The following is a 540,026-nucleotide window of genomic DNA, read 5'->3' on the forward strand; positions in this document are numbered from 1 at the left end:
GAAATTGCGTTTAATATATAATGTACTGTAATGTACATTCTTATAATAATTTTATTAATGTGTTAGCGTGGTGTAAGCAGATTAAAATTCTTATTGAATTATAAAACCTTGTATTTATTTATCTTTTGTCTGTATGTTTGTATTTTCCTCCACAGTATTTCTCATTATAATGACAGTGACAGTATCATCTGACATAATTATTGTAAAACGGAACGTTACCGACAATTACATGAAAGAAATCATGTGGAAATTATTTCACTCACGCCTATTTCATTTCGTCGAAATATTAGGAAAGCAATGATGTGTTGTGACGATAGTATATTGATAATTTTTGCAAAAGATACCTGGGAAAGTGTGCGGCAAGCGTAAATATCAATTCAGTCCCTACAAAATGTTTCCGCTGTGATTTAATCAATCATGACTACAATGAAGAATCCTAATTCGCCGTCTTCTAAGCTTGCTCTTCTCAATCACATCAAATACGAACATCTGGTCGCTGGAATATCTGGTGGCGTTACCTCTACTCTAATCTTGCACCCTTTGGATTTGATTAAAATTCGATTTGCTGGTATGTACCCACCTTTGTCACAAGTTATCATTACATATATACTTTTTAATTCGTGAACTTAAAGGTATATTGAAGTAGGGTTATGCCTATAATGTTATTGTTTGAATACAATGTATGTGTAGTGTTTGTAATAATAGCAATGTGTGTCTTATATTGGTTTGAGAATTGAGAGTTTTAAATTCAAGTGTGACCTTGAACTAGGGTTAGAAAAGTTGATAGTTGTTTAACTGATTTTATTTAACTGATGCAATATAAAATGCATATTTCATTTGCAATGCTTGTTTGCACTCAAGGCAGCTGTAATATTTGTTATTGCAATTGATGAAAACAAGATAAAACATTGTTTATTATTAACAGAACAGTCGACAATGCATTTTAAGACCCATTGAGACAATAAAGTTTACAATTATGTAATCATTCATGAATCATGATTGATAAGTTATGAATGTTTAAGAATGCTTAATAAACATAACTTTTACAGTCATAAAATAAATTAGGTTCAATTGTGGCTCTTGCAGAAATAAGGACACATTTTTTTTATTCTATATACATTATTATATATAAAAATCCAAAAGTTTTTAAGTTTTTTACTTTTGCAAAAACAGCTGATCCAATCTGTATTAATTTTAGTAGACAGATAAATTACAGCCTAACACTAAAGTTTTCAACTAGTGTAAAAATATTAAAATTATTATCAATTCACATAAAAGTATGTATGATTAAAAATTATGACATCACTGTAATAAAACAGTCGCTTGATCAGGAAAAATTAATAAAATTTAATTGTTTCACATGTTATTGTTGTAACTGCAATAATTATGTGCCAAATTAATATGTGCATTAAGTATACACATGTAGCATGATTCACTACTCATAAAGAGGTAAAAATTGTTTGTATGTATGGTATAATATCTGAAACTATTGAACTGTTTTTTAAAAACAGATTTGTTTTTATCTGAAACCGACACTGGAAAAACAAATTAATTTTGGTACCGATAGGTAATATCTTAGATAACTTGAACTAGCATTATTTATGTTTACAAAATGGCTATTGAACTAACTACATATACTTAAAAGAGCAACTATGGAGTTTTTTTGCCGGTTCTTCTCTATAGACACTGCTTTCCGCATTGTTAGTAAATGGTAAAATATATTACAACATTCCAAAAGTGCTTCTAGAAGAAGTCTAATTGAAAAAATAAATGTTTGAACTTGGAGTTAAAACATAATAATGCATAATAATACTATATCATAATACTATTTACTAAATCTCAATGCTATTTTTCTATTAACAACAGCATTGTAACTAAAATAGTGTCACTCTTATTTTCAATAGCCTAACTGTACAATAGTTTTTATATTTTTTGTTTAGTAAATGACGGACGCACAGCAACAGTTCCGCGATATGACGGCCTTGGCAGCGCTTTCGTGACCATCGTGAAGAAGGAGGGCTTCCGAGGGCTGTATAGGGGTGTGACGCCGAACATCTGGGGCTCGGGGTCCGCATGGGGCTTTTATTTCTTATTGTGAGTATGGCATTATTCTTTTATATGGTATTATAGATTCTTTGACCTGTTTAATCTTGTAAGTAGAAGGGTTTTTTAATGTTGGTTAAAAAGGATTTTTAATGGCAAAAGTAATTAAGGTGTTCGGTTTTTTCATTAACTACGTTGACGTCTAATGCCCGGTTCCTATATTTGAAAAACGATCCGTTTTAGTTACGAATAGTAGTATAATTAACCAAGCGTAAGCGAAAATCGTTCCTATAAAAAACGTCTCGTCAAGCAACCTACCGACGGCTTCCTACTGACGGATGGGAGGGTTACTATTAACGAACGGTAAGCATATTGTATGGAGAAGACAGTTTATCGCGTTCCTATAAATATTTTTAATGTCATTATGCTGTCAAAGTTACTATTCGTATAGCATTTTGTTTACCCGTCGATTTCGGGCGGTTAAATTCTTACTATTTCATTGTTTCCGCTTCAATATCGAAATGTGGAGTTCAGATAGTGATAGAGAAGTGTTTAATATTATATCGAATTTCGGAAGAAGATAGTGGGCGTGAAAGAGTATATATTATAGAGAAGGAGTGGATTTTTTTGCGACCCTGGATTCTCACGAATTTCAATTGAGATTTCGACTTGATAAAGAATCTGTTGAACAATTACTTCTTGAAATTTATCCAGACGTACGAATAAAAGGAGCCAGGTTAGTTTAATGGAGGCATTAATATTATACCAAACACGTCTAACCTTATTACATACCTAATTTATGTTGTCATTTCAGGAATCATGGGGTATCTCCATAACATCAATTACTGTTGACGCTGAGGTTCTATGCTTTAGGCACAATATCGATACCTATCAGTGGCAGACCTATTTCCCTTGGTCACGACATCACGCGTGAACGGGTGGACCGATTTCGATAATTATTTTTTTATAATGTTCCTTGAAGTACGAGGATGGTTATTATGGAAAGAAAACATAAACATGTACCAAGGGCGAAGCCGGGGCGGACCACTAGTATATATTATGTGTCTATGTTTGCAATGTAGAAATCAATTTTTTAAACATTGTATTGTAAATAATAAAAAATAAATAAAAGTACATAATAAAATGGAATAAAAGTTTTATTTCTTTATAACTAGGTATGTTTAATTTTACATAGTAATATGTAACTACATAATATATGCCAAAGAACTGTCCTGTGATTCTTACACGACAACCCTCCATCGATTATCATCTTCTATATTATATTCCTTAACGCTGTAATAGGCTCTCTGAACTAAATACATTTTTTACATAAGATTTACATTTAGCACTACCTAACAAATTCTTTTTCTACCGTATGTCTAGATATATTGCTTAATAATATACAAAAATTAATTAGTTATTGTGTGTTCAGTATTTCAATTATTGTGTGTTCAGTATTTCAATTATTTCTTCATAATATTTGTCCATCATCCTTATTATGTTTGAATTTTTTGGCTGAAAATAAAAAGTTTTCCTGGTAGGTATTTGACCAATTTTTGCATTAAATGTGTTGGTCAACGAAGTCCAACATTCATCCTTTAATTTATTCGTAGAAGCATTAGTCTCCTTACTGGTTATAATAATTGAGCAATCTCGTCTTTACTCATAGCCTTCTTCGATTTCTGTAACAGAAATATATGTTTGACTTTAAAAGTGTCCGAAGCAAAAAGTAAGCGGCAGACGATTTTAAAGAAGAAATATAAAGGCGTACTTACCGGCGTAATATCCATTTTTAATAAATATATAAACAGTGGTCGTTGTATTTATAAAACTTGACAATGAATCATCAATCAACAATGAATGACAATAATTTGACAACTGACAAGCAATGCACGCGAGCGCGAGAAAAACGTTCCGTTTTTGCTTTCTGTGTAACGCATTAGGTTGTTTAGAAGGAAAATTATCACGCAGATGTCTACAAATATATAGTTCTTTAGTATTAGTTCTTTATTAATAAGAAACTTTATTCTTAAAGTTTATAATTCGGCTGCATATTTAACTTATTTTGTCCTGAATTTTGTGTTATTTTAATTTCAATTTGGCTTATAACGAAACGCACATCTGTGAGTGAAGAGGGCTCGGTATTTTTATGACCAACGGATGTCCGTCGATAGCACGTCAAGAAATAAAATTGTGGAACGGTAATAACGACTCGTAGTTAGTTCTAGAAAAACGGATAGTAGCTTTGATACTATGACGATCCGTTGAATATAGGAACCGGGCATAAGTCACTAGTGTATCAATCAGTAATAAAACAGATTCAATAGAGGAAAGACGTTTCATTTCAACACGAAAACACGGGTTATGCAAAAACAAGCCTTATTGCCGCAACATATGGTCGCATTCGTACCGGATTATCTGAGCTACAATCGAAGAACAAAAGAAGCACACGGGCATTTGATCGCGATAAGAAGCTCATTATACGAAGTTATTTGTAACGAAGTTATTATTGAAAGACAATATTTATGATGGCGAATAATAATACGGAACAAACCATACGTGTTTTGGAAAGTACGGCGGAACTTATAAAAAAAACGCAAATTAATATATCTAAGTGTCCTAAACAAAGACTATCCAAAGGATATTTACAATCGCGAATTAAACATTTGGAGGACTATTGGCAAACATTTCAAAGTGCACACTTAGATTTAGTAAAAATAACACCAAGGGAACAAAAGGCGCTTTTACCATACTTCGTCAACGAAGAATTTTACATTCACGAGGATCTTTATTTATGCATATTAGCGGATTTGAAGGATAAATTATTGAACATGGAATCCACTGCATCAGCCCTGGAGTCCAGCCATGACAGCACCGTGGTACACATCAACGAACGAGTGAGGTTGCCGCGGATTGAGTTACCTACGTTCGCCGGGAGCTATGAGGGATGGCCGACATTCAATGATTTATACCTAAGTTTAGTGCACAACAACAGCACGCTTTCCGAGGTACAGAAACTACACTACCTTAAGTCCAGTGTTTCAGGCGAGGCAGAAAGTTTATTACGTAATATTAGAATTACCGATGCAAATTATACACTGGGTTGGGAAACATTAAAATTAAGGTACGGAAACAAACGTTTAATTGTTAACTCTTTATTAAAACGACTTTTTTCTCAGAAAAAATGTATTTCGCAAACTGCTTCTCAGTTAAAATCATTATTAGATACCACTAATGAAGTTTTAAATAGTCTTGTAAATTTAAATGTATCCATCGACTCTTGGGATCCGATTATAATATTTCTCGTAGTGCAGAAGTTAGACCCACAGTCTCATAAAGCGTGGGAGGAATTTGCGTACACAAAAAGTGAAGAGTTACCGAAGTGGTTAGATTTAAAACAGTATTTAGAGTCTAAATTTCGTACATTGGAATTAATTACACCGCCTGTAAGGTCTGCTAAAGAACGCGTTTTTCATGTAAGTACGTCTGTTAATTCTGTAAAATGTTGTATAATGTGTAATGAGAATCATAATCTGTGTAAATGTAAATCTTTTGCAAAAATGAATTGTAATGAACGTGTTGAATATGTAAAAAGTAAGAAATTGTGTTTTAACTGTTTGGCCCCAGGTCATTCGGCATTTAAATGTCGTATACCTTTGTCGTGTCACATATGTAAAAAACGTCATCATTCTCTTCTACACCGATCAAATATAGGTATAGGTACAGATTCGTCGGTATCCGAGGTAACTACACAACCGTCGACATCAATGCGGACCGATGTAGATGAGAAGAAGGTGCATACTACAATGACGTCTTTACATAGTCTAGGAGATGGTGAACATAAGGTAAGTCTCTTGGCAACTGCGGTAGTAGTGATTAAAGGTGAAAATGGACACACTACTACTCTTAAGGCATTAATAGATTCAGGGTCACAGGCATGTTTTATTACCAAACGAGCTGCACAAGTCTTAAAGTTACAGCTCAAGCCGGTTAATATGATAGTAACTGGCATGGAGTCTTTGAAGGTACATGTAAGGAATGAGGTCAAAGTAAATATTTTGTCTCGGTGGGAACCTAAGTTTGAGTTACCAGTACACGCCTACGTGATGTCAAAGTATTTAAAAATAAACTTACCTTCAAAAAATAGTATTAAACATGAGCTTGTACACTTTAACAATTTAAATTTAGCAGATCCAAACTTTTATGAGTCGGGTTGTATGGATCTTTTATTGGGTGTAAATGAATACACAAAAATTCTACAAGAAGGTTTAATCAAGGGTCCCTCAGGTACTATATGTGCTCAAAATACCAACCTGGGATGGATCATTATGAGTGGAATTAATATGAAGGTTAACACTATACATAAGTCTTTAATGGTTACAAATTTAACAAGTGATTCAAATATTAATGACTTACTTGAAACTATATGGGAGATAGATACAAATAGAAAGTTAACTAAAGAAGAGCAAAAATGTGAAGATATATATGAAAGAACACATGAGAGAGATATTAATGGAAAATATATAGTTACATTACCTTTTAAAACTGAAAAGCTGCTTTCACCTGAAGGCAACACGAGAGAAGTAGCTGTAAGAAGATTGTTGCAATTAGAGAGAAGATTTAAAAGAGATCCAGATCTGAAAAAGGAATACCTGAAAGTTATAGAAGAATACAAAGAATTAAAACACATTGAAGAAGTACCTGAAAAAGAAATAAATAAAAAAGCTGTTTACTTACCCCACCACGCCGTTGTACGTCAAGATAAGGAGACCACGAAGACTCGAGTTGTGTTCGACGCTTCCTGTAAAGGTTCTAACAACATATCATTAAATGATGAACTCTTACCTGGTCCAGTATTGCAAGAAGATCTCAGAAACATTATTATGAGGTGGAGAACTCATAAAATCTGTTTCGTATCAGACATTCAGAAAATGTACAGAATGATATGGATGAATAGGAATGATGTCGACTACCAAAGAATAGTCTGGCGAAATGATCCAACTGAAAATATACAAGATATGAGATTACTTACCGTCACTTTTGGCACAGCATCCGCTCCATACCTAGCTGTAAGAACACTTAAACAACTTGCTGCTGATGAAGGTCATCATTTTCCTGAAGCTGCTAGAATATTAAACGAAGATTTTTACGTAGACGATTGCATGTCTGGTGGTGATGATTTAGAACAATGTACTCAACTAAGAAAAGATTTGACGGAACTATCGCAAAGAGGAGGTTTTGATCTTAAGAAGTGGTCGTCTAATAGTGCAGAATTTTTACAATCTTTAGAACCAAATGATAGATCTACAAAGGCTCATTTAGATATTAAATTAGATGGTATTGTCAAGGCATTAGGTGTTCAATGGAATTTGGGAACGGATAGATTCGAATATAATTTTAGTTTAGAATCAATAGATGATGATAATGTTATAATAACTAAACGCAATATTCTTTCTGATATACAAAAATTATTTGATCCATTAGGATGGATTGCACCTTGCATTGTTTTAGCAAAATTCTTAATGCAGAAGTTATGGCTTGAAAAAGCAAACTGGGATGAGGATCTTAATATTTTTATAAAAGAAGAGTGGAAGAATATTCGCAATGATCTCCAGAATATAAAGGATATTACTATAGATAGATGGCTTGGAACAGTAAATGCAAATTTTGATACAATTGAAATTCATGGGTTTTCAGACGCTTCGACATTAGCTTATGCTGCAGTTGTTTACTGTCGTGTTAGAAATGATGATGGAACTTATAGTACAAGTCTAATTGCTGCAAGAACAAGGGTTGCACCACTTAAGACGATACCGTGGTTAAGAAACGATGAACTACAACTAGAAAGACCAGAATTTATACAAACTGATTTAGAAGAAAAGAAGATACCTATTAATACAGTCCCACTAACAAACACTAAACAAGATAAAATTTCATTGAAATTTGAAGAATTTGATACATTAAAAGAATTATTGAAAACAATAGCTTATTGTAAGAAAATTTTGAGATTTAAAAAGAATAAAGAAGACATGAAAATAACAACTGAATATTTGGCCAGTTTGCAACAACGAACAAAATGGTTGAAGAAGAATGATGAATTTAAAGTAGGTGATGTTATTTTGATTAAACAACTTAATTTGCCACCTGGCAAATGGGCATTAGGGCGTATCACTGCCAAACACCCAGGGCCAGACGGTTTCACTAGGGTTTATAGTGTAAAAAGCGGTGAAAGTGTAATAAAAAGAAGTGTATCTAAATTATGTTACCTTCCTATCAATACAGATATCAATTAATCATTTAAAACAAGCGAGTCAATTCATTTCGCATGTAATTGTTCTTTTGCTATGGTATATGTATGTGTATTTGATTAATTGTATAAAGCGTAAAATGTAAACCTATCTGTATTGTTGTTATGTGTATAGGTACAAAAATATTTAATATAAAACTGTCATAAAAATGTATAAAATTGTGTGTAAAGTAAAATATAATTAACAAAGCCTGCAAAGATTGTGTATTTGATAAATTTATTAAAAATTAAAGTCAAAATTATAGTGTCGTAAACAAATGTTCAATGTAATATGTATGTAATGTATGTAACATTCAAATTTAAGGTATATATTGATTTTTTACGGTGTTATTTGTTAATTCATACAGCATGCCGCTTGTTTGTAAGTAAAGGAGACTAATTTCATTGTTATTTGAAAGGACTAGTGTAGTCCTTTGGTGGGCGGTATGTTCGGTTTTTTCATTAACTACGTTGACGTCTAAGTCACTAGTGTATCAATCAGTAATAAAACAGATTCAATAGAGGAAAGACGTTTCATTTCAACACGAAAACACGGGTTATGCAAAAACAAGCCTTATTGCCGCAACATAAGGAATTGCAAACTATTGCACCGATTGGTTATAAATTTGGAATTATATTTTCGTGTATATCTCTTTGACCATGTCAACTTGTTGCTGAATAGTTAAAATGAAATCCTTTAAAACTAAAACTAAATCCTTGTTATAAATAATCAATTTGATTTAGCTCTTAGGCTGGTTGCAGAGCTTGACCGACCATACGCACGCGTATTGTCATGCGTATTAGTGTCATAGTCATACACATTGTTGATGCGAATCGTCAGGACCGACGGTACGCACTGACGGACGGTCAAGCTCTGCAACCAGCCTTACTGTTCAATGGTCTATTGTAGTGTATGTTCATAATAGATAATTTTTCAGTATTTGTAGTAGGTTTTCACTTTTCTAGTCATGTCTTTTATTTTGGAATTTATACCTTACATTTACATAATGATTTTTTCTGATTGCTATTAGATATATTAGTACAATTAATATTCATCTAAAAATGTGATAGTTTTTAATTCTTGTATGGATGTTTGTTACTCTTTCACACAAGACAGCTAATCGAATCTATATGAAATTTTGCACAAATCTTCCAACTAAGTCGAAGCTAACTTCATGTCCATTCTCTCTTCTATTCTAACAATTCGAGCCTCCAATTTCAGCTACAACGCCATAAAGACATGGATACAAGGCGGCAACGCGCGAACCCCCCTAGGGCCGGGTCTACACATGCTGGCCGCTGCGGAAGCGGGCATACTGTCCCTTATCATGACGAACCCGATATGGGTGGTGAAGACCCGCCTTTGCTTGCAGTACAGCGGCGAACATTTGGCCGAGAATAAGAGATATAACGGCATGATAGATGGCCTCAGTAAGATTTATAGGACGGAGGGGATACGCGGGCTGTATAGGGTGAGTAAACAATTACTTTAGATTTATTTATGAAAGGCAGATGTAGTTTAAGGATGTTTGGATATTTAGTATAGCATGTTAAAAAATCTACAACTAACTAAACAGCAGCTGGAGACGTTTTATACGCGCTCCAAAGCATGAAGTATCAAAATTCAAAACTAACGATCCTTCACAATGGTCACCCCATCAACGTAGGGTAGACTGGGTACGGTTGAAACAATTTCACTTAAAACGACCATAACTTTGCTGTTTATAACCCGAGCGATGAAAAATATACGTTAAATAAAAGAGCATGTATCTGTCTACTAATAGGCGCTATGATTTTAGTTCCATGTGTATTATTTTTTTAAAATAGATCAAATTAAAAAAATAAATCCGATTTGTTTCAACCGTCCCCATACCAGGGACGGTTGAAACAGTGATTGGGGTCAGTTGAAAAATATGCGAATAATACAAAATATAGCATTAAATATGTTTTATTGATTGTTTATTTTAAATCTTACAATAATTAAGTAACTCTTTTACAATAAGGTCTGCTCTTTAAATATGCTTACATAGAAACAAGACATAAGTAACTACTCCTCATCTTCTGATGATATCTCTTCTTGTATTTTATTTATTTTTTGCTTCTTCGGTGTTACTTTTACATTTTCCTCCATCAAATTTCTTTCTTTTTCCTGTATCCGATCGCTTCTTCACTTGCTTAGCTCTAGTTCGTTTCAATATTAATTCTTGCTTTTTTCTTATCTCTTCCTTATCTTGTGTGTCAGTGTAAATAGTAGATTTCCTAAGTTTTCGCCCTCTATTATTGTACCTTCTATTGTTATATCCTCTATTATATCCCATTTTTTTATTTTCTTGCTCGCCAGAGTCATCTCGCATTCGAATTTACCTTAGAAGCGAATAATTGTGCTTCTCTGCCACTTTTCGCAATGATCTCCGGTTTTCACTTCCTCATATGCGTCTTTTTACTTTGATAGGTCTATTTATCTTCCCGAAATCTCTCTTACACGTACTATCGGCATTTAAAAATACAAAAAATAATTAAAACAATGTTTCAACCGTACCCAAAAAAAATGTTTCAACCGTCCCCAACTCCTACTTTAGGTAAAATACAGTTATAGTAATTGTAACAACAATGATACACAAAAACTAGTCACAATGTCATATTCCACAAGATTCACTTCAAACAAAAACGCACACTTAATACTGTCACTAAAATAGAAACGCCAATAATTGGAAAAATCTCAAAGCAAAAATACTTACTTTTGGTCATAAAAACACAATAGGGTCTTATAAAATCAGCTGAAGCGCGCGGAGATCGACGCAACATTGTGGTTCGTGTTTAGAACAGTTGTGCGCTTCATTTTCCCCTTGGACCCCTAGCCCCCCCACCAACGGTTTGCGAGATATTCGTGTTGTTTCAACCGTCCTTTGTTTCAATCGTACCCAGTCTACCCTACTAACCGCGCGTGTGGTTGGTAGTAAATAAACTGTGATTGTTATTGGCGATATTTGTTTGTTGTGTATGTTCATGTTTTGAACATATTCATGAATTTCGAATTGTAGTAATTTTCTTATAAATTACTGATTACAATCACGAAACCATATTAAAAATCTATTATTTTATTGAATTGTGCAGGTAGTGAAGTGGGTATTTACGTTTATAATCGATGTTTTCTTTAATTCATTAATTATTTGATAAACATGACATATATTTAGTCGCTCTTTCAAAATAAAACCATGCATTGTTTTTATTACTGATACAACGTGTGCGTGACGTTGAATTGTAGACATTATCAGGGAAAGCAATGATTGATCGACAAACGAACGTATTGATTTAGAAATGTTTCGCCCTTGAAGGTGTTATGTAATGTACTAGTTGGTAGTTACTTAATTAGGTATCGATTAAAGTCTGGTCTGAATACGAATGAAGTTTTAATGGATGTTTTCAAGCGATTTAGAATGAAATCTATACCAACATTATAAAGCTGAAGAGTTTGTTTGTTTGAATGCGCCAAACCCAGGAACTACTGGTCCATTAGCCCATTTATCGAGCAAGGCTAGGCTACATATCATCACGCTAAGACCAACAGGAGCGCAGCAATGCGGGTTAAACCGCGGGGCACAGCTATTCGTTGATATACATAGATTAAAATTTGGAAATTTACAGGATTTATATTACTGACTAGCTTCCGCCCGCGACTCCGTCCGCGCGGATGTCGGTCTTCGCGTGAATGGTTTGTTTCTCCATTTTGAGTAACTCTGACAATGACATCTTATAAATATCTATCTGACCCAAATACGGCTAGGCCTATAATAAATTAATAATACGCAACGTGTGTTCGCGGTTCTACAGAACAACGTCTATGGATAACTGAAAAAGTAAGATTATTTTTTTTCTACGTATTTTTCCAGGATAAAAAGTATCCTATTTTACGCCCAGGATAATAAGGTATAATTATACCAAGTTTCATCGAAATCGAACCGGTAGTTTTCACGTGATGTCTTCATATACAGACAGACAGACAGACAGACAGACAGACAAAAATTTTTTTAATTACATATTTGGGTTTGGTATCGATCCAGTAACACCCCCTGCTATTTATTTTTTCAATATTTTCAATGTACAGAATTGACCCTTCTACAGATTTATTATATGTATAGATACGATATGATGAAAAAAAAAACTTATTCATCGAAGAACGTATTTAACTTCCATTTCAAAAATGTATTTTAATTATGCGTATTTGACAGTTTTTAAAATGTTCATGTAATATTTTATTGGACGGATAAATCTTAACGCGAGGTATTTCAACGCGAGGCAAGATTTTAGGATGTGAAGTGTGGGGGGCCGTTCGCGTGACTCGCGCTCCTCGCGCTCCTCGCGTCGTTTGTTTTTCGTAACGTGCGCTATGCCACAGTGTAAAATATATCAAAAGTAAATTGTGATCAATTTTTATTATGTAAGCAATGTAAAAGTGTTTGTGTCAGATTGTAAATATAAAAGTAAATAAAGTAAGCATTTACAACTTTATAAACTGAGATAAGTAGGTACTAGGAATTTATTAATTAGCACAACATAATTATGGAAGTACTTGGTGTAACTAATAAATATTACTTGCTGCTACCAGTAGAAGCTTAGAGTATTATAATATTAGAATAGTATAGAGCGCGTGTATTGCACAAATTGCTTAGTGCGCATCGAAGGCAGATGAGCTATAGATACTATATAAATGTGTGTGTGACAAATAGGGATGGGTAGGTATCAATTGCGTGTTGAGCTATCGATAAGTTATGTAAATAAATATGTAACATAAGAAAATATATTGTTCAATATGTTATTAAAGGAGAAATGTATGAAGAAAGTATAAATATATGTAATTTTAAATAATAATGTAAAGTCTTCTATTAATTATAAGTAGTTTAAAAAAAATGTATAATTGAAATATCTGAAAAAACGTGTGGACTTCTTAACTATTAAAATTAAGAAAATAAAAGATCGGGTTTAGTACTATTTTTTAATAATAAATCAAATAATAATAGTATTTAATGTTAAATAAAAATAAGAATTAATTAATAATTTAAAATGAAATAATAAACAATATAAATATATATCAATTTTATACCTACCAAAACCTTCAAAAATCAATTTAGCGGTTAAAATATAATATCGTAACATTACATACTTTACATTTACACTATAATACATTCGCATTCATAATATTAGAAAGTGTATGATACAAAACACAACACAAAATTATTTTTAATATATTTTTAAAAGAGTTTTAATATTAAAGTCAAATATTAATATGTTAAAATATAGTTTTTCTTGTAAACTATCGAGTACAGCGTTGGTCAAGTCACATCACTACGATCACGTGGCGGCAGTAAGGTGTGCGAAGGGTGCGCGAGCGATCCTGCGCGTGTCCGCCTCCCACTTCCCCTTGTATTTATTATCTAATATCTATTTATTTAATCAGGCATAGTATGGTGCTGAAACGAGACATAGAAGGAGCGTAAATAAACAGAATGGAAGCAACCTTATAACTCAATAAATAAAGTATATTTTTAAATGTAGTTCCGTTTATAGTAAAAGCCGCTTTGCGTGTTTTATTGTTTCGTCTTTCACATTCGTTACAAAAATTGTGATCGAGTAACGTCTACTGCACTCTTCCTAGTTTATAATGTCAACTAAAAAAAAATGAGACACGAAAAAAATCTCAATCGTCACCTAGGAACGTATAACGTAGAACCTATAATCCCATATAATAATTACCATTCCGTATTCACGGTTTCTGTATTCGAGGCATATATTTTATGAAACATATACCCCGCCAATAAGGAACTTTTACTGTAGTGATTAATAATTATTATAAGTCAATAATCATTATTATTTGACTATTATCAATTATTTTTTAACTAATAATCATTATTGTTTTTTTCCTTAAAATAAACAACTGTAATTAATAATAATACCCCAAAATTATGCAAATAATACACCAATTATACGTAATAATAATCCATACTAATATTATAAATGCGAACGTAACTCTGTCTGTCTGTCTGTTACTCAATCACGCCTAAACTACTGAACCAATTTGCATGAAATTTGGTATAGAGATATTTTGATACCCGAAAAAGGGCATAGGCTACCTTTTATTGCGAAATATGTACCACGGGCGAAGCCGGGGCGGACCACTAGTATTATATATATAAAACAAATTATTATAAACTAAACTCTTATTTCACAGTAACGCAGCTTTTATCGTTTTGAAATAAAAGCATACGAGGTGAAACTTTATGACCAACTGATATTTTTATTCTGTGTCATCAAGTAACTACGTTTTTATCATATTACTCAATTTACATACCGTTTCTTATAGATTACTCTTTTTTTTGATACTGACACTGCTTTCTTCCGAATTTTGTTTGTTTTGTTACCCATTTTCAATAATTTATCGTTACTCAAAACGTTAAATCGAGCGGAGATAATTTGACACAGGTCCTACGTTAGCAAGCGCCTGATCAGGACTGGCGGGGTAGCGGGCAGCGCGGTTTGTAAAGAAAACGCTGGGCAACGTTAAGTTCTGAGATATAATATGTATTTAATAATTACAGGGATTCAGTAGAAAACCAAAATTTAGCACGTTTTCTGCAGTACATCAAAATACATATCCTTATATAAAAATTATTTCCAAAATCAGAAATTTCATTAATAAATAATTCGTTTTCGATCTTTATTTTAGCCTATTTTTATGATTTTATATGATCGACCAAAATACACGTGGTTGTGTAACAAATTAGCACACTTTTTAGGAAATATCTTGAAGTGTATTGATTATTTTTTCTAGAAGCGTCATATAATTGCAAATACATGAAAAATTTGATCTTGCAAACCAATTTTACTCCGCTTCGCTGAAAGAATTCCCCTTAACCAAGGATTGATAAATCGGCCCTTAGTTAATTTAGTGTTATGCTGAAATCAGTATTATACTTTATCTTTCTAATGTACTGAAAATATATATAGTTAATTAATTATTAGTGAATCATAGCAGTGCCTTATTTTTTTCGGAAATAAGTATTAAAATATTAATATGACACTAAGTGAAAGAAATTTTGTGAATAAATTAATACATTATAAGGCTAAATACGACAATTAATGATATAAGTATAATTTTCATTGTATTTACAACTAGCTTTCCGCCTGCGGCTTCGCTCGCGTTTTCAAAGAAAAACCCGCATAGTTCCCGTTCCCGTGGAACTTCCTGGATAAAACCTAGCCAATATTACTCGTGGATAATGTAGCTTTCGAATGGTGAAAGAATTTTTAAAATCGGCCCAGTAGTTTATGAGCCTATTCATTACAATCAAACGTTTTCCTCGTTATAATATTAGTGGAGATAATAAAATCCACACGAAAAATCTTATCAATACAACATCGGCCGAGTAAAACTACGGCATATTGGTTTCTGTCCAATATTATCATTTACTTATCGAATACGTTGGTGGAATTGTACTTCCTTGTGAAATAATTCAATGCGCAAGGTTTTTTCCAAGAGCTTTTCATAGAGAAACACGTAATTTTGATAATGTGCCAAAAACACCTTATTCCTATATTTTACGATTGTCTCATTGGTTTGTATGTTTTAACACATAATGAGAGGTCCCTTCTTAACTCTTTGTGTTACTTTCTACGCATACTTTTCACTATTACCTATATTAATTTTCTACGCAGTTGGCTAGTCTCATATATGTAAACTATTCCAAAACTGGATGTCACGAGATGAATTAGGAAACGGGCTATTCTTTGTCCTTAAATCAATATTTTAAAACGTCAAAAATATAATCTATTTTAGGGAATAGAAGAAGAGTTGAGCAATAGTTACAAGAAAATCAGAATCATTTGAATAAAAAGTATTTACTATTTTTTATAGACTCTCACACGTACCAAAGTCAGATTATATCTTTACAATCGAATTAAATATCTTACTGAAAATTCATCCGTATCTATAATCTATACTAATATTATAAAGCTGAAGAGTTTGTTTGTTTGATTGTTTGTTTGATTGTTTGTTTGTTTGTTTGAACGCGCTGATCTCGGGAACTACTAGTCCGATTTGAAAAATTATTTCGGTGTTAGATAGCCCATTTATCGAGGAAGGCTATAGGCTAAATATAATCATGCTAAGATCAACAGGAGCGGAGCAATGCGGGTGAAACCGCGGGGTACAGCTAGTTTAATTATAATAATAATAATTAATGCTTGTCATTGACATTACGATTATGAGGTTAATAAAAATCTGTTATCTGTATTAAACGACGAAATTTTTAACACGTGATTGATTTGTTAAGAAATTAACAAAGCCTTGCTTCTAAGCCACTCTAACTAATAAATTACAAATTTTCAGCTCAGTATATTAGCGAAAAAATAAAAATATAATCGATGTACAAAAAAAATTGATTACTATAAGTAACTACTCACTATTTACAAATTGAAATATATACCGACGTGTATATTTTTAGTATTTTTAGACTTGAATCTATTAATCTTCAGTCTTTATACTGAAGTCCACCGACCAAGCCTATCTTAGTGTCAAAGGTTCGTCAAGCCATATCTATTATTATTACAATATTCACACTCCAATACTCCAATCTTGGAATATTTTTGTCCTCGTGACAAGAAAGATACTGAACTGATTTTGCCCCATTTCGCGCATAACTTCCAAAGGACTGCATAAAATTGGATTAAAAATTATTTTAAGTCTCTGTCAGGAGAAGCTTTGAATGAAAAGAAAAAATCTAAAAAATATTACAAAATATAAATGATGAAATCTATGAAAGCTTAAGCGATACATAGGGTACCCGAGTATCTAGTTCAAATAAATAAATAAAAATGTGTGCGTGTAGTGTGTACTAGTGTACACACGTAAGAAGTGAAACTACTTTATGGCATTATTTTTCAAAAAATAATGTACTATATGCAACTTTACAGAAATACGTCGAATCACGCGTGGTAGGGATAAGAAAAAGATGGCGCGTAACGCAAAAAAAGGCACGCGTAACGAAAAAAATATAAATGCTACACTAAATTTTTTTTTCAACCCCCAATAAAGAAGTTTCACTTCAAAAACTAACATGACTATTATGTATGAATTTGATTGTAGAATACTCTTTATTACGATAAAATTGTCGATAGAGTTACAAATAAGGGACCAATGAATGCAAAATGAAAATGGTATTGCTAAGGTCACATTGTATCTATTCTTTATAAACTTATATGCCGCAAAAACGTTGTGAAAGTGAACATTATAACAACCTTGTAGTTTCATCGTATGATTTCTATATTCAAGTCGTTTATGGTTTCATTTCCTATTAAATTATGATTTTATCCGTAAATGTATTATGCTTGTATTTATAAATAAATGGATTTACGAATGCGACAAAGCATATAATTTCGTTTATTTCCTATTCTACTTATATGTATATTTATTTAATATATTCTAGGGTTTCGTCCCGGGCATGTTCGGCGTGTCGCACGGCGCCCTGCAGTTTATGACATACGAGGAGATGAAAAATAGGTACAACCAATACAGGAACCTGCCTATTGACATCAAATTGGTGAGTTTTATATGACTACGCTGAAACATAACACCCTGGCAACAGCGGAGTGTATTTTATCCTATTCACTCTATGACGCCTGTTTATAACGTTTTAAACACACATCACATTGTTTATTAAGTATATTATTATGATTTGTCTACACTACATTATGACACCTGCACTCACATACGTTGCAGAATTATGACTCGTTTACACTCAACTATATCACCTGCATAGACAAACATTCACTATTATGACTCGTTTACACACCACTATAACACCTGTATACACGCCAAATTCACTATTATGACCCGTCTACACTTAATTATAATGCCAACATACACACCACATTCATTATTATGACTCGTTTACACACCACTATATCACCTGCATACACATCACATTCACTATTAAGACTCGTTTACACTCCACTACAACACCTTTATAGTTATACACACCACATTCACTATTATGACTCGTTTACACTCCACATACAACACCTGCATACACACCGCATTCACTATTATGACTCGTTTACACTCCACTATATCACCTGCATACACATCACATTCACTATTATGACTCGTATATATTCCATTACCTGCACACACACGTTAGAGAATTCTGACTCGTCTACACACTACTATAACACGCACACGCTGTACATTCATTATACACGCCGCACTCACTATTATGCCTCGCTCACACCACTTCATCACGCACACGCTGGTTGCAGACGTCGCTGGAGTACCTGACGTTCGCGGCGGTGTCCAAGCTGCTGGCGGCGGGCGCCACGTACCCGTACCGACACTACACACTACACACTGCTCACTGCTCACTACACACTGTACACTGACCGTGTCGCTGGTTGCAGACGTCGCTGGAGTACCTGACGTTCGCGGCGGTGTCCAAGCTGCTGGCGGCGGGCGCCACGTACCCGTACCGACACTACACACTACACACTGCTCACTGCTCACTACACACTGTACACTGACCGTGTCGCTGGTTGCAGACGTCGCTGGAGTACCTGACGTTCGCGGCGGTGTCCAAGCTGCTGGTGGCGGGCGCCACGTACCCGTACCGACACTACACACTACACACTGCTCACTGCTCACTACACACTGTACACTGACCGTGTCGCTGGTTGCAGACGTCGCTGGAGTACCTGACGTTCGCGGCGGTGTCCAAGCTGCTGGCGGCGGGCGCCACGTACCCGTACCGACACTACACACTACACACTGCTCACTGCTCACTACACACTGTACACTGACCGTGTCGCTGGTTGCAGACGTCGCTGGAGTACCTGACGTTCGCGGCGGTGTCCAAGCTGCTGGCGGCGGGCGCCACGTACCCGTACCGACACTACACACTACACACTGCTCACTGCTCACTACACACTGTACACTGACCGTGTCGCTGGTTGCAGACGTCGCTGGAGTACCTGACGTTCGCGGCGGTGTCCAAGCTGCTGGCGGCGGGCGCCACGTACCCGTACCGACACTACACACTACACACTGCTCACTGCTCACTACACACTGTACACTGACCGTGTCGCTGGTTGCAGACGTCGCTGGAGTACCTGACGTTTGCTGCAGTGTCCAAGCTGCTGGCGGCGGGCGCCACGTACCCGTACCAGGTGGTGCGCGCGCGGCTGCAGGACCAGCACCGCTCGTACGACGGCGCGTGGCACTGCGTCACAGAGACATGGAGGTACGAACGCGTCCGCGGCTTCTACAAGGGCCTCACGCCGTATCTCCTCCATGTAACGCCAAACATATGCCTCGTTATGCTCATATGGGAGAAGTTCACTAATAACGATTGATACGTTCGCGTTCACGCTCTGTAGGTATCTGATGGGAATTACGTACACGGCTATATGCGTTCTGTGCTCTGTGTTATCTGTGTTTTGACAGCTGTCAGCGGCGCGCGCCAGGTGAGCGTAGGTTAAGCGGGAATTTTATTGTTTTTTTTTTATTAATTTGAATTTATTTATTTTTAGATTTATTTATTGTTAACGTGCATTTTTATTGTATTGTAATCGCCCTCGATCCGTTTGTATATGTATTCCCTAAATAGCGATGTATTGACAAGTAATGGTTGTTACGCTAACGTTTTTTTTTGTTTTGTGATTAAAACTATCGAATAGTAATTATTGTATTGAGTTGTGACAGGTTTCGTTATGTGTTTGGAATTGACGAGAGGATTAATTGTTATCTTAAAATGTACGCGGTTTTATTCAATATTTATAAAATGTATCATTCATATTAAAATGTAGCGTAGCGAGAATCAGGGCTGTCTATTTTTAATACGGGTACAATTTTCGAGAATCTTTTTGACAGTAAAATTATTTAGAACGTAGTTGGAGACAATGAAAAGTAGACAGCCCTGAGTATTACTAAATTTTATGTATATGTAAAGCCTGTCTCACGACATATGTTGTGTTTATTGAATTAGCCTATTATAATATATTTGTTTGTCATATGTTATGTAACCTCTTATTTATAGTAGTGTAATTGTTCCCATCAGATCGGTGTAATATTAACTTTAGCGACCCTCGGTCGTTACAATATAGATTTAATTTAATTTTTTTGTGATAATAGTACTTAGAATCCCCTTAATATAAAATTAATGTAAAAGACATGTTTCCCATCTTTTACATAACGTTACATGTGTGGTGAGACGACGTTAGGTTCTTTATAAGATATTGTTTCAACTTGTTCTTTTAATTATAGAAAAAGTAAATAAAAAAATCACTAGCAAATTCGAAGCTGTTCTCTCGAGGCTTTAGATCATCTTCCCGCCTAAAATATAAATACATCTCATTGGTTTGATATTTCTTTGTTATAAAATAATGCAGTCACTTCATTGTAGCCAGCAGTATCGTTTAGGTGAATTTTAATGATTTCGAATTAGTATAATTTTTAATAGAATTTAATATAGAATTGTGATTAGTGCGTATTTCACACGTGTCAGTAAGAAATAGGAATATTGTGTAATGTGTGATACTTTTAAATTTATTATAATAATTAATTATAGAACATACATCACTTAATTTATAAAAAACGATATGTAGGTATTAAAATCGTTTATAATTCGAATTATGCATCATCATGAAGAATCATTTTTAAAATTAAGATATAAGATCATATTGTGTATAATTAAAATTTCTTGGTAAGATTTTGATACTTTATAAGATGTGTAAGCGTAAGGTATATCTTGCCGTTTAAAAATGTTCTCTATTACAATGGGCGGTGGGTTGATTTTGAATCGATCCAGGTTCTTACTGAAATGTGTGAAATAATTAGTAAAAAAAGAACACCAAATAATATGTGATGTTTAATATTTGCACATGAATTATCAATAAATTAGTTACTTCGGTGGCTGGCCACGCTCATTGATACATATATTTTTATATGATCGCTAATAATTTTCAATGTTCTAACTCGCCTTCAATTTGTGTAATCAATAAATGATAGCAAATTGATATTCTGTCAATTTTATTTCACCTTTTCTGGGCTGGGATTGATGATTAGGGAATCCTTTATCCTTTTTTATTAAAAAACTAGCTTACCACCCGCGGCTTCGCCCGCTTTGTCTAAAACCTAATAAATTATATACTAAAACCTTCCTCTTGAATCACTCTTATCCATTAAAAAAAATCGCATCAAATTCCGTTACGTAGTTTTAAAGATTTAAGCATACAAAGGGACATAGGGACACAGAAAGCGACTTTGTTTTATACTATGTAGTGATCATACTAAATTATACTGATTATACAAGTATTTTTACAGATGTTCTGTACATTCATACAAATTTTAAAGTATTCCTCATATTTTCAAATCTTTAAAAAGATCATTCCAAATTACCCAACATCCCGGGGAAAAACACAGCCCAAAAATCAAAACCACCAAAATATACGCACATCGAGCGGTAAGTATTTTGTCTATTTCTCAAGGAAACGTTAAAAAAATATATATTTACATATATAATAAATTACGTTTTCAGGCACGAAGGCTGGCGTGGCTTCTACAAGGGGCTCAAACCGAATTTAGTTCGTGTGGTACCGGCTACAATGATCACGTTCTTGACATATGAGAATGTATCGCATTTTATGCTACGTCGAGGGCAAGAGGTTAAATTACCCTCGTAAATAAAAATAAGTTGTTTTTTTTTTATAGATACGTCGTACACGCTCCAGATTAGTCAGGTAATTGCCTGACTCGATGCGAGAGCGAGATGTTATATGTTTTATGTGCGAGAGTGAAAGAGCGAGGCATATAAAGGGCATACGATTTAAAATGTTTTTTGTGTAAAACCTATCTATACTTTTTGCTTTTAATATAATATAATTTAGCTTAATTTTTATTTCGTGTCTTTAGTTTCATGCCAAAGTATGTGATGGAATGTTTGGTTAGAGGTGTATTTAATGCATTTCTTGCACAAGGTTTAAAAAGGTGTTAGGTATAGGGTAATTGTGAGATTTTTTTTTAATTTGAGTTCTAATATAGCTTAATTGATAATTCTATAAATGGCTGTTTTTAATAGGTTTCCTGAGTTTGCTTTTTGCAATTATTGCAATTATTGCTTCTTACAGTCGACTAAACCCACTTGTAAATTATACTGCCCTTTTAAATTGCCTGTATAGATTATTTCTAAATTCCATGGAACATATTCGTAGTATTTCACTTTTCAATAAACTAAGCACTAGGTACTTAATATTATAAGCTTTGCTTTGTCATATTTCTAATTTGTAGAGTTCATTTTTGGAGTATATTCACTTATTTTCTAAACATATCTTCATTCATACATCACTAACATAAAAATAGAATAAATTATTTTATTATTTATATTAAATATTAATAAAAAAAAAATATATGGTAATTGAGATTTTCCACAAGAGAGTCTAATTCTAAGAGCTAGCGCGAAAGAGCAACTTTTGTCTCTTTCGCGCACTTTCTTACTAGCCCATGGAGTTGATGGGAGAGACAAAATAGTTGCGGAGACAAAAGTTGCTCTTGCGCGCTAGCTCTAAAGGTTTGTGTATTTTTAAAACAATGTCTGAGATAAATAAAGAAATCGGCAGCAATGTGTTTTTTCTAAATTCAATTGAAAATTTAAAATAATATTTTTATCTGAAAGGAATGAGATTAAATATTTGATGTATGTTTTCTGTACAGGTTTTTGGGTGTGTGATATAACGTTATATGATAGGGTTTTTATGTAATAACAAATATCCCTAATTTTTCGTGTATTCCTTCGTTTAAATTTGGAGAAAATACTTTGAATAATCTCCCTAAATATAAAAATATGCATATTTCATACCCAGTTTAAAGTTTCGTGAATGAATGTAATTGATAATTTTTAATGTTGTTCCTATTTATTGTAATAATAGTTGACGCCATCATTACCACAAATTAAATAAAAGTACTTAGAATTGAGAATATATACTTTTATTATAAGTTTAACTGTTTTAAAAGTTGGTAAGTTTTTCTATTTATTTACTTTAAGAAATATCACAAATTAAGGTGTGATTCTTTTTATTTAAGATGGGTTTGTAGTTAGTGTTTTTTTTTATTTTGCTCTTACAGCGATGTTTTGTGAATATTGTGATAATCTGTGATTGTTAAAAATATTTAAAAACATCGGTGTATTATTAATGTGAAGTATTTGCCATTAATTGAAGAATATTAGGATAAGTTAGAGTTAGATTTCTTGTAAGTAGGTTAATTTTGTTAAAATAAATATATAATACAAAATTATTTGCTTTTCATTTTCTATCCTTCATAGAATAGTTTAGAAGAGCAATGTCAAATACACCACTAATCACTATATGTGTATGTACTAAGTTTTATAGAGAACATAATTTAAAACATAATATATTTATTTTTAATATCATAACTACTTACTAACACCACCTAACACACTATTGAAATATTTTCAAAATAGCTCTTCCACACGCATGACATAAACAAGAAACTACCAATACATCTATTGATTGATATCGTCTTTTTATCGAATATAAATAAAAAGCAACAGATAAAACATCCAAATTTATAGCAGGATGTTATTTTTTTAACTGCATAAGTAGTGTCTGTGCACACAACCTTATCGCACGGTGGCGTATGGCACAATAGCCGGGCGTCGAATGCGCGCGAACCGCAATACCAACCACAGTACTAACTACTACCGCGGCCTTCAAAGACATGTCGACGTCAGAACGAATTACCGTGAAAATAGTAAACAATTTTTCAGACCCTTCAGACCATTAAATTCTAATTTCGAAAATGGTGAGTCAATTTTAATACTAACCGTACTTACTAGATGGCGCTTTGTGTGTTGTGTTTTTTTTTTCAAGTTTTTATTCCTTTTTCGTTTGAGACACGGTGTATGCGTTTTTAGGTTACGATCTAGAAGCGGTAAATGTATGCTTTCGTGTGTAAGAAATGTGTTTTATGAATATGAAAGGTGGTGTATATATTTATTTTTTATTATTATTTATTTTTTATTTTAAAAGTAAAATGAGTTCAATGAATAACAATATCTATCGATTGTGTGTGACTGATGACGTATAAATCTAATAATATAGGTTTTCGCGTGTGTATAATGTATTCAAATTCAGATAGAGATAAAATTGTGTCGTGGTGACAGCTGATATGATTAGTTATCGGATCATTAGATGGATTATCTTTTCATTGTAAGATTATTTCCGATAAATGAAAATTTTAAAATATGAAGGAAGTGCTTTACATTAGGTAGAGTTTTCATTTAGGATTAGATTTTAACGTATATTTTTTTTTGTTTATATAAGATTTAAAATGGTAAGTAACTAATTAGTCAATTTATGTAAGTACCTAATCATATGACAAACATATTTAAATACTAGCAAATGTTTAAAAAATTCGATCAAAACTGATTTATCTCTAATAAAATTTGTCACACACTATACCTACCTAGTGTGACTAGTTTTGTGACTACGCAACCATTGACATTTCATTATTTAAAATAGACTATGTAGGTACCGGTTTCGAATGACTAAATTTTAGATTGACAGATAAATCTAGAAATCTATCAGATAAGGTTACAGTCACAGATTACAATATTACAACCGCAAGATGTAGCGAAACCTCAAAAATTGAATATTTAGGTTCTTGTATTTGTTAACTGCAGTACATAATAAATAGTAAGTACATAAATATTATATTTATTATCTTTTTTAATTCCTAAATTAAATTATTTATAACTAGCGGTCCGCACCGGCTTCGCCCGTGGTACATGTTTACGTTTTCTCTACATAAGAACCATCCTCGTACTTCAAGGAATATAATAAAAAAAAATTTATCGAAATCGGTTCAGCCGTTCTCGAGTTATGCGCGTACCAACACATTTTGCGATTCATTTTTATATATAAGATTAATTATACACTTGTGAGAGTGCTATCCTAATAAAACTCTCCTTGATAAAAAATTGGTCCTTAGATACAACTACATAGTTTCATGACATAACCTACCTTCATTCGATATTTATAGGTATTGTAAGTTGAGATTTGAAAGGAAAAGTATTAATTTCATTAGTAATAGATACGTAAGGTTATATTTTATTTATCAATCCATAATTTTCCATCAATAAATTCTAGTCTTTAGATATTAATATATCTAGATATGTAGGTATTAGGTATTGTATGTTTGCAATTCATTCAAATTTATAGATATCATTTAGTTTCAATGATGTTGTAATCTTTACTATTCTAACTATATTGATTTTGAAAGTATGTAATGCCTACCTACAGGGTGTCCCACTGTTGGTATAATAAGCTCAAAGGAGGTTATAGCTTTGCATACGCTGAGTTCGTAAAAAATACTTATAAAATGCCAGACGCATTTTTTTTTTTCAAATAGATCAATTCTTAAAAAACTCTATGTTTACACTGTACACCCATAACAAGCAACCCGTCCAGCTTTGCCACCAGCACGTGAGCTATCGTTTTAGATTATGTTTCATAGACAAAATGCTCACATTAGAGAAGCGGTTTATGCCGGCTGCGCGAAGCTAGAGAAGAAAACATGTATTTTCAGAAAAATTTAGCAAAAAAATTTTGACGTAGTTAATTTTGTTGTTCAAATATTTTTTACGTGATCAGTGTGTGCAAAACTACAAGTCTCTTCGCGCTTAGTATACCAATAGTGGGACACCCTGTATACTTTTAATTAAAAATTATTACAAAATTAACAAAAAATGCGGTGCAAATAAACCGATCAATCATTTCTTGACCTAATTTAAAGAATGGCAACCTGAGTTTTCAGTTAAACTTGTTACGTAAGTTTTCGGGGATACTGTTACATAACCGGTAGTAAGTACAGTTAGTAGGAGTCGGTGTATTTGTGTGAATGTATGCAGTTTTCTATATGAATGCAATGGATGAAATTTAGAAATAGGACAAAATAGTATCGAAGTGATTAAAATAAAATTGCAGTAACTAACTAGTTCTATATAGTTAATACCTATATTTATTTATTTTTTTAGTTACTAGAATACCTACCAACAAACAAAAAAATTCGTAGGAGTATTATGAGGATTGCAACGATGTAGGTACTTACCTGGTTACGATTACCTAAGATTTAAAAATAAAAATAATTGATAGATATGTACCGTTTATATAGGTATATTGTTTAATCGAGTTAAGTTTATTTATTTATAAAGCTTAGTATTTTTTTTTCAAACTCAAAGATTTATGTTAAATCGTACGGCGTACCTAAGTAAGCTGATTAGTTGACGTTTAAATTGTAATACAATTAAAGAACGATGTGCTCTACATCGAATCACGACATCTTAAATACACTCTATATTGTTACGGATTATTTAAAAGTTGCGTAACAATTTTATTTTCCACGTTATTTACGCAAACATGGTATAAGTATAATATATGTACAACTATCTTTGCCTCGCGGTTTTCTACTGCTCTACTTCTATTAGTTTTAGCGTGATGATATAGATTATAGGCATCTTCTAGGCAGGATCTTGATTCTTGACCCAAACAGAAAACAATTAAAAATACTACCTATATATATTTTTTGCTTTCGATATAGATATTTCTCAAGAAATGATTGATAAATTTACCTAAATGGTTTAAAAATTAAAAAAAAACAATGTAGGTACCTATCTATTATTAATTGTAATTATATTGATATTTAGGAAAAGATTTTCGAAGAAAAAGGTTTGTAACTACTTACAATAAGGAACAATAATAACAAGATAACAGAGTAAGGGCTAATTGAAACGATTAGTGCAATCAACTAACAATGCAGACTTAAGTGCATTTCGGAGACAATGTTACAATGGACTCTTATCTAGTTAGATTAAATATTTTTATACGATTTATCAAATTAAAAGTACCTAAGTAAGTTTAACTTAAAGTACATCTATAGATTTCTAAAAAAAACTATTTAAAATTATCATAACTTCATTAAACTATTAGTAAAAAGTTTTTTATTGTATTGTGAAGCAAAGTTGTAAAGATTTGACAAATAAAAAAAATTCAAAGGAAGGGTTTGCCGAAACCCGGGATCGAACCAGGGACCTTTAGATCTTCAGTCTAACGCTCTCCCAACTGAGCTATTTCGGCAATGTAAGTGGTTGCGAAATAAGGTAATATAAACAGGATTTATATAATATCTAATATATAAAAATCAATGCCACTTTTCGTTGTAATTCCATAACTCGAGAACGGCTGAACCGATTTCGAAAATTCTTTTTTTATTATATTCCTTGAAGTACGAGGATGGTTCTTATGTAGAGAAAACGTGAACATGTACCACGGGCGAAGCCGGGGCGGACCGCTAGTATTACATAAATATACGGTGTTTATTGAGAACTTTTTCGGTTTTATGATATGAAATCAATTTTCAGAGAAGTACAAAAACGATATGATATGAGAATAGTGTGGTTAAACCATTTTTCGACATTTGTGGCTTCAGTTTAAATCATATTGATTGATTTTTAATGTAAAAGGTAACATCGTATCTAATTAATATGTAGTCATAATCGTTATCGGTACATTAGAAAAAAAAATTGAGAGTATCCAAGAATTTTCTGTATTTCAAAATAGGTAAGTAATCTTTATGTTATGCAATTATAAGCGAAGCTCCATAAATATTATTCATAACATCAATTTGTTTACTAAGTATGACCATTTTTTTTTTTTTTTTTTTTTTTTTTTATTGTATAATAGGGGAGCGCTTGGCCACAATCTCGCCTGATGGTAAGCTGAGATGTGGCCTAAGATGGAGCGCGCTTCCCTAAAATGTACCTGTTCACTCTCCTCTTGAAGACCTCCAAATTGTACTCGTCGGGGAACACAGATTCAGGAAGCATGTTCCAGTCCCTAGCGGTTCGAATAAAGAATGACGATCCGAACCGCTTTGTCCGGGTACATGGAACGTCAACCATGTGGCGATGCCTGGAATCTGTGCGCCTCGACGAACGATGGAAAAATGGGGATGGCGGAATTAGGTCGTGCAATTCCGCAGCGCACTCTCCAAAGTGTATCCGGTAAAAAACCGATAAACTTGCCACTCTGCGACGGTGGGCGAGGCTCTGGAGTTTTTTGCCTACTAGCTCATCGTCGTTTATTAGCCTCTTGGCACGCCTCTCTATCGCCTCAAGTGTCTCCAGCTGGTATTTGGCAGATCCATCCCAGAGGTGAGAGCAGTATTCCATGCACGAACGGACCTGTGCTTGATAGAGGTTGAGCAACTGTCCCGGGCTGAAATACTGCCTCACCTTTGCCAGTATACCAAGCTTTTTTGAGGCTACTTGGGCTTTTGATTCGATGTATGAACCAAAGTTGAGAGTAGGCGTTAAGGTGATACCAAGAAGCTCGAGGTGGTCAGTTATCGGTATGGATACACTTTGGAAGGACGGAGTTAGGTTGAATGGACTCCGTTTAGCGGTGAATAGACACGCCTGGGTCTTGGTCGCATTGAACTTGACCAGATTGGCCTCGCCCCATTCGGAGACTGCCTGTAAGGACAAGTTCATGCGTTCGACCATCGCCTCTCGTAGAGACTGGATTTGTGCCGTACTGGCTCGCGCGCTGGATGCGTATCTCTCCACAACGGTGCTATCGTCTGCGTACCCATAGATACCGGGTTTCAGCAGATCGTTAATGTGTAGCAGGAATAGTGTTGCGGAGAGAACTGATCCCTGAGGGACCCCGGCATTAATAGCCAATTGGTCGGACGAGCAACCGTCGACGACTACTCGAATCGACCGGTCTCTCAAGAAATCTGAGATCCATGCGCAAAAACCAGTAGGCAGACCGTACGATGGAAGCTTGCCGATAAGACTATCATGCCAGACCCTATCGAAGGCCTTCGAGATATCGAGGGAGACTGCGAGTGCCTCACCATGATTCTCGATGGCCTCACTCCAGATATAGGTGGCACACGCTAGAAGATCCCCAGTGGACCGATTTCGGCGAAATCCGTATTGGCGGTCACTGAGTAGATCGGTCGCTTCTAGGTGTGCCATTAGCCTGCTGTTCAGTACACGCTCCATAGTCTTGCAGAGTATGGACGTGACTGAAATTGGCCTATAATTGGAGGGGTCGGCACGACTGCCTTTTTTGGGCACAGGCTGCACGTTGGCAAGTTTCCATGATTTCGGTACTTTTCCAGTCATCATCGAAAGGCGAAAGAGGCGTGTCAAGACAGGAGCGAGCTCAGGCGCACAGGTTTTAAGCACTATGGCTGGTATTCCATCAGGGCCACTAGCTTTGTTCACGTCAAGATTTCGCAGCGTTTTCAGAACCTCAGTCTGACGGATGCGAATTTCTGGCATGCTCACCTCGCATCCAGGTAGACTGGGAGGTTTGGCGCTTGCGGGATCCAGACGTGAATTTTCTGCGAACAGAGTAGCTAGTAGGTTTGCTTTCTCCGTGGCAGTGTGAGCTAGCGACCCATCTGGTTTCAGCAGTGGAGGAAGTGAGGGGCGGCAGAAATTCGATTCAACCGACTTTGCCAGGGACCAAAACGCTTTGCTACCAGAAGGGTAAGAAGCCAGTTTGTTCCCTATACGGCTGACGTGGTCAAATCGTGCTTTCCGTAGAGCCTTTTTGCAGGACTTGGCGGCCCGGTTGAAGGCTTTCTTCTTCTCAGATACGTCCTTGGCCTTGCGGTGTCGAGCATCAGCCCAGGCTAGATTTGCCTCATGTTTAAACGCTTCAGCGCGTCTACATTCAGCTCTGAACCAGGGTTGAGCTTTGCTGGACGTGGCTACATCGGAGAATGGAATGTAGTATTCCATTCCCTGCCGCAGCACATCAGTCACAGCATCCGCACAGGTTGAAGGGTCTTCAGAAGAAAAGCAAACAGGCCGCCAGGGATAAGATGCAAAGAAAGAACGCATCTCGTCCCAATCTGCTGACTTGTATCGCCACACGCGCCGCGAGCCCCTGGGACTGGGGTCGGGCGGCGAGTAGACAGATACAGATTTCACCAGACAGTGGTCGGAGCTGCCAAGCGGCGATGAAATCGCTACCGAGTAACGGTCTGGATCGGTTGTCAGCAGAAGATCCAAGCAATTGGCTGTATGGCTCTCAACATCAGGAACCCGCGTCGCTCCTTGAACCAGCTGGGTGAGATTTAACGCTATAGCGAGTTTACGCGTCTCTCTCCCAGCGAGGTCAGTGCACTGGTATGGGTATAGCCACTCCTGGTGGTGGGCATTAAAATCCCCCAGAAGCACTAGCTGAGCGGAAGGGTATTTGTGTTGAGCAGCATCCGCCGCCTCACTTAGGTACTCTGTGAGCCTGATCGTCTCCTGGTCTCCGCTGTGCGCTCGGTAGACACAAGCATAGATGAGTTTCTCTAGGCCTGTGTCCACCAGCATCCAAAGTACAGAGAAATGGGGGTCTTCAAGGTAACGGAGACGCCGACAGCAGATGTCGTCACGTACGTACGCGCACACACCTGACCGAGCTTTAAAGTTATGCTCCAGGGTGTAGCCGGGATACGATAGGTACGCCTGATCAGACGGACATCTAATCTGCGTCTCCGTGAGGAACAAGATACAAGGCTTGCTAGTCTCTAGATGGAAGTGGACTGCAACGAGGTTGGAGTGTAGACCTCTGATGTTAGTGAGGTCTACTTTCAGCGAGAGGGAGTGCTGCCGCTGTACAACGTTTTTCTTGTACCTTGTCTTTTTCATTATTTTAATGGAGAGTGAAGTAGGTGTGAAGACGGCAGTGAATCGAGGCGCTATACTTCTAGACCTGAGACGCACATTCAGAAGCTACACTTATGGGGACTAGTCTGGAGACTGCGGGGACGCCCGAGCCCCCCCAAGGATGTCCATAGGGCCCTCTCGTCCGGTCGCCAACCGGCACTAAGGCGCATCTTGGGATTTTTCGCTAGTTGGCGGGGCAGCCTTTCACATGTGGCTAGCACGCTACTTGGGCCCCCTACTGACTAGCGGTCGGCCAGCGGTGAACCGTGCCTCGGATCCCGCTACCCTCCATGACTAGTCCCCAGGCGCAACAACGTAAGTGTGCATCAAATCGTCGAGGTTGTATAGGCGCAACTGATTCGACCCGTCTTCACCAAGGCTACATCAGCTTCATCGTGTCGGAACACGGACGCTTGGCGACACGTCTTCAGCTGATGGGTGGTCATTATAGCCGCGACGACTGTCTCCCACCATGTCACCTGTTTAGCACCACCCAGGGGCCACGTGTAGGGTATCCATACTCCGGGTAAACTCCTACGGACGAAGGTGACTCGGCCCCCAAGAATGACATGTCTACTTTGTTGTTTATCTTTAGAAAATGTGGAAAATTACGATGCTGTGGGCGTTGTGAAAGATTAATTGATTGGCTTCTTAGGCACTCGGTACTCCTATCTAGAGTTAATATTATTTATAGACAGCACAGAAGGCTATTAGTGCTTAAAACTTAGCATATGTCATGAAGACCTAGTCTTTGCAAGTATTTATGTAAGCAGCCGCACGATTCGTTCAGAAATAAATTAATTAAAGGTTAAATAAATAAATATTATAGGACATTATTACACAAATCGACCTAGACCCACAGTAAGCTCAATTAAGGCTTGTGTTGTGGGTACTAGGTGACGATAAATATAATATTTAATAAATACATATATAGATAATAACACCCAGACCCAAGAACAAATAATTGAGTTCATCACACAAATATTTGCCCTGACCGGGGATCGAACCCGGGACCGTCGGCTCAGTAGGCAGTTACTTTACCACTGCGCCAACCGCGTCGTCAACAATCATCGTCGTCGTCCTACTGTACCTATTTTTAAGAATATCCCACGAATTCAAAATACATATATCATAAATATTCTGGCATATTGTAGAAAATTAATTAACCAGTTATTTATAATTCAAAACATAATATTGTGATAATATATTCGAAGAGTTAAAGGTATGATGGCACATTATGTAGTCTATTGTCACTATCGCTATATTGATTCTAACTCGAGACCCGTTTACTGGTCCATACATATTATATTATCCATACATATTATATTAGTAAATGAAAATATATAAAAAAAATTAAACAATTCACAATTAGTTAGTTATCTTTAGTTATAGTACTATCTGATGAGTTAAAAATCCCTACAGACATGCGTATAACATATTGTAAGGAAATTTTGAAGCTCTACATTTTGGCTCTACCATACTTTTTTCTGAAAAATTCAACACTTAAAAACTATCTGTTTCTTTTCTAATCCACACGTAAAGTTTAATTCTTAAACACTATCGCGTAAGTAGATAAATAAATAATCTATCGAGTCATTGAATCGGTCAACGGCCTTATAATAATAACGAAGATATTGCATTGTTTTAATAATTATGAAGGCGAGTAGTTTGCTTGAAAAATAGTATTGTTTGCGGCTCGGCTGCTTCTGGAAGTGAAAGATCATAAAATTAATTACGTTTCGTGATTTATTCTTGGCCATTATCAATACGTGAGGGCAAAATATATCGTCTTTGCGTTAAGATAAGAGTACTTGGTGCCTGTTAGTTGTTTCGTTTGAACGTGAATCGAGATATTTAGGAATATTTAGTGTGTGACTTGTGTGTGAGTTTGTGTTTATGTGCTCGTGTTAGCATGCCTGTCAATCGGAATGGGAAGCGTTCGTTACAGGTTTGTTTTAACCATAAATTTTTCATTTTTAAATCGCAAGTTATTTTTATTTATAGCAGTTTTTGATTGTATGAATATCTAAATAACATTCGTAAAGTAAATAATAAATTATTTTGCATACGATTACCTACCTACTTAATATAATTTGCAATCGATTGTACCTAGGTATTCAGTTTTAGTTAAAGTGATAATTTTCTGTGTGCTGTTAGCTCTCATTTTTAAGAACATCTATTAAAAAATTAACAATTTCTAGACCCTTAATACATTATTAAAATTTATGATTAATATAAAAATTTAAAAGATCGTTACAGTATCAAGTTATTGGCAAATGAACATAATATTATCAATGTACTAAATTTATCATTACTAAATACTCAATGAATATATTTCACTGCATATAATAATGGGGTTATTAATAATCTAGAACTATTTTAACAGTTCCTCAATTAATTATTATTTATTATCTATGTAATCAAATAGTTTGGTTTTATCAATTTTACATAGTAACATATTGTGTTCTATTTAATCCAAATAGCAACTGGTCTTAACTGGATAACTAAGATAACTTGATCCATACTAATATAAATATAAATGCGAAAGTAACTCTGTCTGTCTGTTACTCAATCACGCCTTAACTACTGAACCAATTTGCACAAAATTTGGTACAGAGATATTTTGATACCCGAGAAAGGACATAGGCTACTTTTTACCCAGGGACAAAGGATAGGTTTTATGATTTATCCCGGGAACGGGAACTATGCGGGTTTTTCTTTGACTGCGCAGGCGAAGCTAGTAATAGTACTACTAATAGTAATTTTAAGTTTATTAAATAAATGCTTTGTAACTGTATACAAAATTTGTAGTTCTTTTTGATTCTATGATAAAGTATGACAAATATGTAGGTATATGACTGACGAACTATCAAATTGATTCGGACGTGAAATGTGCCTGAAAAGGCTTCAAATACATGTTCTATACTTGAAACCATATTAAGTCAGTTAGGAACATCTTTGTAGTTTTTAAACAACATAGAAAAAAGGTTCACAACTCAAGTATTTTAAATCTATTTTCTCATACTTCTTTAAATTATTTAATAACCTCAATCATGCAATTTAAATAGTTATCGCGCAAGAACTTTTGTCTCCACAACTATTTTGTCTCCCATCAACTCTATGGGGAGTTGCGTCGCTACGTGCGCGCCCTTTCTAACTAGCCCGTAGACGTAGAGTTGATGGGAGAGACAAAATATTTGCGGAGACAAAAGTTGCTCTTGCGCGCTAGCTCTAAGACGCACACAGACGCACACTTGAAAAATATTTTGGGAGCCTCCCTTGCTTTTTATTAATTTTATTATTTATATATTAATAAAAAAAATTCAAGCAAACAATTTATTATTTTATACAAATAAATAACCGGTCATCCTTCTTTGTAAAAAAGTCTTTAAATCGCCTGTATGGCCCCTTTACCTATTGACATATTTAAAAATTCCTTTAACAACGTAATAATCTACATAAATACATCGTCAATATAAAGATCTAATAAAATTAATTCTTATGGAGTCTTCTTTCGATTAACATACTTGAATTTATATATTACGAGATTAAAAACACATTTCTAAACACACCAAATACCAAACAAAACATATAGGTACCTACTGGTTTTGTTGAAAATTATTTGATTCGTTGTTAAAACTTTATACTTCCATTCTTCGGAACTTGGAAGTTAAAAAACGAAAATCTAATTATAACAATTTGTCGATATAGTAATTTTAATTTACTATCGAAACTTATATTATACAAAATTTGTCAAGAAGAAAATTATTATTTACTAGATTTCCGTCCGCGGCTTCGCCTGCGTTTGCAAAGGAAAACCCGCATAGTTCCTGTTCCCGTGGGATTTCCGGGATAAAAACTATCCTATGTGTTAATCCAAGTCACCCTCTATATGTGTGCTAAATTTCATTGTAATCAGTTCAGTAGTTTTTACGTGAAAGAGTAACAAACATCCATACATCCATACTTACAAACTTTCGCCTTTATAATATATTATATACTAGCGGTCCGCCCCGGCTTCGCCTGTGGTACATATTTCGCAATAAAAAGTAGCCTATGTCCTTTCTCGGGTATCAAAATATCTCCATACCAAATTTCATGCAAATTGGTTCAGTGGTTTAGGCGTGATTGAGTAACAGACAGACAGACAGACAGACAGACAGAGTTACTTTCGCATTTATAATATTAGTATGGATATATTAAGATAAGATTTAATAGGAAATAATGTATTTAAAGAGTGTATTTGAAGATGTTGAAATATAATAAAGGCTGGAGCCCGCAGTTTAAACTAATAGGAAAAATACTAATGGTAAATGAATAAAATAAAAATTAAAACAATACTTAGGTATAAGTAGGCTAGCATTCGATATATTAAGTAAGTGAAGTCCCATGTCCCCGTAGTGGGGTAAGGGGCAGATGCATTATGCATACATCTGTTTCACTGATCGATTTTTCTTTAGGGACAAGTAGGTGATCAGCCTTCTGTGCCCTACCAGACTGAGACATTTTTTTTTTCGTCGTCTCCACCGGGAATCGAACCCAGGACCCCCGGTTCTACGCTCACGCGTCAACCACTGTACCAAGGAGGCGGTCGATTCGATATATTAGACACTTAAAATAAATTAATAATTGAATGAAGCCAAACAAAAGGGTAGTGCAACCCCGCTCTACAAATTACTGTATTACTTTAAACAATGAAAATCAAGAAAAAAATTCCACTGAAGAACAATAAGCAATCAATTCAGATCTAGATTTTAATGGATCCTAAAAATCTTGAATTTTGAGCCATTTACTTAGTAAAACAAAGGATTTTAAATCACCTATTTATTGACTATTAGGTAATTATTTCGTTAACTTAGGCTATTATTTAGTCATTATATAATTATATACTCACGGAACGAAGGAATCCAAACTGTTTATTATTCTAGAAGTGTTTTTATTGGGTAATAATTGCGTTAACAATTTAACGGCTAAACGATTGTTGATATCCTTTCTTGCATCAAGTAGGTATAATAGCATACGTACCTACGCATGAACATTAATAGTTTTATTTATGAAGTAACTTTACAGTTTACACAATATTTCCTCAATTTTATAGAAATAAAAATATCTCGCATCATAATGATTCCTTTCAATGATAGTTTCATAAATAATCTTACAATATAAGTGTGATTTGGGATAAATGCGCATGACACAGTTATGTAAATAACATAAAATTCATCGATAATTGGTGAAAAATGCAATAACGCTATAAGCCTATAAAAATTAAAACCTATGTTTTTATTATTTCTTTATGTACAATACTAGGTATTTACGAATTACGTTTCAGTAATGACGAACTAATGCGCTCTCTATAGTCCTTTTCAACTAGGATGATTCCTGTGACACTTCATTGTGTTCCGAATTACGTATTTTATGTTTAAAACGCCAAAATAATTTTAGTGCATAATATTTTTATTTTATGGCGGCATTATTACCAAAAATATAAAAATGAAACATCTTAAGCTTATAAATCAAAAACAGTATTGTTTAGTTTAATATAATGAAAAATAAAATAAAATAACACAAAAATATAATACCTACGCAATTCGTGTACATGAAATGGATCGTTGAAAAATCATAGAGTTGGAAAATCATATAATCGGCGCCCATCTTGTGATCGTTTGTCAATCGAGTCAATCGTCTGTACGAGTGCGTCAGCCTTGTATACAAGTTGCATTTTTATATTGATACTTTACGTGGTATTCTGTTATTGTTACTAATTGTTATTGTTGACTTTTTGTTGCTGTTGTTTGCTAAGTTTCCTTAGTTAATTGTTGGCGAAATGCCGAAAAAACTAATTTTGGTACTTTATTCAAATCGATTTCATTTCCATATAAAATATTATCGATTATCGGAAACAATTGATATGATTTCAGTAAAGACATCTCTACACGTGTCAAAAATCGATGTGTCACAGAAATCATCTTAGGTGGAAAGGACTATAGTCAATCCTGAGGTTTTTACAAAATTAAAATATTAACTAAAAATATTATCCGATAATTATTTCTTCGATTAAAAATAAAAACATTTTTAACAAAACGCCCTTTGAAACTTGTTGAGCGTGAACTAGATATCTTTATCCCCAATCCCACCTTCTAAAGTTCTATCCGATAATCCCATTTATTAATGCTTTTAATCGTGTTTTAATCCCACCTCTCAGTCGGTTACGGGTTTAATAAAACACTAGATTTTATAACAGTGTAAGTTCTATAAGCCTTCGTAGATTCAAATAACATTTTTAATTTTTAAAACTAAGAAATTATATGGAATATAGATTGAATTGATTTTTGATTCATTTTGATCAATGAAATAGGTTTTTAAAATCAACAAAATTTGCACCATTATTACATAAAGTAAAAACTATTCCACAATTAGCAAAATTCTAATAACATTTGTGTAATCTAAATTCCTATGTTATTTTTTCGGTTAGAATATGCGTTGTAGCTGACATTTTTCTATGCGACCATGAACTAATCTATAAAGAAAAATAATTCTAAAACGTATTAGTTACTAAACATACTGATAAATTTTTGTGTGCTTATGATAATAATTAATCCTCGCTATCACTTTTAAGGGAAAATTTGGATTTATTTTAATACGCAATAAGAATATTTTTTACAGTAATACACATACCTATTATATTAAAATAAATGATTAAGAAAATATTTCTGAATTAAATGGCTCTACCCTAAGGCTCTACCATTAATTTTAATTGCTCTTGACATTTCATGCATTTTCTGAGAAAATCAATATATTGAGAATTTTACCAACTAAATTATTAACATTTTTACTTATCCATACGTAGGATAGGATTAAGACGAATCGAGGGATAACCTAAAAATTAAAATGACTCATATTCTCAAAAAAGCAGGACCATTTTTTGGACACAACAATATTATTCATAACATACATGAAAGAGACGGCTGTCCTTTTTTCATAAGAGTAACAGAGACACACTATTCTTTATCAGATTTACAAAAAATTTGTGATAAGAGTGACTCAACGAAATATTTAGTTACAAACGCGCTTTGATTACACAAAATATATAATTTTAACGTTTTTAATAAAATATCCATTAAAAATAGCTGAACTATTGGAAAAAAGTTATTGAGTTGAACTGTGTTATTTTATAGAAAAATAGTTTTGTTGCCATAGTGACTAAATTATAAAAAATTACCTTTCGCATACATTGATTTAGTATTAAAGTTAATTAATTGTGATAATTCACTATAAAGCAAACGTGCGAAATAATAGGATTGTGATTATTTGCGAAATTGGATGTAGAGACATGATAGCTGAGGAGGCCTTCGAAGCTCAGGTCAATGGACGCTTGACAGTAAGTTAATTAATGTTATTCGGCAAAATTAGATTATTTTCTGTAATTAACGTACGTGCGTTTTTATTAGTTTTAAAAGTCTTAATTAGCGACATTGTCATAAACAAGATAATCAATTCCTAATACAAAATGTACAAAAACAATTAAGGAAATACAAACTGTAGGTACATCTAAATATATAATTTTAGCGCCAAAAAGCATGTCTGACTAATATTGAAATAAATATACTCATCTTTATCTTAATATATATAAATCTCGTGTCACAATGTTTGTCCTCAATGGACTCCTAAACCACTTAACCGATTATAATAAAATTCGCACACCATGTGCAGTTCGATCCAACTTGAGAGATAGGATAGTTTTTATGAAAAAAAAACGTAAACATGTAGGTACCACGGGCGAAGCCGGGGAGAAAAGCTAGTATGTTATATATAGTTGCGTTACTCTATATTCATTCAAAGAGCCTTTTTTTCATTCATTCGCCTAAAGGTGCATTTAGACTACACGAACATAGAGCTAGAGCTAGAACAAGAGCATTATTTTGAAAACTCGTATTCAGTGTTGTTCAGTATTAGAACATTGCATAGAATCTTTTCGAACGCACTAAGAACAACGAAAGAATGCTCTACGCCTGTTAACACTAAAATAATTTGACATAGTGGGGTTAGAATTAGCATTCGCTCGTTTTGGCCCGTGAGCCAGGTGCAAATTTGGTTCATTATTTCCTCTCAAGAGAAAATTCGTCAGACGCATCAGAGTATAAAGCCTCGTGAACGTCAGCTGGCGCTCGGTTGGCGGGGTGAGCGGTTGTAGCCTCGTCAAAAGCTGAGAGGAAATGAATGAATGTATTTCTTTTTCCTACGTGCGTGAGAGGCTACAACCGCTCACCCCCCCAACCGAGCTCCAGCTGACGTTCACGAGGCTTCATAATACTATACTTAGATGCATTTTACTAATTACCGCTTGAGAGGAACTTGGTCATAAAATCTGTTCCTGGCTCACGGGCTATTTGATGCAAATGCAGCGTAAGAAAAAACCTTATATGTAAATTATAAACCGGATTTATCTTGATTTGGAAAAGGAAAGTCACATATCGATCGAATGTCTTACAATTAATAGACACATATCTACTAACGCTAAGAAGAAGGAGTTAAAATAATGAAATCATATCCAATCCTATCGTATCGTATCGTACTTCGTACTAATATTATAAATGCGAAAGTTTACGAGGATGGATGTACCTATGTGATGTGTATGTATGTTTGTTACTCCTTCACGCAAATACTACTGAACCGATTAAAATGAAATTTATCACACATATAGAGGGTAACTTGGACATAGGATAGGTTTTATCCCGGAAAACCCACGCGAACGGGAACTATGCGGGTTTTTCTTTGAAAACGCGGGCAAAGCCGCGGGGAAAGCTAGTCCTAACCTACACAGGAAGTCATACTTTTAATTGAAATTTTACGATTTTAACTATGTGTATATATAGCCCTTGTTATTTAAATACCACTTAAAAAAAACCTTCGTTGTGATAAAATTAATTCAACTTTAATACCCAAAGTAATTAAACGTGTCATTTGGATAATGTAGCAAATTAAAATTCTTATAAAGTCAATATTTATTTTAATAGATACCTGTCTAGTTACGACATTCTTGTATATCATTCTCTTATCTTCTATTTACTAACTAGCTTTGCGACCCCGATTCTGCTTCCGTGTACTCTGTTTTCCCTATTTAATAGATACAAGCGTGTGTACCGAGCTCATGTGTCAGAAGTGAAACTTTTTTAGCAAGATTCAAAAATCGTCGCCTCACTTCACGGCGTGATGGTATTGCGGTGACGCTACTATGAAATTTTTGTCTCAACGAGCCGAAAGTAGCTTCACTTCAATAATTTTTGAAGAGGTTCTACTTACCTCATATGAGATCTTCAGAGTTCAGGGATCATTAATTTATCAAAATTGGTTCAGGGATTTTGCCGTGAAAGTGAATAATTTAGATTGATAGTTATGACATGGAATAAAGAAAGGACTTTATCAAACCGGATAGATAATCAATTTTAAAATAATTTCTCTTCTAGGTACACATAAAGCCACAGAAACTTACACATTTAAAGTATTTTTTTATGATAGAGCGAGCAACAAACATCATCATCATCATATATTAGAATTTGTAACAACTTGGCCTACCTTTCCTAGGTCCCATTTACCCGTACTGTCATCAATAAGTCAACCTTACCTTCCCTTTCCCAGGGGAATCCTTTTCTACTAGAGGCACATAAACTTTAAGATTGCCTACTAAGAATTAAGGTCTACTAGGAAGTGAGTGAGTTTGTCTAGGATTTATAATATGTTTCGTTGCAAGTCAATCAAGTTTATATGGGCCTATGAATTCCTAGTACATTATTTATGTGATGACAGAAGTAGCCGAAATAGATTCTTAAACGAACTTTAATAAGCGGATATTGATACTTCCTGCTTTTCAAAGTATAATGGTATCTTGACTATCTGGGCGTTAATATAATTTTTAATAGTATCCACTTATTCAATAGAAATCAATAGTATATTTACACTTATATCATTTTTTTACAACTATTCGTGTAGTAGTTATGTCTCTATTATAAATAGTTATTAAATAAATGAATGAAGTTTTAGCTGCACACTAGAAAAAAATATAATTATATTGTAATTGTATTGTAAAAATATAATTATAAAGGGCGTGATCTTACTATACCTACGTACTAGTACAGGGTTACTTGTAAAACACCAGCAACCTCGCAGGACAAGATAGCTAACATCATAAGTACCTAACAACATTTGTTCTACGACTTTTGGCATAACGCAATAAATTATTTTTAAATGATTTTTTAAACTTTTATTGTACTCTCCTAACATTCGTAAGTCTATGTTCTATTTATTATCGTATGGACGACGCGACGCCCCCTTCCCCCTCTCGTTCGCTTCTTGTTTACGTAATTTTTGGGAGGCGTAGAGTTTATAATATTCAAACGGAAAATTAAATGAATATTTATTTTTGTATGAAAATAAAATCTAACAAATTATCAAAAGTCGTAGAACAAATGTTGTTGCTTATGATGTTAGCTATCTTGTCCTGCGAGGTTGCCGGTGTTTTACAAGTAACCCTGTATATGTTAACTAGACAACTTGATTTATTATCTGTTAACATTATGCAGGGAAATATTACCTGGTTATTTATCTCGTATATTATATACAAACAGATATGTGTAATTATATATTTTTGTAATTCTATTTCGAAAATAATAGAGTAACAATAAACAATTTGTTATAATATATCTGCCTTCTGCGTGGCTAGAGATATACAAACAAGACGCCTGACGATAACGAATATTTTTTTCTAAAATAAGAATTATTTCAACTGGATTTTAACACTATGATCCACATTACGAGTCCATTAATGATCAATAAAACTTAATTATTTTTATTGAAGGAATTTATAGTTATGTTAATGTAAGTTATTTTATATTACGCAAGAATCGTCTTGTATATTAAACTTTAAAAGTATAGTAAAAATTAACCTTGATAATTGTGTAACATTAAACATAGAATAACTCGTTACTCGAAGACTAAAGGTTATAACTTTTTACTTTCTTTACATTTTTCCATAATACATAGATATTATGCAATACCTATACAATGTATTTAGTATTTAAGTAGTATTTCTCACCCACCTTTTTAATTTAATTGTCTTATTTTTCTATATTTCTGAATTCTGCTATTTTCTAGTAAAAATCGCTAGCAATAAGAAAAAAAAACGGTAGCCAGCTTTTACACTAACTTTTTATTACAAATTTCGGGCTCTATTAAGTATTATAGGATCAACTCAAAAACTGTTTAGCCAATTTTGAAAATCTTTTATCTGTAGAAACTCCGGGTGATAAGTGTCGAAAAAAGTTTTTATTCATAATTTAATTTATTTCTAGTTATTATATTATACTGATGAAAAAATAAATTCATCATAATAACTATACAAAAATGCATAGGCACTTGTATAAAACAAAATTAATTGTATTTAATAGAAAAATAGTTATGAGTGAAGCGGCAACATTTTATGATTTAAATTGATAAAATTATTTTAATTGACACCATCTTGAACTTGTTTCGTCTATAATACGACACAAATGAAATTTTTTTGTATCACCTTTTTTTCCTTTAATTAAACAATCACATGGATTTTTATTTCATTCAATAAAGTAGTCTAATTATTTACTTTATATTTTAGAATTATATATAACTCCAAAACAGAATGTTTTTATATGGCTCTTAGTGGTTCTTCTATTTTGGTGTCAATTAAGTCATATATTTCTTTACAGTTTACAACTTGTATAAATATGACGTAACTTTTAAATATTGTGTCAGGTATTTTATATTATTTGATAAGTATTTATATAAATAAAAATTGGTATATTTATATGATCTTAATGGATTTTAAATTGAAAAAAATCAAGAGAATCTTCATGTCGATTTAGATTTCAACAACATTCATCTAACTAGAAAATATTATTGAAAAACTAATCAACTCAATATCACATTTCATTAGAAAAAAGATTAGGTATTATGTATGTAAAACTATACGTAGAATAGGTATCTAATTCCTTCGCCTACAACATAGCTGTATTTTGATCCGTGGATATATTAGGAATATATAATTAAATATACATCATTTTCTTATGAAGGCGATCATTTATATTCTAATGTTAACTACATAGTTTGTTATTGCACAATATTATATTATAAACTGTAATAGTTAATTCTAGTTTATGAACGTGTGTTTTGGTGACAGGGTCATTAATAAAATTTTAGAAACATAGCCGGTTCCAATTAAAATATAATGGGAACGTCAATGGTTAATCATTTCTAGTTAGTTATCAAACTAGGTTTATTAGAGTCGTGAAAAATCATTATGAATGAAGGATCTTCAAAAAATAGATACAATAGTAAGCACATACATTAGCAGGCACATACATGATATATATAGGTAGTTACAAGCTTTTTCTCTCGTCGTTGACTTGTTTTTGATACAATAAAACCGGCTAAGTGCGAGTCGGATTCGCGCACGAAGTGTTCCGTTCCGTACTATGGGGACCCCCTTAATAATTTACTTTTTTATTTTTTAGTGTTATGGCGGCATTCGGCAACGAAAATACATCATTTGTGAAAATTTCAGCATTCTAGTTATCACGGTTTATGAGATACAGCCTGGAGACAGACAGACAGACAACGAAGTCTCAGTAATAGGGTGAAGGTTCCCATTTTACCCTTTGGGTACGGAATCCTAAAAAGACGGTTCGATCGAGGTTTTTCTGTGTTTTTCTAATTACATAAGCTGTTAAAAAAGATACAAAAATGTAATTTAACCGTTCGTTTGTGCTTCTAAAAGTCGTTTGTACTATCTAAATGTCGAGAATGAGCACTATTTTTGTAATTTATTATCTATTTATAACACGTGTTTCAAATAAATTAAATTAAATTCCAATTTAGCGTGATCTAGTTTTGAGACCGAATGGAAAAGTTTCCTAACGGATAATGATAAAAATAAAAACAAATCTATATAAAAATAAATAAATTTTAAATTATAATTTTAAACAACTGTTTAACTTGCTTTGACCGTGACCATGACCGTATTGGATCGTGTGAATATTCCAGAGGATAATATTATGTTAATTAAATATCACAATATTTTAACAAAATTAATTAGTACCTAATATTCCTAATTGTTGTTGGGTTTATTTTTAATATTAAATTACGATATTACCGATGTTAGATTTTTTTGTTGTTGTTGACAATGATTACATTAAATTGTACATTTTTAATTAAATACCTATAAAAAAAACCTCTCACTTCTAGATTTGACATTGGAGAGGTCCAAAGTACCCAAAAAGTCCCTTTTTATTTAAATATTTATTGCATTTAAATACAATATATTCAACTGTCAGTAGCAACGTTTTCTTTAGTATTTTCTTTAAATAATTAATAATCCTTCGTAATGAAATCAAGTAATCTTTTTTAATTAGCTCAAAGGCTTAGTGCGGTCGTCGCAGAAGGTAACCGATTAGACTTCTAGTAAGTCGCGGGTTCGATTCTGGTTCTCATTGTTTGTTTTTCTGAATTTATGAATAATCAGAAAACATATTATATAATTTTAGAAATTTTTTTAAAGAGGATATTATCTAAATAGTCATTTAAAATTCTTACTAAAATTTTGTATAATCGAGTCCAAAGTTTATTGGTAATATGATAAATGTTAATCGTTTAAATATGGTGATGTGGCTTGAGAAAAACAAACTTTATAGATATTTTTGACATCAACAAAGATTATGTAATCCCGTAAAGATGTGAACTGGATTATATATTAATTCTGAACGTTTGAAGTGTGAACTATTGTCCAATATTGTCTAGTATTACTAGCTAGCGGGGTCGATATCAAATCTACCCAGTTTGTATGGTTTCTGCTCCACTAGATACCATACAAGTGCCACCAACGTAACCGAGAATGGTTCATCAACTGATAATCATAGGTCAACAAGCAAGGAAGTATATTTTGTGTGGATTTTCGTGAATTGAACTAATCAGCCGCGAAAGGTTGATACTTGCCGGGTTTCTGCTTAGTGTTTGATGGCTTAGCAATTTGATATCAGTATGAGGTGTTATTATGTAACACGTGATAGTATGTTACAATATTTACGTAATTAATTAATTCTATTTATTTTGTTTAATGGAAAAATTGGTCTCATATAACAACCTTAAAAAATGTAGAGTCGAATTGGTATAACATAATTAGTTGGTCTCAAATAACAACCTTAAAAATATAGAGTCGATTATAATTTTATAGTTGTTAAATTTTTTACTTTATAAGTAGGTAAGTTAACTTTAAATGTCATAAGGTTAAGAATTAGAAAATTTTAACAAAATTCAAAATTCTTATTTCATATTACAAGCAAACTCTATTTTAATATTGTATAGAGTTCGTTTTTAACGTAAAGTTAATTTTTCAGTTAAACTTTAATAATTATTTTTATTAACTATTATGGCAAATTATAATTTTTTTGAATTAATGAAACCTATTTTATCGTCAATATAATCTAACATCACTACAAAAATATATTCGTAAAACTTAAAAATAACTTTAACAAAGTATGTAAGTCGGTAAAACTTCGTTAATTTTTGTTATACTTCAACGTAATATAGATACGATATATTCGGTAGTAAACAGTAGAACCTTGGGAGCAGTTTAGCAGTTGATCCGTGGTTTACGGCGATCAGGAGCAAGGCCGAGCGGCGGAGGCTCAGGGCGGCGGCGGCGGGCACGCGGCAGTATGTCCCGCGCGCTCGCCGACGCCATGCGGGAAGACGAGCCGCCCCCGCCGCCCGCGCCACCGCGCCCCGCGCCCTCCCGCCTCAAGCGAACACTACGTACACTCAGCTCGCCTTTCCGCTCCGGCTCACCCTTCCACATCGCCTCGCTCAAGCGAACAGGTTCCGCTAAATCTTCAGTGTCCGACGGCGAGATCGCACGTGACGAACGCACCATGCGTAAGAAAAACAAGAAACTGCGCGCCGACGCGCCCGCCTCCACGTCGCGCAGCAGTGACAGCTCGCCGGTCGTCAAGAAGAAGGACCCGAGCCTGCTCAAGCGGATGGGCAGCATCGGCAAGCATCGCTCCGACAGCACCGACCAGTCTAGATCCGAGCCGGAGCCCGAAAACGCGCCCCGGCCGCAACAAAATGAAGACGCGCAAACGACAGCTGACTCTACGGTAAACAATAAGCCACAGAGATCGTCCGGGACCGATATAGAAATTAAGTCGCCGGAAGAAAGTGTTTCCCCGGAACAAGTTTTCAGCCCGATAGCCGCCGAGCATCCGGTCGCGATGCGCGCGTTCACGAAAGCCGGCTGGAAAAAGAGGAGCTTAACTGAAATTCAAAAGCCGATCGAGGAGCCGAGCCCCGAAGGCACTATGAAACGGCGGATCGCGTTCGTATCGCAGTTTTCGATGTATCAATCTGAAGAGGACCGCGACGACGAGGAGGAAGAGGAGGGGAGAAAAGGCGAAGTGGGGTCGCTGGAGGAAGCGGTGGCGCTGGCCCGCGAGCGGCTGGCCGGCGGGCGCGAGGCGACGACGCCGCATTCGCGCGACAACGTCGACACCGAAGAGGAGGGGTACGCGGACGCGAGCATGCCGGCGTACGGAGACCTCATCGAGCCCGAGAAGGCCGGGAGCGGCGACGGACCGGTGAGTGCATGCGCGCTTGACTGCGCTGGCCGGTGCGGGGCGCGTGCGCGTCGCCGCCGCCTCAGTGGACGCAGGCCGCTCGGGCGATGCGCGCGCGCCATGACCTTCGAGGAGACCGCTGACGAGTGTTACCTGACCGTGTGCGAGTGCTGCGGCTTCAGCGCTGAGACGTCGCTGTTGTACCCTGTACGTTTCATTTCACGATAGTTTACAGCGGACGTCGCCATGCCCTTCGTGAGTACACGCCTAGCTTCCCGTGTGCTAACCGCTTCATTCGATCGCATTCATTCGACGTACAATTGTTTTGTTTATTCAAGTGCATGTTATTTTTTTCACGGATAAAGCGGTTCGTTTTCGTCAAGCGGTTGGAATTTTGTCTCGTTTCGGAACATTCTCGTTAGTTATATTTGTTTTAAATAGCAGAAAGTTGGAAATTATGTTGGTGAATTTGATTTCTCGAATGGAATTTCATCGGACGCTTAATAAGGCTAGTGAAACAACTTTTTTTTGTCCAATCTTTACATGAAGCTAATTATAATGGGAGGATTTTAATTTTTAACGGTGAAACCTGTTTGTTTTTATACCTACCTGGGCTATAGTGGTAAATTTTTTAAACAACAACTTAAAATATTATATTACATTAATATGATTTATAGTTGACTACGATATATTAGAAAAGTAATTAATTAATCTGATCATATTGCATAATGAAATAAAGTATTATTTTGACATTAGGAAAAACTTTCCTTAACTAATTATCGCGTGAAAATAGGTTCTATTAAATATTAGAATAAATTTACAATAAAAAAATCTCTAACAATAATATATTTACATATTATGTTTGTAATAGGTACCTATTAGGCACATAGTTTATTTGCTTCACTTCATATAAGTATCCAATACCCAAGCTTGAAGTTAGATACCTACTTATTTATACCTATATTTATATTATATCTACAACTAATAATTAATTTAAAACAGTCAAGGTTTGCGGAAATTGTCTGGTAATTATTTTTTCTAAAGTCTATTCATCTTGTCTTAAACGGGTTTACAACAGCTTTAGTAATTTATAAAAAACGCGCATTTTTCTTGTAACCTAGACGAGGTTAGAAATTTATAGGACAAACTATTAAGTTACGTCTTAAAATTTTCAAAGTTAACTACGATTATCTAGTTAAAATATAGTAAAATATATATGTTATATGTATTATATTTATATACATATTATTATGAATTTACCTCTAGTTTATTTTTAGGGAATAACGTACCTTCCTTGGTTTCGTAAACCCAAATTTATAGTGATAAGATAACATTTGAAAGATATTTTTCTAACGCTTCAAGGCCTTATCTTAATTAGAGACATCTAACGTTAAAGATAACGATAATAATTATATATCATATTTGAATAGCTGTAATTATATATGTTTCTTATTATGTCGTATAAGGCCTTTTGTTTATTCTCAAGGCTTAAACAACATTGTTGGTTAGATTCATAATAAAATGTGGAGACACAATGATTTAAGATTATAACGTTGGGGACTTTTAAATTACAATTTGATGTTAATCATAAAGTAAGGGAATTAACAATTTTTTATTATTTCGTAAATTTACTGAATTTGTTCAAAGTAAACTTTCTTAATAAGGAACCTCTGCAAATGTTACGTCGCATGTAGAGTTGCCATATTAAAAAACATTGTACCTTTTACAAAATATTTTTAATGATTCTTACCTCGTATCATACATACATAAGCTATATTTAATATCTAATACAAATAAATGAACATTATTAACCTTTTTATGAATCAATGTAGAGCCATGTTAAAATTCGGTAGGTTTAATAATGCCCTTCCACAGCTGTTTGTTTAAGTTCTACTCATGTAAAGATAACGGTATTTAATAAATAAGTATAATAAAAGATAAAAAAATTGTCCTAGATATTAAAAAACAAATAGATACGCAATTACCTATTCTTGTAGCACATTGAGTAACAACTTTAGACTGGGATTATAATTTATATTCCTACTAATGTTTTGATAAACCAGTTTTAAAGAAATAAAACTACTCGTGTCCTTTTTTATCTTTAGATTTTTTGATATCCAACAGAGATGTGACGCACAATTAGCATTCTTGTTTTAGAAATATATTAATTAATTTAAAGAGGACATAATAAAAACAAAATGGTGTTTTCATGTCAAACATAGTTTTTTAATATTCACGCGTGATTAAAAAGCCTGATTTAAATTAGGCCTCTAGGTTATTTTTTCGTGAAGAAACAAAACTTATTTTCTTTGGGTTGTTGCGCTAGCAAGTTTTATCTAAACCTGTTGCGCAAAAGAGAAAATACTGAAATAATTTGAGATGAGATAAGCGTGGAAATAGCGAACATAAAATAAATTTTCATGCAAGACTACTTGTTGATATCAAATTGTAGAAACTAAACAAGTTATTATAATACGTAGAAATTACTATTGAACATATAAAATATTTTCATTAGCAACCGAATATGCCGGCAGCAAAAATAATAGATACTATTAGGTACATTGAAAATAAAACTATCATCATATCGTCCTTGAACTTTTACTTAATATTTGGATAAAAATAAATAAAATTCCATCTAAAAGAAACAAGGTCGTTTTAAGTTCTAACAATGCTGATGTCACCTTAGGTTGCCTTAGATACAAACATATTTCGTTATTCTTGTTTTCTGATAAATAAAAAAGCAATGCGATTGTTAAAATATTGGTAGATGTCGAATACATTAATTCAATCGTTTTAAAGCTAACGCATAATAAATGTTAAATCTTGTAAGGAAGTGGGTACTAAACCAACAAACTATTCTCTAGATAACGGGAGTTGAGAGAAAGTAGAAACATTTATATTTTCATTCCTTTTAATAAAAGTATTGCTTAATTGGGTGATTCTATAACGAATCGCCATAAATAAACTTAATTATTAAGTAGATATCAAGTTTACGATACTCTATCAACACTAATATTATAAAGAGGAAAACTTTGTTTGTTTGTTTGATTGTAATGAATAGACTCATAAACTACTGGACCGATTTTAAAAATTCTTTCACCATTCGAAAGCTACATTATCCACGAGTAACATAGGCTAGGTTTTATCCCGGAAATCCCACGGGAACGAGAACTATGCGGGTTTTTCTTTGAAAACGCGGGAGAAGCCGCTAGTATTCTATAAAATACGTTTTCCTATTAAAACATATTTAACTACTAGGTTTATAGTATTTGATGAAGCTAACACACTTTTCAGTTTTCATTTTTGAAGCAAAGAGTAAAACAATTTTAACAATATTTCCCAACAATTTTTAAGTATATAAGTTTTAGAAATATCTCATTAATGAACTCGACATTTTTCTTTCACCTCATTAGCCCGACATTGCGAACTAATCAATTAAGCACCGATTAAACAAATGTTTTATAGTGAATACATTGAAAAGAGATTATTTAATACATCATTATATGTAATTGGCTTTGAACACAGTATAAATACCATTTATTACCTTTACGTTAGCTATTAGAAGCAATCACAGGGAACTGAATGGAGGTAGGATATTTAAATATTTTTTCTCGCTACAACCTTGATACGTAAAACCTGTAGTATATAATTTAAGACATTATCATTCCTTTAGACCTACGTTTTCTCAATTTAAAACACAGTCATAATGTTCTTGGATAACTGGTTTTTTTATTATAGGGTTAAGGGATTTTTTTACAATAGCTACCTGATTAAAACCAAGCATATAAGTCGCGTCAAGTAAAAAGAACGCTGACGGTTAAGCTGCGCATTGGCGATTTATCGGTCTATTTGGTGTTATGAGGTGGTATAAGAATAACAAATAGGTAGTTGCGAAGCCACGATTCGCGAGTCTAGTTCAAAAATAAAATAATCGGCACATAGCTTACGTGCAAAACTCGATCCATGCGCAAACACACCCCATCACTTTCATCCAGCGTTCTTTTTACGTGACGCGTAATGTAACACGTTTAGGTTTTCACTTTGGTATCCATTTTTTAATCGATTTTGTTGTACCTATACTATAAACAAATTTATTATTGTATATTGAGTTGCTTAAGTACTTACTTACTTACTTACTCCTGTGGCACTGAAATCCGGAAGTGGGTCTTGGCCTTCGAGACGAGAACTAACATTTCTTAACATAATATTATTTCTAACATGTAATAAAAAGTCCGTCAATTAATTATTACCGGAAGATGCTGTCCTGTCGCGCAAACTATCAAACCCGTAAAGTTTAAATAGCTGTTAAGTTTTTGCATTTTTTTTTTAGTTTATAGGCGCACATTTCACGAATACATCAAAGTAAGAAATTGGTCCAGTCGTTCACACCCGTGATGCCGTGACCAAGGGTAATAGGGATTCATTTTTTTATATAGAGAATATTATTAAAGCGCAGGTAAAACGTACCTATTTGGTAATTTCCAAATTATACTACTTAAACAATTAAAATCTTATATATAAAAATGAATCGCAAAATGTGTTGGTAAGCGCATAGCTCGAGAACGGCTGAACCGATTTCGATAATTCTTCTTTTTTTATTATATTCCTTGAAGTACGAGGATAGTTCTTATGTAGAGAAAACGTAAATATATACCACGGGCGAAGCCGGGGCGGACTGCTAGTATAAAATAAAAGCGTCAATAATTTTATAAAAATTTGTACGGTTTCATCCGAATTCAAGGCGGCATTTTCCTAATCAGTAAATAGTTAGAAGCTATTTAATAAAATAAAAGGTCAATTTTCCGAAACCCAACAAAGACGGATTGTGGCTTTTGCAATGTTCCAATAGCAGTTTACTTCAGAAGGTTCCGTAGAATAGTTACCAGGGCTTAATATTTTTGTCTTTGTCAGATTTGATATTTTAAGTACATTGTAACTAAATAGGTAAAAAAATATATTTTGGGTAGGTCTGTATCCTAGAATACTTTTCATTTAATTTTTCTTCTCTGTTCTAAACTCACCGTAATGAAGATATTCAGACATCTGGAAAGTAAAATCAATGCTGATTATTTATTATAGATCAGGCCTCAGGGTATAGACCTTTAGAGGAAAGTAATTGAGCTAATACGGCTTATAAACTATCTCTAAGGTAAATTTTACCCACATCAGGGTTTTTCTATGAAAAAGTAACAAGTAACCATTGCCAAAGCTGTTGACTCGCTATGAAAAACGTAAAATAAAAACCTATTTTTCAAATGAATCCGGACACATTCTATTCTAATAATAATATATTCTAACATTAGCATTCTTCTGCAATTAAGTGCATAAAGAATAGATGCAGTCTCGCCTTACGCAATACTTGTCGTGCTCACAATAAACGAACAGCATTATTCTTATATGTTACATATATATCCGTGATACAGCTCATGTACAGCTATTAGCTATTTTGAAGGATTTTAGTGATCGATATAAATCGGCTCAAATGCCTGGGATTGTCAGTGGTGCGTGCAAGTAATATGATAGAGACGATCGAGTTACCGCGGTCACGTTGGTTTCACATCACCCCGTACTGTATCTATACAAGACATACAAGATATAACGTTAACAATATAAGCCCATAGTACTGATAGGCTACGCGTATTCGCTTTTCGCAAATGAACGAGGACAGTAAATTGACGTTTTCCAGGGGACTGTTTCATTTGAAAATCGGTGTTGTCAATCTGCAGAGGTTGTTGGAGAGGGTGAGTTAAAAATTGTAGTAGATAAATATCAAAATGCCGTAGTTTAACTCATCATGTAGATTCACGTAAAGAGAAAGGAAAATACTATGTTGACATTTCTATTTCTAGTGCATTGTGTTCTTTAATCAATAAGTTATTAATAGATGTAGTAAATCTAAGATGTAGTTTATTTAAATAGTAGGTACGTGAACAGTAGTAAAAGTAGGTTGTATCTGTAAACTATAGTCTCATTTGCGCTTCAGACATTTAATTCTATTTCCTGAAAGGTTATCATTTAGTTGATGAATTACAACTGCAGAATTTGATTGATTTACAATTATTGTTTTAATTGCATTAATTGCGATTTGCGCTAGAATAAATGAGATCACGCGTCGCTACGATGTATCATATATGCGGATTATTCCCTCCTTAAATCAACTAATCTAAAAATAATATATTATACGTGCTATATATAATACATAAGTAAGTTAATTGGATTGTTTCTGGATCGTCACCGAAATGCGATAAAAGTGATAGACTTAAATAGCATTAAAATAGTATTAGCTGTTGCGGGGTCACACTTTGGAACATGATATGAGATTAACTATTTATTTTATTATTTTAGTGTCTATTGGAGCATATAATATCTACTTAGTGAAATTAACGTGTGTATGTTGTTGACTGAATTATAGAAATGCTATGTCATGCGTCGTAAATTATTAATCCTACGATTATAAAGATTGCTTTTTTTAATATAAACATTTAGGACTATGATGACTCATAATAATCACAAGCTTGATTTACTCCCTTTCTTAAAATTATAATGTAGAGATTTGATAGTCGAATAAAACTATACAAAATGAACGATTTGGATATGAATATTCCCTCGAAATTCTCAAGTGTTTTTAGTTTACAAACACATGTATTTCTTTAGTAGCATTAGGTAAACATAATTACTCAGTAAGGAGTGCAAATGACAAATACTCGACTCGTTATCATTGGCCGATAACACCACCCCACACTTTACTGTACTTAATAAATAGACGCTTAGTTGCTAGAACCAATAGTTGTTCATATACTTCGTTAGTGACACCTCGAAATTCGTTCAAATTCGTTCTAGAACATTTGGGAATTGTTCTCTATTCAAATTGTTCTTTTTTTAGTTTTTTCTTTTTTCTTTTTATGGCGCGAAAGATGCAAATTTCGTTTGACAGCTAAGAAGTGTTAAGTGCCATGTTAAATGACACAGAAGAAATTCTATATCGTTTAAAAGTTCAATTACATTGGTTGTACTTTTGTGTTTCTTGACGAACAGTTATAATATTATTTGTGATCGTGAATTATGTCGCCGAAGCAGAATCGGGGTGTAAGTTATTTTAGTTTTTGTTTTATTTGTAGCCTAAGAGATCTTAAAAAGAGGTTATATAGAATGGCAATAGTTTTAATAGAGGCTAATAAGGCTAGTTTATGGTGTAATATTATCTGCTATAATTTGTTGCTACATTCCTACATTATATGCCGGTTGTAGTTTCAAAACTTTCTCAACAAACCCATAATACGATAAACACGCGCATGTTGACTCTTCATTTACCTATATAAATATTTTTTTTTGTTAGTCTTTATTCAATTGTTTAATTGCTTTGTCACTTTTATATGGAGTAGAGAAAGGCTCTTTAAGTACATTATTTCATTCGGTACATAAACCCTTAAGTTTTAAAATGATATTTGACAAATATAAATAGGAGTTTCTTGACGGCCTGTCTCTACAAAAAGACATATTTCCGAATCGGTTTTTTTACAATTTTTATGTAGGTACCTATTCCTACATAAAAATTGTAAAAAAACCGATTCGGACAGATACAGGACTTTAAATCTTCATAATAATGAAGATTTAAAGTCCTTTTTAAAATAAGTTTAAAATAAAACGTTTCAGACGAAATTCAGTATCTAGCGATGGTATTTAGAAATGTTTGATATACATAGTAGTTTAATGCTTTGAACGATCTGTTAATGACAATTAACAAATTACCTCACATTAGTTTAATGATTTTGTTGACATTAATGAATGAACAGATTAGTTCACAACAATAGAACTTACTTACATACAAACTTAATATATTGATATTTTATAACATTAACTTTGATAGTAGATAGTAGGCATTTCGCCCGCGGCTTTGCCCACTTTGCTTAAAACTTACAAAATCATACTAAAATCTTGCTCAAGAATCACTCTCTATTACAACCGCATCAAATTCCGTTGCGTAGTTTTAAAGATCAAATCATACATATGGACGGACAGACAACAGGAAGCAACGATGTTATTTAGTGATTCTACATGAAATATTTTGATTCAGCCATTCAGACATATAAATTATTGCTATATTTTGACAAAATCTAAAAATGATATTGCAATTTAAACTATAAAATATAATATATCTTTAATAATTTAAACTACTATAAAATATGGTTTCTTTGGTATGCAGAAAAAAGCTTCGCATATTGTAATAATGAATAATTTGATAATAAACTAAAACATTATGTCAAAGTTTTGTACATAAGTATAAAATTAATATTGCACCATGATATACATATTGAAAATATTTTAAAATATCATGATTGCATTTGAATTCTTAAGATGGTGATCATACAATAATTTAAATCTCTTCTTCCTTATTTATGACAAGAAATAGTGATAAAATGTTTAAATATAAAGTTTATCTAAAATGCCATCGGTTTCTGTTTATATAAATGATTTCATTCCGTGTCATAGTTAGATAATCGTGGGAAAGAAACGTGCTTCAATTGTTTATTTTTTGTTTTATTCTATGGACCTTTAGGTAATAAGTTCTTATCGAGACTATGAAAACTTTCATGTTTTTTTTTATTGGCAATAATAGGAAAGCGCTTGACCACAATCTCGCCTGATGTGTGGTCTAAGATGGAACGCGCTTCCCTAGAAGGTACCTGTTCACTCTACGCTTGAAGACGCATTTCTAAGTTTTGGTAATCAATAGACTTTGTGATGGACCAATTATGTAAAAAATCTCAAGCTAAATGTTTATTTCAGTGATCCATAGACCATAATCCTACCTATAGATATTTATAAAATACTCATGTTTAGTAAAATGTTCTGTCTTCATGACGCTAAACACTATTTACTTATAAATTTATAAAGAATAGAAAAAATTCGATCACGAGGCGGGACTCGAACCCGCATCCTTCGCGCCATTCCGGGGCGGATGCCTAACCAACTCAGCCACTCGTGACCCGCCTGAGCAATCGAATTTTTTCTATTCTTTATAAATTTATATTTATAAAGCATTTGAATGCCATAAAAACCAAAAAAATATAAATTCACTATTTAGATCCGTTTTTAAAGCTTAACCTATTAAGATAACATTATATCATTAATAGCGATAGTATTTTTATATTAGTTTTTTACATCAATACTTCACTGTCTTCTTCTTCTTCATTACGAGATAAACAGGTCACAATGGGTCCCATCTAATGAATGAATATCCCAATTAGGTACAAGCCTGAATCGTCATTGTATCCCAATGTTAAAAGGAACATTAATTTTGTCAAATGATCATGTCAAAGGTTGTCACTGGGCGTTGGTCAAAATATAGCTTCGACATTTATTTATTGAGATACCTACATAGTTTCATGAAAGCTGTATTAGATTCAATGGATCGAATTGTTTTCATTTAATTACCAGTTTTAATTACCAGGTATGTACCTAGTACATACTTAAAAAAGTGTGCGTACAATACAATATTTTTCATAATAATCTGTCTATTTATAATCTGTATTTTTAACCAACGTTCAAAATAACAACTGAAGGTTCTAAATTCGTCGCGATTTGTTATTGATATCAACTACCACTTAAAAGTTAAAGGTATAATTTTTTTTATTGAAATGCCTGAAAAAGGTCTTTTTTGTATTGTATAGAATTCTTTCCGTTATAAATACGGTATAGAGTTTCGTGCCTCTTATAAATACAAGTGAATTAACCATTAGAATATAATTAGATTGTTCACGCAAAATCACTGACTGCAACCGTGTTGAATATTCACACAATAATAACGTTTAGTTCCTTTATTTTGTGTCCATCAATTTGTTACAAATTATAAATGTATTTTTAATTATTTCGCACATTTCTACGTTACACATAAGTATATAAAGAGTGGATAATTTTGTACCTTTGTATCAATAGAAAGACAGTTGACAATAAGTGTTTTGAGATACATAATAATTATAAGTTTAAGCTATCTGGAATAATATTGTTTGCATCCTTCGTCCAGTGTCATTTGGATACCATTTTTTCAAAACTTGTGAATATTAAATCATTCAAATCGCTTAATTCCAAGGCATATAAGCTTAAACTTTAGTCGATAATCTATACCTACATATAATAAATCTGTAGAAGGGTCAATTCTGTACATTGAAAATATTGAAAAAATAAATACCAGGGGGTGTTACTGGATCGATACCAAACCCAAATATGTGATTAAAAAAATTTTTGTCTGTCTGTCTGTCTGTCTGTCTGTCTGTATGTGAAGGCATCACGTGAAAACTAACGGTTCGATTTCGATGAAACTTGGTATAATTATACCTTATTATCCTGGGCGTAAAATAGGATACTTTTTATCCTGGAAAAATACGTAGAAAAAAATTAATTTTAATTTTTCAGTTTTATCCATAGACGTTGATCTGTAGAACCGTGAACACACGTTGCGTATTATTATAGGCCTAGCCGTATTTGGGTCCAATAGATATTTATAAGATGTCATGGTCAGAGTTACTCAAAATGGAGAAATAAACCATCCACGCGAAGACCGACACCCGCGCGGACGGAGTCGCGGGCGGAAGCTAGTTAATCATAATATAATACGTATAAAGTCGTGATTTCAATTAACAACGTTTTATCACTAATCTCTCCCTTTTTAACAACGTTGCCGGCAGCAACGAAGCAAAAAACTAAAAGATCATTATGGTAGTTTGTTTTCGTGTCGATAATCTAACTTTAAATATAGTGTTAGATCACATCTACAGCTACGTTGGAATTAGGTTCTCAGAATATATAGATACGATCAATAATCGCTTTTATACGTAAAAACTAAAAATGTTATTTTTCGGTAAAGCGTGGGAAAATATCTGAATTATTTTTTAAACGTCTATAGCTGATAATGAACTGGTTTTTTAATTCTGTTCGAATCAAGAATGTTTAATTATAACCTTAACTTACACACTCTCCAGTAACTTTTAGGTGAAAAGATAATCGTATCAAAAAAGCATTTTATTACAACTGCTTTTATCTCATATTTATAAAGATTATTGGAAGCCTTTTTTAATCAATTTTTTCTTGTATTCTTATTAGAATTTTCAGATTTTGTATTTTTGTTTTTATTGGATTCTTTAGGTTATGTTAAGTTACGTTAGAATTTAGATGTTTATTATTCTAGGTTTATTTTTTCAAGAAGGCCCGTATTCTTTTCCTCAAACTTATCGCCATCAATCCTGTCTTAAGCCCTTTTTTCCCTTTAAAAGCTGCCAACTAACTGCATGGGCGGTGGTACCGCTATCCATCAGGTGATCTTGCTTACCGGTTCTAGTATAAACATTAATTTAGTTAAAAAAAACTAAAAAAGTCACTGAAGCTCTGGAAATTATTGTCTTGTCACTGATTCTCGATACGTGTACAAAGTTTGAATGAAATCTGTCCGTTTAAAATCGAGTATACAGGAGTCGGAGTCGAGGCTTTTAAAAGCGTTTTTAAAAATCTTACATATCCATACACTAGCTGCGCTCCGCGGTTTTACCCGCGTGGCTCCGCTTCTGTTGGTCTTAGCGTGATGATATATAGCTCTAAGATATATAGCCTTCCTCGATAAATGGGCTATCCAACACCGAAATAATTTTTCAAATCGGACCAGTAGGTCTTGAGATTAGCGTGTTCAAACAAACAAACTCTTCAGCTTTATCATCTATACTACATAGATTTCTCTTTGCAGCGTCTTGCAACATTAAGCACAAAGAGTTTGTTGTTTATATTACTAGGTTCTTTTCGTACAAAAACAAGCATACTAATCTATAAATTTCTCGTTGCTGTTCCTTGCAACATTACACTGAGAATCTATGCGTTATTTGCATACAAGACACGTTCATTTCATGCTAAAACAACAATACTTATCTTCACATATCTCCTTGCAGTCTCACGCCACATCCAGCGCTGAGAGGCGGGAACACCTGTACAAGATCCTGGTTATCGGCGAACTGGGAACGGGGAAGACGTCCATCATCAAGCGATATGTGCACCAGTTCTTTAGTCAGCACTACAGAGCGACCATTGGTGTCGATTTCGCCTTGAAAGTGCTGAATTGGGACGCGAATACTATTATACGCTTGCAGCTATGGGATATTGCAGGTAAATATTGTTCTATATGAGGTATTAGGTTATTATTCAATTCAATTCAAGTGTTGAATGAAGGAAATGAATGAAGTTTTTAGTCCTGTATTGTTCGCACACGTCTGTAAATGGTTACATAAACATTCGTATATTTTTAGGCCGTATTCTTATTTATACATGTACAAAATGCATGAATTTTTAATTCCATAAAACTGTTTTTAACCGACTTCATAAAAAATATCTTCAATTCGATCGGTACATTTTTTTCTTTTTTATAAGAGTGCTTTTGTAAGTGGCCGAAAGAAGTTTCTAGTATCTTGACAAAAGAAAATTTAAAAACATTGACCAAATAAAAAATATTGATGACATTTGCAACTTTCATCTCCCTCGATATGTGTAAGACAAACGTATAATGTAAGAAAATAAAGGATAATAAATATATTAAGAGTATCTTTTGCATATAAAATGGATGAAATGGAACTAGCATTTGCCTGGATGTTTATGTCCTTGATAATTATCTACTGCCTTCTATTTTTGGCTCTTGTTACTATGATTCCATATTAAAATTAATAAGGTATGTTTTATTTTTCTTATAAAATAAACATAATATTAGTACTTAGGTACAAAAAATAGTAGAATTTGTGGTCAGTTCTTTTGTAGAAAGTGCTTCTTCCCCGTACCGTATGTCGTATAATGGTCGATTCATGTTTTGACCGTTTTTTTCAAAAAAAGAGGAGGTTCTATGTTCGTGTGTGTGTATTTTTTCAATAAGTATTTTGAATGAATGCTTTAATATTTAATTCAGTTTATGTAACATGTTTCTAACTAGAAATTTTATGCAATGTGAAGCGCGTGTCTGCGATCTTCCTTTTATTTTATTCAACTGTCTAATGTCTTTAGTGTAGGTACTATTTACATTTTCTTTCTGAGTTATTCGGTAATTTAAAAGTAAAAGTTGTACATTAAATAAAAACAAATCACAGCTGGATATTGTTACATATCCGAATTAAATAATTCATTTTTATTTATCCGGCATTGTTGTTATAAATCTAATTGGCAAACTCTAGCCGATTTAGCGATTCCTGTGCAAACTTAAAAAAAGACAAGTAGAGTTACTTTCACATTAGCTAATTAAAGTAGTTTATAATATAATATTTTATTACTACTTTTCTCACTTGTATCGTGACGTGTCTTTTAATTAGCCACTAAATACTTTTTTAATTTTCAATAAAAATATGTAATTAAAAAATAACTTGAGATATTTTAATGATTAATTAACTATATACAGTTTGTGTGCGTGTCTGTCTGCGATCCATCTTAATAACGTTTATATCATGCGTGTTTTCTTAATATTTTCTAAGTTAACTACACGCTATAAAAGTAGCGTAAAAACATTGCAGAAGGAAAAAGTAGCAGTTTTTTGCTTTGGAAATTATAAATTATTTATCCATTTGCAAAAGCAAATTGCGTTTTAAATGTATCATTTTCGTTGTCTTACTTTTATCGTTATTAATTTATGTGAATAAACGTTTTAATAACTTATTTTTAAATGCATATAAAAGTTTATTGACCTGTCATTTTCAAATATTTTTTTTGATCGGTATAAAGAGGGACCAAGTCTAAGATGTTTTAGACGCCGTTCCTTCTATTCGGGTTAACACACTTAATTAGTTTTTTACCTGAATTTAAAAGACAATAGAGTAACCTGTGTAAAAATACAAAGGGTGGATATAAATTTAGAGAGTCTGTGAAGGATATAAAAGGCCGACGACAAGCAAAAAAAGCGTCGCCTTGTAACAATGAATTCAAGATGTCCATAGAAAAGGGATATTAAGTCTTTCGGGATACTTTTACAATGCAATATTTTTTTACTACAAAAGAAACTGGGACAGTGCGTAGTGTCTTTTATTGTAGGTATGTAAAAGTAGATACTGATATGAGTTAGTTTTTGGGACAATATTATTTATTTATTTATAATCAAACGAATACTTTATTTGCGGCTAATATGCTGTGCTTTCACATATGAATATTTGTAAGGAATATTACCGGTTCATCTATACATATCCACACATAAATTATGTGCCTACTTGTATTTAATCTATGTATCTATGTAATTAGATATCCAAGAGTGTCTTGACATAATGTTGATGGTAAACTAACCTTTAAATAAATTGGATGTTCTTAGTAACTGCGAGAAATAAGACAAGTGAAACTATCTATCATATTCTTGATTGATTTTACGCGTGTTTTGTTCTCAACTTATTTTAATTTATCTATTTATATGTGTAAATTTTTATTATGGAACCATCTACAGCTTGCGCTACTGTTTCTAATTTATACTGTACTCTTATTGACTAGGTATAATATGTATTCTTCTCCCCGTAAAATAGACCAAGAGCATGCACACAAAATGTGTTATGTTTTTTTATATCTATAAGTTGCTTTTTACCAGCATAAACATTATTAATGAATGTTTTTACTTACCAACAAATTATTTTTTACCCGTACAGGCCAAGAGCGTTTCGGCAACATGACGCGGGTGTACTACAAGGAAGCGGTTGGCGCGTTCATAGTTTTCGACGTGTCGCGAGTGGCCACATTTGATGCGGTTGTCAAGTGGAAGAATGATCTTGATACCAAGGTGCAATTGCCTGATGGGTCGCCGATACCGTGCATACTGTTGGCTAATAAGGTTAGTACATATTATGAACTTGGTGATAGCTATACTACAAACGACGTTTAAGATAATGCCGGACACGGTGCTCCTCGTTGGATGCTGGTTAATAGTATTCAAGTATTAGTACGCGATGTTACTTGCCAGAAACTACCCACTATAAGTCTGAGCCGGTAGGAGATCGAAATTCACTGATCTGTTAACCAGATGAGACATATTTTTTATAAAATATAATTTATGAACATGCCTATGATCATTTGCTCGTCAAAAAGTACTCAAGTACTATTTTTTTATTTTATGGTTAGGTATTATATTTTATCGTTTTAAAGTTTCAACAAATCAGTTCTGTGGGATTTTCCTGAAAATCAGATTCTAAAATTTTATCCAGAAAATATCAGCAAATTAGACCAACTCACCAAGATATGTTATAAATTTTCTTCATCCTATAAAGTTGCAGTTGCGAATTGCGATGAAAAGATCCATCTGTTTTAGGTATTCAATGTTTTTCTTGTACTCAGTGTTTAGCTCGAATGATTGATGTTTGTTGATGTGAATTTCAATTGGTATTTTTCATTAAGGTTCATGTAATTGAAATATGTTACAGTCATTATAATTTTTTAGCCTTTATTGCGTGAAAAACGCGACTGTGATCTGAGTATCTGATAGAGAACTTTTACTAGATTTCACTGAAATGCAAAACTATAGATAGGTACCCATTAACTAACAAAGTACATGTAAATTGTCGACTACCTATACGAGTAGAATGAATGATTGTTTGTTCATGCGTTTCTCAGAAATCAGCAATTGCATCGTGACCTAAATTTCTACTCAGTATTAGGATCAGAATAATTTCATGAATATAGATCTACAAAGGTAATTTATGGGTTAAGGGCAAAAATGTATCTAACGTTTAGATTTACGCAACAATTGTTACAACAATTAAAAATATTTTTTTTTATATTTATTTTAAAATAAAACTTCTTTAGGCGTTTTGAGAGTAAAATTTCAAGGTCGCGTCATGGCAATAACCGTGACGTCCCCGTCATGGAGTAAGACGACGATTTTGGTATCTTTGAATCTTGCCAAAGAAGTTTCACTTCTGACACGTGTGCTCGGCACACACGCTTTTCTGTAAATGGTTTGTTTTACCTGTACTTTTTTTACCCCAGTGCGACCAGCAAAAGGAGGGTATTGTGAATTCGCCAGCGAAGATGGACGAGTATTGCCGGGAGAAGGGATTCGCTGGTTGGTTCGAAACGTCGGCGAAGGAAAACATCAACATTGAAGAGGCGGCCCGCTCATTAGTTAATAAGGTGAGTAATCATAGATTAAGGAATTATGCTTATAGTATGTAGTTTTGTTTGAGGCTTAAATAACGTAGGGTATTGATGTTCTCAAGGGCACTCAGTCTCTAAGAGCTCTATTTGAATCAAACAAAACAGTTATAATACACCCTGCTAGAGACATGCGCAAGGGCGTCCGCCCTTGAAGATCTCGAACCTCGGCTTGGGCTGTCGCTTGCGTGAAGGAGGCCGGAATACTAGTCGGACGGGAAATGTATAAGCTACACTATATAACACACTTTCTTTGAATTAGTTTTGGTTTTTTTTATAGGAAGGAAATGAGTAAATTATTAATACGTAAAAGACCTCAAAATGAGTCTTCAGTACCAAATGTTTCTATAATTGTAGTCTCCTCTAAATTCGTTCAATGCTAATACGATGTTATTACCGTCAAATTGTTCAATCGATTCAAAGCTCAACAATAATATATTTATCCATTGTGTATGAAATAGACACATAAATTATGATTGACATGCAATGAACGTTCCATTGCTACGTGTAATTACGATGTACGTATTAACGTCATTGTAATTGGATTCTCTAGTTCTTAGATATATTTTTCTGTGTTTACTTGCATTTATTTATTCTAAAGAGCGCTGTGGACTTATTTTGCGAAACGTATTGTTTTTGGTGAAATTTTTTTCTTAACTCTTATCCGTTAGAGAGCTATGTTTTCCAAAATCGTCTTTATCATAAATTTTTGGCACACCCTAGAAAGTATAAAAACTTGAAAATCGTAAAATCCGAATTTATGCGCAAAATTATGCTTAAAAATTTTCACGTAGTGGTCACTATAGCTTTACATAGTATTCAATAGATATGCACTCTAATGCGTTAACTTTAAAATTTAAATTAAGGCTTGACTTTCATCTTCAGTAAATCATCGTTTATTTAATTAGTTAACGACCTATATCAAACAAACCACTTTTACCTCTTAAGAGCGCTTATTCAATTTAACGCAAGTCAAAATCTCCGCGATCTATTACGATAGATCGCGGCTTGCGCTATCCTTTTACTATGAACAGCATAGGTCCACAGGAGAGCGCCGAGCAACATGTCCTCTCTCTGGGAAGGCTCGCTGCCGACTGATTTTAATCGGGTCGCGCGCAGTGTTTTATAGTACTTTAAAAAAAATTGTAGAAAAATAATAGAGGTACCTTAGTTGATTTTTTAAATTTTGTCTTATAAGTAATACGTTCTTTTATTGCAATATGTATAAATTATATTCAACTAAGTCAAATATCTTGGTGAAAATAATCATTTTGTCGAGTATAATTTCTAAAAAAATTCACATTGTTCGGATTTTAATTTCGTAAGTTAGGAGTCCAAATTAAAAAAATCTTTTAACTAACTATTTTAATAAGGATTTTTGCAGTTAGTTAAAAAAAATGTGTGTTAGATCTGTCAGCAATTTCAGATATTTTTAGCTTCGAAATTGACACTAAAAGTGAAATCAAGTAATCATCGGCTCAGTTATCTTGATGGTATTCACAAATACTGTATTAATTGAAAAAAACTCTTAACTAACTATATAGACAATAAAATTCCCTAAAATTATTAGTAATTCATATGTTTGTAAGATAAGTGGTTGATGGACAATCTGGTTTGAAAAATCACATATTTGAGCCAAACAGCGCACGGACCGCGTACACGGCCTTAATAGTAATTTAATTTAATCCGCCATCAATTCACTTCTTCAAAAGAATATTCAAATTTAATATCTTCATAACACGTCTCATCAAATTATTTATATCCAATTCATATAACAGTTGCTAAGAACACGTTCGAATATAAAATATACACAAATTCCTTACTATAAAATTAATTTAAACGCTGTTTATGACCTTGTGAAGTATAATTTTAAATTTACATACATATTTATAAAAGCATGGTGTATTATTTCACAATGTTGTGTAATGCCATTAGAGAATGAAACAAACGAGTGGCCGTAGCTAGTTAAGGTGTAGGAAACGATAAAAAACAGTCCGGTTTTGGTATCCAGACGATTTTGTAGCGTAAGAGCTGGGTATAGATTTATTATGAAAATGTTTTTTTCTGTCACTTTCATGTCACATTCTTTTCTTAAGGCTATGTGGGATTATGTTTGGTATTTTGAGATGAATAATTTACATTCTTTATTTTAATGCACCTGTATCATTTAATGCTGAAGAAAACGTTTACCTTGAAAATATTATAGCAGTATAAACTAGACGATATACTTTTTCTTGAGTTTTACAAATCACTACAATATTATTGTTACCTACCAGTTAAGGCCTAATACAAGAATTAATAATTTTAAAAAGTCATCTCTTAAGCTATAACGCGAGGGGCCATGGATATTAAGCTCGCTTGAATAATTTATGAAGCTGTCAGTTTTTTATTTCTAACATATAAGAAAAAGCTTTTAATTCCATCGGCTTATCTAATGTCTATCTTACCAAAACCGTCGTAGAAGAAACTCCCACATTGGTGGATTACAAAAAAAATGTTTTTTTAGATACCATCATTCGTTGACTAATTGATTTCTTCAAGCGGTTAACGTGATAAAAAGTACCTTTGGTAGGAAATTAATTACGTATTCACTAAAAGCATAAAATACAGTATAATTCAAGAAAAGGTTACATCGTCGTGCACCTACTAGACAAGATTAACATATTCGTGTATATTTTATCATAGAAATCGGTCATGGTATTAGCATTGAACTCCTATAGATAAATATTAAATACCACTATATTTTACAGTACAATTGAGGATATGGTTCATGCTCCCATTACACCCCTGACCCCCATGAAACTATATTTTAATTAAGCATATTAAGATTTTTTATGCGACAGGCCTCATTCAAGATTGAATTAATTTGACGTGTGACGTGATTAGATTACCTATAATATTCTCATAATATTTATATTTGTATTTAGTCGTTAAGATATAATTTGATGTGTGATTGTATGTCTTACTTCTTTGAGCAGTGGTGGCTCAGTGGTGAGACCTCGGACTTCGAATCGATAAGTCCGGGGTTCGAGACCAGGCAAGCGCGCACGAATTAAATTGATTTTTCAATTTATCTGCGCATGTTGTAACATCACCACTGCTCGAACGGTGAAGGAAAACATCGTGAGGAAACCGACATGTCGAAGAATTAAAAAGTTCGACGACATGTGTCATCCGCCAACACGCACTTGGCCAGCGTGGTGGATTATGGCCTGTACCCTCATAGGAGGCCCGTGTCCCAGCAGTGGGAACGTATATGGGCTGATGATGATTGATGATGATGATGATTGTTGTCTTAATCAACTAAATATCTATTCCAGATACTCCTCAACGACAAACTGCTGCAGAACAACGACAAAGATGGCGAACGATTCGCGCTCGACCACAAGATTGCAAATGGCGAAAACACGCGGGACAGCGGCCCCAGCAAGTCGTGTGCCTGCTGACCGCTTTGAACAACTGCACTGAACCACAGTATAGCCACAGTAAACAGATTCGAACCGTAGGGAACTAGCTACAAAAGTTCCAAAACAGCTCACTCGCACACATACGTATCGTTGAGACTCTTATTTAGTAAGTAGAAGTAGATGCACGTTTGGAAATCTCGATGCGTATGTTCGTGTGAGTGACCTGTTTCGAGCGTTTTGTAGGGAGTTTCGCTACTGTTTGTATTTGTTTACTGTGGTATAATTCTATAATACTGTGACTGAACGAACCTCGCTTTAATATGAACAATTTTTTATTCAGCCTCTAGTACAATGACGATTTTGCTACCTGTTTTCGATCTTTAGCAAAACGTCATTGCACTAGCGCGATAGAATTTATACATTATTTTAATAACTTCGCAGAACTATATAAACATTTTTATTACTAAGTTTTGTTTGGACAATGTTAAGGAATTGTCTAAGATTGACGCTGATCACCCCACCTGTATTTGTAAATGTGAAATGTCATTGCTTTTACTCTTGCACATTTTAATACCACTTGTGAACAAATTTTGACGCGTTTAATATTTATACTATGTATTTCGTTTGTATATAATGACGACTTGTACAATAACTGTGGCCTTAGGTTTGTACTGTTGATAGATACACATACTCTGGGGATGTTTAGTGTAATGTTTTCGCAAATCTGATTATGTTTAATAATTATATATAAACTATGTTTGAGCGAAGATATTGTTTGAGTAAACTATAAATTATTTATCCGAATTAATGTTTAGATGTTTATAAAATGTTTCAAGTGCCTCTATACATCGAATTTAAATTAAAATACGATTTTTAATATACTATACGGTTTTATCCAATATTTTGGACAATTGTATGCATCTCGAACTGCGGAATGTATTCGCGAAGCGAAGACGACATCTTTTTTATTTTCTTGGACTATTTTCAAAAACTCGTGCCATGTTCGGCTAAAGTCATAATTAGTTATGTTATTAATACAATAGAGTATAGATTGAGTTAATATTGTAATAAGTATTACGTTTATTGTACGTGAGCGTGTGGATTTATTACAGAATAAATTGTTTTAGAAAAATGAATGATGTTTAATTTTTCTTGCGCAAGTTAAGAATATAACCAAAATTCCCTTTGATATTAAACAGCACGTCAAATTCGCTTAACATCTGAAACAAAGAAAAATGGTTAGATATTATATACCTACTTATAGTAGGGGAGCCCAGGATGCTAAATGTGGATTTACTCGAGCGTCACGGGAACCTATTAGAATTGGTAGATTAGACCATAGCGAGAAAAAAAGGTCCTATAATGTTTTCACTTTTAGCGGTGGGGAAGGGTTTTTTGATTTTTTTTAATTTAAAAAAGAAAAAAATGGCTTGGAAATACTCAAGCGCGTTAGATATTGATATTTTGCATGCTCCAGGACGTCACTGAAAAAAAGTATACGTTAATCTGACGATTAAAGTGGCGATTTAATCGCTATGAAGAAAGGGTAAAAAATTAAAGTAATATTATTCGAGCGCGTCAGATTAATATCTGGGGGGGTTAATTACAATATAAGAAGTCCCCATTTCGCTAATCTGACGATTCGAGCTCAACCTTAGGGAATTATGGATTATTCAAATTTTCCAGCGGGGCCCCTGAGCGCACCCACCAACCATAACTGCTCATATTGACTAGAGGTACTAATGAATAGCTAAGGTACCGTCCCTAATAGTAATCTGACGCGCTCGAGTAAATCCCAAAATCCCCTCTTGGGCTCCCCTACTATTATTAAAGTTCATTTCAATATAATATAAACTATAAACGAATATCAATTACGCATTTTAGTCATACTTTAGTTGATCAAATTGATCAAAACTGAATATATTATAATAAATTCTCGATAATTTAACGATTTGTCAGCCATGGTTGACAAATGGTTTAATACCATTCAATTATCAAGCAAAAACAAAATCATTTGGTATCTCTAGTCTCGATCTTAATACCTCTTTCGGGCACAGAGCTTAGACGTTCTAACAACAAATTGGAAATACCAATAAAATAACATAATAAGTACATAACGTCACTTTGGTAAAAAGGAAAGAGTATTATTTTATGAAATATTATTTCCTTTATAGTTAATAATTATTGTTACTCTATCATATCTATATAAGATCACATAAAATATAAAAAAATCTGTTTTTGTCAAGTTGATGAATATATCATTATAATATAACTGTTATGGCACAAGGAACAGAAATAAAATTGAAATGCCATTTTACCGGTTAGCTAAAGTTAAAAATTCATTTATGGGTCAAGGTATACTTTTTTACAACAAAATTCCTCATAGTATTAAAGAGTTTAGTAGTGCTAAATTTAAGAATTATGTAAAAAACGTCTTAGTTCAGAGAGCCTATTACAGCATTAAGCAATATATGGAAGATAAAAACCCATGGAGGGTTGTCGGGTGAGAACCGCAGGACAGTTCTTTGGCATATTATGATAATATATACGTACGGTTACTTACATATTTTGTAAAATTAAATTGTAATACTGAAATGATTTAAAAGAGCAACTATGGAGTTTCTTGCCGATTCTTCTCCATAGATACTGCTTTCCGAATCGGTGGTAAATGATAAAAATATGTATTGACGTTTCAAAAGTGCTTCTCGAAGAAGTCTAATTGAATAAATAAATGTTTGAGTTTGAGTTTGAATATTTTGAAAGGAAAATACATCAGGCGAGAAGCAGGTTCGAATCCCGCCTCGTAATCATTTTTTCTTTCCATTCTTTAACATTTCTCAGAAAAATACATTTAAACTTGTGTGTGAGTGTTTAGTAATAATATCATTTAATATATATTTTAATAAACTTAATTAGATAATAACGAGTATAAAATTAATAAACCATAACAAATTAAATATTCCACAAAATGGTCCGTTAAAATTTCCCAACCGTGGCAGCTTCGAATTAAAATTCAATTCTCCAAAACTAACGCTATCAAAGTTAACATAGGTAAATATAGAACATTGGAATTTTAATAGCACACAACTAGACAAACAAGTTAGTTGGTTTATCATGGGCTTCTTCTTTATACTTTCATGAAAATTTACATTAAAAGATGTGTCAGGTGATTCATATAATTAAAGCGTGGGAAGTAAATTTGCCTTTGTTTTATCATCAATATCGTGATATTATCTAAAAAAATGTTTTTCGATACCATATTTGTAAACAGTCACATACATACTATCCATTATAAATGCTTATGTCTGTCTGTTGGGCTATTACGGCTAAACCGATTACAATGACACTTGATATAGAAATTTGGCATGCAGATGTTGGGACGTAGGCATCCGCTAAGAAGAATTTTAATCAATTCTACCCCTAAGGGGAGAAAATAGGCGATGAAAGTTTTATCTTTTCCATGCAGACATAGCTGCGGGCAACAGCTAGTATAAAATAAGATTGTGATATTTTATAGATATTATATATATAGATTATTATTATATATAGATTATTGATTATTATATACATAGATTTTATAGATATATAAATCCACACTTTATAAACTTATATTTTATTACATGGCTTCTCTGTAGATTAAATATAAAATAAATAAACAATTTATAAGAAACATAAATGAAGCAAGAGTAATAAAATAAGGTACATATAATTATTATGTAAATTGTTTTATGAGATTTAAATTGATAGCTAACTACGCACGTAAATAACTGTACGTATCAGTTTCAGAGATCTTTTTTTGTTTGTAATTTAAAACATGTTTGCAATATTTAATAAAATATTTTGGCAATGCTTTTATGTTTTCATATTGCATATATTTCTAGATGAAAACATATAATAAGGTTAACTTACAGTTTACTTTTTATCTGCATACGTACACATTCGATTAATTGTTGGAATACCCTATAAAAACTTAAAAGTACTGAATTGAATGAGGTCAAATATAAAGACCTTATACTTAAATATTGCTTCAAGCTCGTTTACTCCATTTCTCATCTATGTAACCATTAAAAATATACATATAGACTCTACCACACTAAGTTGATTTAGTCCAGTACTTTTTAATACATTTATGCACAAAAATTTATTTTCTCTATAAATAAAAGACAAATATATTCCAATACTTATTTAGATATTGTATTACATAGTCTGTCATTACCCTTTACAATGTCTATAACGCCCTTCCACTTAACGATCATGTTAAATTAACTTTGTCAAGTTAATTCTAGTACAAGAGCTCATCTTGAGAACTTCGTAATTATTATACCTGTATTGATGGACATAATTACTTGTCTTACTTCGAGCGATGGCGCAATTTCTAATGTAAGGTGTCTAAGATAAGTATAGTGTTGCAATATCTATGTACTAACATATATTAATATCCAGTGAACTTAGAGGGGCTTAATGCAAAAGATATTTTATTTATTTGTGACCATCTTAATAACTACTGGAGATAGCCCTTAAACTATAAGGGCTATCTCTTAACTCTCTTACTGTTATTGTAGTACCTACTACCTACTTAACTGTTTGAGTTTGAGTTTGAGGCTTAAACAGTTAAGTAGGTACTACGTGTTCTACGAAAATAAAGACGAAAATCCATATCACTTCAAAATTCGACAATTATAGTATTATAAGATTATAGTATTATGTATTTTTATTGATATTTTCATCATGTTATCCGATGTTTTGCCTTTGGCTACGAGTAAGCTACTCCTCGTAGTTACAACAGCACTATTTAAACCAGAAATACATTATGCTAATTAAATTGTAAGCCTACTGAGACCCAGCGGGAGGCTTCGATAATATTTTTCAACAAATACAATAGACAACCTGTCATAATGATTAATTTGTATTTGATATATTCTTCACACGTTTATTATTAACCATTTAGATACAAAAATCTGTGGAATATTTATGGTTATATGGTTAATTGGTTTGTTTCGTCGCATTCTTTCTAGAATATGTTTACGTAATACTGCATAGATTTTCCCACGATCCTTATTGAGAGACGAACCAAAGGGGAGATGTTATACCAGCCTGTTGCAGATTAAAAATCTATTGTGTTCCGTTTTGACATATTCCGTGACGGGGTCGGGTACTCGCACATTCTCACAAAAAATGATGAATGAATCGGAAAAATGAGAAAAAATTTTTTTGTTAAAGTTTAAAGACCCAACAGCTAAAGCAATTATTTTATACTAGCTTCCACCCGCGACTCCGTCCGCGCGGATGTCGGTCTTCGCGTGGATGGTTATTTCTCCATTTTGAGTACCTCTGTCAATAACATCTTATAAATATCTATTGGACCCAATTCCCAAATACGGCTAGGCCTATAATAATACGCAACGTGTGTTTGCGGTTCTACGGAACAACGTCTATGGATAAAACTGAAAAATTAAGATTAATTTTTTTCTACGTATTTTTCCAGGATGAAAAGTATCCTATTTTACGCCCAGGATAATAAGGTATAATTATACCAAGTTTCATCGAAATCGAACCGCTAGTTTTCACGTGATGCCTTCACATACAGACAGACAGACAGACAGACAGACAGACAAAAATTTTTTTAATCACATATTTGGGTTTGGTATCGATCCAGTAACACCCCCTGTACAGAATTGACCCTTCTACAGATTTATTATATGTATAGATAATGATAAATTGAAAGCAATTTCAAGTTACTTTTCTATTGTCAATTGCTACCCACGCAGAACTACAACGGGTTCACATTATTGTTGTTGTAGGCTTATTATTTTTGGATAAGTTGTGGGTAGTAAGCACTCTAATTTGAGCCAATCATCATGACTACTGGGAACGCATGCGTAACAACGAAAGAGTGCATTCAATTTTATAGATTTTGAATGTTGTATGTTTAGACTCCTGTTTTTGTTTATTTATTTGTTTAACTCTTCAATATACACAAAGTAAATGGTGTTACAATTATACACAATAACACAGTACTTACAGTTTAGGCTGCCTTATCACTTAACAGTGATCTCTTCCATGCAACCTGGCAAGAAGGTGGACCTGATGGACTTCACCTCAAAAAAAAGTTTTAAATCCTAATTGTGACTTGAGAATAAAACTTGCATAATGCATATATTATTTTATAAACCTTAATATTAATTAAAAAATTAATATGTAGAGTTTTTGAGCGTTTTTTTTTACAATTATTCCACTTGACTCAAAAAGCCTCGTTGATAATCATGGGCTCTGAACAAATCAATTATCTAAAAAACTGAGGTCCGTGGCCGTCGGCAAGAGGCATTAATAATTTATTAATTAGACATTTTGTACGCATCAGATACAACTCATATCTTATTAGAGTATGATTTATACGCTCATTGAAAATTTATTAATAATTCAACAGTATTTCTATTCGACACGAGCTATTGTTGTTTTTGAGACAAACTTTCTTTGTATCGAGTTGTGTGTGTATTGCGTTTAATTCTTTGAATGTATTAAGTATTGTTAATTGTTATTAATTAATTTGCGGTGGAAATAGCTGTATTAAAAGCACATTTTTGTATTAATTGGTTTTTGTTATGTAATTATTACAAAATGTTGATTTACTAATACAATAATTCTTATCGTTTTTTGTTCGACCTACCAACAACATAAAATGATCTAATTAAATAGTCTAGTAACTAGTATTGGATTATCAAAAAGGGACCGCTGCGAAGCTAAGCTGTTGTACTTCCGTACCATCAGTTATTCTTGTTATTTTTTATTAAAAATATAACATAATAAACTAAGCCTCTCGGTCCAAAAAACCCAACATTGCTTCTTTTTCAATAACGTCACGTGCAGTTCTTTAGATGCATGTATGCAGTTCCGTTGGATTTCAATACACCATAATATAATTATAATATATTACCGATATGTTTTTTATATGCTGCGGAATTTTTGCCTCGTTACTTGTGTAATTAGTTGATCATTCATATACATTAGGAATGTAATCCACACAATATTTCTTTATAAGTCCATATTAACAGTTTTGCCTCAGTAACAAGCCATAACAGTATTCATAAAATATTACCAAGATACTGAATAAATTCCTCCTAGTTGACAAACAAAGAATTTGTTTATAACACTCAGTAGATAATAAATAACTCAAGATTTAAACCAGTCTCATCTCGTCAGTACAGGGAGATGTTTATCAAGTGTTATCAGTTATAATTATGTGTCTGATAATGCAGTCTGTGCTTGAATCACGTAAATGGCACGCGACAAAAACTTAGTTTGATTTCATTTTAATTTGTTTAATTTCTTTTTTAATTTGTTGTTTGTGTGCGATATGGAACTGAATAAGGTAATTTTGATTTATTTGTGTGTTTATAATGTGTAATTGCGTGTATGTTTGTGGAAAACTATAATTTTAATATATTTGAACAGTGAAACATTGTGAGTGTTGATACAAAGCGGGAAGAAACAAAATTTCAAAAGTTATCTAGGATATTTCGCGACGTGTTACTGCATAGTAAAGTGTATAGTATTGTTTGTATTTAAATGTGAGTAGGTACAAGTGATAACTGCGTTAAAAACAACCGACTTCAAACTTGCACTTGCAACATTTACAAATACAGACAAAAATGCTCATAAAATAAAAACTGCTGGGCCTATCCGAATAAAATTTTTATGGGACCATTTCGACACCATACCGCATCGAACAAAAAAGAATCACGTAAATCGGTTCAGAAACCTCGGAGTAATCGGTGTACATACATAAAAAACATACCGGCTGAATTGATAACCTCCTCCTTTTTTTTGAAGTCGATTAAAAAAGAAAGCAGGAAAAGCGTTTTCTTCAAGTAGAGCGTCTGATGACTTTTCTGTGCTTATTGAAAACAACTATACGCGATATGCCTTCAATATGAATTCATTCATTCATTCATTCTACATTAATTTGGGGACTTTCTTCTATTCTTATTATAAATAAATAACATTTTGAGCTGTATATATTATAACTCATAGATGTTTACAGTGTTTTTGTGAAATATGCAGTGTTATCGTCTGAGCTAATATAATTTTACTATCTTATTATTGCGTTACTGTGAACCTAAGAAGCTACTCTTCTTTCACATATTGTTTTGTTTACTTTTTTAAAACATAATTTTTTATTTACGGCCTGGCCTTATTAGCTTTTCTTAAAAAATATAAATTGTTGCAATTAATAATCCTCCATTTTTCTTTTGAGATCATTTAACTAACAGTCATAAAAAGCGTTATGATTTTTTTAACACTTCTATTTACCTATATAACTACCTACACTAAAAATACAAAGTCATATATTATACAGGTGGTCTTTAAGTTTAAATGTATCAAGCCTTTGAATTTCATACGCGATACAAAAAACATTTTTTTATAGATCGTTATAATTGGCCTATAAGATTGTTTGATGGACATTTCAATTTAGTTTTTTAGTTAATTCACAAGAGTAGGTAATTTCTAAGTACTGTATTACGTGTCAACTTTAAATTGCTTAAAGGATGTTGTACAACATCAAATAGTTAAAATATAACGGTGCATTTACATCAAACGAACATAGAGCTAGAGCTAGAGTAAGAACATTCTTTCGTGATCTTCACTACATAGTATAAAACAAAGTCGCTTTCTCTGTCACAATGTCCCTTTGTATGCTTAAAACGGATTTCGATGCGTGGAAGGTTTTAGTATATAATTTATTAGGTTTTAGACAAAGCGGGCGAAGCCGCAATCGGAAAGGTAGTTTAGTATAAACGAAAAGTCGTATTCAGTGTTGTTCAGTATTAGAACATTGCGTAGAATCTTTTCGAACGCACTAGAAACAACGAAGGATGCTCTACGCCTGTTTATCCAAAAGGATTTGACATAGTTGGGTTAGAATGAGTATTCGCTCGTTTGATGTAAATTTACCGTAAATAATTGTTTTCAGCACAGATTAAATATAATCTGTGCTGAACTTAATTATGAAAGTTAAATTGAATGTGTATATTTAACAAAATTCAAAAGTCATATACATAAAGAACTACAGAATAATACACAATTTTCTTAATATATTCAAAACCTCCGTTCAAAAGGTTCTTAAAAAATAAGTATAAAAATAATGTGTATAAGCCCCTTTATTATCTGCTCAATACTCGACAGGCTAACAAAAACTTATCATTTGATATGGCCATAAACACGAAAAAATCTATTCATAAACATTCAAAGAATCATCAATTGAGATTGATTGATACGTACAATTTTACTGACCATAAAGGGAATGATATATTTCAACAAATACCTAATAGTTTAATGGTGGATTTGGGCAATTAACTTTATAGGGGGCCAGAGACGGTCTTAACTTAAAATTTGTTACGGCCCGATGAGTTAAGCTATGTTGTTTTTATTTCGTTTTATAGAAATGTTTCTGGAGTAATTAGGTATAGTATCTCAACAACAATGTTGTGTTCTGCGTGTAAAACGTCGATAATAATATCTAAGAATTTCAAGAGGGATTTGAGGGTTATGTAGAAAATTCAGGCCAAGTAAAAAACATACATATATATGAATAATATGACAGATGGACGTTACAATAAATATAAAAAAAAATCGTATTTGTTCCATTTTTTCCGAGAAATTCGTGGTGAAGCTTAAGCTAGAAGTTAGTTATGGACCCTGTTTCCGCATGCTTTATAATATTAAGTTTATGTGTAAAATTATTAATTAACGGAGAGCCCAGTAATGGTGTGAGTGTTGATGTAACATCAATTTTGTTTTTATTAATGGTTCGATAATGGCGCGAAAAAGAAAGAATTCAAATTTCGAATTACATTCATTCTTTTGTTTATTTTTTGTTTATAGATAAATGACGAAATACATGAAAGTGATGTTGTAATAAAAGTGAAAAATTATGGAGTCTGGACACCCGAAGAAAAATCTTGGTGGCGGCGGACACCTTATAAACACAAAACGGTTATACTGAATGATGGTATTTAAATTCGTTTTTTAATCATAAACTTTGTAATTTTATTTAGTTTAAGGAACATAGGATTTCAAATTAAAATGGTCACAGGTAAAATAACAAAAATAAAGTACAAATGAAACTGATGGAAAGTCGTTAACATATTAATTGTATAGATAAGTAATGCATGAAATAGATTTAACAAAAGTTAATTTTTAATACATATAGAAGAATAAAATATACTTATGTTAGTTTTATGTAGCATTGCGTGTTAATTATTTTATTCTTATAAAGTTATAACCATTATAATCTTTAGTTTCAGCATGTTTTAAGACTGGCGAATTCACAGCGGTAATTGGACCAAGGTAAACAAAATATCTTACAATTACATATGTTTTATTCTTTAACCGATATACAGTTGAATTATTTATTTATTATTTCAAACACTTACCTATTTCAGTGGTGCCGGCAAAACAACGTTTCTAGTTTCCATAGCTGGTAAATGTAATCTACCGTCTTCTGGTATAATAAATGTCAACAATGTCAATGTCAACAAAATGCAGCGAGGGGTTGTGGAAGTGGTCCCGCAGTTTGATGTCTTCATGGATAGCTTGACGGTCTACGAGCATTTAGTTTTTATGGTGAGTCGAATGGAAAAAAATGACGGTTTAATTGTAAGTAGATGGAAGAAGACGGCGGTTTTAGTGAGAATTTTTGAATCCTTGGTTAAAACTTACCTATACATTCAATCAAAAATTACACAATAATATAAAAAATGTCCTGTAAAATATCAAAAGACGGGCAGTTAGAAAATATTTCTGAAATGGTTGTTTAAATCTTGATACGATATTCGAAGAATAAGTTTTAACCAAGGATTGAAAAATCAGCCCTTATTAAAACATGGATCGTTGATATTTTATTTTAAAAATTAATTAAGCTATATTATTACACACAAATCTCACGATCCGTAAAACTGTAAAGTTTAGAATATTATAATCACATCACATCTTTTCTCTTGGCCTCTTTCGAACAAATCATGTGCAATATTCCTTTTTTGAAAATGTTTTTTTTTTTATTTGCATTAACGTTATGCCTGGAAATAGAAGCGGTTTTAAAATAAAAAATTTAATTAATTATTTCACGAATATATGTTGTTTCAGACAGAAATGAAATTAGGAAGTGTTAAAAAACTACAGAATAGAAATATTCTAAAATCCTTAATCCAAGAATTGAAATTGAAGGCACTTGAAAATAATCCAATTTGTACGTTATCTGGCGGTGAAAGAAGATTATTGTCTCTGGCAACATCTGTAAGTATTTCGAATGAAAAAATTTATGAATTAATTGTTAATAATTCAGGTATATTTATTCTTAAAGGTTTTATTTTTAATTCGATTTAATCCAATTTTTAAGTCTTTGAATTTTTTTATAAGTTTTATTTTTTATATCATTGACACAGATTATACTCCTACCATAGACAATGACTCATATACAAAGTTATAATTTCGTTATTTTTTTAGAATTTCCTTTGAATTCATTTAAAATTATTCGACGCTTTTCATTTCATTTTGTAATAAAATAATAAATTGATAGTATGTAATTTGTTCATTGTTTCTTTTGAATTGATGGATTTCTATTGAAGTGTATTATTAAAATTGATAATTTAACAAGATTTTCATAGTTCATTACAGTTATATTTTTTTTCGGTTTTAGTTACTATCAAGTCCTCTTGTATTAATATGCGATGAGCCAACCACAGGTCTGGATAGTTACAATGCTTTACTAGTAATTGGCGTTTTAAAGAAACTCTCAAAAGGCGGGAAAATAGTCATATGTTCTGTACATCAGCCATCTTCGGATTTATTCAAAGAGTTCAACTCTGTGTGTTTGATGTCGGAGGGAAAATTGGTGTTTCATGGAACACAGCGGGAGTGTAAGGAACAATTTGAGAGGTATTTTTAGTATAATTTTTACGTTTTTATCCCATTTATATGGTTAAATGACTTCTCTTTTGTAAGATACATTGTAAATGAGAATTATTTATAGAGTTTTCAAATTTCTGTTTTAATTTTTTTCGGATAAACATTTTCTCTTAATTGTGCTTTTGCTGAAATATTATTGGGTAGGTACGTTGATTTTATTGCAATATTTTTTGTGGTTGTACGTAAATTGACAAAGTTATATAAATTGCTATATATAGCATGCCTTGCTTTAAACAATAGGTAGGTAGGAATAGAAAAAAAACTTAAGTAAAAAATTATGGGTGCCGATTATTTGATTCTACTTTTGATTAAATGATAAAGAAGTTTTAATATGACAAATAAAAATATGAAAGAAATGTTTAATTAGAAACTAAAGGTGCCGCTCGCGCTACAGAAAACTTTAATTTTAATAGCAAATTAAGGTGCTACATATTAATGGAGAATATTAATAAAAATGATATTTTAGCGGAAACGCTCGCGAGCGGAAACAAAACGAGTTATAATTTTTTTTATTGTTTCTTCAAATTAAGCAATATGCTACCGAGAAGAGTTTAATGTTGTAATCTATACATATAATAAATCTGTAGAAGGGTCAATTCTGTACATTGAAAATATTGAAAAAATAAATAGCAGGGGGTGTTACTGGATCGATACCAAACCCAAATATGTGATTAAAAAAATTTTTGTCTGTCTGTCTGTCTGTCTGTCTGTCTGTCTGTCTGTCTGTATGTGAAGGCATCACGTGAAAACTAGCGGTTCGATTTCGATGAAACTTGGTATAATTATACCTTATTATCCTGGGCGTAAAATAGGATACTTTTTATCCTGGAAAAATACGTAGAAAAAAATTAATCTTAATTTTTCAGTTTTATCCATAGACGTTGTTCCGTAGAACCGCGAACACACGTTGCGTATTATTATAGGCCTAGCCGTATTTGGGAATTGGGTCCAATAGATATTTATAAGATGTTATTGACAGAGGTACCTACTCAAAATGGAGAAATAACCATCCACGCGAAGACCGACATCCGCGCGGACGGAGTCGCGGGCGGAAGCTAGTTATTAATAAAAATATACTATTATTACGAAATACGTAGGTACTTTCATCTTTCTTATCTATACTAACATTATAAAGCTGAAGAGTTTGTTTGTTTGAACGCGGTAATCTCCGGAACTCCTGGTCCGATTTGAAAAATCCTGTCGGTCATAAATGGTATAAAATTTAGATTACTATCAATTTGTGTGTGTCTGTGTGTGTGTGTGTGGCTATGAAACCGTTTCGTTATAAATTTAATATTTGGTATTTATCTCGTTTGTTTATAATATATAGTAGGTAGAGTTTATTTTTATACTTTATACCTATACTAAAATAAAAACATTTATTGTCGTAGTCTGAACATTTTTTTTTTTAATTTTCATGTGGTATGTACAATCATACAAATTAAGTACATTTACAAAAAAATCCATTTGATGAAGAAGAAATATATAAGCTGCTAAATGCTATTGTTAATGTGAATGTCATTATAATTTAATTATTGTTTATATATTGACCTTTAAATCCTGCTTTGTTAAATTTATTCTAGCACCGAATTCTTTTTGAATGCATAATATATAACTTTTGAATAATTTTGTATTGATTATACATACTTGTTTATGTTTATTATGTATATTTACTTATTTAATGCATATAAATGGGAAAAGGAAGACAGGTTTTAAATTTTTTTCTATTTACAAAGTCAATCATGAATATTATCTAAATGCAAATTCTAAACTTAAAGCTTTAAAAAAGCATTTCAAAATCGATTGTCTATTTTATAGATCTATTTTACCAGTAGAAAGGAATTTAGGCATTATATAATGTTAAAAATTGTATTAATAATGTAATTAATACCGTGGATAAATAACCTCATGTAGAAGAAAGAGCGGGTCTTCTTGACACAGGTTTTCTCTTAAAATTACCATGAGGAGGGTCCTCATGGTAACTCTCACTCCGTATTCTGTAATGTTGTTTACGAAATAAACCATTCTGGTTCTATTTATGTTAAAATTGTGACACATTCCAGGGTAAACCTCAGATGTCCAGTTAACTTTAACCCAGCGGAGTTTTACATTAGAGCCGTATCAAATACCAACAGGTGTATAAAAGAAATTATGGAAAATAACCGACACCCTTCGGTTTTTGGTAAAACCGGTTCACTGACAGTGCCGCAGATACACACGTGAGTTTACATTGTGTCGGAACGATATAATGTCGTGTAGGATTTTTCTTTTGTCGTGTGATTGTAGCTTTTTGATGTAAAGGGGCAAAAAAATAAAAATAATATAAATTTTTAATACTTATTATGAATAAAAATATTTTATTATTAAATATTTTTTTGAGAATTATTATAAATAATCTTATTTTGTAATTTTTCCTCGTTTGTTCCTAATAATAACGCATTCGATTGACTTAGATTAAACGTACTAAGTGTATGTATTCATTAATAATAATTAATATTATTATAACTCTTATTATACATTTGCATCAATTTTCATCCAAATAGATTCAGACCTTTTTTATATAAATCGTACGTACGGTCGTTATTTACACACTTAACTTACCTCTTACGGATAAGAAATGAAATATAAAATACGTACATACTGTATACAGGTGTGCATGCGTGTTTTCTAGGCACATTTATTCAGAAAACTATAATAAAAAATTTCATATCTACCTATGCATAGAAACAGATACTGTCGTATATTTTCCGTTACTTTTATAGCCTTTATAGCAAATGTAATAAAAAACTCGACCGGAAATCAAATACAACCTACACGTGCTCTACGTCATCTAATTAAGTTTAAAAAATAAATAATTCCAATAATGATTTTTTATTTATTTTAGATGCCAAAGAAATTGGTTTAAACAAGTGCAATTAATGATTTGGAGGTCTTCTCTATCTTTAAAGAGAGAAATGAAAAACTATGTGTTTCAGCTGTTTATTTGTACGGTGGGTAATTTTTGTTAATTATATGAAAGACTAGATTTCCGCGCGCGGCTTCGCCCGCGTTTTCAAAGGAAAACCCGCATAGTTCCCACTTCCCATTCACATGGGATTTCCGGGATAAAACCTATCCAAGTTAATCCATGTTAATCCAAGTTACCCTCTATATGTGTGCTAAGTTTCATTGTAATCGATTCAGTACTTTATACGTGCAAACCATACCTACATACAAACCTTTCCTTTTTATAATATTAGTATTGATAGTATAGATAAAGTTAAACCCGAAATTTTGTGTGAGTGTTTCGGGTCATTTGTAACAGGATGGCGGTTCTACAGGGGTCTTAGTACGCAATGACAAAAAGAAAAATGATGGTCAGAACGCTGATACCGGATACCTTAAGATACTGTAATATTTTATATAAGAGAATCTTAACATAAAATATTTTGAAGAAGTATTTTTGTAAGTGAAAGTTACTCATTATAATTTATACCTACTTATCTAAGAGAGTCTCATCTTTTGAATTTCCTACTCGATTATCATGATATTTTTTGGTTGGCAAAAACCCCTTAATATAATATATATTCAGCCTAGAGATAGACAGACAGACAGACAGACAACGAAGTCTAAGTACTAGGGTCCCGTTTTACCGCTTCGGTACGGAACCCTAAAAACTACATCAGCCTGATTAGTTCCCACTCTAACCGGTAGCGACATTTATTGGTTCTAAGGAATTTTAAATGCCTATTTTTATGATAACGTAGCAATTATTATATTGAATGCTAAGTGGACTTGTCTGTTGAATTGCTTACAAGAACTCATTAAAATCTTTCTGAACGTAAATGATGTAACGATTTTTATTTATTGCATAAAAATAATAATGTTAAAAAAAATGTAGTTAACATAACTAGGATCGGTTGGTGGTCGAAATTCCTTCGCATTCTAACAATTCTGAAATGAGTCAGCTAAAAATATGTGATATAAATTTGCATAATATTATGTTGTACGAATAGAATATTAGTATTTATGCTATATTTATAAAGAACCCACAGAGATGACCCACGTAAAGATGCATAAAAACTTAACTTGAATTTTCAATAAAGGCTGTTAATATAGGTTGTAGGTACCTATAGGCTAATATAGGCTGTTTAATATAGTTCTGAATACTGAGTATATAAGTTATAATCAACTGTATTACTGTTTAGGGTTCTATATATAGGATACAAATTGACTAACATGCCGCCCGAGTTAAATAAAAAAGCTTTCAACGTGACATAATTTCCTATAGCTTAACAAATACTTAACAAATAAATAGCTTAACAAATACTTACATATTTTAATATTAGTATGAACAATTTGTTTGAATCCTTTTTGAAGTGACTTCTTTAGGCGTGTTGAGAGTAAAATTTCAAGGTCATAGCAATAGGTACCGTCACCGTCACGCCATGAAGTAAGGCGACGATTTTCGTATCATAGAATAAAAAAATTTCGTACCATAGAAGTATCACTTCTGACACGTATGCTCGGTTCTTTTTTGTGTATGTATAGATTACATTATGTATTATTTTCCTGTGTGTATGTATAGATTTATACGTTATGTATTCCTTTTCAGCTGATATCCTCCATAATAATAGGCACATGTTACGTCGGTATCTCGGGGCGGACACAGCGCGGCGTCCAAGACATGAGAGGGTTCCTCTGGCTCATGTGTTCGGAGGTCTCTTTCAGTCTGTCTTATGTCGCGTTATATGCGTTTGAGTTTGACCTCGTGCTGTTGAAGAGGGAGGTGGGAGTGTATAGTGCTTCGGCTTTCTATGTGTGCCGGTTTTTGACGTTGGTGAGTAATCTACACTAATATTATAAAGAGGAAAACTTTGTTTGTTTGTTTGTTTGATTGTAATGAATAGGCTCATAAACTACTGGACCGATTTTAAAAATTCTTTCACCATTCGAAAGCTACATTATCCACGAGTAATATAGGCTATATATTATCACGCTAAGACCAACAGGAGCGGAGCCACGCGGGTGAAACCGCGCGGCACAACTAGTGTTTAATAATTTTTTAATGTGTAAAATTTCAATGCTGATTTCTCTATGCTAGGCATCATGTGTACGGAGATCATACGGGTGTACCGTTCTTTGTATCGTTTTCGTTGATTCTTTGACAAAAATTGAAGTAGCTTGAAAAAATAATTATGTGTGCGAAAATTGTCCTAAAAAAAAAGGATTTGCTAGTAGGTATTCTATAATTACAATAACTTTACAAAAGATAAAGAGGATTTTTTATTTATATTCGTAAAGTATTTTAAACGAAAAATTGGTGAAAGTAATAGTTTTTGCATAGGTATATATATTATATTAAATAAGTAAGACTATGGTGTACACTAGTCTTATCATTTCATAATCGAATAACAGTTTTATATAAACAAGCCAGCTCATTAGTAAAATAGAAACACCATGGATTGCGCTAATTGCCGCGTGAATACATGAATGTTTTCAAATAACAATAATGATTACAATACCATAATACTATTTTAAATTTATAAAGAATAGAAAAAATTTGATCACGAGGCGGGACTCGAACCCGCATCCTTTCGCGCCAAACCGGGGCGGATGCCTAACCAACTCAACTTACATATAAATATTATTATCTACTACATAGGTACTTATTCTACTATTTCTTACCACGAACTATCCAAAAAACAAAGACCATAGAATTCAGTTTAGCCACTGTTGAGTCATGAGTGGTCCATTCAAATAGGTACTTATTACAACTCCATTTTTTTAGAATACAGACAAAAAATTATTACCTATTAATAAATATATATCTTGACAAAACAAAGCACAGTTAGAAAAGTTGTATAACAAAAAATATTGATTGAATACACAGTATTTCGGTTCAGCATCTACTAAGTAGATTTTTTTTATTTGAACAGCAGGTGCGGATTAGTTAGTAGCTTACCTACGCTTGTCACTTGTCAACCCACATTGTTATTTACTATACAGCATGTTCATAAAATAACACGCCTACAGAAGATAAGCAGTAAATGGAATTATTTTACCGCTATAAATAAGTTTAGATAGAAAGAATTCCATTTAAATTCCTTAAAATACTGAAGTTACATTTGTCTCTACTATTTTTAGCATATCGACTTGTTTAATCAGAACCATCAATTTTACGGAAATTATAATGTCTATTTGTTTTATAAATTATTATATAATCATTAAATTAATAAACAATGACACAGTCTCTCGTGTATTGTGAATTTTTTTATATCATTAATATTCAATTTTTAAGTAGATAGACTCTATTTTTAGGACACGCTGTATCAATAATTGAAACAAATTTATCTCTTGGACTCAAATCTGTCACTTTTACACTTGATTACAATAATTTATTAAGAAATCAGGTTGCCGCGAGCTCTATTTTAATGAAATCATCATTAGGATAGGACGATATTTTGTATTCTTATTTATATTAAATACAATTCAATAATTACATAATAGTAAATTATAACTGTTCTTTCTACTTATCATAAAATTAAAAATCTATAATTAAATTACATGTAATTAAATAGTAATGCAATCTATTTGCTAGACTTTCTCATCATGATTTGCTACATCAAGTATTCACGCTAGCAATATTGGTTTGACACGTATCATTTATCATATGAAATGACGGCTCCCCGCGATGCAATGTACTTAAATTAAGACTAGAATATGCATTTTCATTGCAGCTTGATAAATAGTAGATACTGCGTATATTTACATGAACTTTAAACTTAAGGTATATGTAAAATATCGACCTTATAAGCCATTGCTAATATTATAAACAAGAAAGTTTTTCTGTAGTCTCGTCTATATTTAACGCGGGCTTTCATACCACATGACCGATTTCGATGAAATTTGAATTGTATGTCTATATTTCATAACAATATAATTCAAGTTTCACAGCTAAACCACATGACCGATTTCGATGAAATTTGAATGATAACATAATTGAAGACCCAGTGTCAAACATAACCTATTTCTTTATAAAACATTGACTTCTTAAGTAGAAATAGGGGATGAAATTGTATGAGCGTGGTTTTTAGGAAGGCACAGCCTACTACTTATAAGAAGGCATATCTACCTACTTATAAGTATTCAGTACAGATCAGAAAGGTGTGATTATATATTGTCTCTTTCCGACAAAAAAACTGATTCGAAATGGAATTAATAATATTATGTGACTCAACATCGATTATCCTGTTGATAGATTTAGTTTAATTGGCCTGTCATTTCGTTGCCATCTTGATTTGGTTTTCGCGTGAGCGTTACAGCCGATAAAAACAAACTAAACTCTTTAGTAGATCAAAATTAAGAGATCATTACTAGTAGATACCTATCCTATATCATACCCAATATACAATGGTTTTATATCTATAAAAAGTATGTTTATAAATTATAGATATTCAATATAGGTAATAATTAATATTACAAATAGAATTTAAATTATATTTTTTAACTAGCTTTACGTCGCCTGCTTCGCTCTTGTATTCAAAGGAAAACCCGTATAGTTCCCGTTCCCGTGAGATTTTCGGGATAAAAACTATCCAATGTGGATTAACAGTTACTCTCTTTGCGAGTGCCAAATTTCATAAAAATCGGTTCAGCAGTTTTTCCGTTATGCACTAACAAACAAACATACAAAATTTCGCATTTATTATGTTATAAAAATTGAATACCGGTAATGTTTCTGAGTACTCAATGCTTCGATATTGGATAAGTCAGAGTCTGGTATAGTTACTTCCGTGTCTATACCATTAGCAAGGCAATTTATTAGTGCGCTAGTGTAAGTGGCGTCTTAAAAGCACTTCTGTGTATTTTGTACAGAATTGTACAATCAATTATTTCCATTTTAGTCTACTGTTTGCTTGCTGTTGTAAAAGGAAGCATGTTTGAAGTCATTCGATTAGTCTTGGGTTTTGAAACTGAATTAAATTATTCTGAATTAAATTATTAAATACAAGAATTTCCTATTTAAATTAATAAAATTCATATTTCATTTCATCTCAACTACTTTGTTAACAATTTACCTATATGCACAAAGACAATTAGAAACTAGCATAAAGTCAAAAATGTAAAAAAAAAATATTTTTACGAACGAAAACGCTCACTCCAATTCATTATCTTTTAATTGATTCGTAAACCTTCTAAATTCTAAGTTCTAAATTAATATAAAATTTATATATAAAATACAAAATATTACTTATTCCACAGATGCCTCGATGCCTAGTATGGCCAGTTGCTTACGTCATTATAGCCACACTCGCTATCGAGCTGCCGGATCACATTTTGACAGCTGTCAAATTCGCTGCAGCTCTTATTATAACGGCAATAGCTTCTACAGCTTATGGTAAGTAAAATGTATTGAAAATCTAATATTAGATCTCGAAAGAAAACTTTGATAAGCAAAAAAAATATCAGTAAAGAAATACCATTGTGTAACTTGACTAAAATATTTTTTTAATGAAAATAACTATTTTTAGTTTAGCCGCAACACAAAATTAATAGACTGCACATTACGTAGGTACTCAATGTTTTTGCGAATGTTTCTTATGAACTTCCAATTTTATTTCAATCATGTCTGCAGGTTAATTAAAGTTCGTCGAAAATTGATTATTTTAGTTTGTAATTAAAATAACTGGACCCAACGCTTATTAAAATAGTTGACTTCATTCTTCATCATTTTTTTTCAATTCTTCAAAGTTGCTTATATTGCAAAATATGTATTTCATATTTAGATAGAGAATATTCTAGGTCTTGGTATGGGAGCTCTATTCATTTCTACTGGAGTAATGGGTGACGTCATGCCTTGCGCTGACCTGCCGCTATTCATAATGTCGGGAGCTTTTCTACGCTTATCATCGCTTCCTATCTGGCTGTATCCTTTGAAGTATTTCTCGCACTTTTACTATGGTATGGACGCCATTAGTAACATTTATTGGAGGCAAATTGACGAAATTGGTAAGCTTGTTATTTTATTTCTTTGTAGGTTAAGTAAGTTACTAGAAGATATTATGCAAAATACATGTTATATGGAACGGGGCTTTATTAAACTATTTCTTCTGGACTATGAATATAAGACTAGAACCTGTCGTTTTATTTTCCATTTTTATTAATTACTGTATTACAGATACAATTAATTTACTACAAAAGACAAAATAATACCTACTTCCTTCTTACTACTTGCATATTTTGAATTTTCTAATTTAAATAGACAAATGCATGAACTTATTCTATAGCGAATGTTCTATCAAATATTATAAACGCATAATCATAACCCATAAATTATATCCAAACAGCCACCAATGAATTTTCTTCAATAAATAATACCGATCACACTCGATAAATTATAGACGATAAAATACGCGCCTACAGTTGACATAATATCACTAAATAGATGCATTTTAAGATAGTTCTTACAATATAAAATAAAAGCCCACACAAGGCTGTCGTCAGAATAGATGAGATAATGATATTTGTGGAAGCTATGTATTAAATTGGGCTGAGAATGTGAGGTTAGAACCGGTTCTCATGGGCTATAATTTTGTTACCACAGTGCCTTTTTTGCCGATTGTCTTGGTAAAAATAGATGTAAAATAAAGTTCCGGACGTTACCTTGGACTTGATAGCTCAGTTCGTTTTTTGTTCACTCTTTTATTGTGTACAATGTACATGGTATTACGTGACGATAAATAGATAAATGCATGTTTGTTTTCGGTAATTACATATTTTGAATGTTTGTGTCGTTGATTTTATGTAATGGATATTTAGGTTCTAATTTGAATGTTGAAGACTTGATTGATGCCTGTTTTTGTGTTAGTACACCAAATGAAACAGAAGATGGTCGAATGTTGCGATTCATACTTATAGTCTTAGAGAAATGAAGGAATTCTATATTAGGATACTATTCCATATTTGGTGACTTTCCTCTACAAAAAATAAATTTACTTAACTATGCAAAAAGCTATATCTAGTAGTTAAATGATAGTTTGTCCAGGATTGTTTTTTAATATGTTCGTTCAAATACTTTCTTCATACTGTAAATTTACATTTTTGTGATAAGATGATGCTCAACTATGAGCTATTCGTAGCTTTCTATTCCTCTGTTTATATGTGTTAGGTGCATTGTTTCTTTCCATAGAAAATTTTCCATTGTTTTTAAATTGTAAATGATGACTTGAAAACAAAGTCCCACATCTTTTTACCTATAAAGTATGTATTCAACTAAAATAGATAGGGTAATCAGCATCACATTAATTTTATTAGAAGCCGGTAATGGAATGCCGTCTTATATGAATGGATATTTGTTTAAGTCAACAATAAAGACAGTACTATGATTCATGAATCACAGTTCAATAAACTTGAGGGTAGAATTAAATTGTTTCACAATTGTTACGCAATGCTTTTTTAGTTATCACAAAGTTTTTATGGAGGACTTGTAGGTACGCATGTTTTTGAGTTCATTGTATCTATTAGCTTCGTAATGTATCAGATTGAGATGTATGTAGGCTAGACAAGTAAGCAGGTAGCTAGTAACAAATATCATAGTTAAATTCCTTTGCAGTTGTATTTTTTTATTTGTATGAGAGTTGCTTAAATTTATTTATTATTTTAGGCATGATGTAGACTATATTAGTAAAAAAGTTTGGTTAATTTCCAATATCGTCTGTGTTCTGTTTCATATAAGTAACTAGCGGTCCGCCCCGGCTTCGCCCGTGGTACATATTAACGTTTTCTCTACATAAGAACCATCCTCGTACTTCAAGGAATATAATAAAAAAAGAATTATCGAAATCGGTTCAGCCGTTCTCGAGTTATGGAATTACAACGAAAAGTGGCATTGATTTTTATATATTAGAAGATATAGAGAATTTAAAAATGTAAGCTACCTAGCTTATATGATATAAGTTATATCGGTACCTACATGTCTATATATATATCTCATACCCTAATATGGATTTGGTTATAGGCTGTAAGAAATATAAGTATTTAATGTTACTAACAATCTAGTACATAATAAATAAGTACTATTATATAAACAATGATACACCCTTGAGTTCTTTAATTACTAAGACATTTCCTTGATCAATGTAAGTAGTACTTGTACCTAAGACAGACTAATGAATATCCACTTTAGCTATAAACGACGTAAAATCTATTATATGCCCAGATCCTACACTTTACCATGTAATTAACATCTATATGCAAATTCATTGTTTTATGTAGAATAAAATATACTTTGTTAAATATATTGTTATTATAAATACTTATTTATTTACACTCATATTATGCTCATGTTAGGTTAATTTACGATTCCTTTTAACTTGATAAAAAGAACGTACATTTTGACTCTTTAATTTGTGGAGGTCTGTTATGTTGGACTACAGATTGAATCTCCCGAGTTCAAGTCACAGATCTGGTAAAAAATCACGTTATTGTCAATTAAATCCGAAGTATGTGGCCGTAAATCGAAATGTACGAGTGATTCAGCGGACAGGTTCGGGGGCGGTCAGATCTTATAATTTAGAGTGGTCAGTAGTGTGTATTTTGTAATAGGAAACACTACATAGAATGTTCGCTTAGTACGTATTAATTACTAGCTGTGCTCCGCGGTTTTACCCGCAGTGCTCCGCTTCTGTTGGTCTTAGCGAGATGAAAATATATAGCCATAATATAGATAATATATAGAAGGTGTTATATAGCCTTCCTCAATAAATCGGCTACCTAACACCGAAATATTTTTTTCAAATCGGACCAGTAGTTCCCGAGATTAGCGCTTTCAAACAAACAAACTCTTCAGCTTATAGCTTATAGTATAGACTATAGATTAAAAAAAAACGATCCAGGATGCAAAATTGACGTGTTTTTATTTTCAGATTGCCCATCTAACTCTACCTCTGCTTGTTACAAAGATGGAATGGCTGTGCTTGTTGAAAATGGATATTCTGAAAACTTCATTTTCGAAGATTACATGGGTTTTCTTTTCGTCACAATTGTATGGAGTATAATTGGTTTTTACGGACTCAAAAGGGAAGAAAATAAAGGCTACGCGTACTGAAACAGTTTTTTATTTATAAAAGTATAAATACAATATAAAATAGTATAGAAAATCACATAGAAATTGAGTATCATTATTTATAGATATGGAAATTATGACACATTTTGTACATAAGTGTAAAAAAGAAAATAATTATTTCTAACCTCAACCATATTATTTATTTTGCCTACGAACTAACAAATCGTATTACTTAGATGATTTTGTTGCATTGTCATTATTTCTAACTAGAATTTACAGTGCGAACAGTTAGTTTAATTATAATGGTACTTATTCTACTATATTACTGGCGTCTGTAATGTTATAATAACATAATTATTTAATTCAAAATAATCATAACGTAATTTTTAAGCAAAAAGTTACCAGATATTTTGAAGGCACGACGCGGATTAAATTTTAATTCGATAATTATGTCATTTATTTTATTCACTATGTATATTAATTACAAATATAATAAATAATTGTATACATAATTGGTTAAACTGTTCACTGACCCGTTCGCGTATTAATAAACTTTTATACAAAAATAAATAATAATCAATAGACGGGCGTGCCTCTGCTTCTCCTGATGACCATTATAAAGGCTATAATGTGACAAGTGAGGTACATAATGCCTAAACACACGCTGTTTCTCCAAAAGTGTTCTTCGGAAAAGCCGAATCGCTTCAACACCTCTGAGCCTGTCTTAATACAGGGTATACCGGGGACGTTAACGCATTTTATTTCGGTGATGGAGTTCCATTGTAGGATAGATACTGATTCTGTGCCATAGTAGAAGCAGGAGAAGTAATGTACCCAGGACAGGTACTTGCTGACGCTGGTCAGGTTGAGGTAGATGCCGGAGAACATGATACCCACCAGGTCGAAAGGGACCGCGAAGAGAGCGGCGGTTTCCAGTTTGTCGAACGTGGCGGATAGGAATGAACCTGTAATAAGTGTTTGATCATTTAGTGGAAGTATAAAGAGTAGGTATACAACGTCTTGATACTATAGTTGCTATGTTTTCTTTAATGAGTGACGCAAATCTATACATATAATAAATCTGTAGAAGGGTCAATTCAGGGGGTGTTACTAGATCGATACCATACCCAAATATGTGATTAAAAAAATTTTTGTCTGTCTGTCTGTCTGTCTGTCTGTATGTTCAGGCATCACGTGAAAACTAACGGTTAGATTTCGATGAAACTTGGTATAATTATACCTTATTATCCTGGGCATCAAATAGGATACTTTTTATCCTGGAAAAATACGTAGAAAAAAATAAATCTTAATTTTTCCGCGCGGACGGAGTCGCGGGCTGAAGCTAGTAAATAAATATAAATAATAATAAATATTTCAGGACAGTTTACACACACGGCACAATCTGATCCCTTACTAATATTCTAGGAGGTAGCAACGTTGACAAGTGAGCATTTTAGTATAGTTGGTTCTTTGATATGCTGTTCCTCTTGCTATTTCGGTTACAGTCCGGGCTGTCTGGCTGGGCGCAGTGGTTGCGTTTATTAGTGCGCATCTTATCTGCACAGGAAAATATCCTTAATTTAAAGTCATTTTTTAACGCGTAATTTTTAATCGTTTGCCTTTAGATAGATCCATTAGACATACCTACATTTTTTATTGCAAGACGTGTTTTTCGTTGTTAAATAGGTGCCAGACGCAATTTTTATTTCAAAATAATTAAAATATCATCGAAATAAGTGAAATTCCATCAACATGAGTCCCAGTGAAGGATAAGTAATCACTGTGTTACTTATACTATATATAATATTCATTTTACTATTTACAGTTTTTTTGCAACAATCTACCGTATCGCCTCCTTTTTCTCAACGAACCTCAAATAGGACGTTAATGTAAACTTGATAAAAACCAAATATCATCAAGAAATTAAAGACTTTTTAACGGATTTTAAACGCGATTTATTCATTGTATTATTTTCCCAAGTCTTTAATTTCAAAATGTATAATACTCGCGTAAAATCAAACACTAGAAAATACAAATATCATCAAATTCATATTTATACCCAAAAGTGTAATAAATATGAAACCATCTATTAAAAATATTAGTTTACTAATTATTCAATATAAGTATTAAAAAAGGATAATATAATATAAATAATAAAGTTATTACTTACCTTTTAAGCGGACTCATGTTGATGTAATTTCACTTATTTCGATGACATTTTAGTTATTTTGAAATAAAAATTGCGTATGGCACCTATTTTACAACGAAAAAAACGTCTTGCAATAAAAAAATTATGTCTGATGGATATATCTAAAGGCAAAAGATTAATAATTACGCGTTAAAAAATGACTTTAAATTAGGGATATTTTCCTGTGCAGATAAGATGCGCACTAATAAACGCAACCACTGCGGCCAGCCAGACAGCCCGGACTCTAACCGAAATAGCAAGAGAAACAGTATATCAAAAACCCAACTATACTAAAATGACTTTTTTTTAAACGTTGCTAGCTCCTGTACCATAAGCTTTCGCTTGTGTTATGGAAACCAGATGGCTGATAAACATACATATATAATTTTAAATAAAAACTTATATAGATAATGTTTCTTGTAACTTTATTTTTAATAGTTAGGTAACTACTCATGCATACTATTGGAACTGTGCTATTCGAGGCAAATTATATATTCTCTTTCCAGAGTAAAAACGAACAGATGTAAGCTTCCTTACCCTTGACAAGTTCAATGATTCTTTTAAAAAATGCCCTATAATTTTATCAGCTACTAGCTGCTCCGCGCGGTTTCACCCCTGTGACTCCATTCTTGTTGGTCGTAGCGTGATAATATATAGCCTATAGCCTTCCTCGATAAATGAGCTATCTAACACCGAAAGAATTTTTCAAATCGGACCAGTAGTTCCCGAGATTAGCGCGTTCAAACAAACAAACAAACAAACAAACTCTTCAGCTTTATAATATTAGTAAAGATATAATAAACAAATCAGATTATAGAAAACATATTTATTAAAATAATAATTAAGTAAAAATAAGCTAAAATTAACCTATAGTAGGAAACATTATTGAAGACCTTATATGCCAACTTATATGTAATAAAGGATGGTATTTATATAAATACAGATATTATAAATACAATAGAAACGATTTATTGCGGAAACCATTTAAAGCGACACATTGATACGTATCACGAACATTAATATTGTAATTTTTGCACTTTTTCATTGCAGTCTATGAATTTTAAAATGTCGAAGCTTAGAAATTCCTTATAAAATTTTAAACAAATATATCGAGTCATGTATTATGTCATTGGTTACATCAACGAATTAAAGAAATGTAAAAATAAATGATGCAATAATTTCAACTTTTAATAATAATATGAAACGAGTTTTTTTTTGCATCGCTATGTTGTCAAAATGACACATGAAATGCAAATAGTCCTGTCATGTTTTTTTATCTGTGATGAAAAATAATGCTCTTCCTGTTGCTTTGCTTAACTGCATATTTTGATTTTGAAGTGAAACTTCTTTATCGGGGTTGGAAAAAAATTTAGTGTAACATTTTTCTGTTAGGTACGCGCCATCTTTTTCTTATCCCTACCACGCGTGAAACGACGTATTTCTGTAAAGTTGCATATAGTATTTTTTTTTAATAATAAGGTCGTAAAGAAGTTTCACTTCTTACGTGTGTACACTAACTATTACACGCACACATTTTTTTCTTATTATCAATATGATATTTACATTTTTTTTTAAACATTTTCAATGGGTAGCTACCTACCTACCTACTAGGTGAGCGAGTAAATTAAGGATCAGATTTGGTACATAAAGTTAAATCACCTACTCTTAAATATCTACTTTTCCAAAAAAAAAAAACAGTTATAAAAATATGATTTATTACATTTAAGTTAAATAAATTCAGGTTAATTAAAATATATTATAAAATAATACCATATGAACATTATTTTTACATTCATATTTATGTAACAAACTTCATGTGTTTTATTTTGACCTTTGCACCTTTGTTTCAAACCAAAAACTCAACAGAAAACGTTACTCATGACATGAGGTTATGTTAATATTAATGGACCTCAACGTAAATTCCATAGATAACTTCTTTGGACTTGTTTTTTAAAATAACGCCTAGTTATGCATATGTTGATCGAAGAATTTAGTCATGTATAAACAAATAAATTATGTATTTAGGAGCCATTTTTTTGAAGTGAAAGCCTGATTTTGAATATTGCGAAAGAAGTTTCACTTCTGACACATGCTCTTTTTTAATAATTAACATTCAAAATGGTTATACACAGGTTTATTAATAACAATTATAATTTAAAAATAGCTCGCTAGTAAAAATGCTTTTTGTTACATATTTACACGAATAATTAACAATTATTAATTAATTTGCTGCACATGCAAGAATTGTATCAATCAACAAAAGACAGCAATCAATCATCATTGTTGACAGTAAACAATCTTGTTAAATTATTACCGATTTCAATTCATCACGCTATACTCTACATAATTAAGTGACATAGCAACACAGAGAAATGTTCATAAATGAATCACTACATACCTAGTATAAAACAAAGTCGCTTTCTTTGCCCCTATGTCCCTTTGTATGCTTAAATCTTTAAAACTACGCAACCGATTTTGATGCGGCTTTTTTAATAGATACCTAGAGTGATTCAAGAGGAAGGTTTTAGTATATAATTCATTAGGTTTTAGACAAAGCGGGTGAAGCCGCGGGCGGGAAGCTAGTTTATTATATTGTGGAGCATTAACAAACAGCAGAAATTTATAGTATCTACACGAAGACTAGCCTTAAATTAAGTACGTATTTGGTAGGGAAAAAAAATTAACCTCTGTCCGTACAAATTTTTTTCTAACTCGGAAAATAACAGACATATTTTCCGATCAATGTATCTTTACTTTGATTATCGTTACAGTTATTTAGGTTCAGTTAATTTATGATACCTCTATCCCCATTTATAAGAATAAAAAAACTATTGATTGGCACTTAAAACATTTCACACGAGACATCCACGCTTCAAAATACCGCTCAGTAGTTTTTGTTTCACACGCGGTTCGATGTACTCCGAACCCATATTATTTGTGACAACCGGTTATGTCAAAGCCATTAATTAGCCACATTTTGAGCTTGTTAAGGGAATTCGGTATATCGAGTTCACTTTCACAATTATTCAGTAACGGTACCTTTCCAAAATGTACCGAAACTTCTCATGTGTTCCATCGAATTTATATAGCAATTGGGTCAATATCAATGCTTTAAATATAGGTGTGTGCCTTTATATTAAGGTTCAGAATTATTCATTGTGGTTATTTGAACATGTGCGGTGTGTGCCGTGTGTCTCTTGTAACTATTTGTCATCGCAGATAATATCAGTGTTAACAGTTTTAAAAATGTTTTCGTCTTTTTGTGACAAATTTCTAGACGTTTCGCTTTGTTTTTTTTTGTAGTAACATTTTTTATAAAAATTAGCACAAATTACACTTTATTTTCTACAGCTAGTAATTATTATTTCTGTTTAAGTGGTTTTAAAAGTTTAAAGTATGTATTTTAAATGACGTGGTACGTGGTGCGTTAAATCACGCGTCGAGAGAGATAGCGTGCGCACGATCATACCTTCATACTTTTAAACGATTTCATTGATATCTAGAATATCTTTTAATATTTATTTTCATTAAAATTTCATGTAATATAAACTATGTAATATGATGATTTGTTCAATTCTTAGATTACCTAATATCTATATTGAATATAATATTTTTCTGGTCATTTTACTCGATATTATCTATAATCTACATGACGTATCCTATTGTAGTTAGATACTTATGAATCTTACAGGATTTATAGAGTATAGCACAAATACTATTTGCGTTTTTACATATTAGACGCATTGAAATAGGTACAAACTATTTATATGTATAGACAGAGACCAAATAAGTACCTATACTTATTTTATTTATAGATAATTCTCGGGTACCTACCTAGTGTAGGAGCATATTGATAATTGGAGCGAAGCTGGTTTTTAAATGCACTTTTAAGATATCGATCCCCTAACACTAACTACCATACCTACTTTAATTTAATTATTTATATTTATAGAATTAGACTAGGTGTTTAGAAAAATGGCCCTAACATAATTGTTACTTGGTCAATATCAAACACATTTTACGATAAACTCTATAATATAAACTATACTATATTTCTAACTTTAATAGTTGAATTTCGTCACTTCCAAGAATGCTGAAATATTTTAAACTAATTGAATTGAATTATCCGAGTATGTTATCTGCGTAATTATTTTAATAGTATGGCGCTATCATTGTTCATTACTTGCAGTGTTTGAGGACAAACATTAAATATAACATTTAGTTTGCATTTGCACGCAAATAGAATTACATGAAATTTATTTATTTTTAGGACATAATTATTTATTATTAGGTATTTTATGAAAATTATTCTGTAAACAACAACATAGTTCATGTACATAAGAACAATATTGTTAAATAGGTTAAGACTTAAGACTTAAACGGATTTTAAACATGATTTAATTATAATATTATGTAAAATTAGTTCTTACGTGGTCTTTAATTTCTAATAAAAGGTTATTCGCGTAAAATCAAACAAGACAATACTAAATACGACATAATTCATTCAGCAGCCTTTAATATTATGCTTAGTTAGACTTCGTGTGTGCATTTTAAAAATAATTTATTTATTGTGTAATAAAACTATCAATTAGTATAACAGTGGTTTCTAGACAATTTATTTTTTTATAATTTATTCTTTATTGCTGTTTAAAACCTAAACAATAATGGATTCTACGTTAGGACTCTACGATACAAACGCATGATTTTCTAAATTAATAAAATTGATAACATAATTTCTACAGTGTTCTAAAACTATAAAAAAAATATTATTTGAATTGAAATATGCGGATTTTTTTTTATAGGGCCACTATTAAAAAAAATACGATTCGGTACCTCATAACATTAGCTTTTTATTCCAACAAGATTAATAATTTTTTTACTACCTACGTCATCATGGTTATAGTACCTATGCTTTGAATTTAGGCAAAACTTGAATTAATTCTTTAGTCAAATAAACACCTGTGGATACGTACATTGTGCGCTATAACAAAACCGGATTTCATGGTAATCTGACAGCTTTGTAGCCGTTTGGTCCAAATCCTGTTTTTTTTTCTATTACTCGCCATAATTTTGGTACAAACCTACATAATATTAAGTATATGGGTATTTGAATAATTTGATTCAAGGACTTAGTTAATATCGAGTAAAATCACCGAAATTCATGTATAAATAAATCCCTAAATCTTTATTACAGAACTTGACCTATATTCAAAATTTCGCTTTTAATTTTATAATGTGCTTTATAGAAAGTGAAAGCTTACTTGCAGTGCTAAAATAATATCTTGCATGTGCATTTAGCAAAACTAATTCTATAAACTGTGTAACTACTAATTATACTTTTTGACATAGCATTAACTATGTACTAGCGAAACTAAAGGAAGGAACACAAAGGTAATCAAACAAAAACACAAAAGCATTCTTTTATTATAAAACAGTGCGTAGAAAATATTAACTTGCAGTTTTAAATTCGTTTATTAATACAACATACAAACTTAACCTATGAACAATGTTGGACAACTAACAAAAAATAGAGGTTCTGAGTATTATCGAATAGCCTTTACTTTAAAACTAATAAATAGGCGTTCCTCTGCTCCTCTTAATGACCATAAGGAAAGCTATTATGTGCGCCAAGCAGTACATGGTTGCCAAACTAGTGCAGTTCCTCCAGAAGTGTTCAGCTGCGAAGCCGAATTTCCTCAATACATCTGGGCCTGTCTTGATGCAGGGCACGCCTTTGATGTTCACGCAGTTGATGGTTTCTATCGAGTCCCATTGAATGATAGATATGGATTCGACGCCGTAATAGAAGCCAGAGACGTATTTGAGCCAAGAGAAGTAGGGCGACACGCTAGCCAGGTTCAGGTATATGCCAGAAAACATGGTCCCGATTAGATCGAAAGGTACGGACACGAGTGCAGCGGTCTCCATTCTGTCGAACACGGCCGATAGGAATGAACCTGTGAAGGGATAGATATGTAGGTGCATAACATACAAGAGATCCCTAGATTCACAGTTGCAATCTTAGATTGCTAGAGCCAATCAGTGTTTTCGAAAATTTTCTTGGTATATAAAGGTAAGAGTTATGACGTCATAGAACTATTTTACATACTAATAAATTGCAGAATACAATGTTGCTAGTTCTATAACATCATGCTCATAATCGGGGAATATCTTTAACTCTCCAAATTCCTAAAAGAGCATATACATTAAAATTTTGTATTATTTCGATAAATTTTGACTGTGAATCACAGGCTGAATGATTGTGCTGTGAAAACTGTATCGTGCAGTGCGAAGCGTGCAGTTGTAATGTGTATACAGTATGAACAATTGCGGAAGGCATGACATATGATGATGTGGATGATTAGCAAGTATAAATGTTTTATAAACAACGTAGCATGAAGTGATATTATATACAATATTGATTTACTAATGACCAGAATTTAAACAGCAGTTTAACGAATATTAATGCTATTATTTCGTACGTGAAAACTTATGAGCTTTTATTCAAGAGTTGCCAAACAAACAACTTATTCATATTTTTAAGAAGGTGAATTATTGTAAATGTTACAAATATTTGACTGAAATTGGTGACTCAAAATTATTTAAAGAAAATTAAATGTAATAAACAAAACATTTTAATTAAAAAGTAGCAATTTAAGATGGCAACCCTAATCATTCTGTCATTATAATGAAAAAAAGTTATTTACATTTTGGATGAATAATGAAAAATGATGATGATAATATGTACAATATTATTTTTTATTTTATTTGGAGAATTATCACCATATTTACATTTTCCGCCATTGTCATGCATTAGTTACGCGTGTGGAAAAGGCATGTGTTATTTTAACTACAAAATATATTATTTATTTACTAACCCCTTGTTACCTCAAGTTTTATAACTATTATTTTTGTCTTACGAATAATATTTTATCTTACAAGTATATAAACATTTGTAAGTAGTTATTATATTATTCACTGTCGTATCTTTTACTGCAATCTATAGTCAAAACTTGAAATTTTATGTTACCGTAACATTTTCAAATCGTACATATTATAAAAATATATTCAATGTAATAAAATGTTAATACTACGGCTAAGGTGATGTTAGTATCTTAAAATTATACTTATTACGGCATAAGCCTACAAACATTTCACATTTTGCCTGCATCCAACAATAATCGGAACTCAAATCTAACAGACAGTATTTACTAAAACCGGTACCTTTGCCGGTATTCGGAGTATGGTCCCTTTTTTTGGTGCCATTAGGGCTTTTGGCGGTCAACTAATTGGTTGTGAAACCGTCGGCTCCTTTTGATTAAGCATTCGTTATTTGAACAATTTAATAATCAAATTTTACGATGTTTTATTCTCAGAAATGTACATAGCGTATCTATTTGAATAATACACAAAATAAAGTAAACCTTTTCTATATGATGAAGTCTTATGTTTGACTTGATCTCTCACGCGTCCTACTATAAAATACAGATTTAGTTACGCGCGAATAACGTGCGTAGGACGTGCGAAGGTGCTTTTAACAGGCCTATGCCTTAGCTTTAGTCATATATCAAGTCTATAACTGGCAGTAAATAATGATAGGTTTCAGGATAACTGCATGCCGACTTGTTGATATTTTACCATAAAAATATGTTACTTACTGTCCTTCAAGCTTATTATTTTGTTGAATAAAAATTATATAAATACGTAACATATATATCATGTGATTTTTAAGAGTTACTAGTTTACAAACGTCGGGATTCGAAGTCAGTTATATCACACCTCTGTGCGTGTTTGTGTGTAATAATATCAAGTATTTCAGGGACACTTAAAATCATGACGATTTACTGATGATATGATACTACCTTAAAGTCATACTATACTATTCTATGATGACCTGTGACCACTTCAACATGTAAAATACAACTAAATAATCCAAAATATTTACCGTAAGCGTTCGCGTAGTTCGCGCAGAGTACGCAAACGAAACAGAATCCAATCCAGTTGGTGAAGCCGCCTTGCAGACCAGCTATAAGGAACACCAGGCTCACGAAGCATATAGGTTCTACTACGGCTCGAGGAATCTGTAACAAATGGACCCTTAATATATCCTTTTAGGTAAAAGTACCTAGAAGCGAAGGCGTGTCCATTTTGAAGTTTTATGGACACGCCTTCGCTTCTCTTCGCGTGATTCGCCTTCGCAGATGTACAATGGTTATATACTATAGAGTTTTCTTAAGGATAGAATAATTCGCTTCGCTTCGTAATATACATATACGAATTAAAAAGATCCACTAATAAAAATTTATAACCATTTAAATGCTATAAAACTAAAATATCAAATTCATCTTGAATTACAAGATAATACATTAAGTTTGAGATCAAAATAGAGTTGAATGACGAAGCAAATTTCTGCTAATTTTAAACAAATTATTCCTCTAATAACGACGAAATACCTATATAATAAGTAGTATAAAAGAAACTAAAAATAAAACAGACAACATACAAATACAAGACACTACTCTAATCACCATCATTTTCATATTACACAACTTTGCGTCATACATTTGAGTTCTCAGAAGTCTCTAACAATTACAGGCTTGTTTATATTATCTGTTAAATACGCTAATAGTTAAATTATGATTTATTCTGTCCATTGATACGTTTTACACACTAATGTATGCATACAATTAAGTTATCAAGATAAGAATTCATCGCGGTTGTATATCAAAATTAAATGTATATCTTGATTTAAACTGAATTGCACTGTCGGTTTAGTCAGTTGTGTATAATTAAATATGAATAAATTAACCTAATGAATGATATAAATTCATAGAGAATTTAACGTTTTATTATATTTTATATCTACAGTTTTGTACATGAAGTTAAAAAGTCGTATTAGTACATATCTACTGTATGGTTTCATCATTGCATGTAATTACTTTTTTCTTAGATTTATCTGCCCTAAATAAACTAATCAATAAATTGAGATACTATAGTTTGACCACATCGGTACATTACATAAATTCATGAATGTGAGTAATTGAATTGATTCCATTACGTATGAGTATATATATTATATATATTTTTTTTTACTACCCCAAAATATAAAATTTATACGCACAAAAGGTAAAAGTTGTACACTACCTTAATCAAGTATATAAATCTCATCGACAGGTTTAAAATAACCGTAAATTACATGTTCTAAACCAACCTAATACATGTAACTTACTAAGTAAAGTCCTATCTCTTCAAGATAAATAAGTACTTAATTAATTCAGAATTTATGTGGGACATTTGAAGATTATTCAATTACGAGATTTACATTTTTATTATCACATAAACCTGATGGGAAGTCACCACATTATATAATATATGTATATCGTATACTAGCTGCGCTTCGCGGTTTTACCCACATTGCTTCGCCGTTGTTGGTAGATAGCCTATATCCCGCCTCGATATCTAACACCGAAAGAATTTTTAAAATCGGAAAAGTAGTTCCTGAGATTAGCACGTTCAAAGAAACACAAATTCTTCAGCTTTATAGTATTGTAGTATAGATAGGATAATATTTTTGAAGTGAAACTTTTTTGTCGGGGTTGGAAAAAAATTTAGTGTAACATTTTTTCGTTACGCGTGACATTTTTCCGTTACGCGCCATCTTTTTCTTATCCCTACGACGCGTGATTCGACGTATTTCTTGTACAGTTGCATATAGTAAATAATTTTTTGAAAAATAAGGTCATAAAGAAGTTTCGCTTCTTACGTGTTTACACTAGTACACGCACACATTTTTATTACTAAAAAACACATTGCATCTATTGATCTGGATTTTAAATGTGTTTATTGATTATTTTATATTAGGTGACTACAAATTAATTACACAAGTTTTTGCAAGTCTCTTATGTTGTTTCTATACCATTAGTATAATGAATTATATGCAAGTGATTTTTTACATTTTTTCACTAATTGACTTCCGTGACATCGTGTTACAAAAAATAAATATGTAATAGAAATAAGTTTTTTTTTTTAGAGCTACAAATAATTCAAAGGCAGAATAGATTCGGTATTATGACCTCTTATTACCAGACAGTTTACGCCCTGAATTGAACTGGCAAATTCATATTATTATCGCAATTACCAGCCACATAATATGCGATCATAAATTGAATTTTCCAGTCAGTTCAATTCAGGGCGTAAACTGTCTGGTAATAAGACGTCATATTACGGCCCCAGCCAGAACAAATTTACTAACTATGGTGTAACTTTCTTCGTTGAGCTTTGGTTTATTTCTTTTTTTACAGTCACCGTAATCTTCGCGGTTTCACCCGCGTGGCTCCGCTCCTGTTGGTCAGCGTGATGATATATTGCCTTCCTCGATGAATGGGCAATCTAACACCGAAAGTATTTTTCAAATCGGTCCATTAGTTCCTGAGATTACCGCGTTCAAACAAACAAACAAACAAACTCTTCAGCTTTATAATACTAGTATAGATATAACCGGTTAATAGGTTCTCCACTTAAAAATGCTTTATTTTACTAAATGGAAAGTCATGAAAACAAACTAGAGAAGGGAGTAATTAAAAAATGTTTTAACATACTTAAACGAAGATAACTTAATGCATTTTTAATTGGGACCTGTTTAAGCTATTACAATTTGAAAGTTCATAACTTGACCAATTTACACCTTGACAAGCCCCGTCCGATTAGGGCCCTTCTGGCCTCCTCCACTCAAGCGACAGCTCAAGCCGAGGTTCGTGGTCCCCGTCAAGGGGGGACGCCCTTGTGCATGTCGCTACCAGGGTGAACCTTCAGTTCACCCCCGCGTCCGCGTTAAAATGTAAAAGCCCTTCTGGCTAACATTGAGAAACACCATACAAAAAAAAAAAAAAAAAACCTTGACAAGCAATTTTGAAAATTTTTATGACAGTAGTTTTATCATTAATTTTATTTTATACCTACTTACGTATATTTACTGTTTTTATAAGCTTTATAGGCACTTTACTTGGATTTTAACTCACTCAAAATATACGACGAATCTCGATTGCATTTCAAGTAACAAAAAGTAAATATTTGACATACCTAACTTCTACAAACTATTAATTAAAATCAAGTGTCAATCTATACTAATATTATAAAGCTGGATTTGTTTGTTTGTTTGAACGCGCTAACGGCTAATCTCAGGAACTACTGGTCCGATTTAAAAAATTCTTTCGGTATGTTAGATAGCCCATTTATCGACAAAGTTATAGGCTATATATTATCACGCTAAGAAGCGGAGCAATGTGGGTGAAACCACAGAGCACAGCTAAGGTACAAATAAAAATCATAAAAAACACATATATTTAAAAAAAATAACATAGAAACTTACCCAAAATATCATTTTCGATACATAATACGGGAGCGGGGCGTACAGTCCACTAGCGGTTTCCCTCAACAGTATAGGTACTTCTTGTGGAAACGTGATGAATACCGCATATATGAAGAGGAATATCGTCTCCGTTATCGTGAGGTATAGCAGACCCTCCGCGTTCTGTATGTCCCGCTGGTCGAGTTCCGTGAAGTGGCCCATGTAGGGTATCGATATAATGAGCCCCACGAACTGTTGGTTTGGAAATTTATTATATTGAAAGATGTTGAATAAGCTGGCGGAAATTTATTATATTGTTAAAGACCGGCTTCTTCAATATACACATGGTGAAGAAGCTGGGAATGTGGAAATAACATATATGTGTATACATTACGCCTACTCCCAAAACTAAAGTACACATTTCAAAATCACAACAAAGATATAAATCTCATGTAAACATTAATAAAACTATTATAGGTAGGTACTATGTAATAGCAAAGCTTTAAATTTCAGCATTGAGTAGTATGGGTAATGAAAAAGTGGCTTTTGAAAATTGATGACATTGTTTCATTGAAGAAGCTTTCTTGTTAGTGATTAGTTTTTATCAGTAGAATTTGGAGTGTACAGTCTTCGTAATGAATACTCTTAGAAACATGCATGGTACATACCTATATTTGTGAGTGTAGATGAAATTTAATACAAAGTATAATTTTAATACACACTATACTAACTAGCCGAGCTATGTAATTTATATGAAAATAAAATTTAAATTAATAACGGTATTAAAAAAATTGCAAATAGAAAAAAATATTAACAAATTAATACATTCTTGAATAATGTTTCTTGACAGTCAAAGTTATAATAGACCATATTTATGTGACATATAACTTAGCTAGAATATTGATAAATATTGAATACTAATGAAGGTTACTTTGTAACTGAACCAAGAGTGTGTATTTATGTTCTAAACATTGTTGCAAGTTGAATTTCAAGTTTAAACTTTATTATTTTGTATTAATAAAGTATATTATTAACACTAAAGTAATTCTATCTGTGTGTTGTAAGTTCTCACGCCTAGCCGAGTGGATAATATAATATCTATTAGTTATATTATATTCAGGTATATAAATAAGAAATTATTCTATACTTATGTATTTTTGTGGATCATAAGCTCTGTGATTCATTGACATATTATTATGCCATACTTTTGAAAAAAATATACAATTAAAAATTAATATTACCAAATAATATGTACTAAAAATTAATAATATGAAAAATAAAGTATGTAAAATAGATATTAAAGATACAATCTGTATATTTTTTACCCGACTGCCAAAGAAGGAGGGTAATGTTTTTCGAGTGTATGTAAGTATGTATGTATGTCTTTTCCTTTGTGACCACCTGTAGCCTAAACGGCTTGATGGATTTTGATGTATGAGGTATCGTTAGATTTGTCTTGATTACGGGAGTGTCATAGGATACATTTTATCCTAAAAGTCCCACAGGATAAAGACAATAATATTTTTTCTAAATTTCCCTTTAAAAAAATATGTATGCGGTATCATTAGATTCATTTCAATCACTCTTTTTTTAGTGTGCAGTCGGGTATTTTGTTTTTTTAATAATTTACTTGTTAAAACATGTGATGTTATAACATGATAGTAAAAATATAAAAATAAAGATATCTTACCATTAGAAGCAAAAATTCAGCTATGTATATAGATTTGTTGTGCTTTATGCATATAATATTTCTCCATAACAACCAGTAGAATTGGACGAAATAGTTTACTTTGACTCTGCAATAAAAATATTTTGTTAGATATGTTTGTTACACCTACGAAACAGCGTCGTAAAATTTTATTTCACTGTTAGTAGCCTTGTAGGTTTTAGATACAAAATATTTTAAATGCTATAAAATGAGAAAGATAAGGCCTCGAGACAAATGGCAGAAACGCTAAGAAATAAAATCGGATATCGATACAAATTGACATAAGCTCATCACGTTTTGCTAAGGATTGGGTCACATTTCACTATCACTATTATTGACTATCACGAACAAAATTTTCATCCAGCCGAAATTTGTGTGTGACCGAACCATTACCAAAATATCATGAGTTTATGTCAATAATTAGCGATAGCAGTTTCTAATCTTTGGCGTTTCTGCCATTTGTCCAAAGGCCAAGGAACTGAATATAATTATTGTCAACTTTACTTTAAATATTTTATTAAACAAACAAAAATTTTTTTCTCACAATATTATGATAATATCATATTATTCAATTACGTTAACTGTTTTGAAAGAAAATTTATTTGATGACAGCTCAATTAGGGTATTTAAAAACCTGTTTTTCAATTAAAAATAATCAAATCTAGTAGTTTTTATAGCGGATGTATGTCCAATAAAAATCCAAATAGCTTAATGTGTCAAGAACTAAATAAACTAAATTAAAAAAAATGGACATTTACCTGATGATATTAATTTATTATTAACAAATAAAACAATACTTACAGAGTTAGGTACCGCTCGAAGTATAAATTCTAAAATAAAAATAAAACTATTAAATTAAAAGAAATAAAATACATAAAAACAAAAGACTTATCTAAATTAATTTAAAAAAACAACCAATAACTAAACTAAAATGTATTAAATTCAAATTTTAATATTTACAAGATAACGGAAACGAGCACAAATTCAGGAAAGTGCGATAAGCTTATTGTAAAACGATTTGTTACAAACGCAATGAATTCAATAACTGCAACATAATATAATTTAAATGTCGGTCAAGTGCATGAGACTACGGAATTGATTTTTATATTTATTTGCTTGTATTTTGTGTTTTTTTTTTTATTTCAAAATGCTTCTGCACTGACATTTTTTTTACAGGTCGATTTTTTAACAGCTAGTGATGCACATAATGTATTATCAATTATGGCAACAAAATAATTTAATTTGCAAGAATTATTGAACTATTGGCTCTGTGTGAGCCTTCTTTCTTCTTTAATCTTTATACATATTTATTTTACATATATCTTTCAGGTACCTTTCGAGCATTATAGAGAGAAAAATCAACGGAATATTAGAACAAACCATGTTATATTTTTATACAGTTATAAGGAATCAAATAAACCTGATAATAAAACCAATTCATTAGTCATAATTTCTAGTATCTGCCGAACTATCTATGTTCTACAAACATATCCTTGAAGAACGTACCTTTTCATCAGAATTCCCGTTAAAATATTCCAGTTCATCCTTAACATCGCCCACCCTGCTCTCAATAGCCGCTGCTATATCAGACCGCTGGTACTCGTTGCAGATTCTACGGATCCTCTCGTGGCTTTCCATCTCCTTGTCCGTCTGTACTCCTAGTAGGGACACGTAGTATTCTGCCGCGTTGAAACCCACTGGGCATTTGTAGTTCAGCCTAGAAGGTTTTTTTATTTAATAGTTGGAAAAAAGTATGTGCTAAACTAGGTTTTACCTATGTAGCAAATTTTATACTAAACCATTCAGCTGTGGAAGAGTTACAAACGTACATACAAACATTCTTACAAACTTTCACATTTATAATATAGAAGGTGCCAAAAGACCCGCTGAAGTCATTTGAAACACTTCAGACGTAAACTTTTTGAGACAAATAAACTTTAATAATGTTACCAAAAGTCTTGTTTTTGCGGCGAATATTATGATAATAAAGATAACATTATGTTCAACATATTAAAACTGTTTAACAACACAATAAGAATAAAAACTGCAATATAAATAAAAACCTCACAAGCATTCAGCTCTTCGGTAAAATTTTTATTATTGTGGCATATAAGGACAATCATTTGGTCTTTAATACGGACATTTATTTGTACGACAACTTGGAAACATGCTCAAACAATCACAACGGAAAGGGTAGAGCTAAAGAATATTATTAAACATGAGTCCTATCTAGAATTGTAATTTTACTGTCATGTTCACAGTTTTGTAAGTGACAAACAAATTAAGAGCCCGCTACACGATCAAGTGACTTGAAGGCAACATTCTAGAATATTCCCTTTTGATTATTGACGTTATTTAGGACTGAGTTTTGAACATCTTCTGTCTATCAACGTAATTTTTTATTATCGTAGTAAACAACCGTTTAAAATGTGCTTAAATTGCCTGTCTTTTGACAGTTTACTGGTAACATATTTATATTATTAGAATAAGTTTTAAAAAGGATAAATAAAGTATTGAAAATATAGCTCTTAGAGGTATTATTAAATATAACCGTTACGGACAAAATAATGGCCTATTAGTTATAACCTACTTCCTATAATGCAAATATGTATTAAGATACCGCGAATATTAGGAGTGGGCGAAAAACTAGCAATATTAAAGAAACTTAAACGTCTATATGCTCCACAACCTTATTACACCTCGCTCTGAAACTTCTAGAAATTATTTGCAAGAATATAACCATCTTGTAACATTCATGCATCTGTTAACATATTAATGACGTGTTGAGTCCTATTCTACACGCGATAGGAGTTCATTTTGTTTTTATGACAATCTTTTATTGAAAAACACAAGCATTTATACGAGAAAAGCTAAAAATATAAATTTATATTTGCATAATGTAAACTGAAACTTATAGCAGTAAATAATAGATAATTTTATTGATAGCAAGTTACACCTACGCATTGAGACTTAATGCAAATAGCTTTTATTTCTAGAATTTACCTGAAGGGATAAAAGAAGGTTCTGTTGTTAGATTAACATCTGAATTTTAGAATTCACAAAATCTAAAATGAAAAAATTATTATTTTTCGATAATCGAAAAATTCGATAGTGCTGCGGGTTATAATTAACCTTTTGGAAAATAAATTAGTATTCAAATGACATATTAAAGGCTTATTTTGTGTTCGTTAATCTAAATATACCATGTTTTTAAATGTTATACGTTATTTAATTATTCCAATCGACACATTTTCTCACTAATTTGGGCTTCATAGATCGGTTAAAATTAATTATCATTTAAGTTACATGTTATAATTATCATATAAAAACTATTTATCATTTAAATTTCTCAGTTTGCATATATTTGCGTAAATTATTAAAAATATTATTTTGTGCTGATTTTAATTATAATTTTAATAGTTCAATTATGATGTTTTGTAGTATATTACTACAAAACATCATAATTGGAACCTATGGTGGTACCTATTATTATTCCACTAGCCATGTCCCGCGTGGCTCCGTTCCTGTTGCTGTAAGCGTGATGATATATAGCTTATAGCCTTCCTCGGTAAATGAGCTATCTAAGACTGAAAGAATTTTTCAAATCGGACCAGTAGTTCCTGAGATTAGCGTGTTCAAACAAACAAACAAACAGTTCAGCTTTATAATACATATTAGTATAGATTTCTAGCTAGACGTAACAAAAAACAAGTCACACAAGAATAAAAAACCTAAGATTTGGAACAAAGAATTGGCCTTGAGATAAGCTTTAAACAAATGGATTCTTACATAAAAAAACGACAAACATGCATACGCGAAACACGTAAATGGAGTTTATTAACCCTAGATTTGGGATATTTCTATTTATTTCAGACAGCGTCTAATCTGACGCAGTCTTTAAATATTATTATGCAAACGATGCCTCGTTATTAGATAAAATAAACGTGTTTATATATGTATGTTTCAGTAATAATTTAGAATTTTTCGGAAAGCCTAAAATTTGCATCCTTGAATTGTTTATTTATTCGAATTTGCTTTGTTATTTAATATGATTCTTATAAAGTGTTTCATGTCATAATTAAAAAACAAAACCGGCCAAGTGCGAGTCAGGCTCGCGCACAAAGGGTTCCGTAGCAGCAAATATAATAAATTACAGTTAAATCAACCTATCTCAAAAACTATAAGAGATACTTTGATCAAACCAAAAATCGTTGAAAGAGTTAATTAGCATGCATCACCTCTATTTTTTTTAGAATTTTATACCCCGTAGTTATAAAAATAGAGGGGGGGGGACATACTTTTTACGACTTTGAGAGCTGATATCTCAAAAACCGTTCACTTTAAGAAAAATGTTTTTTAGAAAACTTTATATCATTTTAAAAGACCTTTCCATTGATACCCCACACGGGTATGTACATCGAAAAAAAAAATTTCATCCCTCAGTTACATGTATGGGGGGCCCCACCCCCAATTCTTTTTTTTACTATTTAGTGTCATATTTTTGTAGCGGTTCATACAACACATATTCCCATCAAATTTCATCACTGTAGTACTTATAGTTTCCGAGTAAATCGGCTGTGACAGACGGACAGACGGACAGACGGACAGACGGACATGACGAAACTATAAGGGTTCCGTTTTTGCCATTTTGGCTACGGAACCCTAAAAAAATGTAAATCAAAATATGAAAAGTTTGGATACAGCATTTTTTTACTATAAAATCATATCTCCCAGTGCACATGTAGGTGCACGAAAAAATATTGAAATTTCGCCTCTAAAACAAAATAAAATAACATTAAAATTTTTTGTTTGCGGTCTGTGCAACCTCAATTTTTGTTAGTGGTCAAATATCGTACGCAACGTGATACTAAGTACGTCAAATATATTTATTTTCAAATCACTGATTATGAACATTTAATTATATTATGATAGACATCTAAATTATGCTACTTCACTTTTAATATTAATATTTTAAGACACTAAATAGATACATTATCATTTACAACTGCAATGGATAGGGTAATTTATTTTTAATAACCTTTGTAACTCCTTTATACCGTAAAGTATGCCTGTCTTAAAGCAGTATTACATCCAGTGTGGGAAACTGATAAACGACCTATACAGGGTGTCCCACTGTTGGTATACTAAGCTCAAAGGAGGTTATAGTTTTGCATACGCTGAGTTCGTAAAAAATACTTATTAAATTCCAGACGCATTTTTTTTTAAATAGATGAATTCTTAAAACTATGTGTACAACAGTGTACACCCATAGCAAGCAACCCGCCCATTTTTGCCACCAGCTCGTGAGCTATCGTTTAAGATTATGTTTTCATAGACAAAATTCTCACATTAGCGAAGCGGTATATGCCGGCTGCGCAAAGCTAGAGAAGAAAACATGGATTTTCAGGAAAAATTTAACAAATAATTTTTGCCGAAATTTTGTTGTTTAAGTATTTTTTACGTGATCAGTGTATGCCTAACTACAAGTCCCTTTACGCTAAGTATACCAATAGTGGGACATCCTGTATATAGCGCTGTCCTTTTTCCACACTGGAAATATTAGATACTGCTTTAAGACATCATGGTACGTACAGGACTGGAATTTGTCATCAATCTTGTTTTAATGATGATTAGTACATAATAACATTATTAATTAGAATAACATGATACAGATAATATATAACCACAATGATACATTGACATCGATATCTCGTTAATGAGGTAGGCGAACGTGTCATAGTCAAAGTTATAAGGTGTGAGTTCTATATTTTGATTCCTAATTTAAGATCATCAATCATTTTAAATTAAAATATCAAAATATCCAGTACCTATATTTACTAACTCTACCTAATTCATTTTGTAAGTCTCTTACAAACAATGTTCAATGTGTGCATAAGTCTTTTTTTGACAGTAGGTACAATAGAGTAAGCATTTAAAATAAAAAAATAAATATTCTTTCACATAACATTTTTACAACAAAAAACCACCATTCAAAACATTTACAAACAATTATTTTATTTCATCACCTTTTCTAATATTTACATGCAAATATTTTTTCACTCATTCAAACCCCAAACCACTCAAAACAAAAATCTGACCACGCTGTATAAAATAAAATAAAATAAACTCACGACGCGAAAAACTGGTCTGCCTGTTCTATAGTCCCATGGAAGGCTATCCTGCCGTTAGACAGTAACACCACCTGATGGAAGAGCTCGAAGACACCAGACGCCGGCTGGTGCACAGAACATATCACCAGCTTCCCGCCGATCGCCAGACGGCGGAGGCGGGAGACCACAGAGTTGGCTGCAGAACTGTCCAGACCGGTTGTTGGCTCGTCGCAGAAGAGAATTGGCGGGTCGTTTAGTAGCTAAAGGAGGTAAAAACATGCCAATTTTAGGACAATGGCAAAAGGGGATAAAACAACAAGAAATGTGTTTGTTCAATATTATTTGTAATAACAGGAATAAAAATGTGTTTGTTCAATATTATTTGTAACGACTATGTGAATCTACAATATTTCAGTTCTGCCAGTAAATTTAAACGTAGCTGTTGTTTTGTTAAGAACTCCTTTGCTTTTTCTAAAATTTACAAAAAACATTGAAGAATATAATAAACACCTACTCAATATTATTAAGATAAATCATCCTCTCCTGTATAACCTACGTAAACAGTACCTACATGAGAAAATGAATGCGTAAAAAATCATAGAGATTCTGAATCATAGAGATCCTGTAGTCAAAAGAATCCCATAATAATTATAGGAAATCTAAAACTAAACATTGACATTTAATTATTTTCTATCTCCGTAAAATCTAAATTGTATTGTTAATCAGCATTAGATTTAATCATACAGCAGTTTAATAAATTGGACAGAAAACATTTGCCACACAGGCGTTAATTACTTTTAAAATGGTAGCTGGTCACGAAATTGCCATCTTGTTAATGTATCTAAAAATAAATTTACTATACTATTTATCCACAGACTTGTTTGTATCGAAAATTGACCCCAGATACTAGCAATTACCATAATTACTATGACAAGACAAGTTTCTGTACGTAAAACGAAACATTTGTATGCAAAACTAAACTATAACTCATGTTTCGAATAATATTAATGTATTCATATTTTTGACGTTTATTTATTAATTTTATGTTAATTGCATTATTTTATTTATAATCTGAGTGGTGAGGAGAAACATTTGTTTTTCTCTGAAGAAAAACATGATGACTACACGATTATAATTAGATCTTCTAGATACAATCCTTTCACTTTGGAGATTTTTTTTCAAAAATATAAATAACACAAACTATAGAATATTTTTTTACTTTATGTTTGCCCTGGAATATTTCAATCCATTTTTGCAATATTTTTCATTGACTCTCCGCGTCCATTGACCGTAGCGTAGTTAAAATTTTAGTATTGCACCTCGTTATCTCGAAAATTCGTTATATTATAAAAGAATAATTTCCTGAGCTCTTTAAAAAATACGCTAATATTATAATGCTGAAGAGTTTGTTCGTATCTTTACAGAGTAGAAGAAAACGTGAGTCACACAGAAGGATATATTACCTGAAAGAAACATTTTAAGAGCAGAAGTTCTAGTAGGATACTTAATTACATTATTATTATACAATTAATATACGTATATTATACTAGCTACTCCGCGCGGTTTCACCCCCGTGGCTCCACTCCTGTTGGTCGTAGCACGACGATATATAACCTACTAGCTTTCCACCCGCGGCATCGCCCGCGCAGTCAAAGAAAAACCCGCATAGTTCCCGTTCCCGTGGGATTTCCGGGATAAAACCTCCTATGTCCTTTCTCGGGTATCAAAATATCTCTATACCAAATTTCATGCAAATTGGTTCAGCAGTTAAGGCGTGATTGAGTAACAGACAGAAAGACAGACAGACAGAGTTACTTTCGCATTTAAAATATTAGTATGGATAGCCTTCCTCGATAAATAGGCTATCTAACACCGAACGAACTTTTCAAATCGGACCAGTAGTTCCTGAGCGCGTTCAAACAAACAAACAAACTCTTCAGCTTTATAACATTAGTATAGATTACCTGAACAGCCAAAGCGACTCGCTTCCTCTCGCCCCCCGACAATGCCTTCAGCTTGGTCCTGGTGCAGGTGGAAATGCCGAGTTCACCCAGAAGCTGTGTGACGCGCCGCTGCCGTGTGACTGCTGTTGAGCGTTTGTCCATCATCATGCGTGCCTGGTGGAATATTAGATTAATAATAAATATGGAGTTATAATTGGAAAAGCTGAAGGACCTGTGAAAAGATTAGAACGTGATATTATCAATTGGATATTCAATTTTAGTATGTGTTATCATAGAGTTTATTTCGACATTGTAAGGTGATCAAAAATTACGAAATGCTCTATAAAAAAACTAAACAGAATACTTGAAATTCACGGCTAGCATGTTTCGATTAAAATTAGTAAAATCAGTTTCTTTTCAAGGTATTTACAAGGGGACTGATAACTAAAATCCCGAATCAATATTATTAATTAATGTAATGAATAAATTCATTGACAGTATCTACACGTGAACAAATGTTGTTTTGAAACAAACGAAGCTTGTATACAATAAAATAAGTTAGTAGCTCGACCGCATGTAACTTTCTGTCTTCAAATTGGATAAAGAGCTTACAGGTAACTTTATGTGATTCAATATCGGATAGCTTAGAGAAGGGCCACGGGTTAAGTACATATCGGCGCATACTGCAAGACATTTTCATATTTTTAAGAAGTTATGATATGAGAATTTGTTAAGGTAGGGACACCTTTTATTTCGCCAGGTATAAAAGTAGGTACCTATGTTAGTTAAAAGTATCAAATAAGGGTAATTTTTTTTGCTTCTGAGCTACTATACTAAATTAATTCTTTATAGGAAAAAAATTCTTCTATAGCGTCACTATCAAAATGATGTAGTTCGTAGTTCAAAATGATGGTTTTAGAATCTTCAAATTGTTATGTTTTGGACAACGCGGCGGCGGCGGAGGCGCGCAGGCGGATAGCTAGTTGACAATATAATATTAAATTAGCATTAAATTTTAAAGGGTTATTTTTAATCTTTTATGTGGGCGATTCTTGAATATTGTCCTTGCATAACAACGTACTTTGTATAATATCTCTGAAACAGTTTAACATTTCAGCCTACGTACAAAATGACAAAGCGAAATAAAAAAACTTATTTAAATATGCAAAAAACTAATTTTCATGAGTATTGACATTTGATATTATATTTAATTCAATTTATAGATGCAAAGTAGTTGTTATTCGTAAAGATAAAATCAGAATTAAGGAAAGATTGGTAATGATAACAATGTTACATATATTATTAATCTTTAAAAAGTTATGTAAATTCCAGTCATTGTGACATAATGTCTAGATTTTATCTAAATAAATTCTAAGCTGTTAACACTATTTTGAATTTTTATTACTAACTCATATCTCTCCATCTCGACTATGTAATGTGGGAAATATTACATACATAGCATATTAATGTGTTATCAAAAATAGAATTAGATTTCATATGATATGCAAATATATTTTTGACAATACAAATAAAACTTCTATAGTCTATACTCATATTATAAAGAGGAAAGGTTTGTAATTATGTATGTATGAATGTATGGTTTTCACGCATAAACTACTGGACCGATTTCAAAAATTCTTTCACCATTAAAAAGCTGCATCTTCACTGAGCAACATAGGCTAGGTTTTATCCAGGTAATCCCACGGGAACGGGAACTATGCGGGTTTTTCTTTGAAAACGCGGGCGAAGCCGCAGGCGAAAAGCTAGTTGATTTACAAAGTGTGGAATTAATGATTTTAATGTTAAGTGTGCGGATTTAAATAAAAATATTTTATTTACAGTTTAAATGTGTGGAAACGAATACGCTTTAGATTCTATCGACTATGTAATTATTCGAATGTAAACTTTTATTTTAACTTTTTCCAAAAATTAAGTTTAGAAGAACATTTACGATAATGTTCTTCTAAACATCGAGATTTTATGTCATTTATTATTTTATTTTGCTGCTTTTCTTATAAGATTTAAAATCTAATATGACGTGATCTTATCTCCATTATCACTGAGATCTTTAAATAATATGAAAATAGATAGTAACAAAAGCAATTATGTCGTAAATAAAGATTTCAATGCCGGATTATCTTAGAAAAATGTCAAGGATCTGTTATTTCAGATATTTACTGTTAAATCATATTCTTATATTCAATTATTTTAACTTTATTCTAAGACAACAGTACCTATGGATTAATATTTTGTTTTAAAATTAGTGACATTTTTTTAAATAAAAAGCTATAAAATATTCTATATATATATATAAGCAATAAGCATTGAACTAATCCCGTTATAAATTGTTATTCTTTTGCATATCGATGATAAATGAATATATTTTTATACCTATTGTTTTTATGATTTATGTGACATCTAGGCGTGTCTGGTTCTAGACGCCTTCAATATCTAGATAGAACTTGTTCATAGGTGTCAGAATCTATAATATTAATTATAAATTCATTTTGAAATATATATATAATAACCATTTATTCCTGATATACATCTCAACGATATAAATTAAACGAATAAAAACGTAATAACTATCATTTTGATGATAGACATAATATTGCTACTGGTTGTTTTGTATTATTCTTAGCTGATCCGGCAATTTCTTTTTCTGCCAGGATGACCATTACGAACCACTATTGGATAGCTCATTTATCGAAGAAGGCTATAGGCTATAATTATTATATCATCACGCTAAGACCAACAGAAGCGGAGCCACGCGGGTGAAACCGCGGAGCGCAGCTCGTAAAAAAATATATCGGTCAAGCCGTTTCGGACGATGTTGATAAAAACTGCGAAAATATCTATCTATATTATAGAATACCGTGTTACATTTTTGATTAACATGAAATAAACACAAAATATTGCTATAAACTTTGTCATAGATCTAAACTTAATGTTTTCTCTGGGAAATATCTAGGTAGGTACTTTTTTTGGGAAAGAACGAAATTTGTATATTATTTTATACAAATATGAAATATTCTACATTATTGGTATAGATTACCTATTAGATAAAGCCATATATATAAAATTTATTACAGCCATTATATAAGTTTAGTCTCAACCAGATTTTGTGACCAAAACATTCCGCTATGATGAGTATCAGATTCGTTTATGTAATAAAGATTAAATATTTCTTAAATATAATAATATGTGGGAACTCGACTATTAAATCCTTATCTTAGAATGTCTATTAAAACGTATTCTTGAACTAGTGTACAATAAAATGAGCAAAAATATTGAGTCATAAAAAATGCTTTAAAATAAGTAAAATATTTTTAAATTTTTATTTTATATATTTATATGGCGCCCAAAGACTATAGGTATTTACTTGTATAACCCCATTTAAACTACTATGTTTTGGGATGATAGAGTAAAAGACAAACATCTAAATTCTAACCCTTGGTGTCCTTTTCATATAAAGTAGGGTACAACAAAAATTGGACCTCCTCCTTGGTACAGTGGTTGACGCATGAGCGTAGCACCGAGGGCCGAGGGGTCCTGGGTCTGATTACCGGTGGAGTAAAAAAAAAGTCTCGGTCTGGTAGGACACAGAAGGCTGATCACCTACTTGTCCCTAAAGAAAATCGATCAGTGAAACAGATGTATAATGCATCTGCCCCTTATCCCACTAGGGGACATGTGACAAAAATTAAATCGATTATTATTTTTTTGCTTTTTACACAAATTATTATTCCATTTATTCAATCTAAGTAAAGGCAAGAAGTGTTCAGGAAACATCAATTATATTCATAGTATAGGACTCAATTAAAGACCAACATACAAGACAACATTTGTAAAGTATTTTTAAAAATACTCAATAGACTTGCAGAAATATTTTCTTTGATATGTTAAACACGCGTTTAAACTACATAACATTAAAAATTATCGTGGAAGCAAGTATGTACCAACAACCATTTAAAAATACTTATAAAAGATATTATTAGAGTCAAGAATATGTTTTCAACCCCCTTAACATATAAATTACGCATTTTAATTTCTATTGATATTGATATTATCAGAAAAGGTCAGCATCTAGCTATTTTTATCAGTGATCTTTAAGCAAGATCTTTAGATTCATAAACTTATTTTTAGCTGATGGACAAATAGTTGAACTAGAAATTTCTGTTCAGTCTCACATTAATTTCTATATTTTATAGATATAGTTTCCCTGACGCTGACATTATATGAAAGGCTGACTGATTTATTTTTAATAATTTATTCAATCTATTCCTGTAATAAAAGAGATCACTCTATTAAATTGTACAGGATATAGCTTCGGGTGCAATAAAATTTCCTAGAAAGTAACATTGTAAGGTTTCTGTGACAAATCCCTATAAATCTTGATGGGAACCTGACGTTGTCGTCCCATTTATCATTAATTTGGGGTGACATTTTATATCTAACTATCCGCGCCGTTCGGTTTCACCCGCGTAGTTCCCCTCCTGTTGGTCTTAGCGTGATGATAGCCTATAGCCTTCCTCGATAAATGGGCTATCTAACACCAAAAGAATTTTTCAAATCGGACGTAGTTTCTGAGATTAGCGCGTTCAAACAAACAAACTCTTCAGCTTTATAATATTAAGTATAGATTACGTCGATATATACTAGCTGTTCGTCCCGAAGATGTTCGACGATTAAAGTTATAAAATCCTGTCCGTCGAGTTTATGGTAAACCAATTAATCAGCAGATCATGGTAATTCTTCATAGCCACAACGCGTCATGGTCGAATAGCATGCCAGCCACGACACGAATCGCTATATTGTGGTCTTTCCAAGATTGTGACCAGAAGTGCAACGCGTCATGGTCGAATAGCATGCCAGCCACGACACGAATCGCTATCTGGTCTTTCCAAGATTGTCACCAGGAGTCATGAGCGTTTTTAACCGACTTCAAAAAAAGGAGGAGGTTATCAATTCGGCCGGTATGTTTTTTTTTGTATGTACACCGATTACTCCGAGGTTTCTGAACCGATTTACGTGATTTTTTTTTGGTCGATGCGGGATGGTGTCGAATTGGTCCCATAAAAATTTTATTCGGATAGGCCCAGTAGTCTGTATTTGAAAATGTTGCAAGTGCAAGTTTGAAGTCGGTTGTTTTTAACGCAGTTATCACTTGTCAATAGTACCATAACAAGCATCTCGTATTGCTGATGGATCTTCTACTGTGATCACAACGCGATGCGGGCAAGCGATGTGGGCAATTTTTTTCGCTCATTGAATATTTTCGGTTTTAGAGGATAACATATACACCAAAATAAGGTATTTCCAAACCAATTAACAGGCATTTAGATTGTATAAAACATCAAAATTCCCTTCACGTTTCCCCTTTACAGGGCGGTGAAGCCTTTTCTCTATAATGCTGCTATAAGCTTGTATTACTAAAGAGGATTATGATCACATCGGTGTACCGAGCTGAAGTGAACTAACGAGGGTAGTTCATTTTGGGGTACGACGCAGTTGATATAGGTTAATTGATTAAATTTTAAATTCAATCAATTCAACTACAACTAATGAATATTATTTGTCTTGTTAGAATGAACCTACACTATTTTGTGATCCCCATGATATTTTTGAAGGAATTGTAAAATTAACAAAATAATCGTGCACGCAGCACGGATAAATATTTCCTATTACCACACTCTGTAACTCCAATAAATCTAATTATATTTTAATTAATTATAGGGAAAAGGGTCACAGACAACTTAATCCAATAATCTATGCTCGCGCGTTAATCTCTCCTATATTTTTTTATATTTTCTCTTGTTTTTATGCGTATATTTAAATAATATAAAGTGAAGTCCCGTGTCCCCTAGTGGGGTAAGGGGCAGATACATTATATATCTGTTTCACTGATCGAATTTCTTTAGGGCAGTTTAGAGACAAGTAGATGATCAGCCTTCTGTGTCCTGCCAGACCGAGACATTGTTTCCACCGGGAATCGAACCCAGGACCCCTCGGTTTTACGCTCACGCGTCAACCACTGTACCAAGGAGGCGGTCAATAAATAATATAACTATAGGTATAAAGGTAATTAAATCACGCTCGGTGACCTAAAATATAAAGATTATATTTATACCAAGTCAAGGCACTTCTCACATTCTTATAGATTCATATTTTTTATTAAAACCTATGTTGGATCAACATACCTTTTTTACCTACCTTCTAATGATTTTAGTGTACGTATTTATGAATATATTTGTCATAGGTACCTACATAGTAATTTTACGTTGTATATTATCAACTCTTTCAAGGTAACATCGATAACCAGATTTTAATTAGAATAAATATCGAGTAAGCTAATAAATATGGACATCTCTTAGACTCTACTTACTTACTATTTAATTTCAAATCCTAACTTCAATTTTTTCGAAACATTCTACTACTGCAACTGGAAGATTCGTACTAAGCACTTTCACGGATACCCAGATGAACAGACCCGTGACCGAAAGCTAGCTAGCTAGTGAAAACTATATTTGATACTTATATAATCGACACACATACCCATCCTATTCGAATGTACTCTAGAAAGCAGGTGCAGTGACCAGCCAGTCAGGCGTAGGGTTCAGGTTACCTATCAGTTACTGATTGATTTCATTAAAAGTAGTGTAGCGTGAACTTTGATATTGATTTGAGTAGAGGCTGAGCATTTTTGATTGGGTAAGTGGGAGTGTTAGAGATAGTTTTGAGGAATATTTATTTTAATGATTTACCACAGCAGATAGCAAATTATCTGAGAATAAGTAAATGAGATTATAATTATAATAAACATTGTGAAGAAAACCTCCATTGATAGGTATTGGTAGTAAATGTTAACGTCATTAATAAAATGTTGAAAATAATATTTTAAAATTATACATGATACAAGTGTAGTTATGTTTACACGTTCGTAGTAAACACTTTCCGAGTATTGAAAGTGAAGTAAACACTTAATGACATGCGAGTATATTTTAGTTTCACTGAAATTATCGTCGCCAAAGCGTATGTTAATACTAAATAAAAGGTAACTGCAATGGACTCAATGCATCAAAGCCACCTTCACACTCACCATGAACTCCATATGTTCAGCGACAGTCAGGTCCTCGATGGACAGGTCCTCCTGCGGCACGAAGCCCGAGATCCTCGCGATGAGGTCCGCGCCCGCGAGACGCCCGTTCAGCATCAAGTAGCCGGTCGTTGCGCTCTTGTCTCGACGGCTTATAGCCGCTAGTAACGTGGTCTTGCCGGCTCCACTGTTGAAAATATTCACATTACAATATCCATACTATTATTATAAAGCGGAAGAGTTTGTTTATTTGGTTGGTTTATCGCGCTATTCGGGTCGCCACGGGTCGGATTTGAAAAATTATTTCGGAGAAAAATAGTTCATTTATCGAGCAAGGCTACAGACTAAAACCGAGATCGAAGTAGCGAGCCTAAATAAGCAATAGAATTACTAGATTCTGCACTTGAAGTATAGAAACCAGTAGAGAACAATAAACGCTTGACTATGGCCAAATACTTATTATTTGTATTGTATTAGCCTGTTGTGTCCCAATGCTGAGCAAAGGCCTCCCCAAAGCGCTTCCATGAATCACGATCTTGTGCTATTGTAGACCAGTCTTTATTAAATTGGTCCAGTTCATCCCGCCATCTTTTCTTCGGCCTGCATAAATTAAGACGGCCAATGAACAAAGCATTGTTCATTTTACATCTAAATAATAGTTCATTATTACCAAACAACGAGTAACCAAGTAACTTTAGGTACATCAAGAATTTCTTATCAGTAGTGATTTTCAGAATCTCACTGTTCATTCATTATTTACTATCACAAACCGCATTCAGATACTTATGTTCATTATCTTTAATTGATTTCATAATAAATAAGTCTTCAACCACCTTATCTCTTGAATTTTAATGTTCTCTAATGTTTTAAAAAAAATATTTAAAATAACAACGATTGAATAATGGATTCTTCATTTTAATGTCAGCAAAATTAATTTAATGAAAAATATTTAAATGCGTCTGATTGATGGCCAAAAAGCAAAATACATAGAACACTAAAAGCATGACATTAGTGAGTAGTAAATTTTAATAAGACATATTAATATTACCTACGTGCACGTAGTTTTAGTGGTTTTTATTTAGATGTGGATCCACACTAGAATAATTTTGCATATATTTGGACGTACATAAGATCTAATAAGCTATGTTTAGGCTTTTATAAGCTAGCTGCGAGTTGGTCCCGGGTTTTTTTAGTTAAAATTCCAATAAACCAAACACCATTAAATGCATCCAGCCGTTCTTAACCCCTTATTGCATGAATTATTAAGGAGATGAAATAAAAATTATTTTTTTGCAAAAAAGTGTTTATTAGACCTTACATTATGAGATCAAATTGAGAAAAAAAATTATTTACTTATATTATAGAAAATATGAAACGGCGCCATATATGGACTCGTATGCAGTGTTTGTTGTATTTTTTCTGTCATATATGGCTTCATATGCAATTAGAAAAAAGTAACTAATTAATAAAATTAAAATATATTCCGGACTAATTTCACACACTCGGTTGCTAAGCCCCAAAACAAAAGGCTTGTATCCTGAATGCTAAGTCCACTGATATACTACATATACTTTACATAAATCCTATCCTACTAATATTAAAAATGCGAAAGTTTGTGAGGGTGGATGTATACGTGTATGTGTTTGTTTGTTACTCTTTCACGCAAATACTACTGAACCGAAAAATGAAATTTAGCACACATAATATAGAGGGTAACTTGGCCTAACACATAGGATAGGTTTTATCCCGGGAATCCCACAGGAACGGGAACTATGCGGGGTTTTCTTTGAAAACGCGGGCGAGGCCACGGGCGAAATGTTAGTACTTTATATGGATATCTAAATAAAACCCAGAATCATAGCCAACTTATACTTCGTGAAATAGCTTAAAACAATTACATTTGTCATTATAACATAAAAACACGTTATATTTTTCACATAACGTGAAGGAACGAAATTGGAACAATATAGGCATAGCTGACGGACGTTCTTCTTCCAAATTGGGTAATGACTAATCCCATCAGATCGTGCAGAATCAAAGTGAAAATCTAGATGTCTTGCAGGAGATTTTCGTAGCTTTTTTGCGGCAATTGGCGAGTCAGGAATACAAAGGAGACTCCAGAGATGTTTCTAAGTTCTTGAGAGACGACCACGTCTTTTGGTAATAAGAGCTTTCCCTGACTTTCGCATTTGCTCTGAAACGGCTAATTAAAAATCATACAGTGGCTAATACTTGAGTCTGTATTTATTGATGATGATATGATATTTACATGTTTAGCATTGAGATAAAAGTGTCCAGAATCGATACTGGAACAATCAGTGAAAGTATCCTTGAATGCATACCAAGCCACATATGACATAATATAGTTTGGACGGAATGCATACGAAGCCAAATATGACAGATTTGGAAAAGTACAAAAAATCATGATTAAAGCAACAAAAACAACCAAACCAAATGTTTTGCCTTATTTTAGAAAGACTAAAGAAAGAAGTAATATTTTTTTTCATGGCTTTACTCACCGTTTTGATATTGAAATCTTAATTTGAAAATCACAGTTTTTTCCGCGCACCCAAACCGTCGCACGCGCTAGACTAAATCTATAATATATCTGATGGATAATAGTTACACTGTATAAATTAATTACATTCCAATTCTCGATGATATGCTGTTTAAGATGTAAGGTAGTTTTTTTAGATATTGTTTATAGTTAGCCTATAAAAAATTCATGAACTTCGTCGTCCATACATGGCTTTGTATGCGGTAAGGGGTTAAGTAAGAATTAAGTGTGACCATTAATACTTTATTTTACCTATAATAAATCTATCTTAGGGTGCTTTTCCACCAATAATAATGTATCGCTTCAAACGCTAAACGCTTCAAACTTCAAACTAAATGAAGAGATATGATTGGTTCTTTACAAACACATTCCTCGCCACACATCCTCGCTCATGAGTGGTGGAAAAACACCCTTATAATAATATGTACTAAAATATTTTACCTTGAACCCATTAAAGCCACCAAGTTGCCGGAAGACACCACTCCGCTCACTTGAAAAAGAAATAACATTAAAACACACAAAATTTAATGTAAATACACAAAAAATGGATAGGTACATAACGTATTCTTACTATTAATTTGAATAAAAGAATGTATTATATGTATTTATGTTATATATTAGTTTTACTCCCGCGGCTTCGCCCGCTTTTTCAGACAAAAACCCGCATAGTTACGTATTCTTGGGAAATACGTGTTATTTTACACACAATCTGAGATTATAATAGAAACAGTAAATAAAACTAAATCGATAGATTTAAGTACATAATTATAATTGTAATAGATCTATATTATGTATCAAATATGATTTTAGATTAATCTTCATTTCATGAAACTTGTTCCTTAGCGCGATAAAACACAGATTTAGCAAATTTGAATATATGTAGGTACTATTTTATTAATAGTTAGATACGGATATAAAATTTATTGTCAATAGAATAACTTGCTGATTTGTTAATAATTACTTAAAAAAACTAAACCGCCTACAATTTAGAACTAGATAGACTTTTAATGGGATGAACCGGATGGCACCAGAATTAAAATAAAAAAGTATCATCAAAATCGGTTCACTTCGGAAATTCTAAGGTAAAAACCCAATAAAGAATCTCCACCTTTTTAAGTCTGTGGTTCCGTAGATAACGAGGTATTGAAACACAGTTTCAGTAAAATATTTTACAAGAACACAAACTACCTATTTAATTAAGGGCCGATTTTTCAATCCTTGGTTAAATTTATCCGTCCAATAAAGAACAATTTAAATGTAAACTGTCAAATACGGACAATTAGAATACATTTTTGAAATGGCAGTTTAATACGTTATTCGATGAATAAGTTTTAACCAACGATTGAAAAATCATTGTCATGTGAACTTGTAAAAAATTATCTAATACAGATATGCACAATTGCACAGGGTTTAAAATCCCAACAATAAAACATAAACAAAAAATCTTCACTCTCGCTTGAAACAAAAGTAACCCAGTTCCTTGATGCGTCTCAATCAATAATTAATGAGACCAATATTAGTTTTCTCTGTACTCATACAATTACATGGCAAAAACAACACAACGCATGCTTCTACATTTACACCAACTGATTTATTTAATGTAAATACATGAAATAAGAATGTGGGTAAATAAAAGAGCGAAGCGATTTTGAAAATATAAAAATCAATAGTAAGTAATTTAACATTTCAACTGATGAAAAACAAGACTCATTTAATATACTGATTATAATCTATAAAATTAACGAAATACGGTTTAAAAATCAAAGAAGTATTATTGAATGTATTGTTTTTAAGCCCTGAGGCAATGTAGCCAATGTAGGGATTTACTATCAAACACCAAAAAAAATATACATATTTACATAAAATAATGTTAACAAAGCCTCAATGTCCATTTAATAACTTAAAATAAAGTTCCATATCTACAAAGATAAACATTCATACCTCCATGCAGTCTACATCTATAATCACATCCAATTTCCATTTTTATCTCATTATAAAACTACTCAGCGATTATTCACAGTATCTAGGTAGTATTGAACTTCCAAGAATACATTAAAATAGTTAAACTAATGTCGAGTCTATCAAATTATGCAAATGTATTGAAACGTGTTTAACGAGCGTGGATTCCCGTCCCTTCAGATAAAAGCAAATCGCTCCGTCTATCTGTATACAAGGCCTTAGCAGATAATAACCATTCTATTGTACTAACGAACGCACATATACCAATTAAATGATTTTATTTGCTTCGTTGATTCGCTTTACGCCGACAAACTAACAATGTTAATGTTGTAGAAAGTAAAATTGTCGTTTATTATTCATTTGGATGATTGGCACGGTAATACAGCTTGTTATAGCTGATTATTTGGGTTCGATTTCTGCACGATTTATGTTAGACATTACTAAGTTAATTGCCTGATTAGGAAATGTGTCGTTGTTAACAATTTCTCGGTTAATTCCTAGTTATTTTTACGATAGCCTTTAATATACCTAATCATTGTTCAGTTTTAACTCTTCTTTTACTGGTATTAAAATCTATTACCTACATGGTATTTGTTTCTTATCCCTATAAAAATGTATGTTTCAGCTCTTGCGCGCTAGATCGATCAAAATAAGTTATAGATGCTTTCTAAAAATCTCAAAAAGTAATAAGTAGGTAATTCACGTTATCAGCTGGATTACTTAACCTGCCTTCATCCCGTGTGTTTAATTTATAGCATTCTCCATTTTAACGATAAAAGTTGGATCCGTTCTTCAAATCTATAGATAAGAAAATTTAAAGCACTCCAAGTTTTTTCCGTTGTCCTTGAAAGCAACCGTTGACCGTACTTTAATAAACTTTTTTCTAGCAGGTATATTTGGGTTTTTGTTTCTCAAAATCATTAATAAAATTTTAATGTAAACTTATACAGTGATCCATTCATGTTAAAACTATGTTAAAATTAATTAGACTATACTAATTCGTGTTCGATTTGTTTTTAATACAACTTCATTAATTTTATTACATATTAATTCAATAGTAGTTTAATTAAAGTAACTATTCGATTGATAAAAAGTCATTCAGCTTAAGCTTACACTTGTTAACATATTTGAAATGCCAACAATAAAAGCGAGGAATAAAATTCTTGTAACAATGTACCTATTTCAGTTTTGACTGTAAAGAGTAGAAAACTACCTACCATTCGAACATACACGCGTTCAAATCGCGCGCAAAAATCTCAATTTTTGAAGTGAAACTTCCTATACGCGCGTTGAGAGTAAAATTTCATGGCAATACCGTCACGTCATCGAGTAAGGCAATTTTTGTATCTTCCTAAAGAAGTTTCACTTCGGACAGGTGTACTCGGCACACACGATCTTTTTTATTCATTAAAATTACAAAAAATAATAATTTCTACCAACCTCCATGCAGCACCTTAACCTCTTCATACGTCGGCGATCTCCAAATACTCGTCTGATGCTTCTTCTTCCTATACACCGAGAGGTCCTTCCACGCCAGCGTGAGGTTCTCCGGCGTGTCGCCCAGGCCGGCCATCTCATCGTCATCCCAGTTGACGACGGCGCCCGTAAGCACATTCCGCGTCGGTAACTTGGGTATCTTTAGACCAAGATCCTTCATTTTACTTGCATTTGGTTCTGTGGACAAGGAACGAGTGACTGATTTATAGCATTAGTAGTTTCGCAATTGAATGTTGTTAATTACATTTTCGCTAATTATATGTCATCAGGGAGGAGTAAAATTCCATTTACAACGCGATTTCTCAATAGTAACATAAATATGTTTATTATAATATCTAAGATAAAGACATATTTTAAATCGTGTCTTAAGTAGCAAACAAAAAAAGATAGGTTTTAAGAGTATAATGTAGAAATTACAAATAATATACCTACTACGTTATTGCAGCTGTCTAATTTTCAGATTAAAAATATATTGTTGCCTATTGCAGCTCTACAAAAAGAAATAAAATATCTAAGTATACATACATTGTAGGTACAATGTTAGAGACGTGTGCCGCCAATTCCTATCTATTTCCATAGAAGAGCATTTCAATTAAACAAACATTCGATAAATAAAACACACAATACAACCCAAATACAACCCCAGCGAAGTTGCAATTACCATACAAATGTTCACCCATCACATCACGTTAACAAGTTAGCCATTATAGGAACTTCAAACAATGCCTAGCCCCTGTCATCTGTAAAGATAACTAGAGGAATGATAGACCTTAAAGGATTCTAGAAACTGGAATATTTGCAAAGCAGACCATTAGTAAACCAGTTTAACCGATATCTCATGCCATTAAATCAAAATGATAGGATTTGAAATACGCTATGATACGCAGTAGTGGAGCTGGTTGATGACTTATTCAAGCGTAGGTCACAGACCTTTGTAGGGATGTCCACCTTTATTCTATTAAAGCCTCTTTAAGTTATAAACTCAAACTCAAAACTCAGTTTGAGTTTGAGTTTGAGTTTTGAGTTTGAGTTTGAGTTTAAGTTATAGGTTTACTAGGTCCTCGATTAATTACTTTATATCTGTACTAATATTATAAAGCTGACGAGTAGTGCGTTAAAGCAAACAGCTTGAAGCAAGCAGCGCTATTCTACCCGCAAGTTCTATTTGAAAAATTGTTTCACTGTTAGATAGTCGATGTATCGAGGAAGGCTATAATACATCATCACGTCTTATCGTGGTCTTAACCAATAAGAGCGGAGCAATGCGTAACAAGAAGCGGCGCACTGTGGACGCCCTCTGCCCCACATAGGAGACATAGGACAATAAGTCAAGTAAGTCCATGCGTAACAAATAAACGAAAGGCTGTCTCCATAAAGCTCAAACGTGAATTAATTAAGATGGATGATGAAATAAGAAAGTAATGTATGAAAAAGTAAGTAAATGCGTAGGACCACATTTGAACGATATATTACGGAAGTAAATTAAAGTATAATATATCTCTTCAATCAACGTTTCAATTCAATCAACGTGAATTCTTAAAATATTTTAATATTTCACGATCACTTTATAATCAAAATGTGGTAACTATAAAAAATATAGTTATGGCTGTGGTTATGGTTTAATAAATAGACTTTCACTTCCGTTGTTTTAACTCTTATTTGCGAAATGTGAACTATACCAATATAAATATGGGAAATATAAATTAATTCAATTATTTTATTGACATCCATGCAATTACAATTGCATCCGCTACACATAAAAAAACTCATATTCGATCAAACGATACCAATATACAGTAAAAGAGAAAGTAACATTGGTGTTTACATTTTTAATTACACAAATAATAATCATACATAATATCAATTCATGTAAGATCATTATTTTGATGTTAATTCAGAGTAATACTAATTTATTTTAATAACTTTTGTTAAAACTACAACCGATGTAAAATATGATACTACCGAGAAAAATCGACAAGAAGTATTCAGTAAAATTTATAGAGCTAGCGCGCAAGAGCAACTTTTGTCTCCGCAACTATTTTGTCTCTCCCATCTTAGTGTCTTTTATCTAAGACCGAAAGAATTTTTCAAACCGGACCACTAGTTCTCGAGATTAGCGCGTTCAAACAAACAAACTCTTCAGCTTTATAATATTAGTATAGATTCACATTAAAGCTTCCCATTTAAGAAGCATTTAAGAGATTAAAACATAAATCGATTCAACAAAACACCTACCTATTACATATTATTATTCTGTAAAGTTATCTATATTATTCCAGTTTCCTACGAAGAATTAATAGTAATCCAAAGTATTTGTAACAATAATTTACCAGAGATCATCTTATTAACATATAATAAGCCAAAAAATATAAATCTCAAACGTGCTCAAGGTCAATTTTGAGTGTTTTTTTTTATCTATAACACGAAACAAAGCCATATAACATTTTGTATGCGGGTTATATTAAAATTTTACCTTATTGACGAGATTATTTCTCAGTTTTTTATGTGTGAAGATTTTTAACACATTTAAATAGATAAAAATATAAATTATACAATTATACATGTTATCACTACCTACTATTCCGTCTATCTTTGGAATCACCAAATCAAGTTTAATAATAATATACAAATTATTATAAATGATAATAATCAAATAAATATATAATATAATAATCAAAATCGATAATAATCAAAGTGGAAAAATCTTAATTTTTGCGTCATAAAAAAATTGAAAACATGTTCATTTTAAGATTTTAAGATTAGTTTTCGCTGTTGATTTAAGGAGGATATTATTATGTTCAATATAAAACATACTCTTACAATATATACATAAATAAGATACGTTCTTCGAACGTATACAAATTTACATTGTTCGGAGATTTGCTAGTCTTTCACGCTAAAAGCTCTAGTTATCTACATATTATATTTATTTTATACACGAATTTTATCACACATATAGTCTTTAATCTGGATTAACACGTAACTATATTAAAATTTTATTAAGTAAGTAAAACCGCATGCGAAAGCATACAGATAAGAGAGTGATCCATATGATGCACGTGCGCAATGCGCATGTGTCGAACGTAAAACCAATTCAGATTTTAAGGTCATATTGAAAACAGGTCCAAATTATATAAAAGTAAATTTTAAAAATAGCAAGACCAAGACTTGGCACACTTATATGTAAGGTTGTCACTTCTGAGGTTTTTGATTAAGGTTTGTAAAAACTACAGGTATCTTGTAGTGAGGAAAATAATGTAAAAAATAGCGACGGATTATTTTAATTTTTCTAATTTCTGTATTGACGATTGTATTCATACTTATTACCTATACAGTATTATCTATGTATAAAGTGATATTTTTTTTTTATTAAAATTTATCTGATAGGATATTTCCAACAATGTGTCCATTGGTAGCCTACGGGGTATACCTACGTCGTCGTGTCGTTTTAATTGTAAAAATTACCATTTGGCTCATGTTAATAAACTTTAATAGGATACTTGCCTACTCGCAACATAAAGTAAACTATTCAATGATAACTTGTAGCTAGCAACCCTAATACTTTTCATAAATGAAACTTGAAAGTAATATAACCATACGTTATGGAGGGAATCTTTTTTAAGAGATTGAAATCTCGTCAAAGTCGTCCTAAAACCGTCAAGTTATTTTGGAGATTGAAAAAAGAAACAGACAGATGGACAAGTAGGCATGTTAAGTTTTTTTCTTCTTTATTTGTATAAACTGTAACTTTACCGTATGAATGAAATGCTGCTATTTTTGTATTACAATCGGAAATTTAAAGTTTATTAAAATAGATTAGAAACGTACATTTCAATTTCTTAGACGATATTATATTATAGGCATATTATGTTTGTAACTTACAAAAGTCTATAATTTCTTCATTTAATAAAATCAACTTTATCACACCACCACATACCTATTACCTACATATTTTAATAACTTGATTTACCCAAAGGCTTTTCCATAGGTATTAGGTACTCAATATCTATCAATAACAGAAACTAATATCACATTTTGCGCAATTGTTTCCAATAGGTAGAGCTAGCCACGCCCTCTAACGCCCATGAATAACGTGATTCAAACAAATAACATAAACCACAAGAATTTATTGACGAGACAGTTAAATAATATTCCACAGTTATTTATGATTGATAAAGCAATTACTGTCATGAAACTTTCACGTGTTTACGACTTGTTAGTTGAATGAAAGTTTGAGTATCGATACTTAATATTTTAAAGCTGAAGAGTTTGTTTGTTTGATCGCGCTAATCTCAGAAACTACCTATTGATCCGATTCTAAAATTCTTTCGGTGTTAGATAGGCCATTTATCACGAAAGGCTATAGGTAAATCATCACTAAGACCAACAGAAGCGGAGCAATGCGGGTAAAACCGCGGGGCACAGGTAGTCAAGTTATGACCGAGATCACTTTTGTAAGAATTGGAAAAATGCTTATATGAAATTGAAAGAAGACAAAATGTAAAATATTTAGTTACTCTATTACCTTCTTATTTTTTTACGCAGAAAAAAAATCGCTTAAAAATAGCAGCTATGCTTAATTCATTTGGCAAGAAGATACCTGCAATGCACCACGGAAATCACAGAGGCAAATATTTAAAAAAAAACCTACTAAATCATTATAATTAATATATAACCGTTTAGTTTTTGTCAGTTTTTACAAAAATCATTCATTGTGTGATTTATTCGAGAAAGTTTCTAAGTAATGGATACATTAGTCGCAATGAATTGTAAGGAACAACTTCCTGTGTTCACACACGAAATTCAATTGATACTCTATTAACTGTATCTATTTTGTCACTTATGATACTTTTATAGATCCTTCCTCTTGCACTCGACAAGACATTTAAAATGTTATCTATTCAGGGTTATGCAGGATAAATCTATATGAATAGAGAGGTACTTATTATAAAGCTGAAGAGTTTGTTTACTTGTTTGTTTGAACGCGCTAATCTAAGGAGCTACTGGTCCGATTTGAAAATTCTTTCGGTGTTGGATAGCCCATTTATCGAGGAAGGCTCAGCAGGCTCGCCTGTATCAGTCAGGAATAATATAGTTTACTATCGAAAAAGTTGTTTTAAGTTATTTGGTGCTAATGCACAAAAATGTATTCATCATATATTAGTCATATAACTCACGTAGAAGTGCGTAGTCATATTTTGTAATTAGATCATTGCATCTAATGTAAAATACTATCAAATTGATCACCCAACATTGAACTAGGTAACTAAATATTTAACTAACTACTTCAAATATTTCAACTAGGTATACAATTCCATAATCAATTATTAAAAGAAATTCTAAAATTATTTGCATGCAGCACGTGCCAAATTCCGTGATCCACCGTCGTTAATAAGATCATTATAATAAATAATACATTTATCTCCATAATATATGCAATAACATAAATCATAATATGAATAATAAATGTTGGCATACCTACTTTCAAATTAATGTCGTCAAAGATAGAATATTCTTGCAATATCTATATAGATCTCAGTGAAGAAATAATTCAATCAAATAATTCAACGACATCAGCCAACCCGCATTTGGCCATCGTGTTGGATGATGGTGATGCAGTGGGAACATAATGTATCTAGGTAGATTGATGATGACAAATATAGGAAGGTAATAATAAAAATTATATATTTAAAATATTATAAAGTGGCTGCCCCGGCAGACGTTGTTCTGCCCTTTTTCGTGTTTTCTGCTCATGAAAAAAAAACTAAGATAATTCCTCATTCCTTAAAAAAACGTTAAAAAAATCGAATCGAATTGGTAGAGTCGTTCTTCAGTTTAACGCTTAGCAACACATTTGGCGATTCATTTTTATTGCACATAGAAGGTATGTATAAGTCAAATTAAAACACCTTTCGCCATGTAATGTCATGAAAATTATGAAATGATTAATTATAGAGGTAATCAGTGGAATGGTTACAAAATCAATTTATTTTCGATTATATCTAGACACGCGGCAGCGTGTCAAGCCGAGTTCAAGCGAAGAGAACTGGCGAGCAGCAGCCGTGTGTATATTTACACGAACCATTTCAAGCCACTTTTCACCCCCTTATAACTCGAAAACTATTTAAGTTATATAAACCAAATTTGGTACATATCAAGAGGACCTCAAGATAAACAAGAACCTTAAATTTCATAAATACAGATTAAACAGTTTCGTAGATATTAATATCCAAAAATCGCAATTTTTAAGACTGACTGACTTATAGACATATACAAAACCTAACCCACTTCCAGATGACCTAGAAAGTTCAAATTTTGTAATCAACTAGGTAATAGTGAGTGTACAAAGGAAAAAATCAGAAAATACTGAATTTATTTGTATTTAATTTTTTTTTCAATGACATAAATTTTGTTTGTATGGAAAAATGGAAAAGTTTAAAAAAAAAGAAAATAGTATATTCACCTTACTAGTCTTAAAAAATAGATCAAAACTAATCAGTGGCCGAAAAAAATTTTGAAATCCATCAATAAATGACTGAGATATAGATTATTGAAGTTTACATATTTTAGGACGAAACATCTGTAGATTCGAAGCGCCTCTGACATCACACTCACTCGCGCTAGTATCGCTAGGGCCGATTACTTCGATTGCATGATTTCTTTATTCAAAACTGTTATTAAACGTAAAATAAAAGAAAATTGTAATAAAAATATTGCCTTTATTGCTCATACAGTTAAAAATAATATATAATTTTACATATTCACATTTATTTATTCTTTATTTATGAGTGTTTAGTTTAGTTTTAATTTCAGTGTAAATAAATAAATAAAATCTTTATTTTGCTTTAAACATGGTATTCAATGGTGATACAATTATATTAATAAAGCACAAACATGTTTAGCCAATACAAGCATGCAAAAATAATTACCATAAATGGTGTAATGGAAGAAGGCTTCGTCGAAGGTCGAAATGATTTAATTTGCGTAATATTAATATGAGTGAAACATCTTTAGGCGCGTTTAGAGTAAAATTTCAAGATCGCGTCATGGCAATACCGTAACGTCATGGAGTAAGGCGACGATTCTTCTACAACGATCTTTGCATCTTGGTAATAGTGTGTGAGAGCACGCTTAACATGAGCATTAACTTAAACTGACCATCCGTTCAAAACCTGACATTGGCAGAATCCGTCCTCACTAGGATCGGGAATTGCCATTTGAAAAAAAGAAGAAGAAGAAGAATAGTGTGTGTACAAATTCACGCTGGATGTTTAGAAAATCATGTAATCTTTTAAACAGAAAACGAGTTTAAAAAATTGCAGATAATGACGGGGCAATGTGCGCTGACATTCATAACATACAAGAAAATATAGAAAATAATACTAAACAAACCATACAGAGAAACCGCAAGAAAAAAAAATCGTATATAAAAAGTATTATATTTATAAAGTAAATCAAATTTGCAGAGTAATTTTCTGTACAAAAAGTAATGATATCCCACCAAAAACATAAATGAGTATGGCCGCCAAATATTGTACAATAACAGTCGTGAAATCGTAACACACCGTAACATACGTGACTGATAGTAACATACGTGATTTTGTTAAGCGTAGTGTACATTACAACTAATAATGCAGGAGATTTTTTTTACATTTCTGTTTTATATTGTTAATTAAATTATTTGATTAAATTACTTTAAAACTCAATAAAACAAATTTAAATATTAAAGAAAAAGTTTTATTTCTCAAATTTTGTATTTCTATAAGACTTACAAATGCAAGAATCATTCACAACTTATGATATTAATTACGAATACAAATTATTATAGTAAAAAAGTTACTAACTTCCGAAACATATATAGTTTTTGAAGTGGGTTCTCTTTATGTAAAAAAGTAAATTTTTAACTTTAGATTCTCTAGTGAGTACTACCCCTAAGAGCCGCTCACGGATGTTACGTAACACAATAGTAACACATGGTATCATTCGTGAATAAAAATATGGTTGGACATAACCTAAAAAGCCTTTATTCGCCAAAGTATTGTAGTAATAAGACGCCGCATAGTTTTATTTGTTACTAGAATACTAAAGCTACACACATAATTTAAATAATATAGTAAATTTGTATTCTTACCTTGCATAATTCTCACTCAAAATTATAAAAATGTTGCGAAGCAAAAATGCCGACTACCTTTCGATTAACTTTGACAGTAACAAAATGGCGATTTTTTTTCTAAAGGTTGGCCAACATGTAAATCGGTGTTGCCACTACTTAAAAATATTTTTGTGGCTTGGATATCTAGTTATTTAGGGTGTTATTTTATGGTAACCGTGCGTGAAGTATCATTCGTGAAAAAAAGTGAGACATAGTTTTAAGTGAGTTTTATATTAATTTCTTTTATGTTATTTTTATTAGAACTTGTTAAAACTATCCACAAGTTTACAGAATAATTTAGAAATACCAAAATTTTACAGGTATCAATAGATTTTTGCATAATTTTGTGACTTCAAAGTGTGAGATGACTAAGTGGGACACATGATTTTAGTATGGAAAGGAAAATAAGCATTTCAAAAAAAAAAATATTGAGCTTGTTAAAGGCACTCAAAATTAATTTAAATTATTAATATAATGATAAATATAACATAGTGAAGCTGAAACTATTTAAAAACTACCATAATTACTATATAAAAAAATCTGGTGCTATATAAAATGACAAGGACATTTTTTTTTTCTTGAATGTACAATTTTTGGCGGCCATACTCAAATGTAAAAATTGGAGCCGAGTTCAATCGATGACTTAATTTGCCAAAAAAAGAAATGAGATCTAAATGTGTGCCAAGTTCTGCAGACAGTCCTGAAATTTATTTACAAAGATGTATTAAGTTCTTAGGTTGACTGAAAACTCAATTGTTTTATTTTCCCTTAGAGAACAATGTTTATTCCAAAATATAACTTTTTTAATTTGAATAATATAATTATTTTCACAAAGCAAACAACTAATGACCTATTGAACCCCATAATTTGATGAGGCTAGTTTTACATACTGTTTATATTTTGTGAGGTTCTAAAAACTAGCCTCATCAAATTATGGGGTTCAATAGGTCATTAGTTGTTTGCTTTGTGAAAATAATTATATTATTCAAATTAAAAAAGTTATATTTTGGAATAAACATTGTTCTCTAAGGGAAAATAAAACAATTGAGTTTTCAGTCAACCTAAGAACTTAATACATCTTTGTAAATAAATTTCAGGACTGTCTGCAGAACTTGGCACACATTTAGATCTCATTTCTTTTTTTGGCAAATTAAGTCATCGATTGAACTCTGCTCCAATTTTTACATTTATGTTTTTGGTGGGATCACAATTTACAACCATTACTTAATTAATGTAATGAAATAAAAAATACGTATTTAGATAAATTATTTTTAAAATTGGTAAATTTCGTAAATTTTATTAAGTAGGTAGGTTATAGACTATAGAGCTTATAGAGCTAGTGTGCAAGAGCAACTTTTGTCTCTGCAACTATTTTGTCTCTCCCATCAACTCTATGGGGAGTTGCGTCGCTATGTGCGCGCACTTTCTTACTAGCCCATAGAGTTGATGGGAGAGACAAAATAGTTGCGGAGACATAAGTTGCTCTTGTGATTACTGATTACAATTACTTGCAACTATAAACTCTTTCTATGCCTTTTCACTGTCTATTTAGGGACTGTATAAATCTGTATTATACAATATGTATTTATGATTCAACGAAAGAGTTAGTTTGAGCATCACAATTTGTATATAGTATTCATAAATTCATAATATAATGAAACTCGTACCTACCGAAGAACCCTTGACGATTCGAATTTATTCTAAGTTGGTGTGTATCGGAATTGCATGAAGGAAATCTAATTCATGCTATTAAAGTCACTTAAAGTATTAAAGTTACTTGAATAAGTATAATATTATAATACAATGTGTTATTAGCAAAATTAAATACATACTTACAATCGTCACAAGGTAGGTAGGATTTAATATAATATTATATTCTTAATTGCAGAATATCACGAATGACCTAAATAGGTATATGCTAAATTTATACATCTAGATAATCTAGGACTCAAGGTGTAGGGTAAGGTAAAATAATGACCAGTAGATACCTCGGTATCATATATAATTTGTGGTTTGTGTGGAATAATGGTGTCAAGAACGTATTACAAACTGATATTATTACGAAATTTATTTTTGTTTGTCCGTCATTCACGCAGTAACGGCAAAAACTATATTTTTTCGAAGTTATAACTAATTTTCGATTTACGGAAGGATAAATTGATAACTAAACATAGAATTAAAAATACAAAAGATACCAAGAAATCTCTATCATAACTTAAACTGACTTTTACAATTCTTTGCATCTTTAACATATTAATATGCAAGTAAGAACCTTCTTTGAAACAAACACACATCCATAATAATATAGGTAAGTTTGAAATAATCTATAATATGTATAAGAAGTTTTCTCAATAGATAAGTAAGTACCTTACAATTTATCTGAGCCGCTTGTAATAGAGAGAAATGTAAAAAAAACTAATTACGATAAAAATGCACCTGCAACGGAAAACGTTAACATAACGACATTTTATTGAATTTTTAAAATGTAAATAAATCTTATCTATTTCCCACAAACTATTTATATTTAAATTTTATATTTATAATTATATGTATCTAGACATCAAGCATTATTTGCCAAATAAATAAATATAAATTAAAATTTATCTTACGGAAAAGAATAAATAGATATATTTTGTTTGCTTCTTACGGTGGGAATGGACCGTATCCATTCAATAGGTCTATCATATTATTTGGTTACTAAAATAATTAAATAATAATTTATAATAAAATAATTAACTTAAATATAATTTAATAAAAAATTAAATTAAAACAGCAGCTCATCAAACATTTTAAACTGAAATTAGTTTTTAATTTTTTACGAGACAATAAATGATATTTCATGATTATCTCTGCTATTATAAAGTTCACGTATCCTCTTAAACTTTTATGCTCGTTTATTAACCGACTTCAAAAAAAAGGAGGAGGTTATCAATTCGGCCGGTATATTTTTTTTTTTTTTTTTTTTATGTATGTACACCGATTACTCCGAGGTTTCTGAACCGATTTACGTGATTCTTTTTTTGTTCGATGCGGGATGGTGTCGAATTGGTCCCATAAAAATTTTATTCGGCTAGGCCTAGTAGTTTTTATTTTATGAGCATTTTTGTCTGTACTCGATGACTTAATTTCAATGTAGCAAGTAACTTTGATTCACTTCCCGGTAACCGATTGAGCTGAAATTTTGTATACGAATGTAAATTGGATAGCGATGAAACATTATCATGACATGGAGCTGATCTGATGATGGAATCGGAAGGTGGCCATAGGAACTCAGTAATATATTGACTCAACTTTATCGAGTTTGGGCTCGTTTGATTCGTGTTGAAAAATACACTAAAAAGTATTAAATAAAAATAACTGCGTTAAAAACAACCGACTTCAAAAACGGAAAAGTAAGAAATAAAAAAGATTTGATATTATTAATTACTACATATTATTTTTATGTGCTATTTATTAAATAGGTTTGAAGTCGGTGCCAAACACTAAGCACTTAGTATTAAGCCCATGCACCGACATCAAACCTTTTTAGTAAATAGCACATAAAAATAATATGTAGTAATTAATAATATCAAATCTTTTTTATTTCTTACTTTTCCGTTTTTGAAGTCGGTTGTTTTTAACGCAGTTATTTTTATTTTAAATCCTAAAAATACACGTAATAATATCTATTATATCAAAGATAATCATTCGAATGCTTATTACCCAAAACTGTTATGAAATCAGAGTTGTCTGTCTGAGTATATAATTCGACTGAATTGCTCCAGACAACTGAGAAACCATAATTTTGTTTGAATTCACACAAAAAAATGCTTTCTCATATCATTTATATAATTAAGTACCTGCTGAAGTATAGTACATACCTACATTAATTATTTAACCGTAGGTAACTTTTAGACTGCTAGTTTATATGACCACTTAAACAGTGGTTTTTCTCGATATAAAAATAGATACGTATATCTACATATAGATAACAATAGAACAAATACTAAAAAAAGGAATGCCTTCACTGCCGTAACATTTTTTCTTTAGGCATGTAGGTACCTAATCATTAAAATTACTAGGTACGTTTCAGAAAAACACGGCAGAGCCATAAAAGTTAAAACACTGGAAACAAAAAAAAGAAAGGATACTTTAGAGAATTTAGAGAACGGCTTTTCAAGATAAGCCTAACGAGCCCAAACCTGAAATCTGATAGGCTATTGTTTTATTATACCAAGTCCCCGTCCGTCAGTGAGTTCCGACGTCATCATTATAGCATGCTAACCGGAACTTTTATCAAGTTACTAGCAGTCCGCCCCGGCTTCGCCCGTGGTACATATTTACGTTTTCTCTACATAAGAACCATCCTCGTACTTCAAGGAATATAATAAAAAAAGAATTAACGAAATCGGTTCAGCCGTTCTCAAGTTATGCGCTTACCAATACATTTTGGGATTCATTTTTATATTATAGATTAGAGACGAAAAAAATTCAATCAGTTTGAAAATTAAACTTGAAATTGTAAGTTAAAATTTAATCATTCAAAACAGACAAAATATAGAGTTGTATACCAAAATAAAACCTGATATATACTTAGTACCCTTTTAGTACCTACCTGTATGGAGTGAACTACTGCTACTACTACTACTGAACTTAACTTTACAACGAATACAACGATCAAAAACTATACGAAATACTAATAAATAATTTTGATACCCATCTCTATGAAAAACTCAAAGCACAAAACTGGTCCTTATTTAAAAATTTAAAATAAATAAATATTTTATCTATAGATCAATCGGTAGATACTAAAATATATTTTTTCATAAATCTTTAAATATATGCTCGATATACCTACATATTATAATTCTGTACCATTAATGTTAATTTTATTATTTTTTGAAAAATTTCCTAGTCTTAATTTAAATTGTATATTGATATGCGAATGTAATTGATAAACCACATTAATATAAAATCCATAAAATCCGGGTAATGCGTAATTAATAAGCTAAAAGCCATTTCAAATGTATGTAATGAGTAATGACTAATGGCCATACAAAAAACCAAAAAAAAAAAATTACTTCGTAACATTTTTTGTGATGCATATCATGCATATTAAATTATGCCAGCAAAATAATATTATCAGGAATACCAGGAAGTCTACCACAGCATATCACCACACTACCACAGAAAAAGGTTTCAAAATATTAGCATTAGGTATCTACCTACTCTATTGTAATGCTACTGTAGGTAGGTATTTCTTATGTCACATACTTTTATATAAACTAGGTGAGATGACTGGCAAAATGCTGATGTTTTAGGGGTGCCTAGTGCCTACCTATGATATTTATTATACAAAACTAGCTATGCTCCGTGGTTTCACCCGCATTGCTACGCTCCTGTTTTTAACCTATAGCCTTCCTCGATAAATGGGTTATCTAACACCGAAAACATTTTTCAATTCGAATCAGTAGTTCTTGAGATTAGCGCGTTCAAACGAACAAACAAACAAATTCTTCAGCTTTATAATATTAAGTATAGATAATAGGTAGATTTTAATGTGTTATCTATAATCGTTTTAATGAAGATTCATATATCACTATCACTACGTAGGTACCTACATAGTATAAAACACAGTCGCTTTCTCTGTTCCTAGGTATGTCCCTTTGTATGCTTAAATATTTAAAACTACGCAACGTATTTTGAGGCGGTTTTATTAAAAGATAAGAGTGATTCAAGAAGAAGGTTTCAGTATATAATTTATTAGGTTTTAGATAAAGCGGGCGAAGCCGCGGGCGGAAAGCTAGTTTTCAATAAAAACTAAACTAAGAAACCAAATTGTTTAAAGATATTATAAATAAAATATTTATCTAGTTACGAGAAGCGTTGAATAAAATATTAAACCGGATATTTATCACTATGAGCAGTAGGCGATTTATCATTAATTTAAAAGAAGTCAAAATGCTAGCCAATTTATTAGATACAAATTTAAACTAGACATGTTTCCATTTCAATAATTACCTACGCTTTATTTATGTGTAATTTATTATTTTTTAATGGAAAACCTCTTTTGTTATGTAGGCATAATATTATTAATTATATGTTTGCGTATCTAAATGTGCCTGCCTAAAATTCTTTTGTGAGGTCATGGTGAACTTTACAATGAAGATACGTTTTATTTTGTTATCATCATTTTTTCGGTGGAAATATTTTTTTGGCGGCAAAGTATTTTGACGATTCAAAAGCGCTCCTAATTTCTAAACCAAGTCTTATGGAGTAAATTAATGTTTCAGTTTCACTTTTTAGACATTTATAAACTTTTTTTTTATGCCTTTTATCCGTAACTAATATGTAATACTCATCAGTATTTACTGATGAGTATTCATTGCTTTTACATATTTTAACTCTTGATTTATATATGAATTAGGTATATATGAACTGTTTATAACTAAACGAAGTGATTAAATTAAAAAAGGAAGCTTAGAAATAGAAACTAATTCCTTGCTTCTACGACCTACCAGTAGGTACATAATACATATAACATAACCTTCGGTTGTAAACGATAGCTACAGTCTAAAGCTATCCAGATCTATTTGACTATTTTTTATTCTTCATACAATTTTTTTTCAAACCTAAATTATTCATTAAATTTTTCAAAATGGTAGGGTAGTTAGATATTTAATCGAAATTAAACGATGTAAGAGTTAAAAATATAATTGAGCGCAAAACCGCATTGGAAATAAGTAGGTAATAACTAAACACGCTGTAATTCTCTATAAACATTTATTTACTTTTTATAATGCACTTTGATAACAATCTCACAAGTAAAATGTGATGAATCAACATTTACTCAAATGTACTTAAGTTTTAATTGGCTTGAAAAAGATTGAGTATCATTTTAATGAAAACATCATAGGTAATTTTCATACCAAATAATTAATTAACTATAAAAAAAAGCTTAGGAAAAGGGTGAAGAGACCTTTAGGGCTTGTGTCACATATTACAGACCCATGGAATTTCAAAGAAATGCACTTGATTATTTACCCAAGTGTTTATTAGCGTATGTATAGAATTGAGGCTATTTGAACACGCGTGTAAAGGGTTTATAAACACATGGGTAAAGAAACCGAAGTCTTTATTAGTGTCATATTAGCGACTTTTATGAAAACGGTTTACGCGACATTTTGAAATATAGCCATAGGCTAGGTAGGTACACTATTTATCACACGTGGTTTCTTGACGCTTCATAAAAGTTTGGATCAATTATTATGGAAGCATGACATAACCACGCTAAATAATATTTAAATTAGATACCTAGGTGGTTAATGTTTGCGAAAAATGTCAGAAAACCTGAACAGAAACTAGTCAAAGGCTTTGGAGATTTACTTACCTACCTATATGTATCTAAATATCTACAAATAAAGTTCACTCAGTATTCTTTCACTTTAGGAACCTAATCAGTGTACTAAATTCAAAAAAGATTAAAAAAATAGGTATGTGTTTTGAAAAATTTTATTTGATTAATACCTCTATTAGATACCTATTGAGGAATAAGGAGGACGGACCGACTCTACGTAGGGTCATTGCGCTGGTTTTCGTCCAATTATAGGAGTTGCCAACTTTGTGATACGAAATAAATATTTTGGAGCACCCTTCCTTAAACATATAATTTTTTTTTAAGTCCTTATATATCCTTCTTTAAGATAATATTAAGGGAAAATAAATAATTTTGATGTATCTTTTTATTTAAATTATTTTCTGCAAAAGTAGGGTAAATGCTAGTTTTCGTCCAAAAAAACTGGTTTTCGTCCTAGTGTAAGCTAGTTTTCGACCACCGTGTAGAAAAAGGAGGGTAGGTCAACTATTAAGTTTAAAATCAATTACAGGTAAATATATAGATACGTTTATTTAATTAACATTACAATTTCTCACTACCCAGGTTTAGTTTTACTTGTGGTTTTACTAATAATAATCAATATAACTAGTCAACACTGAGATCTATGTAGCACTTGGCAGTCCTTATAGGCGTTAGTGATGACTGTATAATCATTCGTACTAAAGAAAGGAATGCGTTCCTTACAATGTAAATGAAACAAGTAATAATTACAGGACTAAGAAATAACATCAAAAAACAGAAATATTCATTCTAACAACAAAAATTTTCATTCTAATACTTTGTTTATCAAATGAAACGTACTATAAACACACAGCCATAATAATAAGTTTTAGCTACAGAATCTTCAGTGTACGCAGCGTCTATTTTTTCTAGATTTCTTAGACTCCTTCGAGGCCATCTAAAAACAATAAGATCTTTCTGAGGATACGTTGAGTAAGTATAATAAAAAAATACTGCATTGGCAAAACAGACCTAGAATAAAAGATGATACTCAAGTGAATGATAATCAAGAAAAATACAGTGTATTATGTCTGACCTACCCCCATTTATGCTACGAATAATTGACTCTACTTCACATAAGGAGAATGATACATGACTGAATGAGTGACAACATTAGGTACCTACAACACTCTGGCCCTCACCAATTATTTATAAGGAAGATACTGAATAGAAAACTTTTCAATACGTAAAAATAGACGAAAAGTAATGCAAAAGAATGGCTATATTTAATTTTTGGATACTCCAATACTCATTCATGGACGAAAACTAAAACATTTAAAGCTAAATTTAGTTTTCGTCCACTTCTTTAAATATTTTTTTATTTTGGCAGCACTGACATAGCAGTGGACGGAAACCAAAAAAACTAAACTAATAGCAATAAAGATCACTTCGGGAGAAACTATTCAGTATTTTAAAGGTCCGATAAAGTAAAATGACCCTAACAAATATTCACGTAGCTGTTTGAGTTTCCGTCCACTTGGACGAAAACCAAATATTTTGAGAATTTGGTAACCTAGTATCCGTCCACTTAATATTTCGAAGAGTATTATAAAAATGTATGATAAACACTTATAATTGCGTTTATTATGCTTATAAATAAACATACGTACCAAAAACATTACGTAAACTAGCTAAAACAGTGATTTACCTTACCATGAACTTTTCTCGCCGGCAAATTTTTCTCTCGCGCGATGACATCTGCAAGGCACGTATGCGAAGCGGCCACATTTACGTTAATTTTTTGAACTCTCTTCTTGTCAAATCAAATTTTAATGTTGATAGTACTGTTGCTTAAACATTATGGACCGTAAAAAGTGCAAACTTGCGCGGGAAGGTAGGTTTGTATTCAAGTTTTACGCACGTGATTGTAGCAGGTCAGTCAAATGGACGAAAACAGAAGCTGGACGGCAAACCAGCGCAATTACCCTACTTCAAAGATGTAAAAAAACCACCAATCACCATCACGTTTATCGTCTCAACCAATCAGCAATCATTATCCGAAATATCTTATCCTCGATGATTGGTGGATGACCTATATAAGCTAAACAGGTCATGAGGAGCATCACAATAGAACTACACATCGACGACTAATGACCTAAAATTGACAAAAAACTGACCAAACCTGTGTTGAAACTTGATTGAAACAGTATGAAGGAAATTTTTAAGTTAGGAATGTTAGAAATATGACTAATTGACTAATTCTAATTAGATATAACTTCTATAATTAAACGATCATCAAAAACCGATTATTAATAACCGATTAACAATAATATTATTGCGAAATATGAAAACATTTAATTGATAACACTATAGAGAAGAGAAGATGCCACAATCGTGCTTGCATGACGCGAAGGACTTTGAATATTCATTAAATACCTATTAGGAGTGACTGTAATATTCAATAAACAATCTACATTATAATATTATACATTTAATAAATTAATTTCAAATTACTTAACTTTATTTTAAGACAGGTACCTAAGTACCTACCTACTAGTAACTAACTGCGGGCGAAGAGCTTTTTATTTTTCATTTTCCTACATTTAATTTGTAAATGAAAAGTGTGGAAATTTAGAATAACTTTTACGATAGATATTGACAACTTAAAAATAAATCATAAATTTTTAATTTATTAATTAAATTAATAACTAATGTACATACCTATACCTACACGTGTTGATGCGACCCATAGTAGGTAGTTACCTAGATTGCAGCTTTTATAGTAAAAAAGGAAATAAATAACATGATTAGCGTCATGTTTCTCAAACGAGTTTATTAATATTTTTTATTATATTATGACGGCACGAGTATCATTATAATAATAATATTTAAAGTCGCCCATTGCAGATTTATACTTAGAAAACATTGCGCAATTTTATCCCTAGTCTATGTTATGAAAAAAATAACAGCCTATTAATTCAAATAAAAAATAACGCAGATCACTTACCGTGAATAAAAATTGATATAATTAGGGCTTTCACAACATCGATTCCGTATGAAATAACATCAGTGTCTTATCACACAAATCCGCGGCACACCAAAATGGTAATCACCAACTGAACTTCACTATGAAAAATCGGAATAAAAAATGTATAGCGGTTCGTTTTGAGTCACCAACGTGAGTGACTGACGCGCACCGGCCACGAGACTCAACGGTCGACTGACTCGAAAGTTACCACTTACGATTTTTTAGGGAATTCCTTTAAATTGCCGCCTTTCTATAAGAAATGACAATTTCATCCAGTTATTATTATGCAAATAAAGCATTACAAAGTTATTATAAATACATAAGTATAAGTCATTTATTAGTATCTAATTATAAGGTGTTATTAATTATTCTATAGTGATGTGCTCACGCCTAGTCGAATTTCTTAATTGATTGTAAGGGCCAAGTTACACAATATTAATAAAAAAACTTGCCTTTGAGAATTTGATTTTGTAACATTGTTGTTTGACTGGTTAATTAACCTAGGTCATTATTCAACCTCAACAACGTGAAATAGTTCGAGGGCCTTGGAAAGGTACAGAATCTTGAGCTTTTATGGATTTTCAATAATTAGGTTGACAACTGGAAACACATATTAGTTTTAACTTTTAACTATCAAAACACTTTTGAAGTTCTACTTTTTGGGCTCTTGTTTTTATAGAATGCTTTTTTCTTTTTAATCTTTGTTAAAATGATAAACAATGAAAATGAAGACTCCTGCTTCTTGGACATCCACTTATTTGAATACTGTTACAAAATATTACAAAAATAAATAAGAGAGTGAAATAAATTAAAAAAATTTACAGAGCAGAAGGTTGTTTTACAGTCGAAAATCAGACATTGGTTTAATTTTAAAACTTAAACAATCAAACAAAATAATCGATTTTAAATTAATGTTTGTTTCATAATTCATATTATAAGTAAGTTTCTACAAACAATTAGTAGATACGTTAATTATTATTTATTATCATCTAGGATACGACAAATGCGGAAAACGTAACCACGCGGTTATTGTATTCAACTAAGGCTATAAGACTTTTTATGCAATTTATAACATACGTATTTCCATCTGTTATTTTTAATTATGTTTTAGAATTTACCACATGATATAATATTATGAAACAATTTATCTATTGTATATTTAATGGACATTTCCAAAATCTACGGAAATCCTAAAACCGTAGCGGCTCGTAGCACTGATTAAACATCTTAGATAAATAATTAGATATACATAATATAAGGTATATATATATATGTATTAAATTATTCTTCTAAAATTGTTAAAAAAAATATTCAATATACCTACCTAGTAGGTAAAATAAATTCAAAATGTTTGACTGTATAGAAATAGAAATTATGATTTTCTACATCAAGAATCAAGAAACATCTATTGTCTTATTTATTTTATGATTACTTACAGTGGCGTAGCTAGGGGGACAAGGGCCCTGGTGCATAGGGAAAGAATCGGGCCCTCCTCCTCCCCTCTTTCCGCGTAGTTTGAACTTATATTTGCCTTCAAAATTATTGATAAGAATAAGAATAAGAATAGAAAACAGTAAGTGAACTTATCTCTAGTAGGCTAAATCCATACGTCGTCTCTATTAGACTCTCCGTGTGTTTAATAGAAGAAAAAGGGAATAAATAAACAACGACGCACATGACAATATAGAATATTTATTAAACAGATGAGATTAATAAATGGAAAAAACGATTTTTAACAGAATTCCCCGCCCAATTCACAATCTCTTGCGCGCTTTAATTTTTGCGAATTCGTCTATAATTTCACTCAAATCCAAGTTTGATGCCTCATTTTCTATTGCAATTAACGATAAATGTCGGAGGCGATCTTGTAGCATTCAACAAGATCGAGAGAAGAGATTTTACTGGAAACATTGATGAATTTAGTGTATCGAACTGTAAACAATCCAGTGTAACTGTTAAAATCTCGGTTAAGACAGGAAAATTCTCTGTTCCACTGTAAAATGAAGTGGGTACCCCGTTGTTTAAGCAGTTTACACTGCAATAATTACTGTTTCTTTTTTTCCGTGAAGTAGCTCATTTGTCAATTTGAATTTGAGTTTAGAATAACGTTGTTTATTTTTTGTTGTCGATCATGTTGAGAGCTATCATAGATTATACGGTTACCGTTGTGCTGCAACCGGTATCGAATACATATTTTGTCATCGGAAATTTTTTTAGCGAAAATGAGTTCTAGCAGAATTTGGTGCCAGATGGATGGATGTGCGGAATAGAAATCATAGCATTAGTGGTGATACTTGATGAAATAAGGCTGGTAGTAGGGAATTACGAATTACAACAGTCAGCGACACGCCTAGCGTCAACTATTGTAGTACGTCCCAGACCCCAGAAAGTTGAAAACATCGTCACAAATATCATAAATGAGAACTCATGCAAGGCAAGAGCGAATGAAAGTTTCATTAAAAAGTTGATGGGTGGAATTGGCGAATTGGCCTCACTACCGTCAAGCTCGTGAGCTTATCGCTGATCCAATGTACTTCGGGCGTACTCATCAAAACTACCAAATAACCGAACTAACGATAACAAACAGCACATGCCTATCGTGGACGCTTGGCGCATGTGTTGGAAACAAGGTTGGAAATGTTGAATAAGGAGTTCTATAATTGTCGATTTGAAAAAAAAAATAAAAAAATGGCTTGAGCCTGCTCACAAGATTTTTTTTAATTTAAATTTTTTTTTTCAAAGCTGAGGTTTGAGGGCCCCCTGAGCTCGGGGGCCCTGGTGCACTGCACCACCTGGCCATATGATAGCTACGCCACTGATTACTTACCTTGAGAGAGTTCAATACCAAATCAATGTAAAGGTAATGATAATTAATTTGTCCAAAAAAAGCCGTGGGAAGCTGACGCCTGACAGATCCTTTTTTTAAATTTAATCTTGTTACAACAGCGACCTTCCGGCTTCCTTTATAAATCATCCTTCCATCTACGGTTATGTTAAAAAATAAACAAGCCGCTCTTCTCGCCTATTCACGCGCTGATCCGGGATAAATCTATAGATACTGACATTATAAAGCTGAAGAGTTTGTTTGTTTGTTTGAACCCGCTAAACTCAGGAACTACTGGTCCGATTTGAAAAATTATTTCGGTGTTAGATAGTCCATTTATCGAGGTATGTTATTCTTAATATATATAAATCTCGTGTCACAATGTTTGTCCTCAATGGACTCCTAAACCACTTAAACGATTATAATAAAATTCGCACACCATGTGCAGTTCGATCCAACTTGAGAGATAGGATAGTTTAAACATGTAGATACCACGGGCGAAGCCGGGGCGGACCACTAGTAGACTATATATATTTATCATCAAAGAGCAATAAGAGCGGCGCAATGCGGTTGAAACCACGGGGCACAGCTATTACGAAAATATAAAATACATATTGTAGCCCACGTGACTCAGGGAAAAAGAAGCTGTCTGCTGGTGAAATAATGTTTGAACTTTGAATCAGTCTTGTAGTTATTGTATGAAAACATACATACACATAAAACTGCAAGTGCGTCCTCATTGTTATTTTAATTTAGATAAACCTTTTTATATTTCTAATTTTATTAGAAACTGTAGGAACAAATTAGCTGAACGACTTAAATGTTAAGAAGTTAGCAAACGGCAATATAGTCAGTACCTATGCAATACAGTAATATTACACTATCGTGGTAAATCCCAATTATTTTCATACAGAATTACAGTTTCCCTAAAACACGTAAAATTAATGACATAAAAATAATGTTTCATCAAATAATTCGTGTCCACCTTGAAATTCGCAATTATTTGTTTTTTAGCTAGAGGTATATTTGTGGTATATTTCTATAGAACATTTTTTTTTAAATAAACCTCATTCATAAATAAGTTTTTAAACTGTCGACACGCAATTAGCAACCGTCGTTGTCAAGCATTTTTTTATTGTTTTCGTCAGTCAATTGTTTTCAAATGTGGAAACAAATTGAATTGGACGTCGAGTGCATCGTTTGTAATAAAACGTTGCAAAAAATTAACCACGATCCGCACGAAGTGTGCTTTAAAATGAGGAAAATAACCAGCCGTCGATCCAGAACACCTAATTGGTCGCTGGAAGAGAAACAGTACTTGCTCGATCTAATCAAGGAAAGAAAAGAAGTTGTTGTTAACAAAAGCAGCAATGGACCTAATTATTCCGAAGAAAAGGACGTAGCTTGGAATGAGATATTACGCAATCTGGCATTGAAGTTCGGAACTAAATTCAGCGATTTTTCTCTTAAAAAAGTAAAAACTCAATGGCAGAATATGAAGCGAATTGCACGTGAGGAAATATCACTGAATGGCGCCGCTGTTCAAAATTACACAAGACAGTCATTTGAAGTTTGTAACATTCTTGAATTAGTAAAGGATGGTGTTCTAAGAAAAGATAATGAACATAATATTAGCGAACCTAACATCGAGCCTCTAAATGCTAACATCGAAATTAAAACTGAATGTATAGACGAGTAAGTTAACAAATTATTTAGCCTAATAATTATTATATTGATTGTTGGAAATAAGTCATTTTAGGACACATGTCAAAAAATAATAACCCAATACGTTTGAATTACATTTGTTGAGAATTTAAATTAAATGAAATCAGTAGGTACATAATTAATCTAAACTTATAATTAAAACTTTTTTAGAGATATGTCTGAACCAAGCTGTAGTGCGGTCGATTACTCTACAAGAAGTACTCAAGAGACAATAAATGATGTAACAACGGTGCTTGAATCTTCGGTATCTGAATCTTCAACATCATCAACTTTGCACACCGAATATGTAACGGATACAGATAAACAAGAAGCGAATATTCCAAACGCAGATAATAAGAAGACAGCTGAAACCATGACAGATTTTACCAGTAATGCAGACAATATGCTTCCAAAAGAGTTCCTTGACTTTATGAGGTTAATAATTTCGTTTAATATTTATAACAGTTAGTATATCCTACTAGATTCCCGCCCGCGGCTTCGCCCGCGTTTGCAAAGGAAAACCCGCATAGTTCCCGTTTCCGTGGGATTTCAGGGATAAAAACTATCCTATGTGTTAATCCAAGTTACCTTCTATAAGTGTGTTAAATTTCATTGTAATCGGTTCAGTAGTTTTTACGTGAAAGAGTAACAAACATCCATACAAACTTTCGCTTTTATAATATACAGGGTTACTTGAAAAACACCAGCAACCTCGCAGGACAAGATAGCTAACATCATAAGTAACAACATTTGTTCTACGACTTTTGACATAACGCAATAAATTATTTTTAAATGATATTTTATACTTTTATTGTACTCTCCTAACATTTGTAAGTCTATGTTCTATTCATTATCGGATGGTCGACGCGACACCCCCTTCCCCCTCTCGTTCGTTTCTTATTTACGTAATTTTTGGGAGGCGTAGAGTTTATAATATTGAAACGGAATATTAAATGAATATTTATTTTTGTATGAAAATAAAATCTAACAAATTATCAAAAGTCGTAGAACAAATGTTGTTGCTTATGATGTTAGCTATCTTGTCCTGCGAGGTTGCCGGTGTTTTATAAGTAACCCTGTATATTAGATAGAGCACATAGGCTAAAGCATAGGCTAGACATAAAATATATGCTTACGGTACAGTACGGTAATAAAATTTTAGAGGTAATAATTATAAAGCATTATAAATAAGATAAATTGTGAAGAACGCATTTGTAGGCATTCAACAACAATGAAAGATCTTAAAATGGAATCTCTAAAAGAAGAGAGACAGATTGTGAGGGCAATGAGGGAGACAGCAGAATTGAATAAAATTATAGCCGAACAGAAATTAAAGCACGTGTTATGGGTGAAGAAGCAGGAAATGGCGTAAGTGCTTCTTTTCTTAATTAATTAGGTAATATAATAGAAAACCGGATTCGCATGTAAATCGAGTAAATAACTTCACATGTGTTTTTATCATTATGGCCCATTAAATAATCTAATTTTATCATACTATGATGATACAATCTCATAAAAGGGAATACTTAGTTTAAAAAAATGCAGAAGGCATATTTTATCAATATAACTATTTAATAATATGAACTTCCTCATTATTACCCATATTAAGTTAATGTATCTGTAAAATCCCTTATGACTTTTTAGGGTATGCCGTGCGCATGAGGCAATAAACAACTGATAGTAATTATGTAGGTATTTTTCTATGAACATTAAGAGCGCTTATTCAATTTAACGCAAGTCAAAATCTCCGCGATCTATTACGATAGATCGCGGCTTGCGCTATCCTTTTACTATGAACAGCATAGGTCCACAGGAGAGCGCCGAGCAACATGTCCTCTCTCTGGGAAGGCTCGCTGCCGACTGATTTTAATCGGGTCGCGCGCAGTGTTTTATAGTACTTTAAAAAAAATTGTAGAAAAATAATAGAGGTACCTTAGTTGATTTTTTAAATTTTGTCTTATAAGTAATACGTTCTTTTATTGCAATATGTATAAATTATATTCAACTAAGTCAAATATCTTGGTGAAAATAATCATTTTGTCGAGTATAATTTCTAAAAAAATTCACATTGTTCGGATTTTAATTTCGTAAGTTAGGAGTCCAAATTAAAAAAATCTTTTAACTAACTATTTTAATAAGGATTTTTGCAGTTAGTTAAAAAAAATGTGTGTTAGATCTGTCAGCAATTTCAGATATTTTTAGCTTCGAAATTGACACTAAAAGTGAAATCAAGTAATCATCGGCTCAGTTATCTTGATGGTATTCACAAATACTGTATTAATTGAAAAAAACTCTTAACTAACTATATAGACAATAAAATTCCCTAAAATTATTAGTAATTCATATGTTTGTAAGATAAGTGGTTGATGGACAATCTGGTTTGAAAAATCACATATTTGAGCCAAACAGCGCACGGACCGCGTACACGGCCTTAATTAAAATCTTCTGTTGCATGATGGCTGATGCATCTATATTATAAAATGAATTGAACAATGAGTCCTAAGCTTTAATAAGTTTTTGACTGTTATAATCCTACGTGAATATACATTCAAAATCATAGAACTACTGCAAATGAAAAGTAATTCATAAATGACACAAAATTAATTGATGCAAAACTTTTTTAATGTAACAATATTATTCTTTACTCGAATATTTTGTTTTCACAAATAAAGATTTGAGGTCCAGAGTTAATTGTAAAAGTATAAATCTTCCTCAATAATAATTTAATAATTATAAACCGTAGAATAAAATCATCGTAATAATAATTTGATCTATATTCGTATCGTATTTTTTCTATACCAACACTGCCAATACCGTCATCGGCCAACCGGTAAAGGTTACCGCTGAAAGCGCGGGAAACTTCGAACGAGGCGGGAGCGTGTTTTTAAATTTTAATATTAATTTAAAGTTAATTTATGATCAGAGGAGTATTTTGTTGTAAATATTATAGTATTTAGTGTAAATAGTCATAATTTTATATATTATTGGTAAGTTTTATATTAATTATTAGTAGATGTAAATTGTATATTGGAATTGGGTGCCCTTCATAGAAATCTATGAAGGATCCTCCTGATCCTTTAAATGAGGGATCAGGTCTGGGACCTGGTCCCTCTGTCGCGAGCTATGTAACACTCTATAGCAATGATGACAATTTTGATAAAGATCTTCTTGAGTGGGAACAAGAAGGTAATAGAAAAAGGAAGCGCGGGAAAATTTTAAATACAAATAGCCTAGACAATTCAGAGAGTGGTCGCCAAAGTGTCAACTCTAATACAAACTCTGTATCAGTTAAGGAAAATATTTCAGTTAGTTTGCAATCTAATTCTTTAATCAGAAATTTATACACTGAACAGGATGCTTTCCCATTTATTGTTCATGTCCAAAGAATAGAAACATCTCCTGGTGATGGTTCCAGTTTACATCCTATAACATTTGGAAATTTTTTGAAAAATAATTGTTTTAAAAATATTGTAGCAGGCAGTGTCAAAAGAATAGGCAGAAATAGATGTGTTGTCGCTTTTTCAACTGCACAAGATGCAAATTCATTCATAAATAATAAATCCTTAGAGACATTTAATTTACGAGCAAAAATCCCAAGTTTTCATGTTTCTAGGATAGGGTTAGTAAGAGGCATTCCATCAGAATGGTCTCCTGAAGAAATTAAAGATAATATAGTTGTTCCTAATGGATGTGGCTCTATAATTAAAGTTCGCAGAATCAATTATAAAGTTATTGTTGATGGTGCAGTCACATGGAAGCCTTCACAGTCGGTTATATTAACTTTTGATGGGCAAACACTACCATCTAGAATATTCATATGCTATAATTCCTTACCTGTGGAGCTATATATATTTCCAACCATTCAATGTTATAATTGCTGTAGGTATGGTCACACAAAATCAATTTGTAGATCCAAGCCCCGTTGCTACAAATGTGGGCAGGATCATAGTGGTGAAACTTGCTCTGTTGAAGAGGATGGTGCATCGTGTATAATGTGCTCTGGTTTTCATTTTGCAAATAATAAAAACTGTCCTGAATATAATCGCCAAAAACAAATTAAACATACTATGGCTCAAAAGAACTTGTCATATGGAGAGGCACTGAAATTACACCCACAATCAAAAAAACCTTATGCTGAAGTGCTCACCACTTCAACATTGCAAGTCTCACCAAAACATCCATTACAGAATGCTAATTTAAATAACTCTTATAAAAAGACTGTTTTTAAAAAACAACGCTCTCCACCTAAAAGTAGTCAAGGCTATGATAGAGCTGCTCATGAGGCTTTGCTTAAAGAGTGCCAAATGCCTACACCTGAAAATGGTTGTGCATACAAATCTCAGTCTAGTGATACACAAAATTGTGAATTAATGGAAATTATAGTTGCATTAATAAATTTATTAAAACAGAGTAAAACATTAAGACCGTCCAACGTTGCTTTACTTAATAAAATGATTAGTAACACAATTCATAACAATGGCTTCGAACATAATACACTGGAATTGCAGGAGCATTCTTCCTAAAAAATCAGAGTTGTTCCATATCATTAATAAATATAATCCAATAGTAATCTCACTAAACGAGACTTGGTTAAAACCATATTTAAATTTTCGTATCCCTGGTTACATTTGTTTGAGGGATGATAGAACTGACGGATACGGCGGTGTTGCTATTTTAGTTAAAAATACTCTAACTTTTAAAAAACTGCAATTTTTTCAACAGATCGACAAAAGTTACAATATTGTCGGAATAACTCTTAATACGATTTCCATTGTCTCCATTTATATTCCTAAGTTCTCGAATTTAATTAAGCATGATCTACAACGTATTTTTTCCGCACTCGAAGAACCCTATATTGTTTTAGGTGATTTTAATTGCCATCACCAATCTTGGGGATGTAGCATAACGAATTCAAATGGAGTGCAACTATTAGATTTGATTGATTATAACAATTTATGTATCATAAATACGGGAGAGCCGACACGGCGCACTCACGTGAACGAGAACTCGAGTGCAATAGACCTCACGATTTGTACATCTGATGTTGCTTCATGTTCATCTTGGAACCCCTTGTCCTATACATTTGGTAGTGATCACTTTCCTATTTTAATTAATTTGCCGTTTAAAAATAATCAAAATTATAAACAAAGATCACGTTTTAAGTATAGACTGCAAAATGTTGATTGGTTCAAATACAAAAATACTATAGAAAATGAAATTAAGAAACTTCCTGATGTAAATAAGAGTAATGAAATGGAATGCGCGGAAGCCCTGACAAAAACGATTTTACAAGTTGCTGATGAGTTATTTCCTGTTAAATCTACTGCAAACACATACATATCTTCACCACCTTGGTGGGATAAGGAGTGTACAGAAGCGATAAAGAAAAGAAAACTGGAAGAAAGAAGATATGCTGAGAATATGTCTATGGAGAATTATAACAATCTGATTACTACAATAAAGATAACTCGATCACTCCTTAAAAGAAAAAAGCAAGAAGGATGGAAATCTTTTTGCACGTCCATTTCACCGAATACTTGTCCCTCTGAGGTGTGGAAAAGTTTGAAACGCTTCAGGTCAGCATTTGCGGAACAACCATACAAATTTCCAGAGTCATTAGCCCATGATTTTATGCAAAATATAGCTCCCAATACAGTTCCAGAGAATAATGTATTACCTGCTGTGACTTCTGTTTCAGTTGATCACAACTATTTTCGAATTAATTCATTTTTTTCTTTATATGAATTAAAGGGAGTACTGTCTTATGTAAAGGATTCCACTCCCGGTCTAGATGGTATACCTTACTCTTTCTTAAAAAACCTTGGAGATACTGCTTTACAATACTATCTTGACATAATAAATAATATAATGATGTCTGGAAACATTCCAGCCGAGTGGAAGACTCAAGAAATTATACCTATACTCAAACCAAAAAGACCATCTGACGAGTACACATCCTATAGGCCGATAGCTTTATCATGCGTTTTATTGAAGGTAGCAGAACATTTGGTGAAAAATCGCTTAGAATGGCATATGGAACATCACGATTACTTATCAAACAGTCAGTTTGGATTTAGAAAAGCAAGAAGTACAATGGACAGCATTGGCATTCTCACAACAGACATACGTTTAGCCTTTTCAGATAGCAATTACTTAGTAGCTTCTTTCCTTGACATTTCATCTGCCTATGATAATGTAGTTATGTCTATTCTCAATCAAAAGCTTTATAAATTAAATGTTCCTTGTATACTTATCAATTTCATAATAAGCTCATTAGTGGACAGAACTATATGTTTACATTTAAATGAATCAAAACACACTTCACGTAAGGTCCACAAAGGACTTCCACAAGGTTCTGTGCTTAGTCCTCTGCTGTATAACATCTATACTTACGATTTGGAAGGTTCGTTGAATGATACTATAAAAATTTTGCAATATGCCGATGATATTGTTATGTATAGTGTAAATAATAGTTTAGAAGAAGCATGTAATAGTTTGAATAGTAATCTAAACATGCTTTCTATATGGCTTAAGGATAATGGTCTTGACTTGTCAGTGGAGAAAAGCTCCGTTGTAGTCTTTTCTCGAAAGAAGTTATTACCTGAAGTAAATGTTAATTATAACGGTAGTATTTTGCCTGTTAAGAATGAAGCAAAATTTTTAGGAATAACTTTAGATAGCAAATTAACAGGAATACCTCACATTGATTATGTATCAGCTAAGTGTGAGCGCATTTTAAATATATTAAGGTGTCTATCTGGAGTGTGGTGGGGAGCCCACCCCTTTTGTCTCAAATTAATTTACAATGCTCTAATTAGAAGTAGTTTGGATTACGGAATGTTTATGTTGGAAGGTGGTAACGTTAATGCTTTTAGAAAACTTGACAAAATCCAAGCGAAGGCCATTAGAATAGTTTCTGGAGCTATGAAATCTAGTCCCATTAACGCACTTCAAGTTGAGTGCTGTGACGCTCCACTATATCTTAGACGACAGTTTTTATCGGACAGATTTCTCTTCCGAGCGTTGCAATTTTCTAACCATCCCTTATTCCATAAATTGAAGAACTTAAATGAATATATATTAACATCTGCGTATTGGCGCTCTAAAAAAGTTCCGTGTCTGATTGAAAGTTTCCGTAGAGTCACATCCATTACAACTCGTATACATCGATCTCCACGCTTATCATTGTTCGAATACAATTATGATACTTTGCTAACATGCCCTGACATTAAATACAATATTGGAATCATCAAGAATGATCCTCTAGCCAATCAAAATTTTAATACAGAAGTAAATAAGGAATGGAAAGATTGGAACTTAATTTTCACTGATGCATCTAAGACGTCTCTATCTGGGTGTACTGGTATAGGCGTTTACCATAAACAATATAAAATATTTCAAAAAATAAAATTACCACCACAATCATCAGTTTTTACCGGTGAATGTTTGGGCATCTTGAAAGCAGTTGATTATATCTTATTAGCGAAATTACCACGAACTGTTATTTTTACTGATTCCAAAAGTTCTTTACAAAGTCTTGAAAAATATCCATTTAATAATAAACCATTTTATCCTATTATTTTTGAAATAAGAAGTAAATTAACACAATGTAGAAATAAAAATTTTACAATAGTTTTTGCGTGGATACCCAGCCATACCGGTGTAAAAGGAAATGAAAAGGCAGACGCCTTAGCAAAAGATGCTATAGATAGTGGTGATAAATTTCCATACATCAATTATTGTTATGATCTTAGTAACCTTCCTAAAGTTTACCTCCACAACACCTGGACTAAACTTTGGGAAAGTAGCGGCATGCAAAAGGGAAAACATTTCTATTCCCTTCAACCACGGATTCCATTGAAGCCTTGGTTTAATAAAATCAAGGGAAGTAAATTAACTACAAGTATTTTCATCCGTATGCGACTTGGACATGTATGTACTCCTTATCATCTTACTAAAATTGGTGTATTAAATAATGAAATGTGTGAGTGTACTCTAGATGTGGGCAATCTGAATCACATATTTTTTGCTTGTCCACTCTATGACCATTCGTTTTTATATTTAACTCTTGAATCATATGGTGTACCCTTTCCTATTTCTATTAATTGTCTCCTACTCAATCCTACGAAATATTTTGAAGCCATTGCCAATTTTATTTCTCGAAACAATATAAAACTGTAAATATAACTAACTATATATATAATTCTAACTAACTATATATATATAATCCTTTTTTATAGAAGTTGTAAGTACTAGTTTTTGATTTCCTATAATTTTTTATTTACATAATATGTAGATTAATGTTGTGAATATCTGTGTGTAAATGTTGTATACTTGGTTGTATAATATTATATTGCTGCTTCTCTGATTATACGCGTGCGTAAGTCTGTAAAATATATGTATAGAAATTTATGTTTCCAAAATGTTTCCCTACCTTTTAAAACTTGACACTGGCAAATAGTTCAGTCTTATTGCCATATAGAGGAAAAAAAAAAAAAAAAAAGGTTACCGCTTGTCAATGTCAGATAACTGTCAAGTGTCAATTGACATTTTAGAAATTTCTTCGCGAACGATCTTGAATCATATTTTATATTTATAGTTTATTAAATTTTATAAAAATATCGATCATGACTTCTCTAATTAGAACAAGAATTGTTTCATTGCGTGCCCTCGCTAATATCAGGTAATGTTAAATTTTGATACCTATTCTGATTACGCAACCAACGAGTTGCTTCAATTTTTGTTTTTATGCTATTAATAAGACCGGTACCAATTCCATTGTTTTCAGTCAATAACCTATTAGATGTTGCATTCAACTTTCAATGCATATTGCCCGTTAGTTCTGTGTATTTATGTACCAAAATATGTTGAACTCCACATGTATAGGTTATACTATCACGGTATAATAAGCAAAGCGAACTCTAGATATTGGATTCAAATAACCAAGAAAAGGATGAAAATATTCCCTAAAACGGCGATGGAAGTATTCCTATTCAGGCATCGCAATTTGTGTTCAACAATATCATAGTGAATACTCAAAAAATAATAGTTGAGTCACTGCAGAAAGATACAAAGAAAATATACATTTCCATGTGATTATATTCTACTAGCTGCTGCGCGCGGTTTCACCCCCGTGGCTCCACCCCTGTTGGTCGTAGCGTGATGACACATAGCCTATAACCTTCCTCGATAAATGGGCTATATAACAGCGAAAGAATTTTTCAAATCGGACAAGTAGTTCCCGAGATTAGCGCGTTCAAACAAACAAGCAAACAAACTCTTCAGCTTTATAATATTAGTATAGATTAAAGTTTAAGTAGTGTAAACTTACTTTTTTTTTTATACAATATCATAAAATCCCAGTTCCTTACTTTTACAATTTAGAAAAAATTATATACTAGTCTTTACCCATGCTTGTTAAGCACTTAAGACAATAGGAATTTTCTACAACAATATATATTTAATAGTTGTGCCATACTCATGTATAATACCTTTTTGTTGCATTAATATTTATAAAATGGTATTCGAAACTGCCCCTTCCAACCTTTTAGACCTGACATATTTCGCTATGATAAAATTACTAAGTATGAATGAACAATATTTCCAGAATGTACTCTGGTGAACCAGGATCTGGCGCTGGCAAGGGAGGCGGTGGCGGTGGAGCCATCCGTGAGGCTGGTGGTTCCTTTGGAAAGATGGAGGCTGCGCGTGAAGATGAATACTTCTACAAGAAGGTATATAATACCTTATCTATACTAATATTATAAAGCTGAAGAGTTTGATTATTTGAATGTGCTAATCTTGGAAACGACTAGTCCGATTTGAAAAATTCTTTCGATGTTAGATAGCCCATTTATTGAGGAAGGCTATATATACTCGTTAAGACCAACAGAAGCAGAGCACTGCGGGTAAAACCGCGGAGCACAGCTAGTGCCTACCATAATACCTACCCTGTAATAAATTTCTAATGTTTGAGGTATGACAATATTGTTTTAATAGGTTAAACTTGATAAAAATAGTTTTATTGTTTGTATGATAATAATTGATAATATATACAACATAGCTATTTTAAGCATTTTTTTTCACTAAACTATCTCGAGGCCTTGTCCACAAAGGCAAAAGTTTACATGGGACTGAGACATTGTGCACTGTAGTAAAAAGGTAGTGTTCTCCTAACTATATCCAGAAAACTTTTATCAATAAATTTCCTTTCTTTTCACAGCAAAAGGAACAACTGGCTAACCTCAGAGGCCACCTAGACAAGGAAATTGCCTTTCACCAGGAGCAAATAAAGCGCCACGAAGATGCCATCCGACGTCATAAGCAAACCATTGCAGAAGTCGCCGATAAGTGAAATTAAACTCTATCTAGAATACTTAAAGTCCTGTTCACTTTGCGAAATGTTTACAACAGGTCTAAGATTGATGTAAGATTATATATTTTTGTGTAAGGTGTCGTTTTTTTTTTCGCTTTTATTTTGTTTAGTTATAGATGTGAGGATCAAATATATTGTGTACAGGCGAGTGTGGTTTTATTTCTGGTGATGGAATGATGAATATGGTCACGAGGGACATACTTCAATCTGAGTAATATTTTTAAGCTGCACAATTTCTGGTGTGTTCTGTTTAGTGCATCTTTCTGATGAATGGCAAATGAAAATATATTTTCAAAACTGTTATGAAGGCATCTTCATCGGGGATCTTACTAAGTAGCTTCCAAATTGTCACTAAGCATTAAGCATAACATTATTATTGTCGTACCTAGTATTGTTATAACAGTAATAACTCAGGCCCCGGAATCACAGACACAATAGAAAATCTATTGTGTTGTGGCCCGATCAATTTAAAATACCCTCTACTCCATTTTGTGTGATTCGGAAATCTTGAATTATATCTTTGGCAAAATTAGAGTATATTACTAGTCAATCCCTTTCATTGGATATCCATATTGTTAGATTTGTGAAATAAGAAGGTACCTAGGTAATCATATCCCCTCTTCAACCTTAGAAGCTGTAGATCTTCAAAAAACTTAATCGATTTTCATAAAACGTGTATAAGAACACTCGCACATAGTCAGTACCAATACAAAAAATAAGCTGGAGCTAATTATTGTATAATACATAGACATACAGATGCAACAAACTTGCGTGGGAGGTTAAAAATAACAAAATTGTGTGCCACATTTATTGCATAATATTAAATTAATACATATAAAAATAAAAATAATCTACAGCGCCATCTAGTGCTAAACTTACAAACTACCTTTTACTTTCAAATTATGAAAAGGTCTAATAAGCTATGGAGAGTTAATTGTTAATATAGATGGCGCTGAAATAAGTTCTTGGTGGTTGTTTTAAACAATAGGTACCGGGAGTTTAGAAGCGTTCCATAAAATATTAATTACTAGCAGTCCGCCCCGGCTTCGCCCGTGGTACATATTTAAGTTTTCTCTACATAAGAACCATCCTCGTACTTCAAGGAATATAATAAAAAAAGAATTAACGAAATCGGTTCAGCCGTTCTCAAGTTATGCGCTTACCAACACATTTTGGGATTCATTTTTATTACACGCTTTATATTAGCTTCACCTGTATGTTTGTATGTTTGTAACCGACTTCTTTGGGCGCGATTTTGACCCACTTTAAACGGCCAGATTTCGTTCAAACTTTGTAGATTTATTGAGGACCGATGACAATACACTAATTTGATAAAATTTTCTATTTTTTAGTTCGGTTTTCTATAAAAAGCGTGTTTTTTAGTTTTTTTAAACTATTATTATTATATTATAGATTATTTATGTAAGATGGACTTGAAGATCATATATTACTTTACTCTTTGTTGAAGATGATCAAAATGAACGAAAACAACCTTGACATTTTGATATCAGAATGTGGAAATTGTTAATTTGTAATATAATAGTTATTCGCAATCAATTATCAAGTTTGTTGATTTATTAGTTGTCTAATAAAAATATTATTAAAATCTAAGTTCACTCCTCCTCTTGAATATTTCTTCCCTAAAATGTTTATTAAAAAAAGGGAAAATTTATGGAACAGAGTCGAAGTCGGGCCTTATTTTGAAATATTTGGATAGATAATAAAGACCACTAAAGAGCATAGCCCTTTGGACGGTCGACGCCCCTTAAAATAATATTATTTCTGTTCGGCCTGTACAAATTTAGAATAAGCCCATTCCTTTGTGATTAGTGTAAGTAAGGTCGTTTAACAACTACGAATTAGCTCCGTAATACCCTCAACTAAAGATGCTTTTGTATTGAACATTTGTAACTTGATTACCGCAGTGAGAGTGAATGTAATAAATTGGAATGCGTGACGCGAAATAGAGCTTCATCGACCATCGGGCGACGGCCGACGACCGAGCGTTGAAGGGAAGGCCCACATCAATGAAATTAGCCGCGAATACGCTACGTCGTGAAGCGAGCACCAAGCGGCTCTCAGTTTACGATAAACTCAAAAGGGAGACGCATGTCGCTTTTCGTCTTGTTGTGACCGTGTGCATGGTGTTAGTGGAATAACATAACAGCGAATTGTTTTGTGCTGTGTTCAATTAGTGTAGTGCAACGTCGGTGTAACCGGGGTTTCCAAAGTTGTTGTGATGCAGTTGAGAATATACGTATGGCTGTCTTGTGTAGCCCTCGCAGGATATGTTCGAGCGACAGAGGTAAGGGGACCGTCTTTAAACACGGCATTCCGGCTTTTTGTCGGGTGCTCATTCCGAGGGACCGGTATTGTCATTAGTATAGACTAATGACATACATTTACATAGGTAAAATCACGATAAAAACACTCTCAAGTTCTTGCGTAACTTTCAATGTCAACACGCGTGTACGTTTGTAGTTGAAGTTTTGCTTACGAATCGTACCGTGACACGGTAAGTAACAATGCTTAAGTTTAAATTCGAAGATGGAAACAGATCGTCCACTTATAACGTTACCTTGAAAGTTTAGTAATCGGCAGGTAAACAATCGTTATCTCGCCGCGTTTTCATCGATTTATTTTTGTTGGACGATCGCGTACTAGTTATCGTCTCATCAGAGTGTAAACATGATTACTCAAGCCATGAATGAGAGCACGATGTCTCGCCCACGTTTGGGTTCAGAGAAAGCGTACTATCTCGAATAAATACTGGTCTGGAGTGGGAAGCAAAGCGTACTAAACCTGATGTAGGTAGGTAGTAAGTAGGTAGGTACTTCAACAATGCAACTATGAAACTAATAATTTTACGAGTGTTATCGACTGTGAGTGGCCGTTATTATGCTAAGCACTCAGCTGAGTAAGAACTAATAATGTCTCAAGATAGAATCAGTATTAAAATAAGAATACGATGGTTTCAGAATTTTACTACTAAGGTCATTGCACTAGTTCTCGAGTAGTTGGCAAGGGAACAAAGATAAAGTATAAAATATTGTATGGTTGTCTATTTCAACAAATTTTGAAAACAACTTTTTTTTTAATTAGATAGTGTTACCTAGGTACCTATTAAAACTTAAGTTTAGTTTGTTATATACCTACCTATTTTAATGAACTAACTACCTAGGTATTTCAAAATAAAATTCGAATACCTAGGTACCTATTACATGAATATACCTATACACGGTTTCTCACTCATACCTATGTAGAAAAAAGAAAAACAAAGTACCTAGGTAGGAAGGTAAATATTTAAAATTAATTAGGTAGGTGGGTATTTCTCTTGTAATAACCCTAAAAGATTCACCAGCAGAACTTTATGGCGGTCTTCATATAAGTTTGTTGAATAATTGATTCCTCTACAAGTCTACAACAAGTACCAACCAACGTAGGTACTTATGTAACTTCATCGATATAATAAACCATTAACTGAACTATCTCTTACTGCACAGATAGGAATATACCTACCTACTTTGATTAGGTACCTAGGTATATTATTTAATAATTTGATGCTTCATATTTTACATAGACTTCACTTACCTATATAAAATTTGAATCACGATATAAGTACCTAGGTACCTACCTATTCGTATTATCACAATTGTCACTTTTTACATACTTTTTATGTACCTAGGTAAGGAATTCCACATATTTTTAGTGAAATAGGTAGGTAGGTACCTACCTACTTTGTCCATAATCGAATGTAATAGGTACCTATCTTTTTGGTATTTATTTATTTACTAGGTATGTTACCTACATAGTTTTAACTTTTTAAGTACCTAATGTAGGTATGTAACAATTTTGCGTTCACGCTATGCCACATTAGGTACCTACTTATGTATCCATTCTGAAATACCTATATTTGAGACTTTATTTTACCAATGCAAAAACGTCCTTCAACATTCCTTTTATTGCAGCCATCTATGACATTGCAATTCTTTGTCCATTTCACAAAATCACTTCTGCCTAAAGTAGACAAAAGTGAATTTGACCGGTTATGAGTTTTAACTGTAACATACCTATACAATTCACTTCAGATATACGTCATCTAAAGCCCCGCCTAGACTACCTACAATCTAGACAGTATCCAGTGACCACAGTATTGTCTAACTGTATTATGCAACGCTTATCTATCTCTAGTAGTTAGTAGTGATGGACGAACTACTCCCTCTTTGATATATTGAGTATACTGTAACAATGAGTGTGAAGATGATGTAAAATAAATAAATAAAAATAGATTTAAGTAACAATGCATTGATTCAACACAATTCAGACACAAAGACGTATGTTTGTTATTTATTAACAAACAATAGTCAAATAATGACTAAACAGTAAACCTGGTGAAGTGTTCTGCTGTATAAAATGTCAATGTTGGAAAGAACCATTCAGTTATCTTCGAATATCTAACTAAACTTAATAGAGGATGGAATAAAACAGCGCCTTTCAAAGAAACCTTTTAAATAATGAACGTAAATAAAATTTTGTTTGAACTGAAATGAACGTAAATTAAATTAAATAAATAAATAATAAGCGAATACTTACGCTTTTCATCTATTATTTTGTAACGACCACAGCGCTCATTTTTTTTAATGGTACACAAATAAAAAGTAGGTACTTATTGAATCGAAATAAAACATTTCAAGTGACACTTGCGAGTATCATAGTTACACGATCACTATTACAATAAAGTTCAAACTAAATTCTCTGAAGGCATCTTGCCGTAATATGACCATGTCACTGATACTCTTCAGTCTTCACAGTAACCATCTGCGACTAAACAAAGAGAGTAAGACAGTAAACTGATCGGTCGTGTAACCACTTCCTGTGCGTGGTGAAAATAAACGAAGCAACTTCCTTTCGGTTTTTGCACTATAGTTAATAATTACTATCGATATAGTATATCGTCTATTAAGAGCTAGCGCGTAAAAGCAACTTTTGTCTCCGCAACTATTTTGTCTCTCCCATCAACTCTATGGGGAGTTGCGTACGTGCGCGCACTTTCTTACTAGCCCATATAGTTGATGGGAGAGACAAAAATTGCTCTTGCCCGCTAGCTCTTGTAGGAATACAGGATTGTATGGATTTAAATTGTAGATACCAAATATATTGGTCAAGTGTGAGTTCCTAAACATAGCATATTATCAATTACAATTAATGTTCTTGATTTATTAAGAAGAAAACAGTAGATATTAAATACCTACTGCTTCTATTAACATCATTTAAAATTTAAAAAGAATGATAAAAGATCATCATTCTTATAATAACACAGAGCAGAGTAACTACATTAAGTCATAATAATTCGATAATGTTTTCTACGATTGAAGAATGCATCATTAATTTTCTAATCAGTGAAACTTTTTTCGAGAATATTATTGAACAATTAATCTTGAATCTATTTTAATCAATTATTTACACAAGATTTCTTAGATACATAGAATATTTACGTAATTGTTTCCTAGGCATGTAAAATGACCTAGATAGTGGAATATTTTAAAACAAACCAAGTTCCCGAGCGATCACAAAATACCTATATCTGGGCAGAAAATAATCCTATGTGGAACGAAATAAAAGCTAGGAGTGCACTGGTGGATGCAGCGGAGTTTTCGAGCCGGTAGCTGTGAGGTATGTAGCTGTCAGTTTTTTATATATATGTGGGGATGGTGTAAATGAAAAGCCAAATTCGCCCAATCGATTTATTTCCCAGACACCGGTTACATATCAAAAATACATTTCAACAATCCTCCATTACATCGTACCCAAAAAACACAAAGTCAAGTCATAGACAACCAAAAATCTACAGTCTACAGATAACATGTCCACAGATTAAATAATAGAAAAACACAGACTAAAAATAAAACTAGTAATCATGAAATACATCTTAATATTTTATCCTATTCCCACACGGTCATCCTGCAGAATCATCTGTCCCAGATGAGTCAACAGTCGCTACCCATGGCTTCATCATGTCAGCTGAGCTTGAGGTTCTCAGAGGGCCTTCACCCTGACCTATCTTCCTTAAATTATATCGTTCATTTCTCTTCTTCTCAATAACTTCATACGGGCCGAGGTATTTTGGATAAAGTTTATAACCTTGTACAAATTGTGTCCTTTTAATCGCTACTAAATCACCTACTTCGTAATTGTTTGACTTCTTTCTCCTTTTATTATAATTTTTAATGTTTTCATCCTGTATATTCTGAATATTTGCTTTCGCCATCCTTCTTAGTTCTTCACGGTCGTTGTAAAAATGTTGCTGAAACTCTTCTTGTATTTTATTGTAAATATCATCATCTTTATCATTCATTTTGATTCCTGTTAAAAGTTGGAAAGGTGACATCTTTATACTTCTCTGATATGTGTTATTCAAACATCTTTGCAATTTACTGATATGTTTATACCATTTTGTAGGATCGTCTGATGATAATTTGCTTAAAACTTCAATAATAATTCTATGTATTCTCTCAACTTGACCATTTCCTCTCGGTTGACCAGTTGTGATTGTATGATGCATAATTCCTTCTTCTTCGCAGTATTCTTTAAACATGTTGGATGTAAATGAAGTGTTGCGATCGCTTATGATTCGTTGCGGCGAGCCAAACGTCTGTTGTTGAATATTTAATTTATCTATTACTTCATTGGTGGATAGTGTCTTTGTCGGATAAATCCATGTAAACTTTGTGAATCCATCTACAACGGTAAGAATGTATTTATAATTTTTATTGGTGGATGTCAACGGTCCTAAATGATCAATATGGTAAGTAGACAATGGTAAATCTCCTTTATCTATTACATGTAGAAATCCCTCCTTCTTTCCTCTTTTATTTGAATTAAGTATACATTCCACGCAATTATCAATGTTTGTTTTAATCTTTTCCTTTAAATTCTCTATATAATAATTTCTATTTATTAATTCCTCAGTCTTAACACAACCAAAATGTCCGTTTTCATGATGTTTTCTTATAATTTCATTTTGCATTTTCTTAGGTACAACCATTAATTTATTTCCATCCTTAATCTTCCATAACATTCCATTCTCTAAAACATAGTCATCATAAGATTCCTTTTCTAATACTTTCTTTATTAGTTTTATTTGCAGATCATCATCTTGAGCTCTTCGCAGGCGTGCTGCGGTATCGGTAAGTACAATTATATTCTTTATAGGCTGTCGGCTGAGAGCATCTGCATGTTTCATCCTTGCTGCAGGCCGATGTTCAATCGTGTAGTCATATTCTTCAAGTAAGAGCGCCCAGCGAGCTACTCTCGGAGGTAAGTCTTTTTTCTGCAATGTCATAGTCAAGGCGGAGCAGTCTGTAACAATTTTAAATTTAATACCTAGCAAGTATACTCTAAACTTTTTAACAGCTTCAACAATAGCTAATATTTCTAAATAATAACTGTGATACTTTTTTTCAGTAGCGGATGTCTTCTTGCTCATGTAGTAAACGGGATGCATCTTATTATCTGTTAAACTCCTTTGCAATAATACAGCACCATATCCTTCAGCACTTGCATCTGTGTGTAGTTCTGTTTCTAAATTCGGATCATAAATCTTCAAAACTGGAGATTGACATAAAATAAACTTTAATTTCTGAAATGCTTTTTCACAGTCTAAGTTAAAATTAAAAACAGTACCTTTCTTTAGTAAATCAGTCAGAGGTTTTGCTATTAAAGAATAATCCTTTATAAACTTTCTAAAATAACCTGTTAGTCCGAGGAAACTTTGAAGTGACTTTATATTGTGAGGAGTCTGAAAATGTTCTACAGCGGCAATTTTCTCCACTGAAGGTTTAATTTCACCTTCTGAAACAATATAACCCAAGTAATTAATACTTTTTTGCATAAAATAACATTTATCCCAGTTAAATAATAAACCATACTCTTCAGCTCTGTCAAATACTTTTTGTAAATTAACAAATCCTTCCTCTGCAGATTGAAATGGTAAAATGAGATCGTCAAGATATGATAGAACAATACCATCCATAATAAGATCCTGAAAAATATCATTAATAAATCTCTGAAAAACAGAAGGAGCAGTGCATAAGCCAAAAGGCATCTTAATGAATTCATATTGACCTCGTGGTGTTACAAATGATGTATACTTCTGACTATTAATATGAACATTCACATGTAAAAATCCATTTTTTAAATCAAGCGAGGTAAACATTTTTGCATAAGTTAATCTGTCTAATTGATCTTCAATGAGTGGTAGTGGATATCTTTCTTTAATAATCTTCTTATTCAATTTCCTGTAATCAACACACAATCTATAGTTTCCATTCTTCTTTTTTGCAAGCACAATTGGACTAGCATAATCAGACTTACTTGTTTTTATTATTCCTTCATCAAGCCATTCTTTAATCTGTTTGTCAACAATGTTAAGCTCCAAAGGTGACAATCGTCGTGGATTCTGATAAACTGGTACATCATCGGTTAATAATATTTTAAGTTTTACATTTGATGCTTTAGTACATCTTTTGGGGTTATATTCTTTTATAATATTCTGTATTTTATTCTTATATTCTTTGTTTTCAATATTTGTGATATCTTCATTTTCATTCTCTAGCATTGTAAGGTGTAATATTCTTGTTGCAGTGATAGTTCCAGATTTAAAATTGATTTCTACTTCTTTCATTACAGGATTTCCTAATATAATGTTGACAGGGATAGCGCCATCATCAACAACATAAAATAAAGTTTCAAAATAACAATCATCAATTTCAATTTTTGCTGTGAAAGATCCTTTTGTATAAATTTCCTTTTCAGCTATTCCAGTTAAAGTTTCTGTTGTTCCTGAACTATAAGATAACAATTTTTCACCTTGAATCTTCCTAAAATAAGACATAATTATTAAATTAGCATCGCTTCCGGTATCAATCAGGGCTTCTACATCAATATTATTTATTTTCAGCTTCTTGAAAGGTCTCACATCAATATTATTTTTAGTTGACATAATTTCCAAACTCTTTTTTATACTTTTAGAACATTCAGTTGATTTATGGCCAAACAAGTTGCATTTAAAACATTTAATGCCTTTAGTACAATTAGGCGACTCATGATCTAAATCTCCACAATTGAAACATCTCTTTACTCGTAGTGTTTTTTGAATTTTCATGCCAATGGACTTTGATACTGAATTACTTTGAATCTTATTAGTTAGGTGAATATGATTTTTTCTTAATTTCTGAATAAATGTCTAATTTCTTTCTGAATTCTTTAATGTTACAAGCGCCATATAAAATATTTTTGTTGGACTCACTGTCTTTAATACCGTCGATGACATATTCCATCAGGGCTTCATCTTCAACATTCCCAAGTACTGCAAGTTCCTTCATATGTAAAAAATATTGCTGATGAGTCTCATTCATCTTCATCCGGCGAGTTGAAAGTCTCTTGTGAACAGTTGCACTGTTCAACTTCTTACCAAATTCCTCACGGAGCTCAGACTTAAGTGTATCCCACGTGGTGGTCCCACTTAGTGAACGTAAAAATAGCTTGGCGGTTCCCGCGAGAAGCCGCTTCGAAAATATGAGTTTTTCTATTTCGCCCCATTGCATTAAAGAGGAAATATCTTCAAAATCTTTTACGAATGTTTCGATGCCATAGGCATCATCACCCGAAAATGGCGTCATTGATTTCTCTAAGTCATTGAAGGAAATACGCGGCGATGGTTCACCACAATCATCATCATCTTTTACTCGTTTCGGCGGCATGTTGAATAATGTAAATAAAAAGTTTTATAGTCTTCAAGTCGTAATCGTATAATCATAAGCTTCTTTAAATCTTAGTCTTCGTTCGTAATTCGTAAATTCTTAATCAGGTTAAATCACCGGCATCATAGTCTTCGTCTGTTTTTTCTTTATTCCACCATCCCGTATCCCGGACGAGCCCCCAAATTATGTGGGGATGGTGTAAATGAAAAGCCAAATTCGCCCAATCGATTTATTTCCCAGACACCGGTTACATATCAAAAATACATTTCAACAATCCTCCATTACATCGTACCCAAAAAACACAAAGTCAAGTCATAGACAACCAAAAATCTACAGTCTACAGATAACATGTCCACAGATTAAATAATAGAAAAACACAGACTAAAAATAAAACTAGTAATCATGAAATACATCTTAATATTTTATCCTATTCCCACATATATTTTAAACTTAAATTAAAATTTAGTCAAAAAATTTCTTATTACTATTTTACTGTTAAATGTGTTTTTTTATTATTATTCACAATATTTGTATTCATATATTATGTTCCCACTGCACGAGCCTCCTATGAGTCTAGTTTTAACCTGTGAGATCATTATATTATTGATAGATTACCTGATGAATATTTTATAGAAATTATAGTGAATACGCTGTAGTGTTACAGTATACGGAATGCTAATGCTTACTCTGTGGTTAGCGGTTTACTGAGATTTCGAATATATCTGGTTGCATAGTAAGATTGACTCAAACTTGGCATGACCTGATTTGAATATATTTTTAAATATTTTCATTTCATCCTTTTAGATATGTAGGTAGGTACTAAAAATTTACATTTGGTAGAGGGTGGTTGATTTTCACGTTTCTCTTATTCAAAGATCTGTTAATAAAACGACGGTACCTCATATACATATCCTCGGGCCCTCCATAGGTTTGTATAATCCAAACGGATACATACCACACGACGTCACCAGGGCCAACGTGTGAAAATAGGCAAGTCCCATTGTTGGCAACTCTTGACCAGTACAAGCAAGCACAAGCATCTGTCAAATTGTTTTTGCAACCAAGAATTGTTTCGCTTTATTTGTGTTGAGTGTTATAAAGTTGTAGGAGCGTTTAAAAATAAATATAATTCAAGTAGTGGAACATACCTATAGGCTATTATGAAGTTTAATAGTTAGAAGCATTAATCTGTGAAATAGAAAATTATTTATATGTTTTATTAAACTTGAACCGAAATAAAGCGAAATATTATGTACATAAGATAATATTTCGCTTTCAATACGTATTATAATTTGTATTGTATGAAATTCAAGTAGTGGGAGGTAGTGGGATGTTTAACTTGTTTACAGTGTTGTTAACAAATTTTGTACGCCTACTTTTTAAATCACTTATAAGGTGTTAAACGAAAGTCTTTTATTTCCTATAAAAACGCAACGTTATAAAGTTCAATTCTATTCTCACATAAAATTAACTGCGTTAAAAACAACCGACTTCAAAAACGGAAAAGTAAAAAATAAAAAAGATTTGATATTATTAATTACTACATATTATTTAGATGCACATCTAATGATGCACTAGATAAATAGCACATCTAAATAATATGTAGTAATTAATAATATCAAATCTTTTTTATTTTTTACTTTTCCGTTTTTGAAGTCGGTTGTTTTTAACGCAGTTAATTTTATTTAATACTTTTTAGTGTAATTTTCAACACGAATCAAACGAGCCCAAACTCGATAAAGTTGAGTCAATATATTACTGAGTTCCTATGGCCACCTTCCGATTCCATTATCAAATCAGCTCTATGTCATGATAATGTTTCATCGCTATCCAATTTACACACTTATACAAAATTTCAGCTCAATCGGTTACCGGGAAGTGAATCAAAGTTACTTGCTACATTCCAATTAAGTCATCGAGTACAGACAAAAATGCTCATAAAATAAAAACTACTGGGCCTAGCCGAATAAAATTTTTATGGGACCAATTCGACACCATCCTGCATCGAACAAAAAAGAATCACGTAAATCGGTTCAGAAACCTCGGAGTAATCGGTGTACATACATAAAAAAAATATACCGGCCGAATTGATAACCTCCTCCTTTTTTTTGAAGTCGGTTAATAAAAACATTCACCGAAACATTTTTCACAAAAAAATTACCAAACTCAATTTTAAAAGCGGGCCGTCACTGTCTTTTCCATTTTACCGCCTATGGCATGCTTTCTCCAATACCTACAAGAGTATTAAATACGCTTGGGAATTGTCTTTATTATATGTACTTTCAAAAATGCATATACAGGGTTACTTGTAAAACACCAGCAACCTCGCAGGACAAGATAGCTAACATCATAACTAACAACATTTGTTCTACGACTTTTGGCATAACGCAATAAATTATTTTTAAATGATTTTTTAAACTTTTATTGTACTCTCCTAACATTTGTAAGTCTATGTTCTATTCATTATCGGATGGTCGGCGCGACGCCCCCATCCCCCTCTCGTTCGCTTCTTGTTTACAGAATCTTTGGGAGGCGTAGAGTTTATAATATTCAAACGGAAAATTAAATGAATATTTATTTTTGTATGAAAATAAAATCTAACAAATTATCAAAAGTCGTAGAACAATTAATGTTGTTGCTTATGATGTTAGCTATCTTGTCCTGCGAAGTTGCCGGTGTTTTACAAGTAACCCTGTATAAAATTAAAAATACATGAATCATAAAATAGAACCCACCTAATATTTGATAGTTACCCATTAAAGTAACTAGGTATTTAAAGCAAAGCCATTTTTAATATTATTCATAAATTCAATAATATGAATTGATATTTTTTTTTTTCTACTTGATAATTTTATTTCTAGTTGATTTTCTACGGAGCCCATAATAAATAATTATTAATTAGATTCTGCGTAGATACCGCAACTTTACTTAGAACCTAATTAATTCTAGACTGTTCCAGCGAAATTACTTTTCTAAATACTTAAACATTTGCTTCTAACACAAATTGTTTCTGAAAATTATTAGCATTTATAATATCTTAAATAGTAGTTAAAAGTTTGCAGACTGTCTGCAATTTTTAATGACATTTCTTTTATGCGAGTGAAGTTTGATTAAAATTAAATTCAATAGTTCACAAGTCATTTAAATTGCATATTTGTTTTTAGTAACTTTAAAGAAATTTAGAGAAACATTGGTCCGTATAAAATAGTAAAATTCACGTTATCATAAAATAATATTAAATATTTCTTGAAACTACAGTAGGTACTTACTACCTACGGTGCAACATTTTGGCAACATTGAACGCTATTTAACAAAGCCCAAAATAGCTGACGTTGATGAAATAGCGGTGAACCAATTAAACAAAGAAAAAACAGAAGCGTTAATTGGAAGCGAGTAGAAACACCGCAAAGGGATCTTTAGCAAATATTTAAGGACATTGATGGAAAATAAACACGTCGGCGCAAAACTCGAAAGAAACTGCTATTTATTGAAGAGTTAAAAAGTCGTAAAGTAATTGTTTGGGTCGATGGGTTCTTGCAACGTGTACAAATGCAAGCTATTTGTCCAGAATGAATTAATTTGCAGTGCTCATGCGATTTATAGCGGCAATTAGCATGATACGATTTATTATAGACAGTAAAAGATGTGTAGCATGGAACTAGCACTAATGCGCAATTGTTTTCCATTTCTATGTTAAAACTGTTTGGTCCTTCGAGCAGGATGCATTTTAGGCTTGTTGCAGGGTTCTCTATCCACGTTTAAACTTACCGCTTTTCTGCTCTCTGCCTTATTAAATGTATAATTGTTACGTGAAATTTCTTTTGAGTGTGATAGTTTTGAACCTGATTATAATAAGTCCTCTACTAGTCCAATTCTATCAAGTCAATAACCCAACAGAGTTGAAAGAATACCGCGATCAATCCCCACATATACGTAGTGTTTAATTTTGTTTAAGACAATCCTATATATCTTCGTGATGAAATTGTTTCGTCTGAAAAAACATAATCTTTAACAAAATATTAGAAGAAATGCTGGATTTACAACGTCTCCTACTATACATATACTATATGAATTCGGAACACTATATTATGTATATAGTTAGCTAAATTCACGTGTATTCCTTTTCTTCTGTGTGCTTTGATATAGTTTGTTTATTTTGACTATTATAATACTTGATTTCGGTATGAATTTAGTTGTTGTGATAAGACACGTCGCGATTGCGAAAGCTCGAGCTCACTAAGTGGCCATAGGTACTTGAGGCAAAGAGCTAAATTAGTTCGTGGATGCTCACTTTGAATCTATTTAATTTGTAAGTAATTTTGAGTCGCTCCAGATGCACGTAGTTTATAAAACTTCTTTAATTAACTCCACCCTCCTTCCGCTGTATTTGATATTGAATTGAATATAAATGAGTGAATCTTGTTCCGATGGTTTTATGTTTTAATTCTTTTTAAATCATTCGTTTTTATCTTGTAATTGAAATTAGCAACATTTTCTAGGTTTTAACTACTTGAGTGTGTATTGGGCAAATCACAATACCTAGATACCTTTAAATTGTAGCGAATATTTGTCGCGTGGTAATATAGAATAGGCTATTTTCCACATAGTAATATGGGTCTTCGGAGTTCGGTAGGTACTTTACGTTCTCGATAGGAAATAAATCGCATTTAAAATCCGTTATAAAGTCTGGGAAACGTTTATAAAACGGTTATATAAAATTCACCTCACGAGGCGTGTGAGGAATGATATCTCGGATAGGAGATATCGTGGATAGAAGAATAGGTATCTATTGGCAGTGAAACTGTCGTTTAGAGAAATGTATGGAATTACGACCAATATTACGTTCAAGGAACTTTCGCAATAAGCATTCCTTTTAGTCTTTACTGTTAGGTATGTAGTCTTTTATAGCGTGGAGCGGAATGTTATTTAAGAATTAATGATAGTGCGGTATGATGGTTACTTACGTACTTACTTCAATCGCAAAAAAAAATAAAAATAATAGATAAGAATATAATAAACCTCGATATAATTTTACGACAGGCATTTATACATACAAATTGGGAGTATTTAACTCGCTTCATTTAACCAATGTTTGCTATAATTTTAAATATTCTTTCTCGAACCATTTATATAAAGGAGTAATAATTTATTGATAAACTGTAAAAGTCCACTAAATCCTCCAGAGAAAAGCACCAGTATATTCACGTGCTATACGAGTTAATTCCATTGTCTGAAGTTCTTAACTTATTCGGTAGTTCATAATAAAACGCTAGTTTTCTGTTCGAAAGCGATAAGAGGCTTTCCCGCTTACAAAGATACCTCACACTCACGTCACGAAATTTAATTAAGAGCGCTTTAACACACGGAAATTAAGATAGTTATTAAATTTATTAATCTGTATATAATTTGGAAGAGGCAAGGTCCGTGGTTATCAATATGATGCAATTATTATAGTTACGTCTAAACGAGTATTCCCTCGTGTGGATTATAAGAAACGATATTTGTGTTCTTTAAATTTGGTAAAGAAATAGTATTTTTCTAGTGTTTGATTGTACGCGAGTATTATACATTTAGAAATTAAAAATTTTAGAGGAGCCTCCCTGTGACCACGGTCACGCGCTCGCTGCAAAGTGTGCGAACCGTCGAGATAATATTATAATGAATAAATCGCGTTTAAAATCAGCAAAAATCTTAAATATAGAAATAGATTATTATCTGGATTAGTCGATATGTTTTTACTTTATACCTGGTGAATGAGACCGCGTGTCTCAACTAGTTAGTTCGACATAAAAGCGGACAATGTTTTTGATTAAAACATGCGATGCCGTAACATAAGAGCTTAATCTCCATAAGTTATTCCAAAAATTGAAGTATGTTATTTTGGAAACATTTTCGTGTCACAGCCCACTTCTTTTAATTACTAAAAGTGCATTTTAAACGAAAACAAAGCAGACATTCAATGGAAACTGGTTTCACAATAGAAGTTGCAACATGTATTACTTTTTGTTTATAGACAAAAAGGTATTCTTTCAAAGTATTCTTGAATCCCAGTTATAACAATAAGTTGGTTTTTGTTACATCTGACATACAGCTGTTAATTTTTGGTTTATATATTTAAGGAATATAAGAGATAATATACAGAGGTTGGTGTGATCTAGATTTTGGAAATAATTTTAGCATTAAAATTAAATTATTAATTAAATTAAATTATGAAAAAACTAGCTTACCGCCCGCGGCTTCGCCCGCTTTGTCTAAAACCTAATAAATTATATAATATAACCTTCCTCTTGAATCACTAAAACAAACAAAAAAAAACGCATCAAAATCCGTTGCGTAGTTTTACAAAGGGACATAGGGACAGAGAAAGCGACTTTGTTTTATACTGTGTAGTGATTTATGAAGCTTTATCATTTTACGACAGATATAAATAAATTTTAAGTATGTATTTTATTTTTAATATTTTTTTTATAATGTCTCTCGTTTATTATAATCAATCAATTTTCACGCGTAGGTAGTCTAACCTTAAAATATGTTGTCTAAATCTCTCATCTAACGAACTATGAGTTTAGACACCTAACATTCAAACACACAAACTTTACCTCTTAATAATGTTAGCATAGATTCGGTTAGAGTTAGTAACTCTGGTCCAATTCAACTGAATCAATTTGCATTGAATAGTAGTTGTAGACAATGTTCAAGTATTTGATGGTTTTACATACGGCAGAGCTTTGTTGAATTTTAATTTCTTTTGCGTATATTTCTAGTAGGTATTATTATTTGGAGCTTAATAAGGCTTCGTTTGTGTGTTAATTGTAGTCATTTTAGAGGTTGACCTAGGTAAATTGAGATAGGTAGGTAACCAGTATATTACCACATAAAAACTTGCATTTTGGCGTCCTAAAACTGCTCTCAACATTCACATATAATTGGATTGTCGCAAGTTTGAAAATCAGGGGTCAAAGGTCACAAAAATAAAATAATATAAGCTAATTAAAGGTTAGGTGGCATGTGTGAATCTTTTCCGCGTGAATGAAGGCTGACTGGTTATTAATTATTTTAATTCTGGGTACTGCATCGTTCATTACAAGTGTGCAAAAGGAATTTCTAAATTGGTTCACTTGTCTTGTTGATTATTCCTAAGGTAAATTATAATATGTATTCACATAATAAAAACTACTAGTAAACCAGGAGCTTCGAAATATTAGATTTAATTAATTATGTTTCTTTTACCTTTTGTCCGTTCAGTTATCGAGATATAAAACAACATATTAAAACTTGATATTAAGATTTTCTTATCAGAGTATTCAATGTAATTTGTAGTTAAATTTTATAAGAGACAATTAAGAACATTCAAAAATAAAGTGTCACGTTTTTTTTTATACGACGAATGACGAAAAACGACGTAATCGCGGACGAAGTCGCGGGCAACAGCTAGTAATTTAATATAGTACTATTCCTTGATCACAGATGTTAGATTTATTATTAATTTCATCACACTTACGGCCGAATACTGAAACGCCACTCAAATATTTAAGGGCTGCTTAAACGTTTGAGCAGCTCTTGAACTTTGTTTTCGTATTCTCAAAAGTCAATTTTAAGTATCTCTCAAATTTAAGTGCACCTTAAATTAAGTTGTGCTCAAAGTCCACTTAGTTTAAAATTCGTATACAGGAACGCTACTCAACACTATTTAACTGTCAAATGAACTGTCAAACTGATTTGAGCAGCCCTTAGATTTGAGAACGGTCGCAAGGTCCCTCAAATCAAAACAAATCTATTAAAACTTGGATTCCTCGTGTAGAAAAGTGATAAAATGTCTTTATCGTCATTATCTTCGCTTTCGTTTTACCTTTTAGGCACAGTACCCTAAAAAGTACTTGTAATAAACTATTTATAAGTTGAGATTTTAATAAGATGATACAGATGATAAGTGGTCACAAGGGTTACACATTAATTATCACTAGTTACAGACAACAGTTGCCCTGGCTCTGTATGTTATAGGGGTGCATATGAGCAAAGTATTTCATGCTACGTAAAAAATAATATAGTATTTTATTGTTCATGTGGGTAAGTACTAACTTTTTTATCACTTCCAAGAGCATATCTTTCTCAGCAGGTGTATAATTAGATCCACGTTTCTTCTTATCCTCCATCGTGAATCAGTTATTAGGATTTTAATAATAAAATAATGGTCAACTGAAATTCACTCCACTAATGAAATGTTTAAATTATCGCGCGTAACAATGTCATTACACTTGACGATGAAATGACACTTGACGTTCCAATCTACGTCAAACGTATCCAGATAATTTTCTTTTTTTAAGACGTCTTAAATAAATATTTAACTTATTTTTACGTAAAAAGACATATAATTTCAATAGTAATTCAAACCATAATTACATTATGCTGATACATTTCAAATAATTTATAGATATATTCATATTCATTCAAACAAGACTGCGTAAAACGAATACAAGACGTGACCTAAATTATTTTGTAATAGAGAACATGCTGATTACAATTTTTCTAGCAGGATGTTGCCATTATGTAAACATTTGAGGACTGCTTGCCTAATCACGGTTTCAAATTGCTTGAGTGGCGTTTGTGTATAGCAGTTAAATTTACGGGATGCTTATCTTTAAGTTGCAATTAGATGAGTTTGAGATTTGAGTGGCGTTTCAGTATTCGGCCGTTAGATACGAAGTTATGAAATATCCCTTAGTCATAGCGTAGGTGAATCTAATGAACCGCCTTCATCATGTGGGCTTTATGATTCATTAGATTGTATCTGTGAACTAATTAGTGATAAATGTTTATGAAAATACATAAGTTAGGAGCGTTAGGAAATTTTGAAGGTAATTTGCTAATTGTTTAGATAGGCTATATTAGTTATATAATATTACTAGCTTAACGCCAGCGGCTTCGCCCGCTTTCTCTAAAACGATTTGAGATTTAAACTATCCTATCTCTCAAGTTGGATCGAACTGCACATGGTGTGCGAATTTTATTAAAATCGGTTAAGTGGTTTAGGAGTCCATTGAGGACAAACATTGTGACACGAGATTTATATATATTAAGATAGCCGCTATAATAACAATCAATGTTATTATTTTAAAAATTACATTTTTGTTTGTTTTTTTAGTTTAAAGATACCTCCCAGATATTTTTGAAATGAATTGTTTCAGTTAAACATATAGTAGGTCAACTAGGTACCTCCTACTCAACCCATAAAAAATTGTTAATAAATTGAAAGAAATATAATACTTACGACATATGATATCTGTACAGAGTTTTCTATGTTATTTTTTTATATTTTTTATCTTAGATACTACTAATATTATACAGCTGAAGAGTTTGTTTGCCAGCCTAAGAGGTGTTGGTTTTTTTTTGTTGATAAAATTATCCTACCTGTCTAATAAAAACAATGGCCCTCATTTTTAAATTAAAATTCATTGATTCCGATTTTTTGTGCGTATAGGACTTTAAATCTAGGTAATAAGTCCCAACACACATCTATTAATATAAAACTCAAAGGTGACTGATATAGTGATCTATCAACGCACAGCCCAAACAACTGGACGCATCGGGCTGAAATTTGGCATGCAGGTAGATGTTAGGACGTAGGCATCCGCTAAGAAAGGATTTCCCGAAATTCTTGCGGGAACGGGGAAAAACGGGGATGCACGTACGAAGTCGTGGGCGGAAGCTAGTGCCAAATAATATCAGTATCAAAATCGATGGCACCCGGTAGCGGGACCCCACGTTGACACGCACACCACAATTGCTAATGCAAATTGCGATCTACAAAGTATATCCACTAACTAGTGACATCCGCGACGCATTTACAAGGACCTGTAGTTGAGATGAGACGGTAATTGAGCAAATTCCGGATTCGTAGCAGACGAACGGAAGTGACGTGGTGGTTTTAAGTAGTCGTTCGCGATTGGTCTACTATAAAAACTAAAAAGGTCAAAAATCTTGCAATAACCTAATTAATAATTATGCAAGATTTTTGATGATTGTTTTGATTTATCGGCCCTCTACACAATGGGCAGCATTGGGTGAGTAGAGGCAATCACGATAGTGTGGCCTAAATGTCTATGAGCGGCCGACTGAGATGTTTATTCACAATCGCCGTATTGGCGGCAAACATCGATATTTGTTGGGCCAACGCTGCCTATTGTGAAGAGGGCCCATTAAATTTCCTCTACAATAGGCATATGTGTGTGATATTTCAGATATCGTATCGCAAACTAGAAACTCCCAAAACAAACATATAATAGAAAATATGTACCAAGACAACGGACTACTCTCACTTTTCTTTCATAAGCACTATAACATGTCTTTGATAATTATTTGAAATAATTATAAACATTAAATGAGTTAATTAAGGGTAAATATTGTTTTTCGAGCGCATTGGTTCGCTGTCCCAAATGCCTAATTATCTCGGCTTATCTTACGCCTTATCGAACATGTTTGACTTTAATTTTTATCAACAAGACTTCAACGATAGGCTCGTCTTATAATTAATTGGCTTGTATGGTTCTTAATCGGAAAGAAATGAATAATCTTCTTCGGTACTCTTTTTGAAGAAATACTACTTATTTTCGTTAATAATTGTTGTGTGTGTCTGTCAAAAATTGCGAAATAATTAATTGTACATACAATTCTTGTTGTCCTTAATGATTATCTCATCTTGGACACCTCCAATGCAAAGATGTCAAAGGTACAGACTACAGACCTACAGCTGAAGCTTAACATTTTATCCTTGCATACCGGGAATAAGTATTATTTGCTTTTAATAAATTAAAACACCTACAGTATCTACCTAAAATATTACCTACAATAAGACGTGTGGCACTCGGGGACTCCCGCGGTAAAGCTATTGCATAGCATGCCTTCAAGCCACACCTCCGAGCCCGTCGGAGTGGGGAGCGTGAGGTTTTTCGTTACGAAATTTCTGGATTCGGTCCCCGCGCTCAAGGCCCGCGATAGAAGCTATGCAATAGCTTAAAAAGAAAATACTACAGTAAAGATACATTATATCAGTATAGTCCTATAATCCCAATACAAACATACAATACTCGAATATCCACACCATTCAACAAACAGAATTCTTCAAAAGCCGATTATCGTTTCGCTTCTGAGAGATTTAAATGTAACATTATGCTGCATCCAATGCAATATCCTTTACCGGATAAAGATGGCGGTCTGCGTGGTGTCATATGTGTATCTAGATTTTACTTTTCTTCACGTTACATTATTTGTTTTGTTTGAATGTTTAATAATGAAGTGGTAGTATTTTTTGCTACTAATTAGGTAGTAGAAATTTCTTGACGTTTGAAAATAGTGAATTATACTAACAGATGATGGTAATAAATTATTTTTATTTTATTATGTTATAACAAAAACTGTTTCAGTGACAAAAAATGTAGAAAACTACTTACGAAGTTACGATTTAATGATTCTTTAATATTTTAAAGGAATACAAAGTCAAAGACGAAGCCTTTATATATTTCGTTAGAGAGACACTATTTATTCTCAATCGAGCTACTTAAGAAGTCTATTTCATTTTATCATAAAAATATTTACGAAAACATATCTCGAAAGTGTAGTATAAATTGATAGAGTTATTACCCGTATAATTCTATCTTTTGAACCAAGAGGACAACTTATTCATGACCATTCTTTCAATGGACATCAAAGAACAGATACATAGCTGTAACAAAATAAGGGGCCATCCATTAATCACGTGATGTTTTTTTTGGTATTTTTTGACCCCCCCTCCCCCTTGGTGATACGTGGTGAGGTTTAAGATTACCCCTCCCCCCTCCCCCCTATATCACGTGTATTTTTTCGTACCTGCAAAGAATCAATTTTTTATTTATAAAAAAATACTGGTAGATATAAGTATTATCTAATTTTATTATAGTAAATTAAAGACTACTATAATAAACGTTCAGAGGTGGACAGAATTTTGAATGACATATAATTAATAATGAAAGATATGCGAAAAAGTTGTACGCGTTTGACTAACAATAAATACATGTAACGCCGCTTTTCGGTTGAGTATCGCGCGCTTGTCGAAAAATAAATACACGTGATATATTACTTTACCCCCCCTCCCCCTTGTGATATTTCGTGATGTTTTGATGGACCCCTCCCCCCCCTTTCGAGCCTCACGTGATTAATGGACAGCCCCTAAGGGCGCCTTTTGAATTCCAACCTTCGAATTAATGTTTTCATTCGTTTAATTGTGGCCAATTCATCTGAATTTAAATACGGACATACGAAAATAACCGACGCGGTCGCCCTTGACCGAGAAGCGAATTTAAAGACAATAATTCAGACATGTCAACCATTTATGTTGACATTGTTTTATTCCAACCGACTTGTAAAAGGTATTCAAGACGTGTTTTTGTGCGTATTCTTATACGTGTAACTTTTTTATGATTTGACGTTCATGGTTTAATCCATACTAATATTATAAATGCGAAAGTAACTCTGTCTGTCTCTCTGTTACTTAATCACGCCTTTACTACTGAACCAATTTGCATGAAATTTGGTATAGAGATATTTTGATACCCGAGAAAGGACATAGGATGTTTTATCCCGGAAATCCCACGGGAACATGTGGGTTTTTCTTTGACTGCGCGGGCGATGCCGCGGGTGGAAAGCTAGTAATTAATAAGTATGCAAGTTCGAATGCTATGTTTTATTAACTACCTACTGTAATGAAATTATTACGCTACGCGATTTTATAACATATAATTTCTAATAACTTTTATATTTACCTACCCAAGGCACTTAGGTATACCTGTAGGTATATAATATCTATTATTGAACAGAAATTCTTGACTAGGTAATATTTTACAGTAGGTATAAGAATTCCTTACAGGCAGTGCATGAAAATTACAGTCCTAAGCAGCTCTATAGAGAAATGACAGAAAATTATTGAGATTTTTTTAATAACTTAGCATTTTGATACTTTTAGTATTCGTACTGAAATAAACTTAATTTACTATTAAGGAAACCAAAATGTAGTTATACATAAAATGATTATTTTTTATTCCATTTGGATGTTTTTTTAAAATTACTTATAGAACAGTACAGTCCAGTTGTTAACCTCTTTTTTGAAGTCGGTTGAAAAGCGCGGCTAACTACAAAGTCCAAACTTATTGTTACTCGCTAATTAGTTTGCATGAGCTCAAATTGAATGTTAATATTTAATTAAACTAATGTTATAATTTCAAATTGAATTATTATAGTCATTGTTCAAAATTGCATGTAGGTAGTTTAAAATTAAAATCATGTTTATTTTATATTATATATAATATCTACCTATATATGGCTAATTATGTATAACTGATTTAAGCCTAGGGTTTTATGAAATGTATTATGTTTCTATAAAAATGAAAACGTTAAACGGTGTATAAAAAAAACTTCATTCAAACTGGATCACCAGTTTTCGCGTGATTAACTAACTTACTTCCACCTATAAAACAAATGCTATTATATCTACCAGTTTTGGACTAATTTCAATGCCACAATTCGTGCGAATATTTTAGTGAAATATCGGTATATCTGTAACGTGTTTACAATCATGCAAAAATTGGTCAGGAAATACGTTATTGTTACTCATTAATCATTATAGACCAGGCTGAAGCACGAGGCGGTATATACATATATACCTACCTACGATATATAGTAGGATACATTGTGTTTACAAATGTTATACAATTTAATTACTGAAGTAAGAAAAATAAGACAGCGGTGATCTGCTAATTTCTGATTCCTATTAATTATGCCCCGCGGTTTTACCCGCATAACGCATTGCTCTGTTAAAATAGGTTCTGTGTTTCCTAAAATTAACGCATACAAACATACTCAAACTAAAACATTTATTAGTTCAATTAGACTTCTTCTAGAAGCACTTTTGAATCGTCATAACATAGTGAAACAAGCTCTTCAGCTTTATAATATTAGTAACAATAGATTATTATCATCTGGAAGTTACTCTTTGTTTCGGTATAACTTAGAATCCCATTTAATATTTGGATCCGTTTGATCCTGTTTCCGAGAAATTTGATGAATTATACATAATTTGGTACTAATTGAGGTTACTTTATACCAGAACTAGTCCCAGTCTAAATTGGAATTCGATAATTATATATAATTAACGTGTAATTTATATTGTAATAATATCTAATGAGATAGGGAAATATAGTGCATCGGAGAGTTCGGATTTTTGAAGTAGGTATATATAGTAGGTAGGTATACAGAAGTAGGTACCTATACAGTAGGTAGGTGTATAAGTATTAAGTATGCAATTTTTTTAAAACATGAATTCTGTAAACGTGAGGAATTCAAACTCAAACTCATATCATGTCTCTAAAATCAATGTAACATGTTTTGTGAGCATAGTTTGTGGAATAATTGGATAATATAGTCTTGATGTCGGGTAATACTATTGTCTCTCTATAAACAATGCAATTTTATAGAAAAAGTGTCACAATTGTCCACAGAGCAAAAAAAAATTAATATTAGTAGTACCTATTTAGGCATCGTTGCAGGTACCTACCGCCTATGTAGGTATGTACATACTATAAGCATTGCTATGTGGGCTATCAAATCTGTTTTTTATTTGTTTTAACTCGAAACCTCTGTGATCCTCCGTAAACAAGGTTACACCTAGTTGTAGTATGATTACATATATCTATCGATAAGTAGGTAACTGACTTATTATATTATGACTAAAATGCCATATGCTATGTACATAGTATTGAACATTATCCACATACAATAGCATTTATAATTCAAGGTGTGATGATCTAACCACGGTTTTAAATACCTAAACAGATATGTAAATGAAAATTTATTATACATTCCTCACAAGTGTTTTTGTGTTGCGTTTAATCAATTTATTTATGTAATTAATTCCTAAAGCAAAGAGCTTCCGTTGTATTTGAATGTAATTATCGTGTTATACAATATTTTGCTGATATTAATAAAATAAGTGTTTCAGTTACACTACATAATATCTGGTATAAAACAAAGTCGCTCTTCCCTATATCCCTATGTACCTATGCTAAAAATTTTAAAACTACACATCGGATTTTGATGCGGCTTTTTTAAAATAGATAAGAGTGATTCTCGAGGAAGGTTTTAGTAGGTATGTATATAATTTATTAGGTTTTAGACAAAGCGGACGAAGCCGCGGGCAAGCTAGTTTAGTGTATAAAACGATATATTTGACTTAATTATTTAGGCTCGGTATACTGTGTTAGTTTCATCGTACCCTAATCTAACTAAGCCGACCTACGTTAATAAATAATCACGACAAAAACTATTCTCATGTTGGTCTAAATTACGCAAAGTACATTTCATCAAGCTGGGTTTAGATAAAACAATATAATATACACACAAATTACAAAGCTTCAGATAAATAATTATTGTTTTAAGTAACAAAAAAAAAAAGACTTGTTGCACTCTGGGAGTGCCGGCAGAAGTGAAAACTTGATTATTAACGTTCAGCATGTTTGATATTTTGGAATGGTATCCGTCTTACGCTTTTTCGATCAGGCCACGTGTCCTGACGCGAGTTTAAGATTTTATACCCAACGCCGCTAAAGAAGTTTTCACTTCAAAAATATTTAACGATAAAAGTAAACTATTTCAATTTTTTAATGAATCTTCAATGTTTTTGTGCATGATGTGAATTTCTCGTTCATAACGATTGCGTGTATTAGTAATCTAATAGTTGTTAAACCGAGAAAAGTAAGACTAATTTATTGAATACTAGCTGTTGCCCGCGACTTCGTCCGCGATTCGGTCGTTTTTCGTCATTCGTCGTTTAAAAAAAATACGTGACACTTTATTTTAAAATTTTCTTAATTACCTATTGTCTCTTATAAAATTTAACTACATTAAAATTGAACACTCTGATAAGAAAATCTTAAAATCTGAAGAAAACATGAATGTGGTTTAAATTCTACATTACTTAGTATCAAATAATAATCTAAATTAAATGTAGAATAACAGTTTGAGCACACCATTATAGAATATGTACCTAAGTATTAAATTACGTTAGTTTACATAGTAACTTTACTAAAAACACGATGACTATCTTTCGCGCTCGATACCACAAACTAAGCATGTTTGTGGTAAGTGGCCCGCGTCACTTGACCCCTCGCGAGTTCCCCTCCGTTGCTATGTGAAAATACATTCGTCGCCCTACTGTAGGAAAAATTGTAATACTGTGGCCTGCGCGTTATAACACGTCCAGGGAGTTCCTGAGTGCCGATATCACCATCTTGAGGAAAAGCTTCTAATGTCGATTTAAAACTGCATACATACGAATTAACCTGTTCTAAAATTGTGAAATGAGTTCAGTTTTAAATTTGAGAAATATTGATTTCTTGTATTCCACTATTCGTTGTAGTCGAATACAAAATATATTTAAACAAACTTAGGTTGGCCTTCAGGCAAATTAAGGGATCCTATCAAATGGTAAACTTGACCTTGTATCTTAAAATATAATTATAATATTCGCGTCCCTACTCTAGTCATTGCTTATGCTCATGTTCATCTTATTATGATGCACCCTATCATTTGTCAAACGGTCTTCATATTGAGTAAGTAAAGTTTTTAATTGTGAAAAAATGTATTATGGTTTACACTACATATTAACACTCTTTTATCATTTAACATAAAATATACCTAAGTCTGTGAGTGTGTAAAAATAAATCCAGCTAATTACACATTAAACTTATGTTTATAATTTGGTATACGACATGAAAATATATTAATTGTCAAGCAATAATAATACAGATAAATACTGAACATAAGTATAATAGATATTAAGTAGTATTAGTTAAAATATACTTTGACTACTTTGACTGTAAGTTAAAGTTTATTTTTACTAACAACATGTAAATGAAGAAGAAATAATAATTACCAACGTACTAACCTTTTCTATAATTCTATAATACTTCTTAACACGGCACATTTTTCAAATTATCTTGCTCAACTCTACTAAAAAATTTGAGGGTTTTGTTGGAACTTTAATATGTAAAAACTATGATATATCTAAACTACGATACACATTGCATGCGGAAATGCTCATTACAATTGTGAATCTAAAGAATAACTAACAACATACTGTTCAATTTTATTGAGCTGATGAATATCTTTTGCCTGGAAGAAATCACCGTCGCCTAACAAATATAATGTGTTTTCTTATAAAACCGTTACATAATTAATTTTATCTACTTAAATAATGAAAATGATATATTTATAAAATATAAAACATATTATGTAAAATGATTAAAAATAAATAAATGAAGCAACTACGATTCAAAGAAAACTTCTTTTTCAGTGTGAAAATGCTCTAAGCAATCCTGGATGATGAACTGTATATCATGTACCTACTCTGATCCCAGTACGGTCGGTACGTCGATAGCCATAACGATAAATATTATAATCAGATAACCGCAAAGTCAAAATAAAAATAAAATTTTGACTTTGCGGTTATCTGATAACTTAAAACATTACTTGTAAAGTTGTGAGTACAAAATTTACGTTTCATTTGGCAATAACATTTTTTTCGGTACTAAAACGTAGTAGTTTGATATGTGGTTGGCTGCCCCTCCTCTCCTTCCTGAAAAATATCCTCCAAAATTTCCCGAGATACTTCCAATGATTGAACCATTGGACGTTGGACATTAACTTCAGTCAAAAATTGACGAAGCGGATGATTACTAATTTCCACTTAATCCTCGCTGCTACTGTCTTTATCATCAAATCATCAATTTTCAAGTGGTGTAGTAAAAATATCAGCAGAAATCGTCTTCCAAAGGCGATATAATTTTATTAGCATTGAATCTGTAAATAAAAAAATCAAAAGTTAACTGTAAATCTATAAAAAAAGCTACTTACAAATAAAATTTTATCAAAAACTTCTGTTCCCAATGCACCTCAAAATAATAAAAGAAGCATTCATTTCATTTCATTTAACAACTTACCAACAAACAACAACAACTTACCTTTTGTGGGAACGCATGATGGTGAAAATTCACAAAACACGAAGATTGCATTTGTTATTTTTTGTTTTATGGCATTCAATTGCTTTATAAATATCACTACATAGTATAAAAAAGACGCTTTCTGTGTCCCTATGTCCCTTTGTATGCTTAAATCTTTAAAACTTCACAACAGATTTTGATGCGGTTTTTTTAATAGATAGACTAATTCAAGAGGAAGGTTTTAGTACATAATTTATTAGGTTTTAGACAAAGCGGACGAAGCCGCGGGCGGTAAGCTAGTAAATTTATAAAACACGAAGATTTTTAAAATTGTAACTAATGAACACAACAATATATTATTATACTCTTTGGAACACAATCATTAGATTAACTGTAGATAATGGTGTCTATTTTTACTTAAAATAATACACTGTAAAAAACCCTCACTTTAAAAAAAATGTAGTTTATTATTTACACGAAATATATCTTATAGGGAACGGAAGATATGGGTTAAAGAGTTAAACAAATAAATAACATAATTATATTTAAATTATTAATTTTTAACATTGTGTTCAGTAGTGTTAACATGTAAATTGATTTGATTTTTACGAAATCTCATAGATGGCGCTGTTACAAAATTAACATTATACAACTTACATTCTTTAAGCTATGTTTCTCTTCCCAAGTTACTTAAATGGCATAATTTTTTATAGTGTCAATCTAGATATTGTCAAACAACATTTATATATGCGTCATTTGATTATTAATTTCCAATAGTTAACGTGTAAATTGATTTGATTTTTATAACATTTAATAGATGGCGCTGTTTCTAATTTGTCTTTATACTACTAAATTCATTAAACTGTTTCTCTGCCCAAATTACGTAAATGACATAGTTTTTATTTTGTAAAGCTAGATAATAGCATGGCTTACTCGAAACCAACATTTAAACATGAGTCTTTAGATTGTACGCTGTCGTAATACACGGAATACGTAAGAAAAATAAAGGTTCACAGCTCCTCCCCCGTAGGTGATAGCTTAATAATATGTAGCCTATAGCCTCACCCGTTCTGTTAGTAATATTCATACAAAATTTGAAGTAAATCTATGCAGTACTTTTCGAGATTAGCTCGGACAAACATACAGACAAACAGACAAACAGACAAACAGACAAACAGACAAACAGACAAAAATTCTAAAAACTATGTTTTTGGCTTCTATATCGATTATAGATCACGGCCCAGGTATTCTTTTAAAAAAATATTCAATGTACAGTTTTGACTTTCCTACGATTTTATTATATGTATAGATAAACTAGATCGACGCGACGTATGAAACTTCCTAAAAAGCAATTTAAATTTGTTTATTTTTACACTAATTGCGCTACATTCATGCGACATAACATTATATTATGCTATATAATAATTTCGTTCCAACAAATAGGCTGTCAGGTGTATTCAATTGACAAATTATGGCAGATCGTGACTGGAATCGCTAATTTAGTTTGTCCTAGTTGGCAAAATATTTGCCGGGCACGGAAGTTTGAAGGGAATACTGACGAGCTTCAAGCTTACGATAGATTTAAGAGATAGAAGTGTCATTGACTTTGTTAAGTGTATTGTTTATGGTGTAATCACGGTACCTAATACTTATTATAGGAGCGCTGTGCTTTAAAAATTTATTTATTTCCCAAAAATTGGAAATTGATAATTTTTATCTGATCTATCGTAAAATACATTACCACCACATAAGTAGGTAATGTATTTACCATTATATATACCATAAGGTATACTGTTCGTAGTTCTATATTTCGCATATAAAATAAAATTATCAATTATCAAAGTACCTACCTATGTAACAAATTTTATAGCTATTCTAATTTATTTGATAATGTTTTACTTCTCAATTTATTTACCAATACTTACTGTAAAAATAGATTACATACCAGCAATTACGTTATTGAACATTTACTCAGATGCAATCAAAAGTGAAACCGTTTTATGCATAGCGTGTTGCGATCATCTTGAAATGATATCATCACTTATATGGTATTGCACTCGTTTCGCAATCTATTAATGTCCTCTATGTAAATTGTACCAAGAATTGGTAATATACCTGCACGTTAAGCGACTAGAGGGGCGGTCAATTTATTGATGGGTACAGAGTTATTTTAGATTTAGATGTGGCTACGTATGCCACACGTCGTGTTTGTATCATGGTTACTAACATAACATCATTTAAACACGCCTGTATAAGCTTCATCTGTATGTTTGTAATTAACCCTTTAAACTCGATTTTGCTTAGCGATTTTAACCCATTTGAAACGGTCAGATTTAACGCAAACTGCGAATACATATCGGTGATGATCTAATAATTCAATTTAATATATCGTAACGAATACTAGCGAATTAGGACATAGTCAATCTTAATTCGACAGCTAGATTTACACCGCATAGTTTCTGTCTCATTTCAATTCGTGACACGCATTCAATTGTTCATTAAATGTAATTAATGGCTGTTCTGAGGCGTAATACATAATGTAATGTTTACCTTACGTGGATTGATTTATGTATTAAAATTACAAGGGCAGCGAAGGTCGAGGAATACAACCCCCATAGATTGGCGTCATGTTTTATTTTAGAACCTGTAAAATGGCTTTTGCGTCTTTACGTTACTTAGATATATGATAAAAATTTTGAAGAAAGGGTCATTGATGAAAGGTTCATGATATATTTTATTCGTATTTGCGTAAATTGACTAATTTTTAGAAAGAAATACATTTTATTGCCTAACTTAAAGTTTTATTCTTATTAAATATGGTTGTGAAGTCTATACGTACTACGCTTTGCATTAAAATAAGAAAATCAGGCTCTGGCCCTTTGGTTGCATTTCATGCAAACACATTCCTCGTCTTACACAGCAACAAAGTAATTGAAATTAATTTAAAACAAGGAAATATGAACATTGCGTGTCGATCGCGATCGTTAACAAATTGCATCGATGCAACCCGTCCTGTCAATGGTTTGTAATTACATTTGGTTCCGGTAAAAGTCTTAAGGTATTGCTAGATAGGACGTGTCAGAGCGCTCACCTGACGCCGCGTTATGACGCCGAATTCTGTTGTACGACGCATTATTTACCGTCAAAGAGAGCGACGAGTGACGACGCGACGCTCTAATGCGAGCTAAGCACGTGGTTTATCTGATAAAGACAATAGCGCGTAGTACAACAGATCATGGTGGCATAGCGCATCAGGTTAGCGCTCTGACTCGCACTTTTATCTGACAAAGCTATAATACGGTCAAACAGAGAGCCAACGCTCTGAAGCGCGCAAAGTATGCATGATAAAGTAAATTGCTCGTAAATTGTATACATATTGCGCATCAGCTTAGCGCTCTGATGCTCGCCTTCTATCTGGCATAGGCATTAATTAGCCCAATGTTAACGAAACGCCGAATTTAGAAAGTCGAATCAATCGATGTGACAATGTATGATGTGCGTGGGCTTCGGCATTTTAATTCAGTAATGACGCTGAATTGCAACAATGTAATAAGGTAATTGGATTTTTTTAAATATTTATTGAGCGCTGATGGATTAACGTTCCGCGACACGATTTTGAGGGCAATAACACTTTCAAAGATTTTAAATGAAGTGCTTGTTATGGTAGCTATCGATTTCATTCTGTTGTAGCTCACCAATTAAGCATTCATAAAAATATTGTAAATTTAAAACATACAATACTAGTACCCGTTCCCGTGGGATTTTCCGGAAAAAAACTATTTGTGTGTGCCAAATTTCATTAAATACGGTTTCGCAGTTTTTGCGTGAAGGAGTACAAACTTTCGCATTTTTAACATCAGTAGGACTATAAATAGTTTTAAAGTGTGGTTAGATTGTTTGACGATGAATATTTTGGATCGAACAATTGTGGGCAAGTAAATGGATGGAATGCGATGGCTTTCAGGTATTTTGTGATGAGATATGAGCCGAAGATGGGACAATATTTAAGGGGAATAAGGCGTTGAAGTATTTTACAAGAATTGACGTTTAATATTTAATGTGTTATGAATAAATTCTATTTTTAGACGCTATGCAAGTAGTTACGGCAAAATATATGGAAGTTTAATAGGAATATTGTACCCTTTAAAATAAGGTTTAAATTTCAAGCGTAATTATCATACCTTTAACACATTAAAACCAAGTAGGTACATTAATTCTAAGTGCTAAATAAGTGTTAGTAACATCTAAAAATTGACCTTATTTTAATATTGTATAGGTTACTATAATGTTTCACCTTAGTTAATTATTATTCGCCTTTTTTGAGTGCAATCTCCATTTTTTGCTAATTATTCCGCAAAATCAGAATAACGAACTAATTTAAAATTGTCAATAGCATAATAATGCACAACTTCTAGAATGTTGTTAATTTTGTTGTTTGTATTTTTTCTTCTTCTATCTTGCAAAAGCTGTCATAATTCCCAACCTCATGTACCAAACGAATCGATACACACAATTCCATTGCACCTAGTTACGCTAATGATCGGTATACAAATGGTATTGTGATGGATTACTCAGCAATCAAGTATAAAGCAGTTTCGATTAATGTTCCAGAGTAGTCGAATCGATAACCAGTAGTGAGTAGGCAGGCCTACCATGGGTTTAGTGAGCTCACTCGCTTGCGACTGTAAAAATATTGTATGGAAAATTTTATAGCTCCTCTAGAGGTCATTTAGAACACTTATATAATATCTTGTATGAGCCTTAAAATAATAATAATTTATTTTAATACGGGTAGTTAAAAAATTACAATATAAAAAACACGAAACTCATGAAATTTTTCACAGATGACAGAAGCGTGTTAAAAATCTGTCGAGTCTTGTTACGTTTTCTATAGATAATCGGTATCATAAGTAACTTATTTATAAAGACGCCAAAGAAATACTGTTTCGATTGTAGTTTACTCGCTATCGAATGTACTGAACGCAAGATTTGATTGCAAACTCATGGTAAAGGTTATATAAACCTTTGAAAATTTCCTCACCCTTACATTAGATATTCCGGTTTGGATTTTAGAATTCTTGTTTCGGCGAAACTAGATTGCAGACGATTTGGGTGCAATCCAAAAGTAACAAAAATTGTTTCGTTATATTTGCTTTCTATACTTTTAGGTATTATTTTAGAATATTCGTTTAATCATCTCATTTGTTTTATAAGTAAAGTAGATAAGGTGGAGAAATGGGAAGCGATATTTTTAAGCTATCTAAATCTGGATGTATAACATATTCAAGGAAAGGATTTTCTATTTTCTCAGTAAAGCCGCGAGACATGTTGTGTTATAAATGGATTTCTAGGAAATTTAGAGTAATTCTAAAAAATGTTTATGTAGGAACATAAATATTGGTACCGACTAAGGTATGAAATAGTTAACTTCCACTTTTACCTCCGTGTCCTCTTTTTTAGTTCCGTGTAATCTTAAAATATATCCCAAACAAAAAGTATTGGAGAGTCTGCTAAAGATTAACTGGACTAGTAGGTATAAAGATAGTCTGAGACCCAATTGGCAATTTTACCCAGGAAGAAAGCTTTCCCATACTTTTGTCCGCATGTGAAACCGCGGGGCACAGCTAGTTTATCATTTGAGTTTCGTTGATGCTTAAAGACCAGGTCCCAGCATTAATCGCCTCGCATAATTAGAGCCGTGATTCGGCTATTTTCGACTATAACACGATTTAATTACCTATCGCTCGTAATAAATTAGCCTTATCAACGTTCTTAGACGTTGTGTTTTACACGTAATTTGATCTCGTTGGTCATGCTTTGATTTATGAGTTTCTAATAAGCGGAGGTTTTAATTTTGGCAAAATTGGAATATTTCTTACTTTAATGTTATCGTGCATTTCATAAATACTGCTATGAAATACTTTAGGATGTTTCATAATGGGTATGAATTTAAAATTAATTTGGGGATATGTTGATGTAGGTAATTATTAACTAAGTTAGTTAAAAACTAAAGAAACTGGAGTGTCTGATATTTAAAACAAGTAATTATTAGTTTATTCCAGGTTATCTTCTAACATTTCATTGTATCCAAGCTAAATACCTAACAATCATTCGACTCATAAGATAGCCCAGCTCCACCATCTCGCCTTTGAAACGCAAAACTGCTAGTTGTAAAAGCAATTACTTCGAGACAAAGGCCGAGAACATTCGATTGAAATTCATTTAATTCGATCGTGACAGATTAACATTCGAGAGTTAAATTGTGCAATATTCGGAATAATTAATGAAAACAGACAGTAATTAAGGCAGAGTCCAGTTATCACTACGTGCCCATTGAGCATGCATGACGTTGATGAATTATAGTGGAATTCGTGGGATTTTATATGTACTCCAAATTCTTAAATGCTGTTTCGTGCGAGCATGAATGTGTGGTACTTTTCTGAAAAAATTGTTTGGGCAATAGATTACCTCTCAAGCGCATGGACTTCCTTTTAAAATGTTACAGCTCTTTCAGTCGCAGTGTCATGCGCATTAGTTTAGTGAAATAAATACGGGTAATTATAAGTGGTACAGGTCAAGGTCTCATGTTGAACAAATAAATATTAAATGTCAGAATACCGATCTAAACGTTTCACAGAATTCAATATTTCGATAATTATTTATACACCTTTATAATTTGGCTATTTTATTCTAAAGAGTTTCGCTACCGTTAGAGTGAGAGTACTCAGTAAAAAAGTCAATTTCTACCTACCATCATCTACATACCATCCCTGTATTGCAAGTCAATTTGAACGTCAAACGTACGTTTTGAGCTTGGTTTTGAGCTATTCTAAATTCGTTTCGTACAATATAACCCACAGGCTAGCCGCTAGTGTAAAGATATATTGTGGCATTCTGGGCACAAGTTGTATTCCAACCAAAAAAGGACATTTGGAACAATTCCAGTATGCGGTGTTTTAGGGTTACCAGTGTATGGCTTAGTACAGAATAGTGGTGTTAGTTCGTGTCGAATTTAAATGTTAACAATTGTAAACAAGATTAATTAGTATGTACCTATTAAACTAGCTTTCCGCTCGCGGCTTCGCCCGCTTTCTCTAACAGTTTATATAAAGTATAAAGTATATAAAATCTTCCTCTTGAATCACTCATAACTGTAGTAGGTACCTATGTGAGAAGCTGTTATCATCATATATGATTATAAAATTAGTTAAAAATATTTTTGTGAAATTATTTCTATGGAATACTAATAATGAACAAGATAATATTTGAAGGGGAAAAATCGTTCAATAAACTTTTTTCCTTATACCTACATATAGGTAGTTATATTAAACAATCATTTTCTTTGATTTAACGAGATGAGGATAACTATACCTAATGACTGTAATCCATTGTTTCTTTGAAACAATTTCGTAATTAATGTGACTATTTTTCGTTTTCTTTCCGTTTCTTCAATTGCGTTATCAATACATACTTTCATTAAACATATAATAATGAATTGAACAATATTTTCTTTGATTGAAAGACATTTTATGTACCTACCTAGATAGTTCTAAAGGAAGGCTTTAATAATCTATGTAGAAAATATGTTTGTTAGCATCAATTGTCCATCTTGTAGCTTTTACTTACTTTAATTTTCTTAAAAATACCAGTCTTAACCTACCTCAGTTTGTAGATATGGACAAAATACTCACAGCCAAGGGTTTCCAATTAAACTAAACTCCAAATACCCTAACGTCAAGTACTAAACAATAAACGGGGTGTTTCCACTAGATCCGCTTTAGATTTATTGCGTTTTGGTAACCCTAGCGCAGTTTGAATTTGTGGCAACCCTAAATACGGTAGTATAGTTTCATATAATGCGTAAACATAACCTTCTATTGAAATGTAACTTAGAAATGGACGGTATAGCCAGTAAAATGTATTGATTTTACCCTGTTTTAGTGATTTTGTATTTTATACAAATGACTTAAGGACTATTTTGCATTGCGGAAAAGCGTAGAATACACGTGCAAAAGATTTAGAAAGGAAGCTTGTAAAAATAGGAAATGTCATTTTTGTTTTGAGATTTTTAACATTTGTGGTAATGAATTAAATACAGAGGGCGCGTAGTATTATACTTTTATTAAGACTTTTATTTACATTTTGTTTACGGTATAATATCTACCTATAAAATATTAAAATATACAGTTCTTACAGGATTGAGGTTCATATCTTTATTAAATTGTATTTATTTCTGAATGATAAAATAACAAGTGGAGTTATAACTGCGTTAAAAACAACCGACTTCAAACTTGCACGTTTGCAACATTTACAAATACAGATAAAAATGCTCATAAAATAAAAAACTACTGGGCCTTTCCGAATAAAATTTTTATGGGACCAATTCGACACCATCCCGCTTCGAATAAAAAAAGAATCACGTAAATCGGTTCAGAAATCTAGGAGTAATCGGTGTACCTACATACATAAAAAAAAAACATACCGGCCGAATTGATAACCTCCTCCTTTTTTTGAAGTCGGTTAAAAATTAACTTACGTTCGTAGGTATATTTCGTTACGGATATATTTTGTTTAATTGACTGCTTGAAAAAAGAGTAACTATAGGTACTCCAAATTATCCCTATAAATTTTTAAAGAAAAGAAAAATATCCCTGTTTAGGTATAATACAAAATGTTTTCGGAGAACTTTTACCCGAAGTATTAAATACCCAACAATTAACGGCATAAGTTTGTTTTACTACTAGTTCTAATTCTAGTTAAATAGTAGTAGATACATATTTTTATTTATTCCGACAAACATATTTTCAAAGCAATCAGATGTTGTCGCATTGTTAATTATCACAATAGTTATGACATCATCGGATCTAATCACAGTTTTATTTCTGCACCACATCTGCTTACGAGCGTGACGCATTTTGTAAATTAATCAGAAAAAATGGCGGCAATTTTTTTTATTTTATATTTTTTAAACACTGCTACCAAAAAAAATTGGTGCAATAAAAATTAAAACTGGTACTTACTAAAAACTATAGGTATGCTTTTGCACCGAAGGAAAAAATGAAAAATTATCTTCCAATAAAATTGCCGTCATCGACTTTGGAATGTTCTAAATAACTTAATTGGAAATTAATTTGGTATGATTTCTGGAATTTTAATATTAATTTTGGCAATTTTGTTATTTGATGTAAATTCTAAGTGTAGTTCTCGATGGATTTAAAGATTTATTGTAAGTAGAAATTGGTAGCAAAATGTTATTTAATTTAATTAAAGTTCATAGTTAGGTTGCCTAAGTGAATTAGTTGTTATTTCTTGAAGTTTTTGATTACATGTTTTTGCTAACTAATATAATATGTATAGCTGAAAAATATACAAAAAATTATACCTGTGAACAAAAATACCTCATCAAACCCATTGACCACCGAGCGGCCCGATCGGGCCACGACACAATAGATTTTCTATTGTGTCTGTGATTCCGGGGACTGAGGCATTTGAGTTTGGTACAAAATTAATTTAATATTTATGGAAAAACATTGACGCGTTTTTGTTGATCGTGATATTTTGTGTTATAATAATATTCTTATATTGCAAATATCCGCCCGCACGGTTCTTGTAACATTTAATTATTATTATAGAACGAAAATATTGCGATGTGTAAATTTTTGAAACACAAATTACCGTGTTGGCGGCAGCGCCATCTTGTTTTTGCGCGCTGATGAGATTTCTGGTTAGAATTTTCTAATTTCCTCACGAAAACTTGGTTGGGAGGGTTTGTAATGCCAGGGAATTCTAATAGACATGGGGTAAAGGCAAGGAGGTTCAATTCGTTAGGGGAAATTCGCCTCTTTATCCCCTCGCCTTGTAAATTTGGTTTTAAGGGCATTTGTACACGTCAAAATATAATTAAGTATTTGTGGACGGGTCTATACACACGATGTAGAATTGAAGGCTGTTATGGAAGGCTATATACTTGGAATGTAAATTAAAAGGTCCCACAAGTTTTTGTTATTAATAAACCTCAAATCTTTAATGAAGTATCTAGTCATTAATTTAAAATAAGTTCAGGTCATATTTAAGCTAAAATATTCGCATTCAAAAATTCGTTCAGTAATATAATCTCACGTAGAGTAGATATTAAAATATAGTGCAACAAAAATAAGAATGCAACAAAAAGCATATTGTCTATCCGTCGATGCTACAACACAACAAATATGACGTCGTTTGCAGTAAAACTGTTGTATGATAAATAGTTTGCAAATAAAATCGAACGTCGCTGAATTTATTTTCACACTTTACACTCGATCGCCTTTGCGGGCAAAAATTCAAAGCCTTCCTTAAAAAGTAATGTGTAACATTGTACTTCCTTGAGCCGCCAAGCGTGACTCGATTATCATATTTGTTAACATGTATGTTTATGCTATGTTTAACATTAGGAATTATTATGCCTTTTGATATGTTTGCATGTACTGCTGGAATGGACAAACTATTTTATTATGAACAGTAATTAATTTCAAGTATAACTTTTGACACGTACTTATTTAGGCGCTAACATTTTATTTGAAAAGTGCCGTCGCTTCGCAAAAACACAGTGACTACAAGCATATTACTTATAATTGGACATTTATTACAACAATTATTAGTCAATTAAATTTAATAATAATCCTCTATTTCTATGAACGTGAGTTACATGACTTACATGTATCGTTAAACGCATACAGATAAGTAAAACCATGGTAAGACTCAAATCTCAAACGCCCTTCAAATATTAAACATGCAGCTGGCTTATTCAATTCTTACTGGTCTATTTATAGCAGAGAACATTTGACAGGACACCACTCGTAAAACTAACAGTCCCTTTCGCTTGCATCGGAAGCCATGATTAACCCATCCACCGTAAGCCGCAGTGACTGGTGCGTGAATGGGTCGCTTTATTGCTCCGTATCATGCTTTGGCGCGCTTTAGCTGTCACTATTTGACACTTCCCGCGCTTTGAGTGTGACACATTTGACAGTTCAGTCGCCATTTTAATGGATTGCGTTGTTTTTTGCAATGTTGACGAATTGGAAGATTTGTTGTTTTTTATTTAATTAATTTATTGTTTAGTTGTAATATATTGCTCCTCTGGTAATATATGTGTATGTATTTATTATTAACGCGAGTCCGATCGAAGAAGACAATTAATAAATTAATATGAAATAATTTATAACGTTTTAAAAGCTTCTCCTGTTTAACTTTTCTAAATATTTTCTATCAAACATATAAATTACTTTTGAAATAAACAAACAAATATGTAACTTATTAAGAAAAGGAAATAGTTACTTAGGGAAAACAATTGCGCGCGCGGCAACTATCCCAAGTTTAATATAGGAGATCCGGTAACAGATGTTACCAAGTGCTGTCAGCGTCTTCGATATGAATTTACATTTCTTATATAACGAGTATAATTTAGTTTTACTCAAGTTTTACTTGTACAGTGATATCAAAAAAGTTTATACGCTTTGTTCATTATAGTCTGAAAGTGTTCCTTGACTACAATCTACGACTACCAACGAGGTTATGACTACAACACTATTTTGTTCATAGATAACATGATAGTTGTAATGTGTCATAAAATATTTTGTTTTTGTTTTGAACATACTTATTGAGAGGAGCGTATGCATGATTTGATTAAACTTAATATATAAATAACTAGCGGTCCGCCCCGGCTTCGCCCGTGGTACATATTTCGCAATAAAAGGTAGCCTATGTTCTTTCTCAGGGTCAAGATTGTCTGTGCCAAATTTCATTAAAATCGGTCCAGTAGTTTATGCGTGAAAACCATACATACATACATACATAATTACAAACCTTTCCTCTTTATTATATTAGTATAGATACCTATAGTTACCTAGATGATGTAAGACTGAACTGAACTGTCTATTTTTCTATAAAGTAGATTTATTTTTACGATAACTAATTAATTACTTTGGTTTTGTCTATAAACACTCGATAATCGATATTACCAGCAATTTTATAATGAAAGTTAAAGACATTCATTACCTACTATTATTGCACCTATGTGATTGATGGATCGTTTCAATACACTGGAATCTAACGCCTTGTTCAACAAAACGTGGATGCGTAGGCGCATTAATTTTATGTTATTATTCACGCAACTATTATTACAATGAGCGTAATACGCATAATGTACATAACTGGATATCTGGAATTTATCTTGTACATATTCTTGTTTTTAAAGCATTGGTTAAGGTTATTGAGTTCGGAGAGAATTCTGTTTGTTATTGTTTTAATGTGTTATGTGTTACGTGTTTTATTCCTTGCAATAGTCAAATTTTGAAACACTTAGGTATTTATAAGTAACGTCTTTAATGAAATTCTTAACCTGGGTTCATCATGATGGTACTAGTAGATAGTGCAGAGATCACCTATCAGAAGTGAAACTTCTTTAGCAAGATTCAAACATACAAAAATCGTCTCCTTACTCAACGACGTGACGGTATTGCCCGAAATTTTACTCTCAGTGCGCCTGAAGTAGGTAGTTTCACTTCAAAAAAATCCACCATTTTAACAAAGGTATGTGATCTGTCCTATTTCCAACAGAAAAATGATAGTTATTTTATTGAAAGTGCAAACAACTGATGAAATCCGTTTTGAATTCACCATGAATACTTCTAAGCCTCGTTAAGGGGATTACGGATGCCGTACAAAGGCTATTATGAAGTAGGTGGGTAATTATTTTGTTTGGATCGATCGAATTAATTTGTGTTGTGTGTTTTATTGAGTTTATATATTTACAAGCTTACCGCCCGCGGCTTCGCCCGCTCTGTCTAAAACCTAATAAATCATATACTAAAACCTTCCTCTTGAATCACTATATCTATTAAAAAAAACCGCTACAAAATCAGTTGCGTAGTTTTAAAGATTTAGGGCCACTTGCAGCAAAATTTTTAAAATCTTGATTCTATTAAAACTAGATTTAGTTCTTAAACCCGGTTTAACTTAAATCTCATCGGTGTTGTCTTGCACGTCCTAAAATTACGTTCGATTTAACTAAATCAAGATTAAGCCCATCATTCACTCACCATTCATTCCTTACGTTCCGTTGTTATGTCAAGCGTGATTTCGTGTACAAAAAAACGTGCTTCCTGTCACTTGTCAGTGTCAGTTTTGTTTTAAGTTTTAACGTTCCCGTTATTCTGTGTTGTGTTTCGTCATTTCGTATGTCGTATAAGAATTCGTCATCTCGTAACGTGCTATATAAATCACTTCCATTATAGACTCTTCGAGAGAAAAACGGGGTTTCTAAATATTGCACGATTAGCTCGTCATCGTCTGATAACAAATCATTATCATTGTACGCCACTGTTAAAGCTAATAAATCCATTTTCACGTAATAAAAGAAAGAACAAATCTACAATAACGTTATCTGTCAATAAAATCGAGATTTAACAACTATAAACCGACCTACACGCCGGTTTAACTTTGACGCCAATTTAAATCGAGATTTTAAGCTAAATCATAATGAGCAAGACGTTAAATCAGATGTAGACCTAAATCGAGTTTTTGTTTCAGTAAATCTCGATTTAAAGTATTGCTGCAAGTGGCCCTTAAGCATACAAAGGGACATAGGGACAGAGGAAGCGACTTTGTTTTATACTATGTAGTGATGTAGCTGTTCTAGTATCGATTGTTGGTGTAACTATGGTTTTAATTTATTAGCCTATCTTATCTTTATCTTTATCTTTATAATATATATATAAACCTCGTGTCACAATGTTTGTCCTCAATGGACTCCTAAACCACTTAACCGATTATAATAAAATTGACGAAAACAACTTGAGAGATAATAATAATAAAGCCTTCTTTATTCCATAACTCAAATTTTACATTTCAAATGGTGTTAGTATTATTAGTAGGTATATTATTATGCTAGTTAGTAAGTGTTAGTTTTATTGTTTATTTAGTTGAGGTATGGATCTCGTTGAGTAAAGGCCTCCGGGTTGGCTTTAGTTAACTGCCGCACGAATTTGTTGGAAATATTTATATTGTTAGTTAGCTAGGTAATGTAAGATTGTAATTCCAAAATATTATCGTTAGGAAACTTGTAGTTTTTTAGTTATTAATTTTTAAAGTTAATAATTTTTTGTGCGAAAAAAGCGCATTTATCCGTTTTGTTGTGCAAAAAAAGCGGACCAAGACGTTCGATTTCACTGTACTGTGACTTTACTCAGCGGCCGGCGAGTGCCAAAAGCGACTTTAGGGCGATTCCCACTCAAACAAAAAAAAATCTACCTACGTAAGTAGGTTAAAAAACTATTAAACTTTTATTTTTAATATCCAATTAGGTAGCGAGGAGCAAAGCGACGAGCGTGTTAGGTTAACCCTTGAACTGCCGCACGAGCCGAGCGAGCGAAGCGAGCGTGCCGCGGCAGCGGCCGGCGAGTGCCAGAAGCGACTTTAGGGCGATTCCCACTCAAACAAAAAATAAATCTACGTGTGTTAAAAAAAAAACTATTAAACTTTTATTTTTAATATCCAAATAGGTAGCGAAGAGCGAAGCGACGAGCGTGTTAGGTTAACCCTTGAACTGCCGCACGAGCCGAGCGAGCGAAGCGAGCGTGCCGCGGCAGCGGCCGGCGAGTGCCAGAAGCGACTTTAGGGCGATTCCCACTCAAACAAAAAATAAATCTACGTGTGTTAAAAAAAAAACTATTAAACTTTTATTTTTAATATCCAAATAGGTAGCGAGGAGCGAAGCGACGAGCGTGTTAGGTTAACCCTTGAACTGCCGCACGAGCCGAGCGAGCGAAGCGAGCGTGCCGCGGCAGCGGCCGGCGAGTGCCAGAAGCGACTTTAGGGCGATTCCCACTCAAACAAAAAATAAATCTACGTAGGTTAAAAAAAAAACTATTAAAACTTTTATTTTTAATATCCAAATAGGTAGCGAGGAGCGAAGCGACGAGCGTGTTAGGTTAACTCTTGAACTGCCGCCAGAAGCGACTTTAGGGCGATTCCCACTCAAATAAAAAAACTACGTAGGCTTACACAACTTGTTTGTATTTTATTTATGTATCGTAAATTTTTTGTTATTATCGTCTAATGCTTAGTTAAAATGATTTAACACCAATTCCATACATTTTGAGGTTAGAATAGGAAAATTGTTTTTTCTCCAAAACTATTGGTTTCCTAACTTTCCCCTTTTGGGGGGAGGGTCCCCCCCTCCTCCTCCCCCCTCCCCTCCCACAAAAAACCTATAATACGTGCGGCAGTTAACTAAAGAAACCCCAGGCCTCCTCCATTTTCTTCCAAAGATTTCTGTCTTTTCCCTTATAAATCCAATTTTTCCCCGCGACCCCTATAAAATCATCAGACCACCTTTTGAATGGACGTCCAACATTCCTTTTGCCCGAAACTGGTCCCTTCCATCTGGTAGTTAGCAGTGTCCACCTTTTGTCAGTGTAGCGCGAAATGTGACCTGCCCATTGCCACTTAAACTTCAAGGCGTGGGTAAGTGCGTCTAAAATTTTTGTTTTTTGGCGTATTGTTGTGTTACTTATTTTGTTTCTAATGTTTATATTTAAGATACTTCTCTCCATTGCCCTTTGTGTTGTATTTAATCTTTGTTTTACTTTATTAGTGTAGGTCCATGTTTGACAACCATACAGTAGACTAGGCAAGATACATGTATCCATTACCGTTCTCTTTATCTTCATACTGTAGTTCCCTTTTAGTATTTCTTTATGTGACCAAAACTTTTTCCATGCAATATTTATTCTTCTTTCTACCTCTTCTTCGTTATTGTTTCTATTAAATGATATTTGTTTCCCTAAATATATGTAATTATTGACGTATTCTATCGTGCCTCCATTTATGTTGATAGGTATTTTAAAGCTATTGGTAATAATTTTTGTCTTACTTCTATTCAACTGTAAACCTACTTTGCCACTTTCTTTATCTAGCTCCCGGAGCATTTCTTGTAATTGTTTGGCTGTTTCAGAGAATAATATGATGTCATCTGCAAACCTGAGATGCGTCAAGCGTCGTCCATCAATATTGATACCATATTTTGCCCACTGTAAGTTAGAAAATATACTTTCCAGCACTGCTATGAAAAGTTTAGGCGACAAAGGATCGCCTTGTCTAACTCCCCTTTCTATTCTAATAGGATCACCTCTTCTTTCTAGTTTTACCTTACTGGTACTGTTGGAGTATATGCATTTTATAATGTTAATGTATTTGTCTTCCACGTTTGATGTTCTTAGTGCGTTCCATATTGAATTGTGGCTAATGCTGTCGAAAGCTTTACTGTAATCGATGCAGGCTATGTAAAGAGGCATATTATATTCTTCGTATTTTTGGATTAGTTGTTCCACTGTATGAATATGGTCGATTGTACTAAAACCTGAACAGAAACCCGCCTGTTCCACTGGTTGTGTGAGGTTAATTTTATTAGCAATTCGATTTAATATAATAGAAGAGAAGAGCTTGTATGCACTAGGTAGAAGGCTGATGGGTCTGTAGTTACTCAATTCCAGCGGATTCCCCTTTTTATATATCAAAACTATGTCAGATGAGCACCATTGTTTCGGTATTGTTTTAGTGTCTATTATCATATTAAATAGTTTTGTTAGGTGTTTCAGTAAGAAAGGGGCTCCTAATTTAAGAGACTCATTCGTCAATCCATCAGGTCCAGGGCTCTTCTCGTTTTTAAGTTTTTTTATTTGTGAGTGTACTTCTCCTTCTCTTATTGGTTCAATTGAATATTTGTTGTTGTCTTCGCTATTGTGTCCATAGTATTGTGTCTCCTTCCCTTTTTTGCTGTATAATTCTCTGTAGAATTCTGTCGCATGGTCTATCACGTCTTTTCTTGTCTTGGTTTCATTTGTTTCGTATTTTAGTTTTTGTATCCATTTCTTTTGAAGGGTCAATTCTTTATAAGCTCTTTTAGCGCTTCTACTTGTATTTAGATTCCTTGTTATTATTTCTTCTCTATGTTTATTGTAGTCAAGTTTGATTGATCTATTCGTGGTTTTAAATAGTTGGGTAAGTTCTTTTTTCTGTTGTTTGGTTTTATTTTTAGAAAGTATCAATTCCGAGCGTTTTTTAATTAGATTTATGGTATGGTCAGTTAGTATTCTATTCTTTTTCTTTTCAATCTTAGGGTCACTTTGTGTTTTTGTTAGGCTATCTTTTATGTGTTTTTCCAATGAATTGTAATATATTTGAACGTTTTTGGTTAAGTTTGTGTCTTTTAAATTGTCTTTCAGGTTGTTGGTGTATATTTTAATTTCGTTTTCGGTTTTTAGGTTTATTATAGAGTTTTTGAAGTTTCTTCTACTTTTCGTTCTAGGGTACATGGTGAGTGTTGCTCTTAATAACCTATGGTCAGAAGAAAAGCTGATTTGGTTAAGAATTTCGATGTTGCTGATCATATGCGGTTGGTTGGTCATAATAAAATCGATCTCGTTTTTTACTTTTTGATTAGGTGACATCCATGTCCATTTTCTATTTTGTTTTTTCTTGAAAAATGTGTTCATGATACATAGTTGGTGTTCAATGGCATAATCTATTAACTTGAGAGATAGGATAGTTTAAATCTCAAATCGTTTTAGAGAAAGCGGGCGAAGCCGCGGGCGGTAAGCTAGTTGATTATATTTCTAGCCTTAGTAGTGTACCTATAAATGTAGTATAGACTATTGACGATGAATAATATATCCCACCAAAAACATTTTCATGTAAAATGTTGCCAAGACGAGCCCATATGACTCGCACTGTCAAAAAGTTATCAGATCTCATGTAGAGCCAAGCTTCTAACACTACACGCCCTAACTCTACAAGGCCTCACTTCACAAACTCTACACCTTAGTCAAAATATGTGGCTTGGCCATTTCGCTACATTCACATCGGCGTAAGGTGAAAAATTAATTCACTGATCATAACTTTTGTGTTATACAATAGTTCTTGTAGTAACGAACGGCCAAGCCACATATTTTGACTAAGGTGTAGAGTTTGTGAAGTTAGGCCTTGTAGAGTTAGGGCGTGTAGTGTTAGAAGCTTGGCTCTACATGAGATCTGATAACTTTTTGACAGTGCGAGTCATATGGGCTCGTCTTGGCAACATTTTACATGAAAATGTTTTTGGTGGGATTTCATTTCTTTTTGTAAGTTGTTTGTAACAAAATTTTATATGTCGATTAAACTTTTAATTTTTTTTTAACAAACATATATATATCTAGGGGAACCAAGTTTTAGATTATTAGATTAGACCTCTAGCGTCATCAAAATTTAATTTAAAATTACAGGTCTCATACAATCTCCCATCCCCTAGTTTAAGGGGATGGGGGAGGAAAGTTACAAGTTTTATAATTTTTTTGTTGTTTGTGTGCTAATACTAGCTTACATACAAAATTTCAGCTTTCTAGGACATTAGGAAATACCTTAAGAATTTTGATGATCATCAGTGAGTCAGTGACGAAATTAGCGTTTTTTAGATATAAATAAAATCTGAAGTATAAAAGCTAATGTCATTAAAACTTATTAAGTTCAATAAGTCCGCTATTGACAATATATCCCGAAAATTTTGTTGATCTAGCATAATCCAAACCCAAGTTATGAGGGTTCAAAAAAACGTCGAAGCGCTTCGAGAAAAGGTAGGTAGTGCCCGTCGCTTGTTCGCTTGGCTCGTCTTGGCGGGGGCACTACCGTGCCCCCAGATATTCAAAGTTTTGACGACATTCCCTTTCAAAAAAAAGCATTCATCTGTTTAACAGTAAACATAAATCATCTAAGCCATTTTATTATTAATGTATATTAATAAAAACTTGTTATTTGATTTGTTAGTAGATAAAATAGGTAGGATAATTTAGCTACCTTCAGAGCAGGACATGTACCAAAATTGTAAACATAGAAATCACACACAACAATAAAAAGGTCTGGTTAACATGGATTATGGATATTCATCCAGCTAAAGAGTAGGCAGTGAACTTGATGTTAAGAATAAAGTAGAAAGAAAATTTTATAGTTAACACTATCATGAAGAAGGTACCTAACTAAATGAAGTGCGTGCGTTAAATCCGTGGTCAAAAATCAGTGAAATACATTTTATCTGGGCAATAACTGGTCATTAAATAAATACATCGATACAGTAAGAGAATTTTCTTTAATAATAATTTATTATATTATGTAACATGTTTTATTGAGGCGGAACGAAATCCGTTGTATGACAATTGGCAATAAATATTCAGTATTGAATGAATCAGTTTTTTCGATGACGTCTTCCTGAAGATGGCATTCGATTGAGTCCAAGTATGATATGCGAATTCGATTTTATCAACCTTACTATATTATATTATATACCATTTACTTAGCATTTATTGTATTCCTTAAGCATATTGTAAATTTTATACGTTTGTATAATAAAAGCCAAGAACTTGTCCTAAAGTAAGACTTCACCGAATATAATTCCGTCTGAAAAATACATTGATATCATTTCGGCAGATTAAGTAAAGATAAATTGAAAGAAAACTATTCTATTTTCAATCCTAAGTTTCCAAATTGATGGCGTTATTGTACTTATGGTACCAGGAGTCCAGAATTTGTATGGAGCTATAGCAGATTATGTAATTCGGACATTGATCGAGTCCCAGGCGCCTCGTGTTTACGCGTAAATTTAATTTAATGAAGCGAAAACGAGCGCTCGCCAAGTGTCAATAAAATGGTGACATCCATCAACTCCCACATTTTGTTTATCTTCTTGCTGAAATGTCCAAGCGACCAATGATGTCATTTGTATGGAAATTCGTCTAGTTCTGAAGCTATCTATACCTACAATCTACATGTAGTACCTACATTAAGGGCCGTTATGGATGTTTTGAAGTTACATAGATGTTTGTAAGCTTAAACTACCTAATCTATACTAAAATTATAAAGCTGAAGAGTTTGTTTGTTTGTTTGTTTGAACACGCTCAGGAACTACTGGTCCGATTTGAAAAATTCTTTCGGTGTTAGATAGCCCATTTATCGAGGAAGGCTTTAGGCTGTTGTATTACATCATTACGCTAAGACTGACAGGAGCGGAGCCACGCGGGTGAAACCGCGAAGCGCAGCTAGTGTATTATAATATAGATTTTCTCCGAGATGTCGCTCGCGAATAAAACTACTTGCAATATCTTTCATCCCCTTGTATGGACAAAACATGACCTAGCTTTTGGGAATTAGCCAAACACACAGGATTTTTTAAAGATAATCTATATTTTATATTCTACGTCGTATTTATAAACCAAAATAGCAAGAAAACATATATTTGCAGCCCGTAATGTCGCGTTCAATATTGTACTCATCCACAGATTAAAACCGCAGACTTCACAATATAATTTATCGTGCGTTTTAATAAATACGGTGTTCACATCTACAAGACGTTAATAAACGGGCCGCGGCTGTAATTCCTGAAGTGTGACAAGGTTGCTTTAAATGAGGGCAAATGTCATCCTACTACTATTATAAATGCGAAAGTTTGTAAGTATGGATGTATGGACGTTTGTTACTCTTTCACGTAAAAACTACTGAATGGATTTGAATGAAATTTAGCACACATATAGAGGGTAACTTGGATTAACACATAGGACTTCCGGAAATCCCACGGGAACGGGAACTATGCGGGTTTTTCTTTGAAAACGCGGGCGAAGCCGCGGGCGGAAAGCTAGTATTCAATACTTGTTCGAGATCATATATATCTTCCCTGTTTCGTGCATTTGCATTCCTCTTTTCTTACCTTTTGCTTTGCCATTCAAATCAAGTTTTTTTTTAAGGTGAGATCGGCCTTTCATCTTTTTCTTTCTATTATTCAGTATTCTAATTTAGTTCTAAATCATTCTTAAAAATTTGCAGGGAGTACCCAAATTGTAATTATTTTACAAGTTAACAAGGTTATTGTATAAGTTCTATGATTCATTAAAGTGGACAAAACTTATACATACAATTTTGGTAATCTGTAAACGGAATATCTTATCCCACCAAAAACATTTTCATGTAAAATGTTGCCAAGACGAGCCCATATGACTCGCACTGTCAAAAAGTTATCAGATCTCATGTAGATCCAAGCTTCTAACACTACACGCCCTAACTCTACAAGGCCTAACTTCACAAACTCTACACCTTAGTCAAAATATGTGGCTTGGCCATTTCGCTACATTCACATCGGCGTAAGGTGAAAAATTAATTCACTGTTCATTACTTTTGTGTTATAAAATGTTTTTGGTGGGATTTCATTTCTTTTTGTAAGTTGTTTGTAGCGAACAAATTTTTTTTTTATTTTTTTCTTCTTTTTTTGGGGTGTATTTCTTGCACATCAGAGACGCCTTTTTTATAGCCCACTCTCTTGTCAAGGACAATTTTTTTTTATTTTTAGCTACTGTGTGGACCTAAGAGGCAGGAGACGTTCGCAACACTTCTATTCATTCATATTTATATGATCTGATCTGAAGTATATGTCTCAATATATGTCGATTAAATTTTTTTTTAACAAGGTGTACCTATATATATATATCTAGGGGAACCAAGTTTTAGATTATTAGATCAGACCTCTAGCGTCATCAAAATTTAATTTAAAATTACAGGTCTCATACAAACTCCCATCCCCTAGTTTAAGGGGTTAGGGGATGAAAGTTACAAGTTTTATAATGTTTTTGTTGTTTGTGTGCTAATACTAGCTTACATACAAAATTTCAGCTTTCTAGGACATTAGGAAATACCTTAAGAATTTTGATGATCATCATTGAGTCAGTGACGAAATTAGCGTTTTTTAGATATAAATAAAATCTGAAGTATAAAAGCTAATGTAATTAAAACTTAATATGTTCAATAAGTCCGCTATTGACAATATATCCCGAAAATTTTGTTGATCTAGCATAATCCAAACCCAAGTTATGAGGGTTCAAAAAAACGTCGAAGCGCTTCGAGAAAAGGTAGGTAGTGCCCGTGCGCTTCGCTTTCGCTTGGCTCGTCTTGGCGGGGGCACTACCGTGCCCCCAGATATTTGCTGGTATCTTTCTGTTTCTAGAATTTTTTGTTAAGATTGTGTAAGTTAGTTTCTAATAGGAATAAAATGTAAAACCTATATTCAAAACGTTTTATACTTTATCTAGCGGCAAGTTAAAATCCAAAACAAAATTGTTCGTAGATAATCAAATCCAGAGCGTTCATTCTTTACAATATTTCAACCACCAATTCATATAAAATTCACCAAAGAAAATTTCTTTTAAAATGCTCATTCTCAATTAATTTAAATATAATTTTTTCTTGCAGGTAAGATTAAAGTAGCTGAGAGTAAAAATTGTCCGCATATAATGAATAACACAGACGCCCTAATTGAAAATCCATTTGAATCCTCCTTTTAAGGTAAGATCCACTTAAAATTAAGCCCGTGTATTATATAAAGTGTAGGTAAAAGGTGTTATTACGCAATTTGGCATGTTAATTTATTAATGGTTTATTATAAGCGTGTTTGTGTAGTAATTGGATTTATTAAATGCACTGTGTTTGCTTTTTAAACGACTTTAAGAAAAGGAGGTTGTCTTCTGTCTAAAATTCAACTTATTGAGTTTGTTACCTCAGAACTTTGGACTGGCTGCACCGATTTTGATGTTTCTCTTGTCATTTGAGAGCTGGTGCCTCCAGAGTTAATACCATTTTTTGTAGACGGTTTGTATTTTGTTAGAAATAATTATAACAATAAAATAAGACGTTTAATTTTTAGGTCGGGTTCGGTAATGGCTGTGTAATGTGTATATTGTTTTAATTATGTTTATGTTTCCTTGAATGGTATTTGGTTTACGTATTTCTTTTGATCTCAAGAAAAATAAATAAGAAAATAGAGAGTAGGGATAAACATAAAATTTCTTTTAACTGATATAAGAATCGTTTTTTTTTTAATAAGTAGTAATATTGTTGTTCAATGTCCTATCGAACAATTTTTCACTTAACTTATTACTTTAACCAGCTTCTTTTTGTAAGAAAAGGTTTTCGCCCGTTTTTTAACTATACTAAAGATGTAGTCTATACATATAATAAATCTGTAGAAGGGTCAATTCTGTACATTGAAAATATTGAAAAAATAAATAGCAGGGGGTGTTACTGGATCGATACCAAACCCAAATATGTGATTAAAAAAAATTTTGTCTGTCTGTCTGTCTGTCTGTCTGTATGTGAAGGCATCACGTGAAAACTAGCGGTTCGATTTCGATGAAACTTGGTATAATTATACCTTATTATCCTGGGCGTAAAATAGGATACTTTTTATCCTGGAAAAATACGTAGAAAAAAATTAATCTTAATTTTTCAGTTTTATCCATAGACGTTGTTCCGTAGAACCGCGAACACACGTTGCGTATTATTATAGGCCTAGCCGTATTTGGGAATTGGGTCCAATATTATATTTATAAGATTTTATTGTCAGAGGTACCTACTCAAAATGGAGAAATAAACCATCCACGCGAAGACCGACATCCGCGCGGACGGAGTCGCGGGCGGAAGCTAGTACATAATATAAATGTGTAGTTAGTAGGTACTTAAATTTACTAGCTGCGCAAATCGAATAGAATGCTATAATATAATATTGAACGCCTCCTAAATTAGCTTAGTAGAGTCAAAGTCACGAGTGTCGTAGGGCTTCATACCAAGTATCTACATTAGTTCGCAATAGAGCCATCATGTATATATAACGTAGGTACCTAATGTTAAATGTTATAATGAAATTCCATGAACCACTTTTGATAGAATGGTGGAACGATAAATGTTACTATATGCCTTTTGATGTTCTTGATTTACGAAGATTTTTGGATAAGATTTTTGTGTAGCTTATCTATTAGTTTGGGGGTTTAGCTAAGTTTACATTAAGGTATTGGTTCTACTTTCTGTGCAGTAAGCAAAGGCCTCACAGAATTTCCAAATTAAAAGAACCTCTTTAAAGCTAGTAGTAAAAAAGGTATCTTCATAAAAAGGACAGTCTCGTAAGACGTCACCTGCAATATCTCTGAGAGGCGACAAAGTGTCGATTAATCACTCTACCTCTTAAGATCTTACATTGCCTAGCGGAATATACGGGAAGATAGTTTGTGAATAGACGCTGCGTTTTTTAAGAGATAACTAATAGATGAGATTTAGGAGTACCTATGTACCTAATACTGTATATAGTAGTGATGAAGCATATACTTTTCCGTATTATATTTTGAATTAAATGTCTCTAAACTTAATTCGTATACAACCGATTCGGTTAAACCCAATTTTGTCCCACTTAAAACGGTTATAAGATATAATTCAAAGATATAATTCAAGAAGATATAATTCAAATTTTCTATATGAAGGATAGAAAGAAAAATAAAATAAATTCATGAATTTAAGAACAATTTTTTACGTATTTATATATATAAAACACCTACTAGTCCACTTATAAAATTAAAATATAAACCAAAACTGCAATTCCACCAACAAGTATAATTGCAAAGTAACTTTTTGTAGCAGCACTTCCTATTTTAATATCTGAAATATTTTGTATTGTTCAAATTAAAAATGAAATTATCTAAAGTTAATTTATATTTACTTTACATCGTTTATTTAAGATAAACAAATAATAAATAGATGTTATATTATGATGTAATAGTTTGTCAAATTACACAATCGAATGTAGGTACTTAGGTACTGGTCAATGCTCTAATTCGATATTTATTGTTTAAGCAAACGCATCAAAATATAATCCGTGTGTTCTCATATTACTAATCGATGCTAGATAGACATACTGACATCTCGCTCAGACACCAATATAACGATATATTGTATCCCGCTCTAGAGGGGAGCGTGCATGGATGGAAAAATTTCGTCGATACAAGTACAACTAAAATTTATGGATGACTGTGAAATTGTTGGTGAATGAAATCTATATTTTTTATTGTTTTGTGTTTGGATTAGAAATTGAATGCTATAAAAATTTTAGTGTATAGGTATTATAACCGGGTTAAGAACTTTATTCATAAGTTACAATTGATTATTATCATGGCTATCTTCGGGTTGACCGGGGGTGAAAAAAAAAGTGCCTTTGTTACTTGGTAGGTACAGGAAGATATTTTTTTAATCAGTAGTGTAGTTTTTGCAATTATATTAATTATTACAAACGAACGAAAAATACACCTAAGAAGAGATTATTATCGAAGTAAGGCTATGATTTCTTCTTTCATCAAATTTTTTTTAATAAAAGGTCACAGACCAAATATTTAACCTGACTCCATTCTACATCAAACAAGAATCACGCTGAGTTTAAATCTATTTAACTTAATAGGAATTTAACTTCATGCATAAGCAAGTGTTATTTCAAAACTTGAAAAACGTGCCGCAAAGTTCAAACGTCGAGATAATAATCTAATCATTATTTATTTCGTATTTAATAGTTGGGCAAAATTGAAATGGCAAATTTGTATAAAATTGTTTATTTTTGTTTCTTCCGAAACTTGATTTCTAGTTAAACTCGGACAGAGCAGTAATTTTATCATTTCATAGAAATACTTGGAATTTGCGTTCATGAGAACTTGGATGAAAAAGCAATTATAACTGCCCTTGTTCTAGAAAACCTCCGAATGTTCTACGAAAACTGACAAAGCCATACATGACCTTTCATATCAAACATTTTAATTGTATTAATAAGGATTTAGCTTTCAAAACTGGGAGTACAAAAAGACCCGACCGGTCATTGTTCAAACTTTTTATTCGCTAATTATGTCAAATAATGAAAGCTTCTTGAAGTTTCAATAGGCGAAAGAAGTTTGGAATAACAAACTCCACCTGTGTCGTCCAATTTCCGACGAACTCTGAAGTTTCCCTTTGAAACCAAACACCGCCCTAAAAACCAGTTTTCCAATTTATGTTGCAAATATTCACTGATGATGGAAACACTTTAAACTTTCCCTTGTTTCAAGTTTCAATGTGTTACACATAGAATTGTAGGTGTATGGTCGTAACGTTGTGTGGGTGTGGAGTAAATAAAAATCAAACTTAATATATATAAATATATATACTTAATATATAATAAATGCGAAAGTTTGTGAGGATGGATAGGGATGGATGTTTGTTACTTTAACACGCAAATGCTAAATAACCGATTACAATGAAATTTGGTATGTAGGTAGCTGAAGACTCAGAATAAGACATAGGCTACTTTTTATCTCGAAAATCCCACTACAACGGTATTTATGCGGATATTTCATTGAAAACGCAGACGAAGTCGCGGGCGGTATATATGTAGTATTCAATATTGTAGTAGTGTGTTTACTTTTTTGCGTTAGTGTGACACCACGACGGATGCAACTGGCTGCAATTTTCCAGGAGGAAAACTCAGGTTTAATTGCACTATTCCGTTGTCTGAAGCTAATGTTCGAGAACTTTTTATTAAGACATTATATTTATTGTTTTCTACAATAACAGCTGTTGTCTAATTGAGTAAGGCTTTCACTTGATTGATATTCTTTTGGTGCTAATTGATGAATCTTTTGCTGGAGAAAAATTGTGTCTACTAGGCAGATAAACTTCAGTCTCAAAGGGATTGAATTGAAAAAAATAAGCCTGACGTTGAAGCGTGATAATTAATTTAAAGGAACCTTTTCTGTGATAATTTATAAACTTACCCTCTAGCAATTAAAAAATAAATCTTACAATTAAACACTGATCTATACAGCGCTGCATGTATTGAATATATTTTAACGAGACGAAATAATAATCTTCATATTATCAAAATACTACAAATATAAATCTATACGATTCTAACCCACAGCCCTAGTAAGTAAATAATATACTCTCTGTAATTTGTGGTACTTAATGTTCATCAGCAGAGCACAGCCCAACCACCAATCTATACTAATATTATAAAGGTGAAGAGTTTGTTTGTTTGAACGCGCTAATCTCAGGAACTACTGGTCCTATTTGAAAAATTCTTTCGTCATTAGATAGCCCATTTATCGAGGAAGGCTTTAGGCTATATTTCATCACGCTAAGACCAACAGGAGCGGAGCCACGCGGGTGAAACCGCGGGGCGCAGCTAGTATCTTTATAAAACAAGAAGTCAAATTGAATAAATGAATGTTTGAGTTTAAGTTTAAGCGTGATATTCGCTTATTGATGTTTTAATTGGTCATAACACGAAAACACGGGCTTGTTAAAATCTTATTTACAGTGAAAGTGTATTGGAATTACATAGTTGAGTGCGTTTGATCAATTTTGATGTTACATGAAAAAATCGATACATTTTCATGAAATGAATAGGAAATGTTTTTAAATGGCTCATAATGTTTCGGTCACGTGTTTACAAGTGTTGTGATGTTAATGTACGTGTTACTGTTGAATTTAGAAATTAATTTGTGCAAAAAATACAGGTGTTCGTCAATTAGATTTCGCGTTTGTTTGATCGTCATGAAAGGTCTTTGCAGTTTTTCTTGTGCCCTTATATTATCTTTATGTTACAGTCTGTTTAAAAGAGGTAAATAAAAATAAATATTAGCTACTCTATATTTTTATATATTCTTTTTAAGATAATTACACTTGGTATTTGGAATCGAATCCAATTCTTATCCATCCTTTAGTAAAGGAGGTTAAACCTCAAGGGAAATGAAAGCTCAATCACTTTAAAAATTACCTTCCAATAATATGGGATTTTGTAATTTGATACGAATTCTGAAAGATCAAATGGGAATTATATTTCTTTGCCAAATTCATTATTATGCCTAGAGTTATTTGAAAGATGAAAGGTTTTATTGGGTCCCTTTTTTTTAACACAATTTTTAAGCAAGTTGTAAATATTGTTGATTAGGTATATTATAGAAATGAATTTTAAGTCACGAAAAAATATTCTTCAATATAATGATTTGACTATTCCGTGATCTCAGTTCATAAATATAAAGTATATCATTTTACAAATAAATTTTTGTACAACTACGAAAAATACTTATCCTGGCACGCCTGAAAAATTATGCCCTAACAATATCCTGAAATACATTGTCCAATAGTTTCAAAAACTCGCCCCATTTAACCGTACCTACAATAAGTTGCGTTATCAATTTGTGCGATTCACTAAAGCCTCTAAACAATTAAACAATAATGAATGGTTACAGTTTCGACACTGGCCAAACCGCAGTCGACTGTCGTCTAATTAATTTTAAATTACATTAATTTGTTCGATGGAAATTGAGTTTGCAGCTAATGAGTTTAATTTTTAAACGTACGTACTGATTTGTGTTGGAAATTTTAAACCTGGATATAATTTATCAGTTTACTGTAAGTTTATTTCAATCAGCCTTTCATTTCCTCGGGAAAGCCACGTATACATGGACTGCCTCGCGCGTTAAATGCTTCGCGAGGCTGCTCGCGCTCTGTCCCATCTATTGACGTATTTTTTAATTACCTACTATAAAATTTAATAATTTTCTTCCACATGAAAATTGAAGTTTGTGTTCTAATACAAAATTATAATTCAGATTAAAATATGTTGGTAATGTTTAACAATGCGTTACACTGCATAGAAAGTGATCGAACGATAATTGTTTCAGAAAATGTTAAGAATCGTCGTTTTTACTTTAATTCTTATCTCTTGTTTTAAATAATTAACATGCTATAATAGTAAAATCCTCCTGTCCAACAACGAATGGTGACAATAATTTATTTATCAATGCTATTAGAAGAAATAATAATTACGCAATATTCCACCCATTATTTATTTACGACACAAATCTAAAATGCCGCCGTTATTGTAAATTCAAACGAGAAGCGATAAAGTCGGCTATACAACAAAGGCGATAATTGCTTGAACTCTGCCCTCCATTAAAATGGTCTTCAGTGATGTAATTAAGAAGAAAAATTGTTGTGCCATTTCCGCCGTCTAGATCTTAGTACGTGCTTTATTTGCTTTTAGGAATACTTTTTTACTTGGAAAGGGAACACGTGGTCGTGAAATGGTCTGTGATATAACTATTGATAGTTATACTGATGTGGGAATTAAGAAAAACTTGATAAGGACAAATAGCAGTGCTTTTTCTTGTAGACGTTTGTTTGTTTAGTTGTTTTAAGTAACGCAAGGATAAACTCTCTTATATTAAGACGTATCTACCTGACTCCGGTATCGTATGCAAAATTCAATATTTGTTTTTGCTAAACACCTAACATACTAGAAATTAATTTAAGTCTTACACATAAGATAAAGCAGAACATACACATTACACATATATACATATATCAAGAATTTTTTCGAACGACTTCACTAAGAAATCGAAACCATTACTGTCACAGAGCTCCCAGCAGCGTCTAATGTCCCGGAACAACTCCCGTTTACCCTAACAATTAATCTAAAAAAGACTACCGATATTAACAACAGATCAAACGCAATAGATAGCCCAGTGGATAGATTTAACCCGAGCTTATTGGTTGGCTATTACCGGGATAGCCCCGCTGCGTATTGAATGATGGTTGACCATTACTGCCCGTAGGTAACTGTTAAAGTCTTTATTTTGGTTAATTGGGTGGGTTATATATGAATCTGGGAGTGGTTCTTGTATCAATTAAATTGTAGTAATTGTGTATAGGAAGATATGATGTGCAAGGGTGGATGAGGTTATGTAGGTCTGAACATTTTTGAAGCTCTTTATAAAATTAGAAAATGCTGTAAGGATAGCAAATGACAAAATAATTTTGAGTAGGTACTACATTCGTTACAATAGAGCGGATATAATTTATTGTAAACAAGGCTACCAATCTATATTTCAATACTCCGTGATGTGAAAAAATAAAAAAATCTTCGCGCAAACAATCCGTTTTCCTCATTCAACTGTGAACGTACTAAATCAAAATATATCGCAATCCCATGTGTACGCGTTTCACAAACCGATGCTTAAAAGGAATACGCAAAGCAGTTGATTACTGGGATATTAGCATAATAAAGGATCCGGTACAATCGTACGAAAATCCCGCTCACATTTCAAATAATGGCGATCATTTCGCCCGAAAAATATTTTCGTCAAACAAACAATAAATTTAAATAGGTCAGCGTAAATCCGCGGAGTATTGTTAGCTGCCTATTAACTGAATGGAAAACGCGGAACGGTGTTTTTTCATTTTCCCTCCATTTATATAGGATGGACCATAGCTATTCAGCTGGCAGGATCGAGTCATAATATTTTTTTTAGTGAAATGGCGCGTGGAATAATGCAACATATAAACTACATGAGGAAGTTCGGTTATGACCTATTTCAGACGTGTTTCGTATCTCGTGATAGTTATTTTTAAGACAATAATTTATAATGAAATAAATCTTTAAATGAAACGTGCTAGCAACTGAGATAACAATGAAATCAACCCACAATTATAATAAGATTTAATTTGCACATTTTCAACCTACTCTTTAGTATAATATTATACTAAAGATTATCCCTAGTCGTGAAATCCATTAGTGTTATCAAAATTTATACTGATACAAAATATATTATTTTGGTTAAAACTAAATGTAGAAAAGGATTTTACGGATTACGAATGAGAATATATCAGTTTTCCATATCTTTTCAATGCATAAAGGCATATTTAACAATTTTTATAGAAATAATATTCTCGACCCTTCTCTCACAAACTTAGATACCTTTTAAAACTAAAACAGAAAGAACCACAATTCCTTACAGTGCAAAACATTACCATCAAATTCTTATCTAAATTATTTCGCCAAGTTCAATCACGGACCTCGTTTTTCCCCTAATCCTGATTTAAATCATTCTAGCCATTCTTAAGACGTAACCTTAAGCTTTCCCTTCCTTGTTTCTCGTGCGTATCATCTTACTTAGCAGCATTCTTATTTTTAATAATTATCGCGCTCAGTGAATTAGAATTGCGATGATATATAATATATCAATTAGCGTTTTGTGAATGTGGAGTTTGATGCTGGTTTTCTCTTCTTTCTTATCGTAAATGAATATTGGTTTTGTTGTTTTGTATAAGCAGTTGGTGTATTACTAATTGTAACAGGATGAGATATCATTTACAACATGGAGACGAAACAGAATTTTTCAACTGTTTAAGCGCATTACATTGTTAATTTGCTAATAAAATAAACATTACAAAAAGTTAAATGTACTAAAGCGTAACGATGTATCGATCATACAAGCTTGGTTTGACCTCTGTAAGTAGCCATTTGTTCAATTATTCATATTAATAAACATTTGCTTCAAACAAACTTCCATACTAATTTATGTAATGTTTCACCTACTTCGTTAAAAATTCCCAACTTCGTGACGGACTCAAACAAGATAACCGTAAAATGTAACGTTTTATTAAGAGACTGGGATAAAGAAAGCCTTATAATATCAAGTAAAATATTACTGTTTTACAAGATGAAACCGTAATATGCAGAAATAAAAGCGTAATTTGTTAAGTAGTAAGGTTTTAAGTAATGAAATTCTCTTTGTTAATACGTGTTCGTTTATGAGTGTTTGTTTTGATATATTTACGCTCATTTTATTATGATTTAGTTCGAAGCTTGAATAAGATTTAAGGGCTGTGAGCACATGATGAATACTAAAAGATAATACAGGATTATTTTCTTTGTAAGAGAAGTTAATCACGAGCGATTATATAGGTAACTACTGTAAATATCTGGATTCTAGAACATATATAGGAAAACATAGTGAGAAACCGGCATGTCGAAGAATCAAAAGTTCGACGACATGTGAGTTGTGACATCTGCCAACCACGCACTTGGTCAGTATGGCGGATTACTGCCTGATCCCCGTGGTAGGAGGCTCGTGTCCCAGCAGTAGGAACATAATAGGCTGATGATGGTGATGTTGATGATGATGATGCAATATTCCATTTGTTTAGGAAATACCGCTAAAAGTTCTTAAAACGAACAGCTATGACGATTAATTTTACATACCTAACGTTTTTCAAACACACCAACTTCTAGAAAAAGAGCGTATTTCAGTGCTTATTTTAGCCGTTATTTTAAGCGCACTATTCAGATTCCTTCGCATGTCGCTAAGGGGCTTTAATTAATTTAATAGGAAACTTCCAAGTCTTTGAAAGTAACTTCTGAGTGGCCTCTCAGCTTCAAGGGAGTCGGATGCCGCGTTAATCAAATTTTTCTAGCGTTTTTAGGTACATTTATGGTATGCTTATGTGCTCATGATCGTGTGAGGTGCTTCAGCTATATTTTGCGTGAAGTTTTTTTACCTTCTTGCTTGTGTGAAAAAATTATAAACAAAAGGCTTACAATATTATGTTTTATAGTCGCTACATCTAATATATAAAAATCAATGCCACTTTTCGTTGTAATTCCATAACTCGAGAACGGCTGAACCGATTTCGATAATTCTTTTTTTATTATATTCCTTGAAGTACGAGGATGGTTCTTATGTAGAGAAAACGTAAACATGTACCACGGGCGAAGCCGGGGCGGACCGCTAGTTATTCATATATTTTGTGAACTTTTACATTTTCCAACAAGTACAAACCAAGAAAACAGCTTAGGTATAATATGTTAAGTTTTTATTGTTCCTACTATTGTTATAATGGCAGCGCAATAAAGTGTTTAAAATAAATGTTGTGAGTATTATGTGCTCGTAATGTATGTTATTACTTCACATATCTACGATCCTATACGTGTATCCTACGATCTAAGTCAAATAAGGATGCGTCATTCATGTTTAGCCATTTGAATATCTTTACAACGTTCAAAATATCAAAGATAAACAGCAACACTATATAAACCTCGTGAACGACCTACATTCAAAAGATATAACGAATATTAATTACAAAAAACCATGTCGCGCTTCCCTGATAAGGACGTCTTCAAAAGGCGAAAAAAACATTGGCGTATCCAGGAGACGTCGACACAGATACAAAAATAGATTCTACTCCATCGAGATAAGGTCCAAAAATGGTTGAAAGGTCGCTCTCGCTTCGGGCTTAATGCCAAGTGAACGTTGGGGACGCGCATTTTCGTCTGTATTTCTCAGAAATGCACATTTCAATGGGCCCAGATTTCCCTACTCGCAATACGTTAAAAGCCGTTTGTTGGTAATTATTTAAATAAGGTATAATAAATTGGCAACGTTTCCAAAAAAAAAAAAACTGACTATTCGTCTACTGGAATAGAGTAAAGTAAAAGAGAGATATTTCTTCTTTTGCCTTGTGAAAAAGTACGATTGCCATCATTCACATAAATCATTGTAAGCTCGGAGATGTCCTGCAAAATGTAAAGTTGATTAATAAGTATTCCTAAAATTAACATCGTCAAAAGCCGATAGATTCTTAGAATATGTCATCATATTATTTTTGGCTTCCTACTTAACCTCGTTAGTTCGTCTAATATTATTTGTTTTGGTCTGTTTTACGTATAGCCTTGACCCTTACCGCATCTCATGCGCCTTTTCATTGGTATCAGATATTTGGTTGCAGATCCATCAAGTTTCAAGGTTGTTCATGAAACGACAGACAAAGGAATACAGATTAAAAGAAATACTTAACATGATCACGATATGGTAAAAGTATGTATTAGAAACATACGCATCACTGTCGGGGTTGATTGTTCAGACTTCAGGACGTTCCATAGAAAGTATGTTTTCGAAATAATTGCTTCTTCCGCCAAACAGGACAAAGCTCTAAACATAAAACTTTCTTCTACGAAAACCATAATAAAATCGGTACATCAGTTTAAGGTCGATGATAGGCTAAAAGTTAGGTACAGATTTTCTGAACTTCGTCAACTTTGACTGAAAACTTCGTCAATGGTTAAAAAATACGGAGTTAGTTTTGAAATTAAAAATTAATCCCGTATATTTTTGGATACAAAATAATAAAGTCCAACAGGTGACCCGTGAAATAATTTCATAATGAAACTAACGATCTAGAAAACAACCGCTAATTATAGTTTTTGGCGATTGTCCAGTAACTAATATTATTATGAGTTGCAGTGTTTAGGTGTTGATGTTGCAATAATCGTAAATCTTTGATGAGAGGAATATCGTTTTGTGGTACATTAAAGTGGTATTGAATTTATTGCATTGAGGAGTTTGAAGTGGAGAAGATGCATAGTAATTTTTTTAATAGTTTTGTTCGATTATGTGTTTAGGCTTGTGTGTTTTCTCTGAAAAAGCAAAAAAATTGATTATAACAATATGTATGTTTATGTGTACCTATCCTGTATGAACATGAGGTTCATCACTCTTAATAACATAGATTCATATTTTGATTAGAAACTTTAAGTTTAAAAGTAGCGTTTGCTACTATGATAAGATTTCATACTGTTCTCGTATAGGTATATGTAATATGACGTCAGTTAAGTAGTTCAGAAATATATGCTGCCAAGCAAGCCACGTCGTGGGCTTAAGCTAGTATATAAATTTGATGATTAAACATAATGTTCATTGATACATAAATAGTGGTAACGGTTAATTGAAATGCGGTCCAGGATGGTGTCGGCATGTCAATATTGGGCATGCAGATTGAATAAACTGCGCTGTATTTACTTTGAATGTAAACATTTGTATCGTACATTGGTGTATTTCGATGATTCAGCTGTGTGGTTATAGGTTATAGATTTGTACATATCTACTATAGATGTAGGTTTGCTAAAATTTTGTACGGAACCCTCGGTACGCGAGTTCGACTCGCACTTGGCCGATTTTTTTTTGTTTTTATCAGTCATTCAAGCGTGGACCTTACTTGTAGCGTTTATTTTATCACGAATTCAAAAAATAATCCCCCATTTGTTTTGTACCTACTGCTGGTCCGACCATACCAGCAGTAGATATGGATCAACTATAAAATTAGCATGACATCTAACAATACTGTATTTATTATTCCATTACAATATTGTCATAGAATCAACTTTCCGATAGCTCTTAAGTGCTCAACATAAAGTCACCGCATAAAGTTTATCAGACATAAACAGAACAAACTCGGTTATTGGCCATAAAACTGTAGTTAACCAGCCAACTAGTTAGGAGTTAAATAGGTAACCCACTTCTAGCAACTTCCCAATTGACGTGATATTGTGCTTTTTTTCAGGTAATGATCGGTGTTTTCTGTATGCTATGTTGTCTATCTGTATAGAGTTGAATACTGAATAGTTTTATAAAATAAAGACTTGCAATTTATTCATTAGTACAATAATGAATAATAATTCTTAAAATAGAATCATATCTACAATCTCTAGATCTTTAGTCAGGGTCACTAACAGAGTTTATCGGGTCATCAAGACATGATGAATTATAAATATTACGTTTAAATATTATAATACAAGAAAATTTGTCCTTTTTGTAGAAAAAATATTAACTAAAAAAATAATAAAAATAAATATTAATTAAAAATATTAACCAAATGAAAATATTTTAGATCTAAGGTATAGATACATACATTGTAGATATTTCTTGAGTAAATCGGGACTTAATTAGTAATTTGCTTCCTAGGACGCTGTCTGAGTCTAGACAGCTCTGGGCTTGTTTGTCAGGAGCCGTTTCGTAATATAATTATATTGGTTATTGGATTTTGGATCATAGATTGAGCAAACAATTAGGTAGGTTGGTATGTTATATGACTGGTTGTTTATTGTTGATTGGATATTATAAAATATACAATATGCTATATTCAATCAATGGTATATTGGAAAATATATTACACTAGCTTACCGCCCGCGGCTTCGCCCGCTTGGTCTAAAATCTAATAAATTATATACTAAAACCTTCCTCTTAAATCACTCTATCTATTTAAAAAAAACCGCATCAAAATCCGTTGCGTAGTTTTAAAGATTTAAGCATACAAAGGGACATAGAGACAGAGAAAGCGACTTTGTTTTATACTATAGTGAAAGTGATACAATATATCATATTGACTTGTACGGATGTTAATAATGAACAATAATCTTAAGTTTCGACATTGTGAAACATTAAAGAAAAATCTTTCTTTTACACTTCTTATCATTATGTGTTTTTCAACATTCATCTCTAACAAAAATCTACTTGTACAAACTAATCAATTTCTTAAATCATCCCACTAAAGATAGCACTCAAAGTGAACACAGATCGAACTATATTAGTCTAAACACAAGCAAATGAATCCCAATCTAAAGCCCGGACGTCGCATTGATCTAACGCGGCCAATGAAATAGTTTACAAATTGTCAATCACATTAGGATTCCGAGTAATCAGTATGCTAATTTTACTGAGTTTACACGGATTAGTCGATAAATGTAGTCTGTTTAACTTATGTCCAAATGTGTCCTACTTCCTTCTAATGCAATCTTATAGACGCGATAGTTTGTAAGAAGGTATGTGTGTCTGTTTGTTGCTCTTTCATATTTAACAGCTGATTAGAACTGTATGAAAAGATGAATAGTCTGGATGAGGACATTGGCTTTTTATCTGGATACTATAAACGAGTGACGCCGCGAGTACCAGCTAGTTTCGTACATAATATAAAGCTTCAGTATGGGTATGTACTTTAGTTATTTATAATCATTTATTTTATAGCTTTTATACACGAATTGTGTAGTTTAAGTACTTACCTACATCAATAAAATGCTCATTAATATAATGTTTTAAGCTGGTTAATCTTTGTTTATTAATGTATTTAATCACAACTGTAGGTTTTAGAACCGAAATACCTTAATGTAATTTGAAATTTCATATAAATGAAATATTTATATTATTATACAGATATTTTTTTTTTTTTTTGTAGAACAAAGATCGTTTTATCAAGAAAAGTAAAATTGTCTAGCATACGTGTTGTTTTAGAAAATGATTACATACATAGGTTGTTTTTTACGCTCTGAGAGAGTATTAGTCGTATGGTAGGAATTTATATAGCTCAAATTGGGAAATTCCCTCATACATAAGACTGAAGACCAGAATATCTCGGCCTTAAAATTGCCAAGAATTCAGTTAAAGAAATTTAAAAAAGCCAATAATTGCATAATTCATAAGTTAAAAGTAAAACCTAGTTAACTTCTCAGAAAGAGTTCACTTTGCCTTAATAACTCGAATTAAAACTGTATATTTTAATAAAGCGAAGTGGCTTTAAGTATTCTTAATTATTATTCATTTACGTAAGGAATAATAGAATTGCAAGTATTATTAGTTTTATAGGCTTTTAGTTCTTACTGCCTTATTTTATGGGAACTAGAGGTATGATTTTTTTTACTATCGTTTAGGAATGTTCGAATTAACTTTCTTTATTAAAGGGGTAACTTTATGGTGAAGTTTTAAACAGTGAAAATATTTTTTTTTGTCGGGAGGATAAACGAACTGTTTTTAAAATATAATTTAGTTTGAGGAAAAGGTTAAGTTGAAGATAGAAATGTGACTAATTGATAAGCATAAAGGAACTATTTTGTACTATTTATTAGTAGGTATAACATGTCTCATTTAACTTAATGAATCACGGATTCAATTTCGTGAAATGCTTATTATAGTCATAGGTACGTAATACGCAAATAGAGTCTTTGAAGTACTAGTATTTAGTAGGTACCAAAGTAAAGACTTAGAAATACATAAAAACACTTAACCCAGATTGTATAACATGAGCTTTCCTTTAGTTGACTAAATCGTGTTTAGAACTGAATTCAACTAATGTGTTCCGTGGTTTTATCAAGATTTAAGACAAATAATTATAAATTTATAAAATACATCGCTTTAGTACCAAGATTTTTTAAATGTTTTATATTACAATATTATCATTAATATGATCAAGACAGCGTATGACCTGATCACGAATCTCAATTCTTGCACTCAAACTCAAACATTTCTTTATTCAAGCCGACTTCTTTTAGAAGAGACTTTAAATCGTTATAAAACATTGCAAATATTTTTCCACTTTTAAAGATTTTTTTAAACAACGGCCTAAAAATCAAATCTGTACACCAATAAGATGACAAAAGAGCATCATATTAAATCTATAAACATTCAACATTAAAATCTCGGAAACAAGCAATATATTTCTGATATTCAATACGAATCATCATCATCATCATCATCATCAGCCCATATACGTTCCCACTGCTGGGACACGGGCCTCCTATGAGGGTACAGGCCATAATCCACCGCGCTGGCCAAGTGCGTGTTGGCGCATGACACATGTCGTCGAACTTTTTAACCGACTTCAAAAAAAGGAGGAGGTTCTCAATTCGACGGTATTTTTTTTTTTTTTTTGTATATTTGTTACACGATTACTCCGGCAATTATAAACCGATTTGAATAATTCTTTTTTTATTTGGTAGGTCATACGTCAGAGGTGGTCCCATTGTCACCAGGTCAGGATCTGATGATGGGATCCTGGGGAAATCGAGGGAAACCCTCAAATTTTGTAGGCATATACACTGTTTATCAGAAATTATCTTAATCTATGCAGATTTTTGCATCTAATGGTCACCATCTGATGTTGCTGAGCTGATGATGAAGCTGATGATGAATGGTTTAGGAGTATGGGATCTCTGTAACAAAATTATGTAATACCATCGAATTTTAATGTGTTTGAGTCTTAGGGCTTCCGCACACGGGCCACCGGCCACCGGCCACGAAACGCCGCCACCGGCATATTTCCTGCACTTTTCATACATTTTATATGGACTCGCCGCACACGGTTTACGCCTGTGGCGGCCACACGCTACACGCTTCTAGCTTCTCGTGGCGGCGTTTGTAGCCACACGAGCCACGGGCCACAGCCGTGGCCCGTGGCTCGTGTGCGGCGACGGTAATTCATAAGGACTCCGATCCTATGTGGTATTCAGGGTCTGATGATGGAGACGGTAAATAGCCATGGGAACTCTGTAATAAAATAAAGCAATTCCGCCGTGTTTGTGCTCATTTGATTCGTCTCGACTAGGAGCTTCATGCTAGTCGATTTTTAACCAACATCAAAAAAGGAGGGTTTTTGATTCGACAGTATGTTTTCTTTTTGTATGTTTGATACGCGATCATTCCGCCAATTTTGACAATCGTACATTTTGTTTGTCCACGGCACCTAGGATACACGGATACGATAAACATTTTTAGAGTTGGGCTGTGAGTGTGAGCGTTTATTTATGACCGTTAATTTTTAGAAAAAAAAACAAAAACCGACTTCAAGACTATACCTATACACACAAACTTTCCACTTAAAAATTAAAAATAAAGTTAATTTTTAGAAAAAAAACAAAAACCGACTTCAAGACTATACCTATACTATATGTACAAATTTAAACTGAAAAGTAGAAAATAATATTAAATAATAATAATGATATTAATTTTTTATATTAATTACTTTAAACTTTCAACGAAAAGGTTTCCTAAGTTATTTTTGAAGTCGGTGCCAACCAAAACAAAAATATCCTTAATAAAAAAATAATAACCTAATAATTAATTACACTATTTATTATATTAATTACCTTAACTTTTACTAGAGAACAGAAAATCGCACGTAAGCTTACTTATAAATTGCAAAGAAGCGCATCAAAATTTTTATGCACAACCGTCAACGATGTCTGCCCTTGCGCGCAGCCGCGTCGTGCCGCCGTACATTCCATTTGTTGCTGCCTTTGCATCAATTAAACTGTTCTTGGGCGGCACCGACTTCAAAAATAACTTAGGAAACCTTTTCGTTGAAAGTTTAAAGTAATTAATATAAAAAATTAATTAATTCTTGAAGTCGGTTTTTGTTTTTTTTCTAAAAATTAACTTTTTTATTCTTCGACATGTCGGTTTCCTCACGATGTTTTCCTTCACCGTTCGAGCAGTGGTGATGTTACAACATGCGCAGATAAATTGAAAAATCAATTTAATTCCTGCGCGCTCGCCTGGTCTCGATTCAATACGAATATTTTTTTTTATAATAACAGCTTAAATAAAACAATGAACGGAACAAACATGCAATGAATGCCATTGTTATAGTGTTCCCAATATTAACTGGTATCAATTCATTTGGCGACAATGATTAAAGCTTAATGATTTGAATAGAATCGACGTTTCTGCGTGTTATAGTAGTATATTATCTGTGGTGTTACATACAATAAAATATGTTAACTATTGGTCTATTTGCTGTTTATATGGGATTATTATACACATATGCAACTAGCTGCTCCGCGCGGTTTCATCCCCGTGGCTCCACTCCTGTTGATCTTAGCGTGATGTTATAACCTTCCTCGATAAATGGGCTATCTAACACCGAAAGAATTTATCAAATCGGACCAGTAGTTCCTTAGATTAGCGCGTTCAAACAAACAAAAAACAAATAAACAAACAAACTCTTCAGCTTTATAATATTAGTATAGATGAAAAGCGATCAAGCCTTAGGTACCTATGCTACCGATGGTTGCCTGTATATATGTGTCCAGTTGCTTACGTTATTTGGATTTTACAAACTGAATTGTATTTTAGACATAAGGTAAGGTATTTATTCAAGATGTCTGGTAGAACATTTTGACGAAATAGACAAAAAAGAGAGTACATTATATCACCTACATATCACTATTACGTACATTTATACACTTGGAAACAACAAAGGTATCACGATACGTGAAGTTGTATATAGAAAATCAAATCTGCATTGTTTCCTTAATACAATGCAGATTTGATTCATTGCAATACTTGCATTGCTACGAAGGAGAGGCATTGTCAGATTGAGCCGACCTAAAATAAGGACTACCATTATAAAATTGAAGTTTGGATTCAAAATAATGATCCTGGTATTTATTATTTTTTTAATTTAACTTTACAGCGCGCTGCGCCGATATAATAAATATCTATTATGTATAAAAAATGTGTTCGTGTACACACGTTAGAAGTGAAACTTCTTTATGACCTTATTTTTCAAAAATAATTTTCTATATGCAACTTTACAGAAATACGCCGAATGACGCGTGGTAGGGATAAAAAAAAGATGGCGCGTAACGGAAAAATGTCACGCGTAACGAAAAAATGTAACACTAAATTTTTTTCCAACCCCGATAAAGAAGTTTCACTTCAATAAAATTTATCTTCAAACAAAGTATTCTTATTAAGTGCTACGAGTTCGAGTATTACCATAATGGTGAATGAAATGTTAAAATACGGCTTCAGTCGTTGTTTTCCCGTGTAGCCACAATACACTTCATTTACATATATTCGATCAATACACTATAAAGAGTAGGGCACAAGTCAAATAGCAATAAAAACAACAACGTCACAATATTGTAGTGTGGTTGAAGTTTTTAGTGACCTTTTGACAAAGTTGTGGAGATCAAAGACTAGCTAGTGCAGTCCGCAGCTTCGCTCGTGTGTTGCCTGTTCTAAATCATAATTAACATAGCAAACAAAACATTATTATTTTTATCTCATTTACCTTGTATGGTTTCATTAAGAAAATGCGTCTTATTTTTACAATCCATTTATCTCTTTGCACATTGCGATTGGATTAATTTCTAATTATATCAGCACGCGCATGAAATAAACCGTAGGTATACGTATACTGTATAGGTATAAGACTCTGCATAAGAACGAGATACATGCAATTCACGATTGAACGACGGGCTTTTAAATATTTGAGCGCTAAATAGTACTGTCACGCCAAGAAGTAAGGCGACGATTTTGGTATCTTTGAATCTTGCCAAAGAAGTTTCACTTCTGACACGTGTGCTCGGTGCACACTTGTTTTTAATGATCGATAAGACTGATGATGATATAAGATATAGAAAAGACAAAAATTGCTATACCATTACATACGCCTGTAACCTATCTAAATGGCAAGGCATAATTTCCCATCACATTTTTTAAGTCATTATAAATTACTTCTTGTTATCACACCACTCGTTTAAATCCATCCCGCTAGCGATATCGTTAATTGAATTCTATTCAATTACTCGACGACGGCCGAATCTTCGAGTTTATTTACTTTCTTCGTTCCCGATCTCAAGTATTTCCCCGAAATCTCATTATATTTAAACGATGACAAATCTTTTTATGGACAGAATAAACAAAAATGTCGGTTGTGAGGATTTTCAAAATGGCGGCACACAATCACGTTCGTGAGTTTTTATAATAACTGTATTGAGCTAATAAAAATAAACTTACTTAAAAATCTAAAAGTAAATAAAAAACACGCTTTAATAAGATAAACACATGAAATAATTGTATCATCAACGATCTTAAATAAGTGTACAAAGTTTGAATTAAATCTGTACATTTAAATTGGGACAAAGTGAAGTCGAAAGGAGTCTGTAACATTTCATACAAGCATACACAAACATATACCGCCTCCTTGGTACAGTGGTTGACGCGTGAGCGCGTGAGTAACAGATGCATTATACGCATCTGCCCCTTACCCCACTTGGGGACATGGGACTTCACTTACTTACACAAACATTCAGGTGAAGCTAAAAATCGTGTGAAAAAGAAAAAATCTTGTTTATGTTGTGTCCAAAAATATTCTGCAGTTCTCGTTGCAGGACTCGAAATGTGTCGAGGTCTGAGGAAACATGGAATAGATATTCCGAGAACGCTATATACGAGTCTAGCTGAAAAAGAGATCAAAAACATAGTGTTGAAAGCTCGATATGGAAATATACTCAATTCTTTGTGCGCGCTACACCTATGAAATTTTTTAACCTACAATATCACTCTAACGAAATCAAATCTTTATAATATTTATTTAAAATATTAGTATATATTAAATGCTAATAAAAAACTGCTAATTCCAAACACTGCAATGAAAACTAAATCTCACTATATAATCGTACATCGTACAACTTTGTGAGGGTCGATGGATGGATAAAGGAACAGTTAATAGGATCTGTAGTTAACTTGGTATAGAGATAGATTATAGTTAGGATTAGCACATATGCTACTACTAGCTTTCCGCCCGCGGCTTCGCCCGCGTTTTCAAAGAAAATCCCGCATAGTTCCCGTTCTCGTGGGATTTCCGGGATAAAACCTAGTTGCCCTCTATATGTGTGCTAAATTTCATTGTAATCGGTTCAGTAGTATTTCCGTGAAATAGTAACAAACACACACACATCCTCACAAACTTTCGCGTTTATAATATTAGTAGGACTAGTCGGATAGGATAGGATAGGATTTACCCGGGTACCATAAGAGATAAGCTACTTCATAATGTAAAATCTATACCTACTAATATTATAAAGCTGAAGATTATATGTTTGTTTGTTTGAACGCGCTAATCTCGGGAACTACTGGTGCGATATATCGAGGAAGGTTATAGGCTATATATCATCACGCTACGACCAACAGGAGTGGAGCCACGGGGGTGAAACCGCGCGGAGCAGCTAGTCATACAATAACTAATTAGTTCTTGCTTTGATTAACACACATTTTACGCTTCACGTTTCCAGTCGTACCATTATTTCCACCCAAATAATTATCGAAACGTACCTACCTTGTCGTAGAGCAGGTAATCGTATAATGAACTCAGCATTAGTGAATTATTAAATTAGGCTTCAGTTGTAATGAGATTAACAATATGCTTGTCCCGTGCTATGTACTATGTGTAAACATTATAAGTACTTAATGCGCGACCACGTTTCTGGGAACGCCACTCGACCGGGTTTCAGGATTACAGTTTAACTCAGTAATTTAATTACTGTAATGGACCCTCTTCACAATGGGCAGCGTTGGGCGAGTAGAGGCAATTACGATAGTGTAGCGCCTAAATATCTTTGATCGGCCTTGTTCATAATCACTGTAATGGCGGCAAACGATCATTTGTTGGGCCAGCATTGCCCATTGTGTGGAAGGCCCATAATGTGGTATGATTTGTTTCGAGGTTCCGTTTATTTGATTAGTGGGGCCGATTGTTCGTCTTAGAATACGAGCTCTTGATTTGGGTAACCGGCGGTTTGGACTGAATTAAGTTAAGCATTTAGAAGCTCGTCTTAGTATTGTTTAAAGGATTCTTGTATGGATGATTTTTTTGATGGAGAACTGTGAAGATATTTGAAAAAATAACAGAAATTATTGTACTTATGTTTAGTATGCAGATTGTTTAAATTGGCCGCTCTTTTTCCGTTTACCTCGGTAATGATGGCGCGGGCTGTAATACATGCAATTGAAATAACCTTAAATAATGGAAATAATGCATAATTATTTAACAAGTTACTCATTTAAAATCGTATGGGTATTTCCTTTTAAATATCCTAGCATTTTTATTTCATAAGTCGTAGATTGTACACGAATTAATGTATAAGCTAACCAATATAAACCATAAAAACTTATTTCCCCAGTAAAAGGGATGTTCATTTGTCAAAGTCACTTTTTAATTATCCCGCTCATTTAGGGCCTTTTTGTCACGACGTTCGGAGTGGTCTAGAAACCGCTCCATCTTCCATGTCCTGGCTGATGAGGAGTTAAGTAAATAAAAGAGTAATGCGGGAGTTATATTTGATGTGCATTTTGCTTTTTAATTCAACAGAGGATTAGATGTTAGACGAAGAAGTCATAGTAATGGTGGTACTTGCAAGTATGTAGGTAGGTAGTAATTCTTGTAAAGTGAAACAGTAACGTCAATCATTTATCGCACGTGTCGGATATCTTTATAATCCAGTTGTGGACGTCCCAATACTGAAAGGACAATGACGAGGATTTACCACTATTTTTTTTTTTAGTAAGTGTAACTTAGAAGTAATTTTGAGCATCTATTTAAACCGTAAATCACGTTGTCGAGATTGGATGATTGAGTAAGGTGCTTCCTGAAACTTTTACCAGCAATTAGTCAATCTCAGGTCTAATTTATTTTGTTTTTTGTCCCGTCCCAGTCCTTTTATACTTTAGATGAATAGGTAATAATTTGAACTACACCCTTTTGTTAAACTTATTTTCTTTTTGCAGGTATGTATTGATTTAATCAATAACTGTGCAGATGTTAGTCACACGCGAAAAGGTAAGTACTACAATCGAAAGTAAACGAGAGTTGATTTACATACCTATGAGTGAAATAAAAGTAAATAAGATCTATGATTGCTAGTAATGAAATTGAAAGTAGGTATATTTATTCGTACACAATTATTCTATTAAAATATTATACTCATAGAATATTGGTGTATACTGTTTAAATATGTGCATAATATATAGTGTACTTAGAAAACCACTGTTACTTCCTGACGACCCAATTCGTGTCGAAGCATAGGTAGTTTATTATAAGCTTTAATGAGTCACGAAATACGTATTTGAATTATTGATTTTAACGAATTAGTAGTTATGGGTCTCTAAAATATAAAGGATTAGGTATGTAGTGAGCCTTCAATTTTGGTGATAAAGGAGATGTAATTTATAAGTACCGTAAAAGGTTAAATTCCATGGAAGTGGAAGTTAGAGCCGCCTGCTTTGATATCGCATAAGAAAATGATAACAATGAAAGTGTAAAAAATGAAATGGGTCAATGAAGAGAACGCATAAAATATTCGTAACTAGCTGCTCCGCGCGGTTTCACCCCCGTGGCTCCACTTTTGTTGGTCGTAGCGTGATGATATATAGCCTATAACCTTCCTCGATAAATGGGCTATCTAACACCGAATTTTTCAAATCACACCAACAGTTCCCGAGATTAGCGCGTTCAAACAAACAAACAAACACCCTCTTCAGCTTTATAATATTAGTAAAGACTAGCTTCCGCCCGCGACTCCGTCCGCGCGGATGTCGGTCTTTGCGTGGATGGTTTATTTCTCCATTTTGAGAAACTCTGACAATGACATCTTATAAATACAGACAGACAGACAAACATTTTTTTAATTACATATTTGGTTTTGGTATCGATCAAGTAACACCCCCTGCTATTTATTTTTTCAATATTTTCAATGTACAGAATTGACCCTTCTACAGATTTATTATATTATTTTTTTTTACATATTTTGATTGTACAGACACGACTTTTCTAGAATTTTATTATATGTATTGATGTAGATATAGATGTACGGTGCAGTACTTTAAAGTATGATATTTTGAATTTAATAGACTACAAGCCCGCATAGGAAAAAAATATGGGTCAAATGAACCACCAGGGGACATATCTAGAACGATAGCAGAGCAAAAAATAATAAGATTCATCACTATGCCGTCACTTGTAAGCTGTCCAACTGAGTGCAGATGAGAATTGAAAAGTACAGGTAGACTCGGTAAATTTTGGTCATTTGACCATGTACGGCATTCTTAACCATCGATAGATCCATTAAAAATAATAAGAAACCGCTCAGTGCCGTACAAAAATGGTGGTCCACAAAGTCGGAATTTTTATTTAATTTCCGAGAGTTACCGGGGGTAAATTTGGTCATTTGACCATGTACGGCATCTGTGTCATACTATGCCTATACTGCTTTTAATCCATTATTCCGCAACGCCGTACAAAAATCATGGGGACAAGGAGAAAAAATCGAGAGTTGCAATCCCCTCTCTTTCCCCACTCCAGGGGGTCATTTGACTAAGTACGGCTTCGGTTCCAAAACATTATCTAGCACTCAAAAGTACTATTAAAAGCAATGCCGTCAAAAAATAATTGTTCTTTTAAATGTATACCAATAATCATCTTAATTTCATCGAATTCTTGATATAAAGAGCTGTAAGGTCATTTGACCCTGTACGGGAACTTTTTTTTTAACATGATATTGTAAAATTCAATTGTTGTATAGTATTGCCGTTCAAAAGAAACCGTTCTAAAAAAAGTTATAGAGAAATGCAAAAACAGAAATTTTGTAAAAGTTTAAACATCGTAGATTAATGAAATATAATAGTTTTCTACACTTTATTCGTTGTTTTAAATAGTATTAACATAGATAAATTAGGAAAAAACGATGCCGTACATTTTTGTGCAGACCACATCTTTTAGGCTGATGAAAGCGACGAAAGCTACAATTTTAAGGGTGCTTTATGGCCATTTGATACAGTACGGCATTAACATATTTTTACCCAACTACGGCAAAGCAAAAGGAGGGTTATGATTTTGACAGGTCATGTATGTATGTTCATCTATTCCCTCGTAACTTCTAAACTACTTATCAGAATTCGACAAATGACATATCATTAGAAGCGTCTGAATTGTTCACTGGATAACCAGCGACCAGCTAGCTAAAGGCTATATGGGGTTTCACAAAATCTAATGTGGCGCCCTCTAGCGGACAAAACATACAGGGTAAAAAAATAAAGTTAAGATAAATATGCCGTGTTTGGTATCATTTGAAAGCGCTTTACTTGTACATTTTGAATATGTATATATTACTAGCATTTGCTTGTGACTTTACCTGTATTCATGGGCTGATTGCATATAATTCACATCTTTTCGTTCATAGCTTTTTTATTAGTTCATCAATTTAACGGAGTCCATTCCACCTGACTCCGACTTTCCAAGGTGATAATTAACCACCTCGAGCTTCTTAATATTAATGTATATTTATATTTTATTATCAAAATATAAAGCAAACATTTCGTTATATGGATTTTTTCTTTTTCAGATTTTTCCCCTTTGAACCAACGAAAATGTACGGCACATGAAAAAATATTATCTATGCATAAAATACTTTAAAAATAAATTTATTTCGTGTTGTGTCAAATGACCCCCTGGAGTGGGGAAAGAGAGGGGATTACAACTCTCGATTTTTCCCCTTGTCCCCATGATTTTTGTACGGCGTTGCGGAATAATGGATTAAAAGCAGTATAGGCATAGTATGACACAGATGCCGTACTTGGTCAAATGACCAAATTTACCCCCGGTAACTCTCGGAAATTAAATAAAAATTCCGACTTTGTGGACCACCATTTTTGTACGGCACTGAGCGGTTTCTTATTATTTTTAATGGATCTATCGATGGTTAAGAATGTCGTACAAAAATATATGACCAAAATTTACCGAGTCTACCTGTACTTTTCAATTCTCATCTGCACTCAGTTGGACAGCTTACAAGTGACGGCATAGTGATGAATCTTATTATTTTTTGCTCTGCTATCGTTCTAGATATGTCCCCTGGTGGTTCATTTGACCCATATTTTTTTCCTATGCGGGCTTGTAGTCTATAAAATATTATTTATACGGCATAACATAATATTTAACACGATATTTCACATTTAAGTTGCGTAAAATATTTTTAAGTTTTGAAAATAAAAATACTCTCTAAATGTATAATACCATTTTAAAAAAGCACCCGTATAAAATATGGCCGCTATGTGTGACTTCGACACGCACCTTTTCCCCTAAGAAAAACTACCATATAAAGCAGAGAATTTAATATCATTATCGAACTTTCCTAATAAACTAACCGGCAACATCTGATGGTTGTTATAACCGTTATTCATTCGGAATCGGTTCCCCATCTCACATAGTTTATTGAAATAATTCGGAAGCGAATTGAGCACAAAATGTATCCCTAGTGACGAGTTATTTATATCCTAAAATCTATACTATATTAAAAAGTTGAAGAGTTTGTTTGTTTGAACGTGCTAATCTCAGGAACGATCGGATTTGAAAAATGATTCCACTGTTTGATAGTCCATTTATCGAGGAAGACTATTGGCTATTTATTATCTCGCTAAACTTACAGGAGCGGAACAATGCGGATGAAACCGCGGGGCACAGCTAGTGTTAATTGGTCTGGTTTTATTTTAATTCGTAAATAATTATAAACAACTCACCAATAATTAATACGAAAACGTTTTGTTACTGCTAATTATAATCAAACGATTTTATTAATATTAAATTGGATAGCTGATGTGTATATATACTTCGATAATTAATTTATTAAAATTAGGTACTTACTTTTAAGTGAAGGTTTTTGTATACCTATTCAATAATTCATTTTCCAATTAAATCCAATTTTGTAGTGGTAATTAACTTATTTATACGTTTTTAAATTGTATTTCGAAAGGTATTAAATTATTTCTGAACGTTGTTCTCGATGTATAAAAATTTTTTTTTATAAGTTTAATAATATAATGTACGGTAAAACCTCTTCGTTGAAATATTATATTATTTAAAAATACTTGGTATTATTTTGTTTTCAATTCGTATAATGTTATCAGGATTGAACTGCCGATATGAAAACTTTATTATTTTATTTTAATGAATTCTAGGAAATGTTTTAAAGAAAACCCATGTCAATAGGTCAGATAAGCTTTTTAATAGTTACGCGAAAACGTACTTACGTTGTTTACGTTGAGTGCTGTCATAGTAGATAGGGAGGCGAGGTAGCTAAATGGCGTAATTCAACGGCGTCGCCGAGACTTATCAAAATCGAAAGATAAAATAATTTTGAAAAGAAAAGCTTCTATGGTAAAAACCATTTTAGCGGTGGGTTTGGCGTGTACGGATTTTCAAAAATGTAAAAAAAAACAGTAACTTGGGCATTCTCGAGCGCGTCAGATATTCATACTACGTATGCCCCAAGTGCCTCTGATAACAATGGTATACTAATCTGCCGGTTTGCGTGGTGGGAATAGGCATATAAAATCGTCAAAAATGCACAAAAAAAAAATTTACTCGAGCGCGTCAGATTTTCGGAAGGGGTGTTAATTAGGCCCCAAGGAAGCTCCCCTTAAAAAAACTGACGATTACGGCGTGACGATAAGTTACGATGAATTTTTGAAAATGCAGAAAAAAAAGTCCTTTTGAAATACTCGAGCGCGTCAGATTTTCATAGGGGAGGTTTATCTCGGTATCCTGAAAGCATATTTTCTTAATCTGACAAAAATGTTGGTGGGTTCTCTTAATCTGACCGAAAAAGGGTTGTGGGTTTTTTTTTTTAATCATCGTTATTTCATATCAATTTTTCTTAACACTCTCAGTTTTCGAGATGTACTCAAAATACCGGGAGTTTGAGTTTTATGATGCTTCAAGTAAAAAAAGTTTTAATTATGGACAAAAATGAAAAGAGACCTTTTTTTGGAAAATAAAATTACCTTTTTTGTTTATTTAAACTTCTTTTTTGGAAAAAGTAAAGTTCGCGACTTATATGCTGCAACGCGTTTTTCGGAAGACGAAATGGCTCCTCCAGACTTCCGGTCATGCGGAAACCGGCAGATTTTGTAGTTTTAGTAAGTTTTAGATTATATTCTTCAAAATAAAAATAAAAACAATCGCGCTCGAGAATGCCGGATTAACGTTTTTTTTTTACAAGTTCGCGACCCTATAACTCGGCGGCGTCGAGGACTTATGGTCAGATTAGTTAAATTTAGTCTTAAAACACTAAAATCAACCCCCAATATCTTAATCTGACGCGCTCGAGTATTTCAATATATCGATTTTTTTTTACTAATCTGATCGTCTATCCTAGGCGCGCGTCACTACATATAGAGCTAAATAGTTTACAAGGTTGTTCTATTAGGTCTAAGGTATCTCTCATATCTTAAACTGCCACGCTCGAGTATTGCAGAAAATTCCCCTATTCGCCTCCCTATCTATAGATTTTGTTAATTTTTATTTTATTTACATTTGTGGGGTACATATTATAATACAGATAAGGTATGTGCTTAAGAATAATAAATACTTAAAAGAAATAAAGAAAACACGTTTATTTCCAAAATATGCATCAATTACCATCATCAGGTTTCATCATTATTCTTTCAATAACCACAGGCTTGATAAACAAGGAATAGAAAGGTTCTAGCTTCGATTCCCGATGTGGTAAAAATTATGTTTCCATCTAGCAAGATAATTTCAGCGAATTTCCTGTAAAGAAAATTGATCAGTGAAACAGGTGACAAATGCACCTGGCTTATTAAAATTTTCATCAAAGCCATTCTTGCAAATACTTTGTGAGTTATCGACAAATTGTTACGGAAGGACGGACAATGGACATAATTGAATGTTAAAGTAGTTTTAAGTTTGATTTTATATTTTTTTCAAGTAAATTTAAATACCTTAAGTAGATATCTATGCATCAACAATTATACAGATTCATTAAAGTTTATAGAATACTTTTTATATTCGCTTTAATTGCCATAATTAAACACAATGTTATGTTGTACAGTAAAGTTCGACAAGCCGCAGAGTTAGCAGTTCAATTGATATTTTTCGTAGGTAAAGCCAGTATAGTTCAAACAACGAATGCTCTATTATTCTCCTAAGTCCAATTTAAAAATTAATAGCAACTTGCATTAAGCTACGTCTTTTATATCCAACCACCTAATTTGCAACTGACGATAACCATGCTTGATACGCCTCAAATTTTCAACCCGGAAGAAATGATTGAAGATGCTTGCACCTGGCTCGGGAACCATTGACGTTAGGGCCCAAAAACAATCAAAATGTTGATGACAGTGGGCCCTTAATTCAAATTTGCGTCGTAAAAGTTCCTTTCGACGCCACTCCTTTCGATATTGACGTTTCGACAGCGCTTCAAGCGCTGAACACTGGACTATTAGGCTGCGTTTCCACCAGAAATAGGAGAGGATGCGTAGTGAGGGATATCTTTTTTTGAAACCAATAGTATTGCTTCATTTGTTTCGCCTTGGTTAGCACAGCTCTGTTGGAAACAGTTCAGCGGTGCTAGGTTTTTGCGCATTCAAAACAAGCGGCAGGTGTGTGGCAGGAATGTGTGCGAGGTGTGTTTATTAGTAGTTACTAGGTATAATTTTGAGCAATAGAAGACATTTAACAGCTTCGCAACGCATCCTCGCATCACACATTTTCCTGGCAGAGCTTTTGGCACATTTTCACAGCACATTCTCTCCCATCTCAGGTGAAAAAGCGTCCTTAAATCGTAAAGTCTTACCGTACCTTTCAGCGCAACTCCTTTCGATATTGACGTTCTGACAGCGCTTCAAGCGCTCCACGGATTTATTAGCCGGTCGACCCAATTACGAATACCTACTGTATTCCGATTTCGGAGAATTAATTCCGTGTAGATGCCGATTCTGTCTAGTGGATTTGATAGGAGTCTTGGATACTAATTTTGTTATAATTTTGGTGGAGCTGATGAGTCGAGTTGATGATTAAGATGCGAAATTTGAATTGGCGGTGTAATTTTGTAGTGAGAGTCGATGAAAGATGGCTTGTAAAGGTAACCTGTATTATTGAGATATTTGTAAGTCAAGAGTTGTTAGTTCTCTTCTAACCTAAACTTTGTATAGGTTCCAACCTACAATTGTTGGAAGGTTTATAGGTCATTTACTTGTATTTATTCTAAAATATTTTGTCGATATTTAAAAACAATTTGGGGTAAATTTTAAATAATTTCAGCTTACACGTGTACTTACACACTAATACAAACACACGCACACAAATACAATCGAACAGTCCATAATACACCAATTATTTGACTCCATCAATATCGTGCTAAAATAAAGCATGTAATACACTAAATAATGTATGTAACATGATGCAACGGTACCAGCAATTATCCTTTTATGTCGAGTGGCGTGTTCGCAGTGAAATTGGAAATTTTCTTCGAAAAAATAAACGAGCGCTGTGGCCGCACGAAAATGTACTGATGTTACTGAGAAGAATAAGTCTGAGGCTGTGTGAATGTTAATTATTGATTGGGGATAAATATGATGGAAATAAAAATTGTAGTTGTATTATGTTGGATAAGAAACATGTGGTTTAATAATGAAAGAAACTTCACAAAGTCAATTCATATGTTAGCAGTGAAATGAATTATTTTAATTTTTAACGAATCATTGATTAAAATGTGATAGACCTTCTAAGTTAAAAAAGTGTAGGTATATGCAGATCGTTGTCAAGTAGGTACAAACATAGAATTAAAAATTTATTTCGGATTAATTAAAAGCTATTAAAACCACCAACAATTAAACCCAAAAAAATAGATTTATCGTCTATTCACTTTTCAAGGTTTACATTTTTTTTTAACAATTACATTAACCGCTTTACTACCAAAAGCTCAATGGAACATTGTACAAATGACCAATTCGGGCCACTTGTATGCAATTCTGGCAATATTCAGTTATCCAAAATATCTATACTTCAAGTGGAACAGAATTCTCGATCCATCAGTTTGATAGTAATTTGCGGTTGTGGTACGAGCGGAATTCAATATCGGCTATTCAAAATATCGGCTATTTGGTTGAAGATGTGTAAAATTAATTAAATTATCGTACCTTTTGGTGGTTATAGTTTTGGATTAGTTGTAGGACACGTTGATTACGATTCAAATTCGAATTATTTTATGTTAATGACGCATCTTGGTAATTAGTAAGTTTTTGGTCTACATTAGTAGGTAAAGTATTTTTTTAGGTGATTATGATATTTTATGTCTTACAAAATCTTAGTCGCGTAATAAGCCTGCAACATTATAGGCATGTAACACAAACTCAAACTCAAACATTTATTTATTCAATTAGACTTCTTTTAGATAAACACAATAAAGAGTATCTACACACACTTTATGCTAGCTCAAAAAAATCACAAATTTTACCCTTTCATAAATGATGTAGACTATAGTAGTCAATTATAGAATTATGATATTAAAATAATTATAATATTAGTATATACATGCATAGATATCTACTTCAAGTATACTAGAAATTCATATTTCCAAGTAAAGTTGTTCATTTCTCGCGTAGCGTGATCACCATCTATTCATCACAAGCGGAATAATTGCTATTATGCAATGAATACAACAATGTTGCTGTATTGTTTATCAATTAATATGATTTATTGCGAATTGTGTTACAAAAAATATAGGTAGGCTTAATGACATACTTTCATGAGATAAAGTTGCGTTGTGGTAAAGTTTCATGATGTTTTGGTTGCTTCATTCAGACTATTCAGTCTGTACGAATATTATAACTGTAGTGCGTATGTTTGTATCGTTGTTCAATTTCTAAGCGAAAGGCTCAACTGATTGCCTGGAAATTTAGAATAGAATTGAAGAAGGAGGGCTTTTGTCAAGTAAATTACATTCACTTTTACATTCAATTTCTTTTAGGATGAGCGCAAGTTTATTATTAATTTCGATTAAGAATAGAACTACTCGCTGGCATTGGCCATGCGAGTTTACAAAATATAAATTAAATACATTTTCCTTCCTTTGATCGTAATTCGCTATAAACAAACATAAAAGTTTTAATAAAATCAGCAAACAAACGACATTGTTTTGACTGTAAAGGGAGCATTAAATATTTAGTTCTCCTTTGTGGTGCCTGCGTCCGTTGACACAGGGCTAGCCGGAGGGTCAGACTAATGACGTCATACCGCCCTTGTATATTAACATTATAGTAGCTGGAGTAAAAATAGTTTCAAATGTATGTTTAAAAATTCAGTTGTAATTAGCCCGTTTTTATGTTTAGTTTAATTTTTTTACATCATTTTTTAGTAAATTTTAGATATTATAAGCATTTGCATGATAGGTATTATTTTTGTGCAAATATTTGCAAGAAAAATATCATTTTATTTTTCCTATAAGAAGCAGGAGGAAGATTATCGTCGTCTTATTTTATTATATGTAGTTTTATAAAACCTCTTCAAGAACATGTGGGCTCTCATCAAGGAATAAATTCCCGTGACGTCACACACAGATGGCACTTGATTTGCAGAAACACAGGAGATGACGCACTTAACCCGATACATCATTGGATACATCCGGTATATTATAACATACTTGGTCTAGTGTAGCTTTAGATTTAGAAGTCTCAAGTTCGAGTCCCGTTTTCTGAAAGAAATTACCAATTTTTTATCTTTGCAGTGTTTATATTGTTTTTTTCTTATATTATGAATTATCTAGTCACTGAATATATCCATTCAATTCTGTCCAAACGTCACGAAAGTGGGAAAATATGGCGTCACTAAAAAAAGTATGTTTTATTCAGGTCAATACCTAACCATACCGGAAATTCCTCAAATCCTCCTGCATCATAATAATAAATGGCTTATAATAATAATTTACTGTTTTAATAAATGTAACATATTGACTCTGAATCTCTCTCACTTCAAATTTAAATCTTAATATAGATTGATGCAGTCCATTTTTAGCATCATTTTTAAGCTACTTCGTAGGTATATCGTTTTTTTCTTCCAATGCTCATGACTGTTTAATACATTATTATCATCGCTTATAATAATTATGTCATACTTTTAACGTTTCGTGTTGGTATGTCGTAGAAGTAAAGATGAAATTCATTAAGATCACAGTTTTTATGAATACGTTCAAAAGTTATACATATACATGACAAGAGGAAAGGTTTATATGTAACTTAAAACAATGTAACGCTCTTGCGCATGCAATTCCATCTATTTGCTTTCATCATTCTGTTTTCTAAGTTTTATCTATACTAATATTATAAAGCTGAAGAGTTTGTTTGTTTGTTTGAACGCGCTAATCTCGGGAATTACTGGTCCGATTTGAAAAATTCTTTCGGTGTTAGATAGCCCATTTATCGAGGAAGGTTATAGGCTATATATCATCACGCTACGACCAACAGGAGTGGGGCCACGGGGGTGAAACCGCGCGGAGCAGCTAGTAAAACATATGCATAAGTTGCATTTACGTAGAATGTAGAGGTTCTGACGTAAACGCCAATGCAAGTAGCAATGGTTTGAATCATGCATTGCATACTGATGTTCTGACTCAATGGTCTACAAAAATCAACGAAAACGTCAGTTACGATTTCCTAGTAAGTACACCGCATTCGATACTACACGATCTATTTATTCTACTTTACAATGACTACGTTGTGCATCAAATGCGCCAAGTGCAACGCAAGTGTAAACAGACTATAAATGCTATAAGCGTCCAAAAGCAGTGCGATGCTCCATGCCTAAATATGTCGTCGACCATTCACCTTCACATATAGCGTGCTATTGTCAATGCCAGTAAACTTGAAACGCAATGGATGAAAGGCTTGAATGGTAATGGCACGCACGTCTATTAACTCATTTGTTCGACATAGGTTTCAGTTTTTACACGTAATAGATATATTGGTTTGATTGATAGGTATGATGCGCTCTCTTCAATATGGGCAGTGTTGGACGAGTAGAGGCAATCACGATAGTGTAGAGTGCCTAAATGTGATGATGATGACATCTAGGCTCTCTGATCCTATGATCGGCCATTCATCAACCATCATTTGTTGGGCCAACGCTGTCCATTGTCTAGAGGGCCCATACAGTTCACTTGTCAATACTGCCTTTAACTTGAAAAAGGAATATAATCTTAATCTCATTGCATCTATATTTACGTAATTAAATAGCGTTGGGTCGGTTTAACTCCTTCACAAAGGGACTGTCATAAACGACAACCCCCTTGTGGTTATCTCAATTAGAAAGTTATAGCCCCATTGGTCTTATAGTTAGGCAAAGTCTTGTCGATTAATTTACAGATTCCGTAAAAATAATATTACTTTTCATTATAATTATATCAGAGATATTATAATTATCAGAGATCAAAGAAGTATCAAGTATCAAGTGAATATATGTGAATGGTGTTTCTTTTAAACGGCAGATTTTGTAGAGTATGTTCTAACTAATCAGTATTACTAACTTCCGATTTCATCCATACTAATATTATAAATGCGAAAGTAACTCTGTCTGTCTGTCTGTTACTCAATCACGCCTTAACTACTGAACCAATTTGCATGAAATTTGGTATAGAGATATTTTGATACCCGAGAAAGGACGTAGGCTACTTTTTACTCCGGGAAAGTGGATAGGTTTATCCCGAAAATCCCACGGGAACGGGAACTATGCGGGTTTTTCTTAGACTGCGCGGGTGAAACTGAGGGTGGAAAGCTAGTATTCAATAAAATCCAAAATGTCTGTCTCTCTAGGCACAAATGTGTTACAACTTGGCAAAGGCCCGTAAACAACTTCACATGCTATCGATAACATTCGAAATGACTGTGATGTGGCGGTCGGACGTTCCGAAAATACGACCAAACCTTTACTCCTTTACGCTAGTAAATAGTCACTAATAGTGATCGTGACCATTCGATATTTGTGTAGAACAAGAGTAGAGTTCTTTGTATCTTCATCACTATGGAATTCTGCCTTAAAACTTATTATAGAACTAACCTCTTAACAAACAGATAATGTCTATTTAATACAATTAAGCTACACATAACAATTAAACAGATTTCAGATGAAATAATACGCAAAGCCCCCAAAAAATTACCTTCCCAAAAAACCCTGATTCATTATAACGTAAAGGTTACAAATTTATAATGAAAAAGGGTATAATTAAGTAATAAATTAAAAGTGAATACGTTATTAATTTGGGATATGGAGCGCCGTGAGATGTTTACGGTCAGTGGAGAGGTGTCGGGCTAATTGCTAACTGCTCTGCTTAATTACAATCTGTTTTAATTGTCGTTACTTGTACAATAACGTACAGATTTTATACAGATGGGTCTAGAGAGGCCTAATTTGATCTATAAATGGGTAGGATGAGGTTTTAATTGGGTTTTTGTTAATGTTTTTGACGTAACATTTGTGATTCGAAATGGTATACTTCTACAAACTAGATTTATCTATTGTAGAAATAAGTATTGTAAGGTGTAAAAAACGTATTATAGTATTAAAAAATATGAAAGAAAAACAATAATTCATTTTAAATGTGCTTTGGATAACGGTTCTCGTAAGAAAGAGAAGATAATTTACGTAATTCTCCTACACTATATAAATACTCAAGTATTTTTTAGAAATAACATTAATAAGTGATGCCTCGTTTTCTATACTGGCAAACAGAGTTAAGCTCCTCATTTATTCATAAGCGCGAGATCCTTCACGCTCCGTATAATGCGATTTATTTGAGTAGGCCCCATAGGCCTATGCATGTTTCATGGAAATTGCTTCTGTGCTACCTACCTTCGTATCTGTCTTGCTTTATAATGCACGATCTATCTATTTACCTGTCAGGCTCTTATATAAAAAGAAAATGTACTTAAAGAATTCTGTCCCGGTACCGTTTCCGTAAAATGATACCCAGCTAATGGAAAACGTTTTCGCTCCCGCTTTGGGAAAGAAATTACCTTACCAATGTTTCTGAATTGATGACCTGAAATGGAAAGTACAAAGCCGTAGTTAGAACAGAGTTTTCCAGAACATTCCAAACCTGAAGATGGATCTACTAGAGCAGGAAATATAAACGTTACAATAAACAGGCTGACCCAATTCGCGCGTCAGTGTTAAATTCCCTTTAATGTGTCAGATCCTTGTCATTTACTATTCCCTCAGCGTCAAAGGTGAGCTGATGACGTTATTATTACATCCACAGTAATATGTAATTCTGCAGATATTGAACTTTATTGAAATTTTTATATGGAAACTTCTGGAAACCGTTGATGACGTTTGTCCAGGATAATCCAGTGCAACTGCTATATTCCTGAAATTTGACAAAACAAACTGACTTTTATGAGACCTAGGTATAAATATGGCTAATACAAATAGTGTTTACTGCAAATGAAACTGTCTGCATTTCGCTTGTGAATTTCGGACTCCGTTTTGATTAATTCTGCTTTCAGCTTAAAAGATACGGCGTATAACGTGAGCATTATTTCAAACTTAAATAACACAATATCAAGCAATCTAAATTGGAGCAGTCGTAGTATCTCCGAAATGTTCACATAACGGTCTTTAAAACCATATTTCTCTTATCTTTGAAAAGAACTGCGCAATTTCGTGACACAAAACATCAGCAACTATAAGATATGATTTTCCCATTGATATTTCTCCTTAAATGGTGTACACGGTTTGCTAAATAAAAAAAAAGATATGGTAGAAAATCAGATCTTACAATAATAGCATGAACATAAATTAGCTTTCTGTAACGATTCAAATCACGATATATACCTATTAAGATTATTTTGCTACCAAAATCCTGGAATTAATATTAATTTGTTGGGTGTCCTGATTTGAAATTTAATATTGTTAATAGCTTTACCCCATGCAAAATATGTTTGAATCCATTATAAAGGTCGTAGCCATTAAAATTAAATTGGTTACCTTAATAGTTTACCATGCTGTTTCCTTTTTATACGCATGCCTTAATCCTGACCCATATTCGTAATAATTTTCAATTTAGATAGAGATTTAATTTTACCATATTTACTAATATTTAAATACATGCGAAGCATTATAACTATATGATAATAGGGGAGAGGTGCCATGAATGGGACAAAATTATATAGGTATATATTTTGGGGAACATATGTGAGATAAAGAAAAAACTTTCATCTAGGCTTCAAATATATTTATTTATCTTTAAAAAAAAATAACTCTAATCATTTCTTCTGTGACCAATTCAGCATAATATTCAAATAAGAAAATGTTTGATTTTGTCCCCTTCATGACTGGGTGGTATTGAATGGGACAGTGCTAGTCATGAAAGGGACACATTAATAATGTACCAAATTATTGATGATAAGTCACATAATACAACATAATTATGCTATAAAGTATCATGAAAGTAATCTTACAGAATAAATGAGATCAAAATTACTGGAGTTCAAGTAATAAAGGTATTAATGACATAAGCTACAAAAAAAATTAAAGACACCTTTTACTCCACAATTTTCATTTGCCCATTTCTGGCAAAGTTTACATTGGAACCAGTCTTCCTTACTATTTGAAAATTTCTGTTTACAAACACAGCATATGTCCTCCTGTGTATTTGAAAGTTTTCTTAATTTTTGTAGTGGTTCATTATCGCAATCAGAAAAATCCTCACTGGAATCTAAATTCGAAATTGTGCGATCACTATCACTGGATGATTCAACGACTACCTTGGTCTTTTTAGTAGTTTTCTTCTGTAACTGTTTACCTTTTTTCTTGTTTTCTTTTTTATCTTTATCTGATAGTAAGTTCTTAAAAATATCTTTAACATGTGTCGTATCTGTATTGTCTTGCTTTTTAGCCAATAAGTTTGATAAGGATTCTGCCAACAGTCTGTCTTTTTCTGGAGTTGAGGTGATTATTTTTGTTGTAATTCTTCTTTTAGATTGTTTCAGTGGATTTTTGCGAGGTGGTGCTTTAGGAAACGGGCGAACCATTTCTGGACTGAGACAAGTAGCAGCTGACGTCGATGGAACAGGATTATTATAAACGGAGTCAATGTCAGTTGTTGGCGATACAGTTTTATCAAGAGACATGTTCGATTGAGACAAATTGGGTGAATCTACAGGATTCTCCAAGGGTAAAGACGTGGGTGGCATGGAAGAGTCACGTTCCATACTCCCTGCCTGCTGGTTCTCTTCATTCAATGTTTGCAAGTCTGAAATTAACTGGCGATCAGTTACTGCCGATGGGAGGAAGTCATCATCATTGAAAATATTAGAATTAAATGGGTAAATGCCAGTACTTTTAAAACCCGATGTTATATTTTGCATGTTAAATGCAGAATAATAGGCACTTTTTGCGAATTCCGCAACATTGTAGATTGTGGCACATTTTCCTGGATTGGAAGTCATCCAGTCGTTCATTGAAGCTCTATAGCGCGATTTAAATGGGCCAAAAACCGTAACGTCTAATGGCTGTAGACGATGGCTACAGTGAGGTGGAAATGTCAGCAACATCAAATTATTTTCGCGAGCAAATAATATTACGTTTATGGTGATATGCGTTTTGTGATTATCCAGAACTATTAACGCAGGCTCTTCTTTAGAAGGTTTGACATACTGCACGAAATGCTTCAACGCTTCCAAAAAACAATCCTCGGTAATCCAACCAGAGGGGTTTGCTAAGCCTAAGGCACCGTTGGGTCCGTTTTCCAACATGTGGGGCTTAAAGTGTACTCGCGGAAATATAAAGACCGGCGGAATGCTACCACCAGCAGCATTTACAAACCCTAGCATTGTCACCAAAGCACCTCGCTCTGCTGATGTAATTTGGCCAACACGTTTCAGTCCTGTTTCAGCAACAACTTTCGGAGCATTGATGACCGTAGTGCACCCTGTTTCGTCAAGATTCCAAATCATGTTTGGCTGGAATTTAAATCTTTGGTAGCACTTTTGTAAATTATGAAAAAAATTTGTGACATTTACTTTATTAAAAGATGTCGTCCGTGCCAAAGAAGTGTTTTCGGGCTTCCTCACACTTAAGCTTTTTTGTCTATTTAAGAATTTTTTTAGCCAGTCTTGTGTTGCAATTTGCATTTCATGCCATTTCGCTGGTGCAATTTCTAACTTACAGGCATATTCATATGCAAGTTTTCGCACCTGAGTGGTTGTGAGACCATGACACATTTTAGCAGAAATTTTTAAATACTCGGATAACATATTTTCTTGTGCCAGGCTAAAAATTCTACGATTTCCAATATTTGGACAGTATTGGAATTCTTTGTCCTCTGATTTCGCTTTTACAACAAGCCTACCTAGGTGCGATTTGCTAATATTATAAGCCTTTGCTACAGATCTTAAAGGCATTTTCTTTTCTATTACTTCTTTAACGGCTTCTTCAATTACTTTGGGGTCAACTCGTTCGTTCTTCTTTGGAGGCATCTTTCTGTTAGGTGAGCTTGCCTGCTTAATTATAACCTATAACAAAATTAGCAATTTAAAGCAAAATCCACAGCCATGCTTAGCATTAAGAATATAGTCACGAAAGGGACAGTCATGAAAGGGACGTCCCTTTCAAGCCCAGTGGAACTGTCCCAAACAAGACTAACACACATTTTTAATTATAACCTTAAAATAAAAATTATTATCATGCAATTAAATGTAATTATAAACTCACCTGTTTTGTAATAAACCAACTATTCAGTTCGCGAAACAACCACTTTCAAAAACTTCAATAATTATACAATAAACAAAGCTGAAAAACGTTAAATAAATTACTTTTGAGCACAAAAATATTCAACACTGTTTCGCCATTTTGTGACATTTGACAACTGAATGAAAGTTGCGTCAATATTGTCTATGGACTGATGTTGCCACAATGTAGAAATAAAAAACTGCCTATTTATTTCTAAACGAAAGTTATTGGATTTGTCCCATTCAAAACGTGTCCCTTTCACAGCACTTTCCCCCTAATATAATATAACATAATACGTTAACATGGCTTATCTGATGATGATTTTCCTGATGTATAAAACTGCTTGTTTGCGCTCCATGAACATAAAATGTATTTTCTTCATAAAATTATTATTTCATCATAAAATTTTGTTCACAAATCAATAGTCCTTTCGAAGCTCTCAGCACAATACCCTTAATGCGATGTAATCTCTTTGGTGATTTGCGAGTGACGCACTGACGCCCATGTTTCTTGTTTCAAGGAAATTTCGAAATTATAACCGCGATTGCTATTACTGTTTGTATAATTAATGGCCTGTCTCAAAGATTTTGCCGAAATTTTCTATAGGAATCAAGATGATGTATTGTCATATACATTTAATTTTAATGAGATAAACTTGATGACTGAACTTGTGTATGTTGTTATAGTATCTGTAATAACCCGAATCGATTAAGCGGAATGTAAACTAACAGATTATAATAATGACACATTTATTATTGTAATAACTAATAAGTAGGTAAACGATCGGGAAAATTTAAATAATTCTGTTCTTGAAATCAAAACTTGGAACTTGGAAGTTATGTTAATTTTCGAGGAAAAATTAAAAAATGATCGTCGTTGCTTATAAGATGTTCATGTTGTGGCATCATATTGGTATAGGCTTGTATATTACCTTGATCGTTAACAAATTGTAACATATCGCGGTCAACCAAATAGTATTTAGTCCACGGTCGCATCTATCCGGTACCGGGTTTACAATACACATAATATTTACCTTCTATGTACAAGGTATATGTTTCAGTATATTATGCTCTGCAAGCGACATTGCCTTGCTGGCACGACGCCAAATTGAAATTAGGCTCGCTCTAACCATAAAAACAGGCAATAAGCCAGAATGCGCTAAGCGTGTTAGAATTGTCCTCAGATTTAGTGTGTTTTTTATGGGCATTATAAATATACAAGTTTTTGTCTCTGTTGTTTGTTTATATAAATATGAAATGTTTGTTATGAAAACAAACACTGTTTGCTTAGCATTTTCGTAATTATCAATTTTTCTACCTCAAGTAGAAAATAAAGTTTGTGTTTCTTCGATTTCTGATTATCATTATTCTATGTGATATAGGTACATATTATGTAAATAAATATTCTTAAAATAAATTTGTCTTAAAATCATAGTTATTGATGAGTCGAGATCAATTAGATTAAATGTGACGACGAACGTCGATTCGTCGACGTCGACGAACGAGGATGTAATTTACAGAAAAACAAAAGAAAGTTCAATGTTGTAAAATATGTATTATCCATTAATATATATTTTTACGAAACAATAGTTAATTCGTATAAAATTTTGTTATTGTAAATTTAATTAAAGTCCCACTGATCCCTGATAACACTAACCTAATTAACTTTAACCTAGAATAAAAACACGAGCGATTCGTGTTTCAGATCGAGTAAAAACAACGCTATGAAATCCCAAACAATCGTATCTTTGTAGATTTTAACGAGTTAAAAATACCGAAACCAATTAGAGCGCAGTATAGGGCTGGCAATGAGGTTTTTACATTGTTTTTATTAGGTTCAAAATACTGTATTTTTTGTGTAATCAAAGATTTAGGTCCCAATGTTTGTTCTATTACATTAGGTACACAAACTGTTATGTTAGGAGATTTTATATAAGCGGTATTCTAAATGTTTAGGTTTAATACAAAATGCTTATATTTTTAATAGATAGAGTGATTCAAGAGGAAGGTTTTAGTATATAATTTATTAGGTTTTAGACAAAGCGGGCGAAGCCGCGGGCTGTAAGCTAGTAAATAATATGTGAGAAATCAATGCGTGGTAAGAATTCAAACGTGCAAATTTCGATGATACTTCCTGTCTCTCAATGAGTCTTAAGACTGGAGACAATACGAATGGAAGTGCGAACGATGGCTAATCTTCATTCAAATGAGACGATTTTATAGATTGTCTTTATTGTAAGAAGAGTGAAGTCCCTTATCAGTGGATCTTTTGTATATACCGTAGGATTTTATGTCAATAAATATATTTTAATTCATTTATATATTCCTTGATGGAGACAATGAGTTAGGTTACCAGCATTGTTTCGCTTGCAAGACGTTTATTAAGTCCCTCTGAACAACTAACTGAGACCCTTAAAAATAAAAATAAACAACGTATTGTATTTTGCTTAATTTGACTTTATCTAATTTTTTTTAAATTGCAGTTAAGCTTCAGAAGTAATAGTTACGAAAATTAGTGGTCATTAGCCGTGTTTGGCAGGAATGTATTCCTGGTAGTCTAAATAGCATGAGAACATAAGGACTTTTCTCAATATCTATAAGTACTAATATTATAAAGCTGAAGAGTTTGTTTGTTTGAACGCGCTTTTCTCAGGAACTACTGGTCCGATTTGAAAAATTATTTCGGTGTTAGATAGATTTATCGAGGAAGGCTATGTATCATTACGCTTAGAGTCTAAGCCTTAGAGTTTAGACCAACAGGAGCGGAGCACTGCGGGTAAAACTGCGAAGCACAGCTATTATTAGATAGATAATATGTTTTCATCAAATTTTCACCTTGATGGCTCCATGGGCTAAAGCAAAATGGTTAGTCATTAATCTTTATAAAAATATCGAACATAACGCGTTATATAAACTTTCCCCACGCTTTAGATAACCTCTGTCTTGCCCTATATACTTGGTATCTTAAGTCAAAGTCAAGATGATAAATTTCTGGGTTTCTCAGTTAACGACTCTTTTTATCACTGTTATGAATCGCGTGTTTTCCTTTAATTAATTGAGATTTATTTATGACGCGTGTAATGATTTGGATCATTAGTTAGAGAATGCATGTCTCGTTTTGCTGTATGGAAATAATATGAACTGCAGTTACGTCTGGATTGATGACCAGTTTACGTGTTACAGCTGTTTATATGAATTAATGTTTTTCATTATCATAGAGTACAAGTTCTTTGATGGATTCAATATGACAAGGGAAATTTTCAAGACAAATTAGACAAATCAAACAAAATTGCGATACAAAAAATGAACTTCGAATTAATTCCCCACTTTTCTATATAGCTTACGTAGTGAAGTAAAAATGGTATCTAACTCAGTTCTAAACCTTATAAATATACTGGTTCAATCTCCGCGTCAATATGGAAGTACCTAAAGGAGCGGATTTGGGGCCGTAAATAAATGTCGATGTCACTGTAGTGTATAGCCGTGAGCGAGACATGCCTTCCCCGGTCGTTTCTGGAATGTTCTGGAAGGTTACAGAAGTTTGGCGGATTCGGTCCTTGTACAATAGTAGCTAGATAAGTGTTGCGGCTTCGCTTGGGTCTATTTCTGTTTTATGTTGACGGTTTGTTAGGATAGATTTGTAATCGGCTTAATTGATTTGTATTGTACCTAATGATTTCGTTAATGTTTTCCTCATAACGTTTGATTGATACCTATGTTTAAAAAAGTAAAATTTAAGTGTTGATACAATTAGCCTCATGGAATCGAATCAAAGCTAAGGATAAGCGTCATGTCATGCAGTACTATTGTTCTCTAGTTATTTACTTTATCATACTGCAATAGCTTTTAATACTAATAATTATTATTTTCTTTGTAAATACGTTTTGGATTTTGATCGAAAGTTACTACAATGTTCAAGTAATACGTAACAACAAATCGTCAGTTACATATTTGGTCACCGTGAACTGAAACATTCATGGTATAAATCGTAAGGGGAAAGGTTTTTGTCTAAGCTCGATATAAGGGTCTCCATACGTTAGGGTCTATAAATTTTCCCGCCAGCCAGATGTCACCATCGGGTGAAGAAGGCGTTTTTTGATATCCTTCAAGCGTGAAATTGGTATAAATATTGAGTATTGTGGATGGTTGGAAAACGTGGCAAGATAAAGAATATCACAGTTGGTATCTAAATTCTAAATATTATTGGTATTGTTGAAAGCGTTGATCATGTTTGAGTCGAAATGTTTAGGAGTTTAGAAATTAAAGACTTTTTTAAACGCGATTATTCATTATATTATTTTCCCGACGATTCGAACACTTTACAGCGAGCGTGGTCACGGGGAAAATGAGTCTCGCGTAAAATCAAACACTCGAAAATAATATGTTTAGGAGTTTAATTAATATACATTTGATTTACCTATAATAAATCGGATTCTAATGGGACCTACCCATAACGCCCAACCATAGCGCCCGACCAACTGATCTTCAATCGCACTAAGGACATTATTTTCTAAACTCTAATATTGTGTTCACCTTAGATCTGTCTCTTTATAAATAAATGTATGTAGTTCGATAGTATATTTAGTAAGGTTTTTTTAGTAAGGTGATTATTATGTGATCAAACGCATTATAAATGAGAATAAAAAAGAAAAGATTATACGAACACTTGCATTTACAATGTATCTATGAAGTATTTACTGAAAGAAGTTAAAATTCTCGCATGATCCGCGCCGCGTTTTTCCAAGGAAATATATTCTTGGTATTCGTTATAAGATTGTTTGTTATGCAATAACACGCTCGCACTTCAGTCAAGTGTGTTCCCGCGTTTTTGATCTCATAAATAATGGTAGATTTACTTCTTGAGGTGTATTATTTGTCTTAAAATTCGTCGCCATCTTCAACTGGTTAATGTTTATCGCAAAAAATATCAGTACGAGTTAAAAGTTTTTATATTTATACAGAGGTGGTACATAAGTTCGTTAGATATTACATATTCAGGATTTTTTTTATATACCTAGTTATTATTTTTCAGATATTGGACAGAAAATGATTACGAAATCACGTAGCCAAGAAATCTATACAAAATATGTTTCCTTGCAAATTTATTCAAAGGATAATGCTTGCACATGTGAAAGCGAAGCTTGTTTGAAAACAAAGGAAATAGGAAAAGTTATTCCGCGCCCCATCCGAGTATAAACAAAATGGTTTACATAGAGATGTGCGCATACTTTACAGTTTTACGGGACACTCTCGTAACGGTGCATTTACATCAAATGCTCATCGTAACCCCACTATGTCTTAACAGGCGTAGAGCATTCTTTCGTTGTCCATAGTACGTACGAAAAGATTCTATGCAATGTTCTAATACTGAACAATACTGAATACGAGCATTCGTTTACACTAAAAGATCGTAAAATAATGCTCTTGCTCTAGCTCTATGTTCGTTTGATGTAAATGTACCGTTACGTAGTGCCAGTTCTATATAAAGTTATAAAATATAACCTCGCCGACTTGGTTAAGGCTTTTAAGGCGAGATAAAGTTGAAGATGCGGGTAGCATGCTTTTAACTGGATTTGGGATTTATGATGACCTCTACTAATATGCTTTACTAAGATGTAGGGAGGCTATTACTCGATGATTCGAACGAAGAAGATAGAAATAACCTTTGTTATGATGTGTTAAATTGTCATACCATAGCGGGTAAATCTTGGATGCGTCCTGGCCAAAGACCACAAAGAGTGGAAAAAACATGAGGAGGCCTATACCCGACTATGGGTGAATTAAGGCTTAAAAGAAGAAAAGAAAGAAGAAGGTCTAGTAATTATATTAGGTATACGATCTCCTGATTTAATTATCTGTAGGTAATTTTAATCTATTTTTGCGTCAAATACTGTTTCGTAGTATTTTGAAACCATTACGAATTCTTTCTTTTCAATTATTATTACCTACTATAAATCACCAAAACATGATTCTGTAATAGAATTAAGCTAATCTTCTTTCGTTTTTCTTCTTTATTCATAGTAAGATATTGTCTATAACTTTTACCCAATTAAAATTTAAAAATACCTTTCCTACTGGTCACACTACAGCGGCAAGGTGCAGCTGAGATCTGATAGTTCTCCCTCGAGGACTGCTTAGCTTTTAGCGCGCAAATGGTTATACGTACGGGCGATCCCTACTAAGTGGCTACGGTATTGAATAAATACTTCCTGATAATATGTTAGGTAGTTATTATAACTAGGTTAAGGGAAGGATGTGGAATGAATTCAGATAATTGGTTTGGAAATTTGGTAGTTGGTGTGTAGGTAGGTTTTTAAAGTAAAGGTACGGTACAGATTTTAGAGAAATTTGATTGCGATCACTATCCTATATGTATTACACTTAATACCACTTGGTCTAGACTTAAATGTGAACTTATTTTTAGCAGAATCCTGTGAAATATCGCGCGTTGATACTTAGTCCAATTTTGTCATAATTTCTCCCCTATTAGGACACAGGACAAATGACGCTTTGGAAGTTTGATTGATTTGAATTGGAAGCGATTAATAAAATATCAATGACTAACAGTGTAGCTACGAATATTGAGCTAAATTTAAACTATAGTTTGTGCCTTAATGAGTCTTTATGTTTATGAAATAGATCAAGCTAGAAAGCGTCATAACATTTGCAGGATATAGAAACCGAGCCCTTAATGTGGCAACAAAAACACTGGCTTAGTTATCTCCAGTGATATACAGAGCTCGTTTGCTGAGTTATTTACTCTTGCCTCTTGTCGAACATCTTTTGTGGAGCGAATTAGCATTTTGAGGAAACCGTACAGCCCAAGAATAGCCGTGATTTACATGGAGCCGCGATTCGGGAATCTATGGGATGGAAATATTGGACGTTTTACTTGTTTTTTTTCTTATTTATTGTCTAGGTACTTTGTTATATAACGGTTTCAATGTAGATGGTTTTATATCGCGTATTGTGTTTAAAGTTTGGAGTTTTTGAAGTGAAACTTCTTTACGCGCGTTGATAGTAAAATTTCAAGGTCGCGTGGCAATACCGTCACGTCATAGAGTAAGGCGACTTTGGTATTTTTGCATCTTGCCAAAGAAGTTTCACTTCTGACATGTGTAATCGGCACACAAGTTCTTTTTTTGCAATTAATCGAATAAGGGAAGTAAAAGGAAGAATAATGTGTGTTTGTTCGAAGAACAACTACTTTTTGTTACATATTGTTAATAGCGTGGGATTATTTGTTCTGTGAATAAGGTCATACATAAAGTATTAGGAGTGTAATATTACCGTAGTAATAGCTTTAATCTTTGCGAATATAATACCTTCTGCTAATGACTACTGCACTGTTGAATGTAATATCCGTTGAGATTAGCAGTTCCAAATTAATTTTCTGTGTATGTATTATACTAATGATACAGATTATTTGTATGTATTTTCATTATATTATACCTATAAAATGAAAATAATAGTCTAAATGAAAAATTACAAACATTCTGCATGTATCAAGAAAACTAGTTATATTTTTTTATATAATACTTACCTATACTTTAACAAGGAAAGAGTAAAACATTTAATATATTTAACGAAATAAATGGAAACACCTACTTGGTGAATACATTTTCATAATTAGTATAGAGTTTCAGAAAACAGTATTTACATAAAATTTTAACGTATTTAGTAAACTTCGCTAAGTATAATGCATAATATGAAACAGTCTTAAGCTCTTAGAAACAATGTTGGAGCTATGTAGGACCATAAATATTTACAGAATTAGTTCGTACTACGTGAAACCTCAAGGAAAAGCTATAAAATGTATTGCTGTTTCCTATATATTGTAGTCGTAACTACAGAAAAGTTACGATTTTGCCATAATGTGAAAAACTACATTGCGTGTGAGCTATGCTTTGCAATTTGTATGTTCTGGAAGTATATAAACTAAGCTATTTAATTAAAAATTAAATCTTCAAAATCTTCTGAGGTTAATGAAGATAAATAATGCCACAAGCAATGAACCTGAGAAAGTAGTTCAGAATAAGTAAAATTGATGCAGTGGAAGAAGATTCGCTTAATATTCTTTATAAATAATAACTTTACTAAATACCAATAAAATGTATAACGAACGAAAAAAAAAGTATGCATTTGTACCATTTTTATTTCACCATTCTTTATTTTTCACAGAACACTAACGAGTTTCCAATTAAACTTTATAATTTCATTGTATTTTAATGTCAGCACTGAAAATATAAATTGGTTTCTGTTATAAATTATAAGTCAAATTAAAATTATTTCAATTTCAAATTACCGGTATACTATGCGAAATTCATAAAATAATATATGGTATCTATATATTAAGTTATTATTGACTAGCTGTGCCCCCGACTCCATTCGCTCGTTAATATAATATGTAGATTTAGTAACAGTTTAGTTTTTGCGTGAAACCCGGACAACAAACAGTCTTCCACCATTCTCTTTTATTTATAGATTAGCAGACAAAATTACAAGCATAAACTGCGCACTGTATATAAAATTACGGGCATAAACTTTCTCCCCTACAACCCTTTGGGGTTCATTTTTACCACCAAAACCATTTGCATAACCAATTTCGTCCAATTCGGTGCTGTGGTTTAGTCCTGAATGCAGAAAAGTCAGACATACACACATTCGCATACAGACATTTCGCATAATACTAGAAGGAACCGCGATTTTACTTGCGTAGTAAAAATGGCCATCTGTTTATCAAATCAAAAATCGATTTCAATAGGTAGGTTGTTTCATTCTAAGTTATTTTTACGTGAAAAATTAACAAAACCTTTAATAATTTTTCTTAAATTTTGGTAAGATTTATAAGTTTTTTTTTTGTCTCCATTACTCTTTATGAACAATATCGTCGTACAGTGAACGAAACCAAATGAAACGCTTAATATCCACGGATTTTATATGCCGAGGCGGACTATAAAGGCGTTTACGCAAGGTCCCTTTACTGCCTAATATTTACATTTCACATTTATTTACGTGCTCCTAAGGGTGTGTTCACACAGGACAGTGGGTTAAGGGTAGTTTTAAGCCAGGAGAGTATGTAGTTGGTTGGTATTTGATAGGTAGGTAGGGTAAGGTGTAGGTAATATCATAGGGATTATTTAATTACGACATAGGTACTATACAAGATGTTTAATGATGTAGGAAGGTAAAAAAAATGTTAAAATAGTCTTATTTTTTTTTTCAGAAAAAACGCAATGATGCGTAGGTAGTGCGAAGTCGTTCGTAGATACTTATAGGAATTTTTATAAATGTACATAGCAATGTAGCTACCTCTATGATATATAAAAAAGCTAGATACGTTACCCGCTCTCTATTTTGGCAAGAAAAAACTCAGCTAAGTGCCCGAGTTTCACTTAGTCACGCACCATTCAGCGTCGTGGCTGGACGTTCTTTTTATATTTTAATCGGCAGTTGTTATTACGAAGTACATGAGTGAGACATGTATTATGTCTCGTGCGTGAGAATGAAAGAGAGAACAACTGTATTGGTGATAATGCGTTAGTAAGTAGTTATGTATTAATTACGCTGTTTTTTAGTGCAATGATGTTGGCGTATGCCGCGTCTACTAGTATAATAGGTCATTGAGCTACCTACTTTAATTTTATCGTTCATATCATTTTAAAATATCTATAATACATGAATGAATTTTTTTTTAATTCGACATTTTGTTATTTTTGCAGCAATAAGATTTGTTAACCTTTGGTTGTACTGGTTAAATAACTTTTCCAACTATGCTCTACATCAATAAATGTATGGAATGTATAGTGAATGTACCTATAGTAAATGTACAGAAATAATATGAATGATATAGATATAGAAATAATTATATGAAAACTGAAAAGATATAGAATAATGTGAACGCAGCCACGATCATGAATTTTATTGCTCAATAAATAGAAGGACGTGTGAAAAGTATACTGATAATGTCGGCTTTTTATTTATATTGAGGATATTCTTAAAACACTCCGCTATGGACAAAGATAAAAGATTAAACATGGTAATTTATGAGATAGTCTATCATGTGAACGAATGGCAAAAGAAATCTCGAATGTACAAGTCAGAAAAAATCATACGTATAACGTAACTACTCGGAAAAATAACGACTCGTATAATATTCGTTTTCTCAGTATACAATTGAATATAGTGGTAGTTAGTTATTTCCATAAAATCTTATTCCTCAAAATAGGCGTGCCTGTTTTTAGGACAAACATAAACTTTCTTATAAATTAGGTATGTTACCTACACAGTGTGTTCAATTATTCGATGAATAAGAATTTTATAAGTCCCACCGACCGCGGTCCGCGACTGTCTGAAAATTGGCCCCATTTCTTTTACTACATGTAAGAATGTGACTCATATTCTTCTCGTTAAATATTATGACGCTATTTCTTTCCTACACATTCTTACTGGACTCTAATAACGACAGGGACTAGTTTTACTTAGCTGACACAATTAATTCTTGGCCTTTGATAAATAAATAAAAACTTTATAAAAATCTTTCAGTATGAAATGCGCTTTTGTTATAAATAAACTACTCATTTACCACCTTTGTTCCCGCGCTTTTATAATATATTCCACGTGTTTATTATGCTCATATGGAAATATGCATAAAATAAACATAAAAAAGATTCACCTAGAGCACGTACAACTTTCACGACTATTATCATACTTATGAAAATAAAAAATAATACAGCTCCACTAAGTTCTTTGTTCGTCGAGAGCGAACTTTTTATTACTTTTATTGTGAAAGACGCGCGTCTTTCGTTTAGTAGACAAGAATACATTTCTAAATGATTTTCTTATTATTTTACAGATTTTCTTAGTTATTTTTCGCGAAATAAGCAAGTGTTCAAATTTCGTATATCATAATAACACGGCGCGAATTACATTTATCGCTTGAACAAAAGAAGATATGGAGACGACAAATGAATAATAAATCTGTATTAGAGTATAAGAGAATGAGGTAATATTTTTCACAGAATTAAAGTTTCTAACTTTTAAAGAAAATTCGTTGTATCTTTTATAGAAAAATTGGTTTGATATTAATTTGAAGGGACTGAAACTGAAGATAAAACATAAAAAGTTTGTTTCGTGATTCAAAAGTGTATTGTTGAATTTATATTTTTGGTTTTATGGCATTCAAATGCTTTATAAATATAAATTTATAAAGAATAGAAAAAATTCGATCACGAGGCGGGACTCGAACCCGCATCCTTTCGCGCCATTCCGGGGCGGATGCCTGACCAACTCAGCCACTCGTGACCCGCCAGAACAATCGAAATATAAAATATATTAGGTTTTAGACAAAGCGGGCGAAGCCGCGGTCAGAAAGCTAATCCATACTAATATTATAAATGCGAAAGTAACTCTGTCTGTCTGTCTGTCTGTTACTCAATCACGCCTAAACTACTGAACCAATTTTCATGAAATTTGGTATGGAGATATTTTGATACCCGAAAAAGGACATAGGCTACTTTTTATCCCGGGAAAATGACGCAATCCGGTTTTTCTTTGACAGCGCGTGCGAAGCCGCGGGCGCAAGCCTAGTAAGTGTATATAAAGAAGGCTTATTAAAAAATAAATAAACTTATCTTAAAACAAACAAAAAAGGGTTCATAATTAAAACACGAGCTGGGTCTAAAACACCCCATACATTTACGAAGAGACTATTATTTATTCAACGTTAAGTTATATCGCGGGCTTAACACCTCCGAAACTGCTAAGCCGCTCAGTATATTAATAATGGGCTCGTCTAAGTTTTCCTATTAATTTTCATCACTAAAGTGAATTATCTTGAAAACTGAAGGCGTGGATAGTAGAGTGGTAATGTTGTTATTTTGATGTGAGTCATATTTAAATTAGTTTTGTTTAATACAATTTGGAGATTGCTGCAAAAAATTGTAATTTATGGGTTTTACCATAAAACTAAAATAATTTAGTGAATATTATTTTATCTGGGAGTGCACGTAAATCTTTACGTGCTATTCTATCTAGAAAAAGTACCTACTTTTAGTCTCACACTCGTAGTATAATATAAGTACTTAAAAATAAACGTAATTTAACAAATCTCATAAACATAAATTCCTCTATTAAGTTTAAGATAATAAAGATGAAAACCCATTCATTTTAAACACTTGTCACGAGTAAATTGTTTCGAGATATGTACTATGCAAACATTAATTAAATTTTAAGTTCATTCTCATACTCGCTAAGATCTGTAGCTTATAAATCTAATGTAATTAACTGGATAAAATACGATGGAACTTCATGCAAGTTAAACAGAAGCAGATTCATTTTGCACTTTAAATATTCCAAATTTACCGTCGTCTGTCAGACAGCAAATAGGGGTTAGGTCACGACCCTTCGTGTCTGGAATAGTTCATATTTTTCAAATTTCAATGAAAATAAGTTTCTTAAGGACTGAATTTAAATTTTGAGTTCGTACATTCTAGTGTTTGATTTTACGTGAGTATTATACTTTTAGAAATTAAAGATTTTTAACGGATTTTAAACGCGATTTATTCATTATATTATACTAGCTGTTGCCCGCGACTTCGTCCGCGATTAGGTCGTTTTTCGTCATTCGTCGTTTAAAAAAAATACGTGACACTTTATTTTAAAATTTTCTTAATTACCTATTGTCTCTTATAAAATTTAACTACATTAAAATTGAACACTCTGATAAGAAAATCTTAAAATCTGAAGAAAACATGAATGTGGTTTAAATTCTACATTACTTAGTATCAATTTCAAAATTGTCTTTGTTATATGTGTTTATGTATTTTTTTAATGCAATAAAGTATAATAAATAAAAAATATATATATCAAATAATAATCTAAATTAAATGTAGATTAACAGTTTGAGCACACCATTATAGAATATGTACCTAAGTATTAAATTACGTTAGTTTACATAGTAACTTTACTAAAAACACGATGACTATCTTTCGCGCTCGATACCACAAACTAAGCATATTTGTGGTACGTGGCCCGCGTCACTTGACCCCCCGCGAGTTCCCCTCCGTTGCTATGCGAAAATACATTCGTCGCCCTACTGTAGGAAAAATTGTAATACTGTGGCCTGGGCGTTATAACACGTCCAGGGAGTTCCTGAGTGCCGATATCACCATCTTGAGGAAAAGCTTCTAATGTCGATTTAAAACTGCATACATACGAATTAACCTGTTCTAAAATTGTGAAATGAGTTCAGTTTTAAATTTGAGAAATATTGATTTCTTGTATTCCACTATTCGTTGTAGTCGAATACAAAATATATTTAAACAAACTTAGGTTGGCCTTCAGGCAAAAGGGATCCTATCAAATGGTAAACTTGACCTTGTATCTTAAAAGTAAGCATGAACGGATCTTCTGATAATTATTGAGCACCAAAGGATCATTTGAAACGCACTACTATAAGAGCGAATATTGTCTAATAACAGTTTACATTGCACCACAGAATACATAATAGTAGCTAAACGCTAATTGCACAGTATGTAAATGTAGTCTAAAAGTAGTGATTTCAAAGGTTCCGGTGTATCTTCAAACGAAAGCCGACTCGCCTTACTACACTTTAAAGCATTACAAAAAGAACATACTACGTTAATATCGCCTATACAGAAGATGATCTGTAATCAATTGTGAGGTTATAAGCAAACCCACTTTTATATTTGTCAGACCACACCACCGAATTCGTAGATTGTTTACCTCAAGACATTAAGACTATGACGAAATCTGTCTGCAGTAAGACGGGCCTCTCGCTATTCGTACGTTTCCAGAGACCGAATAGTTTCAATTCTTAATCTTTCATTAAACAAACTTATTAATCGTTCTTGTCTCATATAATTGTAATATTCGCGTCCCTACTCTAGTCATTGCTTATGCTCATGTTCATCTTATTATGATGCACCCTATCATTTGTCAAACGGTCTTCATATTGAGTAAGTAAAGTTTTTAATTGTGAAAAAATGTATTATGATTTACACTACATATTAACACTCTTTTATCATTTAACATAACATATAAGTCTGTGAGTGTGTAAAAATAAATCCAGCTAATTACACATTAAACTTATGTTTATAATTTGGTATACGACATGAAAATATATTAATTGTCAAGCAATAATAATACAGATAAATACTGAACATAAGTATAATAGATATTAAGTAGTATTAGTTAAAATATACTTTGACTACTTTGACTGTAAGTTAAAGTATATTTTTACTAACAACATGTAAATGAAGAAGAAATAATAATTACCAACGTACTAACCTTTTCTATAATACTTAACACGGCACATTTTTCAAATTATCTTGCTCAACTCTACTAAAAAATTTGAGGGTTTTGTTGGAACTTTAATATGTAAAAACTATGATATATCTAAACTACGATACAACTTGCATGCGGAAATGCTCATTACAATTGTGAATCTAAAGAATAACTAACAACATACTGTTCAATTTTATTGAGCTGATGAATATCTTTTGCCTGGAAGAAATCACCGTCGCCTAACAAATATAATGTGTTTTCTTATAAAACCGTTACATAATTTATTTTATCTACTTAAATAATGAAAATGATATATTTATAAAATATAAAACATATTATGTAAAATGATTAAAAATAAATAAATGAAGCAACTACAATTCAAAGAAAACATCTTTTTCAGTGTGAAAATGCTCTAAGCAATCCTGGATGATGAACTACTGATGTATATCATGTACCTACTCTGATCCCAGTACGGTCGGTACGTCGATAGCCATAACGATAAATATTATAATCAGATAACCGCAAAGTCAAAATAAAAATAAAATTTTGACTTTGCGGTTATCTGATAACTTAAAACATTACTTGAGTTGTGAGTGCAAAATTTACGTTTCATTTGGCAATAACATTTTTTTCGGTACTAAAACGTAGTAGTTTGATATGTGGTTGGCTGCCCCTCCTCTCCTTCCTGAAAAATATCCTCCAAAATTTCCCGAGATACTTCCAATGATTGAACCATTGGACGTTGGACATTAACTTCAGTCAAAAATTGACGAAGCGGATGATTACTAATTTCCACTTAATCCTCGCTGCTACTGTCTTTATCATCAAATCATCAATTTTCAAGTGGTGTAGTAAAAATATCAGCAGAAATCGTCTTCCAAAGGCGATATAATTTTATTAGCATTGAATCTGTAAATAAAAAAATCAAAAGTTAACTGTAAATCTATAAAAAAAAGCTACTTACAAATAAAATTTTATCAAAAACTTCTGTTCCCAATGCACCTCAAAATAATAAAAGAATCATTCATTTCATTTCATTTAACAACTTACCAACAAACAACAACAACTTACCTTTTGTGGGAACGCATGATGGTGAAAATTCACAAAACACGAAGATTGCATTTGATATTTTTTGTTTTATGGCATTCAATTGCTTTATAAATATCACTACATAGTATAAAAAAAGTCGCTTTCTGTGTCCCTATGTCCCTATGTCCCTTTGTATGCTTAAATCTTTAAAACTTCGCAACAGATTTTGATGCGGTTTTTTTAATAGATAGACTAATTCAAGAGGAAGGTTTTAGTACATAATTTATTAGGTTTTAGACAAAGCGGACGAAGCCGCGGGCGGTAAGCTAGTAAATTTATAAAACACGAAGATTTTTAAAATTGTAACTAATGAACACAACAATATATTATTATACTCTTTGGAACACAATCATTAGATTAACTGTAGATAATGGTGTCTATTTTTACTTAAAATAATAAACATCTACCCTCACTTTAAAAAAAATGTAGTTTATTATTTACACGAAATATATCTTATAGGGAACGGAAGATATGGGTTAAAGAGTTAAATAAATAAATAACATAATTATATTTCAATTATTAATTTTTAACATTGTGTTCAGTAGTGTTAACATGTAAATTGATTTGATTTTTACGAAATCTCATAGATGGCGCTGTTACAAAATTAACATTATACAACTTACATTCTTTAAGCTATGTTTCTCTTCCCAAGTTACTTAAATGGCATAATTTTTTATAGTGTCAATCTAGATATTGTCAAACAACATTTATATATGCGTCATTTGATTATTAATTTCCAATAGTTAACGTGTAAATTGATTTGATTTTTATAACATTTAATAGATGGCGCTGTTTCTAATTTGTCTTTATACTACTAAATTCATTAAACTGTTTCTCTGCCCAAATTACGTAAATGACATAGTTTTTATTTTGTAAAGCTAGATAATAGCATGGCTTACTCGAAACCAACATTTAAACATGAGTCTTTAGATTGTACACTGTCGTAATACACGGAATACGTAAGAAAAATAAAGGTTCACAGCTCCTCCCCCGTAGGTGATAGCTTAATAATATGTAGCCTATAGCCTCACCCGTCCTGTTAGTAATATTCATGCAAAATTTGAAGTAAATCTATGCAGTACTTTTCGAGATTAGCTCGGACAAACATACAGACAAACAGACAAACAGACAAACAGACAAACAGACAAACAGACAAAAATTCTAAAAACTATGTTTTTGGCTTCTATATCGATTATAGATCACGGCCCAGGTATTCTTTTAAAAATATATTCAATGTACAGTTTTGACTTTCCTACGATTTTATTATATGTATAGATTCCCAACGTTTCGTTTTGATAGAGTTGTTATGAAAAATTGGATGAAAGTTTTGTCCGACTGTGTTGGAAGGTGTATTATGTTTTGAGTGTTTATAATCACAGATTTTCATATAAAAATTACTTGTTTTATACATAAAGCAGTTAGTTTAGTAAACAGAGAAATTTAGTAGCTCGTATAAAGCTACAAAGCCTTTGAAAAATACTATTAAAGCCTCGAATATGAAATTTTTATGAACCGCACACACTACACACTTTCACGTATCTACCTGCTACTGTAGATATTTATTCATTTTTCTGTATAATACGCTTTTATTTCATCAGAACTAAATATTTCATTTATGTAACAAGGGCATTCTATTCGTTACTGTTGATGTCACCAAAATGATAAAAATATAACAAGCATACTAGAAAAATTGATGAAATCTAAACGCAAAGGGTTTTATTTAAAAAGAAAACTTTCTTGGCTTATTGGAAAATATTTGAATAATACAAACCGAATCTGTTTTCATTCAATTTCAATTCAAAGCCAAAATCAATATGGAATCCAATTATTATTATTAAAGCTAGTAAAAATGTCTTCAATCTAAGAAAAGTTATAATTCGTCCGACCAATTTGTATAGAATATTTCATTTCTCCGAATAAATTTACATATTCCTCAAATTCCGAGTAAATACGTTCGCCAATATCTCCTAGATAAATACTCCAAATGAATTTTAGTTATTCTCTTTCAAATATTTCAACAACCTTTATATATATAATCTATATTCAAAGGATGGTTAGTTGAAAATTAATGGAATATTGTGTTTAGAAATATGTAATTACAAATATTTGGAAGTTTTTTTTACCAATTTTTTTATGTTAACATTAGAGTGAACGTTAATGTTAATGCCGTAGGTATATATGAAAAAAATGACATAGATAAAAAAAAAATATTTAATAAATGTTTTTGTTTTTGTTTCAGGTAACTACTGCTTTAGCCAACAAATGAAACGTGACACGAGAACATATGGACCACCAAGTATTTCAGATTTCACTTAAGTATTTTAAAAAATCTATAGCCTAAAGATGAACTAAAATGCATACCTTTCTCTATATCTATACAGTATTATAACCCTGAATTAGTCCCCTTCCAAGGTCTGAGCTTGTTACTGTGACCGGAGTAATCAAGCTCTAGAGCAGACTCTAGGCCAGTCGATTGTTAGATAAGGACCTGGCTCTGCGTTTTATTGATGAGTCAGAAATTCGTTGTGATAGACGGAATTTACTGTTAATTAACTGCGACAGGGTAATGTTTTTTCGAGTTATCTGTGAGATGCTAATGTATTAGAAGGCAAAACTGAAATGGTTTAGAATCTTGGTTTGTTTTTTCGTGCTATTTGCGAGATGCTAATGTTTTAGGAAAAAGGCAAAAATGAAAGGGTTAACAATAAGTGTGAATGGGAAATGGAAAATGAAATAGATTTCGTCACCTGTAAGTTTGATTGGATAGATTTTGTTCAAGCAGAAAAAGGTACAGGTCCCTACGAATTATGAAATTCTGAGTTTTTCCATTTACTGGCTAAAATTGGGGATCATGATTTTACAGTAAATTTATAGGTTTATTTGTTAATATTTTCTTCATTATTTTTGTCAATGCAGTACTTACGCTAAATTATATAGACAAGTTACAAAGGTGCAGTTTAACGAAGAGCCTAGTCAAATGAAGTGACCGATTACACCTACCAGTTGTCTCCGATAGATACATAGCTAGCTTACCGCCCCCGCTTTACTCGCGTGTACTTCACGTAACTGCGCCCTGTTCCCCATACAAATTTCCATCTATTTCACCCCTGCATGTTATATTTTCGTGACCAAAATAATAATTCATACTAATATTATATTGTTTGTTTTTGTTCGCAACGAAGCGATCTTTTGGTATGATTATTGTGTCTCGTGATAGTTAAGATAGTTAGGATGAAGGATTATATCTTATTCCCATGAAGTTTCCTTTGACCACGCGGGAGAAGCCACAGCCAAAAGCTAGTATTTCTATCTGGGTATATCTGAAGTCCATCGTGTTAGAAAATAAATGTAGGTACGGTAAAGTGCTTCGTCAATGAAACCTATGTAAAGGGATCGGTTTCGGTGGCCGTTTAACCTATTGCGGGATGAAGAGACAGGCGCCTTCATACACGGGCTTCTGGCAAGTCATCAAGTGTACTGGGTTTTTTTGGATTTAACCTGCGGGGTTTGGCGTGATACTTGAATAAAGAAATGGAATAGGGATGTGAAAATGTCTATGGCATGTTTGTGCGATTGTTTAAAGATTTGATTAGCCGTTGGTGCGTGAAAAGGGATTCATTATCTATACTTCTATACTAATATTATATATCTGAAGAGTTTGTTTGTTTGAACGTGCTAATCTCGGGAACTACTGGTACGATTTAAAAAATTTATTCAGTGTTAGATAGCCCATTTATCGAGGATGGCATTTAAGTGATTCTTATGTTCTTATACAATAATCCATAAGAAAGTTTTTAATTGTATTTTCTTAAGCGAAGCGAAAGCGGAACGCGTATTGATTATTATGCAAAGTATTAATTAGTAATTGATCAGTTTAAAATTAGCTTCCGATTTTTTTAGTTTCCTTCTTATTTCATAATAATTAATAACTACTACTTTTAACTACGTAATAATTAATAACTACCACCACTGTTGAAGGCTTCCTAGTAATTTTATCAAGTGAAAGTTAGGAAGGTGGATAGTTTTTCCTTTTATCGAATGAATTTGAGTAAAACGCAATAATCTTATTTATTTAATTGTAAGTCTTTGAAAACATTATTCATAGAGAAATTTAAAACTTTTATAAAAAGAAGAGACTTCCTACTAGATATTTAAAAAGCGGCAAAATTACTAGAATCAAGCTACGAACTAAAAATTGCATTTATTATAATAATACATTTTACTACATAGATTGTTTCTTCAAACCCAGAGAATTACTTAGTTGTATTTACGTCCAAGACGATTTATTTATATCCATTCAACCCAGTCACAGGCGGCTAGTTCAAAGCGAAAACTAAGTTTGCTCGGTAAAATACTGGATAAAACTTTAATACCCCCGCGTCATGTAGATTGATTTACGGCGCTTTCCCTTATATTTATTAACATTAACTAAACAAGGCTGGTGTAGCAGGTGTCAATTTGACAGGCTTTGTTATTTAAATGCTATTATCATAATGGACTATTACGCGGTAATTCCCATGGATATAGTAAATCCTGAGGTAAAAATAGAAGGGTTTTTATGTGGAGCAGCGATATAAGAGGTGAAATAATAATGGTCGGTTGTAAAGAGATTAGTCATTGAGGTTATAGCTACATGTATGCTGTGTTGTGAAGCTTTAGTAACGATCTGGATTTATATATTGAACACGGTTTTTTTTTTTTATTTTAAATTAAATAATTTAAAGCACTAACGCATATTTCTTCTATGTTTCTATAAACTGAGCAAATGCTATTCAGAATCAAGACTATGTATATGTACGGGCTAGCCGTACGTCCTGACTCAGCGCTGAATAGTGTTAATAAAATAACAAGTGTTGATGAATTTCTTTTCATAATATTCGCTCTCTAAGTCACCTTCGTTCTCGCACAAAATAGATATTTGTTTGAACCACAGAACATATAAAGAGAGGTATGTTCCGTGGTTTGACCTTTGTCTGCTGGTGCGAAGATTATTTATTTTTCTTCTCTTTTAGTTAAGCGTATTTTATTCGGAAAAATAATGTTTCTGCAATTAAATTAAGCGTTTTATATTTTAAATTCTTAGCATTGGCGTAATTAATTTTTAGTTTAAATTAATTTTATGTTACAAATAATTAATTTCTTTCTTTATTAAGCTATTGCATAGCTTCTATCGCGGGCCTTGAGCGCGGGGACCGAATCGAGAAATTCCGTAACGAAAAAACCTCACGCTCCCCACTCCGACGGGCTCGGAGGTGTGGCTTGAAGGCATGCTATGCAATAGCTTTACCGCGGCAGTCCCCGAGTGCCACACGTCTTTTTTTAGTTATTTATAAAAAGGTACTTCTCACGTGTTCCGAACGAACGAAACCGGGCCATTTTCAACCCTATAAATTACTAACAAATATTCTCCGACATAGAGCACGATGTTTAATATCTTGTACCTAGAAGTATACTAACACTACCGGCCTAGATCTCGGTACGGTATCTCCGTAATCTATTTGCATACCAAATTTCAGCCAAATCGGTTCAGTGGATTTTGCGTGATCGAGCGTGCAAACATCGTAGGAGATGCATTTACAGATTCAGATTTACATCATCCATATAAGTTTTAAGATTCCTATTAGGAGTAAAATTTGAGTTTTTTAGTGAAATTTCTATAGGCGCGTTCGGAGTAAAATTTCAAGTTCACGTCATGGCAATACCGTCACGTCATGGAGTAAGGCGACGATTTTGGTATCTTTGAATCTTTCATCAGCCAAAGAAGTTTCACTTCTGACACGTGCTCACTGCTCAGCACACACGATTTTTTTTTGTCAAATACTGTATATTTCTCAATTAGGTAGGTACACATTTTTTAAATGTTTCGTCGTTTATTTATTGTAAAAAAAAAAATATGAACAAGACTAAGTATTCTTAATGTTCTTTTCAATAAATGAACGTTTATGTAGATATTTGACTCTACAGAGATGACTCGGTAAAAGCATCTCAATTTCGAAGATTGCAAGTGGAAAATGCTCGCAGAAAATATCAAATTTTGCTGAAATAAATCGTGATACAATGAGCAATATCGCTCACGATCAATATTTGTCTCGTTCCCGAGAGATAAGTGATATTAAATCTAACTCAATATTTTTCGTAAGGTAATGCAAGTATGAATGGAACCGAAATGAGGAAATTATTGTAGTAGTACAATTTTTATAAATAAACTTACTTTTATAGGTCAAATACAAATTTATGAAGTACTAGCTTTCCACCCACGGCATCGCCCGCGCAGTCAAAGAAAAACTCGCATAGTTCCCGTTCCCGTGGGATTTCCGGGATAATACCTATCCTATTTCCCGGTGTAAAAAGTAGCCTATGTCATTTCTCGGGTATCAAAATATCTCTATACCAAATTTCATGCAAATAGGTTCAGTAGTTAAGGCGTGATTGAGTAACAGACAGACAGACAGAGTTACTTTCGCATTTATAATATTAGTATGGATACATAGTTACTACGTAAAACATATAAATAAATATGTATCAAATATATTTCAAGTGTTTCTTCTGTTTCAATAGAATCGGTAAAATTGTATTATACATTTCTTGACAATTTTAACGTAGAGGTACAAAACATTGCGTGATAAGATTTCTATAGATTAGGTGACATCTATCAGCCCTAATAAAAGATCCATGTCCCTCTTGTGCTATCAAAACAGTCTGGCGATGATAATTCAAACATCTATGAGCTAATGGAGACATCGAAACGTATCAGCGAAGCTAAAACATCGCATTTAGCTCAGAACGTCGTCAGCCGTCGCACCGGCCGGACGTGCCGTGATTGATGCTCCGCTATGAAAATTTGTAACAGATGCTCTGATCATTTGTTTTCTCTCAAACAACGGATAGACAGAGCTATAATCCAAGATATATCGTTGGAGTTTTAAGGAACGACTTTATGATGGCGAGTTTCGTCGTACATCTTCTGTGACTGCATTTTAACAGCATAAAACTGTTCTAATGGACGGTAGTTTCCGCAACCGTTGTAGTAACTTTGCCCCGTATTTCGTATTATAAATAACTGGATGTTTCCAACGATTTACATAACTTTAATAGCTGAAACGAGCAATTTATTTATAGACGTTTAAGTAGGTAATTAAATTATATATTATTTTCGAACTGGTAATATTTTATTCGATTTAAATTCGAGAAGACGATATATTGTTAATAGTTTTATGAATCCAATAAAAAACTAGTCATACACATAGGTATTATTTATAATTTTTTTACATATTTCATCCACGGATTCAACTATGCGTTGACGATCTATCATTGATTCCGGGCGTTCGTGTATAAAAATGGCAAAACAAAACAAAAGAATTCCCAAATTTCAGAGCGATCTGCGTAGATTGGAAAAAAACCAGTAGATCAACTTTCTACTCTATTTCATTGCAATATACGTTGTGGCCGAAATACGCTGTGCGAAATACGCCGTCCAGCAGTGCCTAGTAAATAATATATTTTCGGGCTAAAAGCCTTCTGTACTGTGATGTATTTTTCAGCTGCGAGAGTATCTGCTCTCTGACACTTCGGGAAATGCGGCTGGCGCTACAATTGAATGCTTTTAACCGGGTTTGCTTGTTTACGAGTGTTTGTGTGGCATGCCGTGAGCGAATCGAAGTCATTGTTACATTGGCTTACTTTAAAGTGAATTGTAAACTGTTTTTCTTTGTAGAAACATGTACTTAAATAGTGAAGTTATTAATGAAATGTTTAAATTGTAATGTTTAGTTGAAAATACACCAGTATAAAATAAATGAATTCATGCATTTCCAGTGTTTTGTTTCATTTTATTAAAATTATTCACTATACTCTTACTCTCTTGCAATTATAATTATTTCTTCCCAATATTTCGTAACTATTTCCCTAGCTAAAAACTATTACCTCGTTTAAAATAAACAAGTAATAAAAACAACAACAAAATAACACCTAAGTCAATTAAAACAAACACATTACAAGGAACGGGGAATGAAAAGTGGGAACAAGTTAGCAGTATTACAATAGCGAGAGCTGTTTAAACATTTCGCTGCAACCGCATTCACACTTACATCGGCTTATAGTTCACTGCCACATATTTGCCGCTTTTTTTTCCATTTTTCAACAATGTACTTAGTTTGGATTGTATGAGCAACGAGTTTATATTTTTGAGTCGGTTTATCTGCAAGCAGGGTGTTCAGTGGATTAAATGATGTAGATATTGGATGGTCGGTGAAATAAAAATGCATCTGCAATTATGCCTGAAGATTAGATTTGTATTTGAACTGTTCGCAATATGTTTTTTAAGCTATTGCATAGCTTCTATCGCGGGCCTTGAGCGCGGGGACCGAATCGAGAAATTCCGTAATGAAAAAACCTCACGCTCCCCACTCCGACGGGCTCGGAGGAGTGGCTTGAAGGCATGCTATGCAATAGCTTTACCGCGGCAGCCCCCGAGTGTCACACGTCTTTTTGATCTGTTGATTTTCTCAATGTCATTAAGGTGTCTTATTGCTTGGTTTGCGACAATACATATTAATGAAATCCAGACGCTGAATGCATAAGTGAACATGGTCTATAACACTGCTATAGTTGGTTTAGGTTCACAGACTCCTAGTATATTTGGCCTGTAGGTATGTAGGTACTTATAGTCGGATGACTAAACACTCGGAAGTAGTTAATAAACGTTACAGTGACGCTGAATACTGTGTATGTTATATCCTTTTTATTTTATTCTGCCTAATGTTCAAATAGTGTTGGAATAAAGTATTCGTTTATGTTTAAAACAAAACAAAATACAAGTCGCTAGTTTTTAAGCAACTTTTTCACATATCTATTCTATTTTTAATACGTCTTTCTCAGTCTTTATACTTCTTAGCTTCTTTACATCTCTATTCTCCAATCTTGTATGTTACAACATATTAGAAAATCATAAATTGTTTAAGCTTGCTAAGCCCAGCTCAAGTCAGTACCACGTCTCACGATGCCATGCGAAATGGTATAACGTTCCGCCTTCAAGTAATTTGATGTCACGCTCAAGTAAATCTCAAGAGAAAACTACTCCTAAAACTGTTTAGAGGACACTTCATGCAAAATCTCGCGCGCGCAAAATTGCGTTCAAGTTTTCGCAGGCGCTACTTATTGTAAGTATTGGATTAAGGTTTGTTTGTATGAATGTTACGAGGTTTCTTTGTGTTAGGAGGTTAGGAGATAGTATTCATGATATTAAGGAAATATCTAATGCATTGCTTTAGATATAACAGCATTTTAAATAAAACATATTGCATATCGGTCAATTTACGTTTTATCAATTCAATTAATCTGATACAGGAAGCCATTAAAAATCTTTGTTTGTACCTTTTCACGTAGGTATGTATTTACTAATTATTTCAATGCGTGCTACGTTTAAATAAAGACAAAATAAGATAAAGTAATAAGATAGTTCAGATACACAGGTAATAGTTTAAATGTCAATATTATTCATTTCCTAAGAAGAAAAAAAGAATTAAGTAGGTACACTTAAACACAAATTATTTACTAAATTCCAAAAAATCTTTATTCAATTTATAATAATAATATATTTCTCATAAACTATATTTAACTTCAAGGCTTCCTTACCCTTAAACGTGGGCGTAAGGCTTCTTTTTATGGGATTCTGTTATTCAATATGTGTATGTAAATATTACTTAGCTTATATTTCGTAGAAGGCTTTATCTACGTATTTGTTCTTGAATCTTGGAAATTATGGTTAACTAGCTAACCGCTCGCGGCTTCGCCCGCTTCGTCTAAAACCTAATAAATTATATACTAAAACCTTCCTCTTGAATCACTCTATCTGTTAAAAAAACCGCATCAAAATCCGTTGCGTAGTTTTAAAGATTTAAGCATACAAAAGGACATAGGGACAGAGAAAGCGACTTTGTTTTATACTATGTAGTGATTAAATTGCATGTATTTAAATATTTTTGTGTTAATTAGTTGACAAACTAGGATAGTAATTAATAACAGATTTTCAATAAATATGAATCATTGGCAGATAATTAACCTTTTCTTTTCTCATTAATATTAATTTATAATACTTTTCATTTTACTGTCGTTTATTAATTTATTAATTACTTTATATTTTAAGCAAACTTATACCAGCGCCATTTTATATCAATTAACAACGCAAACTGCTTACGCGCAGAAACTCGGTACATTAAAATCAATTAAAAACTTTCCGTCAACAGAAAATTATAAAGCGCATTTTGTTTTTTCTTAGCAGGTAGTTGGAGTTTAAATAAAGTGCAGTTGCAAGACAAAAGTTTGCGTCTCGAGCACTTTCTACTGAGTTCACTAACTCACTTATATACTGCTTTGATACTGTTTGTAAACGGGAAATCATCTCAATTATTTAACTGTCTTACGATTTTCGTAATTGGAATTCAAAATATTGAAATCTATTTATATAGATTTCGATAAATGAATGATTTATACATATTTCGATTCATATATTTTAAATAAAAAATTTTCAGCTTTGTGTAGAACTTTGAGAACACAGAAATCTTTGATGCGAATTAAAACCAGTCAAAAAACTTACTTAACTGTTTATTTATTATTTGTAGGGTCACTTCTCCATGAAAATCTATTTAAAAACACTTAGGTATAGTTGTACTAGCTACTCTACACTACATTTGATAGTATAATAGGTAAATATATAATTACGAAATATTTTAAAGGAAACTTCATTACATAGGTAATTTACATAATATGGATGCAAATTGGATCACGAATTACACTTCCTCTACTATATATCTATAATCTACATAATATACGAGAGCGACGTTTTCAATATTTTCATTCATTTTGTAAGATAACTTATGGGTTAAATTTCTCATATAAAACTTCCTACAATTTCCTATCCAGGTGACTACGCATTTTTTACGTTGTAAAATGCTTATAAGCAGTTTGTCCCTTATCAAAAACCCCTGATAAGGAATATAAAAACGTTCACAGGTTTTTCGGCCCCTTTTAAAAATACTTAAATGCTCGTTGAGGTTTTTGCTTGAATATTTTTTCAGGCGTTATGTTTTTGGTGATAAGATTCTTTATTTTATCGTATTTTATCAGTTTTATTTTAATTTTCAAATAGATTACGTATGCCAACGTAATGTATACCTATCTAACATTATAAAGAGGAAAGGTTTGTAATTATTGTTTTCACGCATAAACTACTGGACCGATTTCAAAAATTCTTTCACCATTAGAAATCTGCATCTTCACTGAGCAACATAGGCTAGGTTTATCCCGGAATCCCACGGGAACGGGAACTATGCGGGTTTTTCTTTGAAAATGGTGGCGAGGCCGCAGGCGGAAAGCTATTCGACGCTATAGCTCTAAAAATACTGCATAGAAAACTAACATAGCTCAACCTAAAATTGACACAATCACACAGCAAGAATTAACCAAACGAGTAGATAGGTAGTTAAAACAAACTCTGTAATATCAGAAACAATACCAAATGAAAACCCTATATTTAGTACGTTAAGTACGAACATATAAGATAACGGAAAGGGAACTTCCGGACCGCGTAGGGAATATTAATGTACCTTTATGAACTCGAACCTCTGATATAAAATGTATTAACAAATATTTGTGCCTTAAATTTTGTTGAAAGAACATCCGTTTTAATTCGTTAGCATTATATATGGATGGTATAATGGTTATTGTTTTGATGTTTTTGGGTTTATATCTGAATGTTAATTTTAGTGTGGAAGATCGTTGAATTAAAAAAATATTTTACGCCTTAAATTAGTCAGTCAAATTATTATTAGTAGTAGTGAACTATAAAACTGTAATAGATTGCAGTAGGTAGGTAATTATTAACCGACTTCAAAAAAAGGAGGAGGTTATCAATTCGGCCGGTTTTTTTTTTTATGTATGTACACCGATTACTCCGAGGTTTCTGAACCGATTTACGTGATTCTTTTTTTGTTCGATGCGGGATGGTGTCGAATTGGTCCCATAAAAATTTTATTCGGATAGGCCCAGTAGTTTTTATTTTATGAGCATTTTTGTCTGTAGGTATTTGTATATTTGTAAATTTTGCAAGTGCAAGTTTGAAGTCGGTTGTTTTTAACGCAGTTATCACTTGTTTAAATATTAAATTTTGCAAAAATCGCAGCTTTTGACATAGGTAGGTACATAATATTATCTAATATTATGTACTTTGATTTCATAAGGCACAAATGTTTAAAAATGAATTAGTAAATTCTGAATATCAACCTAACTTGGTAACTAACTTTTTACAAAGGTAATTGTGATTGATTTTCATTTAATGCCAAGTTCGCGTTGAAGAGGCGCGGCTAAAATTTAAATTACACTTTCCGGCGAAAAGCCCATCATTAATGCATATTTATGAGGAAAAATCTCGACACACAGTCATTAGTAAGGCATTACTTGGGGCGTGGCGTAAGGCAGGAGATATATTAGCTTTTACTATACAATGGAATATTATTTGTGGTGAATACAATATCAGTGTCTATATACCAAGCACATACAGAAAAGCCATAAAATATTTTGATCTGATTTTTTGTTTGTTAGAGACCTTAGATAATAGGTGATTGTTGGGAAAAATTTGCTATTATATTATAAAAGTTTTTTTATCTCTTTGTATAGGTATTGTAATGGTGATCTCTTGGTAGTTCATACCATCACGCTTAATTCTAATCGGAGACCTGTATTTTAGTACTTTTGTCTTTTTAGATCGTTATATTTCGGTAAAGAATCTTAGTTTTTATTTTTCTAGATAATTCCTTGAATAAAAACTCAATAGGTAGGTAATGGTAGTAATCTAATATATATAAATCTCGTGTCACAATGTTTGTCCTCAATGGACTCCTAAACCACTCAACCGATTATAATAAAATTCGCACACCATGTGCAGTTCGATCCAACTTGAGAGATAGGATAGTTTAAACATGTAGGTACCACGGACGAAGCCGGGGCGGACCACTAGTGGTAGTATATGAACTCGCTCTGACAAAGCAACAAAAGCATGACCAACCAATCAAATCTATTGTAAAAGCCCCTCAGATACCTGTACATACTGGAAAAACGCATTATTAAATATCCTCTGAAAACATAGAACACAATGCGATAACAAAACCGCAGAACCATTAGCTTGCACCACACAATTTCTTAGTAATGGCCCTGCTCCTGACGGGCACGCCCAGCTAAATGTATTGGATATTGTACTTTATATCAAGCGTGTTTACGAGTAATTTGCTGCAAATAATTGTAATAGTTCATTAGTTTGATGTCCTTTGATTTCAGAAGCGAAATGATTAGCTTTTTTGTTTTATTAGTAGTTGTTGTTTGTTATTTTATAGAATTCGTTTAGAGATAACTTTGGTTTGATAAAGTTCTTTAAATTGTATAATTGCATCGCATTCTCGTTCAGATACTTTATACTTAAGTTCTATTTTGTATATGTAATTTTTTATTTATTAATGTGAACCATGTATTTATAGGAGAATATGAAATATATTACCTATTCATTATATTCATATTTTATAGAAAATAACCGTTAACAGTTTGAAGCTCAAGCAGTGCACAAATATTTTTAGTCTAAAATATTGTTATATTTTCTAGTTCAGTCTTTAAATCTTAATATATATAAATCTCGTGTCACAATGTTTGTCCTCAATGGACTCCTAAACCACTAAACCGATTATAATAAAATTCGCACACCATGTGCAGTTCGATCCAACTTGAGAGATAGGATAGGTTTTATCCCGGGGATTTCTCTGAAAACGCGGGCGAAGCCGCGGGCGGAAAGCTAGTATATTATGTGTCTTTACTGTGCATAACAAATTAAATAAATATTTCTTTCTTGTTTCAGGTATTTATTTTAGCATTGGCGGTTTGAGAAAATCAACATAGGTTACCTACGTATGTTTGTTCAATATCTAGTCTTACTGAAAGTGAATATTAATCTATTTATAAGGATTTTTTTTATGAAAAGGTAACAAGGTTTGTCCCTTGTTAGAAAAATCAATAAAAATATAAGAGAAATAATTATTTGACTGACATTGACCACGCGTTGTGGATAAGTAGAGTTTTAAACAAAGGGATAAAAAAACATTATTATTAAAATATTTATTTTAAACCCATTAAAAGAATATCATTTTTATAATTCGCGCTTAAAATATAAACTTATAACAAGAAAAGGATAAAAAAAAAACAACGAAGTGTGCTTCTTACCTAAAGTCACGGGTGAAACTAATATTCTATAATGGATAACATTTAGGTAAAGTATAACATAGAAAGGTGCGGTAGGGGTGTGTCGATGATCCGTTTCAAAATTCCGATTCGGCGCGCATCGATCAAGGATTTACTGGTATGGTAGGGTTGCCGCAAAAGTGTTATTTTATTTAAGTTGTTGTTTATTTTATTTATGTTCTATTATTATAGAGGTAGATATGATTATAATTATTGTTTCCGTTGTTTTTAATATAATCATTTATTTAAACTGCAAAGAAGAAATCTTTAATGTTATTTGTTTTATTTTGTAAGTAAGGTAGAATCAGAATAATGGATATTATGTTATGCCAAAGAATAAAATTTAATCTAATTTTTAAAAGTATTTATGTTCAACCCTATCTGCACAATATCGGTTACACTGATATATCGTGACATACGTAGGGAGGTATTTTAGGGAAATTCGACTATTACTTTCCTTTCAATTTGACAAGCTCCATCTTCAGTTACTCAGAGTAAATACATTTCTTTTTTCATCCGTAAATAAAGTCAAAAGATTTTTTATGATATTCTTAATTGTAACGCTTCTATCCAACACATCAACAAGTACTACCTATAGTTGATTCTGAGATCCTAGTCCAAAATTTCCCGGAGCATTGATTTCAGATCTAGGCATCAAATGAATACAATTAATTGATTATTATTTAATTCCAACAGCAATAATAAATTATGATTCATTTTCAAATTCCTATTAAAAGGTCAAATTATGATGACACGAAACTCGAATCCTTAAAAAGTTGAATCTAATAGTGTGTGACAAACCCCTGCCCTCCCAATTGTTTTATTCACGCACGACATTTGGCACCCAGATCGACAAATGAAACCAATTTACCCGTATCGCTTTCATAAAGTATTTACTGGTACGTGGCACGTAGCTCGCGATATTGCGGGTCTCCTATCACTTCATGTGCTCCTGGTATTCAGATGGGATAGATGACTTATGAATAAATTATGTATAGACGTGAATCTTACGTGAATGTTTGTATGGAACGTAGATATACGTAGTGAGTAATAAAATCGGTGTTTCAATTATTGAATTTTTGATTTAAGAAATTCTTGATTTAGACAGCTGAAAAATTAAAGAGATTGCATCATAATTAACACCTGCACATAAGTCTGAAAAATTAAAGAGATTGCAAAATAATTAACACCTGCACATAATTATGATTGGATCTAAAAATTTAATACACGTTTGTTACAGGTTATCTATCAACTTCTTAGATAACAGATTCTGCAAATTATCAACTTATTAATTGTTTATTTAAAATATGCAACGAACAACTTATTTATTGTTTATTGGTTCACTATAGCAACTGGAGTGTTGAAAATTTCGAGTGAACAAAATAAACTAATAGGTATTAAATTTCAGACACTTTAACGCACTTGACTGAGTAAAACCTGTATTTTACCATGTATTTACTGAAGTTTTAAGATTTACATAGATAACCCCGTAATAACCATGCGCCTCACGTATTTTGTCGGCTGCCATCGATATTAAGGTCCCGATACGAATATACGCGCGGATATAAGAGCATCATGCTGATACCATCGCTCACGGTTATGTGTTCCTGGTACTTCCAAATACATTACATTCAACTTTATTGAAAAAGAAATAACCTAAATATATTTTTCGTAAGGTGTTTTTTTCCGTCAGAGAACATCCATTATCCATAGATTTTCCTGCAATTATAGATACATATTTGTTAAAATTAATGGTAAAAATATTTGATACTTACCTGATTGTTTATATATATGCTTGATTGTTTCAAAAGCTACCACTACTATCTTGAATATCTTGGACTAATATTATTTTATTCCTAAAACTTGCCACAATTATTTTCAAATATCCGTATTCAATGTATTGATTTAAAAGCACGTCCTAATCCAAAGAGTTTTTATAAAATCCCGATCTTTTAAAACAATTCTTTAAAACTTTTAATTGCTTCTAACTTGGGAAATGTTCACAAAACGTTTTTAGAAATCTTGTTTTCTTTGGATATTTACGATTTTACTTAATTAAGATTTTTTTTAAACATAAAATTTTATTAACGATGGGTTATACGTAATAGAATGAAACGTCTCAACACGTAAATTTAAAACCAAATCAGAAATTTAAAATACGAAGTAAAAACCTTTTGGGGATGGTTCCTATTCTTTATGCTTATTCTACGATCGAAACGGATAGTTGGGTAAAAATACTCCAACAATTTCACACAGGTGTAGGTAGGTATACCACGAGGAAAGATCGATCAATACTTACCAAAACGCTGATCTCTTCGACTTTAACAAGTTCTAGAACTTTGATAATGTTTAAGATTATGACTTTATACCTGTGTAATAGTCTACCACATCCAGCACTTCTGAATGGCCATAATATAATCTTTAGATGTGTTAACATACACCTTCAAGACTGCTAATTTACTCGTAAACCATTATTTCTGTTTGACTTTTCAGAGGTGGTGCTTTCTTACCAACAGGAGATCCTACTGAATTTTGCTCATACTTCCATATAAAAACTATTCTGGATGATGGAGCGATGATTTGGCAAAAAGCTTATAAAACGTCCCCAATATCCCAATTGTCCCAGGGTATTTCGTAAAAATCAGATCGGTACGGACTACGGCCATTGTCGTACGAAACGGACGCACGTGCCTAGTATGTTTAGCAGAAAACCTGTATTTTACCATGTATTTACTGAAGTTTTAAGATTTACATAGATAACCCCGTAATAACCATGCGCCTCACGTATTTTGTCGGCTGCCATCGATATTAAGGTCCCGATACGAATATACGCGCGGATATAAGAGCATCATGCTGATACCATCGCTCACGGTTATGTGTTCCTGGTACTTCCAAATACATTACATTCAACTTTATTGAAAAAGAAATAACCTAAATATATTTTTCGTAAGGTGTTTTTTTCCGTCAGAGAACATCCATTATCCATAGATTTTCCTGCAATTATAGATACATATTTGTTAAAATTAATGGTAAAAATATTTGATACTTACCTGATTGTTTATATATATGCTTGATTGTTTCAAAAGCTACCACTACTATCTTGAATATCTTGGACTAATATTATTTTATTCCTAAAACTTGCCACAATTATTTTCAAATATCCGTATTCAATGTATTGATTTAAAAGCACGTCCTAATCCAAAGAGGTTTTATAAAATCCCGATCTTTTAAAACAATTCTTTAAAACTTTTAATTGCTTCTAACTTGGGAAATGTTCACAAAACGTTTTTAGAAATCTTGTTTTCTTTGGATATTTACGATTTTACTTAATTAAGATTTTTTTTAAACATAAAATTTTATTAACGATGGGTTATACGTAATAGAATGAAACGTCTCAACACGTAAATTTAAAACCAAATCAGAAATTTAAAATACGAAGTAAAAACCTTTTGGGGATGGTTCCTATTCTTTATGCTTATTCTACGATCGAAACGGATAGTTGGGTAAAAATACTCCAACAATTTCACACAGGTGTAGGTAGGTATACCACGAGGAAAGATCGATCAATACTTACCAAAACGCTGATCTCTTCGACTTTAACAAGTTCTAGAACTTTGATAATGTTTAAGATTATGACTTTATACCTGTGTAATAGTCTACCACATCCAGCACTTCTGAATGGCCATAATATAATCTTTAGATGTGTTAACATACACCTTCAAGACTGCTAATTTACTCGTAAACCATTATTTCTGTTTGACTTTTCAGAGGTGGTGCTTTCTTACCAACAGGAGATCCTACTGAATTTTGCTCATACTTCCATATAAAAACTATTCTGGATGATGGAGCGATGATTTGGCAAAAAGCTTATAAAACGTCCCCAATATCCCAATTGTCCCAGGGTATTTCGTAAAAATCAGATCGGTACGGACTACGGCCATTGTCGTACGAAACGGACGCACGTGCCTAGTATGTTTAGCAGATCCGTGAGAGGAATAGCTTGGACAATTTGTTGGAATAAATGAATTTACCACTTTATTGTAAATACGAATTTGACGCTGAATTATTTATAGATTGCGTCACTGAAATTGGGAAATTTTCTAACGTGTAGTTTTTTTGGGTATATAAAGTTAAAAAATTGGGGGCTGGGGGGATGGTCAAGAGTTTATGATAACTATGTATTTTAGTTTATTCGATGAAACTTTTAGCGCTGCTATAAAATAAAGTGAAAGAAACAGAATACTTATTTTGAATGCAGTACTTAACCCTAGTTTCGTCTGAAATTGATTACCTACATGAACTGTAAATAGGTAGCTGATTATAAAATTAATGTTATATTGAAAGAGACTTATAAGTACCTAGAATATGTATAGTAGTTACGTGTAGAGTATGTTTCTAAGTCAATGAAGTAATTAATTGTCTTAGAAAGGATTTCATAAATCATTGACTCATAATGGAGTCGGAACTTAAAAAGTTTATCAATAATTTGATAAACTTTTCACACATATTGTATGTAGGTACTATATAGGTAATATGTTACCACTGATCGTGACAAATGATATTTTAAAATTGAAATTGTTCTTTAATATCAATATTTTCAGACAACAAATAGAATAGCGCCCGTACATTTAAAATAATCGCACGAAATTTCCATTTGAAAGAAAACTGCTTTAGTTCAAAAGATTTAACGCCGCATCGTGAATGCAAAATTCGTTGTATTGTTCTTTACAAATCGAATTGAATGAATTACGTGCAAGTGTGGACTAGCAGAGGTTTTTTATTTGTCTTTAGGACTTTAGGAATTACTGAAGTAATTAGTGGTGTAGACAAAGTTCAATGAGTGATAATAAAGGCTTGTGGTGGTGTTTGGATTTTTAGCTATAAATTTTCAGAATAGATTGAACTCACGACATCTCGTTTGGAAACCAAATAGTTCACACAGTAGTCGATTTTAAGAAAGTTATGAAATTATATGGTATGTTTAAGAAAACACAAGGATTATTATCTTCAACTTCAATTTTTACTTAGAAAATATGTTAATTAATCGACAATTAGCCCATTTTATTCCGTAGATTATTTTGATAATAAATTTTGTTAATGTTTAGGTTTTTAAAATAAAGAAAGTGCATACCGTTTTAATATTTCCATCATCTGGAACTACTGGATTGAACTTTGGTGTTACAGTTGTATTCGAACGTCTTTTTCATTTTGTTTCTCTGCATACCATTTTACATTTCGCAGAAGCGAACTTTTGCTTTTCTAGTTTTTGTTTTATCGATTTTAACATTTGATCATTCAGCTTATGTTTCGCCATCTGATCCTATTTCCATTATTAAAAGCGAGCGAACACATGTGTCAGAAGTAAAACTTCTTTGTAAGATTCAAAGGTACCAAAATCGACAACACCATGACGTGACGAAATTGCCGTGACGCGACCTTGAAATTTTAGTCTCAACGCGCCTGAAGTTTCACTTCAATAAACACCTAAATTATATTCTAAATCAATAGAAACCAGATTGTGGGGGTCACAGGACGTACGGGATAAATGAACGTCTATCAAATGGGATTAATGAAAAGCCAACAACGTGGAATGACGCGCCCTCGGTACGGGGTTCAGTGCGCAAATATTGATGCGGAAATGATTAATTATTGACGCTTTGATGCTCTCTGTTTGCTATTGATTTAGTTTAAATTTGTGTTGTGACGTAAAGAGGTGATAGTCTGGGTGTCTGTCTGCTTTTCTTGGCTGGATAGGTTTGGTTGCCACGTTTTTAATCTTATTTGTCGGGAAGATTCTTAACGAACTTTCGTGAAAAAGAAAATAAACTAAACTTTTCGAAAATTATTAGGCACAATATACCTGAACTGATAATATTTTTGATAAGTTATATAACATAATGAGTAATGAGTGACGAATAAATTCCAATAACAGATACAGGATTACGCAGATAGCGAAATCCAAACGTTAATCTATCAAACGAAAATCCGCGGTCAGATTGCACAAATGCACGGTATTTATTTGGTTTTAGTTTGTTTTATTGTGACACCTCGTAAACTGATGCCTCGGGGTCGTAACCGCTCTAGATGTATATTGGACGTGATGCTTTTAGCTCTGAAATTCTATGTTTATTTTTTGAACGTACCTCTATAGTTGTTTATAGATTCTCTAAGACAAGGCATGTATAATTTAAATGGATATGACTAGTGGACTATGGATTGAGTTATTTTAAAGTACAGCTGCTAATGAATTAAAAATAAAATGCACTTTTTTTGAGAAAACAAGGGGATTACAGATATGGTTCCCATCAGTAATTTCGTAAAATGTAGGTTGAAATGGAATTTCATTATATAGGTAGGTATTCGGTATGCATTGGTGTGAAATTCCTATGTATTCAAAATGCCTATGGAGCAATATAAATTCTCTTCATTCATAAAGTAAGTGAATATATTATTGGAATCATAATCCCCGAATATGTTATCGGCGCCTTTGTTATTTATTAATTGTTCAATTTGTACCAATAAAGCGGTTACCGACTTTGATGTTACTATCGATGGAATTACTTTAGATATACAAGGATTAAATTTATCAGGCAATATACTATGAATAAAAAAATCTGTATCGTTTGTACTTCTCAGGTCATTTATTTCTAGATCTTAACATCGTATCTTAACGCCTTCTCAGGTCATCAATGATGTATTCTGTGACTAGTTGTCTTGCGTCGGTGGCGGCTACAAAATCTACATGAGAGAAATCTTCTCTCGCTACTTTACGAGCGTTGGCTTTCGGCAAATCTTTAACCATCGCGAGAACGTCCCTCTCATCAAGGAGTTCATCCGATACGGTGTAATGCATTGTGATATCTACGGTTATCTTCTTAAGGTCGTATTTGGGAGGAGTGAGGGATCCGTACTTCAATAGATTTGTTACGGGTGAATAGTACCATCTTCTGAATACTTTGTCGTTGATGTTCTGGCCGTAGTGGGCGTATTGCTTCAGAGATGAACCGGCGGCTATGTCGGTTGAGTTGTTGATTTGATCCTATAAAAGTATTCAATCATTAGGCTTTGTTTTTAATGAACTGAGATAATTATTATGAACTTTCTTTAATATTATCAAAGAATGTAGTTTAATAACTCCGTGCATTAGATATGAGGCAGGGTGTTATAATTTATAAGTTTGGCGTTTGGATAATTCACTGGTAATCAAATTATATTTATAAATATAATGGCATGCAAATAATGTTATAGAATTTCGAACATTTTTATATAATCACATAAATAAAATCATTTAGTTTGTAAGTAAATACTTACAAGAACATCTTCCAAATCTGCATTGTATGCGCTGACTTCATTAAGAGCTGCTGCATTTTCAGGCCCATTCAATTCGACTATACCCGCGGCTCTTGCAATACCCTGAAAAGCAAATAAGCAATATATTAAACGTGTAAATAGGACCTGTTTAAAAGAAACGTATTATCTTCAGACATCATAAAATATCTAAATCCTTTCTCCTTATCATTCATATCCTTAAACAAAGCGACGATTTTTTTTTGATTTAATTAAAAAAGGCTCGAATTTCGAAAGCACTTACGTAAATAGTGTTGGTGAAAGCAGCAGCAGTTTTCAAAGCTCCATTTGGGAAGTGGTTTTGATATCCCACTCCAGCCAGCAAATGAGCTGATATGAACTTGTCATTGAATTCTGGTCTCATCGAGTTTAGTACTAAGAACACAGTTCCTCCTTGAGAGTGGCCAATGTAATGGAGTTTATCCTGACCAGACTTCTCCAAAGCAAAGTTGATCATAGCAGGAAGATCGTAAACACCTATTTCTTCCCAGCTGAAGTCGAAGAATTCTAACTTCTGGCGATTGTGGTCAGGGTTTAAACTGACGTGACGACGGGAATTGCCGACACCTCTTGCGTTTCCTAGCCACACGTCATAACCAGCATCGGCTAAGTTAAAACCTGAAATTAACGTGAATTTAGTAGACCTCTTTAGATAGCAATGTACAAACATACGTTTGTAGAATCAATAGATATCTATAGAAAATTATAGAAGACTGTCTGGTTTTCCGCGTTTCACGCAAAAATCCACGGGACGGATTGATGAAACTTTTTAATTATATTACAATTAGTCCTAGGCAACATACGAGCTATAATTTAATTTCAATGATTAATTTGAATATTATTTTAAGCACACGTGAACGAACTCGCGATTACAGCTCAAGCACTAGTAAACTTAAATTGTATTTCACTCACCGATGGCATAATCAGGTCCCATTTCAATATAATTGCTGGAACAGCCGCTGAGACCATGCATCATGAAGACAACTGGTCGTCTGCTTGATCCGAACTGATTCCTTCCTCGGGGTATTCTATTGACTTCCAAAATGTATCCGTCTTCTGTGCGGACATCGTACCTTTCCGCTGGGTACCCAGCATTTAATATTTTATCGTGCTAGAAAATAATTATATTTTGATTTTTTTATGATGAATTTTTAAAGGAATTGTTCGGAAATCGGACGAAGAAATAATAAATAACCTTCAACGCATTACCTTTATTTAAAAAGGAATACAAGGAAAACGTCCAGGAGCTACAGAAAAACACAATCCAAAAGCACTTTGCTTCTTATAAATGTCTTACAAACATGAATGAAAAATACAACAAAAGGATCGTATAAAATGATATCTTACTATAGAGTAGTACACAATAGCGAATGCAATATACGATTCAGAGAGTTCCACTTTCTTTCTACTTTATGCCTTGAAATTATTGGCAGGGTCAAGGAGTTCTTATGCCGAGATTGAAATTGCACCAATGTACCGATTTAAACTTTAAAGCAGACTTTGAGTTGCATCTGCATCATCAACGTTTATTTTTTGTGTGGATTGATTGGAATTCTCGTTAGTTATTATGAAATATCTGATGTATTATCCTTTAAGATGCATATTTGTTAGTTTATACAACATAATATTAGGAAATTATTGGCTATTATTTCAACAGAAAACTTCACGCAGTTAAATTACTTAAAAACATTTTACATAAACTGCCTTTGATGACTTTCGTAATCAACTATATTTCTTTAACAAATTAACACACACAAAATTAACTCCACAAGATAAATCGAGTTCCATAACTCTGCAACAGCACTCCACGATTCGAACAAATAAACCTAATTACCTATCAACTAACTGCCTTGATATTTTTCACTAGAAAATAACAGAATCTACTTACAGTTTTGCACACATCGATTCCCTGCACGGGAAGTGTAGCGCAAAGCGCTACCACTAGAGTTATTTTGAACAGCATTGTCTAGAATGATGCTTAGGAGTACCGTCCTCCTGTTTTATAAGGAAGTTCCGCTATCTTAATCCGGGGCAATAATGTCTCAAATCGTATGGTTATTTGCTATTATCTGTACGGACCAACGTGTCACCTTTCGGCTTTTTCATTCATTGACCACACTTGATACGAGCTATGTTTTTGTTTTAGAAAATTGGTGTAAAAGGCATATTTATTTTGTGCACATTTGTGATAGTCTAAGATCCGGCTGCAGGATTAGTGCGTTCATCGGTTTTTTACTAATTATTATAAGACATTACTGACTATGTTCTATATTTAATTTTGAAAATTTACACAAGATTTATACAGTCAACTTTTACAGGTAGGTTCTTAACAATAAAGGTTATTGACTTATTCATTATCACAGACGACGGACGGCCTTTGTTAAAAAATAAAAATTGGTTTAAAGTTTAATCCAAAAAAATATTATTCTTTATGAAGTTTCAAGACTATTAATTTAGTAAAGTAGTAATTATTTTAAGTTCGTACATTATTTAATTATTTCAGAATCTTAGACTTAACATAATCTGTGGTGTAATCTTCTTAATTGGGCTTTCTTGGATTTCTCCTATTCCTCACAAATTAAATCCTATTTAGTTAATGATTAATCTATACTAATATTATAAAGCTGAAGAGTTTGTTTGTTTGTTTGTTTGAACGCGCTAATCTCTGGAACTACTGGTCCTATTTGAAAAATTATTTCGGTTTTAGATAGCCATCACGCTACGACTAACAGGAGTGCAGCCACGGGGGTGAAACCGCGCGGTGCAGCTAGTAGTTACAAAGATATAGAAATATGGAAGATAATACAAGTTTAATTTACATAAATCGGCATAGGCAATAATAAGCTACAAATTGATCAATTATTTTACGGCTTAAATTAAATAAAGTATCTTATTATAAGTACTAAGTAAGTATTTAAAGTTAGTGAAAATGGTAAGTCATTGAAGTCGCTTCAGTATAATGAAAATAACAGTTTTTTTTTGTTGAAAAATAATTAACGATATTAATAATTATAAGGTGTGCTTCACATTTGTTTCACTGATCGATTTTCTTACGGTCAAGTAAGATCATTCGTCTATGTCCTGTGGACGTGTTTTACCGTCTCCAAGGATTTTCCTGCTAAATTACACTATACTGGAATTATTAACAATCCTGCATAAGTTATGTTTTAAAATATATGTAGGCAATAAATGTTTTGAGCTTAAGTTCACTGTTCATTACTTCTTTCTTTTATTTTATCATTTTTTCTGCATAGTGCGTAATAATGTAATGCGCAGCTATATAATTTAAATGATAAATAATATAAATTTCAAACATGATTCATGCATTGTTTTATCATCGAACTGTCTGCACCAAGACTTTACGTTTTGATTATATTCTTTGTAATATCAATTTTTATGGTAAAGCCGTTGAGATAAAAAATAAAAGTCTTCCTGCTAAGTGAAAGTGTTCAATAAAACTTAATAATAATATATTATTGAGATAGTGTTACAAAAAATAAGGGTTGGATCTCAAAGGTCTCTGTATCCCTCATTTTTCATTTACGGATAAGGCTGTATAAAATAATGCGTTGGCATTTTATCTCGTTTGTTTATTTCAGTTTAAATATTGAATAAAAAACTTAATATATCTGAAGAACTAAGTTAATATCAACACCTAAAGAAAAAAGAGCGTGTCTGCCGAGCCCACGTGTCAGAAATAATTCTCTTTGGCAAGATTCAAAGATACCAAAATCGTCTCCTTAGGCCATTCTCCCATTACGATACGCACAGGCGATTCAAGTGTCCTGCAAGTCTCGGAAACTTGTCACCGCGGAATATCTCACATACATTTGTATGTAGGTACCGGTAGCGTAGTGTGCGAGCCTACATACAAATGTATGTGAGATACTCCGCGACGACTAGTCTCCGAGATTTGCAGGATACTTGAATCGCCTGTGTGTATCGTAATGGGAGAATGGCCTTACTCCTTGACGTAACGGAATTGCCATGACGCTACCTTGAAATTGGACTCTGAATGCGCCTTAAGAAGTTTCACTACAAAAATGTTATATCTCTGAAGAGTTTTATACATTGTACCTAATGCACTTATTTGTTTGTAAATACCACACTTACATAAACGCATTCGTCGATAATAAATATGTTATCAGATAATATGAAAAGTCAAGTATCTACCTTATAAGCCTGTGGGAGTGATATCTAACTATGGAAACCCTTTATGGGTAATAAATTATTTTTGGCCAATCTGGTCAATTTTCATTATTTTACATTTGTGCTACAAATAATTATGAAGCTTTTAAAAACGTAAATTGTATTAGGTACCTAATGGTATATTATTTTATTGATTTAATATACCTACCTAATTGACAAAAAAAACTATTGATACTTTTAGATTTTATTCTATATTTGAAGATAAGTATTGTAGGAAGTATCTACATTTAGAGAAAAATATTTATTTAATAATAATGAGTTGTATTTAGTTTATCTTATCGCTCTGGTAGTGTAAAAAGCTTATAGTTTATTGCGTTTTCGTGTTTGTGTATTTATGATCATTAACTGCGCGTTTAACTGCGTATTATTATTTTGTAAAAAAAGACTAACAAAATATTGATTTAATCATAATTTTTTAAATGACACACGGATTGCCTTTTGTATCAACCTTAAATGTACTATTAGAGTATTCATTTTTATTAATTGGTGAATCGATTTTGTTAAGTCTTTGTATGTTAGGAGGAATTATAATACGAGGTAATTAAGCAGATAGATTTTGAAAATGTTGATAATAATAGTTCAGTTTAAATCAGTATAAAGAGGCCTAGATGGAAAGGATATCAATGTTTTTTTGTTATGCTTTAATTAAAGATAACTTCAGTATTATTTTAAAGAGAAACAAACAAAGAAAACAGTTAATACCTAGGCATATTATCAAGCCATAAAATACTATCTATTTTTTTCAATTTGTTGTTTAGAATCTATTATCGAATATTAGATTTATGGTATACGATTTGTATTTTATTGTTTGCGATTTATTTTATTCTCCAACTAATTTCCTTAATTCGCAGTAATAAGAAGTTATCTATAAATTTAGATAAAAACCACCAGGAAAGTTTTTATTTTCAAGTCAGTGTTATTGTTTTATTTTCAGCTATTAAATAATAAATTGCCTAATTTTTATTTGTTTTGCACATTATCAGGCATATCATTTTTGATGATTTCCTTATTGGGCTTATTTCTCAAAAATACAACAGTTCAAAGATAGCTAAAATTCATTCACACAAAAATAACAAATACAGTTTCATATAATCGTTTATTATCGCCGTCTCAAATCGTCAATAATGAAATCAGTTACCAATGACTTAACAAGGGAGGAAGCTACAAAGTCCACATGACCGAAGTCAGCCTTAGCTACCCGGCGGGCTTGTCCTCTAGGCAAATCATTGACCATAGATAGAACATCTCTTTCATCCAGCAAGTCATCTCCTAGAGTATAATGCATGATGACGTCAACGTTGATACGGTTTAGATTGTAGCTGGGTGGTGTTGCTGATCCGTACTTCAATATGTTCATGGTTGGGGAGTAGTACCAACGTCTGAAGGCTCGGTCGTTTATGTTTTGGCCGTAGTGAGCGAACTGCTTGACTGCAGAACCGGCCATTAGCTCTGCGCCGTCTATTATTTCTTCCTGTGAATAGAGATGTTTTTTATTGTTTTGTAGAAGTATTTCAAGCATCCCTATATTGTAACATATAGGGAAATTGTAAAGATTATAAAATTGATAAAATCTGAAATAAATATAACCTATCAAATAATATTAGCAAAATATATTAAGTAGGTAATAGGTATGCACTATAATAATAATTATGATAACGAACTTATAAAAACGACACTGGAATCAATATTGTTTGGAAACAATACTGAAATCTGATCTTTCGTTTGAAATCCGATCTTTCACTTAAAACAATAAGTCGGATTGCCCATAAATGCAAATTTCCCGGCCATACATTTTGATTTCCGCCCAAACTAGCGGAGCCGTCAAAAACTAGATTCTTTGTGATAAGGGTACAATTACTGGTTAATTGGGGCCTTAGAAATCCGGTTTGGACGGCATTCGGCCAATTTGGGCATCTGTCTATACAGAGAGAAAAGTTTAGGGTAATGGCCAATATTGATGGGGTTTGCGAAAAAAGTAAGGTCGGGTTCGCAAATGAGAATGAGGAAGAGACGCATGTTAGTATATTATGTAGTAAAAAGAAATAAGTTACCTAAGTGTATGCCAAATAATGTAGCTAAGCATGTGATTAACGAAATAGTACCTACTAGATTTTTTTTTAATGTATTAGCGGGCAAACGAGCTCGCGCGTCACCGGATTTTTTGTATATTAGGTATAATTTTAATTTTTAATGGCGCACTGAATGTTTCACCTTTTTTATCCATACTAATATGAAATATTTCTCATCACACTCTTTCATTTTACATACTAACTATAAATTATTATTATTTCATATGCACTTCATAAGATAAAGCAGTGAATGAATATGTTTACGAATAAACGATGCATAGAGGAGACGTGTATTTTTAATAATTTAACCAATTCCAGTCTAGCTGCCCTACACCGACTCCATTAATGAATGCTGTAACATGTAGATCGTAGAAAAATATAAGAGGAAATTTTTCTAAGTTAAATTTTTGTTATCTTGGCTTTACAATGTCAAATAACAAACGCCGACTAACGCCATTAACTATTAAGAATCTAATTTGTTGTTACCGGCTTTGTCCCGCGGTTTTGCCCGCCTCAAACTAGCGTGATCTTAGCGCGATGATAATTATATAGCCTTCTTCGATAAAGGGGCTATTTAACACTGAAATAATTTTTCAAATCAGACCCCGTAGTTCATGAGATTAGCATGTTCCACCAACCGAACAGATCTCGTCAGTTTTATAATATTAGTTAGTAGATATAGGCCCAGGATATAGGTTTTATCGCGAGCAGCGCAGCTAGTTATCTATATTATTATTAATATAGAAAACTAGCTGCGCCTCGCGTTTTCACCCGCGTGGCGACGCTACTGTGGATCTTGGCGTGATGATATATAGCCTTATAACCTTCCTCGATAAATGGGCTATCTAACACCGAAAGAATTTTTCAAATCAGTCCAAACAAAATCTTCAGCTTTATAATATTACGTATAGATTATTGTTATAAATAAAGATAATTACAATAATCTGATCCAAGTCAGCGTCTCGAGAACATGTGGTGTTAGCGCATGTGCTGCTGCTGACGATACCCTCGGATGTGACGGTCCAGTCGGGGCCGTAGATCTCCACAACACCTCGGGTTTTGGCGAGCGCCTGGAAATACGAATATTATAAAATTTAGAGAAGAATATTAATAGCTTATAAATAACCTATACAATTTTAAGACTAGTTATATGGGCATTTTGATAGTATACAATTTTGATGATGCCCAGGTTGGACACAAAATTATTCAATAAATTGGTGGTTCATAATATAACATAGAAATAATTAAATTAAATTTGGATAAGTATGTGACTTGTAAGTAGGTAATGGTATGTGTTGGTAGAAGTGAAACGAAGGAATATAAATTCATGAATAATAGGTTCCGGGTTCAATCTCTGATATAGAAGCATTTCTAGAGCCGCAGACAATAAGAGGCATAATTCTAATCTTTCATTTCAATTCATAATAAAACAAACGGTATTTCCAAATATAATAATCAGCGTGATACGATAAACTAACTCCATACCTACACTTAATAATTTACGAAGATTAGCTAGCTTGAATTTAGTTGAAAGTATCTGATTATTCAATAAAATACAGCACAGTGGGATAATGGACCTATATGCTATTGCAATAGATCTCAAAATCGCAATCAACATCTATAATCGTCTACCACAAACTTGGCTCATCCTATTACAGTGTAGTCGAACAATTGAAATTAATACTTACATGAATGCTGCTGGTAAACGAAGCTGCGCGTTTCAACGTCGGATTTGGGAAATGCCTCTGATACCCAACACCGGCTAACAGATGCGCCGATGCAAACTTCGCATTATATTCAGTCCTCATTGAATTTAGAACTAAGAACACGGTCCCTCCTTGCGAGTGGCCGATGTAATGGAGTCGGTTCTGGCCGGTGTGCCGCAAGGCAAAGTCGATCATAGCGGGCAAGTCATAGAGTGCAATATCCTCCCAAGAGAAGTCGAAGAAGTCAAACTTTTGTCTTCTATGATCTGGGTTCAAGGAAACATGGCGGCGGGAATTGCCCACTCCTCGGGCGTTGCCTAGCCACACGTCGAAACCAGCGTCCGCTAAGTTGAATCCTGTTAATAATTCAACGATGTTTATGGTCTGAGTTTTAAACTTTTTAAATGTATTAAACAACGTTTGTGCTGATTTCTACAAGTATAAAGTTGCTGATTGAAATCTAAATCCGTGGAAAACAATTAGGTGAAATGAATTTGTGGAAATGGATTTGCACCGATGAGGTATTTTATTTAAACTAAATACTTAAATATAGCATATGTATACCTAATAGAAACAAATATATATCTGAATAATTTAGAAACGTTATTAAACATGCAGTTATAAAATCAAAGTTGAGTTAACTGTTGAAAACTTTGAACATAATTCGTAATTCTGAAAACATACTCACGCTTATTAGAAAAATACGATCTACCTACTTGTAGGTAAATTACAAGCTAACCAAGCTAGGAATATCAGATTATCTTATTCTACCAGTAATATCGCCTTACCCATAGCATATCTAGGCCCCAACTCCACATAGGAATTGGAGCATCCAGTCAATCCATGCATCATGAAGACCACGGGCCGGGCTCTCGCGTCATGCTGGTTCTGTCCCCGGGGGATCCTGTTCACCTCCAGGATGTAACCGTCAGAGGTCGTGACGTCATACCTCTCGGCTGGGTACCCTGCGCTGCGTATCTTGTCATGCTGTAAGGGGATTATAAACACGTAAAACTTTAATACCTAAACGTTCTAGCTACGTAGTTTGAGAACGTTGGTTTGTAAAATTCGCATTATATTTAGTGCAAACTCTGTTTGACATTTTCACATAATGTATCTTCAAATATTGTTCGATAGACAAAATATAAAAATAACAACTGTCAGAAATATCACGTGCCAAATTAGAGGCTTATTCCAAATTACTGAAAAATTAACGATGAGAAATTTGATAGAATAAAAGCTGGTAAAGTAACTTTTATCCATACACCTCTTAAAATCACTATTTTTCAATTGTCAACTAAGAACAAAAAAAATGGTAATTTACAGGTAAACCTTAATTACATTTACATTAGGTACCCGAGAATAAATAAAACACGCAACTACTTAATTAATCAGTAATAGACTCCAAAGGCACATTTTTAAAGCCCCCCACGCACGCCCCCCATAAAGCCAATAAAAATAAATAATCTACTCACAGTGCGACACACGTCGCTCCCCACGACTAAATTCACTGCATAAAAAACAAATATTAAATTGATTATTTTAATCCACATTGTCGGGTAATAAAATTGCCTGCATGTGCAGTCCGTTTATATATTGTGGAACGCTATCTAAATCCCGGGTTTAAAATATAATATTTTAATCAACGAACTGTTAAAAATAATTTTTATTTTGTGTTTTTTCGAGAAACTTACTTAGCAACACAGATTACGCAACTGGGATCTGATGAACAGAATATCATGATAGCTGCGCATAATGAAAGTTTTTTGTGTTTGAATTATTATATAATATATTCTAGACACTGTTCATAGATCATGGCTTTGTTTAAGATAAATTAGGAAAGTAAATAAATTCGATTATTGAGGTAGGTCGGTAAGGGTCTTAAGTTAAAGTAAGTAGTAAATTAGATACAAATTTAATCTATCAAAATTGTAAATTATTAACATCCAGCAGCACGACATAGTGTTCCTATTTCTAAAGTGAAACAAAATAATCTTTGCTTGAATCATCATGAAGGTATGAAAGTTCTCAAATTTTGAACTGAAACTTTTTATCAGGGTTGTAAAAAAAATTTAGTGTAACATTTTTTCGTTACGCATGACATTTTTCCGTCACGTGCCATCTTTTTCTCATCCCTACCACGCGTGATTCGACGTATTTCTGTAGTTATATTAGTTTCATACAGTAAGTTATTTTTTGAAAAATAAGGTCATAAAGAAGTTTCACTTGTTACGTGTGTACACTAGTACACGCACACATTTTAACTCAAGGAATTACATAATAATATCTACTATCAAATCCTTGAACTTGTTGATAAATTTTTATTATATTAAGCTTTTAGCCTCACCTTTGAAATCTTGAGAGTACCTCTTATCTGGCTTATCGTAATGATAAGTTATTTTAACGTATAATTATATAAAAATATTCAATGGTTCTTGGTGTTTATACGACAGCTTAGAATTCTTTCAATTCATTCGTAAAAAAGTAGAGTAATCAATAGGTTGGTTACATGCCTATTTTGGGTGTGTATGCAAGTAGCCCAGATATCCTAAAATTCTAAATCTGAAGACGAAAGATAATAATTTCTTCTAAAATAAGCATTATTAAATGTTAAGTTTTGTATGAAACAAAAATAAAAACTAAATTTGCAAGTATTCGAACTTATACGTAAAATGAAGCAGTATGCAACATAATACAGCGTTAGCTACTATTAAGTATTCTGTGATAATACTGAACTAACTCATGTGAATGTTTTGTTTGGAAACTTACTTAACAAAACACACTTGGAGCATTTGCTAATTTTAGGTAATTATTTCTGTCTATTTGTGATAAACATTCAAACACGTATGCATATCCAAACTTAACTAAGCTGTTCCTTGAACCAATAAGAATAATTGATGGCTTTATCTCTATAGAAAACAAGACATTTCACCTGTAAGGTCTCACTTATGAGGGTCGCTTGTAATGGCTCATTAGCGTGTGTTAAGTGCGGTTTGACAGATGATATATGACCTCATTCTTAGTTCTTAAACATGCTAATTGTATTTTATCATTACTTTTCCCAGTTTCCGTGAACAATATCTACAAAATATACAAACACAGTTAATTTCCTAGATCCGTGATCTTTTAACCGTAGTTGGCTAGTCGCGTATCTAAATTGACGTGTGTGGTCGCGTGGTCTACAAGGGTATACCATTTCTAAAACAAGAAAAGGTACACAAATATCTTTAAAAGTCTGTTAATTTATTTATAAATTCATTACTATATCGTTTCTATTTAAAATAATCAACAAAACATACTGCCATATCTTTTATGATTAGAATAAACAAGCACTTGGGTGGCACTGGCATGGCACTTGCATGGCACTGGCATTAAAATCACAACATAATATTTGTAAAAAATAAATGAAACAGTCACAACAAAGAACTTACGTAGTTGGTCGCGTGGCATACGTTCGTAGACCGCGAATTTTGGGGAGCTGCTATTGCACAACCACGCGCACCCGACTCTCCGCACTGAGTGCATGCGGCAATTATCCAACCTAGAGAACACGAAGGATGAAATAACTGGAGCTGTTAGATTTTTAGAAATTTGCAATTTTAATACATGGATTACACGTGCGTATCAAAATGCGTTGCGTAGTTTTAAAGATTTAAGCGTACAAAGGGACATAGGGACAGAGAAACCGACTTTGTTTTATACTAGATATGTACCTAGTGATGATAATATATTCTTCTTATTATCCAGGCTAGGACGTCCTTCAAGATTAGATTTTTTTAAATGTTAATAGGTACTTGCATATTATATATTAACTAATGATGAGTTATAAAATGAATTTAAAATTAGTTGCATGATAATGGAGAAACTACCAGGACAACATAATTAGTATGGTATTAGTTTCGTGTTCCTGTTTTTAATAACGTAACTTTTAATAGCTATACGAAGGCGATGAACAAACAAACTTGTATGCGGAAAGTTTAGCTTATGTGTTATCATACGTAGATCTTAAAAGTTTTGAATATTGGGCCAAATATTATAAAGTTGAATAGTCTTTTTGTTAGACTTAAACGGTTTCATTGTGATTTAGTGATAAAAACGGGTTACCATGATGTCATAAAGCAGTATTGTTTCCAGTGTGTTCCCACACGCAGTGATTGCGCTGAAGCACATATATATCGATGTCCGTTTTCCACTTTGGAAATAATACTGCATTAAGTCATCATGGTACGGCGGCTGATGATTCGACCTTACTGATACAAGAGTTTATGCAAACACATATGCAGTTATTCCGTTTTTATTTTTAAACTAGCGGTCCGCCCTGGCTTCGCCCGTGGTACATATATCGCAATAAAAAAGTAGTCTATGTTCTTTCTCAGGGTCTAAAGATTGTCTGTGCCAAATTTCATCAAAATCGGTCCAGTAGTTTATGAGCCTATTCATTACAATCAAACAAAGTTTTCCTCTTTATAATATTAGTGTAGACAAATTATTGTTCTCAGAATCAGTATTTGAACTGTCGTGAAGGTGTGCCATAAAACGGTTATGTGACGAAAAGTCGTAAAATTGTTGTTCCGTATACTTATCTGAAGATAAATACTAATTTACAACCGCTTATTACGCGAATTACGATACGGTGTTTGCTATCAAATATGGCTAAAAACTTTAAAGAAGTCCAGTGTCCCTAGAGTGAGAACAATAATATTGGACGTGATGGTGATGATTATAAAATTTTCCTTTATATTTTAAACTCCAAATATTTATTCATATAAATACCAAATTCCTTTACCTTTTATTAAAAATTACCTGCATGAGTACGGTAAAGACTTAACTCGACCAAATTATTTATGCTGTTTCTCCATTAACCATGCATCGTTTAAGCCACTTACGAACTTTTGACTGAACAAAATTTTAAAGTGATTTTAAATATTATAGGTACAAAATTAATTTCCCTTCGAGCAGGACTTTTAAAATACGTTTTTGTCAAATTGCTGGGCCTCGCATTTTCAAGATTATTAAGGAATTTTCTTTCCTATAGATGTTTTTGGTTCATTTGGTCTAAATTTATGTTTAGCGAAGAACACAGGACCATCTAATTTCTTCTATTCTATTTTACTGGAATTTTCTGTGAATATATTGTTTATCTATCTTTTATTCTGAATATTGTGGTCAATTCAAGGTATATCCATTTATGATAGAAGTATAGTATAAAATATTTAATACTAGCTTTCCACCCGCGGCATCGCCCGCGCAGTCATAGAAAAACCCGCATAGTTCCCGTTCCCGTGGGATTTCCGGGATAAAACCTATGCTATGTCCTTTCTCGGGTATCAAAATATCTCTATACCAAATTTCATGCCAATTGGTTCAGTAGTTAAGGCGTGATGAGTAACAGACAGACAGACAGAGTTACTTTCGCATTTATAATATTAGTATGGATTTCATAGAAATATTACATCTTACAAGTGCTATTGCATTCAATATGACATCTAAGCCTATTTTCTCGCAACTCAGTGTGGCTTCATACGAGTGTATGTCCCGTGCAATATATTTAATATAGTGGATCATATTATTATTTCAGAAGATATTCTTATCTTATTATTTTGTGTTGGCTTTTAATACATATGAAGATACCAGGACTATTAATGAAGAAATTGTATTGTATTGATACGTCTGTCATGTTTTTTTCTGCTTTTAATTTTCAGGGACATTTCATGATGATGGTATAGAGTTGTTAAGTTTTGGACCATCCTTATTTGGCCTTGATCTTTTATATTTACCTCTACAAAAGAAAGTGTAACTAGCGTGTGAGTTTGTTATCTTATATGCTATATTAAAAGTATTAGCGAATCCAATAGATATGACCAATTATATAAATTGTGTCACTGTAGAATGTATGTACCTACGTATTAATAAGTATTATTTTATGTTAAAATGAATTAAATTGGTACACTCACGTATTCATCTATATTTTCCTTTTCATCTTAGATGCTTGAAGAGATTTCATTATTATAAGCCATTTTTTGCGATGCAATGAATGCGTAATAAACTCATTTTTTAACCATCTTCAAAAACGAGGAGATTCTTAATTCTACTGTTTGTTACTTTGGATATTTCGAATAGGTGAATCGATTGTGATGATTCCTTTTTTTTCAAAGCTGATGCTATCCGGGATGCCATTTTAATTTTTATCTAATTCTGACCAGTGAGCAGTTTAGTTTCTTGTTCAAAATAATTATAAAAAGACGACAGGGTACATTTTTTATAATAATTTATCTCAATGATTTTTTTTTCTCGCAATTATACTGTTTTACATATTTATATGTCCAAATAAACATTTGTAGAATCGCATGTATAGGTCGGTCGATAGAGGAATCCATTATGTTATATCCACTTGATATCCCTCCGTCCATTTAAACTAACGATACTCCATTCTCTTCAAATAGCTGTTCCGTAAATGTATAGTAAAATATGTCTTTAGTTGGGGCCAATGTTAGTTCGATTATAACAGTTGCCATCTAGATATGATCTACATTGTATACATAGTGTAATAGAAACCTATACTACTTTGACGGTTTTTAAATATAAAAGTGTTAAAATGTACCTACATGCAATACATTTCTTTTTTTAAGCTATTGCATAGCTTCTATCGCAGGCCTTGAGCGCGGGGACCAAATCGAGAAATTCCGTAACGAAAAAACCTCACGCTCCCCACTCCGACGGGCGGAGGTGTGGCTTGAAGGCATAGCATGCAATAGCTTTACCGCGGCAGTCGCCGAGTGCCACACGTCGTATTTTTTTCTTCTTCTTTAATATTTAAGACTTCAGTACAGATGTGATATGCGGACACAGTTCAGGTTTTTCTACTTTTTCATTAGGTACAACTCATAGGTATAATTTACCATTGTCAGCCCTTTCATTCTGATTGATGACAAGATTGACCCTGACTGTTGGCACCATAAATTGGATATTGATAATCTGTGGTACACACAGCGTCATCTGGCAACACTATATTTCGGGAAGACATCTTTGATTTTACATTGGTCTTATATACGGCATTCTATACAATCCTTTTCTGTTAATTACTATTTACAATTGTTACATGAAATAAAATATACATTGAGATTAATTGCTTTCCATTATACAACCCGACATACATAACAGATTGGCGACGAGGACGGAGGAAGTGGAAATTCAATACTAATAATCAAGTGAAGAACATCGTGCGTACGTCGACCCATGTGCTCCTAACACCTTTTCCTTTGTTCCAAGGGTTCCACATCCCGTGATGATAACCCGCTTCACAACCTCCTTTTTCCTTTACAATAATATACAATACATTACAAGTACGCAAAATGGAACAGCAATTGGGGCAAGTATTATCTCAAATGTTAGAAACTATTCGAGGAATTCAAGTACAACAAGCGCAATTACAAGAACAATTACAAAATACGGATAAATCGGTGAGTGGAATTACATTACAACCATACGACGAAAACAATGAAAGTTTCGCATCGTATTTACAAAGGTTAGAAAATTACATTAATTTAAAAGGAGTCACAAATGATAAAACAAAATCACAGATTTTTCTGAACTGCATTGGTCCTAAATACTACCAAGTTTTACAAAATATTACAGCACCTGATTCTCCGAAAACTAAATCATATTATGACCTGATACAATTATTGAAAAACCATATCGCACCTGAACCCGGTGAAGTAGCCCAACAGCACAAATTTTGTTTAAGACAACAATACGAATGTGAAAGTATTTCGAATTATGTTGCTGGTTTAAAAGAACTAGGGGGAAAATGTAACTTTAAATGTGTGAGCTGTCAACACAGCACATTTGAAACTCATCTGCGAGTACAATTCATACGAGGTCTCCGGAGTACAGAAATAAAAGAAAGATTACTACAAGAAAGCTCATCTACAAAGGTTGATGATTTAATTAAGATTGCAATGGCGATTGAGACATCAAAAGCTGAAACAAAAGAAATGTGTTCTGGCCAAGTAAACATTAACAAAATTTCAACAAAATCAAATCATTTCAAAATTAAAACAAACATACAGCACCCTACAAAAATAAATACATACAAAAGAAAAAATATAAATAAATCATACAATTCATATCACAAGAAGAAGAGAGAAATAAAATGTTTTCGCTGTGGCAAAGAAAACCATACAGCAAGACAATGCCGTTTGAAAGATAAACTATTTTGCAAGAAATGTAAGATAAAGGGACATATACAATCGGTATGTTTCAAAGATCAAAAACAACTTGACTTAGTACAGGATCAATTCACCGAGGAAGATGAAATATATGAAATACATAAGATATTTAACAATAACATACACAGTGATAAATTTAACATAACCTTATTATTAAATGGAAAAATACATACTTTGGAACTGGATACAGGCGCTGCAGTTACTACATGCTCAACAAATTTTTATGAGAAATATTTTAGTAATCTGAAACTTAAAAATACATCAGTAAAGTTAAGAACATACACAGGAGAAATAATACACCCATTAGGAACTTGTAATTTAAATATTCAGTATAAGAACACAGTTATTGAAGGAAGAATCTTTGTAATTGACCGCGAAGTAGACACCGTAGTTGGAAGAGAATGGCTTAGAAAATTGAACTTAAATTTTGAATTAAATACAATATACAAAGAAGAACAAGACATAACAGAGAAAGAATTCAAATATAAATTACAAACATTATTAGAAGAATATAAAGAGTTATTTACAGAAGAAATAGGTGAAATCAAAGATTATCAAGCAGCATTTAAATTGAAAGAAGGTTCAGTTCCAGTTTACTTACAGCTCACACCGGTATTGTGAAGATGAAGGCGTTAGCCAGAAGCTACGTCTGGTGGAAGAATATAGACATGGATATAGAGAACATGGTAAAGCAATGTAAAACATGCTGTTTAATGAAGAACAACCCTACTAAAGTACCTATACACATCTGGGAATATCCGAAAGAACCATGGAGTAGAATTCATATTGATTACGCAGGACCATTCATGAATCAATATTTTCTTATTGTGGTAGATGCCTACACAAAATGGTTAGAGGTAATACCTACTACTTCTATCACAGCTACAGCTACTATTAATATTTTAAAGAAAATCTATACTACGTTTGGCTTACCAGTTACCCAAGTATCTGATAATGGAAGACAATTTATATCAGAGGAAATGTTAAGATTTTTAAAGGAAAATGGAATACAAGCAAAGTTTACAGCACCATTTCACCCATCTACAAATGGTCAAGCAGAAAGATATGTACAAACGGTTAAAAATAAACTTAAAGCAATGATGAACGAAGAAGGATCTGTACAAGATAAGTTACAAAGATTTTTAATGATGTATAGAAAAACACCTAATAGCTCTACAGGGCAGAGTCCAGGAGAAATGATGTTTAAAAGAATATATAGAACAAGAATAGATTTAGTGAAAAGAAAACAAGAAGTTAGAGATTGCAACAATGAAGAATTAAAGGTAAACAAAGAGTTTAAACCAGGGGATAGAGTACAAATAAGGATGTATGATAGTAACAAATGGAAATTTGGAAGAATATTAGAGAGGAAAGGAAAATTACATTACGAGGTGGAAGTAGATGGAAAGATACATCACAGACATATTGATCAGATAATAAAGACATCTTGTTTGAGTGAGAACTTTAATACACCAGATACTTACCGACCAACGTACCTGCAAGAGAATTCACCTACACCAGCTTCACCTGAAAAAGAATGCATACAACCTAGCCCTACAGTAATATTACATACAAGTCCTACTCGAAGAAGATCATCTACACAGCCAGTAGAAAGTCCAGGAAATTACCAACCAGAAAACCTTGTACCAGAAACAATTCCAGATACACATGAACCTACACCGTCCAGAATTGAAATCCGTCGTAGTACTAGGATGAGAAGACCTCCAAACAGATTGAACCTTTGAATTTATAACGAGGGAGAGTGTTGGCACCATAAATTGGATATTGATAATCTGTGGTACACACAGCGTCACTATATTTCGGGAAGACATCTTTGATTTTACATTGGTCTTATATACGGCATTCTATACAATCCTTTTCTGTTAATTACTATTTACAATTGTTACATGAAATAAAATATACATTGAGATTAATTGCTTTCTATTATACAACCCGACATACATAACACTGACCTTCAACTACTTTCATTTCAAATCGATACTATCTATGATATCCTAGCACTATAGCTCATAGAGACTTTCGCATTTATAATAAGCGATAGTATTATAGGTACTATCTGTGATGTTAATATGGAGTCAGGTTTATTAGAACTTATAATCCGACCAATCGTTATTATGTTGGTACTATTCATTATGTTGGTACTATTCATTATGTTGGTACTATTTACTGAATTAACATTTAATATTCAGGTAAAACAAACGGGCTATTTGTACAGGCGATAATTTATGAACTATTGAGTTCGTCACTTCGCTTATCGGCACGCAATTTGCGGTCAGCGGTTTTGTTAACATTTTCGATATTTATAGAACTAGGTTTTATGTATTGGAAAGGGTTATTGCATTAATTAACTTATAAATAAGGATTTAGGCATGTGTAGGAAACGCGTTAATTAAAGATGTTTTATGGTTTGCCTGGAGGAATTTTAATTAAGCTAGAAAACAAAAACTGGCAAAATTATCAGACAAAATTTAAATAAAAGATAATATTCCAAAGTAATAAATATCTGTGACAAAATGTATTGTAAAAAAAATTATGTGGAAGATGTAAGCATTATCGCCTACACGAATTAACCAAATTACCTACTCAATACAATATGGTTCTTAATCCATAGTAATTCTCATTAACCTGCCGCATCTCAGGTGTAAACTGTGATTTACAACCAGCCTAACTAGACCTATATCCCCTAACATTAATGTTTATGAAGTCTTATAGCAGTATTATTTTCAGCGTGACAAAGGGAAAGCGCTAGACGACCCATATAGCGCTGTCCTTTTTCCACACTGGGAAAAATAATGCTATATTCGGGGCAGGTGTTTAAGGGCTCTTTCTGGTTGGTTATCAAGGACATTAAAGAGATAAATAAGAAAGTGTGAAGCAGTAACGTTAATGGAGGAAGTCGTTTGAACAAGAATGATGGGAAAATGTTTTTGAGGGATTATTAAAAACAGTTTGCAGTCTATAAATATGTTGTGGAGGTTGTAGATTTTCTTGAGTACCGTTGCTCATAATATAGCCAGTATTGAGTTTTGTTTAAAAGTTGTTTCGTTATAATCGTTTAAGCAGTTATTTAAGACTATCCACCTATTATAGACATATAAATATATGCAAATGCATCAATCAGACTAGTAGAGAGTAATTTTGAGATGAAAAACATCCTCGAAATTAGAACGAAACAAGATGATTACAAACAACATATTATTTACAATCTAAATTATTTCAATTAAAATAATATAACTAGTCCTTTTAGTTTACGTAGCACCAATGTCTACGCTTTGGAGCTACGTAAACTAAGCGTAGCACTACGCCGATCCGCGCTTTGAAAATTTAAGAAAACAACTCATCGTAATAACATTTCATAAATCATATCGCGATAAAACTGCGCAGCAATCAATTCAATATACACTGAACATTTCGCAGCACGTCGCTCAAACTATTTTAATTAATTGAAAGCAGTGGATGGTGAAATTTGTGAAATTCACTCCTGCGTATCGGATCGCACGTGTGCCTCAGTTCGCTAGTTCCAGGACTTGCGCTGAATAATTTTAGACTTCATTTATACAATGTGACAATAACTAGATGGAACGCTTTTGTCTCTAGAATGTTATTTCTTTCTACTATTAATTTTGTAGACACAAGTACGGGTAGGTATGTTTTTATGTATCTAGGTACATATAATGTGAGAATAATTCGACATTCGAATAAATTCGTAATTATGTCTGTGTATGGTTAAAAAAAGAAAATATACTAGTATGTTTTTAACCGACCCGACTTCCAAAACGAAGAGGTCTTCGCGTATATATATTTTATGCTATTATATGGTAAATTAAAAAATAATTTTGCTATCCAATTTTTCAAACACTCATATAAATTTAGCGTAAGAACCACTTATATTTTAGCTCATTTTCTTCCTTAAAAGCTGTATTAAAAACGACCATCATGTCCAGAACATTGTCCTCCAAACGTTTGAGGAATTCATAAATAAATATGTCCTTAAGTGGTACCCTATAGACATTAAGGCAATATCCAGGCCTATCACGGAATAACCAATGAAATATTAGACGATTCGAGCAAAATGTTACTTCGTTTGCAGAGCGCCGTCCCTTTGGAGTAGTTTCGGGATCGAATTATACGTGATACGAATATTGTAGACAATAAACGTGTAAGTTAAATTCCTTTGATTTATTTGAGTTTATTGGTCTTTATAACTTTGGACAGTTTAGAAATGTTTTTTTTGAATAGCATGATCTTCTTTGAATTTGATGAATTTGGTGATTAATCGTCTACTTATAGTATTTCACTGTTAACTTATCTATAACGACCATTATAGCATGAGCCTCGTAAGTTATTTGATTGTTCATTAGATTAATTATAATCTTGGTAGTTTGTAGAGGGCCAAATAAAGATCAGAGATCCGCAGTAGGTATATCAAAATTAGTATAACAGTTATATTGTGATAGCGGAACTTACAATGAAGCATATTGTAATATAAGTATTCTTCACGTTAAAAATTCTTTAATTTCTCCAATTCTCACATAGATTAGATGACCAGATTTCTAAAAAACTTAACAAATATTTCACCCTATAAACCAACCTATACCAACTTAGAGTCCCTCGGTACAATTCCCGTATCTAATGTGAAGCGATACGATCCTCTACCAAGTCCCCTGTATAGGAAATGGTGCGATAACTTCACAGCAATAGCACTTTTAATCACCGTAAGTCCGGTTTACAAACACATTTGAGACAAGTACAAATCAGTGCTTTGTTTAGTTCCTAAATCTAGGAGGAAGGGTAGAAAATTTAGATTATGCCACTCAGAAATGAATGGATATGTGCTCTGGGATATGCTATATATGGGATATATTGGATATGCTCTTTTTATCGCTTAGAAGGAAACTGAAAAAAAAAAATTGTCTTCCTCCAGTCTGTCTAACTAGTTTTTCATGTTCTTCGTTAGAATGTCTTGTATTATTGTGAAGAAGTGTATAATGTAGATTTTGTTGGTACATTAAAGTCGTGATTTTTTTTATATATTTGGTTGTTCCAATGCCTCTTCCAATCACGAAAATGTATGTAATATCGTGAACGATAGAGTTTATTTCAAAATATAGTCTTCATTCAATCGTTTGGCTCTCATAAAATATTCACAATCATACAGCCGTTGCGTGTAAAACCTTTTAAACGGACTTAACGATCACTAGGTCACAAAATATCGTAAAATCATCGTCGAACAAGTTTATTTACAACACACACAAATCATAATATCCAGGGATCAGCATTATTTACAGTTCAAAATAAAGGTATTAAAAACTGTCAGCTCGGTAAACCAGGTGGTGCGATAAAAGCGAGTTTTTATGAATATTTACGGAGTCGTGTGACATTTAATAAGATGAATTAGCTTGTTTACTTCCTTATTTGTATTTACGTCTGCTAGGAACATGGATTTACGATCTGAATACTTTGGATTTTTGTGTCAGCCTTATCGCAGTTTTCTTCAGGAAAATAATTACAATTGTATGGAAGTTTTTGTACAGTCTGCTTGAATGGATCTCGTTATCTTTGTGTAGTTTATATTAACCTACTTGTTTATTTGTATACTTTAATCGTATAATTGATATTATTTTGGCTTGGTTAAACTTCCTTTACATTTCACGACAGATATATAAGGTATCGTGGTATCTAGTATTTTGTAGACCTAGAAAGTGATAGAGAAAAGTAATAAATACAAAATAGCAGTATCAAATGTTTATTTAACAAAGGTGGATAAGCGGTCAACAATGTAATCAACAACGAGTTCCTTAGCGTCATCAGCGGTAACAAAGTCTGTGTGTGTGAAGGATTCTCTCGGGATTCTTCTAACTGAAGCATTAGGGATAACAGCAGCCATCTCCAGAACGTCCTGTTCATCCAGGAGCATATCATTGACTGTGTAATGCATAGTAATGTCTACGGTTATTTTTGAGAGGTCGTATTCTGGGGGGGTTATTGACCCGTATTTGGACAGGTTTCTGATGAGACCGTAGCTCCAGCGACGGAACTTCTTATCACGGATGTTTTGGCCATAGTGCGCGAACTGCTTCAACGCCGATCCGGGCAAGAGCTCGCTGGGGTTCAGGATATCTTTCTGGAATGGTGGGCAAATGTTAATGATTCGATGTGGATATAAATTTTATGGTAAAGACGCTATAGAAGAATCAATGTCTTGTACCATAATTGCTCATTAAAACATTAAATAAATTACTGAAAATAATAAATATGTTTAAATTCAACAGCCGTTTGTAAAGATCAACGACGGTAGTAATTATTTTTTTAAAAAAGGTGAAATCAATGATATATAGTAATATTATTTACATCAGTTTACTCACAATAATATCGTCCAGTGATGATCTTGAACAGACTCCTCCATCGTCCTCGGTGGAGGCACAGGCGTTGAGTGTTTGCAGTTCAGTGATTTGATTGCCCCAGTTAGGCCCTAGGACCTCTACAAATCCTAGAGAAACTCCGAGCGACTGCAATGTTCATACAAATAGTTGTTATTATGTTTGTACAGGATTAACAAGAATAAATAGAACTGTTTTTTAGAAATATTGTGCAAATCTTAAATATAACTTCCATGATAATAAATAACTTCTGAAATACAAATACACAAAATAAAAGGATTTCGACGACGCTTTTAAGATTAATAATTTTGACATAGAACTAAATATAAAGCACTCATCAGATGGATGCTAAAAATAACATCAAAGTTCCGTTTCAAAGACAGAGTATTACGTGGGTTTCATAAAACTTATACTTACATAAAGCAAATCAGTACTTATAGCTGCTATTCTTAATTCACTGCTAGGGAAGTGATTTTGATAGCCGACTCCTGCGAGCAAATGAGCTGATGAGATTTTGTCATTGTATTCTGGCCTCATAGAGTTAAGGATCAGGAAGACGGTTCCTCCCTGCGAATGTCCGATGTAGTGAACCTGTTTCTCTCCTGTCTTCTCTAAAATATAGTCAATCATGGCGGGTAGGTCAATCATTCCGATTTCCTCGAAAGTGAAGTCGAAGAATTCAAACTTTTCCTTTTCATCGTCAGGGTTCAGTTTGATGTGGCGACGTGAATTGGCCACGCCTCTCGCGTTACCCAACCATACGTCAGCACCTTCTTCTACGAGATTGTAAGCTGTGGAAATATTGCGTCTTTAGTTCTTTTGCATCTCCATCGCAATTGTCACTCGTTTTTAAACATTCAATTGATTTATATATCGTCCACTTCGTATTAAACATTTTTGTATTTTATCTTGAATTATATAAGATTTAAAATGGGATGAGACAAGTATTATTGTTTATATCTTGCAGTATTTTGGTTATTATCCTTGCTACTTGACATCACAAAGATATCCAAGATAAGATTGCATTGAGATTGTAGAAATAAGATAGTGAGCATTAAATAATATACGGGCATTTCTCCGCAACTCGACGTCAAGCGCCTATTTTGCGTATTGTCTTCATTCTGAAATTACATTGCCGTCCGCAGACAAATGTGTTTTTATGTGTAAATAAGTTTGCTTACCGAGACTGTCTGGTCCCAAAGAGATGTATGCAGCGGCAGAGTCTGATAGACCATGCATAAGAAGCACTGGTGGTCTAACGATTGCATCTTTACCCTTTTTTCCATATGGTATCCTGATTAATTCCAGGATATAACCATCTTCTGTCACGACATCATGAGTTTCTACTGGGTATCCTTCTTCTATGATCTTTTCATGCTGAAATTTAAGAGACGGTAAGGTTAATATGATGATTTTTTTTATCTCTCGAGATGGTTGTTGTTATTACGTCTAAAGATTACCTACTTGAGAATTTTTATTTGTCCATTTTCCATATTATCATTTAAAAGAACAAAAAATTAACAAATTCGATGAAATTTTAGTAAAATATTTATAAAATGTATCATTCCAACGATAAAGTAATTTTATTCCATTTAATTGTAGGATTTTTGTTTAAACAAATTGGATTGATTTGAGCAAAGCCTTTAGGTAACACAATACATTTTCTCTGCAAACAAAGCTGTTTGTGCATCTAACAAAACTGAATAGGACTTACAATGTTGTACAATTTGTTGGAGCCTACATCAGTGGGCAGAGCCTGTATGGTCACCACAAGGCAAGCTATCGATAGTATCCCCAGCATGTCTCTATGATTAATGACATCGTTTCCTCAGAAACAATCCCTTTTTAAGTCCACCCAACTGATATGGTATCTTGACAATATTAGAGTTCATGACGCGTGGTTCATTCCCTTATCAATCTTCTAATTTGTGCATTAATTGGCTGAGTTTTTAACCGACTTCAAAAAAAAGGAGGAGGTTATCAATTCGGCCGGTATATTTTTTTTTTTTTTTTTTTTTTTTTATGTATGTACACCGATTACTCCGAGGTTTCTGAACCGATTTACGTGATTCTTTTTTTGTTCGATGCGGGATGGTGTCGAATTGGTCCCATAAAAATTTTATTCGGCTAGGCATAGTAGTTTTTATTTTATGAGCATTTTTGTCTGTACTCGATGACTTAATTTCAATGTAGTAAGTAACTTTGATTCACTTCCCGGTAACCGATTGAGCTGAAATTTTGTATACGAATGTAAATTGGATAGCGATGAAACATTATCATGACATGGAGCTGATCTGATGATGGAATCGGAAGGTGGCCATAGGAACTCAGTAATATATTGACTCAACTTTATCGAGTTTGGGCTCGTTTGATTCGTGTTGAAAAATACACTAAAAAGTATTAAATAAAAATAACTGCGTTAAAAACAACCGACTTCAAAAACGGAAAAGTAAGAAATAAAAAAGATTTGATATTATTAATTACTACATATTATTTTTATGTGCTATTTATTAAATAGGTTTGAAGTCGGTGCCAAACACTAAGCACTTATAAGTATTAAGCCCATGCACCGACATCAAACCTTTTTAGTAAATAGCACATAAAAATAATATGTAGTAATTAATAATATCAAATCTTTTTTATTTCTTACTTTTCCGTTTTTGAAGTCGGTTGTTTTTAACGCAGTTATTTTTATGCACGTTGCTTGATTATTATGCAGATACCATCTACTCTTATATTGTAAATTCGACAGTCTGTTTGTTTGTAGTTACAAAAAAAAAACCTATAAATTATTATGGTATACCATACCATACGAAAAATATTAAATCACACGTTAAAACGGCTGATCGCATGTGATTTGAATTTGATACACCGATAAATTAAAATCGGGATTAGCACATATTATTATATATTATGCTTTATTCAAGTAAAACCGAGTACTAAAGCTAGTGTTGTTAACATTTTTCTCGCAGGAAAACTAGACAGTGCGTCAGGTGATTATACAATTACATATTATGCCATTATCAACCAAAACAATAAATTTATTGGATGGAATCAGTTCATTTTTGATATCATGAATGCAATATCCTTTTGATCTTGTATGAATTACTGATTGTTTAGTGACAAGTAAGAAAATTGATTGGTCAAGACAATCATTTATTTGATTACGTTGTTACAAAAAATGTACGCTTTAAGATTTGCGTCTTACGAATTATTTTACGAAGAACAATAGAATAAAATTACAATTGTAAAAGCAAATTGCTTTCTATTTACTGTTAGCAGTAATAACGTCGTTTCTAGCTTTTTCGTATTTTTTGGACATCTTTTTGCATTTATCGTGTTATCATTACGACTAAAAGCCTATTGAATTGAATGTTGTAAAAAAAATATCGCCTTCTATGAAAAAGTTTTACATCTATATAAACTTTTCTATTCTGAAAAACGAATAAGTAAAATAGATTTTAAACATTCCATATTTTAACTAGCGTCACCAGTATGTAATTATCTTCTAATCCACCACCCTTGCTAAGTGCTGGTTGATAGACGTCACATGTCGTTAAATAATTTTCTTTGTCCCTGTGTCACTTTTGTCACGTACCTCTATTTACCTCAATAGGTTTCTTTCTAAACTATCTAATCCTCAATCAATAATCAGTATTTTATTACTTGATTCACTTTTGCACTATTTTATTCATTTATTTTTGCATGAAAACCAGTGTTACCTGGTGTTGTGATCGTAATGGGACCTCTATTTTTGACGTTACTCAACACTTGGCTTGATACATTTAATTAGAAACGAATTATAATGCTACATTCATTAATTCGTTTCTAAATAAATGTATCAAGCCAGGAAGAAACAGTAGATACTTTCCTAATGTAATAATTTTCAAATTATTAATATGAAACAATGAAACAATTGCAAAAAATCATCTCCATTGTATTAGTATGAATGCAATATCAAGCTAAACCAAACATTTATCGAGGGCATATATTCACTCTTGTTACATTAATCATAATCTTCAATGAAACAAAAGCAATCTTAATCAGGAAAGTTCGTTCGTACTTCATAACATATGATAAAAATGTTAACAATATCCCTTGACCATAAACTCTGATATCTTTACCGCAACCGATATAAACAGTAGCCTTATAATATACCTATATCTGAGTTATAAATTAGAAATGCCAAAGGCGATATCCTCACGTTTGATGATAATTTATTAGTTGATAATGCGATTAAGTCCAGGACTCAAAAAGTCGTAAACTTGGATTTTAAATTTGCATCGCAATCATGTTATGTTTTATTTTTATGGACATGTTAGATCTTGTATCATCACAACATAGTATAAAACAAAGTCGCTTTCTCTGTCCCTATGTCGCTTTGTAAGCTTAAATCTTTAAAACTACAATAGATTTTGATGCGGTTTTTTTAATAGATAGAGTGATTCAAGAGGAAGGTTATAGTATATAATTTATTAGGTTTTAGACAAGCGGGCGAAGCCGCGGGCGGTAAGCTAGTTAAAAGAGCATTAAGCTAATTTATTTCAGCTGTTTCAATTTATGTGCTCATAATATTCTCGCTTTTATTAGCTTCATCTGTATGTTTGTTTGTAATTTGTATGTAACAGATTTACGATAGGTACAAAATTTTCTGCCGTTTTTTACATGGTTCACATGTTAACTATTCAGTCTGTGTAAGTTTTAGATAGATTCAAAAGGTATGCATAAGTGGGTAGATTTTAAAACGAACATTCAAACTATCTATTCATTTTCCCTATTTTATAAGAGCAGTACATTTTTACATTTTACCTATTTTATATGCACTGAATGTAATCAATAGCGCCTTTCTTTTTATCTCCAAATTGGCTTTAATTTTTGGTATTAAGAGTAATTCAAGTGTAATTGGATTAATTAATATCAAGAGGATTAAGAAATAATTGACAAAGCTTAAAAATTATTATGGATCAGGATTAAATTGACCTAAATTGGATATTTGAATGCTACCTAACTATAGAAATAATATAATGCGTGTGTTTTATTATAAAGCTATTTTTTTTTTGTTTGTGCCCACAAATCTAAGGAAGCCATTACACAGTGCGACTTGAAAATTTTATTTCACCGTTATATAGACCATTTACCGAGGAAGGCTATGTATCACGCGTAAGACAAGAGGCAAGGCAAATAATATGTTTTGCGATTAGCTAAAAACAAGCCAGTAAATCAAAAAATACAGCCGCTTAGCACAGATAAAGGAAAAAATGCAAAAGCATAAATTGGTTGTAAGTTACAACATACAATTCTCCATACTAAATTCCCTTCCTAATTCTCTCGGTGCAACAGTGTTTTCACAATAAAATTAGGCTATCTGCTTCAACCAAGTAATGTAAATGTAAATATGCTACTGTTATAATAGTGGAATGTAATGTGGTGTAAATTACTTTATTACGCAAAATCCGATCCTCGAAGCAGAATGAATTTCCACATTAACTAGGATTTTTTTTATTGAAACCCCGGCAACGGAGTAGGCGACCCACTTGATGGTAGGTGATGGTCGCCCATGAAAATTCACAACATTAGGGAACGTGTTGCCGGTTTTGAGGTGGAAGAAGACTTTTGAGGCGGGTGTAGGATAATAACTGATAAATATAAAAATATAAAAAATATAAAAAGAGTTTATTTTCTCACACCAGTTACATAAATAAGTTTATACATTTTCAGTACATATAAATAAGTGTGAGACTGGTGCCTAAACTAGGTAATAAAAATTACCTGTATTTTAGGTCACCAGGCCCCCACTCCTCACTTCGTTGGAACACATTTTCATAATAATTCATAAGAATTTAAAAGACTGATAAAAAGGCGTTATTGCTCGGATCCGGGTTGAACAGATAGTTATAAATAAAGATAGGCATATCGATATAATAATCTGATATAGACTTTAGTATCTATATTAGTGTTGATGAAAAAGGGATAAACGTAATGAGAACATTTAAATTTGCAGATCTTGCAATATAGGTACAATAAAAAAGCGTTTGTGGTAAAAATATCACATTTAATAACAGAAAACAGATCTATCTAGCTAGTCATAAATAAAAAAGTGTATATGCTGCTGAAATAATTTAATCCTGTTCATGCATCTTAACCTAAACCCTCCTCACAAGATCGTCGACGATGAAGTCTGTGACTAATTCCCTAGAATCAGCGGACATTACGAAGTCAGTATGGGAGAAGCTTCTTCTTGCAACCCTGCGCACTTTACAGTTGGGCATGTGCCTTGCCATCGCCAGGACGTCTCTCTCGTGTAGCAGATTGTCTCCGACCGTGTAGTGCATGACTGTGTCCACATTAATGTTCCTAAGGTTGTAGTCGGGTGGAGTTATCCTTCCGTACCTTATCAAGTTCTCCAAAATGCCATAGTCCCAGCTTCTGAAGCGCTTGTCTCTGATGTTTTGGCCGAAGTGTCCGTACTGTTTGAGAGCAGCTCCGGCTACCATTTCCTTGCCGCGAGAGAGCTCATCCTGAAAGTAGAAGTTTTTTAAACGTCACCAAGAACAGGACTATTGACGATATAGCAGTTCCTAAGTACGCTAATGTTACGCATAAAACAGTACGTTCATTAATTAGCAACATTAAAAAAATGTAATGGAATTAAGATAACAATTCAATTTAATAAAAAAGGTATTATATTTACCAAGGCATTTTCGATGGCTGCAATCAAGCTTTCAAGTATTAATGAAATAAGACCACGTGATTGATATTCTTGCACCTTCTCTTTAATTTCTTCAATGTCTTCGCTAAAGCTGAATTTGCCTGGTCCTAATAATTCCACAACACCCACCAGACGGGCTAAACTCTGAAAAAACAAATAGGTAAATTAATATTTTATAACGACAGCATACATATTGCAAACAGTATTGTAACCAGTATAATATATTGTTTTCAATGAATATTTTTATTTATTCTCTTCATCATGGGCTTTCACAATTGTTTTGTGTTGTTCCGCTTGATTGATTGAACAATCAATAATTACGAAATTGTCACACATCGTAACAATATCGAATAAATATTTTTATTGTTCCCATTGCGTTTCGAATTTTATTGTGTGTGTTGCATGTGTTAATATGAAGTAGTTATGCAAAAATATGGGCAAATCAAGTATATTGATAAAAATGTCAACAGTGGGAACTGTTGGATATATCCTTTGATTGGCCTAATTATATTTTGTGATATTCATAACTGAAGTTTACTTTTTTAGCAAGGAATTTGTTTGATAAGCCTTAATAAATAGTAAATGTCACACCAACTTACATAGATCTGATCAACGTCATCAGCAGCCTTGGTCAAAATCTTACTTGGGAAGTGATTTTGGTATCCAACACCAGCCAAAAGGTGAGCAGAGATGAACTTATTGTTATATTCAGGTTTCCTCGAATTCAAGATGAGGAACACAGTGCCGCCTTGGGAGTGGCCGACGTAGTGGAGTTTTTGTTGATTCGTAAAGTTGAGAACGAAGTCGATCATAGTGGGCAAGTCAATCAAAGCGATCTCTTCGAAAGTGAAGTCCCAGAAGGAACGTTTGGAAAAGAGACCATCAGGGTCGAGGGATACGTGGCGGCGGGATTGCTCGACGCCTCTCGCGTTACCGATCCAAACGTCGAAACCGACATTAGCGAGGACATAAGCTGTTAAGAAAACAGAGTTTATTATTAGTATGTAAAGCTATAAACACAATAATAACTAAACCGTTTATAAGATAACAAACAGAAGAAGGGACACAGGGTGTCAAGAAAAAACGTAGTTAATTCGTATAGAATTAACGTTTATCAGACAATAAACTATATAAGAAGGTTTCGACAATCTGATTGGACTTTAGCGCCTTTCTTTTATCGTTGAACAAGGAATGATAATAAAAAAGATAGCTAATTATTTTAATTAGCGACGAATGATATACCAATAATATGCAATAATGTATCTGATCTAGTATGTTTTTGGATTCATTGCCTACCTTTGATCATTTCATTCAAGAAGACGGTCATTTCATGGCTGCTGAATGTTATTATTAAAAATAAACTATACCACGATTTTGTCTACGTCTTACATGACGTTAAGTAGCCTCCATAAATTGATTATTTAACTCTGAGATTAGCGCGTCCAAAGTAAATCTTCAGCTTTATATTGGGTATTAAAATCTATGGGCATTGATCTAACACTAAAATTTAAAAAATCGGGTTTGAAATCGGGCCTGATGTACCAGATAGAGAGAGAATCTGTTGTGAGATTCGCTAATCAAATTAATTATTCAAGCTTTTTTAATAAAATATAGATAAATATCCAAAGGGCACGTACCAATACTGTTTTCTGGACCAATTCCAATATATGTGTTAGCAGATCCCTGCAAGCCGTGCATCAAGAAAACAACGGGCCTGCCGCGGAAATTGTTCAAGTCATTCCTTCCACGTGGAATCCTGTTTATTTGTAGAATGTATCCATCTTCCGTGGTGACGTCATAGTATTCGGAGGGATAGCCGTCCCTTAATATTCTTTCATGCTGGAATAAAAGTGTGAATTGATAGATTTATTTATGTAACAGGCATAGAATTAGTCAAGATTACTTGGTTCTACTTGATGATTTTTGGAAGTGGTGGAAATCTTAGGAATATAAGATTGTTAGTCCAGAATTTACTATTGCCTTGTTATAAAGTTTATATAGTTGGAATATACAATGTGGTATATTTAATTCTCAGTATTACTATTGCTTTGTTTTATTAAACGTAAAAAAGTTATGGCATAATGTATTGATTCGAAAACTTTTATCTAGTTGAATTATTGAATTTTATATTGACTACAATGTTTGACGATGAAATATATTTTGGACTAGCTTCCGCCCGCGACTCCGTCCGCGCGGATGTCGGTCTTCGCGTGGATGGTTTATTTCTCCATTTTGAGTACCTCTGACAATGATATCTTATAAATATCTATTGGACCCAAATACGGCTAGGCCTATAAGAATACGCAACGTGTGTTCGCGGTTCTACAGAACAACGTCTATGGATAAAACTGAAAAATTAAGATTATTTTTTTTCTACGTATTTTTTCAGGATAAAAAGTATCCTATTTTACGCCCAGGATAATAAGGTACAATAATACCAAGTGTCATCGAAATCGAACCGTTAGTTTTCACGTGATGCCTGAACATACAGACAGACAGACAGACAGACAGACAAAAAAATTTTTTAAACACATATTTGGGTTTGGTATCGATCCAGTAACACCCCCTGCCCCCCTAGCCAAGTGGCTTTCTGTTAGCGTAGCGTTCAATAGAATAGACTACGAATGTATGAGATTGACGTAAGCTGTAGATACGTATATCTAACGTCAATCTCATACATTCGTAGTCTATTCTATTGAACGCTACGCTAACAGAAAGCCACTTGGCTAGGGGGGATGGTATTTATTTTTTCAATATTTTCAATGAACAGAATTGACCCTTCTACAGATTTATTATATGTATTTGGATAATAATTTTTAAATTAATTTCATTATTATATCAATGCTGCAAATATTATTCAACGTTGATAGCGAATCAGATAAGCTTTATCCGTTAATTACAGGCAGTGATTTGTTACATTTAATTTCAACTTATTTCAATACTAAAATTTAATTTTTGGTAGAAATTCATTAATAAAAAATGTAGATAAAGTTTATTTCGTAGAAGTTATATTATCACATAGATAAATAATTGTAGCTAATACATTAATCGTTTTCATGTAATTCCACAAAGCCATATTTTAATCGTAATTTCCTTATTAGGAAGATACTGGAAGAGACAATACAATACATAGTATAAGAGAATTGAATGCAAATTTATTAAAAAGATAAAATAGTATGTGGTCAACGGGAAGACGTAAAGCAATCACAATTTTGGTTCGTTTGACATTTAATTGAGCTATCCGGGGAATTCCTCGCAGTCCAATAATAGCGCTATCCAGGGACATATCTTAGGATACGATTATATGGTTTCCTCTGTGGATCTATTAGGTACTTATAATTAACAAGTTGTGCCCTGTTGTGGCCAGTGGCGTAGCTAGGGGGACAAGGGCCCTGGTGCATAGGGAAAGAATCGGGCCCTCCTCCTCCCCTCTTTCCGCGTAGTTTGAACTTATATTATTTGCCTTCAAAATTATTGATGAGAATAAGAATAGAAAACAGTAAGTGAACTTATCTCTAGTAGGCTAAATCCATACGTCGTCTCTATTAGACTCTCCATGTGTTTAATAGAAGGTTTAATAGAAGAAAAAGGGAATAAATAAATAACGACGCACATGACAATATCGAATATTTATTATACAGATGAGATTAATTAATGGAAAAAACGATTTTTAACAGAATTCCCCGCCCAATTCACAATCTCTTGCGCGCTTTAATTTTTTATAATCTTCAGTTTACTGAAAGATCTTTCTGCTGCCGCGGAAGTAACAGGAATTGTATGAAACAGTAGCATCGCTGTATACACTTCCGTAAGGTCACATTCGAGCACGCCAAATTTTGTTTTAATTTCTTTGCAAAGCTGGCGAATAGACCACGTCTCCATCAATTGAGGGAGAATCAGATGATACACATTAAGAAATTAGAGCGAGAAATTGGGTCCAATTATATCGCAATATTTCTTCTGAAACTGATCACAGGCCGTTCGGTGTTTGAGAGGGTAGTCAATACTGTAACACTGTAACCGTTGCTGCTGCGAACAGTATGAAAATCGGTGATGTCATCTAATTTTGACAGTTGAACACTATTTTACTGGAAACATTGATGAATTTAGTGTATCGAATAGTGTTGCCCAAATGCAAGAACAAGACGAGACTTAGCCAGTCTTGGTCTTGGTCTTGCGCCAATACATCTGGTCTTGGTCTTGGTCTTGGTCTTGCGCCAATACACCTAGTCTTGGTCTTGGTCTTGGTCTTGCGCTCCCAGTCTTGGTCTTGGTCTTGGTCTTGCAGCAAGAGTCTTGCAAGTCTTGCAATTACCTATTAGTCTATTACTATTTATTAAAGTTTACTTTAAATCTTAGAAAAACGTATTAGAATTGGAACATTGTGAGCTTGAATTAACATAGCCATAGTAAAGATCAAGCAGATTAATAAATAACTAGTAATGCGCATAGGTCCAGTTTTTCATATTCTTTGATACAGTTTTTTGCGTCTCATAGAATTCCTAAGCGTACCTACCTAGTTATACACCGAACTGTTACACCTAACTACTCAGTGAAATAGCGCTAAGTCCTAGCTGCAAGACGCAAGAGTCTTGCAGGCTATGTCTTGTTCTTGCTCAAGTCTTGCACGGTCAGTCTTGGTCTTGGTCTTGCTAAAAATACGCGGTCTTGTTCTTGGTCTTGGTCTTGCAAAAACGCAAGACGCAAGACCAAGACCAAGACTGAATTTGGGCAACACTAGTATCGAACTGTAAACAATCCAGTGTAACTGTTAAAATCTCAGTTTGGACAGGAAAATTCTGTGTTCCACTGTAAAATGAAGTGGGTACCCCGTTGTTTAAGCAGTTTACACTGCGATATTTACTGTTTCTTTTTTTCCGTGAAGTAGCTCATTTGTCAATTTGAATTTGAGTTTAGAATAACGTTGTTATTTTTTATTGTCGATCATGTTGAGAGCTATCATAGATTATACGGTTACCGTTGTGGTGCAACCGGTATCGAATACATATTTTGTCATCGGAATTTTTTTTTGCGAAAATGAGTTCTAGCAGAATTTTGGTGCCAGATGGATGGATGTGCGGAATAGAAATCATAGCATTAGTGGTTATACTTGATGAAATAAGGCTGGTAGTAGGGAATTACGAATTACAACAGTCAGCGACACACCTAGTGTCAACTATTGTAGTACGTCCCAGACCCCAGAAAGTTGAAAACATCGCCACAAATATCATAAATGAGAACTCATGCAAGGCAAGAGCGAATGAAAGTTTCATTAAAAAGTTGATGGGTGGCGAATTGGTCTCACTACCGTCAAGCAGAGCTTATCGCTGATCCAAAATATATTAATTTTTTTTTTCAAAGCTGAGGTTTGAGGGCCCCCTGAGCTCCGGGGCCCTGGTGCACTGCACCACCTGGCCATATGATAGCTACGCCACTGGTTGTGGCCCGTATTAATTTCAGAAAAACCATTTGTAAGAATATCACATTTAGAAGCTACTTTATATTATGCTAACTTCACTTTGTCATTAGTGCTCCTTTGTTATTGGTCGTTGATGTTATAGACTTCCTCGGTGAATGGATAATCCACCATAAGCAATTCTTCAATCCGAACCAGCAGTTCGCCTCCAATCAAAACTCTTCAACTTATAATTATCTCATTGGTCGTTGATGTTATAATATTAGTAGGCTTCCTCGGTGTATGGACAATACAACACTTGTTGGAAATGCTGGTTACGTTTGAAAAGTCGAAACCAGCATTTCCTGATATCAGCTTGTTCAAACAAACAAACTCTCCAACTTATTAGTATAGATACGCATAGATACTTACAGTAGTGATCCCGCCGCGTCTGCCCGCCTCCTCAGAGGTCGAGGCATGGACACACAATACAAGAACCAACAATGCAGCTAAACCACGGACCATAATTTTTTTACGTTTGTCGCCTCACCCTAATACGATATGTTTTTATAAAAAATCCTTATCTTAATCCGAAACTAATTTAAAGATCGAAGGATTTATCATTACGTTCGTGTTTTGTTCATTAGTAATTATATTTTAATACCTAATCAGTGATTTTTGTGTGTAACTGATTACACGAACCGTTGAAAGTCACGGTCGTTTACTAGTGTTGGGTATGAACGTGGTATCTATTTAATTATACGCAAATTTGTTTATCTTTACGTTTTTTTATCCTCATGTGTGTTATCGTTTTCTAATACGTCCTGGCTTAAGGCTTGTGATATTGTTTCATTCAAAATTTTAGTTGAAATATAACTCCAAAATATTGTACGGGCTGTTTACGATTTTTTTTATTTATTTAAAGTTCAGTTGAGTAAAAAATTACGATATAGCTTTTAGCTTTTGCAAAAAGACAAGTTTCGTTTCTTTCGTTTTTTTCATTGAATAAAATTGTAATTTGCCGAAAGATAAAATCATTAAACTAATTTACGATTAAATCTTTATGTTGGCCCTAGCCCATAGGCTTGGGCCAACATAAAGATAGAAGTTTAGATACCTACTATTGATATCTATACATATAATAAATCTGTAGAAGGGTCAATTCTGTACATTGAAAATATTGAAAAAATAAATAGCAGGGGGTGTTACTGGATCGATACCAAACCCAAATATGTGATAAAAAAAATTTTTGTCTGTCTGTCTGTCTGTCTGTCTGTCTGTCTGTATGTCTGTATGTGAAGGCCTCACGTGAAAACTAGCGGTTCGATTTCGATGAAACTTGGTATAATTATACCTTATTATCCTGGGCGTAAAATAGGATACTTTTTATCCTTGAAAAATACGTAGAAAAAAATTAATCTTAATTTTTCAGTTTTATCCATAGACGTTGTTCCGAAGAACCGCGAACACACGTTGCGTATTATTATAGGCCTAGCCGTATTTGGGAATTGGGTCCAATAGATATTTATAAGATGTTATTGACAGAGGTACTCAAAATGGAGAAATAACCATCGAAGACCGACATCCGCGCGGACGGAGTCGCGGGCGGAAGCTAGTCTTTACTAAAACAATAATATTCTCATCTTTATAAAAATTCTGAATTTGTTTATTTGTAGTTTGCGCATTACGTTCCTACGATTCTAAAATATGTTCCTTCCTGTATTCTTACCCAGGTATATATGACATTATTTAGAATATCATACCTTCTACAAACCCTGACGCAGTTATTTCTTTCTTAGAAAAGCAGCTATACAATTATAGAGAAAATCGTCGATTAGCCTAGTATTTTTTCAACATTTTTCTATTATATTCCTTTATATCATTTATTCAAACATGATAGATAGGTGTTCTTCACGTGTCCCCTTCTTATAATCTGAGTATATCCTGTCAACGTTTCCATATTTATTTATTGTACCTAAAAGATTTAGATAATAGCAAAAACATAGGCAATAAAACAATTAATATTAATTATTATTTTTACAGAAACTAAGTTCTATTGTTTTTGTTATTTAAAATATAGCGAACTATTTTATGATATAGATAGGATTAGATAAAACTTAAAAAAATTATTTGATAAAACAGTAGTTGTTTCCATATGATTATTTAATAATAATAAGATATCGTAATTATATAATTGCGAGAAAAGAATATAATTTATTGTGTACAAAAGACGATTGTGGCAAATGTGAGCACATAATTTAATTTTATACATGCAAAAGCAATCATATCTGCCAGTTTCTTTTTGATTTTTAATAGGTAACTCTATGTCTAAATTATGCTATTTTTTGGCGCGAATTCAAGATTTGAACAGTAAAAGAGATGACGGAAAATTGTATACGAAATGTCAAACTATATATAAATATACTTACCTATAGGACGCAATTGTTTAGTCAAAGATATCAAATCTTTATCTCTTAATGGTCATCCGTTTACAATTAAATACTCAAATCACCTACACAATTAAACCCGCCTCTCATATAAATTGGCCCAATAATGGGAGTGTTATTAAAGCCTAGAATCCACTCAATTGTGAGGAAAATCACTCCCATTGATGCAACGATATCGGACAATTCGTGATTGCGTTAATCGTGACGTTACTCATTAGATTTGACATCGCTACAATAATTAGTTGTTTGCTTTTTGGGATTAAATAATTGCGATAATACTAAGATGACTGGCGATTGTTTTGGATTTATATCCGATAAGGATTATATATACGCTTGTTTACGAATTTAATAAAAATTAATCCTCCGTCCTTACAGACTTGAGTTTAAAATGTTAGTAGGATTTTCATTGACCAGAGTAATCGTTGGTATTGCAGATTTTTTATTATAGTTTAGGCTTTAAAATAAAGAGCTACTTTTATTCAAAGTATACGTGGGCCACACTGAAAGTTTTGCGTAACTAATAAATAAAACAATTTATTTGTCTCATATTATATTTACTACTTTTTAAAGTATTCTCCGTTACATTCAAAACACTTTTTCATCCGTTCAAACCATTTCTGTAAACATGAGGACCATTGGTCCGAGGGTATGTTTTCTGCGTGTTGTTTGAAAGCAACCACCGCCTCTTCTGGCCACGTAAATGTCGAACCACTCATTGAATCATAGATTTTTGGGAAAAGGTGCTAGGTTAAGACTGCGTGCGGCATGAGTCACGTGCTCTATGTTTTCAGAAGCCAAAAATGACTTTGTTTTGTTCGCGGTGTGCGCCGAAGCACTGTCATGGTGCAACAAGATGCGACTTCTAGGTCGCTTTTCTCTTATTTTTTCTATCATTTTGTGTACCACTCGGCATTAACAGTATTTTGTTACTCAAGTGGGATAGTGCAGACAGGATTCGTCTTAGAGAAAAATAATCCAATCATTTGTTTGCCGACCCTTCTCGCCTGCTTCAATTTGGTTGGTTTGCTGTCACTTTCAAACACCCACAAATAATATTGGTGTTTTATTTCTGGAATATAACCATGTATTCATATTTCATATCCTGTCACGATATTATACACGGCATTAGAATGTCCATAATTGTACTTTAATAGCATTTCTTAACACCAATCTACTCGATGTCGTTTTTGTTCTGGAGTGAGTTTGGGAGCAATCCACCGGCAACCAAGCTTCCTTACTTTGAAATGTTCATGTAAAATTTTCTGAATTTGGCTCATACCAATCCCCACATGTCCTCGAATCTCCTCATAAGTGATATGGCAATTTTCTTAAATTAGTCGTCTGACGGTAGCCATGTTTTCCTCCGTGATCGCAGTTGAGGGTCGACCTTCACGAATTTCATCGTGGAAAGAAACACGGCCGCGATGAAATTCAGCATATCAATGCCTTATAGTGCTCAAATGAGGTGCTTCCCTCCCAAAAGTATTTGAAGGCGAGCAGTGCAAGCTTTCGGAGAAAGCGAACTTTTAAAATCACCAAAAATCATCGCCCTAAAATTGTTACGTGTTAGTTCCGTTTTTGCTAACAGACAACGAACCTCAACTCGAGATAAAAAAAAAATTGACAAGCGATTCCCGCCAAATTTTTTTTCCTCAACTTATGAGATGTCTTATGTTAAAAAAATATAACATTCGAAATTCAAACATTTATGGGTGGCCAGAAACGCAAAACTTTTAGTGTGCACTAGGTACTACACTCCAACACGGACTTTTCTGTAGACCTTTTCAATGTGTACAATACTTAGTACATTATTTTGATAAAACTCGTAGGGTTCGCCTGCGTTTGCAATGTAAGCGGAAAAAATGTAATTGTTTACGACATCACATTAGAAACCTCAAAAATAACAGTACTTCTCCACTATTTAATGGATATCATTATACATATAAAACTTCCTCTTGAATCACTCTATCTATTAAAAAACCGCATCAAAATCCGTTGCGTAGTTTCAGAGATTTAAGCATACAAAGTGACATAGGGACAGAGAAAGCGACTTTGTTTTATACTATGTAGTGATGATGATAGATAAGTTCAATACCTATACAGTATACAACGTGGAAAAACGGGATTCTAAAAAATGTGTTATGGCTAATTTATTAAAAATGATCCAACACTATTAGTCCGATAATTACCTACATGAATCTTCTAATATATAAAAATCAATGCCACTTTTCGTTGTAATTCCATAACTCGAGAACGGCTGAACCGATTTCGATAATTCTTTTTTTATTATATTCCTTGAAGTACGAGGATGGTTCTTATGTAGAGAAAACGTTAATATGTACCACGGGCGAAGCCGGGGCGGACCGCTAGTATTTAATACAATTTTATCTATATGCTACCTACAAACTTAGTTTGTTGCATAATAGTATGTGATTATTAAATTATTGTATAGCTTCTATCGCGGGCCTTGAGCGCGGGGACCGAATCGAGAAATTCCGTAACGAAAAAACCTCACGCTCCCTACTCCGACGGGCGGAGGTGTGGCTTGAAGGCATAGCATGCAATAGGTAGCTTTACCGCGGCAGTCCCCGAGTGCCACACGTCGTTTTTTTTATTCTTTCTGCAAAGCATGCATTTCTTCATGCATTATATTCATATGCATAATATAAATGTAAGTTTTTCAAGTACCTAGGTATTATTATTATCAGTATATATTACTATATCTACTAATATCCTATTTTTCTTACAGGTAAGATATTCGCTACATTAATCTTCATGTTTTTGCTACAACAGTAAGTAATAAGCCAAGTTATAATTCCCAAAAAATCGGTAAGTATAAAATAGCCAATATACAGGGTGTCCCGTAAGTAGTGGACCAACGGGTTATGGGGAGTAGAGGGACTTATTATCTAACAAAAATACTAAAATTTATTGTCCTAAACCATATAGTTTTTGATTTATGCTTTATTTTCAAAATTTGATAAAAATTTCATCCACGTAAGCTTACTATGAACTTTTACCATTTCTGTTTTTATTTTATTCTTATTTTTTTGTTCAAGGTTGTTAAGAATACATAAGTCTTCCTAATTAAAATGATACTCAAGCATAATTAACAACAACAACAAAATTAGACCAAAAAGTAGGTAAAATTTTACGTTTTAAAAATTTACGGACTGAAGTTTGAACAAAGCTGGTGTAAAAAAAATGTATGGTGACCCTGTGGAACTTTGTTTTAAAAACTTCTACATCTCATACAAATTACAAAAAGGTATAATTATGTGGTATAAAGTATTTAAAAAAATGTTAAATTGGCGTTCAACATTCAAATTAGAAATTATCAGGTAGTCAACTCATTAAGTTATTCCGAGAATCATTGCCTTTAGGGGCGTGCGCTGGAATTATTTTGTATTGTTTCTGGCCAATCATTGACGATACTTGAACCCACTATTATTTTCTTTGACTTTCAACTATTTCAGTGACTTGCTTATAGCTCGGAACTACACGCGTGTTTAGCTTGAATCCGTCATTACGATATTATTCTTCGTTGAAGTGCGATTGAATTGGACACTGATTTTGCTTGTGATTTGGATGTTGTTCGACTTTGGTTTTTTGAAGAAAAATGCCTAATACGTACACTCCATGTGAATATGCAGAAAAATGTTTTTTATTTATGGACTCAGTGATGGAAATGCTCGACAACAACACGTGTTTATCGTGAGCGTTATCCCAATCGGGATTGCTATCCTGATCACCGATTTTTTCTCAGAGTAATAACGCATACCATGAAGGTCGTATTCCTGGAATTGGAAATCGAATAGGAAGGCTTAGATCAGTCGATGATCTAAGCCTCTCTAATATTGACAGAAGTAGAAGAAGATCCTTCAACTAGTACTAGCCGTATTGCTAGACGCACTGGTGTACCAAGAAGTATAGTGCATCGCATATTGAAGAGAAGTGATTTACACCCGTATCATGTACGAGTGAGCAAGCATTAATACCAGGTGATTAACAACGACGAATTAATTTTTGTCGAGAGATGCTTATGCTTGGATAAAAAAAATTTTAAGTCAATAATTTTTATAACATTTCTGCATTTTCACGTGGAGTGTATGTATTAGGCAATTTCCTTCAAAAAACTAAAGTCGAATAATATCCAAATCACAAGAAAAATCAGTGTCCAATTCAATCGCACTTCAACAAAGAATAATATCGTAATGACGGATTCAAGCTAAACACGCGTGTAGTTCCGAGCTATAAGCAAGTCACTGAAATAGTTGAAAGTCAAAGAAAATCATAGTGGGTTCAAGTATCGTCTATGATTGGCCAGAAACAATACAAAATAATTCCAGCGCGCGCCCATAAAGGCAATAATTTTCGGAATAACTTAATGAGTTGACTACCTGATAATTTCTAATTTGAATGTTGTACGCCAATTTAACATTTTTTTAAATACTTTATACCACACAATTATACCTTTTTGTAATTTGTATGAGATGTAGAAGTTTTTAAAACAAAGTTCCACAGGGTCACCATACATTTTTTTTACACCAGCTTTGTTCAAACTTCAGTCCGTAAATTTTTAAAACGTAAAATTTTACCTACTTTTTGGTCTAATTTTGTTGTTGTTGTTAATTATGCTTGAGTATCATTTTAATTAGGAAGACTTATGTATTCTTAACAACCTTGAACAAAAAAATAAGAATAAAATAAAAACAGAAATGGTAAAAGTTCATATTAAGCTTACGTGGATGATATTTTTATCAAATTTTGAAAATAAAGCATAAATCAAAAACTATATGGTTTAGGACAATAAATTTTAGTATTTTTGTTAGATAATAAGTCCCTCTACTCCCCATAACCCGTTGGTCCACTACTTACGGGACACCCTGTAGATTTAATTCAAACTTTGTACACATATCATGGATCGGTGATAGTTAGTTAAATGATTTCATGAGTATATAAATTTCATAGTATTAAAGCGTGTTTTTAATTATTTTTTGGAATGAAATTTATTTAGGCGCGTTAAGAGTAAAATTTCAAGGTTGCGTGACGGCACTACCGATACGTTATGGAGTCTGGTAACGATTTTGGTATCTTTGAATCTTGCCAAAGAAGTTTCACTTCAGACACATGTGCTCGGAACACACGCTCTTTTTTAACTTCATGTATTATTTTAATAACTTATCTCAATATGTTATAATTCACACTAACATGTTTATATTTCGCGAACAGTTTTCGCTTCAAAATATTTAGCACGGTTGATTGAAATTGATTGATGAACATCGGGACATATTTGATTAATATGTTAAACACGCAAGTTGATTTAATGGGAAATTAATTGAAATTTTACAGCTTCAAAACGAAATAGTTAATGAATACATGTGTGAGTTGGTAAATTGTGCTTTGGTCTGCAAACTTTGAGATCAGGTGTGGAAAATTATAATTGTAAATTAATGATAAAATATCAGTGATAATGTCACATTGTAGTTAAAAATTACAGAAGAAATCTCATGTATTTTAAACATCAATATTTTTTTAACGAAAACACGAAATAGTTGAATATAATCAGCTCGTTATGGATGAAAAGGTGTATATGGAGACCGAGTTTAAGAAAGTGTTATCTATACTAATATTTTATAGCTGAAGAGTTTGTATGTTTGAACGCGCTAATCTCGGGAACTACCTACTGGTCCGATTTGAAAATGTCTTTCTGTGTTAGATAGCCCATTTATCGAGGAAGGCTATAGCCTATAGGCTATTATAATATATAAAGCTACACTACCACTGACTGACTGACATCGGTTTTCTCAGAAACTACGCGGAAAGTGGGGGGGATTTTGACGTGATCGTATAGAGGTGCGCCGAGTGACCAGAGGAAAAATATAGCGATCTCGATCATCTTCGAAAACCAAGTGGACCCCTGGAGGTGCGCAAAAACGGTGATATCTGGAGGGGGGGTGTCTGAACAAAAAATGCTCGGAACTGGTGGCGATTACCAGGGGAGGTGGAAAAATGGGGATTTTCGCGAAAACAAGATGGCCGCCGTACTTTGCCAAAATCGCCGTTTATCAATCCTTACGTCTCAAATTTGGCACACGTGCTCTGTTCGAGCCGGCGAATCGATCGGTGCCCCGTTCGAGTGGCTCCGGGCCCCAGTTTCCAACTTCCATACAACGTAAAATCCAACGGCCCGCGGAAACGGTGCGAGTTGGGTGGGGGGTCCCGGAACTAAAAATGATTACCACCCTGGGACGCTACCAGGGAGCCATAGTGGGACGCTCGAATTTGGAATTTTTCCATTTTTGGCGCAAACATAAAAACGTAAATTTAGCCGAGGTGGCGCAACGCGGAACCATACTCTCACCACGTTCGTACTCGCCCAGCTCCCAGGATATCCAGAAAAATCCGAAATCTTAAACTTTCCCACATCTCGCGAAGACGGTCAACGGCCCGCGCAAACGGTAGCAGCTGCATCTGGGGTGCTCAAACTAAACTTGTAGTAGACCTCGAGCAATTACCACAGATAGTGAAAAAAATTCAAAATGGCGGAAAAAATGGCCGCCGCCATACAAATTCTAAAACGGCCATCGCTGGTCCGATCACGCTGAAACTTGGCGCAGGGGCTTTAATCGAGTCGCATATTAAGTTGGCATACTCATAATCGAGTTTCCATCGCTGGTTTCCGAGTTTCATACAACGCAAAATTCGACGGCTCTCTGAAACGGCGCGAGATAGGTGGGGGGTGTAGAACTAAAAAATGATCAGGAAGATGGGGTGCTACCAGGGCAATCGAGAAATTTCAAATTGGACGCAATTTTTTTTCAAAAAATGGCGAATTTTTCAAAGCAAGATGGTGGCGCCGGTTCCGTCACGATCGGTCTGAAAATTGACTTCTGTGCTCTGATTGGTCAGATTTACAAAACTGCATACTCAGAATTTCTCTCCGACCCCCGGTTTCCATTTTCCATACATCACGAAATTCAACGGCTCTCTGAACTGGTGGCACTTAGGTTGGGGTCACCAAGGTAAAAAATGTTTAAAAACTTGGTCCGCTTCCAGGCACATAAAAATTTTTGCTAAAAAGCGAAATTTTGTTTTTCGAAAATTTTGTATGGAAATTTCCATAGTAGGAAGGGTAATTGAATAGCATCGGCAAAAGACGGCACCGCGGGCTGCTTGCTGCTGGCGCACCGCGCAACTTCGAGGGTTGACAGCCTCCCGGAGTAGAAAATATTTATTAACTTTTGAACTACCCCACGAGCCAAGCGAGCGAAGCGAGCGAGTCACGGCAGCGGCCAGCGTAAATATTCAAATAGGTAGCGAGGAGCGAAGCGACGAGCGTGTAAGGTTAACTTTTGAACTACCACACGAGCCAAGCGAGCGAAGCGAGCGAGTCACGGCAGCGGCCGGCGTAAACATTAAAATATGTAGCGAGGAGCGAAGCGACGAGCGTGTTAGTTTAACTTTTGAACTACCTACCGCACGAGTCAAGCGAGCGAAGCGAGCGAGTCGCGGCAGCGGCAGGCCTAAATATTCAAATAGGTAGCGAGGAGCGAAGCGACGAGCGTGTTAGGTTAACTCTTGAACAGTTTATTATGAAAAGTCACTGCCCGCTATCGATAAGACGTTTCAAAAATTTTACCAATATTTGAATAAGTAATTTATAAGCAGTTTAGGTAGTTAGGAGCGAAGCGACGAGCGTGTAAGGTTAACTTTTGAACTACCACACGAGCCATGCGAGCGAAGCGAGCGAGTCACGGCAGCGGCCGGCCTAAATATTCAAATAGGTAGCGAGGAGCGAAGCGACGAGCGTGTTAGGTTAACTTTTGAACTACCTATCGCACGAGCCAAGCGAGCGAAGCGAGCGAGTCGCGGCAGCGGCCGGCCTAAATATTCAAATAGGTAGCGAGGAGCGAAGCGACGAGCGTGTTAGGTTAACTCTTGAACAGTTTATTATGAAAAGTCACTGCCCGCTATCGATAAGACGTTTCAAAAATTTTACAACATTTGAATTAGTAATTTATAAGCAGTTTCGACTGACTGTAGAATCGCTGTTAGCAGATGTTACAAATGGATAGGAAATTCGAATGCATTTTCAAATGACTGAAGATTTCTGCCCTGGGATGAGCCGCGAGCTGCTTGCAGCTCGCGCACCACGCAACCTCGAAGGTGGACAGCCCCCCGGAATAGAAAATATTTGAATGGGGAATTTATAAGCATTACCGACAGACTGTAGAATCGCTGTTAGGAGATGTAACAAATGGATAGGAAATTCGAATGCATTTTCAAATGACTGAAGATTTCTGCCCTGGGATGCTTCGCGGGCTGCTTGCAGCCCGAGCACTACGCTCCCTCGAAGGTGGACAGCCTCCCGGAGTGGAAAATACTTGAATGGGGAATTTATAAGCATTAACGACTGACTGTAGAATCGCTGTTAGCAGATAAAAGCAAATTGACGGGGAATTTTAACGCATTTTCATATGACTGAAGATTTCTGCCCTGGGATGAGCCGCGAGCTGCTTGCAGCTCGCGCACCACGCACCCTCGAAGGTGAACCGCCCCCCGGAATAGAAAATATTTGAATTTGAAATTTATAAGCACTTCCGATTGACTGTGGAATCGCTGTTAGCAGAAAATTACAAATGGACTGGGAATTTTATTGCATTTTCAAATGACTGAAGATTTTTGTCCCTGTGATGTACCGCGGGCTGCTTGCAGCCCGCGCACCACGCGCCCTCGAAGGTCGACAGCATTTCAGAATAAAAAATATTTGAATTGGGAATTTATAAGCACTTTCGATTGACTGTGGAATCGCTGTTGGTAAATAATAACAAATTGACGGGGAATTTTGATGCATTTTCAAATGACTGCCCTATTGCTTCAGCCCAGGGGCAAAAGGGGCTCGCGGGCTGCTTGCAGCCCGCGCACAACGCACCAGCTAGTAATATAATATATAATCACACTAAGACCAACAGGAGCGGAGCAATGTGGGTGAAACCGCGGGGCACAACTAGTTAATTATATTTAAAACTAGCGGTCCGCCCCGGCTTCGCCCGTGGTACATGTTTACGTTTTCTCTACATAAGAACCATCCTCGTACTTCAAGGAATATAATAAAAAATGTTGTGTGGTTTTATGAAACCACGGTAAAAGTGAAACTGTTCGAACGGTTCCGAACACTGCTTTGTGTAGCGCATGTCGCGTGCCGAGTAGGTATACCTACTCGGCAGCCGCGATACACGCGACATGCGCTACACAGACCAAAAAGTTTGAGACGATGTCATAAAAGTTTCACTTTAAAAAAGAATTATCGAAATCGGTCAAGTCGTTCTCGAGTTATGCGCTTACCAACACATTCATCCATACTTAATATTATAAATGCGAAAGTAACTCTGTCTGTCTGTCTGTCTGTTACTCGATCACGCCTAAACTACTGAACCAATTTGCATGAAATTTGATATGGAGATATTTTGATACCCGAGAAAGGACATAGGCTACCTTTTATTGCGAAATAAGTACCACGGGCGAAGCCGGGGCGGACCACTAGTTTTTATATATAAAGAAGATTAATATTTGTAAGTAATCGTGTTCCAGTTCCAATTAATACATAAACGTATAATATGCCAAACATCTGTATCAAGTTACTATTGTCAACTAGTACAGTGATGCACTCATTTCAATAATGTGCGCTTTGTGAAGCGAACGTGAGTAATTTGCTAAGCTCGACATAGGTAAATAGTTCTATAGTACTGTAGTACTATTGTTATTCGTATTTCTATGATCTGTATGATATTCAATCATGGAGATGCATGTGCGTGTTTTCTGTGCTATTTGGGTATAGCTTAGAATAGTAGGGAATACTGTTTTGTGGTTTTTCATACGTAGATTCATTCGCTCGTTGTTACGTTTTTTTACTGGAACGTCGTATGACATTTTCTATGGCTTTTCTGCAATTCTTGCTAATTTAAAACTTTTTAACTGACTAAAAAGGAGGATTTTCTCGATTCAACTGTCCATGTGGTCCCATTTTAATTTTAATGGCGGTTTTTAGTTTTAACATAATGATTTTTTGTATTTACTTTTTTGTGCTTTAGACACTTTTATTTGAGTAAATCAACAAGAACATCGACATCAAGTGACTCACATTAAAAATAAAGAATTCAAATTTGTTTTAAAACTTACAGTATTATATATCAATCAATTATATAGAATGTTACAAGTATATACTTATTATATTCACTAAAGTCTAGTAGCCCCTTGTTACCAAAACATGAACAGCAATAACTCCATATCTGACAATACAGAACACAAGTTTTAACTAGGAACGAAAGTTAAGATGTAGAATCGTTATAGCAACATGGCTCGTTAGAAACCTCTTCATATACTAAACAATTCAGTTCATATCGGGATTCTGTTGGAAAATTGGAGCCAAATCGTTCATCGAGAATACTTTTCTTGCTTCACTACATAGTATAAAACAAAGTCGCTTTCTCTGTCCCTATGTCACTTTGTATGCTTAAATCTTTAAAACTACGCTACGGATTTTGATACGGTTTTTATTAATAGATATAGTGATTCAAGAGGAAGGTTTTAGTATATAATTTATTAGGTAGACAAAGCGGCCGAAGCCGCGGGCGGTAAGCTAGTTTGTGGTATAAGTACTGTAATGTTCATATGAATGTGTGTGTATCGTGTAATGTTTAATCGTCTTTTGACAATGAGTATGAATGTTCCAGTAAAATAGAGGATTCGCAGGAAAACTATTATTATGTACACCAGCTGAGCATATAATTCTGGTAATAGCACAACATTATTTTAAATATGTAGGTACTAGCGGTCCGCCCCGGCTTCGCCCGTGGTACATATTTCGCAATAAAAAGTAGCCTATGTCCTTTCTCGGGTATCAAAATATCTCCATACCAAATTTCATGCTAATTGGTTCAGTAGTTTAGGCGTGATTGAGTAACAGACAGACAGACAGAGTTACTTTCGCATTTATAATATTAGTATGGATTTGAACCTGTTCATAGCGCCATTTGGAAAGTACCTATGGATGCGTTCACAAATTAAAATCCAATATTCAAGAGTATTAGCTCTTATTAAAAATTGTATTTATAACTTACAAAATTGAATCATACGCGATATTTAACTTGATACCCTATTATACTTCATAATATACTCAAAAATAAATAACCATTAACAGCAAAGCAGTTAACACGAACAAAAGGAACGGTACACAGTTTATCAGTATTAAATGTATCGATATAATTGTCGACACATCCGGAAATTATTTCCTATCGGAGCGTGTTTAATGAAAATATTTCCGATTAAAACTGACGGATTTTATTTCACAATAGCAGAATGTTATTTCGGCGATTTATATGTATGTGAACGGATATTTTTTATTAATGCTGATTAAAAATTTAATGCGTACAATTTTGTATCGCAATTGTTGTTTTGTTAGAGTTATGAATTATGTTTTAACTAGTTTTCCGCCCGCGGCTTCGCCCGCGCAGTCAAAGAAGACCCGCATAGTTCCTGTTCCCGTGGGATTTCCGGGATTGCGTCATTTTCCCGGGATAAAAAGTAGCCTATGTCCTTTCTCGGGTACCTATCAAAATACCTCAATACCAAATTTCATGAAAATTGGTTCAGTAGTTTAGGCGTGATTGAGTAACAGACAGACAGAGTTACTTTCGCATTTATAATATTAGTATGGATTAAGCGTCGATGTTATGTTTTAGGTGCTCTACAATTATGTTATTGGTGGTTCATCGATTCTAATGATATAGCATTTCTATTTTTCAAACTTTCTTAGGTAAAGTACCTTAACCACAGGGAATAAAACTTTAAGTAGGTATGTATTTACTGCTGTACCCACCTAATAAATGTCCGAGAGTCGGGTCATATAACTTAGACGTGGGTGAAGATTGTAGCTATTGAGGACTTTAAATTTTATAAAAAAGTTAAAAGTAGGTAAGTACTTTTTCTCTTTTAATATGAATATATTATATTGTTACTCAAAAATGTTCATACATGCCTACTATCCATTTTTACAGCATGAATTATAAAATACGACTTCATTTTTAGTTCGTTCGTTACTGGAGCACGCTAGTGCAAAAGTTCGGCCCATTGAATATTTATGAGCCAACTACGTTCTGTATTGCTGTGTGACAGAATTTTGGGAAGCAGATAAAAATTATCTATACATATAATAAATCTGTAGAAGGGTCAATTCTGTACATTGAAAATATTGAAAAAATAAATACCAGGGGGTGTTACTGGATCGATACCAAACCCAAATATGTGATTAAAAAAATTTTTGTCTGTCTGTCTGTCTGTCTGTCTGTCTGTCTGTCTGTCTGTCTGTCTGTCTGTATGTGAAGGCATCACGTGAAAACTAACGGTTCGATTTCGATGAAACTTGGTATAATTATACCTTATTATCCTGGGCGTAAAATAGGATACTTTTTATCCTGGAAAAATACGTAGAAAAAAATTAATCTTAACTTTTCAGTTTTATAGACGTTGTTCTGTAGAACCGCGAACACACGTTGCGTATTATTATAGGCCTAGCCGTATTTGGGTCCAATAGATATTTATAAGATGTTTAATTGTCAGAGTTACTCAAAATTGAGAAATAAACCATCCACGCGAAGACCGACATCCGCGCGGACGGAGTCGCGGGCGGAAGCTAGTAAGGAATAAAATTGTAGTGAATAGTTCTAGTGTAGATTAATAAAAACTAATATATGGGATGTATAACTACGACTATGTATGCTTAAATCTTTAGAACATCGCAACGGATATTGATAAGCTTCTTTTAAATATATAGAGTGGTTCTTGAGGAAGGTTTTAGTATATTATTCGTTACGTTTTCTACAAAGCAGACGAATCCGCGAGCGGAAGTCATGTAGCTATAAGATTCTAAACTAAAGTTAGAGATTTATAATTAGAGTTTTGAATTTGTATCTATTACTATTTCGTAATATTTTATCGAGGGATTAAAAAACGATTCGATTTTAAAAACCGTTGATTAAATCTGATAAAATGCCTCATGTATAATTCTTCCGCGTACAGGTGTTCTTATCGATTTTACGAAAAATCATACGATTTTAATACAAAAAGTCACGACTGGTAGCTATAGAAACGAAAGAGGAAAATACTATTTTTACTCTATCTATACTTATAATGATAAAATGTGGCAAAGATTCGTTCTTGTATGTTTGTATGGGGTATTCAGATGTACCTACTGATCCCATCATGCAAAGTATTTCGTTAGCAGACAGCTAAAAGTTATATCTTAGTCACAAGGCAATTAAGTTAAAAAAATACTTCATTTATATTATATTACCACAGCAGACCCCATAAGATATATTTGCACGACCCATTTCATCCAAATTTCATCGATATAACAATAAAAATAAAAATATGAAACCTACTTCTTCTCTAGTTTAGTAATATCTGTGAGTAATATGTAGTCTATTTAAGATAGTGACAGTAAATGACAGATCTTACAATCTTCTGCTTCACGACATACCGTCATTTCTGTACACCTTCAATAGTTTCGCTAAAATGGGTACGATTATAGAAGATTCCGAGGAAATACCATGCTACAATTGCGTGCAAATACGGAAGACGTTCATACTCATAGCCGTATCTTCCGTTCTACCAATGATACTCTTTATGGCAGTTCTACTCATTCTTGGAGCCAGTAAAGGACATCTGGAATATTCTACAACTGGCCTGGTAGAATTTATATTCGGCTTACTGTACGTCCATCTGTTCGTCGCTACCTTCGTGATTTTAGTGAGCTTCGTAAAACGAAAAAGCCCAGTGACGTATCAAATTCTATACATCCTTTTTCACAGTATTTGTATGGGACTGTTTTTCATATCTTCTCTCATGATTACGGTTGCTAACGATGCTTTTGTATTATCTATTTTTTTAGTTACCTTTGGTGGTATGTATACTGCTGGTTTGTGTTACTTTTTAAAAGTTAACCACATAGGCTTGTTTGCATTGCGTAGGATATTATAATGTTTATTAAAATTATCACTGTTTTATTGAATTTATACTGAACAGGTATTTCATAAACAATCAAATTATTTTAATAAAGAGAATTTTCGCAAATCCTACTAATATTATAAATGCGAAAGTTTGTATGGATGTTTGTTACTCTTTCATGTAAAAACTACTGAACCGATTACAATAAAATTTAGCACAGATATAGAGGGTAACTTGGATTAACACATAGGATAGTTTTTATCCCGGAAATCCCACGGGAACGGGAACAATGCGGGTTTTCCTTTGCAAACGCGGGCGAAGCCGCGGGCGGAAATCTAGTGTTACAATCAATACCTACATTTCTATGTTAAATATTTAATTAAAATTTCATAGCTTTAATAAAATTATTTGGGTCTGGCTCCCAATTTCGTAGGCGGGAGACGCGACCCGTAATCGTCTTAGGGGCAGGTTATAACTTTATGATTTCATATACATAATTTATCACCGCGGCTAAAACTTATAATTCACTATAAAATTTAACGGTAACATTAATTAGAACAATGAAATTAGTTTACTTTGAAATGTTAATTTAGTATACAAACGTATTGTAGAAGTAGATGAATCAAATAATATTTAATTTAAATTAGGGAAATTCTGTTTTCAAAGTAGGATACCTACCTACCTAATAATTAATTGGATAAAAATTTGATAATTTATTAGGTATAAGTGTAAAATAGATATTCTTCTTATTATAGGTACCTACATAGATTTTGCACATATTATACATAAGCAATTGTAGAACCTATGATACCATTCGTTTTGCTTTTATAGTAATTAGTAATAACTAAATTATAGGTATTTTTGACCATGGCATGTAGGTTAATGACCTCATCCTACCTCCAGACCTGGACAAAATAAAATATGCATAAAATAGGTAAGGTGGGAAAGAGCTATTATTAACACGTTCACTGCGGCATGTCCAGTATCGGGCCATCAGCGACTACACCACAGTGCAGCGCCCAAAATCGCAGTTTTCACCGTGGTGCGGCGAGGTTTTTTATATGTTAATCAATGACTAGAAGAGAGACAAATATATTTTTGTGATCACAGTTTGAAGTAGGACTCAATTTCGTAAAAATCGTATGGCAAAATATTGGACACACGCATAGAAAAGAAACAGTTTCTTTTGTGTGCGGCATGTCAAATATTTTGCCATGGACAAGCACCTCATGCCGCACTGTACTGCGAGCGCGCCGCGTGTCAGTCTCGCATAGTGATGTACCAGGACCGCACGCGTCGTTATCAAATTTTTTAATGACAATGATACCTTAGAGGCTTTAGTTTTTTTACTTTCTTTTATTTCGTAGCATAAATGCAAAAATGTGATGATAGTTGTGAAAATAATATAATTAATGTTTTATATTATTTTCAACAAAAGTTACTGAACAAATTAAAACAAAAGTTACTGAACAATTTCCTGATAGTACTCTATCAAGTACCTTGTTTTATATGTGTTTTTTTTTTGTATCGACGATCTCGTTATATGTTAACAAACAGACTGAAATATACAAAATTGATTTATATCGATATCGATGTTTTATTTTACAGTGTTTCCCATCGTTATTACTGTAAACATGCCGTATCAACGCAGTGCGGGATGGCAAATAATTTTTCACAAAATCAGGGGTTTACATTTTCCCTCATATCTTTTAAACTATTGGGTCAAACTAAAAGCTATTTATGCGGTATATATAAGACTATATATACTATTATCCGAAAAAAATGTTTTTGAAATATCTTGAAATTTCATGAAATTATTAACCTTCAAAGTCAGTAGGTGCGATGTGATAAAAATGGCTCATGACGCACAGTGGTGAACTTGCCGATGTGAAGTATGGAAGACATGCCGCAACAACGGTAAGTTTGGCATTTTAGGTGCCGCACTGAACGTGTTAACAAATTTCCCGCCCAGCTTACATGTTGCATTGGAAAGTAAAAACAGTTGGCAATTTGCAACGCATTTAATTCCTCCCGACGCGCCTCTGAACCGTATAACGAGGTACCTACCTTGTTAAGTTGCGTTCAAAAATATAATAGCAAGTCGTAAACGTCGATATGAATATTAATTATCGTTTATGTCGACGTAAAACTGATTTTGTCAGACGTTCAGTCGGATTACGTTTCGGCGGATTTATTTTATGATACACAAGAGATATGTTTTATATTTTGCATTAAAATAATGCACAAGGTAAAATAAATATTTATTGTAGACTAGCCTACCGCCCGCGGCTTCGCCCGCTTTGTCTAAAACCTAATAAATTATATACTATAACCTTCCTCTTGAATCACTCTATCTATTTAAAAAAACCGCATTAAAATCCGTTGCGTAGTATTAAAGATTTAAGCATACAAAGGGACATAGGGATAGAGAAAGCGACTTTGTTTTATACTATGTAGTGATACTTGTATGTGATCCCGTGGTTTCGTTTGTTTTGAAGAGTAAAATGAACTTTCACGAACGTAGAACATTTTAGTTATATTCCACCACCTTTTTATTATAATATCAAGAACTTCCAAATAGCACCGTAAAATATTAATTGTTGACACATTTGAGCAAAAATACCTTACGGTATTGCTACGACTATGTCTGTTTCACTTTTTACAATACCAAAACAAACAAACCTAACCATTTTCTGCAATATTATTTAAAATTCACAAACAACCAAACCGTTAATACATGTACATACATACATACAAGCGACGCGTCACTGCGTTCTGATAGATGGAGTCCCAACTGTACAGTGACATCGGCTGTAGGCGTTAATGCCATGTGATGTGTGTCTTACGATGTTACATAGCTGCGGATTATATGTTAATAATAATTACTAGGTATAAATCTATACTATTATTATAAAGTTGAAGAGTTTGTTTGTTTGTTTGAACGCGCTAATCTCGGGAACTACCGGTCCGATTTGAAAAATTCTTTCGGTGTTAGATAGCCCATTCATCGAGGAAGGCTATATATCATCTCGCTAAGACCAATAGAAGCGGACGGTGGAGCCATGCGGGTGAAGTCGCGGAGCGCAGCTAGTATATAATATAATAGTAAATACATACAGTCATGCGTGAGTTTGATAGACCTTTTAGTATTTTTTTTTTAAGTTTCAAGTCGCGTGTCAATGGAAATTAGTCTTAAACCTTAATGAAGTCAAACTTCTTTAGGCGCGTAAAATATATTATTCACTATTTATTTCATTATTGAGAATTAATATTTCTTTTGTTTAATTAACATCTCCAAGGAAAGCATTTACTGGAAACAATAGCAAAAGTTAATTGCTCTGAGGCATTAATACTGGTATTTTATTTGTGGTTTTAATGGAAAACAAAATAAATTTTTAATCTAGTTGTTTCGATAGATCTTTGAAAGTTTTGCAATATAAGCACATTATATGAAATGTATTTTTTTATAAAAAAGCTGGAATACTTTATTGGCATATATAAGTATACAATAAAAAGAATGCACAAGGATATAGAAACTAAATTTGCAGGTCATTCTTCGAGTTCTTCTTATCACAATACATATGTAAAACAAAATAATTATAGTATTATGTATACGATACCATCAATTTAGTATTCCCATTTTTGATAGCAACTATACATATCTACTTACATGTGTTTATATAATAATCACATGTCATATCTATAAATAAGCATACAGTAAACAACTATAGATAAAATCGACTAATCTTCAACTATCGATATCTTCCTTTGCGTAGTTTTAATATAACGTGTCAAAGAAATCAGAATGTCCCATTTAAAGTTTACCGACTGTACGTCTATCCGGAGCTTAGAAACCTAAGCTCGTAAGCTGGTTAGTCGCGTAAAGTAAGTTAAAAGCATAGTTTAAAAGGATTCCAGGATAAAGGACATAGGGGAAGCCTGTTGAGCCTACCACTGACCGATTTTACGTGTGCACATGTGAATGGACACTTATGTCCTGATTGCCTATGCCTTGTGGTAGTAGCTTAATATAAGTTAGTACAAGCAAGTTCGAATTATTCCAGGATTACAACTAATGGTGTATTTTTTTTTTCCATTGTAATTCTGAGATTTTAACCAGGTATGTAAGTAGATAGGTATATACCTACAAATAAAACATGTTGCTTTTTCACTGTCTTGGTCTAGACTAAATATTTTAACTACCATGTATTGAAGAGTATTTTTAAATACCCAATATATTCAAAAGAATAATGTAATTCTTATAATCTTGAATTATGTCAATTGATCAGATTCTTGTTTAGTTTTGTGTTAACGATAATCTATAAATAGATTTATTGAATTAACAAAATTCAGCACAAAAACAATAACAGACGATCAGAAAGCGAAATAGAATACTCAATTACACTCTGGATTGGCTCTAACGCAATGCTGGAGCGCCACTACAGCAAGGACCGCCGAATAGCACTCGAAACTTCACGCCACATTTCCCCCAAACGTATTACCATCTATCCTCGCAGTCCATAAAGATTACCAGCGATTTAAACGTATCGTTTCAACAGCGCAATGCCATTAAGACCGCCACAAATTACAATAGTTTTCGATGCGGACTTGCGGGCGAACGAATTAAGTTTGCCAATCGCAATCTAGCATAGGTCAGTCTCAGAGGAGTGTGGCGAGGATCAGCGACTGGGTAATTGGCTGAAATGTCGCCTACATGTAACAGTCGAATGGAACTCGATATTACGGACGTATACCCACCTAGCTCTTGATCCCTTGTATTATACTAGTGTTCTTTGTCTTCCGTTTTATGTCGTGGATTATTTGGGATGCTCGTCATTTGTTACTTGAATAAAGAAGTAACTTCCTATATCTATATGATAGGATATAGAAGATAAGGTTGGTTATAAATGAGGATTTTGACTTGTTTATGGTATAGATATCAAGATAACAAGTTAATGTACCGTCTAGAACATAATATAATATAATTAATTGTTTTACAAGTGTTTTACAACCTATTGATTTATATGCCATAAAGAGCTGTAAATCTTTTCTTTTAAGATAGGTGAGTAAACGAAATTAATTAGTTCTTTGTCGTCGCATCCATGTCTCGTCATTGGACCGTGGTCATTATCAAAATTCGCAAAGGACTTACCTTGTTATGGCAAGCCTTGTATAACCATACTGAACAATATCGTATAACAAGAGACTACAATACCTCTACCACATTGCACTGAACGAATATACCCAGGAATATTTTATTCCTAGAAATCTTTTTAAACATTCCCGAAATTCGAAGCAAATACAATTTCACGCCCAAGCGATGTCGTGGTAGGAGATGCTTTCGAAACTGATATGTAACGCGGAAACAAAACACGCTTTGACTCTGACCGGAGTAAGATTCAATGGGCCTCGATAGCTCCCGACAGTTGTTCCAAGATATTATGTAGGTAGGGTAGTGTATGTTTGTGTATGTTTGAATGTTATCTCTTTACCTAATGTTTACTTATACTTATATAGGAACTATAATATTATAAAGCTGAACAGTTTGTTTGTTTGTTTGAACGCGCCAATCTCAGAAAGTACTGGTCCGATTTCGAAAATTGTTTCGGTCTTAGATAGCCCATTTACCGAGAAAGGCTATAGGCTATATATCATCACGCTAAGATCAACAGAAGCTGAGCCAGGCGGGTGAAATCGCGGAGCGCAACTAGTGGTGAATACGTATATTGAACAATGTTTTATGTGAATTTTGCTAATTGAATATTGTCATAATCTTTGTGATGGAGATTGATGGCGTTGGGTCAATTATTCTAAATGCTTAGATGAAATTGATGTAGATGGAATTATTTGATAATTTTCAATCAAGATATATTTGAATTGATGCTTATGATATTAACCGTTTTCATGCAAATCAATATTGATGTACCTATCTCGTATTAGTTGTAAAATTATTTATATTTATACACCAAAAGCACACACTGTTCCTAAAATGAAGCATAAAACTCGTAATTGACTGAGTTTTTAGTCCCACATCGGATAGATAACTAGATTTACAGGAAATACGATTCCAAAGGGATGAAGAAGAAGGATTTAGTAATTACTTGCGATACCTGCACGTCCATGGAATTTTAAATGGAATTGGGATGCGTCTGTTTCGTTTATCTGTATTCTGTGCAATGTCACCTCTGAAATATCCTACTCTGTGCATATAGGGTTTGGCTCTTTCTATGAGACGTTATGCAGTTTTAGGACGTTTTAGATTCAGGTCGGAATAAGTGTTTTAGAAGCTTTAATGAGACTTTGTGTTTGTTAGTATCTTGATCAAGTTACAGATAAAATTGGTTCTTTATAAATATGGTAGTAATATTTTTATTTCCCTAAAAACATTACATATTTTCGATTTACTTAATGGGTTTGGCCGTTGTTTACCTTTATCGATACACTATTTTTTTAAGAAATGGAATTTTTCTATTCAATAATAGGTACTAATAAAAATCTACTTGTTTCTATAAGTAATAATTGTACAAAAACAACAATTATAGTGATATCAGTGATAATAATATACTGATAAATATTGTTATCTTTTTAAAATAGAAATATTTCCCAAACGAAATACCTACGCAAAAAAGTATTTGTATTTGTTTTGGCATTGTGTCTTTATTTTGTTACCTATGTATTCATTTCACAATTACCTTAAATAAACTATTAATCTTGATTCTAAATTTACACAAACCGATAAAGTCATTCTTTATTCCATAAAAGAAAAAATATACATTAACACACCCAAACGAGTACTGAACAAAAATTATAAGATTAATAGTTTGGTACAATTCATAAAATTATAAAGGAATGAACATAGACTATTCTAATATTATAAAACTGAAGAGTTTGTTTACTTAACGCACTAATCTCAATACCTCGGGTCAGATTGGATAAATTATTTCATAGTCCATTTATTGAGGAAAGATATTTCGCGAAGACCAATAATGCATAAATATAATATATAATATTTATGGAGCGGAATAATGCGGGTAAAACCACGAGGCACATCTAAAACATATTTTCCTATATAAAGATGGGTAGCTCCCTACGTACGCAATTATATATATTACATTGTGGATGTAAGTCCAACATCCACTTATCTGGATAATCGTTATTTAATTATCTCCACAAAGGAAAAGAGGACTTAATCTTGGTCCATGCGATTTCATATTATTAATTTGGTCGTCTTCAAACATATTAATAGTAAAATGAGAATTAAGTTTTTTTGGTTTTATTCAATAGAAAACATTACAAATGTTAAATCTATACTTACCTATCACACAAGACAACACTTTTCATTATTCTAAATATTTCAATAACGTATTAAGTTTTTTTCAATTAATTAATTATGCATTGTAATATAAATGTTATGTTTCTTTTTGTGGAAATATACAACGTAATTACTAATTAAAAACTTATCAATTGATATAAAAATAAATACATTGGACAATGCAGTTTGACAGAATCAGCTGTGACGCTGATTTTTGATACAGCTATAAGGGATTACGTAATCCCCTTTAATTACTTACATGTATTTAACAGATTTATCGGTTTTGATAATTATTATTTTATTCACATAATTTGATGTGATTTACTATACACTAGCATACCGCCCGCGGCTTCGCCCGCTTTGTCTAAAACCTAATAAATTGCATACTAAAACCTTCCTCTTGAATCACTCTATCTATTAAAAAAACCGCATCAAAATCCGTAGCGTAGTTTTAAAGATTTAAGCATACAAAATAAATGCAATGAAAAATCGTTGTAGGGAAATATCTAGTCTACATAATAATATTACCTACCTATACGTATATTATTTTTTTTATTTTTAACATAGAGAAGATAAAGAAGCTAATAACGCCGTTTATCTCTTAAGTCTGCATTTTATTTTAAATCTATAGATACTAATATGTATTATAAAGTTGAAGAGTTTGTTTGTTTGTTTGAACACGCTAATCTCAGGAACTACTGATTTGAATTGGAAAATTCTTTCGGTGTTAGATAGCCCATTTATCGTGGAAGGCTAAGGCTATATAATATATAGCCTATAGCCTATACATTTCCGTAACTTCTTTAAACAGGCATATGAATAGTTAATCACTTATGTTAAGAATACAATATAAATATAATACAATCCATACTTATATTATAAATGCGAAAGTAACTTTGTCTGTCTGTCTGTTAATCAATCACACCTTAACTACTGAACCAATTTGCATAAAATTTGGTATAGATATATTTTGCTACCCGAGAAAGGACATAGGCTACTTTTTACCCCGGAAAATAGGATAGGTTTTATCCCGGAAATCCCACGGGAACGGGAACTATGCGGGTTTTTCTTTGACTGCGCGGGCGATGCCGCGGGTGGAAAGCTAGTACAATATAAATATAATATAATATTTATATATTTATACCTACATTGATTTCAGTGTGAAATATCCTTAATAGCAGTATAAATAGAATGTCTTGAATCTTTTAAAGTTTCGCATTACAATGCATGAAAATAGCACGCTATTTGCTGATATATGTGTTCACTTTATTAAACGTATCAAGTCGCATCCAGACATCTTTAAATATTTCAATGCCATCGTTTTAAAATACTTACGTTGGGATAAATTCTACGTAGTTTCGGACAAAAGATTTAAAGGAATTTTTAAGATTCCTCTGTGAAACTCCACTTGAAATATAATAGGTGTTGACTGTTATAACCATTGTGTTGGACTTCATTTTACTTAGAAATAAGATTTGAGGCGTGTTTTCATGAAAATCTTGCTTTTAAGAATAATATGATTTGTGTTTGGATGTTCGAAATCTTTGGACTTGAGATATTTTTGCTATGTGAATATAAAGTCTATAATATATTAAGCTCCAATTGCAAATAATGACATCATGATTACACTATACTTGCTGCTCCGCGCGGTTTCACCCCCGTGCCTCCACTCCTGTTGGTCGTAGCGTGATGATATATAGCCGATAGCCTTCCTCGATAAATGAGCTATCTAACACCGAAAAAAATTTTTCAAATCGTACCCGTAGTTCCAGAGATTAGCGCGTTCAAACAAACAAACTCTTCAACTTTATAATATTAGTATAGATTCATAACAACATAACAAGTCATTTAACCAATATTATTGTGTGCATATAATGAGATTGACATTATCAGATAGACAGTCTTTTTGGGCAAAAATATCTAAGTAAATAAAGAGAAATAAACAATTATACATTCCTAAAATTACATATACGCTCATTGAGTAATATTTTTCTCTTAACATCAAGAGGTCAATAAAATTATAATTATAAAATATTCCATCAGCCCATTTTATCCGAACTCAAAACCCATAATATAAATTGGCCTGTATAATCACGCTGAGTTTTACGTGGCTGTAAATCGAAATGCAATCAAAAAAGTTTCAGCAAGAACCCTCGCACTTCAAACGTTTTGGGCGCTTGATCGAAGTTAAATTGTAAGGGAAGGCAGTAATTGATTTTGATCAGCCAATTGCGTGCCGCTGACAGGACAGATTTTTTAGTATAAGCCTTTGAGTGTTGTTTTAAATGGATTTTGGAAGGTATATACTATAGGTATTAAGTAGTGTATAGGTAGGTATGGGAGTTGATTACATAATATGAATATTGAACTATGAATTTTCGTGTACTTACGATTTTGAACGGTGTGTGCTATTGTTAAATTCTATACTTAAATAATTATTGGGATAGATTTATTTCAATTGCAAGACGATTGTTTCATTTACCACTATTCGTATTGCTATTATTGCTCAGGTTCTGTTTTAGATAACTATTGAAGAAATATATCCACTCTTTCATGCTAAAATGAATGGAATTTTATGTAAACGAAAATAGATTGATTTTAATTAAAGATAAATATGTACATCGAGATATTTGATTATTATATTATCTCTGATTTTCTATATCTTCGTATCAATCAAACAAATGACTGATAATTACAAAATCAAAACACTATCAATTAGTTAGTTACATACGTGACATAAACATTTAAATTGTAATCAACATATGCAATACTAGATTTCCGCTCGCGGCTTCGCCTGCGTTTTCAAAGGAAACCCCGCATAGTTCACGTTCCCGTGGGATTTTAGGGATAAAACCTATCCTATGTGTTAATCCAAGTTACCCTCTATATGTGTGCTAAATTTCATTATAATCGGTTCAGTAGTATTTGCGTGAAAGAGTAACAAACACACACACACACATCCTCACAAACTTTCGCATTTATAATATTAGTAGGATTTAGAGTTAGGTAGGTAGATATATAAGACTAGTTGTGCACCTTTTACCCGCTTTGCTCCGCATATATAGATTTTAGCGTGATGCTATGTAGCCTTAGCCTTCCTCGATAAATGGATTACCCAACAATGAAATAATTTGCCAATCGGACCCGCGGTTCCTGATATTAGCGTGTTCAATCAAGCAAAATAACTCTTTAGCTCTATAATATTAGTAAAGATGAGCTCTAATATAATTTAATATTAAACTGAAATGCTCTACATATTGTTATAGTTCAGGATACATCGCCCATTTTTGCAAGTGACTACTATCAAGCTGATTTTCCGTTTGTAGCTTTATTTTGATGAGACACCGAATAATTTCGTGTACGAAACTCTCGATTGTGGTAGCTAACAGTGATAACAAGGATACAATTTTTTGATTTGATGGTTCTCGAATATTTATTACGCAATTTGTAGGACAATATGTCTGTTGAATTATAAAAACATTAACTAAGTGAAAACAAAAAAATCAGCTTGTTAGTAATCATTTATGATGACCTCGTTATCGATACACTTTGGAAAGGGGGACTCTTTGAACAAACCATAGATTTTGTTGGACAAATATATTTTCGAATAATTTAGGTAATTATCTTGAGATTGAACAAAAAAAAATTCATTCAGTTAGTAATAAATATTTGAGAACCATCAAATCAAATATTTTTATCCTTGTTATCTCTGTTAGCTACCACAATCGAGACTTTCGTACACGAAATTATTGGGCGTCTCATCAAAATAAAGCTACAAACGGAAAATTAGCTTGATAGTAGTCACTTGCAAAAATGGGCGATGTATCCTGAACTATTATCTAGAGTTTGAGTTAAATAAATAGTTGAAAATATCATGATGTGATTTGCATTTTTATTACAGACATTGTTTAATATAACAAAGTAGGTATTGTGTTTTATTTAAATGTTAAAAATGTACAATATTTAAAATTTAAGCATGATATTATTTGTAAAAATACAATTGTAATAACTAGACCGTATATCATTATTTAGATACTTGAAATATTTCTTTATAAGATAGGTAAGCGAAACCGCGAGGCGTTACTAGTTAGACAAACATAACCTTACTTGTACGGTGTACCAAACAAAACTAGTGAAAATGTCGTGCCAAACTCAAGGTTCGAATGGCCATAAATAAAAGGGTTTTCACACAACATCGATCGAACCTTTCGCGTTAATTGCTGTCTGTCCCGCGCGTGTGGAGCATACCTAATAGTTTTATACTTTTTTTATCGATGCTATAGTATTATGCTTTTTTATCCATGCTTCGACGAATGTTGCAATCGGTATGTCTGGAATTGTTTTTATTGATCCTATGTAGGATTGGATTTTCTAGTTTTGAATAAACATTTTTGTTTTGTTAATAAAAATTCTTTTCCTAGATTTGGTCATAGGTTTTGGGCTGTTACATCGAGATGTGTATCAGTTGTTTATATTAATTTAAGGCTTATTGACTCGTACATAATGTGACAAGTTTCTTGTGTTTTATTTTTTGTGTTAATTTATTTGGACACAAAAAAGTTTATTCATCTATATGCAGAAACCATACAAATTCAATTATTTTTTGGAGCGTGAAAAATAAACTGAAAATGATATAAATACTATGTGTATTTAATATATATATTCATTATCAGTATCAATACGTCTAGGATGTATCTACAAACAACGTAAGCTAACTGATACACTGATTTCTCCACTATATGAACTACTGAACTAATTTAGCTTAATTAATTGAACAAGAAATTACTACTGTTGCGTAGGATATAACATGTTTGCTTCACTCATTTAACTATATTACCTTCTGACTTAAATCTATTAAATTTTAATTATTTAAAATCTCTATATAATTGCAAAATGTGTTTCTAAGCTTAACTCGAAAACGGATCGACTGATACGGTTAATTTATTTTTTAACGTTAAGTTAAGGCGCAAAGGAACGTTTTTATGAAGGGAAAACACGAAAATGGAGAAATAGGGTAGAGCAATAACTGGGACAGCTTTATAAAAATTTGTTTTTTTTTTGTGTTTTTTTTTTACATAGGTACCTATGTTTCATTATTATAACAATATTATCTTTATCTCCCCAAACATAAAAACTTATTATAATCTCCAAAAAAATGAATAAATTCACACATAAAATGATTACCTACGAGCTCATCAGTGGAATCGCTTCATCATTTCGATTATATTTAAATAATGAAGCTACAGCAATATCGGAACATGGCGTAATGCGAAATCGAAATGCGATGAGAACATGAAAATTATCTTTTACACATTAGCTTATTGCTGAGCGAAATTCGACCGAATGTGCAGGATATTCAGCAGTTGTGTTGGCGAAAATTGATTGCAATTATTTATAGCTACGTACAGTCAGCATGTTATTTAAAACGAATTATACACATACAAAAGTTATGTAAATTATATCATAACTAGCTTTACTCGCGGCCTCGCCCGCGTTTTCAAAGGAAAACCCGCATAGTTCCCGTTCCCGTGGGATTTACGGGATAAAAACTATCCTATGTGTTAATCCAAGTTACCCTCTATATGTGTGCTAAATTTCATTATAATCGGTTCAGTAGTTTACGCGTGAAAACCATACATACATACAAACCTTTCCTCTTTATAATATTAGTATAGATACGCATATGAAGCTTTTAGTACATCTATGAAATCATATACATATATCTATGGTCAAAATATGTTCAATAGTTTTGCGTAACTGAGAAGTACATATCTACTCTAATAAAAACTTTCGAGTTTATTAGAAGTTAACAACCCCTACAAGCCAACGTAATTGAATCCAGTGCTTGTATTTCTTTCGGACCTTGAATGTTCACAATAAGGTATTGTTACATATGCTACAAAGGGTCCAAATTTTCTATTAGGACCGTCGCACAAAAGCTTATCTGGTACTTTTTACGACGTATCAGAATCTTATCCCTAATTTTGTTCAGACACTTGGGTCCGTGGATCTTTAGTATTAAGGTATATTCTGAAGGTATGGGATACAAAGCCGCGAGTAATCTCGACGCGACGTAAATACTTTTGTAAACTTTTATTGTGTTTCTTTTTTGCAATATTGGATATATGAAGGTAAATCTAAAAGTAAATATATACCTAGTGCGCTTTATTAAAATCGGGAATTAAATACTACAGAGTTATGCGTGTATGGTTAGACAAATATCCGAATTTATTACAAATGCAACAGACGTTTTTCTTGTAGGGACATTTTAAAGTATTACTAGTATATAAGTGTTTATTTTTAAAGTTACATTTAACAAACTAAAAATAAGGACGTTACGTTTCTTAAAAGGTTAAAGTATAATTTTTCTTTCATCTCTTAAAAATTTTGTTGACCATATTCCTCTGTTATCATACATAAAGACATATTATCACCATATTCACATCTTCAACTCTATACTAGACAAAGACATCCAGTTTCAACATATTATTCAATCTCCCCATAAATCCATACTAATATTATACATGCGAAAGTAACTCTGTCTGTTACACAATCACGCCTTAGCTACTGAACCAATTTGCATGAAATTAAAACATAGGCTTCTTTTTACCCCGGGAAATAGGTTTTATTCCGGAAAGCCCAGGGTAACGGGAACTATGCGGGTTTTTCTTTGAAAACGCAGGCGAAGCCGCAGGCGGAAAGCTAGTATATAATAAAGCTGTTAACAGCTGTCTCCTTATTGCCACATGTGAACCATCAAGGGAAGCGTGGTGTTAATGCGATAACTTTGGCAATAACAAAACCTATACTTAATCTCTCAAATTTCACTAAGTGGATGAAAATGGGAATTGTTAAAAACTTGCTACGCGAGTTTAAGAGTATTATAGCAGTTTGATTTAATATTTAGACGATGTAACTTTGGAGTATACCTACGTGGTCTATTTGATACAAAATTGGGGTTTTTAATCAACTTAATATTAATCCATGTACAATTTTATTCGTACTGGCAGCCACTAAAAGCGCAATATGTATTTAAACTTGAAGAAACAATTGAAAAATATTGATTGTTAACTTTATTATTTTTGTAATATTGTTACATTCATACCTCTTCTAACAATGTAAATCTGGTTTACCTACGTGTATATTTATTATATCTAACTAGCAAACCCGGCGAACTCCGTTTCGCCACCAGAGACACCTTTTCTTTGCTATAAACCTCACGGAGCCCGAGACCTTTCCAACGAATGCAAAACCGTGGAAATCGGTTCGTGCGTTCTGGAGTTATAGCGTCAGGAAGGAAAACCCGACTTATTTTTATATAGTAGACTAGCGGTCCGCCCCGGCTTCGCCCGTGGTACATATTAACGTTTTCTCTACATAAGAACCATCCTCGTACTTCAAGGAATATAATAAAAAAAGAATTATCGAAATCGGTTCAGCCGTTCTCGAGTTATGGAATTACAACGAAAAGTGGCATTGATTTTTATATATTAAGAGATTTACCAGTCGCTTCTTTTTAACTAGTTAGATATGTAATATAAAACTTGTATATCTGTACCAAAAACAATATAATAAGTCACACACAATTTGTAAGCTTACGAGCCAGATAAACCCGTATAAGCCACGTAGTAAAGTAGCAACTCAATTTTTACGTCATAAAGCTGGTCCGATATCTACAAGCAGATGTATTGATAACTCGCTCGATCAGACGATTTCTGTGTGAATGTTATACTGGGATGGAATTTTATGTTTTCAAGGAACGTCTAGTGTAGCTTCAGTTTTCAAAAAGGATACTAAAATGATTTTTGGTACTTTAATGTTGCATACAGGCTTAAGCATATTTCTCCACTCTACATATAAGATTTTATAAGAAAAAGAGAGTTCAATATCGAAAAAGCATTTTTGGATAGCAAAGCTTATAGTCTTTTTAAAGTTATACTTACCTATTTCTATATTTGTTTTATCAGTTAAAATAGATGACCTTTTACGACCCTCAATTTAATTCTAAATTTTCCAATTTATTCGTAACTAGCTTACCGCCCGCGGCTTCGCCCGCTTTGACTTAAACCTAATAAATTATATACTAAAACCTTCCTCTTGAATCACTATATCTATAAAAAAAACCGCATCAAAATCCGTTGCGTAGTTTGAAAGATTTAAGCATACAAAGGGACATAGGGACAGAGAAAGTGACTTTGTTTTATACTATGTTGTAGTGATTTAAAAACGTGAAACCGTCTCAATTCTCGTATAAAAGACTACATATAATGAGCAGTCATTTTGAACAGTAAACTGTGAAGTTCTTTACAGTTAAGATGGATATTGCTTTGGTAATCCAACAATCTTACTGGGTCAGCGTTCAACTTTGTCAACGAGTCGCAGTTTTTTTATCGATAAAAGATTTTCTTGTTATATCGAGTAGTTTTTAACAACAGTTTCAGATTGCGATAAATTGTATGGACTTTTTTTGTGCGCTTTGGATTCAAATATAAATCGATGAAAAAAAATAAAATGTTTAATTTTCTAAATCAAATTATTTTCCATTATGTTATTTATAAAAATATATTTTGAAAATATACGGTAAAGCGCGTGGATTCAAATAACACATCAAGATTTTTTTTCTATTCATTATAACGTAAAAGAAAATATAATTATCAGATCAATACATTATTTTGAAACTTAGCTCGATTTCCCTCTAAATTACCGCCTCAATTCATTCCCAATAAACTTTTCTTATTTTTTTCTCCTCAGAGGTTTAATTAATAAAAAAGTAACCCTAGGTGTATAATATTACAGATGATTTTACTTCAAACAAAATTGAGAACTGTTTAATTATGTATATTAACAATTAACGTCCCTTGTTACAGGTAACACCCGAGGAGTAATTGAGCGGAATATTAATTACGTCATTATGAAGAGTTTTATTATTAAAAAAATAGCAAATTGTGATAAAATATAGTAATTAATAGACAGATAAAGTAGGTAATTAGCTATTGCATAGCTTCTATCGCGGGCATTGAGCGCGGGGACCGAATCGAGAAATTCCTTAACGAAAAAACCTCACGCTCCCCACTTCGACGGGCTCGGAGGTGTGGCTTGAAGGCATGCTATGCAATAGCTTTACCGCGGCAGTCTCCGAGTGCCACACGTCTTTTTTATATTTCGTATGATCGAAAAAATAACAAATTGTGTGACAAAATATAATAAATAATGGAAAGATGAAGTAACTGAATATCTAATATTATTTATATTTATAAACAAATATTTACTGTTGCCTACATAAACAAAGAAAAATCACGCATATAACAATCCAAAATACGCACAATACAGTTTTATGAAAGAAAATGAATACGATCTCAAGATTTCAAAATAAAACTAAAGAAATGAAAATTTTGTGTGTTAGATACGTAAATACATTAATTCTTAGACCTTCCGTAAAATTTTAGCCCTCTATATAATAATCTATAATAATATTATCCCACCAAAAACATTTTCATGTAAAATGTTGCCAAGACGACCCCATATGACTCGCACTGTGAAAAAGTTATCAGATCTCATGTAGAGCCAAGCTTCTAACACTACACGCCCTAACTCTACAAGGCCTAACTTCACAAACTCTACACCTTAGTCAAAATATGTGGCTTGGCCATTTCGCTACATTCACATCGGCGTAAGGTGAAAAATTAATTAATTCACTGTTCATTACTTTTGTGTTATACAATAGTTCTTGTAGTAACGAACGGCCAAGCCACATATTTTGACTAAGGTGTAGAGTTTGTGAAGTTAGGCCTTGTAGAGTTAGGGCGTGTAGTGTTAGAAGCTTGGCTCTACATGAGATCTGATAACTTTTTCACAGTGCGAGTCATATGGGGTCGTCTTGGCAACATTTTACATGAAAATGTTTTTGGTGGGATTTCATTTCTTTTTGTAAGTTGTTTGTAACAAAATTTTATATGTCGATTAATTTTTTTTTAACAAGGAGTACCTATGCATATATACATCTAGGGGAACCAAGTTTTAGATTAGACCTCTAGCGTCATCAAAATTTAATTTAAAATTACAGGTCTCATACAAACTCCCATTCCCTAGTTTAAGGGGTTGGGGGATGAAAGTTACAAGTTTTATAATTTTTTTGTTGTTTGTTTGCTAATACTAGCTTACATACAAAATTTCAGCTTTCTAGGACATTAGGAAATACCTTAAGAATTTTGATGATCATCAGTGAGTCAGTGACGAAATTAGCGTTTTTTAGATATAAATAAAATCTGAAGTATAAAAGCTAATGTAATTAAAACTTAATATTTTCAATAAGTCCGCTATTGGCAATATATCCCGAAAATTTTGTTGATCTAGCATAATCCAAACCCAAGTTATGAGGGTTCAAAAAAACGTCGAAGCGCTTCGAGAAAAGGTAGGTAGTGCCCGTGCGCTCCGCTTGTTCGCTTTGCTCGTCTTGGCGGGGGCACTACCGTGCCCCCAGATAAAACTGAAGAGTTTGTTTGTTTGCTTGTTTGTTTGAACGTGCTAATCTCGGGAACTACTGGTCCGATTTTAAAAATTCTTTCGGTGTAAGATAGCTCATTTATCGAGGAAGACTATAGAGGAGCCACGGGGGTGAAACCGCGCGGAGCAGCTAGTAATTAATAATTATTTACATTTAATATGATGATTTTTTTACATCCAAACCCATTACACAAATAACACCAAGAGCAGATTACGCTGACAAGATTTATCAAACGAAGCTCAAACGTGAACACCTTTCGGAGTGAATGCTGAATCTAATTTAGCTGATTCCTTTAAGAGCAATTTCATTAATGGACCCTTATCAGTTCCTATCGTAGCAGTGATTAGGCACGTCTGCGATCACGGGAAAGCACTTTGTATATATTATGTCGTAGTTATTTGCTTGAAACTGCTATTTGATTGAATGACTAATGCGTTCATTGAAGGATATTTAATTGAATGACTAGAGGACAACTCGTCAAGTTGTTGAATGTACCGTTCAACGTCGTTATTTAGCATAGTTGTTGGTTTGGATCAGGGGGTGGGTTAGGTTAGGTTTGTTTTTTAACTACACAGAAATAAGAGTCCCGCGAAGCGTGGTTGCAGCCAACTTCTTGTGGACGTTTGGAAAACGTTAATTCTATCGTCATTCAATGAAAGCGCTAGTCATTCAATTAAATAGCAGATTCAACCAGATGACAAATTTACTTAGCGCTGGCCCGAATCTGCGCAGAAGTAACATGTTAGTTTGAATTGTGAAAATATGGATCAAATATATTGGATAAAAGTTAGATTGGAGTTTAAGAAGTTAAAAACGTTCGATAACTCAATTTTAAACTTTTGTTTAACGTATAGTTTAACTAGGATAAGATGTCCATATAAATTTAAACTTGCAGCGGTGGTTTATAATTTCATCGATTTTCCCATAAACTATGTAGTAGTTACGACAAACTGTAGATATCTATAATACTTTTTTTAATGAATATTAAGCTATTGCATAGCTTCTATCGCCTTGACCGGGCCGGACCGAATCGAGAAATTCCGTAACGAAAAAACCTCACGCTCCCCACTCCGACTGGCTCGGAGGTGTGGCTTGAAGGCATGCTATGCAATAGCTTTACCGCGGCAGTCCCCGAGTGTTTTTTTTTTTTATTTTCAAGTATTCTAAATAATATTTATAAATTCAAATTAATTAGCAACATAGAAACAAAGATTAACAATACATAACATATCACTAACCCAACCATTCAACATATAAAACTTGTAACACAATCACACAAAGCAATGATAAATTGTTTCAATCCAATTAAACTTATATCTCCCGTCTAATTAAAGTTTTAACTCAAATCTATTGGATAACAAACTACGTATCGATAATTACATTTACCAACATCGCTTTGTATTTACGGCGATGTAATTGTACTACAAATCGATTAATAAGGCGGGTCCACACAGAGCGAGCCTCGCGCAGAATATGTTCGCGAGGTTGCTCGTACTGTGTGGACGCGCCTTAATAACGAATTTATATTTCAAGAGGCAGAGTGCGCTAGAACGTTTGAACCTAAGTGCTGTTAAGTATTGTCGACTAGTGCCTTTTAGCTATTTAATATTACAATATTGTGTTAATGATGCTTAAAGTGATTAAATGGTGAGGATTTTTGGTAGTTTAGAGGACTTCAGAAAAAAGAAGGCTTAAACAAAATCCAAGGGAAAGGGGAGCTAGTTGTTAAAATATCTCGTTGTGTGATTAATAGACGACCACTACTAAATAAATGTTTTTTACAGTTAATATTTTAAGAAAAAGTCTATTGTAAAGAGAATACTAATTGAAAGGTATATGATATTGATTTATTTGATTTTCAAAATTACCTGTTTACAAAATGCCATACCAGAGTCACTAACTCTAGAACTAGCTTATTTATGACTGCCATTTTTATATAAAATCGTTTTTTCCAAGAATGTAGGAAAAAATATCCTCTTACTCTGAACATCGACATTTTCATAAAGAAATAGATGTGACAGTTATTCGTACTCTACAAGTTTCACAGAATGTTCGCGTCGTAAGCAATATTCGCGAAAAATAACGTTAGGATTTCAGGAAATTTGCCTGGGGATTTCTGTAGCGTGTTTTCTTTGGAAATGTTGTTTTTTGTGCGAAATTTAAAGACATTATCGAATTATAGATGTCTCTCTGTTTCGTGATAAACTGAAAAGCGTGTTTCGGATAAATATTTCATGGCATTTTTATGAAAAAAATGACGTACCTAGTTACCTACATATTTAGTAAAGATATTTTTTTTAATACTTGCTGAATACCAATCATATTTTATGCCCTTAATATTTTTTTTATAATCAGAATAAAATCAGAAAATAAAATTAGTTTCTTATTCATGCCTCAGAATAACTTTACAGAAATGTATAAAGAACCATCCGCCTAAACCCGTTCATTAGAAGACATTCATGAACATCTTAAAAATAAGAACTTCATAATATGTAAAGGATTTGTATACATTTCGTGGTGTTTTCGTCCTACATTCGGAAATATTTTATCTATACATATAATAAATCTGTAGAAGGGTCAATTCTGTACATTGAAAATATTGAAAAAATAAATAGCAGGGGGTGTTACTGGATCGATACTAAACCCAAATATGTGATTAAAAAAATTTTTGTCTGTCTGTCTGTCTGTCTGTCTGTCTGTATGTTCAGGCATCACGTGAAAACTAACGGTTCGATTTCGATGAAACTTGGTATTATTATATACTTTTTATCCCAGAAAAATACGTAGAAAAAAAATAAATCTTAATTTTTCTAATTTTTCCGCGCGGACGGAGTCGCGGGCGGAAGCTAGTTCTAAATAAATTTAAATTTCCGAACGGATTTAATACTCGAGTTACCTATTAATAATATCAGGTCAGAATTTCATTGACGAACTCATATTAAAAGCCATGGAATAGTAGCTATAAACTTATCTTCAGAAATATGAAACAGTATAATTTATAATTGAACATCACCTGTATTAAGCAAAACCCAACACTAAACAAATTAAAACCTTAATAATATTAGATATCTTCACAAATTTACATTCCAATATTTGCTTAAAAAACATCAATTGATCAAAGAAAAATGTGTGGAACTCGAAAAATTACAAGCGCTCCTTATTTTTGTTCGCTTTAAGATAAATCCTATTCACATTCTATGAATTCCGATATAAATGCCGAACTTCAAAGCGCTAAAACGCGAAAATGTTGCGTAACATTTTTCTTCAATTTCCCATGAAATAACAAAAATATGAACCTTCAAACATAATAAACCAATTAGAAACGGTATGAAAATTGGGAAATATACATTTTCTTGGAATACCCAGCAAAGATCTAGAGCGCCTGTTAAAAGGGGCCGAGCCCTAATCTCTCCCATTAAAGTAATGAGTGCAATAATAATTTAAAATATTGTTCGTCGGAGCGAAATTTGTTGAAAGTTCAAATTTTGTTGGGAATTGTTAATTCTGTAAAGCTAGTGTATGCGTGCTAATCGCCTTTTTTATAAAGTAGCTTTGTGAATAAAAGAGTAATGCATAGTTTAATATGTAGTATTATTATGAAATTTACCCTCAAATTTTTATTTTGAAAACAATTGAATACACAGCGATACCTCATGATAGCTACAAAATATAGGTACAGACTGCCTTTCAGATGTTACCTTCATCTCATAGTACCTGAGGTATGTACTTATCCCTTAATTTATCATAGATATTGTATATTTTTGTTGAAACGAAATTAAAGGATGCAATAAAATTTATATTTAAAATCGTACACATTTTTCACATTTTGTGACAATGTCAGATAGTAAAATTTATTTCAAATATGAATATAAATCTTTCTCTGGCCATGAAATAATATATTTTGTTTCGTTTTAAATATGTTGCACAGAACATAAATTTTGATTGCCAGTAATAAATTAAACTGGGTTATAAAATGACAACATAGGTTGAATTTGCTTTTGTAGAGAAATTTAATGGGTTATCTGCAAATGTCGCATAGAAGATAATCTTCGATTGATTCCTAATATATGCTCTTAACGACATCGTCTGTTACACGTTATATTGAGCAGCAATATAATCAAGAAATGTTTTCACTTACAAAGAACAATACAATTGGCTATTTATTTATTTATTTCATAATAACAAGATAGAGAAGACAGCTATTGAAAAATTAAACAAATTCCTTAATCCTTCTGAATAAAAATAAACTTCATCTTCACAGTAGCTGTGCGTTTATTGAATTTTCAAATGTAATTTCTATTTCTTAGTTCCATTTTCTATTTAGTAGTGAATTAAGAAAACCGCCTTTCAATTAATTATACAAACAAAATTAATTCGACATCTGAATATCAATAGTAATGAGACTTCGGAACAAGTTTTCCTATTAAAAGTTGGCGCACGTGTAAATTATTCGGTTTAAAAGCCTCGGAATTAGGGTTGCCACTAATTCTAAGACGCTGTATTCGGTTTCATTACGCACTTTAAAACTCAAAATGGTGCTATAAGTGGGTTGAAAGTTTTAGATAATATTCTCTTTATACAATTTGTTCACTAAAACGTTAAGAAAGACAATAATACTTTGAAAAGAAAGTAATAATTTGGGCTATTATAATTCTTTAATATGTTGCCTTTGACAACCCTACTCAATCCCCAAAATAAAATAAATGGATAAGTAAAAACAAGTACAGTAAAATTAATGCTGTTCCCAGAACAACTGCGTAGTCGAAGCAAGAATTTTTTACAACTTTAAGCACTTTTTTATTTTCCTTCAATCCGTTTGGAAGTCATCTAAAGAGACATAAAACGTTTAGATAAAAGTATAATTCCTTTTAAATTGTTTAGTTTATTGCCTTTCTTCGGGAGCTTTCAGATTTCGGCTTATTTGTTGGGTTTATATAATGTACCTATATACATATTTCATGTTTATCTTACGTAAATAAATGTATATTATAATATTATAATGTATATATCTAATCTTGCATATTATTTTTATATGCAAATTTTAGATAATATGCAACTGAAAATTATAAATACCCAACTTTGTATCTTATAAATAGAATTTCTAATATTATTTTTTAAACCACATGATAGTTTTTATGTATCTATATTAATAGCCAGAGCTGAGGCCAGAGCTTATTATATTATTTTGAGAAAAGCAGAGATATTTGAGAGCCGTATGGAGCGAGGCCAATTTATTGAACATGTGCGCAGGGAAATTAATATCCAATGCTTGAGTTATTACGTGTCTTTATTGTACTTTATTTAAATTAAATATAGGTAACGACTACTAGTATAGTAATTCTTCCAATTCTACGTTTTATCCACTAGATTGCGTAGCTGTGAGCAAGAAATTGAATTTTAATAAAAACATTATGCTACCGTAGTATTTTAACAAGATCATGTCTTTCACAGTTTCTTTCAAATATACTCGTGAGAAAGAATATTTCAATTCGTGACATTAGTTGTTGAGAAGAATGATGAAACTACACAGCTGATAAACCGACGAACTTATTTTATTTTAAAAATTGTGTAAATATTCCCTACGTTACATTTTTTTGTATCTTCGAAATGAATAGCTACTAACGTATATAATCAATTTTCCTTTCGCGTTTTTTTGGGCGAATTAGAATGGCTTATTTTATCATTTATCGTCCGCCCTGGCCCGTTTCAACCGGGGATATAAAACAACCTTTGTTAATCTGTATTAATAAATTATTTGTGTACCAACTTTTAAACCCACTAATGGTTTTATGTATCATTAAAAAACAAATAGGTACTTATTCACAATTGCGACTCATAGCTTACTTCTTTTAAATGAATTCTGTAAGGCTTCAAAGGTTTTTTTGCTATGTCAAAGTACATTTACACAATATAATATGTTACAGAGAAATGATTTATAATGGGATAAAGTCACAACTCAACTCACAAACTATTTACCCGATTTGGATTTTTACCAATACAAGGAATGATACATTTCAGCCGAGATTCAAAACCTATATACCTATTTATAATATATTTATTCATGCATTCCGAACGGCGCCAGGGCTAGCATTGTATTATAATATGTAAAAGTCTAAATGTCTAGAGATAGTTTAGGGAGACTAGCGAGTAGCACATGACTACGGTTCATTCTATCATTCCCACGGGAATTTCCTTTTCATTCGGGCGAAGCCGCGGGCAGTGACTAGTATTGTATAACCAAATTATATTGTACCCTCACACAAACACTAACCATCCACCTGGCCGTGTACAAGTGCCTTCAACACAGGCTATTAAATTAAACAACGCTCGAGTCTTCGCGGGGGTCATTAAAACTTGGTGTGCTCTGGTCACAACGTTAATTGGACCGTGGTTTAGCTAAGGTCATGTATAACGTTTTTGTTTAGGGGGATAGAGAGGTTTAGGTTATTTGTATGTGTAGGTAAAACTCTTGTTTCATATTGTTTGAAATAAAACTCCGTTGAAACGGCTTGAGTGGTTTTTTTTTGTATAAATTTTGAAGGTGAATATTTATACTATACCTATACTGAGGTGGTGGAGTTTATTTCATAATGCTAGGTGATTAGGCTGTACTGGAAGAACAACCTTTCTGAGTCGCCTAGTTATAAAACGCATAATTAGTAGATAGTCTGTATATCAAATAAAAACATTTATTTTTAACATAAAAATAACGATTCATCTCGTTTATTAATATTTAACATTTTATTTTTAATTTTTTAACACATATTGCCTACGGCATAGCTACGGCTACGAGCTGTCTACGAGCGTAGCTGTTGGCATCGTAGGCCCATCTATAATGTTATGAACCGTTCATATATTTTCATAGAAGGTCATATTCTTTGGTTTGGATCGCGGCCATAGAAATTTGTAATGTATGATGTGTTATTTTTTATTTAAAATTTTCATCAGCATTATCTATGGTAAAAATGTGAAACTATAAAATAAGAAGAAATTAAATAAATAAAGTATTCATTAAATGCAATATTAAACAAAACAATAAACGATATTTTTCATTTGTGTGCCATTGCAAAGAGTAAAAAAAAGGATGAGCAAAGTATACAATTCAAACGTTTAATATCTTAAGTGTATACTTGTTTTGTGTGTAACAAATTAAAATTACAATACAATTACACGTTATCTCAACAACGCACACACTTCAAAGCATTTCAAAGTTGACGCCAATATACACAAAAGTACAAGCACACGAGAAATAATAAAATCTCGCAAACAATTAAGATGAGAACAAACAAACCAGAGTGTGGCATCCATCTTTAATTTATTCGCTTGTCACTCCGCCCTGAGAACCTGCATCTCGCACTCTTCAAGCTGTATTGTTTGCTGCGCCAATTATTTTTTATGTATGTTATTCTTTTGTAGTTTACCGTAGGTATGAAAACTTATCTCTACTGAAGTTTCGTTTCGTATTAATGTTAAGGTTATATGCGTTTCTAACATACTTTAAATTAAATATTTATTTCTGTGTTATGATAATTCAAAACGTTTCTAAAAGTTTTTTTAGTTCTTGAGCGTGTGTGACATGTTTGAGTGTGAGTTTGTTTACAGGAGAAAAAATAATTGAATATTTTATTCTGTAGCCGTTGAATGTATCGTAGCAGTTGTTGTTGATAATTGACCTTTATATTCACTATTTGTGATTCATTTTCAATTGATACCTTTATAAATGACAGTATCTTTATATAAAGCTATTCTTCTTCTAGCTACTTACGCGACAATTTACAAAATTCTATACAACACAAAATAGCCCGATTATAACGATAAATGTTTATCCAAGATGCTCCGCTGTCACGCCGTCTCAAGTCACCAGAGAAGTTTATTATTTAAAAGCCTGTCAAAACTTCGCACTGCTATAAATTTCCAATTGTGTACTGTTTCATTATTTTGAAAGCGTTGTCTTCTCTCATTTGTCGAAGCGCGCTCAGTGTCTCGGTTATACGATATGGAGTAATGGAGTATCGTACTATTATGTTAAGGTTGTATGCTAGATCCTACTCATATTATAAATGCGAAAGTTTGTGAGGATGTGTGTGTGTGTGTGTTTGTTACTCTTTCACGCAAATACTACTGAACCGATTACAATGAAATTTTGCACACTATAGAGGGTAACTTGTATTATCACATTAGTTCTATCCTGGAAATCCCATGGGAACGGGAACTATGCGGGTTTTTCTTTCAAAACGCGGGTGAAGCCGCGGGCGGAAAGCTAGTATGTGTATGAAAATAACTAATGTCTAAGTAATGTTTTTGACTGCTTTCCTAATTGTATGGCATAATTTTTTACTGGTTTATAAAAAATGTTTTTAATTTACCTGATTAACGGATTAAATAATCTACGTGTTTTCTTCGATTTTAGATGAAATCACTATTTTAAATTAGGAAAAAAATGTTTTCGATACATTGATAATTGATTGACTCTTTTGATGCAAATTACACTATGATGCGAATTATACTACTTTGTAACGTCGATTGACTTTTTGAATTATGGTTAATCCGCGTGTATTAAATAATTTATTTATTACACTCGACATCACCAGTAATCCGATCGGAACTGCGGAATAACAGTCAATAAGCCGAAAGGTAATGAGTTCATTATTCTTGTATCGACAATCATGGCCGAATTAAATTGTGACTGACGAAATAACATGGTTATGCATATTTAATAATAAATTATGGTTCAAAAATTAATAAGAATTGCTCAGATTTAGTAATAAATAAAAACTAACAAAAATAACAAATATACGTATTAGAATTAGTATTAAAACGGGCCTAAAAACGGGAAATGTAATTTTCTAGACGTAAGAATCATAAAAATCAAATTATTACTTTTACTTACTTACTTTTCTATTAAATTCTATAAAAATAATACCTTTAGAAAGCCTATACATTATTATTTGTTAGACGTTTATTTATGGATGGATGGATGTATAAATGGAGGCTCTTATTGTCGGAGGCCAAGACTCTCTTTGGGTCCCTGCGGCCACTCCAGTAAGTAAGTAAGTAAGTAAGGCGTTTATGTATGTTGAATACCTGATTACGCTTTTTTTGCTCAGTTAAAAAGATATAAGACCTTAAAATTCGCTCCATTGCCTACTCATAACATAGCAATTGAGTTCTAATAACAAAAAAAACAAACGAAAGTGCATCAAGAGCTCATTGCACTAAAGTGGTATCTGGCGCAATTAATCGCAGTGAATGCAAAACTTGCCCGGTATTTTTCATTAAACCGATTTATTCCCGTTTAAGAGAAATGCGCGGATAATCTTGAAACTATTAAAGACATTTATAATAGGAATATCTTGAAATGGGTTTTTAACAGTTGTGTAGAGGACGATTGGTCGAGATTGCTGAATTCTTGAAAGATTTGTAATTTTGCACGAGTAACAGCGAAAGGTATTTTTATCTAGGTAGGGGAGCGGGGGGCACGTTGTTACAATTTTTAGATAATTATTAATATTACAAAAGCTATCAAATAATGTATACATTTTATTGCTTTTATCATTAGTATGTCTATTCAGCTAGTAGAATAGCATTGGAAAAATATTAAAATTAACGTAATTTTTCTCATAATAAAGAATTATTGAAATAAGTCGATTGGAACAACTTACCCCTGACTTGGGGCTAGTTGTTACAGCTTCGGGGTACGATGTTACAGTAGGTAAATAAACAAAATGAACAATAATAAATCACTTATTTTTTATTATTTCAAAACGTTATGAATAAAAGAGACTATTTTGAACGGTCGTATAACATTTATAAGCAATTATAATATCTATATCGTAATTTTCCAACTTTTTAACAGTAATAATCACATAACTTTGGCAGGAACTTTCTTCAATCTTATATAAAACACTTTTTCATTACTGAATTAGAAAACTTCGTCAGTAAATACTAACATATTGTAATAAATTATTTATACTTTTTTAACTTGGCACTTCAGTCAAACTAAAATCTACTAGGTAGGTACTACATTTTGCTTTCTTTACGAATGCTCGTTTTATTCTGCAGTACTTCTGCCGCAGCAGATTCATAAACTTCTTGACTAGTTGTACCTCTTTCCGCTTTTCTTTTATAGTTTCTCATTCTAAAAAAAACATTGAGTATTTAGAATTAAAAAAGAATTGAAAGATGAACCATTGTTTTAAAAAGCAAGAATGCGCCCGTCGGAACGAAAGCTTCAATTTCTTTCCATTTATTCTAATTTTTAAGTACAGCGTAGTCATTTCTAAAATATGATACTCAATGAGATGAACGATAATACAAGGTCTGAGGCAAGTCTTTACATGTAACAACCTACCCCGAAAAATTGTAACAACCTGCCCCATGGTATGTTTTTTAATTAAAATTAAAGCCGCCATTAATGGATATCAATAGCAGAATAAAACGCTATTACAAATTAAAACTTGATACATTATGAACGTTCGAGGTGAAAAAAATTTAGAGAATAACAAATATAGACAGCAGGAATCAAAAATTTCGTAAAAGATTTTGTTACTTTCTTGATGGAAATCGAGACACGTGCACATAACCTAACAGTTTGCCGCTCGGCGGGTCACTGATTGTTTTTTTGCAACGCACGATGTTATAACGAAACAAATGAGTCCACTTACGTCTACCAAAGAGTTAAAAATCCCGGTAAAAAATGCGTGTAACTTCTTACCCCTGTAACAACAAGCCCCCCGCTCCCCTACGTATATTAACATTTTTTTTGTAGTGAAACTTATTTAGGCGCATTGAGAGTAAAATTTCAAAGGTCGTGTGGCCATTGCCAATACAGTCACGTCATGGAAGACGACGACTTTGTATCTTTGTATTATATTTTTGTATCTTTGAATCTTGCCAAAGAAGTTAAACTTCTGAAACATCTACTCGGCACACACGTTCTTTTTTGTTTTTGTGTTTGTAAGATTTAAAGTCTTGTTTACTTATATTGAAAAGATTTATAGCTACGGAGGATGTTTAAATACTTTGTAAGCAAGTTAATAAAAATTATTCCTTTAATAAAAAACAAAATATATCTACTTATTAAGAAATGTGAATTAAATTTGTGTCACATTAAAAACTTTTTGAAAACCGATTGAGAACAGAATTTAATTTAGAAAACTAATATTCTCAGCGCAGTAATGGTTTTCTGATAAATTGTCGATGAAGTTCGACTTGTTTATAAATAATTATTATTCTTAAAGAGAAAATCTAACATTAAAGATGCAAAGATTACGAAAACTTTATGAATAATTCATTTGCAATCATGTTTAAAAATTCGTAACAATGTTACGAAGTTGGATCATAAGCGCGCATTCAAAACGTTAGATCTTATTAAATCCATTGCTTAAACCACTTTGCCAAATACAATGTAATATCGGCACTAATATGTCTGTGCTAAGACCCAATTTCGTATCAGATAATCCTCGTATAACGGTGCATTTACATCAAACGAACATAGAGCTAGAGCTAGAGCAAGAGCATTCTTTCGTGATCTATTAGTGTAAACCTAAACTCGTATTCAGTGTGGTTTAGTATTAGAACAATGCATAGAATCTTATCGAACGCACTAAGAACAACGAAAGAATGTTCTACGCCTGTTAAAACCGGCTTCTCACCTACCTGCCGTAGGGGCAATATTGGAATTTGACCCTTAATTGTGATGTGTATAATAGGCAAGCAGGGGCAATTTAGAGAGCAGCTGAAATTGCTCCGACCGCCGAGCAACCAAGATTGTTCCAATATTGCCCCTGCGGCAGGTACGTGAGTAGCCGGTTTTACACTGAAAGAATTTGACATAGTGAGGTTAGAATGAGCATTCGCTCGTTTGATGTAAATGCACCATAAAACATTAATACTATAATATGATAAGCTAGATGTTGCAGCTGAGCCAGCTGAATTCTAAAAGCGCAAAGGATAATTAATTATGGCAGAAGTGCAGTTGTGTGGACGAAGTTTTGAAATTAGTTGGTAGTTGCTAATCTGTATCATTTAATTTTGAATGTTATTTATATTGACGGAAGGTAAGAGTTGTTTTGTTTTTAATTTGACTAGATTGTTAGGAATTTGCAACGACGCGGACGTTCCATTGTATTTATTCATAGTTCATACCTATTTATTTTGCACTTGTTCAATTTATTTTGTATTTCGTGATTTACTAATTAAAAATGGGTAGGTATCATTTAAGCTATCACCAATTTAATTAGTTTTGTGTTTCTTAAATAATAGGGTTTGTCCTCAAAATAGTAGATCTGTCACCATAATGTAGTCACCAAACAATGCAAAATCAGTTCCACAATAAATCACCTAAAATCCTGAGATATAAGGTCTAGTACCAAATAAATGTTTTTGTATGTATTATAATAGGTGTGTCCTAATAAGAATTTAAGCAAACTAATTTAAAGAGATCACCAATAAATCATTTTGTGTTACTAGAAAACAATTAAAGTTAAAATAATCAATATTTATTCTTAAAAATAATAACCACTGAATAATCAGCTCTGGTTTAATAGCTGGCTAATGGTTAGCATAATTGTAGATAAAACACTTAATTAAAGTTAAAACAATCAATAATTATTGTTAAAAAACAATAATCACTGAATAATCGGCGCTGGTTTGGATTTCGAAGGGCGCCCCCTTTTTCTTTTCTGGCCGATAAGCACATTTTTTTGCTTCTGGTGGGGGGTTGGCCAGCTTTAAGCGTATGGCTAGTCCGATAATATGTTTGCACATGTCAATTTTTAAAGTGCGCCAATTTGTATCCGCCCCTTTGATCATTTTTTCATTAAGATTATAAATTGATTTATTAAATTGATAACGAATACTATTAATTTATTATCTGAACGAAATAAAATGTTACTACTGTATAGGTGACAAAATATCAAATAAAAAGGAGTCGCAGTCAGGGATCGATAATCGATTTATTTGGTGACAGATCTACCATTCTGAGCACAGAGCTATTATATAAGTAACAAAACTGTTATAATAAGAACGAAGTTTATATTCATGTAATGCAATATAATTTTATTGGTTATCGATCTCTTATTTTACACATATATTAACATTAATTTGATAATCCATACCTGGGAACAATTTTTGTTTATCTGAGAACGAAAATATTTCGTGGTGATAGATCTATTTATTAGGTGATACAACTTGATGACAAATATAAATTTTGGTGATAGAAAATATAGTTCCCATTAAAAATAATAATAAAAAAGACGTGTGGCACTCGGGGACTGCCGCGGTAAAGCTATTGCATAGCACGCCTTCAAGCCACACCTCCGTGCCCGTCGGAGTGGGGAGCGTGAGGTTTTTTCGTTACGGAATTTCTGGATTCGGTACCCGCGCTCAAGGCCCGCGATAGAAGCTATGCAATAGCTTAATAATTGCTTACTAACATAAATATAGATATGTTAAAACGTTTATATGCGTATGTTTAAAATTGATTTTCGAAAGCTTCGGTTGGTATTTTATCTTTTGTGTATTATATACGATGTAAAATTTATAGAAAAAAAAAAAAATATATAATTAAAAAAAAATTGTTTCCGCCCGGGATCGAACCGGGGGCCTTCTGCGTGTTAGGCAGATGTGATAACCGCTACACCACGGAAACTTATTTGCAGGTGCCAAAATTAACTACCATATTATAATACTGAACATAAATCGATGTTGCCATAACAATCTTTTTAAAAAAATCCTAATTTTTCTCTGAATTCTTACGCGAGGGAAAGTCCTAAATTTTTTTTCAGGCTCAGTGATTTTTATCGAAATATCTTTCGTAAATAAGTTTTATACGAGAGAGATTCTACTTAACAAATTTATACCTCGTGTGAGGACAGATTAAATAGATACAGCAAAAGTGATATTTTTCCTGTAAAAATATTGTTACAAAGTACATATCTATTTATTTTTTGGGTACTATCATATCTATACTTAATATTACAAAGCTGAAGAGTGTTTGTTTGTTTGAACGCTCTAATCTCAGGAACTACTGGTCCGATTTGAAAAAATTTTTCGGTGTTAGATAGCCCATTTATCGAGGAAGGCAGGAGTGGAGCAATGCGGGTAAAACCGTAGGGCACAGCTAGTTATAAAATAAAACTAATCCTTCAACGCCAACAAAACTTTTGTATTAATACTAAAGAGTAAAACGTTATAATAAATTTCAATATTGCATTTAATCTAATTATATCAAAAGTTTTTATCTCGCTTGGCGGAATGAAAATTTATGACCCGCTATGTTTTTAAAACATATTATATTTCGTTACGGTTCAGAATTACACGAAGCCTTTTTATGTATCATTTTATTTATTTTTTATTTTAATTTGGAGTCTCATAAAAAATCTGACAATAAATATACAATGCAAATTGTTCATGTACCTAGGATAAAATAAATATACAGTGCAAATTTTTCATGTAGGATATTTTATTTTAATAATGTAATATGATAAGGCTGTGTTTGCATTAAACATGTTTTTGTTTTTGATGAATCGAAAATTCCAAACTTGTGACAGAAAACTTTTTGTTAATTCCTGAAAAAAGTGCTAGATTTAGCCGTCTCAAAATTCCGCTTTAATAAGGACCTAGTAGATCAAATTTATTCAATTTTTTTATTTAATATGTTTTGTTAAAGCACCGTGTATCCACACTACTAACAAGCTACTAACTTTTTCTTCTTATTTTTCACATGTAAATATTCAAACAACGTCATAGTTCTTAATAGTTTCTAGTTACAATAGATTCTCGTATTATAATAATCATACACGAACCTGAATTATTTGATTCAAAACAGACGTTAGACCCCAAGGACTCGGACTCCGAGCTGAGTAATTTAATTTCACAATTGCAGTAGTATGTTTAATCTGTATGGGAATTGGGAGCTTGCACATAACTGTTATTTTAGCTTTACTTTGTACATTGTATTCTCTTCTTAGTGCTTTGAATCTATAGAATATATGACACTATGATAGGACGACACGTCGTTTGTACCTACGTATTTTAATAAATGTTTTCATAAATGCTGGAAGGTTCTTATCCTTTTTTTAAGTCAATGAAAGACTAGAAAGCTTTTAAATGCATATTGCATTGTGATTTGCCTAGTGATTTTGATGTATATTTATAATAGTTTCTTCATTATTTATTTCATAAATACGTTCCCTACTTCAAAGCTAGTGTTTTAGCATTGTTCATACTCACAGTTCATTATTCTTAAGCCCTAAGTCTCAAGAAAATACTACCTAACTATTACTAAACATAGGTATCTAGGTAACATTGTAGGTATTCCATTAAACGCTCCTGTATGTAAATCTCTTACATTAGTTGGACATAAAGTAATTTTCGCTACATCGCCCGAACACTACGAACTTAGAGGCGACAATTAACTCCCAGTTATAAGTTGTTAACTACATACTGAATGCTGTTCACAGGTTTATAATTAAATGCTGTTATATTGCGTATTTATTAATCACTACATCTATATTAATATTATAAAGCTGAAGAGTTTGTGTGTTTGTTTGAACGCGCTAATCTCGGGAACTACTGGTCCGATTTGAAAATTTCTTTCGGTTTTTGATAGCCCATTCATCGAGAAAAGCTTTAGGCTATATATCATCACGCTAAAACCAACAAGAGCGGAGCCACGCGGGTGAATCCGTGGAGCGCAATTAGTAGTATATTATAAAATTTATAACAAAGTCGCTTTCTCTGTCTCAGGAATGAGGATGAATATTTCAGTTTTACGAATAGATTAGTAGTTGTATAACAGATTAATAGTTATTGTATTCATATTATTTGCTAGAAAAATAAAGCACAAACTCAATGAGTGACAAATAAGAGAAGCGCAATTAACTGTTAACTTTGCAAAGTTGTGCGAAATGAAACAGTGCATGCAGCTTGATTGTGTGAAATATCACGCGCGAGTCCAAATTACAATTTCCTTTTATTACTCGAGTGTGTACTGTGTAGTTTATGGACCCTAGCTTTGAAAGTTTAATTTAAATTTAGATACGTTTAAATCGCTGTATTTGATGGATTACAATACGATAGAGTTTTTTTAAAGAACAATAATTAAAATAGCATCACACAAATGATTAAGAAAGAAACAGTTATAATTAGCAACTATAAAGATTTCAAAATGTTCAATGTAAATCTAATAATTTATCCCGCACTTATTTCGCTTATAAAATTGACTATTTTTATAATTTTCCTTATATTAGTAGGTATCTAAGCTTAGTATATCTACCTATAATAGTATGTAGCATTTCAACGTATCATTTTATTTACGTTAAATTAAAAATCTCATCTCAGCAAGGAGTGCCAATTATTAAACACTTTAAAATGTTAAACAATAAAAATACAAGGCTGCGAGTCGCTCAGGGTTCTACTCTTGGGCCTCAAAGTTATACAATCCCTCTCAGCCAGTATTGCGAAGCGAAACTGTGTAATTTAATCAGCGTGCATGTTCGCTTCCAAGAGCAGGCCACGCTAAATGTGAAATTTTTGCCTTGAGATTCTTTCAACTCAGTTAAAACTAACGCGGGCCGGTTTAAATAAACTTACGTTTTTATTTCGCACGATCCAGTAAAAATCTGTGAAATGTTAATAAGTTGCCTTTTCTTGCAATCCTTTTCTACTGTGTATGTTGACTAAAGACTAACTAAATTTTATGAAACAGTTTTTTAGCAATATGGCTGCCCATTCTTATTAGGTACCTACTAGTTTTCTTAAAAACTCTTGTATTATGTTTACATATTTTTTGAAGTTTTTCCATTCCACTAAAATATACAGTAACAGTATTCAAAAATTACCATTTAAAATATAAATATAAAGAAGATAATATTATCTTCAGATGCATCTACGCATTTAAAAGCTATTCCCAGACAACGATGCAATTTTATTTGTAAGTGCAGTAGACAATCAGCCAAGAATATTGTTGAAAGCAATACTCTTATTGTTGGAGAATTGTCATTTAGTTTATTTGTTCTTTTCAATATAGATAACTAGTATCTAATAAAGATAACAGTAATACAATGTTTAATAAGGTTTATTTATTAGTGAACTGTAAAAAAATACATCAACCGCTTTAAAAAAGTATAAATAATCAAATTAATAATGTTCGTGTTTTGATTAAGAATACTTTTACTTCTAAAAAAATATTATAGAGATAATAAATCTAGTGCGACATAAAAACAATCTACAATTTTACAGCTCCACAAATTTTATTTTAAAATAAGTACGTTAGTTAAAAAACAAACGTCAGCAGAACGTAGTTTTAATATAAAAATGGTTACGAAATGGAAAAAGTGTAAGCTTTGTCACGGTTTTCATAGTTTGCTCTCCTCTCAACCATCAAAAACTCATTAACTATAAAAACTTTGAAGAAGCTAGGAAATGCAAGGAAAACGATGCTTGTTTGTGAAAACAAGACGATTTATTAATATGAAAACGTGATAATTTGTTATAAAGAATTGTTTTATTTTTCTTTTTTTTTTCTAGTAGGTAAGGTTTAGAGATGGTTTTATGTAATTGAAACGTCACAAACAGGTGGAATTGTTTAACCCATATCATTATGAGAGCAAAATTAATAAGTCTGGCAACATTTAATATTATAATAGGTACCATAAAATGTTTGCCTACAACAAAAATGAAACATATTATAATTAATTTTTTCGACGTTGACACAATGCTATCAAGTTCCCAATTACTTTAGAACATGTATACCTATCCATCATAAATATTTTTTCAGTATTTCTAGGAAAACTTACATGACACGAATCGAAATCGCTAAATGGCAACCGAACTCTTCTAGCGGACAATAGATTCTTCATAAAAACTTCAGATCTGGGGGCTTAATATTACCCCAAAATACAGGCTGTCCTAGTTTGGGGTCCAAATGTGACATGTTTGTACCTAACCCACAAATTGTTCAATAAATGATTTTTAAGCTATTGCATAGCTTCTATCGCGGGCCTTGAGCGCGGGGACCGAATCGAAAAATTCCGTAACGAAAAAACCTCACGCTCCCCACTCCGACGGGCGGAGGTGTGGCTTGAAGGTATGCCTTCACCGACTGCCGCGGTAAAGCTATTGCATGCTATGGCATGCAATAGCTTTACCGCGGCAGTCCCCGAGTGACCAACGTTTTTTTTTTTTGTTATTTAACATTTCTGCACCGCTTATACCTGATACCAGTATATGTCACTTGATGCCAATTCGCATACCTATAGATACTCTATTTACTCTATTGCAATTGGAAGCACAGCAAAGCGGTTAAAAGCCATAGGTCGGAACGTTTGTCCACATTTGGAACTATCGGATTTCACGGACCATTGGTCGGCGAGCGATTTGCCGCTAATCGCGCACGTGGACCATGACTGAGGTTGCTAAATTTATTTAAACGAACGCGCAAGTGTTTTTACTGGCTGTATTTGACCATATTTTATTGGGAGGAACGTTAGGTAAACTGAGTTTAAGTTTAAATTGGTATCGATTGTCTTTGTGTTGGTTTAATGGTATGACGTGGGACTGATCCTAAAGATTTCTTAATTTTATAATTGGAGCCTTTTACTGCAAGATGTTGGACGACTCATGTCTTTCAAAACTGTTTCTTCAGCAAATTTATTATGTTGATTAAACAACTTTATACAATCATAAATTATTAACAAAATCTCCTACAGGATTAATACTAGCAAGTATTTATGCACTGCACAAAATACTGAAAATTCAATCCACCTAAAACATAAATAATTTTAACACCACAGTTATTATATTATCTACAAAATAAAACAGATGTGTATTTTCCGAATAAAAGTAACCTATGTAACTCCGGCCCATAAAGTTATCTTAATGCTAATGTCCATCCGTCCCTCCATTGCTGAGGGAACGATGGATAAACCGACAAACACGTTCTCATTTATCTACATAATTATTAATAAACACCTTCAATATACAGACTTTACTGAAGTAGTTTAGTTGAAAATACAAAACAATTTTGTAGAATTCCTCTTTGTTATAAAATTATGTTTTTTTTTTTATTAATTGTATTTCGTGTAATAAATTGTTTGTGCATTCTTTAATAAGTATTTATGCAATCTGGAGTTTGAGTCAATGGAGACATGAGTTTTAAAGTTGTTATTTTTAGATTATGCTAAATTCTTTTTTTATATAAAATTATTATTTTATTATACTTTCGTTTCTCGCGAATTTTGGAAATACTAGCGAAATCGGTAAAAACTTCCGTAAACACTGTTTGAAACAAAAAGTTGTCCGCATATATCAATATAAAATTGTTAAAAAACGAACCGTTTATTTTCCTATGTCCAGTCGTGTGAAATGGATTCACTGTTTTTTTGACAAAAATATAAAATTCGTCTTTTAATTGTTCTGTATTTTATATTTAAGTAACAACATTTATCTAATATATATATTTTTTTTTTGTTACAGGTATGTACTGTTGCATATATTAGCAGATTTGAAAAAAGGAGATTATCAATTACAAGTATGTGTTGTGCATTATATTCAGACATGAAAATCTATAGAGCGGAATTGAACATCTTTGTAGTATTTAAACGTTAGCCAACACACATTACCTTTTTTAAATAATTATTCTGTTTGAAAATTGAACATCTTTATTCGAATTTCATCAAATGTAATTTTTTTTTACTATCTATCAGGAATTCTCTTCTCTATTCTTCATTATGATGCTCTTACTTCAAACATAATTCCATACATCCCGTATTCTCTGGGGTGTGATGTCAAACAGCGCGTCGTTAACCACACCCTGTTTATAAACAAATGGGCTAAGATCATGCGGGCACATTACAAATACATGTTTGCTTGTCCTTGTGTTTGTTTATATTGTCATTGAGTATATGCAAAGGTCTTAGGGATATAATTTAATTAATAAGAGGTGAAAAAGTAAAAGTGAAGTCCCGTGTCCCCGTAGTGGGGTAAGGGGCAGATGCATTATGCATACATCTGTTTCACTGATCGATTTTCTTTAGGGACAAGTAGGTGATCAGCCTTCTGTGTCCTACCAGACCGAGACATTTTTTTTTCTTCGTCTCCACCGGGAATCGAACCCAGGACCCTCACGCCTGAACCACTGTACCAAGGAGGCGGTCAGAGGTGAAGATATGGTTTAATTGTGATGGAATATCCACGAAAAATGAAATTCGAAGAATCTTAAGAGCTCAGAAAAAAAATATATTTTCTGTAACTGTAAGAGTAGCCTTAGATTTAGCAAGTCGTCCATAAATAATAAATTGTAAACGTACATTTCCGTGATTTATCGTAATAAATGAAAGAATCGCTTTCCTTTCGTTTTCTTTTTAATCTTACAGCTGCGTTTCGTGAATATCATTTTGGAGCGGATTGTATTTTCAATGGGCTCTTTTGTATGTAGCAACAAAAGGAATGGGATATATAGATACATTTGTTCTAATATTTTTCTGGTTGGTTAATGATCATATGTAAAATGTCATATAAATTCTGAAGATAATGAGAGTGTAAATTCACAAGTTTAGTTTATTCACATAAGTTCAAAAATAATAGATTTCAAATTTTAATAATTATTAAACTAGTCACAGCTAATTAAAAGCTTAGTTAACTTTTTAGGCAAAATAATACAATAGCTAATACGAAAACGCAGAAAATTTACTTATAGCTAAAAATGCGTTATGCACATACTCTCGTCATCATCATTTTTTATCCCACTGTCCCTGTAACCTACTTCTGTTTTACTACTTTATAACATACTAGCTTTCCACCCGCGGCATCGCACGCGCAGTGAAAGAAAAACCCGCATAGATCCCGTTACCGTGGGATTTCCGGGATAAAACCTATCCTTTCTCGGGTATACAAAAATATCTCTAGGTATACCAAATTTCATGCAAATTGGTTCAGTAGTTAAGGCGTGATTGAGTAACAGACAGACAGACAGAGTTACTTTCGCATTTATAATATTATATAGTATGGATAGTCTGTTTCTTTTTTGTATGTATTCTTTTTTGTAAGTACTTGGTAGTTGGTGCTGAATAAAGATGTATTTATTATTATTATTATTCTGATAGTTTACATTACATTTCATAGTTCAAAAGATTTTAGTAGTACAGTTCACTTGCCTTCCTGTTTTTAAAAAGGCTACTGAACTGCATTTATCGTTAATTGCATCAATGTTTTCGGCTGCATCATGTTCCCGTGCTCACAGTTTTAAAAATCGGCCCCGATACAATATTCGCAAACACTTTAATCCGTTTAAGCATCTCGATCCGGGAACAAAGTCCGGATAGCGGATAAATGCCGGATAAAGGCCCCACAAAGCGATCAGCCAGTTACCTACCTCTTTGTGCATAGAACAATGAGTTCAATTCTTATCAAGTTTTAAATTGTTGGCCTTTTTAATATGAGTCACTAGCAGGGTATTTCTTGTTTCTATTTGAAAATGATAAAGGATTAAAAATATTAATTAGTGACTATATTTGCTTGTAACTGACAAGCAAATTAAAGTAATCAATATTGGTTACTTTAAAATAGGGTTGTCAGGTTGTCATTTATATAAAAGGTTTTCAAAATAACGTCTTTGTATTTCAATCGTTTGTTTTACTCGTATTTCCCCTACAACAGTAGCACTTTATTAAGCTATTGCATAGCTTCTATCGCGGGCCTTGAGCGCGGGGACCAAATCGAGAAATTCCGTAACGAAAAACCTCACGCTCCCCCACTCCGACGAGCGGAGGTGTGGCTTGAAGGTAGGAAGGTGGAATTCCTCCATCGAATCCAGGATTCTCGACCAGTCTACTCGACTGGCCGGTGGTTAAGGCCCCAATGGATGATGTCGGAAAGTTGTATTTATAGCTCTGTACCGAAAAAATTTCGCTTGCGCGATTCAGAGCGAGGTGTCGCTACAAAGGCATAACATGCAATATCTTTACCGCGGCAGTCCCCGAGTGCCACACGTCGTTTTTTTTTATATATTTTCAAGCAATAATTTATTTGATAAAACCCCTCCTATTTTATTATAAGCGTCGTCAGTGCCAACCCTAGTTCAATATTAACAAAAATATTGTAACAGACAGGGCGTAACAGGAAAGATGCCATCAACAAATTATTATACTTTTATAGCTGTTATAAGGGTCTCTGAAATTAATAAGGCGTAACCGCAGCAGTTATGTATTAATATCGACAGTACAAACTACTTTCTACATGAAACTTTGCTAAGTATAAAGTACTTCGTTGAATATGAGCAGCTTTCTATAAGCGCCTTAGTAGTGGACGAAGTATATATAAAGGGATGCTAGATATGAAGTAGATTAAATTGCGCGTAGAATATTGAAAATCTCATGTTGGCATATTAATTAGTTCAGAAAGTAATTTGGGATGTTATAGGTATTATTTATAACAAAAATAAACTATCGAATTTGTCCCTAATTAGTAACTGGGTAATTGTGTACCTAACCTATTATTGGATAACATCTACAAAATATAAATCCTTTTAAAATAGGTCCAAACCACAGTCTATAAAATTCGCGATTGTAATATTCATATATTTTAAGAACTACGATAACATTTGAACAAATATTTCAACAACTACCACTACTTTAAATATAATTGGAACCCCAACAACCTCTATTTCCATTCCCACATTCGTCAGTAAAAACTCATTCCGTGAACCTATTTTCACGGAAAAAAAAACAAACACAAAAATGCGAGCATGCTCAAAAGCTGAAGACGTCTCGAGTGGCAAACAGTGTCTACTCGACTGGCTTGAAGACACCGGCTCCCTAGCGGCGTAGAAAATGGAATATTTTATTAATTGCATACTAAAACACGCTGGAATCAGTGTTAATTTTAACCTCTGATTAGCTTTTTCACGCGGAGGTTGAGGTTTAATTTTTAAGTCTGGTAAGTGGGTTTTGATTGTACTTACTTTTATGTGAAAAGTAATGAACGGAAGAATTAAATTTTTAGATAGATAAAGCAGGCTTCTAATTTTTTGGCGTGTTTCTTGAAAACGAAACCGCGATACCTATAAAGTTTTTAAAAGCTTTTAGTATTTTAATTATCGAAGAATTTATTTATTCAAATACTTAGAAGAATCCCGATGGATTAAATTAACGAAGTATATTTTTGAAAAATCCTTGGGTACCAGAATTCAATAATGATTTTCAGTAAATTTAATTCAAAGAAAATTTTCAATACAAATATAAGTAGGTACATATCTACTTGTCTGGTGTTATATTACACTTACAGGCTAATATAAAAAAGGCTTTTTCCCATTTATGTCATAGATTGCTCGGACCCTAAACACCCATGTTACAGCGAACGCCAAAAAGCGCCGCTATTAAAAGAATCCCATACTTTACGTAACAAAAATGAGACATTTATTGCGCCAACCGTTACAAGACAGCGGCTTTGTAAGAATGCTTTCATAGCAAATTGCTCCGTAGCCGGAAACTTTCAATATGCCAACCTTTTTATACGAAACAATCAAAGCGATTTTATGGCTGAAATATTTAACGTTTATGTAAAGGTTCCCGCTGTAAGTACGAATCTCTTTGTTTGAGAAGCAACTAATTAATTAATATTTTATCTCATTCAAACTACGACAAAATTATTTTTTGTATAGTGTTTGTTTGTCTCTAGTTTACTACGCTACTTCTTTGTCCAGAAAAAGTTAAATAGGTAGTTGTAACATCAACAGTCAGTTGGCGGTAGTGCAATAAAAAGATTATTGAATTTTGTAAAGAAAATTTTGAAAAGTTGTAATACCTATTATGTTACTTAATTATATAGTCCCAATTGGTAACATTTTAATTAAGATTCTAAACAATATCTCTCTGAAATACATTTAAATGAATCCAAATTAAATTCTAGCAAAAACTACGCACAAAAAATACCAGGGCATCATAACTATGGAAGAGCCATAGACAGGTTCCATAATAACTATACAGACGTGAAGAACACTGACCTATATTCACATGAATACATACAAAAACATAGTATCGTTATTTCAATTTTTTCTTCATTGCGTATTGGAAGCTCACATTGAGCACATATGTATGCAGGATATCGAAATTGTTCTCAATATTCTTTAAATAGAGTGCACTCCGAGTCGTACCATTTGATTTTATTCCGTTTTATATGCAAATGCTGTTTTCATTATATAGAAACTTTGCACTTTTATTAGGAAAATACTTACATATTTGGAAACGGAATAAATATATACTTTTAAAGTACGTCGATTAGGGCAAGTAATCCTTATGTTCCAAAGGAAAAAAAATCGTCATTAACTTGTTGTTTGAGTTTTTTCACCTATTATGTGTACCTAGAAGAAATAGCTGGAGGATAAAATTAACTTCTCGATTTCATTTATATTTTTATAATTTGTTAATCTATTAATATTTGATAGGCAACAGAACCGTTTAATTGCATATTGTGATCAGTTTAATTTGTCTCTGTATTCAAATGAAGTTTTCAATTCAAATTTTATACAACTACAACCATTTAAAGCTATCTGTATATAGGAGCCAACAGAGGCCGTATTATGACCTCTGATTCCCAGTCAGTTTACGTCGTTAATTGAACTGACTGGCAAATTGATATAATGAATATAAATACCATAATAATTAACCATGGCTGGTTATTGCGATCATAATATTGTTAGACGTAACTTTTGATTTAATATTTTTGTGGATGAATAGTTGTCAACATAGTTGTCATTATTAAAAGTCTGAACATGCTTAGCTGACGAATACTATAAAAAGCCGCTTTCCTTTGTCTCGTGGCGCATTCGTACGAATCGTGCCTAGGGGCTCGGACGTTGTTTATACGACGTTCGACCCAACTACCTTCACTTTGCTAATAGTCGTTGACTTGCTGCGTTTCGTTATCAACTATCTACATCAATTAGGTAGCTGTGTAGAATCGCAGTACATTCTTATTACATTCAAACTAATATTTGACTCGGCCTCGCGTGTTATTTCTTACAATATGTTAAATCTTAAACGTAGTAAAATTTCGTTCCTGTGGGTAGATTTCCCGCAAATCAGGTATATAAATGAAGTTTCTTGCCGATTTCGAACATACTCTAATTCTATAGATATTACTGGATATTCAAGATAATCCAGCGAACAAGACGAATATACGAGTCAGTGATTAAGTTTCTTGTTAGTAAAGTGCCGTTCTTATGTTAGTTTGAGGTAGCAGTAAATGCTGCATCATTCATAGAAGCAGATAAGTTTTGAACGTATTACTTATATGAGAATTTATAGTACCTATGACATAGTTCCTTGATGTGTATAACTAATATCATCTTACCGTACTTGTAGTTCTTTGATTTAATACTAATAAAATAAATAACTAAAATAAATCTTTATTTCACCTTTTGATTTTACAACATTTAATACGAGGCTCTGGCTCTCTTGCTAGGCATAGCCTGTGTTACTAGAGTCAGTCCCTTCCTAATATTGGTTAATATAGGAGGCTTATTTCTGAAATGGTTATTTATACCTGCAGTTATTATAGTGTAATTTTTGTTGGTAGTGTTCGTTAACTACTAAAGAGTAACAAACTGAAGAAGAAATATAAATGCTTTATATTCTTTGTCCTTTATAAGCAATTTATGGAAAGTTTTCTCTTCTCATTTACATTAAAGACCCACTTGTGTAAGTAATAATCGTAAAATGACATAACATAGCTTGTTTTCCATTTCCCCTAAATATTTACACCTGCGCTTTGGTTTCGCAAGGAAATGGGAAAAACCTTATTTTTCCAGGCTGTTACTTGCCGAATCGTCCGGAAGAAATTATTGTTTCTCTACCGTTTGAATGCAAAGTGTAGTTCAGTTACCTACAGAATATTTGAAAAAATTAAGTTCTCTCTTCTTTGTATAAATTTCTCGTAGCATTTTTACAGACATAAAAAAAGACGTGTGGCACTCGGGGACTGCCGCGGTAAAGCTATTGCATAGCATGCCTTCAAGCCACACCTCCGCCCGTCGGAGTGGGGAGCGTGAGGTTTTTTCGTTACGGAATTTCTGGATTCGGTCTCCGCGCTCAAGGCCCGCGATAGAAGCTATGCAATAGCTTCTTAAATGTAAAATTGTACGAGAGTACGAAATACTTCTAATAAATTCCTTCCTCATATAAATACATTAAGAAATAGTGAACAATATACATATATGATATAGTACAAAAATATGCTTGTTTGTTTATATTATTTCAATCTATAGGTATACATTCTTATGCATAAATTTTTTAAAGAATAAAAAAAATTCTATCACAAGGCGGAATCGAAGCGCTGAGTTTATAGCATTTCAATACTATAAAATAAAAACTAAATAACACACACTTATGCAATTTTATCTAGAGGTATATCTAGACACGCGGCAGCGTGTCAAGCCGAGTTCAAGCGAAGAGAACTGGCGAGCAGCAGCCGTGTGTATATTTACACGAACCATTTCGAGCCACTTTTCACCCCCTTATAACTCGAAAACTATTTAAGTTAAATAAACCAAATTTGGTACATATCAAGAGGACCTCAAGATAAACAAGAACCTTAAATTTCATAAATACAGATTAAACAGTTGCGTAGATATTAATATCCAAAAATCGCAATTTTTAAGACTGACTGACTTATAGATATATACAAAACCTAACCCACTTCCAGATGACCTAGAAAGTTCAAATTTTGTAATCAACTAGGTAATAGTAAGTGTACAAAGGAAAAAATCAGAAAATACTGAATTTATTTGTATTTAATTTTTTTTTCAATGACATTAATTTTGTTTGTATGGAAAAATGGAAAAGTTTAAAAAAATAGAAAATAGTATATTCACCATAATAGTGTTAAAATATAGATCAAAACTAATGAGTGGCCGAAAAAAATTTGGAAATCCATCAATAAATGACTGAGATATAGATTATTGAAGTTTACATATTTTAGGACGAAACATCTGTAGATTCAAAGCGCCTCTGCATCACACTCACTCGCGCTAGTATCGCTAGGGCGGATTACTTCGATTGCATGATTTCTTATTATTCAAAACTGTAATTAAACGTAAAATAAAAGAAAATTGTAATAAAATATTGCTCATACAGTTAAAAATAATATATAATTTTACATATTCACATTTATTTATTCTTTATTTATGAGTGTTTAGTTTAGTTTTAATTTCAGTGTAATGGAAGAAAGCTTCGTCGAAGGTCGAAATGATTTAATTTGCGTAATATTAATATAAGTGAAACATCTTTAGGCGCGTTTAGAGTAAAATTTCAAGATCGCGTCATGGCAATACCGTAACGTCATGGAGTAAGGCGACGATTCTTCTACAACGATCTTTGCATCTTGGTAATAGTGTGTGTACAAATTCACGCTGGATAATTAGAAAATCATGTAATCTTTTAAACAGAAAACGAGTTTAAAAAATTGCAGATAATGACGGGGCAATGTGCGCTGACATTCATAACATATAAGAAAATATAGAAAATAATATTAAACGAACCATACAGAGAAACCGCAAGAAAAAATAAAAAAAATCGTATATAAAAAGTATTATATTCATAAAGTAAATCAAATTTGCAGAGTAATTTTCTGTACAAAAAGTAATGATATCCCACCAAAAACATAAATGTAAAATTTGGAGCCGAGTTCAATCGTTGACTTAATTTGCCAAAAAAAGAAATGAGATCTAAATGTGTGCCAAGTTCTGCAGACAGTACAGAAATTTATTTACAAAGATGTATTAAGTTCTTAGGTTGACTGAAAACTCAATTGTTTTATTTTCCCTTAGAGAACAATGTTTATTCCAAAATATAACTTTTTTAATTTGAATAATATAATTATTTTCACAAAGCAAACAACTAATGACCTATTGAACCCCATAATTTGATGAGGCTAGTTTTACATACTTACTCTTTATATTTTGTGAGGTTCTAAAAACTAGCCTCATCAAATTATGGGGTTCAATAGGTCATTAGTTGTTTGCTTTGTGAAAATAATTATATTATTCAAATTAAAAAAAGTTATATTTTGGAATAAACATTGTTCTCTAAGGGAAAATAAAACAATTGAGTTTTTAGTCAACCTAAGAACTTAATACATCTTTGTAAATAAATTTCTGGACTGTCTGCAGAACTTGGCACACATTTAGATCTCATTTCTTTTTTTGGCAAATTAAGTCAACGATTGAACTCGGCTCCAAATTTTACATTTATGTTTTTGGTGGGATTTAAATATTACTAAGGTATATAACCAGGTGTGTATAAAGGTTTTATTTTATTCTAGGCCTTGTTTTATTTGATTTGTGAAGAGGCGTGGGATGCTGAGTGTTCGTGTCAGTCTAAAGTGAGACTAATTTGACAGGTACCAAGTTAAGAATTATCTCTTGAATGATAGAAGCTTGAAATAAAAAATATTCGTAATTTATCATTCTTGTACTTTTTAATTTATAGATTTTTCTGAAGAATTTCTTAAGAAGATTTGAACTTTATTTTGAATGATAAAAATAAAAAATAATAATAATTTACCCGTCTACAACACATAAATAGGTGTTATTATGAGACAAAAAATTACAACAATTAGATCCTAGATAATATGAACGAAGGAATCAATTACCTACTCGAATTCCACGGTAAAAATCAATCAACTGGCAAAAGTTTGTAGCTTTTATGTAAAGCTTTAAAATATTTTGCCTAAATTTAGTATGATAGCTGTGACCTCGAATAATATAATGTACTCGAATCTAGGCTACTTTTTATCCAAAAACTAGTATAAAATTAGGTGACCTAGTGAACTTGCATCTAGCTTAATGAGTTTCCTTCATAGATGTTTCTTTTATAAGTTTTTAATACATTTAGTAAAAGTCACGTAAAATCAAACATAAGAAAAAGAAGACTATACATTCTCCATGGATCATGTTCTTTTTCTAATACATAGCTGCCCGCCCGCGGCTTCGCTCGCTTTGTCTAAAACCTAATAAAGAATGTACTTCCTCTTGAGTCTTGAATCATTCTATCCATTAAAAAAACAGCATAATATTCCGTTGTGTAGTTTTAAAGATATAAGCATAACGGTCATTTTATACTAGGTATGTATCACTACATACCTAGTACCTACCTATATATATACATAGATACCTGTTGAAGTAATCGACTTAAACGTTAAAAAGTTTTATAATTCATAAATATGTAGATACCTTTCTAAAGGCAAGAATGTACGTCTTACGTTATTAACATTAACATACTGATATATTAGCAAATATGAAATGAACAGGTTGGCTCTAATTAGCCCAATGATGCGCACCTGCTACAAACAAATAGACAGACATTATAGAGGCGGTAATTAATCAACAGTCGCTGCTTTGGCTCGTAATATAGTTGAGCTATTTCACAAAGCGTTTGTGTAGCGTTTTAGCATTGTGTGACTAGCTAGATACTGGGGTCTCACTCGTGTGATAACTGGGATAAAAGAGTGAAAAGAAGCCTATATGCTGAGTTAGTCATCTGTATCTGTACAAAATAATAATGGAGCTGTTAAGCTGTTTTTGCTTCGAAAACCACGGACCATCCATCCTTAAAAAATACAACTATTTTTTATGAGGTCATCTCAGTAGATATAAAATTTTCTTATAGGTATGTAATTTTTTACAGGTATTATGTGATTCGAGAATGCTCAGTTATAATACTAATTCACAGAGTTCACTCTCGTAGCAGAATTTTAATAAGATCGGGATAAACAAGACAGAATTTTCGAATAGGTATATTTTAATTTCAATTGTTAACAATATAATAATATATTGTTATTATCATAAATAAAAGATTTATAAAAAGGTAGCTAAAATTAAAAATGTTACCCCCCCAGATATTATAGGCGCCTTAAGTGCCCATTGAGTCAGACACTTCACAATGAATACAAAATCGATTTTAGACCTTCAGCTAAAGATCTATTTTTACACCTCATTCTTTATTTACAGAGATTTCCTCTATTTTGATCGGTCACCGGCCAAGCGCGAAAGCCTTTATGATACAACGTCTGAGCTATCGTTTACACTTGATATCTTGTGCCTTTTTTCATTAATACTTTTTTAAGCTTTAGAACTTTTTGTTCATTACGATATAGATTATTAATGTGATTAAATATCCTACAAATTGTGAGCCTACGTCTTGGTATATTTGTTTTAAATATAAAACAATGATACAATTAAACTATGAGTTAATTATGAATAACATAAGTGATAACAAACGAATGGAACAAAATTCAAGAGCGTTTATCAATAGTATTTCTATTATACTTACACAAGTATTATAGTACTACTGTTGTACTTCATCACTACATAGTATAAAACAAAGTCGCTTTCTCTGTCCCTATATCCCTATATGTCCCTATGTCCTTTTGTATGCTTAAATCTTAAAACTTCGCAACGGATTTTGATGCGGTTTTTTTAATAGATAGAGTGATTCAAGAGGAAGGTTTTGGTATATCATTTATTATGTTTTAGACAAAGCGGGCGAAGCCGCGGGCGTAAAGCTAGTATTTTTATAAGCGAAAACTGCTCGAGCAATATTTCTACTCGTAAATTCAATAGACTCCGCCATCGCAACAAATTTTTAAAACATAAGATACGTTTCGTTTCACGAACGAATTCCTATCAAAGACCTCTTCCTATTTATATAAGAAATTCAAGATGTCATAAAATTGGGACCCACGTATATTATTTGAATAATACAAATAGTTTCTGAATCTCCCGGGTTCGGGCGTGAAGTGAATGGTAAGGGACCATCAGGATTGCCCTTTGCTATGTCACGACCCTTTCCAATGTACCATTTGGCTATAAATGAAGGGTTGTTGTGATTTTCCTATATTTGAAGAACTTTTCTGTAGAGTCAAATTTGTCTTACTTTAATAAAGTAGGTTAAAAATTTCTGTAAGAACAACAGCGACTATTAATAAAGTAATTAATATCTAAGTAGGTATACCATATATGTTTGCAGGTTTGATCCATGCAAAGTTAATATTTCGTTTTATTATAATAAAACTAAAAACCGTTTAAAATTCCTTATATAAATAACAATATTCTAAGCTCAAAAACGCCCACAGCCACAAAAGAGCAAACTTAAACCATAAAGCGTAACATTAAAACCTCATTCACTATAATAATTTAAACTAAATTAGATTCCGTCCCTATTCCGTATATCACTTGGCGAGTTCAAATTAAAATCGAGTCGGAAATATGGACGTCATTTGTCGTGCACGTGTGCTGATTCAGGTGATTCGAGATATTTAAGCGCTATTACAGCGCTGTTGAGCGGAGTTATGGATAGAACGTGTCGCTTCGAGTTGTATTCGAGTTCCAGAATAGGGATGTAATTGAATTTTTGTTGAAGAATACGGATGTTATTGAATTTTTGGTATATTTTACAGTATAAGTAGTCTTGTAAGAATTTCCACTTTTTACGATTATAGGGGTAGGAAGCCTACTTCCTAAGCTTAAGGTATTATTATGAATTACCTATGTGGTCATTGTTATTTTTTATTAAATAAATCGAAAAAATATTCCTACTAGTACCTATATAATTAAATCATTCAATCTAAAGCAATAGTCTTGAAATAAAGACAATTTTTTGTAAACTCGAATCAAATAAAGTTTGTACATTACAAGACTTAAGTCTTAGGTCCAGCACAACAAAAACTGGACTCCCATCTATATTCTGAGTTGACAGCTTACGAAACTTAACGCAATAAGTGGGAGCTTACGACGGCTACGGCTATAAAAGTACGTGCTAAGGCTACAGTGTTGTCAGAAGCTTAAATTTACTTTTGGACAATAATGCAATATGGATAAATGTACAACAATAATGCCACCAAAAACATAAATGTAAAAATTGGAGCCGAGTTCAATCGTTGACTTAATTTGCCAAAAAAGAAATGAGATCTAATTAATGTGTGCCAAGTTCTGCAGACAGTCCAGAATTTTATTTACAAAGATGTATTAAGTTCTTAGGTTGACTGAAAACTCAATTGTTTTATTTTCCCTTAGAGAACAATGTTTATTCCAAAATATAACTTTTTTAATTTGAATAATATAATTATTTTCACAAAGCAAACAACTAATGACCTATTGAACCCCATAATTTGATGAGGCTAGTTTTACATACTGTTTATATTTTGTGAGGTTCTAAAAACTAGCCTCATCAAATAATGGGGTTCAATAGGTCATTAGTTGTTTGCTTTGTGAAAATAATTATATTATTCAAATTAAAAAAGTTATATTTTGGAATAAACATTGTTCTCTAAGGGAAAATAAAACAATTGAGTTTTCAGTCAACCTAAGAACTTAATACATCTTTGTAAATAAAATTCTGGACTGTCTGCAGAACTTGGCACACATTAATTAGATCTCATTTCTTTTTTGGCAAATTAAGTCAACGATTGAACTCGGCTCCAATTTTTACATTTATGTTTTTGGTGGCATATCATTACTTTTTGTATAGAAAATTACTCTGCAAATTTGATTTACTTTATGAATATAATACTTTTTATACACGATTTTTTTTATATATTTTTTCTTGCGGTTTCTTTGTATTATTTTCTATATTTTCTTGTATGTTATGAATGTCAGCGCACATTGCCCCGTCATTATCTGCAATTTTTTAAACTCGTTTTTTGTTTAAAAGATTACATGATTTTCTAAACATCCAGCGTGAATTTGTACACATACTATTACAAAGATGCAAAGATCGTTGTAGAAGAATCGTCGCCTTACTCCATGACGTTACGGTATTGCCATGACGCGATTTTGAAATTTTACTCTAAACGCGCCTAAAGATGCTTCACTTATATTAATATTACGCAAATAAAATCATTCCGACCTTCGACGAAGCCTTCTTCCATTACACTGAAATTAAAACTAAACTAAACACTCATAAATAAAGAATAAATAAATGTGAATATGTAAAATTATATATTATTGTTACCTGTATGAGCAATATTTTTATTACAATTTTCTTTTATTTTACGTTTAATAACAGTTTTGAATAAAGAAATCATGCAATCGAAGTAATCCGCCCTAGCGATACTAACGCGAGTGAGTGTGATGTCAGAGGCGCATCGAATCTACAGATGTTTCGCGCTAAAATATGTAAACTTCAATAATCTATATCTCAGTCATTTATTGATGGATTTCAAAATTTTTTTCGGCCACTGACTAGTTTTGATCTATTTTTTAAGACTAGTAAGGTGAATATAATATTTTCTATTTTTATAAACTTTTCCATTTTTCCATACAAACAAAATTAATGTCATTGAAAAAAAAATTAAATACAGATAAATTCAGTATTTTCTGATTTTTTCCTTTGTATACTCACTATTACCTAGTTGATTACAAAATTTGAACTTTCTAGGTCATCTGGAAGTGGGTTAGGTTTTGTATATGTCTATAAGTCAGTCAGTCTTAAAAATTGCGATTTTTGGATATTAATATCTACGCAACTGTTTAATCTGTATTTATGAAATTTAAGGTTCTTGTTTATCTTGAGGTCCTCTTGATATGTACCAAATTTGGTTTATTTAACTTAAATAGTTTTCGAGTTATAACGGGGTGAAAAGTGGCTCGAAATGGTTCGTGTAAATATACACACGGCTGCTGCTCGCCAGTTCTCTTCGCTTGAACTCGGCTTGACACGCTGCCGCGTGTCTAGATGTAATATGTAACACTTACACTTTATAAATTTATGAGCTATATGGACTTAGGTGAAACGTAGAATATTTTCGACGATCGACGACGATCGAGACGATCCAAAATATCACGTAGTTTGACACTAGATGGCGTTGCTTCAATGTCCACGTCCATCTATCTACATATCGCACCTTCGGTAGAACAAGGGCACAACTACAGTTTTTGCAATTGTACAGGAGAGCCATTTTAAGATATTTGTAGTACTTAATGTGGTCTAGCTATGATAATAATTTTTTTATGGTTGTTCTGCTTTGTATGACATAAACTATATACTATATTCTTTTAGGTGTATCGTTTACAAATATTAAAAACTGCTAGTTTTTTTTTAATAATATTTTTTTCTTAAGTAGGTGTACATTTGTGCCCTTGTTCCACCAACAAGAAAATTAATTTGTAAATATGGCCATATCTAAAGCTTTAAGTTAATAATTTTGGAATGATAATAACGTGTTTTTTTTGTATAAATGTTTTATTTTCTTAAACACTTTAGAAAGCCGCAGTACTTTATCACAAAAATAGAGATCAAAACTTACTAATCAGCCATTACACATCTTCAACAATCTGAAACTATTATGTTTCCTAGCAAAATTCTTTGGAATCGCTTTAAAAATTGGAATAATATTATATTAAGATAACAGAACAAGAAAGAATCATAATTCAATTCCTTGACATTAAATAATTCCTCCTTTTTCGAGGCATTTTTTATAAGGCTTATGTATTCTGCCGGAGTGCATATTGATATTGGGCCAGCTTTTTTTGCACGTTTTACATTCCAGAATGGACGGCATCGGCTTTATGCTGGGTCCCCTAATAATTTATGTATGATCGATTTTATAGGCAATGTGTTCACAGCAAAATAATACATTCCAAAAACAAATTTGAAAAAGAAAAATAATTATTTACGAATAAATATCTTACTAATATTATTATTTATTATGTAAACTCGAAAGTTTTTGAGGATAGATTTGTGGGTGTTTGTTGTATTTTGATTGGCAGTCCTATCGTTTAAATTTCTAAAAATCTAACTTGTTTTTTTTGCTCTCTACAGCAATTATCGGAATAAAATGTTACTTTTAAGACCATGGAGTATAACAAATCTTGGACAGACAAGGGCACAATTGTCTGAACGACTTTGTCCTCCCAATTTTTAAATCGTAAACTAGGCATAAGTGTGACAGATATGGCCTTGTCGTTCCAGAAATCAAAAACATTATAGGGCATATTTACATAAACGACGTTAGCGCTCCAAGTGACAGCTAGCTCAGTCCCCGCCGATGGCACAACTAACCAATGAGACTTTGTCTCGCCAAGAGAGAAACAAAATAGCGCCAAAATGACAACGCCACTATTTCAATCTGGCTGTTTTTTGTAGGAATTAAACGAATGTCTTTGTCCCTCCAGTTGAAAGGGCCTTTTTAAAGCATTTCTGCATATTTAAGTCATTTTGTCAATTTTTGACAATTATGCCCTTGTTCTACCGAAGGTGCGATATTATGGTCTGATATGCATTACGATATAAACAGTAACATGTCAGTTCGTTAATCCTTAGCTTACGAGGCATAATCCACGTGAAGCAATGCGGATTTGTGGGTTTTATTTATTTATGATACGATACAGGACTGTACTTGATTTTAAGTGTAATAGGGAATGAGAGCTTGGTACATTATTTAGAGCGTTAATACTGAATGGGATAAGATATGCAGTAGACATAAAAATGTTGATGCTCGATACATATTAATTAAAAGTAAATAGAAATGAAACCTATGAAACACTCATCATCTCTTCAATTTTAAATAATAGGCACCTACTTCTGATTTACACCAATTCTAATTTTCAATCGTTGAAGTTAAGTTATAGGTACCTTTGTTTACCTTTACTACATAATATATAACCTTTAATATATAACCTTTAATATATAACCTTAATATATAACCTTTACTACATAATATATAATTATAGCTACCTTTAATATTATGTTTACCTACATAATTATGTTTCACAAATTCTCTTGAGCCGATCGTACTTCCTAAAATCTACATACGAAAACGTCTGTTGTTTTTTTTTTATATTTTCAGTCTTCTCTTAATTACCTTGTATTTTTAATTAAACCGAAAAACTATTCAATCCCAAACGAGTATTAAGGATTAAATCTAAATCTATTTACATCACTTAAAATCGATTAGAGCGAAGAATTTAAATTAATGTAAAGTCTATAAGAGCGGCCGTGGTCCCAAAATTAACACATCAATGCCTCTTTTTAGGGTCTGATTTACATTTCAAAAAGATCGCAAATTTAAGCTTCGCTGACGTCAATCCACGGCTTACTTACTTATGAGTTTTGGAATTATTCAAATTATTTTATGGAATTTGATTTATTATATAAGCTTTTTAAAACATAGCTGGGAACTATTTATTTGGAATGCTATTCGCATTCCTGGATTCGTAGCGTTTAAACGAATAGTGAAACGTCTGGAAGTCTGGAATGTGATGAATACTTGGAAATTTTCATATTTTATTCTATAACTTACTAATTTATGTGAGTGAGATATTGATTTATTTATTACGAAGTGATTAGTAAATGAGTGGAATGCGTCTCTACTCATTTAAAATCACTTCGTCATTATCTTTTACGCACGTTTTATAAGAATAACATATTCTATCGAAATAGTCTATAGATCTGAATAGTTCCGCGATAAACACTTTTTTATTCGTCCTAACTAGTGATGCAACTACTTACTACTTACATCTTTCGCGAAATTAAAACCAAGTCCAAAAAGATTAATTTACGATACAGTATTCTAATTATAGAACTATGTACACACTGGGCTACTTACATTTCTGCTGTGCTTTCCCAAATATTTGACTTTTATCAACATGCTATGCCAAAACTATACTAAAGTAACAAAAGCTACCATCAAGTTATAGTAAAACGTCATTCAAAATACATTAGGGCATTCATAACCCCGGCAATTGTCCGCTGAGCATATGGTGTTCTGGAGTATTATTTTATTTAGAATCCATTGTAGTGGAGGGATAAGGGCAGGTGACTACCGTCTGCTTTTACATAAGAATAGCTTATAGTTGGAATATATTTAGACAGATAAGTAGGTAACTGTATGTACTTTGTGTTTGAATTTAATGGAATGGATATAAATTGGATTTATTTTGTATGTATTGTGTGGGATTTTCAATTGTATTTGTAAAGTAACTTTAAATAACCTTTGTATGATTAAAAAAGTAATGTAGATACATATTATATTGATATTCATATTTCGTCGAGAGATACGTATACTAAATTAGATGTTTCACTTAAATAATAAAATATTTTTCATCAAAAGCAACCATTTTATCTCTACATTTAATTTTATCTCTATGACTATTTTTTAACTTTATAGGTTCACTTTATTTGCGAAATTGAATTTAATTCACACGAGCTTTTTATTTTTAACTTATAGGTATTCTACATACTTCTTTATTAAATAATATATCGTACCTATCAATAACATAACGAATCTTCCTTGTGAAGATGCCTTTATAAGGCACGTAATGGAGTTCAGTCCCTGAATAGCTGCGAAGTTATAACCTGCGCCGACTAATGTTATGTGAACCCTTTCTAGCTCTCTATTGAATGGAAATGATTTATCTTTCCAACCGTCGTGTGTGAAACGTACTTTATTTCCTTGGGAAATAAGTATAGTGTAAAGCCGTGTTCTTTTTTAAAGAGTTTTTAATGTAATGTCATAGTCAGATGTATAGTAATGCATATAAAACAAAATTATGGTTGATCACTTAGGTAGTCCATGGTTGGACGGACACAAAAATTTGCATTATGTAATAGTTAGGTAGGTACATATAATATATTAGATGAATGATCCTACTAATAGAAAACTAATATTTTATAGTTATAGTTACTTTAATATGTAGTAAATCTTACAATCTATGTGCAATAAAAGGTATCGAAAGAGCATTACTATATTCTAGACTATATTAAAGATCTATCTTTATAAATGCCTACGTGTGTATTTAATAAAACACACTTTATCCCTAATATCACTCTGAAATAAATGACGACCTTATAAAGCAATTGTTACACACTTGTCTCTGAAAATATCCACAATAAACACCTAAATACGTTTTAAACCCTCAAAGAAGAAGACATTTGAGAGATCCATTAACAAAAACATGATATTTATCAACAAAAACACCTACAGAATCCATTAATGTTCGAGTTTCAGCTGGGGAAATTAACTTAATCTTGCCTGCTTTTTTGGTCGTTTGTACGTAAAGCTGTGAGTACATTTTTACAATATTATCTTAATTATAGATATATGGTAATGGAAAATGTATGATATAAGATATGTTTGTTTATATAATAAAGTTTGTTTTACATTTGGAGTCCTTTAAGTTTGTAACTTAAATTTATTTAGGACCTATGAGAATATCAAGAAAGATCGAATGCAACTCATATAAATTTTCCAGAATTTTCCAAAAGTTTTTACAAATTCTAGTGAAACTATAAAATATTTTTATAGAGGGATTCATTAAATTCATTTCATGTTTTGAATTAATAATAATTGAACAAATTAATGTAGGTATATGATTGAAAACACAATTACATGCATCATCTCGTAGTTAACAACTCTACTTACTGGAGAAGTCTAAAATACACATTAGGTATACATTATATTTATCAAGACTTTATCAAGAGATAAAAGTTAAATATAAATAATTACCCGTTAAACTTTTCACCCACAGAACATTCGCGAATTATCGACAGCGCCATTGTGAACTCGGCATTATTTAAACATAAAACAATGAGATATCTTAAACAATTAACAAGATTATTGAAGTTTTGTGTTCCCTGTATTGTATAGAAAGATTTCCTTCGTCTTTGTTCACTTTGTTTCGAAGTTATTACCCGCTTATATTTCTTTTACGCTACAAAGCGCTAATTCCAATTGTTTTAATCGTATAGAATTATACTTTGTGTTTATATGCGAGGTTTGTTGCGTATTATAATACTCGTATTAATGTTGTACCTACCTAGGTTCTTGACATAAAATTATGAAATACATTTAAATAGGTACGTTATAAGTCATTAAATAATTAAATGAATTTGTTTAATGTTAGATACATGTTGAATGAATCCCTTCTATAAATAACAAGTTAACGCAACAAATAGAAACAACCAATTTAAATCATCGAAAAAAATACGTACCTATTACTCTATCTTTATTGATTATTCACACAATTCAATTCCTATTATACACCTCTCAAAATGGCCTCATTATTACAAAACCAACGTAATATACCAAAAAAGCCCAAAATCCTTAAGCACTGCACAGGAACGATAAGTTCGTCCATCGGGGTTAGAGCCCAATCGTCTTATAAATGGGATAAACTGTCGTTATACTAAAACCCCGCAATTTATATTCTTCGTGAATCAAACGGGGGTAATTAAGGGTGTGCGCGCAATGATTTATGTTTGGACGCTTTGTTGGTATACAAAATACGGATTTTGCAATGGTTTTTGAAACTTAAATAGATTTTTTTGTTGAAAATTTAAATTTGTGGTACAAAGTTGGACTCAATCTCACTTTATTAGTGACTAGCTGTGCCGCGCGGTTTCACCCGCGTGGCTCCGCTGTTGGTCTTAGCGTGATAATACATATATAGCCCATGGATATAATATATAGCATGTGGATAATGTAGCTTTCGAATGGTGAAAGAATTTTTAAAATCGGTCCTGTAGTTTATGAGCCTATTCATTACAATCAAACAAACAAAGTTTTCCTCTTTATAGTATTAGTGTAGAAATGTGTAAGTGACAAAAATAACTATAAACAATATTGTTTTAAACATTTTTTTTAGATATTACGACTCATATCCCTCCGTATGACATAATTATCTTGTAGACATCGCAAGCAGTACAATAAAATTAATAGCAAAAGTATATCTTAAACCAACAAGCAATACTCCGTCAAATGACTAGATCAATGATAAAAATAAATACCTAATAATAATAATGAGTTTATCGTAGTATTCATTAGGTGAGGAATTATTCTAAATGTTACATGAAACATCCATTTTTATGGTCTCCCAGAAGAAATACCTACTATTCATGTAAAATACCCTGAATAAGATCATCAAATAGAAAGAATAATTAACCAACAACCGAGACTATCAGTCTAATGGATAAAACAATGAGAGTAATGCACAAATAGCATAAACACAAATGGCATAGCTGGCTCAAACCTGAATTGATTTGTAGTTACGTTTATTCGATGACGATAGCAAATGTTATAACAGGTGCTAATTAATTAAGGCTGCTAATAGAAGATGGAAACTGTAGGAAATTTCTGGAAAGATAAATGAATGTTACTAGAAATAATTAAAGATGGACACAGCCTTACGAGTTACGATATTATATGAAATCTTTGTCCTCCAGAAACACTAAAAATAAACACGTATAGAACAATAGAAAAAGCCTAAATTTATCTATACATTGACATAGTTTGACATAAGTTAATAAATAGCTAATAGTGTAACAAATAACATTTGAAGTGGCAATTTTTAAAATGCTCCCATATCTCTTATATCTATAAGGCCAAACAGTTTTTAAAATGCTCCCCTATCTCTACTATCTATAATTTCCATAAAGTATAAATAAAAATAAAACAACGCAATCCTAGTACACAAGTTGTGTACTAAAATAAAAATGTCAAATCGCTCGATAACCTACATATCTCGTGACCCAGTGGCACGGGTCGGAATCTCAATAAATGCTCAACATCAGGATGTGAGTGCACTGATGAAGCCTGCCTTTAAACTAACGATAGATAAAGTTTTATTGTTAATGTGTTTTTGTCAACTAGTACTGAATTTTTTTGCTATTAGGCTCAGAGATGGACAATTTAAGCTCATAAAGTTTTCAACATTCACGATTTTCATAATGTATTGTATGTCGAATGGAATAAGATAATTGGAAATAATATTTGAGTTTAGCGGAGCGCTGGATTTGTCATTTAAAAACATAATTTTAATTAGGTATATTTTCCATAATACCAAGGTAGATTACTCGGCAAAGTACCTAGCATTAAATTATCGATTCTATACGGATGTCAAGACTAACGCTCCTGGGTAAGCTATCTTCCTCGTCCACAGTTGCAAAAAAAAAACATAATATAAAAAAACAAACAAACTACCAAAATATAATGTTACCCTTTATGTACCTATTCCTCGTCGAAAACCATAAAACATCCTATTCTCATATCCATGACTTCTAAACTGACGTTATATAAATGGCTCTATAAAAGTTTGCAAATATATTCGTTCAGGATTGTCTCGCAAACTTTTTGACATGTCTTTTATTGTCTCGCTTTTCGACTGGTTCCGTACCGCGATCTAAACTAGCTGTAAACTTTGAGAATAGTGACTTGTCGGTTTCTTTAAAATGACATTGTATTTGAGTCAGTTAGATAAAGTAGAAGTCGTGTGGGGTTGACTTTGTTGTGTGCGGTTATGTATTATGTATTAGATATTAAATCCATTTCAAATTATGTACCTATACGAACAATTATTTATAGACCACAACCTGTGCTTCTCTCACAACTTTGAATGTGCCTATTGTAGTGTTGTTTATGAATTATGATTTTAATCCAAATATTACGAGAAGGCAAGCTTACACAATATTTTCACTACCAAGATTAGATACAATTTACTTAACCTATCCCTCTGATCGTGTAGTCACGTAGGTACTATTTTAATATAATTTGTATTTAAAAACTTCCTATTTATTATATGGTATAGTCTTATTTTATTTGCAATATAAACTAAGCACTATCGTATTTAGTGTTTTCAACTACCGCTAACAAGTGTAACTTTCAAAAGCTTTCGTTAACTTTTCGCCTTCGAGAACGAGTAAATTAGTGGAAGCTGTTTTAAGACTATTTTTTACACACAGGATGTATATATTTAGTCGTATGAGTTTGTTTTTTTATTGTAGATGGTAAATTACGTAGTAATCACTTGTCATAATATGTGCATGGATTAAATGGATACCATAATGCCAAATATAAAGAACTAGCTTACCGCCCGCGGCTTCGCCCGCTTGGTCTAAAACCTAATAAATTATATACTAAAACCTTCCTCTTAAATCACTCTATCCATTAAAAAAACAGCATCAAAATCCGTTGCGTAGTTTTAAAGATTTAAGCATACAAAGGGAAGGGACATAGGGACAGAGAAAGCGACTTTGTTTTATACTAGTAGTGATTAGGTCCCATAATCATTATAATTATTTCTTAGGTTCTGGGCAGGTTCTTTTTATGCTTATGGCCTAGACATCTTCATATATACCATCTTATCGATTCTGTTCAATGGCTTATTATCATATTTTATCAATAGTGGTTTTCAGGGAACAACGAGGTACATAATTATTAGCTTTTTCTTAAGTAACACTCCTTTGTAAACACTTACAACCCTTGATTCCCATATTCACTAAGGGCCGATTTTTAAATCCATAGTTAAGACATATCCGCCCAATAAAGTATTACACGATAATATTAAAATGTCACCCGTAAACTGTCAAATACGACCAAAGAATACATTTTTGAAATGGTAGTTTAGTACGTTATTCGACGAATAAGTATTAACTAAGGAATGAGAAATCAGCCCTTAGTATAATACCTACATTACAAACATGGCACAATATATCAAAACTTTCGGATTAGCGTCATAAATCATATTCACGTTCAGAAATTAATTTTGCAGTCTCCATACTCGGGATTGCTCTGTTTTTAGGGTTCCGTAGCCAAAATGGCAAAAACGGAACCCTTATAGTTTCGTCATGTCCGTCTGTCCGTCTGTCCGTCTGTCCGTCTGTCACAGCCGATTTACTCGGAAACTATAAGTACTACAGTGATGAAATTTGATGGGAATATGTGTTGTATGAACCGCTACAAAAATATGACACTAAATAGTAAAAAAAAGAATTGGGGGTGGGGCCCCCCATACATGTAACTGAGGGATGAAATTTTTTTTTTCGATGTACATACCCGTGTGGGGTATCAATGGAAAGGTCTTTTAAAATGATATAAAGTTTTCTAAAAAACATTTTTCTTAAAGTGAACGGTTTTTGAGATATCAGCTCTCAAAGTCGTAAAAAGTATGTCCCCCCCCCTCTATTTTTATAACTACGGGGTATAAAATTCTAAAAAAAATAGAGGTGATGCATGCTAATTAACTCTTTCAACGATTTTTGGTTTGATCAAAGTATCTCTTATAGTTTTTGAGATAGGTTGATTTAACTGTAATTTATTATATTTGCTGCTACGGAACCCTTTGTGCGCGAGCCCGACTCGCACTTGGCCGGTTTTTCATACAGAAGTTTCCTCAAAAAGAAATTCCCTTTTGCTCCCGCGTTTTGCGCGCGAATTTTTTCCGGTTAAGGAAAGTCTATTTTATTAGTTAACTCCGCTCGCTCAATAAGAAAATACAAGGCATAAGATACATGAATATGTTATGGAGAGAAAACAAAAATTGTCTGTGATGTCAATAAACAAAATATGTAGTAGGAGGAAAATACATGATACACCGATGAGCTTAATTCGTGATCAAGGAAAATATTGTTTTGGGCGTAACAAGTCGTGCGAATGGTACATGTATGTTGTGTTGGTATTTGTAAATTTGTTGTATTTGGAGTAAATGTAGTTATGACGTACGATGTGTGTAGAATGAAATTTAATTTAATTAATGAATTATCCGATAATCTTACGGTGATTGAGATAAATGCCAATTTTTACCCGACTACGGCAAAGCAAAAGGAGGGTTTTACCCGACTACGGCAAAGCAAAAGGAGGGTTATGATTTTGACAGGCTATGTATGTATGTATGTATGTATGTTCATCTGTTCCCTCGTAACGTCTAAACTACTTATCAGAATTTGACAAATGACATATCATTAGAAGCGTCTTAATTGTCCGCTGGTTATAGGCTATATGGGGTTTCACAAAATCTAATGTGGCGTCCTCTATCGGACAAAATATACAAAGTAAAAAAATAAAGTTAAGATAAATATCCCGTGTTTAGTATCATTTGAAAGCGCTTTCCTTGTACATTTTGTATATATAATTATTACTAGCATTTGCTCGTGACTTTACCTGTATTCATGGGCTGATTGCATATAATTCACATCTTTTCGTCCATAGCTTCTTTATTAGTTCATCAGTTTAATTTTTGTTAATATTATGCCCCCAAATACACTTTAACACCAAAATAGTACAAATAATATAATGTGAAAAAACTAAAACCCAACTACGACAATAACCGGCGCTGAAAAAGTATAAAACAAGATTTCAGAAAACTGAACTGAACAAAGTTTCTAATGTAGTTTCAAGTAAATGGACACAGTAGACTCTAACAAGATACCTTCGTTGTAAATTGACAATAATGTCATACAAATACTATTCTGAAGTATGCAATATTCCACTATGTAAAGATAAATTTTCATGTTTGGAAAGGCGTAGTCACACGTTGTTGAAGTGCTACGGTAGATAGGTATATTATGTAACGTGTGACTACGCCTTTCCAAACATGAAAATTTATCTTTACATAGTGGAATATTGCATACTTCAGAATAGTATTGTATGACATTATTGTCAATTTACAACGAAGGTATCTTGGTAGAGTCTACTGTGTCCATTTACTTGAAACTACATTAGAAACTTTGTTCAGTTCAGTATTCTGAAATCTTGTTTTATACTTTTTCAGCGCCGGTTATTGTCGTAGTTGGGTTTTAGTTTTTTCACTTTATATTATAACGGATTTTTTTTAGTTATTGGTAATCTATTTTTTGACGTGACAACGTCTTATAATTCGATAGAGCCGGCTGCACGCACGAAAAAACATGACTCATGCGGCGTTACCTCGCTCTGAGGCGTTCCGTGGCCTTGAAGTGCAAGCGAGAGCGCGGAACGAGCGACAAAGAAGCACAATCGGACGTTGTCACGTTCAACTATCGTCAGTAAACCGACTTTACAGACAATCAATTTTTTTTTTAGTAGAAATTTAACTATGTGCGTATGTGTCACACAAATATATGAAAAGACAAAGTTATAATTTCGCAAAAGATCTTTTAAACGAAATTGCGTGCAGGTACCGAATTTCTTCGTTATTTCATAAACGGCAGTAAACATTTATTTGTTTTATTAAATATATTCGCATATAATATAATCCCAAACCATAGGTATTATAAACCCGACTAATTTGTAGAAAACGCCTTATGAATTATGTATTTTCGACAATCACATTCGTCTTCCAAGAAACATGTTTGTGATTCATTTTTTGATTATTCCCATTTTATGTTAATAATTATTTTCATTTCTCTTGTTTCAGGTAAAACTGGGCTAATGAATTGGTAATTTTCTCCGCGAAATACAAAATGAGGACGGTAATATAATGAGAAATGACATTTAAATGCTGTTTCTTTGAGGCTGGAATTTGTATCTCAATTGTCTGACTAGTAAACAATGTATAGGAAATTTAAATTTTTATCTTGAATTTTATAGCAATATAAAAACCTTCGTTAGTAAGGCATTCAATTTTGTTTTGTTTGAAGGAAGCATTTTCCTGATTTTTGAAGGAAAACTCATTTATATCCATCTGTTGGTAGCTATAAATTATCCGAGTGACATGAAAGTAATATTAAAAGAGATGTATTTTAACTTGATTTAAATTATTCTGAACATTAAGATAATAAATCTTTCTAATCATAAAATTTTCAAAATGCATCAAAATTGTAATAAAATACAAATATTTCCTAGGGAAAGGACAAAATCGAGTTTGCAAGAAAACAAACTTTTTTTTATTTGTATTAAATTGTTCTACAAATGCTCTAATAAAAAAGCCAAAAAAAGCATTTAAAACAAAGCGAATCCATCATGCCAAAACTTTTTTGTCACTACGTTAACGGCTCGATGTCAATAAAACTACAAAGAAATATTCGATTTTTTGTCATGTTAGAAAAGTTTTATTTTTCGGAACGTAGGGTATAAGGTAAATAAATGTTTGACTATAATAATAAGATAATCCTTAGAAAATGTATGTAGAGTATTTGAAGAAGGATCATTAACGTTCTAAATTTTCATGAGATTAATTTCTATTTAAAAAATTGATACCTTACAGAATGAAATATAATACTGATTATCATTAGAATGATGTGTAAGAAATTAACGACCAGACATAAATGAAAAACAAGTGTTAGAAAAACAAAATATGATCACACGATAATATAGAAAAATCAACTTTTCTTGTTAAGGCTTACGAAATAACAGTTTGTGATGCACATTATAAAACACTAGCTGCTCCGCGCGGTTTCACCCCCGTGGGCCGTGGCTCCACTCCTGTTGGTCGTAGCGTGATAATATATACCCTATAATAGCCTTCCTCGATAAATGAACTATCTAACACCGAAATAATTTTTTAAATCGGACCAGTAGTTCCCGAGATTAGCGCGTTCAAACAAACAAACAAACTCTTCAGCTTTAAGATTAGTATAGATTTTCAAGCTTATCTATTATCCATAGATAAACACATTTCAATCAAACTACCAATGTTCAACTCAAAGTAAAAGTTCGTACAAAGACAAATCAACGATGATCCAACCAATCCCGCTCCTATTGTTTACATTCAAGCAATCCGAGATTAACCGAACAATGTGAAAAGCTGCAGAACCAACTATGAACCACTTCATAAATCCGACCTATATTATTTTATCGCATAATAACACTCGATTGAAACTAAAAAGCTCAACTAATTAGATTATCTTAAATCAAATATGCAATTTCAATTGCAGTATTAATTACGCTATAATTAGGATAATTTATTATCAGGATAATTGCAAGTTATTTATTCGAAATTTAATATACCGGATTTACTAGGATTTATAAATTAAATTATTGCCCGGTTTTAGCTCACTGATACGAAATTAGTGTATTATTTGATTAATTGTGATAAAATAAGAAACACTTTCATTAGTCATCTCAGCTGTTTATACCTTTGCTATAATACTATACTATACAAGAATTAGGAAAAATTACCTGTAGGCTGTATCATATATTTATAACATCACCACTGCTTGAACGGTGAAGGAAAACACCGTGACGCGTATGTTTCACGATTTGTAATATTCGCCGACCCGCACTTGACGAGCCTGGTGGATTACGGCCTGATCCCTTACGAGAGACCCGTGCCCCAGCAGTGGGAACATAATGGGCTGCTGATGATGATGATGATAATGCTTTTAACATCGATAATAATAAATAGTCTATAATAAATATTTTAGGATCGGTCGGTTTGATCACATATTAAGCTTTCGTTTGTGTTATGGAAACCAGATGGCTGTAAAACATACATATATAATTTTAAATAAATACTTAGGTATATAGAAAATTAACACCCAGACACAGAGCAAACATCTATGTTCATCACACAAATAGTTGCCTTGGGTGGGAATTGAACCCACGACCTCTGGCCGACCGCCGCAACCGGTCAGTCAATAATGGTGTTCAAAAAGTATAAAATATACCTACTTACAGCGATTGCGACAAAGTTTAATAGGAAATAAAGAAGGTATATCGAGAGTCCGCGAGACTCAATTCACGGTATGTTAGTTCTAAAGATATAAACAAAACAATCGTGCCGCTAGAGAGTGGGTTGCAATAACAATAAAGGTTTCCAAAGTGAACGGCAAAGTGGACTTTGTAACCTAAAGTTTTCTTTTACACTTAACAAGAATTCATTGAATGTGTAGGAGTTTATTTTTATCAAACGCCCTGCGCGTCGTAGGTCTGGTAAAGTCTATTTGTTTATTCTTATAATTGTGAAGAGTTATTCAATGATGTTAAAAGTTAAAATTCTAAGAAATCTTCTGTATTACAGTGTATATACAGGGCGGAATTTTAAATGTTCCGTATTTTTTTTTTAAAGAAACGAAACCTAGGTATGACTTCAAAAGTTTCGAAAAATTGCTAATAACACCCGTGACTCGGTGATCGAACTGACAAAAATCTGTTAAAATTACAATTTGTTTGCAAACAAATCTATTTTTGTATAAACCTGTTCAATTTAAATTATTGCTATTTGCCAAAATATAATGTTATTCATCTATTGAACTCAAAACAAAACCACCATATCTAATATCACCATTGCGCCAAACGGGTCGACAACTTCTAAACCAAACAGAGCGCCATTATCGAAATAGAAAATGTATGTAACACCCACCCATATTTGTCAGAACCATCCATCAACATTCGCACGCAATTGCCACATTACTAACGATACCTTGTTCTGAGAAAAACATGGAAATTATACACTAGATAAATATCTCTCTATCTATACTAATATCTTTAGGCACTAATATATAACAGAGCTGAAGAGTTTGTTTGTTTGAACGCGCTAATCTCAGGAACTACTGATCCGATTTGAAAAATTCTTTCGGTGTTAATTAACCCATTTATTGAGGAAGATATATATCATCACGCTAAGACCAACAACAGCGGAACAACGCAGGTAATACCGCGGGACACAGCTAGCAGCTATACATTATAATATGCGCCTTTGTTGGTTGTCGAATAAAACAAAATAAAAAATAAAAAACTAGGTATCTACCTTCATACAATTGGGTCAACTGATCTCCGCTTATCTGGGGATCGATGATAATCTGTGGTTGTTAATAGCTAGACTGTTTTAATGGGACACTCTGTAGATAACCTAAAAAGGAGAGATAGTATCCTACTTATGTTGAACTAGATTAGGTCGGCAAAAGTAATTTACGTAAAGTAAATTACGTAATCATTTGATTGAGTCTATGAAAAATTTCAATGATTGCTTCGCTTTTGCGTGTAAGATAATCGAACTGCAGGAAATATTAAATACAGGTAAGCAAAATTTGTAATTATTCGTTTACTAGCTTTCCGCCCGCGGCTTCGCCCGCGTTTTCAAAGAAAACCCGTTCCCGTAGGATTTCCGGTATAAAACCTATCCTATGTCCTTTCTCGGGTATCAAAATATCTCTATACCAAATTTCATGCAAATTGGTTCAGTAGTTTAGGCGTGATTGAGTAACAGACAGACAGACAGACAGAGTTACTTTCGCATTTATAATATTAGTATGGATATTTGACTTAAATTATTGACGATCCAGTACAAAAGATCATTGATATCACAAGCAAAGTTACAAGAAATAATTAAAGCATTTTCGTGGAGTTTTGTTGCGAATTTATTCCCAAAATAGATTATTCGACGACGATAAGCAATAAAACTGAAAATTATTATTGAATTTCATCTTTCGTGGAATAAATAGAATTTATTTAAAGCATGTCAGATCGAGAATAATTAAGCAGACAGAACTCATTAAAAGCTAAAACAATTCGTTATGAAAAGCAGAACATTTTTAATATCGCATTCGAATAAACTAAATGGGTCATTAGAAGAGAAATATAAAATAATATCTTGGGGGAGCTCGGCTTGAGACACCGGAAAAATAATTTATTCCGTTCCCCGAAGACTTGGTAAATTAAAACCAAGATCCTACTGTTATCGTTGTGATAACATCCAACCCACTTCCAGTGATCTCGATTGCTTTTATTTTATGCCACGTTAATACGATATTTAGTTATTATTTTATATAGATTGAAATTGAATTATGGTAGGATAATTTTATGGTATGGGTATAGTTTAGTTTTCACTGGAGAGATATAGGAAGGTAATACTGATGTAAGATGTAGGTAGGATTTTCCTTTCACAGTTTGTAAGTTTAGTCCTGATTTACAATACATGTTTAGAATTATCTGTGCTTTTCTCTTTGATCATTATTTAAAAATGCACGTTAAATATATATTTCAGTAAAATGTATTTGGTGTAGAAAACGTGGATTCACTATTCTTTTGGGGCAGTTAACTGAGTGGTCCTAGGTTCAAACTTCGATGTAGAGCAATTAAAAACTATTATCACCTTACCCCTCAACAGGATCCAAAGTAACACAAACACATATTATAAGGAAAGTTTGACCCACATCAAAAGTCGCAGACAAACGCTCCACAAAAATAAATTAATTGCCAACGTGAATACGAATTTAATTCCATTAGCCGTAAGTATCCAACAATGTTGCATCCAAACCATCCGAAAGTCAACACTATAGTTCCCTTTGACGTGAAATTAGCAAAATTAATTAATAACCAACGCTTGTCCGTTGAAGCTTATTTTTCCACACAATTTTTAGGGACATTAAGGGTGGAGCACATGATTTATGAGTCGATCTTTAAGCCATAAATCAGGGCAGTCTCGGCCTATAAAATATAACGTCAGAAACAGAAAAGCTATCGCGCCGTATTTAATAATGTTTCAAGTCCTGGGGGAAGGAGATTCAATATTTTGATTCGTTTTGAAGTATACAGAAATGTATTTTTTTTGTTATTTTCTATTTGGGTTAATAAGGTATTTGCTCTCCTCGAGCATTATTTATAACTTTGTTAGCAAAATAGTGTGTTACTATTGTGATCACCAAATATACCTACGACAATAGATAAACTTGAATTCATTCATCAAAAGTATTTTGAATCTTACAGAAATTATGAGAAGAAGAATTGTAATATATAATGTATCTATAGGTTGATACGTAAAAATAATGCAATACATTTTTCTTATTCCTTATATTACTTTATCTTCTAAAAAAGGAATTTTAATCTAAATAAGGATATACAACTAAAGTTCAAACAAGCCAGCCTCACTTGGAATTAAACCTTCGTAAAATCAGCTAACCTTCATTATTCTTTGAAGATAAATTGTAGCAGCGGAATTAACTTGTAAAAAGTATCAAAATGTTTTGCCTAAACAGCTTCTAAATGAGTTTTATAGAAACTTTTGTAAAACCAACTCTTGATAGAAATGTAAGTAGCAATTTCGCATGAACGCGAACAATTCTTTTGGCTCGAAATACATAAACCACGAAAAGTTACTGTAAACCGCTAAAAGTTGCGCACAGGGTCGGACTCGATGCACGTTTAAATAGATAATAAAATAACACAAAATGTGTCAATTTAGAAATGACTACGTCTAACCATAGCTAGCTATCTATATATGAGCTTAAAAAAATTATTACGTTATAAGTGGAATATGAGAAATTACGTAAATAATAATATAATATTGCATAAATTGTACTGTGGTTGAATGTAAAGTTAGTGTATTTTTGCTTCTTCTCTTTCTAGAGATGCTTCTGCATAAATACTTCTACTACTATCATCATAATATAGCCTGATCAATATTTAAAATAAAACTCATTTGGCTACTCAGGCCCCGGAACCACAGACAGAATAGAAAATCTATTGTGTCTGGGACCGATCGGGCCGCTTGGGGCTCAATGGATTAAAACTAAAACAGACCCGTATTTTTACATCTGAATACATTATCGAATGAATGAATGAATACATTCGATGTATTAACTAGCATCGCAATACAATAAATCCCTTATTAAAGGTGTCACTCAAACTTTATATCCTAACCATATCTTACCTAATAAGATATATTCTGTACACACACAATACGGGCCTGGCTACAGTAAATGTCGCCAACAAATCAGAAGAGTTAGCTACTTCCATGATTTAAAAGGGAACGGTTTCGTGCATAGCTCCTTTAGATCGCAAATATGTTTCGAATTTCTACTTTGGGTAAAATAGGTTGTAATGCATGGGTAGATACAAATTGCTTGAATTTAAAATTATAACGTTACTAGAGGTCCGCCCCGGCTTCGCCCGTGGTACATATTTCGCAATAAAAGGTAGCCTATGTCCTTTCTCGGGTATCAAAATATCTCCATACCAAATTTCATGCAAATTGGTTCAGTAGTTTAGGCGTGATTGAGTAACAGACAGACAGACAGATAGATAGAAGCTATGCAATAGCTTAACAAGATTGTTTGGGTGCATACTCAATCTCAAGTAGGTACTATAGTAATATATCGTCTATCCAGTTGGCTAGGTTAATTGGGAATGTTGCTTTTTATTCCTGGAGAACAGTCGGTGACGTGATAAATAGTATCCATCTATAGATCTCATCTTTTTATATCTAAGAGGTATGAAAAATTGATGTTTTCCGATTTGTAAAAAAAATCATGAGAATTGGTCAAGCCGTTTAGGAGTATGGTAACTAACATTGTAACACGGGAATTTTATACATTAAAAGACTATAGATACTATCACCAGCCACTCACACAGGTATACCACACCCACACAAGCGCCCACGCTATTATCTCCTTAATATTCTCGAGTACGACGGAATTCCATTAAACTTTGTACATTTTAAACAGACGCCTTTGAGCCCACTTCTAAATTCATCGCATATTTAAAGGGTCGAAGCTTTGTTCAAGTTTTTGGACCTTCAAAGGACAGTAACTTCTATTGACTGAGTAATCGATTTTTAATATTTGAAAAGTTTCAAGTCGGTTCGTTAACCAAATAACTGATGAACAGTTGTATGGTATGATAAAATTTATATTGAATTGAAAGAGAATTGTATAAGAAACCATATTCTATATAAAAGCAATACAAATAATCTCTAGAATATAGTTAACGTTAAAATGTGTACACGTTTTCTGAAGAAAATTCTATTTCCTTCGTAAAACGTCCCAAGATAAGATATTAAACAATATATAATAATCGATAAATTACATTTTGATTTAATTTTAGTATTTTTAAGCTAAATTAGTAATTACCTTAATCTAAATTACGGATCTAGCCACGTCTTTTGTTATTCAAATATAGCAGACCTAATGTCCTAGGCTATGGTTTAATTAAGATTAGGCGATAAACGACCCTTTACAGACCATTAAATTACCTTCATTATTTTATGTTAAATTCTTTAAATTTTTGTGATATTTATTTTAAATTTTTTACATTTTATACGCAAAGATTACGTTAATAATTTGAGTATATTAATTTTGGAATTCATGAAGCATTTGCTAAATAATTGAAATATGATTAAAACAATATGAGAATTATTTTACATGATAATTTAAAATATAACATAGCTGATGATCTCTTGAATTAGTTAGCTAATTAAAATATTATATTAACTTGTGCATAATAATTCATTTTTTATAAACATATAGACGAGAAAAGTTGTTCAGTTCGTGCAAAACTGTTTTCCATAGTATAACACTGTACTGCACGGCGATTAATTTTCATGTGGAAGACAGCTCTTCCATGCACTCGTCTATAAAAATCAATTAGGTACCCTACGTTAGCCTCGAAAATTCTAGCAATTTTCGAGTTTTTGTGAAACTTTTAAGAGTAGACGTTTTTTTTTATGGTACAAACTGATATGGAATAGGGAAATCAAAATAAGTAAAATGCAATCTATAGTCTTATCTACGGGGTTACAAAGTTCAATGGTAACTGAACATACACGTCTGGAAATACTTTTCCGCTTAGGTATATTTATTTATTCCATAACTAGCTTACCACCCGCGGCTTCGCCCGCTTTGTCTTATATACTAAACCCTTCCTCTTGAATCACTCTATCTATTAAAAAAACCGCATCAAAATCCGTTGCGAAGTTTTAAAGATTTAAGCGTACAAAGGGACATAGGGACAGAGAAAGCGACTTTGTTTTATACTATGCAGTGATGTACAATTTATTTTGCCCTCAACATTAAATGCAATAAGGATAAAACTTACAAAACAAAGATACAGTACAGAAAGCGGCTTTATCATTTATAAGTGATCTCTTCCAGGCCATCAAGTAAACCATGATGATAACGAAACTGAACGGTAATTAATATTTTTAAGCCCGTTTTTGTCTTGCTTATACTTTACTATACGTAGGTAAAAAAATTAGAGTAAAAGTATTTACTTAATATTCTGTACGTATTTTATCCATGCGTTGTAACACAGGTAACCGGTATAAAGCAGCCAACCACGGGGCTATCTGTAGGCAATAAATTATATTTCTCATTACCAAGTGTTGTGCATGCGATAAACATCGGGGCTTAACAGGGAAATATTATTTCATTTCCATTATTTTATATAATGAGAGTATTGTGAGTTAATTATAATGAGTTTTTAACTTCACTGAAATTATAAACAAATTTTGTTAGTGCTAGCTCGCCTGAATGTGTGAAAGGAATTTTGTTTGTGCTAGTTCGCTTGAATGCATGAAAGGAAACAAAATATTATACTATGTACAAAGCTTTCTGAATTTTAAATGATTGAAATCGTATTTTTGTATCTTCGTTTTATGTGCGACTACTAGAGTCGTATTCGTATCGTAGTCGGTATTAATAATGAGGAGTAATAACCCAACACACAATTAAAAAATACCTACTTATTTACACGATACAAACCCAGCTTTTCCCTAAACGGGTCAAACTAACAACATAAAATCATAACCGTGTTAAGTAAACATTTTAACCATTTCAATACTTCAAAAAAGTTTAATAAAATTGCATCCAACGCCCTCTGGCGTGGGCACTGCGAACCATGTTCCCCACAAGCCTTCCTGTAACCCGGCATCTGTCGACAGCTTTCGGGAATACCACCCCTCCCCTCCCGCGCCGCGACCCGCAGCTCTATCGATCCAACTTACTATACAACTTGACTAACCGACAGAAGCACTGCCCAAGTTTTGGTGTACAACAAACAATCAGGCCTAATTTTTAGATAGCCTCTTTTTGCCCCTGGTGATTATCCGGTAAGTGCAGTGTCTAACAAACCTCCTATATCGAACAACCAGGAGAAAGCTCAGTCTATTTGTGCCCACAGAGAGATCGTATCTTTTTAATCAAGTGAGTCATTATTAATTATAAGGTATTGTATTGTTAATGATGTTAATCACCAGTGGTTGTGGCAATATAATCAGTGATTGTCGCGAATCGACTGCTTTGTGAACGTTCTGGAAGTAGGTCGCGTCTATAGATATGATTATCTATATGCACTATGCAGTTGGAACCCATCCCGTTGCAATAATTAAAGCGACATAGGTTTGAAGCGGCTTTAAATTTATAATGAGACACTAATCATCTTTCTGTGATTGCATAGTGGGTTTCTGAAGAAATCTGAAAGGTTTATAGCTTTAATGATGACCTCTTGACGATTTTAGGTTATATTAAGAGCCTCACCCCCGATTTGTCGAGCCCTCGATAGTGGCTCTTGAAATTCAGAGGCTAGGTGCATCTACGGGGGTTATATTTTAACCGAATTGGGTCGAGTATCATCGGTATTACCACGTATACTTGAAGTGGATATGAAATTTAAACTTATAATAATCGATAAATAGGACTGCAGATTAAAAATTGCACTGCGCTTCGAATTTGGCCGTCTTTTCCATTTACGAAGGTTTTTTTTCATATGTAGGTCCTCCAAAGTTCCATCATAATATATTGTTTGACAAGTAAATCATAAAACTAATCGGTCTATTCCAGGACGGTGCCGCCGGCGTCCAGCCGACGGAGGGAGCGATCCACATCCAGCACGACGGTCCTCTCGCATCCGACAAGGACCTGTTCATCGACGATGACGGCTCCGGTCTAGAGATCGACGAGAGCTCCGGATCCGGATCCGGCCCGGGACCCGGCGTCGACGACGAAGACGGGCGTGGCTCAGGTGACGTCCCAGACGTGCCTGAAGATGACGAGGATTACGCACGCCTACGCACTACCACAACGGAGGCTCCGAAACCCGATACGGACGATTATCCGGACGCGCCGTTCTTTGCGGAATCCGAGCCTCCGATCCCACCACCAGTAGTGCAGCCGATCGATGTAGTCAGTCGTGAGTAGAGGCCATGCATGCCAGTTTTGTTGCGTTTTTGTTTAAGTTTATGAACGTCACATCGTCTTTAAGAATACCTAACTACCCTGTGCAATTGTACAACACTTTCTATTGTCTCTTAATACTTTTAGAAACTAAAATAGTGACAAACTTGTTTTATTGAGGATGACGATGCAACGTTCAACGTTATTACTTATTAGTATTTATTAAATGTAGATAGTTAGGTCAGTATTATCATAATATATATCCTGTTTCCTCAAGAGATGAGTAATATTTAATCCATTATTTCGAATTAGATTTGATTAATTCCATTTATTTCCTAACGATATAAAGTAAACAGTTTGATTGTCGTGAAGCTATTTTCAACATAAATTACCAATAAGATTCATAGAACATCTTCTTTTATCTAATTATTATTAAGAAGGATAGTTGATACTTATATTAAAAAATCATAGAGCAATCCTCACGGATAATATTTTTGTAAGAACAGAGGAAAAAATATAACAATAAAAAATTTATATCTATTTGTAGATGTAATGTATAATCATATAAAAGAACAAGTAAATTATTAAAAAAACAAAATACCCGACTGCACACTAAAAAAAGAGTGATTGAAATGAATCTAATGATACCGCATACATATTTTTTTAAAGGGAAATTTAGAAAAAATATTATTATGTCTTTATCCCGTGGGACTTTTAGGATAAAATGTATCCTATGACACTCCCGTAATCAAGACAAATCTAACGATACCTCATGCATCAAAATCCATCAAGCCGTTTAGGCTACAGGTGGTCACAAAGGAAAAGACATACATACATACTTACATACACTCGAAAAACATTACCCTCCTTCTTTGGCAGTCGGGTAAAAACGTAAAATATTAACATATATTATCTTGTTCATGACTGCATCACTCTATTGCTCGGTAAATCCATCACTTTCAATGCTATTAAAATTCATGCGAGCCAATTATGCATAAAAATATCTTCTATCCTTCTTTTTACTATTACATTAGAGTGAGATCGTGTTAATAATTGAAATCTAAGTGCAATTACTACCATAAACGCTATTTGACATGAATTTTATTAACCTCAAACCTAACTATTACAATTTAGCCTTGAATAATATTCATAAGCCAATACGTTCCCGTTAGGCACTGCTTATCACAAGTCCCTACGTCAGTATCTTCCTGACCATCGACGTAATAGGACGTATTTATTGTTATTTTTAATCCCATATTGTGCGAATCCTACTGTACTTGATTCACGGAGGATTTCGGTGAGTTACAGCTTAAATCATCAACCATTTGACGCATGTTACCATCTTCATCATTTTATATTTCTCTATAATCAGTTACCATTTCTGGCATGTTTGTATTTTCTATTTTACCATGTTTTTATGTCGTTCGTCTTGTTAGACCTCATTGCTATTCAGTATTATTCATAACTTCGTGATTTTACCATGAATTTTCCTCGCTATGATATCGCTGCTCTATTTTCAAATAGTTCCTCATCGGGTAGCTTTTTGTGTGTATAACCAAGTATTTGTTTATTCTAAGTAGTATCATCGTTCATACCTTAATTTCTATAGTGTATTCTATCGCTATTTCTTGTACATTCTTATAACAACTATGGTGGAGCCATACAAGTATATTATTAACTTATTAACAACTAACATAATTACATCTATATCTATTTTCTCTATTAACTGGTACCACTCCTAAACGCATTTGATAAGCAGATACCTAAGTATGGTTCTACATCTCCATACATTGGCCAAAACATTTCTCGTCATCAAACAAGCCAGTGACGTCACAGCTCCCAATAACATGTTTGTAAACATTCCAGCACGGATATTGTCTGGCCCGAGCGAAGGCGACTTCGAGCCGCGCGGCGCGGGGGAGGACCAGCCCTCGCGCCCAGATCCTGTGCAGATCAATATCTCCGGAGAGACCGTTGTGAGTATTAATAACTATTTCTTGTTTATAGGGACTTTGACAAAAGCCTTAAATCTACAATAAGAGAAATATTGTATATACTTCGAGTATGTACTGCATAGTGTCCATAAAATGCAATGTCATACAATGTTGATGGATGGACATACATACAATGTGGATGGAACATGGCCAAAAGAACTTAAATTCTCAGCAACAATATAGCTTAATAAATCTAAATCGTTGACATTGTTACGAAACATTTGAACTGAATTAGATATATAATGATAGTAAGAATAAACACTTAAACAAAAAAACAAAATTGTAAACTTTAGGCGGTCTTTTTGCCAAAGTTGCTATATCTTCCAAACAATCTGATGTTCACCGAGCAAAAATATATAACATTTGAACATAAAACGTTCCAGGACCAAAGCCAAGCAGGATCCAACTTGGAGCCGGAGACGCGGCCGGCGGACAGCGGCGTGCTCATCATGGACACCGCACACGAGGACCGCGCCACCAGCTTCTTCGCGCAACCCGGCATTCTAGCTGGTGGGTATACCTTGCTCTGTACTAGCTACTAGTTCCAGGACCAGAGCCAAGCAGGATCCAACTTTGAATATTCTTTTGATAACATCGCCATGAATCAGAATGATCGAAAAGAATCTAGGATGAAACTTTCTTGGTGGAAGAAGTAAATATTGCAACTGCGGTATGTAATATTGGGAGTACAGGAATATTCTTCAAAATACTATAATTTTTTATAAGATCACCTTAGTGGTGAAAATTTTTTCCATTCTTGGTGTTCAGTCTTTGAGGTTATCAAGGATTATAGCAAAGATCTCGATACTTGTTGGTAACGGATTGTTCAAGGTTTTGAGGTGATCTTTGTGAATTAAACTTGCTCGAACGTACGCCTGCTACTATTTATTAAAATTTCTAACTTGTAATAAAACGTTCTTAATAAACTGGACATAAGGAATTATATTATGATAAGTCTACTTATAAAATTAGCCTAGTCATGATATTTAAACCGGATTTCCAAGCGATAGTCGTATCTTGTGTAGATTATGTAGGGATTTAATAGATTTATATTAATTACCTAACTCAATAGCAGCTTAGATATTGGTTGTAAATAAAAAAAATTGTACAACACTAAGACTAGAAAGCTGAATCAAGTATAAGAATTACTTACGTCACAAATATTCTTACATGTAGCTTGAAATTGATTTGTATTATGTTATTATGTTAGTATGCATGTTTAATAACTGAATGACATTGTCTATTTATTTTGTTTTACCTTATATTCAGTAACGTAAATACCGGATTAATTAAAATTTAATATTCATTAATTGCACTATTGTTTCGCTGCGATGCATATCATATAATTACGTTAAAACATCAAAGACCTTACAAAAAATTCAAGATAAAAATGCTGATTATAATATGCACCTAATATAACAAAAAAAAAGTGTGCGTGTACTAGTGTACACACGTAAGAAGTGAAACTTCTTTATGACCTTATTTTTCAAAAAATAATTTACTATATGCAACTTTACAGAAATACGTCGAATCGCGCATGGTAGGGATAAGAAAAAGATGGCGCATAACGGAAAAATGTCACGCGTAACGAAAAAATGTTACACTAAATTTTTTTCCAACCCCGATAAAGAAGTTTCACTTTAAAAATAATTTTAACAATAAATGCAATTTAGTTTACATATTTTCTTATAATTTTCAGCCGTCATCGGTGGAGCAGTAGTCGGCCTTCTATGCGCGATCCTAGTAGTAATGTTCATAGTGTATCGCATGAGGAAGAAGGACGAGGGCTCGTACGCGCTGGACGAGCCCAAGCGGAGCCCCGCAGCCGCCTCCTACGGGAAGGGTCACAACAACAGAGAATTTTATGCGTGAGACGACACAGAACATCAAATGCCACCCGTTTTTTAAATGACAGATAAAACAACATGGCCGCCGTCCGCGCGCCATTTTGACATTTCAAATTTTTGCATCGACTGATACGTTCCGAATCACGTGCACCGATTTACCCTGTGGCTGATATGTTCTGTAGTCGGTTTTCAAACGAATACAATTTTCAACATAATACCTGTACTGATTGTACATATCTGTACAAACAATGTACACTCAAATGTTGTTAATTAAACGAAATATTTAGGTATGCGTTTGCATAAATTTTAATATCATAAAAGACCAAACTTTTAATATCGCGATGTCCGTCTCGATAGATTGTCTTCGTTCGAGATTAATATAAGTGTTTGAGTGTAACACTAAGTTTGAATCTGAATGGGAGATCTTGTAATGTTGTCTGTATAAAATGAATGTGCCATTCGCTTCTTTTAATTGTACATTTGCCAAGTGTCGTAGTTTTTTCTTCATAGACTAAAGTCTATGGTCACGTCCATATCTCGTTTTTCTCTATGTAATATAAATCCTAAACTAACCTGTATTTAGCTAATTTATAACAAAATATGCTTTATAGGTTATATAATAGTACTTTCAAAAATCTTATGATTAACTGTCTTATGTATGTAAAAGTTTTACGAGGAACGATTACCGCCAATTTCAAAAGTTTTAAAAACAGCGCTTGTGTAATATTAAATTCCTTTAGAATAAAGTTGCACAATGTGCATCGACTTTTTACAATTTTGATATAATTGCTTGTTATAATATAATGTTTTGCGTAATAATATTTGATACATAAAATTTCTCTATCGTTTGTATGTTCCTTTAGTGTGTAGAGAAGTAATCTTATACCTTGAATATTATATAATATAAATAATATAAGATATTTGGGGCTAATTATAATTACTTGGTCTTTAATGTTTTTGTCACTTATTGTTTTTATCCGTGGCTATGACTTGGGTGGTTTTTTTATATTAATTTTTCTCTATTATTGATATAATACTTTTGTAATATAATGGTTAATTTATTTGCTAACAAACAGGTTGTGCAAACCAGTCTTTTTTACATTATTTTATGTGACTTGTGCCATCTTTAGTAACTTACTCGCCAGTGGCTTCGTTTTGATATATTTTTTGTAATAATTTCAGTATGGTAACACATTGACAGTTAATTTATTTTTATTTAAAATAATTTTAAGCTGGGCATTATTTATCGAATTCATACTATAAGATTAAATTATTACTACAATTAATGTTTAATATATAAAACGAAGCACGTATAAGCATGGATACTATTCAAAGATTGTATTTAAGAAGTTCTAAAATAGATTTATCATAATTGTTAAGCTAAATTAAAATACAATTATGTCGACATTCCCAAAATCAATAGTATGGTTCACAGGCTCACTTAGTGTAAGGTAATGTAAATTATAATTGTAAATTCTTTTAATTAATAACTACTAAATGATGTAATTTAATAGTTGTAATTTACCACCAAATAAAGAGATGCTACACTTTTTTATATATTTTTCTTTGGAATTGAAGTTACTTTATCATACAGGTACTAAACCTATATGGTATATTAAGTACTTTTTTAATTATTTTATTATAAAGCTTCACATGTATTTAGTTAAATACTTATCTGTGTATCTACATGCGTATATAAAATAAATGTTATTGATAAGCTGTAGAAGTCTTTATAAATTAAGAAATTAATTTAATAAAACAGGCTTTTAATAATTACGCTCATTTTAAATCGACAGAATTTGCATTTAAAATATATGTGAAGCTTTGATTTTTTATATTCATTTTGGAATTTGTGTTAATATTTTATTAACTTGAAAGGCAGCTGTTTAGTTATTTAATGTTCAATAATTCTTAATGATTCAATACAATAAGTGTTTACTGTATTTCAAACTAATAAAAAACAATACATATTATGCGATAAGATAAAAAATAAAAAATTAATAGCATTTTTATAAAAAATCTGGAAAATAGTGTTTTTTATCAAAACTAACACAAAATCAAATTGCTACATAACAAATAAAGAGTAAATAACATATAGAAATGTTTATGACAGAACAATATTGGAGTATCTTACAAACATCATGTTATCTCGCTCTTTCCCCTTCCTTACAACTCTGTGCGAGCGAGACAGATCAATCGAATAATATGTATTGTAAATGTCTTGTCTATTATCGACTAACTACGTTTTAAGCTAGGTTAGGGTAGACATAAATATATCGATGTCCACCTTGTAAATACGCTCCTTTACACTTAGGTAAATACACAGGTCAATATAATGAATTTCTTGTTTTATTTTTCTACGTTTACCTTCCTAATACATGAAAAACCTATAACTATTAACTAACTATACTATACTATTTAACTATATTAAAACAAATAATGCAAGTAATTAAAGGTCAAGAATGGAGTTAAAACAATTTTTCTTAATTCATTAAATATAAATAAAAAATATTGAATTTCAAGATAGAATAAGAAACTCTTCTTTTCAAGCATTATTTGTATAATTCTACAATTTTTTTTTCAAATTACATACAGAAATCATTGAGATAATATTACTACGTATGGAGGAGACACCACGAACAAAATCTGTGCGCCAAGCGCGGCGGCGCGGGGCGCATTTTTTTGCTCTTAAGTTTTAAAAATTATTATCTAGTTAGGTACTTACCGATGAAAAGTTATTCCTTTGCACTTTTCCGTCTTATTTGTGCAATATCGTAACACACACGAAGGCATAGTTGAAACAAATAAAAAATGAGCGCGACGTTCGCGCCAATAAGCGAGCAAGCGACTGAGTGCAGTTAAGCCATATGGCTTATGGTGAGCGGAACATAAGTGATGTAGGCGGTGTCGTCTCCATATGTACATCTCAATGACAGAAATAAGAAATTTAATACCCTACCCCAGTCCCCAACCAACCAAACGTAGGGTATATTACTACCTACTAATATCTGGGTAACTTAGATATTGTTATATTCAAACGCATAGAAAATTAAGCGTTACTATATACAGTCAGATTTCTTCTTTAATAAGTGACCAAAGTCAGTTTACTAATTACCTACTATTTATTAAAGCGATTGCTGCAGTGCGGCAACGACACAAAAAAAATACAGAATATTGATGTACATATCAATAAAACTTTATTGTATTTAACTACATATATATTTTATTTAATTTAGGTATTAAAAGCTTAATTATTTTTGATAATCAATGCTCATTTTGACGTAAGTATACGAGAATTAAGAATATTAACTAAGTATATGACATACTTAATACCTACCTACAATCTTCTACAATATATATACTGAAATTCAATACATAAATATTATTAAGTAGCCAATGATCTAAAAGTAAAAAGTTGTAGGTTTAAGTTTAACCAACACAACATTAGATGTAGACGATACTGACGCTCACACAATTAGAAATTAAAGTAAGATGGCGATAAGCGAAAAAGAGACAGTTGCAGTAAATTCTGGCTAATTAGCCTGGATTTACAACTTCATCCTTTTTCCCTCTTTACTTTGTGAACATACACATGAAATCAAGGAAAAAAAATATTTTTTTCACAATGATTGTCTTCTCTGTGTGCTCTATGACATGTATCGCTATTTCGACACATCGCCTTATAGGCAGCGTGGCCGAGTGGTCTAAGGCGCTGGTTTTAGGCACCAGTCCGAAAGGGCGTGGGTTCGAATCCCACCGCTGTCAAATTATTTTTGTTTTTATTTATTCATAGTTTAATTTTATAGCAATAGCTATTTTTTGCTAAGATTAAACAAATATTTTTTGAGACATATCATTTTAAGTATTTTTAAGTTCTGAAAGAAATAGGTAAAGAAATATTGGTACAAACGTCACCAAAAATTTAATCAGTTAATGCTTAATGTTATGTATTTTTTTTAATTCATTAAATAAATAAATAATATCGCATAAAGTTAGGTATCTACTTAAAATTGCTCAGTAACAGAACTTTACCGCGATTCCATTTTTAGGTCAGAGGTAAAAATATGAGACCCAATAATTGTGATTTATAACAAAATTAGTAGCTTAAAATTTTCAATAAATGTATTTTTATAAACATTAATATTTTATTCCACTAACCCTAATAAATCTTCCAGGTCACTTTCAAATGGTAAAAAGTAGAAGCAAAGCTTTCTTTGCGCTGACCGTGTTCCGTATATTGATTTAAAATTTATATTTTATAGTATACTAGCGGTCCGCCCCGGCTTCGCCCGTGGTACATATTAACGTTTTCTCTACATAAGAACCATCCTCGTACTTCAAGGAATATAATAAAAAAAGAATTATCGAAATCGGTTCAGCCGTTCTCGAGTTATGGAATTACAACGAAAAGTGGCATTGATTTTTATATATTAGACTAGCGGTCCGCCCCGGCTTCGCCCGTGGTACATATTAACGTTTTCTCTACATAAGAACCATCCTCGTACTTCAAGGAATATAATAAAAAAAGAATTATCGAAATCGGTTCAGCCGTTCTCGAGTTATGGAATTACAACGAAAAGTGGCATTGATTTTTATATATTAGATATTATATAGTATTTTTCTTGGCTTTAGGATACCTAGGGACTAGGATAAAAAAGAGCGTGTGTTGAGCAGTGAGCACACGTGTTAAAAGTAAAAATTCTTTTGCAAGATTCAAACATACCAAAATCGTCATGAAGGTTTGCCATGCCATGACGCAAACTTGAAATTTTACCCTCAACGCGCCTATAAAGCTTCATTTCAAAGAAATAGCCTTTGTCAGTATCAATGTAGCTTTCTCATGGTGAAATACTATTTCCAGACTATTACTTGGTGTTTATAATAAGCCAAGTAAAATGATGATCAAAATAACGCGTTAAAGTCAGAAAATAACTAAGTAATTAAAGTTTATTAAGTATCTAACAAGCTGAGACAAGTCCCTGATATGGCGAGTGCCTTTAAAAAAAGCAACGCGCAACACTTGCGCCAAAAAATGTACTGCAAAAAACATAGCCCTGGCGCTTACAGTGAACCAATAGCTTACGGATTTCCAAAATTCGCTAGCTGTATCTAGTTTGGTATCTATTACACTCATCAATCAGGTTGTGCCGAAACCAGCATGTAATTAATCGTTGTCAATTCGATGAAAAATTCGCACGCCATTTGCATAATTACTCTACAGAGCACTTAAGGATATGTATGCTCAAATAAATTGATCATAATATAGAATTTTTATTTTCCTTCGGGGTCCTTAATCCCATTATTAGTTTTAATTAAACTAGAATTTATTGGATGTTGGTTTTTTGACATCTTTTCGGACGTTTTTATGTGATTTTTTGTATGCACAGATTTTATTGATGTAAAGTTTCGAGAATGATGTTTCTAATCGAAAATATTGAACAGACAGCCTCTTGACGATATAGGAAAATAGTCCATCAATTAAATCTGAAGGGATCCATTACAAAGTTTATTTTCTTGCTTCTCTGCAGTTTGTGTACGGGTTTTGAACCGGAGGTCAATGGTAAAAAAGCTAAGCGATTCTGTTTGAATAAATAAAAGTTTGAATGGAAAAAATGGTTGTTTAATTTATAATCTAATGCCATGATTTTCAATAAATCGTTCTAAAAATAATTAAATTGTTCCTAATTGCCTGATCTACCGATTTGAAGAATGTTTTACAAAGATTTCTTTAATGAGAAATACAAGCAGCTTGAAGCAATCATTCATTAAAAATGTAGAGTTTGTATAAAAGCTCTTGGTGGCCACTTTGCACAAAAAAAAAATTTCAAGTTATTTTATTTTATTTTCTTTATTTGGGATAAAAAACAGTTACAAATTTAAAGTAATACAATATATTTATTATTTTTTTTAGTTAAGAATAATTAACGTTCTTGATTATACATATAGGTACACAGCAATGACATTTTATTTTTTTTTTTCACCACGTTAGGTTAAACATGGGTTAAACTTTTTAATTCAGAGTTAAAGTTAAAGTTAGTTTTTTCTTTGTTTAAAAACAACTACGAAAGCACTCTTTGAAATTATGATTACAGATTGCAACTCCGTAGTTGCTCTTTTAAAATTATGTCACAATATATCATCCTGCTGACTTTTTTTAATACCTGCGAGTAAAGACGCGACCTCCAGCTTGTAGGCGAGGCTAGACGTGCATAGTTTATTATAAATACTCATAGTTATTAGTGGTACCTCACTAACTGTAAATTATCAAATTGATCAAATGTATCTTTTATAATAATAATATTCTTGTATATAAATAATATTTCCTGTATTTCCTTGATTTTTTACACAAGTATAAATTTAATTAGGTATCCTACCTACATTTACCTACTTATCCTACCTAAATTAGTTTCATAGATATTTTAATAATTGAAAAAATGAATGATATTGTTACTAATTGTTGACATAGTAAATATTCATGCCATTAGGTTTTTACTTATAACTTAGGTAGTTGTTTATTGACCTTGTAGGTAATAGGTATGCAAAAGGACTTCATTATCTTACGATCTTTATTGTTTAAATTAATTGTTAGTATGTACAGGTATGTATGTACGAGTATAACTACTTTTTTAGCATCACCCAAGATCATTGTATTAAAAAACTGAAGTTTGCAAAATAGTGGTAGTAGCCTAGTAAGTACTCTACTACTATTTAAATTTTCGACTGAATACGAAGGAAATTGCAAACATGATCAATGTCTCATAAAAATGCATGTTTAATAAAAACAATAATGTTGTGGTAACTATGTAGTATTGGATTAATTTTTTGATGTAAGGTAGTATCACTGGACAGAAAACTTCATATTTTTCTTCGAAGCTTTGAACTTGAACTTATAAATCTTTATAAGGAATGATAGGCTATTAATATACCTAACTGTAACATTTAACTGTTTACGATTTAAATTGATAGTTTTATAAGCAAAAATATTTTCACGCAACGTGTTTTTTGTGACACCAATAATTGATATTTATAATTTTTTCACATCACTTATTTTAGTGACCAAAATACTTAAAAATTAATGACGTATTTTCCATTTAACTCTAGAAACGCTTTGAACCCAGTAATAAAAAACCTAAAAGAAAAAATGTTGTGTGGTTTTATGAAACCACGGTAAAAGTGAAACTTTTTTTCACACTATAGACATTTAACTAAAAATTATCGTATTTGTACGATAATTATCGTACGTAACGTGCGTCACGCGACATGCGCTACACAGACCAAAAAGTTTGAGACGATGTAATAAAAGTTTCACTGTAAAATATTTCTATTAATGTCCAAAAATTAATATGAGTACCTACTAAATTCAATTTTTATTTAGGTACCTACTCTGTGTTGATATTTTGACAGCAATGTCAATGGCATGTCCACGCAATGTAACAACGGACTCGAAAGAAAAAGTTATTAGGACTTGATAAAAAAATACAAACATATTTTAATAACTGACAGTGAAAGTTAAAGTAATTGACACTTTTAATAATTGTTATAAAAACACTTAAACATATTATGCATAAGATTAGATAGATACATATTAGATGCTAAATATCTATATTTATATTAGACCTTATAAATTCTAATTTAAGTCTATGTTATTCTTTTAACTTTTTATTTACCGATTTTTAATTTCAAGTACCTAGATACAGCTACGTAATACGTATAGTTCCTAGTTATTAGTACCTAGTTCTATCAGAATCAGATATTTTAATTTTGTACATTAAAAATAATTAACTATAGAAAATGAAAATATCATATAGAAAAGGATGCGAAAGCATATTTATATAAATTTACCGTCTTCTTTTTAATTAAATAATAGCAGACAGTTATATATATTATTAGGCACAGTTAATTTTCTTTTCAAGATATATTATATTAAACATATAGTACCTATTATATGTATTATCATATTAAACTGTAAATACTTCTTGAAATTTTTGTAAAGGACAGACAAAAATCTATCATGGGCGCGCGATTAGAAACCCCGGTGCGGCATGAAGAACTTTTGTGTCAATTTAAAAAAAAAACTCATTTTAATTTTATAGAACTAAATATAACTTTAAAGTAAAAGTAACAGCATTATGTTTATTCAAAAGAAAAAAGTAGAGCTTTTTATTATTGAAATAAATCCTTATTTTATCAACCAATATGATAACGATAACAAATTGCATCGATGAATTTAACAGGTATATATACCTAATGCATGAAAATTGTTTTGAAGAAAATAGAGCTAAAAGCTTAAAACTCTACTATTACTTTAAATCAAATTCATATACATTTTACGAATAAAAAAACTTATAACTTGAAGTTTCAGTTTAATTAAATTTTATAAAACATGAGTATATACCTTCTCACTATTTTTTTATAAAATTAATTATAAAAGTGTTTAATAATACAACCCTACATACAAAATGCTCTTAATTACATTATCCTCAGATTAGCTGATGTCGTCGCTATTAACCTATGCAATCACAATAATTCAAGGGTATCGATGGGGTCGTTGCACCCCGAACCCGTCCTGCAACTAAACGTCAACTTGTCATAATCGATTCGCTAAAATCTTGATTGAACAACCTCATTAATCTACCGTAACGTATCACCTGAATTTACGATCTAATTCTCTATGAAGTTCGGCGATTAGGCGAAAAGTGCGCGGTAGTGGTGGACGCTTTCTTTGTATATAAACGCGGAGAAATGCTCTCACTTCATCCACTCGACTGCTATCGTATGATATAATCAGTTGCAACATGGCAGCCAAACTGATCGTTGCTTTGGCGTGTATCGCCCTGTGCCACAGTAGCCCCGCCCTTTTAAACGGTAAGCAAAATTAATATTTTATTTTTATTTATTTTTTGTTTACTAAAATAAAATTAAAATTTTTTTCAAATTCTCAAAAATATGGAAAATATTAATTACATTTATTTCGAAAAGAAATAACGTAATCTTATGAGAAATGATCTCCAATATCACAAGATTCAAATATCATTGCAATCATGAATTACCTCTACTACATCTACCTAATCCTTCTAAAACTAATAACGTATTGAAATATCAAGTGAATAAAAACATTATTTCATTCCAGGTTTCGTATACCGTGATGGACGCGGCTTCTCAATTGGCCGGGCCTATTCCAATGGTGGAAAGGCCGTTGGCTCAGCGACGATCAATGGCGGTGTCCACCAGGCGTACAGCAGCGCCTCTGCTGACGACCACCAATATATCAGGAACCTTGGCTACGGAGAAATCATCCCCGCCCAGGTCCTCCCAGGACAAGCTGTAGCCAACGCCGAAGTTTACGACGGTCCTAACTCACCTCAAGTCGAAATGGCCAAAGCTATCGCAGAAGCCCAAAACAACCCCACATACTACTACGAAATCCCCGAACCAGCAACTATTGTATCATATGAACAGAACTTTGAAACTCCCACCCAAATCAGATACGAGTACCCCGCTGGACTCACTAAGGCTGAATCCTCGGCTATTCTCAACGGCGCTTCTGAAACAGCGATCACTTCAGCCAACACCGAAGGCTCTGGTTCCGCTCAGTCCTCTGCTCAAACTCGCGGTGTCGGCAACTACGGTATCACCGCTTCCAACGCTAACACTTACGGCCAAGGTTCCGCATCCGCAAACGCTGAGAAGAACGCTTTCGGATCTTCCATCACCTCTGCTAAGACCCAAGGCTTCGGCGCTGCCAACTCCCGTTCTGAAGGCGGTCTCGGTTTAACCAGCGCTCAAACAAAGACCAACGGAGGCTTCGGTTCTGCTTCTTCGACTGTCAACAACGCCTATGAAAGGGCTGTCGCTTCCGCTAACACGAACGGGTACGGATCAGCCTCCTCCAACGCTGACATCAACAACGCCGTAGCTTCCGCCAAAACAGCCCATAAGGGTATTTCTTGGCGCTTCGGAACCCTCTACGGCACTCCCTCTGGTATCAATCAGGCCCAAGCTAACAGCCAAGTCAACGGTGGAGTCGCCAAGTCAACCGCCCACTCTAACGGAGCCGCTCACGGAACCGCCGCGTCATCAGCTCACACTAACGGCTTCGGTGCCGCCGACGCGAACGCCAACATCATCGGTGCTGGTAACGTCAACTCTGTCGCCAACAGCTACAACCAAGAATTAGGTTTGGCCAAGTCTGGTGCGCTCACCCAGGGCCACGGATCTGCCAACTCTGAAGCTAACACCGGCCTCGGATCCGCCAAGTCTTCCGCCAACACTCTCGGTTTGGGTTACGGCAACGCTAACGCCAACGCTGACATCAGCGCTGCTGGTTTAAAATCGACCGCCAACACTAACGGATACGGTTCGGCTTCGTCCTCTGCCAACAACGGAGGATCTTACGGCGTCTGGAGAAACGCCTACGTCCCATACGCTGGTTCCCGCACTGTGGCTAACGCGCAGACCTCCGGCCAGGGCTCTGCTACGTCATCAGCCAACACACAAGGCATGTACGCCGGCTACAGGGTCGTGAACTCTTCCGCCAACACCAATGGCTACGGCACCGCTCAAGCGAATGCTCAAAGCCTGTAAGTTATTCGCTGCAAAGGCAATAACATCAAGACGACTTAAGATCGAATATTGTTAAACTTGTCTTGGTGTATTTGCAAGTTTTGAATAACTAAGTCTTATTTATTTTCTTATTTATTATTTAATTAAGTTAATTATTACTTTTAATAGAGTAATAAAGTATCTTTCGAAAAAATATACCCTTTTATTTGTCTCCCTGTCACAAAACTGTCTAATTATTATATATGTATATTGTATACTTCACATATTGAACATAAAATACTGCAGAAAATTTGTTAATTTATATAATAACGCTATAAAACATTGTAGATTATTAAAAAGAAAACATTAACATACAAAACAACATTAACATGAACATCGCATGAACAAACACACAGTTTGTCTAGTAAATGATTCGATTTATCAATTATAATTTTATTAATGATCATAGGTACTTGCAGACTAACGGAATATTTAAAAATATTTTGCATCAAAATTATCTACGAGAACATTAGCCTCAATCATTAATAACTTTTACAAAAAAGGATTTTGGTCTGAATAGTTAATACATTAATATTAATAAATAAACATAATTTTATGGTGTTTTTATAATGAAATTAACTTCTAATGATCAAAATAACATAAATAATCATTGGGTATTATTAGCTTGTTTGTATTTTTTCACATTGACTTTTTATCTACATTTGCATGAAGCGTGAACACTGAACAGCTAGACCGATTTCAATCATCCATAATCTTTTTTGTTGAGTTTGATAATATCGAGAGAAATGATAGAAAAGCTTAAGAAAAACATAAAATTAAAAAAAATCATACAATATTTTTTTATGTTTGAACTCGGCAAGATAATGAATTGAAAATATTTTGTTAAGATCACTAATTAGAAAATGTTAAATGCAAGTAAATCTGAATAAAAAAATAATAATATAGCTAAACTTCATTTTCAAAATAACAACGAAATAGGAAACTACGGAAATTCATGCAAAATAACTTTCATATCACTTTTGTGAGCAAATTGATTGATTCACATCAAAATAAAAATACTTGTAATATAAAAAAAAAATGAAATAAATATATTATGTACTTTCCCAAAACGGAACATAAATATTCAGTAAATAGGTATTTATGGTAATTTATTTACGAACCGTAAAACCATATTAAAGGCATAGATAATAATATAATAGTTGTATAGGTAAAACATTTAACAAACTTCGTGGCCGGTTAATGGCTAGTTTTTGCAATCATTAATCAAATAACCATTCGATACATTAAATCGATAGTCTCTATGGCATTATATTGCTCGCAAAAAAACTCGGTTACGGTGTCGAAGTCAAGTCGAGAGGTTAAAAATCTCAAAGGCCTATTGTTTTATGATTTTGATGAACGATAAAGCTGTTAGCGTATTGATATGCTTTATTGTCATGATGCAGATGGTATAGAAAATGGAATTTTCGGCTTTCGCATAGAAGTAAATTGTACGTGTATAACGGGGGTTAGAAAGTTAGAAATTAGACACTATAAAGTTCGTTTATAGATATATTTTGAGATAAGGTTTAATTAATTTATTCACAACGAAAGTTATATTTGATATTTTTTTTTTGGTTTGAGTAAATATGGATTGAGTTTACAGATGATTTTTAGTATTTATAAATCTGAAATTTCATTCAATTTAATGACGTATACGTTACGTATAACATGTTTAATAGAAAAAAATATACAGGGTGTCCCACTATCGGTATAATGTGTGCATTTTGTCTATAAAAACATAATCTTAAACGATATCTCACGTGCGGATGGCATTTGGGAAAAACGTGTTGCTTGTTAGGGGTGTACAACTGTACACATAAGAGGTTTTAGGAATTCATCTATCCGAAAAAAAATCATCTAGAATTTTATAAGTATTTATTACGTACTCAACTTATGCAAACCTATAACCTCTTTTGAGCTTAGTATACCGAAAGTGGGACACCTGTATAGAGCATACCTTCCTATGATAATTTATCTTGTTAAATATAATAATTTCATACCCACCTAAGGTGTTACATGCATCTATTGACACTATCAGTGAATCCTTTAAGGAACACGGAGCCTCGTACCAAACTAGTACATAGTAGGTACTCTATCATTTATCTCTATAAAAATCTCCAATAATAAACTGTAATACTTTCGCAGCGAATATTGACCTGATAACTGTACTCGGACCTTATCTCTGAGGTTAATGCTAGATCCATTACTTCGTCTGAAATATGGCCTTCGGTAAAAACTGACCGATATTCAGTAACAATTAAAAATACCGTAATCGCTCACAATTTAGATAATAAAGTCGATGAGATGAGATCATTTTCGTTATGTTTTCTTAATCGCTTCAAGATCATATTTTTTTGAGCACGAATGCTTTTATATAAATACTAGCTGTGCCCTGCGGTTTTACCCGCAGTGCTCCACTAATGGTGGTCTTAGCGTGATGATAATACACACTAACACTGAAAGAATTTTTCAAATCGGACCTGAGATTAGCGCACGCAAACAAACAAACAAACTCTTCAGCTTTATAATATTAGTATAGATATACTGATAACTTAAAGGTGACATGACATAGTGATCTACGAAGGTACAGCCCAAACCACTGGACGCAGCGGGCTGAAATTTGGCATGCAGGTAGATGTTAGGACGTAGGCATCCGCTGAGAAAGGATTTTGATCAATTCTACCCCCAAGCGGATAAAGTAGGAGATGAAAGTTTGTACCATAGAAAATTATCTTTTCCACGCAGACGAAGCTGCGGGTAATAGCTTGTTTTGCTATAAAATTTAACAACTCTTCCTGATTAAATCAAGAAAGTAAGAAACGTGTTTATTAAATTGGAACTGCTTAATTAAAATAGAAAATTTGTTAAATTTCGCATTAATCGAATCTGGAGTTTTATCGTGTACAGATAACAAAACTTGCTAATTATCTGACCTCATTGTACTTTCTAGTATTTTTTGTTCACAAGTTTTATTTATTGCCAATTGCCATATACCTACCCACATTTGTAGTTCCTGTTTGAAATTGTCAAAATGAATCCCCTAGAGTCATTCACCTCCTATTTCTAAACAAAAGTATTATAAAGTCTAATATGTGCCATATGCCACTCCTACGCACATTAAAATTAAATAAGAACCATAACAAAATTAATGTTTGCCAAAACTTCACAAGACACCATATGTTCAAAATAAGTATGCTGACAAAAAGAAAAAAATATTCATGGACAATCTAATTTAAATAAGTTTACGATTCAAATTGATTTTTTAAATGTGTATCGCCCACGACTTTGATCATTAAGCGGAAAATACATTTATTTTTATCTAGTGAAAATAAATTTAATATTATACTAGATTTCCGCCCGCGGCTTCACCCGCGCAGTCAAAGAATAACCCGCATAGTTCCCGTTCCCGTGGGATTTCCGGAATTGCGTCATTTTCCCGGGATAAAAAGTAGTCCTTTCTCGGCTATCAAAATATCTCCATACCAAATTTCATGAAAATTAGTTCAGTAGTTTAGGCGTGATTGAGTAATAAATAGACAGACAGACAGAGTGACTTTCGTATTTATAATGTTAGTATGGATTATATGGCTTTCCTAGTCATTTATAATATAACAAGCGCGCATAGCAACAAATAAAAAGATATATGTATATTTTATGTCTACATCCTGACTTTCTAGATAACATAAACTAGATTATAGCTTTTAAATAATAATTACTATTCTAAAAAAATTACTGGAACAAAGTGTAGAGGATTTTTAGTTGTTACTTATGCTAAACCAATTACCATTCCATCCATTACTATTAAATATGGTGAACTAGCTTTCCGCCCGCGGCTTCGCCCGCCTTTTCATAGGAAACCCGCATAGTTCCCATTCCCGTGGGATTTCCGGGATAAAACCTATCCTATGTCCTTTCTCGGGTATCAAAATATCTCTATACCAAATTTCATGCAAATTGGTTCAGTAGTTAAGGCGTGATTGAGTAACAGACAGACAGACAGACAGAGTTACTTTCGCATTTATAATATTAGTATGGATGGTGATACGTTCGCATTGGTGTCAAACGCTCGACTATTCGAATAAAATTTTCAACTCCAGAGGCACTGTGCTATTTATGATATTCATTTCATATTTTATCATAAAAGTTTAGGGCATTAAACTTGTGACTAAAATATATAATTAAAAAACAGTTAGTGAACTTGTAATCAAAATAGAAACAGGAAAAAATAATAATCCTATCCTATCCTACTAATATTATAAATGCGAAAGTTTGTGAGGATGTGTGTGTGTTTGTTACTCTTTCACGCAAATACTACTGAACCGATTACAATGAAATTTGGCACACATATAGAGGGTAACTTGGATTAACACATTGGATAGGTTTTATCCCGGAAATCTCAAGGGAACGGGAACCATGCGAGTTTTTCTTTGAAAACGCGGGCGGAGCCGCGGGTGGAAAGCTATCTATAATTACCATCTTATAAACTAATGTTTTGCTAATCAATTTAAATCTTCGCCAAACGACCTCATAAATTTAATATTTTATGTCACTATAAATTTTAAATTATTTATTCACAGCTGTTCATTATATTTGCGAATAGATTTGTAGGTAGTGTTTAAATGAAATATATGATTTTATTAGAAATTCAAGTTTTATTTCTTTATTTACATGAATTATAATTAGCTGTGACTAATCTCGATGTCCTCATAAACTATCATGTAATAAATAGGTATTATACTTATAAATTATAATTGCTTTTTATAGGAATGTTCTCTCTAGAATTTGTTTTACGCAAAAATTACTATTTGATGTGAAATTATATGATATATGCAAACTTGCAATAAGGGGGGTTAGGCGGTCAGCGAAAATTCAGCTATTCGGGCCTGAGGTAAGCGGTGAGGGGGTCCGCGTTTAGTATGGAATCAACGTGCTCGAAACTAAAAATCGTAAGCGCCATTCACATTTTTATCAAAAAGTGAATGAAAATATTTAGTATTTTCGAAATCTAAAACAGTCAAGAAATCGGGAAGGTAAATACCTATGTATTTGTGATTTTATACGAATTATTATCGTAAATTACAGTTGTATTGAGCATTTATATGATATTTTAGAGGTAACTTCAGGATTTTTTTTTATCGAGCAAAATTTTTCCAATCGTGTTTTGGAAACAGTCATCCCATCACACATACGTTCTGTAATACGTATTAGAAATTTCAGTGCGAAAAAACTTCAATATTTTCAATTATAGCTCATAGAAAACAGTCCATTTTGCCGTTTTCACCTACTAAGGGCCCATAAGCGTTTGGGATATATTTATATTGTAAACTAGCTTTCCACCTGCGGGCTGCGGCTTCACCCGTTTTGTCTTAACCTTCCTCGAGAACCATTCTATTAAAAAAAACATGCTCCCTGAGTCTGTGCTCCCCGACGAGTACAATATGGGTGCCTCGGCAACAGGTACTTTACTTAGGGAAGCGCGTACCATCTTTGACCACATCTCAGCGGTGAGATTGTGGTCAAGCCATTCCCTATTCGCAATAAAAAAAACCCCATCAAAATCCGTTGTGGAATTGGTTTTATACCTACTATAGGTACCTATATTCGAACTGTTTTATAACACAAATCTTTTTCATTCTATTTCAATTATAAAAATTATTTAGACAAATGTTAATAACCATTCATTTCGAACTCGGCACGCCCACGAATTTATCAAAATTTAGAATTTATTTAATTAAAAGGTTTCTTAACATTAATCATCAATTTTATAACGGTCTTAAGACAAAACGCTCTGAAATTATTTTGTACCAACATATTTACAAATGTATGGCAAATTACTAATATTAGAGATAATTAAAAATTATAAACCGGCGATATAGCAATTTATTTTAAAACGTCTCTTACAGAGTTGAAAGCAATAAATAATGGAGTATAAATTACAGTCAGAAATAACTACTGTTATATAGATACCTATTTATCGCTTCGACAGGAAAAATAAATTTCGCCAACATTTAAATTTTATGATACCCTTGAATCAAATGGTTTATTGACTTATTTAAAGTAGATTAATAGCTGTCTCTAAGGTATATAATGAACTAGTTTATACACCGGGCTTTGTTTACAACTCATGATTTTATTTGGGATTATTCGTAGGTACTTATAGGTATTATAGGCTGTAGTGTTTTATAGTACTCTTATTTTATTTCTGTCGGTATTTATCTAAGTTTCTAGAAAAATAAGGTTATCATTAAAAAAATATAATGAATTGTATACTTCCATTACTGTCTACGCCTGTTAAACTTATTATAGCAATCATGCGCTTCAACAACATAGATTGTCATTTTTTATTTATTAGTTATTATCGGGTAGAATGTAATTTTTACACTTATCTAAAAATCTTTGTACAAAGGTGTGTCGGTCTCGAAAATAAATTGTTTTTAAAAGGAATATTGAGTTTCCCTAAAGAAATTCCAGTTCCCAAGCCTAAAGCGGGAACAATTTGGCGACCGTGACAGGACGAAAATACGGATAAGTCATCTACACATCTACGCAATCTTTTTGGGACTGATTCCTGCCGAAAGGGATACCTAACCTGCTCGTCTGAACAACGCCACATCTAAAGTGTCGTGCCGGAGTGCAGCTCAAAATTCATACAAAGTTAAGTGCAAATCCTTACTTCCTTCCGTTCCTAACCATAAAACAATTTAAATTATAGCAATCGATTTATTACCTAACCTATTCTCACATCCTCACGCCATATTCCCTTACGTAAATCGTAATTAATTTGTTCAAAATTGAATTCATCTTTTGTTTACAACAATCTCGTATATTATCGCCCCTTCTCGCTTATAAACTCGACTTCGCCGAATAATTTCAGGAGCCGTCTTCTCAGGCGACTAAATATCGCTCTCACGATCTTCTGCGCTGCGTGTAAGCAGCAGCCCGGCTACCAGCGGCAGGTTCCACTAGGCGAGGAGCGTGAGATAAGCATTTTATTTCTTCCATAATTTTATCAAGCTTGTTGACGTGCATTTAAATAATTAATTAATCGAAAAATAATTACATAATTTGAAAATAATTACATACTTCCTTTTCATAACAATATTTAATTAAACTATTTTACAAAATGTCTACGGAATCTAATCAAAAGTTATTAAGAGATTCATATTCAAAAAGGTCTGCTATTAAAGGCCAAATTACAAAATTTAAAAATTATTTGGACAGAATTAGCGAGTCCACTTCAATGGATGAAGTATTAATGGCTGAATTTAAATTGAAACTTAGCAAATTTGAAGCATTGTCAACAAAGTTTGATGTGTTGCAGACTGAGATTGAGGTTCTAAATTCTGAAAATCTTGATTCCGAGATTGATGAAAGAGACAACATTGAGAACGATTTCGTCCAAAGTATTGCTTCTGCTAAAATAATGATTAAAAAATATGATAATTTATTTAATGACAACGAAAATCGTAGGAAATCGATGGGCAATGAAGACTCTTTCCATCAAGACTCAAATATTAGATTACCACGAATCAAGATCTCAAAGTTCAATGGTTCATATTTCCGTTGGCTAGAGTTCCGCGACACATTTTCAAATTTGGTTCATAAAAACAAAAATATTACTGATATACATAAATTTCATTATTTACTTTCTTACCTTGAGGGTGATGCGGCGCGGATTGTCTCTAATCTCGAAGTGTCAACAGCAAACTACCAGGCAGCCTGGACGCTACTTTGCGACAGGTATAATAACAAAGACTTCTTGTTGATCATCACTTAGATTCTTTACTTAATATTCAATCTTTAACTCGTGAGTCCGACAAGTCACTACGTTTTTTAGTCGATCATGTTACAAAAAATCTTCGCGCCTTGTCTAGCCTGGGTCAGCCTACTGACTATTGGGATGTACTTATAATATTTATTTTGTCTTCTAAATTGGATAAATGTACTCTTGTTAAATGGGAAGAGTATCGAAATACTATTGATGACATTCCAACTTTACAACAATTTCAAAGATTTTTAATCAACCGTGCAGATGTGTTAGAATCTTTAAATCGTAATAAGGTTGGCACTTATAATGAATCACAAAATAATTCCAAATTACAATTCACGCCACGTCCCTCACAACTAAATTCACAAAAACATAATAAATCTGATAAAAATAAAAATACTAATTCATTTACTACATCTAATCAAAATGTTTATCTTTGCATAATTTGTAACGGAAATCACAGAATTTATGACTGTCCTACATTTAAGTCAAAAAACATACAAGATAGGCTGTCGTATGTAAATAAATATAAATTATGTCGAAATTGCCTCAGACAAGGGCACCCTGTCAGTGACTGCCGCATGGGTTCATGTCGACAATGCCAGCAAAAACACAACACTCTCCTCCATAGTTCTAATGATGACGTCACTGCCAACTTAAGCACAGATGAGCAAGTTGAACCAAACGAATCTGTAGCAGCCTTTTCTAGACAAATGTCCAAGCATGTTCTCCTATCTACAGCATTGATAGAAGTTTTTAATCCTATTAATAAGCAGGTAGAAAAGGTTCGCGCTCTCTTGGATTGTGGCAGCCAGTCTTCATTTATCACTAAATCCCTGCAACGAAGAATGTCACTAAGAACTTGCCCAATGCAGGCATTAAATGTCATTGGGATTGGCAATAATTCTTCTAATACAGTGTACGAAAGCTGTCTCACTCAAATAAAATCTCTAAATAGCAACTACAGCGTTACTCTTTCATGTCTTGTTCTCAACGAATTGACGGGCCGCTTACCTAAGACCCCAGTTGATATTCAAGCTCTCAAAATACCTAATTCTCTTACTTTGGCGGACCCTGAGTTCTACAAGCCAGCTCCGATTGAAGTTTTAATTGGAGCAGACATCTTCTGGGACATTCTAAACAGCGAACAGCTTTCTTTAGGTCCTAATAATCCTAAATTGCAAAATTCTAAATTCGGCTGGATAATAGCTGGCCCAATCAACAATTATTTTAGTAAAGAAACTATTCATTGCAATCATTCCAGAATTGCAAACCCTACATCTAACGAAATTCACAAAATGCTCACAAAATTCTGGGAGCTTGAAGAGCTACCCCAAAAAACTGTTCGAAGTCAAAATGACATTGCATGCGAAAAATACTTTCTAAATACCACTACTCGCTTAGAAAGTGGCAGATTCTGTGTGAAGTTACCCCTAAAGGACTCACCTGACTGCCTCGGCGATTCATACTCTCAAGCTAAAAAACGATTCCTAAATCTTGAGCAAAGATTTAGACGAAATAAAGAACTAGAATCGAAATACGTTGAATTCATTCGTGAATACGCTGATATGGGCCATCTATCTGAATCACCTACTCTTATTCCAAATCCATCATATTTTTTGTGTCACCATGCTGTCATAAAGGAAAATAGTGAATCTACCAAACTCCGAGTAGTGTTCGATGGCTCAGCCCCCACAACCTCTGGCTCCTCTGTCAATGGCATCCTCATGGTAGGCCCAAATATTCAAGACTCTCTTTTCTCCATTTTAGTGAGAGCTCGGCAACATAAATTCATTTTGACAGGTGACATCGCCAAAATGTACCGTCAGGTTCAAATTGAGAGTTCAGATCAAAATTTGCAGCTCATATTATGGAGAGAAGATGAGTCTCAGCCTATCAAAACTCTGCGACTGAGTACTGTCACTTACGGTACCGCAAGTGCCAGTTACTTGAGCACGAGATGTCTTTGGCAGGTTGGACAGGAATGTGGGGACGAAATAATTAAAAATATCATTCAGCACGACTTTTATGTCGATGATCTAATCACCGGTTGTGATGATGAAGATCAACTTAAATACATTCAAAATTCAGTTTCAAACGCTCTAAATTCAGCTTGTTTTCCTCTACGAAAGTATAAAACTAATTCAAAAAACTTGTTTCAAAATTTACACGAAATTAATACAGAACATTTGACAATCAGTGAGTCGTCGAGCACTCTCGGACTTTGTTGGGATCCATCGAAGGATGCCTTTAGTTTTCCTATCGAAATTCCACTTCTTAGTGACAAAATCACAAAGAGACTTATCCTCTCAAGTTCATTTCGAATCTTCGATCCTTTAGGTCTTTTGAGCCCGTGCATTATTCAACCAAAGATTTTGCATTAATCAATGTCCATACAGCCGTCGAATCTGAAATTAATTTTGATTTTAAAAATATTCTAAATTTACAAAACTTCAAAGAACTTTTAGTTACATTTTACGATTTTTACACAACTCTAAAAAACAAAATAAAAACAATAAACTCACCGGCATTTTATCAATTGACGAATTAAATAATTATTTTAATTTTATTTGCATGCTGTCTCAAAAACAAACTTTTACTTCTGAATTTGATAAGTTATCAAATAGTAAACCTTTAAGCCCAAGGTCAAATATTTTATCATTATCTCCATTTTTGATCATCAGGCGAATCTTATAAGAGTCGGTGGCAGGCTCAGTTCATCTGAATATAAATTTGAAAAGAAGCATCCCATTCTTCTAAATTCAACTCATCATGTGACGAAGCTTCTATTTGAACGCGAACACGTTCGATCTCTGTATGCAGGACCGCAACTTCTGTTGTCGATTATCCGCGAGTCTGTTTGGCCTACCAATGGCAGAAAACTAGCTAGGCGCGTTGTCAAAAACTGCGTTAGCTGCACACGTCTTCGTGGTCAGACCTATAATCCAAAAATGGCTGACTTACCTGCAAATCGCGTCAACGTTGACTTTCCCTTCAAGTCTGTTGGAGTGGACTATGCGGGCCCTTTCTTCATTCTAAATCGTAAAGGACGCGGTGCTAGAGTAGTTAAGTGCTACTTATGTCTGTTTGTGTGTTTGCGCTTCAAATGCATTCACTTAGAGGTCGTATCTGATTTGACAAAAGACGCTTATATTATGACACTTCGCAGATTTGTGGCACGCCGTGGAAAGCCAACCGAAATATTTTCCGACAACGGTAAAAATTTTGTTGCTGCCGCGAAAGAATTAAATAGTTTTCTAAAGGCTAATCAAGAACCTCTGTCTGAGTTTGCTGCTCAGGAGGGAATAAAATTTTCTTTTATCCCCGCTTACGCTCCTCACTTTGGTGGAATATGGGAGGCCGGGGTTAAGTCCGCTAAACATCATATAAAGCGAGTCATGGGCAATACCCATCTTACATTTGAAGAACTTTCGACATTGTTTGCTCAAGTAGAGGCTATTCTCAATAGCCGTCCTCTATGTCCCATGTCATCTTCCCCGAATGACTTCCTATCCTTGTCCCCAGGGCACTTTTTAATTGGAAGACCATTGAATGCACTACCGGCTCCTTCATTGGATGACGCTAAAGAGAGCTCCCTAGATAGATATGGCAGACTTGAACAAATCCGCCAACACTTCTGGAAGAGATGGCAGAAGGAGTATATCTCAAAAATGCAACTACGAACGAAATGGAAGATTGACAAATCAAAAATAAACGTCGGAGACCTCGTACTGCTTCAAGAGGATAATTCTCCACCACTTTGTTGACGCATGGGACGTATCTTTCGATTATTCCATGGAACAGATGGCGTTTGTCGAGTTGCGGACGTCGAAACTACAAGAGGTTGCGTTCGAAGACCTTTGGTTCGACTGTGTCCTCTGCCCACTTCTGAAGACCTTCAAGCTTGAAAACCTACGCTTTTCACCGGGGGGAGGATTATGTCTACGCCTGTTAAACTTATTATAGCAATCATGCGCTTCAACAACATAGATTGTCATTTTTTATTTATTAGTTATTATCGGGTAGAATGTAATTTTTACACTTATCTAAAAATCTTTGTACAAAGGTGTGTCGGTCTCGAAAATAAATTGTTTTTAAAAGGAATATTGAGTTTCCCTAAAGAAATTCCAGTTCCCAAGCCTAAAGCGGGAACAATTACCAAGAAAACATTATAAAAAAATCAAGGCCCGCGATAGAAGCTACGGTCTATGCAATAGCTTAAAAGGTTTTTAAATAAAACAAAAGAACATTTTCGTTCACAATTTAATTAAAAAAATAGTCCAAATTTGACTTCTGTTTACCCTTTCCAATTCATTGTGCATAATATTACCATTATAGAGTACAAATTTTTAAAATATTATAAGTTGTAAAGTACTTTATAAGTAATATAAATTATGACTAAATAAATATACATAATAACAATACGTATAAAAATGACAATACGAGTATGGAATAACTTGGGAATAACATATAAGTTCAATCCTAGAGTTAATACTCTACATACATACATATTATAGCTTAGCATTCATGATTTTATGAACTTTACATAAATTCGTAAATTGATATGTAAACAACCATTGTCTTTAAAATAATCTAATATATAAAAATCAATGCCACTTTTCGTTGTAATTCCATAACTCGAGAACGGCTGAACCGATTTCGATAATTCTTTTTTTATTATATTCCTTGAAGTACGAGGATGGTTCTTATGTAGAGAAAACGTTAATATGTACCACGGGCGAAGCCGGGGCGGACCGCTAGTACATTATAAATTAAATTTTCATTGGGAGTTTCTCTAGCTTAGTATGTATGATTATCATTCTTGGTATAAATTCTTCGTAAAAGCTGCATGTAAAAGTAATCATTACATACATACGTATACAATTATGTGATTACTTCGTAAAAGAATAAACTTGTTTAGTTTAATTGTCTTCTTTGCCTTTAGCCGCTTTTTATTATAATAATAACAATTTGTTTCAACATATTCTTTACAATTTTCCTTTCATAAGGGGTTTCAAATATTTGTGGAAGGTGTCATTAACAGGCTCTGTATTGAGCGGGCTCTTGGCAGCTTCGGCCATCAGACGCTCGTATGCCATGCCGTCATATGCTCCTAGAGTTGAATTTAGCACCTGCAAAAAGGATTATTAGGCTGGTTGCAGAGCTTGACCGACCATCAGTGCGTACGTCAGTCGCGCTTGTCGTATGTATGGAAATTTATAAAACCGTTCATAGCTAGACCGACCATACGCACGCGTATTGTCATGCACATTAGTGTCATAGTCATACAATTGTTGATGCGTATCGTCAGGACCGACCGCGACGGTACGCACTGACGGTCGGTCAAGCTGTGCAACCAGCCTTATTGTAAATGATAAGTAATTTGCTTTTCTTTAATTTAGAAGTAGGTGCATAATATTATTGTTGGCATTTTTTTATTGTCTTGGATATTTTAAGAGAATTTTAATTTTAACATTTTTGTACCTATCTAAGGATGCAAATATTTTTTCTCTAAATAAGTTTTGAATTATTTATTCTCTATCGTATTGTGTAAATTATCAAGTTAAAAAGTGGCTCACCTCATCCCTGTAGTCGAAAGCGTCCACTAAACCAACGGCATTAGGTCGTATTTTCTCTAATAGGTCCTCGTATTTCTTTTGTAAAATCCTAACATCTTTCCCCGTCAATTTTGTGTACTAAAATAGATAAAATGATATAGTATACATTACAATTACATATATTTACTAAGTTTCTGACTATTATTAAAATCCTTCAAGGTATATTATATATACAAGGTATCCTAAAAGCTTTAACTATTCATTTCTTTCGTCCTTTTTTTACTATTTTACAGAGACTTGATTCAAATTCTTTCTACCTCTAGGTAGATAAAAGTGTATTTAAACAATCTTTATAGTAACAATAAAAATTATAACTTGATTAAACACTAATGTAAATTACCAATAGCAAATCTCCCATTTTGTCCAGAACCATGTGGGTGAAGTATAACTCGACCAAATCGAAGAGTACACTCCTGAGTCCCTGTGACGCTGTTTGAGCGTACTTCTCTACTTCACTCTTAAACACGGATAGAACTACTGCTCGACCGAATGCCTGTGGAAAAGAAATATAAAAAATTAAACATTTATACAAACGAAATAATATGAAACTAAATAAGAGTACCTAATTGAAAGCCTGTGATACTTGGCAATAATCATTATTGCCAAGTGTCAGACAGGAAAAGGAGGAGAAGTAAAGAACGACTAGATAATTCCATTCAATCTCATTTCGTCTACTTATTCATGGTTCATATTGTATCCCATAATTTTAGGTTATTTGCAATTCATCCTAAATGCAGGACTCAATGTTTTTAATAAGTTCTCTAGAGACCTCTTTCCACTACCATCTCTGAATAAAACTACTTAATACAAACTGAAAAACTATATCATTTTCTCTTACAAATTTTATTCAGATATCGACTCCATTATTATCACAAATTGCAGCAGCCTACCTCAGCAGCAGCGATAAGCTGGACGGAGGCTTTGTTCCAAGCGTCTTCAGGAGCCAAACCACTGGCAGCATACTGCGCTAGACTCGACACACTTGATGACAGTTTTCTGTATAAAATAATTTCAAATTCATTAATTCAATTTTGTTTTTCAGATTTTTCATTTTATACTTCGATGTACATTCATTTTGAATTAAAAATTCCTTACCAATCTTATATATTTTTTTTCTACAATCTAAATGCTCTCTTTTTTCTATTCAACTCACCCTTTGATTGTCTTTATTATCAATCTGATTCCTATATTTTGTTCAATATTTTGTTCATATTTACGTGATCGTAATTATTTGTTTTATTTTTTTACTCACCCAACAGAAACTTTCTGGAAAGCTTTAATAATTCCATCTAGAGAGCTGTCCCACTGAGCAGCTGGCGAGCGGTCCGCAAGATATGCCATCGTTGGTCTCAAAGTGCCGCCCTTTGACGTATCATTCCAAGCTTTTACCAACGACCTGCGTTCAAATAGTACAAAAACATTGTTTGAATTTTAGCCTCAGATAATTTTGTGAAATTCCGGCAATTTTCTAAATTACTACTGGTCATACAAAACTGATGATAAGGCATACAAAACAACAAAAATACTCAAATCAGTTCAGATATAACCCAATACTTTACTTGTTGTTAGGTAAGTAAGTAATCAAAGTTTTAATATTTTGAATGTTCGATATTGGAGTAGCTATGTTATCAGTGCGTCGAATTAAATTTAAATTCTATATGTTACCTACTTCGCTATTCGTCACTGACCTTGCAGTCTGCAGCAGCAGCACGGTATTTTCGCCCTCATACGTGCAGGTGGCGGTGGAGAGGCCATAGATTTGAGGCAGGTTGGAAGACAGCATGAAGCCATGTCCTCCGCAGGATAATCGGCACTTCTCAATTAGTGCTGTGCAGTCGGATGAGCTGATCACCTTCATGACACACGCAAGCGCGTGTAGCTGAAGAGGAAAATTAAATTGAAATCGAAATATCGAAAAACTAAATTGAAGATATGCCATTGTATGTTTTAAAAAAATCGCGTTAGTTCATAGCGTGACTATCCATGTCAAATTTTATATCAAGAAGGCTAGCTAGTCGAGCATTACAAGAATTCTGGCCAAACCAAAAATGTAAAAGCTCTAAATAAGAAAATACTGTACTCAGTTGAATGAAAGTTTTACCTCAGGTAATCTCTCATAGTTTCCATCACCCATTTCTTGGATGTATTTCGAGTAATGGTCCCAAAGCCAGTAGGAAGAGAAGATATACGCGTAGCTGGTGGCGATGCCAATGAAGAGCTTGTGCTGTTGCGTCACGTAATCCAGGATTTGGGGTTCTGGCTCACTGAAACACATTGATCACAGATTATGATACTGCAGATATTTTTTTACCAATGGCATTTTGTTAGGAACCATTTAAGATGAAAAGTTACGAAACTTTGTCGTTCACGTGGAAACAAATCAAATCATTTAATAAAATCAAAAGTTTGGGTACCTTATGTTAGTAATATAGTGGGTAAATTGGTATTATTCCAAGAGTAAGAGTAATCATAACACAAAATATTACACTGGATGAATATAATACTCACTTTGCCTTCAACTGCGACTGGTGTCTAACCGCAGAATACCTCACAGCAATCGTCACAGCACGAGACAAACATCCAGCAGTCGTGTTGACGATGGTACAGCGCACCATCACCATCGTGCCGTAAGCTAGCTTGCTGTTGGGAGCTGATTTGAATGTCCCATCCTGTAGAAATATAATCAGACTGTCATGTAGCAATTAAAAAAATGATTCTAAAAAAAACTTTACAAAAACGACGACTGCTAGTGTAGCGGAGAGAGCAAATTAACCCAGAAATGTTAGTGATAAGGAATAGGTACGGTACCTAAGGTATCTAGGTATACTATATTTAATGTCTTTAAAAATTATTATCAAAATAAAGTTCGTATCGACTCAACAGAAAAAAAAAACTATCTTTAAATATTATTTTTTGAGCAGTTAGATTCCTCTATTTTTTTATTAAATTTTACCTTCAAAACTTGCGAATTCTTCATCAGCATGTTTCGTCTCGGTATCCTCACATTATCAAAGCCAAGATATCCATTATTGACAGTATTAAATCCAAGTTTTGCACCAATTTCACCGACTTTTACACCTGGCATTGGTATATGCGTCTCCTCGTCTCTTATTTGAACTATAAATGGCTGCATGCCGTAAGATTTTCCTTTAATCTTCAGCTGAGCCATTACAATGCAATAATTTGATGTTTGGCCCACTACAAAAATGGTAATTAAGAATTTATTCACATATAATATCATCAAGAACTATCAAGTTTTCATCATACAAAGCATCACTTGAAATCTTAAGGCCAACTTCTCAATATGTTACAATTTGAATTTTTAATTCTCTATTCGGCTTTAATGGCATGTTCTCAATTAAAAAGGTAGAACTGATTATAATTAGTCTTAGAGTCAGCCCAAATATGGGATTTGTTATGTCACGAAAATAACAAAAACACTTACAACCACCAGGCCACCATTTGTAAGCAGTCAGCGTGGGGCTGTGTAAAATAAATTCTTCAGTCTTCTCATCGTATGTAGCTTGTGTTTCCAGACCACGGATAAATGTTCCGTGTCCAAGCTCCGTCTGAAATCATTACAAACAAATTAATTGTATTTTTATTAACGTTATTATTTTTTTAACGTTATTCTTTGTTGTTTCGTAGGAAATTATTGTCATTAAGTTGCATTTTCGAACCTGTAATTGTACCTCCTTCCCAGGAGCGTCGGTGACCTTTTTTGTAAAAAAAAATTATATACCTGCGCATAAGTCCCGATAATTTCCATATTCTTCGCTCTCGTGTACCAATGTTTCTTTTGCTCCTCATCAGCTTGACCCAGCAATGTGGGAATGAACATGGCGGAATGTAACATGAATGGTGAGCCATCTTTAAAGATTGCTGTTACGATTGTTCTTCGGAAGCCCGATCTGAATAGAGAAGTGGGTATTTTATGGCTTTAAGAAAAGATGAAGTGAAAAGAGTTGGCAAAGTAAAAGAAGTCAATAAAGTCTAAGTTTATTGGGGCAGTTTATCTCTGATACATATAAATTCTAATTAACTAGTATAATTACTTACAATAGTGATTAATTATTGTTGATTACGTCTCGAGATCTATGCACTTTATACAGGACAAAGGTTGAGCTACTTGCAGATTTTTAGAAGGCGTTTAGAAATTCTTAATACTTCAAATTAGAAATGACTCTAACACTGCCTATTATATTTAGACCAGCTTATCAGAGTGAGGCATCTAACTTGAATGCCTGGACAAGCATTGTGATTGATGACAATTGTTACTTACTTATGTCTTTTTTCGTAAAACTTTTCAATAGAACTACTGCTGTTTAAGATTTTGTCCAATATAACGGCTTTACGTATAGCATTCTCATATTTTTGCTTGTGGCTCATAAATTCTTCAGGGATTTCATCTTTAAGTTCCTTTACACTAAAAACCAGATCCTCTGAAATAAAATGGCTATAATTTTTACCTTTTTGCTAAACGAAATTAATTTACAATATCAAGCGCTGATACACCTATTTGCTGATAAAATACGACAGGCGCCAAATTTTAATTCATTGTTTGTGTATTCATTCATGCATTACGTAATTTGAATAATCTACAAGGAAATATTTTCGATAAATATTGTTGTTAGGAAACATTTTATTCTGTTTCTTTCGTTTCTAACCATTAAACAACAAAATAAATCACCTTGAGCCCTTCTTTCCGCTGTGAATTCAACGCCAGTATCCAATATGTTAGTCAACTCTTCAACATTGAAGGTGCAAGTCGCTCTCTCCTTTTGCAAATCCGGATTAACCTTTTTCAACGTCATTGTACTGTCACTTCACAACAACACTGGCGTGTGACATATTACGATATCTAACAAACACAATAATTTATCAACGAGTTAAAGATAGGAATTAAACAACTTTACGTACAATAATTGTTGAATATACTACGAAAAGTGATTGTTACATTGCATATTCGCTGTTAGGTGTTGGTAATTATTACGTGACGATGCAGAATCCTTATTGTATCTATACTTTGGACTTTGCCTGTACACATAACTCATAAATTGTTTTTACTCATCCACATACCTATTATAATATTGTAGGTTAAAAGTTAAAGTCGGGGGCAAGGTCATAGCTGTTTTTAATGTTAGTCATGGACCAATTATAAGAGCATTTGTTGAGCATTTGAGTTATAGCCAATAATATAAAATTAAAATATATCTGCTTAATATTAAAATTTCTACTTTAAACTACCTATCCGCTTTATTTTTGTTAAGTATTCAATGATCGAATGAACTGAAAATCATTAAGTAGATAATATACAAATATAAATAAAAATAAAGATACATAACTTGGCCACGTACTGCAGCGTTTTTCTTTGGCGTATAATGCCCATCAAAAGCCTTTTCGGCGATTGGCTCCGTAATGAATAAACAAAAAATTAATTACCTGTCGTTACATTATAGATAGCTCACTTCGAATATAATATTTATTAAAATAATTAAATTTCTAGTTCCATCCTTTTTCAATTAGTAAATGTTTTGTTAGCACGAAACAAAATAAGGTACTTGTTTGTTACCGAATTTTCTGAATGTACTACCGAATTGAATAGATACATATTAAACGTTTTACTTACATTATGTATGTATATAGTGCACATTTCTAATCACTAACTAGGTACTTACCTATTTAAAAACAATATAAGAAGCTATTAAAGATAACTAAAAAACTCGTGTTAAAGTTTATTCAAAATAATTATTTGAAATATTTTATAATACTTACTTGGAATGTGTTATAATAATTTTCCTTAACAATACGTGCTTACATTATCTTATCATATTAGATATTATTTATAATGTTTATCCGCTAATTTAGAGATAGTTTGATAGTAGTTTATTGTTGTTATTGTTTCTTAGATACCACAAAAATATATCTACATGAAATAATATTATAGTAATATTATTTCGGTGTCCGTATTGTAAAGAAAAACTTGTCGATTGAACTATTTTTTTTTGTGTTTATTTTTTTGTAGAGTCAGAATGCGACATTTTATTACTCTCCCTTTTAACTTATAGTCCTTTTCAGCTATGATGATTCCTGTGACACTTTATCGTGTTCCGAATTACGTATTTTATGTTTAAAACGCCAAAATAATTTTAGTGCATAATATTTTTATTTTATGGCGGCATTATTACCAAAAATATAAAAATGAAACATTTTAAGCTTATAAATCAAAAACAGTATTGTTTAGTTTAATATAATGAAAAATAAAATAAAATAACACAAAAATATAATACCTACGCAACTCGTGTACATGAAATGGATCGTTGAAAAATCATAGAGTTGGAAAATCATATAATCGGCGTCCATCTTGTGATCGTTTGTCAATCGAGTCAATCGTCTGTACGAGTGCCTCAGCCTTCTATACAAGTTGCATTTTTATATTGATACTTTACGTGGTATCCTGTTATTGTTACTAATTGTTATTGTTGACTTTTTGTTGCTGTTGTTTGCTAAGTTTCCTTAGTTAATTGTTGGCGAAATACCGAAAAAACTAATTTTGGTACATTATTCAAATCGATTTCATTTCCATATAAAATATTATCGATTATCGGAAACAATTGATATGATTTCAGTAAAGACATCTCTACACGTGTCAAAAATCGATGTGTCACAGAAATCATCTTAGGTGGAAAGGACTATAAATTACTTAGCATTTTTATTACGTAAAAATAAGACAGGATAAAAGTATTTATGAGAATATAACATTATTTTAATCCACAATAATCAAAATATTCACAATAGAGCTTGTACTTATAAAATAATCTACACTAATATTATAAAGAGGAAAACTTTGTTTGTTTGTTTGATTGTAACGAATAGGCTCATAAACTACTGGACCGATTTTTAAAATTCTTTCACCATTCGAAAGCTACATTATCCACGAGTAACATAGGCTAGGTTTTATCCCGGAAATCCCACGGGAACGGGAACTATTCGGGTTTTTCTTTGGAAACGCGGGCGAAGCCGCAGGCGGAAAGCTAGTATCTATATAATTTGTTAATTATTGACACAAGATTGACACAAACATTTTCTATCATCTTTCGCTTTGGCGTACATATTTGTAAACTGTTATAAATTGTTAATAATAATACTGTACCTATGAATAGATTAAAATTTTGTAAATTTTAAAACATCAGAAGTGTAATAGGTATCTATATCTATATCTATTACATATAATAAAATCGTAGGAAAGTCAAAACTGTACATTGAATATTTTTTTAAAAGAATACATAATCCATGATCTATAATCAATATAGAAGCCAAAAACATAGTTTTTAGAATTTTTGTCTGTTTGTCTGTTTGTCTGTTTGTCTGTTTGTCTGTATGTATTTCCTTGCTAATCTCAGAAAGTACTGCATAGATTGACTTCAAATTTTGCATGAATATTACTAACAGGTCGGGTGAGGCTATAGGCTACATATTATCAAGCTATCACCTACGGGGGAGGAGCTGTGAACCTTTATTTTTCTTACGTATTCCGTGTATTACGACAGCGTACAATCTAAAGACTCATGTTTAAATGTTGGTTTCGAGTAAGCCATGCTATTATCTAGCTTTACAAAATAAAAACTATGTCATTTACGTAATTTGGGCAGAGAAACAGTTTAATGAATTTAGTAGTATAAAGACAAATTAGAAACAGCGCCATCTATTAAATGTTATAAAAATCAATTCAATTTACACGTTAACTATTGGAAATTAATAATCAAATGACGCATATATAAATGTTGTTTGACAATATCTATATTGACACTATAAAAATTATGCCATTTAAGTAACTTGGGAAGAGAAACATAGCTTAAAGAATGTAAGTTGTATAATGTTAATTTTGTAACAGCGCCATCTATGAGATTTCGTAAAAATCAAATCAATTTACATGTTAACACTACTGAACACAATGTTAAAAATTAATAATTTAAATATAATTATGCTATTTATTTATTTAACTCTTTAACCCATATCTTCCGTTCCCTATAAGATATATTTCGTGTAAATAATAAACTACATTTTTTTAAAGTGAGGGTAGATGTTTATTATTTTAAGTAAAAATAGACACCATTATCTACAGTTAATCTAATGATTGTGTTCCAAAGAGTATAATAATATATTGTTGTGTTCATTAGTTACAATTTTAAAAATCTTCGTGTTTTATAAATTTACTAGCTTACCGCCCGCGGCTTCGTCCGCTTTGTCTAAAACCTAATAAATTATGTACTAAAACCTTCCTCTTGAATCAGTCTATCTATTAAAAAAACCGCATCAAAATCTGTTGCGAAGTTTTAAAGATTTAAGCATACAAAGGGACATAGGGACACAGGGACACAGAAAGCGACTTTTTTCATACTATGTAGTGATATTTATAAAGCAATTGAATGCCATAAAACAAAAAATATCAAATGCAATCTTCGTGTTTTGTGAATTTTCACCATCATGCGTTCCCACAAAAGGTAAGTTGTTACTTACAGGTATTTATTGAAATGAAATGAAATGAAATGAATGATTCTTTTATTATTTTGAGGTGCATTGGGAACAGAAGTTTTTGATAAAATTTTATTTGTAAGTAGTTTTTTTTATAGATTTACAGTTAACTTTTGATTTTTTTATTTACAGATTCAATGCTAATAAAATTATATCGCCTTTGGAAGACGATTTCTGCTGATATTTTTACTACACCACTTGAAAATTGATGATTTGATGATAAAGACAGTAGCAGCGAGGATTAAGTGGAAATTAGTAATCATCCGCTTCGTCAATTTTTGACTGAAGTTAATGTCCAACGTCCAATGGTTCAATCATTGGAAGTATCTCGGGAAATTTTGGAGGATATTTTTCAGGAAGGAGAGGAGGGGTAGCCAACCACATATCAAACTACTACGTTTTAGTACCGAAAAAATTTTTATTGCCAAATGAAACGTAAATTTTGCACTCACAACTTTACAAGTAATGTTTTTATTTTGACTTTGCGGTTATCTGATTATAATATTTATCGTTATGGCTATCGACGTACCGACCGTACTGGGATCAGAGTAGGTACATGATATACAGTTCATCATCCAGGATTGCTTAGAGCATTTTCACACTGAAAAAGATGTTTTCTTTGAATCGTAGTTGCTTCATTTATTTATTTTTAATCATTTTACATAATATGTTTTATATTTTATAAATATATCATTTTCATTATTTAAGTAGATAAAATAAATTATGTAACGGTTTTATAAGAAAACACATTATAGTTAGGCGACGGTGATTTCTTCCAGGCAAAATATATTCATCAGCTCAATAAAATTGAACAGTATGTTAGTTATTCTTTAGATTCACAATTGTAATGAGCATTTCCGCATGCAAGTTGTATCGTAGTTTAGATATATCATAGTTTTTACATATTAAAGTTCCAACAAAACCCTCAAATTTTTTAGTAGAGTTGAGCAAGATAATTTGAAAAATGTGCCGTGTTAAGTATTATAGAAAAGGTTAGTTCGTTGGTAATTATTATTTCTTCTTCATTTACATGTTGTTAGTAAAAATAAACTTTAACTAACAGTCAAAGTAGTCAAAGTATAATATTGTAACATTCATTCATCATTTTTTGTATAGGCGATATTAACGTAGTAGGTATGTTCTTTTTGTAATGCTTTATAGTGTAGTAAGGCGAGTCGGCTTTCGTTTGAAGATACACCGGAACCTTTCACAAAATCACTACTTTTAGAGGAACATACTGTGCAATTAGCGTTTAGCTACTATTATGTATTCTGTGGTGCAATGTAAACTGTTATTAGACAATATTCGCTCTTATAGTAGTGCGTTTCAAATGATCCTTTGGTGCTCAATAATTATCAGAAGATCCGTTCATGCTTACTTTTAAGATACAAGGTCAAGTTTACCATTTGATAGGATCCCTTTTGCCTGAAGGCCAAGCTAAGTTTGTTTAAATATATTTTGTATTCGACTACAACGAATCGTGGAATACAAGAAATCAATATTTCTCAAATTTAAAACTGAACTCATTTCACAATTTTAGAACAGGTTAATTCGTATGTATGCAGTTTTAAATCGACATTAGAAGCTTTTCCTCAAGATGGTGATATCGGCACTCAGGAACTCCCTGGACGTGTTATAACGCCCAGGCCACAGTATTACAATTTTTCCTACAGTAGGGCGACGAATGTATTTTCGCATAGCAACGGAGGGGAACTCGCGGGGGGTCAAGTGACGCGGGCCACGTACCACAAACATGCTTAGTTTGTGGTATCGAGCGCGAAAGATAGTCATCGTGTTTTTAGTAAAGTTACTATGTAAACTAACGTAATTTAATACTTAGGTACATATTCTATAATGGTGTGCTCAAACTGTTAATCTACATTTAATTTAGATTATTATTTGATACTAAGTAATGTAGAATTTAAACCACATTCATGTTTTCTTCAGATTTTAAGATTTTCTTATCAGAGTGTTCAATTTTAATGTAGTTAAATTTTATAAGAGACAATAATTAAGAAAATTTTAAAATAAAGTGTCACGTATTTTTTTTAAACGACGAATGACGAAAAACGACCTAATCGCGGACGAAGTCGCGGGCAACAGCTAGTTCAAAATAAAAACGAAAACTTTAACTTTCCATGACAGAAATATAAATAATTAAAATAAAGAATATTTGAAATATAAATAATTAAAATAAAGAATATTTTCATAATTAAAAATTTATTACAATTTTCCTTTCATTAGGGGTTTCAAATATTTATGGAAGGTGTCATTGACAGGTTCTGTGTTGAGCGGGCTCTTGGCAGCTTCGGCCATCAGACGCTCGTATGCCATGCCGTCATATGCTCCTAGAGTTGAATTTAGCACCTGAAATAAGACATAACATTATGTTTTGAGGCCCGAAATAACAATGGAAAATTTTAAAAATAGTAGGCAATTAAAATCGATAAACAAGATTATTTTGAGTAGGTAATATATTTGTCATTATTGAGGCTCCTGAAATAACAGTGGTAAGTGTAAATTAAAATTGCTATCTATGTATTTATATAACAGTCATAAATAGCAAGATATATTGAGTACCTAATATATTTGTATTGATATGTTTATTAGGTACTAGCTGTGCCCGCGACTTCGTCCGCGTGGAATAGTGGAGTAGTAGGTAACTACTATTACCTACTACTTAACTTTTATTGAATAAACACGTCCTAACATAAATAATTAAAAGAACTGTTAGTAAAATTTAAATACTAAACTGATCTAAAAAATAAAAAAATAAATGCCTAATTAATTTTCTACGTAAAATTTATTTTAAATTATGTCATATTATTTTTTAGGCACCAGGAGGGAGAGGAGCAAATTTATTTACCTTCCTTCCTTGTATGGATGCTTTTGACAATATATTGTGCAGCAACTGAGTGCCGAGACAAACGTATGATGTTTTGCTAAGGATTTGTTCACCCTACCAACGACGACGACGACCACGAACAAAATTTTCATCCAGTCGCAATTTAATAAAATTGTGCAAAACACAATTAGAATAAAAAATTAAAATTACCTGTCGTTCTGGTGCTTGGAAAATTTTTTTTGAGATCAATGAAAAAAATGTATGTGAAGTTTTTTAAAGATAATTTTATAATCTACAATTTTGGTAAAACTTCAAATACATTTTTTTCTAGGAGCCACTGTTTTTACGAAAAATCTATTTTTTCATTCATCGTTGATCTCAAAAATAAAAATTCCAATCACCAGAACGACTGGAAATTTTAATAATTGATTTTTAATTGTGTTTTGCACAATTTTGTTAAATTGCGACTGGATGAAAATTTTGTTCGTGGTCGTCGTCGTCGTTGGTAGGGTGAACAAATCCTTAGCAAAACAACGCTTATGACAATTATTATTATCGATAGCGGATTCTATTCCTTTGCGTTTTGACGCTTGTCTTAGCGCTCTTATCTTTCCTGTCTCACGCCTGCAGTAACTAAACCGTATAGACCGTTCAATAAAAATTAAATTAAAAAAACTCAACGCAACGAAGAAAAATGCATAGAAAGAGGAATAAATAATTTCACAAACTTCCCGAAGATCTTTAAAAATAAATATAATAAAAAAAACAAAAGTCATCGGGGCTGCCATCATTATCATAATATATCTTATATATATATTTTTTTTTATTATGGTACTTAATTTTAAAGATCGTCGGGAAGTTTGTAAAATTATTTATTCCTTTTCCTTCGTTGCGTTGGGTTTTATTTTAATATTAAACTTCGGCTTCTTATTTTCATGTAATATTTTCAAGTGAGCGAGACCTACTTCTACCTCCATAATACATTCCTACATCATTTTGATATCTATAAGTTTGTTGCTCCTTGACATCTTTTAAGTTGAGCCGTAACCGTGCATAAATTTGGACCACAGTGGCAAAAGAAGTGGTATATTTAAGGAAAAAAATTGCCAAGGGCCAGGCCTATGTTGCTTTGAGAAGAGTTCAAAATTTCCAGGGTGTGGCTGTCCTCTCGCTCCCCTATCCCCCTCTTCTTTCACAGACTTTCAACCCTTCCCTTTCCATCCCTAGTAAATGGCAGAACCGATTTTGATGTAAATAATATTATCTAATTGTACCTGTAATTGTACACGTCATATCCTATCGTTTGATGCTCCATTTGGTTTATTTATCTAACCACTGTCACCCCTAGAGTGTCCTATATGTAATGAACGGATGAACTGATTTCGATAAAACATAACTAATTGTAATTCACCCGTTATGCACATTCATTTGATTTATCACTAAGGTATATTTGACAACATTCGTTTCTTTCATTCCCACTTATACCTATTTATAGGTATAGTAAATGGATGAACCGATTTTGATTAAATATTTCTAATTATACTTTACACGTCATGCCCTTTCATTTCATATGTCACTTGAGTCAAAATTCACTTTTTTTATTACCTACCACTTTTATACCTATATCAAATAAATGGATGAACCGATTTTGATAAAATTTGACTTATTTTTACTGATAGGTCGTTCACTTTCATTTAATATATCACTAAAGTATATTCGACAACTTTAGTTATTCTCATTCCCACTTTTACCCCTATATACCTAGGTACAATATATGGATGAACCGATTTTGATACAGTTTATTTAAGAACCAGCGTCGGAAAATATGCTGCCTAACAAAAAAACATCATCTAATTCGGATTACCTGCTAGCGAGCTACGGTGGCACAAACAGATACACACACATAGCGGTCAAACACTTATCACCCATATTTTTGCATCGGGGGTTTATAAATATAATAATACGACATAACTTAAAGGATATTTTATGTATAAAATTTACCTAGAAATAAGTATAATTTTAATTTGACCCCTCCCCCCTACTACCTCAGCTTACCCCCCCCACCCTTGGGGACTTTTGATATGATCACTTGGACATAACTGTAGCGTATAACAGATAACTTACGTTTTATCGTACACTGTATAGTGTACCATAGAATGCCTTAGCAAATGTTCGCCGTGAGTACTTTAATGGTCATAACTTTTTTATTTATAAACCGATTGCCATGAAATAAACACTAAATGTTAAATGAAGATTACCACAATATATTAGTGAAAACCGCATCTAAATCGGATAAGCCGTTTCTGAGATTAGCGTGTTCAAACATACAGACAAACAGACAAACGGACAAACAGACAAACAGACAAAATTTTTTTTAACTACAGTTTTAGGTTTGGGATCGATTTAATAATAACCCCTGCTAATTTTTTTTTTCATATTTTCATTGTACAGACACCACTTTTCTAGAATTTTATTATATGTATTGATTTAGAATGCATTATCATTTTGAATTATATAACATATCATTTGTTTGGATATACTAGACTAGCTTACCGCCCGCGGCTTCGCCCGCTTTGTCTAAAACCTAATAAATTATATACTAAAACCTTCCTCTTGAATCACTCTATCTATTAAAAAATTTGCATCAAAATTCGTTGTGTAGTTTTAAAGATTTAAGCATACAAAGGGACATAGGGACAGATGTTGTGTAGTGAAGATATCGATGTTTGTTCGCTATACATTATACCTACCTAGCATATGATATTACCTAACCTACATAGGTACTATCTACATATACTACCTAATACCTATCATACAAAAGTTAATGTACTATCTATCATACTTTAACGAGATTAGGAATGTTTTATAGAGTTGGGTATAGTGTTCAGTTAAATATCGAGGAATAATATGATTATGTTTGAAATAATGTATAACTAAAAATAATAATATCACGTGATGATTTCTTTATTTGGTATTTGAAATTCTCACCTCATCCCTGTAGTCAAAAGCATCCACTAAGCCAACAGCATTAGGTCGAATTTTCTCCAACATGTTTTCATATTTTCTTTGTAAACCGCTAACGTCTTTCTGTGATAACTTGGTGAACTAAAAGAGAAACGATAATATGGTATTTAACTTATTATTAAATTTATTTAATGAATTATCAGTGACATAACAGAAAGTCCATTTATACCTGAAGACCAAAAGGATGAAGATGTTTAAGCATTAACAGTTTAATAAAAAGACGTGTGGCACTCGGGGACTGCCGCGGTAAAGCTATTGCATAGCATGCCTTCAAGCCACACCTCCGAGCCCGTCGGAGTGGGGAGCGTGAGGTTTTTTCGTTACGGAATTTCTCGATTCGGTCCCCGCGCTCAAGGCCCGCGATAAAAGCTATGCAATAGCTTAAAAATAAAAACAATAAGCTCTAAAGAAAAGAATCGAAATCTTGTTCGTAAAAACAACTTTTATTTTTCAATTAATTCATAAATATACGTTACCAATAGCAAATCTCCCATTTTTTCTAGCGCCATGTGCGTAAAGTATAACTCGACCAAATCGAAGAGGACACTTTTTACTTCTTTTGATGCTGTTTTAGCGTACTTCTCTACTTCATTCTTAAATATGGATAATACTACGGTACGACCATACGCCTGTAATAATATAAGTCCAATAGTAAGATCACTAAGGAACGAAAAATATATTTTTAACCAATTTAATACGCAAATCGGTCAGAGACGAAACCTCTGATGCTTTTTCCTCTCAAAAATTATAATAAATAAGGTAATAATTGCCACAATTAATTGAATTAATTTTGAACAGTCATGCGTCTTTAAATAAATGAGGATAAAGTTGATGATGATGACGTACAAAAAAAAGACGTGTCCACTCGGGGACTGCCGTGGTAAAGCTATTGCATGCTATGCCTTCAAGCCACACCTCCACCCGTCGGAGTGGGGAGCGTGAGGTTTTTCGTTAAGGAATTTCTGGATTCGGTCCCCGCACTCAAGGCCCGCGATAGAAGCTATGCAATAGCTTAAAATAAATTACCTCAGCAGCTGCAATAAGCTGGACGGAGGTTTTGTTCCAAGCGTCTTCAGGAGCCAGACCACTGGCTGTATATTGAGCTAAACTCGACACGCTTGTTGATAACTTTCTATAAATCGTAAAAATACATCAATCAATGTCTAAATATTTGATGTTAGTAGCAAAGGATTTTTTAAATTGTAATTTCTATAGCACTAATTGAAGGTTTTTTATATTAAAAAAATTGTTTAAGTATAAGAAAGTAAAGGGTCGGTGGAAGGTCAAAATGTAAACACCTAGGTACCTAAAATCAAAACTGAAGTTTGAAATAAGACTGATACAATAATTACAAAATTAAAATGAGTACAATTTAATTAGCTGTTCTGAATTTGTTAAAATTTTTTTGTTAATAATGCGAACTCACCCAACAGAAACCTTCTGGAATGCTTTAATAATTCCATCTAGAGAGCTGTCCCACTCGGCAGCTGGCGAGCGGTCCGCTAGATATGCCATCGTTGGTCTCAAAGTTCCGCCCTTTGAAGATTCATTCCAAGCTTTCACCAATGACCTGTATTGCAAGAGAAGTAATGTTAATTATTTTTTAAAGGTCAGAAGAAAGAAGGTTTCCCGATGGAATGAAGCATTACATGGGAATTATTTCTTGAAAGTCTCTTAATAGTTTGGTCGAGATATTACTTATTTTCATCAGATACTATTTCAGTTCACGGCCAGAGCCTTGCCGTAGATATATTTTAGCATAACAATTTTACATTACCTATTAGTTTGCAGAAATGGTCACGTAAGCGGTAAGATCAGATAACCAACAACCGCTTGTTTGCTCTACCATTTTTATATTCACGTTGAAAATTGAACAAAGCCTTGAAGATCTTAGATTAGATTCTTATACTATCTCACCTTGCAGTCTGCAGCAGCAGTACGGTGTTCTCGCCTTCATACGTGCAAGAGGCAGTACAAAGTCCATATATATGTGGTAAGTTTGAAGACAGCATGAAGCCATGCCCACCACAAGATAAGCGACACTTCTCGATCAGCGCTGTGCAGTCGGAGGAGCTGATTACCTTCAGGACACATGCTAGTGCATGAAGCTATGGACATAAGATATAATATCAGCGTTGTATGATAGACCTAATATCAAATAATACAGTTAGTTGTAGATGAACTGCCATTAGCATCATAATATCCACAGGAAAAGAATGAATGCACGCAAAGGTAGCATTTATCTTGATGATATCATTTACTTTGATTGAGCTTGATTTGAGTAGACGACATAATTTCCAATTTAAAATGGTTCATACAAATTCGTTCATTATATTTATGCTTACCAAACTGAAATACTTTACGGTACGACAGGTGCTAGTAGTTTACGATAGTAGAAGTTTAAATCCCATTTTACCTCGGGCAGTCTGTCATAGTTTCCTCTTTCCATTTCTTTTAAGTAATTTGTGTAAAGATCCTGCAGCCAATACGCCGAATAGAAATACGCGTGACTCGTAGCGATGGCAATAAATAGTTTGTGCTGCTGCGTCACGAAGTCCAAGATCTGGGGTTCAGGTTCACTAAAACATAATAAATCAATTCATTCGGCACTATAGGAACGAGAACCTTTAAGAAGCAGAGAATAACACATTACTAAGTATTATAATTTAAGGAACAAGAACCTTTTACATTTGGATAGATTATCAGAAGATAGAGCAACAGTATTGGAACATTTTCGATCATTAAATTCTATACCTTTTTACTCACTTTACTTTGATCTGTGACTGATGCCTGACAGCGGAATACCTCACAGCTATAGTTGTAGCTCGGGCAAGATAATCAGCTGAACTGTAAACTATAGCAACACGCACCATCACCATCGTTCCGTAGGCCAACTTGCTGTTAGGGGCAGACTTAAAAGTACCATCCTGTTTAAGAAATCATAAGTTTATTAATGGATTATCCTTGAAACATATTTTATATACTGGAAATATTTTCCAAGGATGTCGAAAAGAAGCTTACATTCTAACTCGTCGATTGACTCAAAAATAGCAGTAAGTTCATTAAAGAAAAAAATCTCCTCTTCTTCCTACAATCTATATCTATAAACTTCCATCCCATAGTTTTACATACAATATTTAACTCTTTCTATCAAAAAAGAAGACTTACCTTTAAAACCTGACAGTTCTTCATCAGCATGTTTCGTCTTGGTATTCTCACATTATCAAAGCCAAGATACCCGTTATTTACTGTATTAAACCCAAGTTTAGCACCTATTTCACCCACTTTTATCCCGGGCAATGGAATGTGTGTCTCCTCGTCTCTTATTTGAACTATAAATGGCTGCATACCATATGATTTGCCTTTAATTTTAAGTTGAGCCATAACTATGCAATAGTTTGTCGTGTGCCCCACTGAAACGACAATTTATGAATGTGTTTGTATTGAAACCTCACAGCAATTATTTAAAAACGTAGAATATGTAGTTCAAAACTACTTACGACCACCAGGCCACCATTTGTAAGCAGTCAACGTGGGACTGTGCAAAATAAACTCTTCAGTCTTCTCATCATATGTAGCTTGTGTTTCCAGACCACGAATAAACGTTCCGTGTCCGAGCTCTGTCTATACGTTTATAAAATGGAAATGATTGAAAATTCACTCTACGTAAGAAACTAAAATATTTAAAGCAATATCGCATGTTTTTGACAAAAGCCAATATCTAGGAACTAGATGTCATAAGTACATAGGAACATCACCTATAAGCAGCAGAGAATAAAACATTACAGAATTCGAATTTAAGGATGCAATTGTAGACAGACCTGTGCATATGTGCCAATAAATTCCATGTTCTTCGCTCTCGTGTACCAGTATTTCTTTTGTTCTTCATCAGCCTGCCCCAGCAATGTGGGCATGAACATTCCGTTATGTAAAGCAAATGGGGAGCCATCTTTAAAAATTGCTGCGCCGATGGAACTCCGAAGACTAGACCTAAAAATCAAAGCAAAGCAATGATGCCTATTTATAAAATTAAGAAAAACATTCCTCAGAGAAAGTTCTGTGTACTTTACTGTGGTAGTTAAAAGGAGTTTGACGTAGTGATTTTTTCAGTAATAAAGGTAATAACAAATTTTCATTGATGATAAAATTATCAACTGAAACACTATATTAAGGTTTCAGAGTAACTGTCACAATCAGATGCTAGGAGCAGTAACATAAATGTATGGATTCTATTAACAATCCTCCACATTCTCCGCCAAGTAGATTCTCAGTAGAATTAAATTATTGCTCATATAGTTTATTACTCACATTCCATCATTAGCATTGGTGTTCATAACTTTGTGCAGTATAACCGCTTTTCGTATGGCGTTTTCATATTTCTCTTTGTGACTCAAATATTCTTCAGGTATTTCATCTCTAATCTCCTTTACACTCAACACACGTTCCTCTGAAGGGGAAGCGTTTTTATTTTGGAATCGAATATATACAATTGACTTATTTGCTAACAAAAAGCGGGAGGAGATAGTAAAATATAATGTAGGGGTTCATTGATACTCACATTTAATTTCACTCCCGTAAAAATAACTGATAAATGTCTTACCTTCTGCTCTTCTAATAGCTGTGATTTCAGCTCCTGTATCCAATATGTTAGTTAACTCTTCAACATTGAAGGTACAAGTCGCTCTCTCTTTTTGCAAATCCGGATTCACCTTTTTTAACGTCATGGTTCTATCACTTTACAATACTAAGGTGTAATATTATATGAACACGGTATCTGAGAGATTGTTTATCAACATATAAAACAAAGATAGAGAGTTTTCTTTGATGCTAGTCGTAATTATGTTTTTATCAGACATGTTTTTTGTTAAATAATATTGTTAGTTTACAATGCAAAATAGTTAAAATTGGAATTTGTACCTTCGCATATACAGGGTGTTCCACTATCGGTATACTAAACGCGAAGGGACTTGTAGTTTTGCATACACTGATCACATAAAAAATACTTAAACAACAAAATTACGTCAAAAATTTTGTGCTAAATTTTTACTTCAAATCCATGATTTCTTCTCTAGCTTAGCGCAGCCGGCATATACCGCTTCGCTAATGTGAGCATTTTGTCTATGAAAACATAATCTTAAACTCACGTGCGGGTGGCAAAGTTGGGCGGGTTTCTTGTTGGGGTGTACATAAAAAGTGATTTGAACAAAAAACTGCTTCTGGAATTTTATAAGTATTTTTTACGTACTCAACGTATGCAAAACTATAACCTCATTTGAACTTAGTATACCAACGGTGGGACACCCTGTATAGTACTAGCCGTGCCCCGCGGTCTCACCCGCATTGCTCAGTTCCTATTGGCCTTAGCGTGATGACAGGGCCTTCCTCGATAAATGGGCTATCTAACACCGAAAGAATTTTTCAAATCAGACAATTCCTGAGATTCCTGAGATTAGCGCGTTCTAATAAACAAACTCTTCAGCTTTATAATATTAGTATAAATATAATAGGTAATATCATATATTATGTTATTTATTGGGAACAAATTTTACTAAGTTAAGATTACTTACTTCTTTGTTGAAATACTTATAATCAATAGTGTATTAAAATTAAAAATAGATCATCAGCTTAGTCATTACCTCACAAGTCACATCCAAGAAGAACATAGTAAGGAAAATAAAACTACAAAGGAGTAAATATTAGATACATATGATACAATTTAAAAAAAGGCGTTGTATGTTTGGTGTACTATACATTTTATGGTCTGTTAAATTATTGTTATTTTTATTAATTTATTTAAATTATTTTCACTTACCAATAGTCACAACACCCTTTATCAAGTGAAAACAAAAGTCTTTGTTATCCATTCGATGCTATTATATACTGCTACTACTTACTTTTACTACTATTATTTCCTAACGCAGTATCTTATCTCAATGTTTTGAATAACGAGTTTATAAAAACTTAAAATTTATTTGTCACTGCGTGTGTCCGTATGGTAAAACTATTAAACCGATTTAACAATGCATCTGCAAGATATAATGCTCGCGATCCCCTGATTATAAATTATAATATATGAAAACTACTTAAGTCAAGGAATTAAATCTCACAAGGAAACATAGAAAGAAGGACTTCATCATCAACGATAAAAATTTGTAAAATTTGTATAGGGACCATCGCAATTTAGTCGATTTCAAGATGTTTAAACAAACTTATTGTTTAAACATGAGCTTGAGAGCGAGTGAATTCCCGTGTCCTACTAGCACACCTACCTACCTACCCCTTAACCCACTAGGGTTAGGGGTAGATGCATTATGAATCTTTTTCACTGATCGTTTTACTTTTCCAACAAGTTGGTCATCAGCCTTCTGTGTCCAGATGGAGACATTTTGTTTATGTTAGTTATGTTCCCGGTCTCAGTTCTACGCGCCACTGTACCAGGGAGGCGATCAAAAAAAAACAGTTATTAAAAAGTAAAAGATCACATTGTTTCATCAATTTCATTTAGGAACAAAAACAATGATAAACAAAATCCAAAATGTACTTTATTAACGATAAGATAAGATATAAAATTGCATTAGATATCACAGTTTGCCTTGTATGGTATATCGTCGTAGATATTTATGGAATGATTGGTTGACGGAATCTGCGTTGAGAGGGGTCTTTAGAGCTTCTTCCATGAGACGGTCGTAGACCCTGCCGTCGTAGGAGCCTAGTGTTGATTGTAGGATCTGTAAATATTAAATAATATTGGAATGAAGTTTCTTATCGCGCGTTGTGAAAGGGGCAAAAATTCTTACGAAAAGTTGTCACCACACTTTTTGCTAGAGTTGTGAGCTATGCGGCGTGCGCGTGGTTCTCTGTCTGTCTCTCTCTAATATTGTATTGTCATATTATTAAATGGTAAATTATATGTAACTATTTATCATACTAGTTTATTATCATATTAAAATAGAAAATTGTAAATAAATATTGCGTACTCTATGAATTTCGACGATTCAAAAGCGCTTCTTGAGTGAAAAGTCGCAATCTGTGTTTTTCTTTCGTCCAAGAGATTAATCCTTACATAGCACCTATCCATTTTTAGAATGTCATGAATATTTACAAATTTTTCAAACATTGTATTTATTTTCATCAATTAGAATGTAGGTACTTACCTCATCTCTAATATCAAATGCGTCTACAAGACCAACAGCGTTGGGTCGGATGGCGGCCAATAGCCCTTCGTAGTGCATCTCCAAGTTTCTCAAATCCTTTTCACTGATATTTGTATACTGAAAGGAAAACAAATAATAAATATGCGTTTTTTTTTCTATTAATTATGAAAAAAGGCCTTTCTAAAGGTTGAATCCACGTTATTTTAAAAATATAGGTACCACAATAACATGTGAATGTGAAACTTTTGTCAATATTGAACATATGATTTTCCAGAGAGATGCTTAATTAACGGGAAAATTTTTAAACTAATTTTACACCAACTGATATTATTAAGTAAGCATCCAATATTTATTATTGCATAGTAAGAAATCATTTTCTAAAAGGTTCCTTCGATATAACTTACCCTCAACAGATCGCCAGTTCTCTCCAGAGCCCAGTAAGTCAAATATAACTGGACGAGCTGACTGACCACTTTCCTCACGTTTTCAGAGGAATCTCTGGTCATTCGCAATGATTCTTCATAGTATACTCTTAGCAGAACCGCTCGGCAATGTGCCTGGAAAATAAGATTGTAATATTTCATTAATTATTGGTATTTTTTGCAAATTGAAAAAAAGTTACATTGCATAATATGTATTTTTGTATGCGTAAGTGTGAGATAGCAGATAAATTCCTAAATCTAATAAACACTTAACGATAGGACAGAGAAAGAAACATCTACACTTTATGTATGGACAGGTATACCAGATAATTAGATATTAGGTACTAATAATAATAATCAATAAGTACATGAGATAAAGAGTGATAAAACTTAGGTACCTATACTTATATACAACTAATAAATGTATAATGGAATGAATATCTATATTTATTTTGCACTTCAAATATACCCACAAGTGCAATAACAGCAATAATAACAAGTTATTTGACTAGTGCTTATCCCCAATGTCCCGTGCGTAAGTACACATAGTAGATACCTAGTCATATAAAAAGCTTGTAACTGAGCAGGTACCCGGATAAACGCTGACTATGTTTTATTTGACACTAGCTTACCACCCGCGGCTTCGCCCGCTTTGTATAACACCTAATGAATTATATACTAAAACCTTCCTCTTGAATCACTCTATCTATCAAAAAAACCAGCATCAAAATCCGTTGCGTAGTTTTAAAGATTTAAGCATACTAAGGGACCTAGGGACGGAAATAGCGACTTTGCTTTATACTATGTACTATGTAGTGATTTATCCTGATTATTTTTCCGACCCAAATATCGACCAATAGAATTGCACCATTCGACGTCACGTGGTACAACCTACATGGTATTATACTGATAATTTTTTGAAAATTTTCTCTGGTCGTTGACGTCAAACTGACAGGTTGAATTCAATTGTGAAATTATTGGCCGACAATTGGGACGGAAAAATAATCCCCCGAATACCACACGAGCTTCAAAATTATCTGGCATTTCCCTCAAGGTTCCCTGCAAACAAATAAAGTCGTCAAGTTTTTCAGGAAAAATCATTTTAGCCTTGACTAAAAACTTGACTCCTTCATTTGTTTGCAACGAACCTATCGGAAAATACCCGATAATTTTGAAGCTCTTGTGGTATTATAAGTGAATATTGTAATCTGTGATTATGTAATAAAAAAATCTATACTTTTATTTAGCTAAATATATACCTTATTTGTTAGTTGTTAGCAACATCAAAAATAATTTTTAGATGTTTAATAATTAAAATAAAAGGAATAATTCCTGGTACCTATGTTTATTGTTTTTAACTTCAATATCTAAATTTCATTTAGAACTTGGCACACTCATTGAAGGTTACAATTTTAATGTCACCGGCAAGGTTAATTAACAATGAGTTAATGAGTTTAAAAATTTGCAATATTTATAAAGGTCAGGGGTTTTTTTAATAAGTAATTAATTTTCGAAAATAGGTATTAAATACGTGTAAAAATGAAATTAAACCACCATTAAAAATGAGGAATCAATAAAAATTATGTTTAATTTACAGTCAATAACGAATTAAAAATGTTTAAATACATTTAATGAATAACAAACAAATTACAATTTCGCAATTTGATTACAAACAACAAACAAAAGGTTTTTGCAAATAACAATGAACCCCGAAGTTTCCTTGACTCCGACTCGTACGAGATTCGAATTTTAAATAGGGTCCTTCATTAATTTGTTCTCTCCCAAAATAACATAAAATAAAATGCACTCTAAACTTCCCTATTATCTTAAGATTTAACCCTGTTAGCAGTTACAGAGCACATTAAAATTCCCTATTTGGTTCTACATTTTAAATGTCATCCAACTCAAACCAACCTAAGATTAATTGTTTCATAAGGACAAACAAAGAAAAAGAAAAAAGTATATTATACTTTTATTTTAGGCCTATGAAACAATCGCTTATAAAATTATAATGAAAGTTAAAAAAACTAAAAAACGACTTAACAATTTTTTTAAATATATCTACTAAAGAAATTATTAGTGTTCTGTTACCGTTTTTTTTTTTTGAAAAGTTAGTCATAATGAAGTCTAAAGGATAAAAGGAGTCATACAGGTAAAACTAACATAAGCTTGCTAAAAAATAAATACATTATTTATACCTCTGCAGCAGCCACCAATTGGTTTGTGGTTAGGATCCACGCATCTTCATAGCAAGATCCTGTCTTCCTCCGTTCTCTTATATTATTCACACAATGTGCTATTTTCCTGTTATATAAGGCACAATTTAAGTGAACAAATTGTTCTTACGAGTAATAAAGTCTTTAAACCTACAATAAAATTAAATTAAATGACATCTATACATATAATAAATCTGTAGAAGGGTCAATTCTGTACATTGAAAATATTGAAAATATAAATAGCAGGGGGTGTTACTGGATCGATACCAAGCCCAAATATGTGATTAAAAAAATTTTTGTCTGTCTGTCTGTCTGTCTGTCTGTCTGTCTGTATGTGAAGGCATCACGTGAAAACTAACGGTTCGATTTCGATGAATCTTGGTATAATTATACCTTATTATCCTGGGCGTAAAATAGGATACTTTTTATCCCGGAAAAATATGTAGAAAAAAATAAATCTAAGTTTTTCTTAATTTTTTCTGATTAATTGAAGCTTAATTGAAGCTAGTATTACATATTTTTATACATGGTATTTGAAATGTTAAACCTTGGTATTTTAGTTTTCCAGAGCATATTTTTTGTTCAAATTGAAGGTAACGAACGTCATGAGATGCACGTTTATTTTAGTATCTATTATTTATGTTATATGATGTGTGTTCTTGCTTGCAATGGTGCAAGTACACACAATCGAATCTGCAAATTAAAAAAAAACCTATTGTAATCTACCACTTACCCTGCAGATATTGCCTCGAAAGCCCTAATAATGCCTTCTTGGCTATTCTTCCATGGCGATGTCTTCTCGTTAAGAACTCGATTGAGATAAGAAATAGTGGGAGTTACGGTCACACCTCCTTCAGCTTGTTCCCATGCCTTTACCAGAAATCTGTAGAATATAAAATGATTCCAAAATAAACCAAGATATACGGAAAGGTGTAAACTTTTGATATTGTCACATTTTCCTATATTGATTTTCCTACATAGTTTGGGTGCAGAAAATGTTTGAATTAGAAACCTATAACAAGGACAAAAGTAAAAAGTAATAGGGTTATCCTTATCAGAACATTAATTAACATTTCCTAATTCCTATTTAAATATGCATATGTGGGCATGATAATATTTTATAATATTTTTCTTCGTGTAACTCTGCTGCGTATGGTATTACCTGGCAGTCTGCAGCAGGAGCACAGTGTAGTCGCCCTCGTACGTGCGAGTGGCGACCACGGAGCTGTATATGTGCGGCAGGCGGGAGGACAGCGTGTACCCGTGCCCGCCGCACGCTGCGCCGCACTGCGCTATGTACTCGGCTGCATCTGATGTGCTGATTGCTTTGAGGCAGCTAGATAGCGCGTGCAGCTGTAAGGCAATATCAATACTTGAACTGCAGTTCTTCGATATTTGAATTGATGCAAATTCTATAGGAATTCACAGTCTTGTGTACAACTAAAAATTACTTACCTCAGGCAATGTATCCACATTCCCTTTTTTCATTTCACTCAATACTTTGGTAAAGGTCTTCCAGAGCCAGCTGGCGTTGAACTGAAGTGCCTGCGCGGTTGCTATGGCAATGAACAGCTTGTGCTGCTGTGTTGGGTAATCCAAGACTTGAGATTCAGGTGCACTAAAGAATATAGCTAGATTGAAATATACATAACTTCAAGTAAATTATTCATGTTAAAGCTTGATTATTTAAATTGGTCGTAGGTATATATAAGACATATGTCCATATAGGTATTAGGTATGCTCCGATAGTAACTAAGTTGAAAATGGCTAATAATACAGTAGGTATTCTGGACTTGGGAGTTACTTTAATGACAAGTAACATATGCTTCTTACAAATTTCTTCAGACTTTATCATAAGCCATTATCCATCTACAAGAACATACCCCGGCCTTATCTCCGACTGCCGCCGCACCGCAGAATACCGCACTGCTATAGTAGCTGCCTTCGCAAGGTTGAAAGCCGACTCCGATACCAGCGTGACTCGCACGAACACCATCGTCCCGTATGTGAGTTTCTCGTGACGTGCTACTTTTACGTAGGTGCCGTCCTGTATAAATTTGAGAAGAGTTTTTGAAGAATTGGATGACAAATTATACTAATTTAAGAGTTTAGTTCAGAAAATTCAATATTGTGTAGAACATGTTCTACCACCAATGTATTACCACTTTTCTTGCGAATAAATTCATTTCATTTCATTTCAATACATACCGGCTGAACCTGAGCATTTTTCATCAGCATATTTTGTCGTGGGATCCTAAAGTGGTCGAAGCCTAGGAATCCATTGTCAGCGGTGTTAAAACCCATTCTGGGGCCGATTTCACCGACTTTTATTCCTGGTAACGGCTCGTGTGTCTCCAAATCTCGTACTTGGACGATGAAGGTATGAATACCATAGCATTTCCCTTGAGTGTATAATTGAGCCACTACTATACAATGATTTGCTGTTTTTCCCACTGAAAATAAAAGGTCAATAAGCAAAATGAACTATATAGACATGTGAGTAGAGTAGGATTTTCTTTTTTGAATTCTATTTTAATTCTATCGAAGCCTATAACATCGAAGCATATGTAGGTATACCGGGTGAAATCGTTAAGTGTGCACAGTTGATTATGCCGTAACTATTACAGACATCAAAAAACTTTAAAGGGATATCGAAAGTACATTACCTAACGAGTAAAATGACTATAATAACTTTTAAAAAATTAAACGGGAAATATCCAAAAAAATTAAACACTCCCATAAATTTAGTATGAGATATGTTAGTAATATTAGTATGAGACTGCAATAGTTACGGAATAATAGCCTGTGCACACTTAACGATTACACCCCGTATAGAAAAGTAAGCGGCCAAATATTCTATTATTGTAATGTATTCGTTCTGTTGTCTTGGCGATAGAAATTTGGCAGACAGATCGGCATTTATATTGGCAGCACATCTGCTTATACATAATATATTATGTCGATCCGTTCTGCATTTAGATAAAAATTAATAAATAGGTAGTCACCGTTTGAAGCTTCGAAATTACTTATGTAAAATTTTCATCATATTTAACGTTAAGGACAGATCGCAAAATATAAGTAGATAATATTATATAAAAAATATTAGCAGCGTGGGTTTTATAATTAAATTTTCACTTGACTAATTGACATAACTACTTACGTTACTAGTCCTTTTAATGTATACATAGTATAATTAATTGTATTTACTTTTGATTTACATACATAATAATATACTCACGTCCACCAGCCCACCATTTGAATGCTGTAAGCGTTGGTGTGTGCAAGACAAATTCTTCAGTTTTAGGGTCGTATGTGGCCGTAGTTTCCAGACCTCTAATAAATGTTCCATGACCTAATTCAGTCTGAAATTAATTAAAATATTGCTTCGCTTCGAACACTCCCACTTAATTTATATTGTATTTCTACATGATGATGATTGTTCCTTATATATTGTATTTCTACATAGTTCGATTGATATTACTATTTCGGCAAAGCAAAGTACCTACATATATTTCCAAAATTTTTCGTTCTAAAATCATTTTTTGTTGATATAACTATAGAATTATAGATTAATGAAGAAATCAATGAACCCTATTTTATTACAATTAACGAAGTGTCACAAAAAACAAATTTCCATTAAACAAATTTCCATTTGAAACAATCAATTCCTAATTACTAGACAATAAGGTGATAGAGCGATCATAAATAAATAATTTCCATTCCATTATACTTCTTATCCAAAATAAATACCTCCTATTTACAGAGAACGAAACTTAAGGAATGACCTTGCTTTTACTTTCCTTGACAAAAGTATTTGTACAATTTCAAAGGCTGTAAAAATACTTCCTGGATGCAACGGGCATGATACATAAACGTTACAATTGAGAATACAAAGGCCCCGAGTTCATTACTCCGCGGAAAGTGTTTAAAAATATCCTGGCTTTGTCATACGGCTATGACAAAGCCGTACGTAAAGTACGAACTTTAAGCAATTAACCTTGCTTCACCAATAAATTATTAAAACCGTTGAAGAATTCGTCTCTTCTTTTAAGAATTAAGAGTAGTTTTCAAAAAAACTTTTCAAACTTCTTACCTGTGCATACGTGCCAATAATTTCAAGGTTCAGAGCCTTCGGCAGCCACGTCGCCTGTTGTTCTGGGGTGCACTGTCCCATTATCGTAGGCACGAACATTCCCATGTGAAGTAGGAAGGGAGATACTTCTTTGAAATACGCGTCAGATGTCCTTCGAAGGTATTGGGTACTGGACAAGAAAAACACCTATCAGACATCCAGTGGTTAATAGGTTGAGAACATTGAGTTAATATGTACCTACCGTAGTACATATTAACTCAATGGTTGAGAACGCAGAACTTTGGAAAATTAAGTACATAACAACATATTATAGTCTTGGTGTGATCCGACAGAGGGCTAATCCTTGTCCACGTTACTTATTTTTTTCAGGAAAATAGATTGTCGAAGAAATAGAGTAAGTAAGGACTTGTATTATTGATACAGAACTCATTTAAAGCAGTATTGAGTATATTAGTAAATATTATAAGTACAATAAAGAGTAGGTACTTACAAGTGCAGTTCCTACGTCGAAGAACGGAAAAGAGGAGGAATTTTTGTTGACAAATATTTAGGTAGTATCCTAGGATATGATTAAACACAAAAACAGTTATTATATAAATGTAATTATTAAAATTGTGCGTGTGTACGCATCTTGTACGCATGCATGCGTGCGCTTTCGTATGCGTGCGTGTGAGAGATTTTTTTTAGGACTCTAACATACCCAAAACTTTCTAAAGCTGTCATTTCCAGCAGCTTATTTTTCACCAGATCAGCGTATAAACATGATTTCCTTACTGCATTCTCGTAACGCTCTTTGATGCTTAAACATTCTTCAGGAACTTTGTCTTTGTAGTCGTCATTATCGAGAACAGAATTCTCTGTAATTCATAAGTCATGTTAACTTCAGAAATAAAGCTAGGAAATCAAACCAAAAAAGAACATGATTAAAATTTTTTAGCTGTATAAAACATTATAAACAACTAGCGGTCCGCCCCGGTTTCGCCCGTGGTACATGTTTACGTTTTCTCTCCATTAAAACATTATTATAAAAAAAGAATAAACGAAATCGGTTTTAAGCCGTTCTCGAGCTTTGCGCTTACCAACACATTTTGCGATTCATTTTTATTTTAAACAATATTTTTTACTGTTACAAATCAATATAATATTTATTGTTTATATACTTAAATAAAAATTAAATATCGTTGTATTTTACTACAATTAGCTCATCACTTCACTATTCACGGTCAATAAACGATTAATTCGAATTGACCATTCATTCAAATTAATTCAAAATTGTACTGAATAAAATGTCGAAGAGACAATTTATTTCAAGAATATTTTAAAGGTAAAAACAGAACGGATCGTAAATATAATATGAAAAGAAACGTTTATTTGATACGCCACATTAAATTCGAGGCTACACATAAGGCTATATGCAGTTTCAATGCACTTTAGGATTTAAATAAAAATACAAAAATAAAAACAACGGAAAAAAAAACAAAATAAAAAAAATAATTTCAGTTGCTTGCTGCTATAACAATAAAAAATATTTAAAGGGTTCCTAAACAGCTACGATGAATTTTGCTCAATATCAGTAACAACCACTGGCAGACGATTATAATATTCGCGGAAAATTAAGTTACAGAATTCTTTTAAAGTGAATAAGTAATACAATTAAAATTTAATTAACATTTATGGGGAGTTCAGACTAGCACTAGGCCGGTTTCCGCACGCAACATACATGCAAACAATTAGTCGATTTTATCCATTCATATATAAGTATATATATAAAAGAAAATTTATATTATTCGTCCATGATGTGATATAGCATAGCTTACCGGTATCTCTCCGTAGCATTGTCCTGTCTTTCCCTCCATCTAGAATATTCGTCAATTCTTCAATATCAAAATCACACGTCGACCGTTCTCTAGCGAGATCTTCATTGATTGTAATTTTACTCATTTTCCAATGAAAATGTTACCAAATACACTACTGCACGCTTGCGCTAAACGTATTGTTAATACTTATTATTTGAAAGTCAAATGTATTTAATCGTGACAGGTCAAACGGCAATTAATTCACTTGTTTTGTAATGCTAAAAAATATGTTAAATAACTTTTATAATTTGTTTAATTTTAATACTTTGATTTAGAAATGTTCTGTCAATTACAAGTGTACTCTATCGTTGAGACGAAATTGTATACAGTTTGCATACTACAGTTGATAATGCCGTGTTATTGTTAGAATTGCATGAGGGCTGTGCAGTTTAGAAGATATACACAAAAGAAATATTATTCCAGAACTATAAAAAAGTATATTCTTGTTTAAAAAGGTAAATTTAATTTTAAAATGTTTGCAAGTATATTATGATAATTGTATGCACTCGAATTAAAAAACATAAATGCATATTATGTTTACCTTTTATTCAATTGTTTCTAACTTCCCGGTACGTTTATTACCTTCATCTTTAACAATACTAACTGAATGTAATGTACGATACAAATAAATAAAACACTTAAATTTCTGAAAAGTAACAACCCTAAATCCTATAAAGACGACTGACAACGCCAACTTGTTGCAGGCAAATAAACTTCAATTATTCAATGCAAAATTCAATTTGTCATTTTAGCGGAACGTTTTTTACCTAAAAAACGTGGTTACATATGTGTTTTGTTTTATTTGTGTGCTGTTTTTATTTATTATCATATTTCATTTCGTTACAGAGGAGTAAAGGTAGAGACAATTTTTAATATTACTTATTTACTTCAGTGAAATAAGCGCAAGTTAATATGCCGATTCCAATCCCTTCTTACCAACGTGAATATTCCTGCGAATATCTTAACTTAATCAATAAAAAAATCACCAATGAACCCTACAAATATTACGTCCTCGTGAAATAAGCATAAAATATTTAGTACCTAATCACAGAATTTCAAATTGCTTGACATCTTGTAAATATTATGACAAATTAATTTCCAGATCTTTTTTAAACGGGTTTTCTTTGCGGGAGAAGTAAATAAATAATTAATTAATAAAATAATTCGATGTACGTTTTTTTGAAGTGAACTTCTTTATGTGCGTCGAGTAAAATTTGTAGGCGCGTCTTGGTATTGCTAACATTATTGAGTAAGGCGACGATTTTGGTATCTTTGAATCTTGCCAAAGAAGTTTCACTTCTGACACGTATGCTCGGTACACACTTTTTCTTTTAGTATTTAGTATTAGATCTTCATTCCTTTTCCATTTATTCCATATATGACCTATAACTAAGAATGTCATCTAATAATTAATAATTAATATGGCAGTTAACGTCTTAATCATGATAAATGTTTCCTCTGTTAGATTTATAATTCAACTAATTAACAAAACGTAATATTTAGATACTTATATCCTTAGAGTATATAATATTACAATAGCTTATATCAAACATTCTTTTAGTCATATGTTATAGGTAAAGTGAAGTCCCATGTCCCCTAGTGGGGTAAGGGGCAGATGCATTATTCCTGCATCTATTTCGCTGATCGATTTTCTTTAAGGACAAGTAGGTCAACCTTTTGTGTCCTGCCAGATCGAGACATTTTTTTTCTTCATCTCCACTGGGAATCGAACCCAGGACCCCTCGGTTCTACGCTCACGCGTCAACCACTGTACCAAGGAGGCGGTCATGTCTGTGCCAGGTTATAGGTAGGTGCATCATTATTCAAATATTGTCCAATTAAAATTTAAATAAAGTGTTTTAAAAGCCATTTCTATTATACTCTACATCTAATTTCTAGTAGGTTGTTTAATAATTACACTTTACACGGTATGAAGATTGAACACGTCATTTTTATTTTATCATAAAATATGCCATTTTATTTCTATTGTTTATTTTATTGATGTTGGATTGTTAACTATAGTAACTCATACTCATAATAACTTCTGCATGTTTAACTTTTTTAGTACCTACAAATAATTAAAATTTTCTGTACCTATGTACTACATATATTTATGTTGCCTTGTGTCGGTTCGTATCACCTCCAACTGAGAAATCTACGGGATATCAAATAAAATGTATATATTTTCACTTTTTACAATAAATTTAAGTTCAAAATTTCGTAACTTATTTATATTCAATTTTTTTAATTTAAAGTAATTTAAATGCAAAAGTTATAAGACGAATAATAAAAAAAAAACTGCAAATCATATTCATATTCCACCATATTTAATTGTATAAAAAATATACTTAACTGTAGTTTAGATTTACACTTAGGTCACATTTATACATTTAAGCACCATTAAAAATATATATTTAAAAAAAAGTTAAAATTTAACATATAGTATGATAATATGCTAAATAGTTATTTAGCATTACATAAAAATACAAATATATAATAGTGTATTAAATAAAGACTTCAGAGAAATATCAGTCACTTTAAAGAAAAACATTTTAAAAAAACATTTATATCATTTTTGGTTTTAGATTTTTGGATATAACTACCTATAAGTTAAAATTTATAATGGGACGCAATTCTATAAAATTATTAAGTACTTTTCTGTACAATAAAATAAGAAAAAATAACTTTTATTTCCCGACCATCCATTTGAATCAATTCTTTATTGTCACAACTTATACTTCTAGTTTTTACAGATTTTCTTTTTTCTTAATTACATCATAACTTCCCTTGCATGAAGGGTTTTAAGTATTTTTGGAAGGTACTGTTCACAGGCTGAGCGTTCAGAGGTGATTTTAAAGCTTCCTCCATGAGGCGTTCGTAAACTCTTCCGTCGTAAGCACCTAGAGTTGATTGTAGCATCTGAAAAGTGTAAATCATTTTGATATAGCAGAGAAAGACATTTTTTTTTCAGCAAAAAATGTTTTGAAGCTCTTTCACCGTATTTTGTGCGCCTTACTTCTTTTACATTAGGTAGGTACTCAAGATCAGAAAAAATGTTTCAATAACTGATGATATCGACAATATTTACTTATTAGGAGGTTATTTTTAAAGGAACACTTAGTTAGCAAGAACTCCGTAATACGACTCAATACTATTACAATAAGATCAGAAATTATAAAAATCCAATCAATTTTTTCATCATCCAATAAAATAAAAAAAAAACAAAGCAAACTAACATCCAATCCAAGCTTTAAATAAAATTTAAAGTTTTTCCCGTTCTTTAAAACAATTAAATGCAAGTTTTAAAAACATCCAATAATCTATACTTACATCATCTCTAATATCGAAAGCGTCAACAAGGCCAACTGCGTTCGGTCGCAACTTTAGCAGTATCTCTTCATACCACTCTGCTAGCTTTTTAATATCTGTATCACCTATTGATACACTCTGAAAGAAAAAAACGTACATTACAATTACAAAAATTACTGTCTCTATTATATTTTCTTTCATTTCGTTGTCACTAGATTTGAAATTATAGATATTGAATCATTATTATTATCAACATCAACAATACAATCATGTTCATAATAATCATAATCACTACCAGAAACCCATAGTTTTTGCAATTGGATACGAATAAAAAATTATTCATTTAGTCACAAAAACTTTTTAAAAAACATAAAATTCGATTTTTTTTAAGTTTTACAGGTAGAAAAAAAATATGCCATACCTGTAGTAAATCTCCAATTTTCTCCAAAGCCCAATAAGCAGCATACAATTCGACCAACTGCTGCATAACTACCCTCAACTCTGGTGAAAGAGTCGGTGCCACTTTATTTATTTCCTCGTAAAATGTGGACAGGATTATTACTCGACAATGGGCCTGAGAATGAAGATTTAATCATTAATAATTTGTATTCATGAAAAAATTTATGCCGAAAGGACAAAAAACAAAAACAGTTTTCTTTCCTAATGCAGCAATTGTGATATTGAAATTATTTTTTTCATTTGTCTATGATCCAAATAATAAGGAACATTAAATTTAACTTAAAAGCTAAGCTAGAATTTACTGTATCATTGTTTTGATCACAGGCCTAGGCGCCCCACAATATATTCAAGTTTTTTAAGTGTGTGTGGCAGGCGTTGTGTATTTAAAGAACAATTGTTAATATTAACAGTAGACTTTACGTTTACAGTGTCGTATGGTGGTAACCATTTTGTATAATTTAGCTGTAAAACTTTTAGAAAACTCTTTTTATCGTATCTAGCTATTCATTATTTATAAATATACTCATATAAATAATGCTATTTTGCCAGGAATTTTTAATAAAAAGTTCTTAAAAAGTTAATACCACATACCTCTGCAGCCGCTACCAACTGTATCGATGTCATATTCCATGCATCTTCTAACGGAATTCCAGAGGAAATTCTTTTCTGCATGTTCTCTACGCTAGAAGATATTTTCCTGTAATAAAAATATTTTTAATTAAGTAGTAAAAATAAAGGTGCTTATTCAGGTAGCACCTTTTATTTTGTTTACTATGTAGTAGAAGCAAAGAAAAAAAATCAGATCTTACCGCATAGCAACAATTTGGAAACCCTTGATGATGCACTCCACTGAATTCTCCCATTTTTCATAAAACCCTCTCGCTCGTGTGGTCTTCAAATATTCTACGGTTGGCGTTAGTTTCACGCTATCTACACCTTGCCAAGTTTTCACTAAGAACCTATAAGAAAAAGTAAACAATTTCTTTGAGTACAAAACCTAAAAAATGTAATGTAAGTTTCGCTGTTTTGTGGCCTATCCTATTAAGTTATAGTTTTTCTTTTATTTTCATTATTTAGATGAAAAATAAAAGATTAGATTTCATCTCGAGATAAATTTAATTGTTTCGCAATTTCATTCGTTCATATGTTCGTGCATTCGTTCGTTCATTCATTCACTCACACACTCACTCACCACTCAGTCACTCACTCATTCACTCACTCACTCATGCACTCTCCACTCAGTCACTCACTCATTCACTCACACTCACCGCGCGGTCTGCAGCAGCAACACGGTGTTCTCGCCTTCGTACGTGCAGGCGGCGGTCACCAGCCCGTACGTGAGCGGCAGGTTCGAGGAGTGCATGTAGCCGTGGCCGCCGCAAGCGAGCCGGCAGCGCTCTACGTACGCGGCTGTGTCTGCTGTACTAACGGCTTTGAGGCAACACGCTAGTGCGTGCAGCTGGAAGGAATGTATAAAGTTTTCGTTCAAATATGGGATGAAAATAATTTAAAGTTTGCTCAATATGTTTTAAAGAAACACGCAGACAAATTGTAAAAGTGTCAATTGGTAGTATGACTTTGGATGATAATAAGATTACGCAAATCTATACATATAATAAATCTGTAGAAGGGTCAATTCTGTACATTGAAAATATTGAAAAAATAAATACCAGGGGGTGTTACTGGATCGATACCAAACCCAAATATGTGATTAAACAAATTTTTGTCTGTCTGTCTGTCTGTCTGTCTGTCTGTATGTGAAGACATCACGTGAAAACTAACGGTTCGATTTCGATGAAACTTATTATAATTATACCTTATTATCCTGGGCGTAAAATAGGATACTTTTTATCCTGGAAAAATACGTAGAAAAAAATTAATCTTAATTTTTCAGTTTTATCCATAGACGTTGTTCTGTAGAACCGCGAACACACGTTGCGTATTATTATAGGCCTAGCCGCATTTGGGTCCAAATTCCAATAGATATTTATAAGAGTTACTCAAAATGGAGAAATAAACCATCCACGCGAAGACCGACATCCGCGCGGACGGAGTCGCGGGCGAAAGCTAGTGATAACATAAAAATAACGAAACATGAATAACGTTACTTTACAATAATATCGGTGATGTTTGAAGATTCGATCGTGCTTTGTGAATAAGATTTCTGCCCCGCAATTTAATAAATTTCAAACTAGTTCTAGTTTCAAAATAAACACTTTTCGAATTCGAAAAATTCAGACAAAAATTTAATATTTTACACCGTATGCGGAATATTACAAGCCAATAACTGCGTTAAAAAACAACCGACCTCAAACTTGCACTTGCAACATTTACAAATACAGACAAAAATGCTCATAAAATAAAAACTACTGGGCCCATCCGAATAAAATTTTTATGGAACCAATTCGACACTATCCCGCATCGAACAAAAAAAGAATTACGTAAATCGGTTCAGAAACCTCGGAGTAATCGGTGTACATACATAAAAAAAAATGTTGTTTGTAAAGTAGGTTTACGATCGAGATATTTACGTGATAACGTCTTATGATGAGATGAGACGCTCGAGATGAGACGGGAGATCGGTCCGTCTCTCTCTCGTTATACCTGCGATCGCGCTCGTGAGGTTTTGGTGTGACACAAGTTTCTGAACATGTCATCCGACTAAAACGATTTTAAAGACGTTATCACGTCAAAAAAACATACCGATCGAATTGATAACCTCCTCCTTTTTTTTGAAGTCGGTTAAAAACAGACCCAATCACACTTAAATTACTAACTTCAGGCAATCTATCCAAGTTCCCGCCGCCAAGTTCTTCAGTGACTGCATAGAACGTTTCCCATAATTTATTTCCCGTGATCCTGAGAGCGTGACACGCAGCTATTGAGATGAATAACTTGTGTTGTTGTGTCACGTAGTCCATGATCTGGCATTCGGGCTGCCTGTAATATTGTTAAAATATATTTGAGTATATTGCAAGAAATGAAGCAAAATTATTGCTAGAAGCAAAGTAAAGCATGCTTTGAATAGGTTGATAAATGAATTTTTCAGTTGAAGATGAAGTTAACGTATGTGCAAAACCAATATAAATTTTAGTTCACCATTCTCCGAAGTGATTTTAAAAACATATAGGCATAAGTACAATGACTCTTAAATAATTCAGTAATTTTCTATAAACTATGCCTAAATATTAAGTAATGCATATTCATTCATGACTCGTACAAAAAGGTATTTTTGTTAGCGAAGAAGAAAAGGATACGAACAAAATCAACAAAAACTTACCCTTCTTTCAACTGACACTGCCGTCTAACAGCTGAATATCTCACAGCAATAGTAGCAGCCTTTGACAAATAGTTGACCATATCAAACACTATAACAACTCTAACGAAAACCATTGCTCCATAATTCAATTTACTATTCTTCGATTTCACGTATGTTCCATCTTCCAAAACTTGCACGTGCTTCATGAGCATTTGATTCCTAGGTATCCTGACATTATCTAAACCTAGGAAGCCATTATTAACTGCGTTTAATCCTAGTTTAGCTCCGATGTCTCCGATTTTTATTCCAGGCAAAGGCTGGTGTGTTTCTTCGTCTCTCAACTGAACGATGAACGAATGTATCCCGTGACATTGGCCTTTGGTATATAGTTGTGCTACGACTATGCAGTAATTGGCTGTATGTCCCACTGCAATGATAAACGGTTCTTATGTTATATAATAATTATATCCAAATAATATTATAAATAGGTAATTTTTTTTCGTTTGCAGTTTCCAGGCAGTGTGCATAGCAGCAACTAAATTTCCTAATAAGGTACTCATTTTCAGATTTTAAAACATACATCGTAAAATACTATAAAATTAATAAATACTTACACCCTCCAGGCCACCATTTGTAAGAAGTAAGGGTGGGAGTGTTCAACACGAATTCTTGGGTATTTGGATCATAGGTCGCTGTGGTCTCCAATCCCCGGATGAATGTGCCATGTCCCAACTCGGTCTAAAAATAATAAAGATTTTATGGCCCAACTCAGTCTAAAAACTTTTTTTACTTATGGAAAATGGAAATTATAAACTTTTTAATGGATTTTATTTTTTACCGTGATTTATTTTTCATTATTTTGTACGTAATTATCATAATATGAGACTAATTAACTTCAGTATAATAGATTAAATAGATATCCATAATTATTACACTGATAAAAGGCAAACATACGAGTAGCTTTCTATCCCCTATCGATATTTTATCTCTGTGAGTCTTCTGCATCACATCAACAAGTAAATTCTTGTTAAGTTATAATAAAAAAGATTGTGTGGTAATTTAATTTTAACTCACTTGAGCATAGCTCCCGACAATACTACAATTCCACGCTCTCGGCAGCCACTGAGCTTGCTGCTCCTCATTGCCTTGATTGAGAATGGCCGGCATGAACATAATATAATGTAAACCTAGAGGAGACCCATCGCGGGTTGTGGAAGATCCCAGTAATCCTGATACAACATCCCTGGGAAAGGAGATGCTTTGGATTAGAGAGGAGAATTTATACCATGAAAACTATTTGGTGGAACTGGATTTAAAAAAGAAAAAGAAATCAAATTTAGAATGCACTTAACAGAATTGATTAAAAAAGCAAAATTCTTAACAGAATTGATTAAAAAAGAAAAATGTATCGTAGTTTTGAAGATTTTTGGTGAAAAAGAGAGGCATAATTAAAAATATATATATACATAGATATGATTAATGTCTATAATAACTCTGATAATGTCTAACATCAAATAATGATTAATATCATTTATTGAAATTATTTTTTCTTTGAATACCCTAATTGTGATAGTATACGGATGTAATACATTTTATATTTAAATGATACTACCTACACTTTACGATTACGGTTCATTGTACGAGGTGAATGTCTAAATATAGGTTACGATTACAACTGTATAATGTATATTGGCTCCAAAAGAAAATATTGTATGAAATAAATGAAAACAGTTTTGACTTTGTATTTGAATATTAATTATTATTTATACATACTGAAATAGGTACATATTATAATACACTAGCTGTCCGCTCCTGTTGGTCTTAGCGTGATAATATATAGCCTATATTACTCGTGGACAATGTAGCTTTCGAATGGTGAAAGAATTTTTAAAATAGGTCCAGTAGTTTATGAGTTTATTCATTACAATCAAACAAACAAACAAAGTTTTCCTCTTTATAATATTAGTGTAGATTAAGTTAATATAAGGCTAGGTACTTGCGATTTTTACTCGTGTAATTCCCAGAAAATGTATGCATACTATGTGCTTATCCAAACATAATCTAACTAACTATGTACATATATCTGTGACCAATTTTAACATCCCTCAAATCGGTAATAATAACAAAAAAAATGCAGTCAGTCAGTCTGTTGTTACGGGTTCGATCGCGCCTAGTAATTTTTTTTTATTCTTTAAAAATTCACAAAAAATACAAACAAACATAATTTTTGTACATATATAATTAACAATTTTAAATATATGTACATCAAACACACACGTTGTTGTGCCTAAACAATCCTTGTTAATGACCTTTTAAACTTTAGCCAGTCATGTGATGAATATATTACAATAATAAAGTTAATAAAATAGCTAACTTATATAATATTATACATACATGTAAGCATTAGATGTGACAGAGTGCCAAGTCTGTATTTTAGCTTTATCTGTGACCAAGTATTTGTTTTTAATGTAACAAAGTACCTGGGTTTGGGGTCGATGAACGACTAAGTAGCCGGGTACATACCCAGATTTGTACATACGAATCTGGGCAAATACTTAAACCTTGATACTTAGAGCATTAAACCAAGTAATGCTCTAAGCCTTGATATGCCAAGGCCATGCCCAATAAAATAACAATTTATATTATTTTGTCACAGACTGCGTATGTTTATTAAAATAACCAACGTTTATACATTTATTTAAATTTCCTTCCCACGAATAAAATTATATTATTCGTAAATCGTAGACTATTTCAATAAAATTACAATAGCGTTTTTATATTTTTGCGACACGTTTCCTTGACCAATTTCGCAATGCACCTACAGCTACGTCTTTTGACTAATTTAATCTATACAGACTATACTAATATTATAAAGCTGAAGAGTTTGTTTGTTTGTTTGAACGCGCTAATCTCGGGACCTACTGGTCCGATTTGAAAAATTCTTTCGGTGTTAGATAGCCCATTTATAGAGGAAGGTTATAGGCTATAGGTATATCATCACGCTACGGCCAACAGGAGTGGAGCTACGGGGGTGAAACCGCGCGGAGCAGCTGGTTATGAATATAATAAGCTTCCTATATTATAATCACTAGAATACTTGTTACTTAAGAATAAAGATAAAAAAATGATATAATCTCTATGATTAAGACTTAATTAATTAATTAATAATAATTACTTAGTAATTGAAGAATATGCCTGATGCCTAACGGGTGCAAAATTATCATAAATTTCTGCAATCACGCTTTCATTATCATTCATAGATATAACTAGCTTATCATCGATCATTTCGTTCAATCGTTCATCATTCGATGCTGGAAATAACATTTTTAAATGAAAATAAATTTCATGAAAAGTTTCAATTGATTAATCATTTATTCATTACGAATATATTTAAAATAATGAACAGTGTTGAATAATTAATAGAATTTATGTACAAATTTTTCTTTATATAGGTATATATAGTTATTATTTGCGTTCTCTTCGAAAAACTCTCCCATCATGTTCTCCCAACCTAACCAAATGAAATATCTATTATCTTTAATAACCCATATAAGGCTAGCGAATAAAGTACAATTTTACCTGTAGTTTGTTACCGAAGTTTTCCCCTCTTCCTGCATTTTTCGTACTAGCCCAAATAGTACGACGGAATTTCTGACTGCATTCTCGTATTTTTCTTTGTGACTCAAATATTCCTCAGGTACGGGGGACAGTTCTGTGTTTCTACTGGTTAAGACGTCTTCTGTAATAAGTAACAAATCTTTTGAGATGCCGTCCAAAAATATTACTATCATAAACGCGGAAGTTTTTAAGAATGTAGGTAGTTAATTTATTTATTTTTCATTTCAGAACAAAAAAACATATACTTAAGTTGTATAATGACAAATTGTAAAACAGTTTGATGGCAGATGTAGCTCCATTTTACATCATCTTATAAATATACATCTTTCTTATGCAATTTACTTACACTACACTTTAATCAAATGAGTCGATACTATATCAAACTCCGGTAAGTCCATTCTAACAGAAATGTGGGAATCGAGGTATTTTTAATAACTTAAAAAAACAATATGTTTGGACCTTTATAATTATTTATGACGGATATAATATAATACATTTGAATTATTTTTACGAAGAAAAAGAAATGTATTAGGTACTTGATGATTATGCCACAAAATTAGATTTAAATCTGGACTTACAGGCGTTTGATATGTACCAGCAAAACTTACCGGGTTTTGATAAACATCGTCTTGGACTTACAGGAATTTGAAAAATATCTAATGGACTTACAGGGATTTGATAGAACACAGTTTTGGGACGTACTGAGGTGGTGGAAATGGGTAGATAGTTCATCGCGTTGTAAGTATAGGACATTAAAATAAAATATGTAAATTAAAAGATACAAATTATTATTATTATTAACCTTTATCATCCAACTGCTGGGCAAAGAGAGAGGTCAATAAATCAAAACGGTTGAAAAAATCTCAGTACGGCCCTGGGCTTCATGGCTGGGAATAACTACTGTGCGTGTGCTGTGCGTCTAGTTACATTTATCTTTTAGCTGTTTTCTGAGCCTTGTCTGTTTTAGCTTTTGGTATTGTTTTTTTCCTTGCTTTGTCTAGAACCACCACCTCTATAGTAAAACTGTTTTCTTCCATCATTTATCAATTAAAACGATATATAAGCATTGGTCACACGTGTTAGCTTCAACAAAATTGAGAGAAATGGCAGCCATATTAGTGCCATACTGCGCTGTGATTGGTCGAAATGGACTTACCTGAGTTTGATAAACCACTGACGACGGACATACCGGATATTTTTGAAAAAAAATAATTACTTTAAACCTTATTTTAATAGAGATACGATAGACTTACCTAAATTTGAAAAGTAGAAACTGGTTTAGTTTTACAATTCAAAATTGGCGCCATTGTTATCTCAATTTTGGCGGGGAGTGGACTTACCGGAGTTTGATATGTATCGACTCAAATTAAGTAAGGATATATATTTTTGATACTTTTTCAGCGAATACTGCAGAACAGATTTTGATGATACTTGCCAGTGATGTAGCTTATAAGCCAGAATAACAGATGCTATAGAAATTCATGCTTTCATGTAGGTACTTATATAACCTATAGGCTATACTTTCGAATTAGTGAATTAATTTTCCTGAATATTTCCTTACTTTGCTTTAACTTGTAATGAGAAAACTGGAAAACGTACTTGGGAAGCTGTATATAGACGTATTACCTAACCCTCAACAACCTGCGTTTGTTTTTCATTCCAAGCAAATTATGATAATCCTTGACACCTTATAATTTAAATAATCTTAGAAGTTATCGCAAAATAAAATCTCGAAACAAAAAAAGAACGTGCGAAATAGTCTAGTAGTAGTTTATTATTATAACTATAAATTAATATAGATATGTTTAAACAGGCTGGATTTTTTATGTATCCACACTACATTATATTTTTTCAATAAAAAACGTGCAACAATGCGCAATTTTCTCACCCTTATGAACTAAACTAGTGGAAATATCCTAAATCCTAATTGTTAATTTATTTAAACAATAATGGAATGTTTCCTTTGAGCAATTTTTTGAAGTGAAACTTCTTTATCGGGGTTGGAAAAAAATTTAGTGTAACATTTTTTCGTTACGCGTGACATTTTTCCGTTACGCGCCATCTTTTTCTTATCCCTACCACGCGTGATTCGACGTATTTCTGTAAAGTTGCATAAGTATAAGTAGTAAATTATTTTTTGAAAAATAAGGTCATAAAGAAGTTTCACTTCTTACGTGTGTACTCTAGTACACGCACACATTTTTTTTTTACAGTGGTTAAGTACATACTGTCACTCCAGGTTACATTACAAAATTCCACCCTGCATAGTTTTGTAGTACTTACCTAATAGGATATTGTTAGATTAATTACCCATTATTGTATGTTTATTCTTACTATACAGTTTACAGGTATGTAGGTACTACATATTATGTGTGCAGACATGTATGATCCATTCTCACACAAAAACGGCTAAACTGATTTTGATGTAAAAATAGAATTAACTTCTTATTATTAAATGTACATTTGACTTTGAGCTCGGTTTTCGAATTGGCGACATGACAGAAATTAATTGTTATTACCTAATATGTACGTAACTAACTAAGTAGGTACTTCCTTACATTTTTTGTGTGAAAGTTGGCGAATATTTTTTGTGAGAAACATTTTAAAGTCTAAAATTTCCATTAATAACGCCGATTTAACTTACGGATTAGAATGATAATTTAAAGAAATAATAAATACTCAAAACCTGATCATCAAGCCAAACGAAGGAAATACTTTTTTTGTCCACTAATTTGAAAAAGGAAAAACCCAACTCTAATTGCTTAGTTTAGAAGTTGTTTTCTGTTGTTGCTTTTGATATCGCATCGAAACTTGACACAAGAGAGTAAGTACCTAACTATTCAAATATGGGTACAAGATACAAATGCAAAAAATATATTTTGATAGGTTTTTCCCAATTTACTAATTCTATAGTGCTGTTCGTATAACAGCGAAACTAATATTAGTTTATTATCTTTAATAATATTATAGGTAGTGTATAGGTAAGTATGTAGTTATTATATTTATGAATATATGTTACTTTACATTTGGAATTTAAATGTAGGTAATTTAACACATTAAATTTTCATAAATTTTCTTTTTAGGTATAGGTACGTAAACAAACAAGAAAAAAGATCAAAACTTTCTTTAAATTATTCATTCAAATCAATTTATTTACAAACATACATATCCACAAAACATAGGTGATTGGACGCATAACAACAAAAGTAGAGCATCTCTAATCTATTACTGTCCCTGTTTTTTTTATTTACCTCTCTCCTTCCGCTCAGCAGTTTTATCTGTCCCGCCGTCAATGAAAGTTGTCAATTCTGCAACATTGAATGTGCATTTATTCCGTTCCCGTTGTAAATCCGGATTCACTTTTGCCATTGTGGCACACGCACACCGTTCTTATTCTAGACCACAACTGAACGATAATACAAGTTTGACGTTCGCCGAGCGTGAATTGATGTTGCTCATCGGGTCAGCGGCAATCAGCTGAAGTATGTGACTGGTTTATGTAGCCCACTTGTACTACTAGGGGTTTATTTGAGCAGGGTTTTACATGTTAATAAAGCTAGGCTTTTACCCTAAATCCGAATTTATATTACGAATCAAGTGTTATAAATAAAAAATAACATATGCAGCACTTCTGAAACTTATTTCGTTAAAATAGAAAGTAGTGGTGAAATACAATATACTTAGTTGTATCTTTGTACATTATGGTTCCGTCAGCTTATAAATTTGATTTTGCAATGCAAAATATTTGCAACGTTCATTTATGAATAGAATATATTGTCTAGAAAGAAACGACCCTGGTAGATTCGGAATAAGTAAACCGTATTTGCAGATGAAAATACTGATTCTTACTGACTCCTGCGCGACAAAAATAGCAAAAATTGCGCATGACACGAAACTTTCACTATTGTTATGAAATTATTAATTAATGCTTGCGACAATCACGCATATACTCAGTTGCTCAATTTTAAAAATTAATAATTAATATTATAAAGCTGAAGAGTTTTGTTTGTTTGAACGCGATAATCTCAGGAACTACTGGTCCGATTTGAATTATTTCTATGTTGGATAGCCCATTTATAGAGGGCCCATTATTATTTTATACATTATATAGGCTATAAATCATCACGCTAAGACTAACAGGAGCGGAGCAATTCAGGTAAAACCGCGGGACACAGCCTGCCTTAAATAATTATTTATTTAAAAGAAAAAGAGAATAATGAAGCTGAAAGATTTTTATACGTAATACGTATTGAAAATGGAAATGCACATCCATATTCTATCTGTGTAATATATCGTACTAGAACAGGGTAGGTACCTATTTCAAGATGATGTTTTAATTATTAAAAATTAATTATAACGTAGGTAGTTATGTAGTTAAAAATAATTAATATTTCTGTATTTCAGAGCCACTATGGAGAAAATGCTTCAAGGGAGCCTATACCAGTGGATTATTTTAGTAATTTTTGCCATATTGTAATTCTTATTAATTATTGCCACATAATGTGTAGCTTCTTCAAGTATGTTGTATGTTCCAGGATGACAGATTGAGAAAGAACTTTAATTTTATTAACGACTGTTAATAAAACTAAATAACCTGTTAAGTTATTCGTTAACTTATTATTATAAGGCATCTTTGATTCTCTGTATTTATCTTTTGAGGTACTTGCAACCTTAAATCATAGTAAATATTTTTCTTTGCACTATATAATGAATAATTAGCAACTGATGACTCCGGTCTCCGGTGATGTATGAGATTCAGGTATATGAACTTGAATGGCATAGCTGTTCTGAGGTATGTGCTTGTGTCTCCGTTTCAAATAATGTTGATGTTCTGAATGGCACCTCATAACAACTTAAAATTGATTGCGAATTTTTTTCATGTCTTTGCGAGGCAACTGGAGGTTTATCAATACAGATGGTCCGGGAGAATCTGTTAACCGTAGTTTGTTAACCGTCAGTCTACGACGGAAACTCAAAAATTCAGGTTGCTAACCGTCAGTCGTAGACTCGTTCGTTCGTTTAGATGGCAAGCAGTCGGTCCTCACTAAACTGCTTCTTTTTCTAGCATTTGAAACATATTTGAACACAATATTATCAATTTCGTTCATTAAAACATGTCTATCATCAGTATCCAATGTTTTCATTTTTTGAGCAAGTAACTGGCCATACAAATCACACTCGTTTGTTTCTTCTTCATTTTCTTTACATCTATTTATAATAACGGAAAAAGCTTCATCCATCTGTTTTTTTGCAATCAACAAATCATGCACACCACGTTGCCTCGTTGGAGCGGAAAAATGTTCAGGTTCACTTCGACTATTCGATTCCCATGACAGAGACCTTTTAATATTTGATACACGCGAAAGAGGACGCTCTAAATTTGAATCTTCCAAATTTTCTTCATGAGAAAAGTGATTTTCATCTGGGCTTGCCTGTAAATAAAAAAATAATATTGAATTGTTGTATATTATTTGTTTCAGTTTCCGATATCTTCAAGTGATTGGTTAGTAAAAGCAGCAGGTAACAATAGATTATTTCCGCACTGTATAGGTGCGTTAGATGGCAAACATGTTGTACTAGAGTCACCTGTACACAGTGGATCTGATTTTTATAACTACAATAATAGTTTTAGTATTGTCCTATTAACATTATAGACCAGGGTAGAAGCCTTTAAAAATAATTAAAAGTGAAAAAAAATCGCAGTAGGATGAAACCCATTAGAAAAGGAGGAAAATATGAAAAAAAGTAAGGAAAAATAAATTACGGTCCATCCGAGTTCGGGAAGTGGGAGGCGGAGAGCTTTTAAGAAAAAAAAAATGGTCTCTCGATTTCCGACAAAACTCCAAGTCCTACCGTAAAAAGTTCAATGGCAATGTTGTAGGTAATAAAAAGATCTAAGTACAACTTTTGTATTAACAATTTTTTCACATAACCTCAAAATTTATGTGAAAAATTCAAAAAACCAAGTTTTTGGTTTTCTATTTTTATTTACTTCAAAATTTATTTATTTTTTCTAAGAAATATGGTTTGGAAAATACTAGTTTCGGATTTTGCACACACAACAACATGCCCTACATACATTCAATATACAGGGTAAAATTTAAAACATGTGAAAAACTTATAGGGGTGAAAAGTATATGAACAATATGCAACAGCAGATGTTTTCATTTATTTTGGCCCCATAGAAAAGGTTGTTCGTATACGTGCATTGACCCCTATAAGATTCTCACATGTTTTCGATTTCACATTTGTTTTTAATATTAGCGAAGGTTTAGTTTTATCATACTTTTTCTTTTTTTTTTCTTGCAGTTACCGAATACACCGGAAAAATGGAAAGAAGTCAGCGCTGAGTTTATGAACATCTGGAACCTTCCCAGCGTCATTGGTGCATTGGATGGTAATCGAATTTTTTTAACTACAAAGAGTTTTTTAGTATTGTTATGTTGGCCCTAGTAGATGCCTCCTACAATTTTCTGTTTGTCGACGTTGGGACTCAAGGCAGAATTTCCGATGGTGGTGTTTTTAATGATTCATTACTGAAGGAAAAAATTGACAAAGAATCATTGAATCTCCCATCTCCATAACAACTGGACGGGACCAATTAATTATGTTATTCCATATCACTTTGTAGCAGATACTGCATTTCCTCTAAGCAACCAAATCATGAAGCTATGGAGGAAGGAAGGTGGAATTCTTCCATCGAAAAAGGGAGGATCCTCGACCAGTCAACTCGACTGGCCGGCCGTTAAGGCCCCAATGGATGATGTCGGAAAGTTGTATATGTTACAGTCAAAACCCTGAACCAGTCAATAACGTTATTGACCGGTAAAATCAGTTAATAAGGTTATTGACTAAGGGCGTCGGTTAATATCCTTATTAACTGATTTTATCTAATAAAATCGGTTAATAAGGATATTGACCGTTTCCCTTAGTCAATAACCTGAATTTATCAGATAAAATCAGTTAATAAGGATATTAACCGACGCCCTAAGTCAATAACCTTATTAACTGATTTTACCGGTCAATAACGTTATTGACTGGTTCAGGATTTTGACTGTAACATATATAGGCTCTGTAGCGAAAACATTTCGCTAGCGCGATTCAGAGCGAGGTATCGCTACAAAGCCTTATCCAGGCCAACATCCCAAAGGATCAACAAAACGTGTATTTAACTACAGATTATCGAGGGCTCGACGTATTGTAGAAAACGTTTTCGGTATTCTGGCCAGTATATTTCGAGTTCCGAGAAACCAATGCTACTTCAACCGGAAAAGGCACAATTGGTGGTGATGACTGTGTGCCTTCTTCATAATTTTTTTACGGAAAAGCCCAAATTCTGAAAATTTATATACCCCAGCCGGTACATTTCATACTGAGGTGGATGGGATAACAACACCTGGAAGATGGAGGCGGGATAATAGCGAAATGAATTCCTTATTGCCATTAACAGTCGTTGCTCGAAGATCACAATTAACAGCGCATACTATGAGAGATCAAATTGCTGACTATTGTGTTAATGTGGCAACGTTACCGTGGCAAAATGGGATGTACTAGATTTAATTGTATTTTTTCTGTAAGGAATAAGTGTTTTGTACCTTTAAAGATTATTGTACTTACGGTATTTAGTCTTCCAGCTCTAGGTTTATTTCTGTTAAGAAGAAATTTTAAATGTGCAAATGCAAACCAGGTTGGTTGATAAACATTGTCTGCACCTAGAAATGAAATAAAAATAATATTGAATGATAATAACTTTTAGTCGTAAAATAACCTGGCTTACTACATAGTGAAGTTACCCCAGGCATTTACCCAGGACTCCGCCAAGAGTGAATGAATTTCTAATTTCAAAATTTAGCTAATAATACCAAGAAGCTTGTATCTAATACACTGGAGATTGCACTATGAACGTTGACTTGTCACGGGAAAGTATGACCTTGAATGACGCCTGGTTGTTTTTTTGTCCCTTTCACACCTAACTTGGCAAGTTGGTGTGAAAGAGATGAAGGAACAACCAGGCGTCATTCAAGGTCATACCTTCCCGTGACAAGTCAACGTTCATAGTGCAATCTCCAGTGTATTAGATATAAGCTTCTTGAATAATACATATAAAAAAATATACTTACCTATTTATTAAAAAAAATTGTTATGTACTTGTCTTTTTTCAAAACGTCCTTTTTTCAAAGACACACTGGCAATTTCAATGTTAATGTCAATGTCACTGTCAGTTTTAATGTCTATTTCATTCACAAATTAAATTTTGAATTTCATTCAGTCTTAACGAAGTCCTGGGTTTGCATGTTTTTTTCTGTGGGGAAACCGGACTAACAGTGGCGAGTAAATAAGAAACCGTAACTATTCTAAAATAGCTATAATATAGAGCTACACTCGTCCCTTCTGATATATGTGATATATACCTATGTGATAAAGATGTGATATATGTGAATGTTTAATTATCGCCAATTATTTTTTTATTATTTAATACTATTTACGCCAAAACATTCCGGTCACTGTGATAATTACAAACATGCATTTAGACCAATTTAGACAGTAATATTTACTAACCTTGACCTGTTGTCTTGGATTTTGCTATCTTTTGTCTTTCTCGACGAAGTGCCGAAAGCAAGTAATCCAATTTTTTCTTTATTTCTTCTGACGGACGTTGCAATTCGGTCTCTAATTCATTCCAAGCATCTTTTTTCAATAATCTATTATAATAGTTGCGGTTCTGAGGGTTCCACAATATTTCTTTAAGTTTATATGCTTCAATCAATTGTATCACACTATCGTTATCCCAACTCATGATTACAAAAGCATCCACGCAGGAACTAGGTACCGGAGAAGTAGCGTGCCGTGCGGTCAACTGCACACACGAGAATGCAAACTTGTCTAAAGGTGGATCCACACTTGATTATTTTCGCGTATCACATGTCCGTCGCGTAGCATCGACGCGTATCATGTTTGCTAGTGTGGACGCAAAATGATCACGATCGTGATACACTTCGTATCATGATGCACCCCGATTGCTATTAACCGCGTATCTGATACGTGTCGTATAGGATACGCGTATCATGATCGGCAGAATGATCTAGTGTGGACGCATTTTGATACGGTGTCATGATATGGCTATGTCATTTGATACGTGATACGCTATCCATCTCGAGGCGGTTTTTCCCCGATCATCAAAAGCGATACGCAATGCCAACACATGATTAGACAAGTTTGCATTCCCGTGTGTGCGTGATTAGACAAGTTTGAATTTCCGTGTGTGTGTGAATCACGAGATCGATACGATGATCGGCGAGAGGATATGTGATCGAGATACAGTACCATAAGTGTGGACGTGGTTATTGGCCGAACCGTGGCTCACGCGATAAAAGGTACGGTATGGTCAAAATGGGCGTCCACACTTAGGATACGCATACTCGATACGATACGCCTGATACGGATACGATTACTTGATACGGACCCGGCTTTAAATAACATAGCCATATCATGACACCGTATCAAAATGCGTCCACATTAGATAATTCTGCCGATCATGATACGCGTATCCGATACGCGGTTAATAGCGATCGGGGTGTATCATGATACGAAGTGTATCACGATCGCGATCGTTTTGCGTCCACACTAGCAAACATGATACGCGTCGATGCTACGCGACGGAGATGTGATACGCGAAAATGATCAAGTGTGGACCCACCTTAATACAGTATCAAAATACGTCCATACGATCGATCGTGATACGCGTATCAGATACGAGGTGTATCATGATACACGGTTAGTGCGGATCGGGCCGTATCAGATACGGCGTGTATCATCAACGGGTATCATCTTGCGTCCAAACTAGCGATCATGATACGCGCCGAGGCCACGCAACGGAGATACGATACACCGAAATGCTACAAATGTGGACCCAGCTTTAAACCTCACTTTTTACATTTCCCTGCATTGCATTCGTTTTCATCTGTGGCATCAAGTGGCTATCCGCTATGTAAGCCCTTGATGCTCTGCCCATCCCGTCCGCGTCAGGGAGAATGGCGTATTCATAGATAGGGCCCATATAACTGTGGATGGCATCAAATGTAAACCGTGATGGTCGATAAATTTCTTCAGCACCAGATCCTGTTTTTGTAGAATCCTTTATTTTTTTCAAATATTCTCTGTATTGAGTCAATAGTTTCTTTTCTTTTTCAAGTCCTCGATGGTGCAAGGCATTGTCATTTTACTCCGTACCTCACTCCTACTTTATATTATGCCCAGGCGTCATTGACTAGATTTTTATTTTTATGCATTTTGTTTCGTGTTCCATATATGCGGTTCTCCTTCAAGTATTTCAATAAATTGAAGAAAGTCGTTACTCCAGTTCATTTTGCGTATAAGGTGCGGATTCATAGCACGCGTGCTATATGCAATATTATGCCAATTAATTTGATTGGTCGAAATCAAACGCAACCACAGCAACATATCATACTACACCTCTGTCACAGAATACATAATAGTAGCTAAACGCTACAGAACGGACACTCTCCGCCTCCCGCCAAAATTAAACACTTACCTCACCCCGCACGATCAGACATGTTATGGTACCCATTTCCCCGCAAGGACGATACCAACGACGTCTTTAGACGAAACGCAACGAAGATTGACAACATTAATCAAATTGACTTAAAGCAATTTTATTATTTTGGATTTGTGATTATCGTTTTTCGTAGAAAATGGTTAGATATTGTGCTGTTTACGGATGTATTTCATCAGAAAAACGCGAATTTTTTTTTACGCTAGTCACAAATGTGCCAACCATAAAGAGTTTACACACACATTTGCAGTCTCTACAGTGTGACTGTCAAAACTATAATTTTGTATGGAGTGTCCGGGGTGTGCCTCTGTGGAAAAGCACTCTAATAGTAAGGCTTTAGAATAACGAAAAAAGGACACTGAATTGGGTAAAAAGAAATAAAACAACATTTTGAGACCCAGGTTTTATTGGATCATTTTTTTACAAATTACTTCTTAGCGGTGACTGCGGCCTCGTCTTCCCGCGCAAAGGTCTGTAACAGCTCCTCCTTCTTGGCGGCAATACGTTCCTCGCGCCGTTTGCGCGCTTCCTTCACCTTGTTACGGCGAGCCTCGGCTTGGTCACTGGGCAAATAAATAAAAAAACGTTTTAATATCAATTAAGCAAAGTAAAGGTATTAAACGGCAAAATATAGTGCATTATATAAATGAGAAAGAGAATTTGATATTTTGCTTTATAGCATTCAAAAAAGAAATTTACATAGAATAAAAAAATCGATTAAGATACACATTGTTGATGAACATGAAGGAATGTTTAATAATTTCAATCAAAGATAAATTGGATAAGAAAAGTTGTGCGTATAGGGAATTCAGTGATTATGAATATTGATTCAGTAAAATACAAATGTGATTTATTTACAAGACAATACTTCGAGTTAAATAATCTTCAATAATACAAGGGTCTCAAAATTTACACAAAGGGGTAATGAATGTTGAAAATGCCTACAATGAGTGGTAAGATAGTACTATGAGTACATTTGTTAATAGGATAAGATTAGTTTCATTTGAGTGCTACTTCAACATTCATGTCATTAATCCCTATTATCCTACTAAACTACTACTACCTTATAATCTACAATTTCCTCTTTCTGAAACTGGCCTTGGATACTGATATAGGTTTAAAATAATGTCTGAATGAAAAAGATATTACTTTATCTATTTCCATATAACATTTGTAATTAAATGAAGCGACTTTCTGTTCACTGTCACATGTGAATAAATCTATAGAACTTGTACCAAACAAACTAGCTCTCTCTCAGTGTAATTGTTATGTTCAATTACATTTCATATTTCACTGCAATCGATGACTTTTTACTTCTTCTTAAATTACAAAAATATCTATAAAGATTTCAGTTCAACTTTTGTACAAAAAAACTAAAAATGTAATCCAATTTTGATATCTCATAATATAGCAAGCTAAGCTAGCTATCTTATCCATGATTGACATTTCTAATGTGAACAAGAACCTAGTCTATATTATTACTCAATAATCTCTTACTCAAACCAAGTCCTAGCTTCCGACATAAGTTAGTAGTCTGTGAACAACACAAATTAAATCCTTCCATCTAGTTAGTAGTCGATAAACAAAACATTATAAATATCCTGCTCACCTCAACATCTTACTCCTGGCCTTCTCTGCCTTCTTCCTGTGGATGTACTCCATCAGCACACGCTTGTTCTTGAACACATTACCCTTCGCCTTCATGTAGAGTGCGTGGTACAGATGCCTGTCAATCTTCTTGGCCGTTCTGTACTTGAGCAGCAGCTTACGGAGTACCCTTTGTCTTTGCACCCAGAGTTCCTGTAAGAGTGTGCATGTGCTGTATATGTGTAGGCAGGTGGCCGTTTCTAAACAATACCCATATTCAGCACTGAATAGGTATAACAACTACAAATTTGTATTTGTATCAAATATAAAACAAGAAAAATAATATTGAATGAAAAATTGTGAATATACAGGGTGTAATCGTTAAGTGTGCACAAGCGATTATTCCGTAACTATTGCAGATACCAAAAAACTTTAAACTGATATCGAAAGTACTTAACCTAATGAGTAAAATGGCCATAATAAATTTTTAAAAATAAAACGAGAAATATCCAAAAATGTTACATTAAACGCTCCCATACATTTTATTTCCCATACATTTTGTATTCATAGCAGATTTTCGAAGTGATGTCCTCATTGTGCAATACAATTAGGAGCTCTATTTACAGTTTCTAAATGAACTTCCCTCCAAATTTGCGAAGTAATTAAAGCAGAAAACCAAAAAAAGAAAGAAAAAGCTAAAATCTTTCATATTAAATGTACTAGGTTGATCCAAAAGTAATGATAATTGGGTATTTCCTGTGCACATAAAAATATAAAATAAATGTTTTTTGCTTGCTCATGTATTCACTAAGTAATCACAAAAAAATCATATCAACAGGCCACGTTTCCAATTATTTACATTAATTTGAATGTGAACCGTGCGTGCCAGAATGTTTTCCGACGAAAAGAAGAAACAACGATTCGACATGTAGAGGGTAAATTTCTAAATTTTTAATGATATCAGGATAATTTTTTGTCACGTTTTGTGATCATGGACGTTACCCGAGTTCACCATGTTTATGCTGAAACCAAAAAACAAACAATGTCCTGGATGCGAGCTTCCAAAGTGACGATGAAGAAATTCAAAGTGAAAATCAGTAGGTTAGATTAAAGCGGTAGTTTTTTGGGACGCTGAAGGAATAATTATGGTGGAATATTTTAAAAAGGTAGCCACTTTATTGGGCTCTTAGTAAACAGACCAAATTAAAAGATTGCGGTAGGTTAGTAAGAGAAAGAGACATGGCAAACTGCGGACCTGAACGCTGTTTCACCAAGACAACGACAACAGATCACAAAGCGTCAGTTGCGATGGCTGCCATTCAAAAATCGGCATTCCAAATGCTTGAACACCTACCCAATTTTTTAGATCTAGCTCCTATTTACTTTTATCTCTTTCCTCGGCACAAGAAACACTTTCTTAGCAATAAATTATTTTAAGACGACAGCGAAGTGATGGCCGCGTGGAGGGGTTTTTGTGGATGAAGTCAAAGTTTTTTTTTTAAGTTTAGGAAAAAAAATATTGAAGTATATTTTCTAGTTAGAAGACTATAAAGAGAAATACATAATTATTATAACTGTAATGACCTTGTTTAATATTGATTATCATTACTTTTGGATCAACCCATGTACATGGGAAATTCGTATCTCATACTAAATGTATGGGAGGGTTTCAAGCTAATTTTTTAGATATTTCTCGTTTTATTTTTAAAAATTTATTATGGCCATTTTACTCATTAGGTTTAATACTTTCGATATCAGTTTAAAGTTTTTTGATATCTATAATAGTTACGGAATAATCGCCTGTGCACACTTAACGATTACACCCTGTATAGACAGATTAAACGATGAATGCATTTTTGTATTAGTTTGGTGATTTATAAGATATCATTAGAATAAATCTATTAAGACAAACCTATTAAAGCAAGAAAATTAACAGAATTGAATTATAAAAAAATTCAAATACTATTGAATGGTTCATTGTTGATATTTACAAAGTAGCCAACCCAGCAAACATTCGTAATTTTTAACTAATTGTAATGAGAACTAAACTTATGCATATTTCCTGGTGTATAATGTTTACTACTTAAATGTTACTTTAGACATCTCATTTTATTTGTACTTGTCCAGTTTTAAACTCCTTTCAAGTTAATACACTCAGTAGGTAAATTTTCTTTTAATTACATTATTTTTGTTGATGATATAGGTACTTACTTTCTGTGGCATACGTGCATTAGCTGTACCTCTTCTTTTACCAAAACCACAGTGACGACCCTTTCTACGGGCCTCTGTGTTCTTGCGGACGCGAGCACGGGAGTGCACGGCTACGGGCTTCTTGATGACGAGACCATCCTTGATCATCTTACGGATGTTCTGTCCTATAATGTATTAATACTATCTTTAGTAAAACGGAGGAATCATATTGCAATTAGGTATGTGATTATTCGAAAAAATAAATAAATGAATTTTAGGTATGATGGTCGACGGTGCGTGCCCCAAAAGCATACTTACTAGAGTTGGTGTTGGCGATTTCATTGATCTCATTTGGATCTAACCACACCTTCTTTTTACCACATCGCATAACAGAGGCTGCAAGCCTCTTTTGTAATTTGAGGGAACTGAAATATAAGAAAATATTTTTGAGAACCACATGGTTGTACGACCGACAATGTTGACAATGTGAATATCTTGAAAATATACGATAAGACTTTGGAAAACAATAATATAGCGGTAAACGCGCACAATACACAATAAATATGAGTACTTTTTCGCAAAAAAATATAATTAAACTATAAAATAAGGCAAACCTAACCTCATCCTGATTCGGTGAGATCCAACGCACACAAGAAAGAAATATGGCGGTTATCGAATTTGGCAAGTCCGTTTTAAAGTTGCCATATATAAAAAATAAAAATAATATTTCTTCATAATTATTATATTCTAATAATTCTGTTCGAATAATTTCATTTTAATAACTATATAGCTCTATACTATTAGTATTTTCATTTTGTTTTTGACCGTAATAAAAATGACATATTTAAAATTATTTTTTTAAAGTAGGCAATATTTAAGGCATAGTGAAACAGATTCGTGCGAATCATGTGCGAATCGTGCGAATAGCAAGGCGAATAACGAGCACGCGTAATATACGTAGGTATATACAGTGAATTTTCTATCCGCAAAACACGAAATTATTGTAAACTGTTTACGAATGTGTATACAGTGGCCTGTATAACGTCACTCCTATAATAGATATTATGCACAGAATATTATGTATACAAATATGCTGTCGAGCGACGAACCAAAACAAAACACATTTGTGTAAATGCGATCAAAGCTTGTGCTTGGACTACAAGAGTATTTTAAGCTGTGGCGATCATCGTCATCAGCCTATTATGTTCCCACTGCTGGGACACTTCACGTTTTTTTACATTTCTTATTTTTTATAATTTAAGCTGTTTCATAGAGGATTGTACTTTGAAGATGATCCGTTATTTTTACATAAATGATTAGATGATGAAATGCGTTGTGATTTAATTGGTTTTTTGCCAATCGGTTTTTGATAATCGAAACAAAATATAGATATTAGATACCTAGTGTACAAATGTATAAATCATAACGGAAATGCCCACAGATAAGTTTTGCAGATATCAGGAAAATGTCATACGATGACGTATGGCGGACTGAGGAGTAATAGTCTAGTGTTCTGTGCTGACAACTGACAAGTGAAGTGCCAAATAACAAAAGTCAATGACTGAAAAAGAAGAAAAAACAATTAATAGTGATGAGATTGAGAATTGAAGAGTAATTAATATTAAAGTTATTTAGATATTTTAATTGCTGAATGTTTTGGTAAAAGTTAATAAAATTTGCTCTGACTAATAACGCCTACACACGTATCAAAACATTCAAAATCTGAAGCCCGTGGACTCATTACATCTTCACTTCATTTATCGTAATTGCTGAGTTTTATATGATAAGCAGTCAAACAAGTTTTGTGGAGTTTCAAGTAGTTTAACGTGCATTCGCGCTAAGCAAGCGTTGAGTCGTTACACGTATGTGATTTACGTCTTGTGAAGTTGTGGTGACTTCGTTAACTTTCACTTATTCGGTGGTGTTAATTGCCGATAAAAATGTCGGTCACTAAAATAAATCCCGATTTACAAAGAGAACGGGATAATTGCACTTTCAACGTTACGGAGTTGACAAATTTATTAGATGGTGGTCCTCAAAAAACCGAAGAAAGAAAACAGCGAGGTAATTGTTTATTTGTTTAATAATTCATGCCGTGTAGTATATAGTCAAGTCATATCAGGGGTTGGCTTTAGTTAACTGCCGCACGAATTTGTTTTAAATATTTATATTTTTAGTTAGCTAGGTAATGTAAGATTGTAATTCCAAAATATTATCGTTAGGAGACTTGTAGTTTTTTAGTTATTAATTTTTAAAGTTAATAATTTTTGTGCGAAAAAAGTACATTTATCCGTTTTGTTGTGCAAAAAAAGCGGACCAAGACGTTCCATTTCAGTGTACTGTGACTTTACGCTGCGGCCGGCGAGTGCCAAAAGCGACTTTAGGGCGATTCCTACTCAAACAAAAAAAAATCTACGTACCTAGGTAGGTTAAAAAACTATTAAACGTTTATTTTAAATATCCAAATAGGTAGCGAGGAGCGAAGCGACGAGCGTGTTAGGTTAACTTTTGAACTGCCGCACGAGCCGAGCGAGCGAAGCGAGCGTGCCGCGGCAGCGGCCGGCGAGTGCCAGAAGCGACTTTAGGGCGATTCCCACTCAAATAAAAAAAAACTACGTAGGTTTTCAAACTTGTTTGTATTTTATTTATGTATCGTAAATTTTTGTTACTATCGTCTAATGCTTAGTTAAAATGATTTTACACCAATTCCATACATTTTGAGGTTAGAATAGGAAAATTGATTTTTCTCCAAAACTATTGGTTTCCTAACTTTCCCCTTTTGGTGGGAGGGTTCCCCCTTCCTCCTCCCCCTCCCCCTCCAACAAAAAACCTATAATACGTGCGGCAGTTCTCTAAAGAAACCCCCATATCAGTTCTCTATCAAATTTTTGAATTCGAAATATAGTTACATATTTAGATTTTTTTGCATAAAAACAATCTCTTTATCTTTGACCACTATAAGGCTCAATATGTTATCTACATGGAATTAGGCCTACTACTTAGACATAAGTATACATAGATCAATTAATAAATTGTTTACTGTTGTTAAATACAATATTTTTTCTTAATGTTGTATACAGTCTAATAGAAAAGTATACATGTACTTATCTATAAAACAAATTCTGTGCAATTAGTTACATAGGTATATAATATAATGTTGCATTAGCACATTCATTCAAATTTTGGACACACATTTAAAACGTGATTTTGCTATTTGTCTTGCCATTACTTTAAAAGCAGTTTCCTGGAACACAAACTTAAACTCATATAAGAATGTTTTGTAGAGTGAAGACGCGAATACTAAATATAAATAATAAGTGTGTAAATAAGATGCAATTTATTTGTCATATTGCTTGACAATCAACAGAAATGGTCTATTTCTTACGGTATCTTGGTCAAACATATATTTATGTTCTGGTCATTATTCACATAAGATTTACATCAAATTATTATTTTGTAGAGGATGTGGTACTCAAAGAGGGTATCCATAAGGAACCAGTGCCAGCTATATATCTCAGCCATAAGGATAAATATGAGCTGGCTGTTAAGAAATCATGTGCATTATTCCAAATGATCAGGAGACTGCAGGAGGAAGAAAATGCTGGCATGGAAAATTACCAGTGAGTTAAAGACATTAAAAATATTGTTAGGCTTTTACAGTTGTATGCAATAGATACAGATATCTGGGGGCACGGTAGTGCCCCCGCCAAGACGAGCCAAGCGAACAAGCGAAGCGCACGGGCACTACCTACCTTTTCTCGAAGCGCTTCGACGTTTTTTTGAACCCTCATAACTTGGGTTTGGATTATGCTAGATCAACAAAATTTTCAGGATATATTGTCAATAGCGGACTTATTGAATATATTAAGTTTTAATTACATTAGCTTTTATACTTCAGATTTTATTTATATCTAAAAAACGCTAATTTCGTCACTGACTCACTGATGATCATCAAAATTCTTAAGGTATTTCCTAATGTCCTAGAAAGCTGAAATTTTGTATGTAAGCTAGTATTAGCACACAAACAACAAAAAAATTATAAAACTTGTAACTTTCATCCCCCAACCCCTTAAACTAGGGGATGGGAGTTTGTATGAGACCTGTAATTTTAAATTAAATTTTGATGACGCTAGAGGTCTAATCTAATAATCTAAAACTTGGTTCCCCTAGATATATAATATGTCTATAGGTACTCCTTGTTAAAAAAAAAATTTAATCGACATATAAAATTTTGTTACAAACAACTTACAAAAAGAAATGAAATCCCACCAAAAACATTTTCATGTAAAATGTTACCAAGACGAGCCCATATGACTCGCACGGTGAAAAAGTTATCAGATCTCATGTAGAGCCAAGCTTCTAACACTACACGCCCTAACTCTATAAGGCCTAACTTCACAAACTCTACACCTTAGTCAAAATATGTGGCTTGGCCGTTCGTTACTACAAGAGCTATTGTATAACACAAAAGTAATGAACAGTGAATTAATTTTTCACCTTACGCCGATGTGAATGTGGCGAAATGGCCAAGCCACATATTTTGACTAAGGTGTAGAGTTTGTGAAGTTAGGCCTTGTAGAGTTAGGGCGTGTAGTGTTAGAAGCTTGGCTCTACATGAGATCTGATAACTTTTTCACCGTGCGAGTCATATGGGCTCGTCTTGGTAACATTTTACATGAAAATGTTTTTGGTGGGATTAAGTTTTCGATTTGATTATTATGTTATGTCCTTTGTGTCCAAGGTTTAAATCAGTTTTTTGAATATTATTATGATAAGTAATTGTTTTTTGTATAGTCAATTAAAATTTAAAACTATTACTTATACTTCAGCAAATTATTTTAAACCTGTCTGACTCAAGACAACTACATAATACAATAGCAAAGGATTTAAAATATTTGTGAAACTATAATTAATTCTAATGATGTGCCAATTTAATTGAATAATAGATCTATATATAATTATTTCCCTGTTAGAAGTCATAACTAATTTGTTGTAAACATGTAAATGTAGTTTTTTTTTCTTAAACATATTTTTCATTGTAGAGCTCTCCTGGGCGGTACCTTAGGAACTGCTATTTTTGGTGACGGCAACCCGCTGGCCTTGCACTATGTGATGTTCATACCCACTGTGATGGGCCAAGGGACGGTGGAACAGCAGGCCTACTGGATCGGCAGGGCTTTTAATTTGAGCATCATCGGTACTTATGCACAGGTATGTACAATTTTAAAAAGTTCATGACTGTTTTAGTTCCTAAATTGATTTTGATTTTAATTTATGTGCATATATTGATTGTAAATTGTAATTTACAACTGTAATTTCTTTCTTTGATCTATTATTAAAAAGTAAAAATCAATATTTATTTATCTGTAAGTAATTTGTAGACTTAAAATTATGAATTTCTGGGAATTTTAATTGAAAGTTTCTTATTTGAATTGAATTAATATTTTTTTTTTCGTATTCTTACATCAGAATTAAATACAAAAGATATTACTTAATTAGGTTATAAATTCTTTATACGCTGGCGACGTCACAAAATGACACAGAATCGATCTTATTGTTACGGTGCATTTAGATCAAATGAACATAGAGCAAGAGTGGTTTAATGCTCTAAGAGCTTAAAGGTAGCTCTAGCTAAAAGATGATGATAGAATGCTCTATGCCCCTTTACACTAAAAGTATTTAACATGGGGTTAGAATGAGCATTCGCTTATTTGATGTAAATGCACAGTTAGCTGTACCGGATTTTTTTTCTTACAATAAAGACGGAGTTGGGTCACGGTACATTCATCCGCGGCCTGGAGACGACAGCGACGTACGACCCGCGCACCAAAGAGTTCGTGCTCAACACGCCCACGCTCACCGCATACAAGTGGTGGCCGGGGGGATGTGAGTATCATCTTATTTATAGTTATAGTTCTACCTTTATATACTATCTACTTATACTATCTTTCCACAAGTGTTGTCTAACGAATTCATGGGAATGCTATGTTTGATGATGGTGAAAAGAAGCCTATGCCACTCTTTCGTCTCCTAATCTCCAGACAATGGAGCGATTTTTGAAGTGAAACTTCTTAAGGCGCGTTGAGAGTAAAATTTCAAGGTCTCTTCATGGCAATACCGTCACGTCATGGAGTAAGGCAACGATTTTGGTGTCTTTGAATCTTGCCAAATAAGTTTCACTTCTGACACATATGCTCGGCACACACGCTCATTTTTGTAAATGATTTTTGCATTAAAAAAATTGGTCCATGGTCACGTGGTGGACGTTATTTCTATGTAGACTCATTACTCATTCTCATCACCGAATAGATGTAGGTTGACCCTTAGTAGAATAATATTATTGTTATGCAACAACCCTCTTTATTCTTAGAAAAAATAATTCTTATTTGCACTTAAAACGATAAAAATTAAAAAGTATCTATTATTGTTTGATTGTTGTTATTGAATCGGAATTAAACCAGCGTGATAAGATTGCCAAGTCATTGCCCTTGCAATTAATAATAAAATATTATTTAATTAAATAAATGTTATTAACTAAATTGTTCCCTATTTATTGTATGTTATTAATATTCTAGTAAATTAAACTTGACCTGAGTGGAAACTAGCAACCTATGAGTCCTCTAATCGAACATAACAGAAAATAATAAATAAACCTTTTTTATTTGTTTCTTTTGATTTAATATCGTGGTACAAAACCATTTATATACCTACGAGTCCAAATACGAAACATAATTAATTACCTAATGCACTTTCTAAACATCATAATATATGAAAACTAGCTTACCGCCCGCGGCTTCGCCCGCTTTGTCTAAAACCTAATAAATTATATACAAAAACCTTCCTCTTGAATCACTATATCTATTAAAAAAAACCGCACTAAAATCCGTTGCGTAGTTTTAAAGATTTAAGCATACAAAGGGACATAGGGAAATAGGGACAGAGAAAGCGACTTTGTTTTATACTATGTACCTAGTGATATCTAATTCTAGAAAGATCGGAAGCCAGCAATCATAATTATTATTATGTAAAATATAAATACCAATCACGGATACAGAGATTTAGGCACATAATTATCTCTATCGCTCTAATCTTCGATAAGACATGATTATTACGTATTTAATTTATAATATATTAATTAATTATTGTCCTCGTGATTTATACGTGAATGAAAAACAGATTTTCCTAAGCGGTTAAACTAAAAAAATACCTAACCGGTTTGTTCAATGCTATATGCGAATTTGTGCCTCGAGTTAGAATAAGTACCTACCTAAATATAATTTGCTAAGATAGGCGTGGTAATACCTCAGTAACTATCCAGTAATACGCGGTAATACGCAAAATTTCGACAAACGCATAGCTTCTTATATTTAAGTATAACTACATACATATTCATGAATTTTTCTTGGAAATAATATAAAACTCATTATTTAAGAACCATTTTAATAAGTTACTTCTGCTAGGTAGTCACTACACATTTAACCTCACACTTTCTTTAGTGTAAGAATGAATTATTTACAAACATGAACGATGTATTGATACTAATAATTGTGTATTGTTTTAGTTTAGTCATTGTGATGATTCAATACATTTAATAGTATGATTTTTAATACTAATAATAAGGTAGAATAAATGATGTTGACCATTTTTCAAACATTTTTCCATCTCCTTTGAAAATATATTTCATGTTTCATATCGGATTATCAATTAATGAGATCTTTCGCAATTGATTTAATATTTAAACAATCACTTGGTACATAGTATAAAACAAAGTCGCTGTCTCTGTCCCTACGTATGCACGGATTTTTTAATAGATAGAGTGATTCAAGAGGAAGGTTTTAGTATATTATAATTTATTAGGATTTAGACAAAGCGGGCGAAGCCGCGGGCGGAAAGCTAGTAGGTATCTTATAATAAATATAACAGAACACACACACACACACACATTACCTACATTATTTAATCAACTAAACATAATTATACAGACTGTGATCACATTTCATCATGCATATCATCTTAGTACACACCTTTTTTACATTTGATGTACATTAATTTTCTATTGTGTATTTTCTGTTAACCATAATTAATTTCGAAATAATATATTCACGCAATCAATACACCAGTCACTCAGTACAGTCAGGCTATGCGCCTGACTAGAAAAATATAGGACTTAAATCCCCGAGGATATTTTCTTTCATATTTCTTTAAACTATTATTGTGCTTTTCAAATATCAACCCAAAACGGTTTCGTAGTTTTAACACATCCATACATTGTCATATTTTAAATATTAATAGGTAGTATTCAACGTCAATACGCCAAAAATAACTTGTAGAATATTTTTTGAAACAAGCAGTATTGCCAGCAACTTGTTGATAGCTTACAGCATGTTCTACTTAAATGTTTACCAAAAAACGGGGCTTAAATGTATACGAGCATCACGCTCGTAAACAATATCTTCGGAGTAGTTCGTAAATAGTTTTACTGACCTCAAAAATAAAATAGCAAGAAGCGGTTGAATATGATTTATTTGACCCGATAATACTCGCTTGCTAATGTTATATTATGGTGATAGGTTATCAAGTAGTGCTTGCGTCGATGTCCAGTGATGATTATAAACATGCTTTGTACCGTGGTTTCATTCGTGCGCTATCGGTTAAGTGTCAATGCCCTTTTCCAACCTATACTCGTTCTACATTCATGCGAAATTTCATCTGTATCTGATATCCTGTTTATGCATAAAAAGTACCATACATCTATCCTCCAAGTTTTTGCATACCAGTTCATCCATTCCGGTTTATTTTTTACATTATTTAAAAAATGAACAATTCTGACCTTGTCCAAAATCAATTCTATATTCTAGCTCTCAATTCACAAAGAAACAATTTTATGAGGCTCTCCTAATATGCTAATTCTATGGCCTTCACCTTACATTGTGTGTCAACTTTGCCGCAATCGCGAAGTAATATAATAACGTAGTATAAATAATAATACTGAGGTTAAAGTCCAGGCAGATCATTGTTGTGAGACAATACAACTTGTTTCATATAATTTTATCTCGTTGCACACAATAAATATTCCTACGAAAACATTGTTTCGACTCATGCATTACAAGCTGTTTAATAGCTAATAGCAATTTTTATACACTGCTTTTTACAACGAATACTTTATATTAATTAATTTGCATAAGAAAATTACAAATTATTTTAAATAACTAACAAGTGTTTCACTTTTTGTCGCTCGGCAAAATATGCCTAGATTTGTCGTGCTTACGGTCTACCTCACCTTAACCTGTCTCAATGTCACCAATTTATCAAAGAAACATGTTGGAAAACGGCGTAATGTTTGTGTAAATACAATTTTCATTTCCATACTTCAAATGCAATGTGTTCGGAAACCATACACGTGTTCTTCTTCCTACCAAATAATGGTTGAAAGAAAGCAGACTAAATAACAATTTCTATCTTCCAGTGGCTCATACAGCGAACTACTGCGTTGTAATGGCCCAGCTGTACACCCAGGGCAAATGTCACGGCATTCACCCGTTCATAGTGCAATTGCGTGACGAAGAGACACACATGCCAATGCCTGGCATTAAAGTGGGAGAAATCGGTGCCAAACTTGGCATGAACGGCACTAATAATGGCTTCCTAGGATTGGAAAATGTCAGGATACCTAGGGATCACATGCTGATGAAGAACTCTCAAGTTCTAGAGGTAAGGACAATTAACACTATATGTAAGGTAATATTTATTAGTAACAACACAACACACACCAATAGTACATAAAGAAGGCCAGTCAGATCCGGCCTGAGCTGTGACGTTTTAAAACATTTACAGATTGTTTTCCCAGTTCGCTCTTTTATAAATATACAAAGACCGCGAACTATGGCTCTCAGAGCAACTAGAAAAAAATTGAAGTATCTTTTCTACTTACTTTCCTTATATAACAATCCAAAAATATGTGACAATACATTTTGACCTATTCTGAACTGAATATATACTTTTTCTCAATTCATGTTTCTTTAATAGGATGGTACATACGTAAAGGCGCCAAGCTCAAAGCTCGCGTACGGAACGATGATGTTCGTTCGCGTGATGCTCGTCAACGACATGTGCAACTATATGGCGAAAGCCGTTACCATAGCAACCAGGTACTCCGCTATAAGGAGACAGTCGCAGCCGAAACCGGAGTAAGTGACTTTTTATTTCAATGGTCTCATTTATTAATAAGGTATTCGATTTAATATATATTCAATGCTCTATTAGTCGATATAGGAATTTTTAGTTTATTTGAGAGTTTAAATATAAATAATGAAAATTATTTATGATTGTGAAGCAAGATTAAGAAAAATTAAAACCAGCACATAACTTAGGTTTAAAAGAGACAAGACCTGCTCCTATTATTATTACACAACAATCCCTCATGATTTCCTCGGTGTCAATTAGTGAAGATGCCCAAAAAAATATTTACGTTATCCAATTTTCAAAATTCCCGAAAACTACCCTCGTTTTCTAAGTACTTTAATACACACACACATTTAACTAACATCACACCACTTGCAGCGAACCAGAGCCCCAAATCCTGGACTACGTGACGCAACAGCACAAGCTATTGGTGGGGATAGCGTCTGTGCACGCGTTCAAACTGAACGCTGATTGGATATGGAACATGTATAATAATGTTACTGCGGAATTAGAGTCTGGGGATATGGAGAGATTGCCTGAGGTTTGTTTATATTTATTGAATTTTGAAAACTAATATAATAAAGCATACTCATGTGATTATGTTGCAGCCACATGCGCTGTCATGCTACTTCAACGCAACTGTAAAACAATATCACATAATATAACGTTTATAGTTTATACATTATGACGTGATTCCTTATGCTACATGAATACAAATTTCAGTATAATATCACACGTAATGTAGCAGATACCCACTCCTATCATTCAGTTTCAAGGCATTTATAAAACATAACGTTGTAGCTACACAGTCTCATGTAATCTCAACAGATTTATATTAAAAAAAAAACATAATCACACAGTATTTCGCACCTACACGTGATATTATGCAACCTGAACTCAATTGTAAACCAACATCATACGATGTAGCAGCTGTGTAGCTGCTATCGTGCTACTTAACTATATTTGTAACATACAATATCACACGTAATGTTGCAGCTACACGCTCTCTGATGCTGCCTAAAAGCCGTAGTAACAGCAGATGCAGCAGAGTGTGTGGAACGGTGTCGACTCGCTCCACACGCACTATCATGCCACCTCAAGTCATTCATATAACATAATGTTGCATCCACACGCACCTTTAAAGTACTTATAAAAAATATCATATAATGTTGCAGCTACACGCTCTCTCGTGCTGCCTAAAAGCCGTAGTAACATCAGATGTAGCAGAGTGTGCGGAACGGTGTAGACTCGCTCCACACGCACTATCATGCCACCTCAAGTCATTCATAAAACATAATGTTGCATCCACACGCACCTTTAAAGTACTTATAAAAAATATAATATAATGTTGCAGCTACACGCTCTCTCGTGCTGCCTAAAAGCCGTAGTAACATCAGATGTAGCAGAGTGTGTGGAACGGTGTCGACTCGCTCCACACGCACTATCATGCCACCTCAAGTCATTCATAAAACATAATGTTGCATCCACACGCACCTTTAAAGTACTTATAAAAAATGTTGCAGCTACACGCTCTCTCGTGCTGCCTCAAAGCCGTAGTAACAGCAGATGCAGCAGAATGCGTTGAACGGTGTAGACTTGCGTGTGGCGGCCACGGGTACATGCTGTCCTCCAACTTGCCGCTTACGTACGGGCTAGTGACCGCAGCGTGTACGTACGAGGGAGAGAATACGGTGTTGCTGTTGCAGACTGCTAGGTGAGATATCTACATATAATAAATCTGTAGAAGGGTCAATTCTGTACATTGAAAATATTGAAAAAATAAATAGCAGGGGGTGTTACTGGATCGATACCAAACCCAAATATGTGATTAAAAAATCTGTCTGTCTGTCTGTATGTGAAGGCATCACCTGAAAACTAACGGTTCGATTTCGATGAAACTTGGTATAATTATACATTATTATCCTGGGCATAAAATAGGATACTTTTTATCCCGGAAAATACGTAGAAAAAAATTTAATCTTAATTTTTCTTAATTTTTCGTCGCGGGCGGAAGCTAGTAAAGTAATAAAAAAGAGATATGGTAGATATATAATCCACAAAATTCATAAGTACCTTACCATCTCTTCTCAGCCTTTATTATTAGGAAAAATTATGGTTTCAACTATTTAAAGAAATTTGAAAGTTTATCCAATAGGTTTTATATATTTAAACTAAACTCCCTATTATAATTAATGTACAATGTACATTGCATATAAATGTATCCAGTGCCGTCTTTACCATAGGGGCACAGGGGGCCAGTGCCCAGGGCCCCCCATCGTCAGGGGGCCCCCCTGGAGGAAATGTAGGACTGACAATTTTTCTCACATAAATCTCAAAATATTTTATTAAAAAGCAATACAGCTTTTTAATGCCAGAACGTCAGATCATTTTCAGATTTATTCGAATCAAAACATCTATGTTATTACAAGGTTATTACATGGAATAATTCGAGTGATTCGAACACCATTATAATTAACTTATCAGACATTTACTCGAATTATTTATTTACTTATTAACGTAATCTAATATATATTATAAAGGCGAAAGTTTGTATGGATGTATGGATGCATGGATGTATGGATGTATGGAGGTTGTTACTCTTTCACGTAAAAACTACTGAACCGATTACAATGAAATTTAGCACACATATAGAGGGTAACTTGGATTAACACATAGGATAGTTTTTATCCCGGAAATCCCACGGGAACGGGAACTATGCGGGTTTTCCTTTGCAAACGCGGGCGAAGCCGCGGGCGGAAATCTAGTATAATATATTTTTACTTGAATTATTTTGAGATTTATGAAAATTACTAACAAGTCTAAGTTTACAGAATAGCATACAAGGGCGTTGTGACAAAACTTTAATCTCTGGGCCTCTAGACAAGTGGCAGAAACGCTAGAGAATAGAATCAACTATTGATACTAATTGATATAAGCTTATGACGTTTTGCTAATGTTTCGGTCACACTTCCAAGGACGACGACGACCACGACCAAAATTCCCATCCAGCCGAAATTTGGTGAAATTATTAAAAACACAATCTATACTTAATATAATAAAGCTGAAAAGTTTGTTTTTTTGTTTGAACGCGCTAATCTCGGGAACTACTGGTCCGATTTGAAAAATTATTTCGGTGCTAAATAGCCCACTTCTTTGGCAAGATTATAAGATACCAAAATCGTTGAATTACTCCATGACGTTACGGTATTGTTATGATGCAACCTTGAAATTTTACTCTCAACGCGCCTAAAGAAGTTTCACTTCAAAAATATATTAAAATTTCCTGACCTTCTGTTACTACGAAAAAATTTTTTCCTAAAAGTCAACAGATGTTATAGGTTTTTCGTGATTTTTACCGAAACGGTAAGTTTTATCATATAACTACTTTTACCCAAATTGTAGATCATAAAATTATCTATACAAAAGAATCAATACATTATTTTCCTAAGATGTAGCTTCCTACCATTTTCTAAGATATAACGATTTATAAACTCATTCCATCCTTATAATATGCACACGTTTCTTAAATCACTTCACACCTAAATGATTTTATGATAAAACTTATCGTTTCAGTATAAATCGCGAAATCACCTATTTTTTTATTTATTTATAACCTGGAATATGTTTTTTAATTCACGTACCGGAATGACAGTTAATTTTGAATTTTATTTTTAGTAATCCTTATTCCTTTGAACAATTTTACTAATTTTCTGCTGGATATGAAATTTTGTAGTTTTAAAGGTCCTAGAATTTAGTGAACTCTGTTCACACCGGACCATTTCTATACGAATAGATGACAAGCGTTTTGACTTTTGCCATTTGCCTAGGCTTTGAATAAATTATGTTAATAACGCACGCAATAATTTTGATCAATATGAAACGGCTACGAAAGAAAAAATCCAGATGCAAATTAAAAAGATAAATTTGAAAAAGAGAAAGGTATAAATTTATAAAAGAACCGAACTGACTCGAACCCGCATCCTTCGCGCCATTCCGGGGCGGATGCTTGACCAACTCAGCCACTCGTGACCCGCCGCCGGAGCAATCGAATTTATTCTATTCCTTCAGTTTTATGTGTCTTAAGGGACACACCGCACGCCATCTATTGAGATGATTTAACAACCATCTCAACCAATATGAAGCACTTTTCAGTGAATACAATATTGTAACGATGGAACACGACCTTTTTTGTTGAATTTATATTTTATTTATAAAGCATTTGAGTGCCATAAAACCTAAAATATAAATTCAAAGAGAAAGGTAATTTGAAAAAGTAATTCTTAAAATATTTCTTAATTAAATTTAATTAAAGTCAACTTTGGAGCGCCATTACAGCAGCAGCGTTTCAAATGAATTATATAAAAAAAATAAGGAAAAAAAGTTTCCTCAAAAGACCATATTATAATACAACATTGGTCAGAAGTAACTTTTTTGTAAAATGTATAAAAAAATGGAGCAAAAATTTTACATAGAAATTTTCTTTAAGTTTTCTTATTACTTCTGTAAGTTTCAATTTAGGGCAAAAACATAATATATAATTGTGGGAAAAAATTTGCGTACCTAGTTTGATTTCTTTATATTTCAAAGGGCCCCCAATTCTTGTGTGCCCAAGGGCCCCGGCATAGTCTAAGACGGCCCTGAATGTATCTGTCATTTATCAAAATAATCTTCTAATCATCTAATGTTACAAGTACCCCCAAATTGTACATTAGTTATAAATTTGTCTGTTTGTAATTTTTGTTTTTTTTTTTTTTTTAGGTATAGTGCAATAAAAATTTATTTTAGAACTAAATGAATCGATTGTGTCCATTTGCAAAATATCCCCACCATTTTACGATCTCATATATCTTATATTCTCACAGGTACCTAGTAAAAGCGTGGCACCAAGCGGCCGCGGGTGGTACACTCCCACCCACTGTGGGGTACATCGCCCGAACTGGGGCTAGGAGATCACCACCGTGGGACAACTCCATACAGGGCATCGTGGACGGGTTCCATACTGTTGCTGCTGGGTGAGTTAAACCACGTTTTTTATGTCAGGACAAGCAAAGGAACATATGGGCTGATAATAATAAAAAATATATAAAATATAAAATAAAATATATAATAATAAGTTATCAAATATGGTCAAATATATAGAAACTTGTTGTCGAAACAATAGGCATGACGACAGTATCCATAAATTATCGTATTAGTGTTTTTAAGGGAAAATGTATAATAAATAAATTCAATATAGTGACTTAAAAATCTTAAAAACACTAAGATTAATGAGATTATCAATAAAATAAAACATTGAAATTCTGCAGTTGGCCATTTTGACTAAAACACACGTGACGTCACGCTTAAGTAAACAACTCACGTCAGATGTATTTTGTTGTTATGAATATGTTGAGAATACGCATTTTTATTTATTTTCTGTTGTTTCACGTATGCTTTATCGACTCAGAACAGAAATATAATTACGATTTCACGAATACGTGTTTCGGGGTTCTCCGCGCCAACTTTATACAATCATTTCTTATTATTTTCTCGCTTAAAATAATTACTAACACATTTTTGAGCATTATTTTAATGTGGATTCACAATGCAATACTGCACACCACTTATAAACTTTGAAATTAGTTTCTATAATACATATTAAATCAATATTTTTTAAATTTTCTTCGCAATGCATACAAATAATTACGTATTTACTAAAGAGTGACGTCACGCTTACGCCATGACACCTCCGAGCTGTTTTGGCACAGTTGATAAATATTTTTTGAAAAATGGCTTTTATCTTCGTTAAATTTAAATATATTACCGAAATATAGGGTTTTTCTTGTATAGTAAACGTATACACACATTATGGAAGAGGATTTCAAAATCATTCGTCATGCCTATTCTGAATATTTTAGCAGTACATCTTATATATAAATCTCGTGGCACAATGTTTGTCCTCAATGGACTCCTAAACCACTTAACCGATTATAATAAAATTCGCACACCATGTGCAGTTCGATCTAACTTGAGAGATAGGATAGTTTAAATCTCAAATCTTTTTAGAGAAAGCGGGCGAAGCCGCGGGCGGTAAGCTAGTACATTATTAAATATTACTGACTTTCTGTTCGGCCTCATATTCATTCTTCTATTTATTAATACGTCTGACTTAGTTCACTACTCTGAATATGGATCTAGTTGTTCTTCAATACAAATATAGTCCCTACATTTCTATTGGCATAAATTTATTATCATATAAGTCAATAGAATCAACTTTCTAAAGGACGTCACTCATCCTAATTAACACTTTCATTCTAATTTCTAATATTAATACAATCAAACATACTAAAACTTAATATTATGTTTTTATTCTAGAAAAATCGGTCTGTGCGTCGCTCAAATAGAAAAGCGCCAGAAGACGGGAATGTCGTACGAAGACGCGTGGAACATGACATCAATTCAGCTAGCTTCAGCGTCTGAGGTAAAGTTTATTTGTATTTATTTTAACAATAATAATGGGTCCTCTTCACAATGGGCAGCGTTGGCCCAACAAAATATCATGGTCGATGTTTGCTGTCATTACGACGATTATGGATAAACATCTACAATTACGGCCGATCAAAGACATTTAAGCCCTCGTCGCCCTCAAAGACATTATCGTGATTGTGAATAGAGCCTATAATATGGGTAAATATTAATTTGTGTGAAGGTAACCAGATGCGTTATGTGATGTGACGTTGGTATTCTGCTACACAGGCGCGCGGACTACTCCACTGAACAACCAAGTCCGCGCGCCTATGTAGCGGAACGGCAACATCGCATGCTCACCGGTGGAGCGGATTGGCAACGTAGCATGAACAGGGGTACAGTGGAGATGTTACACGCTTGCAAATGCGGCAACGTCGCAACGATACAGCGTAAAGGCAACGTTCAAAGCGCGCCGGTGCTGCGGAACGGCAACGTCGCATGTGCTCCTGTAGCGGAAAGACAACGTCTCACGTGTGGCTGCAGCGACGATATTTTATATAGCGCTACCTTTTAGGCGCTGCCAACTGGGCGCATAAATTCACATCGGTCATTGTTGTACCGCGTGCAGTGCATGTTTTTTGTTCAAAAAAAAAGTTTCACATCGCTCACGAAGGCACTACGCGTGGACACGACATGTTTTTTGTACTAATTTTTTTTTTTTTTACTTACAGGCCCACTGCCGAGCAATCATCCTGGCGACATACCACAAGGAAACGGAGCAATTGGCCAAGAGCGTGTCGGCGGAGCTGCGGCTGGTGTTGCTGCAGCTCGTGGACCTGTACGTGCTGTACTGGGCGCTGCAGCGGATTGGTGACTTGTTGAGGGTAGGTTATATAAAAAGGATGGTTAAGAGTGTGTCGGCGTGGTTACATATGAAGTGTCATAAATGTTTTAAATATATAGTCAAGCGTTTGATAGTCTATTGTTTGTATTGGAAAATAGTAGAAGTTTTCGTTTTGTAAAAAAAATTTTTTTAGTAGTTAAAATCCAATCCATACGCAAGGTAACTTCTTAACTGTGCAGAGTATATCGGACTATATAATTATTTGTGTGTGTTCACTGATCAACCAAACTATAGTCCTTTTCAGCTAGGATGATTCCTGTGACACATCATTGTGTTCCGAATTACGTATTTTATGTTTATAATTTTAATACATAATATTTTTATTTCAAGGCGGCATTATTACCAAAAATATAAAAATTAAACATCTAAAGCTACTAAAACAAAAACAGTATTGTTTAGTTTAATATAACGAAAAATAAAATAAAATAACACAAAAAAATAATACCTACGCAATTCGTGTACATGAAATCGAACGTTGAAAAATTATAGAGTTGGAAAAACATATAATCGACGCCCATCTTGTGATCGTTTGTCAATCGCGTCAATCGTCTGTACGAGTCCGTCAGCTTTGTATACAAGTTGCATTTTTATATTGATACTTTACGTGATAATGTGTTATTATTACTAATTGTTATTGTTTACTTTTTTTCGCTGTTGTTTGCTAAGATTCCTTAGTTAATTGTTGGCGAAATGCCGAAATAACTGATTTTGGTCCTTTATTCAAATCGATTTCATTTCCATATAAAATATTATCGATTATCGGAAACAATTGATACGATTTCAGTAAAGGCTGGCACTTTCGCGCGCTTGCGACTAAGCGTTACGCATTACTTTAGCCTCCGTGTTTTAAATTGATAAATTAAGTGATTAGTTGAGAAAGTTGAAAGTTTACTTACTAATATCGTTGGCCTAATCGTTTTCAACGTTTATGTGTATGAAGAATTGCATGAGCGAAACAAAACTGTGTGAATTTTAGTGAAAAACAATTTGTGGCATTATACATCGCCGCGGCCGCTGTGACAATATCGTACCTACAGTGCAACTACAAGTGACCGCGCGACCTTGAACATCTGTTTACTAACTTGTTGACTTAATATCGTAATTATAAACATTTGCAAGTTGGTTTATTATAAATATGCCGCAAATTTGTCTTGGATGTCTGAATCGGATCGATGGCGAGGATTATATTACGTGTTCGATTTGCAAGCTTTTTTGTCACAATTTGTGTGCAAATGTTCGTCACAAAAAAAAACGCAAGGACTTTTTATGGACTTGCCCTTCTTGCACTAGTAAACAAGCTAAAGGGGATAATAGTAACACACCGGTACGCCCTGCAGGTGAAAAAAAAGATACACTAACACAGTGGATCCCGCAACGCACTCGCCGCGGTGACGACAGTCCTTCGTCTTCCATAAGTCAGGCAGATATCGGACATTCTTGCTTAACAAAAGAGGACATACGACAAATTATTAAAGAGGAGTTTCAAGCATTTCTTTCCGTGGACTTTGTAGCACATATTAAATATTATATCAACCCTGAACTGACTTTAATAAAGACAGAAATTAACGCATTTAGGGACTCATTGGAGTTTATAAATTCGCAATATGAGAGTGTTAAAAAAGAGGTTGAAAGCAAATTCAGTGAAATCTCATTTTTTCAAAAGGAGCTGGACGCAATTAAATTAGAAAATAAAGATTTAATTAACAGATTATGTCAAATGGAACAACAAGTCAGAGCTAGTAATATCGAACTGCAATGTGTACCGGAGCATCGTTCTGAAAATTTAAAAACCTTAACATTGCAATTAGCGAAAACAGTGTCCTTTGATTTGCATGAAAACGATATACAATTGTGCACCAGGACCGCGAAAATAAATACGACCAGCCCTCGCCCTAGATCAATAGTAATTAAGTTACGTTGCCCAGTAGTTAGAGATGGGATACTAGCGGCTGCAATCAGATATAATAAAGCCAACCCCACAAACAAACTAAACTCAAGTCACTTGGGGATAGCCGGCGAAAAAAAGAATGTATTTATTAGTGAACATCTCTCTCCCAGGAATAAGGAACTACATAGAGCCGCACGCCTAAAAAAAAAAGAAGTTGGTTATAAGTTTGTTTGGATCCGTGATGGTAGAATCTTCATGAGAAAGTCAGAAGACACTGATGCTATTCATATTAAGGACTATGATACCCTAAATAAGATCAAATAGATTTAATTATGTAGATTAACAGATTTATATATATTTTTTGTTTCACTTAAATTCTCTAAACTAAATTGCTTTTACCAAAATTGTCGCGGTCTTAATACCAAGACAAATGAGTTTTTCTGTAATGTATTGCTTCATAACTTTGATGTTATATTTATCACTGAAACCTGGCTTCAAGATAATGTTATGGATAAAGAATTGTTTGATAATCGTTACATTGTATATAGACGAGATAGGGATATTTCAAAGCCCCTGTCAAAAAAAACAGGCGGTGGTGTCATGATAGCTGTTAATAAAGATCTCTTTTCATATCAAATATGTAATAATATTAATACTGGTGTAGAAGATATGTGGGTTATTGTGCGTTTCAAAGATGGTAAAGAGTTTATTGATTTATGTATCTGTATAGTTTATATTCCGCCACCTGTTAGCGCTCAAACATTGGAACATTTCACTGAGTCTGCTAGTATATTTCTGTCTAAGTATATGTACACTGTTGTTGTGGGAGATTTTAATCTGCCCAGTTTACACTGGGTACCTAATGCTGATAACGTTTGCTCTGTTCTTGACACATCTTCATGTAGTGTAAGAGATATAATGTCACAGTTTATGGCTTTTAATAATTTATCACAATACAACAGAGTATTAAATAATAAATCGAATTTATTGGATTTAGTCCTAGCGTCACATATTGATGTCCTTGTAGATAAGAGCGACATCTCTCTTTCCGTTCTTGACGTTTATCATCCTGCTCTAAAATTTGAACTAACATTAAATTTTGAAAAATGTCTTGCCACTCAGAGAAAGTCAAAATTAAATTTCTTTAAAGCTGACTATGTAAATATAAACAAAGATTTAGGAGATATAAATTGGGATGAGATTTTTAAAAATTGCACTGATGTAAATGATATGGTTACTAGCTTCTATAACTGTCTACGAAATATAATACATAAAAATGTACCTCTCACAAAAGCTGTTCCTGCGAAATATCCATTATGGTTCACACATAACTTAATAAAACGACTAAAAGAGAAACATAAACTTAGATTGCGCTATAAAAAATATAGAAACCCCATGGACAAATTAACTTTAGACCTTTTAACCAAGCGATGTGATAAATTATTACACGTATGTTACAATAATTATTGTTTTAAAATAGAAGAAAGTATCGCAAGCAATCCTAAATTTTTCTGGTCATACTTGAACAATAAAAGAGAATCAAAAAATGCTATACCCAGTTATATGATATTTGAAGACAAAGTTTGTAACAATTTTGATGATATTTGCAATAGCTTTGCTGAATACTTTTCATCTAATTATTCTTTACCCCGTGCCGTACAAAACACAAATGAAAATTTAATTATAAATTCTATAAAATCAACTACCACACCTGCAATATCTTTTAATCAAATAGAAATAAATCAATTAATGGTCTCAAATAAACTTAAGTCTTTGGATAGAAATAAAGGGCCGGGACCTGATGGAATCCCTCCCATATTTATAAAAGAATGTTATAAAATGCTCACTCCACCCTTAGTTACTATCTTTAATGAATCATTACGAACTGGTCTATTCCCTGACTATTGGAAAGAAGCAAAAATAGTTCCAATCTTTAAAGATAGTTTCAGATCAAATATTAAAAACTACAGACCAATCTCAATCCTATCAATTTTTCCAAAAATTTTCGAATCAATAGTTTATCCGTTTATTAGCAACCATTTCAAATCAATAATTTCTTGTAGTCAACATGGCTTTATCTCTAATAGATCTACTTCTAGTAACTTAATCTCATTTGTAGAAAATATTATAGGTTATGTTGACAATCGTGTTCAAGTTGACGTCATTTATACTGACTTTAGCAAAGCTTTCGATAAAGTCAATCACGAAATGCTTTTGCTAAAGCTAAATGAAAATGGCGTCACTGGATCTTTGTTGAATTGGTTCAGGTCATATTTGAGTTTCCGTAAATCATATGTTGTCGTGAACGGTTATCAATCTAAGTGTTTTGACGTGATGTCGGGTGTTCCCCAGGGGTCACACTTGGGACCGCTTTTATTTCTAGTTTTTGTGAACGACATAATTAACTGCTTCCAAAATACAACTCCCTATCTTTACGCAGACGATCTCAAAATAATGCGACCTGTTGCTAGTACTTACGATCAATTTCTTATACAAGAAGACCTTAATAGACTATTTAATTGGTGCCAAGAGAATGACATGTCTTTAAATATTCAGAAATGCTATCACATTTCTTTTACACGAAATAAAAATCTGATTCCAGTAACTTATGTAATTGATAATAAATCTTTGGCACAGGTCGACTCGATACGAGACTTAGGCGTTATTATTGATAAAAAGCTAACATTTTATCCACACATCGACGCAATTTTAACTAAAGTCTCCAAATTAATAGGTTTTATAATACGTAATACAAAACAATTTAAAAATTATAGAACTAAAATAATTTTATATTTGTGTTTATGTCGCAATATTGTAGAATATTGTTCTCAAGTATGGTCTCCTTTCTATGACGTGCACAGGAACAGAGTCGAACGGATTCAGAAAAGATTTTTGTCCCTACTTTCTTATCATCACAACCTACAGCTTTCTTCTTATTCCGAAAGATTAAAGTTTTTTAAATTATGCTCCCTAGATAACAGACGCAAACTTTTAGATATGGCATTTTTGCATAAAATATTAAATGGTAAAGTTGATTGTCCAGAACTTCTTAACCATATAAATATATCTGTGCCTTGTAGACAGAAGCGTCCTAGCTCTTATAAATTATTTTTTCTACCCTCATGTAAAACAAATACTAAATATAATTCACCTATTACAAGAACTTTAAGACATTATAACTCGTTGTTAAATTTAGTGGATATTGATATTTTTTCTGATAAATGGCCTGTAATGAAGAACAAGATTATAAAACTTTTTTTGTCCTAATAAAATTCTTAAAACAGCATAATTCTAGTCACTTGGTGCAGGTATATTTATATGCATGATTAAGCTGTTTTAATATTTGTTATCACTTTGTATTAATTTCATAAATTTATGTTAACGCTTGTGTGTAAGCTGTGGTCACATATAACCGGTAGTGCATACGCCAACTTGTATATAAAAAAACTGTATTTAGCCTAAGTACACATGTAACGACCTTTTGTGATCCTTAAATAAAGAAAATAAAGAAAATAAAGGCAATCTCTACACGTGTCAACAATCGATGTGTCACAGGAATCATCCTAGTTGAAAAGGACTATAGATGAATTATTCTGACACACTGACTCGAAGGACCGCGTGTCGTTATTTTTGTTAAAGTTGTTATTGTTATTTGAGTTTGAATTTTATAAGTATATGTTACTATTTAATATTTTTTTTTAGTTTGAGTTTAAATTGTACCTCGAAGGACCAGGTGGCATGTTTCAACTTGTCATTTCTGTCTATATTATTATTCGACATTGACTTTAACAGCCTTACTAATTAAAACTGATTGATCCGTTGCTTAAACACCTCTCAGTTAAATAACTCTCAACCCCTTAAACAATGGTTATAATTATCATACTATAATACCTGTCTCAGCAGTCGCTCAACTAAGTAACGTTAAAATATTTTTTGACGTGACAACGTCTTAAATTAGGTTGCGGCTGGGAGTCACTTATGAAAAAGTGTAACGCTCGGTAACGTTACGATGAGTCACCGAACGAGAGAGAGACGTTGTCACGTAAAATCTTCGCCCGTAAAACCGAATTTACAGGCAACCATTTTTTTTTTCTAGTAACACTATAACTTTTTGTTTGAGTTTGAGTTAGGAATGAGTTACAGTTAAGTAAGAGTTGAGTTTGAGTTTGAGTTGCACTTGCAGTTCACATCGATATCGGAGCGCGACATCGAGCAGCTGCAGGGCTGGTACGAGCTCACGCTCAGCAAGCTGCGCCGTAACGCTGTCGGACTTGTGGACGCGTTCGATATTAGGGATGAGGTAATGGAAAAGATATAACAACTAGCTTACCGCCCGCGGCTTCGCCCGCTTTCTCTTAAACGATTTGAAATTTAAACTATCCTATCTCTCAAGTTGGATCGAACTGCACATAGTATGCGAATTTCATTATAATCGGTTATGTGGTTTAGGAGTCCATTGAAGACAAACATTGTGACACGAAATTTATATATATTAAGATTATAGTACGATTCAAACTTAATGGCGGCTCGGAACATCGAACGATCAGATGCGCAGAAAACAATTTTTAGATAATATGTAATAGCTGTTTCCCGCGGTTTCACCCGCATTGCTCCGGTCCTGTTGGTCTTAGCGTGATGACATTATATAGCTTATAGCCTTCCTCGATAAATGGGCTATCTAACACCGAATTTTTCAAATCGGACCAGTAGTTCCTGAGATTAGGGCGTTCAAACAAACAAACAAACTCTTCAGCTTTATAATATTAGTAGACTAGCTGTTCCCCGCGGTTTCACCCGCATTGCTCCGGTCCTGTTGGTCTGAGCGTGATGATGTATAGCCTATAGCCTTCCTCGATAAATGGGCTATCTAACACCGGAAGAATTTTTCAAATCGGACCAGTAGTTCCTGAGATTAGGGCGTTCAAACAAAGTCTTCAGCTTTATAATATTAGTAGATTAGATATTATTTATAGATTACCGAAACGTTAAGGGTCGGATACCTGCGCGCTCGTGCATTCGCAGCTAACTTCCGAACCGCCATTATGTTTGAATCGAAGTGTACTTAATTTTCGGGGGAGGGGACTATAATCTGGCTTCTTATACCGCAATTGACATATTTGCTAGCGATACAAATACTTAATTTGTTGACCTCTGTAGCAAAAATACGTGTATGAATGTAGCCGCACATAGTTATAAGAAACCCATTTTAAGTATGCGTTTTGTATTTTTTTTATGTATCGTTATTAGTTAATGCATTCGATGTATTTTTTGACTTAATTAAATTTTTTTATTGAAAAATAAATGAATGATTCTGTATAAAATAAAGACTAGACTTAAAACGATCGAATTATATCGCCATTTTTTAACAACTAAATAACTTACCTTTTATTTTTATGTCATTTTGGTTATTTTTCAGATTTTAAATTCAACACTAGGTGCGTACGACGGCAACGCATACGAACGACTTATGGCCGAAGCAATGAAGAGCCCTCTCAACGCAACTCCGGTTAATGATAGTTTCCATAAGTATCTTAAACCTTTTATGCAAGGAAAACTGTGATTTAATATTATAAGGGAAAAAACTTGAAAAAAAATTGAAAAAAATTCTGTGAAAAAATTTTTTTTTTGCGAAAAATTTAATTTGATGTTTGAAAATGTAACTATTGTGATTGGTTTTTACTTATGTGATTTAATTTTGTAATAGTTTTAAAAAATAAAAAACTGAATTAAGTATACCAAAAATCCAAGAAAAAATCTTCTTATGACTGATTTTAATCCCTAAAATATTAAAACAAGACTTATATATCTTAAAAGGTAGTAAAACCGGGTTTGTGCAAATTAATAAAGTTTACTTTTATCATATTTTATGAACAAGATGAACAATATTTTCTATATTAAAAAAAAACGTGCTCAAAATATATCTATATACAAGTTTGATGATATGACATTAAAATTTTACCTTCTATTTATATTTACAAGTAGTTATTGTTATCAATATTTTAAAAGTATTGATTTGGTGTGGATTAGCCTGTACTTGCAGGAAATTATAATTTTATACTATTAAAATTATTTTAAGATGTCATAGTGTAAGGTGGCGGTCATACATTCCATGAAGTGGTGTCGTATAGTATTACAAATATGGAAATTGTGAAAATGTAGAGATTAAATTAAATTTTATATGTATAATAAATTTTATATTTTGTTAGAAAAGTATTTTATTTCTCATTCCTTCATAGTAAAGTCCTTGAATCTTGCGTCATTCATCAAAGGATTTTATAGAATTAAACACATACAATAATTTAAACACTTAAATTATTTTTTGACATTATTTGCCGTTTGGACTTGCCAATAAGTATGAATTACAAGCTGGCTCAGACATTTGGTAGTTTTTTCTAATAGCCCTTCAAACTTTCTTAATCATGTAAAATTTAATGTAAGTGATTCCGTCTTGTTTCCGTATTTATTTATTTCTTTTAACGGTCACCTGTAGTATTACCAGTTTTTTTTCACAATTGTATTCTTCCAATAAATGGGGCAGAGAAAAATTTATATATTTTTTTAAAGTTACTCTGAATGATGTCAAACCTTCACCTCTGAACCAGCGCAATTCTCGATTATAGCCTATTTATATTATTTAAATTTATGCTAGTAAATTAATGTTTATGCTACATAATTATAGGCGAATAAATACAATGTTGTTTACAGTAATAATAGTACGCCCATGACGTACGAAAAAATTTTTCTTTAAAATTACTATGGGATTTACTATTTATATGAAAAGATACGATTACGAAAGTAATTACAGTAATCCAAAAGTAATAATGCGCATAGAAATCTTCGTCACTGTTCGGCAACTGTCATATTCTCGCAGAGTCCGAATATGATATCTATATAGAGCGGTTAAATGCATTTTCTTCATGCATAATTTAGTCAAATTATATGTTTTGTGCTAAAAGAGATTAATATGTATTTGTAGGTAAGTAACGATTTTGTTTCGATAATTCCTAGTAAGTAAATAGCGAGTATAACCCCACGATTGCGAATATATTATATTTGTTGGATTGATTTACTTGGAAAAATTTATAGTACTTTTAAAGTGTCTTACTGAAGCTAGTGTAATGATGGAAGAAAAGAAGGTTAAAATAATACAAAATTTATATTGTACTAGCTTTCCGCCTGCGGTTTCGCCCTCGTTTTCAAAGAAAAATCCGCATAGTTCCCGTTCCCGTGGGATTTCCGGGATAAAACCTAGCCTATGTTACTCGTGAATAATGTAACTTTCGAATGGTGAAAGAATTTTTAAAATCAGTCCAGTAGTTTATGAGCCTATTCATCACAATCAAACAAACAAACAAACAAAGTTTTCCTCTTTATAATATTAGTGTGGATAAAGTATGGTTTTCAAACACAGGTTTATATTTAAACCATATATGTAAATCTTATCATTAAAATCTCAGTTCAAAAGTATTTACAGTACTGATCATTCTTCAATATGATGACAATTACAAAAAAAAAAAACAATCAAAAGCAGGGATTATCTTTATTTCTGACATTTTAGATACATCGGAACTCTTCTTCATTTTCACTTTCCCTACTGCCATCACCTGTGTAAATCATTTCATCGATTAATTCAATTCACCTTTAAAAACAAAACCAAGAAGGGTACGTAATAGCAGCTCTATATAATTCCACACAGAGAGAACACGTGCAGTCACCACCAATATTTAAAGACAACTGACGTATTTTTGAGTTTTTTGACTGACAGGCTACCGTCACCTACCGCCCGATTTGTTTTTGATTGTGTATGACCATGAATTGACTTCTATTTCTTTTGAACAAGGTGTAAAATGCAAGTTCGTTGTTTAGGGCTCTACTATTCAATGATTCGAGTGTCTTCGGAAATACGACAATTAGCGAAGATTTGCATGCGCATTATTAATTTTGGATTACTGTACCGATATTTAAATATTGAGTATCGTTTCAAATCTTGCAGTGCCACATGGAGTAATAAATAATAATACAGAGTATAAGATTACAATTTGTACATAATTATCTGTATATGATATAAATAATTAAAACCACTTTTTTCTTATTATTTAGCTTCTGAAACAGTCATTGCAATAGGTAACACTTGTCGTGTGCTACAATATAAATAAGGAAAAAGAAAAAAGGAGTCTTATTAACATTTTCCCACTGTTCTTAGGTCAACTAGTCTTCATTGCAGTTTTAATTATGTGTATGCTTTTAAATTTATTATAATTAAATTAACACTAGGATCATTAACTGTAATTTGCATTTGCGTTGTTTGTGTGTTTTGAGTTTAGTTGTTTCCTAAAATTTAATAAGTATAGTTGTGTGGTACCGATTAAAATGGCGGCCAGTAAAATAAATCCAGATTTGCAAAGAGAGCGGGATAATTGCACGTTCAGTGTTAAAGAATTGACCAATTTATTAGATGGTGGTCCTCAAAAAACAGAGGAAAGAAAACAGCGAGGTATATAATAGCACAGACTAATAATAATATACTACGTATACAAATAATAGTTTAAATTGTGCAATTAATTGTTTAGATATGTAAATATTTTGGACAGTTTTTAGACCCTATCAAGTTCCCAGTATATTTTTAAACCTAAATATAAATAAGTGTTGTTCCCAAAAAAAAATCCTTAATATATTTTAAAGGGAGACGTCTAGTTTATATCCTAAATTTCCGCTCTGAAACTTGTTTACATAAATCTTACATAAATTATGAGTCAATTAAATGTATTATTCAAAAGTTCAAAAATTCGATTCATCGAAAAAAAAAATTCTTTTTTCACATTCGTACATAGAGGAAATGGTATTCCAAGAAGGCATCCATAATGAATCTGTGCCGGCGATGTATTTAAGCTATAAGGAGAAATATGAAATAGCTTTAAAAAAATCTTGTGCTATATTGAAACTGGTCAAGAAATTACAAGAGAAAGGAAAGGCCGGAATGGATAGTTATCTGTAAGTTTTTAACTATACCTTTGTACCCTTATAATAATAAATAATTTTAAAAGATTCTAAGAATGGACCGCAACCGCACATCGCGTCACAAACTTAAGTATGCATAATATGGTGATCTACAACAGTGCGATTCTCCCGGAATTTTTTGCCAAGAACAACATCGTTATGGAATGAATTACCATCTGAGGTGTTTCCAAGCGTCTTTGACAAGGAAACCTTAAAAAAAGGGCATATTTCTTAAAGGCCGGCAACACATTCGCGGTACCCCTGACAACGCGAATGCTTATGGTATGGGCGGCGGGCATCACAGATCACTTTCCATCAGGTGACCCGCCTGCTCGCTTGCCCGCTTAAAATTAAAAAAAAGACCGCTAACTACCTTTGTAATCGAATATCATCTATTCTTTTAATTATTTTTTATAATATTACTTATCTACAACTTCAATTTAGTGCAAAATATTAGACAAAAATATATACTTCTGAAAAGGCTTATTTTTTTGAAATGAAACTTCTTAAGGCGCGATGAGAGTAAAATTCAATGATCGCAATCGTCATGGCAATACCGTCACGTCATGAAGGAAGGCAACGATATTGGTATCTATCTTTGAATCTTGCCAAATAAGTTTTACTTCTGACACGTGTGCTTGGCACGCACGTTCTTTTTTTTATTTTATACATTTCGTATTGCAGAGCCCTTCTAGGAAGTTCTTTAACTACTGCTATTGTAGACGATGGCAATCCTTTAGCCCTGCACTATATCATGTTCATACCAACCCTCATGGGGCAAGGGACAGTGGAACAGCAAGCCTACTGGATTAGTAGAGCTCTTAATTTGAATGTTATCGGTACTTATGCCCAGGTATGTTACTTTAAAATCTTACATAAAATTTAAACGCTTAATTTTGTCTGGGATAGGTGCGAAAATGATTCAGCATTCAGTTTAGTATCTATTTTATTTAAGCACTAGCTTCCGCCCGCGACTCCGTCCGCGCGGATGTTCGTCTTCGCGTGGATGGTTTATTTCTCCATTTTGAGTAACTCTGAATTTTGAGTCCATTTTGAGTAACATCTTATAAAAAAAAGAATCCATTGCGGGTAACGGGTAACGCAACGTGTGTTCGCGGTTCTACAGAACAACGACTCTGGATAAAACTGAAAAATAAAGATTTATTTTTTTCCACGTATTTTTCCAGGATAAAAAGTATCCTATTTTATGCCCAGGATAATAAGGTACCAAGTTTCATCGAAATCGAACCGTTAGTTTTCACGTGATGTCAGCATATACAGACAGACAGACAGACAGACAAAAACATTTTTAATCACATATTTGAGTTTGGTATCGATCCAGTAACACCCCCTCCCCCTGCTATTTATTTTTTCAATATTTTCAATGTACAGAATTGACCCTTCTACAGATTTATTATATGCATAGATTCCAATGTTCATTTATGAATTTAGTTTTATCAGAATTTTTTGTATCAGACTATCAGACCTTAGTCATTGTAAACAGTTCATGAGAAAATGTCTAGCGACGCGTTTTTATAATTCATGATTTAAATTTACATTTTGAACTGTTTTGAACGAATAAGATAAGGATCGATTGTGGTTCACTTACTTCTTCGTTTTCTTTAGGTACTAAACGTACCTATCTGTTATGTTAAAAGACCGAAATCGCTCGTTGATCCAAAAAAGTCGAGAAATACGTATTATTGCTGTAATGAAAACGCCTCACAGCGCGTTATGGCGATATTTTTTTGGTTCATTCAGCGACTTTGGTCTTTGAGCATCAGGTACAATTCGATAAATGTAAAACAGACGGAGCTGGGTCATGGCACCTTCATCCGCGGTCTGGAGACGACGGCGACGTACGATCCGCGCACCAAAGAGTTCGTGCTCAACACGCCCACGCTCACCGCCTACAAGTGGTGGCCGGGTGGATGTAAGTTATCAGTCTAATCACCGTTCCAGGTCATAAGTCAAAATCAAATAGACTTTTTAAGAAGGTCTCTCTTAGTTTATCATCTGAGGTTTTTAATTTTAAATGTAATTGAAAAATTGTAATTCCCTGTAGCATAACAAAAATAATGTACCTAACTAGTTAGTTACTTACTGTAAATTGAAATTATTCATTTGAATAAATTCATAATAAATTACATTATTATTTATCAACCAATATAATAATTCACAATGATTTCATTAGTATAAAAGGACATCAGAGTGAGAAATATCTCACAATTAGGTAGTTACATTCAAAAAGAATCCTTTTCACAGATATAAAGCTGGCTGATAAAACTATCGCTATTTTGCGAAAATATCGGCATCTCTTAACATAGCATTAATACAATGTGTTTTTATGAAAAATGATCACACATAGAACATTTAATCTGAAAAAAAAAATTACAGTGGGTCATACCGCCAATTACTGTATTGTAATGGCCCAGCTGTACACCCAGGGCAAATGTCACGGCATTCACCCGTTCATAGTCCAATTACGTGACGAAGAGACACACATGCCACTGCCTGGCATTAAAGTTGGAGATATAGGTGCCAAGCTAGGCATGAACACCACGAATAATGGCTTCCTGGGACTCGACAACGTGAGGATACCCAGGGAACATATGCTGATGAAAAATTCCAGGGTTCAGAAGGTAAATTCTGTGCAAGCTATTTGTACACAATTCTTATATTAAAAAGGCGAAATTTTCTGACAAACTGTTGAATTAATTTTCTTCATTTAAGGATGGAACTTACATAAAGGCACCAAGCTCAAAACTCACATACGGAACCATGATGTTTGTCCGCGTTATGCTGGTTAAGGACCTGAACAACTTCATTGCAAAAGCCGTCACCATAGCAGTTAGATACTCCGCTATCAGAAGACAGTCGCAGCGGATTCCTGAGTAAATGTTGATTGATGCAATATGTATAATCTTTTTGCTATTGTTGTTTCGATATTTTTAAAAGGGAAGTAGAGTAACCACAACTCTGCCGTCAGCAAGATTGGTGATGGTTGCTTTTCTTAAAGTAATGACTCGTTAGTCGTTTACCTAATGATTTATAATAACATTTAAAATTTAAATGCATTCATACTACATCTATACTATCTATACTTCTATACTAATATTAGAGGAAAGGTTTGTAATTATGTACATAAGATGTATGTATGTATGTAGGTTATCACGCATAAACTACTGGACCGATTTCAAAAATTCTTTCACCATTAGGAAGCTGCATCTTCACTGAACAACATAGGCTATATTGCATTTTCAAAAAAAATAGAGATCCTTACCAAAAATGCAATAATTTAAACCCAAGGTTTAAAAAATTCCTTAATAAAAATTCTGTCATCGCGTGCGCTGCGGAATCTATTCCTTGAAGTACGAGGATGGTCCATATGAAAAAAAAACGTAAACATGTAGGTACCACGGGCGAAACCGGGGCGGACCGCTAGTTTTATATATACATACATACACAATACATCTCAACTGTAAACAAATCATATTTTTATATTAATTTAGCGAGCCGGAATCCCAAATCTTGGACTACATGACGCAACAGCACAAACTATTAGTTGGGATAGCGTCGGTGCATGCGTTCAAGCTCACCGCCGATTGGATGTGGAATATTTACAACAATGTTACCGCTCAGCTTGAGTCGGGGGACCTCGAGAGATTGCCTGAGGTTTGTAAGATTTTTTTATGTATTTACATTGCATATTTTTATGATTCTACGTGGATTCATATTTAACTAATCTGTATTTTGGTTGCAGCTACATGCACTATCATGCTGCTTGAAGGCAGTAATAACTGCTGATGCCGCAGAGTGTGTGGAACGGTGTCGGCTCGCGTGCGGCGGGCACGGTTACATGCTGTCGTCAAATTTGCCGCTCACTTATGGTTTGGTGACCGCAGCATGCACATATGAGGGAGAAAATACTGTACTTCTATTACAAACTGCTAGGTATTTATAGGAATTACCAAAAAATCTAAAAAATCTATTAATACTACGATATATTTATAGATTTACATAGCGTGTAGCATCATAGTAGTTCTATAGCATCATATAGGAGAGAACATTAAAGATTATGTACCTAACTCTACCTAGATGAGTTCATTCAAGTTGTTCACTAGTAATTTATAAATAACTAGCGGTCCGCCCCGGCTTCACCCGTGGTACATATTTCGCAATAAAAAGTAGCCTATGTCCTTTCTCGGGTATCAAAATATCCCCATACCAAATTTCATGCTTATTGGTTCAGTAGTTTAGGCGTGATTGAGTAACAGACAGACAGAGTTACTTTCGCATATTTTATAATATTAGTATGGATGTTGAAAAGTATCTGGTTTCCTAATGACTACGGTGCTAGTGACTGCAGCATAGTACATAAATTATATGAAATGCGAACACCAGAAATCAGGATACTTTTGCAGACTACACGTTCAGGCATTACTGGCGATATTATAATCTTTTCAGCAAGTAAATGAGTTATCTGTATAAAAGCATGTCAAGTTCTGTACTTTGCAGGAAATATCACTATTATATTCTGTTTATTTTGCATTTTTTTCGTAATGATGAAAAATTATAGGTACTTAGTGAAGGCGTGGCACCAAGGAGCAACGGGTGGTATTTTGCCCCCCACGGTGGCGTATATAGCACGTGCAGCTGACCACCGCTCGCTTTGGGATAACACCATCCAGGGCATTGTGGACGGGTTCCATACTGTCGCTGCCAAGTGAGTTTATCTATTGGTTGTAGCAACCTCAAAATAAAAAGCACAAGCATATCTTTGTTATGAATTCAAATATTTTTTTACACATTTCAAAAATCATACGGAACTTAGCTCGTTAAAGTAGTAAAAATTATAAAAAAATAAATTTCAATTGTAATGTAAGTGAAGGTTACCCATTTTTTGTATTATTTCAGAAAAATTGCATTGTGCGTTGCACAAATAAAAAAGCTACAAACAAAACAGGAAATGTCGTATGAAGACGCTTGGAACATGACTTCAATTCAGTTAACGTCAGCGTCTGAGGTAATTATGTATAAAATTTAAGTAAATAATTAGTTGGTTTGGTTGGTTAACCATGAACATGAACCAACCATAAAATTGTACATATCTAACGAAAAATATGAAATAAGATGATATTAATTTCGATTTTATCTAATCAACGTGTCATTTAAATGGTAATTTGTTATCCGGCAAATCCAAGGTATTATTCTTTATTAGGTTATTTCGTTAGTTCCTTTTACTGTTGAGCGTACATAATAATATATTGTATGTGTCGAAAAATTCAAATCATACTTTTTTCTACTAATATAATGACATGGTTTTTTCTTTACAATAATTGGCTGTAAATGTTGACTTTAGGTAAGCTATGTTTTATGATTAATAAACTAGGCAGTTAATTTAACTATAATAGCTCAAAATCATGTCAGATTTTGAGCTATTATAGCTAAATTAACTGCCTAGTTCCTATACGTAGTGAAAAAATCATGTATCATCAGTATACACTATTTCCATAGATATAAATAACAAATAGTAACGGTCCTAAGACGTAACCTTGCAGGACTCCGTATTTTATTTCAGCGTAATGAGATAAAAAAATTTAAAATATATTTAGTTATTTGATATCCATTGCAAAGGCGAAAGTTAAATATTTCACATGCTTTTTGGCTGCAATAGAATGCATGGCTGACGGTATCGGATGCTTTTTTCAGATCGAGAAATATTCCTAAGACGAAGTTCGTTTTTGTGAATATTATTTTATGTTTTGATATGATAATAGATTTACGATGGATAAATCGTAACTGATATTGTATTTAACCTAGCATAAAATCCAAGCAGCTGATACTAATCTATACATATAATAAATCTGTAGAAGGGTCAATTCTGTACATTGAAAATATTGAAAAAATAAATACCAGGGGGTGTTACTGGATCGATACCAAACCCAAATATGTGATTAAAAAAATTTTTGTCTGTCTGTCTGTCTGTCTGTCTGTCTGTCTGTATGTGAAGGCATCACGTGAAAACTAACGGTTCGATTTCGATGAAACTTGGTATAATTATACCTTATTATCCTGGGCGTAAAATAGGATACTTTTTATCCTGGAAAAATACGGAGAAAAAAATTAATCTTAATTTTTCAGTTTTATCCATAGACGTTGTTCTGTAGAACCGCGAACACACGTTGCGTATTATTATAGGCCTAGCCTTGGCCTAGCCGTATTTGGGTCCAATAGATATTTATAAGATGTCATTGTCAGAGTTACTCAAAATGGAGAAATAAACCATCCACGCGAAGACCGACATCCGCGCGGACGGAGTCGCGGGCAGAAGCTAGTATATAATATTTGTCTGAACTTTTAAGCTATTGCATAGCTTCTATCGCTGGCCTTGAGCGCGGCTACCGAATCGAGAAATTCCATAACGAAAAAACCTCACGCTCCCCACTCCGACGGGCGGAGGTGTGGCTTGAAAGCATAGCATGCATTAGCTTTACCGCGGCAGTCCCCGAGTGCCACACGTCGTTTTTTTTTCTATGATTTAGGTATTTCAGTTTTCCATTATCTATGTTATATCACAGGCACATTGCCGTGCTTTAATCCTGGCCACCTACTACAAAGAGACGGAGCAGCTGGCCAAGAGCGTGTCGGCAGAGCTACGGCTGGTGCTGCTGCAGCTCGTGGACCTGTACGTGCTATACTGGGCACTGGACAGGATTGGCGACTTGTTGAGGGTGAGTCAACCATATCACGTAAAATAAAATATTTATATTTGTAAGAATAATCACTTCAGTGACTCGAAAGACCTAATAGTAAAATGTTGCTTGTTATTTGAGGTTCTGTTATGATTAATTTTGATGTGCAACATGAGATTGATATTTTCAGTTCACATCGATATCGGAGCGCGACATCGAGCAGCTGCAGGGCTGGTACGAGCTCACGCTCAGCAAGCTGCGCCGTAACGCTGTCGGGCTTGTGGACGCGTTCGATATTAGGGATGAGGTAGATAGATTTTTGTCATGCCGCATAACTAACCCTTTCCAGATTCCGCAAATTTAGTAGAATTTCATAACTTGAAAAATCGATTGAATTAAAAAAATTATAATTATTACAAAATTTAAAAATTTTTTGATTACGAAATTATTCTTTATTTTTTCAGATATTACGTTCAACACTAGGTTCTTATGACGGTAACGCATACGAGCGACTTATGGCAGAAGCTATGAAGTGTCCTCTCAACGCCACTCCAGTTAATGATAGCTTCCACAAGTACCTGAAACCTTTAATGCAAGGAAAATTATGAATAAACAGCAACATCATTTTTTATATTTCCACGCACATGTACACGAAGTAACACACAAATAAAGTGTAAACACACACGCACATAATATTGATGTACTTACACTCAAATCACATACATTTTTTTTAATAAAAGAATTAAAATTGAAAAGGAGGAGCTCTGAGTGGCTGGCATTGTTTTTTTCGGAGAGAAAAATGATATTTATTCAAAATTTAATAAGTATATTATATTTTGTATAGATAATTAGATAGGTTGTATTTATTTATCTATACTTACATATAATAAATCTGTAGAAGGGTCAATTCTGTACATTGAAAATATTGAAAAAATAAATAGCAGGGGGTGTTACTGGATCGATACCAAGCCCAAATATGTGATTAAAACAATTTTTGTCTGTCTGTCTGTCTGTCTGTCTGTATGTGAAGACATCACGTGAAAACTACCGGTTCGATTTCAATGAAACTTGGTATAATTATACCTTATTATCCTGGGCGTAAAATAGGATACTTTTTATCCTGGAAAAATACGTAGAAAAAAAATTAATCTTAATTTTTCAGTTTTATCCATAGACGTTGTTCTGTAGAACCGCGAACACACGATGCGTTATAGGCCTAGCCGTATTTCGGTCCAATAGATATTTTTAAGATGTTATTGTCAGAGTTACTCAAAATGGAGAAATAAACCATCCACGCGATGACCGAGTTCCGCGCGGACGGAGTCGCGGGCGGAAGCTAGTCTGAAATAAATTTTCTCTTTTTCTAATTCTGATTTTTCTTCTCTCCATTTAACGACAACTCTTTATAACGCCATAAAATGCACAGTCCCTTCGGTGTCGTTATATAGAGTTTACACTGTATATACATAAGGGTTTTTAACCGACTTCAAAAAAAGGAGGAGGTTATTATGTTTATATTCTAGAACCCTAAGAAACCCACAAAAAAACGAATTAGCAATTCAAATTATGAATCTGAATCATATTTGGTTGTTATTTTTAGCTATGTAAAAAAGGGCAATAGTCACATACATTTATCATATAAGCTTCTTGCATTTATCAATATAAATATAAAAACTTTTTCCTCATTCATAAAAAACAAAAAATAATAATTTTTGTTATGACATGATTTGATTCCTTTGATCATTGTGATTTCATAAGAGTCGCTGATCATAATAATACTTATATTTATAACTAAGCATTCCGCCAGCAGCTTCTGTGTAAATCCAAGTTACCCTCTATGTGTGTGCCAAATTTCACGAAAATCGCTTCAGCAGTGTTTGCGTAAAGGAGTAACAAACAAACATACAAACTATCGCACTTATAATATTAGTAGGTACTTAGGTAGTTGAATACGTTTTTGCCACATCTACCATCATCCGTACAAAATATGTTTGCTTAACTGGAAACTGATATGAATACCTACTCTATTTTTTGCATAATTATAATTAAACCGATTAAATCGACTCTATTTTCTTTGTATCACTACATAGTACCTATAAAACAAAGTCGCTTTCACTGTCCCTATGTCCCTTTGTATGCTTAAATCTTTAAAAAAAGAAGAAGCCGCGAGCGGTAAGCTATTTATGTATAGGTAACCTTACCATCCTTATCCTTACAAATACTTTTTATAAGCGTACGTCTTTCTTTTTTTAACATTGTCTCTTTTAGTAATAAACGAATAAATCTTAATATTAGCATTTAGATATGACCTCTGAGTTGACCATTGTTAATTGTAAACTGTAAGTACAAATTAAGTTTTTTGCCTTATTTTTTGCTACCTGCAACCTCGATGGATTAGAATTTGTCATACCCACGTCATACTATGTGCTTTTGGAGATAGATATACACAATATAACATATTAAGTATAGATTATTCTATGCCACAGAGCACCTGAGAGCACCCAACGAAAATGACGTTCGGTGCTTTGTGGTTTTATGCAGTAAAGTATTAATTACCACGTGCTTTTGGAAGTTGGGAAGTAGTTACATTTTATAGATTGTCTATAGCAGTAAAGTTATATAATTTCCAACCTATGATTGAAACAAGAATGCATTTGACTTGTAAAACTAGTTTATTATTATTTTAGATGCACATAGAGACAATAAAGTGACAATCTGATAAATTTGCATGAAAATAAGGAAAACTATACTTAAATAAATTGCCGTATTAACGTGATACCTAAGTACTATGATATTTCTATTTTTATCCTGTACAATTTTAAACCAACCTTGTAAGCAATTTTTTGTGTATAATCTAGGTAATTAATTAACATTCTTGACTCTTGATAATTTTGCTTTATTTTTTATCATTAAGAATAATGATTTTATCTCATGATATTATTCTATTGGCACCCGGTGTGTCATAACTACTTAAATCTGTTCGTTAAAAGTAGATCTAATTCGAGTTTACAGGAGTCTGTTACGGATTATACTATAACAAGCATACATGTGACACTAATATATTATATGAGTGATAAGTACTAATGTTTCCGCAAAGAGGCTGCTTATTAACGTTAACTATAACATTTAAATTATTATCATGATTACTTACATAAAAATGACCTACACCATCTTGACACACATCGGGGACCTTGTCTTTATAAAGGTACACGCACATTCACGTTCTGATTGCAAAACCATTAATAAGAATATGCAGAATTAATAACTTAAATATATTTTTATAAAATTACATAGACATTTAATTTATTATGGGTAATACATACAGAAGTCAATTAAGCTTCGATTAGGTCATCTAAATCGTTATCATTTAGTTGTACAAGCTTCATCGATTGATCCCATAATTTCTTAACACTTTTTTCGTTATACGCCATACTATTAGCCTTAATTTGTTTGCAGTTAGCAAAATATTCACCATTTACTGTACCTGCGTCATCCACTCCCAAATATATAGCAGTTTGAGCACCCTCAAATGGAGTCTTAGCGAAAAGAAGAATCAAACCAATTGCAATAAAACCAAGTAATTCGTGCCCGCTTCTGTAAATCCTAGTCGCAGCGAACCCCGGGTCAGCACAATTAACTACTACATGTTTACCAGCCAAACGTCGTGCTAACTCACGTGCAAAAAGAATTAAACACAGCTTACTGTTTGCATAAATTCTAAGCTTCATCCAGTAACCAGCTCTATTATAATTGTCGACATTTGAACTTGCAATTCTATGGGTAATCGAGGACATATTTATTATCCTTGCGGGGTCATTTGCTGTGCCAGTTCGCCTCAGTAATGGGAGGAGAAGAATTGTCAACAGGAAATGTGCATAGTAATTCACCTGCAGTATAAAATTCATGCCGTCCTTTGTCATAAAATCACCGGGAATACCGACGCCGGCGTTGTTCACCAAAATGTCCAATCTAGTCTCTGTATTCAGGATATCTTTAGCGAATTCCCTTACTGTGTTCAGGGATGAAAAGTCCACGTATTTGTATACGACGTTTTGATTTCCCGACTTCTCGATGATTTCTTTCCTGCCATTTAATCCTTCTTCTTCAAAAGGGCAAGCAACGATGACCCTTGCACCTCGTGTTGCGAAGTCCTGTGCTATTATCAAACCGAGTCCGGACGTACCTCCAGTGACAAGGACAGTTTTGCCATCGAGTCTCCTTTTAGATTTACATACAGCGTTGTTAATTTTTTGGTAAACACTTAAAGACATTAAAGCTAAGAGCACGCTTATTAAAATTAACTCGAACATTGTATTGTCGGCGTCGCACAATAATTATACGACCAGTTCCGCGGGCTTAACATCAAGAAATGATACTTCGATTCATATTTTATTTTCTTAAATAAACTGAATCATTTTAACCAGTAAGTACAAACAAATGAATAGTCATATAAATTTATAAAGAATAGAAAAAATTCGATCACGAGGCGAGGCTCGTGATCGAATTTTTTCTATTCTTTATAAATTTATATTTATAAAGCATTTGAATGCCATAAAAACCAAAAAATATAAATTCAAATGAATAGTCATTATAATAATTATATTCGCTGGAGTTTGGTCATTGGTGGTATAATTGTTTGCTCTGCAAATTAGCCAATAAGTACCTAACTATACTTATAATATTTTAAATTTATGTGCTAGAAAAGTTTATGTTATTTTTATAAATTTTATTTTCAGCTTTCTGAACATCTCTATTCATGACATTTTTTTAATAATAATAATTTCAAAAATTCGTAAAATATAAATTAATCATTACGTACCGTTTATCCTAAAAGCCATCGAAAGTTTAAAAAAATATTAATTTCTCTCTTTAAGCTGCTCGTTGCGACTGTGACAACACTGAAAAAATTTAGTTTTTTTTTAGTTTCTATCCTAAAGCTGTGAAAAAACAACAATAAATACCTTGAGCTATTATTACTACGAAGTAATAGTATCTCAATGAATAAATAATATCTTATTCATTGAGATACTCTGAGATGCTCTTTTGAATAATTAAAAAAAAGTTAGTTATATCCAAAATAGCGCTGAAAAAAACAATTTGTTGAGACGCTGGGACGCATGACTTGATTGAGATTTTTTCTAGTGTTACCTAATCCCATTGTCAAAAAAGTACAGTGTAGGACCACCACAATACAGACCACTGTTAGGTAATTTAAGTTTTTCTAGTAGGTTTATAAAATTTTATAAAGTGCGAGCCGGACTCGAGAATATAATTCTGTGCTCGAGACACTCAGGGTTCCGTTAAAATACCTAGGTAAGCTATTTTTTAATGACTCGCAATATTGTGGTAATAATATTTTAAAATACATCTTGTTTTATTCTTTTGATAGTTGCCCTGTCTGTATTTTTATATGCACTTAAAATAAAGGTTGGACTAAAGCAAAGGGGGCGCAGGGCTTAGAAAATTTTTGATGGAGTTGGTGTCATTATAACACCTATTTATTATTGTTTTATCGTAAAGATTACGCTAATATAAGCATGTTTTATAGGAACAACTTTTCTCTAAAATCAAAAATGGCTGAGATATTCGCCCAATATTATTACACGTAGGTATCTAATCAACAGTTACGTTAGGTTAGGTTTAGGTTAGAAGAATTCCAACCAATACCCGAGGCCCCATCATTAAAGCGGCTCGACGGAACACAGTGGGGTTTTAGTCGGTAGGAATCCGACATAACCCACGGCTCCTTCCCCGGGGGCAGTGGGTATCTTTGGAAGATTTCCCCACTATAAAAAAAAAAAAAAGGTTAGCCGTTAGGTTAGGTTAGGTTAGGTTTCTTAAAAAAAAAAAAACTACCCAGAAATAGGAGTTGTTGAGTCGACGTTGGATCAAAAATTTTCTAAGTCCTTACTTTGCGCCCCCTTTGCTTTAGGCGGACCGATTTTTTGTAAGTCAAAAGATACTGTAAAATATTTGGAAAAAAAATGAAATTATGAAGAAAATAGGTTTCAGCAAATGTTTAGTTGATAGGACCCTACCTAATTATATAACACAATAAGTACGCCTTGAATAATATGATAATACTCTAAACAACGAATTTACATAAATTTACAAAAATATAAATAAAGACAAAAATTTTTATTACTACGTATGGAGGAGACACCACGAACAAAATCTGTGCGCCAAGCGCGGCGGCGCAGGGCGCATTTTTTTGCTCTAACTAAGTTTTAAAAATTATTATCTGGTTAGGTACTTACCGATAAAAAGTTATTCCTTTGCACTTAGACCGGGAGATACTGACACAAAATTTCGAGTCATTTGTAACAGGATGGCGGTTCTACAGGGGTCTTAGTACGCAATGACAAAAAGAAAAACGATGGTGTGAACGCTCGTACCGGCGGCTTAGTCGCGTGGGCGTTAGTCGAACTCGTCGGAAAATAGCGAAAGTCAAACGATTTGTAACAGTATGGCACTTATTTTTCCTGTAAGTTTGAGGATCAACGAATATAAATACAAAATTTCAAAGATCTAGGTGTTGGAAATCTTCACTTATATAAATTAATACTAAATTAATTTTTCAAGTATGACAGCACTTTTTCCCCCTACTAGAAGTATGGCAAATATAATAATGGTCACATTTTATCAAATACTCTCCAAAAATCCAAATGCAATACTGGTACAAAAAGTTTGGCGAAATAAAAATTTTTTGCAGATTTTCGGCGGTATGGCGACCATTTGGAATCGTCCGAAAAGTATGGCATGGCGATTTTCGTAAATGGCTGCACGACGATGGTTACCTGTGCAAAAGTTAGCCTGATACAAATGGTTGAATAATTGTTTTATTTAAATCAACATATACGCGTCGGTATGGCGCGGGCGGGCTGTAAGTCACACCGGAAAAGTATGGCATGACACTACCGCCTACTTTCTTCTTTTTTATGGGCTATCGGTAAATTCTAAAATTTTTGTGTTACAAATCGTTTGACTTTCGCTATTTTTCCGACGAGTTCGACTAACGCCCACACGACTAAGCTGCCGGTACCAGCGTTCACACCATCGTTTTTCTTTTTGTCATTGCGTACTAAGACCCCTGTAGAACCGCCATCCTGTTAAAAATGACTCGAAATTTTGTGTCAGTATCTCCCGGTCTAACTTTTCCGTATTATTTGTGCAATATCGTAACACACACGAAGGCATATTTGATGCGTTTCACTTTAAAACAAAGAAAAAATGAGCGTGCAGTTAAGCCATATGGCTTATGGTGAGCGGAACATAAGTGATGTAGGCGGTGTCGTCTCCACATGTATATCTCAATGTGTAAGTATCATAAAGTAACAATACGAAAAATGTATAAGTTCAATACCTCCATAAATAAAGCGCGTCACACACGGTGAAGATACTATAATATTTTATGTTAAGATACTCTAATATAAAACGTTATAGTATCTTAAGGTATCCGGTATCAGCGTTCTGACCATCATTTTTGTTTTTGTCATTGCGTACTAAGACCCCTGTAGAACGGCCATCCTGTTACAAATGACCCACAAAATTTCGGGTCGTTTTATATTAGAGAATCGTAACATAAAATATTATAGTATCTTCACCGTGTGTGACGCGCTTTACGGTTTATATTTTTTACGGGATTAATAAAACCTTGTCAAAGGTACGCGAACAAGCTGCCTATAATCATAATTAATGTTATTTTATGCAAAAACCTGTTGTGTTATATAATATCAGGGCCTGTATTATTTACGACCGTTTTAAATTTATTGGTAGGTACCTAAAATAAATTGATTTTCATTATTATGCCCCTATGGTATTTACAGAAAAGTCGAATAATAAATATATTATATTTATTTAGATATTCATCACCGGGTAGGGTCGAGTCAAATCTCACAATCATATTAAGTATATTGAAGAAAGTACAATAACGGATTTAAATTAAACAATCAAATCAAAATCAACTGCGAAATTAAAAATGAATTCAACACGATGAGTGTTTTGAAATTTAAGGATAGACTTATAAATTATTATATGTAAATCAATTTTACATAAATTATGATAGGTAAGATTTAGTAAGACTCTCCATACCTAGTAATATTGAGCGAATTGTATAAAAAAATACATACAAACACATTCATATAGGTACTTACAAATACATCCAATATATTGAAGCCTCTATCGTACGTACTATCTACGTACCTACGTACATTGTAATATGCAAGTAATATGTATTGTTTGTTTTGAAATAGTCTATGTGTCACATTAATTGTCTTTACTCTTTACCTTAGCCATGTTTAATCTGTGTTAATATTAAATAATTTGAAACATCATGAGAGTCAATTATCCCGTTTATTACAACTTGATTACAACTGATGCAACGTGATCACATCAACAATGCCCAGGACAATGCAAGTATGTAAAGTAATTGCTGAAGAAACGTCTATGTATTAATAATAAGAGTTACAAAGTAACAATACGTTTCTTCGAAAATAAAAAGCTGCAACACTTAAACCAAAATATACCTATATTATTTAATATATATTTTTTTAATTTACATAACTAAGTATATTAATATTAATCATCATCGAATCCAAACTAAACAATTTTCAATATACAGACATACTATGACATATTTTATAATATATTAAGTATATCCTTTAAAATCTATCCTTTATCTATCTATAATATATTACCTATATAAAACTCAAAGGTGACTGATGTAGTGATCTATCAACGCACAGCCCAAACCACTGGACGTATCGGGCTGAAACTTGGCATGCACGTAGATGTTAGGACGTAGGCATCCGCTAAGAAAGGATTTCCCGAAATTCTTGCGGGAACGGGGAAAAACGGGGATGCACGTACAAAGTCGTGGGCGGAAGCTAGTAATATATAAAATGGATAAGAAATTAATTTTTCAGTAGGTATATTCATACAACATTAGAATGTAGCGTTCACTGATCTTCGTTGTTACTATTTTCTTAGTGTTTTGTGAAAATACAGGTATCAGCAAATTTTTGTAAATGCATGATCTTTTTTTGTATTAAATATCTGCAATTTAGGGTTTGGTTTACATCTTGACAATATATGCGACTAATTTTTCCTTCTGGTTGGACCTTCTTCTTTCTGGTTGTGATCATTGGCCTAATAATTTAAATATCATGTGAAAAAAACTACTTAGATTTTTAATAAAACAAAAATTACCTGAGTACCCGAGTAAAGTATTTTTATTTGCATAAATTCTGCTACTAATAGAATTTTAGTAGTACTACTAATAGAATTTTAGTAGTAAATGTCGATGACGCCAACCTACATGATTTATAGCTCAAAAATTAACAATATTTCCTTATTTAGTAAGTAAATGGAGTTCTAGAAGATTTCATTGAACCTTATGGCCCCAGTGGACACCTCGTCAAAAGAAAATTGCCCGGACCTCCCGTGCGTCTGCCCTACAATTCCAGCCTATTTAGATGTATAGGATATAAATATCCAGGGATTATCTAAAAATACATATAAAACTTGAAAATTTTGTTACAAAATCATTCTCGAAATAAAGAGTAATATGTAACTTGAGTTTGTTTACGCATGCAAATGGTAAGTATTTCTGTTGAAAAACAAGATTAAACAACTCATTGATCGGTACATGTATGATGTAGGTAGATACCATAGTAGATATTTTACTAATCTGTAGGTTTATTGTATGAATTAACTGAACGGCCTAAAATGTTAGAGTAGAAGTAGAGTCATGTAGAGTAGTGTCATATCACTAGCTGCGCTCCGCGGTTTTTCCCGCGTGGCTCCGCTTCTGTTGCTCTTACCATGATATACCTAATATATAGCCTATAGCCTTCCTCGATAAATGGGCTATCCAACACCGAAAGAATTAATATCGATAGAAGTTATGTCACCTTTGGGGCCCTTATTTACCAACAACCATCAAACAACCTTCAAACCGGATTACTTTCCGTGTCGATGTTTAAAATTGAATGAAATAAATACTTACTGAGTGTGAGATTTAAACTGACACTTTATGGTTAGTCATGGCTTGGTCATGGCCTTGGTCATGGCCATAGTCATGGCATTTGTAACTAGGTTGTTGATTTTGTTTATTGAAGTTATACTTCTTTTGGCGCGATGGAGAAAAATGATGAGAGTGAATTTTTACGATGCGCGCGCACACCGACACCTAAATTTAACAGCATGAAGTTAGTTCTAGGTGGTATGAAAATTGATAACTATGTTCAAGTTGTATATTCTAGTATTTTTTTTCCATACGCCAAAGAAGTAGGTATAACTTCTAACGTGTGTACATAAGTACACACACTCTTTTTTATAGTTTTCCACTCGCGGCTTCACCCGCGAAATCCATGAAAAACCCCCATAATTCCCGTTCTCGTGGGATTTCCGGGATAAAACCTATCCTATGTCCTGGGGTAAAAAGTAGCATATGTCCTTTCCCGGGTATCAAAATATCTTTAAACCAAATTTCATGCAAATTGGTTCAGTATTTAAGGCGTGATTGAGTAACAGACAGACAGACAAAGTTACTTTCGCATTTATAATATAATGTACGTTTCCTACTAAGCTGATAATTAAAAATGACTCTGAACGCATAAACTAACATTACCCAGTCGGTGTTGAATAAACCTAGGTGTGAACGGTAAAGCCAATTTAATGGTTTAGGTACCTAATTCAATTTACGAACTGTAAGTACCAAAAAATCTTTTAATAAGATGCACCAATCAAACCCGAACCTCAGATAATATTAAACTGTATTTAATACCCAAACCCATAGTTGCATCAAAATCGAACA

General features: G+C 33.0%; 20 protein-coding genes, 1 long non-coding RNA gene and 3 other non-coding genes across 35 annotated transcripts; 12 read left to right on the forward strand and 12 right to left on the reverse strand.

The window, feature by feature from the left end:
* Positions 1-201: 201 nt before the first annotated feature.
* Positions 202-22,066, forward strand: LOC123706019 (mitochondrial folate transporter/carrier). 2 transcript variants are annotated; one of them, XM_045655238.1, is made up of 6 exons: positions 202-568; positions 1,941-2,094; positions 9,552-9,801; positions 17,809-17,922; positions 19,469-19,614; positions 21,910-22,066. In XM_045655238.1, the coding sequence occupies exons 1-6, from the start codon at positions 418-420 to the stop codon at positions 22,052-22,054; spliced, it is 960 nt and encodes a 319-aa protein (XP_045511194.1). In that variant the 5' UTR covers positions 202-417; the 3' UTR covers positions 22,055-22,066. The 2 variants fall into 2 exon arrangements, with proteins under 2 accessions (XP_045511194.1, XP_045511121.1); XM_045655165.1 differs by lacking the exons at positions 19,469-19,614; positions 21,910-22,066 and adding an exon at positions 18,641-18,954.
* LOC123706150 lies at positions 10,637-11,168 on the reverse strand. Its single transcript, XR_006753378.1, has 2 exons — positions 11,068-11,168; positions 10,637-10,816 (listed from the first exon to the last, which is right to left on the reverse strand). It is a non-coding gene; the product is annotated as an uncharacterized LOC123706150 (long non-coding RNA).
* A 2,094-nt stretch (positions 22,067-24,160) lies between the features above and the next one.
* Positions 24,161-67,440, forward strand: LOC123705845 (ras-related protein Rab-32). 8 transcript variants are annotated; one of them, XM_045654957.1, is made up of 5 exons: positions 24,161-24,191; positions 58,694-58,907; positions 61,400-61,581; positions 62,733-62,876; positions 66,218-67,440. In XM_045654957.1, exons 1-5 carry the CDS (start codon positions 24,189-24,191, stop codon positions 66,341-66,343), a joined length of 669 nt encoding a protein of 222 aa, XP_045510913.1. In that variant the 5' UTR covers positions 24,161-24,188; the 3' UTR covers positions 66,344-67,440. The 8 variants fall into 8 exon arrangements, with proteins under 8 accessions (XP_045510913.1, XP_045510887.1, XP_045510854.1 ...); XM_045654931.1 differs by lacking the exon at positions 24,161-24,191 and adding an exon at positions 32,816-33,073; XM_045654898.1 differs by lacking the exon at positions 24,161-24,191 and adding an exon at positions 45,878-46,781.
* Trnaf-gaa lies at positions 27,451-27,523 on the reverse strand. The gene has a single exon. It is a non-coding gene; the product is annotated as a tRNA-Phe (tRNA).
* Positions 67,441-73,520: 6,080 nt separating the features above from the next.
* LOC123706371 (protein brown-like) lies at positions 73,521-90,358 on the forward strand. The gene is made up of 12 exons (XM_045655622.1): positions 73,521-73,673; positions 76,187-76,313; positions 76,603-76,651; positions 76,747-76,927; positions 77,447-77,596; positions 78,000-78,238; positions 80,332-80,487; positions 81,153-81,258; positions 82,863-83,087; positions 86,513-86,648; positions 87,053-87,259; positions 90,175-90,358. The coding sequence occupies exons 1-12, from the start codon at positions 73,659-73,661 to the stop codon at positions 90,354-90,356; spliced, it is 1,773 nt and encodes a 590-aa protein (XP_045511578.1). The 5' UTR covers positions 73,521-73,658; the 3' UTR covers positions 90,357-90,358.
* Positions 90,351-145,394, reverse strand: LOC123706356 (protein scarlet-like). 2 transcript variants are annotated; one of them, XM_045655610.1, is made up of 12 exons: positions 145,194-145,394; positions 126,663-126,896; positions 123,705-123,753; positions 120,710-120,893; positions 113,632-113,784; positions 111,689-111,927; positions 107,064-107,274; positions 106,359-106,387; positions 105,540-105,645; positions 103,871-104,101; positions 100,448-100,583; positions 90,351-91,279 (listed from the first exon to the last, which is right to left on the reverse strand). In XM_045655610.1, exons 2-12 carry the CDS (start codon positions 126,877-126,879, stop codon positions 90,891-90,893), a joined length of 1,944 nt encoding a protein of 647 aa, XP_045511566.1. In that variant the 5' UTR covers positions 126,880-126,896; positions 145,194-145,394; the 3' UTR covers positions 90,351-90,890. The 2 variants fall into 2 exon arrangements, with proteins under 2 accessions (XP_045511566.1, XP_045511558.1); XM_045655602.1 differs by lacking the exon at positions 90,351-91,279 and adding an exon at positions 97,910-98,459.
* Positions 145,395-149,215: 3,821 nt separating this feature from the next.
* Positions 149,216-151,114, forward strand: LOC123705954. The gene is made up of 3 exons (XM_045655079.1): positions 149,216-149,733; positions 149,914-150,177; positions 150,961-151,114. Exons 1-3 carry the CDS (start codon positions 149,294-149,296, stop codon positions 151,112-151,114), a joined length of 858 nt encoding a protein of 285 aa, XP_045511035.1. The 5' UTR covers positions 149,216-149,293.
* A 7,150-nt stretch (positions 151,115-158,264) lies between these two features.
* On the forward strand, positions 158,265-160,263 carry LOC123694878 (ATPase inhibitor mai-2, mitochondrial-like). The gene is made up of 3 exons (XM_045640484.1): positions 158,265-158,425; positions 159,350-159,476; positions 159,965-160,263. Exons 1-3 carry the CDS (start codon positions 158,370-158,372, stop codon positions 160,094-160,096), a joined length of 315 nt encoding a protein of 104 aa, XP_045496440.1. The 5' UTR covers positions 158,265-158,369; the 3' UTR covers positions 160,097-160,263.
* Positions 160,264-162,181: 1,918 nt separating this feature from the next.
* Positions 162,182-417,306, forward strand: LOC123691193 (syndecan). Of its 3 annotated transcripts, none has more exons than XM_045635480.1 (5): positions 162,182-162,422; positions 410,793-411,141; positions 412,992-413,101; positions 413,503-413,629; positions 414,819-417,306. In XM_045635480.1, exons 1-5 carry the CDS (start codon positions 162,357-162,359, stop codon positions 414,989-414,991), a joined length of 825 nt encoding a protein of 274 aa, XP_045491436.1. In that variant the 5' UTR covers positions 162,182-162,356; the 3' UTR covers positions 414,992-417,306. The 3 variants fall into 3 exon arrangements, with proteins under 3 accessions (XP_045491436.1, XP_045491445.1, XP_045491454.1); XM_045635489.1 differs by having other exon boundaries at positions 410,793-410,973; XM_045635498.1 differs by lacking the exons at positions 162,182-162,422; positions 410,793-411,141 and adding an exon at positions 412,104-412,422.
* LOC123691183 (lipase 3-like) lies at positions 308,528-310,980 on the reverse strand. Its single transcript, XM_045635469.1, has 5 exons — positions 310,892-310,980; positions 310,359-310,554; positions 309,595-309,968; positions 309,163-309,306; positions 308,528-308,921 (listed from the first exon to the last, which is right to left on the reverse strand). The coding sequence occupies exons 1-5, from the start codon at positions 310,976-310,978 to the stop codon at positions 308,544-308,546; spliced, it is 1,179 nt and encodes a 392-aa protein (XP_045491425.1). The 5' UTR covers positions 310,979-310,980; the 3' UTR covers positions 308,528-308,543.
* On the reverse strand, positions 369,130-369,202 carry Trnav-aac. Its single transcript has one exon. It is a non-coding gene; the product is annotated as a tRNA-Val (tRNA).
* A 1,345-nt stretch (positions 417,307-418,651) lies between the features above and the next one.
* Trnal-uag lies at positions 418,652-418,731 on the forward strand. Its single transcript has one exon. It is a non-coding gene; the product is annotated as a tRNA-Leu (tRNA).
* A 5,003-nt stretch (positions 418,732-423,734) lies between these two features.
* LOC123692923 (hornerin-like) lies at positions 423,735-425,629 on the forward strand. Its single transcript, XM_045637798.1, has 2 exons — positions 423,735-423,831; positions 424,097-425,629. Exons 1-2 carry the CDS (start codon positions 423,762-423,764, stop codon positions 425,548-425,550), a joined length of 1,524 nt encoding a protein of 507 aa, XP_045493754.1. The 5' UTR covers positions 423,735-423,761; the 3' UTR covers positions 425,551-425,629.
* An 8,291-nt stretch (positions 425,630-433,920) lies between these two features.
* Positions 433,921-435,723, forward strand: LOC123705961. Its single transcript, XM_045655087.1, has one exon. The coding sequence runs from the start codon at positions 433,921-433,923 to the stop codon at positions 435,721-435,723; it is 1,803 nt and encodes a 600-aa protein (XP_045511043.1).
* LOC123694684 lies at positions 434,731-437,489 on the forward strand. Its single transcript, XM_045640184.1, has one exon. The coding sequence runs from the start codon at positions 436,291-436,293 to the stop codon at positions 437,104-437,106; it is 816 nt and encodes a 271-aa protein (XP_045496140.1). The 5' UTR covers positions 434,731-436,290; the 3' UTR covers positions 437,107-437,489.
* Positions 437,490-438,103: 614 nt separating this feature from the next.
* LOC123694548 (probable peroxisomal acyl-coenzyme A oxidase 1) lies at positions 438,104-443,826 on the reverse strand. The gene is made up of 13 exons (XM_045640013.1): positions 443,648-443,826; positions 443,240-443,399; positions 442,700-442,868; positions 442,403-442,526; positions 441,911-442,155; positions 441,466-441,626; positions 441,059-441,221; positions 440,646-440,836; positions 440,210-440,353; positions 439,848-439,953; positions 439,298-439,450; positions 438,919-439,035; positions 438,104-438,471 (listed from the first exon to the last, which is right to left on the reverse strand). The coding sequence occupies exons 1-13, from the start codon at positions 443,769-443,771 to the stop codon at positions 438,328-438,330; spliced, it is 2,001 nt and encodes a 666-aa protein (XP_045495969.1). The 5' UTR covers positions 443,772-443,826; the 3' UTR covers positions 438,104-438,327.
* A 5,873-nt stretch (positions 443,827-449,699) lies between these two features.
* On the reverse strand, positions 449,700-458,105 carry LOC123693852 (probable peroxisomal acyl-coenzyme A oxidase 1). Its single transcript, XM_045639101.1, has 13 exons — positions 457,962-458,105; positions 457,670-457,808; positions 457,183-457,351; positions 456,862-456,985; positions 456,530-456,774; positions 456,128-456,288; positions 455,778-455,940; positions 455,279-455,469; positions 454,788-454,931; positions 454,388-454,493; positions 453,838-453,990; positions 453,326-453,442; positions 449,700-449,859 (listed from the first exon to the last, which is right to left on the reverse strand). Exons 1-13 carry the CDS (start codon positions 458,083-458,085, stop codon positions 449,716-449,718), a joined length of 1,980 nt encoding a protein of 659 aa, XP_045495057.1. The 5' UTR covers positions 458,086-458,105; the 3' UTR covers positions 449,700-449,715.
* A 1,778-nt stretch (positions 458,106-459,883) lies between these two features.
* On the reverse strand, positions 459,884-469,400 carry LOC123693847 (probable peroxisomal acyl-coenzyme A oxidase 1). Its single transcript, XM_045639089.1, has 13 exons — positions 469,064-469,400; positions 467,947-468,103; positions 467,247-467,415; positions 466,392-466,515; positions 465,362-465,606; positions 465,037-465,200; positions 464,609-464,771; positions 464,316-464,506; positions 463,887-464,036; positions 463,136-463,241; positions 460,920-461,072; positions 460,516-460,632; positions 459,884-460,089 (listed from the first exon to the last, which is right to left on the reverse strand). Exons 1-13 carry the CDS (start codon positions 469,185-469,187, stop codon positions 459,943-459,945), a joined length of 2,010 nt encoding a protein of 669 aa, XP_045495045.1. The 5' UTR covers positions 469,188-469,400; the 3' UTR covers positions 459,884-459,942.
* Positions 469,401-471,412: 2,012 nt separating this feature from the next.
* Positions 471,413-483,778, reverse strand: LOC123693776 (probable peroxisomal acyl-coenzyme A oxidase 1). Its single transcript, XM_045638991.1, has 12 exons — positions 482,999-483,778; positions 479,709-479,868; positions 477,204-477,372; positions 476,744-476,867; positions 476,151-476,556; positions 475,648-475,810; positions 474,139-474,329; positions 473,680-473,829; positions 473,462-473,567; positions 472,833-472,985; positions 472,433-472,549; positions 471,413-472,021 (listed from the first exon to the last, which is right to left on the reverse strand). Exons 1-12 carry the CDS (start codon positions 483,114-483,116, stop codon positions 471,878-471,880), a joined length of 2,001 nt encoding a protein of 666 aa, XP_045494947.1. The 5' UTR covers positions 483,117-483,778; the 3' UTR covers positions 471,413-471,877.
* Positions 483,779-484,344: 566 nt separating this feature from the next.
* On the reverse strand, positions 484,345-488,613 carry LOC123693785. The gene is made up of 3 exons (XM_045639002.1): positions 488,307-488,613; positions 487,365-487,459; positions 484,345-485,179 (listed from the first exon to the last, which is right to left on the reverse strand). Exons 1-3 carry the CDS (start codon positions 488,542-488,544, stop codon positions 484,736-484,738), a joined length of 777 nt encoding a protein of 258 aa, XP_045494958.1. The 5' UTR covers positions 488,545-488,613; the 3' UTR covers positions 484,345-484,735.
* Positions 488,614-490,708: 2,095 nt separating this feature from the next.
* Positions 490,709-494,817, reverse strand: LOC123694787 (60S ribosomal protein L19). Its single transcript, XM_045640357.1, has 5 exons — positions 494,717-494,817; positions 494,416-494,522; positions 494,119-494,282; positions 491,930-492,120; positions 490,709-490,883 (listed from the first exon to the last, which is right to left on the reverse strand). The coding sequence occupies exons 1-5, from the start codon at positions 494,719-494,721 to the stop codon at positions 490,748-490,750; spliced, it is 603 nt and encodes a 200-aa protein (XP_045496313.1). The 5' UTR covers positions 494,722-494,817; the 3' UTR covers positions 490,709-490,747.
* An 868-nt stretch (positions 494,818-495,685) lies between these two features.
* On the forward strand, positions 495,686-519,723 carry LOC123704990 (probable peroxisomal acyl-coenzyme A oxidase 1). The gene is made up of 13 exons (XM_045653565.1): positions 495,686-496,161; positions 497,558-497,717; positions 499,140-499,308; positions 499,860-499,983; positions 503,564-503,808; positions 504,124-504,284; positions 504,658-504,820; positions 505,803-505,993; positions 509,142-509,291; positions 510,634-510,739; positions 511,458-511,610; positions 517,702-517,818; positions 518,935-519,723. Exons 1-13 carry the CDS (start codon positions 496,038-496,040, stop codon positions 519,076-519,078), a joined length of 2,007 nt encoding a protein of 668 aa, XP_045509521.1. The 5' UTR covers positions 495,686-496,037; the 3' UTR covers positions 519,079-519,723.
* A 1,846-nt stretch (positions 519,724-521,569) lies between these two features.
* Positions 521,570-529,965, forward strand: LOC123694871 (probable peroxisomal acyl-coenzyme A oxidase 1). The gene is made up of 13 exons (XM_045640475.1): positions 521,570-522,012; positions 522,350-522,509; positions 523,200-523,368; positions 524,325-524,448; positions 524,913-525,157; positions 525,249-525,409; positions 526,028-526,190; positions 526,279-526,469; positions 527,095-527,241; positions 527,433-527,541; positions 529,097-529,249; positions 529,401-529,517; positions 529,675-529,965. Exons 1-13 carry the CDS (start codon positions 521,889-521,891, stop codon positions 529,816-529,818), a joined length of 2,007 nt encoding a protein of 668 aa, XP_045496431.1. The 5' UTR covers positions 521,570-521,888; the 3' UTR covers positions 529,819-529,965.
* Positions 529,966-531,863: 1,898 nt separating this feature from the next.
* LOC123696133 (retinol dehydrogenase 11-like) lies at positions 531,864-533,580 on the reverse strand. The gene has a single exon (XM_045642171.1). The coding sequence runs from the start codon at positions 533,518-533,520 to the stop codon at positions 532,543-532,545; it is 978 nt and encodes a 325-aa protein (XP_045498127.1). The 5' UTR covers positions 533,521-533,580; the 3' UTR covers positions 531,864-532,542.
* Between the last annotated feature and the right edge of the window lie 6,446 nt (positions 533,581-540,026).

This window comes from Colias croceus, chromosome 1 (assembly GCF_905220415.1).
Source record: "Colias croceus chromosome 1, ilColCroc2.1".
NCBI lineage: Eukaryota > Metazoa > Arthropoda > Insecta > Lepidoptera > Pieridae > Colias > Colias croceus.

What these genes read in the sequence shown, in the direction of transcription:
- LOC123705954 (XM_045655079.1), top strand. Translation starts at nt 149,294, where the DNA reads ATGAGGAAAATAACCAGCCGTCGATCCAGAACACCTAATTGGTCGCTG. An exon ending in AAAACTGAATGTATAGACGA is followed by an intron (nt 149,734 to 149,913) that starts GTAAGTTAACAA and finishes AAACTTTTTTAG; the next exon opens with AGATATGTCTGAACCAAGCT. An exon ending in GAGTTCCTTGACTTTATGAG is followed by an intron (nt 150,178 to 150,960) that starts GTTAATAATTTC and finishes ACGCATTTGTAG; the next exon opens with GCATTCAACAACAATGAAAG.
- LOC123705845 (XM_045654898.1), top strand. Translation starts at nt 45,888, where the DNA reads ATGCGGGAAGACGAGCCGCCCCCGCCGCCCGCGCCACCGCGCCCCGCG. An exon ending in CCGGGAGCGGCGACGGACCG is followed by an intron (nt 46,782 to 58,693) that starts GTGAGTGCATGC and finishes ATCTCCTTGCAG; the next exon opens with TCTCACGCCACATCCAGCGC. An exon ending in GCATACTGTTGGCTAATAAG is followed by an intron (nt 61,582 to 62,732) that starts GTTAGTACATAT and finishes TTTTTACCCCAG; the next exon opens with TGCGACCAGCAAAAGGAGGG.
- LOC123694871 (XM_045640475.1), top strand. Translation starts at nt 521,889, where the DNA reads ATGGCGGCCAGTAAAATAAATCCAGATTTGCAAAGAGAGCGGGATAAT. An exon ending in AAAATTCCAGGGTTCAGAAG is followed by an intron (nt 525,158 to 525,248) that starts GTAAATTCTGTG and finishes TCTTCATTTAAG; the next exon opens with GATGGAACTTACATAAAGGC. An exon ending in TTCCATACTGTCGCTGCCAA is followed by an intron (nt 527,242 to 527,432) that starts GTGAGTTTATCT and finishes GTATTATTTCAG; the next exon opens with AAAAATTGCATTGTGCGTTG.
- LOC123706356 (XM_045655610.1), bottom strand. Translation starts at nt 126,879, where the DNA reads ATGAAGGATCTTGGTCTAAAGATACCCAAGTTACCGACGCGGAATGTG. An exon ending in GCAGACCAGTTTTTCGCGTC is followed by an intron (nt 107,275 to 111,688) that starts GTGAGTTTATTT and finishes AAAACCTTCTAG; the next exon opens with GCTGAACTACAAATGCCCAG. An exon ending in TATCGAAAATGATATTTTGG is followed by an intron (nt 100,584 to 103,870) that starts GTAAGTTTCTAT and finishes CATTTGTTACAG; the next exon opens with ATTCCTCGAGCCGTAGTAGA.
- LOC123696133 (XM_045642171.1), bottom strand. Translation starts at nt 533,520, where the DNA reads ATGTTCGAGTTAATTTTAATAAGCGTGCTCTTAGCTTTAATGTCTTTA.
- LOC123694684 (XM_045640184.1), top strand. Translation starts at nt 436,291, where the DNA reads ATGGCTGACTTACCTGCAAATCGCGTCAACGTTGACTTTCCCTTCAAG.
- LOC123691183 (XM_045635469.1), bottom strand. Translation starts at nt 310,978, where the DNA reads ATGCTGGGGATACTATCGATAGCTTGCCTTGTGGTGACCATACAGGCT. An exon ending in TTTGGGACCAGACAGTCTCG is followed by an intron (nt 309,969 to 310,358) that starts GTAAGCAAACTT and finishes ATATTTCCACAG; the next exon opens with CTTACAATCTCGTAGAAGAA. An exon ending in CATCACTGGACGATATTATT is followed by an intron (nt 308,922 to 309,162) that starts GTGAGTAAACTG and finishes CCACCATTCCAG; the next exon opens with AAAGATATCCTGAACCCCAG.
- LOC123693785 (XM_045639002.1), bottom strand. Translation starts at nt 488,544, where the DNA reads ATGAGTTGGGATAACGATAGTGTGATACAATTGATTGAAGCATATAAA. An exon ending in ATCCAAGACAACAGGTCAAG is followed by an intron (nt 487,460 to 488,306) that starts GTTAGTAAATAT and finishes TTTCATTTCTAG; the next exon opens with GTGCAGACAATGTTTATCAA. An exon ending in GAGCTGGAAGACTAAATACC is followed by an intron (nt 485,180 to 487,364) that starts GTAAGTACAATA and finishes TTTTATTTACAG; the next exon opens with GCAAGCCCAGATGAAAATCA.
- LOC123694787 (XM_045640357.1), bottom strand. An exon ending in AATCGCCAACACCAACTCTA is followed by an intron (nt 494,283 to 494,415) that starts GTAAGTATGCTT and finishes AATACATTATAG; the next exon opens with GACAGAACATCCGTAAGATG. An exon ending in ATGCACGTATGCCACAGAAA is followed by an intron (nt 492,121 to 494,118) that starts GTAAGTACCTAT and finishes ACACTCTTACAG; the next exon opens with GAACTCTGGGTGCAAAGACA.
- LOC123692923 (XM_045637798.1), top strand. Translation starts at nt 423,762, where the DNA reads ATGGCAGCCAAACTGATCGTTGCTTTGGCGTGTATCGCCCTGTGCCAC. An exon ending in TAGCCCCGCCCTTTTAAACG is followed by an intron (nt 423,832 to 424,096) that starts GTAAGCAAAATT and finishes ATTTCATTCCAG; the next exon opens with GTTTCGTATACCGTGATGGA.
- LOC123694878 (XM_045640484.1), top strand. Translation starts at nt 158,370, where the DNA reads ATGACTTCTCTAATTAGAACAAGAATTGTTTCATTGCGTGCCCTCGCT. An exon ending in CGTGCCCTCGCTAATATCAG is followed by an intron (nt 158,426 to 159,349) that starts GTAATGTTAAAT and finishes CAATATTTCCAG; the next exon opens with AATGTACTCTGGTGAACCAG. An exon ending in ATGAATACTTCTACAAGAAG is followed by an intron (nt 159,477 to 159,964) that starts GTATATAATACC and finishes TTCTTTTCACAG; the next exon opens with CAAAAGGAACAACTGGCTAA.
- LOC123694548 (XM_045640013.1), bottom strand. Translation starts at nt 443,771, where the DNA reads ATGACGTTGAAAAAGGTTAATCCGGATTTGCAAAAGGAGAGAGCGACT. An exon ending in CAGTCGCAGTTGAAGGCAAA is followed by an intron (nt 441,222 to 441,465) that starts GTGAGTATTATA and finishes AATGTGTTTCAG; the next exon opens with TGAGCCAGAACCCCAAATCC. An exon ending in ACTATGAGAGATTACCTGAG is followed by an intron (nt 440,837 to 441,058) that starts GTAAAACTTTCA and finishes TTTCCTCTTCAG; the next exon opens with CTACACGCGCTTGCGTGTGT.
- LOC123691193 (XM_045635480.1), top strand. Translation starts at nt 162,357, where the DNA reads ATGCAGTTGAGAATATACGTATGGCTGTCTTGTGTAGCCCTCGCAGGA. An exon ending in GCCGATCGATGTAGTCAGTC is followed by an intron (nt 411,142 to 412,991) that starts GTGAGTAGAGGC and finishes TAAACATTCCAG; the next exon opens with CACGGATATTGTCTGGCCCG. An exon ending in GCAACCCGGCATTCTAGCTG is followed by an intron (nt 413,630 to 414,818) that starts GTGGGTATACCT and finishes TATAATTTTCAG; the next exon opens with CCGTCATCGGTGGAGCAGTA.
- LOC123693776 (XM_045638991.1), bottom strand. Translation starts at nt 483,116, where the DNA reads ATGGCAAAAGTGAATCCGGATTTACAACGGGAACGGAATAAATGCACA. An exon ending in TGCTGAGCGGAAGGAGAGAG is followed by an intron (nt 479,869 to 482,998) that starts GTAAATAAAAAA and finishes TACTTATTACAG; the next exon opens with AAGACGTCTTAACCAGTAGA. An exon ending in CAAATGGTGGCCTGGAGGGT is followed by an intron (nt 476,557 to 476,743) that starts GTAAGTATTTAT and finishes TTATCATTGCAG; the next exon opens with TGGGACATACAGCCAATTAC.
- LOC123693847 (XM_045639089.1), bottom strand. Translation starts at nt 469,187, where the DNA reads ATGAGTAAAATTACAATCAATGAAGATCTCGCTAGAGAACGGTCGACG. An exon ending in AATGCTACGGAGAGATACCG is followed by an intron (nt 468,104 to 469,063) that starts GTAAGCTATGCT and finishes TATGAATTACAG; the next exon opens with AGAATTCTGTTCTCGATAAT. An exon ending in CAAATGGTGGGCTGGTGGAC is followed by an intron (nt 465,607 to 466,391) that starts GTGAGTATATTA and finishes TTTTATTTTCAG; the next exon opens with TGGGAAAAACAGCAAATCAT.
- LOC123706019 (XM_045655238.1), top strand. Translation starts at nt 418, where the DNA reads ATGACTACAATGAAGAATCCTAATTCGCCGTCTTCTAAGCTTGCTCTT. An exon ending in GATTAAAATTCGATTTGCTG is followed by an intron (nt 569 to 1,940) that starts GTATGTACCCAC and finishes TTTTTTGTTTAG; the next exon opens with TAAATGACGGACGCACAGCA. An exon ending in GGATACGCGGGCTGTATAGG is followed by an intron (nt 9,802 to 17,808) that starts GTGAGTAAACAA and finishes AATATATTCTAG; the next exon opens with GGTTTCGTCCCGGGCATGTT.
- LOC123705961 (XM_045655087.1), top strand. Translation starts at nt 433,921, where the DNA reads ATGGGTTCATGTCGACAATGCCAGCAAAAACACAACACTCTCCTCCAT.
- LOC123706371 (XM_045655622.1), top strand. An exon ending in AACGGTTATACTGAATGATG is followed by an intron (nt 76,314 to 76,602) that starts GTATTTAAATTC and finishes TATAATCTTTAG; the next exon opens with TTTCAGCATGTTTTAAGACT. An exon ending in TATTGTCTCTGGCAACATCT is followed by an intron (nt 77,597 to 77,999) that starts GTAAGTATTTCG and finishes TTTCGGTTTTAG; the next exon opens with TTACTATCAAGTCCTCTTGT.
- LOC123693852 (XM_045639101.1), bottom strand. Translation starts at nt 458,085, where the DNA reads ATGACGTTAAAAAAGGTGAATCCGGATTTGCAAAAAGAGAGAGCGACT. An exon ending in AGAACTGTCAGGTTTTAAAG is followed by an intron (nt 456,289 to 456,529) that starts GTAAGTCTTCTT and finishes TTTCTTAAACAG; the next exon opens with GATGGTACTTTTAAGTCTGC. An exon ending in CTGCTGCTGCAGACTGCAAG is followed by an intron (nt 454,932 to 455,278) that starts GTGAGATAGTAT and finishes CTTGCAATACAG; the next exon opens with GTCATTGGTGAAAGCTTGGA.
- LOC123704990 (XM_045653565.1), top strand. Translation starts at nt 496,038, where the DNA reads ATGTCGGTCACTAAAATAAATCCCGATTTACAAAGAGAACGGGATAAT. An exon ending in GCTGGCATGGAAAATTACCA is followed by an intron (nt 497,718 to 499,139) that starts GTGAGTTAAAGA and finishes TTTTCATTGTAG; the next exon opens with AGCTCTCCTGGGCGGTACCT. An exon ending in CAGTCGCAGCCGAAACCGGA is followed by an intron (nt 504,285 to 504,657) that starts GTAAGTGACTTT and finishes CACCACTTGCAG; the next exon opens with CGAACCAGAGCCCCAAATCC.